This window comes from Bufo bufo, chromosome 4 (genome assembly GCF_905171765.1).
Source record: "Bufo bufo chromosome 4, aBufBuf1.1, whole genome shotgun sequence".
NCBI classification, from domain to species: domain Eukaryota; kingdom Metazoa; phylum Chordata; class Amphibia; order Anura; family Bufonidae; genus Bufo; species Bufo bufo.
Window position 1 is genome coordinate 176,997,946 of NC_053392.1, and position 576,716 is coordinate 177,574,661.

General features: G+C 43.6%; 5 protein-coding genes across 7 annotated transcripts; 2 read left to right on the forward strand and 3 right to left on the reverse strand.

The window, feature by feature from the left end:
• Positions 1–65,321: 65,321 nt before the first annotated feature.
• On the reverse strand, positions 65,322–355,214 carry PLCH1 (phospholipase C eta 1). The gene is made up of 24 exons (XM_040429955.1): positions 355,103–355,214; positions 322,499–322,617; positions 213,007–213,153; positions 199,709–199,952; positions 192,779–192,908; positions 180,691–180,861; positions 175,779–175,872; positions 168,074–168,277; positions 163,448–163,568; positions 161,914–162,085; positions 142,806–142,913; positions 135,807–135,968; positions 125,106–125,171; positions 118,138–118,223; positions 106,757–106,854; positions 93,717–93,896; positions 88,592–88,699; positions 86,369–86,493; positions 85,205–85,289; positions 80,346–80,492; positions 77,528–77,607; positions 77,001–77,060; positions 76,273–76,630; positions 65,322–67,436 (listed from the first exon to the last, which is right to left on the reverse strand). Exons 2-24 carry the CDS (start codon positions 322,575–322,577, stop codon positions 65,455–65,457), a joined length of 5,007 nt encoding a protein of 1,668 aa, XP_040285889.1. The 5' UTR covers positions 322,578–322,617; positions 355,103–355,214; the 3' UTR covers positions 65,322–65,454.
• Positions 355,215–400,562: 45,348 nt separating this feature from the next.
• Positions 400,563–425,180, reverse strand: C4H3orf33 (chromosome 4 C3orf33 homolog). Of its 2 annotated transcripts, XM_040431052.1 has the most exons (5): positions 425,052–425,180; positions 422,112–422,171; positions 407,526–407,679; positions 405,642–405,802; positions 400,563–401,444 (listed from the first exon to the last, which is right to left on the reverse strand). In XM_040431052.1, the coding sequence occupies exons 1-5, from the start codon at positions 425,175–425,177 to the stop codon at positions 401,163–401,165; spliced, it is 783 nt and encodes a 260-aa protein (XP_040286986.1). In that variant the 5' UTR covers positions 425,178–425,180; the 3' UTR covers positions 400,563–401,162. The 2 variants fall into 2 exon arrangements, with proteins under 2 accessions (XP_040286986.1, XP_040286987.1); XM_040431053.1 differs by lacking the exon at positions 422,112–422,171 and having other exon boundaries at positions 425,052–425,155.
• Positions 425,181–438,877: 13,697 nt separating this feature from the next.
• SLC33A1 (solute carrier family 33 member 1) lies at positions 438,878–464,396 on the reverse strand. The gene is made up of 7 exons (XM_040428133.1): positions 464,265–464,396; positions 461,611–462,368; positions 454,137–454,327; positions 448,369–448,553; positions 445,272–445,389; positions 443,244–443,459; positions 438,878–440,323 (listed from the first exon to the last, which is right to left on the reverse strand). The coding sequence occupies exons 2-7, from the start codon at positions 462,329–462,331 to the stop codon at positions 440,150–440,152; spliced, it is 1,605 nt and encodes a 534-aa protein (XP_040284067.1). The 5' UTR covers positions 462,332–462,368; positions 464,265–464,396; the 3' UTR covers positions 438,878–440,149.
• Positions 464,397–464,722: 326 nt separating this feature from the next.
• On the forward strand, positions 464,723–516,218 carry GMPS (guanine monophosphate synthase). Of its 2 annotated transcripts, XM_040428135.1 has the most exons (17): positions 464,744–464,889; positions 475,951–476,020; positions 476,112–476,293; positions 478,224–478,338; positions 480,187–480,284; positions 480,505–480,608; positions 482,549–482,742; positions 486,102–486,267; positions 487,816–487,967; positions 488,497–488,670; positions 490,898–491,003; positions 493,513–493,628; positions 495,117–495,242; positions 505,573–505,688; positions 506,971–507,101; positions 508,294–508,466; positions 515,641–516,218. In XM_040428135.1, exons 2-17 carry the CDS (start codon positions 476,012–476,014, stop codon positions 515,740–515,742), a joined length of 2,064 nt encoding a protein of 687 aa, XP_040284069.1. In that variant the 5' UTR covers positions 464,744–464,889; positions 475,951–476,011; the 3' UTR covers positions 515,743–516,218. The 2 variants fall into 2 exon arrangements, with proteins under 2 accessions (XP_040284068.1, XP_040284069.1); XM_040428134.1 differs by lacking the exon at positions 475,951–476,020 and having other exon boundaries at positions 464,723–464,889.
• A 35,984-nt stretch (positions 516,219–552,202) lies between these two features.
• On the forward strand, positions 552,203–563,975 carry LOC120999084 (extracellular calcium-sensing receptor-like). The gene is made up of 5 exons (XM_040429956.1): positions 552,203–552,469; positions 554,650–555,447; positions 559,035–559,262; positions 561,602–561,725; positions 563,059–563,975. Exons 1-5 carry the CDS (start codon positions 552,203–552,205, stop codon positions 563,973–563,975), a joined length of 2,334 nt encoding a protein of 777 aa, XP_040285890.1.
• Positions 563,976–576,716: the final 12,741 nt, after the last annotated feature.

Genomic DNA, 576,716 nt, shown 5'->3' on the forward strand with positions numbered 1-576,716 from the left:
GACCCCCAGTGGGACATGCAGTATATGAAGTTGGGAGGGGAAAATTGGCTTACTTATGCACCATATTTGTATGATAGACCAAATAAAAAGGTTAACAAACAGAAGGCAGAGAACCAGGAGGGATATAAAAAGAAACATGAGTTAGAAAAAGAATTGACAAGGGGTTCACTTCAGAAGCCCCCTCCTCCATATTTAGCAAATATCCCACAGATATATCCATCCCTTTCAAAAGATGACTTAGATTTACTGGTTGCATATACTAGTACCAACATCCAACCACCTACAGCTCCCCAGCCACCTCCACAGTTGCCACAACCTATGCCTGATCAGAGTGGTCAGGATCCAGCGGCTGGTGCTGTTGGTGATGGGATGCCAAATCTCCCAGGCGCCTTAGATCACAAAAGTCTTTTCCCAAACCTGAACATATACCTCATCCTGATGAGGACAATGACCCTGAGAAACAGTTCCCTTTTATGACTGTAGGGGACACCTTGTTAAAGAAACCTATTGAAGTAGATGATATTAATAAGATTGTTAAACACTGCCCTAAACCCTCTTCATCTGGGACATTTCATTATTTGAAGAGAGCTTGTAAAGGGAGATGTCTGACTCAGGAGGATATGCGCCTTATAATAGTTGGGCACAATTCCCCCTGGGATTGGAGTAAGGTCCCCTCTATAAGCACTGTAGAGCCCCCGAATACGCCGGCTGGAAATTATAAATTAAATACTGAGGCAGGCATAGACACAATGTGGGAAGAAATTAAGTGTGAAATGGAGAGGTATTTTCAGACTAGGTCCTCGTTGCCAACTGCTGTAGCCTGTAAACAAAAATCAGGAGAGTCTGTTTTTTGGATTTTTGAAGAGGTTTAATGAAGTTTGGACTCTGGAGGCAGGAATGAGTATTCAGGATAATATGCATTCTATGCTCATTCAGACTTTCCTTACCAATCTACAGCCACATCTCCAGCTTACTGTTAAACAAATGATCTCCGAATGGCCTGGTCTTAATACAAATCAATTCCAAAATAAGTTAATGGAGAAAGATGCGGCAGGTTGTTTTGAAATAGTAAGACCTAAAGAGGCCCATTACCAAACTTAGGATAGGAATTGTCCCTCAAATCAGCCCAATAGGGGAAGTGGCAGAAGAAGGGGTAGAGTGCCATGCTCTGGGAAAGGGGGGAATAATAGAACTCGTCCTGCAGGTTGCTTTAATTGTGGGAAGACTGACCACTGGATTAGTCGATGCCCTTACCCACTCAGGCAACATGCCCAAAATGATATCCAAGCTCAAGGCACCCAACCATATCCACAAGCTCAGATCCAAGATCTTCCTCCCCCCCCCCCCCCCGCCACAGCCCCAGAATAATACCCCTTGTTTTCCCGTAGCCTGGGTGCAGCAGAAATCACAATGAGGATGCCCGGGGGACAGTATCCCAGCATACACTCTCATCACAAACCACTATAAGGAATCACCACTGATTGTGTTAACCATAGAGGGACGTCCTCTATGGATTCTGGTGCTACTAGTAGTACTATATGTGAGGATTATTATAGTGGTCCAAGAGAGAATGCTGAGCCCTCTGTGGGAATTAATGGGATACTGACCAGATCTTATAAAACTCCTCCCCTCTCGATCCAACATCCATACAAGCACCAGTCAATGTTCACACACAGTTTTAGGATCAATCCAAATTGTCCTGTGAATTTATTAGGGAGCGATTTGTTTGTTCTGTTAAAGTTGCAGAGACTTTTAGCAAGACGGGACACCTACATGTCACATCCTCAGTTATCCCCATTCATGTACCAAAGGATAATTGTTTTTTATATTTGGAATGCCAACCTCAGGATCCGCTACTTGATCCGGTTCCTCCTGAGGTTTGGGCAAATACTGACCAAGCTGTTGGCCTTATCTCTTGTACACCATATAAGGCAATGCTTAAGCCCGGTGCTGCACCTGTTTACATTAAACAATACCCCCTTTCACCAGAAAAAGAAAAGGGGATTGAGTCTATGTTGATGGAATTCCTAGAGGCAGGGGTTATTGAGGAAATTATCTCCCCCTATAATACACCTATTAACCTAGTGAGAAAGGCAGATAATACCTTTAGGTTTGTCCAGGATCTTAGAGTGGTAAATGCACAGATCATACCAATAGCCCCTGTGGTTCCAGACGTACCATCTCTGCTATCAGATATTCCTGCCCATGCAGAGTTTTTCTCTGTTATTGATTTAAAGAATGCATTTTTTTCTGTTCCAGTTGACAAGGAGACATGGCCACTTTTTGCCTTCACATTTAAATTTTGCCAGTATACTTGGTGTAGAATGCCTCAGGGTTATGTAGACTCCCCAGTAGTCTACTCCATTGTCCTCCAAGTTACACTGCGCCCTTGGACTGCCCCTCATGGTTCTGTCCTTCTACAATATGTGGACGATCTCCTCATATGTAGTTCTACTCGGGAGGCCTGCCAGGCAGACTGTGTTAGTTTATTACTGTGGTTATGTGAATGTGGTCACAAAGTTTCTAGGAAGAAATTACAATGGTGTATGGAAAGTGTTGAGTATTTGGGCTTTGTTCTCAGTAAAGGTGAGAGGAAAATCTGCCATGCCAGAATTACCTCCGTACTGGGTCTGCCCCGCCCACAAACCAAGAAAGACATGTTGACCTTTCTTGGCATGATTGGTTACTGCCGCCAATGGATTGCTGATTGTTCCTACTATGATAATATTCTGAGACAAGCCACTAATACTGATATGCCTGACTTCATTAAATGGTCTGATGACATGTTACAAGCTTTTAGTCATTTGAAATGTGCGATGGTTTCAAGTCCTGGTTTGGGGCTACCCGACTATGGCGTGATGTTTCACTTATTTGCCAGGGAAAATTGTAAAACCATGGCGGGAGTCCTGACGCATAATCATGGAGGTAAATTCCGCCCTGTTTCTTTTTTCTCAAAAAAGTAGTTCCCGTACAGGTTCAGGGCATGCCTGCGTGTCTGCTGGGTTTGGCAGCCTGTGCTATGGTCGCTGAGATGGCCACGCCTATCACCCTAGGTCATCCCACCACTCTGCATACCTCATACAATGTTCAGGCCCTATTGAAGAACATACATACGCAACATACGTCAGCACAAAGACTGAGTGGATATGACGTTTTGTTGCTATCTAATCCTCAACTTCATATCAAATACTCAGCACCCACATTCAGTCCAATGGCTATACTGAATGCCCTACTTGGCTACAAGGGAGAGCAGGATGATTTGCCTCCTCCCCATGCATGTACTGAACTTATACATGAACATACCTCACCTAGGCCTGACTTACAGTCCACACCCATTGAAGGAGCACCTGATATTTTTGTGGATGGATCCTGTTCCCGCCCTAATGACAACACTTATCATGCAGGATACGCTGTGGTTCAACTCCCTGATGTTATACTGGAATTCGAATCCTATACCTTTTCAGTCAGCCCAAGCAGCTGAACTGATTGCCCTCACTAGAGCTTGTTGTCTTTTTGAGGGGAGAGATGTAAATGTTTACACTGATTCCAAATATGCCTTTGGGGTTGTACATGATCATGGTAATCTGGCAGAGGAGATGCTTCATAGCTGCAAATGGGAGACAAATTTCACATTCCACCCTAGTACATGATCTCCTGGCCGCCATCCAATTACCAAGCAAAGTTGCTATTATCCATTGTAAGGCACATACTGGTCTCCAAACACATATAGATAAAGGGAATGCCCTAGCTGATCAGGCAGCAAAAGAGGCTGCTATTAGAACGGCAGCAACAGTTCAAATGCCCTCCCTAGTTCCAGACATTACCCTTACTGACAATCTATTGCTCAGCCTCCAGGATTTGTCTACCAGTAGTGACAAAATAGAATGGCAGTTGGTAGGTGCAGTACAATACCCTGATACGGGTCTTATCTGCAAAGAGGGGAAACCATGTATCCCAGTTGCAAGTGCCCCAAATTTAATTGCACAATATCATGGTCTTGGCCATAGGGGAACACAGGCAACCACTGACCTCATTCAGAGAGATTTTTTTATAACAGGTCTTAGATCAAAGGTACAATCTTCTGTTTCACGGTGTATTATATGTCTCAGAAACAATCCAAATAATTCAAAGAAGGCCCAACACCAGCATCTGAATTACCCAACTTCGGCATTCACTCACTTACAAATTGACTTCACCCATATCCCAAAGACATAAAGAAAGCAGGAGTATGCCCTTGTATTTGTGGATATGTGCTCTAGATGGCCGGAGGTCTTTCCTACCACCAATGAAACCACACAAATTGTGGTAAAAATTTTGTTACAAGAGATCATCCCCAGATGGGGGTGTCCTGTTCAAATTGACTCAGATAATGGCCCAGCTTTTGCGTCCAATACCCTTAGGATTGACTGGAAGTTCCATCTCCCTTATCACCCACAGAGTTCTGGGGTAGTAGAAAGAATGAATAGAACAATTAAAGATAAAATAAGGAAAATTACTGGAGGCACGTTCACTAATTGGAAAAAGTTCTTGCCTATAGCCCTAGCAGAAATTAGGATGCAGCCTAATAAGAATACTGGTTACTCACTATTTGAGGTCCTAATGGGAAGACCCTTCCCTACCCCTTGGGGTCCAAAGGCCCCTGTGATAGAAAAAGGGGATCTAGAAGTAGTACAGGCAGAATATGTGAGGAAACTTGTAGAAACTTTAGATCAAATTGAACGAGATGTTGCTCGTGCCTCTCCTTTCTCTCCACAGGAACCTACGCATCCTTTCCAACCAGGAGACGTGGTGATAGTCCAGCGCCTGCCAAAAGGACGAAAACAGACTGAGTTCCCGTTTGGACCACCCACCCGAGTGGTAGCAGTCACCAGAACAGCGATTCTCACAGAAGAGGCTCCAATCTGGATTCACCCTAGCAGAGTGAAAAGGCTTCTTCTCCGGTGATGGACAAAGACAAAGAGGGTAAAGCAGGTGTGAAATCCCTGAACAAAGAGGGGAGCTCAGAAAAAGTTTCCCTGAAAAGTGCCTTGCCACAGGCTGAAGATGATGACCCCACAATATTCTGGGAGATTTGTTTGTCTGCTGGTAATTATTAATCTTTGTGTTTTCTTGCCAGTCTGGCTTATTACTACATGTATTTATCACCCAGGGGAGAGGAGTTTCTTCTGCGGTGCACCAAATAATCAGCCATTATATAAAAGAGCTCAGGAGCAAGATAACAATACACAATCTTTTATTCCCTTGTATGACTTCTGTGGGGAGTGTCAGAAATTAGGAAATAGCAGGGTAATATTAGAATAATTCAGACCTCAGTCCATAAGAATTCAGCTTTAACATCGTCAGCAGGTGAGGAGATGGTAGACAGCCGGAACTTCAGAGAAGCTTGCTGCGGTAGTGGAGGGGGCCAGGGTAGCCGGGTGACGGAGGCAGCTCCAAAACAAGGCAGTGGTCGACATACAGGTCAGGCGTCCTATAGCGCAGACGAGGCGGCCTCAGGATGTTATCGGGAAGCGGCGTCTGGGCCACACTCGGGGCGGCATCAGTTTGTCAGTGCCTTGGGTGAGAGCAGGCACCCATTGAGCCGGGCGCACAATGCCGGGAGGGGGGTGCGCACATCACCAGCGTGCGTCCGCACGCATGCTCCTCCTGCCGGACATCATAATACAGCTTAATCGGAGCACATTACTCGACTGGCGACTGGGAAGGCCAAGGAAGTGTGAGACCCTTACTGTGTACATTAACCTGCGGAAGAATGTCAGTTAGAAAAATATCATGGCAGGATATCCATCTGGTTGCTTTATTTTTTTTGGTCAATGTGCATGAGCTGTATCTGTTCATATGTATTATTTGTATGAACACATAATGGAGCACTCAAATTTTATGATTTTTCAATTTCTGATGTCAGAAAAAGACATGAGTCAAGCTCCAAGAGCTAGGACCCCTTTTAAACTGCTGCAAATTATGTTGGCACTATATAAAAATTACTATTACAATTTTTAACCAGTCTATCTTTTTTCTCACAGCTTTTTCTCACAAGTGAAATTTATGTCCTTTTCTGCGACCATCTGATAATCCAGAAACTGTCAGGTCTTAACACTAAAGGCACGTCAATGAAACAAAAAATGCTGGAGAAATAAAATAGCAAATTGAAGAGCCGTCTATTTTCAGTTACTTAACTGTTGATTACTTTAGCAGCAGCCTTTATGTCTATCACTTACTCAGTCTGCATACTACAAGTTGAACCTTGAGGGCTGAAAAGCTTCAGGGTGGCAACACATGCTCTATTATAACTGTGAAGATCTACTGAGGCTGATGGTAATGCCTCTCATCCTGCCTTATTTGACATGCTTTGAATCCAAGTTACTATATAGGCTGATTGCGTTCTTTGATCATAATCAGATCGCTCATGACATTGATAATGATTAGCGATGGCATAGTCGTAATTTTTTTGTACTAACAACCAGGGTACAGTAGATGATCACAACAAAATGATTTAAGTTGCAATCCAGAATGTACTACACATCGGAGGGCTAACTGTCTGCTATCATGCATCCTTCCTACTTCATGCTAGAATCCCTAGATAAAGGCATGCTAGAGGTCCCTGTCATCTTCACATCATTTCATGCACAATGAGCAGTGGTTTCCACTAACAAACCCATCCAGCATTTGCTTATTCACAGACCTGGCAGGCGGGCCAAATGTAGTGGTATCAAGCCAGAAATATGATAGAATCTGATATTTTAAACCCAAGTGAAAAATGGACTGTCAACTTAATTATCAGTGGCAGCACAGTGACAAAGCGGTGTTGGCAGAAACCCCGGCTGCTAACGTAGCAACAGACTATTAGGGAACCAACAGGATGTATTCTTCCATGCTAATCAGACTAGAAATTCTAGGCCTGGAGTTCCTCTGTACAGGGAATAACCTCATGCACTGTTAGGTAAGATATGACAGATAGAATGGTACACAGATACAACATCTAAAACAATTGATTTCTGCATAACCATGTCAAATTGATTGTTCATACCTTGATTTAGCTATTGCAATTATGAACGTTGACCAATGTGTCATCCACGTAAAATATTTCAGCAAAAAGGAACTCTAGTAATTTCTTGCAAATTAAGGATCAAAGTATCCAAATATGTACAGTAATTGAAATATTTAATACGTTTTCTTTTTTTATTACACTTCAATGTTAAATGAAAAGTTTTTAGATATAAAGCAACCAAGTAACTTACAAAACCAAATAAGTAAGGTAGGACAACAGGATTGCAGCAAATAATACACCTGTTAAAATAGTGGTTAAGGTGCCGGTTTTCTTTGTGTGAATTAGCGCTTGCATTCTTTGTACCTCTGTCTTAAACAGTGCTAGGATTAATCTTTTGCTCTGCGAGCTGCTGCATGGCTGTGTCCAATTGCTAATCAGCTGCTCCTATATATACCTGACTGTTAACCTGAGTCTTTACCTATGCAGTTGGTCTCTACAGGTCTTGTTAGTTCTCTCTAGCTAGCTACAGCCTGTAAAAGATCTATTATATGTTTGTCTGTCTGTTTCCTGACCTGTGCCTGTTTACCATACTGTTACTGTGCCACCTGCCCTGACCTTTGAAATGTTTCATGGATTTGCACAAACTCTGCCGGCCCTGACTTTGTCTCATTTCCTGACTATGTGTATTGCCTGTTCCGTCAGTGCCACATACTGGTGTGTCTGTCCCTGTGGGTCAGCAGCCAACCACACTGGAACTATTCCAAAAGGTAGATTCCTGGTGGCTCACCTGCAACTAAGTCTGGATCCCTGTATAGAAGTTAAAGGATGAATATCAGGGGACTGCCAGGATAACACCATCAAGACTAGTTCAAAGTCAATGCGGTTGGTTGGCACAGAGGATGCACATTCACTGTCCGTAACAACATCTATCACAGAAGCCTAGAGCCAATAAGAAGGTCTACACAAAACTTCATGAAACATATGAGATGAGACATAGCAGTTAGGGAGGAGCGAACTTCAGTTTTTGAAGTTCGAGTTCGGTTTATGCTGTATTACATTATGGATTCAGTTACCACTGAACATAACGCAATTCAATGTCAGAATGCATAATGGAATGCCTTTAGAGGCATTCCGTTATAATAGAAATCTATGGCCAGAATAATGTATCTGTCCGGTTTCTGTTATTTAGGAGAGGACTGCATAACGGAAACCGGACAGATCCGTTATAATGGCCATAGACTTCTATTATGACGGAAAGCGTAACGGAGTTCCTCTAAAGGCCTTCCGTTATTGAATTGCATAACACAAATCAGAACAAACCGTAACCCAATCTTACAAAGCTGAAGTTCACTCATCACTAATAGCAGTATGAGTATGACAAGGACGGCTAAGGGTACTTTCACACTTGCGTTAGAGGATTCCACCAGGCAGTTCCGTTGCCAAAACTGCCTGCCGGATCTGGAAATCCGTATGCAAACGGATTGCATTTGTTTCCGGCTGACAAATGTATGGAAATACCGGATACGTCTCTCTGGAAAAACGGATCCGGTATTTATTCTTTTCACATTTTTAAAGGTCTGCGCATGTGCAGACCAGGAAACCAGATCCGGTTTTCCGGAACACTTGGTACCAGATCTCGCATTAATGCATTTCAATGGAAATTAATGCCGGATCCGGCATTCCGTCAAGTGTCTCGTAATTTTGGCCGCAGAAAATACCACAGCAAGCTGCAGTATTTTCTCTGGCCAAGTACCGTAGAAGGGACTGAATTGAAGAAATCCTGATGCATGATGAGCGGAATGCTTTCCATTCAGAATGCATTAGGATAAAACTGAAGTGTTTTTTTCCGGTATTGAGCCCCTATGACGGAACTCACTACCGGAAAACTTTAACGCTAGTGTGAAAGTATCCCAACTATAAAGCCCCAAAAATTATGGAGCCTTACAATGTGTGGATGTAGACCAAAGACGCCAGCAACCTTGAAAATTAGCACTTGAGCCCATACAATGTTTCTATATAATGTTTTCATAAAGACCAATTGAAAAAAACATTTTTTAGCTCAAAATGAGTAAAATGCAATCATAAAAATAATTGCTCCCAAAAGGTGTCTATAGCTTTCAAAGGATTAGCCCTGACAGAAACTGCCACACAAACCATTTTGAGCAAACCTTATAGAAACTGACACACAAACCATTTTGAGCAAATCAATACCTAAAATACCACATATGACATTCCGTAGAGCTAAGACATTAAAGCTAATTTTAGCCCCATCCCGTCTGAAGCTGAATAAACTCAATACTGCTACTATCATCGGATCGAAGCCGTTGGGATACTCAGAGAAACCCAAGGGATCATACAAATGTGGGCATAAACTGTGCAAATGCTGTCACACAATTATCCATGGCATAAATGAGGTTACCATCAATTCCTCGAAAGAAAAAATCCCCCTTTCAAGCTATATGGATTGTGGCACCACAAATGTAATTTACATGCTAGAATGTCTGTGTGGGTTACAATACATAGGTCGGACCACCCAAAGCATCAGAGAAAGACTCAACTCCCACCGTTCTAATATTAGGAAAAAATATGAAACATAGCGTTTCCAGACATTTTGCACAAAAACATGATGGCGATACATCCCTCCTATGTCTGACTCCCATCGAATGGGTCTCTAAATCCTTCCAACAACTTTGTAGGAAGGAGATGTATTGGATTTTCCATTTCAATACCCTAACTCCCTTTGGCTTAAATGAATCCCTCGAATACAGTAATTATTAATAACTCTTGTGATATCGACGGTCTAACTAATAACTTCTTTTATGTGTGTTTTTATATATAATCCCCCCCCTATTATGTTGACAATGGATTTTAATATACTTACAGTTGCAAGGAAAAGTATGTGAACCCTTTGGAATGATATGGATTTCTGCACAAATTGGTCATAAAATGTGATCTGATCTTCATCTAAGTCACAACAATAGACAATCACAGTCTGCTTTAACTAATAACACACAAATAATTAAATGTTACCATGTTTTTATTGAACACACCATGTAAACATTCACAGTGCAGGTGGAAAAAGTATGTGAACCCCTGGATTTAAACACTGGTTGAACCTCCTTTGGCAGCAATAACTTCAACCAAACGTTTCCTGTAGTTGCAGATCAGACATGCACAACGGTCAGGAGTAATTCTTGACCATTCCTCTTTACAGAACAGTTTCAGTTCAGCAATATTCTTGGGATGTCTGGTGTGAATCGCTTTTTTGAGGTCATGCCACAGCATCTCAATCGGGTTGAGGTCAGGACTCTGACTGGGCCACTCCAGAAGGCGTATTTTCTTCTGTTTAAGCCATTATGTTGTTGATTTACTTCTATGCTTTGGGTTGTTGTCCTGTTGCAACATTCATCTTCTGTTGAGCTTCAGCTGGTGGACAGATGGCCTTAAGTTCTCCTGCAAAATGTCTTAAAAAACTTGGGAATTCATTTTTCCTTCAATGATAGCAATCCATCCAGGCCCTGACGCAGCAAAGCAGCCCCAAACCATGATGCCCCCATTACCATACTTCACATTTAGGATGAGGTTTTGATGTTGGCGTGCTGTGCCTCTTGTTCTCCAAACACAGTGTTGTGTGTTTCTTCCAAACAACTCAACTTTGGTTTCATCTGTCCACAGAATATTTTGCCAGTACTGCTGTGGAACATCCAGGTGCTCTTGTGCAAACTGTAAATGTGCAGCAATGTTTTTTTTGGACAGCAGTGGCTTCCTCTGTGGTATCCTCATATGAAATCCATTCTTGTTTAGTGTTTTACGTATCGTAGATTCGCTAACAGGGATGTTAGCATATACCAGAGACTTTTGTAAGTCTTTAGCTGACACTCTAGGATTCTTCTTCACATCATTGAGCAGTCTGCGCTGTGCTCTTGCAGTTATCTTTACAAGACGGCCACTCCTAGGGAGAGTAGCAGCAGTGCTGAACTTTCTCCATTTATAGACAATTTGTCTTACTGTGGACTGATGAACAGCAAGACTTTTGGAGATACTTTTATAACCCTTTCCAGCCCTATGCAAGTCAACAATTTTTAATCGTAGGTTTTCTGAGAGCTCTTTTGTGTGAGGCATCATTCACATCAGGCAATGCTTCTTGTGAAAAGCAAACCCAGAACTGGTGTGTGTTTTTTTTAGGGCAGCTGTAACCAACACAATCTCATCTCATTGATTGGACTCCAGTTGCCTGACACCTCACTCCAATTAGCTCTTAGAGATGTCATTAGTCTAGGGGTTCACATACTTTTTCCACCTGCACTGTGAATGTTTACATGGTGTGTTCAATAAAAACATGGTAACATTTAATTCTTTGTGTGTTATTAGTTTAATCAGACTGTGATTGTCTATTGTTGTGACTTAGATGAAGATCAGATCACATTTTATGACCAATTTGTGCAGAAATCCATATCATTCCAAAGGGTTCACATACTTTTTCTTGCAACTGTATATCCATATTTTATTGACTATTCTGTAATTGTAACAATTCATATTGCATTACGTTTATTTATTTATATACCGTTTTTTTTTTTTATATGCGTACATCTACTGGGACGTCTGCCCTTTTTATACACGCCTCACTATTCCATTTATTATTTTTTATCTTTTTTATCATTATTATTTTTAATTTTTAGATACCATTCATTATTTATTAATTTATCTATATTATTTACCTATTCTACTTCATAATCCCATGAGTATTTTATGTATTTATATATATGTTTATATATTTATTTATTCTTATGTGTTTGTATGGATTTACATTTGTTCATACGGCATATACATATGTATATGTGTGTGTGTATGTGTATATGCATATAATTTTGCGTGTGTATATGTATATATATATATATATATATATATATATACATAATTTTTGGTTGCCATCCTAGATAAATCCAATGTTTATTTAGTTTATTTCATTTCCCAACATCTAATAATAACTATTAGCTTCATGCTTAACATGCCAACAGGATAAGTACATATACAATAATCAGTATTCAACATTATTACTTTCCAGTCCAAAAGTCAATAGGTTTCCACCCACCGATGCGTTCCAGAGTGTAACGCACCGGCATAACATTCATCCCTCCCATCTACAGGTGGATTGGGACGAACTCCTTTGCATTGACTCCGCCCTCATGCTTCCTGCCCGATGCGCTCCACAGTGGAACACATCGGAGCGCTTTTCACCTTGTCAGGCCTCACATGAATAGCAGTCCCAGCCGATTTGCTCATAAATTGAAGCGCATCGGCTCTCGAAAAATAAAGAGCCCATCTTCCATCAATTTAGGCGCAGCATTGCGCTCTACAGTGAGACACAAATCAGGGAAACCTTTGCATTCCACGGTGGAACGCAAGACATGACCACTTCCGGTCCTCTTTTTTCTTTGGTTTTTAGGTATGGCTACATAAATATTCTTTATTTACAAATTCACTGGACATCTTGTATAAAGAGGGAATATAAGATTATTGAATGGATTGATTTTATCATTATGTCCAATGGATACAATAATGGACAGGAAATTACCTCATTCTTTGGCCTTTGCTTCCCTCCCCTAAGGAGGATGACCCCATACCATGTGTCTGTATATGCTCTTGAAAAAGGGATTTATTCCCGAAACGCGTCGAGCTGAATTAATAAAAGACTTCCTGCATACATTGGAGCCCCGGTGTCATCCTTTTGGGGACCAGGAAGCTACCACTACATCTTTTGAAGCGATCTCGGCGGGGGAGGTTGAGGTATAGGTGTCTTGAGCTTTATCCTATGCCCTCCTCCCCGGTGAAGTACGTGCAATTTTTCGCCAAGATATTAATTATAATTATATAATTTTATTGGTAACACTGGAGTTTATGTGGCGCCCCTGGGTATCATCAGGATACCTGAGACACCCGGCTCACCTACAATTTTAAACTTATTAGGGGGCAGGGGTTGAGATTACTAATCTAAAAAGAATCTGATACTTTTTATTTTGCTGTCGTATTCTAACCCCTATAACTTCTTTTGTAGTTATGTGTGTGGAGCTGTATGTGGGCTCATTTTTTGTGGGGCGATGTGTACTTTTCATGGATACTATTCTGGGGTGTGTATGGCTTTTTGATCACTTTTTATTTAATTTTTTGTGGGAGGAAAAGCTGCCAAAAATGGAAAATCTGAAAATTTTTTCCGTATGGGATTAATACTTTTATAATTTGATACTACAGGCATTTACGCACGCGGCGATACCCATGATGTGTATTTTTTATTTTATTTTTTACATTTTTTGAATCTCATTTTGGGGTAAGAGAGGTGATTTGAACTTTTTTTTTGTAAAAACTTTAGTCATTTTCTTCTTTTTTTTAATTTTTCTATGGGAACTATAAAATCAACCATTTGATTGCTATCATAGACTCCAATGCATTTGCATTGGAGTCTATGATGATTTTACTAGGTTCCTATGGAGCCTTAATACAGGCAAGGGCTCCATAGAAAATACTATGCAGCAGCCTTCTGTCATTCACAAAGACAGGAGCTGCTGCACACAAGCTCCGGCTCCTCCGATCGCCGCACGGGGGAGACTGAGCATAACCGGAAGCGCACGCTTCCAGTTTTCAGCGTGCTCAGATGCCATGGTCATGTTTGACAACGGCCTCTGAGGGGTTAAATGTCCACGAACGGCATTACCGGTTGCTATGGCGCCCGCTCCGCTTAGGATCGGACGCCCTTTTTAAAGACCAGACATGTGATGTAATAGTACGTCACATGTCAGGTAGGGGCTAATATACTTAGATCATAGATGGATCCACTCTGTGAACCAATGGAAGACCATTCCTCAGGGAGTTGTTTTAGTGGAACCATCTGGCATCATGGGTTTGGTTGCATACAACAACAGGAAAAGCTACATAGAGGATGGATGGAAACAAACTAGAGTGAGCCGTCTCAGTGGTGAGGTATGGCAAGGAGAGGATCTTGAGAAATTTGAATGCAACAGACTCCAATTTTTTTTTTTTTAAAGCTAGGCCAGCCTCTGCCATATGAAATCCCATGGAATTCTTGGAAACTAGGAATTTCCAGGGAAAGTCCACTTATATTTGAGAAGGCAATCGCTCAGGACCTGAGTAATGGGAGAAAATTGATGCCTAGCCTGCAGGGCTTAGGGAACAGAGGCTGAGAAAGGATTAGCAAAAGAACCACAACATCTGGCTTCAAACATCATTTTCTCTTTAACATGGTAAAAATGCACTTGCACCACCGTGATATAATGCAAAACTTTATCTGGTGCTGTTTTTGGCTTTGGGATCCTGTGTGCCAGGTCAAGAGTGACATCCAATGGAGATAATAAAGGTGCCAAAGCATGATATGTAAAAATACTTCATCAGCTCAGTAGGAGGAGCTTTCTCAGAAATGCCCTATACTTTTATATAATTGCACCTTGAACGATCTCCAGCATAAACTGCCGTAAACAGTATTTCAACCATTTCACCTCCACTTATAGCACATTACGGGCATCCACAAATTCTTTATGCTTTACGGAAAATTCCAACATCATATGTTCAATATGATCAGTCCTGGTACCAAGTCCATAAATATGAAATTTAAGCTTTTATGCCATTTAAAGAAACACAAATAATGATATTATTTTGCAAGGAAATCTGCATATTCTTCAGTAATATGGGCAGAGGAAGGTACAGTCAGGTCCATAAATATTGGGACATCAACACAATTCTAAAATTTTTGGCTCTATACACCACCAAAATGGATTTGAAATGAAACGAACAAGATGTGCTTTAACTGCAGACTGTCCGATTTAATTTGAGGGTATTTACATCCAAATCAGGTTAACGGTGTAGGAGTTACAACAGTTTGCATATGTGCCTCCCACTTGTTAAGGGACCAAAAGTAATGGGGCAATTGGCTTCTCAGCTGTTCCATGGCCAGGTGTGTGTTATTCCCTCATTATCCCAATTACAATGAGCAGATAAAAGGTCCAGAGTTCATTTCAAAGTTTGCTATTTGCATTTGAATCTGTTGCTGTCAACTCTCAAGATGAGATCCAAAGAGCTGTCACTATCAGTGAAGCAAGCCATCATTAGGCTGAAAAAACAAACAAATGCAGACAAAGAGAGAGAAAAACATTAGTCGTGGCCCAAAACAACTGTTTGGATCATTTTTAAAAAGAAGGAAAGCACCTAGTGAGGCTCAGCCACTACCAAAAGACCCGGAAAGACCACGGAAACAACTGTGGTGGATGACCGAAGAATTCTTTCCCTGGTGAAGAAAACACCCTTCACAACAGTTGGCCAGATCAAGAACACTCTCCAGGAGGTGGGTGTATGTGTGTAAAAGTCAACAATCAAGAGAAGACTTCACCAGAGTGAATACAGAGGGTTCACCACAAGATATAAACCATTGATGGCTCACCACACAGGAAGGCCAGATTAGAGTTTGCAAACGACATCTAAAAAAAGCCCTACACAGTATGGAACAACATCCTATGGACAGATGAGACCAAGATCAACTTATACCAGAGTGATGGGAAGAGAAGAGTATGAGAGAAGGAAAGGAACTGCTCATGATCCTAAGCATACCACCTTATCAGTGAAGCATGGTGGTGGTAGTGTCATGGCGTGGGCATGTGCAGTGTCCCACTACGTGACTGTGGGCACCACAAAGTGTTTTAATTATGTATTAATGTCATATAATATGCCTGCATTTGTATTTTATCTCCTGTCATATTCTCCATGTCACAAGTGATTCTATATGCAAAGATCCTTTACACAGGCCTAGTCAGGGTGCCCATACACTTGCTTCTCCACAAGATGGAGCAGTGTCAGTGTGTATAAATAGCTTAGCTGAGACCTAAGTTTTAGGCAGTTAAGTTCAGTTCAAACCAGATCAGTTGAGCTCAGGTCAATCCAGTTGAGAGTTCAGTTCAAAGCAGTTCTCTCATGAGCTTAGTCAGAAAGCAACAGCAATGTAGCTGAATACTGGAGGGAGGCCTATTTATGTCTCTCTGCTCTGTCCCTGTCAGCTCCACAGTCCAGGGTTAAAGCCCTGCAACTATTCTACTAGAGGTGAGCAATCCACTCCTATAGATCGCTCTTCCAGGGTGACCAATGTCCAAACTGCATGCAGCAGAGTATCTAAGGAATTATCACGTTTTATGCAAAACAAAGGATTAGCAAGATAGTCAGACTTATTAGGCACCTTTGTAGTAGGTGTAGGAGACAGCATAAGGCATCCACACCTCCAGTTCAAACTCTGAGGACAGTCAGGCCAACTGTCAGAACAAAATTGGAATAGAAGTTCCAGGATTTAGAAAAACACCTTTAACTCCTTAAGGACACAGCCTTATTTCACCTTAAGGACCAGGCCATTTTTTGCAAATCTGACCAGTGTCACTTTAAGTGGTGATAACTTTAAAATGCTTTGACTTATCCAGGCCATTCTGAGATAGTTTTTTCGTCACATATTGTACTTCATGACAATGGTAAAATGAAGTAAAAAAAAAAAATCATTTTTATTTATAAAAAAAAATACCAAATTCAGCAAAAATTTGTAAAAAAATTGCAAATTCCAAGTTTCAATTTCTCTACTTCTATAATACATAGTAATACCTCCAAAAATTGTTATTACTTTACATTCCCCATATGTCTACTTCGTGTTTGGATCATTTTGGGAATGATATTTTATTTTTTGGGGATGTTACAAGGCTTAGAAGTTTAGAAGCAAATCTTGAAATTTTTCTAAAATTTTCAAAAACCCAATTTTTAGGGACCAGTTCAAGTCTGAAGTCACTTTGCAAGGCTTACATAATAGAAACCACCCAAAAATGACCCCATTCTAGAAACTACACCCCTCAAGGTATTCAAAACTGATTTTACAAACTTCGTTACCCTTTAGGTGTTGCACAAGAGTTATTGGCAAATGGGGATGAAATTTGAGAATTTCATTTTTTTTCCAAATTTAACCAATTTTTGCCACTAACAAAGCAAGGGTTAACAGCCAAGCAAGACTGTATCTTTATTGCCCTGACTCTGCCGTTTACAGAAACACCCCATATGTGGTTGTACACTACTGTACAGGCACACAGAAGGGCGTAGAGGGAAAGGTGCGCCATATGGTTTTTGGAAGGCAGATTTTGCTGGACTGGATTATTTACACCATGTGCCATTTGAAGACCCCCTAGAGTAGAAACTCACTAAAAGTGACCCCATCTAAGAAACTACACCCCTCAAGGTATTCAAAACTGATTTTACAAACTTCGTTAACCCTTTAGGTGTTGCACAAGAGTTATTGGCAAATGGGGATGAAATTTGAGAATTTCATTTTTTTGTCAAATTTTCAATTTTAACCAATTTTTTCCACTAACAAAGCAAGGGTTAACAGCCAAACAAGACTGTATCTTTATTGCCATGAGTCTGCTGTTTACAGAAACACCCCATATGTGGTCGTACACTACTGTACAGGCACACAGAAGGGCGAAGATGGAAAGGTGCGCCATATGGTTTTTGGAGGGCTGATTTTTATGGACCGGTTTATTTACACCGTGTCCTGTTTCAACCCCCCTGATGCACCCCTGGAGTAGAAAGTCCCTAAAAGTGACCCCATTTTGGAAACTACGGGATAAGGTGGCGGTTTTTTTGGGACTATTTTTAGGGTACATATGATTTTTGGTTGCTCTATATTACATTTTTGTGAGGCAAGGTTACCAAAAATTAAAATTCTGAAATTTCATCTCCATTTGCCATTAACTGTTGAGGAACATCTAAAGGGTTAATAAAGTTTGTAAAACAGTTTTGAATACCTTGAGGGGTGTAGTTTCTTAGATGGGGTCACTTTTAGGGAGTTTTTACTCTAGGGGGGCATCAGGGGGGCTTCAAATGGGACATGGTGTCAACAAAAAAGGCCATCAAAACTTCCAGAAACCATGTCGGTCCTTTCCTTTTGCGGCCTCCCTTTCACTGATACAGCAGTTTACGACCACAAATGTGGCGTTTCTGTAAACTGCAGTATCAGGGTAATAAATATTAAGTTTTGTTTGGTTGTTAACCCTTGCTTTGTTACCGGAAAAAACCTGATTGAAATGGAAAGTGCCAAGAATAGCGGTTTTGGCACAGTTTTTAATAATTATTTTTGACCGTGTTAATCTGGGGAGGTTAGGTCATGCAGTATTTTTATAGAGGAGATTCTTACGACGCGGCGATACCTAATAAGTCTACTTTTTTTTTACAATTATTTAGGTTTTATCCTTTTTGATACCAAACATTTTTATTTGTATCTCTAAAGTCTGAGTCATTTTTTTTTAGCCGATTATCTTATGTGGGGGCTATTTTTTTGCGGGATGAGAGGACGGTTTTATTGACACTATTTTGGGGGCTATATGACTTTTTGATCGCTTGCTATTAAACTTTTTGTTATGTAAGGTGACAAAATAATCAGTGTTAATCTTGGGGGTTGGGTCATGGGGTATTTTTATAGAGGAGATTGTTACCGACGCTGAGATACCTAATTTGTATACCTTTAATAAATTTTAGTTTTTACAATTTTTTTGGGTGTCTCAAGTCTGAGAACCAATTTTTCTTATCCGATGTCAGTGGCTAAATTGGGATATAAAGTTAGTACTCCATGGAAGTGTGGGTAACCAGAACTGTATTTACCTCGGCCCACCTATTGCTGTCACCGTGACCTCACGCATAATTCCCCTGCTAGGTCTGGCATACCGCACATATATGGCTGCCAATGGAACTAGTTCTCCATTATTTATTGATGATGTGACTGCTGACAAAAGTAGCAGGATGAATTCTGAAGTGTTTCGGGCAATATTATCTGCTCATATTCAGCCAAATGCTTAAGAACTCATTGGACGGCGCTTCACAGTGCAGATAGACAATTACCCAAAGCATACTGCAAAAGCAAAGAAAGTTTTTTAAGGGAAAGAAGTGGAATGTTATGCAATGGCCAAGTCAATCACCTGACCTGAAGCAACCAATAATGCAGAGGCCCGGATGATCGGGGCACGTGTCACATTGAGTAGTGGCGTCTTTACGTATCCCCCTCCTGTGACACACTCTGCACCTTTTTTGGGTTCGTCCCTTCTTTCCAGTATGGGGGACCACACCTGGAAAGTGTTGGCCAGGGATGATTCGGGCGCCTACAGTTTCCGAGGTACTCCGGCCTGCTCTTTTCCGGTCCGAAAAGATCAGGGCCTTGAGGACTGCCTCATAGAACTGAAGGAATGTCCCTGTGTTGCCAGCGCTCCAGGACAGCACAAAAGAGTTGCACATGGCAACCTGCCCCAAGTAGACCGCAACTTTTTTGTACCATGCCCGGGTTTTGCGCATGGCATTATATGGCTTGAGGACTTGATCAGAGAGATCAACTCCTTCCAAATACCGATTGTAGTCGACGATACAATCGGGCTTGAGGACCGTTGCCGCGGTACCTCGCACAGGGACAGGGGTGATGCCGTTACCATGAATTGTGAACAGTACAAAGACATCCCTCTTGTCCTTATATCTGACCAGCAACAGGTTTCCAGTGGTAAGAGCACGGGTCTCACCCCTGGGGATAGGTACCTGGAGGGGGAGGGCAGGGAGGTCGCGTTGATTTTTCCGCACGGTCCCACAAGCGGACGTGGTTCTGGCGGCAAGGGACTGGAACAAGGGGATACTAGTATAAAAGTTATCCACGTAAAAGGTAACCCTTATCTAGCAGTGGGTGCATAAGGTCCCACACAAGTTTCCCGCTAACACCCAGAGTGGGGGGACATTCTGGGGGTTGAATACAGGAATCTCGCCCCTCGTATACACGAAACTTGTAAGTGTACCCTGAGGTACTCTCACAAAGTTTATATAGCTTCACGCCATACCTCGCCCGCTTTGAGGGAACATACTGGCATTGAACGCAATGAGAGACTCATCAACCGCGACCTCCCTTCCAGGTACATAGGCCTGTAAAAATTTGACCCCAAAGTGATCGATGACCGGCCGTATCTTATACAGACGGTCATGGGCAAGATCACCTCCGGGGGGGACATGCTGCATTATCTGAATAATGCAGACATTTCCGGATGGCCTCAAACCGGGAGCGTGTCATGGCCGTAATGTAAAGTGGGGTCTGGTAGAGGACGTCCCCACTCCAGTAATGCCTGACACTGGGTTTCTTGACCAGGCCCATATGCAGCACGAGGCCCCAAAATGTCTTCATCTCGGCTGTACTGACCGGCGTCCAGCCACTGGGCCTAGCCAAAAAGTAGCCCGGGTGTTGAGCAACGAACTGTTGGGCGTACAGGTTCGTCTGCTCCACCATCAGATTTACCAGTTAGTCACTGAAAAAATGACAAAAAAAGTCATATTCAGTGAAGCCCACTGTGGAAATCTGGACTTCCTGATTGGCCTACAAAATCAGGAATCGTGGGCTCATATCGCTCTGGGGTACACCAGACAAGTTCACTGGCAGGGGGCTCCAATGGATTTAACTGGTGGGCCGGAAAACTAGTACAAGCCCCAGAGCTGCTCGTACTTAGGTGGGCTACAGGGTCCCTAACATGGCGGTCCCCTTGCTCCGCCTGGCGGCGTCTCCGCCGCCTTGGGGGCTCATCATCATTGCTAGATGATGAGGAGGACGCGGATGACAACAGGACAGTGGGGTCATCCTCGTCCTCACTGGGACTCTCGGAGTCGGAGGCAAGCTGGGCGTATGCCTCCTCGGCCGAGAATGTCCGGCGGGCCATAGGGGAGTGTGTGTCTGCGTGTGTATGTGCGTGCGTGTAAATCTTTATTTGGTGTGCATGTGTGTGAGGGCACGGGTTTTCTCAAACTCACCCTAAAACTAACAGAAAAAAAAAAGACTAAAAAAAAGGGCAAAAAATGTGAACAAAAAAAATTCTAAACCGCTGATCAACCGTCCGAAGTTGATCAGCGGTGGGGTGTGCGATGCGCTAACAGTGGCCGTACGCTAAGAGTGCCAGCCACAGTCAGCGTACACAAAATAAAAAATCCTGCACCCCAAAAAAGTTGGGGGGGGGGAAGGGGGCAGGGGGGGGGCAAGCGGCAGCACCCCTGGGGTGGTCTAGGGTCACCCCAGACACCATACTTAGGGTGATGCAATAAAAGTTTTTTTCAAACTAACTTTCCCTTTATTATCCCTGCATAGCCCAACCTTTCCCTATACTTTCCCTAAGTACCTGCTAATCAGATGGGGGGTGCTGGGGCACAGATCGGGTCCTGGTGGGCACAGATGGGGTGATGCTGGCACAGATCGACGACGTGCAGGCAGTGCTCCTCTCTCCCCCGGCTCCGGGACACAAAAGGAGGAAGAGAGGAGCGCTGGCAACATTTGAATCTCCCACCGGCCCGTCCACCAACCAATCAGAGGCGATCCTGAGAGGTGATGTCACCATCACCTCTCAGGATCGCAGGATGGTGATTGGTGGGGTAAAATCACACAACCGATCACCATCCTGTTCCGTGTTATCGGGTCCCCAGAGACCCGAATAACCCGGAAACGCAGCAAACCGCAGGTCTGAATTGACCTGCGATTTGTTGCGATCGCCAACATGGAGGGGTCACAGGACCCCCCGGCGCATCTAGCCAAGGTGTCTGCTCAATGATTTGAGCAGGCCCCGGGTTCCGATCACCGCCCGCCGGGCGGCGGTGATCGGAACCATACATGACGTACCGGTACGTCATGTGTCCTTAAGTACCAGGACAACATGACGTACCTGTACGTCATGTGTCCTGAAGAGGTTAATCAGGGTTGGAATAAGGCCGGAGTTTTCACCAGTGTAAGACTTTCATATTTTATAAGCCTAGTCTGAGCAGTAGCTTATCTATTACAAGAGCCTGTATTTCACTGAGGACTTGCATTTTCCCTTTCCCCATATGTATGGGAGATTGTGCTTAATGCCGGGCTGTATCAAGAGACTGTTTAATACTTTGGATGTACTGTTATCAGGAGTTATCGTCAGTAAAGTTCTACCCTGGATTTCATCCTTCCTGTCTCAGTGTCAAGTTCCTCCATTAACACTACAGTAAATGGTTGTACCTCCATACAAAAGGTACTGGCGTCACAACTACAAGGGACCTTGTCATAGGCACATTAATACAGACCATCAAGGGCACCTCGAACCACCATCTGGCCAGTGTCCCTTACACCAGAGTGTGCCCCAGACAACCCTTGTGCCGTTCTCCTCTTCACTTATGCGAGCCTGCCCAGGGACGACATAACCCTGAGTAACCAGAACTGTATTTACCTCGGCCCACCTATTGCTGTCACCGTGACCTCACGCATAATTCCCCTGCTAGGTCTGGCATACCGCACATATATGGCTGCCAATGGAACTAGTTCTCCAGTATTTATTGATGATGTGACTGCTGACAAAAGTAGCAGGATGAATTCTGAAGTGTTTCGGGCAATATTATCTGCTCATATTCAGCCAAATGCTTAAGAACTCATTGGACGGCGCTTCACAGTGCAGATAGACAATTACCCAAAGCATACTGCAAAAGCAAAGAAAGTTTTTTAAGGGAAAGAAGTGGAATGTTATGCAATGGCCAAGTCAATCACCTGACCTGAATCCGATTGAGCATGCATTTCACTTGCTGAAGAAGGGAAAATGTGCCAAGAACAAGCAGGAACTGAAGACAGTTGCAGTAGAGGCCTGGCAGAGCATCACCAGGGATGAAACCCAGCGTCTGATGATGTCTATGCGTTCCAGACTTCAGGCTGTAATTGACTGCAAAGGATTTGCAACCAAGTTTTAAAAAGTGAAAGTTTGATTTATGATTATTATTCTGTCACATTACTTTTGGTCCCTTAACAAGCGGGAGGCACATATGCAAACTGTTGTAATTCCTCCACCGTTCACCTGCTTTGGATGTAAATACCCTCAAATTAAAGCTGACAGTCTGGAGTTAAAGCACATCTTGTTTGTTTCATTTCAAATCCATTGTGGTGGTGTATAGAGCCAAAAATGTTAGAATTGTGTCGATGTCCCAATATTTATGGACCTGACTGTAAATGATCCAAACTCTAGCACTTCCATAACTGGAATTAATTTAGCACTTTTTTTTTTTTTTAAGCGTGGCCCTTACTGGATGGAGAGGCCAGGGGTTTAAAAGGCAGAGCAACATTTCCCTTCCATAGACTTTGAATGGCAAATAGTAGCATGAGGAGAAGTGCTACTGGGGAAGCCATCACCTAGGAAAGGTTTAGTTAGAGGTAAACCCATGGTTCCTCCAATACAGACCAAGAGACATTGAAACCAGCAGTGAGCCTCCTGAGGCCACGGAATTTGCTATTTGTGGTAATCTTGTAAGCTAGTAATAAACACCCAAAAATCACCTGTAAATAAAAATTGAACTGCTCAGATCCAAGATACAAACTATTTGGTATAGATTGCAAAAAGTCTGGGCAGCTCAACCCTCACCACTATATCATTAAAAATAGAAATTCAGCTTAACAATGGAGCACCGCGAGTGCAGTAAAACAGGTGAATGCAGCATGGTGTGTATCAAAATCTCAGTGCATGTTATGTGCTGACTAAATAGATACTAGACACAGGACTACCTCTGTGCAGTACTTCCAGAAGAATACAGATGAAGGTCTCTGTTGTAATATGCACAAATTTTGCCACAAATCAATGAACCAGCTGCAGGAGTACCTGTCACAAGTAACATAAAATAGTAAGGCAGGGTTCACCTCACCATTATGCATTTCGTTATAACGGAAAATAATGGAATCCATAAGATGGAAATCAAAACTGAATCTGAACTGAAGGCAAAAAAAATCCTTCCCGACTCCAATCAGGCGATCAGAATAACTCCCTGGATCAATGACTCCTCTCTAGTAGCTATAGCCTGTAATATTATTACACTCCAGAAATACATCCAGGCCCCTCTTGAACTCTTTTAGTGAACTTACCATCACCACCTCCTCAGGCAGAGAGTTCCATAGTCTCACCGCTCTTACCTTGAAGAATCCACTTCTATGTTTGTGTACAAACCTTCTTTCCTCCAGACGCAGAGGATGTCCCATCGTCACAGTCCTGGGGCATAAATAGATGATGGGAGAGATCTCTGTACTGACCCCTGATATATTTATACATAGTAATTAGTTCTCCCCTCAGTCGTCTTTTTTCTAAAGTGAATAACCCTAATTTTGATAATCTTTCATGGTACTGTAGTTGTCCCATTCCAGTTATTACTTTAGTTGCCCTCCTCTGAACCCTCTCCAGCTCTGCTAAGTCTGCCTTGTTCACAGGAGCCCAGAACTGTACACAGTACTCCATGTGTGGTCTGACTAGTGTTTTGTAAAGTGGTAGGACTATGTTCTCATCACGGGCATCTATGCCTCTTTTGATGCAACCCATTATCTTATTGGTCTTGGCAGCAGCTGTCTGACACTGGTTTCTACATTTTAGTTTGCTGTTAACTAAAAGTCCTTTTTAGTCAGTGTTTTGCGTGTCAGTGTTACCCAAAGTTTTACCATTTAGTATGTACTGGTGACTTGCATTATTCCTTCCCATGTGTATAACCTTACATTTGTCAGTGTTAAACCTCATTTGCCACTTCTCTGCCCAAGCCTCCAATCTATCCAGATCCCTCTGTAGTAGTATACTGTGCTCTTCCATGTTAATTACTTTACACAGTTTAGTGTCATCTGCAAAAATGTATATTTTACTGTGCAAGCCTTCTACAAGATCATTAATAAATATATTAGAGAATAGGGCCCAATACTGACCCCTAAGGTACTCCACTAGTGACAGTGACCAAATCTGAGTGTGTAACGTTAATAACCACCCTCTGTTTTCTATCACTGAGCCAGTTACTTAGGGCCCTTGCACACAACCGTATGACTTCTGAGACATACGGTCCGTTAGCGGGCCATATGTCCCAGAGCGGCATTGATCATGTGCACGGGAGCACACAGCATCATTGTAATCCATGATGATGTGTGCTCCCGATCAATGGGAGTACACAGTATCAGATTACAATGATGCTGTGCACGTTGGGCCACCCACGGGGCTATTGTCCCGCACTCATATGATCTTATGAGTGGGGGACAATAGCCCCGCGGGCGGTCTGACATCCACAGCATCATTGCAATCTATAAGTCTATGTACTCCCGTGCGCACAATTAGTGCCGCTCCGGGGCATACGGTAGTGTGTAAGGGCCCTTACCCACAGACATTTTCTCCCAGTCCAAGCATTCTCATTTTATATACTAACCTTTTATGTGGTACCGTATCAAATACTTTGGAGAAGTCAAGATATGCGACAATAATTAATTCGCCACGGTCAAGTCTAGAACTTACCTCCTCATAGAAACCGATTAAATTAGTTTGACATGACCGATCCCTCATTAAGCCATGCTGATATGGCGTTATTTGCTTATTTTTATTGAGGTACTCCAAAATAGCATCACTTAGAAAACCTTCAAGCAGTTTACTAACGACAGATGTTAAACTTACCGGCCTATAGTTTCCAGGCTCTATTTTTGGACCCTTTTTGAATATTAGCACCACATTAGCTAAGCGCCAATCCTGTCGAACACTTCCTGTCAATATAATGTCCTTAAATACCAGAAATAAGGGTCTGACTATGACATTACTTAATTCTCTAAGGATACAGGTGTGTATGCCAACTGGTTCCGGCGATTTGTCTATTTTAATCTTTTTAAGACGCCACTGTACTTCTTCTTGGGTCAGACAGGGCACTTTTAATGAGGAATTAACTTTTACATTCTGCATTTCATCTGACAGTTTATTTTCCTCAGCGAATACAGTGGAGAAAAAAATATTTTATAGCTTTGCTTTCTCCTCATCACTCTCTGCAACTCCCCCCTCATTACTCTGTAGAGGGCCGACACCTTCAGATATATATACTTTTTACCATTTATATAATTGAAAAACATTTTAGGGTTAGGTTTGCTCTAGTTTGGCTGCTTTTATTTGTTTTTTTACATATTCTATTTTTCTCCTTATAGTTTTTCAGTGCTTCCTCGCTACCCTCCTGTTTGAGTGATTTAAATGCTTTCTTTTTGTCATTTATTTCTTTCTTTACAGTTCTACTTATCCACATTGGTTTTTTTCTTGTTCCTTAAGCTTTTATTCTCATAAGTATGTACCTCTCACACTTAGATTTTAGGATGCTTTTAAAAATATCCCATTTTGTGGCTGTACATTTATTTTTGAGGACTTTGTCCCAGTTAGTTAGGTCAAGGGCCTCTTATCTGGCTAAATTTTGCTTTTTGAAGTTGGATATTTTTGTGCCTCCTTGAAGAAACCCTCTTTTGAATGAAAAGTGCAGAGCAAGTTCACAATGTCGGATAGTCTAGGCTAAGTGGCGGCAACAGAATTGCTACAATGGCATCTCAACATGGTGTCTGCAAGCTCTGATCTTCCTGTCTCAAACGCTGAGCAAGAAGTCATAGATACACTCTGATCAGCTAAGTCTCTGGACAGCCAGTTGAAAAATAAGGAGATCGCTGGAGTACCACATGTACACAGTAACTGCCATTCTACTCTGTTCTTCCCACAAGCAAGGCACAAAAAAAATGCCCTGGAGGGGTCCACAAGAATGATGAGTACATATACAGGTTCAGGCAGTTGTGAGCCTAGTTGAGCTGCTTTAGTGCTGACAGGCGCATTACATCTTAGTAAACGACCGCCTAACTTCATAAAGTGATGCCATATCCTAGTGATATGCCATCTCTCTATAAGATGGGAATAACCCTTACTCTCCATATTTTCTCCCCTTAAGGGCACATCTGATTTCTATGGAGGAATGGAGGAACTGATGGCAAGCGCTGAAGAGGTCTGCTGGCAAGCACTCAAGAAGACTCATCTAAATATTTGCTTGGTAGGACAGTGGCATTTTTCCTTACTTTCCAGTTTATATAACCCATTCCTTACTGCATTTCTTGTCCAACTAAGCATGTTTAGTCACTGGCACTTGACCTATAATAGTATACAATCAGCATACTCTACACTAAAGATGAAAATATGATGGCCCTTCACCCACCACAGCCACTGACCCAATGTTAATTCAGTCTCTCCTACATTTCTATTGTTGATCAGACATTGCACTGACCGCTAACAATATAGACATGACATCCATGAAATGCAAAAAACGGGGGCACATCAAAGTTGAAGTAAGAGTGCCGGCACACTGTATATAAAACACAATGTAATTCAAAAAAGAAGAAAAGAATACCGAGATGAAAGCCGCACATCTAAAAAAGTATCACATTTATTGAAAGCAACAGATACAACAGAAAATCGGTTAAAATTATTGTATACAATAAAACAAGGTCATGTGAACCAACCATGTACACATGCCACCCTGACTCACCACAAAGCCATGAACATGCCCCCACATATATGAATATATAACAATTTGAATTGCATGAAATCCATCAACAATAAATAATGGAAAGATATAATACTTATTATTTAAATTAGCATGGTTGGGGTATGCGTGGTGGTCAGGAAGAAGCCCAACGCGTATCGCCAGGCTCTGCTGGCTTCCTCAGGGGTGCTGTTCCTGAATAGCACATAAGCTAATATATATATAATATATAATATATATATATATATATACACACATATACATAGTAATTAGTAGTGATAATCTTCACCTGTGTCATGGGCGTTAGCGTGGAGCGTGAGGGCGGCAACCCCCCACCCAAAAGGGGGGAGGAGGAGGAGAGGAGGTTAGATACCTTCCATGGAGGTATGGCAACCCCCAGACGCCGAGGCGGACGGAAGTGACATCCGTGCATGCGCGCCTCCAAGCTGGCGTGTCCTGCGTTCCAAATACCGGAAACCGCAGAGCGCGCAGGCTCAGACGGCACGCACTGTGAGTCACATACCGGGGATTGCATTGCAGAGTTAAAGTGTGATATGCGCACATAAGGAGAGCCTATGGGCGAGGGGACAAAGCAAACCAAAATGGGAAATAAACATAAGAATATAAATAACTGACATATATACACAGTACTTAAGACCGGGTCAAGACTTGAAAACCTATATAAATACATGATTAATTACACTCAAAGGACCTATAAAACAAAAGCAGAAATAAAAAATATATAAATAATATAGATTATGTATATATGTGCAAGGAAAAAAGAAAAAGTTAAAATTAATAAAGATCCAAAGTAATGTGTAATAATTAATTGCAAATTATTGACGACCATGATTAATTAATATGAATAGGGCAACATAAATGTATTAAATAGTCCCTTTATTTTTAGTCCCACCATCAAGTCTATGTGCACAATTTATTACTACTTAGATTATTAAGCCTGTGTACATTTATTAAACTACACAATTTATACCCCCTACTTTGTGATTAAATTGATCTCCCTAATTATGTGAGTTGTTCAGTTATTGTTTATATTAGTGTTTTCGTGTGATTATCTTATATATTTTATTTATTATTTTTTTATCTTATTTGTTTTTTATATTATTTTTATTCTGTTTTTTGTATATTTTATTATATATTTTTTTATTATTATATTTTGTTGTTACTTTTATATATATTTTTTTGTTTTTATTTTGATTTCTGTATTATTTTTTATATATATTTTCTATTATTTATTTTTTCTATTATTTTTGTTCATTATTTATTCGTGTTATATCTTGATAATTTTTTCCATTGTGGTATGTACACTGCTCAAAAAAATAAAGGGAACACTTAAACAACACAATGTAACTCCAAGTCAATCACACTTCTGTGAAATCATATTGTCCACTTAGGAAGCAACACTGAGTGACAATCAATTTCACATGCTGTTGTGCAAATGGGATAGACAACAGATGGAAATTATAGGCAATTAGCAAGACACCCCCAATAAAGGAGTGGTTCTGCAGGTGGTGACCACAGACCACTTCTCAGTTCCTATGCTTCCTGGCTGATGTTTTGGTCACTTTTGAATGCTGGTGGTGCTTTCACTCTAGTGGTAGCATGAGACGGAGTCTACAACCCACACAAGTGGCTCAGGTAGTGCAGCTTATCCAGGATGGCACATCAATGCGAGCTGTGGCAAGAAGGTTTGCTGTGTCTGTCAGCGTAGTGTCGGAGGACAAGGAGGGGATTACGCAAATCCAAGGAAAAGAGGACCTCAACATCGTATGAGCAACAACTACCCACTCTTCCAGAAGAGACGACTACAACATACTACATGGTATGGATGTTAATACCCTTCAAGTCATAAATTTATCCATGTACAACTTGACCCCTCATGAGAGGTCAGTGCTGGAAAAGGGACTTTCCTTTTCTCCCATGCGGATCTTGGACAAGTTTGAATTTGTTAAAGACACATATTTGTTTTGCAGACAACTCTGTTTTAAACTCCTTTACAATCAACCATCAATATTACAAAATTTGGCTGCTGATGAACGCGGTGTATTCATGGATCTCATGGACCTCCTGCGAGAAAACGAATCGGATACAGGTAGGAGGTGTTTTACTTTAAACAAACCCTCCTCATTTACACCCTCCTTGAATCTATTTCCCAATATCCAGCTCTTCTTCCAGGCGGTAGTGCATGAAACACGCAAACTTAAATCTGATTTTTTATATGGCAGAAATCTGAACAAGACGGAATCCGACACCATACGAAAATTACAAGCAAACACCACCTTTGTTATTAAAGAAGCAGATAAGGGTGGGAATGTGGTCCTATGGGACATGGATTTATACATACAGGAAGCAAATCAACAGCTCAAGAATATCATTTTCTATACACCTCTGCCTTCTGACCCCACAATGGTCTTTAAGAAGAAATTGGACCAGTTATTGAAGGCAGCTCGGGAGATGTTTGTCATCACTAAAAAGGAAGATCAATTTTTGGAGGTGAGTCAACCCATTATTCCAACATTCTACATGCTCCCCAAGGTCCACAAGGACCTCCATAACCCCCCAGGGCGACCAATTGTGGCCGGTATTGGGGGTTTATGTGAACAGGATTGTACCTATATAGATTTTTTCCTTCAACCCATAGTCCTGGGACTACCATCCCATGTACGATTCCCTTCACCTGATTGAGATGCTGGAACATGTGTCATTCACATCTGAAGTACTATTAGTGACCTGCGATGTCGAGTCTTTGTACAACAGTATCTTGCACAGGGATGGCATTGGGGCCACTACCCACTTTTTGGAGAGGTCGGTGTCCGCGGAGCCAGCCCACCACGCATTCCTGGTGAGCCTTCTGCATTTTATTTTACATCATAATTATTTACAGGCAGGAGTCCCGGAACGGCGATGGGGGCACGCTGCGCGTCCTCGTACGCAAACCTATTTTTGGGTTGGTGGGAGGAGGTGTGCGTGTACCAGTCGCCGTCTTCCATGAGTGTGTGGTGGGCTGGTTCCGCTATATTTGATGATATTCTGTTTTTCTGGCAGGGTTCCAGGGAGGACTTGTGTCCATTTATAGACAACACTAAATGAAAAACAATCTGATATCCGTCTAACATATACCATCTCAGAGGATGCAGTTGACTTTTTGGATCTGAGATTACGCAGGGAAGACGAACGGATTGTCACCTCTCTTTTTCGAAACAGCACCACCACTAATAGTCTGCTACACTTACCGGAGCTCTCCATCTGGCACATATGAAGAATGGAATACCGAAAGGTCAATTTCTCAGATTACGTCGCAACTGCACACATCTGACAGACTTCAGGGCAGATGTGGGGCAAACCTCACAGGAATTGCGGAAACGGATCCAGCAACACATGTCCAACATTACTTTGGCTGCCCGTGATAGGTCCAAAAAGGAGAAACCTCTCACTTCTGTGGCACACACTTGTTGGATCACCATGGTGGTAAGTATATGGCTTGCAGGTGGTGGGCTTAGAAAAAGTCCAACACAACATTAGGGGTACACATGTGACACAATGTCTGCTTTCAAGCTGAATCCCGATGGATTTACAATATTAGATAGTTTATCCCCGCAGGGTCTTAATGAGGAACTTTTTATTCACAGGTTTCTATGCCAGATAATGTTTTATTCATACACATTTTGTTTCTCTTCCTTAGATACACACCAATTTTTGCCTTTGTCCTACACGTGATCACTTAGTCCATCACTTTGGGTGTTGTCAGAATATTCTTTTTCGTCTTTTCACCAGGAACAGCGCAGCACTGAGCTCGACGAATTCTCTGAATTGTTGTTTGGGACTCCCTCCATCCGGATATACAGCGAAGGACACATTACGTTTGCTCCATTTATATATCTCTTGGACTATATTGAAATAAAGCTACACGTGCAATAATAATAATTTTTATATGTTGCAATCCCCTTTTTTTTGTTCTTTTTTTTCCCCCCCTTGGCCCGAGTTTGGGTGCTTTGGTGGGCGATGGGACAAAGCCTCTTTCCCTTTTTTTTTTCCTTTAACATATATACATACCACAATGGAAAAAATTATCAAGATATAACACGATAAATATGAACAAAAAAATATAAAAAATAGAAAATATATATAAAAAATACAAAAATCAAAATAAAAAACACACAAAAATATATATAAAAGTAACAAAATATAATTTAAAAAAATATAATAAAATATACAAAAAAGAGACTATAAAAAATATAAAAAACTAACAAAAAAAATAACAATAAATAAAATATATATATATATAAGATATTCTCACGAAAACACTAATATAAACAATAACTGAACAACTCAAATAATTAGGGAGATCAATTTAATCACAAAGTAGGGGGTATAAATTATGTAGTTTAATAAATGTACACATTTATAGGTCCTTTGAGTGTAATCATATATTTATAATAGGTTTTCAAGTCTTGACCCGTCTTAAGTACTGTGATATATATGTCAGTTATTATATTCTTATGTTTATTTCCCATTTTGGTTAGCTTTGTCCCCCTCGCCCATAGGCTCTCCTTATGTGCGCATATCGCGCTTTAACTCTGCCATGCGATCCCGGTATGTGACACGCAGTGCGTGCCATCTGAGCCTTCGCGCTCTGCTATTTCCGGTATTTGGAACCGCATGCGCGTTTTTATGTTTTACTCTTTCCTTTTTTGCACCGTCTTTTTTCCCTGAAGAGTCGACACGGACAGAAACGTGCCACGTCGGGAGGTCTTTAGGAATTGTACTGGCAATATTTGTTATTTTCCAGCACTATGGATCAGGCCCTGGATAGGGACAGGTATCCGGACGGGGTCACCCCTTTCGGGGCGGGTGCTCTGTAATAGATAGGCAGAATGGAAAACAGCCCCCTTCCCCTTTTTATAGGGTTAGATAGGGTTCAGATCTACATGCCTCAAGACCCACCCCTACAGGACGGCCTCCAATCCGACATACACCTGATTGAAGCGGGTAGTTCATCCGTGTCGATTCCAGTAGCTTGTGTGGTCTGGTAAGAAGCTTGCCACCCTCACCGGTGGAGCAGATTTCTTCAATTTACTACCAGAATTGGGGTACCAGGCCTGGACCCCTGGGTGTAATTTAGCTGCATATTCATTAAAAGTTATATTTTATTAAGTATATTCCCCCCTTCAGTGGGCCTTTGGTGTTGAAACTTGGAATATTAGTGAAGCTCCTATACCTTGGAGCTTCAATTGTATTTTAATGCAAATTTGGCCAAAAAAGACAATACTGGAATGACTGTTATGAAGGAGGATGATGCTTTCAATGCTTCCTTATTCTTATAATACAAACCAGATTCCAAAAAAGTTGAGACACTATACAAATCGTGAATAAAAACTGATGCAATGATGTGGAGGTGCAACTTCTAATATTTTATTCAGAATAGAACATAAATCACGGAACAAAAGTTTAAACTGAGAAAATGTACCATTTTAAGGGAAAAATATGTAGAATCAGGATTTCATGGTGTCAACAAATCCCCAAAAAGTTGGGACAAGGCCATTTTCACCACTGTGTGGCATCTCCCCTTCTTCTTACAACACTCAACAGACGTCTGGGGACCGAGGAGACCAGTTTCTCAAGTTTAGAAATAGGAATGCTCTCCCATTCTTGTCTAATACAGGCCTCTAACTGTTCAATCGTCTTGGGCCTTCTTTGTTGCACCTTCCTCTTTATGATGCACCAAATGTTCTCTATAGGTGAAAGATCTGGACTGCAGACTGGCCATTTCAGTACCCGGATCCTTCTCCTATGTAGCCATGATGTTGTGATTGATGCAGAATGTGGTCTGGCATTATCTTGTTGAAAAATGCAGGGTCTTTCCTGAAAGAGAATGACATCTGGATGGGAGCATATGTTGTTCTAGAACCTGAATATATTTTTCTGCATTGATGGTGCCTTTCAGACATAGAAACATAGAATGTGTCGGCAGATAAGAACCATTTGGCCCGTCTAGTCTGCCCCATATATCTGAATCCTATGAATAGTCCCTGGCCCGATCTTATATGAAGGATTAGCCTTATGCCTATCCCATGCATGCTTAAACCCCTTCACTGTATTTGCAGCTACCACTTCTGCAGGAAGGCTATTCCATGCATCCACTACTCTCTCAGTAAAGTATACTTCCTTATATTACTTTTAACCTTTGCCCCTCTAATTTAAAACTTGTCCTCTTGTGGTAGTTTTCTTCTTTTAAATATGCTCTCCTCCTTTACCGAGTTGATTCCCTTTATGTATTTAAAAGTTTTCTATCATATCCCCTCTGTCTCTTCTTTCTTTCCAAGCTATACATATTAAGGTCCTTTACCTTTCTGGTAAGTTTATCCTGTAATCCATGTACTAGTTTAGTAGCTCTTCTCTGAACTCTCTCTAGAGTATCTATATCCTTCTGGAGATATGGCCTCCAGTACTGCGCACAATACTCCAAGTGAGGTCTCACCAGTGTTCTGTACAGCGGCATAAGCACTTCACTCTTTCTACTGCTTATACCTCTCCTATACATCCAAGCATTCTGCTGGCATTTCGTGCTGCTCTATTACAATTGTCTTCCCACCTTAAAGTCTTCTGAAATAATTACTCCTAAATCCCTTTCCTTAGATACTGAGGTCAGGGACTGGATCAAATATTCTATATTCTGCCCCTTGGGTTTTTACGCCCCGGTGCATTATCTTGCACTTATCCACATTAAATTTCAGTTGCCAGACGTTCTGACCATTCTTCTAGTTTTCCTAAATCCTTTTCCATTTGTCGTTTCCCTCTAGGAACATCAACCCCTGTTACATATCTTTGTGTCATCAGCAAAAGGACAAACCTTACCATCGAGGCCTTTTGCAATATCACTTATCAAGATATTAAACAAAATTGGTCCAGTACAGATCCCTGTGGAACCCCACTGGTAACATGACCTTGTTTTGAATGTTCTCCATTGACTACAACCCTCTGTTGTCTGTCACTCAGCCACTGCCTAATCCACTCAACAATATGGGAGTCCATGCTCAATGACCTGCAGTTTATGGATAAGTCTTCTATGTGGGACAGTGTTAAAAGCCTTACTAAAATCTAGATATGCGATGTCTACTGCACCTCCACCGTCTATTATTTTAGTCACCCAGTCAAAAAAATCTATAAGATTTGTTTGACATGATCTCCCTGAAGTAAACCCATGTTGTTTTTCATCTTGCAATCCATGGGATTTAAGGATGTTCCACAATCCTATCCTTTATAGGGTTTCCATTAATTTGCCTACTATTGATGTCAGACTCACTGGTCTATAGTTGCTCGATTCCTCCCTACTACCTTCTTGTGAATGGGCACGACATTTGCCAATTTCCAATCATCCGGGGACGACTCCTGTTACTAATGATTGGGGTTAAATAAATCTGTTAACGGTTTTGCCAGCTCACCACTAAGCTCTTTTAATAATTTTGGGTGTATCTCATCAGGCCCCTGTGACTTATTTGTCTTCACCTTAGACAGCAAACTTAGAACATCTTCTCTGTAAAGATACATGCATCAAACGATTTATTAGTCATCCTTTCTAGTGGAGGTCCTTCTCCTTTTTCTTTGTAAAAACTGAACAGAAGTATTCATTAAGGCAGTCGGCTAGCCCTTTATTTCTCTCTACATACCTTCCGTCCTTTGTTTTTAAATTTAGTTATTCCTTGTTTTAATTTCCTTTTTTCATTTATATATCTGAAGAATGTCTTATCCCCTTTTTTTCATCAGACCTGAGCTAGTTTTTCTTCTGCCTGCGCTTTAAAAAGTTCTTATAACTTGCTTGGCCTCTCTCTGCCTAATCTTGTAGATTTCCTTATCTTCATTGCTCTGGTTTTTTTTATAATTACAAAATGCTAGCTTTTTATTTTTAATGATTTGGGCCACTTCTGCTGAGTACCACAGTGGTCTCTTCCTTTTTTTGCTTTTACTGACAAGTCTAATGCAATTTTCTGTTGCCTTCAATAATGCACCTTTTAAGTAGTCCCATTTCTCCTGGACTCCATGTAATCCGTTCCAGTCTGATAAGGACTCATTTATGACTAATTTCATTTTTGAAAAGTCTGTTTTTCTAAAATCTAAAACTTTTGTTTTTGTGTGGTGGGACTCTTTCACAGTTCTTATATTAAACCACACTGACTGGTGATCACTAGATCCCAAGGTTTCGCCTACAATGACATCATATACCGAATCCCCATTTGTGAATACCAAATCCAAAATGGCCTCCCTCCGGGTTGGCTCCTCAACCACTTGTTGTAGAGATAACCCCAGTAGGGAATTTAGAATATCTGTACTCCTGGTAGAACTTGCTATTTTGGTTTTCCAGTTTATATCTGGAAGATTGAAATCTCCCATAATGATAACTTCTCTTTTCATTGTCATTTTAGCTATTTCTTCAACTAGTAGATCATCTAGTTCTTTAACTTGACCAGGTGGTCTATATATCACACCTACACGAGTTACTGCATGGTTTGCAAACTGCAACGTAACCCAAACTGACTCTATGTTGGCCTCACCAACTTGTATTAGGTTAGATTTAATGCTATCTTTCACATACAGGGCCACTCCTCCTCCTTTCTTGCCTTCTCTGTCTCTTCTGTATAGAGTACCCTGGTATGGTTATGTCCCAGTCATTTCTTTCATTAAACCATGTCTCCGTAACAGCCACTAAATCTACATTCTCAGATGCCATTATTGACCCAAGTTCATTGATTTTTTTACCTAAACTGCGAGCATTTGTAGACAGGACTCTGAGTTTATCATTTCTTAACCTCTGTGCTTCTGACCTGTTCTGGCATTGTTTCGGGGGGCAATTGGACTCTTTTATTTTCACTCTTTTGCCCCCCCCCCCCCCTTCCTAGTTTAAATACTCTTCCGCAAATTCTTGGAGTTGTTCACTAAGTACATTTGTTCCTTTGAGAGAAAGATGCAAACCATCTTTTTTGTACAGTTCCTTTCTATTCCAAGTAGAGCTATCATGAGAAACAAAGCCAAATCCTTGCTCTTGACACCATTTACCAAGCCATATGTTGAACTCCTTTATGCGCCTCTGCCTATCATTCTGAACATTATGCACAGGCAGAACTTCAGAAAATGAAATGGTGGATGCAAAATCCTGTACGTCATTACCAAGTGTGATAAAAGATTTTTTCACCTCTGACACTTCATTGCAAGCCAGGTCATTTGTCCCTAGATGGACAAGAACATCCACGTCCCCTTCCTGCTTTGCTTGCTTAACAATATTAATAATACGTCTTCTATCTCTTCTAGCAGTAGCCCCAAGGAGACATCTCACAAAACCATTTTCTTTAAGCTCCACACTTCTTATGATTGAATCACCCAGCAACAGCTGCTTCCTTTGAGACTTCACTTTATCTTTTTTGTCCTTGGCTGCAGTCTTGCATACATTAGACATAGGAGTCGATGGTTTCTCACCCTCTGTGCTTGAGTCCATATCCATGTTGCCCTTACATTCTGAGAGTGCTGCAAATGAATTATGGAGAACCACCGACTGTGGGACATGTCTTCTATCCACCACTAGTCTTCCAGAACCTACAGTACCCCATCTGCCATTTCTGGGGGTCCTCTGTGGCAGTGGCATTGCAGCAGTCCTAGCTGGAGTTTGTTTAACAGATAATTTAAATATTTCAGATTTCAAAAATGCAATTTCCTGCTGCAGTAAGGAGAACTGTCTACAGATCTGACAGCATCCGAATCTCCAAAGAGTGGAACATGAAATAAATGCACAGCAATTCCTGCACTGAACCAAGTCTTCCATTTTAAAGAGGAGAAAAAATAATAATAATAATAATTTGTAAATTTAAAATCAAACAAATCTTACCTTTTTTTTTTGTATGCAAGCTGCCCATGCCTCACGCACTCATGCAACCCCATACCATCAGAGATGCAGGCTTCTGAACTGAGCGTTGATAACAACTTGGGTTGTCCTTGTCCTCTTTTGTCCGGATGACATGGCGTCCCAGATTTCCAAAAAGAACTTCGAATCGTGACTCGTCTGACCACAGAACAGTCTTCCATTTTGCCACACTCAATTTTAAATGATCCCTGGCCCAGTGAAAACGCCTGAGCTTGTGGATCTTGCTTAGAAATGGCTTCTTCTTTGCACTGTAGAGTTTCAGCTGGCAACGCGGATGGCACGGTGGATTGTGTTCACTGACAATGGTTTCTGAAGTATTCCTGAGCCCATTCTTGATTTAATTTACAGTAGCATTCCTGTTTGTGGTGCAGTGTCGTTTAAGGGCCCAGAGATCACGAGCATCCAGTATGGTTTTTACGGCCTTGACCCTTACGCACAGAGATTGTTCCAGATTCTCTGATCTTCGGATGCTGTTATGCACAGTTGTGATGATAGATGCAAAGTCTTTGCAATTTTTCACTGGTTAACACCTTTCTGATATGCTCCACTATCTTCCTGCGCAACAATGTGGGAATTGGTGATCCTCTACCCATCTTGGTCTCTGAGAGACACTGCCACTCTGAGAAGCTCTTTTTATACCAATCATGTTGCCAATTGACCTAATTAGTGTTAATTGGTCTTCCAGCTCTTCGTAGCTCAAATTTACTTTTTCCAGCCTCTTATTGCTACTTGTCCCAACTTTTGGGGATTTGTTGACACCGTGAAAATTTGAATCAACGTATTTTTCCTTTAAAATGATACATTTACTCGGATTAAACGTTTGATCTGTCATCTACGTTCTATTACAAATAAAATATTGACATTTGCCATCTCCACATCATTGCATTCAGTTTTTATTCACAATTTGTTTAGTGTCCCAACTTTTTTGGAATCCGGTTTGTATATACGGTAATACTTTTTATTTTAATTTGCTTTATAAACCACTATACCTTGAATCTGAGAAGCAAAATTGAGTGGGTTTATCTAAGCATGGTCATAGTACAGAAATTCAATACACAGGGGGCCTATCATCGATATAAACATTACAAACTGCTGAATAATTACAAACCTACTATATATGTTTATACTAGGAGAAGGACCCGGCTTCGCACGGGTATATTTCATCTACTGTATTTCATTTAATGTGTGTCTTTAAAAGATAAACAGTATCCCCCATAACAGTGACCTCTACAGCACCCCGCCCCTTAACACTGACCCCGCCACTTTAAAATGGACCTCCACAGCAGCCCACCCCATTTAACAGCTAGTTTCACAGTACCCCACTCCCCTTGACACTGACCTCCCCAGGGGCGTGCCCCTTTACAGTGACCTCCACAGTACCCCACTGCCTTAACAGTGACCACACAGTACCCTGCTGTCTTAACAATGACCTCCACAGCGGCCTGCCCCTTAACAGTAACATCCACAGTGAAGGCCTCTTTAACAGTGACCGCCACAGTGCCTTGCCCCTTTAATGCTAGGGCTACACAAAACATGTGTCGTGTGACACATGTAGCAGTGTAGTTGTGCCCTATGTATTGTGCAACTTATTGTTGGGCGACACATGTCGTCGTGTAGCCCTAGCCTAAAGCTGACCTACAGCAGTGAAGAAAAATGGCTGGGTTGTTATGGAAACCTGGAGTAAAACTGTGTGTATGTGGAGACTAAGGGCCTGCGAGCTTCGATTGGCTGATAAGGGACATGTGCAGTGTGTTGGGCAGTTGGCACATTTTACAGTTTTCAGGACGTCTGTAAATGGTCCCTAACCTGGAACTAGTGACAGCAGTTACATTACATAATGAAAGCTGCCTACCAAATTAATAGCCAGAGTGTTGAACAATGAATGGACAAGAATGCACTCCAGTACATGTTTCCACTGCCTTGGAACCCAACATCTGCATGATGCGTTAAGCAAAGTGATTGCTTGCCACAACTATTGGGCTCTCACAGGCACTGCCTAGTCCACACCTGTATAGTGCACATGAATATTGCTGTACAGGCATGAAACTGTTGCAACATATTGACATTAGTTTCTTGAAAGAACATCTTCTTCCAAAATGTTCCTCTGCTAAGTCTTTGGAGCAATCTTTATAAGTTATGATAAATATATTCTGGTCCTTGTGGTTTCCTTCCAGTATGTTACACTGCAGCTGTATCGAAGTATCTTAACAAAATAGATGCCGAGAATATTCATCAGAGGTCCTCCCTTGTTCAGCACTATTTTTAAGCAGCCGATTACTCAATCATGTCCTCTGACATACTTTGCTGAATATGATTGGTCAGAGCCCTCACTACAGCCATTAGACCATTCAGACATAGCCAACCCTTCATACCTCATTCACTTATTGAAAATTACTGAAAAATGACATACGGACAAAAAAAATAAAAGTACAAGATATGATCTACTTTAATGTTCTCAGGAAATATACCATAAACTGATGCACCAAAAATTAGTTACAGAGTTAAAAGGGTTGTCTCATGTGAGATATTGGTGGAAGATCACTTGGATATGCCACCAATGTTAGGTTTCAGGTCCCAAAATGGGACCCCTGAAGCGAGCGGAGAGCTATTGCACATGCGCAGCCGCTCTTCATTAATATCTATGGGACCTGCCAAAAATAGCCGAGTGCTGGCTCGGCTATGTGAGGCATGTCTCATATAAGTGATGGAGCGCAAACTGCGCCTGTGAAGCCTGCTCTCCCCTCACTTTCGGGAGGCCCCGTTCTGGAGAAAGGTGGGACCCACACCTGACATTGGTGGCATATCCTAGCGATATGCCACCAGTGTCCCAGATGAGACTTACCCGCTTAATCTGCAGCGATGTTGTTCCATATGGACCAGTAACAGCTTTTCTCAATTTAAGTACCATGATCTGGAACTCTCCTGTTTGTATCCACAATCTCAGGTCAGTAAATCCCATCTTGCAAAATCATTTTGCAAACTGTTGACAGTACTAATTATTTTCTCTATATTTTTCTAGCAAACTGTAATGAATTCCTTGAAAGGATAAAAATGAGTTTTACTAGAAACTACATCTGACGTCGCTAAATACATACTGTCCACCTACAAGAAATCTATTCAGCCGCACTGTATCGTCTTGACAGCTTGATGCCTGGCACTTTGCAGCAAAGCAGAATTTTAGCTGAGTTTTGTTTCATTTAACTTACTTATTTTGACAACTGTTTAAGCCTTTACCTGATTGTTTTGCCCACGAGACAGGAAATCCTGAAGCAAAAATAATCCATACCATAGATTTTATATAGTCAGATGAAAAACGATTGGGGACATGATGGGTTTACCAGTTCTGTGCAGGTGCCATTAAAAATGAACACCAGAGGTGTTAGCATTTGTTTTTGTGAACTTGGATATGAGGCCTAAAGTGGGTTCCCCATCTTAGACATTTTTAGCATATCCACAAGATATGCCATAAATCTCTCAAAGATGCTGGTCTCACCTCTGAGGACTCCTACCTATTTCCAGGGACAGGGGTCCCTTGAACTCCATTCTGTCTGGTGAGGTGGCCTCTTTAATGGTTCTTTCTTAGGCTGCTTTGGGAGAGGTGACTACAGCAGTGTATGCACCATACATTTTACATCAGCCATATACCGGTGTTTTCTCCCAGGAGAGAAAATAAAGACATTCAGGTAGCAGCAGCACAACACTCAGCCAGAAGATAGGCATATGCCAGATGGCTGTCAGTGGCTAGTTCCTGTCTGCATACTGAAATAAACATCCACACTTGTCTAAGGCTACTTTCACACTAGCGTTTTTGCTGGATCCGGCAGGGTCCAGCAAAAACGCTTCTGTTACTGATAATACAACCATCTGCATCTGTTTGAACGGATTATCTTTAACATTGCCAAAACTGATCCGTCATTAACTCCATTGAAAATCAATCGGGGACAGATCAGTTTTCTATTTTGGCAGATTGTGCCAGAGAAAACGGATCCGTCCCCATTGTCTTTTTATTGGGGTCATGATGGATCCGTTTTGCTCCGCATCCCCAGGACGGAAAGCAAAATACAACATGTTGCATTTTGGAGCATACCGTTCTATTCAGTTTTGTCCCCATTGACGATGAATGGGGACAAAATGGAAGTGTTTTCACGTGCATGCTTATGGTGGAGGTGGCTGAAAGAGCTGTCGGCCGAATGTTCGTTTGGGGACAGCTAACAGGCAGAGCCGCAGAAAAGAGAATCTGTGTGGGGAGGTAAGTTCCCATAATAATGGGGATTGGTATGACACTCAGGGTTCATGAAAGCTGGTTGATAGTCCACCATCGGCACTGCAATAGCTGTTATGGGTTATCTTTTGTGGAAGTCCCGCATCGGTTTAACCTTGATCATTCAAAATTTGTTACATGAACTTTCTCCCAATTTTATGCATGGAAAGCAACATTAAAAGGGAATCGGTCAGCTCTGACACCCCGTAAAACTACAGTAGGCGGGGAATAGTGTAAGGCGACTAAGAGTCCGGTGATGTAAATTTTTATCTTCATTGCCTACAGTGTGCTCAACAAACCAGCAGTGAAATGCATTGAAAAGGACTCCCAAGCTCATTAACATAATGGAGAGGAATCAAAGAGCCCTTCAGCATAGTTCATATGACCGTACTATATCTTGGCTTCATCCTTTATAACTACAACTAGTGGACTATATACAGTACAATATTACTCATTTTATAAGCAAGTGACGTTGTTCTTAGTATCTTTTATACGACAAAATAATAGATGTCTGATGATATTTCCCTGTTTCAGTGTTGCTATATCATTTGCCTGGGATCATGATGTAGTAATTTTACTTCACTATCATTTGTTCTTTAAAGGGGTTCTCCGGGAATTAAGAAAATACTTAAATATTGCTTTATTATAAATATATTCCCAAATACCTTTCATTAGTTGTAATGGCTCGTTTTGTCTGGGGAGAAATCATTAGGAGAAATAAAATGGCCACCGTCCTATTAGCACACACAAAACCTGTCCTAATTACACAGAAGGACAAGTTACTTCAGAACACTGAGCTAAAGAGCTGCCTCATTTTCCTCTCTGCTCGTCAGGGATTATTATGAATACAGTTTATAATGTGATTTCAACATAATAAATATATATATATATATATATATATATATATATATATATACAGTACAGACCAAAAGTTTGGACACACCTCATTCAAAGAGTTTTCTTTATTTTCATGACTATGAAGGCATCAAAACTATGAATTAAACACATGTGGAATTATATACATAACAAACAAGTGTGAAACAACTGAAAATATGTCTATTCTAGGTTCTTTAAAGTAGCCACCTTTTGCTTTGCACACTCTTGGCATTCTCTGATGAGCTTCAAGAGATAGTCCCCTGAAAGGTCTTCCAACAGTCTTGAAGGAGTTCCCAGAGATGCTTAGCACTTGTTGGCCCTTTTGCATTCACTCTGCGGTCCAGCTCACCCCAAAACCATCTCGATTGGGTTCAGGTCCGGTGACTGTGGAGGCCAGGTCATCTGGCGCAGCACCCCATCACTCTCCTTCATGGTCAAATAGCCCTTACTTTCAAAGTTTTCCCAATTTTTTCGGCTGACTGACTGACCTTCATTTCTTAAGAGTAATGATGGCCACTCGTTTTCTTTACTTAGCTGCTTTTTTCTTGCCATATTACAAATTCTAACAGTCTATTCAGTAGGACTATCAGCTGTGTATCCACCTGACTTCTCCTCAACGCAACTGATGGTCCCAACCCCATTTATTAAGGCAAGAAATCCCACTTATTAAACCTGACAAGGCACACCTGTGAAGTGAAAACCATTTCAGGGGACTACTTCTTAAAGCTCATCAAGAGAATGCCAAGAGTGTGCAAACAGTAATCAAAGCAAAAGGTGGCTACTTTGAAGAACCTAGAATATGACATATTTTCAGTTGTTTCACACTTGTTTGTTATGTATATAATTCCACATGTGTTAATTCATAGTTTTGATGCCTTCAGTGTGAATCTACAATTTTCATAGTCATGAAAATAAAGAAACTCTTTGCATGAGGTGTGTCCAAACTTTTGGTCTGTACTGTATATATATATAAATATATAATATATATATATATAATGTTTATTTAGACATTGATTAGCATGTATTTGGAAATTATTGTAAATCCCTTTGTTCTATAATTTCTCATATCCATAGGCTCATATGGTTGAAGAAGCTCTATGACCAAAACATTCTTAAATATATGAGCATGATCTGATATTTGCGGTTTTATTTGTACTGGACCCGATTACTTAATATGTATGAATAAAGTAATCAATTGAGCATCATAATACTGAGTGCCGTGGACTTTACCTATATTAAACAATGGTGAGTGTTCCTGTCAGACAGATCAGCTATGGTGGCATATTGTAGGCCGGAGCCATAATAACCAACCCCTCCAGGCAAGCTATAGGCATTCTTAGCTGGATCAGATTTATTTACTAATGTGTCTGCACCAAATTTCTGTCTAAAAACTGGTTAATTCAGCGCATCTGGGGGGTTTTTACAATTTTTCCCATATGCCAGACAAATGAGCAAGGCTTAGTGATAAAGGTAGAACTTCGCTGTAAAAGGGTGGGGCTTAGGATGCTCAATTTGCACCACAATTCTGTCATAAAAAGCAGTCCCTAAGTAAGCCTATAGTTGACAGAGACTGGGTGTGAGAGAAGTGTCTATTCATGCACCAGATTCATTATACAAACCTGAGCCACTGTGATAAATCTGATATAGGTCTAGGCCTGTCTGGGCTTACACAGCCTTACGATTAAATAAATCTAGGCCAATGAGAATACAAGGATGAATCCACGTGGATACAGGTTTTCCATTAGAAAAAGTCAACTTCATGCATTTTTTAAGTGTTATGCAGAATTGTACACCTTTTATGTGAATGAAAACAATTATCAGGGAGTAAAAGTAACCGTTGGTAGCTTGTTAGGAAAATGAAGCACAGTGCCCTTTAGACGATAAAAGGATCAGAACGTTACTTAATTTGAGGCTATCTTCAGCTCTTAAATTAGAAAGGCAAGACCTTTAGCTGAATATGATGCTCCTGGGTTTTTGTTTACTCTGCATAGAGGTTCACACCGGGGGAAAAGAGTTTTGTGATATCAAAGAACAATGAAGTGGAAATAACCAACCTCCATTACAAACCGCCACATGCCCCTAATTGGGCTTCTTTCAAGATAAAGGTATTCTTTCTGTATCTTATTAACAAGTTGTCCTCGAACTAGACAAGAACTTTTCAACTCGATTTGGAAATTAACTTAATGGAGGTAGAAAAAAGAAAAGAAAGACGGAGGATGCCATATCACACACAGAGAGCTTCCTTTTTATATGGTTTCAAATGTGGTAATATGGGTGTCAAATTGGTCAGTCAGTGATTAATGGTGGTAGCGCATCTTTTCATATGCTCATACTTGTCACAGCAATGGGTTCAAATGAATAAAAAAAGTTTGAACTTAAAAAAATAAAAAATACAGTATTTCTTTAACCACTTAAGGACCACAGGTTTATACCCCCCTAAAGACCAGGCCCTTTTTTACAAATCGGCACTCCACAACTTTAGCGGTTTATTGCTCGGTCATGCAACTTACCACCCAAATGAATTTTACCTCCTTTTCTTCTCACTAATAGAGCTTTCATTTGGTGGTATTTCATTGCTGCTGACATTTTTACTTTTTTTGTTATTAATCGAAATTTAACGATTTTTTTGCAAAAGAATGACATTTTTCACTTTCAGTTGTAAAATTTTGCAAAAAAAACGAGATCCATATATAAATTTTGCTCTAAATTATTTGTTTCTACATGTCTTTGATAAAAAAAAAATGTTTGGGTAAAAAAAAAATGGTTTGGGTAAAAGTTATAGCGTTTACAAACTATGGTACAAAAAAGTGAATTTCCGCTTTTTGGAAGCAGCTCTGACTTCTGAGCACCTGTCATGTTTCCTGAGCTTCTACAATGCCCAGACAGTACAAACACCCCACAAATGACCCCATTTCGGAAAGTAGACACCCTAAGAGTATTCGCTGATGGGCATAGTGAGTTCATAGAACTTTTTATTTTTTGTCACAAGTTAGCGGAAAATGATGATTTTTTTTTTTTTTTCTTACAAAGTCTCATATTCCACTAACTTCTGACAAAAAATAAAAACTTCCATGAACTCACTATGCCCATCAGCGAATACATGGGATGTCTTCTTTCCAAAATGGGGTCCTTGTGGGGGTAGTTATACTGCCCTGGCATTCTAGGGGCCCAAATGTGTGGTAAGGAGTTTGAAATCAAATTCTGTAAAAAATGTCTAGTGAAATCCTAAAGGGTGCTCTTTGGAATGTGGGCCCCTTTGCCCACCTAGGCTGCAAAAAAGTGTCACACATGTGGTATCTCCGTATTCAGGAGAAGTTGGGAATGTGTTTTGGGGGTGTCATTTTACATATACCCATGCTGGGTGAGAGAAATATCTTGGCAAAAGAGAACTTTGTATAAAAAATTGTAAAAGTTGTCTTTTGCCAAGATATTTCTCTCACCCAGCATGGGTATATGTAAAATGACACCCCAAAACACATTCCCCAACTTCTCCTGAATACGGAGATTACCAGATGTGTGACACTTTTTTGCAGCCTAGGTGGGCAAAGGGGCCCATATATTACAAAGAGCACCTTTCGGATTTCACTGGTCATTTTTACAGAATTTGATTTCAAACTCCTTACCACACATTTGGGGCCCCTAGAATGCCAGGGCAGTATAACTACCCCACAAGTGACCCCATTTTGGGAAAGAAGACACCCCAAGGTATTCGCTGATGGGCATAGTGAGTTTGTGGAAGTTTTTATTTTTTGTCAGAAGGGTTAGTGGAATATGAGACTTTGTAAGAAAAAAAAAAAATCATCATTTTCCACTAACTTTGTGACAAAAAATAAAAAATTCTAGGAACTCGCCATGCCCTCACGGAATACCTTGGGGTGGTCTTCTTTCCAAAATGGGGTCACTTGTGGGGTAGTAGTACTGCCCTGGCATTTTCCAGGGGCCCTAATGTGTGGTAAGTAGGTAAATGACCTGTGAAATCCTAAAGGTGCTCTTTGGAATATGGGCCCCTTTGCCCACCTAGGCTGCAAAAAAGTGTCACACATGTGGTATCGCCGTATTCAGGAGAACTTGGGGAATGTGTTTTGGGGGGTCAATTTACATATACCCTGCTGGGTGAGAGAAATATCTTGGCAAAAGACAACTTTTCCATTTGTTTTTATACAAAGTTGGCATTTGACCAAGATATTTCTCTCACCCAGCATGGGTATATGGTAAAATGACACCCCAAAACACATTCCCCAACTTCTCTGAGTACGGCGAACCAGATGTGTGACACTTTTTTTGCAGCCTAGATGCGCAAAGGTGCCCAAATCCTTTTAGGATGGCATTTTTTAGACATTTGGATACCAGACTTCTTCTCACGCTTTGGGGGCCCCTAGAATGCCAGGGCAGTATAAATACCCCACATGTGACCCCATTTTTGGAAAGAAGACACCCCAAGGTATTCAATGAGGGCATGGCGAGTTTCATAGAAATTTTTTTTTTTGGGCACAAGTTAGCGGAAATTGATATTTTTTATTTTTTTCTCACAAAGTCCCCCTTTCCGCTAACTTGGGACAAAAATTTCAATCTGTCATGGACTCAATATGCCCCTCACGGAATACCTGGGGTGTCTTCTTTCCGAATGGGGGTCACGTGTGGGGTATTTATACTACCCTGGCATTCTAGGGGCCCTAAAGCGTGAGAAGAAGTCTGGAATATAAATGTCTAAAAAATTTTACGCATTTGGATTCCGTGAGGGTATGCTGAGTTCATGTGAGATTTAATTTTTTGACACAAGTTAGTGGAATATGAGACTTTGTAAGAAAAAAAATAATAATTTCCGCTAACTTGGCCAAATAAATGTCTGAATGGAGCCTGACAGGGGGCTGATCAATGACAGGGGGGTTGATCAATGACAGGGGGGGGTGATCAGGGAGTCTATATGGGGTGATCACCCCCCTATAAGGCTCCATTCAGATGTCCGTATGTGTTTTGCGGATCCGATCCATGTATCCGTGGATCCGTAAAAATCATACGGACATCTGAAGCAGCCTGACAGGGGGGGGTGATCATGAAGGGGGGTGATCAGGGAGTCTATATGGGGTATCACCATAGTCATTGATCATGCCCCTGTAAGGCTCCATTCAGACGTCCGTATGCGTTTTGCGGATCCGATCCATCTATCAGTGGATCCGTAAAAATCATGCGGACGTCTGAATGGAGCTTTACAGGGGGTTATCAATGACAGGGGGTAATCAATGACAGGGGGGGTGATCAATGACAGGGGGGGTGATCAGGGAGTCTATATGGGATGATCACCCCCCTGTCATTGATCACCCCCCTATAAGGCTCCATTCAGATGTCCGTATGTGTTTTGCGGATCCGATCCATCTATCAGTGGATCCGTAAAAATCATGCGGACGTCTGAATGGAGCTTTACAGGGGTGTGATCAATGACAGGGGGGTGATGAGGGAGTCTATATGGGGTGATCACCACAATCATTGATCACGCCCCTGTAAGGCTCCATTCAGACGTCCGTATGCGTTTTGCGGATCCGATCCATCTATCAGTGGATCCGTAAAAATCATGCGGACGTCTGAATGGAGCTTTACAGGGGTGTGATCAATGACAGGGGGGGTAATCAATGACAGGGGGTGATCAGGGGAGTCTATATGGGGTGATCACCACAGTCATTGATCACGCCCCTGTAAGGCTCCATTCAGACGTCCGTGTGCGTTTTGCGGATCCGATCCATCTATCAGTGGATCCGTAAAATCATGCGGACGTCTGAATGGAGCTTTACAGGGGTGTGATCAATGACAGGGGGGTAATCAATGACAGGGGGGTGATCAGGGAGTCTATATGGGGTGATCACCACAGTCATTGATCACGCCCCTGTAAGGCTCCATTCAGACGTCCGTGTGCGTTTTGCGGATCCGATCATCTATCAGTGGATCCGTAAAAATCATGCAGACGTCTGAATGGAACTTTACAGGGGTGTGATCAATGACAGGGGGTGATGTGGGAGTCTATATGGGGTGATCAACCACAGTCATTGATCACGGCCCCTGTAAGGCTCCATTCAGACATCCGTGTGCGTTTTGCAGATCCCGATCCATCTATCAGTGGATCCGTAAAAATCATGCGGACGTCTGAATGGAGCTTTACAGCGGTGTGATCAATGACAGGGGGGGTAATCAATGACAGGGGGGGTGATCAGGGAGTCTATATGGGGTGATCAGGGGCTAATAAGGGGTTAATAAGTGACGGGGGGGGGTTAGTGTAGTGTAGTGGTGCTACTTTACTGAGCTACCTGTGTCCTCTGGTGGTCGATCCAAACAAAGGGGACCACCAGAGGACCAGGTAGCAGGTATATTAGACGCTGTTATCAAAACAGCGTCTAATATACCTGTTAGGGTTAAAAAAAACACATCTCCAGCCTGCCCAGCGAACGATCGCCGCTGGCAGGCTGGAGATCAACTCTCTAACCTTCCGTTCCTGTGAGGCGCGCGCGCCTGTGTGCGCACGTTCACAGGAAATCTCGGCTCACGCGAGATGACGCCAATTGGCGTTCGCGTAGCCTGGGGGAGCCGCCGCAATGACGCCTTTCGGCGTTAGCGTGTCAGCAAGCGGTTAAACTATAAGGCAAACTTTTTAGAAAGTAAAAAATCTTCCTAAAAAGTGTGTGTCTTATAGTCCACAGTTATGGTGGCCCTTCAGTGCCAGACCCACCTGGCTGCTCCCTTATAATCCAAGAGAGAGCTCATACAGCACTCTACTGGATCAATGAGAGAGGTGTGCGTCTGCAGACTTCTCTCTCATCGCCCAACACCGAACTCTGCAACCAGTGCAGGCACAGCCTTCTCCATCCTCCACTACAGAAAGGAGTTGAAAACTCTGATTAAGTGCAGCTAAAGGACCTTTAATGCTATCAAAAGTGGAAGGGGGCCAAAGCAACAAACTGTGTAGGGGTGTGTGCAGCACAGCTGTGTATGCATGAATATGAAGCAGAGCTGTGTTTGCAGCAAAGCCATGTGTGTATGTAGGCAGTATAGTGCTGTGTAGAATATGCGTACTGCAAAGTTGTCTGTGTATATATATATATATATATATATACACACACACACATACACTGCTCAAAACAAATAAAGGAACACTTAAACAACACAATGTAACTCCAAGTCAATCACACTTCTGTGAAATCAAACTGTCCCACTTAGAAGCAACACTGAGTGACAATCAATTTCACATGCTGTTATGCAAATGGGATAGACAACAGGTGGAAATTTATAGGCAATTAGCAAGACACCCCCAATAAAGGAGTGGTTCTGCAGGTGGTGACCACAGACCACTTCTCAGTTCCTATGCTCCTGGCTGATGTTTTGGTCACTTTTGAATGCTGGCGGTGCTTTCACTCTAGTGGTAGCATGAGACGGAGTCTACAACCCACACAAGTGGCTCAGATAGTGGCAGCTTATCCAGATGGCACATCAATGCGAGCTGTGCAGGGAGGTTTGCTGTGTCTGTCAGTGTAGTGTCCAGAGCATGGAGGCGCTACCAGGAGACAGGCCAGTACATCAGGAGACGTGGAGGAGGCTGTAGAAGGCAACAACCCCAGCAAGGACCGCTACCTCCGCCTTTTGTGCAAGGAGGAACAGGAGGAGCACTGCCAGAGCCCTGTAAAATGACCTCCAGTAGGCCACGAATGTGCATGTGTCTGCTCAAACGGTCAGAAAACAGACTCCATGAGGGGTGATATGAGGGCCCGACGTCCACAGGTGGGGGTTGAGCTTACAGCCCAAACACCGTGCAGGACGTTTTAGCATTTGCCATCGCGAACACCAAGATTGGCAAATTCGCCCCTGCGCCCTTCACAGATGAAAGCAGGTTCACACTGAGCACATGTGACAGACGTGACAGAGTCTGGAGACGCCATGGAGAACGTTCTGCTGCCTGCAACATCCTCCAGCATGACCGGTTTGGCATTGGTCAGTAATGGTGTGGGGGTGGCATTTCTTTGGAGGGCCGCACAGCCCCTCATTGTGCTCGCCAGAGGTAGCCTGACTGCCATTAGGTACCGAGAGAGATCCTCAGACCCCTTGTGAGACCATATGCTGGTGCGGTTGGCCCTGGGTTCATCCTAATGCAAGACAATGATAGACCTCATTGGCTGGAGTGTGTCAGCAGTTTCCTGCAAGACGAAGGCATTGATGCTATGGACTGGCTTCGCCCGTTCCCCAACCTGAATCCAATTGAGCACATCTGGGACATCATGTCTCGCTCTATCCACCAATGTCACGTTGCACCACAGACTATCCAGGAGTTGGCAGATGCTTTAGTCCAGGTCTGGGAGGAGACCCCTCGGGAGACCGTCCGCCACCTCATCAGGAGCATGCACAGGCATTGTAGGGAGGTCCATACAGGCACGTGGAGGCCACACACACTACTGAGCCTCATTTTGACTTGTTTTAAGGACATTACATCAAAGTTGGATCAGCCTGTAATGTGTTATTCCACTTTAATTTTGAGTGTGACTCCAAATCCAGACCTCCATGGTTTGGAAAATTTTGATTTCCATTTTTTTATTTTTGTGTGATTTTGTTGTCAGCACATTCAATTATGTAAAGAACAAAGTACCGTATATACTTGAGTATAAGACGAGTTTTTTAGCACATATTTTTGTGCTCAAAAAGCCTCCTCGTCTTATACTCAAGTCTAGTCTAGCTCCGGTAATACAGGCAGTGCGGGGGGCGGCGCTCACTCCCTGACGTCACGCGCCTGCGCCGCCTAGTGGGAGAAGGCGCGTGACGGTCAGTGAGTGAGCGCCGCTCCGCGCACTGCCTGTATTACCGGAGCAAAGACAAAGTAAGCATACTGCTGTGAGCGTCGGGGAGGGGGATCTGTGGATGGCACTGTAGGGGGATCTGTGGATGGCACTGTAGGGGGATCTGTGATGGCAATGTAGGGAGATCTGTGGATGGCACTGTAGGGGGATCTGTGGATGGCACTGTAGGGGGATCTGTGGATGGCACTGTAGGGGATCTGTGGATGGCCACTGTAGGGGGATCTGTGGATGGCACTGTAGGGGGATCTGTGGATGGCACTGTAGGGGGATCTGTGGATGGCTCCCTGTATTTAATGCAGAGTGTGTGTGTATATAATGCACACACTCTGCATTAAATACAGGGAGTCACCCTCCTTGCAGATGTGTGTATATAATGTAGAGTGTGGCATTATATACACATACACTCTGCATTATAGCTGCATTTCCCACCCTAGTCTTATACTCAAGTCAATAATTTTTCCCATTTTTTTGGGGTAAAATTAGGGCTCGGCTTATACTCGGGTCGGCTTTATACTCGAGTATATACGGTATTTCAGAAGAATATTTAATTAACTCAGATCTAGGATGTTTTTTTTTGTGGTTCCCTTTATTTTTTTGAGCAGTGTATATATATATAATATATATATATATATATACACACACACACCAGTATATATGTACAGTAGTAGGGCTGGATGTGTATAAAGTGCATAATGCAGAGCTGTGTGTGTAATGTACGTGCTGTATTTGTATAATGTCATGATCATGGAGAGTAAAAGAAATACCTAAAAATCAAGTAAGGCTACTTTCAAATCTGCGCTTTCCCTTTCCGCTATGGAGATCAATCAGAGGATCTCAGGAGCGGGGGAAAACGCTTCCGTTTTGTCCCCATTCATTGTCAATGGGGACAAAAACTGAACGGAATGCACCAGAATGCATTCTGTTCCGTTTGGTTGCATCCCCATCGCGGACAGAATAACTCTGCAAGCAGCATTTTGTCCTGTCCGCTATGTGGGTGTGAAGGAAGACGGATCCGTCATGACACACAATGTAAGTCAATAGTGGCGGATCTGTTTTCTCAAACACAATAGAAAACGGATCTGTCCCCCATTGACCAACAATGGTTTTAGAGACGGATCAGTCCTTGGCTATTTATAGAGATAATACAACCGGATCCATTCAGAAAGGATGCAGACGGTTGTATTATTATGACGGATGACAGTAGCCTAATCTAGCCTACTGTCATACCAGTAGCTGGTATGACAGTAGCCTAATCTAGCAGAACAAGCATGGTTGGACAATGACTGCAGACACAGTTACTTGGATACATTTAATTTAGTGACCACATGGGCCACTGCGTTTTTTTACAATGGTCAGCAGATGACACAAGGTAACAAGAGCTGGCAAAAACTATTAACGTTAAACTCCAAAGGTAGTGACCTTGACCCCTCCACTTTATTAAAACACTAGGGAAGGATTAAGTAGAAAATATTTATTTTCAACTTTCTGTTTTCTATATCCGTGGGGTGCATTTTCTAGCCAGGTGCATCTTAACCACTTGCCCCCTTCCTGACCAGGCCTAATTTTGCAAAACTGACATATCTCACTTTATGTGGTAATAACTTTGGAACGCCTTTACTTATCCAAGTCATTCACAGATTGTTTTCTCGTGACACATTGTACTTCATGATATTTATAAATTTGAGTCAAAAAATCCCAAATTTACCAAAAATTTTGAAAAATTCGCAATTCTGAAGTCACTTTGTGGGGCCTACATAGTGGATACCCCCATAATTGACCCCATTGTAGAAACTACAAACCCCTCAAGGTATTCAAAAACCGATTTTACAAACTTTGTTAAGCCGTTAGGCGTTCCACAAGAATTAAAGGAAAATGGAGATCAAATTTTTAAATTCACTTTTTTGGCAGAATTTTCTATTTTAATCAATTTTTTTCTTTAACACATTCGATGGTTAAACAGCCAAACAAAACTCATATTTATTACCCAGATTCTGCGTTTACAGAAACACCCCACATGTGGTCATAAACTGCTGTATGGGCACACGGCAGGGCACAGAAGAAAAGGAACTCCACATGGTTTTTAGATGCCATGTCCCATTTGAAGCCCCCTAATGCACCCTTACCGTAGAAACTCCCAAGAAGTGATCCCATTTTGGGAAACTAGGGGATAAGGTTGCCAGTTTAATTGCTACTATTTTTAGGTACATATGATTTTTGATCATTCATTATAACACTTTATGGGCAAGGTGACCAAAAATTGGTTGTTTTAGCACTGTTTCTATTTATTTATTTTTACAGCGTTCACCTGAGGGGTTCAGTCAAGTGACATTTTATAGAGCAGATTGTTACGGACGTGGCGATACCTAATATGTATACTTTTTCTTATTTATTAACGTTTTACACAATAATAGAATTTTTGAAACAAAAAAAATTATGTTTTAATGTGTCCATGTTTCTGAGAGCTATAGTTTTTTTATTTTTTGAGAGATTTTCTTATGTCGGGGCTCATTTTTTGCGGGATGAGGTGACGGTTTTTATTGGTACCATTTTGTGGGACATACGCATTTTTGATCACTTGGTGTTGCACCTTTTGTGATGTAAGGTGACAAAAATTGCTTGTTTTGACACCGTTTTTTTTTTTTACGGTGTTCACCCGAGGGGTTAGGTCATGTGATATTTTTATAGAGCTGGTTTTTACGGGACGCGGCAATACAAATATGTCTATTTTATTTTTTTCTATTTTTTAACATTTTTTTTTATTTCTTACTTGGGGAATTTTTTTTTTTACATGTGAAACCTATTTTCTATTTTATTTTTTCAACCCTTTATTTTTTTATTTTACACTTTTCGTCCCCCATAAGGTCATACAAGACCTCTGGGGGACATTTACTTCACTTTTTCTTTTTTTTTTTACTGTTGATTTCTCCTGTAACTGGGGCTGACATAGTAGCCCCAGTTACAGAAGAAATGCACCCCCCAGAGAGCCTGTACAGCATAATTCTGCGCTGTACAGCCCCTCAGTGCAGGGCTGATCGAGGTCTCTGAAAGACCTCACACAGCCCCTGCACTCTCCGGTCACGGCGGTCACACGACCGCCGGGCCGGAACAGGAAGCGCGTAGCGCTTCCTGCTCTGCATACACAGTGCTCACCAAGCGCTGTGTATGCAGCGATCCAGAAGGCAGGGACACCTGGGCACTGTCCCTGCCTTCTCTCTGGTTGCCCTGCTGTCACTGACAGTGGGCAACCCGATCAGGCAGCTGCACGATTAGCGTGCAGCTGCACTTTCTGAACGGACGTTTTAAAACATCCGTCAGAAATAGAGATCCACCTCCCGGATGTTTATAGTCTATGGCGGACGGGAGGTGGTTAATGAAAAATATGGCATTTCTTTGGTCGAACTCGTTTCATGACAAAATGTTACTTCTCGGGAACATTAGGGGTAAAGTGAAACTTAACTCTGTCGAAGAAAAAATATAAAAGCTATGTCTCTCAGAACACAAAATAAAAAAATATTAAAAACAGACACAATCATAATAACCTATAGAATAAAGTTAACATGTTAGTTATGCCAAAAAAGTGAACGGCACAAAATTTAAATTACAAAAATACAACACTAGAATTGCTGTTTTTTTTCCATTAACCCCAAGAAACATGGAACGTATTTTTCGGACTATAAGACACACCAGACTATAACATGTACCTAGATTTGGAGGAGGGAAAATGAGAAGAAAAATATTTTCCATCAGACCTCAGAGTAGATCCCCATTCTTCATCAGACCTCAGATCAGACACTTAAGGTCCATCAGCCTTACATCAGACATTCCAGCCTCCATGAGCCTCAGATCAGACATTCCAGCCTCCATGAGCCTCAGATCAGACACCCATCAGCCTCAGATTAGCCCCATAAGCCTCAGGTCAGGCCCCCTAGCCCCAATCAGCCTCAGATCGGACCCCCCAATACAATTAGTCAGAATTATCGTTGATTTCATTTGCATCCCTTTCTTGCCAGAATTCCAGGAGCATGTATGGCCTATATGTCTTCCCAAGGAGAGCTAGTATCCTCCAAATCCTGACTTTGGCCTTTCACCCAGTTAAGCCAGTACTCTCTGCTCTGCACTAATGAGATGCAATCACCCCGAAACAGCTGTCTACAGATGAGGTGCTGACTTATTTAATATCAAAGTCATGTCTGAAGGCCTATTTAAAGGGTTGAACATTGACTCATAGGATAGCTGCCATACATCTGATAGCATTAGAGGCAGAGCCTGCTAAGAGCTCATTTGCTTCCCTTTCTTCCGTGGATTTATAGGCAGCCACATTTACCGATAAGCCAGGAACAAGGCAGACATACTATACATATCAAAATTAGGAAATGTATGTGTAATCAAAAAAGACAAACATACAGGTAAACAAGCGGGGATTACAGTATAGAGACAATGACCTTTTATCTAGCATAGGTAGAAATAAAATACACATACTCTGATGCTTTCATGCCCTAAAACAAGTCACAGCATTTCGATAATGCACTGTGAAATAGGGCTAGAAGGTAGTGTGCAATAAGTATGCTTTGATGTGACTAAAAAAAAGCAACTGGAGCACATTTAATGTGTACAGAACAGCTGAAGCCTAATTTATTGCAGCTAATGTCTGAAATAATGACAACTTAGTTAAATAGTTCTATGTGCATAAATCATGGCCGCAATGCTGATGGCTCATAACACAAAGGAAATCTTGCGTACACCTGTGCTTGACTGTATATAATTCTACGTAATACTTAGTGTCTTTTTAGTTAAAGGAGCACTTCTTTCAGAAAAGGGTATTTTTTCCACCTTAATATTGATAGAAATAATTTTTTAGAATGTTCGATATTTTTCATTGTACTTTTGCCACTATGCCATTGAAAATTGAACACAAAACATTGTCTGTCTGTAGCAGTCAATACAGAGAGATAACTCCTTTATAGATAGGGAGCCCACTGTACTGTGAGGGGTAGATGTTATCTGTATGAGGCTCCATGCCACCATATTCTTCATCCATGTGCTATCCACATTATTGTGAACAGCACACTGACTCATTCATTTCTAAGAGGCTATGATTTGGGGGGGGGGGGGGGGTACTCTCTCTCCTTGGGGAGGAGACTTATAGGTTTTACATGCTCTTCTGGAATTCTGGGAAGAAAGGGATGAGCTCTTAACATGCTCTGCCTCTAATGCCAGCTATCCTATAAGTCAACGTTCGACCCTTTAAATAGGCCTTAAAACATAACTCTGATATTAAATAAGCCAGAATCTCATCTGCAGACAGCTGTTTCAGGGTGATTTCCCTTATCAGTGCAGAGCGGAGAGTACTGGCTTAACGGGGTGAGAAGCCTAGGTCATAATTTGGGGAGTACTCTCTCTCCTTGGGGAGAGAGCGCCGTAATCTGCGTGAGGAGACTTATAGGTGCCATGCACACATCTGTATCTTTTGCGGATACTTGTGGCCGTTCTGCAAATAATAGAACATGTCTTATTCTTGTCTGTATTGTGAAAAACACTAGCCCTGTCTATTGATAGGAGTGGTAAAAATACAGAATACACACAAGAGAAGGTATATGTATTTTGAAGATCCCTTGTTTATGGACTGAAACACAGACATGGCCGAATTGAGATAAGACCCATATTACACCAACAGATTATCTGACCAATCATTTGTCATCATGGCCAATTACACACAGAGATCTTTTGTTATACACACCAAATATTGGTCTGATTGGACAGATATTGGGCAGATAATCTATTGGTGTAATACAGGCCTAACAGTATGACAGCTCTATTTTCTTGATAAGCCGAGATGAAGAGCATTCCACTCATCAGGGAATTGTCTAATGTTCTAATTGAGTCACTAAAAGGGGGCACTTTCTGGTCGAAGTAAATGGTCTAATTAAAAAGTCAGGCAAGGCTATTTGCAGTGGCAACAATCAAAATAAGGGAGGAAGTAAAGAGCCAGGAAAGTAAGTGGAATACACTCACCTAAAGAATTATTAGGAACACCTGTTCTATTTCTCATTAATGCAATTATCTAATCAACCAATCACATGGCAGTTGCTTCAATGCATTTAGGGGTGTGGTCCTGATCAAGACAATCTCCTGAACTCCAAACTGAATGTCAGAATGGGAAAGAAAGGTGAATTAAGCAATTTTGAGTGTGGCATGGTTGTTGGTGCCAGACGGGCCGGTCTGAGTATTTCACAATCTGCTCAGTTACTGGGATTTTCACGCACAACCATTTCTAGGGTTTACAAAGAATGGTGTGAAAAGGGAAAAACATCCAGTATGCGGCAGTCCTGTGTGGGCAAAAATGCCTTGTGGATGCTAGAGGTCAGAGGAGAATGGGCCGACTGAGTCAAGCTGATAGAAGAGCAACGTTGAGTGAAATAACCACTCGTTACAACCGAGGTATGCAGCAAAGCATTTGTGAAGCCACAACACGCACAACCTTGAGGCAGATGGGCTACAACAGCAGAAGACCCCACCGGGTACCACTCATCTCCAATACAAATAGGAAAAAGAGGCTACAATTTGAACAAGCTCACCAAAATTGAACTGTTGAAGACTGGAAAAATGTTGCCTGGTCTGATGAGTCTCGATTTCTGTTGAGACATTCAAATGGTAGAGTCCGAATTTGGCGTAAACAGAATGAGAACATGTATCCATCCTCTGATGGCTACTTCCAGCAGGATAATGCACCATGTCACAAAGCTCGAATCATTTCAAATTGGTTTCTTGAACATGACAATGAGTTCACTGTACTAAAATGCCCCCCACAGTCACCAGATCTCAACCCAATAGAGCATATTTGGGATGTGGTGGAACAGAAGCTTCGTGCCCTGGATGTGCATCCCTCAAATCTCCATCAACTGCAAGATGCTATCCTATCAATATGGGCCAACATTTCTAAAGAATGCTATCAGCACCTTGTTGAATCAATGCCACGTAGAATTAAGGCAGTTCTGAAGGCAAAAGGGGGTCCAACACCGTATTAGTATGGTGTTCCTAATAATTCTTTAGGTGAGTGTATATGGAGTGACTGAAAAATTAGCTTGGCCTAACTGAAGGAAACCAAAAAGTTCAATTTATTTTTATCTGGTCACAGTGACAGAGAAGATACTATGAGGGAGATTAATGAAAACTAGAGCAGTTCTGCAAAACAACCAATTAGATGCCAGCTCTCTTGCTTCTGAGGGCCTCTGGAAAATGAAAGCTGCAGCCTGACTGGTAGCTATGGGCAACTGCTACACTTTTGCTTTGCATTAGTTTTCATAGATCTCTCTCTATGCAACTCCATCTGCTACATGGGAACTCAGCTTGATTACAAGTCACAAGTAATGATGGGTTGCCCTGCCCCTCTGATTACATCATTAGCTGCTTGCTTTTCCAGTGTGCTATTAATATGCTGGTATATGTGCCTGGATGATTAGCCCTTGAAGGGGCTGTATACTGTCAATAAAGGGTCTGTTTTTTATCTCAGAAAAAGCACCAGTCTTGTCTATTGGCTGTGTCTGGTGTCAGCCATATTTAACTGAATGAGACTGAACAACCCATGGACAAGAACATTGCTATTTCTAGGGAAAGAAAGGACTTCCTAAATTATTACATAACAAAGATCCTGTTCTATTTAATGGGAACCTATGCAACATACTCGATGCCTCGGAAACCCGCCCTGGACCATCCAGCTTGTAGAGCTCTCTGTGGCCAGTATCAGATTAGGCGGGTATGCATGGACAAATCTTAAGAAGTTGTCCTATCTGGCCAACCTCTTTACATATGTCTTATTAGGTTATATGGATGTCAAGACCACCTGCACCCTTACAGCAACTGAATAAGTCCCATATTATTTCCCTTAAATTTCCTTTGCAGCTAATACTGCTGGAGGTTAGAGAATCCCAACCCACAGTAATCACTATCTACGGCTGCTATTTTCTAAGTAGTAGTCGTCCACAACCTTTTAAAGGGGTTCTGTGGTGCTTACATATTGATGAACCATTCTCAGGATAGGTCATCAAAATGAAATCAGTGGGGTTCCCAGGAGTCAGTCTTCTTAGGTCATGTGACATCACCTTCATCACCACATGGCCTAGGCACAGCTCAGCCCCATTCAAGTGATTCGAGCTGAGCTGCAATACCAACCACCACTGCTATACAATGTATGGTGCTGTGCTTGGTAAGCTGCAAAGAGACCACAATGCTCACGGGAGCATTGTGGCCTCAAACAGCTGATCTCATATTGATGACCTATCCTTAGGATAGCAAAGAATGCTGTAGATGGCAGCATATCCTCCTTAAAGGGGTTGTCCGGGTTCAGAGCTGAACCCGGACATATTCCCATTTTCACCCAGGCAGCCCCCCTGACTTGAGCATCGGAGCAGTTCATGCTCCGATGCTCTCCTTTGCCCTGCGCTAAATCGCACAGGGTAAAGGCATTTTCTGGAGTTCCGGTGACAAACCGGGCTCTCCTTAGGGTTGCCAGGCAGAGGCTTTCGCCCAGCAGTGAGCCCATCAGAGCCGGTGACGTCACCGAACACACTGCTGGGCAGAAGCCTCTGCCCGGCAGTGTGTTATTGTAAATAAAAGAGCCCTTGCCCTGCGCGATGCAGCGCAGGGCAAAGGAGAGCATCGGAGCATGAAATGCTCAGATGTTAACATCAGGGGGGCTGCCAGGATGAAATTATGTATATGTCCGGGTTCAGCTCTGAACCTGGACAACCCCTTTAGGTTCCTTTATTCAATTGGGATCCATAAATTGTACATAAAGTGGAAGTAGTGAAATGTTTTGACTAATACATAGTCTTTCTCAAGCATGAACATAGAGTGAATATTGTAAGTACAGTTAGGTCCATATATATATTTGGACACTGACACAAATTTTGTTTTTATTACCTGTTTACTAAAACATATTCAAGTTATAGTTATATAATGGACATGAACATAAAGTCCAGACTTTTAGCTTGCATTTGAAGGTATCCACATTAAAATTGAATGAAGAGTTTAGTAGTTTCAGCTACTTTACATGTGGCACCCTGGTTTTAGGGACCAAAAGTAATTAGACAATTGACTCAAAGGCTGTTTCATGGGCAGGTGTGGGCAATTTCTTCATTATTTCATTCTCAAGTAAGCACATAAAAGGACTGGAGTTGATTTGAGGTGTGGTGCTTACATTTTGAAGATTTTGCTGAGAAGTAAACATGCGGTCAAAGGAGCTCTCCATACAGGTGAAACAAGCCATCCTTCATCTGCGAAAACAGAAAAAAACGATCCAAGAAATTGCTACACTATTAGGAGTGGCAAATTTTACAGTTTGGTACATCCTGAGAAAGAAAGCACTGGTGACTCAAACAATACAAAAAGAACTGGACGCCCACAGAAGACAACAGTGGTGGATGATCGCAGAATAATTACCATGGTGAAGAGAAACTCCTTCACATCAGCCAACCAAGTGAACAACACTCTCCAGGATATAGGCGTATCAATATCCAAATCTACCATAAAGAGAAGACTGCATAAAAGTAAATACAGAGGGTTCACTGCACAGTACAAGCCACTCATAGGCCTCAAGAATAAGAAGGCTAGATTGGACTTTGCTAAAAAAAAAACATCTTAAAAAACCAGGACACTTCTGGAAGAATATTCTTTGGACAGATGAAACCAAGATCAACCTCTACCAGAATGATGGAAAGAAAAAAGTATGGCAAAGGCATGGTACAACTCATGATCCAAAGCATACCACATCATGTGTAAAACACGGAGGAGGCAGTGTGATGGTTTGGGCATGCATGGCTGCCAGTGGCACTGGGTCCCTAGTGTTTATTGGTGATATAACACAGGACAGAAGCAGCCGAATGAATTCTGGGGTTTTCGGAGACATACTGTGCGCTCAAATCTATCCAAATGCAACCAAACTGATTGGTCGACGTTTCATAATACAGATGGACAATGACCCAAAACATAAAGCCAACACAGGAGTTTATTAATGCAAAGAAGTGGAATATTCTTGAATGGCCAAGTCAGTCACCTGACCTGAACTCAATAGAGCATGCATTTTACTTGTCAAAGACTAAATTTCAGACAGAAAACAAACAGCAACTGAAAACTGCTGCAGTAAAGGCCTGGCAGAGGAAACACAGCGTCTAGTGATGTCCACGAGTTCAAGACTTCAGGCAGTCATTGCCAACAAAGGGTTTTCAACCAAGAATTAGAAATTAACATTTTATTTACAATTATTTAATTTGTCCAATTACTTTTGAGCCCCAGAAATGAAGGGATTGAGTTTAAAAAATGCTTTAGTTTTTCACATTTTTATGCAATCATTTTCTTCAACCCACTGAATTAAAGCTGAAAGTCAGAAATTTTGTCTCTGTCCAAATATATATGTACAGTACAGACCAAAAGTTTGGACACACCCTCATTCAAAGAGTTTACTTTATTTTCATGACTATTAAGGCATCAAAACTATGAATTAACACATGTGGAATTATATACATAACAAACAAGTGTGAAACAACTGAAAATATGTCATATTCTAGATTCTTCAAAGTAGCCACCTTTTGCTTTGATTACTGCTTTGCACACTCTTGGCATTCTCTTGATGAGCTTCAAGAGGTAGTCCCCTGAAATGGTCTTCCAACAGTCTTGAAGGAGTTCCCAGAGATGCTTAGCACTTGTTGGCCCTTTTGCCTTAACTCTGCGGTCCAGCTCACCCCAAAACATCTCGATTGGGTTCAGGTCTGGTGACTGTGGAGGCCAGGTTATCTGGCGCAGCACCCCATCACTCTCCTTCATGGTCAAATAGCCCTTACTTTCAAAGTTTTCCCAATTTTTCGGCTGACTGACTGACCTTCATTTCTTAAAGTAATGATGGCCACTCGTTTTTCTTTACTTAGCTGCTTTTTTCTTGCCATAATACAAATTCTAACAGTCTATTCAGTAGGACTATCAGCTGTGTATCCACCTGACTTCTCCTCAACGCCACTGATGGTCCCAACCACATTTATAAGGCAAGAAATCCCACTTATTAAACCTGACAGGGCACACCTGTGAAGTGAAAACCATTTCAGGGGACTACCTCTTGAAGCTCATCAAGAGAATGCCAAGAGTGTGCAAAGCAGTAATCAAAGCAAAAGGTGGCTACTTTGAAGAACCTAGAATATGACATATTTTTAGTTGTTTCACACTTGTTTGTTATGTATATAATTCCACATGTGTTAATTCATAGTTTTGATGCCTTCAGTGTGAATCTACAATTTTCATAGTCATGAAAATAAAGAAAACTCTTTAAATGAGAAGGTGTGTCCAAACTTTTGGTCTGTACTGTACCTAATGTATATATAGTACACAGAAGAGGTACCTGCCTTCAATTTAACCAATCACAAATAACTGATTAATTATATAAAACAGCAGTGTGCTCACCAATCGCATAACCAATATACATGATGTCCAATCCATCATCATACACCAGCTAGGACCAGGTGGATGCGGGCGGACGGGTCTCCAGCTCCCAGCACATGTGCACTCAGCATTCCATCTTTGTTACAGCACATGCCCCTCTCCATAGACACACCTTCATTTTCATTGGTTCAAACCATACTAGTCATTATACCACATGACTAGCACATCAATCTCCCTTCTGACCAGACCACAAACACACCAAGCAACCAGATCATGCCATGTCCCCATGGCAACAACTGAGCAGCGCTTCCACGTCAGCTCTAACTAACCGGTAAAATGGCACGGGGGCGCTGCAGTCAGAAGATCAGTTTTATGTGTCTATTGGGCTATTGATGATAAAACAAAATGCACTGCTTGCACTTTATTTACATTATATGGATCCCACTTGAATAAAGGAACTTAAGGAGGATATGCTGCCATCTGTAACTGAGGCAGTCGCTGTGGGTCAGCGAGTACAGACGGGCTGGTGCATTCCTGCTGCCTGTCTGGAGGAATACCGATGCCGCTTTCATATCCCTATTGCCTATCCTTAGGATAGGTAATCAATATGGTTCAGTGCCAAGTGATTGGCGCAAGGCAAATGTGGTGGCCATATTCAAAAAAGGATCTCGGTCCGTCACAGGAAATTATAGATCTATAGGCTTTGAAAGTATGGTCTGTAATGGATTGAAAACTGGTTGAAGGACTATGTCTAGAGAGTTGTGGTCAATGATTCATATTCAGAATGGTCCCGGGTTATAAGTGGTGTACCCCAAGGTTCAGTGCTGGGCCCTCTATTTATTTATGATTGATATCGAGGACGGGATTAATAGCACCATTTCTATTTTTGCAGATGACACTAAGCTATGTAGTACTGTACAGTCTATGGACGATGTCCATACACTACAAGCTGACTTGAATATTCTGAGTGATTAGGCATCAACTTGGTAAATGAGGTTCAATGTGGATAAATGTAAAGTTTTGCATTTTGGTAGTAATAATCTCCGTGCATCATATGTCCTAGGTGATGTAACACTGGGAGAGTCACTTATAGAGAAGGATTTGGGTGTCCTTGTAGATGGTAGATCAAATAACAGCATACAATGTCAATCAGCTGCTTCTAAGGTCACCAGGATATTGTCAGGCATTAAACGAGGCATGGACTCGCGGGGCAGGGATGTAATATTACCACTTTACAAAGCGCTGGTGCGGCCTCATCTGGAATATGCAGTTCAGTTCTGGGCACCAGTCCATAGAAAGGGTGCACTACAGCTGGAAAAGTACAGAGGAGAGCGACTAAACTCATAAGGGGCATGGAGGGTCTTTGTTATGAAGAAAGATGAAAAGAATTGAATTTATTTAGTCTTGAGAATAGACGTCTAAGGGGGGACATGATTAACCTATACAAATATATAAATGGGCCATACAAAAAATATGGTGAAAAACTGGTCCATGTAAAATGCCCTCAAAAGACAAGGGGGCACTGCCTCTGACTGGAGACGAAAAATTTCAGTCTCCAGAAGCGTCAAAGCTTCATTACTGTAAGAACTGTGAATCTGTGGAATAGAGTTCCTCACAGCGTGGTCACAGCAGGAACAGTGGACAGTTTTAAAAAGGGTTTAGATGATTTATTAAAAGTAAACAACATTCATGCTTATGAAAATGTGTAGAAATTTGAGTCTCTCTTCCTTCTGTGATTCGCGTCCCCACCTATCCCTTGGTTGAACTTGATGGACTTATGTCTTTTTTCAACCGTATCAACTATGTAAAAATATGTAAACCACGGAGAACACTTTTAATAACACAGGTTGCACGCTTTCATTTGCCCAGTTTGATCTCTTCTGTTCCTTGGTACAAAAAATTCTGAATCACATTCAGGCTCTGACCAATGGTAACATAACATAAGGAAGCTCTCATTTGCTTCCTGTAAAATACAAAATGAACACTATCGTTTTGAGATCTCATAGTTCTCTATTACTGTCTTCAATTTAATGAGGCACCATTATTGAATCCCAATCCCCCATGGAAGATCAGAAGTAGAGAAAACATAAGATAGAAATCAGCAGGAGCCATACCAAATACACAGGAACCAATAAATTAACTTGCATCCTGCAGCTTCTTATTCTCTGTGCTTCTATCTGCTTGGTGATAATGCTGCCTTTTTAGGTATTTGGCTTTGAATAATGATCATTCACTTAAAATGACAGGAATGCCGCCTATAACATTAAAATCTTAGCACTGTTGCGCTGTGAATTTCATCTGGCATACTATAGATTCTTTATTTTGTTACCCTGCTTCATATTATTTTCTCACAAGGTGAAACAACAAATTCCAACAATGATCAAAAATTATATATTATTATATTATTGCACTGTAAAATAAGTACAAAATTAGCAAAAAGAGGGAAATCCATTTTTTATTGCAATAGCATTTGCTGATGTGTGCAGATTTACAGTACAGGATTGCTTCCAAAAAAGGTAATGTACATGCAGGTTACATTGAATTGTGGTATGACTGCATGCACATATTTCCCTGTTTATACCAAACAGAACTTTATATTGAAAAAAAAAAGGCCAAAAGAATATTTACAGACGATGGTAAGGGTAGCTTAGAAACTAATGGAAGACTAATCATGATAAACATATGTCTATTTGGAAATCACATCCTAATAAAATGTTCCAATAAAATCAAACATCTTGTAAACAACATTGAATTAAGACCTATGTACAATTTACAATCTCAGTAGGAAATAGACTTCTGCTTCTTCAGTATTGCATGGCTCACTCTGATATGTCAAATGATCTATGCAAAACTGGTCATTATGTCTATAGGTTTGGGATGAACATGCACCCTCTGGTATACCCCTGCCTTCCATGCTCTCTCTGTTAAAGTTACTACAGTATCCCGCTATGTAAGAACCAGTGGAATGTCTGTTGACAGGTGGAAAAGCTGTGGGTGTCTTGTTCCTTAGGACTACACCATTTGGAAATGGACCGTTTTGTTTTAGTTTAATGGCCTCCTGTTTTTCCTTGGCCCGGTTAGCAATGTTTCTCACTCTGCTTTGACTTCTAGAAGAGAGCTTTCGTGCTAGAGGTCTAGGTTTGTCCAATTCATCCTCATCACAGAATGATGGTCTGCAACAATCATCCTGGTCATAAGATACCAGTCTCCGTAACTGCTCGGTTAATGCATCTTTAGACTGATAATTAGAGTTAACAAAAGATGTTCTGTCCTCGGAATTGCCAGACAAAAGAAAGCCCCTATTTATCCGCTTGTACTTGCTATCAAAATTACAAGATATGTCTTCTGAAGTCAGGTCTCCAAGACTTTTAGACTTGCATGGACTAGGTTGTTTAGTTCCTGTAGATGGACACAAATTTGAATTTACCTGTTTTGGAATGCAGGAATTATGCAAGCTGCCTCTGTGGGCAATATATTTTGAGTCTTTAAGTGCATTACAGTTTTTAACCTGTTGTTCATGGTCTCTTCTTTGGTATATATGATGGATTCCTACAGAATTATAGACCTCCTGTTGTTGAACGTTACTATGCAAAATAGAATTTTGATTTATTTTTTCGTAATCAATAAAGTTGTTGAAATTGTTTTGGTAGAGCAGATGTGATGACGCGTGTTTAAAGTCTTTCTCTTGATAGCTTTGAGAAACCGCATGTGGGCCCTGAGATGCTTTCTGAAACTCAACTGGACCACTAGTAGTACATTTTTTAGAAGGCTCTGAAGGTATTATATTGGTCACACAGTTTGTATAATGACTACTGGATGCACTCAAAAGATTTTCCATGCTTGCTGGACGGATATTTTTGGGTTTTGGCTTTATTTCGGGATAAATTACCTTTGGAGGTTTTGGTTTTATTTCAGGATATGGTTTCTTACATTGTGACTTTTTGGTGTCATCAACCAGTTTGTCACTTACTCTGAAAGGGTTGGCGTCCAACAGTGTGTTCCCACTCAGATCATCTTCTTGTATAATTGTGTATACTGAATACTCAGATGTTTCTGGGCTAGAGAAAACTGTGGTATCGTTTGCTGGATATAATAATCGTGCCACATGTTTTGGCACTGAAGAATGCTTTTTTGGTGTTGAGATTGCTGGTGTGAACATTTCAGAAAATCCAGAAATCTTTGTTTGACTATTTATGCCATTTAGACTTGAGACACAAGTCAAGTTAGTTTTCTCATCTGTGACGTCAAACTGCTTGATGAATGCAGATATTGAGCTTCCAAGTTCGCTATCATTTACAGAGGGGACCTCATTAATCATGTGAGATATATCATTTTCAAAAATAACTGCTGTAGACTGCAAATTATTTGTGTCTGTGCAGACAGTAGTTGACAACTCTGTGATGGACATCAATTCATTAACATTAAATTTGTCTTGACAGGTTGCTGATTTTGGTTGGCAAAATGAATCTTGTGAACTTTTTAATGTAGAATCTTTATCAATTGGACTTTTCAGCTTTATTTCATCCTTTTCATCCTCGGATTCACTGGTAAATGTCTCATTAAACTCTTTGATATCTTCATCACTTCTTTTCCCATAGTCTAAGTGTAAACTCCGCCATTTTTTATGTACAACATGTCCATTGGCTGTGGCAATAGCCTGGCATGGATTTTTGGGAAGACATGCAGGATTCTTGGTATATTCAAGCATTAGTTTTTTTGTAATTGGCCTGCCCTTCTGACTTTCCTCATTTCCTGTGGAAAAAAGAAAACAGTACACCATTCATGTATAGAGAGTTGGCATTTATCACAGCAGACAGATATATGGGTTGTGTAGGCATGGTAAAATGCTGTGATGACATACAGTCAGTATGGTTCTGTGCTTTGTGTAGACAACTTCTGGCATGAAATGAAAAATAAAAAATAAAAAAATGATCACAACATGTTGTCATCATCTGACATTATCCATCGAATGGATTACATTCAGTTTGAAATGTAATAATTTCCAGAAGTGATGGTAATGAAATACCACACTAAATACATTGTTACCTTTAGTAGTTTCCTAATAGATTTGTACTAGAAAACATAAAACAATTCTGTTAAAATGTCATATAAGCTTAACATAGTAAAATGCAACTCAGGAATAATGTAACAAAATATGACATGTATAACAACAAATGTATTAATCTTAATCATGGTCAATTTAAGAACCAGGAGGTTCAAAATATGTTGATCTGATGGGAGGTGGAGGGAAGTGAAGTTCACTACGTTTTACCTGTCATGTGAATACCGGAAAAAAGACGCAGTAACGTATAATCTACTCTGTGCTGAAACTTTTTCTTGTTAGCCTATGACATGTATAGTAAATCCTAGCATGATGGTGGGCAACTTCATAGATTTGGCCAACCTAATAGACTAAACACATTTTTTCACGATTCTGCAGACGATGACGCATTGGTGAATTTATTCTCAAAGTTCAAGATTCACTTTAGAGAAGAGTATTCTATATACCAGCAAATCACAGAATCAGTTTACTGTTTACTAATTCAAACAGTCAATAGCTAGCCGGGGGCAAAACTCAGCTTGCTTCCTTATCCAGTTAGCTAAATTCTGTGCTTAAGGCAGAGTGGATATTAGGTGCCCTCTCTGGCTCTGAGCATCTGGGGCACTTGACCCACTTGTCATTCCTCCTACATATGGCTCTGCAAGACACCAATTTATTTCTGTGTTGGTGCCGAATAATTCGTTGTAGGAAATTTTTTTTGCATTATCCAAGACACTAAGGCTGTGTGCTGTCCGAATCCGTTGCTCCATTCCGAGGCCCCGCAAAAAAAATATAGCATGTCCTATTCTTGTCCGTTTTGCGGACAAGCATAGGCATGTCTACAATGGGCCACCCGTTCCATAAATTGCAGAAGGCACACGGGCGACTTCCGTTTTTTGCGGATCCGCGGTTTGCATGGTCGTGTACATGTAGCCTAAGTGTAATACTTCAAGACCATTTTATCCAAGTCACAGAGTAGCTGACATATTCACAATCATGTTAGCCACACAAATGCATTTTATCAGGGGTCCCAATAAATGAAATGGCACAATTCAGTGGGGTTTGAGAATCTGAAAACCCACCAGTGTTGAGTATGAACGAGAGTCAGAACTGCTTTTCAAGAGATGGCAATGCAAGTACCTTCCTTCTAAACCTAGCGAAGTTACAGAAACTGACAAGTACACACAAAAGAAAATACATTGTCCTCACATAGCTCATGCCGTCACCCACTGTTTCAAGATATGAAACGTGAGCTCGTTTGTGTGCAACTTCTATTAATTTATCTGGATCAGAATACACATATGTACAATAACTTCTTCATAGAAATAACAGCTGGAACTAGGGGTGGGCGATATGGCCTAAAATCTATATTGCAATATAATTTTAAGCATGTGCGATATGCGATATATATTGCGATATATTGTTTTCTATATTGGGGGGGGTTAAACTTTTTTTTTTTTTTTTACTTTTTATTTAATAACTATTAGCCTCCTTAAGGGCTAGAACCCTTGTCATATTCACCCTAATAGAGCTCTATTAGGGTGAATAGGACTTTACACTCTCCCAGCTTCCCTGTGCTTTGTGCACACAACAGCAGGGAGCTGACCATGGCAGCCAGCCTCTCATGTGCCCCCCCAGCCTCTGATCTGCACCCCCCCAGCCTCTGATCTGCCCCCCCCAGCCTCTGATCTGCCCCCCCCAGCCTATGATCTGCCCTCCCAGCCTATGATCCGCCCCCTCTGGTAACCCAAACCCACCCCCCCCTCCCTCCCCAGTATTAATCATTGGTGGCAGTGGCCACAGGGTCCCCCTCCCCCCCCCGCATCATTGGTGGCAGTGGCCAGTTCCGATCGGTTACCATGGCAGCCAGGACGCTACTGAAGTCCTGGCTGCGATGGTATGTTAGTGAGCAGCATTATACTCACAGAAGAAGGAGCGCCTGGCGGCCACGGCGCACGTGTGTATAATGCTGCTCACTAAAATACCATCGCAGCCAGGACCTCAGTAGCGTGACTCCTGGCTGCCATGGTAACCGATCGGAGCCCCAGCATTACACTGCCCACTGCCACCAATGATGGGGGGGACCCTGTGGGATATGGCCGGCACATTCATTGGTGGCGCAGTGGCCACAGTCCCTCCCCTCCTCCTCCTACTCTGTCCTCATTGGTGTTCAGCGGCAGCCGCGCACAGTGGGGAAGGAGGGACTCCCTCCTACTCCCTCCTTCTCCATCCACTGTGCCGGCCAGCTCAGGAGAAAATGGTGCGCGCAGAGAGCGCGATCATATCGCGGTCCGGCGATATAGCGAAAATCCATATCGTGGCCCAAATTTATATCGCATATATCGCCTATACCGCCCACCCCTAGCTGGAACCCATTCTTGACATCAACTAGGCTTCCAGTTGTGAGTTCATGGAATCTCACAAGACTCAGCTATTGAAAAAAAATGCACATATGTGTAACTTAGAGGGCATGTTGCATGTGCGCTTGGCATCTGTGTTGGTCCCATGTCCATATGTGCCTGCCTTGCTGAGGAAAAATATGTTTTAATATATGCAAATGAGCCTCTAGGAACAACGAGGCATTGCTGTTACACCGAGAATCTCCCCTTTCTCTGCAACTACCGCACCCTCTCCACCTTGATTGACAGGGCCAGGCAATGAAAATGTTATCACACCTGGCCCTGACTTCTCCTAAAGTCAAAGTGCAGAGGACACGGCAGATTCAAAGAGCAGAGCCTCTAGGTAATTGCAACGTCGCCTTTGCTCCTAGAGTTTCATTTGCATATATTAACCACCTCAGCCCCCAGTGCTTAAACACCCTGAAAGACCAGGCCACTTTTTACACTTCTGACCTACACTACTTTCACCGTTTATTGCTCGGTCATGCAACTTACCACCCAAATGAATTTTACCTCCTTTTCTTCTCACTAATAGAGCTTTCATTTGGTGGTATTTCATTGCTGCTGACATTTTTACTTTTTTTGTTATTAATCGAAATTTAACGATTTTTTTGCAAAAAAATGACATTTTTCACTTTCAGTTGTAAAATTTTGCAAAAAAAACGACATCCATATATAAATTTTGCTCTAAATTTATTGTTCTACATGTCTTTGATTAAAAAAAAATGTTTGGGTAAAAAAAAAATGGTTTGGGTAAAAGTTATAGCGTTTACAAACTATGGTACAAAAATGTGAATTTCCGCTTTTTGAAGCAGCTCTGACTTTCTGAGCACCTGTCATGTTTCCTGAGGTTCTACAATGGCCAGACAGTACAAACACCCCACAAATGACCCCATTTCGGAAAATACACACCCTAAGGTATTCGCTGATGGGCATAGTGAGTTCATAGAACTTTTTATTTTTTGTCACAAGTTAGCGGAAAATGATGATTTTTTTCTTTTTTTTTTTTTTTCTTACAAAGTCTCATATTCCACTAACTTGTGACAAAAAATAAAAACTTCCATGAACTCACTATGCCCATCAGCGAATACCCTGGGGTCTCTTCTTTCCAAAATGGGGTCACTTGTGGGGTAGTTATACTGCCCTGGCATTCTAGGGGCCCAAATGTGTGGTAAGGAGTTTGAAATCAAATTCTGTAAAAAATGACGAGTGAAATCCGAAAGGTGCTCTTTGGAATATGGGCCCCTTTGCCCACCTAGGCTGCAAAAAAGTGTCACACATCTGGTATCTCCGTATTCAGTAGAAGTTGGGGAATGTGTTTTGGGGTGTCTTTTTACATATACCCATGCTGGGTGAGATAAATATCTTGGTCAAATGCCAACTTTGTATAAAAAAATGGGAAAAGTTGTCTTTTGCCAAGATATTTCTCTCACCCAGCATGGGTATATGTAAAATGACACCCCAAAACACATTCCCCACCTTCTCCTGAGTACGGAGATACCAGATGTGTGACACTTTTTTGCAGCCTAGGTGGGCAAAGGGGCCCATATTCCAAAGAGCACCTTTCGGATTTCACTCGTCATTTTTTACAGAATTTGATTTCAAACTCCTTACCACACATTTGGGCCCCTAGAATGCCAGGGCAGTATAACTACCCCACAAGTGACCCCATTTTGGAAAGAAGAGACCCCAGGGTATTCGCTGATGGGCATAGTGAGTTCATGGAAGTTTTTATTTTTTGTCACAAGTTAGTGGAATATGAGACTTTGTATGAAAAAAAAAAAAAAAAAAAAAATCATCATTTTCCACTAACTTGTGACAAAAAATAAAAAATTCTAGGAACTCGCCATGCCCCTCACGGAATACCTTGGGGTGTCTTCTTTCCAAAATGGGGTCACTTGTGGGGTAGTTATACTGCCCTGGCATTTTCCAGGGGCCCTAATGTGTGGTAAGTAGGTAAATGACCAGTGAAATCCGAAAGGTGCTCTTTGGAATGTGGGCCCCTTTGCCCACCTAGGCTGCAAAAAAGTGTCACACATCTGGTATCGCCGTATTCAGGAGACGTTGGGGAATGTGTTTTGGGGTGTCTTTTTACATATACCCATGCTGGGTGAGATAAATATCTTGGTCAAATGCCAACTTTGTATAAAAAAATGGGAAAAGTTGTCTTTTGCCAAGATATTTCTCTCACCCAGCATGGGTATATGTAAAATGACACCCCAAAACACATTCCCCACCTTCTCCTGAGTACGGAGATACCAGATGTGTGACACTTTTTTGCAGCCTAGGTGGGCAAAGGGGCCCATATTCCAAAGAGCACCTTTCGGATTTCACTCGTCATTTTTTACAGAATTTGATTTCAAACTCCTTACCACACATTTGGGCCCCTAGAATGCCAGGGCAGTATAACTACCCCACAAGTGACCCCATTTTGGAAAGAAGAGACCCCAGGGTATTCGCTGATGGGCATAGTGAGTTCATGGAAGTTTTTATTTTTTGTCACAAGTTAGTGGAATATGAGACTTTGTATGAAAAAAAAAAAAAAAAAAAAAAAAAAAAAAAAATCATCATTTTCCACTAACTTGTGACAAAAAATAAAAAATTCTAGGAACTCGCCATGCCCCTCACGGAATACCTTGGGGTGTCTTCTTTCCAAAATGGGGTCACTTGTGGGGTAGTTATACTGCCCTGGCATTTTCCAGGGGCCCTAATGTGTGGTAAGTAGGTAAATGACCAGTGAAATCCGAAAGGTGCTCTTTGGAATGTGGGCCCCTTTGTCCACCTAGGCTGCAAAAAAGTGTCACACATCTGGTATCGCCGTATTCAGGAGACGTTGGGGAATGTGTTTTGGGGTGTCTTTTTACATATACCCATGCTGGGTGAGAGAAATATCTTGGCAAAAGACAACTTTTTCCATTTTTTTATACAAAGTTGGCATTTGACCAAGATATTTATCTCACCCAGCATGGGTATATGTAAAATGACACCCCAAAACACATTGCCCAACTTCTCCTGAGTACGGCGATACCAGATGTGTGACACTTTTTTGCAGCCTAGATGCGCAAAGGGGCCCAAATTCCTTTTAGGAGGGCATTTTTAGACATTTGGATACCAGACTTCTTCTCACGCTTTGGGGCCCCTAGAATGCCAGGGCAGTATAAATACCCCACATGTGACCCCATTTTGGAAAGAAGATACCCCAAGGTATTCAATGAGGGGCATGGCGAGTTCATAGAAATTTTTTTTTTTGGCACAAGTTAGCGGAAATTGATATTTTTTATTTTTTTCTCACAAAGTCTCCCGTTCCGCTAACTTGGGACAAAAATTTCAATCTTTCATGGACTCAATATGCCCCTCACGGAATACCTGGGGGTGTCTTCTTTCCGAAATGGGGTCACATGTGGGGTATTTATACTGCCCTGGCATTCTAGGGGCCCTAAAGCGTGAGAAGAAGTCTGGAATATAAATGTCTAAAAAATTTTACGCATTTGGATTCCGTGAGGGGTATGGTGAGTTCATGTGAGATTTTATTTTTTGTCACAAGTTAGTGGAATATGTGACTTTGTAAGAAAAAAAAAAAAATTCCGCTAACTTGGGCCAAAAAAAAGACTGAATGCAGCCTTACAGAGGGGGGGGGATCAATGACAGGGGGGTGATCAATGACAGGGGGGGTGATCAATGACAGGGGGGGTGATCAATGACAGGGGGGTGATCAGGGAGTCTATATGGGGTGATCACCCAACTGTCATTGATCACCCCCCTGTAAGGCTGCATTCAGACGTCCGTATGATTTTTACGGATCCGATCAGTCTATCAGTGGATCCGTAAAAATCATGCGGACATCTGAATGGAGCTTTACAGGGGGGTGATCAATGACAGAGGGGTAATCAATGACAGGGGGGTGATCAGGGAGTCTATATGGGGGTGATCACCACAGTCATTGATCACTCCCCTGTAAGGCTGCATTCAGACGTCCGTATGATTTTTACGGATCCGATCAGTCTATCAGTGGATCCGTAAAAATCATGCGGACATCTGAAAGGAGCTTTACAGGGGGGTGATCAATGACAGAGGGGTAATCAATGACAGGGGGGTGATCAGGGAGTCTATATGGGGTGATCACCTCCGTCATTGATCACTCCCCTGTAAGGCTGCATTCAGACGTCCGTATGATTTTTACGGATCCGATCAGTCTATCAGTGGATCCGTAAAAATCATGCGGACATCTGAATGGAGCTTTACAGGGGGGTGATCAATGACAGAGGGGTAATCAATGACAGGGGGGTGATCAGGGAGTCTATATGGGGTGATCACCACAGTCATTGATCACTCCCCTGTAAGGCTGCATTCAGACGTCCGTATGATTTTTACGGATCCGATCAGTCTATCAGTGGATCCGTAAAAATCATGCGGACATCTGAATGGAGCTTTACAGGGGGGTGATCAATGACAGGGGGGTAATCAATGACAGGGGGGTGATCAGGGAGTCTATATGGGGTGATCACCACAGTCATTGATCACTCCCCTGTAAGGCTCCATTCAGACGTCCGTATGATTTTTACGGATCCGATCAGTCTATCAGTGGATCCGTAAAAATCATGCGGACATCTGAATGGAGCTTTACAGGGGGTTGATCAATGACAGAGGGGTAATCAATGACAGGGGGGGTGATCAGGGAGTCTATATGGGGTGATCACCACAGTCATTGATCACTCCCCTGTAAGGCTGCATTCAGACGTCCGTATGATTTTTACGGATCCGATCAGTCTATCAGTGGATCCGTAAAAATCATGCGGACATCTGAATGGAGCTTTACAGGGGGGTGATCAATGACAGGGGGGTAATCAATGACAGGGGGGTGATCAGGGAGTCTATATGGGGTGATCAGGGGTGATCAAGGGCTAATAAGGGGTTAATAAGTGACGGGGGGGGGGGGGGGTGTAGTGTAGTGGTGCTTGGTGCAACATATTACTGAGCTGCCTGTGTCCTCTGGTGGTCGATCCAAACAAAGGGGACCACCAGAGGACCAGGTAGCAGGTATATTAGACGCTGTTATCAAAACAGCGTCTAATATACCTGTTAGGGGTTAAAAAAATCACATCTCCAGCCTGCCAGCGAACGATCGCCGCTGGCAGGCTGGAGATCCACTCGCTTACCTTCCGATCCTGTGAACGCGCGCGCCTGTGTGCGCGCGTTCACAGGAAATCTCGCGTCTCGCGAGAGGACGCACCGGCGCGTCCACCCAGAACAACAGGACCGCCGCAAAGACGCAATCCTGCGTACGGCGGTCCTGAGGAGGTTAAAATATAATTATTCTCAGAAATGCAGGCACATATGAACATGGGACCAACACAGATGCCTTCAGCTGCCAAGCGCACATGTAACAGGTCAGCCAGTTTCTTAGGTACAAATCTGCTGACAGATGCCATTTTTTACAATCATATGACTGGGGGATGAGCGAATTGATTTCGGATGAAATATCCAAAGTCGATTCGCATAAAACTCCGTTCTAATACTGTACGGAGCAAAACGTCATAAATTAATTTGCACTGTAAAAACCATTTCCCGAACTCGGGTTCGTTTCCAAGGTACCACTTGGAACCGGACCAGAGTTCGGGAAATGTTTTTTTTACAGTACAAATTAATTTATGAAGTTATTGCGCGAAGTCTCACGAGACCTCACGAAGCAATAACTTTGGCTCATCGGAGCCAATACATCCTAATACTGTACAGAGCTCCGGCTCCTTGCAGTATTAGAACGAAGTTTTATGCGAATCGATTTTGGATGTTTCATCCAAAGTAGATTTGCCCATCCCTACATATGACGTATAGATACTATAAAGTATCATCCATAAACTTTTTATTTTGCAGTAATATGGTGTCGGTTTGGATATTTATATTGCTAAATTTAATAGCTAGTCTAACTGCTTTCCTGGTGTATAAGATAACCTCCAACATAAGCCAAATCTCCTAAACATTTTTTCTTACTATTTTTGCTATATTACAATAAAAATGCAATGTTTTAATCTTAGACTTCCATTTTTTGAAGATATGTATTTTTCTTTATTTGTATAAGAAATTAAATGTTATAGATATATTAATATTAATAACAATAACAGCAATAATATTAACAGTTGCCACTCATTACCTGATGCTATGTCATTTTTTTGGGCATCTTTATAAGACTCTGAAGTAGAAGGTTCAAAGACCCCAAGAAGGAACTTGTCCACTGGCATTGAAACAGGTCGGGCCTGTAGGCTTCTGGATGTTCTCCTCATTACAACATCCTTCTCTTTAGCACCAGCCACCTCACATGGAAGATCTCTACTCTCTGTTGACTCTTGAAACACCATCTTAGTCTTCTTTCTACCCTTGGCAGGTGCACTGGCAGTGCGTCTTAAAATTCGATCTCCGATTGATCGCTTTCGTATATGACCGTTACTCTCCACTGAACTATGCTTTGTACTTTTATTGAAAAGCCCTTTGAGCCCAATAAATTGTCTGTTCTGAAAATATAAAAAAAGAAAGCACCTTTTAAATAGGACTCCCCCTCTCAAAATTTGTCTTAAGACTAAAATAATAAAGGAATAGGGATGACCAACACGGATGGAAGATATCGGCTAAATACAAACCTGACAAACTCATGCACGTATGACCAGTAATATACCACGGCCAGTAAAACCATATTTGCAAGTAGAAATCACACAGGTTTACAAAATGAATGACTTGTATGCATACTATAAGTACTGTATGCATAATGAGGCCACAAACACACAATTCTTAGTTGGTTCATGCTTGAATGGGGACTGATGCTTAATGAGACATTACTTTGTCATGCGACAGGAATTTGGCACTCAGCAAGTATCATGGGTCTACCTTTGTGGCTCCTAGAAAGTGCAATATAGTATAACTGGGATTGAGGATTAAAGGACTCCACTGAAATGGAAAGAAAAATACAGATTTGAGCTCCTGTAATAAATGGTATGACAGCAGGCATATAATTTAAGCACCAATAAAAGGAAATCCATAGCTGAACGGATTTAGAATTTCTCTGCAAAAAAAATTACATTATACTCCAGCTAGGTAGTTACATTCATTAGAAATTCATCACTGAAGGGCGGCTAATAACATGGAAAACACCAGTATTAAAATTCTAACCAGCAGTTAATGAAACAAAATATCTGTGCAGTCTGCAGTACAGCGGGCCTCCATCTCAATATGAAAAGACTTTCATTACCCGGAGTGAAATGTGATCCCACTCCGTCTTGTTAAAGCAGCGCTTCTACATGACTGTCCTGCAATACTTTATAATTGCTTTCTATGAAGCCTGCTGAACTAAAAAATGTTATGCAGACCCGGCACTGCCTAGGAGATGATAATGGCAAAAAAACTACCGTACTTACCTTCCCATAGATCTCATTTATTGTGACATGAACAAATATGGAGGCTTCTGTCAGTCCTTCCAAGTAAACATGGCGGTATCCTGACAGATGAGTAATAATAATAATGTCACACAGTGCTCAAAAACACAACTGCCTCCTTATGAATAGCAGTACAGAGATATCGGTCTTTATCACAATTATTATAATCTGATTGGTTTGGTCACAGGTCTTTCCATTTGAGTTAAGTATGTTATGGTTATACAGTATATATAATTCGAGTCCATACAATTCAGCCCAATTAACTGAATATTAAACAATGTCAATTAAAGAAAATATTAACTATTAGAAAAACGTAAACCAAAAACTTGAACTACATCTGTTTTCAAGCTGGAATCCTCAGCATCCTTACACCATTCAAGTCTATTAAACAGAATCTAAAGAAACTGAGGCTCCATTTAGACAATCATTATGGATAAGAACACAATATGCGAAGTATGTGCTAAATGTGGAGCTGTAAATACTGTGCCTTGGTATACTGGGCCTTGGTATACGTTGCCCATAAGTTCCCCTGTGACAGAATCCTGAAAAATTGCAGTTGACTAAGGTTTTTTTCCCCAGTAAATTTTAAAAAGTTATGCAGACACATATTCCTACAACAGAAGTTGGTTAAAAAGGGCCTTATGGATGTAAAGATGTATTTGGTGCCTGCACTGAGATTTTTCCACTGCAAAAACACCATGTGAACATAGTCTTATTTGTATCATATAGGAGGTATGTATTAATGTTTATTTTTAGACTTTTGCATTATCTGTACTCTCTTGTCTTCCTCTTGGGTACTATTCATTGGTCCTTTGTGCATGCTTTGTCCTGATTAATTGCATACTGCATTGTAGCCCCTTGTTCTATGAGGGTAGGGATTCATTTTCAGTTTTTATCATGGAAAATTTTAATCAAATGTTGTTATAATAAAGATCATGTTGTTTAATTATCTTGACATATTGTGTGGTGTTGCTAGTTTTGGAGCTTCATATAGGAGCCCTGTAGCTATCCTATCTTTAGGAGAACAACAAATTACATTTTTATTAATTTCCACGTCAATACATCACATATAAAATTTACAGAATGACACATTCCTTTATCCCACCCTATCAACAAAGTGAAGTACAATGGCAAGGAAGGACGGGGTTTCCACGCAATAGGGAGAGAAATAGAGGAGGGAAAAAAAAAAAAAACTCAAACCTCCAACCAGTAGGATTCCCGACTTATACAATTGTCCTCCCAGAACAAGATTTGGCCTCATATAGCTTTTCTTAACTCCTAATAATATCTATAAGCGATAGAAATTGGGTTATACAGGTAGAAAATCTACCATTAATGAAGTCAAAGACCTGTACCCAATAACTATAAATAACGGGACAAGACCATATGACATGAAGAAATGACACCATGGGGACAGAACATCTTGGATAGTTTGAATTCTGCCATTTAACCATTTTTCTTAACATCAGAGGGGAATAATAAAGGCGATGAACTATAATGAATTGAATTAATCTATAATTAGCATTTCTCGATACCCGTGAAATGTTGCGCAATATACCATCCCGCAATGTCCTTTCAAGCCTGTTTATCTCCTTAGACCATTTGTTCAGATTCTGAAAACATAGCTTATTGGAGTGCTTAGCAATAATAATTTCATAAGTTTGAAATGGCCTTTCTCTTGGTTTTCAATAAATTCAGTTTTGCCACCAGCTCAAAATCATTGGGCCGGAACCACTCTGTCATTAGTGGCCATATAAGCATGATATACCTGGTAATAATAGAACTGAAAGGAAGTGAGCAGGTTATACTCTCGCTTGAGATCATCAAATCTCTTAATTACTCCGTCTTCAAATAACTGTAAATTATTAACTATATCATATCTTCATCTATTATGCTGGCTAATCTTGAGAAATTCCTTGACATAGTTATTACCCCAAAAAATGAAAATATATTGTGGCTTTAGTTATCCCAAAAAACATTATAACCCAGCGACACATCTTATCATAGAAGTAACAGAATGTAGACCCTCTATACAGTATATAGATGTATACAACTGCCAAGACTCCAACTGGAAAATATTGTCATATCCTTTAAATAACACAAACAGCCAATAATGTATAAACAAGGATTCATTCCAACTAACCAAAAACTGCAAAAAAGTAGTATTTCATGTTGGGAATAGATAAGATACGCCAGTTTAAGCTCACCCTCTTTGTACCCCAAACAAGCTAATTTATTAATGCCCCAGTTGTCTTAAAGGGTTTCTATCACTTCGTATGACATAATTAGCTGTCAGACACTAGCGATCTGCTAGTGTCTGCTCTGGCCAACCATCCTACTATAATCACTTGTGGGGCAGCGGTTTTGCTAAAAAACTAACTTTTATAAATATGCTAATGAGCCTCTAGGTGCTATGTGGGCGTCATTAGCACCTAGAGGCTCCGTCTACCTTCATACACAGCCGCCGCCCAGCGCGTCCCTCCAGCCCGCCCATGTCCTCCTCCGTGTGACGCAGCGGACGAGTTCTCGCGCATGCGCCGTGCGCGGCTGTATTCGGCGCATTTGAGATCTCAGCTCGGAGCGGTCAGACATTCAATGCGCATGCGCCGAATACAGCCGAATACAGCAGCTAATTATGTCATACGAAGTGATAGAAACCCTTTAAATATTTGGTCTTGAATCCAAACCACACAGAAACTAAAATAATAAACAAATTGGGGTAAAACATCTTTAGGTTCTTGCTTCTCTATCATTCATAATTAATATATTGAAAAATAAAATAAAAAATCATTGATCATACCAGCCATTAGACTGCTAAAGGCCACAGTCCTCTGTCCAACAAAGTCCCGTCCAATTGGATCATGGTCCCATACTAAAAACCTGACCAGAGCTATTTCAGGCATGTGGACAGTAAAGGTGAGGGTCTCCTCCCAAACAGGATTGAAACCTGAAATGTACGACAGAAATTATACATGTTACATTGGTAGATATTTAAAAAACAAAAACAGGTGTTGTATAACAGACAAATCCCTGCTATATACTATATAACAGCATAAGGCTACTTTCACACCTGCGTTTAGGTCGGATCCGTCTGGTATATGCCCAGACGGATCCGCACCTATAATGCAAACGCTTAGATCCGTTCAGAACGGATCCGTTTGCATTACCATGAACAAAAAAAAATGTTCATGATAATGCAAACGGATCCGTTTTGACTTTACATTGAAAGTCAATGGGAGACGGATCCGTTTGAAAATTGAGCCATACTGTGTCAACTTCAAACGGATCCGTCCCCATTGACTTACATTGTAAGTCTGGACGGATCCGTTTGCCTCCGCACGGCCAGGCGGACACCTGAACGCTGCAAGCTGCGTTCAGGTGTCCGCCTGCTGAGCAGCGCGGAGGACAAACGGAGCCAGACTGATGCATTCTGAGCGGATCCGCATCCATTCAGAATGCATTAGGGCTGGACGGATCCGTACGGGGCCGCTTGTGAGCCCCTTCAAACGGAACTCACAAGCGGAGCCCCGAACGCTAGTGTGAAAGTAGCCTAACATGGCATGACTTGCATTCACAGGTTGTTTCCTATCTTAGAAGGAAATACTCCCTAGCTTGTAAAGTTGATCTGATAATCATTCCCTATGGATATCCTTCATTGCTGCAGTAAATAACATTAAACATATCAACAGACAGCTAAGCTGGATTTCCAGGATAATGGAAAATGGCACAAAAGGCTACAAAAAGAAGCATAATAACCTCTTTATCTCGGCCTTAGTGGCATGCTTTATCTAAGTATGTGCCATAATCTAAGGTGTGGCGAAACTAACCTCGCCACTGGGTTTTGGAGGGGCCTGTTTGCCAGCCTCTTGCCCTAGGATTATGGGCCCTCTCATCAGCCCATGCTAAACTAAAACCCCATGGCGATTTGACTGTGTTTGTGGCATCTGAGCGCTGTTTTGATATTTTGAGCGCTCAGATCCAAGCCATCTGGGGGTCCTGTCCCCCAGTGGCAGGGAGTTATTGGGAATTGGGAGCCCAGTCTCCTTTCCCCAGCAACAGGACACTGTATTGGGAGCAGAGACAGTCAGTCTCCCTCTCCAGAGGCTGGAAGTATGTATGGGAGAGGAGCTTGTTACCCCCTCTCCTTACTGGCAGTGTGAATTGCAGGGAATTGGGAGCCCAGTCTCCATTCCCCAGCGGCTGGGTGATTTACAGGGAATTGGGAGCCCAGTCTCCATTCCCCAGCAGCAGGCTGAGTTACAGGGGGCAGAGACAGTCGGTCCTGTCCCCCAGCAGCAGATTGAGTTGTTGGGAATTGGGAGCCCAGTCTCCATCCCACAGCAACAGAAGGATTTGTTGGGAATTGGGAGCCTAGTCTTCATTCCCCAGCGGCAGCTTAACTTACCAGGGGGAGACAGTAAGCTCCACAACCATGCAGATGGGACCGTGCGCTCTGCACTTACAGCACAGGGGGTAGGGACAGTCGGTCCTGTCCCCCAGCAACAGGGCTGTTTAGACAAAGGGAAGATAGTCGGTCTCCCCCTCCAGCAACCAGGCTCCAACCAGGCTTCTTCCGTGGTAGCGATGGCACCAGGGCAGAGTACCGCTGATCCCTGCCCACAAAGCAACCTCCACTCCAAGCCAGGGAGCAACACAGAGACCGGGAGTACCAGTTACCAACATAACCTTGGTGGACTCACTGGACAGAGACAGGCTACCAAATTCAACAGGTCCAGTATTTGGTTGTGGGTGGACTGCCAGACTAACTCAGATACCGACCGGCGTGAGGTCAGGTATCTGGTTAGTCTTCCCTGGGAGGGGAAGATGTGTGGTGAAACTAACCTCGCCACTGGGTTTTGGAGGGGCCTGTTTGCCAGCCTCTTGCCCCAGGATTATGGGCCCTCTCATCAGCCCATGCTAAACTAAAACCCTATGGCGATTTGACTGTGTTTGTGGCATCTGAGCGCTGTTTTGATATTTTGAGAGCTCAGATCCAAGCCATCTGGGGATATGTTAAATGTCTATGTTACTGTAATGCAGTGCTTCTCAATAATTTTCTGTCATGCCCCCCCTAGGAAGAAGAAAACATTTTGCGCCCCCTGCGCAACTGTAAATAGTATCATTTGTCTATAAAATTGTTATAAGTACACCTCTGCATAACACTGTATCCTTATTAACGTATAAGAGAATAAAAAAAGAAAGAAATGTGGATCGGACACACACTTATGGGGGGATCTGTGGATGACGGACACTTATGGGGGGATCTGTGGATGACGGACACTTATGGGGGGGATCTGTGGACGACGGACACTTATGGGGGGGATCTGTGGACGACGGACACTTATGGTGGGATCTGTGGATGACAGACACTTATGGGGGGGATCTGTGGCTGGCACTGTTACAGGGGAATCTGTGGCTGGCACTGTTATATATGTGCCATCCACAGACCCCCCACCCCATAACAGTGCCATCCACAGTGCCCCCCCAGCCCATAACAGTGCCATCCACAGACCCCCACCCCTTAACTGTGCCATCCACAGATTCCGTGTGCCCGCCGCCGCCGCCGTTTAAAGTTATTAAACATGCCCCCCTCACTCCTAATAGTACCGTATATCCAAATTTCTTCTGTATAATGCCGGCAGGCGGGCCGGGCGGCCGGCGCGTCCCTCAGTGACGTCACTTGTCTGCGCCGCCTGCTTCATTCATAAAGCAGGCGGCGCAGGCACGTGACATCACTGAGGGACGCGCCGGCCTCCCGGCCTGCCTGCCGGCATTATACAGAAGAAATTCGGATATACGGTACTATTAGGAGTGAGGGGGGCATGTTTAATAACTTTTAATTCAATAATACATTTTATATTAGTATACCGGAGGGAGCGGTGGGGCGGGGCTATAGTACAGTGACCCCACCGCTATTGCCGGACCCCAGCTCCTCCTCCCAGTCCCTCCCCCGGCCCCCGCTCCGTACATCGCGTCCAGCGCCTGCGCCGGCCTCTGATCAGACGGGAGATGAGCGCTTCCACAATGGAAGCGCTCATCTTCCTGCCGCATATTACACTGCGAGCTGTCGGCTGCCCGGCGCCCCTGTTGCTATGGCGCCCTGTGCGGCTGCACAGCCCGCACACCCCAAAGGCCGGCCCTGAACAAGCCCCCCTCTACGGAGCCTGGCGCCCCCCCTGGGGGGCGCGCCCCACTATTTGAGAAGCACTGCTGTAATGGTTGGGACATTGTATATTTAAATAGTGATGTCTGTCCTATTGTCCCCACGTGTGTATTGGCGATTTCCCTTTGTCCTGAGAGATAATTAAATTACTCCTCGGTTGTCTCCAGGACAGAAGACATTGTGTATTCTCCTGCCTGTGATAATTACATCAACCCATTGTGTAAGGTAATTGTATCACAGGCAGAGGGGAGGATTTTGTGTGGGAGTGTTTTACTGTATTGTACGTGGTTATTGGTTGTTTTTACAAAACCCTGTGGGTGGTACTAATGTGTACCAATGTTATATAAGAACAATAAAGACACAGCTCTGGGTGACCACTGCTTGACCCTTAACATGGAGCCTCGTCTCGTTCTTGGGGGGGATTTACTGTATGCTGTTAGAGACTGATTGCTAGGAGTGTAAGCCGCTTGGGTGCGTTTCCTATTCGTCTGCTTGCAGCTATTCGTGAGGTTCCGTTCTGAGTTTGGAGCATTTCCTTGTATGCCGTTACATAATGTATAAAGTTTCTTAAAGTAAATTTCTACTTTCAAATACCACCTCCTGAAATGTCAAGGAGGGATGTCAAAATATGAGAATCCGTGGGGTGTAGGAGATAAAATCTGCACTGTATAGGGAATAAAGGGCACATTTATTAAGACCGGTGTTTTAGACTCCGGTCTTAATAAAGGGCCATAACTGGCGGTGGAAACGCTTGTGATTCAAATTGGGAAACACGAGTTCAGGCCCTAGTGAGTCCCAGTGATCGGAGCCCCACCGATCAAACGCTCACACTTTATTCTGTGGACAGGGGATAAGATGGTGGTATACGGTTGGGGTTACATAATTACACAGGTGAAAAAAAAAACAAAAAAAAACACACAGGTCCATCAACTTCAACCTTCTAAATTAAGGGAGGGATGGCAGGGTAATGGTTAGCCTGCTTCAGTCAAATCTATAGTTCTTTGCTTCCAGCCACCAGGAATAAACAGGGCTCTTGGTAATGCTATGTTTACAATGATATGGGCATGTCTTCTACAATAGTGGCTTCTATGCTATTTAATAGCATTTGGAGTATAACAGCACACATTGTTTTTTAATGGGATTTTAATGACATAAGAAAATTAACACAGTCTAATGAATGGGTAAAGTAAGCTAGAATAGAAGTTAGCAGAGGGGAGCAATTTCATTCTAACATCTGATATTTCTATTCTGATTTAGTAGACTGCTTCACACATCTGTGACAGGTCTTGATCATGCTGATACAGCATGTTCTGTCCACTGCCCTTCAAGATACCATATATAAACTATAAACTGGATTTGGGTAGTAAGAAAACTCAGATGGCTACTACCCACGTGGCTGGGGTTATATTTTATTTACTCAAATCGCCTGGTACAAACACAAAGAATGCATGAAATGTCTGACAACTGTAATTATAGTAAAAGCAGCAGTTACTGACCATTGTCATCAACCACACGAGTTTGTTCTTTGCAGCAATCCACAGGTAGACCAATAATTTCCACTTCAACAAATGGGTCAATGATCTGCAGAGGCAATGCATAGGAGCTGTATTGATTCACAGTAGCTAATGTTGAGTTACACAATTTATTTTTGTGTTAACCATTCATTATATAAGCTTATAATACACAAGTCAGTGCAGAAAATATTCTGTCACTCATTAGATACCTCAGACTATACATCCATAGAGTTGGGATATCTTACAAATGTCACAATTTAAGATTAACTAGTGACAGACTAAAATGTAAAACATGTGCATAGATCTAAGATGAGTATATAAAAAAAAACTACTGTCTTGTTTTTTCAAGCTAAAGTCATGGATCTATAGCTCATATCTAATGATGATACAACAAATCCCATATATCTGAAGATCAACCTCATATGAATGGAGTTTGTATGTTCTCCCCGTGTTTGCGTGGGTTTCCACCGGGTACTTCGGTTTCCTCCTACACTCCAAAGACATACTGATAGGGAACTTAGATTGTGAGCCCCATTGGGGACAGCTAGTGATGCTAATGTCTGTAAAGTGCTGTGAAATATAGTAGCGCTATATAAGTGCATAAAATAAATAAAAAAATATGAAGAATCAATGGTCAATCTACGATGGAATAGGGTATACTGTGTCTAGACATACAGGGCCAGATTTATCATTACTCTGACAGCTCACTCCACTTTAACATATGGCTAAAGTCAGTTTTAGCCAAGTCAGATTTATGATCGGCCCTTTAAGGCTGTAATAAATGTGGTTTGACGGTAGCAGTTTATCCGTCAGTAAGCAGCTTTACAAAAGTCGCACATCTTTACGAAAAAGTCGCACGTTTTTATGAAAAAGTCGCATGTTCTATTAAAAAGTCTCATGAGATAAGCATGGTCCTCACTGGAGTGAAATTGCGACTTTTTTGCGACTTTTTAAATAGTCCCAATAGTAAATCTGTCTAGAGATTCATTTACATAAGAAAACACGCCCACTTTCAGAAAACTGGCGAGCATAGTGCAGAGCAGAAAAAAGTCGCAAATTTGTGCGCAGTTTTAGCGTTTGGGACTTTTTCACTCCATTATTCTGACCTGAGCTAATGATAAATCTGGCCCACAGTATTTTGCTTACCTCCCCTCTGTCACCGAGCATGGAATCTGGAGGTTTTGGTAGCTGTTGACCACTAACAACTTTTAGGATAAGCTGTTTTTTAGGGCTGGCTGGTAGAGGGTCACCAGAGAATGGATTAAATACACCTATTAAGTGAAAAAAAAAAAATTTTTTATATTAAATGGAAACATGTCTCACAGCAGTCCCCTAAAACATTTTGAATGCATGCGTGTAGTGTGTATGAGGAAAGGAGACTAACATGTTGCCAGACACCTTAAAGTTTAGGGAAAGACCCCACCTTACACATTAGATGGTGGCTGGTCCCACCGAAATTAGCAGGTTCGGCCAACAATTATTTAATGTGTATTTACTACTTTAAAGGGTCACTGTATTGTCAGAAATCTTTTGATATGTTATAGAGACATATCAAAAGTTTTAATCTGTGGGAGTCTAACCCCTGAGATCCCCACTGATCTCTAGAACGTGGGGAGAGATGTGCTCGCTCGAGTAAGGCGGGCCCATAGAATTTCTATAGAGTCCATCACACTTCCTGTCCTGTAGTGACGAGGCACTAAACGAGCGCTTTTCTCCCCTAGTTCTAGAGATCGGTGGGCGTCTCAGCCCTCAGACCCTTACCGATCAAAACTTTTATGTCCCTATCAAACGTTTTCCAAAGCATAGCGATGCTTTAACTTTTCTTGTCACTTTTCATCATCTTGCTGGAAGCAGATTAAACAGGATCTTGCAATCAATAATAGGTGATGGAGACAGCCTAGCTCCTCCCCCTCCCTGCACAGTGACCTCTACACATGACAAACATACAGCATGCTCACAATGCTCTCCAATAAAAACAAGCAGGTCATTTTCTACTTTGTTTTCTTATGTCCTACTCTAAAGCCAAGCTTTGGAATTGTGGTTACATTACAAGATGCCTGCAACTATAATGAAGTGAAAAATAATATATGAATCTATAAATGTGCTATAATGTACTCTTTACATTATTCCTTTAGGGCTGCAGTAAACGATTATTTTAGAAATCGAGTATTCTATCGATTATTTTTACGATTAATCGAGTATTCCAATAAGAAAAAATTTATTAATAGACTGTTTTACTTTATAAAAACTCATCAGACCCCCTGCCATCACTCCCCAACACCCTTCGTTCTCCCCTGTGTGATCAGCCCAAGTGCTTCAGTTCCCCTCAGTGCCATCGGCTCCACTATCCCCCATTGCCATCAGCTCCACTCCCCCAGTGCCTTCAGCTCTCCCCACCCCAGAGCCATCAGCTCTCCCTCCTTGCGCCAGCAGCTGCCCCCCTTGTGCCAGCAGCTCTCTCCCCTTGTGCCAGCAGCTCTCCCCCCTTGTGCCAGCAGCTCTCCCCCCTTGTGCCAGCAGCTCTCCCCCCTTGTGAAATCATCTCCACCCCTGCTCCTCCTGACACCCGGAGTGCACAGCATCATTGGTTGCTATGACGCTGTGCACTCCGGGTGCCTGGCCTTAGTCGCACCAACTTACCTTTCCAGCACGGGAGCCTCCGACACTTTATCGTTCCACGCGGCCCCCTGCTGGAAAGGTGAGTATTGCGGGCCAGCGGGAGACCACAGAGCAGGAGTGATGGCAAGCGCTTCACTCCCGCTCTGTGGTCACGTGACACAAACGAATCTTTGGTGCACTATAATCATATAAAATTTAAATTTAATTACACTAAATCAGAGCAATTAATAATTAGATAGGATAACGAACAGTATAGGTTATGTTTTTAGGGTGCTGTCAAATGTGCTGTGGCCGTAATCTGTCTAGAGGCAGCAAATCCATGCAGTTTGCTAATGAACAAAGTGTTAACTCCCCGCTGCAAAGACTAAGCACTTCCTTTAGAAGCAAGCTGTGGTGGTGGCAGCTACATCTGCCAGCACACTTATTTTTTTTTTATGAGAACATCATGCGCATCTATAATCAGATCTGATTTTTTCTTTTTATTACTTGAATGCAGGTCTAAACATACGTCTAAATAATAAATGGCATGTAAAAAGCATCATAAAGGCATTCATGCGGTCAGTAAATTCAATTATCTGTGCAGCCAGCTTTCATGGTGACACACAGTTATGTTACCCAGTAAATGTTGTGTGCCATGTTTCGGCACCATGTGAATCACAGGTCAGTCCTATTAAACAGAACAGAAATAACAGGAACGGGTGCTCTGCATGCATTGGACTCATGAATCTAGCAGTTAAAGTGGTAGCATACCTTTACACATCTGCTGAGGTTTAAGGAGATATCCACAATTGCCATTCACCTTGAATTTTGCACGATTTAATTCCATCATGCGTCCTTCTGTCTGGTAGTTGAGTGCCACTGTGAAAGAAGAGACGGATGAGGGACAGTAACAACACATTTTACATGAGAAATGTGAGACTGGTTACACAGATCTTGGTTACTAGTGCTTTGACACAAGATGCCATCCAATACACATAAAAGCTATGTTTTGTACTAAGCGGTTATGTCCTATTATTCTTGCAAATTGTATGCAGGAAAAATTGTCGCTCCCTGCCAAAGCATCACCAGAGTGTCTGCAATGTTATTACAGGATGTAGGATACTTAAAATTCAGCTTGACTGTAAAATATGAGACAAAGACCTAGATAAACTAACAGTATGGGCAAGTACAATGCAGGTGAAACCTAGGCCACACTAATCGTATAAATGCATATACATTAAACAGAATAAAGCAGGGGACAACATAAGATAAGGACCTCCGGTGGACGTTTCCACAGGTCTGGCATTGCTGGATTCAATAGATCACTGCCGGAACCCTATGGACTATAATGGGATCCGGCATAAATGCCAGGTTTTAGCCAGACAAAAAACATTTCATGCAGTGGTTTTTGGTCTGGCTGACAACCAGCATTTTTGTGCCAGATCTGATGGAGGAGATGTGAACGAGGCCTAAGCTAAGCAGCAGTACTCAATGTCAGGCAGCAGCTGTAAAAATGTTTTTAGGGTATAAAAAGAGTGATCCCAATAAAATATTACCCCCCTACTGTATAGACCCCTTGTAAGGCCAGATCTTGAATACAGGATAAAGTTTAGGGCTCCACATGCTATATAGGATATAGCAGAGCTAGAAGGAGTTCAGAGGTAGACCAGATAATTAAATTGGATGGAAGGTTTCTCTAAGGCCTCACACACGCAACTGTATTTTTGGTCCATGTCCGAACATCAGTTTTGGCGGATCCATGCAGAAAATTATAGAGCTTGTCCCATTCTTGGCTATTTTACTTTTCTACAGTGGGTCCTACGAAAATTGCCGGATGCACCCGGACTGCATCCATATTTTGTCGATCGTTTTGCAGACCACAAAACTGATATGGTTGTGTGCATGAGGCTTACAGTGAGAGGCTTGAAAAATAGGGCTTGTTCAGCTTGTTTACACGTATAAATATATGTGTGGTCCGTACAAAGAACTGGGAAATTCATTACACATGAAGGAAAGGTATTTAGACAGCAGTACAGGAAAGGATTCGGAATGCCCTACCCCAAAAGGTAGTAATGGCAGATACTTTGTCAGCATTTAAAAAGAGCTAGATGCGTATCTAATCAAACAATTAGGGCTATATAAGTAAGAGTCTGAGAAAGGATGAACTTGATGGTCCTGTGTCTTATGTACTATGTATCTATGGCATAAACTCTGTACTCCTAATAACTTGACTATACCTGAAAATACATCAAAGTGATAATATTCATATTAGTTATATTGAAATCCTCAATTAATCAATTGCTCTATCACATAATCCTTCTCATCAGGTGAAAGTCAAAAATAAATAAAAACTGTGCCAAAACAGCCATTTTTTTGTCACATTGCCTCACAAAAAGTAATACCAAGTGATCAAAAAGTCATATGTACCCCAAAATGGTACCAAACAGTCATCTCATCCTGCAAAACATGATCCCCTACCTAAGACAATTGCATGAAAAATAAAACAAACAGGGCTATCAGAAATGGCAACATAAAAACAAGAATTCTTCTTTTCAAAAATTATTTGTGTAAAACCAAAAAAATAGACATATTAGGTATCGCTGCGTCAGTAACAACCTGCTCTATAAAATATCAAGTGATCAACCCCATCATGTGAACGCTGTAAAAATAAATACATAAAAAAACAGTGCCAGAACAGTCATTTTTGACACCTCACCTTACAAAATGCGTACTATCGAGTGATCAAAAAGTCATATGTACTCCAAAATGGTACCAATGAAAACGACACCTCACCCCGCAAAAAAACGAGACCATCGTACAAAGATAAAAAAATGATGGCTTTCAAAAAATGGTTATGCAAAGTGTTAAAATGTAAAAAAAGTACTTGTTATCTCTGTAATCCTACTGACAAGCAGAATAGACATAATGTGTCCTTTTTCCCGCACAGTGTACGCCGCGACCAAAAAAAAAAATCAATGACAGAATTCTTTATCTTGCTTCCCAAAAAGCAATCCAAAAGTTGTATGTTCCCCAAAATAGAACCAATGATGATGGAAACTGATCCCAGAAAAAAATCCTCATACGGAGAGAAAAACTTATAGTTTATACCCCTGAGACTGTGCAATACTAACATGGTGCCCATAAAACAATCCATCAAAATCTGCACCACAAAAGCCATATGGCGCTCCTTCTTTTCAGAGTCCTGCGGTGTTCCCTTACAGCAGTTTATGACTACATATGGGGCGTTACTGTATTCAGGAGAAAAGTCCGTAAAAAACATCTATGGGCTTAAAGTGCTTAGTACTCCCTTTACTAAATTCCTTGAGGGGTGCAGTTTCCAAAATGGGGTCACTTTTTGGGGGTTTCCACTGTAGGGGTACCTCAGGGTTTCTAAAAATACAACATGGTGCCCAAAAACAATTCTAGCTAAATCTGCCCTCCAAAAACCATATGGCGCTCCTTACCTTCTGACCACTGCCATGTGCCCATAGAACAGTTTACAATCACATATGGGGTGTTTCTGTAAACATCAGAATCAGTGTAATACATATTGAGGTTTATTTTGCTGTTAACCCTTGCGGTGTTGCAAGACAAAATGGATTAACATAAAAAATATTTAAAAGAACATAAAAAAAATAAAATGAAATTTTGAAATTTCACCTCCATTTTCCTTTCATACTTGTGGAACACCTCAAAGGTTAACAAAGGTTGTAAAATCAGTTTTGAATAGATTGAAGGGTGTAGTAATTTATAGGTGGTTTCTATTACGTAATCCACTCAAAATCATTTTATAACTAACTTGGTGGTGCTTAAAAAAATGGTTTTGGAAATTTTCTTGAGAATTTGAAAAGTGGCTTCTAAAATTCTAAGCCTTCTAACGTCCTAAAAAATTTAATTACATTTACAAAATGAAGCCAACAAAGTAGACATATGGGGAATGTTGATCGATAACTATTTTATGAGGCATCACTATCTGTCTTAAAAGTAGAGAAATTAAAATTTTGAAAATTGTGAACTTTGTAAATTTAGATTTTTTTTTTAAATAAAGGAAAAGAATATTGACCAAAATTTACCACCATCATGAAGTACAATGTGTCACCGGAAAACAAACTCAGAATCTGTTACATAACCAAAACCATTCCAAAGTTATTACGAAATAAAGTGACACGTCAGATTTGCAAAAATAGGCCTGGGCAGGAAGGTGAAACTGGCCTGGGGTAGAAAGGGTTAAAGAGGATCGTTACAGAGATACAAGCTTCTGGAATAGTTTACACAGTATATCCCTCACTCAAGAGCTTTTGTGCAGAAAGTATGAATATCCAGATCCAAGTTCTCTTTAAGGCTACTTTCAAACTCACATTTTGGGCGGATCCGTCATGGATCTGCAAAAACGGATCCGTTACAATAATACAACCGCATGCATGCGTCATGAACATATTTTCTTTCCATGTCCGTTTTTTTGCGGACCGTATATGGAACCAATCATTTTAATGGGTTTGCAAAAAAAAAAAGCGAAGTTACTCTGTGTGCATTCTGTTTCCGTATGTCCGTATTTCCGTTCCACAAAAAAATAGAACATGTCCTATTATTGTCCGCATAACGGACAAGGATAGTATTGTTTTATTAGGGGCCAGCTGTTCCGTTCCGCAAAATACGGAATGCACACGTCATCCGTCTTTTTTGCGGATCCGCAAAATACATACGGTCGTGTGCATGAGGCCTAAAACTGTTAATTTATACATTTAAGTCTCTGCTTTTTATTAGTTCAGTTGTGTACAGAGGCCATCTTGTCAAGGATTGATAGCATTCTATGTATAAGTGTGTATACACAGAAAGCTGTCAGTCACTGATAGTTACACACAGGGGTGGTCTTACATAACACGATTTTTTATCCAGTTTGTGTTAATTCTTTAGAGAAAGTAAAGAAAAAGGAAATATTAGGCTGTTCAAATAGCAGTGCCAGCATTTGTCTTTAAAAACTCAAAAATGTAATGTATAAACAAAAAAAAAAGTTTGAGATTTCACTTTGCTTTGAATTACTGAAATAATATTTAGTAGTATAAACACTGTTTCTGAGACATCTGTGTTGCATGTAGTCAACAAACTTCTGGGCCCTCTGAACAGGTACTCCAGTCTAGAACGATTGGACTACAGTCCACAGTTCTTCTGCATTTTTGGGTTTTGCCTCATAAGCTGCATTTTTATATCATGCCACCAGTTCTCTATGGAATTCAGATCAGAGGATTGGCCTCTCCATTACTTCAATGCTGTTTATCTATAACCAAGCGAAGATTGTTTGAGGATAGGTCATCAGTATTAAAATCTCAGAAAACCCCTTTAATGTTGTTGGACTGCTGCTGAGTTCTGCAGCAATCATCTGGATGTTTATCAAGCCCTCCCTCTGGGTCTATGTCCTGAGAAGATCCTTTCCATAGAGGTGAGCGGAATGTTCTATTTTGTGTACATGTTTTCATATTACTCTATGTCGTTCCGTTTCTCAGTTATTGCTACTAGAAGTTTATTAATGAATTTGAAACTGGGTGTTACCAGTGGGGATGTATCCCTGCACAGTGTGCCACTGTGTAATCAGTGATGCCATTGTGAGACAAAACCCCAACTGGCATTTGTTTATACAACTATGAAAAACTGACAGCAGATCATGCAGTTTTTTTATCATTAATAAAAACAAATGGATTACAACAATCTCTAGTATGATCATAGTCCACTTATGTAAAATAAACCAATAAAATATGCCTGATGTGAGTGGGTGGGTCCAAAGAACGAACTAAGGAATTACACAAAAAAAAAAAAAAAAAGCTAAAGATGTACTTCTATGCTATAAAATAGTCCAATCTGCACAGCAAAGTCAACAATTTGGGCTTCTTGGAATACATACCCAACTGGATCCCAGCATTCCAGTATGGTACGGGGTTAAAGTTACTGGAGTCTATCCTGTACGCTGATGGATATATCCTGGTAAGCTGTTTCTGGTTGTACAGCATAAACTGCTCTGACTTCTGTTGAACCACTTGATGAGCTCTTGTTTCACTGAAAGACAGAACATTTCCTGACGACCCTGAAATAAAACAAAAAAATATAAAAAAAATCAAGTGATTTCTGCCTTGGAGATAAGGAAAAAGAAAAATGGTTTTCTTCAGGGAACATTTTTATTCAACAGTAAGAGATAAACAGTCAGGCTATATTCACATGACAGTGATGAAAAAAACTGATGTTAAAAACGGAAAGACGGTAGTTTGTTCAAGGATGCCTTTCTGAAAAATAGCCATTTAAAACTCCCCCTTGAGTTGTATACTGTATTTTTCACCCCATAAGACGCATCCCCGCCCCCCCAAAGTGGGGGAAAAATGTCCCTGCGTCTTATGGGGCGAATACTAATGAGCGCTTCCTTATTAGAACTGGAGGACCAGAATGCGGTGAAGGCTCTGTACTCACCGCTTCCTGGTCCTCGGCTGTCGGCTGTGAAGGATGCACACAGCGTGAGGGCGCTCTGTGACCTCACGCTGTGCGCGCCAGTTCACAACACAGCTGACAGCAGGAAGAATTGGATGGCGATGTGAGGAGCGGTGGCGTCCAGGAGCAGGAAAGGTATGTGGGTTTTTAAGGCTACTTTCACACTTGCGTTCGGAGCGGATCCGTCTGGTGTCTGCACAGACGGATCCGCTCCTATAATGCAAACGCTTGCATCCGTTCAGAACGGATCCGTCTGCATAACCGTTTTTTCAGATCTGATTTTTCACTTCGTGGAAACTCAGATCCGACAGTATATTCTAACACAGAAGCGTTCCCATAGTGATCGGGACGCTTCAAGTTAGAATATACTAAAAGAACTGTGTAAATGACTGCCCCCTGCTGCCTGGCAGCACCCGATCTCTTACAGGGGGCTGTGATCCGCACAATTAACCCCTCAGGTGCCGCACCTGAGGGGTTAATTGTGCGTATCATAGCCCCTGTAAGAGTTATTACACAGTTCTCAGTATATTCTAACTTGAAGCATCCCCATCACTATGGGAACGCCTCTGTGTTAGAATATACTGTCGGATCTGAGTTTCACGATCTAACTCAAATCCAATGGTATATTCTAACATAGAGGCGTTCCCATGGTGATGGGGACGCTTCAAGTTAAAATATACCATCGGATTGGAGAAAACTTAGATCCGATGATATATTAATAGGGACTCCTGACTTTACATTCAAAGTCAATGGGGGACGGATCCGTTTGCAATTGCACCATATTGTGTCAACGTCAAACGGATCCGTCCCCATTGACTTGCATTGTAAGTCAGGACGGATCAGTTTGGCTCCGTACGGCCAGGCGGGCACCCGAACGCTGCAAGCTGCGTTCGGGTGTCCGCCTTCTGAGCGGAACGGAGGCCAAACGGTGCCATATTGATGCATTCTGAGCGGATCCGCATCCACTCAGAATGCATTGGGGCTGTACGGCTGCTTGTGAGAGCCTTCAAACGGAACTTACAATCAGAACCCCGAACGCAAGTGTGAAAGTAGCCTTATTTTGTGATCTGAGGCTGAATTATGGGTGGGGGCTGCTCACATATGGCTGGGGGCTGCTCACATATGGCTGGGGGCTGATCACATATGGCTGGGGGCTGATCTGAGGCCTGATTGGGGGTCTTCTTTATATTGGGCTCTGATCTGAGGTCTGATTGGGGGTCATTCACATTGGGGTCTGATCTGAGATCTTATTAACATTGGGGATCCGATTGGGGCTGTGAGCTGAGGTCTGATTAACATTGGGGATCTGATTGCTGATCTGAGGTCGAATGAAAAATATTTTTTTCTTATTGTCCTCCTCTAAAACATAGGTGCGTCATATGGACCGGTGAATCTTACAGGGCTAAAAATACGGTAGTTGTATTAATGGATTTTTTTAATATTAATTGTAAAATTGGATTAATTAAAGTGGTTATCCTGGAAAAGGTAATGATGACTTATCCTCAGGATGGGTCATTATTATCACATAGGTGGTGGTCCGAGTCCTGGCACCCCCACCGATCAGCTGTTTCCAGGAGCTGCGCTGTAGGCTCCCGGCAACTTTCCAAGCACAACACTGTACATCATATAGTGGCTGTGCTTGGTATTGCAGCTCAGCCTCATTGACTTGAATGGGGATGATTTGCATGTGACTGATGTATGGCCTAGTAAGAGGCCTCTTCTAACAGCCGATCGGCAGAGGTTCCAAGTGTTAGACACCCGCAGATCTGATATTGATGACCTACCCTGATCTTACCCCCAGGTAATATCTTAACACCAGCTAATCAAGAAGACTTTATTATTGAAGATCAACACATTTTGGGATCGTACCTATCCTTTCATCAGGTAAGAGACAAACAATGGACGTATGCAGACTGCCTGCCTTGTCTTGTAATGACTATTTTTTCTAGCTTTTACTGCTCGAATGCACGATATACACCTCGTTCCAAATTATTATGGATTTAAGTGTCATAAAAGATTTAAGTGTGATAATATAAAGATGTCATTTTTTGTTCTTTTAATAAAACTCATGGACAGTATTGTGTCTAGGGGCTCTCTGGATCACTGAAATCTATCTCCAACACCTGTGACAATTAGTTTACCAGGTGGGCCAAATTAAAGAAAAACTCCTTAAGAAGCATTGTCCACATTATTAAGCAGCCCGCAGGTTTTAAGCAACATGGGAAAGAAAACGGATCTCTCTGCTGCTGAAAAGCATCAAATAGTGCAGTTTCTTGGACAAGGTATGAAAACATTACATATTCACGAAAACTTAAGCGTGATCATCGTGCTGTGAAGAGATTTGTAGCTGATTCACAGCACAGGCGGGTTCGTGCAGGTAAAGGCATAATAAGGAAGGTTTCTGCCAGAATTCATCGGATTAAGGGCCCATTCAGACGGCCGTAGTGCTTTGCAGATTCGCAATTTGTACGGCAACCATAATAGAAAATGCCTATTCTTGTCCGCGATTGCTCTGTTCTAGCTTTTCTGCGGAGCCGCGGTACGGAATAACGGATGCGGACCACACACACTGTGCAAACCTCAAGGTGGAGTTCACATCAAATGAGCAGCTCTGGGAGGCTATCCTGACTTCCTACAAAAAAATTCAAGTAGAAACTCTCCAAAAACTCACAAGTTCAATGGATGCAAGAATTATAAAGGTGATATCAAAGAAGGGGTCCTATGTTAAAGGGGTTGTCTCATCTAACCATTACTAAGGCGAGATGAGACCCAGTCCCAACCACCTCCCAGCCAGGAAACAGCAGAGTGCTCCAGCACTCTGCTGTTTCAGTAGCTCTCATTGCCATGCATGAGATCTATGGAAACAGTGTAGCATAACAAGCTATGCTGTTTCTGAGGGAAGCTGTTTCCCGGCCGCGAGGTAGTTGGGACTGAGTCTCATCTCGCCTTGGTAACGTCAAGATGAGACAACCCCTTTAACATGTAACAAGGCCTGCTGCAGCAGCATTATGCATAAAGCAATCTTTAGTTTCTTCATTTACCACTGTTTTCCTTGAGTTTTCCCCTTAGTTACAGCTGTTTTGAATCCTACATTATGAGGATCGTCTCAAGATGCCTCCTCTGCCAGTTCTCTGAGGCCAAAACTGCATTCCCTCAGGTTCCATACAAACTTGCTGTAGCCAGCAGCTTCCTGCCAGCCAATCAGATTGGATTACTTAGAGACACGCCTCCTCACTCTGAAGCCTAATGCAGGCATGCAGTGTGAAGGACCACCCCTCTGTCTTCCTAGCCGGAGGTAGATGAGCCATAGCAACAGTCTTTTAAGGGAGCAGTGGAAATGGACAGCAGACATTAATGAAAGCTGTTATTATAAGGTAATTACAGATCTTTTAGCAATCATTGACAGACTAACTCAGGTATACATGCCTAGCGCTAATAAACTAGTAAATTAAAGAAAAATATGACAGTTATCCTTTAATTTGTGAAAAAATATTTGGGAGGTTTGTTCAATAAAATTATACTCTAATGGTTGATGAACATTATACTGTCATTTGCATTGACCATTTAGGAAAATCAGAGAAAAATATAATTTGCATAATAATTTGGAACACGGTGTAAAGGTCAGATTTACATTGCATTAAAGGGATTCTGTCACCAGGTTTTGGTCTATAGAGATACGGACATGCACGGCTAGATCGCCGCTAGCATGTCCGCAATATATCTGTCCTATAGGGCTGTGTGGTTTTAATTTCTTTAAAAAAGGATTTTATAGATATGTAAGTGAGTCTTGAATGTGTCCAAGGGGCTGCACTAACCTTACTTGTGCCCAGCCGTGCCCGCCTGTGAAGGAGCCCAGCACCGCCTATGTCCTCCGAATCTCCTCCTTTCATCAACGATAGATAGCCGTAATCTCGCGATGCGCGAGATCGCGCATGCGCAGTGGCGGTATAGTGTTCCTTCCCTGTGCTGGCATCAGCCTCAGGGAAAGAACTGCGCATGCGCGATCTCGCGCATCGCGAGATTACGGCTATCTATCGTTGATGAAAGGAGGAGATTCGGAGGACATAGGCGGTGCTGGGCTCCTTCACAGCTCTATAGGCCAAAACCTGGTGACAGAATCCCTTTAAGCTTATAGAGCTTACCATTACAGTGTTAATAACCTAATCAGACCCATCTTATATTTACAAACTATACAAGATCTGTTAACAGCAGTTTGTTGCTTTCTAAGTTACAACTTTTGTTTTGGATGAGTGTAGCAAATGGATAAACCTTTATCAAAACCAGCAGCTCTACATTACACTGTAGGTGAAGAAGGAAATACAAAATTGCATTTATATTGAATAGAATATAAGAGAACGCCTACACCAATACTGTACTAGCTGTTTTTGTACTGAATGTGAGAAATATATGATGATAACTTCCCACTAGTTTTCACTGCTACAAATATTCCTTGTTACATTGTGCTTTTGCACCCAGGATACAGTAAATGTTTTGTACAAGCCTTTTTTAGTAACTGCTCGGCTGAATGAAAACAGGCATTTGCCTTGCTTAAGATAAGCTTTATTGTTTGGATCTATTGTCAGTAAAACATGCAATTATGATAAAAGCTCAAATCGCCGACCACAACAGCAAAGCTTCTTCTATTTTCATTCAAAAGACTTTAAATCAATCTGCACAACTGTAAATATAATGAAATGAGAGCAGCCAATCCCAGCATGAAAGAATGCAAAGCCAAGCGGTGCTGACCTATCTAGATCCACAACGCTGAGCTAAAAAAATCATGCAATATTTTGTTAAAAATTATTGTTGTACTCACTTTGCCAACATTGTACTGCATCACACATTTTTGCATAAGGTGGCTTAGCGATAGTATTCCTGCAATACTAGTGGTTTGGAATAGTTTACCAGTCGATACAAAATAACTCAGGTCTTTTAGGGTGATGGTGAGGTTAATTAAAATTTTCATTGTTCACAGTGGTCTAGAAAGAAGAGAACCAGTCACCAACTCTAAGGTACCTTCACTGATGGCACCATAAAGTAGTAACAGACACATAAGTGTGTCATTCAAGAGCTAAAAGTAAGTGGTCGCTGAGAACAAGCATTATAATCATTACAGCCCAGGCCTGGAAAAGGGTCACAGTTTTTTATGATCTTCTGCCCTCCTAATAATGTGTGTTTGTTCTCTCCCAGGAAAATAACCTAAGGAGAAATATTAGCTGGTGAGTGGGGAGAGAAGGAGACCATGAATAACCACAAATCTTCTCAGGAACTTGTGACTCTTTTCCAGGCCCAGGCTCTGGTTCATGGCAACCACGTGCTTTTAGCTCATGAGCACCACACTATTGAAAATCAACATGCCGGTCACCACTTTATGCTGCCATCAGTGAGGGCAGCATAAAGTTGATGACAGGTTCTCTTTAACAAATAAGGAATTGACACCTGTATATAAGATTTCGGTGCCCATGGAGGGCCAAAGCCACGCTGAAGAGAAGGAGAAGTAACACAGCACTAGAAGTGCTCCAGACTTGGTCATTGGCTCCTAACCTGAAAAATTTAGGAGACCAATAAAATTTTTAGTCGCCAAATTTAAAATACATACAATTAAGGTATATTTTTTTTTTAAAAAGACATGTCTTATCTTGTGTAGTTGCCCATTTGTCTCTCTTTTTGATTCGTTCGTTCTTCTAACCTCATCAATCTTGAGGCTCACTGTCCTTCATTACACCCCCTCACTCTTCCTCCATTAAAAACCCCACCTACTCTCACCCACATCGCTACTGTAGTGTTCCAATAAAAAAAAAAAAAACTGGGATGCTTAGGAGCTTGAGGTTTCCTAGGCTACAGCCTTCACAGTTGGCGGCTGTGCACTAATTTCTATGAACTCTCAGACTAACCAGATTTGCATTGCTGATCATGCTTCCTTGATCCCTAGGTGCTGGGCCTTGGCTCATTCGCTTCCAGACCTCCGATGCTTGTCTTGGGTTTCTCCATGAAAACTTTTATCTTAATGCCGCTGCAGCCAATCACTGGCCACAGTGGAAGGCTGCTCCGCTTGCATCACAAGACCATTTAACATAATGCAAGGGAAGCAGTGATCAGTTATTGGCTGTAATGGTGTCAAACAGGACGTTTTCATGAAGGGACTAAAAAACAAACAAAGGGGGCTGTGGAGCAAACGAGCCAGAACCCAGCACTGGAGATCAGCTAAGTATAACAAAGGTCCTGCCAGTCTCAGAAATTAGTGTATACAAACCGTTTAAGGAGTTCATTGTTTAAGGGGGTTTTAAACCAGTATTCTTCTATATGTGACACAGAATGGGTTAAAATAAACTATACCCACTGGAATCCTTAAAAGGCCAATCACTTAAAGGGGTTGTCTCATTACAGACAATGGGGGCATATCGCAAGGATGTGCCCCCATTGTCTTATAGGTGCGGGTCCCAACGCTGGGACTCACACCTATATCGAGAACCGAGCCCTGAAAGTGAGGGAGGGCGCACAGCGCATGCGCAGCCGCCCTCCATTCATTTTCTATGGGGCCAGCGAAAATAGCCGAGTGCTGGCTCAGCTATTTCCATCGAGCCCATAGAAGTGAATGGGAGTGGTGGCCAGTCATGCGCGGTCCGCTCCCATTCACTTCTATGGAGAGCCGGCTTGGTGCTGGCCAGACCAGAGTCCTCCAGCCACCACCTTGCGGGGCTCAGTTCTCGATATAAGTGCGGGTCCCAGCGGTGGGACCCGCATCTATAAGACAATACGGGCATATAAATATAATACTTCAGGAGCTTTACTCTTTGTTCTAAACACCTCCGCTTGCCTGTCAGTGAATGAAAACCTTTGCTCCCAGGGGGAAGAAAGATTGCCCATATTCTAGTGCTGCTCACTGTGTAAATGTGGCTGGACATGGACATTCAATCTGTGAATGTCAACCTTGAAGGTTTCCATTCACTGTCAGCAAGCAGAGGTGTGGGGAAGGTAGGAGATTTCCTCTGGCAGCTGAACTAGCCTGTGCTTAACCCATTATAGGCTGTTTAGTGAAATTATCCCTCTTTTTAACTTCACATGTCTTTGGAGCAGAAAGGAGCAGCTAACCGCTCTCTGCCCATCACCTCACATGTCAGTAAGGAGCCTTGCACCAACATAGTTGTCCATTTCTAGATCGTGCAGGAGCTCTGTACTGCCGGGTTCGCATAGCATTATATTGATTTATGATGCTATGTAACCCTTACAGTTCTGGAATGTATTGGATAACACTGACGGCATTAGGTCAGTGTTATCCAGTACACTCCAGACCTCTAAGGCCTCTTTTTTTTCCCCGTTTACGTTCCGTTTTTTGCGTTCCATATACGGAACCATTCATATCAATGGATCCGCAACAAAAACGGAAGGTACTCTGTATGCCTTCCGTTTCCGTATTTCCGTTCAAAGATAGAACATGTCCTATTATTGTCCGCATAACGGACAAGGATAGTACTGTTCTATTAGGGGCCAGCTGTTCTGTTCCGCAAAAAACGGAATGCACACGGACGTCATCAGTATTTTTTGCAGACCGCAAAATACTGAAAAAGCCATACAGTCGTGTGCACGAGGCCTAAGGGTTACATAGCATTATACATGAATATAATGCTATGCGACCCGGTCAGTGCTACGCAGATTAGGACAGGGGATGAGACCAGCACAGTAAGTGCTTTACGTGTTCTTACAGGGTTTACCAATCCCTGGCTTCTCATTAAGACCTCAGTAATAAATCTGTATACGAATGACTCGCCTAGTCCGTGAACTATGCGGGAGCTCTGTACATCCTCCTTTAGTTGAAATGTCTCCAGCAGCTCAGCTTCACCTCCAAAGTTGCCAGACTGCTGGAGGCAGGAGCCCAAGCCACGCCCACCCTCTATGCCGGGAAGTGTGAGGGGCTTCGGGTATCGAAATTTAGATACCCAATCGATACTTTTATGCCAGAATCGATTCAGTACCGGGATGTTGTTTTTGTCGATACTAGGCTGCGCTACTGCGCAGTCTAGTATCTCCTCTTATGGGAGAACATGGCGCTCGGCGCACGCTATGTTCTGTGGCAAGGCCGTGGAGAAGAAGGGAGGGGATTTCTCCCTCCTATGACGCGACCGCCGCTGAGCCCAATGAAGTGAGCGGGCTCTGAAGCTGCCCACACCACTGCCACCAATAAATGTGTGGCTTATAAAAGCAGGAGACGGGACGGGGGAGGTAAGAAACTGCTGCGCTGTCTGAGCTAGTGAGCTCGGCGAACGGCAGGGGCAGCCACCTCCTCCTGGGTGTTTTGTGTCCTCCCCAGCATCAGCCCGAGCCCCAGAGTCAAGCAGCCAGCATAGCAGGTACCCAGCCTGACCACCAATGATAATTAACCTTTAATACAGATACAGGAGGCGGGTGCAGGCGGCAGAACCACATAGCCAGCACCTGAGGGGTTATCTGCCGCTGACCGCAGCGCCCTGTCGTAGAGGCCAGCACCCGCCTCCTGTATCTGTATTAAAGGTTAATTATTATTGGTGGTGCAGTGCACCCCCCCCTCCAGTAGTAAAAACATTGGTGGCAGTGGCCACAGGGTCCCCTCTCCCCTCTTTATTGGTGGTAAAGTGGCAGTTGTGATCGGAGCCCTAGCAGTGTAATCCTGGGGCTCCGAACGGTTACCATGGCAGCCAGGACACTAGTTTTTATTTTTTTTTACTTTTTATTTAATAAGTATAAATTGCCCCCTTTCCCAATTTTACATATATAAACAATAAATAAATAAACATATTATATATCGCCACATCTGAAAAGTCCAAACTATTGAAATATTTAAAAAATCTCCTTTGCAGTTAACGCCATAACATAAAAATTTATAAATAAAAACAGAGTATCGCAATAGTTTTTTATGGTATCGAAACCGAATCAAAATTTTGGTATCGCAACAGCCCTACCCAGCAGACGTCTGCAGCGTGTGTCTGCTGGATGAAAGCCCTTTCTTCTTAAAGAGGCAAAACTGCTGAGGGTCTAGGCGCAAATGGTGACAAAACTACAAAGTTTTGTCGCCATTTTGCAATTCTAAGTCGCATTGGCAACCATTTTGGTCGCCATCTGGAGCCCTGACTAGGATTGCACTTATTCCTGTATATAAATTCATCAGGTCCAGATTGGTAGATTACATCATATCAGATAATGCTCATATATCACAGAGAATGTTTCGGTCAATCTCTGACCTTCTTCAACATATGAGTCTCAAAAAATCTGTACCCAGCTCAGTGCATAGAAAAGTATACAGTTATTACTAAACTTAATAGAATCTGTAAAACAAAAAACATATGCACTGAGCTCCCGAGAGGTGGGCACTGGAAAATGCAGAGGATTTATGTTGGTAACAACAGGAGTTCAGTGCTGGGCTCCTTTCTTTCCCTGGCCCCATAGTAGTCATGTGGTCTGGCTCTATGGCATGTATGGCAATAATGATTTGTGACCTTTATCTTCCCCATCCACGATGAAGGTTGTCCACCCACAGCCCCGTCCCCACAGGCTGACGTGAGAGCTGCAAACAAGACCAAGAACCTGGAGTAGTTCAGGTATTTTCCTGTTCTCTTTGAACAAACCGAACTCTGGATAATCAGTGATAGGTTAAAGAGTAATTTTTTCTTATAAATAGCATTGATATACTGCATTTTACCATGCATATTTTTAAATTCAGGCATATTGTATGTAAAGTTTTTAAACATTTTATTTGGGGACTTTTTGATATACATGTTTATAGTGGTGTGTGTGTGTTTTTTTTTTTAACTTCAGTGTTTGGATTTTATTTTCTGAAATAGTTTTGTATATTTACTACATAAATCATACCCTATGGACATGTGGGGGACATTCATACATTACATTTATTTTTTATACTACTGCGTTCGCAGTAGCGAGCAGGTGTAATTACAAGCCGTCCCATTCACTTCAATTGTACTGCTCATTCCTTTAAACTTGAATAGGAACAAACCGTCCAGGGACACCTGCTTGTCGTTGCGATATCTACAGTGAGCAGATAAACACAAGGGAAGGCTGCACTCACATGACCTTCTCTTCAGCCAGGTGATCGGTAGGGGTGCCAGGTGTCGGACCCCTTTCAATATAATATTGATGACCTATTCTGAGGATAGGTCATCAATATTAATACCCCGGAAAACCCATTTAATGAAAACCCGATCTAGAGCGCTCTGAACTTCAGACTGGCCAAAGGTTTACCTTCCAACAAGACAATGACCCTAAGCACACATCAAAGACAACAAAGGAGTGGCTTAGGGACAATTGTGGGAATGTCCTTGAGTGGCCCAGCCAGAGCCCTGACTCAAACCCAATGGAACATCTCTGGAGAGACCTGAAAATGGCTGTCCATCAACAGTCCCCATCCAACCTGACAGATCCTGAGAGGATCTGCAGAGAAGAATGGCAGAAAATCTTCAAATCCAGATGAGCAAACCTTGTGGCTGCATACCCAAGAAGACTGGAGGCTGTAATCACTGCCAAAGGTGCTCCAACTAAGTCATGAGTAAAGGGTCTGCATAACTTATGTAAGGGCAAGATTTGTTTTCACTTTCTCATTATGGAGCATTGAGTGCAGAATGACGGTCAAAAAATTTATTTTTGTTTTTACTATTTTAGCAAAAGTCCACAACATAACCAAATGAAAGGGTCTGAAGACTTTCTGAATGCACTGTATAATGTAAGACACAGTTCCACCTACTTCTCATGTGTGTAAAGTAAAAGCTGATAAAAAAAAAGATGAATGATGGAAGTCCAATTTGCATATTTACACAAAGAAAAAAAATAATGGCTTAAAATTGCAAATAATCTCTTTATGCCAGCACTTACAGATAAACGATCAAGAAACACCATTCCTATTATGAAACTAGAATTATCATTAAGAGTAACAAAAGCTTATCTCACAGTACAGAGCTTACCCAATTATGCGCCACTACTGTAAATAGTCATTTAAGAAGGAAAATAACACTTTTGCTCTCCTTCAGCTGTGCCGTGATAAACAGCCACTTTTTTTTCTCAAGCTTTTCATACAAATTTACCAAAACACAGGAAGCATTATATATTTTCCAGAACTTTTGCCATCCTGTTCAGTAAATAGGTATTTTTCAGTCGGTGTTGGGCAGTTTTGAGTGCTGACAGCAGGCGAACGGGGGGCAGCAGGAAAATAAAAACATGATTTGGACTCCTTATTCCCCTTAACTCAGGCAAACTAAAAGTTGGAACACATTTTGCTTTGTTTATAAACATACTATATTTATATTTATTTGTTTATATATACACACACACACACACACACACACACACACTATATAGTCCCTAAACTCATGGCATTCCCTACTACAAGAAACCCTCACAGGCCAAAACGGTTCAAAAAATATATAAACTGTAAGCATACTTCTTTCTCTGTGCATAGGCATAATACACTTGGTGATTATTACTTTCATACAGGGAACTGAAGACTGGTGGTTCACTCCATGTGGGTCTATTTCTATAATGTCCCTTAACACATCTGAACAATCTTTAGAATTCAACCACTACCAATATATTTTTCTCAGGTCGTTGTTGACTTTACAGGGACCTTCATACTACTGTTGTCAACCTATGTACAGTGCTCCAGCATTTGCCGGGGGTTTGAAAGGCTCTGTCCGACCCCATTCTCTATAATGTGGACTGGTGGAGATCCATCCGCATTCCGGCAAATATGCAGAGTATCAGCCGGAAGAAAACCACTGCAACCAGCAGTTTGCTTCCGGACGATTGACTTATAAGATAGCTGCCTTACATCTGCTTGTATCAGAGGCAGAGCTTGCTAAGATCTCATTTGCATCCCTTTCTTCCCAGAATTCTAGAGGAAGCATGTATGGCCTATAAGTCTCCTCACATCGATTAAAACGCTCTCAGTAAGGAGAGATAAGTACCCCCTAAATTCAGATTCCCTTTAAGACATACCTAGTAACTTAAAGGGCATCTGTCAGCAGATTTGTACCTATGAACCTGGCTGACCTGTTACATGTGCACTTGGCAGCTGAAAGCATCTGTGTTGGTCCCATGTTCATATGTGCCCGCATTGCTGAGGAAAATAATGTTTTAATATATGCAAATGGAACTTTAGTAGCAACAGGGAAATTTCTGTTACACCTAGACATACAGACATTAGCCCTGAGTGTCTGCTGTTTAAAACAGCAGGAACCCAGCGACTATGGCGCCCGTGAGTTGGCATCATCTTTAAAGACCCGCCCACCTCCATACATACTAAAAACTACAGTATTACATCTGCAATGTCAGTTGATTTCCATTACGGACTCAATCTTCGCTTTGCTTAGTCCACATAGACTGTTTTGCAGAAATTTGCAAAGCTTCAGCTCTGTACCATAAAACAGACCAGCGATTGATAACCCACAGAAAGATATATAGCATAAGCATTAAATGGTATTTTACCGTCATCCATTATGTCCTGAGCAGAAACTGAATTTGTGTACACAACAAGATCAGAAAGAGCACGACACAATTTCATAGTCTTCCTCCGACGGCCCAACCTGCAAAGTAAAAATTGGGGGGAAAATCAGCCACAAGAATGTAAAACAACAAACTACAAGACATGCTGAATATTTTCCCATATAATTATACATTTACCTGCTCAGCTTGTGACGCTCAATAACTCAATATCCACAGATATGACACATTTGATCAAACACATTATATAAATCACATTTATCTTATTTTTAAAACCATCAACGCAATCTACCAGGGATACTTACAGCACACTAATAAATGACTTACACATACTAGGCTCCTACTAAAGGAGAAATAGTATCCCTCAAATAATCACGAGGGGGAAGTCTTGTGGACTGGTGTATGAATGACAATTTGAAACAAAATTGTGGCCTCTACCAGAAGTAAAAGTGAACTTTCCCCATTTCTTAAAGGGGTTGGCCACTTTCTGGTTATTGTTGGCCAATGTGTTTGCAAGATTATTATATGGCACTTATTAATATAGTCTTTCTTGAAATTCTGCAACATTTTCTATATTTCATAAGGTATGCCCCCTTGTTTAGAGTCTTTTGTGCTGTCCACACAGAGGTCTTGTCCATAACATGGCTGCTGATGGAGGATCATCTGACCATGTGATGTCTCCTCCACTGAAATACACTGCATCTGCACTAAACTCTCAACAGAACAAGTGCAGATGGCAGGTGCAGAGTGGATTTAAATGGAGGAGACATCACATGGGGGTTGTTTGCTGGTCATTAAAAAAATAACCTTGGTAAACTTTCTTTAGTAAGGGTCCGTTATATCACATTTGAAGGTATATGGTATAAGTATTTATTGTGGTTTATTGTGGTATACATGTGACAGAAGGCTGTGCCACTGTATAGGTATAAAGCAGCTGACTCGAAGGATAAGACCTGTACAATATCGATCCCGAAACCTTGCCCTACTGGTCAAATTTTAAAACTTTATACTATAAAGTTTTACAATTTGACCAGTAGGGCAAGGTTTCGGGATCGATATTGTACAGGTCTTATCCTTCGAGTCAGCTGCATGGTCATACATGTGTAAAACAGTATACACTACTAATACAGTACATGTTCGGACTGAAGTGAAGGAAGTGTTCTGAACCTCTACACAACCTCCTAACACTACTGTACCTTTCACTATGTTAATTGATCTAGCGCAGAGAACAGTACCTGGCACCAATATAAACTATATCTACCTGGTTCCCAGACACAGAGAAATTCCACTCTGCTAGTTAAGTGCAGATCTTAAGCCAATCCCATAACTAATAAGTAATAATTGCTAGCAAGCAACTGCTAAGGACCAGAAGCTGTGCCCAACAAACAAATGACAGATTAGTGCATAACTGTGCAGAAATGTTCATTTGCAATTCAATGCGATAACCTAACGAGCCTCATAAGTAAACTAACAAGAAAATGTTTACAGATAAAGCAAAATAGGGTACGGATGTGTAATGTATCTAGGTCTGGTTTATAGGTGTTTACAAGACCAATACTATGTCTGTTAAGAATCTTGTTAGCAAGGTAGATTCAAAATCAAACACACACTATATCAAAAAATATAGTTTCAAAGTCCACATGGTTAAAATGAGGTGACCAGAGATTCAATTACATTGGATATAATTAAAAGGGCTATTTTGGCTTCTGGAAAAATGTTTTTCTACTATGAAAAGTTAGACAAATATCCAATATACTTTCTATATCACTTCCTCAAAGTTTCCAAGATCTCGGCTGTCATCCAATAGAAACTGTGTTGGTCATGTGATGTTCCCGTTCTAAACGGAGACTGTGATGGAGATGTGAAGAGAGCCTTACTGCTTGTAGTGACTCGAGCACCGGTGTGCCCATCACATGACAGGACAGATTTTCATCCTTTGGAATGAAACCATAAAGGTTTTTGTAATGAAACGGCACTGATTTTCTGAAACTGGAATACCCGTTTAAGCATAATCTGGAGATGTATAGTGTGGGAGAAGGTTAAGAATCAATGGTTAGCAAGAATGCAATACTTCCTTCTATCAAGTAGCCCTTTATGCCATCTATGTTAATAAATTCAGGTGTTGCACAAAAGGAGTGATTCATAAGGGGTCTGCTTTTACTGAGTTTTCTCCTGCATGGGTCTAATAAAAGGAAAATCAACGCACTTGACCTTTTCCAAATATAATTTAGATTTTTGCATGCACATGCATTCAGTTCATTTCCGCACAACAAGGACAAGATTGGTCCTGGGCTCTTCAAATGTGGAATTATAGAATACCATATAAACTGATTAAAATGGGTGAGCATGTCGACGTAAGTTCAATTCAGTTGGATCTAATTTATTCATTTTCTTAGGAGCCAGGAGGGAGCAATTTATGAAAGAGCTTCTTTTTTAAGTTTAGAACTACAATTATGCAGGTCAGTAGAATACAGTACCTCAAATTAATTCACTTCTAAGGTGAGGAAGTGGAAAGGAAAATATATTCACATGGTATAATAGCAAAGAATATATCACAGACTGTACAGTCTGACATCCACTGGGAGGGGTAGGGGAAGAACACATTGTCTAAAGCTGGCCATACATATCAGTAATGCTGAGCCCAATGAGTACGGGGTCCCTTGCCTATGTCCTGATGGCAGATGTTGGAGAAGAGAAGGATCAAATTATTGCTTTTCTGCATTCCCACTGCTTTCAAGGTGTCTGAGATGCTTTCTCTTTTTTCTAGAATTAGAAAACATGCATGTTCTGCCAGTTAAGGGTACATGTGTATATGAGGGTCAGGACAGATAGCTGTTACATGAGCATTCTGCTAACAGCTACTGTATCTAATGTAAATGGCCAGCATAAGTGTAGAATAGCCCCCAACTGGTAATTTATATTGCCTGAAGGGCACCCACCATGGCTCAAATATTTTATCACAAATGTCTCCTTCTCCCAGGCTGTAGCGCTGGCCAATCGCAGCGCACAGCTCATAGCCTGAGAGTTTTTTTTTCTTCCAGGCTATGAGCTGAGCGCTGCAAATCGCCAGCACTCCAGCCTGGGAGAAGGAGACGCCCAGGAGAACAAGAGCAGGCTCCTCCCAGTTGAGCCGAAAATCTGAAGATACCGGAGCCTATCCCGGGAGAACGGAGTGGCGCACAGGGATAATAGTAAGTGCAGGGAGATCCCTGGGCGCCGCTCTCCATGTCAGCATACTTAGTTTAGATTTTTTATTGTAATGAAAGGTCCTCTTTAACTCTCTTTACGTTGATGGAAAAATGATGTGCCATACCAACACGTGACTAATGTGGCTATCGATTGGCTACAGCTGTCACATGTTACAACAGTATATCTTAGTTCTAGAAATATAAAGCTTCTAGGAGACCACAGATCTGTTGGTTGCCGCAGAAAAACGTTGTTTTTTTAACATGAATAATCCCTTTAAAGAAAGTATGCAGTTTAAAAAACTCCAAGACCTAAAAACTGCCTGTTTTTTTTAATTACGGCACGTGAATAGAAATTCATATAATCCAATTTGTTACAATGTAACATCTGGCCATTTACTGCACTGTGAAAATACTGTGTGAATACAACCTAATGCTTCATCTACCATGCTAAAGGTGGCCATACATTCTCAATCGCTGTTGGACAAATGATTGCTCAGCTAAAAGTTCTCTCTCGACTTCCCCATACACACTGGGTTTGGCGGAAGGCGTATGTATATTCAATCAGGAGAAAGAAGAAAGCTGCTGTCAGTCACCCCTGGCGACTGCTTATCTCCAGGGATAACAAAAGGATTGGGTAAAAAATATTTTGACATAATCTGTCAGGGGAGAGTCGGGAGCTTCCATACACATTAGGTTGCTAGCTGTTTAGGGCGACAATACACTAATGTGTATCGGCGACCTTAACGGGAAGTTCAGCTAGGCTGATGTTCATCACAGACAGAAGGCAAAAAAAACCTCCCCAAATTTTTTCCAAAAATTCCTTCTACATGTGCACTAACAGTATGGTGGGAACGTGTGGGCCCATACATATTGTAGCACCACCCACAATTATACCCTATTGAATATAGTAACACAGAAAGGGCTATTTGATATATCCATCTAGCATTATACATAACTGTGCAGGATACTCTCTTACCTGTAATGTGCGTTTTCAAGATCCTCTTCTCCACCAATCCAAGCACAAGTAAGTAAGATGCCATAAGTAGCTTGGCTCCACCTACAGGAATCAGGAGGTAATGTATTCAATTTCCCTGCCTGTCCCATTCCTTTCCAATATTTCTCAAGAGCTATGAAAGAGTTACAGTACAGCAGTTGCTTTTAAGAGGAGTTATGAAGGAATACAGAAAGCCGAGCAGGACTGGCAGAAAATGCTTGCTGAACATGCCAATTGGATTTTATGCTCAAAGCCTACAATGTAGATGCTGGTCCAGTGCCATACAATGTAATCAATTCTCATTCTGTACCAGTCAAGAGAGATGAGGAAGATGAATTGGAAGACCAGGCATGAACTGAATGTATGTAGTTTGCAGCAGGCAATGTATATTATGTGATTGATAAAAACCAATACCTAACCATAAGGATTGGACATGTTTTCTAGAACTGACAAATGGCTGTAATTGACATGAAAATGGAAAATCATTCTTTCCATGTTTTTTTCCGTAGTAAAGAAAGTCACTTATCTGTGCCTAATAAAAGACTGAATTTACACAGAAAGACTTTTTGGGCTGCAGGTACACAACGTGGCCCAGCTCACCACTACCTGCCATGCCGCACCTGTGTACCCATGGACGAGTTTATTGTGCACCACGAATAAACAATGCTGAGCCATACAGATTAAAAAAAATTTAGTAGGGGGGTATTACACTTGCGGCTGAGCTACGGTACCTGCAGGGGGATTACCGCTAATTGCAAGCACAGGTGCAGCGTGGCAGTCAGTGATAATTGGCGTGTGGGACTCTAGATCACAGTGACACAGTTAGAGCTAACTAGTGAGGTCACATGTAAATAAGAAGGTAAACCATAGTCTTTTCCCAGCAGCAGTGAGGAATATTCTGAAATCAGGTAGACATGGGTCAGCAGCATAGCAAATCAGTGCCAGGGTATATGCACACGACATTGTAGTTAAAGGGGTTTTCTGGGCTCCTGATATTGATGACCTATCCTCAGTATAGGTCAATAATATTTGATCAGTGAGGGTCCAACACCTCTGCCCATCACCTGTTTCCTCCAGTCTCTGATGCAGGAACTAGCGCTGTGAATGGAACAGAAAGCACAGATCCGTTCAAAGTCTAGTGGCCATGTCAGGTTACTGCAGCTCAGCTACCATCCACTTCAACCCAGCATGGTCACTGCACATTAAACAGAGCTGTGCTTCCTGTTCCATTCACAGTGCTAGTTCCAGCACCGGAGGCCTCAGGAAACAGCGGATCAGTGGACCTGCAGAGTGTTGGACCCTCACTGATTGGAGATGAATGAACTGCCCTGAGGATAGGTCATCAATATCATGAGCCTGGAAAATCCCTTTAAGTGGATTTTATGTGTAGATTGTCACCACTTTTTTACACCAGACCAGCACCAAAATCTGCATGTGCTACTTCCACACAATGTTGATTTTGAAAATTCCATCTACCTAGCTGGTACTGTATTACACTGCAGATATTGCGCAGGAAAATCTGTGCGGAAAATTCTTGTGCAATATGCACCATGTGTATATACCCTCCGAGTGTTATCAAAAGGTGCTCGCGGTTTCCTGCCAAGTTCAAAAACGACAAGAGAAGACACTTTAAAGGAGAAAGTGCAGCTCTGTAATCAAATGAAGTCATAGGTCTGCTGAAGACAAGGCTGTCATGGTATCTGATTGCTGAGTGCTTTTGAAACCAGCTATATACGTGAATGGGCAAAATGAAATGTCAGTAGCAATGTTCTGCTGGGAAACCTTGGGTGGCACCAGTGGGATCCACACACTATTAGGCTTTAATGTTATGGCTGATTTGTGCATGTATAAAATGTAACATGCTTATACTGATTTACCTGCAATTAATCCTTCCTATCTGCTGCAAATGTATATACCTGAAAGTGACCTGTGTGTAGATCAATGAAAGACAAAGAAAAGATGGATACAGAGAGACATATTGGACAAGATGAAAGGGTTGGTCGCCAAACGTTGACTATTTTGTATGCATACTTGTGTCTGGATTGGTGGGACAATAAAATGGATGTAGCATGAATATGCAGCGGTGAAAACAATTGATCCTATGCACCTCCACATGTCGATACATATCTTGTGTACCAAACGAAGCACATAGGTAACAAAGAAATGTAAAACATCCAACACTTTAAAAAGTAAATTAAAAGCTAATTTTGTCTAATACCAGGATGTATAGCAGATTTATGTAAAAAATAGACTATTAGATAATTGTTGAATGTAAAGCTTGCTTTACTGTACCTTGTAACAATTATAATCTTATTATACAGAGGTCAGACCTCCATTTTGTTATACAGAATTCCAAATTTCTTGCTCCTTTTCATTCATAGAGTTAAATGATAAAATTCTTTCTGCCTGTAGTCACAACTAGGTGGCGCTTTCTGTCTACAAATTTATTCAACGTGCATAAAGCCGACAGATTCATCTGCAGCCTCCAAGCCCCTTGTGAAATAATACTTTAAAAAAGGTTTCCCCTTTGTATAATTTTAGTATTTGTTGAATAAAAAATATCTGATTTAAAAAAAAAAGTTTTCCCACAGGAAACATGAAATGTATGTTTGATGGGGATTTAACTAGTTTGACTCTCACTTATCACGAGGTCCTGGGTCTCCATTTCCCTGTAAGTTAGCATTAAAGAGAGTCATGGAGGAAGATGCAAAGGAGGCCACACCATATGTAGGCACTCTAACTCTACATTTCTCTCCTTGGGAGGCATGGAACAAGTACATTTGGTTGGGTTCCCATCTATGGGTATTTGCAAAATGCTTTTTTTGGGGGGAAAAAATAAATAATAATAATAACAATAATCAAATATGACAAAACAAGTTTTTTATCACCAGATTGAAATTTATATATATTTTTTTTATAGAAATCAGTTCGATCTGGTTACTAGGGAGTTAAAATAATGCTTAGGCAATTCAGACGCCATGTCCTCTGTCTGAATGGGACAGCCTGTATTTACTGAGTAAATAACATGCATCTGGTTATGGGATCATTGAGTAACATGAAGAAATCACAAACATAGACCTTCGGCTACCAATAAACGTTAAATAAACAATTTAGATGTACTCTTGGATTTGAACCCCTTAAGCAATTTTTTGCATTTTTTTTAACAGTTACACTCCAAAAGCAATAACCTTTTTTATCAACATACTTGTATGAAGCCTTTCTTTTTGCGGGACAAGATGTAGTTTTTAATGGCACCATTTTGAGATACCCAGTCATTGATTAACTTTTATTAACTCTTTCTGGGACAAATGGGAAAAAAACCAGCAATACTGCCATTGCCTTTTTACGTTACAAATTCAGTGATTGAAAGAGGAGCAGGACTTCCATTACCAGTCTATCCTAATCCGCTTCCTAGATTATTGTTTTGGAGGTCACGTCAAACAATGGGTGGAATTAGAACAAGAAATTGAAACACCCCTTCAAACCATCCCTTGGATACAATCCCCAGAGGCACCTCAAGGCACATCTAGCACAGGTCACATTATGGCTCTGGAACAGATGAATACTGTCAAGGCCATTTAGCCAAATAACCCCTTTATGTTGTAATCCATTATCCCCTCTAGGGCTTTACTGTGAGTCCTTCCTCAGCTGCTAAAGATCCCTGGTTTTACATGATTTTAGCAGGTTCAGAGCTTCACATTCTTTTGGAGCTTCAGGCACAATCCCCTTCTCTCACTCTCTCATGGCTAGAATACATTCAACTTTGCTCTCCTTTGACCTCCAGTGCAGAAAATGTTTCTCTTCAATCCCCTATCACTCCCTTTCTCTTAGAACCCCCACGTGCTCATGCAATATCTTTGATTAATAGTCTTGACTACAGATCCATATGGAGCTCCACTGGGGTTCATTCCAGCTTGGGAGAAGGAAATAAATCTTACCCTGTCCTCATCAGATAGACAGAAAGTCTTTCTTTTGACACATAAGTTATTAACAGCTTGCTTGGCACAAGAAAAAAAATTATAAAAATACTGAGTGGTATGGGGTACCTACGAAATTACATTCATGTTATCTGTCAGTTCCATAAAAATGTTGGCGTTGTGAAATAGGGAGGGGTTATATGTTACATATATGATGGGGTTGTGATCAAATAGAATCTTTTTGGGATGAGATTTTCTTCACGTAAACTTTTATTACCAGTAAGAAATTGACTGGTTCTCCACAAGTATCATTTTTATCTCTTCTACTGGGCTTTATTAGTTCTCAGAATAAAAATCTCTTGCTATTTTGTTTAACTGCTAGCAGAGCAATTATTCCACGTCATTGAAAGTCAACTCTCATCTCTACTTTGTCTTGAGTGTCAGGTGTTCCGAATGGAAGAAACATCTGCTGAAATATCACATTATTCTGACAAATTCTTGCGACTTTGGACACCTTGGATCACAATCGGGGAATGCCCAGATTATTTTGATCCTGTAGCCCCAAGATATGTAAACCGAGATGTTGGCATGCCCCCTCCCCTTTATTTATTTTCCTTTCTGTATCCTCTTGGATTTCATTCTTTAATCTGTTTATGATCTTTGTAGTTCAATTCAACATTTGTTATATTCCATTTGTCATTTGTTTTACTTGCTATGACGCACAAGACCCTTTATTTATTTTTTTGCCTCTTGTAACCTTCATAAAACTTTAATAAACATTGATTAAACACACATTTTTGATGTTCACTTTTGCGGCATAAATACCATAACTTTATTCTTTTGGGTCAGAATGAATACAGCAATACCAGATACATTTTTTTTTTTACTTTTACTACTGTTGTACACTAGAAATAATTTTGAGTAAAAAAGGTTTTAGCATCATCGCATTTTTTTCTATCTATATTGCTGTGTTAGGGCTTGATTTTTGCGGGATGACTTGGAGTTTTTAATAGTATCATTTTGGGGTACATAAGATGTTTTGATCGCTTTTTATTCCATCTTTTTGAGGCGAATAAGCAAAAATCAACAACTGTCTTTTTTTTTACAGTGTTCACTGTGTAGGATAAATTACTGTATGTGATAATTGTATAGTGCAGGTCAATATGGATGTAATGATACCAAATATGTGTAGGGGATTTTATTTTTGCTATTTTTATCATTGAAAAGTCGTTTGGAGATTTTTTTTTTTAACAAAAATTTTATTTCACTCAAATTTTTACCACTTATTTGTCCCAGATGGGGACTTTGACATGTGATCCCCTGGACATGCATGGGGGTCTTTATTAGGCCCACTAGAAGCTGTGTGGCACTCAGCAGTCTCATTTGCTGAGGTGTCAATGCCTGACAGAGGGAGCCCTCTCCCTCTTAAACCACTTAGATGCCGTGGTCACTATTGGTCTATGCACTGCTTAGAATACTGTAAAAAGGCTGTTTCACATCTTTGTTGGAGGCTCCGTTCGGGGCCTTCATCACAGATTTTGTCATAAAGAACGGACATAAAAGTTTTGGTCCTTCAAAAAAGAAGGGTCTCAAATGGAAAATGAATGGACCCCATTATAGACAATGGGATCAGTTTGGAGCTGTTAAATTCAGTTATGTGCCAAATCTGACCTTTTGCTATTTTCAGTATTCTGCTCCTCTAACGGACAAGAACAATGGAAATTATTATAGCTACTGTGAACACATCCTAAGCCCAGAACAGACCCAAGGGACAGGTACATAATCTTAATTAAAGAATAAGTGCAAGTGCAGCCTGATGTAGAAAATGTAAATCAGTCCTTTAAAAAACGCACAAGAGAAATGGAACATGAGAACTACTCAGGGACATGAAGAACCTCAGTTATGACAAAATATTAACAGTTAAAGACACATTCAAGAGAGAAAGGGACACCCCTCCCCCTTTCATTTGCCATCTCTCCCGCCCATTTCCCCTTACAGTCTGTATATGTATATTGGTTCTGTGCAGCCATATTGTATCCAGGATTGTGAGAATTTTTCACATTTTGTAAGAATAATCATAAATAAGTTTGAAAAAACAAGGCAGAACAGAATCATCGCAAGCAAATATATAAAGGGTCCATAATAATAATTGTGAGCTGTTTGCTGTGAGATTGTCCCAAAGAACAAGGGGTCTCTTTTTGGCTGGAAAAAGTCAAGTGAACTGGGCATAACAGAAACAAAATTTGCCATTTTAAAAAGGATATAAAGGTCACAAAATTTGCAAAAAAAATATTTTGCTGAAACATGATCAGACAGATTGCCCCTAAGGCCCCTTGCAGACGAGCGTGAGCGGATCAGGTCCGGATGCGTTTATTGAAAAATGCGCGATTTCGCAAGCAAGTTCATTCAGTTTTGCCTGCGATCGCGTTCAGTTGTTATTGCGCAGGTGGAATGCGCATTGATGTATCTTCCATGCGTGTGATATAACACTGAAGGTTTACAAACAACATCTCTTAGCAACCATCCGTGAAAAACGCATCGCATCCGCACTTGCTTGCGGATGCAATGCGAATTTCACGCAGCCCCATTCACTTCTATGAAAAACTCAGAATATAGAACATGCTGCGATTTTCACGCAACGCACGAGCTATGTAACAAAACACATCCATGGTATTAGAGTGATTTTTTTTTTTGCCGGCAATGGTACATTTGCAGACTTGCATGTGAAACATTTTTTTGGTCTTCGCCATCAGTAATTCATTCTACTTATTAGTCTGCTTGGAGAAGTTTCTGGCAGCTTCTCAGTTGATTTCATGAACACATATTGGTAGATGCCTGAATAAGCATGATGATTACTAAGTTAAACACAACAAAACAAGTGATATGAAATGAAAGCAAATTATGATCGTACTACAACTATATATCACAGTTTTTCATGTCATCTGATCAAATATATATTACTGCACAAGAATAAAGACTGATAGTATATCAATATGCTGTGCTGACATAGCCGCTCTTCTTGAGAAGCATAGTACGATTGTAGGGACGATAATATTGTAGCACTGTGGGCTCTTAATAATTTACTCAATATGAACCATTGTGCTACTACTCAACAGAGCTGGTTATCACACACTAGAATGCCTAGAAGGTCAACAGTCTTAATGATGACAAATGAGACATACATTATTAAATGCATGTGCATGTAAGCCCAATGAAAACACACAAAGTGATGCAAAGGATTCTGGGTATACTGCTGCAAGTTCTGACCTGTGCATCTGCCCCGATTCCTTTGGTGAAGAATCTCCATCATCTTCTTCTGTGCTGCAAGATTTTGATCTGGATTTTGAAGTTCTCTGCAGGATAAACAATGAATACCAATTCACTGAATGGGTGCATGACTCTTACCTTATATACTGCCCCAAACCAACCAATAAGGTGAATTTATGTGCCAAGAGCCAATCAAATCTGAACACGTTTAAGGGGTTGTTCACATTTAATTTTTACTGTATGTTTAACATATGTGTAACATGTAAAGTATCTAAAAAAAGTGAGTACACCCCCCACATTTTTGTAAATATTTCATTATATCTTTTTATTGGACAACACTGAAGATCTGACACTTTGATACAATGTAAAGTAGTCATTGTACAGCTTGTATAACAGTGTAAATTTGGTGCGTCCTCAAAATAACTCAACACACAGCCATTAATGTCTAAAACGCTGGCAACAAAAGTGAGTACACCCCTAAGTGAAAATGACCAAATTGTGCCCAAAGTGTCAATATTTTGTGTGGCCACCATTATTTTCCATCACTGCCTTAACTCTCTTGGGCATGGAGTTCACTAGAGCTTCACAGGTTGCCACTGGAATCCTCTTCCATGACGACATCACGGAGCTGGTGGATGTTAGAGACCTGGTGCTTCTCCACCTTCCGTTTGAGAATGCCCCACAGATACTCGATAGGGTATAGGTCTGGAGACATGCCAGTCCAGCACCTTTACCCTCAGTTTAATTAGCCATTTTCCCTCCCCGGTGTCATGCGACTCATTAGTAGTACAAGGTCTCATGTGTGAATAGGGAGCGGGTGTGTTAAATTTGCTCTCACACTCACTCATACTGGTCACTGGAAGATCAACATGGCAGTTAATGGCAAAGAACTCTCTGTGGATCTGAAAAAAAGAATTGTTGCTCTCCAAAAAGATGGCCTAGGCCAGTGATGGCTAACCTCTGGCACTCCAGCTGTGGTGAAACTACGACTCCCAGCATGCTCCATTCATTTCTATGGAGTCCTGAAAACAGCTAAGCAGGTGTGAATCAAGCATGGTGATGGGAGTGTTATGGTTTGGGGCTGTGGGGAGCTACAGTTCATTGAGGAAACCATAAATGTCAACATGTTCTGTGACATACTGAAGCAGAGCATGATCCCCTCCCTTCAGAAACTGGGCCGCAGGGCAGTATTCCAACATAACGACCCCAAACACACCTCCAAGACGACCACTGCCTTGCTAAAGAAACTGAGGGTAAAGGTGCTGGACTAGCCAAGCATGTCTCCAGACCGAAACCCTATTGAGCATTTTTGGGGCATCCTCAAACAGAAGGTGGAGAAGCACAAGGTCTCTAACATCCACCAGCTCCATGATGTCGTCATGGAAGAGGATTCCAGTGGCAACCTGTGAAGCTCTAGTGAACTCCATGCCTAAGAGAGTTAAAGGGGTTATCCGAGTTATTTTTTTGTTCTTTCTATGTTCCTAACTAAGCAAATGTAACAACTTTCCAATTAACTCACTTTATCTCCGGTGGCTGGTTTCTCAGATTTCACTGAGGGTCACATGACCTGTGATGTCAGCTTCTCTCCCTGCTCTGATAAAGGTCGAAACGAGACGTCACTGTGCTGGCCACGCCCCCCCCCCTTCACTGCCGTCTACTCTCTGCTAGGATTCTTAACCCCTTCAGCTGCACAGACTGGGTAGCTCTGCAGGCAGTGAGGAGACAATGCTGGGCATGTTAGAGAGAGCATTGCACAAGAAGGTAGGGGGAAGATCCTGTGTGTATTAGCAGTGTCATTATACAGGTGGGACTTGTAGTTCTACACTTACAAGTTGCTGTTGATTCTCCCAGCACTCAGGGCAGCTCTTGTATCCACTCCCTTAGCAGTGTCATTACACAGCTTGGACTTGTAGTCCTACACATACAACATGCTGCTGAGTCTCCCAGCAGGCAGACATGTCACTCAGGGCAGCTCTTTTATTCACTCCCTTAGCAGTGTCATTATACAGCTGGGACTTGTAGTCCTACACATACAACATGCTGCAGAGTCTCCCAGCAGGCAGACATGTCACTCAGGGCAGCACTTGTATTCACTCCCTTAGCAGAGCAGGGGGAGGGACAGAGATTGTTTTTATTGCATGTAAACAAAGAGCCAGAAAAGAACCAGGGAAATTAGGAAATATATATCAGATTTTCAGTGCTATATTATTTTTTTTCATAACTCAGACAACCCCTTTAAGGCAGTGCTGGAAAATAATGGTGGCCACACAAAATATTTACACTTTGGGCACAATTTGGCCATTTTCACTTAGGGGTGTACTCACTTTTGTTGGCAGCGATTTAGACATTATTAGCTGTGTCGTGTTGAGTTTTTTTGAGGGCACACCAAATTTACACTGTTATACAAGCTGTACACTGACTACTTTACATTGTATCAAAGTGTCATAATCTTCAGTGTTGTCCCATGAAAAGATATAATTAAATATTTACAAAAATGTGAGGGGTGTATTCACTTTTTTGAGATACTGTACATGTAAACAAAAAAAAACAAAACGTATGCAAATTCAGGATTACAGCTAACATATACGTTTAACAGATGGGCATATGCTTTGATATGATTGTGTCTGGTTTTTTTTTTGAAAGGAAAAACATATTTAAATAAATAACTTACCCTTACATGCCACGGTCGTGCACGGAAACCTCGGACCAGGGAACAATCCAGCCAAAGTGCAAAAAAGCGAAAATTCCATTTTAACTGTGGCCTGATCGCTGGAATTTTTGCACTTTGGCTGAAAAACATTTGTTTTTAATGAAAACTTACTATTGTTTTCAAAATTCCCTAAGTATTAAATGTAAAAAAAAAAAAAAAAAAAAAAGATTTGACTTTTTGATTCATCTGCCTTAGACTACGATTTAAAAAAATAAAAATAATTCTATTTCATCCATAAAAAACCACACACAATTGTAAACAACGACAAACGCATTTAAAAGTACAGTCATGGACAAAAGTTTTGCGACTGATGCAAATTTTAGTTTTCACATAGTCTGCCGCTTCACTTTTTATTGTGGCAATTTGTATTTAAAAGGCTTTTCCGAGACTTTAATACTGATAACCTATCTTCAGGATGTGTTATTAGTACCTGATCGGTGGGGGTCCGACACGAAGAACCCCCGCCGATCAGCTGTTTGAGAAGGCAGCAGCACTCGCAGTAGCACCATAGCCTTCTGTCAGCTTTTCCTAGGCCAGTGATGACACAGTCATCAGCCACGTGGCCTAGGTGCAGCTCAGCCCCAAAGAAGTGAACCAGGCACACCCTCTGTACAATGTACGGCACTGGGCTTGGTAAGCAGGGAGATGGCTGTGTCGCTCACAGGAGCACCGATGCCTTCACAAACAGCTGATCGGAGGGGGTTCCGGGTGTCAGACCCCCACTGATCAGACACTGAAGACCGATCCTGAGGATAGGTCATCAGCTATAAAGTCTTGGAAAACACTTTTTACTCTAGATTGTTATGACGAGTGATCACATGAATAGCAATTCATTGAAAAGTCATCCCTTGCCATGAAAATTAAAGGCTATGTACAACTTTGGGGACAACATTTTTTTATGATTGCATTTTATTCATTTGGGGCTAAAAATAATTTTTTCGGTTTGTCTTTGTTAAAAATATTGAGCCGCTCTGTCACAAAGGGGTAACCGTTTTTCTAGCTGTGTGCATCCTACTTTCACTTTGTGCTGGTCCTCTAATAACGTTATCGCTAAATTACTAAGAAATAGTGTTGAGCGAACTTCTGTTTAAAGTTCGGCTTCCGGTTAGCGGAGGATCCCGATATGGATTCAGAATTCAGTTGTGGTCCGTGTTAGCGGAATCAATAATCGGCCATTATTGATTCCGCTACCACGGACCACAACGGAATTCGGAATCCATATCGGGATTCTCCGCTAACCGGAAGCCGAACTTTAGACGCCGAACTTAAAACAGAAGTTCGCTCAACACTACTAAGAAACCATAAACACAGATTTAAGCCACATTCCTATCAATAAGATAAGAACTGAGCTATAATGAGTGTTCATAAGGTCAGAGAGCAGAGATAAGGAGCCTGTCATCTCCCCAACTGACAAAAAAAGAGAGAAAATCCACAGGCTGCTACTAGATCTCATATGTACAGAAAAAAAGGATCCGTATTTTTTATATAAAGACCAATTGAAAAATTTATTTTTAACTCAGAGAGTATAATAAAAAAATTCCCCCCAAAGGTGTACATAGCCTTCAACTAAATCACAAAAAAACATATCCAAATGTGTAGTCATCATTGCTTTGCATCAAAAGGGCTTCACAGGCAAGGACATTGCAGTGTCTAAGATTGCACCTAAATCGACCATTTATGAGATCATCAAGGAGATCAATTTCAAGGAGAGAGATTCAATTACTGAGAAGAAGGCATCAGGGTGCCCAAGAAAATCCGGCAAGTGTCAAGATAGTCTAAAGAATTTTGGGTCATCACAAGTGCAGAGCTGGTTCAGGAATGGCAGCAGGCAGACGTGAGTGCATATGCTTGCACGTTGAGGCAAAAGCTTTTGAAGGATAACGTGGTGTCAAGAAGGGCAGCAAAGAAGCCACTTCTGTCCAAGAAAAACATCAAGGACAGACTGACATTCTGCAGGAAGTACATGGATTGGACTGCAGAGGACTGGAGAAAAAGTTGTTTTCTATGATGAAGCCCCCTTCATACTGATTGAGACATCTGGAAAAATGATTGTCCACAGAAGAAAAGGCGATTACTACCATGAGTCCTGTGTCATGCCAACAGTAAAGCATCCATTTATGTAAGGCTACTTTCACACTAGCGGCAGCCTTCTCCGGCAGGCTGTTCACCCGCCGGAACATCCTGCCGAAGAAGGCTACCGCTAGTGTGAAAGTAGCCTAAGGGGTTGCTTCTCATCCATGGGGCAAGTTCACTCACAATTTTGCCTAAGAACACTGCTTTGAATAAAGAATGGTATCAAAACATCCTCCACAAGCAACTTCTCTCAATGATCCAGGAGCAATTTGGTGATGAATAATAGTTTTTCCAGCATGATGGAGCACCCTGCCACAAGGCAAAAGTGATAACTAAGTATCCCAGTGAACAAAACATTGAAAGTTTGGGTCCATGACCAGGAAACTCCCCAGATCTCAATCCCATTAAGAACCTGTAATCAATCATTGGACATTGAGCACTAACTGGACTAGAATGGGTTACCATTAGTCAGGATTTGTCCCAGAAACTAATATCCAGCATGTCAGGGAAAATTGCAGAATCATGAAACAGAAGGGTAAACACTGAAAATATGTTTTTTTATTTGCAAAAACTTGATGCATTTGTCAATGAAAGTTAAAAAATGTATGAAATGCTTATAATTGTATGTCAGTATACTCATAGAAACATCTGACAAAAGCTTTTAAAAAAACACGGAAGTAGCAAACTTTGTTAAAACTAAAATTTGTCAACCTTAAAGCCTATGACCATGACTGTATGCACTATAGCCTATGGTTACGTTGAGTAATTAGTTTAAACATATTATTACTGCATTCAAATGTATACACTCAGCATAAAGCAAAATATAGATGTGAACAGTCCCTAATAATGACACAATGTGGTCACAGTTTAAAGTGAGATGAAACTTAATGAAATATATTTATACTTACAAAGCTAGATACAATATTGAAAAGTTCAAGTATAGAAAATGGAGAACTATAATACTACAGAAGAGTCTCCTTTCTAGAACCAATTGGGTCATTTATCAAACTGGTCTAAAGTAGAACTGACTTAGTTGCCCATATCTACCAATCAGATTCCACCTTTCATTTTTGAAAAGCTTCTTTGGAAAATGAAAGGTGGAATCCGATTAATTGCCATGGGCAACTAAGCCAGTTCTACTTTACACCAGTTTGAGAAATGACCCCACAAATCTAGATCATGGATTTATGGATCTATATCACATTGTTTGAAAGTGTTTCTGTATTGGTGACGAATAATACTTGGTATCTAGTTATGATTGCTGCAATCAAAGTGCTTAAAGGGGTTTGCCCATCTCATACATTGGTGGCATATCACTAGGATATACCACTAATGTCTGATAGCTGCGGGTGCCAGAGTATGGACCTGCACCTATCTCTAGGACGGAGCCTGAAAAGTAAAGGAGAGCGGACTGCGCATGCGGGGCCGCACTCCATTCATTTGAATGGGACTGACAAAAATAGCTGAGTCCTGGCTTCGCTTTTTCCATCAGCCCCATATAAGTGAAAGGAGTGGAGGCTGTGTTTCTGGCGCTTCCTATTAATTTCTATGCGACTTCCAAAAATAGGCGATAGGCTATTTTTAGCACTCCCATAGGAATTGACGGAGGGCGGCCACGCATGCGTGGTTCACTCTTCTTTGCAGTTCTGTTGGTGCGACCTGCAACTATCACAGATTGGTGGCATATCGCTATGATATGGGCCAACCCTTTTAATAAGAATCATTAGGAAATACCCAATTGAGGAAGACTGGATTGATTTAAATTGATGGCCACTGCAAGTATAATTATATCAACTTGAATCATTGAAAATTCAATACAGAAATATTGCTAGATGAACATTTCAATGTTCAAAAAGGTAGATCTTTTAAGTCAAACAATTCCCCTTTAACAGTTTCCACTTTAAAAATATCTTTTAATACCAAAACGATCTCTTTATGAAACCACAAGGTATGCACACGTTCCAATGCAACAAACAGAAAGACATTGTTAAGTCTAATTACAGTCAGTAAATGTCCACATTGACCCAGTTTTAGACCATGCTCTAGCTCAGGCAATTTACCATTTCCCCTTTAACTTGAATTGGTGATAAATGTTCCAAAAATGTAAAATTGCCTAAATTGGACTCATCTTTATGTAAAAGACCATCACGATTATGTACACAATATTACACATTTAACTCCTTACCTTATGTTTCCCAATATTCCCTAGTGAAGATCTTTTGGATTTCCCTCGATCTTTTGGGTCTGCATTCTAAACAAGAAAACAGAAACTACCAGGTTTTTCTTGAAGGAAATTTACTCAGGAAGTGAAGCGTTCTTACCAATTTAGCTTATACAATGGGAATACCGAGCAGAACACACAGATAAGCAACACACGTGACAAATCATCTATGTACAATATATGGTCTGTATCATACTGAATATCAGAACATCCTTCATGCTCAATGTATACAGGAGTAAAAGGAGCTTCTGATCAACTCATTGACAAACCTCCATGATGCTTTTTTTTTTTGGAGGATTAGTCGCTAAAGATGAACGAATTTGCGTTTTCACTACATTACCCCAGAAAACGTCTGTCGAGTTCCAAAAATGTATATGCACACATAAAATTTACCAGCTTTATGATGAAAGAAGTTAATGAAAAGTTAAACTTATACTTTCCAAGATGTATATGCTGTCAGTATAAACCCAGTTCACAGCTGAGGCGCACACAATTGTACTTAGTCTTGACAATGCTCTGTGAGCTAAATACATCAACGGCAACACAAAGGTATCTCTTGTCCAGGCAACTTTGGCTACAAAGTTTACGTCTAATTGTTTTCAAACCTTGTTAATTACTATTAACCTGTGTGGCATAAAAACCAATGTGGCCAGATCAGATCTAGGCTTAAAAGGATTTCTGAGCCAATGATCTATACTCCAGATAGTTCATCAGTTCAAAAATTTCAGAAAATCTCTTTAAATGGTTATTCCCAGAACTGACCTTTATCATTTATTCAAGGGGGATTATACTCTGTGCCATATCCAAATCGCTGCAGGGGGTGGAGTGAGCAGGGCAGTGGGACACGGGACCACCATTCTCCTGTGGATGTTATAAATGATTATGGGAATACCCTGTCTCACTTCAGCACATGGCATTTATCGTGTAGAGAAAGTTAATACAAGGCACTTACTAATGTATTGTGATTCTCCATATTGCCTCCTTTGCTGGTTGGATAAATTTTTCCATCACATTATACACTGCTCGTTTCCATGGTTATGACCACCCTGCAACCCAGCATTGGTGGCCATACCTGCACATTATAGAAAAAAAGCATTGGCCTACGACAACTCCCACGGACCCGACAACCAAAGAGGCCGGCGCTTTTTCTATAATATGCAAGCACGACCACCACTGATGGATTGCAGGGTGGTCGTAACCATGGAAACGAGCAGTGTATAATGTGATGGAAAAATGAATCAAGCTAGAAAATGAGGCAATATGGACAATCACAGAACATTAGTAAGTGCCTTGCATTAAATGTTGTCTACGTGATAAATGGCATTTATTCCATTGGTAGATCGCTTCTTGCCATCATTCTTAAAGGGATTATCCAATCCTATAAAAAGCTCCCTAATATGTCGGGCCCCCCACACTGAATATACTTACCTGGGTCCCTGCTTCCTGAGCCGCCGCTGCTTTTCCCCATGCACGGATGAAAACATCCGGTGTCAGGGGGAAGGGGGGGGGTTGGTTTGGGGGAGCAGCCAGTGGCAGGCGGGAACGAGCCTCCCTACCGTCACCCGCGATGCAGGGGAAGCTCATCCCCCGTTTTCATCCAACCACGAGGAGAAGCAGCAGCGCCGGGGCGAGGACCAGGAATGGCGCAGGGAGCGGGGACCAAGGTAAGTATATTCAGTATGGGGAGCGCAGAATATTGGGGGGCTTTTTATAGGATTGGATAACCCCTTTAAAGGTTATTAATGTTTTGACAAAAAAAAAATTCTATAATTTGGCTGCTACAGCTCCTTTGCCAACCTATGCATCTCCATGGTAGCAGGTGACAATCCCTATAGTTTGACACAGCGGTCATCGGGTCCAGTACTTTTTGCTAACAAACACTTGGTTGATTAACTAGTAGGGGAAGCAGCACGGCTGCAAGAACAGACTACACATGGTTTAAATGTTGTCTGTTACTATGGAGATTCCAGTCTGAATAGGATATGGAGATGCAAACAAATACAGCAATGTACGATATTTAAATTTGCAAAGCTGCTGCTTTTTTTTTCTTCAATTTTTTGATGCAATGGAGCAATTCAAGAATTGGGATCAGAGTTATCATAGTATTCCCTGTGTTTGAAAACAATGTACAAGGACATAACAAGAAATCACAATTTTCTCATTTATTTCTTATGCTTTATATCTCTTTGCTGGTCTGTCACCATAATATACTGCGGAGTCATTCATCTTTACAGGACTGCCTGAAACAGCCGAGCGATTGTACTTAATACATCTGGCAGTCCCATATAGATGAATGGAGTGGAAGCGCACATGCTTGACATGCTGCTCCACTCCTCTCCCCACTCTGGGTATTGGTGCTGATTGGTGGGTTCTCAGCGATTGGACCCCCACTGATCTATCTTGTGGATAGGGGGAACTTGAAATAACCAGAACAACCCTTCAATCGGTATATTACATGCAGTTCCACTGCTACTGTTGGGACCGAACAAAGAATACAGTGGACTTGCAGAGCTTATTCACACCATATTTTTTTTGTATACCATAATTTTTTTTAAACTGAGAGCTCAATGACCCATAAATTCCATGGGGCTATTCACACATCAATTTTTTTTATTAGGGGATGCTTGTGTCTGATCTAAGAAACCCATTGCATGGCCTATCCCAGCCTGTTTTCCAGAATAAGCCCTTTCTATTGATGGCAGTGAAGAAGAAAAAAATTGAACACACAGAAGTATTTTTTTTTTCACAGATCCAGTTTTTGTGGCTGGAAAATCGGACATATTCGTGTAAATGAGCTCTAATAGATTCACGGCATATTATCTTTGTGCCATTTGGGCTATTAATATAATAGACTTCTTCATGTGATAAATCACTTAAAAGTATGCATCTGTACTTTCCAGCCTCACTGCTAATAGAGTATAACTCTATACGTCAATATTCACACGGACATATGTTCAGTGGTAACAATTGTACTTGACCTATTTTCCTATATATGTTTATAGTATCGTCCGGTAACAATTCTTTTGTCACAGTTCTGGATGAACATGGTTAATGTGTAAGATGAAAAATCTGCATTTTAAGTGAATTCATAGCGAACACTTAGTGAAATGTCACAAACAAGTAGAAGCAAGATAAAAAAAAAAGAATACAAAATGAACACCAATCACTTCTAAAAGGTAAACAGCAAACATCTAGGTTTTACAGAGCCTAGCGCTTTAAGCATTTGCTAATTTGCCAATAGCCGTAGAAGCCAAACAAACAACGCGCAGACAGATGCTGTCTTTATCAAGATATCTGAATGTTACAGCAACAAAGCTTCCCCTGGGACACAGAGACCAAAGCCCAGAATTATTTCTGTATACAAAAACCTCCAGCATTGCCTGCCTCACCGACATGGCAGATACATGGAAACAAGCCATACCTAATAGAGGACTGCAGAGTCAGCGAGTGTCAGGAATTTCAGGGGAGCCTTCATAGAAATTTATCCTGGCCATACAATAGTTTTTTGTTTTTTTTGCAGGGAAAGGAGGTGTAAATAAGTTTTTCAGCTAACAGTTGAAGCAGTGTTATATGCTATAGTGCAACAGCCACTGGAAAATGTGAATGAGATGAAATCACTTAGGTGATGTTCACATTATTATTTATTTTATGCCCTTATATAGAGCCACTATATTCCGCAGCATTAGCATCCAACTGTCCCCAATGGGGCTCACAATCTAAGGTCCCTATCAGTATGTCTTTGGAGTGTGGTAGGAAACCGGAGTAGCCAGAGGAAACCCACGCAAACACGGGGAGAACATACAAACTCCATGCAGATGTTGTCCTTTGTCGGATTCGAACCCCCAGCGCTGCAAGGCACCAGTGCTAACCACTGAGCCACCGTGCTGCCCATTACATTACTATTATTTTATTAATTTACTGTATTTTTTGCCCTAAAAGATGCCCCCCCCCCCCCCCCCCCCCAAGTGGGGGGAAAATGTATCTTAAGGCGCAAATACTAATGAGCGCTTCCAATATGGAAACGGCCTTTAGTACAGGAGGACCTGGAAGCCGGTGCGGGCTCTGTACTCGCCGCTTCCTGGTCTTCGCCTGCAGGGCTCGGCACGTTGTGCTGTGACCTGCTCACAGCATGAAGATGTTGGCAAGCTCTTTGACCTCATGCTGCGTCGGGTCGTAGCACAGCGCAGTAGGAAGACCAGGAAGAGCGCAGAATCTCAGAAGCGGCAGTGGTGTCCAGAGCAGGAGAGGTAAGTTGATTTTTTTTTTTTGTCTGCTTTGAGGTCTTACATGGGGGTTTGATCTGAGGTGTGAATGGAGGTCTTATTCACATCAGGGGCTCTGATCTGAAGTCTGATTGGGAATCTTATTCACATTGGGGGTCTAATTTGGGGTCTTATTAACACTGCAGGTCTGAATAACATTGGGGGTTTGATTGGGTCTCTTAGTTGAGGTCTGATTAACATTGGGGGTTTGATTGGGTCTCTTAGTTGAGGTCTGATTAACATTGGGGGTTTGATTGGGTCTCTTAGTTGAGGTCTGATTAACATTGGGGGTCTGATAGGGGCTCTGATCTGAGGACTAAATAAAAAAATTCCTCCTCTAAAACCTAGGTGCATCTTATGGGCAGGTGTGTCTCATAGGGTGAAAAATCCAGTATATAGCATCAACATATTTTGTAGCGCTGTACGAAGATCACCATCACTCACATTGGTCCCTGTCCCCAAAGGGCTCATAATCAGAATTCCAAATTAACTTATTGGTATTTTCTTTTGGGGTGTGTGGAAGAAAACCGGAGAACTCAGAGCGTGCAAACATCTGAAGAACAAAGAAACTCCTGCATCTTGACCTCCAATGGAGTCCTGTAAGCGATGCAGGATTTAATTGCAAACTTTTTGCAAGGACAATTGATGACCCTCACTGACCTAAAACAGGGTCTGTCAAGTTTCTGTTAATTGAGATAGCAGGCTATAATATAATAATGCTGAAGACTGTTACCATTATCATCAAAAACAATAGAATTCCCAACAGAAAAAATAAATAAATGCTGGTGTGAAGTGAGCTTTGGATGGCACATCACCCATGGTTGCATTGTTTACATTCACCGGTGGCAGTTCAAGTAGGGCCTGGCATATCATTTTGAAAGCATACTGTAAGTGCTAGGCTAGATCATATATAAAGTGGCACATTCATATATTGAAGAATGAAAAATTAAATTTTATTCCCCTGGAGATACCCAGGACAAAATTTATGGCAGAAATTTTCAGGGCAGGATGGGAAATAAAAAACACTGGCTCTGTCCAAGAATAGGGTTAGATTACCTTCTCTATGCTATGGATTTATTTTTCTGCAAAGATTTCCAATAATGGAAGACAAAGGAAAGAAATGCACACTGGGATGCGCAATCCATCAAACATGAGAGTAAGGCTACTTTCACACTAGTGGGAGGACGGATCCGACAGGCTGTTCACCCTGTCGGATCCATCCTGCCTCTATTTCGCCGTGCCGCCGCTCCGTCTTGATTTACTATAGCGGGGACGGAGCTCCGGCGCAGGTGAAAGGCCGCCGGACTAAAAGTACTGCATGTCCGACTTTTTAGTCCGGCGGCCTCTCACTGCGAACTGCCGTGCTGGGGCGGAGCTACGCCCCCGTCCCCATTATAGTCAATGGGGACGGAGCGACGGTCCGGCGAAATAGCGGCAGGACGGATCCGACAGGGTGAACAGCCTGTTGGATCCGTCCTGTCGCTAGTGTGAAAGTACCCTAAATCTACTACATCTCGACGCCTGCCAGGGAAATGGGGCCTAATAAAATGGAAGTCATATGTATACACACTACCTGCTTAGAAATCATAGCGAACTCCTTATGTCTTACTTGTGTAATATTAGTTGTTTCCTGCTCCTAGATGTAGCAGACTTAACACACACACTTGGTGAGTTATCACATCTAGTTAATGCGTTATGACTGTGACTGTTAACTCTGCTGTATCTGTATGAAGCAAAATACAACTCAAGGGAATGACTGTTTAAGTAATTCAATGTCTGCATCACTTGTTGTTCACCTTGGGGGCCTTTCTGCCAGGCACCCCCCCACACATCGCTGGGCCTACAGAGGGAAGCATACTTACCTGCATCCTGCTGATGGAATACAGCTCCTTTAGTTCCATGCCACCGCCTCATTCTTATCTGTGCATGCCAACATCTGGTTTGACGTGGGTCAAATGGCCGCTGCAGCCAATGAGTGGCAACAGCGGTGATGTATCCCTATATATCACGTCATTTTTTCATCACATTATACAATACTCGTTTCCATGGTTACAGACCTCCCTGCAATCCATCAGTGGTGGTCGTGCTTGCACACTATAGGAAAAAGCTTGAACCTTTCTGGTGGCCGGGACCATGGGAGCGCACATAGGCTAGTGCTTTTTCCTATATTGTACAAGCACGACCACCACTGATGGATTGCAGGGTGATCTGTAACCATGGAAACGGTCCGTGTATAATGTGATGGAAAAATTAATCCAGCCAGCAAAGGAAGCAATATGGATAATAACAACACATTAGGAAGTGCCTTGTATTAACTTTCTCTACATGATAAATGCCACTTACTGAAGTGAGACAACCCCTTTAAGTCTGTTGCACGGCCTGCTGGAAAAAGCTCCAAACTTATGTAGAGGCCTGTGCCGCAGTGCAGAAGAACTTAAGACCAGCCTAGAAAACACTGGCCTTAATAAATGTCCCCTTATGTCCATTATCTTCTCTTATTACCAAATGGATTGTTTGATTGCAAGTTGACAATGGATTGGGTTAAAGTAGTAATATCTTTAAACGTACTTTTAGTAGGCAAGAACACAATCCAAAATAGTAACCTACACTCTTACTAAAGCGTACATTTTCAGAATAAGCTATCTTGTGTGTACATGAGGGATATCCCTGTATCTGGTTATTAAATGATTTGTATTCTGCATTTCTCACTAGTGTTCCCCCATTTGCAGGCTCCATATCCAACTGCCAGCTGTCTCAAAGTTCAGCTCCAGAGTGGGCTGCTATGATGTGTCCCATACACAGCATACAAAGAAAAGAGGAGATCCTGCTCCCCAATATCCACATAGTTTGTATGAAAAATAAATAAGTCCTTCAAGTTCAACCAAGGGATGGGAGGGGATGTGAATTGAGGTATGTGTATATATCCATCACATACACAAAAGCAGTAGCTGCACAGAGGGCACAGGAATAATGAACAGTGTAGCCATGGACACAGCACTGAGGTGAGACAGGTGAGAAGTAGCAGTATCTCTGTAATTCTGTTACTCCCTCACTCTGCAGCTACTTCCTCGTCCTCCTCCACACCTATCTCCTTAGAATTCTATGAGCAGGAGACCTGATTGCTCAGTGAAGCTAAACTTCTGTCTTCTTTCTGATGTTATAAGTGTATTGAAAGCAGGCCTTTTTTTCTAGGCCGGCAGCCTATGAGAGGGCGGTGCAGGCGGCGCGATGACGTCCTCGCGCCGCCTGAGCCGTATAGCGAGTGACACAGGCCGGAAGAGGCCTGCATCGCTGGAGGTAAGTATAAGTGTTTTATTTTTATATAGGTACAATACTGGGCTGGCACATGATAAGGGGGGCTATTGGCACATGATGGAGGGCTACTGGCACATGAGGGGGGCTACTGGCCCATAAGGGGGACTACTGGCACATGATAAGGGGGGACTACTGGCACATGATAAGGGGGGACTACTGGCACATGATAAGGGGGGACTACTGGCACATGATAAGGGGGGACTACTGGCACATGATAAGGGGGGACTACTGGCACATGATAAGGGGGGACTACTGGCACATGATAAGGGGGGACTACTTGCACATAAGAGGGGGACTACTGGCACATGATAAGGGGGGACTACTGGGCTGGCACATGATAAGGGGGGACTACTGGGCTGGCACATGATAAGGGGGGACTACTGGGCTGGCACATGATAAGGGGGGACTACTGGGCTGGCACATGATAAGGGGGGGGACTACTGGGCTGGCACATGATAAGGGGGGGACTACTGGGCTGGCACATGATAAGGGGGGGACTACTGGGCTGGCACATGATAAGGGGGGGGACTACTGGGCTGGCACATGATAAGGGGGGGACTACTGGGCTGGCACATGATAGGGGGGGGGGGGGGACTACTGGGCTGGCACATGATAAGGGGGAACTCTGGCTACTGGCACATGATGGTGGGGGGGCTCTTATTACTGGCACATGATTGGGGGCATCTATGGGGGCACATCTTACTGGCACATGATTGGGGGCATCTATTGGGGCACTTATTACTGGCAGATTATTGGGTGGCACTATATGGGCATCTACTGAGGCTAAAAGAAGGGGCATTTTATATGGGGGGCTCTGTATAGGGGCATTTTATACTGGGACACATTATGGTGGGTACTATGGGGATCATCTACGGGGGCAAGGTAATTTTTCATTTATTTCATTTTTAAATTAAAAAAGATTGAATTGGCCAATTAGGGGAACAGGAACAGGGAAGGAAGGGGCCAGGCCAGGCTGCGCTGCCCATGTGTGGACTAGGGCAGCGGCGGCCACGGGCACTGGCAGCCTGGCTGTCACGACCGTCACTGGCAATTTTACTTGCATCCCTGTTCGCTAAAGGGGCGGTTTTAGGGGGCGGGTAGGGGCGTGGCCAGCTGAGGGGGGGGGGGGGTGAGTTCCACCCCCTTTTCTCTGAGAAAAAAAGCCCTGATTGAAAGTGAATGATAAGTGCAGGAGGGAGGAGAAAAGGAGTCTAATAAGTGGAGAAAGAGGCAATTTGTGTTAGAAAATCTACCATAAAGTTTCCATTATACTACTGATTTATACAAAATGTGAACAACATTAACCTTTTAAATACAGAACACAATCTATGGATCTTGCAAACAATGATAGCGGCTAAACGCAGACTAAAAGTGGGCAATGCATATTTGGTAGCTTTTTACTGCCCGACCTCGTTCCCAAAGGAAAAAAATTGCAAAGCATGTACATCAATTGGCACGAGATGAATAGCTGCTGCCAAACAGATGATCTCCTTGGGGAACAGAGTATCAGATATTTTGAAATGCAACCTGCCATAATCCTTCTTTTCCTCAATGTCTTTTATCAGGAGATTGATATGCTCCCCCTCTGAAGTTTTTGTATTACTTTAATGTACTGGCCTTACTTAAAATAGTGCTCCTATGGAAGTCTGGGCTACAGTATATAACAAAGCAGGCTAAGGAACACATAATCAAGAAAGGTGTTCAGTTGCTAGATGTAAGCATTGAATATTTTAATTCACTGAAAGCAAGCCTACATATTAAAAAACGGTTTAAATTTAAAATAAAAATACATTAAGTATAAAATAAATATTTCTAACCTTGTCCGATGAATATGAATTCATTACAAATAAAATTGGAGACGCAAATTAATTTGATAATTTAGGACACGACCACACAGTGAGGTCGGGTTGCGGTGATAAATAGTTCCCACAAAGAGCCATTTTTTAGCATAATCAGGGCAGAGCAACAGAGGCAGGGTGAAGAGACGTGTGGCCCAGTCTAGCCAGCTTGAGCTGAACCGCGCAGCAGTCGCTTGGTGTAGTGTGTGACGCACAATGACCAGGAGAGATTTTGTAGTAGCAGAACTGTCCAGCTGTCGAGAGTTGAGGATACCAATTGGCTGTGCTGCAGCCATGCCTCCAATACCACTGTTAAAGTGGATATATCATCATTTCAAAGATTGGTAAATATGCATACCAGCTAAATATCACTGGTCCCCTGAGTAACACACTGTATTTTCTCACTGTGCCCCTTCTATAGAAGCTATGGCCCCTGAAAAAATGGTTTGCTATATGCTAATGTGGAATGATTCGCCAAGGGCATGGCAACCACTTCACTTTTCGGAGGACAGTGTGTAGCATACAGTATAGCAATAGCATAGAGCAGTGGTGCCGAACCTATGGCACGGGTGCCAGAGGCAGCACTCCGAGCCCTCTCTGTGGGCACCTGCACCATGGAAAAAGTCTATGTTGTACCAATTTGCCTTAGACTTTTCCCGCCATTCATCAGCACAGGCAGCGCACTGAATGTAGGCAGGCTATTATAGATAAATGATAAAGTACTTGGAAGATATACTGTATTGGTAGTCAGGTTAAATTGCCATGTTGGCACTTTGCAATAAATAAGTGGGTTTTGGATTGCAGTTTGGGCACTCTGCCTCTAAATGGTTTGCCAACACTGGCATATAGGGTGCCATTTTCTTTGGGTGTCATAGCTTCAAATGATGGGCCTATCCTATGCGAGCATTTAGTTCATAGTTCATAATGAGTATGGCTTATCTAAGCCCCGCCCATAGGTGGGTGTCCCTGGATGATTTTTAGGTCTTTCTGGGGCAGGGTTCAATTGCACCAAATTTACCAACTACAGTGTTGAGAAGTATGTTAGTTGGCTCCCTGAAGTATAATTCAGTGTATTAAAGCAACCAGAATTCTGTGCTGCGTATACTGGCATCACCGCTGTCGACACAGATTTACAGGCTGTGTGCATCAAAACTGAGATTTTCTGGAAGCAACAGCAGGAAACACTCAAATTGAGCTTATTTTCACTGTCTTCCTAAAAAAAAGACAAATTTTAATATTGTGCTCATTACCTGTTTTAGATTAACATTCAAGCCCTCATGGGTTGCCTTAAGTAAAGCTCTCACAGTGAAGCTGTCCGGATCTTCCTTGTCCCTGATCTGAGATTCCTTCAGTAAAGACTCCAGTTTTTTTCTGATGAAAGATTCTACTTGGTGTTCTGTTGTTCCATTGCTCTGTAAAGGATTAGCACAAACCCCATTAACATGTGCTTCATTCAGTGCTCTAGGCTAATTCATAAAACACATTCAGCTATGCCAACAACCCAGCACTGAATGCATTTTCTCGATCAAAGCAAATTCTGTATTTGACTCATCTAAAGCAACAAACACACCACTATAATTTACTGCACAAATATAACATCTGCGACTACGCATGTCCACATGCTTTATACTCAGTGGCGCTTGGCACCTGAGGGCATGATGCTACAGAAAAGGATAATAGTAAAGGATTTAGAACTCTACAATCCAGTTGAAGACTGCATAGAAAATTCATGTGAATACTTGGTTCAAGTACAGTAAACTAACATATTGGCCCAGATTTACTAATCTGTATAAAAGAAGGCGCACATGTATCATCCAGCCTGAACCCCTGTGATAAATCGGATGCAGGTATAGACAGCCTGTCTAAACTCACACTGCCTATAGGATTAGTAAATCTGGGCCAATGTTTCTATATTCTCATTGAAGAAATCTGTAACTAAAATAAGTTTAATAAGAACTTTAGGAAGAAACATGATGCAGGACACTAGCTCCCATCACAGGTAACACTGCATACCTCTGACGTGTATGCCTAGAAGTGTAAAATTGTATACCCTTGGGTTACTGTTCACTAGCTGGTCCACCGTTCTCCTAGCTCTTCCCAAATATGTCTTCGTTACCACTACCCCTTCCTGGGTATTCATTTGGCCAACCATATTGTCTGGGAATTACTGTAGATTGCCTTTGATGTACCCTGCCCACTGCACAAGGATGCCTCAGACCCATTCCCATGTAACCCTAATTGTCTTTCCTGCCTTAATGGGTTTTCAGATATTGTTTGAAATATGAAACATTCTTTAATAACCAGATAATTTACAATTCTAAAAATGACATAAAATGTTAGTTGTACATGTCCAGAGATAGCAGATTTTTCACAGAAGAATTTTCATGGGGATTTTGCCACAATTGCATGGAAAAATCTATAACAAAATCGGAGGAAAAAGTTGTCACAGATTTTGTTGCAGCTCAAATTGACAGGTTGTGGATTGAATTCTGTACCAGAGGTCAATTTCCACTGGGGACGTGTTTAAAAAAATAAAACGCCACAATTCTGAGATGAAAGGCAAAATTCATTAATGATATTAGAATATTATCGATTCAGGACAGAAGATAAGAAAAAAGGTCCGCAGCACTCCTTGAAAGATAAAATGTGCTCTTTATTCACACATATCAAATATTGACAACGTTTCAGTTCTCTCACAGAACCTTTCTCAAGTCAGGTGAAACAAAGTGCAATAGTGCCTGTATAAATACATCATCAGGTTGTTACCAATTAATTCATCAGCCAATACAAATAAAGTGCACTCCCCTTTTATAGACATGTTACAATTCATTACTTGACGACATTTGTTCACATAAGCATCAATGCAAATAAAGTGCACCACAACACGTATATTACCCATGTTGAATTACATGTAAGGTAATATCTCGTGTTAAATGTTTCTCCCGTGTCTGGGTGCGTGAACACCGATCCTTTATGAAACCCAAAGGGTTAAATGTCGAATTCAGGGTAACAGGGGGAATGGTTAGTTAGCATCCTTTTATAGGGCTCAGTTTCTTTGTGTATCCAGTTTGCTGTACGGGGTGGAAGTAATAGAATGTTATGGGAAGATGATATCATGTGATTTTGAATCAGGCGCTTTACCTATGCGTGGAGGGTCATTGTACCTAAGAGGAAGTAATAGAGTCAGAAAGACGATAGATTTTGTCATTGCCCAAAAGTTTGCCCTAATGTAAAATGGCGGAAGGGATCAGTGATGTGACGCTGGCGACTGGGATCTCGGGCGTGCGGTCACGTGATGTGCGTGATGAGCGCGGGATCGCAGTGAGCCGGACGTCATGACGCATGGTCTCCGCCAGTTAGTGACGTAAAATGGTTATGTACCGCCAAACAGGAGGGGCAAGAGACAGACACATGCGCACTGACCAGGAGTAGACGCGGAGGAACGGCGTGCTTCCATAGAAGTTAACACGCCATCTCCTTCTACTCCACAAAACCTCCAGCAAGGTATTAGATGTTTTTAAAGCACCATGCACTTTGTTATATGCACTTTAATGTATCACTGTTGAAAATTATAAGCGATATGAGGGTTATAAATACACAGTATATATGTACGACAGTGGACGAATTGATGCTTATGTGAACAAATGTCGTCAAGTAATGAATTGTAACATGTCTATAAAAGGGGAGTGCACTTTATTTGTATTGGCTGATGAATTAATTGGTAACAACCTGATGATGTATTTATACAGGCACTATTGCACTTTGTTTCACCTGACTTGAGAAAGGTTCTGTGAGAGAACTGAAACGTTGTCAATATTTGATATGTGTGAATAAAGAGCACATTTTATCTTTCAAGGAGTGCTGCGGACCTTTTTTCTTTATATATATATATATATACAGTGGAGGAAATAATTATTTGACCCCTCACTGATTTTGTAAGTTTGTCCAATGACAAAGAAATGAAAAGTCTCAGAACAGTATCATTTCAATGGTAGGTTTATTGTAACAGTGGCAGATAGCACATCAAAAGGAAAATCGAAAAAATAACTTTAAATAAAAGATAGCAACTGATTTGCATTTCATTGAGTGAAATAAGTATTTGAACCCCTACCAACCATTAAGAGTTCTGGCTCCCACAGAGTGGTTAGACACTTCTACTCAATTAGTCACCCTCATTAAGGACACCTGTCTTAACTAGTCACCTGTATAAAAGACACCTGTCCACAGAATCAATCAATCAAGCAGACTCCAAACTCTCCAACATGGGAAAGACCAAAGAGCTGTCCAAGGATGTCAGAGACAAAATTGTAGACCTGCACAAGGCTGGAATGGGCTACAAAACCATTAGCAAGAAGCTGGGAGAGAAGGTGACAACTGTTGGTGCGATTGTTCGAAAATGGAAGGAGCACAAAATGACCATCAATCGACCTCGCTCTGGGGCTCCACGCAAGATCTCACCTCGTGGGGTGTCAATGGTTCTGAGAAAGGTGAAAAAGCATCCTAGAACTACACGGGAGGAGTTAGTTAATGACCTCAAATTAGCAGGGACCACAGTCACCAAGAAAACCATTGGAAACACATTACACCGCAATGGATTAAAATCCTGCAGGGCTCGCAAGCTCCCCCTGCTCAGGAAGGCACATGTGCAGGCCCGTCTGAAGTTTGCCAATGAACACCTGAATGATTCAGAGAGTGACTGGGAGAAGGTGCTGTGGTCTGATGAGACCAAAATAGAGCTCTTTGGCATTAACTCAACTCGCTGTGTTTGGAGGAAGAAAAATGCTGCCTATGACCCCCAAAACACCGTCCCCACCGTCAAGCATGGGGGTGGAAACATTTTGCTTTGGGGGTGTTTTTCTGCTAAGGGCACAGGACAACTTATTCGCATAAACGGGAAAATGGACGGAGCCATGTATCGTGAAATCCTGAGCGACAACCTCCTTCCCTCTGCCAGGAAACTGAAAATGGGTCGTGGATGGGTGTTCCAGCACGACAATGACCCAAAAAATACAGCAAAGGCAACAAAGGAGTGGCTCAAGAAGAAGCACATTAAGGTCATGGAGTGGCCTAGTCAGTCTCCGGACCTTAATCCAATCGAAAACCTATGGAGGGAGCTCAAGCTCAGAGTTGCACAGAGACAGCCTCGAAACCTTAGGGATTTAGAGATGATCTGCAAAGAGGAGTGGACCAACATTCCTCCTAAAATGTGCGCAAACTTGGTCATCAATTACAAGAAACGTTTGACCTCTGTGCTTGCAAACAAGGGTTTTTCCACCAAGTATTAAGTCTTTTTTTGTTAGAGGGTTCAAATACTTATTTCACTCAATGAAATGCAAATCAGTTGCTATCTTTTATTTAAAGTTATTTTTTCGATTTTCCTTTTGATGTGCTATCTGCCACTGTTACAATAAACCTACCATTGAAATGATACTGTTCTGAGACTTTTCATTTCTTTGTCATTGGACAAACTTACAAAATCAGTGAGGGGTCAAATAATTATTTCCTCCACTGTATATACATATATATATATATATATATATATATATATATATATATATATATAGTACAGACCAAAAGTTTGGACACACCTTCTCATTCAAAGAGTTTTCTTTATTTTCATGACTATGAAAATTGTAGATTCACACTGAAGGCATCAAAACTATGAATTAACACATGTGGAATTATATACATAACAAACAAGAGTGAAACAACTGAAAATATGTCATATTCTAGGTTCTTCAAAGTAGCCACCTTTTGCTTTGATTACTGCTTTGCACACTCTTGGCATTCTCTTGATGAGCTTTTTTTTTTTTTTTTTTTACATAGCACTTTGACTCTTCTGCACAGATCCTTTTGTATCATGGTTTATTTAAAGAGGTGTTCTAATATGAAAAATGGTCTATAGCTGAAAGGCCTCTGTAAGCCAGTCTCGCATGCAGACACATGGCCGTACTCCTGGTGTGCATGGTAATCTCTAGAGATGAGCGAATTTCATATTTTGATATTAGTTTGCGCTTCGTTCGGTGGTAAAATCAGAATTGCGTTATGTATTCTGTTACCACGGACCATAATGCAATTCTATGACGAAATGCATAATGTAATACCTTTAGAGGCATTCCGTTATTCATTCCGTCATAATAGAAATCTTTTGCCTGCATAACGGATCAGTCCCATTTCCGTTATGCAGGTGAGTCCTCTCCTGCATAACGGAAATGGGACGGATCAGTTATGCAGACCATAGACTTTTATTATGACGGAATGAATAACGGACGGAATGCCTCTAAAGGTATTACATTATGCATTCAGGCATAGAATTGCGTTATGGTCCGTGGTAACGAAATCCATAACGCAATTTTGCTTTTACCACCAAATGAAGCGCAAACGAATTTCATAACATGAAATTCGCTCATTCCCAGTTATCTCCCCTCCGTCACTGAACTACTGGATGTCATCCTGTCATCTTCTAAGGCTACTTTCACACTAGCGTTCGGGGCTCCGCTTGTGAGTTCCGTTTGAAGGCTCTCACAAGCGGCCCCGAACGGATCCGTCCAGCCCTAATGCATTCTGAGTGGAGGCGGATCCGCTCAGAATGCATCAGTCTGGCTCCGTTTGTCCTCCGCTCCGCTCAGCAGGCGGACACCTGAACGCAGCTTGCAGCGTTCAGGTGTCCGCCTGGCCGTGCGGAGGCAAACGGATCCGTCCAGACTTACAATGTAAGTCAATGGGGACGGATCCGTTTGAAGTTGACACAGTATGGCTCAATTTTCAAACGGATCCGTCTCCCATTGACTTTCAATGTAAAGTCAAAACGGATCCGTTTTTTTTTGTTCATGGTAATGCAAACGGATCCGTTCTGAACGGATCTAAACGTTCGCATTATAGGTGCGGATCCGTCTGGGCACATACCAGACGGATCCGACCTAAACGCAGGTGTGAAAGTAGCCTAAGCCTGTTAGCTCTACTCTAAAGCTTTAAATGGAGGCAATATATGTGTGAGGGAGAGGAATCATCTGAACTATAATACTTTACATGTATAATCTGACAAACAGCAAGCCCTGGCAGCATGAAAACCACTGTGCTGCAAAGAACAGTGCAAAATGATGAAAATTAAGCCGAAACGGATTATTAACTCCTCAGCACAAAATGACATACATGCGCGTGATCTGTGGGGTGTATTTCCCACAGAGTGCCATACATGTATATCATTGTGACTAAATGAACAAAAAAGCTGTGCCCATGTGATTACTGCAAGAGCCTGGCTGGGACTGACAGCTACAGACCCACTGCCACAGCCGTATATCAGCCTAATACATGTTTGAGAACCTTGATAGGACTCAAAAAAAAGTTTAATAAAATGTTTTTAAAATAAAAAATATAAAAATACATTATGAAAAAGAACTTTTCCCATTGAAAATGCTTTATGACAAACAATAGAAACAGAAAAAATAAATGTACAAATATACCAATTGGCAGTGTCGCATCCATAACAATCCAAACTATTAAATTACAACATTGTTTAATCTGCATACTATTGTTAAAAAAAAACAATGCCAGACTTTTTTATTTTACCCAACCTTCCGAAAAAATTTAATAAAAAGGAATTGTACCCCAAAATAGTACTATAGTGTGCAAGCATGGCCACGGCTGAAAAAATTAATCAACTCAGCAAAGGAGGCAGTATGGACAGTCTATTAGTAACTGCCTTATATTAAAGGGGTTGTCCAAGTTTTTTTTTTTTATGACCTAACCTCAAGATAGGACTGCAGTAAACCAGTGGTGTATTACTGCCGCCTCTTACTACAGATGGTGCAGACTCAGCTCCTGAGCCAGCGCCATTCCCACGCCATACATGCACAACGCTCTGCGTTACCTACCAGTGCCCAGAAACAGAAGTATGTCATATAGCATTAAACAGATCGGGCCCAAACAAAGGGGTTAATATTATCAGCAATATATATATATATCGTATATATTATCAGTACAGATACGTGTATGATAACTTTCCATCTTTACAAACATTCCCAGTGAGGTATGTGTCATATCATCTGAAGTGCTAATTGAATTTAAGCTCTCTTTTCAATTTATTACTAGAAATATTATGAATGGGACAGAATTGCAATTCCTGACACAGCCATGAACAAGAGTGCCGCTGTTTATGAAAAATGCAGATTCATTTAAGCGGGCCATGTAGCTTATTTTAGCACAATACTAAATTAATAATCACAGAACTGAAGTATGAGTTTACTTACAAAGCAATAACTTAATTTGCATTCCTCTTCTATCTCATCCGCACTGTCCTCATCGGATACCTCCCCCTCCTCAGCATCCTCAGCCAGGTCATACGGCAACTTTTTCCCCTGATAAAATATATAATAGTAACTGATGTACAGACATGGAAAACGGTAAAGTAATAAAATGTTATATTAGGATACGGATGGGAATAAGCAGTAGACCATGTAGAACAAATTTAGAATTTAGCATGTAAATATTATTTTTAATTTAAAAAAAATATGGAAATGCCACATCCTGTTAAAGAAAAAGCATCTTCCTTTTTGAGTAGAGGTGTAATAGCCAGTTTACATGCACAGATGTTAAAAAGCCTCTATCAGGATGGTTAACCCTATTAAATCAGACATACTGCCTGGTAGGGTTAATCATGCTGGTTAAAACAATACCTTTCTTTTGTCTGTATGTTAAACAGCTGCATATATACCTTCATTTTATCCATATGCAAATGGTTGATGTTGGAGACTTTGCTCTCCTCCATCTTCCGTTTGAGGATATCCCACAGTTGCTTAATAGGGTTTAGGTCTGGAGACATGCTTGGCCAGTCCAGCACCCTTACCCTCAGTTTCTTTAGCAGTTTTACAGAATTTTATCCCATAAAACTATATACAGTGCTGCCCATAATTATTCATACTCCTGGCAAATTTTGACAAAGTTACTTTTATTCAAACTGCAAGTAATTTTTTGATAGGAAATGACATAGGTGTCTCCCAAAAGATAATAAGACGATGTACAAGAGGCATTATTGTGGAAAAAAACCAAAACACATTTCTTATTTACATTTGAGCAAAAAGTGTCCAGTCCAAAATTATCCATACCCTTCTCAATAAATCAATAGAAAAGCCTTTATTGGCTATTACAGCAATCAAACGCTTCCTATAATTGCAGACCAGCTTTTGCATGTCTCCACAGGTATTTTTGCCCATTCATCTTTAGCAATGAGCTCCAAATCTTTCAGGTTGGAGGGTCTTCTTGCCATCACCCTGATCTTTAGCTCCCTCCACAGATTCTCAATTGGATTCAAGTCTGGACTCTGGCTGGGCCACTCCAAAACGTTAATGTTGTTGTCTGCTAACCATTTCTTCACCACTTTTGCTGTGTGTTTTGGGTCATTGTCATGCTGAAATGTCCACTGGTGCCCAAGGCTAAGTTTCTCTGCAGACTGCCTGATGTTGTCGTTGAGAATCCTCATGTATTGCTCTTTTTTCATGGTGCCGTTTACTGTGATTAGGTTCCCTGGTCCTTCGGCTGAAAAACACCCCCAAAGCATTAGGTTCCCACCACCATGTTTGACAGTGGGGATGATGTTCTTTGTGTTGAAGGCTTCTCCTTTTTTACGCCAAATGAAGGAAACATCAGTGACCAAACAATTCAATTTTTGGATTGTCTGCCTTAAGACATTGCCACTAGCAGAGCCCAGATTCACCAGGATGGCCTTGGTGGTGATCCTTGGATTCTTTTTCACCTCTCTAACTATCCTCCCGGCGAGCACAGGTGTCACTTTTGGCTTCCGACCACGACCTCTGAGATTTTCCACAGTGCGGAACATCTTGTATTTTTTGCTCAAATGTAAAAGCTAAGAAATGTTTTTTCCCCACAATAATGCCTCTTGTGCATCATCTTATTATCTTTTGGGAGACACATATGTCATTTCCCGTCAAAAAATTACTTGCTGGTTGAATAAAAGTAACTTTAAGTCAAAATTTGCCAGGGGTATGAATAATTATGGGTAGCACTGTATATAGATCTGCTCAGTTCCTCCTGCTCTATACAATGCTGCCAGCAGGTTACACTGAACTTTCATAGTGACCAATATCTTTGGTTACTAAAATATGACCATTTGTGTACTATGTAACACAAACTTTAATCTACTGAGGGTACTTTCACACTAGCGTTATTCTTTTCCGGTATTGAAATCTGGTACGCATCAGGATGTCTTCCGTTCCGTCCCCTGTATGGTATTTGACCAGACAAAAAAAACGCAGCTTGCTGCAGTATTTTTTCCGGCCCAAATCCCGGAACAATACTGCACTTGCCAGATCCAGCATTAATTTCCATAGAGCTGTATTAATGACGGTACCAAGTGCTCTGGAAATCTCTGCGTCGCCGGATCCGGTTATCCGGTCTGCGTAGGGATATAGAAGAAACTAGTTTCGCTTTTGATCTTTGAAAAAATTTAAATACCGGATCAGTTATTCCGTTTGAAAACGGATAATAACAGATGAGACGGATCTGGTATATTACCGGACCGGGGAGAAAAAAAAAAAAAAGATATCCGTATGCATACGGTTTGCTGGATCCGGCAGGCGGTTCCGTTGCCGGAACAGCCTGCCGGATTCTAACAACGCTAGTGTGAAAGTACCCTAAGATCCAGCAGTTTTATAAATTTTCTCTGCATTAACTTTTAATGAAAAGCTAGGTCGCTCATAATACTCATGCTGCATGTTGATGTAAGTACTGGTGCAGGCAGACTCAATGTTATTAATAACTACATGATTTAACAGCAGCTAATACATATAATCATGTGCGTTGCGTGCACACTCCCGTCGGACCAAGATAGTGCCAATATTCGCAATATAAATTTGTGATTAGAATATTCGCGATCAACACTACAGAGGGCGTGTTTAAGTCTGGAGAAAGCCGATTGGTTGGGGTGAGGCCACGCGTTCCCGAGATGAGCCGAATTAATTCTGGGTTGTTAGGGAGGGAGGTCTTAGCCTCAGGGTAAGGGCATCGGCGGCCATCTTGAGAAGACAGTCAGAAAGAAGTCTTGTGAGGAGCGGTTGCTATGGACGGAATCTTTTTAACCACCTCAGCCCCCAGTGCTTAAACACCCTGAAAGACCAGGCCACTTTTTACACTTCTGACCTACACTACTTTCACCGTTTATTGCTCGGTCATGCAACTTACCACCCAAATGAATTTTACCTCCTTTTCTTCTCACTAATAGAGCTTTCATTTGGTGGTATTTCATTGCTGCTGACATTTTTACTTTTTTTGTTATTAATCGAAATTTAACGATTTTTTTTGCAAAAAAATGACATTTTTCACTTTCAGTTGTAAAATTTTGCAAAAAAAACGACATCCATATAGAAATTTTGCTCTAAATTTATAGTTCTACATGTCTTTGATAAAAAAAAAATGTTTGGGTAGAAAAAAAATGGTTTGGGTAAAAGTTATAGCGTTTACAAACTATGGTACAAAAATGTGAATTTCCGCTTTTTGAAGCAGCTCTGACTTTCTGAGCACCTGTCATGTTTCCTGAGGTTCTACAATGCCCAGACAGTACAAACACCCCACAAATGACCCCATTTCTGAAAGTACACACCCTAAGGTATTCGCTGATGGGCATAGTGAGTTCATAGAACTTTTTATTTTTTGTCACAAGTTAGCGGAAAATGATGATTTTTTTTTTTTTTTTTTTTTTTCTTACAAAGTCTCATATTCCACTAACTTGTGACAAAAAATAAAAAGTTCTATGAACTCACTATGCCCATCACGAAATACCTTGGGGTCTCTTCTTTCCAAAATGGGGTCACTTGTGGGGTAGTTATACTGCCCTGGCATTCTAGGGGCCCAAATGTGTGGTAAGGAGTTTGAAATCAAATTCAGTAAAAAATGACCTGTGAAATCCGAAAGGTGCTCTTTGGAATATGGGCCCCTTTGCCCACCTAGGCTGCAAAAAAGTGTCACACATCTGGTATTGCCGTACTCAGGAGAAGTTGAGGAATGTGTTTTGGGGTGTCTTTTTACATATACCCATGCTGGGTGAGATAAATATCTTGGTCAAATGACAACTTTGTATAAAAAAATGGGAAAAGTTGTCTTTTGCCAAGATATTTCTCTCACCCAGCATGGGTATATATAAAATGACACCCCAAAACACATTCCCCACCTTCTCCTGAGTACGGAGATACCAGATGTGTGACACTTTTTTGCAGCCTAGGTGGGCAAAGGGGCCCATATTCCAAAGAGCACCTTTCGGATTTCACTCGTCATTTTTTACTGAATTTGATTTCAAACTCCTTACCACACATTTGGGCCCCTAGAATGCCAGGGCAGTATAACTACCCCACAAGTGACCCCATTTTGGAAAGAAGACACCCCAAGGTATTCCGTAAGGGGCATGGCGAGTTCCTAGAATTTTTTATTTTTTGTCACAAGTTAGTGGAAAATGATGATTTTTTTTTTTTTTTTTTTTTTTCATACAAAGTCTCATATTCCACTAACTTGTGACAAAAAATAAAAACTTCCATGAACTCACTATGCCCATCAGCGAATACCTTGGGGTCTCTTCTTTCCAAAATGGGGTCACTTGTGGGGTAGTTATACTGCCCTGGCATTCTAGGGGCCCAAATGTGTGGTAAGGAGTTTGAAATCAAATTCTGTAAAAATTGACCTGTGAAATCCGAAAGGTGCTCTTTGGAATATGGGCCCCTTTGCCCACCTAGGCTGCAAAAAAGTGTCACACATCTGGTATCTCCGTATTCAGTAGAAGTTGGGGAATGTGTTTTGGGGTGTCTTTTTACATATACCCATGCTGGGTGAGAGAAATATCTTGGTCAAATGCCAACTTTGTATAAAAAAATGGGAAAAGTTGTCTTTTGCCAAGATATTTCTCTCACCCAGCAGGGGTATATGTAAAATGACACCCCAAAACACATTCCCCACCTTCTCCTGAGTACGGAGATACCAGATGTGTGACACTTTTTTGCAGCCTAGGTGGGCAAAGGGGCCCATATTCCAAAGAGCACCTTTCGGATTTCACAGGTCATTTATTACAGAATTTGATTTCAAACTCCTTACCACACATTTGGGCCACTAGAATGCCAGGGCAGTATAACTACCCCACAAGTGACCCCATTTTGGAAAGAAGACACCCCAAGGTATTCGCTGATGGACATAGTGAGTTCATGGAAGTTTTTATTTTTTGTCACAAGTTAGTGGAATATGAGACTTTGTATAAAAAAAAAAAAAAAAAAAAAAAATCAGCATTTTCCACTAACTTGTGACAAAAAATAAAAAATTCTAGGAACTCGCCATGCCCCTCACGGAATACCTTGGGGTGTCTTCTTTCCAAAATGGGGTCACTTGTGGGGTAGTTATACTGCCCTGGCATTTTCCAGGGGCCCTAATGTGTGGTAAGTAGGTAAATGACCTGTGAAATCCTAAAGGTGCTCTTTGGAATATGGGCCCCTTTGCCCACCTAGGCTGCAAAAAAGTGTCACACATGTGGTATCGCCGTATTCAGGAGAAGTTGGGGAATGTGTTTTGGGGTGTCATTTTACATATACCCTTGCTGGGTGAGAGAAATATCTTGGCAAAAGACAACTTTTCCCATTTTTTTATACAAAGTTGGCATTTGACCAAGATATTTCTCTCACCCAGCATGGGTATATGTAAAATGACACCCCAAAACACATTCCCCAACTTCTCCTGAGTACGGCGATACCAGATGTGTGACACTTTTTTGCAGCCTAGATGCGCAAAGGTGCCCAAATTCCTTTTAGGAGGGCATTTTTAGACATTTGGATACCAGACTTCTTCTCACGCTTTGGGGCCCCTAGAATGCCAGGGCAGTATAAATACCCCACATGTGACCCCATTTTGGAAAGAAGACACCCCAAGGTATTCAATGAGGGGCATGGCGAGTTCATAGAAAAAAAAAATTTTTGGCACAAGTTAGCGGAAATTGATATTTTTAATTTTTTTCTCACAAAGTCTCCCGTTCCGCTAACTTGGGACAAAAATTTCAATCTTTCATGGACTCAATATGCCCCTCACGGAATACCTGGGGGTGTCTTCTTTCCGAAATGGGGTCACATGTGGGGTATTTATACTGCCCTGGCATTCTAGGGGCCCTAAAGCGTGAGAAGAAGTCTGGAATATAAATGTCTAAAAAATTTTACGCATTTGGATTCCGTGAGGGGTATGATGAGTTCATGTGAGATTTTATTTTTTGACACAAGTTAGTGGAATATGAGACTTTGTAAGAAAAAAAAAAAATAATTCCGCTAACTTGGGCCAAAAAAATGTCTGAATGGAGCCTTACAGAGGGGTGATCAATGACAGGGGGGTGATCAATGACAGGGGGGTGATCAGGGAGTCTATATGGGGTGATCACCACAGTCATTGATCATGCCCCTGTAAGGCTTCATTCAGACGTCCGGATGCGTTTTGCGGATCCGATCCATCTATCAGTGGATCCGTAAAAATCATGCGGACGTCTGAATGGAGCTTTACAGGGGTGTAATCAATGACAGGGGGGTGATCAGGGAGTCTATATGGGGTGATCACCACAGTCATTGATCACGCCCCTGTAAGGCTTCATTCAGACGTCCGGATGCGTTTTGCGGATCGGATCCATCTATTAGTGCATCCGTAAAAATCATGCGGACATCTGAATGGAGCTTTACAGGGGGGTGATCAGGGAGTCTATATGGGGTGATCACCACAGTCATTGATCATGCCCCTGTAAGGCTTCATTCAGACGTCCGGATGCGTTTTGCGGATCGGATCCATCTATCAGTGCATCCGTAAAAATCATGCGGACATCTGAATGGAGCTTTACAGGGGGTTGATCAATGACAGGGGTGTAATCAATGACAGGGGTGATAACCACAGTCATTGATCACGCCCCTGTAAGGCTTCATTCAGACGTCCGGATGCGTTTTGCGGATCCGATCCATCTATCAGTGCATCCGTAAAAATCATGCGGACATCTGAATGGAGCTTTACAGGGGGTTGATCAATGACAGGGGTGTAATCAATGACAGGGGGGTGATCAGGGAGTCTATATGGGGTGATAACCACAGTCATTGATCACGCCCCTGTAAGGCTTCATTCAGACGTCCGGATGCGTTTTGCGGATCGGATCCATCTATCAGTGCATCCGTAAAAATCATGCGGACATCTGAATGGAGCTTTACAGGGGGGTGATCAGGGAGTCTATATGGGGTGATCACCACAGTCATTGATCATGCCCCTGTAAGGCTTCATTCAGACGTCCGGATGCGTTTTGCGGATCGGATCCATCTATCAGTGCATCCGTAAAAATCATGCGGACATCTGAATGGAGCTTTACAGGGGGGTGATCAGGGAGTCTATATGGGGTGATCACCACAGTCATTGATCATGCCCCTGTAAGGCTTCATTCAGACGTCCGGATGCGTTTTGCGGATCCGATCCATCTATCAGTGCATCCGTAAAAATCATGCGGACGTCTGAATGGAGCTTTACAGGGGGGTGATCAATGACAGGGGTGTGATCAATGACAGGGGGGTGATCAGGGAGTCTATATGGGGTGATAACCACAGTCATTGATCACGCCCCTGTAAGGCTTCATTCAGACGTCCGGATGCGTTTTGCGGATCCGATCCATCTATCAGTGGATCCGTAAAAATCATGCGGACGTCTGAATGGAGCTTTACAGGGGGGAAATCAATGACAGGGGTGTAATCAATGACAGGGGGGTGATCAGGGAGTCTATATGGGGTGATAACCACAGTCATTGATCACGCCCCTGTAAGGCTTCATTCAGACGTCCGGATGCGTTTTGCGGATCCGATCCATCTATCAGTGGATCCGTAAAAATCATGCGGACGTCTGAATGGAGCTTTACAGGGGGTTGATCAATGACAGGGGGGTAATCAATGACAGGGGGGTGATCAGGGAGTCTATATGGGGTGATCAGGTGCTAATAAGGGGTTAATAAGTGACGGGGGGGGGTGTAGTGTAGTGTAGTGGTGCTTGGTGCTACTTTACTGAGCTACCTGTGTCCTCTGGTGGTCGATCCAAACAAAGGGGACCACCAGAGGACCAGGTAGCAGGTATATTAGACGCTGTTATCAAAACAGCGTCTAATATACCTGTTAGGGGTTAAAAAAATCACATCTCCAGCCTGCCAGCGAACGATCGCCGCTGGCAGGCTGGAGATCAACTCTCTTACCTTCCGTTCCTGTGAGCGCGCGCGCCTGTGTGCGCGCGTTCACAGGAAATCTCGCGTCTCGCGAGATGACGCACGGATGCGTCCAGGAGGAATGAATCAACCACCTTCCGGACGCATCCGTGCGTTAGGCGGTCGGGAGGTGGTTAAACAAGTGGTATGTGAACACAATAATTAGTGATTATGGATTATCACCACCGCAGCAACAACATATATGAAAATTGAATTTTGAGTGAAAATATGACAGTTATCCTTTAAAGTCAGTTGAAAATGTGATCAGCCAGGATGGAATATTTCAGAATGTACATATATGGCATGATCGACCGAATTAGTCCAATCATTTGCCAATGTGCTGAAAGACCATCGAGTCTTTTTTTTAAATCGACTGTCTGGCATGTTGCCAGCGGGATTGTTTTTACCAATGATCCAAAGCACAACTGATCAGCCACAATGCAGCCTATCACTGGTTTAGGTCTATGGCAGGCCATTTTATTTAATGATACAGTACAACTGGACAAAATTGAAACCTGTACTGTAAAGAGAACCACAAAAGAAATCCTAAAAAATAACAAAAAAAACCCTGAAATTACATACAAATGTCCAACAGATTATTACCCCTGTTTTTACTCCACAGACAATGCTAAATCTTAAAAGTTATGAAAACAGGCAATGATAACATTCATTAGCAGATGGTTCTCAAAATATAGTTTAGATTAGTCTATAAAATATGAATGAACTGGCTTCCAGCTGTTCTGCAGTCCGCAGTCTAACATTAAAACCTGAATTACCCGTATTTCGCCCTATAAGACGCACCGGCCTATAAGACGCACCTAGGTTTTTGAGGACAAAAATAAGAAAAAAAATATTTTTAACCAAAAGGTGTGCTATGGTGGGTTTTGAATTAATGGTGGTCTGTGCATGACACTATTATGGGGGATCTGTGGATGACGTACTGTCATGTGGGGGATCTGTGGATGGCACGGTTATGGGGGACCTGTGGATGGCACTGTTATGGGGGATCTGTGGATGGCACTGTTATGGGGGATCTGTGGATGGCGCTGTTATGGGGGATCTGTGGATGGCGCTGTTATGGGGGATCTGTGGATGGCGCTGTTATGGGGGATCTGTGGATGGCGCTTTTATGGGGGATCTGTGGATGGCGCTGTTATGGGGGATCTGTGGATGGCGCTGTTATGGGGGATCTGTGGATGGCGCTGTTATGGGGGATCTGTGGATGGTACTGCTATGGGGTGGGAGATCTGTGGATGGCATTGTTATGGGGCGGGGGATCTGTGGATGGCATTGTTATGGAGTGGGGGATCTGTGGATGGCATTGTTATGGGGTGGGGGATCTGTGGATGGCATTGTTATGGAGTGGGGGATCTGTGGATGGCATTGTTATGGGGTGGGGGATCTGTGGATGGCATTGAATGGGGTGGGGGATCTGTGGATGGCATTGTTATGGGGTGGGGGGATCTGTGGATGGCATTGTTATGGGGTGGGGGGATCTGTGGATGGCATTGTTATGGGGTGAGGGGATCTGTGGATGGCATTGTTATGGGGTGGGGGATCTGTGGATGGCATTGAATGTGGTGGGGGATCTGTGGATGGAACTGTTATGGGGGGATCTGCGGATGACACTGCTATATGTCATCCTCAGATCCCCCTCCTAACAGTGTACCCCAAAATACACCGTCCCTCCTCTCACCGCAGTATTTATAAACATGAATCCTCATCCTGTAACTAACGCTGCGCTCTCCCATGTTCCCATGTCCCCTGTATCCCCACAGCACTTACGAACAAGCTCCCATAGCAGGCAGAGCGGACGGCAGCAGTAACGTCACTCACTGACGTCGCGCGCCTGCTCCGCCTGCTTCATTCATAAAGTGGGCGGAGCAGGCGCTCGACGTCAGTGAGTGACGTTACTGCTGCCGTCCGCTCTGCCTGCTATGGGAGCTTGTTCGTAAGTGCTGTGGGGATACAGGGGACATGGGAACATGGGAGAGCGCAGCGTTAGTTACAGGATGAGGATTCATGTTTATAAATACTGCGGTGAGCGGCGGGACGGTGTAAGAGTACAGTGACTGCACCGGGCCCCGCCCCTAGTTCCGGACTCCAGCCCCTCCTCTCTCCCGGCTCATACATCACAGTCCGCGATGCTGCAGCGTCGCAGACTGCGATGTAAAATGGAAGCATTGGCCCCATAAGACGCAGGGGCATTTTCCCCCCACTTTTGGGGGGGAAAAAGTGCATCTTATGGGGCGAAAAATACGGTATTCTTTTTTCTTTTTTTTTTTTTAAAGCAAGTGGAGTTTCCATGCAAGTATTGGTGCAACTGTCTTAAAGGGGTTTTAGGGGATTTTACACTACAACTGGGCAGGGCACCATCTCCGAGACACTCACCACTTAGCATAGCAAAGTGTCAGCAGTACTTGCTACATACATCACAACAGCCCAATATCCCATACAATGATGTTCATGTGGCATCTGGCTGTATCAAACAGAACCACAGGTATATATACAGTATCAGGGACTACAATGCAGAGGCTGTGATTATTTGAGAAGTTTGTATGTTAAATATATTTTAAAGAATGTTTGGTGATGTTGCTCATTCTAATTCTGCCTGTGATAAGGTGATGACTGCTGAATAGTGTGATCTGTAGAGATATGCTTTACAGCAGCCAGCATGGGCCATAGCACAATAGGCAGGAGAGGAACTCATTGATGAATTCTATGGGAGTGTTAGATAGATAGATATATATATATATATATATATATATATATATCTATCAGGATTTCCGGAAGTATGAAGTCACTGTACATGTGTATAGCACACTGAAGAACTTTAGGAGGGGCCAGGAGGTTAGAAAATATCTAGCTAAGTAACAAAGAGCTTAGCTCCTTTGAGGACATCATCAGGAAAAGATGTGTCTTGTTATCACTACCTCTCTTTGCATCATACAGGTGTCGGGCAGGTGCCATGTTAGGAACTGGTTATAGGGGAGCTCGCTCATTTGTTTGTAGTTTTGGTGACTGTTACTTACTGTCTGTGACTGTCAGTACAGAGATCTTCCATCATCTATTTATCCCCAGGACTGTGACGAGGGGACACCCTCTGCGTCTGGAGGAAAGAAGAGGATTCTTTACGGTAAGAGCAGTGAGACTATGGAACTCTCTGCCTGAGGAGGTGGTGATGGGGAGTTCACTAAAAGAGTTCACTAGGGGCCTGGATGTATTTCTGGAGTGTAATAATATTACAGGCTATAGCTATTAGAGATGGGACATTGATCCAGGGAGTTATTCTGATTGCCTGATTGGAGTCAAGAAGGAATTTTTTCCCCCTAAAGTGGGGAAAATTGTCTTCTATCTCACAGTTTTTTTTTTTGCCTTCCTCTGGATCAACTTGCAGGATGACAGGCTGAACTAGATGGACAGATGTTTTTTTTTCAGCCTTATAAACTATGTTATTATGTTACCATTGCTTAATAACTTTTATGAACGCAAGTTATGTTAAGTATATTTTTTCTCAGATCTCATGGGAACTTACACTACTGGATGTTTCTCAAGTACTTGAGAAAGATCCTGGAGTGGATTGAAACAATGTATGAATTATGGGTGAATAAACACCATTTTTTATTTTTTTTGCACCAAACGAGCTAAAGTGCTGCGGAGTTCATGTTTTCTACTTGAGGTTGCTTGATCAAAGCGATATATGCTGGCCATTTACTTTTGAATTTTTTACTGCTGCTTTTTTCTAAATATATATATTTGGCTTTTGGGTGAAATTTATGGAAAACGTAAAAAAAGTTCACGCTAAAGTGATATTATATCTTGATAAGGTCATTTAAGTAGAATCAAGCAATGGTGATTTCCTCATCTCAGACAATTTATTGAAACATAAGCCAACAACAGTGGTGGGTATACCCCCACAAAAAATGTCAATGTCTTAATAACTTGTCATATGGCTTTGAGCATCAATTACAGCTTGACAACGACGTCTCATGCTGTTCACAAGTAGACTTATTGTCTGCTGAGGCATGGCATCCCACTCTTCTTGAACGGCGGACCTAAGGTAATTGAGGTTCTGGGGTACAGAGTTATGAGCCTCTACATGGCGACTCTGCTGAATCCATAGGTTTTCCATGGGATTCAGGTCTGGAGAAAGTTCAGACCACTCCATTTGAGGTACCCCCGTCTCCAGCAGCCGTTTCCTACTGATGTGAATTTGATGAGCTGGCGCATTGTCATCCATGAAGATGAAATTAGGCCTATGTTGTTGAATTTGTTCATGCAGAGGCACAATGACTGAGCTTGCCACTGTACCTATCACAAAGTTCTATATTGACTAGACACACCTACACACTGTAACACCACCAAAGGCTCATCTGGTGACAACACTGGCTGATGCATAGCGCTCTCCTTGATGTCTCCAACATCATTGGTGGCCATAATTTCTGCTCAGCGTGAATCGACTTTCATCAGTAAACAGCACTGAGGCCCCCTGGTCCCTCGTCCAGCGTAGATGCTCCCTGGCCCATACAAGACGATAACGCCCGTGCCTGGTGGTGTAGTCAGGTAGCCTTGCAGGTCGTCTAGCATGCACACCATGCTGATGTAAATGGTTTTGGTGGTCTGACGCGACACAAGGGTGCCTCTCACCTCCCTTAAATGTGCCTGGATTTGTGTGGCATTCATCATCCAGTTCCACAGGCCATTCTTCACAATGAAGCGGTCATCAGTGTGGGGATGTGGCCAAAGGATGTCCACTTCTAAGCCTTTATGTGACTCTTCCAGTCTCTATGTATCTCTGTTGCAACCTGGTGATGACACTCTGACACTCTAAGCTCAGTGGCTACTTCAGAACATCCTGCTGGAAGCCTCCCAATGGCGAGGTATTGTTGATCAATTGTTAGGTGTCGTCTTGGTCTCACAATGTCAAAATGTCAACAGCATGATCAGAAGGACTGTATAAATTCCAATTCTAATAGAACAAGGAAATGTATTGGGCGATTCATGGATCAAACACCCTGTTGTGAATTTTGCGGTTAAACTCCTTGTTATGTTAGAGAACAGAAAGTCGTGAAAAAAAGTACTGAAACATTGAACAGCTGGACATGTGCATTCACAAGTTTAGAAAAGGTCACATTAAGTTCACCTGTAAAGGTTAGAGTGCATTTTAACCCACAACCCAAACATCCCTTGAAATATATATATATATATATATATATATATATATATAGTGACAATGTGAGGTGTGCAGTAAAGTCCCGGGGAAACATGATAAAAGGGGTGTTGTTTGCATCAGGAGCGTGTCACCAAGGGGCCCGGCCTTGGTGGAGAAAAGGCCCTAGTCCAGGTGTCCACTTAAGTAGTTGGGGGACACCATATAGATAGTGTAGCTGGTTCAGCTATTTCAGGGCAGGCTTTTATTGGGAACAGGCAATGTGTTGGGTGGGTGCCTGTTCCCCATGCTCCAGTCCGGGACTTAGGGCATGCCCACGTCCAGGGATTCCATTTAATCTGGTTTCTGCAATTGGGTGTGTCTCACTCTGGAGAGTGTGCAGACAGAGGCCTGGTGAGGTTCTGTCAGCGTGGTCTCAGCTAGGCAAGGCTGAGGGGCCACGAGGCTATGCGATAGCCTGAAGTTTGGGGGTCCTAGCGACGCGTAGAGAACGAGGGTTGCACGGCCAGCGTCTGGAGGACTACTGGGCCACACTCCCCCAAAAGGTACTGGAGTTGCCACGGCCTGGAGGCTGCTGTATTGATTTTGGCTGAGGAAAGCCGGATATAATGTCCATGTGTGAACTGTGCTCTACGAGTGAGGTAGGGACGTATTTTGTTTAGGTAGCGCCTAGACGGGCAGGAGTTTATTTATGTTTTAAGTGTTGGCGGTGCGGGGACCTCACCCCACCCAGTGATGTATAACTGGACTATCCTTTATGAGAAGACGGTCAAAATAAATGCACAGTTTGGACTAGAGTTGTTGCGATACCAAATTTTTGATTCGGTTTCGATACCATGAAAAAGTATTGCGATACTCGATACCATTCGATACCACGCGAAAAAAATAAACAAAAAAAGCCACGTGCATTCCTCATTTTTAAAAATGGCGAATCGCGCAGTTTTTATTTTATTTTTTCTGTTCCGGCATTCACCACCTAGATTTTTTTTTTATATTTTAATAGTTTGGACTTTTCTGACGTGGCGATGTAATATGTTTATTTATATATTTTATATGTGAAATTGGGAAAAGGGGGGTGATTTATACTTCATATTTTAGTGTTTTTTTTTTTTTTCACTTTTTATTTAATAACTATTTCCCCCCTTAGGGGCTAGAACCTGGGATCTTTCATCCCTTTTCCTATTCACCCTGATAGATCTCTATCAGGGTGAATAGGACTCCACACTGTCCCTGCTGCTCTGTGCTTTGTGCACACAGCATCAGGGATGTTACCATGGCAACCAGGGCTTCTGTAGCGTCCTGGCTGCCATGGTAACCGATCGGAGCCCCAGGCTTACACAGCTGGGGCTCCGATCAGAAGCTGCCACTGCACCACCAATGAGGGGGAGTGGAGAGGTCCCTGTGGCCACTGCCACCAATGATTTTAATACTGGAGGGTTGAGAGGGGCCGGCGCACTGTGCCACCAATGATTTTAATGGGATGGGGGGATTGAGGGGGGGGGGCACACTGCACCACCAATGATTTTACCCCTTTATACAGGAGGCGGGTACTAGCAGATCAGCGGCAGTTAACTGCCGCTGATCGCAGCTCCCTGTCAGGGGCAGGGTGCCGGCAATGCGATTCTGCTGCCGGCACCCGCCTCCTGTATGTGTTAAAGACTGACTACTGTATGTGAGTCCAGACTTTCACTATTAGGCCACACAGAGCGGCGCCCAGCGATGTCTCAGCACTCACCATTTAGTCCTGGGCGCCGCTCCGTTCGCCCGCAGTGCCCCATTACTGTCTCCTCTCCTGCTCCACATGCTGCTGATTACTATCGGAGCGATGGGAGGAGACATCAGCTTCACTAGTGGGCGTTCCTTCTCCCTGGCTGTAGCGCTGTCCAATCGCAGCGCAGGGAAAAGGAACGCCCACTAGTGAAGCTGATGTCTCCTCCCATCGCTCCGATAGTAATCCTATCATTGGGGGCGCAGTGCGCCCGCCCCTCCTCCGCCCCTCTCTTCTCATTGCCGCCCCTCCTCCACCCCCTCTCTTCTCATTGCCGCCCCTCCTCCGCCCCTCTCTTCTCATTGCCGCCCCTCCTCCGCCCCTCTCTTCTCATTGGTGGCAGCGGCAGCAGCACAGGGGGAGGACAGCTTCCTTCTCCCCGTGCTGCTGAGAGAGAACATGAGCGCGCCGATAGCAGCGCGCTCATGTTCAGAGATACTAGACTGCGCAGAAGCGCAGCCCAGTATCGAAAAAACGGAAATCCCGGTATCGTATCGATACCGGGACAAAAGTATCGATTGGGTATCGAAATTTCGATAGCCGCAACAACCCTAGTTTGGACATGAAAATCCGTTGTCTGGTGAGATAGTGAGATATCTGAGTGTGACCCCCTGAAAAGAGACGATCCCTTACAATATAAATATATATATATATATATATATATATATATATATATATATATATATATATATATATATACATACATATACATACACTAATGAATAAAACGGTAACAACGTTTTGAACTTTTGACTTTCAGGCTCCATATCTCAACATCCACTACAGCTTCACTGTAGTTAGAACATGAGACTACCATCATTTTAATGACAAATCATCTGGCTATCTCATACATAAATTGGACTTGCAACTATTTAGCATATGATTAGTTATGCAGATTCTCGTCATGTAACTGCATTGTTACTCCTGGTGGTGGAACAATCTTTTTCTTCTTCTATACTACAAATTACAACCTGTTCTCACATTCCCTAATAGCTCAGTGTGTTATTAGGTTGACTCCAAGTGAAAGGTCACTGCTTCGAATCGAGGAACAGCCAAGAAGATTTCCCAAGAATAGAGAAACAGCATCATCCAGCTCATCGATAGCGACATGTCGGCCAAGAAAATTGCCAAACTGCATTATGTGAATGCCATGACAGTAAGAAGAATAGGAACTGAAGTCGGGCCATCCATTCCAAAGCCAAAATGTGGAAGACCAGGCAAAACAAGTCGGCTCATCACAAGGTCTATCAGTTCTGGTGCAACAAACACGGCAGTGGCTCGTATGCTTCGCAATAGTAAGATCATAGACGTCCATGAAAGCACCGTGCGACACACATTACACACAAGTCTGGAATGGTGGCCCGATAAAAGGTGAAGAAGCTTCAACTTCAATATAGTCATAATATTCATTAACTCTAGCTTGTAAAAAAGTATAAACAATGGACAGTAGAAGATTGGAAACGGGTGATTTTGAGCCAAAAGTCAATAGACTGGCCTCTGATGGGTGCAAATAGGTCTAGAAGAAATAAGGGAAAAGGGGGGCTAACGGATTGAGAAATTTAAGGAACTGTCAAGTTGAGTGGAGGAAGCTTGATGATATGCGGTAGTTTCACCACCAAGGGTGTTGAATATTTGACCAGGATCGATGGTGATCTCAATGCTGAGCTATACGTTAGTATCCTACAATACGATTTACATCATACACTTGAGTACTATAGGTATGCAAAGCCCGACATACTGTTCCAGCAGGACAATGAACCAAGTTATACTGAATCTTTTCCCACATAACTATATAATCGATCTGCTCAGCAACTCCTGCTCTACAGCTGGCTGCCTGTAGATTGCTCTGCATTTTCACAGTGACAAACCCTCTTTAATAGCCAGAAGAAAAAAAAAGGGGACTGTGAGGAATATGGAGAAATATAATTTTATGCCTGCCAACTCTCTATCAAGGGTGATGGCCATCTTGCATAGGAAATAGGCTCCACAGCTGGCCCGAGCCTCAAAGTGATAACATTTCACACCTCCAGCAGCCGGACTGCCGCTGGGGAGATATGGAGAACTCCTAGTAGAAGCCCAGTAGCAAAGCCGTGTTTGGTCTCCAAATGTACCAGGGACCCGGCCGGATCCATTAGCACCAGAACCGCCTCCCTATGACCTTCCAGTGAGGAGTCATGATCCATATTGGGTTTTTGGAGTTTTAGCTACCATACCCAAAGGGAGGGGAAATGGAACCCTCCCAGGTGTAGTAAGATGAGTGACTTACCAAGGGTTTAATTGCCTGTGCGAGGCAGTAGCTGGGGTCTTTCTTCTGAAAGGTGGTCACGATGTGTAGTGTGTTGGAAGAGACCAGGAAACCCCGCTGGCATCACTGCTAGTGTTAGGCGCGAATATTCGAATAGCGAATATTAATTGCGAATATCGGCACTTTGAGAATTCGGGAATATTTAGAATCTAGTGATATATATTCGTAATTTCATATATTCTAGATTTTTTTTTATCAGTAACCTCCCTTCTTGCTTGTGGGCCAATGAGAAGGCTGCAATGTCTTTGTCTGAGCTTAGCAACATCCCTAGCGATTAATCGGAAAGTTGCCTACCCCTTACTATATCAGAACCTCCCCAGCAGCCCTTGTATGCAGTATTTTGCAGATCTGAGAGACAGAGAGAGCAGTGTCATTACATTAGATAGTTAGTTAGTTTATATATATAATACAGACAGTTAGTGGGAGATACCGTGCTCAGTGTATGTTATATAGTGATATAGTGTAGCTGGTTCTGCTGTCCATACAGACATAGTGCTGTGATGTCACAAGTTCACAACAATATTTAGTGCACCAATCACTAATAAGTAGTCAGACCTGTTAAAATGTGAAGTTGCACGCATTGCGCCAAAATATTCGCATCATTACTGCCGATTTCGCAATCGCGAATATATTGGAGCACTCTATCTGCATATAAAGCTATTGTAATGTTCTGCCGTGCCAACCATTTTCTCCAGTCTCAGGAAACTTCTAGCAGCTTGAAAAATGTAGCTATATTGACCCACGCCTGTATTTCGCGTGCATTACGCAAATATCACATTGCCGATTTTTCACGAATACATGACGAAAATTCGACCAAATATTCGCAAAATATTGCGAATTCGAATATTGCCCCTGCCGCTCATCACTAATCACTGCCACCAATGTGACTGCAGCACCAAGGCCTACACATCTATCCGGTAACTGACTTTCGCATTATCTGCTAATTATAATTGTACTACCACCTGTATTTTCATCTCTGACCATTGTATATATCCTTTGTGTATATAGTGTTGTTGTCTAGTGTGCCCTTAAGGCGATTAAATATACAGTTTAATCTTGGGTTGTTCTGTTATTTCAATCCACGTGTCCGTGTCTCGGTTTAACGTTACATGCTACCAGGGCTAGTTCCTGGCCCAATATAATCCTGTTAATGGACCAGGCTTATATCTAATGAGGAACTGGTGGCATTCTACCAGGCTGGCAGGGCTCTGTTTCACTGGGGCAATAAAAAGGCTCTCTCAGCCTGTCAGGGATGTGAATGAGTGTTGTGCCACGCCGGAGGTCGGATGGGCCACCCTCTCAAATGTGCCTCCCTGTGCCTGTGTGGACAGGGGGTGACTGAGGAAAATTGTGCCAAGCTGACCTTACATGCTCTCCCAGGAGGTGCGGAACGTCACATCATGGTTAAAGTGAAGGCGGGGGTGCGAGGTTTGGTTAGTCACAGTGAAACATTAGGATTCAACCTATCCCATGGTTGAACTTGATGGACTTATCTCTTTTTTCAACCGTATGAACTATGTTAGGGTGCTTTCACACTAGCGTTTAAGTTTTCAGGTATTGAGATCTGTCATAGGGGCTCAATAACGGGAAAAAAACGCTTCAGTTTTGTCCCCATTCATTGTCAATGGGGACAAAACTGAACTGAACAGAACGAAATGCTCCAAAATGCATTCCGTTCTGTTTAGTTGCGTTTCTATACCGGAGAGCAAACCGCAATATGTTGTAATTTGCTTTCCGTCCTGAGATGCGGAGCAAGAACGATCCGGCATGACCCCCAATGCAAGTCAATGGGGGCGGATCCATTTTCTCTGATACAATTATTGTTCTTGGAAATATCAATTTGAAAAATAATGAAGACCAGTCTGGTTTACCTTCACAAGTATTTTGCCCTTTAAATTCTGGGGGCTGGGAAGTTGTTTGTTTTCTCCAAGTGGAATTGAAGATAAGTCAAGTTGGTCTCCAAGTATTTCTTTTAGGTACTGAGCAATTTTCCTTTGCTGTTGAATGTTACAGTGGTTTTCAATAGACAGAACTACAGGATACCTACAATAAAAAATGAATTCACATAACCAGCACAGATACAATTTACTACCACTAAAATGCACAAAATATAGTCACATGCTCTTTAACCTTTTTATAAAATGCATTCAACAAGTATGAAAAAATGTACCAATCTTAAATGGATTGCCTCACTTCAGCAAATGGCATTTATCATGCAGACAAAGTTAATACAAGGCACTTACTAATGTATTGAGATTGTTCTTATTGCTTCCGTTGCTGGGTTGATTCCTTTTTCCATCACATTATACACTGCTCGTTTCCATGGTTACGACCACCCTGCAAGTCATCAGCAGTGGTCGTGCTTGCACACTATAGGAAAAAGTGCTGGCCTCTGGTGGCCGGAAACAGGGGAGCGTGCATAGGCTGGCACTTAATTCCTGTAGTGTGTAAGCACGACCACCGCTGCTGAATTGGTTGTAACCCCTGAAAATGAGAGGGGTATAATGTGATGGAAAGATGAATCAAACCAGAGGAAATATGTACAATCACTATACATTAGTAAGTGTCTTGTATTAACTTTCCCAAAATGATAAATGGCATTAGCCAAAAGAGTTCGATAACATTATTTTCTCCAAATTTTCGTTTTCGAGTCAACCAATTATTCAGATCGGATTTCAAGTCTGCAACTTCTTGTCTTCTTAAAACTAATCTATGCCATTACTCTTTGTATACATGGGTTTGTTCACACAACATATTTGCCAAAAGAACTGGAATATGAACTCAGATCTGTGCTGAATCTGCCTTCCACTGAGCGGGCTCCTAACCGTGCCTGCTTCGCTAATCTAAAAGCAGGAGCTCTGTACAGTATTAGAATGTATTGGATCCGATGAGCCAAAGTTATTGCTTTGTGAAGTCTAATGAGACTTCGGGTAATAACTTAATAAATTCATTTGTACTGTAAAAAAGCATTTCCCGAACTCAGGTTCAGTTCCAAGTGGTACCTTGGATATACAATTTCCCTGAAAGCATTTTTGGCACCGGAGAAAGGCTTTCTTTAAAGGGGTTGTCCTCGGGAAAGGTCATCAATATCAGATCGGTGGGGGTCCGACACCCGGCATCTGCACGATCAGCTGTATGAGGAGACGTCACGCACGGGCCATCTCCCTTCTCTCTTTCTGCTCACTGCTGCAGTCTATGGCAAAGCTGCGGTGAACACGAAGAGAGACGTCACGGGCACACTGCGCGCTCCATCTCCTCATACTGCTGGTTCGACACTCGGCACCCAAGCCGATCTGATATTGATGACCCACCGTATTTAGAGGATAGGTCATCAATATTAAAAGCCTGGACAACCCCTTTAAGAAAGAGAATTTAGGCTTTATTAAAGTGAGCAGAATAACATACTCATTTTTAACAAACGCATGCTTGTTGATGGCCTCCACCACATCTTTAAAGGGGATTTTTGAGGTAAGAGTGTATCCATGGTGCACAACAGGCTCTCCGTCTGGACCATCCCAACAGTCAACTGTTAAAAAAAAAAAAGGAGAGCAGGGATGTGTTAGAAGAAGAAACAAGCACATTAATACCAGTTCAGCTGTGAGAGCAATACTTTGACACAAAACAGGCTGTGGTGCACATTGGGACAGATTTACTTAGGCTACTTTCACACTAGCATTTTTGCTGGATCCGGAAGGGCTCAGAAAAAACGCTTCCGTTACTGATAATACAACCATCCGCATCCGTTATGAACGGATCCGGTTGTATTAGCTTTAACATAGCCAAGATGGATCAGTCATGAGCTCCATTGAAAGTCAATGGGGGACGGATCCGTTTTTTATTGTGTCAGTGAAAATGGATCCGTCCCCATTGACTTGCATTGTGGGTCATGACGGATCCGTCTTGCTCCGCATCCCAGGAAGGAAAGCAAACCGCAGCATGCTGCTGTTTGCGCTCCGGTATGAGAACAGAACGGAATGCAATTTGGAGCATTCCGTTCTGTTCAGTTACGTTTTGTCCCCATTGATAACGAATTGGGACAAAACGGAAGCGCTTTTTTCCGGTATTGAGTCCCTATGACGGATCTCAATACCGGAAAATATTAACGCTAGTGTGAAAGTAGCCTAACCCAAACTCACCAGAATTCTGTCTCAAAGTAAACCAAAATACTGGGGCACATGCCGTACATTATTAATAATGTGTAGTAAGGAGGGCATGGCTAAATAGGCAGGTATTTTTTTAAAGTAAGCCAGCCCTGAGGTGGCGTAAGCAGCTTAAATAAAAACTGCAGAATATACTGAGGAACTTCAAAGCGTGAGTGACACTCTTTCAGGGTTAATAAAATCAAAGGCTCGCAAGTAAAATTAATATATTACATTCTATCACAACTCGCAGGCCAGATAAGCAGCAGCTGCATAGAGAAACATCAATCAGAAATGTCAGATAATTACTTAACAAAAGCTATATACAGTTGCAAGAAAAAGTATGTGAACCCTTTGGGATGATATGGATTTCTGCACAAATTGGTCATAAAATGTGATCTGATCTTCATCTAAGTCACAACAATAGACAATCACAGTCTGCTTAAACTAATAACACACAAAGAACTACGTGTTGTGACTTAGATGAAGATCAGATCACATTTTATGACCAATTTGTGAAGATATCCATCATCCTGGATATACATCTAATGTACATCCAGGATGATGGATATCTTCACAAATTGGCTAATATATTAACAATTGCACAAACTGATTGCTCTATAAAGGTTTACATTTGTTAATTGCATTATGAAATACTCATTCCTTTTCATCACTAAAAAATCTTAATAACTGCTAAGTGCCCTGTTTTATTACACAGATTATTTCCTGCACAAGAAATCTGTATGACTGCAGCCAAACAGAACAACAAAGCATAATTACACCATTAACAGGATTCATTAGTAAAACCAGATAAGCAACTGATAAAGCAATTAACCCGTCTACTGATGGAGGCTAGGCAAAGAACGCTAGACATGTACCAATATGATAAAATAATGTACAGGATTGTTTTTCAAGAAGAAACCGTCATAGACACTAGTTATTTGATGGCAGCAGATCCCACAGATATTGTGTGGCTCTACCTAGAAATATCTGAGGTCTACACCGACCTCAATTCTATGGGGAGGCTGAAACAAGTGGCTGACGGACAACACGTTCCCATGCTTAGCTTAAAAAGTTCCACCTATCATTATTTTTTCTGCCAGTTAAAGAGCACTTCACCACAAAATGCATGTTATAGAGCAGAAGAAGCCGAGTAGATTGAGATATATAGACAGATAGATTTTTAAAAGATTCAGTAAAACCTAATTTATAGCTTTGCTTATTTAACTTTCTGTGATAGGTATCTGTACAGGGATGAGGAGTTATCAGTGACTGATAGCATTGTAAGTATAAGGCTGGGTTCACACGAGCGGATGTCGTGCGTGGCATCCGCTCCGTGAAAGAGTGCCAAGACCCGATGCAGACTGCAGAGGCACGGAGCATTAACATGACTGATAATGCTCCATGCCTCTCTGTGATCTCTTTACTACGAAATCACAGGGAGATATCAGTCACTAACAACCCCTCCATCCAGTACTGATAGCGGTTCTCAGTCAGGTTCGGTACTGGCTGGTACCTCGGTACCAAAGCCCACTTCGGATTCCTATTTTTAAATATTTTTAAGTAAGCAGATAGGAATACCTAAGTTATTTACTAAAGTCTCAAGCAACTTCGGGAGACACAAAGTTTTCCCTCACAGAGCCAATACATTTTAATGCTGCATGGAAACAGCATTTCATACCTATAAATTTCAATCTATAATCCGAAGCTCGATTCGCTTAAACCTATTGATAACCTATCCTGAAGAGAAACCATCAATGTCAAATTACTGGATAACCTCTTTAAAAAAAAAAAAAACTGTTGCAGGAAAAAGTCTGTGAACCCTTTGGAATTATATGGATTTCTGCACAAATTGGTCATAAAATGTGATCTGATCTTCATCTAAGTCAAAACAATAGACAATCACAGTCTGCTTAAACTAATAACACACAAAGAATTAAATGTTACTATGTTTTTATTGAACACACCATGTAAACATTCACAGTGCAGGTGGAAAAAGTATGTGAACCGCTAGACTAATGACATCTTCAAGAGCTAATTGGAGTGAGGTGTCAGCCAACTGGAGTCCAATCAATGAGATGAGATTGGAGGTGTTGGTTACAGCTGCCCTGCCCTATAAAAAACACACACCAGTTTACAAGATACACCAGTTCTGGGTTTGCTTTTCACAAGAAGCATTGCCTGATGTGAATGATGCCTCGCACAAAAGAGCTCTCAGAAGACCTACGATTAGGAATTGTTGACTTGCATAAATCTGGAAAGGGTTATAAAAGTATCTCCAAAAGCCTTGCTGTCCATCAGTCCACGGTAAGACAAATTGTCTATAAATGGAGAAAGTTCAGCACTGCTGCTACTCTCCCTAGGAGTGGCCGTCCTGTAAAGATGACTGCAAGAGCACAGCGCAGACTGCTCAATGAGGTGAAGAAGAATCCTAGAGTGTCAGCTAAAGACTTACAAAAGTCTCTGGCATATGCTAACATCCCTGCTAGCTAATCTACGATACGTAAAACACTAAACAAAAATGGATTTCATGGGAGGATACCACAGAGGAGCCACTGCTGTCCAAAAAAAACATTGCTGCACGTTTACAGTTTGCACAAGAGCACCTGGATGTTCCACAGCAGTACTGGCAAAATATTCTGTGGACAGATGAAACCAAAGTTGAGTTGTTTGGAAGAAACACACAACACTATGTGTGGAGAAAAAGAGGCACAGCACACCAACATCAAAGCCTCATCCCAACTGTGAAGTATGGTGGTGGGGGCATCATGGTTTGGGGCTGCTTTGCTGCGTCAGGGCCTGGACGGATTGCTATCAAAGGAAAAATTATTTCCCAAGTTTATCAAGACATTTTGCAGGAGAACTTAAGGCCATCTGTCCACCAGCTGAAGCTCAACAGAAGATGGGTGTTGCAACAGGGCAACGACCCAAAGCATAGAAGTAAATAAACAACAGAATGGTTAAAACAGAAGAAAATACGCCTTCTGGAGTGGCCCAGTCAGAGTCCTGACCTCAACCCGATTGAGATGCTGTGGCATGACCTCAAGAAAGCGATTCACACCAGACATCCCAAGAATATTGCTGAACTGAAACAGTTCTGTAAAGAGGAATGGTCAAGATTACTCCTGACCGTTGTGCACGTCTGATCTGCAACTACAGGAAACGTTTGGATGAAGTTATTGCTGCCAAAGGAGGTTCGACCAGTTATTAAATCCAATGGTTCACATACTTTTTCCACCTGCACTGTGAATGTTTACATGGTGTGTTCAATAAAAACATGGTAACATTTAATTCTTTGTGTGTTATTAGTTTAAGCAGACTGTGATTGTCTATTGTTGTGACTTAGATGAAGATCAGATCACATTTTATGACCAATTTGTGCAGAAATCCATATCATTCCAAAGGGTTCACATACTTTTTCTTGCAACTGTATATGTCAATTTCTGATGACGCCTTTCCTTTAAGGCCTTTTTACACTGGCTGATGACTGGCCCCGAAACATTTGTCCCATATAAACATGCCCAGCAATATGCCGACAAACAAGCAAATTCTAGTGTGCCGCTAATCTCATCTTTTATACAGGCATTTTTGTGTAAACAGGGGTTGCAATGCCAACAATATGCAAACTGTATAGAATGATTGATCGTAGTAATGATCTTTCATCCCAATAAGATTGCTTCATTTAAATGTGCAAAACAAGAGTCAGTCGACATGCAATATCATCAATTGGCGCTCATTTACAGATTATCTGCACAGGTAAATGGGGCTTTTAGAAGATACTGTACCATAGAATCGGACAGATCGAATCCAACTCAACTGATTTATTTTACACAATGACAGATGCCTCCAAAATAACTATATCATGTACCTGGGTACTGTGTCACTAACCTACCTTCTATACATCGGCAGCCATCTTGTAACACCCAAGCATACATATCCACCTTTGACTGAGATAGAAGTTGGTCCCCAGTTAAATACGTATTATGAGATGATGCAATGTAATAGTTGGATAAAGGCTGCTCCATATCCTGGTAAATTTCACTATGCAAAGGGTTAAATATATCGCCTGCAGGGCTTCTCATGAAACTGGTAAAACCTTCAGGGAAAAATAAAACAAAGCACTGTCATTTCATTGGGTTATAATTTTAATATCTGCATTATGAACATTAAAAGTCTGCAGCAAACATGCTGATAAAGTAACATCGAGCTTGAGTACATTGTGTGACAAATGAAAGCAAAGAATGAAGCTCCACAAAACATGGCACAGTTGGCAGCTATTTGGAGTACTCCATACTGCCTACATATCAAGCATTATACAGAGCATACTCATGCTAACAGCCATAAACATCTCAAAACAACGTCTGCGTATAAAGGGACTTCTGTGTTCTTGCAGATTGCAAAAGATCCCTTTAGAGTTTTGCCACTTTATTAACCATCTATTCCCTAGCTTTAATATTCAGTATGGCAACAGTTATTTTTTTTTATAATATGGTCCAGCGGTCACGTGCTGTTCAAGCATATGTGACCAATGAGACTAGTGACTGGCTGCAGCAATCTTATGAACGATGAACGACACATCCATCGGGGATCGGACAGTAAAACATTTAAAAGGTGAGTAAGGTTTTTAGTTTATTTGACACAGCTTCCTGCTCTGTGCCAAAGTTTTACAAAATCTTGGAAAATCTCTTCATATTATAGAGCAGCTGAGCAGACGGATATATAGTTTTGTGTGAAAAGAATTAGCAAAACTTGTAATTTATACATTTAAATTACTGCTCTTTCTGACTTCAGTTGTACACAGGGGAGGTGTTATCAGTGATTGATAGCATTCTCAGTGTCAGTGTGTATACAGAAACAGCTGTCAGTTACTGATAGTTGTACACAGGGGAGGTGTTATCAGTGATTGATAACATTCTCTGTGTAAGTGTGTATACAGAGATAGCTGTCAGTCACTGGTAGCTGTACACAAGGGAGGGGTTATTAATGATTGACAGCATTTACTGTATAAGTGTGTATACATAGATAGCCTACACAGGGGAGGTGTTATCAGTGACTGATAGCATTCTCTGTGTAAGTGTGTATACATAGATAGTCAGCCTACACAGGGGAGGTGTTATCAGTGACTGATAGCATTCTCTGTGTAAGTGTGTATACATAGATAGTCAGCCTACACAGGGGAGGTGTTATCAGTGACTGATAGCATTCTCTGTGTAAGTGTGTATACATAGATAGTCAGCCTACACAGGGGAGGTGTTATCAGTGACTGATAGCATTCTCTGTGTAAGTGTGTATACAGAGACAGCTGTCAGTCACTGGTAGCTGTACACAAGGGAGGTGTTATCAGTGATTGATAGCATTCTCTACGTTAGTATGTATATAGAAATAGTTGTCACCTCCCCCAAGAACAATTAAATCAGAAACAGCAAAGATTTAAATGTATAAAATACAAATTTAGCTGATTTCCCCCCCCCCCCCCACAAAACTATATATCAATCTGCTCAACATCTCATGCTCTATAACATGCTGCCTGCTGATTGCTCAAATTCGCAACCTGAAATGGCTGATCACATAGTACACAGTACATTACCATGATATAAAATAAGTTATATAGTTGAATATATCTGGGCATATTCAATATGTCTCCATCAACACTAATTAAAGCTAGAGTATGCAAAACAGCTTATAGTTAGACTTTGTACATAAGGTAAGTTACAGAAAGCAATTCAACAGCATGCTAAGAAAAACTGATAAATCAAAGCTAAAGCAGCAAGGAAACTATTATATAAATGTGTAAAATTCAACATATGGATGTCGTTGAAATAATATATGGGAATGAAGGGTTAATCTAGATTTAGGACAGGCTCCTGGTACAGCTTAGAAGAGTTGGGATTAACATGTATTTTGAGCTTCAGGTTGGATAAGGACATGGGATGTTTAGTGTAAATTCACACACAGCAGATTTGTTCCAGAAATTTCTGCAACTGCCCCATTTATCAGAATGCAGAAAACCATGCACATGCTGCAGAAACAACCCCATTTAATAGCATGGAACAGAATTTCAGTCACAGAAATTTCAGCAACAAATCTGTCACATATGAATATATCCGAAACACACCATGTCCTTAATTAACCTCAACCTCAATAGATGCCTTATGGCTGCTCTTTTTTTCTGGAAAATTAATTTAAGAAGTATCCCCATTAAAGGTGCCATCCATTTTTCCTACAGTGCTGCCCATAATTCTTCATACCCCTGGCAAATTTGGACTTAAAGTTACTTTTATTCAACCAGCAAGTAATTTTTTGACGGGAAATGACATAGGTGTCTCCCAAAAATTAATTAGATGATGTACAAGAGGCATTATTGTGGGAAAAAAACATTTCTCAGCTCTTATTTACATTTGAGCAAAAAGTGTCCAGTCCAAAATTATTCATACCCTTCTCAATAATCAATAGAAAAGCCTTTGTTGGCTATTACAGCAATCAAACGCTTCCTATAAATGCAGACCAGCTTTTTGCATGTCTCCACAGGTATTTTTGCCCATTCATCTTTAGCAATGAGCTCCAAATCTTTCAGGTTGGAGGGTCTTCTTGCCATCACCCTGATCTTTAGCTCCCTCCACAGATTCTCAATTGGATTCAAGTCTGGACTCTGGCTGGGCCACTCCAAAACGTTAATGTTGTTGTCTGCTAACCATTTCTTCACCACTTTTGCTGTGTGTTTTTGGGTCATTGTCATGCTGAAATGTCCACTGGTTCCCAAGGCCAAGTTTCTCTGCAGACTTCCACAGTACGGAACAACTTTTTTGCTCAAATGTAAATAAAAGCTGAGAAATGTTTTTTTTTCCCCCCACAATAATGCCTCTTGTACATCAGTCTTATTATCTATTTTGTCATTTCCCATCAAAAAATTACTTGCTGGTTGAATAAAAGTAACTTTAAGTCAAAATTTGCCAAGGGTATGACTAATTATGGGCAGCACTCATTATATATATATATATATATATATATATATATATATATATACACACATACAGGATAGGTCATCAAAATGAAATCAGAGAGGGGCTGACTCCCGACACCCCCGCTAAACCACTACTTGAAGAGACCATGTAACTACATCTGCTCCGCCCCAATGGCCTTCAAACAGTTGATTTACGGGGAGCCAGGGGTCGGTCCTAAGATAGGTCATCAATATGAATGGCTTAATGTTTGAATTGATGAGACCAAGGAGTTATTTTTAAAAAAAAAGTCTTTACATATCACTTTATGGCATGTTCCAGCATCAACAAAATAATTCATATATTTTAATACTATGGTATGATAAGTCCAATACCCAGCATGTAAACTTTCAGGAAGGAGGAACAAAAGCTCATATTGTCTGTTGCAGAGCAGAATTGAGAGATATTTGACCTATTTTTTATTTTTGTGCTGATGGATACAGCTGAGAATGTTAAATAAAGTTAGTTTCAAAATTAACATACCATCTGTGACCTTGTTTTTACAACCTTAGGGCTTCTGCAACTACTGTAGCATTCAAAGAAAATAAGACAATCATTTCCAATTCATTAGTTAATAAAAAGTTCCAGAACATTCAGTGGTTGAAAAGAAGCCTTGCTCTCTGCACGCAATAGCTATTGCACCCAGGCAGCCTAGTCTGCCCAGCTTTACCAACACATCGGAATTATGGGCACAACTTAGAGTTCAGAGAGGCAGAATGTTGAATCAGGCTACCTGAACAACGGCCTTACCTAAAAAAAAAAATTTAAAAAAAATCAGTAATGTCATTAGTATTATACTGAATGAGCTCTGTGTGGAGACTGACTGGAAGTAATCCATGATATGCTCCAAATAATATGCAAAGAGGTATCTCCCAAGGAAAGAGAACTATCTAAGCCAAAGGTGCCAAACCATTTTTCGTCTGAGGCCGCACTAGACCTGGTATAAATTTCGTGGGCCGGAACCAGGTAGCTTTGCCAGAAAGAAATGAAAACGCTGTGAGGGGGCACGTGTGAGCATTACTACTGTGAAGAGGGCACATATCTGGCATAACTACTGTGAGGGGGGCACATATCTGGGCACAACTAATGTGAGGGGGCACATATCAGGGCATAACTACTGTGAGGGGGCACATATCAGGGCATAACTACTGTGAGGGGGCACATATCAGGGCATAACTACTGTGAGGAGGGCACATATCAGGGCATAACTACTGTGAAGAGGGAACATATCTGGGCATAACTACTGCGAAGAGGGCACATATCAGGGCATAACTACTGTGAGGGGGCACGAGTGAGCATTACTACTGTGAAGAGGGCACATATCTTGGCATTATTACTGTGAGGGGGCACATATCTGGGCATAACTACTGTGAGGGGGCATGTGTGAGCATTACTACTGTGAAGAGGGCACATATCTTGGCATTATTACTGTGAGGGGGCATGTGATGTATACATGTGTGTAATGTATGTAGTGCAGTATGTGATGATCACACAATGCACTACATACATTACACACATGTATACATCACATACTGCGCTGTCACCTTCTTCTGCAGGTCTACCTTGATGTCTGGTATTTAGGCTTCAGTCAGATCCTCCACCGCCATGCTTGCGCCGTGTGCCCAACACCACCAGGAGCTGGCCCCTCCTCCTTTCATCTCCGGCCGGCTTCTCCTACAGCAGGGCGCTCTATCGCTCCAGTGCCCGCCCAATCTTACCAATCAGGGGCGTAGCTAGAAATGACTGGGCCCTATAGCAAAAAGATTTATGGGCCGCCGCCCCCCCCCCTCCCGGATCTCCTACCCCCACATACCTATCGGACCTCCCACCCTTCCAGAGCTCCCCCCCCCCAACATCCCCACAACCCCTCCCTAGATCCCCCTCAGTGTCATCCACAGATCCCCCACTCAGTGTCATCCACAGATCCCCCACTCAGTGTCATCCACAGATCCCCCAACTCAGTGTCATCCACAGATCCCCCACTCAGTGTCATCCACAGATCCCCCACTCAGTGTCATCCACAGATCCCCACTCAGTGTCATCCACAGATCCCCCCCTCAGTGTCATCCACAGACCCCCCCCCTCAGTGTCATCCACAGACCCCCCCTCAGTGTCATCCCACAGACCCCCCCCTCAGTGTAATCCACAGATGCCCACCCCTCAGTGTCATCCACAGATGCCCACCCCTCCGTGTCATCCACAGATGCCCACCGCCTCAGTGTCATCCAGATATCCCCCCCCTCAGTGTCATCCACAGATATCCACCCCCCTCAGTGTCATCCACAGATATCCACCCCTCAGTGTCATCCACAGATATCCCCCCTCAGTGTCATCCACAGATATCCCCCCCTCAGTGTCAGCCACAGATATCCCCCCCCTCAGTGTCATCCACAGATATCCCCCCCTCAGTGTCATCTACAGATATCCCCCCCCCCTCAGTGTCATCCACAGATATCCCCCCCCCAGGTGTCATCCACAGATATCCCCCCCTCAGTGTCATTCACAGATATCCCCCCCCCCCCCTCAGTGTCATCCACAGATATCCCCCCCCCCACCCAGAGCAGCTTCCTAGCTAATTTATTCACTGCACTTGCCTTGCCTCTGTGAAATTGAAGAGAAGCGCCGTAATCTCGCACAGGCAGAGGCCAGGAAGACGGTGCATGCGCACTTCAATGCCTCTGCCAGTGCGCCTGTGGCGAGATTACGCGCTTCTCTTCAATTTCACAGAGGCAAGTTCAGTGAATAAATTAGCTAGGAGGCGGCACTGGGCGGGGAGATTGCAGGCACAGCAGCATCGCTTTGCTGCCTGTGCCGTTCGCAGCGCTCCCTGTGCTGATAAAGTCTGGGTCCACTGCGCGGACCGCAGGTTGGGCATCACTGATCTAAGCCATCTTGTGGAAGTGGTTCCCTAGGAGTCAAAATCCAACTTTTGAACAAACCTTGGACTATGACAAGGGAAAAAGCCATACATCCATCTGTAGACAGTTGTTTTGAGGTGCTTGCTCGTCATCAGTACAAAGTAGGATTCTGGCTGGCTGGGACATATTCCAAGGCTTGTTAAAAAGGTCAGCTTTTGACTCACAGGAACCCCTTCCACAAGGTGGCACTAGCAAGATGGTTCTCTTTCTTTGGGAGATACCTCCTTGCATATTTTTTCCCATAGAGCGGGTTGCCAATGGGAGACAGAGGGAGTCCGCTCCTTCTGTTACTGCCTACATGCGGTGGGTGCTATTGTCCACGGCATTTCAGGAGTTGAACAGCCTGGATCGGCACTCCGCCTGGTCCGGGTTGTTAGAGCAGGAGAGCGGCTGTCATGTTTTCCAAAACCATATAAAATAAATAAAAAGAGCAGCAAATCCAAATGAAATAAAAAACCACTATTCACTTCTTCAATTCCTCATAAATTCAGTGCAGATGCACCAGTGGTCTGGCCCCAATCAGGCAGCACATCACGTGCTGTTCTACTGCCAGCACTGCTCAACAAAGAGAGCCATGATGCCAACAGTATAGCAAATGATCACAGAAGTCACTGATTGGCTGCAGCAGTCACGTACTTCCTGCTTGTATAATAAAAGACCAGGGAGGACTGCTAGTGTGTCTGCACTGGATCAAAGAGGGTTTTTTTTTTTTTTATACCGGTATTTTTTATTTTTAGACACTGAATAACCCCATTAAAACATCTGGTGTGCACTTAAAAAGGAGAAGTTCTGCAGGACTAGCATTTACAAATACCAGTACAAAGAATGACTGCAACTTAAAGGGAATGTGTCAACTATAATTTTTTTTCTGCCAGTTAAAACCACATATTATTCTTTTCTAATCTGTTTTTATTTTCTGATTGCAGTTTAATTCTCTTTACTGAACATGATTATGGGGATCTTGCCTGAGCTGCTTTTAACAGCATTCAGAGATCTGCTTTACAGTAGCCATAGACACAATAGACTGGAGGAGGCTCACTGACTTCTATGGCACAGTTTTCTAGGCATGCTCTCTGACCTTTGCAGAGATCAGGGGGGAGAGTATAAGCTGTGATATCACCTATTGTAAATGGTGGAGTCTGTGCTATATACATATATAGGTGATATCTGTCATTGTAATCCTGCCTGTATATAATAAGCAGATAAGTGCGTGAGCTGTACAGAGCAAGAAGTGACGCCTGTTATTGGGCCTAGTAACCAGTGTGAAAACTGCAGGATTTTATTAGTGTGCTAAATTATTCAATATTTTAAAGATATCAGGGGTGTAAGCTACAGCACACCTCTTGTCAAAAGCTTATCTCCCTGAGAACAAACAGATGGGAAGTGTTAAAATCTGCCCAATCCTTCTTTCCCCCAATGCAGACGTCAGAGGTAAGTCGGACTCCCCACATACACATTAGATGGTCACCTGGGCCAGCTGAAAACTGATTATTTGAGAGAGGAAGATTTGGATGGCTATATACTTCCTCTCTGACGGCCAATGTGAAGAAGGTAGTATTACATAGTGGGACATTCAGAAGAGAAGGAATCCTCATATTTGGATAAGCATTAATTATTAATATATTCATATAAGAACAGTTGTTTGCAGCACATAATACATGTCAAGAAGATGTAACCCTACCTTCTATTCCCAGCACATTTTGCGCCTTGTTTTCTTCCGAAACTTCAAACTTCTGTATAATGTCAAGACAGTATTCTGTTGTCACATTATTCATCTGTTGAGAGAAATGACAGCATTGTTGCGAGTTGTTCTCATCTATGGTACACTGAGTGTTAATTCAGTGGAAAGTCTGGACCCAGGGCTATGGCAGAAATCACTTTGATAAAGCTTGAGATGCAGTGAACCGTTAATAAACTGTCAGCACTAAAGTCATAAATATTGAATTTAGGAGCGCTCCAAAGGATCCTCTGGCTCAGCTTCAAAGGACACAAAGCAAGTACCAGATAACGTGGAGGCTCAGATAGATAAGTCTGTAGACCATGATCAACAAAAGAATCTCATCCAAAATAATACATTATACTGGGAGTCATTTTGACCCTGATAAGGCCCTGGTAAGGCTCTGAATTATAAAAGCTGTGTGCCAGTATATGGAGGCCAACCAGTTAAAAGTGTCAAGATGGAGCTAACCAGGGGAGAGTCCAGAATTTTAAACTGAGGGTCAGAATAGGCCAACAATGTGTGGTCATGGAGGTCTGAACCCTGCAAGGCCAACAATCAGCACAATGAGTGTCGTGAGCATGCAGTGTCTGGTGCCGTGGCCCAGGCCATTCAGTTGAATAAGGCTAAATCATCATGAATTGGGACAATCTTTTAGCAAAATCCCAGAAAACTCTTGAATGTGAATATGGTTGTGCATGGTTATTTTGTAGACTAGGATACCAGGGTATCATTTATAAGTTTCACACTTTAGATATCCCAGAAATGGGGATGAAGCAGTTATGTGGCAAACCAGACATCACAGGAACAAAAACTTCTGAGATTCAAATGTACAAAATGATTCAAACATTGTGATAAATAACTGTCATTTTATTGAAGCTACTACTACTTTTTTTTCCCCCCATGGTGAAACTACTCTCTGCACCCTGTGTTTGGCCGGATTTATGAAGACAGTTTTTCATTCCTATCAGACAAATTCCATTACCTGTAAGATTAGCAGTTTTAGGCTGGGTTTACATGCGACTCAATAGCTGCGGATTTGCAGTTGCAGAATTTCATACAGTAAATCATGCAGAGATGTAAAGTATGATTCGGAAGTCAAGCCAGCACTACCCGTATGATTTCTTGTGCAGGGACCCAGTCCAGTCCGCAAACAATCCAGGAAAAGATGTCCAGGACTGAGATGAAAATAAAATCTTCAATCTTTATTTAGCTTCATGTAAAAAAATACATCTCCACATGCAAAGAGGTAACTTTACCGTTTTCTATGTGGAGATGTATTTTTTACACAAAGCCATATAAAGATTAAAATTTTTATTTTCATCTCAGTCCTGGACATCTTTTCCCCAAAGTTATATAGTACCAGCAAAGTGCGTGCAAAAACCTCAGCGTAAGGCCTCATGCACACGAACATGCATGGCACCCAACCATGGGCTGACGCATGAGGATCACGGACCCTGCGATCCACATGCGACTGTCAGCACCGCAAAAAAGTATTGCATTTTCTGACAGGCAGGTGGTGTCGCCGCTGGACATCAGCAAGGCGAGGCCATGGCCGTGTAAGATCTTCTAAAATGGCCAGAGATTTTCCAGGCCTGCTGCAAAACGTCCTGGACCCCGGGGTATTTAGCAACGAATCGCTGCACGGCTAAATTCAGGGCGTGTGCCATGCACGCATGTGTAGTCGTTTCGGCCTGTTTCAGCGCGCTCAGCAGATTGGCACCGTTGTCACACACCACTTTACCAACTGTCAAATTGAGCGGGGTTAGCCACTGTTCGGCCTGTGACTGCAGAGCTGAAAGCAGTCCAGGACCGGTGTGGTTCTTGGCTTCCAGGCACAACAGCCGCAGCACAGCATGGTAACGTCTCACCTGGACGTCGAATAGGTTCTGGGGAGCTTGGGGGGGTGCAGCGAAGAGGCGGTAGCAGTGGAAAAGGAGGAGTCAGCTGAGAAGGAGACAAAGGATGGAGTAGGAGGGGAGGAGGAGGAGGAGAAGAAGGCAAGCTGCATGTAATTCTTGGCAGTAACACCAAATCCACACGGGAGCCACGGGTTACATGCTTGACGGCCGTCAGAAGGTTCACCCAGAAGGCAGTAAACGTTATGTACCTTCCCTGCCCATGTTTGCTAGACCACGTGTCTGTGGTCAGATGTATCTTGGCACCGACACTGTGTGCCAGAGATATATTCACATGCCGCTGAACGTGGCCATATAGCTCTGGGATGCCCTTCTGGGAGAAATATTACCTTCTGGGGACCTTCCATTGTGGCGTGCCAATGGCCAAAAATTTTCTAAAGGCCTCCGAGTCCACCAGTTTATAGCAGTAGTTGGCGGCTAGCAGTTCCGACAAGCTAGAACATTTGGGCCACGGAAGCCTGCTTTCTGCAGATGAAAGCAACGACGGCACAGTGGAAGGTGAGTGGAGGACAAATGGGAGGAGTGAAGAGAAGAAGAAGAAGAAGAGGCAGGACGTGGAGAGCCGGGAGTGTTGCTTTGTGGGTTCTGACGGCGTTGCTCCCACTGGGCTCGGCGATGGGAGGCCAGGTGCATTCCTAAGGCGGTCGTCCCTAGGTGAGTGTTGGGCTTACCGCGACTTGTGCGTTGACAGCACAGGCTGCAGAAGGCAACACTATTGTCAGCAGCTGACAAGTTAAAAAAAAAGCCCACACTGCGGAGCCATGTGCCAGCGTCCTGGGAGCACCAAAAGTGACCGTGCATGGCACATTTGCAGTCTGCTTTTTGCCTACAGTGCCCTGCGAGCTTTGCCTGCTTCTCCTCCCTCTCTGCTGCTCTGTCCCTCCCTCTGAACTTCCCTCCTCTTCCTCTCTTTTGGGCACCCACGTGACGTCCATCGACACGTCATCATCGTCACCTTCAACACCACTGACATTTGACATCTTGGAAAAGGCAGCAACAGCGGGGACCTCCCTCCTTGGGCTGATCTGGGTACCGTTGTCAGGCCGCTGGGTGGTGGCCGTTGCTAGCCTCCTTCTTCTTATGTCAAGAATGGCTGTGCATCGGTAAGGTCTGGGAATGGATGGGAAAATAATTCCTCTGACTCGAGTGGAGGGGCTATTGTGGTGGTGGTGGTATATTGGGGGTGCACAGAGGAGAAAGTGAGGAGTGTGCAGATACAGAGAATGAGGAGGATGCAGAAGTGGAAGGCTGAGTGAGCCACTCAACCAACTCTGGTGTGCCCTTTGAAGTATCGCAGCGGCACCTTCTCCAACTTCCCACTTAGGCTCCGGCGTAATGCACCTGCCCGACCTCTACCACCCCTGAGGAACAGCCTTCCTCTTCCCCTGCCTCTCATTTTTCAAAATGACCCTGTGCCCAAGTCCCTAGAGAAGAGCAGTATTTGTGGAAGCAGGTATATCGCAGCCCTCAATCAATATTTGGTGGAGAGCAGGTATATAAACCCTTAATCAGTATTTTGTGGAAGCAGGTATAGCACACCCCTCAATTATTCTTTTTGCCACAACAGTTATATCACACCACCCTGTTTATTTGGGGCAACAGGTATATCGCAGCCCTCAATCAGTATTTTGTGGAAGAAGGTATATCAGATGGTAACAACCTGTTTCCACGCCTTGCCCTGTGAATGTGCGGAGATCTGTCAGACTGGCTGCACATGTCTGACTTCTTTGTTTGTTTTGACTTGGGTTTCAGCTGGATCCACCTTTCCTCAGGTGTACTGGGTTTCATTGTTAGTGAGGCTATTTATCCCTCCTTCCCCAGTGGCCTGTGTGGGTTATAGTTCTTTGCTGGGAGCTCTTGATTTGTGATGAATGGTCTGCTCCAGCTCTGCTCAAGATAAATCCTTTCCTTTAATTAACCTTTGTGTGTTTTATCTAGGGCCTCTAGGGAGACGCTTGCTTCTTCCTAGTTTGAAGAAGCAGGTTGCCTCTTCCCTTTTCCCTGCTGCTTAGGGTTTGCCCAGGATGTTTAGGCACAAGGGCATGTGCATATCCACCCTAAAGGTATGCACATGGGCACAGAAGTTTAGGGAAAGCTTTTAGGGATCGCTAGGAGGTGACCCTTTTCTCCCTAGCTTTTGGGCCTAGTCGTTTTGTTCTGTTTGTTTTCCCGTGTTTGGTTATTTCCCCGCTTACCTACCTATCGTGACACTGTGGCCTTAGTCTTTTATCCAGACTTAGTCATTGTGCCACTAAAGATGGCCTCCTCATGCTGCCATCTCCACACCATGTCACCTTGCCACTCATTTTTATCACCATGCTGCTGCTTAAAAGGCCTTAAACTGATCACCAGGCCCACATATTAATTAAGGTTTTGTAATCGATAAACCCAACTTGCTTTTGTGGGCTGCATCAGTGGAGTATCTAGAAAAAACTGGGCCCCACAGCAAATTTTTGAATGGGGCTCCATCCCACAGTTATATTTTAGCGACCCCATCCTTTCATGCCGCCCCCATTCCTGTGGCTAGTAAAGATCGCTCTCTCAGACCAGGGCCGGCAGCTGTTCCATCTGTTTTATACACTGTCTATACTGTCACTGTATATAATTTCATTGTGTAATACTGTTGGGAGGGGCCTGACCAAATCTTTTAGTCCTCCTCCTCCTGGATGGGCCCCTTCTGGGTCAGGGCCCCAAAGCTGCAGCTTCCCCTATAGCTACGCCCCTGGTGACAGATTCCCAATAGCTTTCTCACCATGACATATCCAGGATTGTGGTGACTTATTCCCATTAGCTTTCTCACCATGAAAGATCCTTACAGATCCAGGATTGTGGTGACAGATTCCCAATAGCTTTCTCACCATGACAGATCCTTACACATTTGCATATTATGATCAACTGCACATTAATTATGATAAAGCTTGGATAACATAATAATGAGCCAAACATCTTGTTCGTACCTTTTGTTCAACTTTCAGAAACTGGGCAAGTTCTTCCACTGTTAAGTGATCTTTCTTATCACTGTAACTTAAGAGCAGCAGGTATAGATCCCTTCGTAATGACATCATTTTGTAGAACACAGAGAACTCCTCAAAGGTTAAAGTGCCCTGATTCTCATCCGTGTCTGCTTCCTGTAAAAGAAATGTTTCACATCATAAACAAACTATGCTTATCAACTGTCAGGTTTATCAGTGCATCACCCTAATCCTTTCTTAGTTTAATCCATCATTTCCAGCAAGTGACTGCTAGTGATAACCTTTGTTGGGCTGTCAACAGCTTAAAAAATATTTTTTTTATTTATGGCAATTTTTTGTTTTAAAGGGGTTTTCCGAGACTTAACTATTGCTGACCTATCCTCTGGATAGGTCATCGGTAGGGATGAGCAAATCGAAGTCAATTTACATAAAACGTAGTTGTAATACAGTACGGTGCGGGCGCCAAAGTTATCACTTTGAGAAGTATCGCGAGACTTTGTGTGATAACCCTTGGTGCCGAACTCGGGTTTAGGGTCCCAGTGTAACTCCCGCTCCATACAGTATTATGCAAATCGACTTCATATGAAGCATCCGAAGTTGATTTGCTCATTCCTAGTCATCAGAATCTGATCAGTGGGAGTCCTGTGAGCTTCATGGCCTTCTTTCTGCTTTTCCTAGGCCGAGTGACGACCGAGTTCATGATCACCTTCATCGACACGTGGTCAAGTGAATGGGGCTGAGCTGCAATACCAATCAAAGCCATTATACAATGTATGGCGCTGTGCTTTATAAGCTGCATGAAGGCAGCAGCAGTTACAGGCAGCGCTGCTGCCTTCTCAAAACAGGGGTCCCGGGAGTCGGACCTTCACCGATCAGATACTTATGACCTATCCAGAGGACAGGTCATAGGGAAAAAAAAAATCTCGGAAAACCCTTTTCATTTTCCAGGTCACTGTTCTTTAAAAAAAAAAAAAAAAAATATATATATATATATATATATAATATATATATATATATATATATATATATAATGTTAAAATTGTGCAGTTTTTGCATTGATCACTTAACCTAATATGTGAAAACCTCTCAGTGCTCCAGATGGCGACCAAAATGGTTGCCTTTTTTGGTCGGAAATGAGACTTAGAATTGCAAAGCGCAACATGACTTTAGTCTGCGCCAGCTCCACCTGCACGCTAATATGCTAGCTTTTTTTTTTGGGGGGGGGGGGGGGGGGGGGGGGGGGGGGGGGGGGGGGGGGGGGGGGGGGGGGGGGGGGGTGGGGGGGGGGGGGGGGGGAAGGCTTTTAATCTATAGGAGCCACATTATCTGGTAGGCATGCCAGTTTGTGATACAATAAATTACGAAAGGTCCTCTAAGAAAGGAAAGGGGAAAAAAAAAAAAAAAAACACACATTCACCTGGCACACAGATGCTAATCTTTGAGACTAATGGGCCAGGCAGGATGATGTGAAACACTCAATCAGCAGAGGGCAGCCTCTAGAAGTAAGGACGATTGCTCCTAGAGGCTCATTTGCATAAATAAAAGTTCATTTTTCACAAAAAACAGAGGCACATAGAAAAAAAGTGACACAGACTGTTAGATTCAGCTGACATTAGCACATAAAGTCAGCCAAGTTTAATAACCATGTTCCGGATGACAGATACCCTTTCAGATCCAGGTGCTGGTTTGAAAACTGTATAATACTCCCCTGTCCGACACAATTTGTGATCAGTGTAGGCAGGAGAGGAGTGAAAGCGATCATGGAGAGGACTGTGAGCAACACAGCCCTCTCCATCCTGAAGGTCCCCGAGCTGCATGGAAGGAGATGAAAGCTACATCTTGAGGACCTTAATGATGTCATTAGTGGGAGCAGCCAGACCAGTGAAGAGGAGAAATGTGAATTTTTAGGTTAACAAAAATGTACATTTTTGCGTTTTCCTTTTTCACTCCCTGTCTAACCCCTAGTCATAATTTTTTGTATTTTTCTTTTCACATGGCCATATAAGGACTTGTTTTTTGCAGGGAAAGTTGTAATTTCAAATTGCAACTATTTTACATTGTATACAATTTAGTGGGATACCTGGAAAAAAAAGTGTACCGGGACCTTCCAGGAGGTGCGACCAGTGAGCCCTCGGCCCAGTTTCATTCCCCACCACCAGTGGCTCTGTGAAAACGTGGCTCACTGGATTTTCGCCCTCCTGGGTTTGCCTCTGGTCTGCTGGTGCACCTTGGTTCGAGGTAGTGCTACCATTATTGCCTAACCTGCATCATCATTACTGTCATGTTCATTGATTACATGTGTAATAAAGTACTCTGTTGGTCCATGCTCTGCATCTGCCTGTCTCCTGTTTGCAGACTGTCCCAGAGGTCTGCCTTGGGCCTCCGCCAGCGTAAAGCATACAAATGCTCACTAGTCGGAAGCTTTGGACCCTGTCTAAAGAGGTGATGCACTGCCAATATAATTTAAAAAGTGCGGGGGATTAACGATCATAGTAACGATCAAGTAATGCTCATTATGACCCAAACTCAGCCCATGAAAAAGGACACTTACTTAGGCTTGTTTCACACTGCCAGCACAGCCTTCTGGCAGGCTGTTTGGCATAGAATGCTGGGAATCAGCCAGACACAAACCACTGCAGTATTTGTCTAACCAATTCACTGCATATTTGCCGGGTGTCGCTAGGCTCTCCGCCGGACCCCATCATAGTTAATTGGGCTGGATGGCATTCCGGAAGTGCTCGATGGTGATGGATCCGGCAGGCTGTTCATGAGCCTGCTGGATCTGTAAACGTTAGTGTGAAACTAGCCTTAGTCACCACTTTTTATACTCATACGGTCTTCATATTCACTTATAATTCATAAGTAAATTTTCTCACTTTCATAAGTCATTTCTTTTTTCACTTTATAAATTTGATTTCCTAATTAAAATCAGATATGTTTTTGCACTGCTCCATCAACAGCAGTCACATGAGCATAGGTAAGGGTACTTTCACTCTAGCGTTTTTCTTTTCCGGCACAGAGTTCCGTCAAAAGGGCTCCATGATGGAAAAGAACTGATCAGTTATATCCCCATGCATTCTGAATGGAGAGTAAGCCGTTCAGGATGCATAAGGTAACTTTCACACTAGCGTTGTTTTAATCCGGCGTTCAATTTCGACACCGAACTTGCCCGCCGATCCGGAAAAACGTGTGAAAAAACGGATCCGACATTTTCGGGTTTAACATGCAAATGCCGGATCCGTTTTGACTGAACACACAGCGCCCGGATCCGGCGTTAATGCAAGTCAATGGGAAAAAGACCGGATCTGGCGTTTAGTCAAAGTGTTCAGGATTTTTGTCCGGAGGTAAAAAGACAACATGCTACGTTTTTCTGAAAAGTCTGATCAGTCAAAAGACTGAACTGAAGACATCCTGATGCATCCTGAACGGATTACTCTCCATTCAGATTGCATGGGGATAAAACTGATCAGTTCTTTTCCGGATTTGAGCCCCTAGGACGGAACTCAGCGCCGGAAAAGAAAAACGCTAGTGTGAAAGTACCCTAAGGGCTCTTTCACACTTGCGTTGTTGTGTTTCGGCATAGAGTTCCGTCGCCGGGCTCTATGCCGGAAGAATCCTGATCAGGATTATCCTAATGCATTCTGAATGGAGAGAAATCCGTTCTGGATGCATCAGGATGTCCTTCAGTTCCTGGAACAGAACGTTTTTTGGCCGGAGAAAATACCGCAGCATGCTGCGCTTTTTGCTCCGGTCAAAAATCCTGAACACGTGCGCAAGGCCGGATCCGGAATTAATGCCCATTGAAAGGTCATTATCCGGATCCGGCCTTAAGCTAAACGTCGTTTCGGCGCATTACCGGGATCCGACGTTTAGCTTTTTTCTGAATGGTTACCATGGCTGCCGGGAACGCTAAAGTCCTGGTTACCATGGTAAAGTGGTAGTGGGGAGCAGGGGAGCAGTATACGTACACCGTCCGTGCGGCTCCGGGCTCTTTCAGAGTGCCGTCAGGGCGCCCAACGCGCATGGATGACATGTCGCATGGATCAACGTCATCCATGCGCATGGGGTGCTCACTGACGTCATTCTGGAGCGCCCCGGAAGCCGCACGGACTGTAAGTATACCGCTCCCCCGCTCTCCCCACTACTACTATGGCAGCCAGGACTTTAATAGCGTCCTGGGTGCCATAGTAACACTGAACGCATTTTGAAGATGGATCAGTCTTCAAATGCTTTCAGTTCACTTGCGGTGTTACGGATCCGGCGGGCAATTCCGGCAAATGGAGTGCACGACGGATCCGGACAATGCAAGTGTGAAAGAGCCCTAAGGATGTCTTCAGTTCAGTCATTTTGACTGATCAGGCAAAAGAGAAAACCGTAGCATGCTACGGTTTTATCTCCGGCGAAAAAACTGAAGACTTGCCTGAATGCCAGATCCGTCCTTCCGGTCAGCGCATGCACAGACCGAAAAAAAGGTGTAAAAAAATAAATGCCGGATCCGTTTTCCAGGATGACACACGGAAAGACGGATCCGGCATTTCAATGCATTTTTTTTGACTGATCAGGCATTTTTAAGACTGATCAGGATCCTGACCAGTCTTACTAATGCCTTCAGTTGGCATACGTTTTGCGTCGATGGAACTGCTTGCCGGATCACTCTGCCGCAAGTGTGAAAGTAGCCTAACAAGTGTCTGGATATCACTGATTAATTTCTGAACATATGCTATAACTCGTGCAGAGGTCATTGTGCAGAGAGTGAGTAGATAAGCTGTGACCAATTACCTATTGTCAAGGGAGCATTATGTACATATATGTAAATATATAAAAAGAAGTGGCAGCAGCAGCACTGGAGCTGGCAAAGTGCAAAAATGGTGCCTGCAAGTGTTACCTTTCATTGTAATCCTTCCTGTGAAAATAATGAAATTACTACTAAGATTTCTACAGAGCAAGAAGCCGTCAGGCTTTTGCGAGTCTGAGTGCTCAGTGTAAAAACAGCAAGATTCCAGGATTATATACAAAGTGACATGGATAGGAAATCACCTTTTAATATTTAACATAAAAACTTGACTTAACCAATAAGTTCTTTTCTAACCATACATTATCTGTTACTCTACCTCCTGTGACAAATGATAGTATTTAGTCTGATTCTAATACTTGACTTTTGACCCTGTAGTCAACAGCGTACAAGGATGGCCTTTCAATTATGTCCATACAACACAGTCCATAGTATATAATCAGAATGACTACTGTTGAAGGTTCTGTGTGACCTTTTTAATGGCTTTTTGTCACAGTGAGACATGATATCACACTTGCATTTACAACTGCTACATCCATATGTTATTATACTACTGTTCGGACACAACAGTCTGGAACACTATGTTGGTACTTGGCTCTATTGTGGAGAAAGTTGGCCATGACACAACTGAGAATAACTCAGGTGCTCTAGATATAGGTCTGGGCATTTCTATCACAGTATCGATTTTAGATATTAACCAGTAATAGTTGTGTAGGAGAGGTCCAGGCGAATAATGGGTTGCAGCTATATTTGAAACAAATTCTGTCATGTTTTTCTAGGCTAGGTGACCATTATTATAGCCCTGAAGGGCAGTCACCCAGCTCCTGATATATAATGTTTCACAAAGCTTACATCAGTATCATTTACAGGAGCTCCAATGCACTGAAGACTGACAATTTTGGCTTTTTCCGCCATCATATTTTTTTTTTACTTAACCTTTTAAAGTCATATGTCAGAAACCTACAAGAGCCCTTGATATAGCCCAATAATAATCTGAGCCAATCTCTTACAAAGCTAAAGCAGATCAGCCTCCAAAACAAAGAAACTTCCTTCTTCATAAGAGTTCTAATGTCTCGAATAAAAGCCTTGTAAAACATACTGTAGAACTTTTGCTGTAATTGTAGTATTTTTAAAGAATGTTACCAATAACTACTTGGTTTATTACATAGCTACAAAAGCAGAAAATGACAGCGGTTCTACAAAGAAGACCAAAGTTGTGTGCAAATATAACGCGTCTTGTGCAGTCTTTAGGCTGTCCTTAGAGACACACTCGTGTCATCATCGTGTCTGCTTCAAGCATCTGCCTAGAGGATTTACTCAGGATTTACCAAACATTCGACAGAGGCTTTCTAATGCATGCTTCTTTTATGTAGGTCTTGAGGACAGGCCAGCCGTCAGACTGCCTTCCTGAAATGTAGTTTAACTGCAGTGATCCGTCTCCTTGTCAATAAATTAATGTTAACCTAGGCTAGTATAGATTTTATTTCATGTCAATGGACATGAGGTGATTGAGAGGTCTCCATCCATGACCTATGGTTCCTGATGACTTGATGTGTTTTAAGAATGGTTTACAAAGATTTTAACCACAAAGTTAAAATTGAAGCACTGTGTTAGCCTGAAAAAATATATCTAATGTTAAAAACATTAGCAATACATTTATTAGCTCACAATAAAAATGATGTATGCAAGTTTTCAGGCTTCTCCATCAAGCAACTGTACAAATAAATGACTGAGAAAAAAAGGCACAAACATTTAATCCCTTCATGCATGTGGATGTAACTGTATGTCCAGACTGCATGTAGTATGCAGTGACTTCCAAATTGCTAAACAGGGCTGCGACACTAGAAACGGTCACAGCCCCGGAGTTCAGCTCTCCCCGAGAAGAGGTCCCTTGCCGGCGATCGCTCTGCTTCCGCTCTGTGCAGACTAACCAATCTGAGCACGGCAGTGTGAAAAATGCCAAAGACTATATATCCCAAAACTAAAACTGGAACTAAAATGTAATTTTAAAATTTTCACAGCCAAGTCTTTCTAAATTCTATTAAACGCTTATTGGGTCAAGGCATTCACTTCATCCCTCGATCAATTCCTTGAGGAGTGTAATTTCCAAAATGGGGTCATTTTTTTAGGTTTCTTTCTAGGGGTACCTCAGGGTCTTCTTCAAATGTGACATTCAGCCGAAAACCATTCCAGCAAAATCTGCCCTGCATAAAACGATATTGCAGTCCTTTTCCTTCTGAGCTCTGCCGTGTCCCCATACAGAAGTTTATGACGACATATGGGTGTTTCTGTAAACTGCAGAATCAGGGTAATAAATATTGAGGTTTGTTTTGCCATTAAAAATGAATTAAATGGAAAATCTTCACAAATAAATGAAATCTTTTAATTTCACCTCTATTTTGCTTTAATTCCTGTGAACATAGTTTGTAAAATCATGTTTTAAATGCAGTCATTTTTGGGTGGTTTCTACTAGGGGTGGGCGATATGGCCTAAAATCTATATTGCGATATAATTTTAAGCATGTGCGATATGCGATATATATCGCGATATATTGTTTTCTATATTTGGGGGGGGGGGGTGTGTTTAAACTTTTTTTTTTTTTTTTTACTTTTATTTAATAACTATTAGCCTCCTTAAGGGCTAGAACCATTGTCATATTCACCCTAATAGAGCTCTATTAGGGTGAATAGGACTTTACACTCTCCCTGCTGCCCTGTGCTTTGTGCACACAACAGCAGGGAGCCGACCATGGCAGCCAGCCTCTCAAGTGCCCCCCAGCCTCTCATGTGCCCCCCAGCCTCTCCCTCTTATCAGCCCCCTCTGGTAACTCAAACCCACTCACCCTCCCTCCCCAGTATCCTTCTCATAGGTCTGTGCGGCGCATTGCTAATACTATAAGCATTAGCAATGCGCCACACAGACAGAAGAAGGAGCGACCGGCGGCCACAGCGCACGTGAGTATAATGCTGCTCACTAACATACCATGGCAGCCAGGACTTCAGTTGCGTGACTCCTGGTTGTCATGGTAACCGATCGGAGCCCCAGCATTACACTGCTGAGACTCCGATCGGAACTGCCCACTGCCACCAATGCAGAGACTGAAGAACATTCCCGGCACCCGACCTCTGACAGGACGCTGTGATCCGTGCGATTAACCCCTCAACTGAGGGGTTAATTGCGGTGGATCGCAGCGTGCAGTCATAGGGGCCGGGATATGGCCAGCACATGAACGCTACTTTGGTATTCAGGCATTCATTGGTGGCGCAGTGGCCACAGTCCCTCCTCTCCTCCTCCTACTCTGTTCTTATTAGTGGCCAGATGCAGCCGCGCACAGTGGGGAGAGAGGGACTCCCTCCTTCTCCACTGTGCCGGCTCAGGAGAACATGGTGCGCGCCGAGAGCGTGATCATTCACTACCACTCCGTGGTCATATCGCGGTCCGGCAATATAGGCGATATGCACAAAATCCATATCATGGCACAAATTTATATGGCATATCGCCTATATCGCCCACCCCTAGTTTATGTAAGAACCTTAAAGTCACTTCAGAACTGAATTGGTCTTTAAAAAGACGGTTTTGAAATTTTTCTTGAAAAATAAAAAAAATTGCTTCCAAAATTCTAAACCTTTTAACATCTTAAAAAAAAAGAAATTTACAAAATGATGCCAACATAGAGTAGACAAATGGGGTATATTAATTAACTACGGTATCTTGTGAGGAATCACTATTTGTCTTAAAAATCAGGGTAATTCCAACTTTCTAATTTTTCTAAATTTTGGAATTTACATTTTTTTACATAAAGTTAAAACATATCAACTCAAATTCATCACTAGCATGAAGTACGATGTGTCACAAGAAAACAGTCTCAGAATGGCTTGGATCAGTAAAAGTGTTCCAGAGTTATTAACAGAAAAATTGACACGCCAGATTTGAAAAATGGGGTTCCGGCATTTGGTCCAAACTGGCTTTTGCTTGAAGGGGTTAAAAGATGTTACAGACATTTGTACTCGTACCTGGGGTGATACATCATTAACACCTTAACTTACCATGATGTACCTGTACACCGTGGATCGCCATATATTAAGGCACCATGACATACAGATACAGGAGCTGTGCCCATGCACTGAACAGCAGGAGTCCAGCTGTAACTGGTCCCTAAAGGAGGTTTCCAGTCTTACATATTAATAACCCATCTTCAGGAATGCGAAAAAGCAAGAAGAGGATAGACGGGGTGTATGAATGCAGTGAGCACTCAAAACGGAATAAAAACTGAGCTTTATTCAGAAATAAACAGCAAACGGACAAAACAATTTATACACTAGGTGCACAACACACTGAGGGTGGAAACTATACATCCAAACACCATCCAAACTAAGAAAAAGCTGCATGGACATGGTCATGGAACAGCCCAGAACATAGCAGCCATAAAGGTAAAAAAAACATATTACAACGCAGATACCTTCATAAATGATGTTAAAGCATAATGAAAAACCCATTTAAGGGGTTAAACAAGTCGATTTATTGCTCTGGCTTATCCTATATACATCTATTAAATAATGTGCCTTTCTCTCCATCACTGACTTGAAATCTTGCCTGACGAAGGAGCCTCTGTACTCTGAAAGCGTGCAAATATCATTTTTGTGTTTAGCCATTTAAAGGGGTTGTCCGGGATCAGAGCTGAACCCGGACATATATCCATTTTCACCACGGTAGCCCCACTGACATGAGCATCGGAGCAGTTCATGCTCCGATGCTTTCCTTTGCCCTGCGCTAAATCGCGCAGGGCAAAGGCATTTTTTGGAGATCTGGTGACGTACCGGGGCTCTCCATGGGGCTGCCAGGAACCCCGGTGACGTCACCGGCACTGATGGGCGGAATTTAGCGCTGCCCTAGCCAGTAAAACGGCTAGGGCAGCGCTAAAGCCCGCCCATCAGAGCCGGTGACGTCACCGAACACACTGTTATTGAAAACAAAAGAGCCCGTGCCCTGCACGATTTAGAGCAGGGCAAGGGAGCGCATCGGAGCATGAGATGCTGCGATGCTAGCCTCAGAGGGGCTGCCTGGGTGAAAATAAGGGTATGTCAGCTATGAACCCGGACAACCCCTTTAAAAGGTGTCACTCCTTTAATATTTTGTATATATATTTTTTTATTACACAAGTATTTAATATCATACCACATTACAATCAATATATGCCGAAGATGATACAAATATGATTTAATTTACTCTTTTGAATGGCATGTTACAAATACTCGCATCACTCTCAGAGGGTTTTAAAGATGGTGACTGTGATTGTTCTATCAGTGACATGTTTTGTTGCTTTTTACTTTGCTGAAAAATCCCCTTGGTGCGTGGGTTAGTCCTTAGGGTGAGGCAGCCAGTGCATAGAGGGCCTGTCAGGCAGGAATTGCAATGCCATTATGTGCCTGTCTGTAGATGAAATGGATAATGTTTGCTCTGCATGAACATGTAGCGAAATACAAAAATCTCAGAGGGGAAAACAGAATTCCCTGTCGAAGAAAAACTGTATCCTATTCTCAGTATCAGTGGGCGTCCCCTATAAGTGCAAGGGCTCATGCACACAAACGTATTTTCTTTCAGTGCTTGTTCCGTTTTTTTGGCGGACCATATGCGGAAACATTCATTTCAATGGGTCTGCAAAAAAAGCAGAAGTTACTCCGTGTGCATTCCGTTTCCGTATGTCTGTATTTCCGTTCTGCATAAAAATAGAACATGTCCCATTATTGTCCGTATTACGGATAAGGATAGTACTGTTCTATTAGGGGCCAGCTGTTCCGTTCCGCAAAATACGGAATGCACATGGACATCATGCGTATTTTTTGCAGGCCGCAAAATATTCATATTCACAGAAATTGTAGAAGTCCAAAAAGAACAGAGCTTTCCAATTTGTCATCTCATTGACCTGATCCCTTCAATTTGATGCACTGCTTGAGGGAGATTGCCCATCTTGCCACTTTGTATGTCAACCTTGGCTTTTGATATAAACCGTAATATAGGAAATCACTCCTGCTGGCAAACCATTATAACTAACTAGACGTGTGTTTACACACAGCTATGACTGCAAAAATTGCAATAGTCAAAATTATTGCGTCCATAGAGGGAAACATTTTCTAAAGTGCTTAACCCCTTGAGGTCTTTAAACATGGTGCCCGCTCGCACTTGCAGAAGGCACCATAGCAGCAAATGTGACCACGGCATTTGAGCAGTCCTGTAACAGCATTTCCCGGCTGAGATCGGGGAACCTGTTATATTGCTGAAATGGCCCGAAGCCTCAAGCAGGCTTCGGTGTCTATTTCAGGAATATACCTATACAGGCCACTAGGTGGCAGCATTGTATTGTTATATGGCAAAATGAAGTGCTCAATGATGGCTATATAGCCATCAATGAACACAATAGTCAATCTAATGATTGCCAGTTGTTGTTACCCAAGGTGACTTAAATAGTAAAAAAACATCATGGGCATCGCCTTGTGCGAAAATGCCCATATAATTAAAATATAACAATATTAATGGCGTACTGAGAATAGCGTAACGAGAAAAAATATAAAAGCTGCCAATTCGCCATTTTTTGTCACTTCAACTACCCAATAATGTTTTTATAAAAAGTGATCAAAAAGTCGCACACACACTTCAAATTGGTATCACTGAAAAGTACAGATTGTCCCGCAAAAAATGAGTCCTCACACAGCCCCATACACAACTACAAAAAAGTTATAGGGGTCAGAATATGGTTATACATTTTTTTTTCCCCTCAAAGGTTTTTAAAAAAAAATCTGTATTAAAACTCAAGAAAAATTATACAACTGTGGTATTGTTGTAACCGTACTAATCTAGAGAATGAAGATAACAGGTCAATTTTACAGCATATTGTACAGTGTAAAAATGTTCTGTGAGCTGAAAATATACATAGTGGGAAGCAAGAGAGAGGATGTCACAGTAGTACATTGCTGCCAGGATGGACACGCCCCTGCTTCTGAGTGAAATGCATCTAGCTGTGCAGCTGAAATTAGGAATCATATGGCTGAAAAAAAAAAACATTTAGGAAAACCCAAACATAACTTGTTCTTTCAGTTATAACTGTACAGTGAAGCACAGCCATTAAACAAACTTTATGAAATCTCAGGTATGCTTTAAAAATACATGTATGGTGTTAAAATAGCCCAAACAGATGCATGTTTATCAGTGTGACCCAAAAATTAGCAAAAATTCTAATGAGACAACTGTTGTGCTCTTACGCAATTCAAGCAAGAAGAAACTAACCTGGAACATCTGCCGGACTTTCCTGCGAGGTAAATTCACATTAAGCTTATGCATGAGCTGGTAAATTTCTTCTATGTTCAGCAAACCATCTCCGTTCTTGTCGGCTTCTTCGAATGTCTGTTTTACCCATGTATGAACCCATTAAGGAAGTGATAAAACCAAGAAGTTTCGCCAAACAACACTCTTCCAAAACTGTGTGAACTTTCTTTTGATTTGCTGCATCAGATCGAAGAGAATATTCTCACAAGATTTATTGCTGCATTTTTCCCAACACAATTAAGAAAAAACAACCACATCATTGAACATATCCTAAGGCAGGTCTAGAAAATAACTGGCCACAAGTTGATGCCTAAAGCAAGGTTTTCAGAGAGTTCTCATGTTGACTGGCACTAGACTTATAAATGAAATCCTTTAAAGAGAATCTGTCTCCAGTTTTAAGTTGTCCAAACCAAGGGTAACATAAACTAGTGACAGGTCCCCTTAGCAAAATGCTGGGTCAATTTCTGTAACTGACCCAGCTCTTCTGCCAAAATCTTGCACTGAACAGCTCCATTGCATAATGAGTCCTAAATATTCATGAGCTCCTGGCATTCCCCACCCACCTGCTGCTGATTCAGTTGGAAAAACCTGGTAATCAGAGGTCGGTGGGTAGGGAGAGGCGTGAACTCATGAATAGGGGGACTCATTGGCATGCGCTGAAGCTGTTAGGCTGGTTTCACGCTCTGGACTCACAGAGCAGCACCTGTCCTGAAATACCAGCATTGACGGAGTCGCATAGCATTATATTGATTTATGATGCTATGTAACTCTTACAGTTCTGGAATGTATTGGACTACACTGACCGCATTATGTCAGTGTTATCCAGTACATTTCAGACCTCTAAGGCTTAATGCTTCGCGACCCCAGGCAACGCTGGAAGTGGAAGTTCAGGACGGGTGCTGCGAGTCCAGAGTGTGACACTCGCTCGTGTGAAACCAGCCTTCGGGTTTAAATGTGAGGGCAGCAGAAATCTGGTGACAGATTCCCTTTAAATTTAGGCAGAAAAAAAAACAATGGAATTCAGGCTTCAGACACACGACCATATCCGTATTTCAGTATGCAAAGCACAGATCTCCAAAATGCAGACACCTTTCATGTGCTATCCGCATTTTTCTCACTCCCATCAATAGAAATGGCTATTCTTGTCCATAATACCGAATGACCACCCACACTGAACTGCAATGGCCCCATAGAATGGGTCAGTGTACGCCTTCTCCAAAGGATGTTGTGGTACTGCAATAATCTTACAGCACTTACCGTACAATAATCTTAAGGGCCAGTTTTTTGGCGCTGATTTTGGATTGTTTCTGTCTCAAAAGCAGCTCCAAACAATGCCTCAAAACAGCCTCCCTTTCATTTCAATAGGAAGCAGCACTTGCTTTTCTTCTACGTGGAGAAAAAGCAGCAACATGGCCCATTGTGTGTCAGAATCTGTGTTGAATATCCCATCGAAATCAATAGGAAGCATAAAAACAGCTCCATGCAAGTCCATGCATTTTTTTTGGTGTCTTTTTTTAAAATCTTTTTTAAGTCACCATGGGTGACAATAACTGGCAATCATTAGATTGCCCGTTGTGTTAATTGATGGCTATATAGCCATCATTGAAGACTTAATTTACAATATAACAATACAATGCAATACAATGTATTGGTATATTCCTGAAATAGGCTCTGAAGCCTGCTTGAGGCTTCGGGCTATTTCAGAGATGTAACAGGTTCCCCGATCTCAGTCGGGGAACGCTGTTACTGGAACGGAAGCGAGCGACTTCCGCGTCCAGACTGATTAGATGCCATGGTCACATTTGATCACGGCATCTGAAGGGGAAAATGTATGCGATCAGCCTTATGGCTGATCGCATACATGTGCCGCGGGTCTCTGCTATTCAAAATAGCTGAAACTCGGCAGCTTTGGCACCCGCTGCACATGCGAACAGGCGCCATGTTTAGGGATCGGACTTCCACCATACATATGCGGTGGACGTACTTAATGGGTTAAGGCTACATTCACACTGCGTTTAATATTGCCCACTTGCTCTAGTAAAGTTCCTGGCGAACACGTCAGAAGTACTAACCCACAGATTCCCATTCACCAGAGGCCAAAGGAGTGTGTAGTGTTTGTAGGGCCTGTATATGTTGAAGAAAAACATTTTTCAGCCATGCAACCTGCGCTATTACATACAGAGGAATTTATAAAAAAAATAAAAATAATAGAATGTATGACAAATGACTACGCATGAGAATCCATCAGAGGTATATGTCAGAGCAAAATACAGTGTGAAAAGAGCCAAAAAGCCTAAAATAGAACTAAACTTTAAAGCCAAAGATATCAAATGAAATGTCTTCTTGTATAGTCATTCTCCAATTCATTAAAGGGAACCTGTCATCACCTTTATGCTGCCCATACTAACAGCAGCATAAAGTAAAGTAGAGACAGGTGAGATGATTTCAGCAGTCTGTCATTTATAAGTTAAAAGTAAGTGGTTGCTGAGAACCAACATCACAATCATCGCAGACCGGGCCTGGAAAAGAGTCACGGCCACCTGAGAAGAGTCCTGGTTATTCATGAATTCCTGCTCTCCTGCTCACCTGCTGATAACTGACAGTCTTCTACCTAGTTTTCTCCCTTTCTCTCTAGGAGAGAACTGCCAATCATCAGCAGATGGGTGAGAGAGCAGGAGATTATAATAACTGACTCTTCTCAGGTAGATGACAGGTTCCCTTTAAGTTTAAAGCCACTATCTATGACTGAAACAAAAACTGAATGTTCCTTGACCACCTTAACGGAGACCTAAGGGTACTTTCACACTAGCGTTAGAAGAATCTGGCAGGCAGTTCTATTGCCGGAACTGCCTGCCGGACCCGGAAATCCATATGCAAACGGGGATCCGGAAATCCATATGCAAACGGATATCATTTGTTTCCGGATCCGTCTGACAATGCATTGCAATACTGGATCCGTCTCTCCGGTGTCATCCGGAAAAACGGATCCAGTATTTATCTTTTTCAAAGACTTAAAGGTCTGCGCATTCGCAGACCGGATCCGTTTTTCCAGAACACTTGGTACCGAATCTGGCATAAATACATACGTTCCGGAATTTTGGCCGGAGAAATTACAGCAGCATGCTGCAGTATTTTCTCTGGCCAAATACTGTAAAAGGGACTGAACTGAAGACATCCTGATGCATACTGAACGGATTGCTTTTCATTTAGAATGCATTGGGATAAAACTGATGAGTTTTTTTTCCGGTATTGAGCCCCTGAGACTGAACTCAATACCGGAAAACTTTAACGCTAGTGTGAAAGTACCCTTAAAAATACAAGGGTCCATTTGTTGCTCATGCTCAACTATTTGAGGTCAACAAGAGGGATGAAAAACACAGTACTTTACTGGACAGTAGCATCTGCACCATCATACCTATATATCTATACTGTGCCAAACAGTACTCATCTATTACTCTAACATTTAGTGGACGACACAAACCAAACAAAAGCGACATTTTGTTTTTAGAATGACTTTGACCTACAAGTTTCCTAAAACCTTATAAGACTACCTGCACACTGGCGGGAGAAAACTTACAGAAATTCCACAAGAATTTCTGTGCAGTTCCGCACCAAATCTGCATCAAAATCCACGCGTTACTTGTGCTTTTTTGTGCCGATTTGATGCAGTTTTGCTGCAGATCTCAACCTTCCAGTGAAAAGGGTGAAATCCGCACCAAAGTTCATATAAGTAACACGCACAGCAGGTCAATTTCCACACAGAAGAAAAAAGCTGGCACTGCATTATGGCTTTGGTTTTTCCACACCAGAATCCTCGACATGTGCAGGTAGCCTAAAAAAGCCAATGAAACGTGTCCAATCACTTTAATATGCAGAGCAAAACGTGCCTTTAATGCTTCTTCCTTTAGAGAATCTGCTGGCTTCTCCCCCATTGCATTCAAATATTATAGGGTCTCCAGCAAAGGCTTATGAATGTTTAATCAAGGAGGCCTCCGCCACTGAATTAATAGCGTTTAGGAGTCCACTGGGAGAATTCTAAAATGCCTGGCATGCAAATTCTAACAAACACATTAATATACATTCCAATGGATTTTATCGGCCACAAGGCTTCTAGTTCATTCCGTTTATCTTTTCCATTATTGCTTTGTACGGAAAGTAAAGACGCGCAACTAATGTGTTACTGGGCTCATTTAGTGAATTGAAAGAGGCCATAGCTCTAAAAGGCTATCTGTAGCATGCAAACCCTGTATATGTCCTAGCCTAGTTGCATAAAGCTAAAAATCTGCATAAGCAACAAAAACAGAAACGTGAAAGATTCCAGATTTTACAATGTGATGCAATCTCCACCCCTCTGTGCGCCCGCTGTCCCAGGATGGCCCTTTATCTGCACAATAGCAGCAGTCTTCCACCCCTGTCAACCTCAGCCTATTCCTCTGTGGCTCTTGTCAAGTTTCGCTGCCAGCTGGAACAGCGACGGGGCTCGGATCACACAGAAGACTTCCAGCTGCTCGTTTTATTCTCACAGTGATAGACTATATATGACTATTAATGTATATCCGTTATTAAACTGCAGAAATAGAACAACCCTATTATTTTTATGGCCACTTCATTGATCTGAATGATGTCTTTACTCATGGAGAGAACGAATGAAAAGGCAAGCTTCTACCATACAGGAGCTAAAGAACGCAGGAATATAACATTGCAGAACACAAACTGAAGAAGAGGTGAAAGGTTTCAAAAGCAGTTCTACCAAAAATCAAGGAATCGCCACTTCATGCGCCCTTCAGCTGTGCTCGTATAAAACTCTGTTCAGATGTTTCTCAGTCATATCTGTTTCTGGGGGAAATGGCTGACACCGTAACCATTCCTTTAGGGGTTGTCACCCTGCTTTCACTCTGCTTCAGCATCCCTTCATTACCACTGGAGTTTTATTAGCCAGTCTGCTTCATTCAGTCAGCCAAAACTAAGAATGGCTGAAAAGACAGTCAAACAGCTTAACAAAACAGGACAGCCTGAGGATGTATATCTGCTAGTTTCCTTTTTATTATGTTAGGGAAAAAGCTCAGCAAAAGCGTTATAATAGCCATTATACAGCTGTGGTAGAGAGCAGCTGCATGAAGTGGTGGCCGGGCGTGCAACGGAGCTGCCAAGTGAGTGCGTTGTGGCCATTTTGGAGGAACAGGTTACCCTACGGTAGAGAACATCATTAATAGTAATAAAATTATTAATATTCCTGTGGATAAATGAATAAATATGTATTGCTATATATATAGTGCTTTCTGAGAGTCTTCAGACCCTTTCATTTTATTCACATTGTGTTACGTTGTGGCCTTGTGCTAAAATAAAATTTCAAAAATTATGTTTTTCCCCTTCATTCCGCACTCAATACTCCACAATGAGAAAGTGAAAACAAAATTTATTTTAACGCAAAAACTAAAATCTTGCTTTGACATAAGTATTCAGACACTTTACTTAGTTAAAGTGCCTCTGGCATCGATTACAGCCTCCAATCTTGGGTATGCAGCCACAAGGTTTGCACACCTGGATTTGTGCATTTTCTGCCATTCTTCTCTGCAGATTCTCTTAAGTTCTGTCAGCTTCGATGGGGATAGTCAGTAAACAACCATTTCCAGGTCTCCCCAGAGATGTTTGTTTGGGCTCAAGTCAGGGCTCTGGCTGGACCACTCAAGTACATTCACAGAGTTGCCCCTAAACCACTCCTGTGTTGTCTTGCCTGTGTGCCTACCATGGTCTTTTTGGAAAGTAAACTTTCAGCCCAGTCTGAGGTCTAGAGAGCTCAAGGTCAGATTTTCATAAGGAATTTCTGTTTTCCCTCACCACATGCTTCACTGCAGGGATGGCATTGGGCAGTGCCTGGTTTCCTCCAAAATGACACTTAGAATTGAGGCAAAGTAGTTCGATCTTGGTTACATCGGAATCTTGTTTCTCACAGTCTGAGAGTCCTTTAGGTTTTTTTGTTGGCAAACTTTTATGTTTCTTTTACTGAGGAAAGGCTTCTTTCTGGCCACTCTGCAGTGATGGTTGACCTTCTAAGATGTTTTTCTCATTTTCACACAGGGTCTTTGGAGCTCAGCCAGAGTGATCTTGGTCAGCCATTGGGTTCTTGATCACTTCTATTACGAAGGCCCTTCTTCCCCGATTACTCAGTTTGATGTAGCGGCCAGCTATAGGAAGAGTCAGGTTTGTTCCAAAATTCTTCCATTTAAAAATTATGATGACCACTGTGCTCTTGGGAACTTTCAGAGCAGCAAAACTTTTTTCTACCCTTCTCCAGATCTGTGCCTCCACACAATCCTATGAGCTCTCCAGGGAGCTCTTTCCGTCTCATAGCTTAGTTTTTTTATTTCCAGCTGTGAGACCGTATATAGAAAGGGCTGTGTCTTTCCAAATCACGTCCAATCAACTTAATTTACCACAGGTAGTAGAAATATCTCAAGGATCATCAAGAGAAATGGGAGGTGCTCAGAGCGAAATTTTAAGTGTTGTTGCAAAGGGTCTGAATACTTATGTCCATGAAAAGTTATTTTTTTTTCCCTTTTTAACAAATTTGCAAACATTCCTAAAATTATCTTTTAACCTTCTCATTATGGGGTACTGAATGCGGAATAATGGGGAAAACTAGATTTTTTTCTTTATTTTAGCACAAGGCCGCGGTATAACAAAATGTGAAAAAAGTGAAAGAGTCTGAAGACAGTAATACGGTAGAATGTGAAATAAGAATCCTTAAATAATATTAGACTTATTATCTGCAGATATAATAAAACAGTACTCTATACAGAATATACTGTACACATAGTAAGTAGGCAGATACTTAGCTGTTAAGATAAATATACAATTAAAAACAGAGTATTAGTTGTTACTAAAGGATATTGATCATGAGTTCGTTGTCTTTTGGCGAGAGAATCTTCGTCACTTATTCCAGCCATCAAATACTTTAACCCTGTAATCCATGTCCGGGCTTCCTCTGGGTTGGATGTTATCAAATCCAAAGACTCCATATGGTTACCATGGTAAATGGTAAAACAGCAAGTAGGGTCAAAGTTTCCCTCTGCATGGCGATGGAAGATTTCAGACTGCCTCCCCTCCGTGACTTTGTAAATTGAATCAATTATAACTGAAATGAGAAAGACAAAATTAGGCTTTGGATGAAATGCTCAGGGGATAGCTGTGTGTTGTACAGAAAATATCTCATCTTTAACAGATGCATTTTGCTTGTGCACAGTCATTATAAAAGGTTGATTGCTTAGCCGAGGTAAATGTGTGCTCACAGGACCACAGAATATAGCGACTCCGGCGGTATGTAAGTGAAGCAGGACTTTAATGCGTCAATGTTGTGTAAGTAATGGGAATTGCTGTGCCAACAAGAGGCAAAATGAACTGGAGTGCTTGGAGTTTAGTGATGGTAGTGTGGCAGGGCACACTCCCTTATATAAAAAAAAAAAGACAATGTTCACATTTTAACATCATGTAATGTTTAGGTGCAACATTCAGTGCTGCATTCCCCATCTAATAACAATTCAGGAGCATCTACTCTTATGGCTCTATGTTGTGCCATTCCTTTATAACTTGCACTAGAAGTTATGAATGAATTGCTATTAGCCTTCAGTAAGGGTACAGAGGGTGGTAACCAGTTGGGGGTGTGTACCTGCACAGTCTGAAAATGGTAGCACTGATTGGATAGAGTGCAGGTACACTCCCCCAACTTGTTACCTCCCCTCTGTACCCTTACTGAAGGCTAATAGTAATTCATATATAACTTCTAGTAGAAATAATAAAGGAATGGCACAGCATCGAGCCATATGAATAGATGCTCCAGAAAGGTTATTACACAGGGAATGCATGACGCTATTAAAATAGGCATGTCAGGAGCGGTGAAAGGCCCTCTTTAAAATGAGTACATGGTCAGAGGTAAAAGAGGTTAAAAGGGAGGAAGATCTCTTAATTGGAATACAAAGCAATCCCAAATTGCCACCAAAAAAACATCAGATACAATTTTAACAAGAAAAGACCCAGAACTCTCAAACAGAGACAGCTGCCACTCTTCTGAACGCAGGACCCAGCTGGGTGCTGTTAACACAGACTCCAAATCTGAGGAAAGCCACATTAAAGCAGTACTCTGCAACGCCAGGTCAATAAATAACAAAACAGCAGTTATACATGACTTAATAGAGACTTCCGATCTGGCCTTTCTAACTGAGACATGGCTGTCTCAAAACCCTGGGCCCACTCATGAAGTTGCTATGCGGGCCAACTACTCTGTGCTACACTGCGAGAGACAAGACCGCAAAGGAGGAGGGCTTGCAATATGCTTCAAATCCAGTTTAAAAATCAAACCCTTTGCTGTAGGCCCCACCCATTCTTTTGAATGCCTGGCAGCACAACTTTCAGCCGAGAAAAGCATAAACATTCTGCTCATCTACCGCCCTCCTGGCAGTGGCTCAAACTTTCTCAAGGAAATGGCTGATCTTCTATCCTGTCTAGCATTGGAACACCCTAGATGGATAATCCTGGGAGACTTCAAAGCATGGGTGAACACCCACTCCTCCCAGCTAGGAAGATATCTGCTTCTTACCATGAATGAACTGGGCTTCTCTCAAGCCGTTCACCTCCCTACACACAAGAGAGGCCACGCCTTGGACCTCATATTTCATTCAGGACTATCAATATCCAAGATGGAAATAAATCCTGTAGTTTGGTCAGACCATCACACTATCCACTTTTCCCTTACAGTACCAGCTTTAAAACGGCAAGAAAAAGATCTCACAATATACCGTTCTCTGAAAGGTCCATCACCTCAACATCTTCAGCACAACCAAAACCTGGATGGACTAACAAAACACAGCTTAGACCTCGACTCCATTGTCCATAAATATAACTGCTTTGTATCATCTGCCTTTGACTCTATTGCTCCCCTACACATCAAACGCTCCACACCATTACATCATGCGCGATGGTTCGAACACTCCTTAAAGGAGCATAAGAAAGAGGGACGCAGACTAGAACGACAATGGCGCAAACACCAGCGCGCGCCAGGCAATGATCAACAAGAAAAAGTCTTCTTTTCTATCACAGGAAATTGCAAAAGCAGCCAACAAACCAGCCCAGCTATTCCGCACAGTTGACAGTCTATGCAATCCATCGTGCCGAAATCCCAACATCAAATCCTCTAAGGACCTATGTGAGAAATTTGACCTCTTCTTCACAGATAAAGTCTCATCTATTCGGTCTGCTATCAAATCTACAACACCGAAAACCTATGCAGAGCCTCATAATGGATGCCACAACAACCTACTGCCATGGTCTGACTTTAAGGTAATTACCGAAGCCATCTCAAACATCCTTCTAAACCTTCGCCAGACTACCTGCGACCTGGCCCCTGGTCCCACACAGTTCATGTTGAAATGCCCTGATCTGTTCATGCCAGCATTCCATAAGATAGTCAACTGCTCCTTGCAAGCGGGGAAGTTTCCTACCTGTCTGAAAGAAGCAATCATCAGGCCACTACTCAAGAAACTATCCCTAGATCCGGATATTCTGAGCAACTACAGACCAGTCTCCAACCTTCCCTTTTTGGGAAAAGTTATTGAGAAGGCTGCATATCTCCAACTTGAAGCCAGGCTCTCAATGAACATCTTTGACCCCCTACAATCTGTCTTCAAGAAGCACCACAGCTGTGAAACAGCTCTTGTCCAGATTTGCAATGACCTGTTCATGGCCACAGACAGAGGCGAGTGTTCCTTCCTGGTACTGCTTGATCTCTCAGCGGCTTTTGATACAATTGAACATGAAATCTTGCTTAACAGACTGCAAGAGTACTGTGGCATTGATGGTTTAGTTCTCCAATGGTTCTCCTCCTTCCTGGCTGGCAGAACTCAAGGGGTAGCCTTGGGGCCTTTCCGGTCCAACACTGTACCACTAAAATATGGTATGCCCCAGGGCTTAATCCTATCCCCTTTGTTGTTTACCATATACATGCTGCCACTCGGAAAAAAATCAACCAAAAACACGCTCTAACATACCACTGCTATGCTGATGATACCCAGCTATATAGGTCATTCAAACCCGATATGACAGACCCAATCCCAAAAATATACACATGCTTAGCCAAGCTTCAGGAGTGGATGAATGGAAACTGGCTTAAACTAAATGCTGACAAAACAGAGGTTCTTGTCATCGGAGGCCAGCGGCTAACAGCAAAACAGCTCCAGAGACAGTCAACACCACTGAGGGTAGGGATCTCAGACCTTACTAGCTCCAACAGTGTGCGCAGCTTGGGTTTACTGATGGATAAGAAGTTAAACCTCAGGAACCAAATTTCAGCTGTGGTGAAACACTCCTTTTTTTCAACTAAGGAATATTGCAAAAATTAAGCACCTCATTCCTTCAGATGATCTTCCAACCCTAGTTTACACCTTCATCACATCACGGCTGGACTATTGCAATGCCCTCTATGTAGACCTACACCGCCTGTAGCTAGTATAGAATGCAGCCGCAAGACTGTTAACAAGCCAACCCCGCCACTGTCACATCACACCAATCCTCTGCTCACTACACTGGTTACCCATAAAATGGAGACTCCTTTTCAAAATTGGCATGCTGACATTCAAATCCATACATGACCTAGGCTCTGGATACCTGACGGTTTTGTTGCATCTGCGTCACACCTCACACAACCTCAGATCAAAAGGATCCAATAACTTGACCACCCCCAGAATTCAACTAAAAACCTTTGGAGCCAGAGGTTTCTGTCATGCTGCCCCTACCTTGTGGAATGCCCTGCCAAACGCAATCAAGACAGCTCCAACCCTGGACACATTTAAATCAAAACTGAAAAGCCACCCGTTTAGCCTGGCATTTAAGATCACATAACTTTTTCCTCCTGTACATATGACTAGGTACCGATCTGAGACAAGCTTATGTGCTTTGAGTACTACGGGAGAAAAGTGATTTACAGATGTTTCGTTTTTGTTATGTAATGTTAGCAGAGGCATTTAAATGATTACCTTTCTTATGGTAAACTTCTGCTTCAATTAACAGAAAATTTAGACTTTGAACACAAATGCAAAATGTATTTTTTGGAGCGTTGAAGGGGGATCTTGCCCCTCAGTGCATAGTTGTTCTTTGGGGATCTTTCCAAGACTTTAATACTGATGACCTATCCTCTGGATAGGTCACCAGTATCTGATGGGTGGGGTCTGACACTCGAGACTCCCACCGGTCAGCTGTTTGAGAAGTCACCAGCAAACCTGTGAGTGCCACCGTCTTCTCCGTGTTTACCAGCACAGCCCCATACATTGTATAATGGCTGTGCTTGGTATCAAGCTCAGCCCCATTCACTTCTATGGGGCTGAGCTGCGCCTACACCACATGACAGATAAATGTGTCATCACTGGCCTAGGGAAAGCTGAGAGAAGGCTGTGGAACCCCACCAATCACATACTGATGACCTATCCTGAGGATAGTAAGAATAGTAGATGTAAAGCAGCACCTACGGACCATCAGACGACGACACAGGAATGCATCAGCCAAACCACGGCCGCAGATCCTCAGCAGCCAACCGAATAGTTCAAAGAAACAGGTAACGGCAGCATCTCCAGCGAATTCTTTATTGGACAGACTTCACAGAAAGGGTGCTATAAAAATAAATAGCAACGTTTCGGCTACTACATAGCCTTTATCAAGCCCAGTTGCTGTTGCTGTTTAATTGTGATGACCTATCCTCAGGATAGTACAAACAAAGTATCGGAAAATCCCTTTAAAGGGCCTCTGTCAGCAGATTTGTACCTATGAAACTGGCTGACCTATTACCTGTGCCCTTGGCACCCGAAGGCAACTGTGTTGGTCCCATGTTCATATGTCACCGCATTGCTGCAAAAATTATGTACGCTCCCCGGACAATTACTAACTCTTGGCATAGTACATGGGTACCCTGTACACATGAACTATGCCAAGATTAGCTGAGCGGGCTCCTGCCTGTCATGCAGTTCTCTTAGCTTAGCGGAGCAGGCAGAAGCAGGAGCCCGCTCCGCTCAGCTAATCCTGGCATAGTACATGGGTACAAAGTACCCATGTACTATGCCAAAAGTTAGTAACTGTCCGGGGAGCGTGGGCAGGTGCAGCAATGAGGGCTCCTGCCCGTACTCCCTGCGCTGCTGCAGCCCCATTCAGCTGTCAGTGGTGTAGGGAGAACAGAGTTTTAAGCGCACACTGAATGGTGCACTTTAGGGATATAAAAGTACAGTAAAAATACAAAAATTAATAAAGTATATTAGAAAAATTTTATTTAGGGGATTAGGGACAACATATTAAAAATTATTATAAAAATGTAGTTACTCTTTAAGCCTCCGCTGCTCATACTATCTGGGAATGTTCCTGAAACCACCCACATAATGCCCACTTTGAGGCAGGGCTTGTATGACGCCTACTTGACGGGATTGTCCAGGTAGAATCAGAACTGTTGGCAAGTATGCACATTCAGTATCTACTAAATGGAACTAAACAAAGCTCATTCCCAGCAAAAAATCTGCCAGTGTAAAAGGACCCTGTGCATGGCCTAATAGAAGGGTGCATGACCCTTCATGGACACCACTTTGTGTTGGCATGTCATATGCCATCAGAGTAAAGACAGAGAACAAAAGAATTTTAACAATATGCCATAAAGTTAAACACTGTAACTATCATAGGTAGAAATTAGGGAGTAATGTAAATGATAAAGGCATGCCAGCAGGGAATAGAGGCTAATCTAGAATCACCAACAAGGACACGGTCTGCTATGTATCTGTGTGCTTCACAGAATAGTATATACCCTCACGGTGACATGAGTGGATCATCACCGTCAGATGAAAGCAGGGTTATTATCATTGACCTGTAGTGCAAAGAACGGGTGCATTCGGTTCAGTTCCAGAGTAAGGAGATAACTCATTCTTCTACAGACATAAGATGGAAATGTAAAAGAAAAAAAAGGGTATTTTAATTGTAAATGACTAAGTCTAACATGGAAAAGTTAAGGAGTGTAAAGCGCACTCCCTGTTCCCGTTGGTTTAACTCTGAAATGTAATTATAGAGCACAGGCTGAACATCAAAGTCAGACTTATCATTCTTTAAGAAACGGTACCCTATTTTTAGATAATGACATACTTAAGGGACATTTCATCTTATAGAGTTGTAAATCACATGAATTATCTAGAAAATGTTAGGAAAAAAAAAAAAAAAAAGCTTGTGCCTTTTAAGAGGAAAATATACTACAGATGTAGCAGAGTTAACAATCACACTTGGCAAGTTATCACATCTAGTTAACGCGTTATGACTGTATATATTAATAATATAACATGAAAAAATTATATACTTATTACAAGAGTATATACCACAATTCACTCCTCAACAAATGAAGAAAAATTAGGTTAAATCCAAAGTACTTCTGAAAACAAAAACTATTATTTCATTAAAAGAATTTAGAGGAAGAAATGCTGAAATGAAAATAAGAGCCAGATCTTGATTTTGGTTCACATGCATTTTGACTACATTGTTAACAGGACATAGTCACAAGGTCCTTGAAGACCCAAAAGGGCTTTTCCAAGAATCACATTTTTATTAATGTAAAAATGTACTTTTATGTATAAAATAACTACTCACAAATGTTCATCAATAATTCTTAGCTCGTCGACCACTCGGCCTCTCTATCAATACAAATGATATGTGAGTGGAACATATGTGCATAGTTGCCAACAGTCCAGAATTTGTAGGGACTGTGCTGGCAAATTTGGGTTGTTCTGGGCATAAAAAGAGGTGAAACTCGTCTAAGCCGTGCTCATAAGTGGGTAGGTGGTGTGCTCCCGTGGTGGGGCTTATATGTCCATAAATGTTGGCAAGTATGTATGGGTTATATAGAGATGTCGCACACCATGGTCATGTGACCTTATCACATGACTGCATTATCCATTAGTCATCAGGCTTTCTGGTCACGTGCCGTTTATGCACACATCACCCACAACCAGTGACTGGCTGGAGCAGAAACACGATAGGACGTCATTTCTTCCTGTCCATCAGAAAAGGAGTGGTTGTGACCCACAGTGCAGGAACGGAGGGAAAGTGGCTCTAGTGTCACGAGTTTTTTATATTTAGGTTGAGCAAACACCTTGGATTCACGTGTCCGCTCTATGTGACATTATCATGAACAATATGGGATACCTAATCACACCATGTGCATGTAAGGGCTTTACAGAGAGACCACACATGAATGGGAGCTGAGCTTCAGTGACCTGGCATGGCCACTACACAGAAGGGAGCTGTGCTTCTGGCTCCATTCCAACTGTTATTTCTGGGGCCAGAGGCTGCAGGGAACAGCTGGTCCATGGGGGGTGCTGGATATCGGACCCCCACAAATCAGGTATTGATGACCTAAACTATCATTAACCATTTAAAGAGGATCCGTCGCCAAAAAATGCGATGCAATCTGTAAGCACCGTATTATAGAGTAGGAGAAGCTGAGAAGATTGATATATATTTTTGTGAGAAAAGTCAGTAAAACTAATTTTTACATTTACATCTGCAATAAATCAGGATGATGAGAAATGTGAAGGCACATGCTTTTCTATAGTTTCTGTATTGTGTAGGGTATTTCACAAGTCAAGTGACAGCTACAGAGACAAAGTCAGCCAGCCAATATTCGACCCAGTGTCCCAGTTAGGATTTCAGCTCCTGGTGTGGAATATAGTCTAAAATAATAGTATTACATAAAAATAAGACGGGCAAGAGCTGCTTTACAAACAACGGCAGAAAATAAGTTATTTGTATTTTACACACCAATCAGTGTTAACCCCTTTCAGGACCTCCACCATACAAGTTGTGTCTTTAAACATGGTGCCCGCTTGCACCTGCAGCAGACGGAATAGCCGCCAGGTTTCTGCTGTTTAAAACAGCAGACACCCGCGGCACATGTATGCGATAAGCCATAAGGCTGATCGCATACATTTTCCCCCTCAGATGCTGTGGTCAAATGTGACCACGGCATCTGATCAGTTCGGAAGCGGGAGCTGCGTGCTCCCGCTCTGGTAACAGCGTTCCCCGGCTGAGATCGGGGAACCTGTTACACTGCACTAATAGGCCGAAGCCTTAAACAGGCTTCGGAGGCTATTAGATGAATTTACCAATACAGGCCACTTGGTGGCAGCACTGTATTGTTATATTAAAAATGAAGTGTTCAATAAAAACAATGGGCAATCTAATGATTGCCAGTTATAGTCACCCAGGGTGTCTTTAAAAAAAAAAATTAAGGAAATGTAAAAAGTTTTTTAAAAGTATAATCATAGGCATCTGCGCGTGAGAAAATGCACATACAATTAAAATATAACAATATTAATGCCATAAGGAAAACGGTGTAGCGGGAAAAAAAATAAAAACAGCCAATTCTATTTTTTGTCACTTAAACTCTCGATTTTTAATAAATAAAAAGTGTTTAAAAAGTCACATAGACTTCAAAATGGTATCACTGAAAAGTACAGATAGCCCTGCAAAAAATGAGCCCTTAAACAGCTCCGTACACATAACTACAAAAAAGTTATAGGGGTCAGAATATGGTGATAAAAAAATTTAAAGAAAAAATTCAGTATTAACATGCAAGTGTGATATCGTTGTAACCGTACTGACCTGGAGAATGAAGGTAACAGGTCAATTTTAATACATAGTGAACGGTGATTAAAAAAAACTAAAAAAAAAACTGTCAAAATTGCGTTTTTTCCCAATTCCACCCCACTTGGAATTTTATTCCCGCTTCCCACAACATTGCATGCAAACGTAAATAGTGCCATTAGAAAGTACAACTTGTCCCACAAAAAATATGCCTTCATAAGGCTAGGTGAACGGAAAAATAAAAGCATTAGTACTATGGGAAGACGGGGAATGAAAAACTAAAACTCAAAAATGGAAAATAGAAGAGGGTTAAAGAAACTAGTATAACTGCTTTTCATAAAGTGATGGGCGCTAAATCAACATCCCCCCCATTATCCTCTGCACTCCAGACTTTACTTTCTGGGACACTGACTACTATCAGCCATATCATCATGCTACTTTTTTTGTCACCTTTGTGTGTTTTGAATGGGGAAAGTGAAGTCAGACACCTCTTGAAGTCCAGTAAGCCCAATCTCTTTCTTTCTTCTAATATCTACCATCGGGGGGAGAGCTGGGAAACCCCCAAATTAGATGAGAGAGTTAGCTGATCCTGCAAAAATCTGTGGGTTCAGCCAACTTTCCTCTAATGTGTGTCGGCACTCTGTGTCAGTGGCTAAACCCTCACCCCCTTCAGTCCACCTCGATGTCACGATTGATTGCAGCTATAGTTACAATTATTCACGATATAAGAGAGCAAAACCATCAGGACTATGTCAGGCAAATCAGATCCTTCACTGGAGATTACCAGGTAATACCTGTGTTTTAATTTCAAAATCAAAGCATGTGAAGAGACTAGAGCACGGGTGTCAAACACAAGGCCCGCGGGCCGAATCCGGCCCGCCAGACCTAGTCATGTGGCCCGCGCAGCGAGCGAGCTGGCGGCGGCGGCTGGGCACAGGGAGATGAGCGCTTCCATTGTGGAAGCGCTCATCTCCAGTCATCTGTATCGCCATCCTCAGGACAGCGATACAGATGCCTGCCTGTGCTGCGGTAGGGGAGGGAGAGGCGTGTCCCTTTCCCTTCCTCTGATAGGCTGCCGGCCTAGTGCCTGCAGCCTATCAGAGGCCGGCGCAGGCGGAGCGATGATGTCATCGCACTGCCTGAGCCATACAGCGTGGGACACAGGCCAGAAGAGGCCTGCATCGCATCACTGACATGGAGGTAAGTATGTGTTTTTTTTTTACTATGTACAATACTTTTACTGGCGGGGGCTATTACTGGCAAAGGGGGGGCTGTTATTACTGGCGGGGGCTGTTATTACTGGCAAAGGGGGGGCTGTTTGTTATTACTGGCAAAGGGGGGGCTGTTTGTTATTACTGGCAAAGGGGGGGCTGTTATTACTGGCACAGAGGGGCTGTTATTACTGGCACAGAGGGGCTGTTATTACTGGCACAGAGGGGCTGTTATTACTGGCACAGAGGGGCTGTTATTACTGGCACAGAGGGGCTGTTATTACTGGCACAGAGGGGCTGTTATTACTGGCACAGAGGGGCTGTTATTACTGGCACAGAGGGGCTGTTATTACTGGCACAGAGGGGCTGTTATTACTGGCACAGAGGGGCTGTTATTACTGGCACAGAGGGGCTGTTATTACTGGCACAGAGGGGCTGTTATTACTGGCACAGAGGGGCTGTTATTACTGGCACAGAGGGGCTGTTATTACTGGCACAGAGGGGCTGTTATTACTGGCACAGAGGGGCTGTTATTACTGGCACAGAGGGGTTGTTATTACTGGCACAGAGGGGCTGTTATTACTGGCACAGAGGGGCTGTTATTACTGGCACAGAGGGGCTGTTATTACTGGCACAGAGGGGCTGTTATTACTGGCACAGAGGGGCTGTTATTACTGGCACAGAGGGGCTCTTATTACTGGGGGCTGTTATTACTGACACAGAGGGGCTCTTATTACTGGGGGCTGTTATTACTGGCACAGGGGGGGCTGTTATTACTGGGGGCTGTTATTACTGGCACAGAGGGGCTCTTATTACTGGGGGCTCCTATTACTGGGGGCTGTTATTACTGGCACAAAGGGGCTCTTATTACTGGGGGCTGTTATTACTGGGGGCTGTTATTACTGACACAGAGGGGCTCTTATTACTGGGGGCTGTTATTACTGGCACAGAGGGGCTCTTATTACTGGGGGCTGTTATTACTGGCACAGAGGGGCTGTTATTACTGGGGGCTGTTATTACTGGGGGCTGCTATTACTGGCATAGGGGGCTATTATTACTGGCACATGATTGGGGGCACTATAGGGGCATCTACTGAGGCCACAAAGAAGGCTCTCCCTCTGCACATTCTCCAAATACTTATTATGAAATCTTTCTCATTAGGATAAAACACCTCATCAGCTCCACCGAGCCCCCGACCAAAGTGTGGAAGTGGCGTCCGAGATCCCCAAGGGCCAAGCCAAGTAACTAAGTTTTCTGGCCCTTTGAGGGTGACCAAACTGCTGATGCGGCCCCCGATGAATTTGAGTTTGACACCCCTGGACTAGAGAGTCAATGCATTTTCACAAACTTTCATTTAAAGGGAGTCTTTCACCTATACTGACCGTTATAGAACACTAACACCATTATCAGCATTATAGTCCCCATATGTGAATGCTACTTACTGTTTAGCTGGCAGTCGCTTATTTTCTTTAAAAAAAACACTTTTATCCAATATGCAAATTAGGTCTGAAGGTGCCCAGGGGCTGCGTTCAAGCGGCCGATGCCCAGGCCGCTCGTCACTATTCATCTGAAACCCCTCCCCTTTCACCACTCTGGCCTGTCCTAGGTTCTTCTGATAACCTCCTCCTTTCAGTGTGAAATGCCGCGCCTGCGCCGTGCATCCGAATCACCGCTTCTGCGTACAGCATTACCCATTACGGGCATCGGCATCCGAGTGTTTATTGCGCCGGCCCCAACATCCCGATCAAGCCGGCGGAAGTAGCCGGCTAGATCGGAATGTTGGGGCCGGCGCATGCGCAATAAACGCTCGGATGCCGATGCCCATAATGGGTAATGCTGTGCGCAGACGCGGTGATTCGGATGTACGGCGCAGGCGCGGCATTTCACACTGAAGGGAGGAGGTTATCAGAAGAACCTAGGGCGGGCCAGAGTGGTGAAAGGGGAGGGGTTTCAGATGAATAGCGACGAGGGGCCTGGGCATCGGCCGCTTGAACGCAGCCCCTGGGCACCTTCAGACCTAATTTGCATATTGAATAAAAGTGTTTTTTTGAAGAAAATTAGCGACGGCCAGCTAAACAGTAAGTAGCATTCACATATGGGGACTATAATGCTGATAATGGTGTTAGTGTTCTATAACGGTCAGTATAGGTGAAAGACTCCCTTTAATAGAGAATGGAGTAACTAAAAAAGCTGTAAAACCATGGCCACTAGGGGTCTCGCTTCCACATAATTTGCAGTCTGCCTGTTACCAAGAAAGATCTGTCCTAGTAACAAAGACACAGAAGACAGCAGAGAGGAAGTGGGGGCATGTCAGAGATATTTGAGATCCTGATAAAAGAATAGCTTCTACACTGTTTCTGGAGGATCACAGGAGCGTCCCGCCTTTCTGTAGGTGTGATTTATCCCTCCTTATCTGTTCTGTGAGCTTCAGAGCTGAGAACATAGTGGAAAGTAAGGGAAAGGACGTCACTTCAGTACAGTACTTGCAGAATCCACAGAAGGGAGATGCGGGGGGCTTGTGAAAGAAATGCATCTAACTGTGCAGCTCAAACAGAATAACATGTCTGAAAAAGACGTTAGGGAAGCCCAAAAAAACCTATTCCTTCACATTTGATTGTACAAACAAGCACAGCCATTACACAAACTTATTTTGAACAGCCAGGTATGCTTTCAATGGCAACATTTCTAAAGGGAAAAGTAGCTAAAGTCACATCCTACTCTGGTTCCAGTATATATACATGTAGCTAGCATGTATTTCCATCTTCTGCCTCATTCACACATCAGTGTTCCGGTCAGCGATTTCCATCAGTGATTGTGAGCCAAAACCAGGAGTGGAGGCTACACAGACATAAGGTATAAGGGAAGGATCTGCACCTGGTTTTAGCTCAAAATCACTGATGGAAATCACTGACCAAACACTGACATGTGTATGAGGCATTATAAAGTGATGTCGTGTCACTACAATATGCCAAAACTTAAGGATTGGTAGACCTGCAACAATCTTGAATATAAAGTGAATACAGTTCTGATTTAGTGCAGCTTTCCCTTCAATGTCTTATGCCTGCACAGTGTCACCATGGCCTCCTGTTGTGTAGGGAGCTCCATTTAAGTAAATTGGGATGGCTGCAGTTTCTTTCACAGCGAGGTGCCCAGGAGCATCACCAAACAACGAAAACGTAGAAGGGGACACAACACTAAACAAGAACTGTGCTCACTTCATTCTCAGGATCCATAGGACTCACAGAGTCCAGTTCCCGATAGAATCACAGGAAATTTTTGATCATTTATACAATGAGTGTTAGTTTTCAATTAGATGAAAAACAAACTTACTTTTAGCTTTCTCACTCTTCCTGGAGGGTCTCCATCTAATACATGTACGATGTTCATCCAGGTAGAACAGTCGGACCAGACCCTTTGTTCCACTCTTCAGTTTTATCATCTGTGTCCCAGACTGCATTACACTCATACATCTTTCAACTGCAAAATAAAAGTAACATACAATTTTAGAAAGATAGTCAGACACACAGAGGATCATTATGAAAATCTTGGTACATTAACAAAGGATTTCAGGAAACTTAATGTGTTTCATTTAGGAACTGGTGGGTGTATGCAGGGGTGCACCTAGCGTTTCTGCTGCCTGAGACTAAAATTGAAAGGGCGGCCCCACTCCCCAATGCCAATTTCTTAACCTAACCCCTTCCCTTCAGCCCAGGGCCCTTCGGCTACACCCCTCTTGCCTCTAACTGGTGCTGCCTGAGGCGATCGCCTCACCTGGCCTCATTGGTGGTGCACCCATGGGTGTATGAGATCAGATATTTCATAAGGTTACCATGATTTCTACTTCTCCTCTTACTTCTGTTCAATTGGGATTCATGAATACCATGCAGGATGACAATGAGTAGACACACAGGCAGTAAAATTAATACAGAGTAAGCATAGTAATTTTGTATAAAACTGTGCAACTATTGTGACAAAGCCTATGGGTGCTCTGTAGAAGACATTAGTGGTTGTCATACAGATTCTGTTCCATGGTCTACCTAAGAAATTAACAGAATGGAAAATGATTTCACCCAAGGGGCAAGTGATGGACTTCTAGGTCAAGGTTTTTTTTTTTTTTTTACTAAGGGTAGATGCTTTTTAAAGACCATGCCAAGAGAATAATGTCACATGTACATTTATCATAGTCAGAGGTCATAACTAATTACATAGCGTAGTGATTTACCCAACATAATTATTGTTGCCTCTTTTATCATGACTTCATTGTTTGACAAATTTGCTCCTCAACCTCAAAAGAAAACCTTTTCCCTATAATTTGCATAATTAATTATCTGCATGAACAATATTTTAAAGACATGGTTAAAAGCCTATACACCATGTAATTATGATTCTAAATCAACCTTAATACCATCCTCATTGTGCTCTTCATTTAATGCCACTTGAAGTCTGCAGCTAACAATTTTTATTTTCCATAGCAGGTCAATGTGTCTCCAGTGAAAACAGAATGCAAATGACATTTGCCTATATATACATAATTATATATATATATACATATACACACTGTACAGACCAAAAGTTTGGACACACCTTCTCATTCAAAGAGTTTTCTTTATTTTCATGACTATGAAAATTGTAGATTCACACTGAAGGCATCAAAACTATGAATTAACACATGTGGAATTATATAAATAACAAACAAGTGTGAAACAACTGAAAATATGTCATATTCTAGGTTCTTCAAAGTAGCCACCTTTTGCTTTGATTACTGCTTTGCACACTCTTGGCATTCTCTTGATGAGCTTCAAGAGGTAGTCCCCTGAAATGGTTTTCACTTCGCAGGTGTGCCCTGTCAGGTTTAATAAGTGGGATTTCTTGCCTTATAAATGGGGTTGGGACCATCAGTTGCGTTGAGGAGAAGTCAGGTGGATACACAGTTGATAGTCCTACTGAATAGACTGTTAGAATTTGTATTATGGCAAGAAAAAAGCAGCTAAGTAAAGAAAAACAAGTGGCCATCATTACTTTAAGAAATGAAGGTCAGTCAGTCAGCCGAAAAATTGGGAAAACTTTGAAAGTAAGGGCAATTTGACCATGAAGGAGAATGATGGGGAGCTGCGCCAGATGACCTGGCCTCCACAGTCACCGGACCTGAACCCAATCGAGATGGTTTGGGGTGAGCTGGACCGCAGAGTGAAGGCAAAAGGGCCAACAAGTGCTAAGCATCTCTGGGAACTCCTTCAAGACTGTTGAAAGACCATTTCAGGTGACTACCTCTTGAAGCTCATCAAGAGAATGCCAAGAGTGTGCAAAGCAGTAATCAAAGCAAAAGGTGGCTACTTTGAAGAACCTATAATATGACATATTTTCAGTTGTTTCACACTTGTTTGTTATGTATATAATTCCACATGTGTTAATTCTTAGTTTTGATGCCTTCAGTGTGAATCTACAATTTTCATAGTCATGAAAATAAAGAAAACTCTTTGAATGAGAAGGTGTGTCCAAACTTTTGGTCTGTACTGTATATATACACACACACACACACACACACACACACTTGTATTCCCCATGAAGTAACAATACAGGAGTGCCTTTTTTGTTAGCCATTTTTGGTGTGCTGTTCCTCTGTCATTTTTCATAGAAACGTACGAATAAACTGACAAGTGGCTGATACATCTCCCTTGTCCCTACACAGTCAGATTGGACATCGTCTCACCATATAAGGACCTATCCTTTTATCATAGGTAATGGCAAAACATAAGGTCAATTTATTCATACGTTTCCAGGTGTATAGCAGAGGAATGGTAGAGCAGGGTTCTGAGAACAGATTGTCCAAAATTGATATTTTACAGATAATGCCAGTCTCTCATCCGTATCATTTGGGGGGGGGGGGGGGAGAGAGAGACTTGACCATGGGTATAGCTGTTGCCACTAGAAGGAGGACACTAAGCACACAGTGTAAGCTCCTCCCTCTTCAGCTATATCCCTTCCTGCAGGGACCAAGCTAATCCGTTTTAGCTTAGTGTCTGCAGGAGGCAGATCTCTCTGCGTTGCAGATCTGCTGTTTTTTTTTTGTTTTTCCTTTTTTTCTAGCGGGAGTTTCAGGCAGTCCTTAAAACTGCCTCCACTCCCACCCAGGAGACGGGATGCCAGGGTTTCCCCCAAACCCCCTGCTCCTTCCCGTTCTCCAGAAGCAAAGGAGGATCAGAGGTTCCCTCAAAACCTCTGTTTCCCGTCAGCGGTCGGGTCACCACAGCCGTCCACCACAAGTCCCCTCTGTTCTGGTGTAGCGTCCCTCCCCAAGGGGCCGCACACCGAAGGTGGTGACCCGGCTGGAGCCAGGGGGCAGAAGACACCGGACAGGTGAGTATATATAAAATAAATAAATAAATGAATGAATAAATAAATAAATAAAAAGAGGAATTTGGTCCCAAAATGCTCCCCCCCCCCCCCCCCTTTACAGTTCCCTCCGCCAAGTTACCTGGTCTCCATGAGGCTGGGCCCCTCCAGGTGGTCTGCTGGAGGGTGGGGGTGTATGCAGGTGAGAAGCTGGCTGCTAGGAGCACTGCTCACAGCTTTAATTAATCTCCCCAGGTCAGCCCTGTAGTGGAGTTGGGGAGCATGGGGGTGTCCGTTTTACAGGTAAAAGAACATGCAGGGCTCAAGGGCACATCATGCTGCTCCTGCAGCCGCACATCGCGGCTCATCTGTTTAAGAAATCGCCGTTTCGCCGCATTGGGCGTTCCGGGGCCCCCGGGCCATGGTTAATTTAGGCACCGGCAGCCTACTCCTGCAGGGCCCCAGGGCTTATTTTTCCCCGTCCGGTATCTGGGTTTGGCCGGGAATGCGGAGATACGCTGCATGACGGGCGGCTGGCTTAATTTGTTTCTGCAGGTCTGACTGACTCACGTCTCGGACGCATGGGTGAGGGAGGTCATTGCAGAGGGCTACAAGCTGGATTTCAAGCCCTCCCCTCCATCCCGTTTTTTTTTGGTTGTCTCCTCCGGCCTCTCCCGCAGCCGCATAGTCTTTTTTTCTGGCAATTCGCACGCTGCTGCAGCAAGGTGCGATTCTTCCAGTTCCTGCACGTTTTAGGGGGTTTTACTCCAATCTCTTTGTGATTCCCAAAAAAGAGGGGACGGTCCATCCTGTTCTGGACCTCAAGGCGGTCAACCGTTTCCTTAGCGTCCGCAGCTTCCAGATGGAGTCCCTGAGGTCAGTCATTGTGTCCATGGAATCGGGGGAGTACCTGTTCTCAATAGACATCAAGGATGCTTATCTTCATGTGCCCATCTGAGTCGGTCATCAGAGGTTTCTGTAGAAGATTTTTCGTGGGACAACCTCTTTAATAGTTGTCCACTCATTTGGATAGCCAGTACATAATGCTACATTAGAAAGTAGTAGAGGAAAGTAGCTAGGTAGCTGAGCAGTAGCTGCTTTTTGTACGTATGAACTATGACTGTATCTTGTTTGCACTGTTTTGGCCGTCTGAGGTGGTTTGAAATCCACCTAATTAGAAGATGAAGCTGCCTCTCTGTGTCCTCCTTCACACTTTAAGGCCTCATGCACACGGCCGCAAGCAGCAGGTCCACAATTTGCGGGCACGGGCCGTGTGCTACCTGCATCACGGCTGTGGACTCATTCACTTGAATGGGTCCGCAATCCGGAGCTGCGGTGTGGAACGGAGGCACGGAACCCCATGGAAGCACTACAGAGTGCTTCCGTGGTGTTTCTGTACGTGCCTCCGCACAGCAAAAAAATAGAACATGTTCTATTTTTTGTGGTGTAGTTGGATCACGGACCCATTCAAGTTGACAGTACAAAAATGTGTGCCGAGTGCTTGCTTATTGGGGGCACTAGTAGCATACACCGGACACATAGAAGGTAATATATCACAAGAGTAAGTTAGGAAGATATTTTTTTCTTTAGCCTGCATCGGAATGACTTTAGACAATTTTGTCAAAAGTCGCATAATGTTTGGCCAATTTTGCCCAAGATATGTAGTTACTCCCATTTCTGTGTCAACCCCCGCCAAAACTGGATTCTGATTCGGATCACTTACGTTCCCTATACGGCACTTCCCTCTTTTCTGTTGTTCTGCTCCTCCAACGGAGCAGAACGTGGGAAAAAAGAAGCAGTGATGTGAGCCTGGCCTTAGTGGCACAAATGATTCCAAAAAGCCCTATTTTTGCAATTTTCTGAAGCCAGAATTCTAGAGTGCAGGGTTTGATAAGTTTCCCCATAGTTTCCCATGTAGTCTTTCCACATGTCACCCATATCAGTGATTGAGTGGCTGCTGTCTATACAAACATGTATACATATACAGGTCTCCAGAACTCTGTGTAAAAACGTAACTCTTTTATTGGAAAATCCTTACAAACATGGTATATACCATGATTAAGGTCAAGTTATACTGTCTGAAATGTGTAGGTCTGGTTATTAATCGTATTTACGGATTTTCCAATAAGAGAGGAGAAGTTTTTACGGTGCTGGAGATTTTTGGTTTTGAATTTCTTCATTGTGCATACATCTGTTTCCGGTACAGGACATCTCTCAGCACCTGTTATTTGGACATCAAACAGAGACAAGATGGTGAGCATAATCAGTTTTCTTCGGCACATCTGACACATACAGTACACAGCAGCCTGTTAACCCCTTCCCGCAATCTGCTGTACATGTAGGCGCATTGATTGTTACTGACCGTCCCTGCTGTGTCCGCTGGAATCTCAGAAAATGCCAGCGGATTAACAGATTGAATGCCGCGGCCAATGCTGACTGCGGCATCTAGTAGGTATACAGAGGGAGGGAACTCCCTCTTCAACTCCATCAGTACCCCACTACGTGATCAAGGGGTGCTGATGGTTGGTATGGCACTTGGAAACCTTACAAAGGCCTCCGGGCCTGCCAAGTACGGAAGCCTATCAGGTGTAACCGCCAGGCTGGGTCTCATAGGCAACTGTCATTGTAAGGGTGCATGCACATGAGTGTGTGCCCTGTGTTGTGGACCGCAATTAGCAGTCTGCAATGCACTGGTACCGTCCGTGTGCACGCTGTTTGCAGACCTATTGACTTGAATGGGTCCCTGATCTGCAAGAGACGGTCCGCACCGCAAAAAAAACTGACATGTTCTATTTTTTTTGTGGTGCAGAGGCACGAACCAAAGCATGTGTGCCACGTGCCTGTATTGCGGACCTACCGACTTGAATGGGTCTGCAATCCTCAAGATACAGAGCGGTGCAAAGTGGAGGAACAGATCGGAAGCCCACTGTAGCACTACCAAGGGCTTTCGTGCCTCCGCAAATCAAGATGTGGATTTTACAGTGAGCGAATATGAGGTCAGCAATGTGCCCTGGTTATTTAAATATCTTGCGTGTACTCCTCTCATCTCTGTGCCCACGGGTTGAGGTCAGTCACTGCACTCCGGCCTGGAGATGGGTGACCTCATCACTGGCAGAGAGCAGCGAGCTTATCAGCTACAGGTGAACGTCCCAGCTTTACCCCTTCCTTGACTTGATTTATTATTTTGACAGCTATTATAATACATTATAAGGACAAGTTCAGAGAGTTCGCAATAAGCGCGCAGAAGCTTTGTTCTAGAAATGTTACCAAACAACAGCCACAGCGTCCTGATTCCGTCCACAGTAACATAAGACAAACATGAGAAGAAGAATTAAAAGAAGGAATAAAGAAAAATAAGCTAAAACAATCAGCCTAGTATATGCGAGGAAAAGGAAACATTCAAGGGTGGTCATTTATTATTTATAAAATACCAATTTAGTGGAACTAGCTGTAAAATAACTCAGACTGATCTCCTAGGAGACCCGGATCTGAAACCGCTTCTTCCTTAAATTTCTAACTGAAATATCATGGATTATATAAGGCAATGTTATGTCAAAACAGTATGGTCCATGTTATCTCAACTGGGAAATAGGGAAGCCATGAAAGAAAGAGGGATGTCCTTGGAGATATTCACTGCAAACACAAATTGGCAATATACAGTATTTAAAAGGCAGATGGCTGGATGTCATCATTTCAACTAAAGATGCCCAAGCTGCATGTAGCCCAGACAATTTAAGCAGGATTTGTGTGCCTACGTCCTACATGGACTTCTCTGTGCTATGGATTATTTTTCAACAGGACTAGGGGTACAAACAATGACAAATCTAAAAGCCAGGGTTCTAGTATCCACAGCTAGCATTTGAACATACAGTATATCTGCAACAGCAAATATTGGACCTTCACAACTCATGTTTTCATGATGTATTATAGCGGGCGTATAGGCACGGTCTATAGGTTTCATCTCAGTAGTTCTAAAGGGGTTGTGTTATCTTAGACAATGGGGGCATATTGCTGGGATATGCCCCCATTGTCTGTATATCTGCGCAGCTCCTTCTGCTCTGTAATACACTGCCTGCCAGGTGACAGGTTCCATTTAAAGGGGTACTCCCATCTCAGACAATGGAGGCATATCACTAGGATATGCCCCTATTGTCTGATAGGTGCAGGTCCCAGAGGAACCTGTCACCTGGCAGGCAGTGTATTACAGAGCAGAAGGAGCTGTGCAGATATACGGTTTAAAGGTAAATCATTTAGTACAACTTGTAATTTATTTATGCAGGCTTTGGAGTCATGTGGGCGGTCCTTAAAACATGTATACTTAGTCATGCAGTGTTAGCTGTCAATATACAAGTAGCACCGCCCACATGACTCCAAAGCATAGAAAAAACTGACATTTACATTAATGAATTAAAAGTTAAACTTAATTTTTGTATAAAGCTGTATATCGATCTGCCCAGCTTCTCCTGCACGGCATTTTCATAGTGACAGGCTCCTTTTCAAGGGAATCTGTCACTACGAAATTCACTGTTAAACCAGTCAAAAAGCCGTGTAGGGCTATCTCAGCAGAACGTAGGGATACATTTTACCTTGCTATTCAATGCTTCATTTTTGAGAAAAACGGCTTTTAATCGACAGGTAGATAAGAAATTAACTGCACCAAGGGTGGGCGCCGCTATTTCTCCGCCTTTTTATGCCAGCCTCTCCCTCTCCCCCTTGATTGACATAGCGAAGTTCTTCCTGTATAGTCATCGCCCAGAGGAAAATCCACAAGGTCCTACGCCAAGCTAAACAAGGCCATTACAAGCACACAAACAATTTACCATAAAAAGAAAAAAATGCGTTTGATTTGCTCCAACAAGTAAAAAAATATTCTAAATGTAGGTATTTAGAGAGGGCTCATCTGTATAATCAAGAATGGAATGGGTGCTCCTACAGAGAGGATTCACCCAATCCTCTAAAAATATTGAAATCAGGAGAAAAGTAGTAGGGCACACCAATATTCGGTTCCACACGGACAGTTAATATAACAATATTTATTAGTAATATACACTATTAAATGAACATGCTTAAAATTACACACTATAAAATTGCTAAAATTAGTAAAATATTAAATACAGTAATACATAATATTATTATTTTAAATATTTGGATATTTTCTGTATTTTTAACCAGAGTTTGGGTTAATTAACCCGTCTGGAAAGACATTATCGTACCATACAACAAACTCTGGTTAAAAATACAGAAAATATCCAAATATTTAAAATAATATTCTGTATTACTGTATTTAATATTTTACTTATTTTAACAATTTTATAGTGTGTAATTTTAAGCATGTTCATTTAATAGTGTATATTACTAATAAATATTGTTATATTAACTGTCCGTGTGGAACCGAATATTGGTGTGCCCTACTACTTTTCTCCTGGAGTAAAAAAAATATCATCATCAAGCCAGCCAACAAGGGCGGCGCCATTCTGGTTATGGTCAGGAGTATGTACCCGAGATCACTTCTCAGCTATCAGACACATTTCAGTCTAACAAAAGGTACCCCACAACAAATAGCACAGAAGATTAGTGACACACTAGCATAAGGCCATTCATGACAATAAGAAAGTTACTTTCTTGACAATGCAACATTCAGTAACTCTGGCCTTTTAAACATTGCGATTAGATAATAACCTAGGGTGATCAATAGTAGCCGCAACCCGTCAATTCTGGTCAACTATAAGGTTAGGATATTGGAACCCTTGATTAGGAACTCAAAATCATTGTGGCCTTTCTCAAGAACTAAGAGAGAGACGGTATTGATATCCCCTGTGCTGCAAGAGGATGCACCTAATTTATGATGAGGCAAAGGCCTTGTCGTAAATTAGGCGCATCCTTCAGGCAGTCCGTGCACTAGAGCTGCGGTAGATTTCTGGCTTTATTTGCACCAAAATATTGTCTACATTTGCTATTTCTGCATGGAATACATTATAGAGGAGACCAGCAATGGTTTCCCTGCATAAATAGCAAACTTGTAACGTTATATAGGCCTATGTAATATATATATATATATATATATATATATATATATATATATAAAAATAAATAAATTACTGCAAAATTCATACTCCTACTTGGCTAAAAATAATCCTCAAAAATGCTAATAGGAGTATTTTTACTCTTCTAGAAATATGTAGTGCAACCTCTGCTTCATCTGCAGACAGATGTTTCGAGGTGTTTCATCAGTTCAGAGCAGAGAGTACTGGCTTAACTGGGTAAGAGGCCCAGGTCAGGATTCGGGAGTACTATATGTCCTAATGGAGAGTCAACATGAGGAGTCTTATAGGCCAGTTGAACATGAAGCAACTGGGAAATCCCTTGTGCTCTACCCTCACCCATTTTTCCAAAGATTTCTCCCAATGTTGTACTGCTTTATCAATTATATAGTTTGCCTATTGGGGGGACCTAAAACTACCATGCCAGAGTTCTTTCAATATCTTAATAAAGTATACCTCCAAGTTGGATTCACCATTATTTCCAGTAGAAATTATACCATTTTTGTGGAAAGTGGAAATAAACCTGGAGTTGAATATTTTTGGCAAACCCACTGATCGCACTGGATTGCTTTACGAAAGCTGTAAGAATTCCCTACCACATTCACAGTTCCCTAGTGTGCATTGTATAATCTGAAACCCAGAGCAGAGAACTGAGAGATAACTGACAAATTTAGACACAGGGGTTAGCCCAAAATGCTCCAGACTAGGGAGAGTTACTGATATGATTAAATCTGAAAAACATAGGCTGGCGTGATTTATCATGCCGACCTACAATACAATGATGGATTGGAAAGCCTAGTCCGTTTTGGAGCAGGCTTATCCATCTATCCAGGAATATCCGACCCCTCCTCTCACACGCTATAGAAAATCGTGAAACACAGTTTGATCAAAGTCTCCCAAAAGCAATTCTTACAGCCAGAATGTTTTCACACATTTCCCTGCTTGGAATGTGGACAATTCCCCAAAGGAGAATCCAATGAACATTCAAATTCTGGAAAACATTTCCCACGGAAGATCATTTCTCCTATATAGTTTTCCTACTAAAGTGTCCCTGTGGCCTCGCATATGTGGGTGAGACCACCTAACAAGTGATAGAATTCCTAAACATAAATCAGACTTGGGCTACACGCACACGACCATGCCGTGTTTTGCGGTCCGCAAAAAAAATTATTCCCACAGTCGCAGATTATGTCACGTGCTATTTTTGGAATTGGTGAGGAAAGGGGGAGCGGCAGATGGGGAAGCAGGCAGGCTGGCATGCCCGACTCATTTATCATTTTCCATGCCATTTTATGGCATAGAAAATGACAAATCTATGCCAGCAAGGGAGCTGGTGTACATTTAAAGGGGTTGTTTCATCTCAGACAATGGGGACATATCGCTAGGATATGCCCCCATTGTCTTATAGGTGTGGGACCCTCACCTATATTGGGAACGGTGCCCTGCAAGGTGGTGGCTGGAGGACTCTGGTCTGGCCACCACCAAGCGATATCCCAATAGGAGCGAATGGGAGTGCACCGCACATGACGGGCCACCGCTCCCATTCACTTCTATGGGTCCGCAGGAAATAGCCTAGTCAGCACTCGGTAATCTTCGGCGGCCCTGTAGAAAATGAATGGAGGGCGGCTGTGCATGCACAGTGCGCTCTCCACCACTTTCAAGGCTCCATTCTTGATATAGGTGCAGGTCCCAGCTGTGGGACCTGCACCTATAAGACATTGGGGCATAACCTAGTGATATGCCTCCATTGTCTCCAGTGAGACAACCACTTTAAGTCTTTTGCATGGCCTGCCTCTACATAACTTTGGCGCTTCCTCCAGCAGCACAGAGGGACTTAAGACCGGGGTGAAAAACATCAGTCTTAATAAAGGTCTCCTATAGGGCGTAGGCATAGCCTTTCCCTGCTACAGGGACACACGGAGCAGTGTCCTGTGGTGTCGGCCTCCCACCCACCACACAGGTGCACTGATGTACAGAAGATGTAAATATAGACAATATAGAGAAAAAAAAGAACACTTGGAAATACCAGCACTAGCATAATTAATTTAAATATCAAAATATCATGTTTGTTGGTTGAAGTGATCAAAGATAATGCATTTCTGGGAATAACCCCCATCTTCAGATATAAAGGGCCTAAGGAGAGAACCCTTTTCCTCAGCTTCACCATTTATACAGGATCGGTGCATTATAATGCTCAAAGCTGACAACAGCAGGAGGGCCACATACAAGCAGCCCAAGAGCCATACGTGTTGCCTGAGCCACTGGCTGGGAACACGGCTGCAGGCACGACCACGGCGATCAAAGCCATAACCAGTCTCTGATGTCAAACATACACCACTTGCCATAAAAAGCATGCAAGTCCAATCAAAGCTGTCTTTATTGGCTATAGAAACCAATCACAGCACAGCTTTCATTTTTGAAGAAGCTTACTGTATAATAAATGAAAGCTGCGCTGTGATTGGTTGCCATGTACAAGAAAGACAATTTTAGTCCCTCGGTAATATCAATTAGTTTTGTACAAATAATTTACATTTCTGCATTGCACAGGGGGGGTAATCTGACCGATCTGTACTGTCTACATTATGCAGGTCCCTGCTTCTTACCCCTTCCTTACTGTCAAAACTATATCATAAGCAGCCATAATGTCTTCCGATGGAACTACTCAGCGTAACCAAAAACTGGTACTTAGATCGCAAATAAATACATCATTACACAGCACTGGTACGACAGCTATTCAGGCAATTGAAGATGGATAATCTGTAATCTACAGAGCGGTGTTGCCTTTCTAGGCACCAGGCACTGGAGAAGCCCTCCTAAAAGCTGATGGACAGAAAGATTAAGGAGCAGCAGCTTAGACTCCCAGCTCACTATCGGGCAATTCAATTAAAATCAAAGCTTTAGATGTATTCCAGCGCATCAAACTCAACACTTCATCCCAGACCATCTGACATTATAGAATTACACTTTGTCTACTAATGATAAAACTGCAGGTTTTTAGTCTTTCAATTGGAGGTTAGATTTTCATAAAACACTTATACATTAGGAAATTGCATGACTAACAACTACATTACATATTCATGACCGGAATTGCCCAATTTATGAATATGAGTAATTCTAAGGCTCCATTCACACGTCCGCAAACGGGTCCGACATCCGTTCCGCAATGTCAGGAACGGGTACAGACCCATTCATTCTCAATGGGGCAGAACGGGATGCGGAGAGCACACCGAACTTTCGGGCCGCGGCTCCACAAAAAAAACAAGAATAGGCAGTTCTATGGGGGGTGCCGGCCGGGTGTATCGTGGATCTGCAATACACTACGGACGTGTGAATGGACCCTAACTATGTTGTTGGCAAGGAATTCCAGTTCTGCTAGTGTCCTGGGAATTAGCAGAGTGCAGGATGCTACTTTCCCATTAGCGTTTTTTGAGGATCCGTCGTGGATCTGTAAAAACGCTTGCGTTAGAATAATACAACCGCATGCATCAGTCATCAACCGATCCAGTTGCATTATGTTTTCTATAGCCTTGACGGATCCGTCTTGAACACCATTGAAAGTCAATGGGGGACGGAACAGTTTTCTATTGTGCCAGATTGTATCAGAGAAAACGGATCCGACCCCATTTACTTAGGCCTCATGCACACAAACTTATTTTCTTTCCGTGTCTGATCCGGTTTTTTTGGGGGGTTTTTGTGGACCGTATGCGGAACCATTTATTTCAATAAACAAGGTACTCCGTGTGCATTCTGTTTCCGTATGTCCGTATTTCTGTTCCGCCAAAAAAATAGAGCTCAGCCAGGACAATCTGAGTGGCGGCGCAGGATATGTCAGGTACTTACAAGGTCTTTATTGCAGGTGGATCCTGTGGATCTGAAAACAGACAACCCCTTTAAAGGGGTTTTCCTATCACAGACAATGGGGGCATATCGCTAGGATATGCCCCCATTGTCTGATAGGTGCAGGTCCCACCGCTGGGACCCGCACCTACAATGAGAACAGAGCCGGGAAATTCATTTCTATGGGGCCACCGAAAATAGCCGAGTGCTGGCTTGGCTATTGCCGTCTGCACCATAAAAATGAATGTGAGCATGGGCCGCGCATGCGCGGTGCGATCCCATTCACTTCTATGGGAGCAGCGCTTGGTGGTGGACGGACCCTGGGAAATCCGGAGACCTCCAGCCACAGGGCACCCCGCTTTGTTCTCGTTGTAGGTGCAGGTACAAGCGGTGGGACCCGCACCTATCAGACAATGGGGGCATATCCTAGCAATATCCCCCAATTGTCTGAGATGGGAATACCCCTTTAAGGAGTTTGGTCACTCTATTGCTAACTTCACTTTTTATGAGCTAGGAATTAAGCCATTGGTGCCAAAGCCTGCTGGTTTAATATACCTAATTATGTTTACGCAACTGATTCCCAGCACAGTGCTCCCAAAATGGCTGCTGCTGGAGGGTCATGTTCATCTACATCCTCAATTCACGTAAACTGGGAATGGACAGGAGAACTAGTGCATGTGCAGTCTGTCCCCACTGTAAGTGAATGGCTGTCTTCCTATTCCCAACACCCCTGTCCCACATGCATGGGTTCTGAGGGACAATTGTTGGCCACCCAGATATTCGGCTGACAGCTATCTAGAGCGTGGGTTCAGCCTAAGGGCTCATGTACACGATGCGCCCCCACTCAGATTGTCCTGGCTGAGCTCTATTTAGCCAGGTGGAGTGATGACATCACAATGACAACACATGACCGCTGCAGCCAATCACTGGCCTAATCAGGTGCACCTCTGAAGCCAGTGATTGGCTGCAGCAGTCAACTGTTGTTGACGTGACATCACTGATGCAGCCAGGTAAACAGAGCCCAGCTGGCAGAACAGCAGCCGCAGCATGTCTGCCTGCTGGGAGGCTCTGCAGCATGTTGTATGTGTAGGACTACAAGTCCCAGCTGTACAATGACACTGCTGATACACACAGGATCTTCCCCCTACCTGCAATGCTCTGCAGAAATTCTCTTTCAGCTACTGTGCCCAGCATTTGTCTCCTCACTGCCTGCAGCTACACAGTAAACACTTCAGCCCCGAATCTGTGCAGCTGAAGGGGTTAAGAATCCTGGAAGAGAGCAATAAGCAGCAGCCGTCACTACAGGGGGGCGTGGCCAGCACAGTGACGTCTGGTGTACAGACCTCTCAGGCTTGTGCACAAACATTATCAGAGCAGGTAGAGAAGCTGACATCACAGGTCATGTGACCCTCAGTCAAATCTGAGAAACCAGCAAGTGGAGTTAATCGGAAAGTTGTTACATTTGCCTAGTTAGAAACATGGAAAGAATAAAAAAAAATAACTCCTTTAAGGGTACTTTCACACTAGTGTTTTTCTTTTCTGGCATAGAGTTCCGTCACAGGGGCTCTATACCGGAAAAGAACTGATCAGGCATATCCCCATGCATTCTGAATGGAGAGTAATCGTTTTGACTGATCAGGCAAAAGATAAAACCGTAGCGAAAAAAACTGAAGACTTGCCTGAATGCCGGATTCTGCATTTTTTCCCCATAGGAATGTATTAGTGCCGGATCCGGCATTCAAAATACCGGAATGCCGGATCCGTCCTTCCGGCCTGTGCATGCGCAGACCGGTAAAAATGTGGAAAAAAAAATACAAGACGGATCCGTCAGTCCGCATGACAAGCGGAGAGATGGATCCGTTCTTGCAATGCATTTGTGAGACGGATCCGCATCCGGATCCGTCTCACAAATGCTTTCAGTCACATCCAAATCGGCGGATCCAGCGGGCAGTTCCGACGACGGAACTGCCCGCCAGATCACACTGCCACAAGTGTGAAAGTAGGCTAAGGCCTTTTCATGCCTGGTTACTAAAGGGTTAATATAAAGTGTATGACCAACTTTAGATGTCAAAACCTATATAGCCGCGTACAGAGTCCCTATAGTTTCATTTTACAAAGCCATAGCCACTTTGTGTGATGCCATATAGTGCCCTTATAAGGCATACAATGTAACGTACAGTATGGGTCCATACATTTGTAAGGGTGCTGTATGGGCTCTGTACAACTCAAATTTGTTCAAAACTGTAATATGGTTATCTGAGGCATCAAAACAGTAATCTTTAGACTTCAACCAACGAGTTTTAAGAAGCATCCTTCACAACGTAGATTCAAGATCCTCCATTTAGACGAACCTTTATATTCTCCACAGGTTCAAAAGATCTAAGACGTACTACAAAGACACGTCTGTAAATGAAAAGTCTACGCCTGTGTTTAGGGTTGATTCATACAACCATGCTTGGTCTGTCGGGTGCATCTCCTGGCCTAACCACGGCTCCCTGACCTGATGCAGTTTATTGTTCTGTACAGTACATTAGACCTACAATTAGATTGGAACTGATTGCATCATAAAAATAATGCAGGCAGTTCAGGTCAGGGGAGCCGCGGTCGGTGAATCAGCCTTTAGGCTTAAGACTCTTTTAAACAACTAAGCCTAATACAAAAAAATGTTTCAAGCAAAGAAAAGAAGGCAGGAGAAGAGTAAAGCACGATACAAATGTCACCCAGAGCTAAACAGCAATTTGGACGACACTCTTCAGTGCTGCAAATTTCAATACTTTAAAGGAGTACAGTATTTCTATCTTAGGCTAGTTTCACACTAGCGGCAGGGGTCTCCGGCAGGCTGTTCTGTCGGGTGAACAGCCTGTCAGATCTGTCCTGATGCTAGTTCACGTGTGCCCCTGGACTGCCGCTCCTTCCCCATTGACTATAATGGGGGCGGGGTACCAACAGCAGCACACGCCGAGAGGCAGCCGGACTAAAAGTACTGCATGCCGCCGTTTTTTTTTTTTTGAGGAACCATTGAAATGAATGGTTCCTCAAACGGAACGGAAAAAATAAACGTTCATGTGCAAGAGGCCTAACTCCCATGGAAGTTCTGTAAATGAGAGCTGTGGAAACAGCGTAAAAGAACCAGCTCAGCTGTGTTTTCAACTCCATCCATCCTGGCATGCGCACAAAACATGTATTCCAATCTCAGCCAATGGCAAAGACAGCAATGCCACCTTTAAGAGTCTTTCCTCTAAACATTTACCAACTACTACCCACAGGATCCAGGATCACCAGGATTTAACCGCTGGGACTTCTTATGGTCATGACAGTCCTCGTGTGAATGAAGCAGTGCCAAGCATGCGTTCCCATCACTCTATTCACATCTATGGGACTAAAGTTGAGTTGTACTCACAAGTCTCATAGAAGGGATTGGAGTCTTGGTCGCACATGCACACCAATGCTCTGCTCCCTTTACGTAGCGGACGCTGGCTTGTGACCAGTAAGATTCCCAACGGTTGGACCCAGTGATCATACATTTATAAAGTATCCTGTGGATAGGTAATAAATGTTATTAATGGGAAAATCCCTTTAAGCATGACAAGTGTGCTGAAGTAAGGTGTAGACTGTTATATTTCACATCTAGTACTGTAAGGATAAATCCATTCTATACTGCATATCTGAATAGGTCCGTTTCTGCATAATTTACATGGGACTTCTTTCAGATGGATATATGGGATGAAATCTGCCACATTTCCTTTAGGTTTTAATGCCACCAGGCAGAGCAGTAGAACATAGAAGCCTACTGTAAATAAAGTAGTAAACAATTTAAAGGGGTTGTTTACCCACAGAAGCCTTTTGGGTAGACCACCTCCCCCCTAGTGCGGCTAGACCCGATCCCCTCTCACTGAGGTCCAGCTTCTGCCTTCCCCTTCTGACGCTGCAGATCTTGGGTTCACATGGCTGCAAACGCCAATGAGTGGCCACAGTGGTGACATGCATCATGTGACTCGGTGACATGGCGTGTTGGGTACAATTCACCAGATGTAGATGCGAAGAGACCGGAGATCTGCTGTGGCTGTCGGGGAACAAAGGAGCTGGAACCCAGCAAGGGGGTGAATCAGGTAAGTATGATTCCCTTACACTAAGGGGTCTGCCCGAAAGGCCCCGAGGAAAACAACCCCATTAAAAGGGTTTTCCAGGATTTTTATACTGATGACCTATCCTCTGACCCCCACCGATCAGCTGTTTTAGGAAGGCACCGAAGCTCCAGTGAGCGCCGCTGCCTTCTCGCAGCTTACCAAGCACAGCTCTGTACACTGTATAGCGGCTGTCCTCGCTATTGCGCTCAGGCCCATTCACTTGATTCACTGGCGGATATGAGGGCAGCATTTACATGCAGCAACCACCTCTGCAGTATAGGGAGTGATCCCCATAGAACATCAGTGTTCCTGGGCACTAGATCTATTTCGATTCTATTTTTTTATTTATTTTTTGTGCCAGAACGGCACAATCACCCGATGCACAAACGTTCACTTCGTTCATATTCATTGAGTTATCACTGGCACCTTTTACACAGGTCAATTATCGGGAACGAGCATTTATGCAACGGCTCATCCCCTATAATTGGTCTGTGTAAAAGGGCTTTTACACCAATCTGAGACTGCTTTAAAAATTGTTCATTGGGCAGATAAAACCCATAACTTCGAGGAGTTAATTATAAGAGGTATGAAACTCATTTTGATAGTTTTGGACATTTTGATTCTCTCTCTCTCTTCAAGCCCCTACTACCGTTTTAGCATTTCTTATTTATCATATATACCCCAAAAGACCTGATCATTCCTTATATATCTCGTAGCATTGTTACAGGTCTCTGAAATCCATACCTCTATAAGTGAACTTTTACACACAGTAAGGGATCTTAAGAGGATACATAATTAATCTCCCTGACATTTACTTTATTCTATTAAGACCCTAATGACTTTTAAATATGGAGGTGGTTATTACCTACAAAACAAAGGATCAGCATACCCTGTCATTGAGCTTTATAGGCGGCAAGCAAAGTACATAAAAGCAAGATGCAACAGTTAAACCGAGTTATGTTCATGCAAAGCACATACCAAGATCATAGGTCAATCACAGAAGTGCATCTCATTTTGGGGACGTGTCATTTAGAATGTACAATTTTATGTTTTTTGTTTTTTTTTTCTTCCTGCCAAGGCCAAATAGGAATAAGGCTTCAATTTTTCCTTATGACAAACCATAAGAAAAAAGTAAATAATAAAGTAGCTATAGACTTAGCTGACAGTAATATTGTGACTGGAATCATTGGTTACTTCTGTTAGCATGTGTTCTAAGGAAAACTTTGTAATAAAATAAATTGCATACTAGTATAAAAAAAGCAACATTGTATCTATGCACACAATTTTTGCTATTGCATCAAATATATCTAGGAGATATATTTATTTATATATATATATATATATATATATATATATATTTATTATATATAATATATGAGACTTTATATGAGGCACAAAAAGCAAAAATACAGCCATGCATTACATAACAGAAGCGAACGCAGCTAGGTAGAACAAATAAATGGTGTAAGGATTACACGAGTATTAATAATGAATTCCATACACCACAAACGAGGTCACCGCAGGCTTCATAATGTTATCAACAACTGTTGTCTTATTGACAGTACACACCGACCCACGCAACAGTGTAAGCACATCTGAAAAACGACTTGAATGCTGATGGCTAAAGAAAATAGAAAAGCACACAATATGAGCCTGCGGAGAGACATGAAATATAAAATGAATGCAATATAATGAAGGGATTTTAAATGGGGGGGGGGGTGCTCATTTTGTAATCAGTTGAGCAAATGGAACTTTTCTGAGCTCACATACAAACGCACAACCATTAAGAAAAGCACGTTCCCTTTACAATAGGTCCAGACTCTCAAGTGACTTCCGTCTATTCTTTAAAGTAAATGACAACTGCCTGGCTCTCCATGAGCCGAATAGTTAAATGTGTAATTAATGGGCTCAAAGCAGCGACGGTGTAATACGACGTGACAGCACCAACATGCAAATGCTTTATGCGATGGATAAAGAAAATGAACACTGCCCGGCTGATGGAGACGACGGTTTATTAGCAAACTATCTTCCCGCTATGAAGTCAAATCTAAACAGGCAGGCAAACAGAAAAGGCAAATACAAGGAGACATGAAAGCAATATTCAGCCAAACAGAAAGGCGTAATGATCACGGTGGAGAACAAAACCATTTCGTACACAAGGAGCCGAGGCAGAAACTTTAAACCAGGTACTAACCCATTTGTGCCAGTCTGAATCTTTGCGAAGTGGCTACACTTCCTACCACATGGTACATCTCAGATGCCAGCAGAGAAGCCATTCGAGCTAAAAGGAAAGTCCAGATGTTGAGAGCTTCCACGTTAAGGCAGATGATAGTTATTGCACCTGACAAGATCTGCTTCCCATTGCAGAATAAATCTAAACAGCTGAGCAGGACGCACTAAGCTCAAACTGGAGCAAAAGCTGTGTTGTCGTCGTACGCTCAAAAAGCACTCTAATCCACTAAACATCAGGAGACTGCGCTGCGTGTAACCCACTTCTCGTCGATTCAAAAAAGAGGAGTACAAAAAGTGCAAACGCTTCAGCCCAATAAAGCATGTTTACGGGCGATGTACCATTCCTCCTTTGGTAGCAACTGAAGGGGGCAGTCTCTAGTCTACAGAAAGGGGTGACAGTGCCAGAGCACAAATTCGAGCTAGAGATGAAATCGTTCTCGTCATTAGATATGTGCAGCCACAGTGTATTTAACATAATGTATAAAGCATCCTCAAGTGTGCATGAGCGGAGAATATTAATTACTGAACTGATACACACTTTATCAATAATTCATTTCTGGGATTAAACTAAGGCTACTTTCACACTTGCGTTGTTGGATCCCGGCAGGCAGTTCCATCGCCGGAACTGCCTGCCGGATCCGGCAATCTGTATGCAAACTGATGCGGATGTGACTCCGTCTCACAAATGCATTGCAATACCAGATCCATCTCTCCGGTTGTCATCCGGAAAAACGGATCCGGTATTTATCTTTTTCACATTTTTTAAAGTTCTGCACATGCGCAGACCTCAAAACCGGATCCGTTTTTTCGGAACACATGAGGCCGGATCCAGAACTAATGCATTTCAATGGAAAATAATGCTAGATCCGGCATTCCGGCAAGTGTTCCGGAATTTTGGACAGAAAATACCGCAGCATGCTGCAGTATTTTCTCCGTCCAAAAACCGTACAGTGACTGAACTGAAGACATCCTGAACGGATTGCTCTCCATTCAGAATGCATTAGGATAAAACTGATCAGTTTTGATACGGTATTGAGCCCCTAGGACGGAACTCGATACCGGAAAAGTTTAACGCAAGTGTGAAAGTACCCTAAGAATGTATTCATTTAGAAATGTTTTAGCTACATTCAGTCGAGGCAATAGACATTTCAGTGTGTGTGCAGGGCCTTCAACTATTTCTGTAAACTGTAATTTACCTGCATGTTAAGGCCTTATGCATACCACCGTATCAGTTTTGCGGGCACACGAACCGTGGACCTGCAAAACACAGATCCTGGCTGCGTGCGACCGCGCTTTTCCATTTTGCACGTCTACTGTAGAAATACAGACAAGAGGAGATGTTTTTGGCGGAAGAGACATATGGTGTGCTGTCCGCATCTTTTGTGGCCCACAAAAATGACTGGTCGTGTGCATGGGGCCTAATACTGATTATTGTTACATGGAAGTGGTCATAATGATTAGATGCTACATTAAAGGACATCTGTCAGCAGATTTGTACCTATGAAAGTGGCTGACCTGTTACATGTGCACTTGGCATCGGTGTTACTCCATGCTCATATGTGCCTGCATTGCTGAGAAAAATTAGGTTTTAGTATATGCAAATGTACTGTAGTATTACAGTACATGGCTGCCATTCAGAAGAATATCCATCCATGTAATACACCTTGACTGATCCATCTAAAGTTCTCCAGAACGCTGCAGACTGCCTATTAAAGGAGTTGTCCAAGCTCCAGATATTGACGACCTATCCTCAAGATAGTTCAATATTATGCAATCAGTGAGGGTCCAATACCCCATACCACCACTAGCTCTCGAATGGACCAGGAAGCACAGCTCAGTTCAAAGTATCATGGCTGTACCATTACCTACTAAAGTGAATGGAAGCTGAGCTGCAGTAACCTGGCATGGCCACTGCACTTTGAACTGAGCTGTGCTCCCTGCCCCATTCAATAGCTAGTTCTACCGCCGGTGGCTGCAGGAAACATCTGATCGGTGGGAGTCAGGGTGTCAGTCATCAATATCAGGCCTGAAAAAACCCTTTAAATGTATGGAGCTGGAAGCAGTAGATTCCACTGTGTAGTTTCCAGCACCGGCATACTGCTGTTCCGCTCCCATTCACTTGAATGGGGGCTGAGTTGTCTGCTTCCAGCCTCATACACTGTATTCCAACACCAGGTCTTCCCAGAAACAGCTGATCGGCAGCAGTTAAGGCCCCGTTACATGGCCCAATGTGGCAAGCGATTGTCGGGAAGAAAGCATTTCTTCCTGACAATTGCTTACCCGTCAGTGAAGGAGATCGCTGCATGTAAACAGTATGGGGAGCAGTGATCGCTAATGCCATTGCTCGTCCTCATACAGATCCATTGTTTGCAGGCAGCAGAGTTCTTTTTAGACAGCACAATCTACTGCTGGCAAAGTGTTTCGCTTGTTCATTGGGTAACTGGTGGCACCTTTAGACAGACAGACTATTGCAAATGAGCGCTTGTTGGCGATAATCTGCCCGAACATCAGGCAGAGCATTCTCCTAGTACACAATCAGTTTTGATTTGTCTTACATAAAAGTTAACAATGAGAATAGAAGATACAACTGTTTGTATCCACCCGCATGTTTTAACAGCTTTTTACATTATTACTTCATAAAATTCATAAGCTTTGATCATTCATGAGGGTCCTTGATCCGGCTGCCACCGATTCTTAAACCTGTTACACTGAAGAGAAACTTCTTGCTGTATATAAAGGATAATCACTCACAGAAGGTTCTTCTGTGCTAATGCTATAGGGTAAACAGCTGCTAAATCTCCATCTACTTGCAAGAGATTGGCACAAAGCAATTATACGAACAGGGTCAGTGTTGCATCTTAAACACAGTTCGCTCAAATCTGCTACATTTTTCTAGCAAACTGGATTCAATCCATATCCTAATCTCTGAAATTTCAAATCAAGCGGTCAGATCAGCATACTTACCAAATCGGGATATTGAAGACTCCGCCCCTGGGAATGCCCAATCCCTCCGGAAATGTCAGTTTATGGGCGGTAATATTAATAGCTCCACCCATCTTGGGTCGGGACAGCCCGAATTTGCCAGGACCATCTCTGAAAACCAGGGACAGTCCCTGCAAAATCGGGACAGGTGCCAACTATGGATCAGAGTTTAAAAGTGAAATACAAGGACTACAATTTTAAAATGGGTCATCCTACAAAAAGTATTACTATGCAATGAATAGGGCAAATGAAGCATTATTACAATTATTACCCAGGAACATAAAGCTTGAGGAACACTAAAGGAACACTCATCCATACTATAGTATATGATCTGTATTTTTAAAGCTAAAACCAGGAGCTGATCCTAAACAAAATATATATATTTATTAGAACAATTTCTACTTCTTTTTCTTGAATCCACCACCGACCTTCAATAAAAAAAAAAAAAAAACATGAGGCCCCAAGAACATGGACAAATTCTAACAGACACGCAAGCAAAGTGTTCCAGCTCTGTCTTCATTACATATCGAAGAAGAAGTGCACCCAATAAATATAGCTGGGGCCAATAATAAATGAAACCACAAAACAGAACACCAAACAGCTAGAGCAGCCCTTTATGGGTCTGAATTCTGCCGTATAATGTAGCGGTGCTGCGTCTACTGCAGAAACTGCACTGGACAGGTATCTGGGCTGGATACAAAGAACTTGACCTCTGGAAAAAAAACAAGGGATAATGCACTACATTCTTTAAAATCCTGAATAAAAGCCAGAAGGTCAGGCTACTTTCACACTAGCGGCACGGACCTCCGGCAGGCTGTTCCGTCGGGTGAACAGCCTGTCGGATCTGTCCTGCCGCTAGTGAACGTGTGCCCCCGGACTGCCGCTCCGTCCCCATTGACTATAATGGGGGCGGAGGCACGGCAGCACACGGCGAGAGGATGCCGGAATAAAACTACGACATGTCCGACATTTATTTCAGCAGCCTCTCGCTGTGCGCTGTCGTGCCCCCGCCCCCATTATAGTCAATGGGGACGGAGCAGCAGTCCAGGGGCACACATTCACTAGCGGCAGGACGGATCCGACAGGGTGTTCACCCGACGGAACAGCCTGCCGGAGGTCCGTGCCGCCAGTGTGAGAGTAGCCTTACACAGGATGGAAAGTGTTGTTCCAATTCCAAAGGCTTTTAAACAATGCTAAAAAATTGTCATAGATAATGTGTTTTGGGGTTAAAGGCATCTGGGTCTGATGAAGGGTTTTAATCCCAAAAAGCATTATTTGTGAACACTGTTTTTCATTAATAAAAGCCTTTGAAACAAGGGTAGTGCATTATCCTGTATTTTCCTTGCATCCAGCCCACATCAGTTTCTCCAGTGAATGCAGCACCCTTGGCTTATTGCCTACTGAATGCCCATTATGTTACTCAGCAGAATAAGGTGAGCACCATTTCTACCGAGACCTATAGTGGGATGCCCCACTTGAATGGAAGTAATATCCAAGAAAGTGCTCCATCTCCATTTCTCGTAGATTTTTAGGACAGTTATAAAAAGGTATTTCTCAGCAGCAGACAAATGTTGGAAAAGGGCCCAGGTGGAGGAAAAGGTAGAGTCCTGGGACTGAATACCTGCAGAAACCTAACAAACAAGTTTACCACTCAACCCACAGCTCTATGTAAATGTCTGGATAGCTCAGCCTACAGATGGACACTTTTCTCTGCATTCAGCAGAAGCTCTTCTAATTAAAGGGGTTGTCTGGGTTCAGAGCTCAACCTGGACACAACCCGACCTGCACTCATTCACCATGAATGAGTGGCACATCCCCCTTGCCCAGTGCTGAATCGCACAGGGCAAGGGCTGTTTGTTTATATTTTGACACTGCTAGGTGGAGGCTTCTGCCTAGCATTTTTCCCGGTGACATCACTGGCTCTAATAGGGGGTCTTTAGCATTTCCCTAGCCTACAAAAACAGGCTAGCGCAGCACTAGAGACCGCCCATTAGTGCTGGTGACGACACCAGGCTTACTGCTAGACGGAAGCCTCCACCTACCTTACCCATGGAGAGCCCAGGATGTCACCAGATCTCAAGAAAATTTCCTTGCCTGTGCGATTCAGCGCAGGACAAAAGGGAGCATCGGAGTGTAAAAAGCTCCAATGCTCTACTCATTCATGGTGAATGAGTGCAGATTGGGTGGTGTCTCTTTAATGTTGTCTTATAGACCTTTCACTACAGTATGCTAGTTCTGTACTGTGCAGTGTTACATGGTATGTTAGCACTTTATAAATAAAGAATAGTCATTCTTAGTTTTTCAATTCAATTACAAGCTATGAAAACCCTTGTAACTGTAATTTCCTTCATCATATTCCCGGCATGTCGTATTACAGCCAAAATGAAAGCATTCAGAGTCCCACAGAGAAAGGGAAAACAGTGAGCAAGCATTCATGTAATCAGAATAAAACCCTACTATTATGGACTAATGATCTATTCATCAAGCTCTTGGCTAGTGACAAGGTGCAAGACTGACAGTAAGGCCTATTGCACACGACCGTATGGCTTTTTCAGTGTTTTGTGGTCTGTTTTTCACGGATCCGTTGTTCCATTTTCGTTTCTGTTCTGTTTTTCCGTATGGCATATACAGTATACAGTAATTACATAGATAAATTTGGGCTGGGCATAACATTTTCAATAGATGGTTCAGCAAAAAACGGAACGGAAACGGAAGACATACAGATGCATTTCCGTATGTGTTCCGTTTTTTTGCTGACCCATTGACTTGAATGGAGCCACGGAACGTGATTTGCGGGCAATAATAGGACATGTTCTATGTTAGAACAGAACGGAAAAACTGAAATACGGAAACGGAATGCATATGGAGTACATTCCGTTTTTTTGGCGGAACCATTGAAATGAATGGTTCCGTATACGGAACGCAAAAAACGGCCAGTAAACGGGGAGGAAAAAACGGCCGTGTGCAGGAGGCCTAAGACTGCAGATGACTCCAGTATTCTGGATGTGTACTATGTTCTGGAGTATTGTCTTCATGTAACACAGGACACAATTGTCCAACATCATTAGATAGCAGTAGGGGAGGGCTCATGCACACAACCGTAGTTTCAGTCCGCATCCAATCCACATTTTTTGAGAATCGGATGCAGATCCATTAATTTTAATTGGGCTGAAAAGATGTCATCATGCGTATGTCGGTTCTGCAGCCCCGCAAAAAAAATAAAAAATTTAACATGTCCTATTCTTGTCTGTTTTGCAGACAAGAATAGGCATTTGAAACATTCTGCAAGACCTGCAGTACAGAAAATGTGGATTGCAAAAACGAATACGGCCGTGTACAAGAGGACTTAAAGAAATGATCATCTAGTGAACAATTGATGATCCAATGCAGTCATCCACATTTTAGACCATATTGCCTATGACACTGGGCAAAGGAAGAACCTCGCTTCTGGGAATGTTCCAGGGGTATTCTCTCTTGTAAAGATCATTTGTGGACTAGCGATTTTAACTTGCTTCCAGATGATCAGCTAAAATGATCATCTGCTGTTTAACCCCTTACTGACCAGCCAGTTTTGGGCCTTACTGACAAAGTGTTTTTCTTCCTTTTTTCATCGTCACGTTTTAAGAGCTATAAGGCTACTTTCACACGGGCGAGTATTCCGCGCGGGTGCAAAGCGTGACATGGACACATTGCACCCGCACTGAATCCGGACCCATTCATTTCAATTGCGCTGTGTACATGAGCAATGTTTTTCACGCATCACTTGTGCGTTGCGTGAAAATCGCAGCATGTTCTATATTTAGAGTTTTTCACACAACGCAGGCCCCATAGAAGTGAATGGGGCTAGGATTAAAGAGAAAAACAATCCAGCACTCCTGTAATTTTTGAGCAGTCTGTTCTTTTATTGCGGTGATAAAAATTCGTACAGTGGTACAACCTCCATTAGTGTCATTCGCAGTCTACGCATTTCAAACTAAGCAGTTCTTATACATGACTCCATGTGGAACTTTAATCCATGTAAAATATATATAGACTCCTGAAGAAAAAGGGCTCCTCCTCTATAGTCTATAGGGGAGGAGGCCACTCAGGTGTTTTACTTATCTAGCTGGATCCAAAGTCCACATGGTGGCTGAAAACCTTTTCACATGTGATTCCCAACAGTGAAAATACAAACACAGTTAACACCGAAAAAAGTGAAAGAAATTACATATATATTCACAAATAAAATGATCGAAAAGCTGGATCTAAGCCATATGCTTGTCCAGTAGTCCGATAATCTGTGTCATGTGCATTAAATTTGATGTAAGGCAATCGAAAATTACATGACAAAGCAGGAAACAGGGAAAAACCACTGAGGATGATATCAGACTTGATCCTGTAATACCAGAGGAAAGAATTTTTTTAATTTTTTTTTACAGATTATCGGACTACTGGACAAGCATATGGCTTAGATCCAGTTTTTCGATAATTTTATTTGTAAATATATATATATGTAATTTGCCATTATCACTGGGAGTCCGAGTCACGAAACCCGCAATCCATCAGTGGTGGTCGTGCTTGCACACTAGAAAAATGAATCCAGCCACCAATGGAAGCAATATGAACAATCACAATTCATTAGTAAGTGGCTTGTATTAACTTTGTCTTCATGATAAATTCTACAATATTTGCTGAAGTGACACAACCGCTTTAGGCCTCATGCACACGGCCGTTCCGTTTTTTGCGGTCCGCAAAAAACGGAAGCCGCCCGTGTTGCCTTCCGCAATTTGCGGAACGGAACAGGCGCCGGCAATATAAATATATTATATTTTTTTAGCGGGGCCGCGGAACGGAGCCACGGATGCGGACAGCACACGGAGTGCTGTCCGCATCTTTTGCGGCCCCATTGAAGTGAATGGGTCCGCATCCGAGCCGCCAAAATGGCGGCTCGGATGCGGACCCAAACAACAGTCGTGTGCATGAGACCTCAACCTGAGCGTGTGCGACCACCTAAGGAAAAGAAAAGAACAAACAGCAGGTGGCACTATACAGATACATTTTATTGTATAGCTCAGAGACTATGATACATTTTAATTACATGCAATAATGAAAGTATTCAGATCGAAGTCCTGGTTTTCATGAGACAACCCCTGTAACTTATACAGTGATTCTTATGAGTACCATCAATATAGGTTCCTGGATGTTTTGCAGCGCAGAAAAGTTTTCACATTTTGAACAGTAAACCTCAAACGTAATTTGGGATAGGAGTTGTATGTCCATATACTGAGGAAAGCCTGTATCCCTTTTGTTGCTGTCAGCAGGATAGCAGCAATTTTCTGTTGCCAGCCACAACAGGATCAAAGAGGGCGAGAACAAATTACCAAAATTCTTTTAGCAATTAGTATATAGTATTCTATGCTTTGATCCTCAACTTTATACAGTGGTGATTCACTTAACCCCTTGTGTCTAAGCAAAAAGATCGTACATCTTATTTTCTGCTTTCTGTAACCCAAACCCAAGTCGTCTTCCCACAAAATACAAAAACTGAAATTGAAATGGCAGTGTTATAAAGACATAATGTATACCGTACTTACAACCAGGCCATATAGATGGTGATCATTCATGACATACAGAGTACCAATAATTCATCTCCATAAATGTATTCCAAGCACATCTCTTCTCAGAAGGCTCAAACTGCGAATCCTTTGAAGTGGAATTGCAATACACCCCCTCTCATGAGATAACAGATTTACCAGTGTAGATAGCAGTGAGAAAACCCAGTCAAAGACATTTATGACGGTCTTCAAGTCAAATCCGGGGGGCCAGCATGAACAGACGCATCAGTCGTTCTGCTTCACTCCTCACAAATCATTTAAACAAGGCCTTATACTAGTCAAACTAGCATTTTATTTTATTAAATTGTGGATATTTTCTATCTTTCGGCATGCACTAAATATGGCTGTTTACATGTTCACACACAACTAGAGAGACCTTTTGTATACAGCAGAAACATTTCCATTACATTTGTGGAAAACATTAAGGGTAAAATTTCTATACATATAATAATGTATATAATCTACTATAGTTTCAAAGACAGTATTTTTTCAGACTTTTTTTCTCACTTTAAATACTTAAAGGGAACCTGTCACCTGGATTTTGGGTACAGAGATGAGGACATGGGCTGCTAGCACATCCGCGATACCCAGTCCCCATAGCTCTGAATGCTTTTATTGTGTAAAAAAAACAACGATTTGATACATATGCAAATGAACCTGAGATGTGTCCTGTACGTGACTCATCTCAGGAACAGAACTCATCTCAGGTTAATTTGCATATGTATAAAATCTTTTTTTTTTTACACAATAAAAGCACACAGAGCTATGGGGACTGGGTATTGTGGATGTCCTAGCGGCCATCTAGCAACCCATGTCCTCAGCTCTATAGACAAAATCCAGGTGACAGGTTCCCTTTAATTATAATTAAAGGGGTAATCCTATGTTTAATGTAAAAAAAATGAAAATCAGACATACAGTACATGGAAATCTCTAACAAAGCTACCTCACATGGATCCAGAGCATTTATTGTTCCAATTGTTCTGCTAGATTTTTTTCCAAACTGGCAGCCCAGAGTGTGTGTCCTTTATCAGTGGGTGTGTCCTTTCTGTTGCAGTTTTTTCCCTGTAATTGCCGCAGCTTCTAAAAGAAGATATGGCTGGTGGCCGTTGAAGATTGAAGGTGAGCGTGTGCGACCACCTCAGTGAGGTAGACAAGAAATAAGGAAAAGTATAACCGGAGGTGGCACTACAAAGATACAATTTATTGAAATTCAGGTGCTAGTTTGAAAACTGTAGAATATTTTGGTGGACCAACCCTTTTAACCTCTTAACAGTTCTGTCTGAGTGCTCCAGCAGCAGGGGCAGGGGGATAGGCTGCTTTATCATATCTCCGAATTGGTAGCAGCTAGAGATATTGTATTGTTTGAAACATGACATAATAACAATAATAACATTCCAAGTTTTCAGATAGTACCAGAATTACAGCATTATCTTCACTACATTGAAAGATGTCCCTGTTATAAATCAGGACAGCAGTGAATGCAGATTTTTACAGCGATTATTCCCAACTCCGTATCACGAATGTAGATCCACTGACTAGAATGGGTCTGGAATCCTAAAGATATGGATCGGAGTGTGTCCTATTTTTTTGCGGTGTGGACCGTCTCTTGCGGATGGCAAATCCAATTAAGTCAGTGGGTCCACATCTGCAAACAGCATGCACACAGCACGGGGCACACATTTCCTGCTGAGGTTGTGCTAATCCTGGTCCATTATGAAAGCTTGGACTGCATGCTTTCAAATAAGACCAGGCCCATATCTCTAGCTGCTACCAATCTGGAGATATGAGCAGCATGGTTCCAAACCCCCATGCACGCCTCCTGGTGGTTAAAGAACATAGCATATTAAATCACAAAATAGTGGAAATTTATAGGAGTTCAGTGCCATGTAATAGCTCCTCTATCAGTCACAGATCTGCTCCGCTTGCTTCAGTATGCACCCATCTTCTAGGTGATCAGTGCTAACGTTCACTGGCATGTTCTGCAGTGGAGTGTTAATGGAAATATATGCGCACAAACAAGGAGTACCGGCCTGGACAGCCCTAGAGTCTTCCCTGAACCCCCCAAAAAGCAGCTCAGCACCGAGGGCATCGAGGGGGAAGTTTATACTGTGATTTTTCCATCCAGACATCTTGCATTTGGCCTCCAGGTATGACAAGTTCTACTCTATGGTTGAACTCGCTGCTTTGGACACAGTGGGGAAGATTTATGAAAACTGGTATAAAGTAAAGTAAAATGAAAAATGAAAGGCGGAAATTAACTGATTGCTATGGGCAACTAAGCCAGCTTTATTTTACACCAGTTTTGATAAATCTCCCACCAAAAATAGAAAGGGGTCCTATGAGAAACTTTCATCCACAAACCCCGCGATGGAACAAGTCTCAAACTACTAAAACAGAATCCCAACAACCGGAGGGTAATTATATATTCTGGTCTGGAGTTCAATTTTTGCAAGATCTGGGTCCACATTAAGGTAAGGTTCTTGTCTGGGGTCTAATATTAATATACTGTAGGGGTCTGCTGTTTGAAAAAGGGAAAGCAGAAATACTTAAGTTAATATGATGAGAAATCTAGGCTGAGAAATATTTCCAATTTTGTAAGAAATAAAATACTCTTCCCCAGGTCCAGTCCGTACTTGAAAGTAGTGCAACAATTCAGCCCAAAGTGATATTTGTCACAAGTAAATACGTAGCCAACGAATAATAAAAATAATAATAATACATGTACAGAAGATAAAGCAATAGGTTTATGCAATATACAAACTGTACAATCATAAAGGGAGATTTTCGCATGCCGAGATATAAAATGACTGTACTGTCTGTACTCTACCACTGGTCCAAACTGAACTATGATTCACCTTTATCAATTAATGGCACAAATCTGCCCCCTGCAGTAGTAGCAATGAAAGAACTTCTCAAATATCTCAAAATTAGCAGAAACAAAGTGGTTGTAAGTAAATCAACTGTTGCCACTGTGGGAAGCGAATGTGTAAAATATCCAGCACGTAGCGTCACAGCAGACAGTGGATTTTCTTTCATGTGCTGGGGAAGTTTTTTCTGTTGCTCTTAAATACTTTTCACCTACAGTGGTTATAATCCTACTCGCACAGTAGGATTATAACCACTGTAGGTGAAAAGTATTTAAGAGCAACAGAAAAAACTTCCCCAGCACATGAAAGAAAATCCACTGTCTGCTGTGACGCTACGTGCTGGATATTTTACACTTCTTAAACCACTTGACCTACATTCCATAAACCATGTCAATTGATTTCAACAGTTGTCACAAACTAATCAGACGCCTACAATAACTAGAGATGAGCGTATTTCTGCTTATGAAATTCGTTCACACTTTGTTTATTGGTAAAAGGTGAATTGCGTTATGTATTCTGTTACCTCGGACCATAACGCAATTCTATGACGGAATGCATAACGGAATGCCTTTAGAGGCATTCCGTCATAATAGAAGTCTATGGGCTGCAAAACGGAGCGGACAGATTCGTTTTTCAGCCCATAGACTTCTATTATGACGGAATGAATAACGGAATGCTTCTAAAGGCATTCCGTTATGCATTCAGTCGTGGAATTGCGTGGTAACGGAATCCATAACGCAATTCACCTTTTACCAACAAAGTGTGAACGAATTTCAAAAGATAACATTCGCTCATCTCTAACAATAACCGCACAATTCTATTTCTATGAGACATCAATAGTTGAAGGTGGTCATGGATTTTTGTAAAAAAAATTATTAACTCTCCTGTGGAATACAAAGGATGAAAGGGATTCAAAACCATATAATGGAATTGTGGCTAATATTTTATTTTACCTACACACCATGGTGCATCGCTATTTTCTAAATCTTTCCTACTGTGGGCACCTCCGAACTGATCTTCATTGACATAAGAAGGTAACACTCTCACATTTCTTTGGCTGTGGAAAATAACACATGCTAGAGACTGCTGCTATGTAGAAACTATAGTGTAATAGTAGATACATAAAACACTACTGAGGTAGACACACATTGATTACTGACTGGAGGAATAATTGTAGGGGCAATCTCAACTTAAAATAAAAACAAAAGTAATAAGCAATGAGTTTTATCTCTTTGCACTCCAGACACATGTATCATCTCAGTATACCCTTATTGTAGTGGTGTTCGAGTTGGCTGTCACACTCTCATTCTGTACATCCTATGCTATACCATCTGATCTCCTAACGCTGGTTAAATAAATAAATCTCACTACCCCTGAGGATGCATTATATGTTGCCTATTCAAATGTGATTTCATACAGAGAGATTTGAAGGTTTCTGTAGAAATCAGACAAAACAAATGATGACATGCTCCTTTGGATAGTATACGCACAAAAGTATTTATTTTCTCCTAGAAGCAGCACTTGGAAGCCATGCGGCGGCGCAGTAGGGTTTGGTACGGCCTCCTCACACACACCTCTACTGTGTGCACAAGCGCTTACTCTTCAGCACAGCAATTCTAGCAGTAATAACCAATGAAAATAATTGTTATTTATGTCTAATAAATCTTCTATCACATGGAATAGATAAAAAAAGAATCATTGGTATTATTAAACTACAAAAATATCTTCATCAGTGAGGTTATTTTCTGCATTGAGTAACTAATAGGCTTACGACCAAGAATCACAATAAGAGGATCAGGAAGCAATTGAGTAGAATACAGTTTATTAATAATTAGGGATGAGCAAATCGACTTCGGATGAAACATCTGAAGTCAATTCGCATAAAAAGGTATCACTTGGAACCGAACCAGCGTTTGGGAAATGTTTTTTTTTTATATAGAAGAAATCAATTTATGAAGTTATTATGCAAAGTCTTGTGAGACTTCGTGAAATAATGACTTCGGCTCATCGGAGCCAATACATTCTAATACTGGACGGAGCGCTCGCTCCGTACAGTATTGAAACGAAGTTTTATGCAAATCGACTTCAGAGGTTTCATCTAAAGTCGATTTGCTTATCCCTATTAATAATGTCATAAACGTAAGTTCAGTAACAAAAAAGAACTTGGCATTGCCAAAGAATATGAAAATATGAGGCCTCCAGGAAAGAACACCTAGGGCACTTTGAGTTTTCCCTCTTTCCTATTCCTCTCAGAAAAAAAAAGGGGGAACAGTAGAGGCGATGGGCAATATTAAAATGGATATTTCTAAAGTTCCCAATCCTGCAGACCCCATATGCATTCCTAAGAATAGTATCTCAAACTAGTTCATCAATGCCCTCAATATCTTTTCACCACTTTGAAAGACTATTAAAGGGTAAAATTCTCAATATGACGGGATATAATCAATTCATAATACTTAAATATTCTTCCTAGACCCCCTTTTGTTGACAGATCAATAACATCAGTTAAAAATCCTTAAACTGTCTTAATTAATTGAACAGATATACAGTAAGCGTGGTAAAATTTCATAGTAATACAATCTGTCATACTCCGGTAAATTAAACTCCATTCTAAAATTCAAAATCCCTCAAATTTCCTCCATAAATCTTGGGCCTCATGCAGACGGCCGTTGTTTTGGTCCGCATCCGAGCCGCCGTTTTTGGCGGCTCGGATGCGGACCCATTCACTTTAATGGGGCCGCAAAAGATGTGGACAGCACTCTGTGTGCTGTCCGCATCCGTTGCTCCGTTCCGTAGCCCCGCCAAAAAAATATAACATGCCCCATTCTTGTCCGCGCTTTGCGGACAAGAATAAGCAGTTATATGTAAAGACCGTCCGTGCCGTTCCGCAAATTGCAGAACGCGCATGGACGCCAACCGTGTTTTGCGGATCCGCTATTAGCGGACCGCAAAACACACCACGGTCGTGTGCATGCTGCCTTATATTGACTCTCAGCCACCTATCACTATGCCAAATTTTTTAAAACTCTAAAAAATTATAATTATACCAAACAGGAGAATACACTACTCACAAAAAGTTAGGGATATTTTGGCTGCCAATGGGAGACACAGTGAGCTCACTCCCTCTAAACCACTTAAAAAGGTGTGCCCGTGATGACATCCGTGACAAGATGGTCAGTAGTTCATCCGTGAAGTTGTCAGTGAAGGATCCGTGCTTGATCCGTGTGTCGCCCGTTTTCTACTGACACAGCAGTCAGAAAATTAAATTTCCAGGATATCTACTAGCAACGATCTGTGAAAAATACAGATGGCATAAATGTTGTATCCATGGTTTTCACGGACCCATAGAATAAAATGTGCATGTGGGATCTGTAATTATGGAATTCTTCCGTGGTGTCACCACAGACCCACGGTCCATGGAAAACCACTGATGTGTGAAAACACATATTAAAGTCAATGGGTACGTCTGTTGTCCATGATGACCATTGACAGCACATATTTGTGATTCACGGTCGTGTGAAAAAGAGTCCCAACGTTGTAAATTGGCTAGAACAAGGAACCTCTCTGTAAAACAGCTCCCACTCTAGAGGAAACAATACATCTATGCACCATATGGTCTCGGGCAGGTAATGCTAGCCCCCACCAAAAATTGATCACTGGTGGGGTTAGAGAAGCAAGACCCGCAGCAGCTTCATGAGACAACTCTTTTAGGGTACGGCTACACTGGTCGCATAACAGATGTCGTGGCTGGGTTTGAAGTATAGCAGGGATCCCATAGAAATTAAATGGATTTCTGCGCGAATCTCAAGAATTACAACAATGCTGGATTTCTTGCAACTGGCGCAGCGATCCCATTTATTTCTATGGAATCACCGCTATTCTGCAAAACTGGCTGCGACCAGTGTCGCTGTGTAGCCGCTCCCTTACGTGGTCAATAAACTGCTTTTATATCATTAACACTAACTTAATTTACTATTAAAATGTATTATACAGGGTGGTTTGCGCCTGAATATTAACAGGATATCTAGACAGAGAAAAGGAGCAAAAGGACAAATATTTGATTTAGCACAAATTACCAAAACGACTGAGTAATTACATTTCAGTGGAGTGCTTTCACTTCACTTCATGTCCCAGAGATAGATCAGCGTATTATGCAATACACAGTAATTACTAACGCATTAATACGTTCTTTAATAAAATTTCAAACCATTTTCCAGACATTAAAGAGGCTGCAATAAAACAACATGCTTTTTTTAATATTGAGGTTCCTGAAAACTTTGATACAATCATTTTGTTTAATTTTGTTTTTAAGATTTTAACTTTAGAATCTATCACGAAAAAATGCAGTACAATCTGCAGGCAGCAGGTTATAGAGCTGGAGGAGCGGAGCAGATTGATATATAGTATTTGTGGGAAAAGATTCCGCAAAATTCTTAATTTATATATTTAAATCTCTGCTCTGAGTTCAGTTGTACACGGGCAATCAATGACTGACAGCTATATGTACATACACACATAATCCTATCAATCACTAATATGATGGCCCCTGTATACAATTTTATTGTACAATCATAACTGTGAAGGAATAGTTCTTTTTTGGGATTCCCTATAGTCTTCATCTGCAAAGTTATTTCCTGCTTCAACTGCACAGCTAGAGGAATTTCTCTCAGAAGCAGTGAGCATCTCTCTTCTATGGAAGTCTGCCAGTACTATGCTGGCATTGACTTCCATTCCCATACTTCTCACTATGTGTATTTTCATCTTGGGAGTGCATACAGCAGGGGGGGAAACACTTAGACAGACAGGGGGCTCCGCGGCTCTTAAAAAGCAGTTTTGTTAAATCTTTTCCCACAAAACAACTACAGCGACACCTGCTCTATAACCTGCTGCCTGCAGATTGCACCACATTTTATTGCGACAGTTCCTCTTCAAATAAATCCAAAATTAAAATCAAACTAATTCCATAACAATCTTTAAAAGGCCAAAAGCTTCCCTTCACAAACTTTTCCTGTGTTTTTTTTAATGTTTTTTTTGTCGTCTGTTGTGATCCAAACAATATACAGAGGGGAATACATTTCAAAAATATCTGTCCATTAGGGATAAGGGAACCAGTGGAAGTTCAGGTTCGTCGTGTTCGGCCGAACTTCAGGTCAAAGTTCGGGTTCGGGATTCGAACTTGACCCCGAACCCCATTGAAGTCAAAGGGGATCCGAACTTCAATTTATTATTTTCCCTTATAACATGGTTATATCATAAAATAATAGCATTCTTAAGATGGAATGCAAAACAATATGGCCATTTAGGGGTTAAAAAACAAAACAACTCACCTCATCCACTTGATTGCGCTGCAGCAGCTTCTTCTATCTTCACTGAACAGGACCTGCGATATGGGTGATGACGTCACCACGTGGGTGAGTGCAGTGATGTCATCACAGATCACACATATTGCAGGTCCTGTTCAGTGAAGATCGGAGAAGCTGCTGCAGCGCAATAAAGTGGATGAGGCGAGTTGTTTGCAGTTCGGGTTTGCTCATCCATACTCCCTATGAACCAACCACAGTATACACTCAAAGTGGTCCTAGCAGTTGTGATATTCTAGTCATAAACCAGAAAGACCAGGGTGAATTAGGTTATACTGTTGCTCCCATAAAAATGAATCTGCATTCATATGGTAAAAGAGATGCTTTGAATAAAAGCATGTGATTAAAATGTGTACCCCCAAAAAAGCTGTATAGAAATGTCTGCCTCAATGGATACAGAATACATCTGCAAGGCAATAACAGAAGGCTTGAGATATCGAGCTTCTTAATATGCCAGTTTCTGGAAGGAGATATGAATACAGCTTTTCATTGTGTCTGCCTCCTGTAAATTGCCTATTGACACATACATTATAATTGATCTGCTGACATGGGTGGAATTTCGTACTGTAACATAAAGCCCTGTACAAATATATTTTCCAGAGAAGAAACATAAGGTGCTTAAATGTGTTTATATAGCTCAAAAGCAGTCAAGGGCTTAAATGGTTTATAAAATATATGCAAATCCTTGAAACTCATTTAAACAGCCCAGTGGGGCTAATTCTGATTAATTTCCATATAAATGCACAAAAAAATAAAGCCCCTCACCTGCCAATACAACTCAGACTCTTAATTGAATGATGCTTTCATGTAGTTCTCTCTTTTTAAAGAGCTGGGCTTGTTAATAGTTACATAGCGTAAATCTAGCATAGCAAGACATGAGATGAAGCCCTTGTAAAAGCCGCAGATTCCTCCTCTTTCGACATGTTCTTTAAGAAAAGATCTTTCTGTGAACTTTTGTCAGAAAACTTTAGCAATCCCACATACCGCTAGGCAGGATTGCTTTTCATGCAGAGAAGAATAAGAGTTCACGCTACTGGATTTATTTTTTATTTTTTATTAAAGAAGACTGGGACACAGTAACAGTTAGAAATATATCTTAACAAAAGCTGGAAGGAAAGATGCCAAACCTCAGTTTTTTTTTAATTCCCCTAATAATAGAAGCAGTGAAAGCATTAGCGGCGGGAAGCGGGGCAGGAGCCCTCGAATTATGGTTTTATTATGAAAAATAACTCATCTGCTTACATTACACCGGTATCAGACAAAAGCACATGGCTTTATCTTTGGAACATTTACTTGTCCCTTTTGATGTCGGAGAACAATACAAAGGGAATAATAGATAATATGTCAATGGATTCGCCACAAGTGACTCACACTCAAAATCTGTCTGTATATTCAGCAACATTAAAAATGACAAATGGGTTTATCCAAAATTTGTCTTGTCCTTCAGACATGTCATAGAAGTTCAATTGGTGGGGCTCCAGTAGCTGGCACCTCAGCAGATCACCAGATAATATGGTGGCCATCTGAGTATAGTCCCTACCCAATGAAATTGAATGTGGGTTACAGAAACCATAAGGGGAGAAATTTGCCATCAGAAGTTTGACGCACCAAAATCCCAGTGGAGACCACGTGGTGTCTGCCTCCCATTGTTTGTGAGCTGCCACGTGTCCCTTCTTGGCGCAGTGTGGGGACATCCTCTGCTTGAAGCCGTGGCAGCTGTCCGATCATAGTTAGCTCTGTTCCAAGGTTCTAAGCCGCAAGCGGGTCCATGGCATCCAAAGTGAGCTACCACGGTTGTTTCCGACATGGTATACGCGACAGATTTTGGCAGCTTCAAAATTCACTGTGTAAACAATCCTTAAGTATAACTTCTCAATGATTGTTAGGGATAACAAAGGCAGGATTATAAGAAAATTAAAAAATTAATTATGGTTCTTAGATAAAACTGGTACAGCAATAGGATGATGGTATGGCAACCGCACTGACAGGAAATACTTGGTAGCAGGGAGTTGGCTTTAGTCGGACTATGAGTTAGGGGGCTCGAATACACCCTTCTTCGGTCAAGTCACATTCTCTTAGATGAAACGGTTACACACTGCCAGCTGTATAGCTTTATGGTAGGTCATATGTGATTTTCAACCACCAATTAACATTGCCATCAATGTCTAACCATTACAGTGACTCAACTATGCGTAGACCCAACAGGAAGCAGCCCCTCTGATTGTTTTCCAATACTGCACCAACCTGTAATTAAGTTCTCAAACAAGAGTAGCTTGGAATTTGTGCCATTTCAGAGAAAAGTCAGAAGAGTGTTGGGTACCGATGGAGATCCCAGCAGCTGAACTACCATAATCAGACACAATCAATGTGTCATAAGTGAGAACACCTCCTTTAATGGTCTGACACATTAGAATTTAATAGCAAGTTCGTATGACTTATTACTCACTTTTTAGGTTTTTGCTAGGCTATCGAACTTTATGCCTATGTTCATGACGAACAGGACTCCAATTTGTGCTACAGTGTGGGAAAAGTGTGTCACAACTAGAGTGGACCCTGCACCTAAAAATACAACGGAATTTCAATAGTCTTGTACTTGAGATCTAAATGGGATGTAGTGTTATGCTTTATTATACGGTGGACCGCAAGAAGGTCTGACTCTATGACCCCTAAAGAAACAAACAATTGCCCCATTACTGCAGTCTGAAGTCAAAGAATATAGTGTATGTTTACAACTAACCCAAATTGTAAAAAAAAAAAAAAATTAAACAAATTGTTGAATATGGATGTATTATTATAGGGCCTGTTCTCCACCCGTACCTACTCCCTTTCATGGGCTTGTTAACGAATCAGTAGTTTTCCACTGACTGTGAATCAGTGGAAAAATCATGGTACCATGCACTACTTTGATCTGTGATGCGGACCGAACACACCCATTGAAGTCTATGGGTCTGTGAAAAATCACCTAAACAACATGGACGGCATCCACATTCTGTCCAGTGTTTTTTCAGGGACCATTGGTAGGAGATGCTGTGGAAATTCATTTTCAGCCTAGCAGTGTCTGTAGAATACAAACGACACATGAAGGGCAAAAAAAGGCCAACGGATCAAACACAGATTCTTCATGGACATCTTCATGGATGACACACAGATGGATTTTCCACTGACATCAAATGGACACAGAAATGTGAACGGAGACTAAAGAGAATGGACATAGTCACAAAGTAGAGCAGTAAGTCTTTCATGCAGATTTGTACAGTATTACTTTCTAGAATGACGCATTTTATAATAAGAGATCCCATATGTGTACCGTATAGGCATTAATATATGCTCCATAGCATTATTCATAATGTTACAACTGTAGTTGGACATCTCAGTTAGGACAATATTAGCCCTCAACAGATTAGCATTTTCCAATTTTGCTGACCTCACTGAGGGTAGTATAAAATAGTGACAGAAATGCTGATTTCAGCGGTGTGTCATGAGCTAAAAGTAAGTTGTTTCCGAGAACCAGCATCATACTCATTGCAGCCCAGCCCCAGGCCTGGAAAAGAGTCACGGCCACCTGAGAAGAGTCATGTTTATTATAATCTCCTGCTCACCCGTCTGTTGATGTTTGGCAGTTCTCTCCTAGAGAGAAAGGGAGAAAACTAGGTAGAAGACTGTCAGTCATCAGCAGGTGGGCAGGAGAGCAGGAATTCATGAATAACCAGGACTCTTCTCAGGTGGCCGTGACTCTTTTCCAGGCCCAGTCTGCGATGATTGTGATGTTGGTTCTCGGCAACCACTTACTTTTAACTTATAAATGACAGACCGCTGAAATCATCTCACCTGTCTCTACTTTACTTTATGCTGCTGTTAGTATGGGCAGCATAAAGGTGATGACAGGTTCCCTTTAACCCAACAGATATCTTTTTTACATGATAATATTGTTCACTGTGATGAAGCTCATCTATTCACTATAGCTTAACATGAGTGAAACATTATGTACATATTACTAACTCTAAACAAATTAAGGCTACTTTCACACTAGCGTTCGGGGCTCCGCTTGTGAGTTCCGTTTGAAGGGGCTCACAAGTGGCCCCGAACGGATCCGTCCAGTCCTAATGCATTCTGAGTGGAGACGGATCCGCTCAGAATGCATCAGTCTGGCAGCGTTTGTCCTCCGCTCAGCAGGCGGACACCTGAACGCTGCTTGCAGCGTTCGGGTGTCCGCCTGGCCGTGCGGAGGCGAACGGATCCGTCCAGACTTACAATGTAAGTCAATGGGGACGGATCCGTTTGAAGTTGACACAGTATGGCTCAATTTTCAAACGGATCCGTCCCCCATTGACTTTCAATGTAAAGTCTGAACGGATCCGTTTGCATTATCATGAACAAAAAAACAAAAAAAAAAAAAAAAAAATTTTTTTTTTTTTTGTTCATGGTAATGCAAACGGATCCGTTCTGAACGGATCCAAGCGTTTGCATTATAGGTGCGGATCCGTCTGTGCAGATACCAGACGGATCCGCACCAAACGCAGGTGTGAAAGTAGCCTAAACAGTATTCTCATGAGACCGGATCAAGAAATTGGAAACCAAAAGGAATATGGAGACTGAGGACACACAGTAATACACAAAAGAAGACAATCTTTTACAATACTGTAACGATGATATACAACCAAGTATAAGAAAGGCTATCCTTATTTTTTTTCCTTTCAGTTTTTCATTGCCACCTTCCAAAAGCTAGAATCGTTTTCGTTTTCTGTTCACATAGCCATATGAGAGCAAATTAAATTTTTTAATAGCACCGTTTAATTTACCATAGCTTGTATTGGAAAAAATGCTTTGTGGGGTGAAAATGAGGGGAAAAAAGGCATTTCCGCCAATGCTTTTGGGATTTTGTTTTTACGGCACACGTGACTGTGCGCTGAAGAGGTGACCTTATTCTGCAGGTCAGTATGATTATGATGATACCAAATTTATATAGTGTTTTGGGAAAGGGAGTGAATTTAATCTTTTATACTTTAGTGTGTTTTTTTCCTTTTTTAATAATTTTTTCAACGTCTTTATTGTAATTTTTAGTCTCTTTGGTGGACTTGTACATGCTATCTTGTGATCTATTGTCCCATAGACTGCAATAAAAAACAATTGCAGTCTATGGGATTTTAACAAACTGCCTGTCAGGCCATGTCACTATGACAGCGCTGGGAGCCTTTCCTGGGGGTGTCCCCTCCCTCTGTCTAACTCCTCAGATGCATGGTTGCTATTGACCGTAACATCTGCCAGCAGCCAATGCATACAGGGTTTCCTTTGCCAGTCTCTGCTTCCGTTGCCGGTCCTCCCCTCTTTTTCTTAATGAACAGGGCCAGGCAAGATGACTACGCAGGAACCTGGTCCTGTCAATGTGCCTGGTATTAGGAATCGACCGATATTCGCACTGTGCCACCAATGATAATTAACGTTTATTACAGGAGGCGGGTGTGTCGGCACAGAATCACATATCCGGCACCCTGCCTCTGACAAGAGCTGCGATCAGCAGCAGCAGCAGTTAACCCCTCAGGTGTGGCACCTGAGGTGTTAACTGCCGCTGATCGCAGCTTCCTGTCATATAGGCCTCCTTTATTTGTATTAGACGTTAGTTATCATTGGTGGCACAGTGCGCCCGCCCCTCATCCCATCTCTCCTCATTGGCAGCGTGGCACAGGGGGAGGGAGAGAGTGACTCCTTCTCCCCTGTGCTGCTGAGGGAACATGGCGCGCTGACAGCAACGCGCTCATGTTCTGTGATAGCGCGATGGACACATTATCGGCAAGGTTAGATGCAGATACCGAATAATTTGAAAATCATGAATATCGGCCGATAGTATTGGTTACTCCGATAATCAGTCGATCCCCACCTGGTTTATCAGTGAGTTTCTTGCCTACTTTAAAAACTTCACCGCAAGTCAATTTCTGATTGGAAAATTTCCTCAGCATAAGATAAGATTTGTCTTTTTTTATTAGCTCATCTGGAGGACTTTGTTTCCTCTTTGTGGGTGGACTCATCAAGCATCTGTATCTCCTTGGATGCACTGCAATTAGTTCTTGTTAATTAATTCCTCCCCTGCATACAAACTAGCCCCTAACATATAGTTCCAAAAATACATATAGTATTTAATGCTCCTACAATTTCCTTCTCCACTGTCTAGAGCAGCGGTGGGGAACCATTTTGCTGCCAAGGGCCATTTGGATATTTGTAACATCATTCGGGGGCCATACAAAATTCTCAATAAAAATTTTTTACTGCTGTATTTGGTCAAACATATAATTGACTTAGGGATAAGTTACAGAAATTGCACTTCAATTAAAATAATCTAGAGGGCTGTATTTTTGCAGCACAAAATAGCGCCTGCACTATATATATACAGTATATTACATACAATACAGGCGCCATATTGACCACACATAGCAGTCTAATTTTTAAGTTCAGAATGTTACTTATTTGACATTAATGGCAGGAAGCTAAACCCAGGGGGTCCAGAGAGGGGTTCACCCAGCTTTCACTCTCCCTGCCTCTTTCTTCGCAACTGTCCCTGCCTTTGTCCCTTTCTCAGCAAAATATCTGCCCCCACCTCCATCAGCCTGAAATCAGCCTCCTATCAGACCCCCCAGGCCTACATCAGCCTCAGATCAGACTCCCATCAGACCTCTAAGCCTCAGATTAGACCCCAATCAGACCCTTCCTAGCTTCAGATCAGACTCCCATCAGACCCCCAGCCTCAGACCAGACCCGGATCAGACGCCCAGCCTCAGATCAGCCCCCATCAGACCCCCCAGGGTCAGATCAGCCCCTATAAGACCCCCCAGCCTCAGATCAGACCTTCATAATACCCTCCCTAGCCTCAGATCAGCCCCCATCAGACCCTCCCCAGCCTCAGATCAGCCCCCATCAGCCCCCTAGTCTCAGATCAGACCCCTATCAAACCCCAGCCTCAGATCAGACACCCCCAGCCTCAGATCAGACCCTCCCAAGCCTCAGATCAGACCCCCATCAGACCCTCCCCACCCTCCTTTAGCCTCAGATCAGCCCCAATCAGACATCAGATCAGATACTGTATTTAAGATAAACAAATAAACTTACCTCTCTAGCTCCGTACGGCGCTGCCTCTTGGCAGATTCACTTACCCTCCCTGTTCTTCTTCCTGCCGCACTATATTGTCACCTCACACCGCACAGCGTCAGGTCATAGTGCACGTCTACGTGCACTGCGTCCTGACGCTGGATGTGTCAGGACACAGTGTGGGGCTGAAAGAAGACCAGGGAAGGTGAGGACAGCCAGTGCAGTGCTGTTCTCACCTTCCTGTGCCTCCCTTATGCTAATGACCGCTTCCATAATGGAAGGGGTCATAAGCATTTTCACATTATGTTCTGGCAGGGGGCCGGGGGCCACATGAAATGATACCGTGGGCCGCATACGGCCCTCGGGCCGGAGGTTCCCCACCCCTGGTCTGGAGAGAAATACTGCTATATACGTCAATGAATGTAGATGTAACGAAAGTTTTGTCACCTGCTTCTCTGTGAGACCACTATGTCAGCACTGAGAGGAGCAGGGAACTTACTAAGTATGCAAGTCCTCCACTGAACGTAGGAGAAGGTGGACCATAAAGATAAACCTCAGGGGGTGCCACCAAAGAGGAAAATACAATGTCTATTAAAAGTCAAAACAATATTTCATTGTAATAATATTTTATTTGAAATGTCCTATTCCATTGCACACTAATATTTTCCATGAGGTAACAACTTTAAACTTTTTGTGCAAGACCTCACTAGCCAGAACATAGTGATGCCACTCCTCGTGTTAGTTGCTTGCAAGACTACCCGACTGAAGGATACCACTTTTTGCTTGCTGTATGCTTGTATACCATTCCACACACAGGAGCCCCACTACTTATCTGCCTGTGACAATCCATGTCAGGGAGCAGACCTTCTCTACTTCTTACCTGGGAAGGGAGGAGTCCTTCTCTACTTATAAGCTTACAACATGCCCTTACAGAGAGGAGATCCGAGATCCACCCTACATGTCATAAGCATGCCCCTAAAGAAATGAGATCCGCTCTGTCATAAGAAGATTACAGCATTCCCCTACAGAGAGGAGAACCACTCTACTATTCATATGCTTACAGCACATCCCTACAGAGAGGAGCTCCACTCTACTTGTCATAAGATTACAGCATGTCCCTAACAGAGAGGAGATCCACTCTACTTGTCATATTTGGGGGTTCGATAACCCCTTTAATTGTGTTGACCATGACTAGATGAGGAAAGTGATGCTTGTGCCTAACATCTAGTGACACTCCTGTGAATGGGATGCGTACATAGATCTCTATGAATGGACTCCATGCTGTGCACATTTTTTCCATCTTCCTTCTAAATCTAGTCCTTGAGATTGGCATTCTGGGACTATACTTACATACATACATACAAAATTCCAGCACCAATGCCAATAGATAAAATCATCACCTTAATTCTTCCAAATGCTTAAAATAATCAAACATGGTGCACAGAAAGCACAGCTTATATATTTCGGCATTTACATTTTAGCACAACAAGCATTGAAAAGCTAAAGAGCAAGATCCTTCTGTGATTTAATGAAGTCGTATATACTAACAAGCATATCCCCATCACCCTTTAAATGGAATCCCAACTCTGTAGAGTTACGAGATATATATATTGTGTAATCAATGGCAAATAATAAAACCAAGCTTAAATGCCAGCCTCCACCCATTTATGCCATCATCACTGTATAGTCTATAGCGACTCTCTTAGGTTACCAGTCAGAGAAGAAGACGAAGGCTTATGAATCTGCAGAGTGAAAATCCATATTTGCCAAACTCAATCCACGTAATCCGATTTTAAGACCAAGACTTACTACACTGTGCATAGAGCAAAACACAGAGGAGGATAAACAGTAGGCACGTCACCTGTCAGTGACAAAGACTGACATGGGTATTACCAGAGACTCCTGTACATTTATGGAATATCATTCAAAGTACATAACAGGTTCACACAAACGATCGGTAGCTCTTGGGATAAAGATGGGTGACATCAGATTCATCACCAAGGACAGCTCTCTACTATGCACTGATTGCATGGTGACCATTCCTGAGCTGGCTTCCTACAATAAAGAACATACCAGGCATTATGCTAACTTTCCACTTCACAATTGCCAAAACCACGCTTCATAAAACTCATGAAGTCCTCATTCGCGTCTCTAGACTGGAGCAATGACTATTACATGAGTGACAAGATGCCATACTTTTTAGAATGGATCCCACTTGAGCAATGAAACAATGAGGCAGTAGGAGGATACAAGCTTAATATATTGTAACAGTATTCTGATATTTGAGCATTCAACAGAAAAAGGTACAGCAATATGCTAGGACAGTTCATGAACATGATCGTCACATACAAAATGCAGCTGAGAAGAAGGTCATGGCTGTAAAGATCTGTCTTACCTTTCTCTGGGCTTAAATTTTTATATACTTCGAGGTCTGCCATTAAATATGTTACTATGACACATTATTGGCACACAAACTGCAGATGCTCCCTGGATCCAAGCCTCTTCACTTCTCATATTTCCAACATTACTTGAGAAAGAACGGGTCTCCGTGGAAGCACAGTGACTTGTTTATGAGAATCCACATCCCACAGTTCTATCAATCTGATGATGCCAGATAGCACAACTTTCTCCAAAGTAGAGCGTCTACAGAGGAAGAAATCCAGGAAGCGTCTGCTTGGCTCAGCTGCTACTGTGGGAATGCACTGGCAGCCAGTACTTTTGGTATGAGACATGCATGCATAGTGGGGTGATTAAGAGCCTCGAGGCATTAAATGTGCAAAATCCCCGTGCAGATCTCGAATGCAAAGAAGATCCGTCTCACCTTAGGAGGTCAGTCAGGAATTGATTAGACGTATTTAAACCTGAATGGCATGAGGTGTATAGTCAGGGAAGAAAAAAGAAAAAAAAGAAACAGTTCTCGGTGCAATGTGTGCGATTCACAAAGGCGCCGGGAGAAGGCAATTGCTATGCTCATCAAATAGTCATTCAAAGGCTTCATTACATTTTACATTATTGTTACAGGTCTGTGGGGAACACACAGAGTCACTGGATGTCTCCTTGTAATGACAGACAATACACAATGAACCATTCCTGACAGGTCTGCCCAGAAAATAAATACCACATTTCTCTAAATGGCTTGTTGCTCAGTCACAGACACGAAAACAGTCTGAAGACGTATGGAACTATTAAACCTAGGATCAAGAGCTTTCATTGGCAATGCATGCGATACCAGAACGGGCTGGAATTGGTGGTAAAAATAATAGCTTTAAATTTAACCTTATGAAAAAATGCAGAATAATCCAAATTAGGGTTGCACTGGGTATCAAATTATCGCTACCCAATCCATACTTTTGTACTTTTTGCCCCCCCCCCAAGTATTATAATCATTGGTGGCAGTGGCCGCAGGGTCCCCTCCACCATCTAAATTGGTGGTGCAATGGCAGCTTCTGATCGGAGCCCCAGCAGTATAATCGCGGGTCTCCAATTGGTTACCATAGCAGCCAGGACACTACTGAAGCCCTGGCTGCCATGGTAAGCTCCCAGCTGCCGTGGGCACAAACAACAGGGCAGCAGGGAGAGTGTAAAGTCCTATTCACCCTAATAGATATAGTGTAAAAAAAATAAAATAAAAAAATAAACCCTAAGTATAAATTACCCCCTTTCCCAATTTGACATATAAAATATATAAACAATAAATAAACAAATTACATATCGCCACGTCCGAAAAGTCCAAAGTATTAAAATATTTTAAAAAATCTCCTATGCGGTGAACACCGTAACACAAAAAAAAAAAATTGCGATTTTCCTTCTTTTTTTTTTTTTTCACCTTGTCTCCCCAAAAAATAGGACAGGACTGTTTGATTATGGGCTGGACGTTCAGTAAAATGCGGAATGCACGCAGCTTTTTTGGCGTTTTATTTTTTCCGTGTGGTATAGAATGGTATTGAGTATCGCAATACTTTTTTTATGGTATTGAAATCTAATAAAAATGTTGGTATCGTGACAACCCTAATTCCAAATACAAACATTTCAACATTACAGTTTTCTATCTATTAACAGTATAGGGTTTACGCACGCTACAACACGGCTGCAATTTCAGAAAAGCTTCTCATTTAAATGATGTGTCCATACATAACCTGCAGAGTGTTTCCCCACCTTTAAGACTGTGAGCTTAGGACTTGTTCACATCTACATTAGAGGCTCAGCCGCAGATTAAATAAAAAAATATTAGACAAAAAAAAAGTCCTGCATGTCAGTAATATTTTGCTCAATAACTCCCTGACAGACCCAATTATAGTAAATGGGGTCCTCTGGTTCTGGCCGATCCAGCAATGCCGCTGTTTTTGTAGTTCTGCTCCTACAACCTAGCAGAACAATGGAGATCATTAGCAGTGATGAGAATGGTGGTGTTCTCATTACATATGTATACTTACAGTACCTTCACTACTTAAAGGGGTATTCCAGCCTGAAGTATCACCTATGCACTGAACCATTGGGACTTCTGCCAAGAATAATAATCTTTATTTAAAGGGAACCTGTCACCAGTTTTATTGTGTCCTAACTAAGGGCAACATAAATAAGTGATTAATTCTCTAAGCACAATGCTTGGTCACTTTCTTTAATTGACCCAGTCAATCTGCCAACATCTTGTATTGAAAAGCTCCAGCTGATAATGATGAGTCCTGAATATTCATGAGCTCCTGACTCTCCCCGCCCACCTGCTGCTGAATGACAGTTATTTTCCATATGAATCAGCAGCAGGTGGGCAGGGGAGTGGCTATAGCTCTGAATTAAATATACGCTGGACTCAATGATATCACGCTGGACTCAAATCAGCTCATTAGCATGCGGCATGCGGCATCTTTGTGTGTATATTATGAGACAACCATCTGTCACACCAGTAAGTGAATACATATAAGGTACTATTTAGTAATGATTGTATATAATTAGTAAGATTATAATCAAATATCCACATGACAGGTTCCCTTTAACCAGCGCCAATATATTCCGCAGGGGTTCATGTACAAACAGTCATAAATAACACAGAAACATTCAAGTTAATAATTACAGTAGAACAAAAGGAATGAGGACCCTGCTCACAGGAGCTTACAATCTATGAGGGGAAAGGGGTGACACAAAAGGTAAAAGTGCTTGGTGCAGCCATCTTTGGAAAATAGGGGAAAAAGCGGCATGAACCAGTCACCAGTCAATATCTGTAATACCGTACTTACTATTACAGACAGACTAATACAGAACTGACACGTCCTCTTTAATAAGTAGGATAATCGTAAATCACAATAATAATGCCTTCTGGAAAATGACCACAATATTGGTTAAACTCATCAGAATATAATTGCCATCAGCCCCTGTGTGGACAGCTCTAACTGCTTGCCAGGAGTACACTGGTCATACAAGCTAGAGGGAAAAGCTACCACACCCCCCATAAACACTTCATAAGTACAGAGCTTATGATATAAGAATACTAATGTTCTCCTAAGATATAGATTATTTTCATTTTTAAAAGACTGACTTGCAGCAGTCACAGAATCTGTTCTCTTCAGTGAAATGCGGCATCAGGTTCACTTCAGCGACAAGCATGTCCCTTATAGCACATAGATTATTCCAATAAACTATTAAGCAGATGGGAATCAAACCTCTTTATTTATGAACGAATAATTTAAGTTTGAGGCAATACTTTAACCTCCTTTTTGTCCTACTAGATCTAAGGTTGACAGCTCGGGGGCATGTTCTTTCTGCTGCTGCTTTCTCCCTTTTAGGGTACTGCCACACATTCAGGTTACTTGAAGTCAAGCCCAAGACTGAATTCAAAATACAGGAGAAGTTGTATCGGTCCTTTATACTTTCTCTCCTTTTATGATTTTGGCTTAAAAACCTAAAAAGTACCAGTCTGTCTGTTAGTTAGTTCATGCTTATTGCACTTGTTTTCTTTTATATTATGCATACAACGGAATTATAATAAACTATAATATATTTATCACTGTAGCATAGCTATATATGAAACAAAATGCAGCTGTGTTGCTCATAGTAAACATAATTAAATACCGTAGTTATAGTTACAAAGTTGTTTAGTTTGGAAAAAGACAAAAGTCCATTAAGTCCAACCTGTAATATTGATCCATGGGAAGACCAAAAAAAAAAAAAACGCAATTAGACTTACCGGTAATTCCGTTTCCTTGAATCCACCATGATGGCCACAATGAGATTGACCCTTGACCTCTGTAGGGGCAGGAACACATGGAGAGTTTAAATTCCCCCCACCCCTCCTCAGTGCTTTACAAATTACCCGTAAAAGTTGGAACAACATAATAAAGGATATTGATTCATATCCCCTAATATATTATCATCTATATCTTCCCCCGTATATTATATTTTCGGGAATAGTACGGGCCATCATGGTGGATTCAAGGAAACGGAATTACCGGTAAGTCTAATTGCAGTTTTTCCATTTCATCCACAATGACGGCCACAATGAGGTAACAAATGACAAAGTGGGTGGGGATGTCGCCTGGAGAACCCTCCGGCCAAAAAGAGTCTCATTAGAGTCCGGAAGACTAAGACGATAGTGTCTCACAAAGGCATTTACACTTGACCAGGTTGCAGCCTTACAGATCTGGTCAAGTGAGAAACCTCCTTTCTCAGCCCAAGAGGAGGCAGTGGCCCTAGTGGAATGGGCTTTAATGATCCCAGGGGTGGATTTTCTCTGAATCAAATAGCAACACTCAATGGTGGATCTAATCCACCTAGCTATGGAGGATTTAGAGAGCTTTTTTCCCCTATTTCTCCCTGAGAACTGTATTAGAAGATTATTATCCTTCCTGAATTCCTGGGTAGTCTCAAGATATTGAATGACTGTATCTCTGACATCTAATAGGCGTATTTTATCGCCTGTCCCTCTATCCTGGGACCTGGTAATGGAGGGTAGAAATATCTCCTGGTCACGGTGGAAGGAGGAGACTACTTTAGGGAGGAACCCGGGATCGAGCTTTAAAGGGCTTCTGTCAGCCGACTAAACCGTTTTTTATTTTTTTTGTTTAATAATAATCCCTACACTGCGATCTCTGCATACATAAGTAAAATAATAATTTTCGTTCAGTAGAATTTGATAAAACGCTATTTTTATAATATGTAAATTACCTTGCTACCAGCAAGTAGGGCGGCTACTTGCTGGTAGCAGCCGCATCCTCCGACCCTAATGACACCCCCTCCGCATGCTGATTGACAGGGCCAGGGAACGGAATCGTTCTCTGCTGGCCCTGCCTGTTTTCATTCAATATCTGGCGCCTGCGCCGCGGCCGTACCTATCTTCAATCTGCGCAGGCGCACTGAGAGGCGGCCACTCACTCGGCCGCTCGCTCCTCAATGCGCCTGCGCTGGGTGTAGATGTGACGTCATCGGCGCAGGCGCATTGAGGAGCGAGCGGCCGAGTGAGTGGCCGCCTCTCAGTGCGCCTGCGCAGATTGAAGATAGGTACGGCCGCGGCGCAGGCGCCAGATATTGAATGAAAACAGGCAGGGCCAGCAGAGAACGATTCCGTTCCCTGGCCCTGTCAATCAGCATGCGGAGGGGGCGTCATTAGGGTCGGAGGATGCGGCTGCTACCAGCAAGTAGCCGCCCTACTTGCTGGTAGCAAGGTAATTTACATATTATAAAAATAGCGTTTTATCAAATTCTACTGAACGAAAATTATTATTTTACTTATGTATGCAGAGATCGCTGTGTAGGGATTATTATTAAACAAAAAAAAAAAAAATGGTTTAGTGGGCTGACAGAAGCCCTTTAAACGATTGTAATCCTCTTTGATCTGGAGATACGGTTCCTTGCAGAAAAGGGCCTGAAGTTCTCTGATACGTCTGGCTGAGGTTATTGCCATCAGGAAAGCGGTTTTTAGGGAAAGGCGCTTTAAAGTAATATCAGACAGCGGCACGAAGGGAGGTTTTGTTAAACCTTCTAGGACGGTGTTTAGGTCCCAAGTGGGAGCACTAGATTTAAGAGTAGGTCTTAGTCTGATTGCTGCTCTGATGAATCTCCTGACCCACCTGTGATTGGCTAGGCTGGAGTCGTAGAAGGTGCTAAGAGACTATATTTGTACCTTCAGGGTACTGGGTCTCAACCATAATTCCAAACCATTCTGAAGGAAATCTAAGATTTTATTGATGGAAGGAGAAGAGGTGTTAGGGTGATCCACCCCTAACCGGGAACAGTATCTTTTCCAGATTTTAAGATAGATGGAAGATGTAACTTTCTTCCTACTGGCTTTGAGGGTGAGGATTACTCTATCTGAAAGGCCTCTACTTCTTTAGGTCTCGCTCTCAGGATCCAAACAGCTAGTGTGAATATTCTTGGGTCGGGATGTAGAAGAGGGCCCTGGACTAGCATGTCTCGCTGAAAGGGGATCTCCCAAGGACCCTCCAACGACAGCTGTTTCAGTGTGGAAAACCAGCTCCTTTTTGGCCATAGAGGAGCTATCAGGATTAGAGTGGTTGGTTCTCCTAGAAACTTCTGGATGACTCGAGGGATTAGAGGTATTGGAGGGAACGCGTACGCTAGTCTCCATTTCCAGCGTATTGATAGAGTGTCCATCGCCCAAGGTCTGTCCCTTGGATTTAGGTAAGCAAAAGAGATCTACCCGAGTGTTTCGTTTGGAAGCAAATAAATCTATTTCAGGATGACCCCATCTTTCGGATATCCTTTGAAAGATCCTCCTGTTCAGGGACCATTCTCCCGGATCTATTCTCTCTCTGCTCAGGTAGTCTGCCACTGTACTTTCGCATCCTTTCAAGTGGACAGTGGAGAGCGATAAGGTGTTTCTTTCTGCCCAAGAGAAGATTCTTTTTGCCACTTCTCCTAGCAGGCTGGACTTTGTCCCTCCCTGGTGTCTCAAATATGCCACCGTTGTGGTGTTGTCGGACAGGATCTTTAGATGCTGATCTTTTAACAAACCTTCTCCTTTTCTTATGGCCTTGAGAACTGCGTATAGTTCTCTAAAGTTGGATGAATTTCTTTTTATGTCCTCTGGCCAGGTATCCTGAAAAAAATGGTCTCCTATTTTGGCTCCCCAGCCCTCGAGACTTGCGTCCGTTATTACTTGAACCTCTGGATGGTTCCCCCAATCCAGTCCCTTGAGTAGTCTTTTCTTTTGTTTCCACCAGTTGAGATCTGATTTCAGACTGTGTTATCCGGATTCGTCTGTCCAGGTCTCCCTGTCTTCCATTCCCTCAGGATCCAGCCCTGGGTTATTCTCGTGTGGCTCTGGCACCAAGGTACTGAAGGTAGGCAGGCGGTTAGGCTTCCTAATAAGCTCATGGCTTCCATGATGGAGCATCTGTGAGATCTCAAACTCCACGACCTTCTTTATCAGAATCTCTGTTTTGTCCTGAGGAAAAAAGGTTTTTAGTAAGGTTGAGTCCAGTTCTACCCCTAGGAACCTTATTCTCCAGGATGGAGTGAGTGTGGACTTCTTTTTGTTTATAATCCAACAGAGATGCATTAAAGTTTCTGAAAACCTGTGAGTTGCCAATAGGTTTTCTTCTTCTGTCCTGCCGAGAATTAGAAAGTCATCGAGGTATGGAATGATCGTTATGCCCTCTCCGCGAAGATAAGCCACCATCTCTACCATGAGTTTTGTAAAAATTCTGGGTGCAGAGGAGATGCCAAATGGAAGAGCAACGTACTGGAAGTGGTGGATCGAACCGTCTGAACCTTTTAGTGCGAACCGTAGGTACTTCTGATGAGATGGTCCCCATCTTGAACTTCCTGTACAAAATTGGACCTGTTTAATGGCTTTAGATTTATTATAGTCCGGAAGGACTGGTCTGGTTTCTTTACCAGAAAGAAGTTGGAGTAGAATCCCTTTCTCTCTTCTGGTTTTGCAACTCTTTGGATTACATCCAGACTCAGAAGATCTCGGACGCCCTGCCATATGTTTGGTAATTCTGCCCTGTTTTGGGAAGAGATACGGAATCTCTTTGGGGGGACTGATGTGAATTCTATCTTGTAACCCTGGGAGATGATATTTAGTGCCCAGGGGTTTGAGGTGATCTGTTCCCAAGATAGGAAGCGCATCAGTCTGCCCCCTACCTCGGCATCTCATTGCTGTTTGGCCTGTCTGTTTTGAGGATTAAGGATGAAGCCTCGCCCTCTTCCTCCTTTAGGGTAGCTCCATCTTTTGGATTTTCCTTTACCCCTATAGAATCTCTGTTGGGGTTGAAACTGACGAAAGGGCTTTCTTTTAGTTTCTTTATCCTCAGGAAAACCCTTTTTCTTATATGCAGCGCTTTCTAGAATTTTGTCTAGAGTGGGTCCAAATACAAATTCTCCCGAGAATGGGATAGAACAGAGATTGGCTTTGGAGGCTTTGTGCCCTGACCAGGCTTTCATCCATAGCGCCCGGCAGGCGGCATTGGAAAAAGCTGCTTCTTTTGCGGAGAAGCGGATCGATTCCGCGGAGGCATCAGCTAGAAATGCTGTGGCAGATCGGAGAAGCGGGAAAGAATCACGAATCTCCTCTCTAGAGGTTTTATTTTTAGATGTTCATCGAGCTCTCCTAGCCAGATGTACATAGCCCTGGCCACGGATGTTGCTGCTATGTTTGTTTTGATCTCAAACATCGCAGATTTCCAGGACTTTTTTTAGCAGCCCGTCCGCTTTCCGTCTGGTCAAAGCAAAGTCTGTTTCTGAACTCCTTAGGGACCCCTAGCCTCTTTTCTGGATCAAACCACTCTTCCATAATCATTTCCAGTATATTTTTGTTTATTGGGAAAACGATGGATGTCTTTGATCTAAGACCCCAGAACATCTCATCCTGGACAGTACGGGGTGTCCTCAATCCCCATTGTAGACCTGGTCCCCATTGTAGACCTGACAGCAGTTAGCAGTTCCTCCATTTCATCCGAAGAGAATTTTTTTTTTTTATCCTCATCCAAAACTCCCCCTCTGATAGGGGGTCCTCATTATGAATTTGTCTGGATGAGACGGAGGCTTCTTCCGCATCCTCAGCATTTGAGGAGGATATAACGGAGAGCTTGCGTTTCTTGGGAGGATTAGGAGTACTGCTGGGAGTCGACATAGAAGCCAAGGAAGACTTAATCACGTCCAGAATAAAGGATTTCATCTATGTAAGCATATTTGGTTGTTCTTCCTTCCTTCCAGATTTCAGCTGTGCAAGACTTGCAAAGTCTTTTCTTATGATTCTCCGGTAGCCTTTTTGAGCAAGCATTACACTTTAGTAACTTCACTTTTGCTTTAGACTCTTTAGTTCCCTGGAAGTGAGGGAACAACCAAATATACTGCAGTTAGCAATTAAGGGCAAGTGCTGTTTTAACAACACAACCCCCCCGGGGTGGAACTCACAGTACTGACGGCAGAGGGATCAGGACCTTCCTGGCGGGGAGTAGGTGTCTCTGACATCGTGGTGATTGCCGGCAAATGCTGGCTGGAACCGCGATCTCTTCAGCAGCCCCGGTGTCTGACATCATCAAGCTGTCAGCGTGTGCCTGCGTCGCACCAACCTCTGTATAGGTGCGTGCGTTGGCGCGGCCCGCCTCCTAATGCTTGCGCTCCATGCGCCGCACCTACTCCCCTGGCCGGTCACGTGGATGCAAGGAGGACGCCGAACACAGCGCGCGAACCCCCGTGTGAAGCAGGCACCCCAGACTGCTTCCTGATGCGAGGAAGGAGGTCTCGAGGTAAGGGAGGACCGCAAGCTCCAGCATAGGCCGGGACGAGGGTCCTTGTTGCTCCATGCTGTCCAGCCTTAGCCCCTGCCGTGGGAGGACAGCAGGAGATTCCTGTAGGAAACAATCTTGCATAGAATACTTCAACCCTCCGGACAGGAAAGCTCTCTCCACATGTTGGCCCCTGTAGGGGCAGGAAAGCACTGAGGAGGTGGAGGGGTGGGGGAAATTTAAACTCTCTTCATGTGTTCCTGCCCCTACAGAGGTCAAGGGTCAATCTCATTGTGGCCGTCATGGTGGATGAAATGGGGAAAAAAAGCCTCTGAGGGGGGGGATCATACTCCAGATGCGGAAATCAAAACAAATCCCAGAGGTTCACAGCCCTTAGGCCCCTTGCAGACGAGCGTGTCCGGATGCTTTGCGTCTGCAATCAGGGAAAATCGTGAGTGAGTACGCAATTGCAGTCAGTTTTGACTGCGATTGCGTTCCAATGTTCAGTTTTTATCGCACGGGTGCAATACGTTTTGCACACGCGTGATAAAAAACTGATTGTGGTACTCAAACCCAAACCTCTTCACTGAAGTTCGGGTTTGGGTTAGGTATTCTGTAGATTTTATTATTTTCCCTTATAACATGGTTATAAGGGGAAATAATACATTCTTGACATAATCGCAAGCACATGGTGAGCGCAGTGACGTCAGCGCAGGTCCTGCTGAATAAAGATAGAAATCTTCCATCTTCATTCAGCAGGACCTGCGCTGACGTCACCGCGCTCACCACGTGGTGAGTGCGATTACATCAAAGGTCTTTTGGCAGGTCCTGAAAGATGAAGAAAGAAGACGATGCCGGCTGCGCGAAGAACAGGAGGAGGTGAGCTAATTTTTTATTTTTTAACCCCTAAAGCCACATTTTAGTAAGCATTCTGTATTAAGAATGTTATTATTTTCCCTTATAACCATGTTATAAGGATAAAAAAAAAAAACTGTAAATTGACTTTTAATCAATTTACTTATGTACATCATCTCCTAGCAACCATGCGTGAAAAATCGCACAGCATCCGCACTTGCTTGCGATTTTCACGCAGACCCATTCATTTCTATGGGGCCTGTGTTGCGTGAAAAACGCAGAATATAGAACATGCTGCGATTTTCACGCAACGCACAAGTGATGCGTGAAAATCACTGCTCATCTGAACAGCCCCATTGTACATGGTGAAGGCTGAAAATTTAGACACCTTTAACGGGTTTGTCTAGTTTCATGAAGAAACCAGGCAGCATTTGGGATCCTCCTGTAAAAAAGAAGTGAGAGTCGCTCCAGTTCTCACAGCCTGACTCTGTTTAGCTGATTGTAGAGGTGATGTCCCGTTGACAACACGTGATCGTTGCAGCCAATCACTAGCCTCAGAAGTGAACTGAAAAGGCCAGAGATTGTCAACGTCTTTTCAATGTGACAGCTCCGCTGCAGCAGGGAAAACCAGAGCAGAGGCATAGGCTCTGTCAGGTAAGTAACAGTTCTTTTTTGCAGGAGGATTCAATGTGTTGTCCAGTTTCTTCTGAAAACCAGACAACCCCTTTAAGAAGAGGTTACATATCATGTGAAACAGGATTTGAACACTGATCCAGGGACCTAGCCAATTGCCAGAAAGGAGGTCAGAAACGATATCTTTCCACTGTATCGTAAACTGGATTTTTGCCAGTAACCGAGAAATTTCTGCCTTCCTCTGGACTAACTTGGGTTTGTAAGTATAAAATGGGTAAACTTGCTGTATTAAGGTCTTTTTTCAACTTACAATGTAATTGCAATTAAATTTAATGAGGTTCATTTACTAAGAAGAGTCGGTTTCTGTATGGGTTAAGACTTTGACACATATTGCACCACCACAGTGCAGTTTAAAAAAAAAAAAAGATAGCTTTCACAAGCGAAATACCCCTTTAATGACAGGGTTAGGAAAAAAAAACTAATCTATTTGATGGACTGGATGGGATTTTGTCCCGAGGAAAGATCTTCTCAAAAGATTCCATCTAATGTCTGGACCAAAGAAGAGGAGACATGGGGGGAGGGGGGTATTACTGTAGTCCGTGTCCACAGGCATTTTCCAATCTCCCAATGCTCAAAGCCACTGGAGTACTAATTCCAACCACTTTGCTACGCTCCATGGCGCTTGCAGCGGCCTCTACTTTACTTCTCCTGCTCTGACTGTTGTACATTCCCATTGGGTGTGCACACCCTTCTCGGTTCTTAAAGGGTCATCATGCACACAGGCTAATCTGTCCCCAGCCTATGGCAGCGTTCCCTACAATTTATATGGCACCTTCTCAATGGGAAGGTGACTGAACAACAACGTTTCTAACTTGTCTAGTTCCTGCAAAGGTATGCAGCTAATGAGTGTTCTGTCCTCCAGAGCCTGACCATTTCCTGATAGCCCAATTGATCCCTTGGCCCCACTCCTGACACCTGTCCGATTACAGTATTGAGACTGTGTCCTGCCCTTACTTACTGCCTGTTGTATCATACCGCACAAACTCTGCCTGTCTTGACCTCAATTTGCCCTCTGACCAAGCTTCTGCATGTCCCCTTGGTGGCACGCACTACTGTTCTCTAGGCCCTTCTCAGCAGAATGGTTTAAATATGATTGACATATCCCCATTTAGCCCTTGAAAATCAGATGTTTCACAACAAATATGTACCATATTTTTCGCTTTATAAGATGCACTGTTTTCTTCCAAAAGTGGGGGGAAAATAACACTGTCTTATAAAGCAAAAACGAATGAGCGCTTCCATTATGGAAGTGTTTGTTAGTATGCATCAAGCACAAGGAGCAATAAGTGTAGTGCTTGTTGTACTCACCTCTCACTGGCCTTCTTCTGGGCCTTGCGCTGAACTCTGCCCCGACTGCGTACAGCATCAGGCGGTAATGCACACAGGCATGCACTATGACCACACACTGTGCATCTTCAGATCACAGTGCAGCGCGGGGCCACAAAGACGACCAGGGAGTGTTGAGTGCAGGAAGAGTGTGCCGTGTGGGGGTCTAATTGGAGGATCAGATATAGACTAGGGGTCTATCTGGTGTCTAAGGCCTCTTTCACACGACCGTTTTTTTTTTTTCGTTTACGGGCTGTTTTTTGTGTTCCGTATACAGAACCATTCATTTCAATGGTTCTGCAAAAAAAAACGAAATGTACTCTGTATGCATCCAGTTTCCGTATTTCTGTTGAAAGATAGAACATGTCCTATTATTGCCCGCAAACCACGTTCCGTTGCTCTCTTCAAGTCAATGTGTCCGCAAAAAAAACTGAACACATACGGAAATGGATCCGTATGTCTTCCGTATCCGTTTTTGCGGAAACATCTATTGAAAATGTTATGCCCAGCCCAATTTTTTCTATGTGATTACTGTATACTGTATATGCCGTACGGAAAAACGAAACTGAAAAACTGAACCACAACGGAAACAAAAAATGGAACAATGGATCCATGAAAAACGGACCGCAAAACACTGGAAAAGCAATACGGTCGTGTGAAAGAGGCCTAAGAAAGACTGGGGTCTGATAAAGATTGGGGGGTTCTGATCTGAGGTCTGATCTGAGATCTGATGAAGATTGGGTGTGTGATCTGAGCTCTGATGAAAATAATTATCAGATTTTCCACCATTAAAACCTAGGTGTGTTTAGGTATATAACGTAACATAACAAAATTTAATTGTACATCAAATCACACTGCAATGTCTAAGCATCTTCTGTTTTCAAGCTGAATTTGCTGAACAGCCACATAAGCCCTGGGCTAATAGAATTGTTTTGTATAGTCAACAGGCCATCACCAGGCCGGCAGCACTCCAAATATCATTTTGACTTTAGATGCATACATGTTTTAATGCAGTTGGGAGCAGGTGTTTTGGGATGCTTACACTAGACAAGAAGAAAAATTCTATAATATGAAATCGCTATTTAATCTTTAAAAATAAGGTAAGGAGGTGGGAGAGAGGAGATCAAATGGAAATCCAAACCGGTGAATGTCAGCTTCCAGACAAGCAGGTCAGCACTCGCTGAATATCTTGCACGGTAATTTACACTGCCTCTTAGGCTACTTTCACACTGGCGTTTTGGCTTTCTGTTTGTGAGATTCGTTCAGGGCTCTCATAAGCGGCCCAAAACGGATCAGTTTTGCCCTAATGCATTCTGAATGGAAAAGGATCCGCTCAGAATGTATCAGTTTGTCTCCATTCCACTTTGGAGGCGGACACCAAAACGCTGCGAGCAGCGTTTTGGTGTCCGTCTGACGAAACTGAGCCAAACGGATCCATTCCGACACACAATGTAAGTCAATGGGGAGGGATCCGTCTTGGCTATGTTAAAGATAATACAAACGGATTTGTTCTGACACACAATGTAAGTCAATGGGGACGGATCTGTTTTCTATGACACAATCTGGCACAATAGAAAACGGATCCGTTTTCGGATCCGAAACTGACTCTCAATGGTGTTCAAGACAGATCAGTCTTGGCTATATTAAAGATAACACCAAGGGATCCGTTCTGAACGGATCTGTCTGTGCAGATCCATGACAGATCTGTACCAAACACAAGTGTGAAAGTAGCCGTAGACTGTCTTCCTCGAGCACAACTTACAATTAAGGCTGCATTGTTATTTCCATTGTTCTGCTCCATTAGTAGCAAAACAAAGAAAATAACAGTAGAGCCATATCTGTCGAGTATGGACACAAACTGCTCCGAATACTATTTTGGTGTCCATCGCACTTTCAACCACTTTACCTGACTTCAATGTCAGAATTATATAGTGGTCCCTCAAGTTACAATATTCATTGGTTCCAGGACGACCATTGTATGTTGAAACCATTGTAAGTTGAGTAAATTGGTTCCAAAGCCCCAAAATGTCATCCAAGATGAAAGAAAATGAAGATTTAAGAAAAATAAGCAGATAACTAAGAGAGATAAAACAAGTCCTTATATATAACAGTCAGAAACAGCTGCTAACTAGCAAATAATACAGCTATTTTACCAAAGAAGTGGAGTTGATTGGTTGGATCTGAGGCATTATATGTTGAGTCTAGTTTACGATGGGCCAGAAAAGACCATTGTATGTTAAAAATATTGTATCCTGAGGCCATTGTATATGGTTACCATTAAACTCAATGGAAGTGTAAAATTTATATGCACTGAGCTCCCACCAGTGGCGCATGCAGGTATATACTGTGGATTTATGTCAGGAAGCAGAAGGAGGATCCGAGCACAGAGACTACCTCACCTGGGGCCCTGTATCAATGGCTTACCAATGCTTCCGCTGTGAATATGCCACTGGTCAGGGATGTTTATCTAGAAGGAAAAGAACACAATAGAGAAGGAAAAATACATGTACAAAAATTAAAAAATATTTTCTCAAAATTATTTTATTGTTTAAATCAAATAATCCCAGATAATTTAACCCTTCCGTTACCAACAGCGCTGGAGCGATGTGGTAACATGGCGCCCGCTCGCACAGGCGTCATGGCCGTTTCAAACAGCAGAGTCCTGTGGCTAATTACAGTGACCGGCACTAATGCTTATCGCGGTAATTAAAAAGCTTTAGATGACTTGATCTAGTGATATACGCTTCCTACAGACACCCCCTGCAGCCAATAGTCAAATAAAGCAGCTCATTTAGACCGAGTGGAGCCATAGTTTTGAGAGAATAGATCCAGCGTCTCACGCTGGAGAATGTCGCGGTCCCAGTTACCTCCCTGCCTATGGGAGGGACTCTATCAATTCCCATAAAGCACACCCGAGCTTTGCCATTGTGGGGACTAAAGATATGGTTGGCGACTGGTGTTTCTTTAGCTTTAGATATATCATTAAGATGTTCGCCAATTCTCCTGCGGAACTCGCGAATGGTCTTACCAACGTACTCCTTGCCACACTCGCAAGTTAAGCGGTAGATGACCACTCTCGGGTGCGCTTTATGGAAACTGATAGAGTCCGTCCCCCCAGGTGGGGAGGTAACTGGGACCGCAACATTCTCCAGCGTGAGACTCGCAGAATCTATTATCTCAAAACTATGGCTCCACTCGGTCTAAATGAACAGCTCAATTTTAGCTGCTTGATTTGACCCTTGTACCATACTGTGTCCTTCCATAACTGCTAATACCAATTCTTATACACGTGTATGCTTTTTTAGATAGGAGCAGGGCTTGCATTCATACATCTTGTAGTATACATTGACCATATAACATGCACTGACCTTGTGAATAAGCTATTGCCAAACAAACTCCGTTGATACCTATATTGATACCATAGTGCAAACTTATGTGTGTGCCCCAGCAGCAGCTAAGGAGCTCGGGCTTCACCCGGAGCGTCCTGCTTGCTAGGCATACAGTCCAGCTCCCTTTCTTTACTTATCCCGCCCCGTGGGTGTGCCGCGCACGCGGTGGAGTGCGGCGTTGCCTTGCGCTGCGCTCCACGCGATGCGCGTCACGTCACACGCCACATGATCTGACCACATGATCAGGTGGGCGGGTCAGGGAATACAGCGCGCGTGGACCGCAGCCTTTTAAAGCACGCTACTAGGCATTTACCTCTGCTAACAGCCAGATTCGTATCCCCCACCAGAGGGCACCAATTTGTCCAGGGCGAGATTTTAACCCTAGCTGGCCAGATTTTAACCCTAGGTGGGCGTCGGCGAACATTTTATGCAAGTTCAGTGCACCAGCACAGCATATGTGCTATTGTGACAGTCAAATACGAGCTTGAAATACTGCAATTATATTCTGGGTTAAAAAAAAATAAAACACCCATTTTTGGCAATACCCTACATCTGGGGCCTTTGCTGCAATTATCAGTGTGAAATACAAGCTTGAAATACTGCAATAATATCCTGTTATTAAAAAAAACACCCATTTTGGGCAAAATATATAATTTGCGGCCTTTGCTTCATCTGTCTGTGTGAAATACAAGCATCAGATACTGCTGTTATATTCTGTTATTAAAAAAAACACCCATTTTGGGCAATTCCCTACATCTGGGGCCTTTGCTGCATTTGTCAGTGTGAAATACAAGCTTGAAATACTGCAATAATATTCTGGGTTTAAAAAAAAACACCCATTTTGGGCGAGATCCTAAATTTGCGGAAAATGAGGAGAGCGTCAAATAAGGGACGAGCTCCTGTTGCAGGGAGAGGATGTGGTCGATCTGTGCCAGCTACACGCACAAGTAAAACCCCTACCTCAGGTGCGAGTAGGCGACAGAACCTTCAGCGTTATTTGGCCGAGCCTAATGCGGTTCTACGAATGGTGAGGCCAGAATAAGTACAGGCGATAGTAGATTAGGTTGCTGACAGTGCCTCTAGTTCCTTCACATTGTCTCCCACCCAGTCTCCTGCTGAAAGATCAGAGTTGGCACCTGCAGCTCGGGCTGCAGTAAAAAGATTATTTTAGTAATCGAGTATTCTATCGATTATTTTTTACGATTCGAGTAATCTAATAAGAAAAAAAATAATTAATAGACTGTTTTCCTTTATAAAAACTCATCAGACCCCCTGCCATTAGTCCCCAACACCCTTCGTTCCCCACTGTGCGATCAGCCCAAGTGCATCAGTTCCCCCCAGTGTCATCAGCTCCACTATCCCCCAGTGTCATCAGCTCCACTATCCCCCAGTGTCATCAGCTCCACTATCCCCCAGTGTCATCAGCTCCACTATCCCCCAGTGCCATCAGCTGTCCCCACCCCATAGCAATCAGCTCTCCCCCTTGTGCCATCAGCTCTGCCCCCTTGTGCCATCAGCTCTGCCCCCTTGTGCCATCAGCTCTGCCCCCTTGTGCCATCAGCTCTGCCCCCTTGTGCCATCAGCTCTGCCCCCTTGTGCCATCATCTTTACTCCCCCAGTGCCATCATCTCTCACCCCTTGTGCCATCAGCTCTCCCCCCTTGTGGCATCAGCTTTACTCCCCCAGTGCCATCATCTCTCCCCCCCATTGTGCCATCAGCTCTCCCCCCATTGTGCCATCAGCTCTCTCCCCCCATTGTGCCATCAGCTTTACTCCCCCATTGTGCCATCAGCTTTACTCCCCCATTGTGCCATCAGCTTTACTCCCCCATTGTGCCATCAGCTTTACTCCCCCATTGTGCCATCAGCTTTACTCCCCCATTGTGCCATCAGCTTTACTCCCCCATTGTGCCATCAGCTTTACTCCCCCATTGTGCCATCAGCTTTACTCCCCCATTGTGCCATCAGCTTTACTCCCCCATTGTGCCATCAGCTTTACTCCCCCATTGTGCCATCAGCTTTACTCCCCCATTGTGCCATCAGCTTTACTCCCCCATTGTGCCATCAGCTTTACTCCCCCATTGTGCCATCAGCTTTACTCCCCCATTGTGCCATCAGCTTTACTCCCCCATTGTGCCATCAGCTTTACTCCCCCATTGTGCCATCAGCTTTACTCCCCCATTGTGCCATCAGCTTTACTCCCCCATTGTGCCATCAGCTTTACTCCCCCATTGTGCCATCAGCTTTACTCCCCCATTGTGCCATCAGCTTTACTCCCCCATTGTGCCATCAGCTTTACTCCCCCATTGTGCCATCAGCTTTACTCCCCCATTGTGCCATCAGCTTTACTCCCCCATTGTGCCATCAGCTTTACTCCCCCATTGTGCCATCAGCTTTACTCCCCCATTGTGCCATCAGCTTTACTCCCCCATTGTGCCATAATCTCTGCTGCCATGCTCCTCCTGACACCCGGATTGCACAGTGTCATTGGTTACTATGACGCTGTGCACTCCAGGCGCCTGGCCTTAGTCGCGCCCATACCCCCTCGGTTTCACTAACTTACCTTTCCAGCAGGGGTGCTGCGGACACTTCATCGTTCCGCGCTGCTCTGCGCCTGACGTCACACAGTGCGTCAGGTCACGGCGTGCGTGCGTACATCAGGAGGTCAGAGCAGCGCGGGACCATGGACGTGCTGTGAAGTGTCCAGAGGCCCCCTGCTGAAAAGGTGAGTATTCCAAGCGCAGCGGGAGACTACGGAGCGGGAGTAATAGCAAGCGCTTCACTCCCACTCCGTGGTCACATGACGCAAACGAATCTTCGATGCAAAAAATTTGCATTGAGGATTTTTGTGTCGAATTACTCGATTTAATCGAGTAATCGTTTCAGCCCTACCTGCAGCCCATGGCTTTCAGTCTTTCACCTCACCCCCTTGCAAATCAGCCAAGCAGTCCGTAAGCCCCAAGTCATGCAGCAAACTCTTCTGCTTTTTGATGACTCTGCTAGCAGGGTTTCCCAGGGCCACCCACCTAGCCCTGCCCCAGAAGTGGAAGAGATTGAGTGCACCGATGCCCAACCACTTATGTTTCAAGATGAGTACATGGGAGGACCATCGCAGCAAGTCTCGGATGATGACGAAACACAGGTGCCAACTGTTGTGGCTTTCGAAAGTGTGCAGACCGACAAGGAGGGCAGGGGTGAAGACTGGGTGGAAGATGATGTGGAGGACGATTAGGTCCTCAACCCCACATGGAATCAAGGTCATGCGAGTGACCGATGTAGTTCGGAGGAAGAGCTGGTGGTCGCACAGAGCCACCAGCACACCAGAAGAGGGAGCAGGGTCCAAAAGCGGAGCATCCGTCCCGTAAACAGTATGCCTGCTACTGCCAACCGCACCAAGGGACCGAGCACACCAAAGCCAGCTCCAAGGAGTTCCCTGGCGTGGCAGTTCCTCAGACAATGTGCTGACGACAAAACACGAGTGGTTTGCACGCTGTGCAATCAGAGCCTGAAGCGAGGCATAAACGTTCTCAACCTGAGCACAACCTGCATGACCAGGCAACTAAGTGCAAAGCATGAGCTGCAGTGGAGTAGACACCTCAAAAACAAAGAAAGGTGTCTGGCTCCTCCTGCTTCCTCTTCTGCTGCAGTCTCGGCCTTTTCATCCACTTCTGGAGTGACAGTGGCACCTGCCACCCAGCAAACATAGGATCTGCCAGCAACACCACCACCTGGGTCACCAAGCATCTCCACAATGTCCCATGGAAGATTTCATCTCTCTATCTCCCAAACACTGGAGCGAAAGAGGAAGTACCCCCCTACCCACCGGCGATCCCTGGCCCTGAATGCCAGCATTTCAAAATTACTGGCCTTTGAAATGCTGTCATTCCGTCTGATGGAAACGGACAGTTTTAAAAGCCTTATGGCGGTGGCTGTCCCACAGTACGTCGTGCCCAGCCAACACTACTTTTCCAGGCGAGCCATCCCTTCCCTGCCCAACCAAGTGGGGGACAAAATCAGGTGTGCAATGCGCAACACCATCTGTGGCAAGGTCCACCTAACTACAGATACGTGGACCAGTAAGCACGGTCAGGGACGTTATATCTCCCTAACAACACACTGGGTAAATGCAGTGGCGGCTGGGCCTGAGGCGGATAGCAGTTTGGCGCATGTCCTTCCACCTCGAGGATTGCAGGGTGCTTCAGTTTGCCTCCTGTTGCTTCCTCCTCCTCTACCGCCTCCTCATCCGGTCAGCGTAACACCATCACCACCAACTTCAGCACAGCCAGGGGTAAACGACAGCAGGCAGTTTTAAAACTTATCTGTTTGGGGGACAAACCCCACACCGCGCAGGAGCTGTGGACGGGCATGGAACAACAGACCGATGAGTGGTTGGTGCCAGTGAGCCTCAAGCCCGGCCTGGTGGTGTGCGATAATGGGCGAAATCTCGTAGAAGCTCTGGGACTAGCCGTTTGATGCACATCTCTTGCCTGGCGCATGTGCTGAATTTGGTGGTGCAGAGGTTCCTTAAAAATTACCCCAATATGTTAGAGCTGCTGCAGAAAGTGCGGGCCGTCTGTGCGCGCTTTCGGCGTTCTCACCCTGCTGCTCGCCTGTCAGCTACAGCGTAACTTCCTGCCTTCCCGCTCACCGCCTCATATGCGACGTGCCCACAATGTGAAACTCCACCTTGTACATGCTGGCCAGACTGTGCGAGCAGCAGCAGGCTATAGTGGAGTTTCAGCTGCAGCACGCACGGGTGAGTCGCTCGGCGGAACAGCACCACATCACCACTAATGAGTGGGCCTCCATGCGAGACCTGTGTGCCTTGTTGCGCTGTTTCGAGTACTCCACCAACATGGCCAATGCCGATGACGCCATTTTTAGGGTTACTATCCCACTTCTATGCCTCCTTAAAAAAACACTTCGGGCGATGATGGAAGAGGATGTGGCACAGGAGGAGGAGGAAGAGGGATCATGTCATAGGGTTTCCGGCCAGTCATTCACAAGTGGCTCCGATGGTGGGTTCCTGCACCCACAAACACCAGGTACACAATTATCCAGCCAGGGCTCAGTCCTGGAGGATGAGGAGGTGGAATAGGAGGAACAGTGTTCAAAGCAGGGTGGCACCCAAACCAGCTCATGGCCATCACTGGTGCGTGGCTGGGGTGATACAGAGGACACAGATGATACACCTCCCACAGAGGACAGCTTTTCGTTGCCTCTGGGCAGCCTGGCACACATGAGCGATTACATGCTGCAATGTCTCAGCAACGACTGCAGAGTTGCCCACATTCTAACTTGAGCTGATTACTGGGTGGCCACGCTGCTGGATCCCCATTACAAGGACAACGTACCGTCCTTAATTCCGTCACTGGAGCGTGATGGTAAGATGCGCGAGTACAAGCGCACGCTGGTAAACGCGCTGCTGGTGGCATTCCCACCAGCAGTGGAAAAGCTTTGTCATCACGCCACAACAACCAGCACCTCCAGCTGATATGGAACGTCTTAACAGGAGGCAGCATTTCAGCAACATGGTGGAGCAGTATGTGTGCACACACCTACACGTACTGAATGATGGGTCTGCCCCCTTTAACTTTTAATATTTCCCACTCTTTTGGGGTGTACACAAATAAAAAAATAAAATAAAAAAATTAAAACCAAAAACCAGGTGTTGGGTACCTCGTCCTCCTCCACCGCCGCCGCTTCCACCTACACCACTACGTCCACCGCCTCCTCAACCTTCTACTCCATATGGACCTCCACCTCATACATAGATTATTTTTTGTTAATTTTTATGTATTTTATTTTCGGTCATTTCACTCATTTGTCTGATACATTGTTTGGTTACATATCCCAAATTTTTGGCTTTGATATACCCCTGCTCTACCTAGTAGACAGGTTAATAAATTTCACTCATTTGTCTGTTACATTGTCGGGTGAAATTCACCAATTTTTGGCTGTGATATACACCTGCTCTACCTAGTGGACAAGGAAATACATTTCACTAATTCGTCTGTTACATTCTTGGGTGAAATTGAAAATTTTTTGCCGTGAATAAACCCCTGCTCTGCATAGTTGACAGGGACCGAAATTTTTAAAAATAGTCTGTTCCATTGGTGGGTGACATTAACCCATTTTTGGCTATGAAAAACGTCTGCTCTGAATAGGTGACAGGGAATTAAATTTCAATTGACACGCGCCCTCTCCTTTCATTCGATGCTTCAACTTTAACAACTTGTCCCACATTTCCACTCGATCACATTGGAGCCATTGACCTCCCTTGGATGTGGTATCTCTTTCTCACGCTCCCTCTCCGGCGTGGAACCCCGATTTGCCGTTAACCGTGATCAACATGGTAGGCTCAGAAAAGAACATCGAAAGTTGATAGAGAAGATATCCAAATGGATCGTGGACGTCACTGGAACATGCGATAAGGCAGAAGTTATCTAGAGTCAACAAAGCGGCAACAGGGCCTCTCGTGTCTAACGTTTCCAAATCCAAAATATTTTTTAATAATCATTCCAATAACAGGGCATCTTAAGAGTCCTGTATTGTTATTTATCGTCACTACCTCCCCGAGTCGGGAGTGGGTAATTGCCGCGCGCCCCCTCATTTACTTGGAAGCTTCGACTTCAATAATTTATCCCACATTTCCGCACAATCACATTTAATTTCATACATTGACCTCCCTTGGATGTGGTATCCCTTTCTCACGCTCCCTCTCCAGTGTGGAACCCTGATTAGCCACTAACCCTGATCAACATGGTAGGCGCAGAAAAGAACATCGAAAGTTGCTAGAGCAGATATCCAATTGGATTGTGGACATCACGGGGACGTGCGACATGGTGGAGCAGTATGTGTGCACACGCCTACACGTACTGACTGATGGGTCTGCCTCCTTCAACTTCTGGGTCTCCAAATTGGGCACATGGCCTGAGCTTGCCCTTTACGCCTTGGAGGTGCTGGCCTGCCCTGCAGCCAGTGTATTGTCTGAATGTGTGTTTAGCATGGCTGGAGGGGGTTATCACAGGTTATATTTCCCAATGTTTTGGGGTGTACCCTAATTTAAACAAAAAAATAAATAAAAAATAAAACCAAAAAGCAGTGTAGGCTACCTCCTCCTCCTGCTATACTGCCACATCCACCACCTCCTCAACCTCCTACTCCATATGGACCTCGTCCTCCAAGATCAAGATTATGTTTTATTTTTACATATTTTATGTTATTTTAAGTCATTTCCATATCCACATTTGTTTGCAGAGCACTTGCCATGCTCTTAACCACATGTAGCTGCCATTTGCAGCCCTCTAGCCCTTTCCATGACTTTTTTAGAGCCATTTCAGTGCTCCAAAGTTCGGGTCCCCATTGACTTCAATGGGGTTCGGGGTCAAGTTGGGGTCCCGAACTCAAAAATTTTGTGAAGTTCGGCCGAACCAGTCGAACCCGAACATCCAGGTGTCCGCTCAACTCTACTTGTGACCAATCCCGGGTGCCTGTGAAAATCTCCTGGCGCACCTATTCCATCTGCATCTACTGTTTGGTGAGAACATTCCTTTTCATGTGTTGCAAATGAGGTACCATCCTATTGTTGTTTTGGCCTCAGTCGGGTTGCTGTCTATCAGTCTTTGTTGCATGTATAATTCCTTGTTTGTAACGTAGCTTTTTTTAAAAAATTTATATTGATTAAACGTTAAGTTTTAGCTCCCTTTGTTCCCTCCTTATATTTGGGAGTATCTTGTGAAGTGTAATACGTCATATGGTACATACTTTGCTATTTTGTTTGTTTCAAGTTTGGATCCATTTGAGACAGGTTTCCTGCAGTCTCTCTGATTCTCCTGAAATCACTCCATCATCCATCAAACTTATCTTAGACTGCATCCCTATGATAAGAAGGATGAAATGCGAGGGAAACTGGAGACTGGTGTCAGCGAGTACATGGCACTGGGGATGTCTCAGCAGTGTGTATGGCAACAGAAATGAATATGTAATAAATGTACTTTGTTCGTAAACCTGTCAACAGATTAATAAAGAACTGGTATTGTATATTCTCACAGCGGATACTGTGCTTTTTTCCCATGCTACATGCTAATGACTTTTAACCTATCGGATATAGCCAGAAGCACCTGTCTGACAGAGCTAGCACTGGATTCCTTATTTTTACATCTTTAACAAATGGAAACTGCTGAAAAGTGTTCACTTTTGAAAGAAAAAAATATATCACCAAAATATGCAAGGCTGCTCACAAACTACTGGGTAACCAAATTCATTAGATTACGCGAATACCATAAAGTGAGCCGCTGCTAACAGCAATTAATCAGAATACACCTGACATTCACCCCTGTGACATGGCGAAAAGAGCTCATGCGCGCGACCATATGTATTTTGCGGCCCGCAAAACACAAACCCGTTGAAATGAATGGTTCCGGATACGGTCTACAAAAAAAAAAAAGACAACGGACACGAAAAGATAATAAGTTTGCTTGCATGAGCCCTAACTGAGCTAACCATGATGAAAAATAATGAGATACCCACAGGTAAAGACCCAGTTATGGCCAATCCCTATATTCGCTTCCTCAAGGGAATAATATCTAATATTTATTCTAAGTATAAATGACAAAAGTTAAAAGCGCTGTCCAGTTTCCCATATTGATGACCTATTCTCACGAAAGGTCATCAATATCAGATCAGCGGCCCCCAGCAACCCCCCCCCCCCCCGATCAGCTGTTTGCTCGCCAATCTGATATCGGAGCAGTTGAAGTTACGCTCGGTTAGAAGCTGTAATTACACCGTTACACCGCTCGCAGCTGCCATTTCGATGGTGAGCAAGTAAACAGTGAATTGATGCTCAAAATAAACGGAACCAAGCTAAGGATACATGCACACGACAGTTGTGCGTTTTGCGGTCCGAAAATTGCGGATCAGCAAAACACAGATAGCGTCCGTGTGTGTTCCGCAATTTGCGGAAACGGCACGGATAGACATTGATATAACTGCCTATTCTTGTCCGCAAAAAAAAAATAAGATTTTTTTTTATATAAAATGATTTTTGAGGAAAATATATTACCATCTAAAGGTTATTCCATCATGAAATAAAGATTAGTTTTTTTTAATTATGTAGAATAAGGCTGTATATGTGTAATTTTTTGGGTAAATAAATTCCAATAATCCATTCACAATGTCATGCTCTTCCAGAGGTTTTTGTAAGATTATTGGGCAGTTTCTCTGCCTACAAGATATTATCACAGATGCTTGGTTTACTTTTGCAGTTCTCAAAACTGAATTTGACTCAGCAGAGATCACATGCCTCTTCTTCACAGCAAAAATGTTATAACATGAACAGAGTTGAGAAAAATACCTTAATCCTAACTTCTACAAACCTATGAATGCAGAACCAACCTAATCAAACTAATATCAAAAGTTGTTATTCTAAAAATCTTCATCTACTTGCATATCATAAGTTATACCAGCAAGAATTAGTCTTTATGTAGAAAACTATGATTTAAATCAAATCCACCCTGAGGACAGGTTATATTTTTTTTTGCGGGGCCACGGAAATGGAGCAACGGATGCAGACAGCACACGGAGTGCTGTCCGCATCTTTTGCGGCCCCATTGAAGTGAATAGATCCGCATCCGAGCCGCAAAAACTGCGGCTCGGATGCGGACCAAAACAACGGTCGTGTGCATGATGCTTAAGACTGGGTTCACATCACATTCCATGAGTTCCATTGTGTAAATATATATATATATATATATATATATATATATATATATATATATATATATATATTAAAAAAAGTTTTTTAAAAAAAGTTGTGTACTACTCTTTTGAATCCTTCCTCAACCCCCCCATAATATACATTAAATGTATGACAAAAATGTGATGTGAATCCAGACTTAAAGGTGATGTGTACAAACCCTTAAGGCCTCTTTTACACGAACGTGTGATGGCCGTGCCCGTGCTGGGGACCTCAAATTGCTGTCCGCAATGTACAGGCACCGACCGTGGGCCAATCGCATGCGGATCGCGGACCCATTGACTTGAATGGGGTCCGCGATCTGTCCGTTCCACAAAAAGATAGAATTTGTCCTATCTTTTTGCGCAAAGGAAGCACGGAACGGAACCCCACAAAAGCACTCCGTACTCCGTAGCACACCGCATCTCCAGATTTGTGGACCCATTCAAGTGAATGGGTCCGCATCCGTGATGCGGACTGCACATGGCCAGTGTCCCCTGTATTGCGGACCCGCCATAAGCAGGCCGCAATACGGCCACGGAGGACACACCGTCGTGTGAAAAAGGCCTTAATTCAGATGAAAAAAAAATATAAAAAAATCACAGACACAACACGGATCGTATCTGTTTCACGGATCATTGCTAATGGAATATGGAGGACAGACAGAGGGCAAAATACAGACACACGGACAGAACAAGGATCCTTCACTAACATCTTCATGGATGAACCCCTGACCATCTTGTCACTGATGTCATCCTGGAGGCCTCATGCACACGACCGTTGTTTTGGTCCGCATCCTAGCTGCATTTTTTGCGGCTCGGATGCAGATCCATTCACTTCAATGGGGCCGCAAAAGATGCAGACAGCACTCCGTGTGCTGTCCGCATCCGTTGCTCCGTTACGTAGCCCCACAAAAAAAAAATATATATATATATATATATATAACATGTCCTATTCTTGTTTGTTTTGCGGACAAGAATAGGCATTTCTACAATGGGCCGCCTGTTCCGTTCCTCAAATTGTGGAAGGCACACGGGCGGCTTCCGTGTTTTGCGGACCGCAAAAAAACGGAACGGTCGTGTGCATGAGGCCGGACACTAATGCGTGAAATAAGTCTTACTGAAGGAAATGACTGACCACACACTAAGGCTACATTCACACGATCGTATGTGTTTTGCGGTCCGCAAAACAGTGATCATCAAAAAAATACGGATGAAGGTTTTTTTGGCATCCGTATTATATCCTTTTTTTTTTTTTTTTGTGGAACCATTATAACAATGCCTGTTCACGTCTGCAAAACGGACAAGAATAGGACATGCTCTATATTTTTTTGCGGGGCTATGAAACGGACATACGGATGCACACAGCACACGGTGTGCTATCTGCATTTTGTGTGTACCCATTGAAATGAATGGGTCCCCCCAAAAAACGGAACGGACATGGAAACAAAATAAGTTTGTGTGCATGTAGCCTAATGCCTTATTTACACGTCAGTATTTGGTCAGTGATTTACACCAGTGATTCTGAGCCCAAACCAGGTGCAGCTCTACACACAGAACAGGTGCAGATCATTCCATTATACCTAATGTCTGTGTGACCTCCACTTCTGGTTTTGGCTCACAATCACTGATGGAAATCACTGACCGAGGCTTTACATGTGAATTAGACCTAGAGCTGTTGCTGCAGCAATTGAGGCAACATGGATACCCTGTAAGGGCTTGTTCACATTTCTGCGTCCTTTTGATATCTGTGGAAAATATGTCCATGATTCAACCATGAAGATGTCCGTGTGTCATCCATATTCCACACACACTGCTCAGCTGAAAATTAATTTCCAGACATCTCGTACCAATGGTTTGTGAAAAACCATTCATGTTGTACCAGTGATTTTCCACTGACCTACAGTATAGATTTCAAAGGTTGTGTTTGGTCTGCATCACGAACCAAAGGACTGCATGTCTGTGATTTTTTTTCACTGACCCACGGTCAGCAGAAAACCACTGATGTGTGAACAAAACACATTCAAATCAATGGGTACTAGTGCTGTCTGCAAAAAATGCAGGGAGTACAAGTCTGTGAAAAACGGAAATGTGATTGAGACCTAATCATGTAAATAAAAAAAACTAACAACCACAAAATAAAAAACTGCAAAAAATCTTTACATTAGATTTTTAAAAACAAAATGAAGTATATACGTTTAGAGCTGTGCCCGTTTAGAAACGGTTGACTGCTTCCCAAAGTAACCACCAGAGTAAGTAATCAAGCAATGCCAGGTATTAGTTTCTCAACTTTCCATGTGCATTATAACTATTTATACACTGTACAATGGTGCGGAACGATTTGATTAGGTTATGGGATCTGGTTGGATGCATTTCATATTCATTCATCGTAAGATGTCACATGCTGTATTATTTTATCACCACATTGTTATGCCTGTGGTCCGTCTCTCTCCTCCCCTTCCCTTCTCTGATGCTCCCCTGGCAGTCCATCCCCCGCGGCATCCTCCTGCTCCCACTCGGTAGGTACAACTGCTACAGCTTTGCAGTTCTGCGCACTCCATGCAAGCTGAAGCCTGCTGTTCTCCTGTTCTGCCTCTCTCCACCCAAAGGGTGCGTGCACCTACTTAGGCTCTTAAAGGGCCAGTGTTCATCCACCTCAGTCTTCCCCAGCCAATGGCTGGCCACCTTAGGCTATTTAAAGTACCTTTGCAAGTGTGAACGTGCCTGAGCAATAGGTTCTAGTGGTCTAGTATCCTCCTAAGGTAAGCCATTGTTGTTTTTTTTTACTTGTCCGTATACCTTACTCTGCCTGTCTCTGGAACTGATCCTTTGCTGCCTGATTTGAAATCTGTACGTTCCTCATACTGACCCTTGGACTTACTTTTGATTGCAGAAACTCTGCCTGTCCCGACCTCAGCTTGTCCTTGACTACAGTTCTTCACTGCCACTTACGTGAGTGTGCAATAACAATCTCTTTTCTTCTTTTATAGGTTACTGCACGAGACCAACTGATGAAGATGATCCTCCAATCAAAATCTTCCGCCTGTTCCATCTGAATCCGGTGAGTAATAATAATTAATGTATTATTTGCGCATGTAAATAGGGGGTTCAAGACACCATGTTCCCCCTATTTGCATCTGCAAACATGGGTCTTCCATATTCAGTGGTACCTACCTAGGGATAATTCTTATGTTGGCAATTTCACTGCTAGCGATTGAAAATTCCTGTTCACTAGCCAATGCTATTCCAATGCATCCATTTACTATTACAACTGCCATAAAACCCTTTGCCTAACATCCCATCCATCCTTATTAAACGATGGCTGGGTTTCTATAGTGATGCATTCCACTGCTAGATTTGCCAGTACCGACAACACATTTATCACGTGTCTGGCATATTATTGTTAATTCTTTCCTTAAATATTAAACTTTCACCAGCTAAAAAAAAAGGAGGATAAATTTGACAAGCTGAAAAATTTACATGCATGTCAGACCAAATTCACAACAGCCATCAGCCCAATTTGAACTAAAGATACCAAGTTGTTTGAACAGCTCGGATCGTCATTGCAGGGGTTTGAGATGTTGCCATGGTAACTGAGGCCTGCAATACTAAATCTGAATCAAACCCCCCGGAGCTGTCACTCATAAACTGAAGTAAAACCTCAAGACAGGAGCGGAAACTATGTGACTATTTACCTTGTTTTAAATATGTTAATTAAAATGTTTTAGAAATACCAGGACTTTTAAAGCACTGTTAAAGGGCTTCTGTCACCAGAATTAACCCTTATAAACTAGCTGACATTAGCGATGTGCTAATATCAGCTGAACCTAACTAGCCTATTCCTACTTCTATCTATGCTCCCGTTAGGGTACTTTCACACATGCGGCAGAGGATTCCGGCAGGCAGTTCCTATAGAGAGAAGGAGCTAAAAGGGCTTCCAAGATTTTAATACTGATGACCTACAGTATCATCTGGATAGGTCATTAGTAGCTGACCAGTGGGGAACCGACACCAGGGGCCCCCGCCGATCACCTGTTTAAGAAGGCACCAGCGCTCCTGTGAGTGGTGCGGCCTTCTTGCATCAAACCAAACACAGTGCTGAAGTACATTGTATATTAGTTGTGCTTGGTATCGCGCTCAGCTCCATTCACCTCTATGAGGCTGAGCTGCTCTTAGGACAGGTAACCGAAGAAATTAACGTGTTGTCACTGGCCTAGGAAAAGCTGAGAGAAGGCTGCGGTGCTACTGTGAACTCCGCTGCCTTCTCAAACAGCTGATTGTTTGCGTGGGGCGGCCTATATATTGTAAGCCACAAGGGCACTCTAACATATAGACCACATTCCTGGAGTAGTTTATGTGGTGTTTGAGTGTAATGGATTCGCCAGTGTTGGATACAGTCACTGTGTCTATGTTGTCTAGAATACTAAGGCAACACATACACCGTCTAGAGTCGCACCGAAAGGAACCTATTGGTTAGATTCTGGGGTTACCGTAGGAGGAGTCCGGGCTGCAACCCCCCAGCTTAGGGCATGAGGGTGCTAGTAGGATCTTCAAGGTATGTGCTCGCCTATAGGTAATTTTATGTTTGGTGGGGAGTGTTGCAAACAGCTGATTGGCGGGGGTCCTGGGTGTCGGACCCCCACAATCAGTTAAAGGCACTTTCTTCTGTGCATTTTTAATTTATTTAAGAAGCAATAGTTAGAAGTATATACAGTCTTGTGAAAAAATTAGGACACCCTTTGAAAGCATGTGGTTTTTTGTAACATTTTTAATAAATGGTTATTTCATCTCCGTTTCAACAATACAGAGAGATTAAAGTAATCCGACTAAACAAAGAAAACTGAAGAAAAGTCTTTTCAAGATCTTCTGTAAATGTCATTCTACAAAAATGCCTATTCTAACTGAGGAAAAAGATAGGACACCCTTGCCCCTAATAGCGAGTGTTACCTCCTTTGGCTGAAATAACTGCAGTGAGACGGTTCTTGTAGCCATCTACCAGTCTTCGACATCGGTCTGAGGAAATTTTACCCCACTCCTCAATGCAGAACTTTTTCAGCTGTGAGATGTTTGAGGGGTTTCTTGCACGTACAGCCCTTTTCAAGTCACCCCACAGCATCTCAATGGGATTCAAATCTGGACTTTGACTTGGCCATTCCAGGACTCTCCATTTCTTCTTTTTCAGCCAATCTTTGGTTGATTTACTAGTATGTTTTGGGTCATTGTCATGTTGCATGGTCCAGTTCCGCTTCAGCTTTAATTTTCTAACTGATGGTCTCACATGTTCTTCAAGCACCTTCTGATACACAGTAGAATTCATCGTGGATTCTATGATGGTGAGCTGACCAGGTCCTGCTGCAGCAAAGCAGCCCCAAACCATGACACTTCCACCTCCATGCTTCACAGTTGGTATGAGGTTCTTTTCTTGGAATGCTGTGTTTGGTTTACGCCAAACATGTCCTCTGCTGTTGTGTCCAAATAATTCAATTTTGGACTCCTCTGTCCAAAGAACATTATTCCAGAAGTCCTGGTCTTTGTCAACTTTATCGCTGGCAAATGTCAGTCTGGCCTCGATGTTTCTCTTGGAAAGCAAAGGTTTCCTCCTTGCACACCTCCCATGCAAGTTAAACTTGTACAGTCTCTTTCTGATTGTAGAGGCATGTACTTCTACATCAACAGTAGCCAGAGCCTGCTGTAGTTCTCGAGATGACACTTTAGGGTTTTTGGATACCTCTTTTAGCATCTTGCGGTCTGCTCTTGGGGTGAACTTGCTGGGGCGACCAGTCCTGGGCATGTTGGCAGTTGTTTTGAAAGCCCTCCACTTGTAGACTATCTTCCGGACAGTGGAATGGCTGATTTCAAAATCTTTTGAGATCTTTTTAAATCCCTTCCCAGACTCATAGGCTGCTACAATCTTTTTTCTGAAGTCCTCTGACAGCTCTTTTGCTCTCACCATGGTGCTCACTCTCACTTCAACAGTCAGGAGCACACCAAACTAAATGTCTGAGGTTTAAATAGGGCAAGCCTCATTCAACATGCAGAGTAACGATCTACTAATTATGTGCACCTGGTGTGATATACCTGTGTGAGATCTGAGCCAATTTAAGAGGGAATACATGTGAGGGTGTCCTATCTTTTTCCTCAGTTAGAATAGGCATTTTTGTAGAATGACATTTACAGAAGATCTTGAAAAGACTTTTCTTCAGTTTTCTTTGTTTAGTTGGATTACTTTAATCTCTCTGTATTGTTGAAACGGAGATGAAATAACCATTTATTAAAAATGTTACAAAAAACCACATGCTTTCAAAGGGTGTCCTAATTTTTTCACATGTCTGTATATATATATATATATATATATATATATATATATATACATATATATATATATATATACACATATACATACACACACACACACACACACACATATATATATATACACACACACACACACACACACACACACACAGTTGGAAGAAAAAGTATGTGAACCCTTTGGATTTCTGCACAAATTGGTCATAAAATGTGATCCTATCTTCATCTAAGTCACAACAATAGACAATCACAGTCTGCTTAAACTAATAACACACAAAGAATTAAATGTTACCATGTTTTTATTGAACACACGATGTAAATATTCACAGTGCCGGGGGGAAAAGTATGTGAACCCTTGGATTTAATAACTGGTTGAACCTCCTTTGGCAGCAATAACTTCAACCAAACGTTTCCTGTAGTTGCAGATCAGACCTGCACAACGGTCAGGAGTAATTCTTGACCATTCCTCTTTACAGAACTGTTTCAGTTCAGCAATATTCTTGGCATGTCTGGTGTGAATCGCTTTCTTGAGGTCATGCCACAGCATCTCAATCGGGTTGAGGTCAGGACTCTGACTTGGCCACTGCAGAAGGTGTATTTTCTTCTGTTTAAGCCATTCTGTTGTTGATTTACTTTTATGCTTTGGGTCGTTGTCCTGTTGCAACACCCATCTTCTGTTGAGCTTCAGCTGGTGGACAGATGGCCTTAAAGAGGACCTTTAACCTTGAAAAACATTGTGAACTAAGTATGCTGCCATGGAGAGCGGCGCCCGGGAATCTCAGTGCACTTACGGTACCCTCCGGTATCTTTACTCACTAAGTTATAGTAGGCGGTGTCTGCCCTTGTCCTGTGGGCGTCTCCCCCTCCTAGGTTGCAGCGCTGGCCAATCGCAGCACACAGCTCACAGCCTGGGAGAAAAAAACCTCCCAGGCTGTGAGCTGTGCACAGTAGATTGTATTTACAGCTCTGCGGTCAAGTTACATTGTTCTACAGCTTTTTTGGGGTGTATTAATTTCCTTTTAAAGTTATTAATTTTATCTAAGGCCCCTTTCGCGTGAGCGAGTATTCCGCGCGGGTGCAATGCGTGATGCGAACGCATTGCGCCCGCACGTAATCCGAACACATTCATTATAATGGGGCTGTGCGTTGCGTGAAAATCTCAGCATGTTCTATATTCTGCGATTATCACACAATGCTGGCAAGCAAGTGCAGATGCGATGCGTTATTCACGGATGGTTGCTAAGAGATGTTGTTTGTATACATTCAGATTTTTAATCACGCTCGTGCAAAACACATTAAATAGCATTGCACCCGTGCGATAAAAACTGAACGCGATCGCAGACAAAACTGAACGCATTCGCAACGCATCCGGACATACTCCGCACACGCTCGTCTGCAAGGGGCCTACCTGTATGTAAGACAGACAAGTGACAGGCCCTTCAAAAGGGAACGGGCAGTAGCCAAAAAGTTTCTGTCGCAGGCAGCAATAGAAGGGGGGTGGCAGCAGGAGTCGCAGCAAGAGACTTGAGCTCCTGGTGTCATCTAGCGGTCGTGTCTTGACCAGCAACCCAGCGGTGGTTGAATGGTTGACTCGTCTTCTACTTCATCGCAAGTGACATCAGAAACCCCCAGCCAAGAGTCGGTGGGTTCTTCAGACACAGCGCTTAATTGGCATGGTCCGGGAGTTAGCCCTGTGCCCTCACCTGTCCTCAACCTGCCTTTGTCCTTTTCTGATCCCTCTGCTAGAGTATTATATGCTGTAGGCAGCGCTCCACTTTTCAGCGAGGACGAGCACATAGAGGACAGTTAGCAGCTACTGCCTAGCCAAGATCTGGAGGAGAGATCCACCGCTTCCTCCGGTAGGCGGGCAAGAAGCGATGAGGGTTGCGTGGGAGCTGATGTTGCGAGCGGTCAGGCTCCTGGCCCTGAGACCTTTAACTCTTTCAGGACCAAGCCATTTTTCACCTTAAGGACCAGGCTATTATTTGCAAATCTGACCAGTGTCACTTTATGTGTGAATAACTTTAAAACGCTTTTACTTATCCAGGCCGTTCTGGGTGTTTTTTTGTCACATATTGTACTTCATGACACTGGTAAAATGGAGTAAAAAAATTATTTATTTATAAAAAAAAATACCAAATTTACCAAAAATTTGGAAAAATTAGCAAATTTCCAAGTTTCAATTTCTCTACTTCTATAATACATAGTAATACCTCCAAAAATAGTTATTACTTTACATTTCCCATATGTCTACTTCATGTTTGGATCATTTTGAGAATGAAATTTTATTTTTTGGGGACGTTACAAGGCTTAAAAGTTTAGAAGCAAATCTTGAAATTTTTCTGAAAATTTCCAAAACCCACTTTTTAAGGACCAGTTCGGGTCTGAAGTCACTTTGTGAGGCTTACATAATTAAAAAACACCCAAAAATGACACTATTTTAGAAACTACACCCCTCAAGGTATTCAAAACTGATTTTGCAAACTTTGTTAACTCTTTAGGTGTTCCACAAGAGTTATTGGCAAATGGAGATGAAATTTCAGAATTTAAATTTTTTTGCAAATTTTCAATTTTAATAAATTTTTTACAGTAACAAATCAAGGGTTAACAGCCAAACAAAACTCAATATTTATTGCCCTGATTCTGTCGTTTATAGAAACACCTCATATGTGGTTGTAAACTACTGTACGGGCACACGGCAGGGCGCAGAAGGAAAGGTGCGCCATATGGTTTCTGGAAGGCAGATTTTGCTGGATTGGTTTTTAGACACCATGTCCCATTTGAAGCCCCCTGATGCACCCCTAGAGTAGAAACTCCAAAATAGTGGCCCCATTTTGGAACCTACGGGATAAGGTGGCAGTTTTGTTGGTACTATTTTAGGGTACATATGATTTTTGGTTGCTCTATATTACACTTTTTGTGAGGCAAAGTAACAAAAAATAGAAATTCTGAAATTTCATCTCCATTTGCCATTAACTCTTGTGGAACACTGAAAGGGTTAACAAAGTTTAGTAAAATCAGTTTTGAATAGCTTGAGGGGTGTAGTTTCCAAAATGGGGTCACTTTTTGGAGTTTTTACTCTAGGGGTGCATCGGGGGGGGCTTCAAATGGGACATGGTGTCAAAAAACCAGTCCAGCAAAAACTGCCTTCCAAAAACCATATGGTGCTCCTTTCCTTCTGCGCCCTGCCGTGTGGCCATACAGCAGTTTACGACCACATATGGGACATTTCTATAAACTACAGAATCAGGGCAATAAATATTGAGTTTTGTTTGGTTGTTAACCCTTGCTTTGCTATGAGAAAAAATGGATTAAAATGGAAAATTTGCCAAAAAATAGCTGTTTTGGCACTGTTTTTATTTTTTATTATTTACAACGTTCATCTGACAGGTTAGATCATGTGCTATTTTCATATAGCAGGTTTTTACGGACGCGGCGATACCTAATATGTAGACTTTCTTTATTTATTTAGGTTTTACACAATAATATTTTTGAAACAAAAAAAAAATATCATGTTATAGTGTCTCCATAGTCTGAGACCCATAGTTTTTTTTATTTTTTGGGCCATTGTCTCATGTAGGGGTTCATTTTTTGCGGGATGAGGTGAAGGTTTGATTGGTACTATTTTGGCGTACATGCGACTTTTTTGATCACTTTTATTACCTTTTTTGGGAAGTAAGGTGAGCAAAATTTAAATTTCCTCATAGTTTTTATTTTTTTATTTTTATGGCGTTCACCGTGCAGGGAAAGTAACATGACCGTTTTATAGATCAGGTTGTTATGGACGCGGCGAGTGTTGGGGGGAAAATACCATACTCAGCGGTGTGGCAATTTTTTGTTAGGCCTCCAGAGGAGGTGAACATGGCCATTTGCTGAATTTGTGGGCAGAAGGTGAAGCGTGGGCAGGGTGTCAATGTTGGCACCACCGCCCTGCGTCAACACATGCAGCGTCACCATAAAGTGGCCTGGGAGAACCGTGGTTCCGATGTTGTTGACCAGCCTGCCGCAGCAACTGCTGCATCGCCCAGTGGCACGCACCCAATTTCATGCAGTCAAGGCTCCACCACCTCAGCCGAAGGGAGCTGTCTGTCCTTCCCATCATCTGCTGGTCCTGATGCTCCTGCTCCTTGTCCTCCTACTCCTCGTCAGTCTTTCCGTCAACAATCGATCACCGAAGCCATTGCCAAGAGACAACAATATGCGTGCACTCATTCAATGGTGCAGAAACTGAACGTACTCCTGGCCAAGTTGCTGGTGCTGCAGTCCCTCCCTTTATCGTCTACTATATACACGATAACTCCTTACAGATTAAAGGTCAAGCCCTCCAACAGAGGTTGCAATAACGCCTGTACAAGCGTCAGACGCCTGCTCAGGCCATTTTACTCCCTGGAAAAAGTCTAAGGCGTACCAATACGCCTTAGACTTTTCCCTGCCATTCATAAGTGTAGTGAATGCTGTGAACGGCGCAGGCAGCGCAGCGATGCTGCTGCTGCCTGAGACAACCAATAACAAGGCTCTTTACAGTAAGGAGCTTTGTTATTGGTCAGTTTGAGCGGGCTGCCGGAGCTTAGGACACACCGCTCTGAAGAGGGAGGAAGGAGGCACGCGATCCTTACTGGCGGGGTAAGTGGTGGCCTGAGCGCCTTGTTTTTACCCTATAGTGACGAGTCTGAAGCGCTCAGCCAAGCGCTCCTCCCTGCTGAGCGCGGTAGTGAAGACAGCCTCAATAGAAGGTCTAGGGGACAGTCTTCACTACCGCAGTCAGAAGTGAGGAAAAGTGGCTGAGCGCTTCAGACTCCTGCTTATAGAAGTCAGCAGGGGTCCCAGCGCTGGACACGCCAACAGGAGACCTCCATAATGACAGACCTGTCACCCGTAGACCTCTGTCACCTGTCAGCTTTCTTATGAATCCATCAAGGATTCATGGCAGCATGTTCCATCAGATGCTTATAAGGATTTCTTCTGTAATGCGGTGCCGCATGTGGCCATTTACAGCCTCCAGGACATAGTCCCTCTGCCAAGCACATGAAGTACTTCACTGTAAAACTGTATAATCCAATAACCACAGCGGTGGTGGCTTTTTTGTGGAATGAGATAGGGCAATGGGTCATGGAAGACAAACTCCCCTTTATAGCAAGATCAAGCATAACACAAAATGACAGCCTCTAGATCAGGGATCAGCAACCTCCGGCACTCCAGCTGTGCTGAAACTACAACTCCCAGTATCCTCCTTTCACTTCTTTGGGAGTTACAAGAACAGCTGAGCAAGTGTGCATGCTGGGAGTTGTAGTTTCACAGCAGCGCTGGAGTGCCAAAGGTTGCTGCTCCCTAGATCAGTGGTTATCACTGCGTGATGTCATCATCCAGATCCACAACATGTGACTGTGGCCCTGCAAGGTATGTGCCCGGGTCTTTCGCTTGTGCCCTTGGCATCAGCATGCACCACCATCCATTGTACCTGTGTCCTGCTCCGCCAGTGCCTCAGGTCTCTTCAGAGTCTACCAACAGCCCCGGTGGCACGACATACTCACCTGAGAGCTAATTTACAAGGACGTAACTTTGGTGGGCAGCAATGGCCATGTGATGGATGGCAAACCCCAGTGACTAGCAGCACAGAAACAGCAGCAAAAATTAAAGGGATTGTCCCAAGATCAACACTATTTACCTATCCATACTTGACCGAGAGAACACTAGAACATGGTAACCAAGGTGAGACCCCCAGCGATCATGTACTTGAAGGGGACATGTCTGTTTTAGTAACGACTTGCATTTCCCATGCAATAACAATTCTGGGGAGTCAATTCTTGTGACTCTATATTGTACCATTACTCTATTATTCCTACCAGAACTTATGAACTAATTGCTAGTAGTCTGCAATAAAGGTCCAGCTGGATGTTACCAGTTGACAGCACTGATTGAATAATATCAGGCTGTGCGGTGACACCCCCATCTGGACCTTCACTGCAAACTACCAGCAAGTCATTCATAACTAATAACAGGAATAACAGAGGAATGGTGCAACATAAAGTCAGGAGGAATAGATCCTCCAGGATTGTTATTACATGTGGGGGTGCAAGTAGTTACCAAAACAGACAAATCAGGAGAGGTGAGGGGTCCTTGTTTAACAACAGGTGATAAATATCGATCTTAGGAAAAAACCTTTAAACCTCATAAAATCACTGCAACAGTGACCTCAGCGGTGCCGACCCCCTCTGAGCAACAGTGACCTCAGCGGTGCCGACCCCCTCTGAGCCACAGTGACCTCAGCGGTGCAGACCCCCTCAGAGCAACAGGGACCTCAGCTAAATGTACAGTACAGACCAAAAGTTTGGACACACCTTCTCATTCAAAGAGTTTTCTTTATTTTCATGACTATGAAGGCATCAAAACTATGAATTAACACATGTGGAATTATATACATAACAAACAAGTGTGAAACAACTGAAAATATGTCATAGTCTAGGTTCTTCAAAGTAGCCACCTTTTGCTTTGATTACTGCTTTGCACACTTTTGGCATTCTCTTGATGAGCTTCAAGAGGTAGTCCCCTGAAATGGTCTTCCAACAGTCTTGAAGGAGTTCCCAGAGATGCTTAGCACTTGTTGGCCCTTTTGCCTTCACTCTGTGGTCCAGCTCACCCCAAACCATCTCGATTGGGTTCAGGTCCGGTGACTGTGGAGGCCAGGTCATCTGGCGCAGCACCCCATCACTCTCCTTCATGGTCAAATAGCCCTTACTTTCAAAGTTTTCCCAATTTTTCGGCTGACTGACTGACCTTCATTTCTTAAAGTAATGATGTCCACTCGTTTTTCTTTACTTGGCTGCTTTTTTCTTGCCATAATACAAATTCTAACAGTCTATTCAGTAGGACTATCAGCTGTGTATCCACCTGACTTCTCCTCAACGCAACTGATGGTCCCGACCCCATTTATAAGGCAAGAAATCCCACTTATTAAACCTGACAGAGCACACCTGTGAAGTGAAAACCATTTTAGGGGACTACCTCTTGAAGCTCATCAAGAGAATGCCAAGAGTGTGCAAAGCAGTAATCCAAGCAAAAGGTGGCTACTTTGAAGAACCTAGAATATGACATATTTTCAGTTGTTTCACACTTGTTTGCTATGTATATAATTCCACATGTGTTAATTCATAGTTTTGATGCCTTCATAGTCATGAAAATAAAGAAAACTCTTTGAATGAGAAGGTGTGTCCAAACTTTTGGTCTGTACCGTATAATGGTCTAAATTTGCCATTTATGCATGGAAGACTTTTCTAGAGTACTAGTAATGGTTTTCATGCATAACTAGCAACCCCTTAATGTTATGTAGGCCTTCGTATTAACCATTTGAATTACTGTAACTTTCGTACTCCTCATCGGCTGAAAAAACTCCTCAAAAATGGTAAGAGGAGTATTTTTACTCTTCCAGAAAAAATGTAGCGCGACCTCTGCCCTCCAATATTACACAAATCCTCAAAAAAGACTTTGGCTTATAACATTAAAACATAACTTTTACTAATTATGGTTAAAAGAAAAAACCCACATAGTGCTCAAAACAGTGGGAAAAAAGGATAATAAAACAATAAGAAATTCAAATTAGGGTAGAAAATAAAACGGTAATAAATGGAAAGGTCTTACCAGTTCCCTGATGGTATATTCAGGTGAGTGTCTACCTTTCAACCGTCCTGGATGATCAGATGGTTATCATAATAAGGGAAAGCGGGGGTCCATATTAATGCTGTGAATCTTCAGGGGACATAAAACTTCATAGCCCTCAGAGATGATGCCCTAAAGATTGGCTGGGATAGGGGCTATGGCGTCCGTGCCTAGCACAAATACAGAGCACCCGCCCCGATAGGGGCAACTCCGTCTGGAACCTGTCCCTTATAGGGGCCTAATCCCTAGGTATTTCCCTCCCTTTCCAAGTGGTGGACTCTGCACCTTTCAGAGAACTGATGGCTTGTGCCGAGCCTAGGTGGAGTCCCAAGCCGTCATTTCTTTGCCAAAAAGGCAGTACCAGCCCTGGACACACATGTAGAACAGAAGGTGGTCCAGTCCTTGAACCTGTCGGTGTCTGCCAATGAGAACATGCTGGCGGTTAAGTACAAGGACAAGAGGGATGTCATTTTACTGACCACCATTCACAGCAACACCAGCTCCCCTGCCGCTGCACAGCATACAGAATCAGCAGATACTGATTACGTGGGACACCGAGCCCACACAACACCACGTGGGACACCAAGCCTACAAAGCACCACGTTGGACACCGAGCCTGCTGTGCGTGTGAGGAAAATACAGCGGGCAGCGAATTTCACCTGGACGGCATATAGAATAAGAGGGAACGCACCCATAAGAAGACATCAGAAAGGTAATAGCTGGCAGGGTATTCTATCCATGTGGGACGCCACAGGAGATACAAAGACAATACCTGCCTTATATAAGACTTAGACTACTTGTTGAAACGGCCGTATTACGTAATATAGTAGGAATAATTATTATTACAAAACAAATCCTTTATCGGGGGAACAGTAAATCTGCCTCAATTATAAGATCTTCACACCTGATTAACGCTATACAGCCGATACCTAGTATCATTATAATCACCTAACAGAGAACTATTTAGCTAACCACATCAGATTGTGTAGCAACCAATTCAATTATGATCAGATCATTGATCAGGAAGGAAATTTTTTGATCATTATTGATCCTCTGTGGATATATAGCAGTCATATTGCTACCAATCAACTGATATTCTCAACATGAACATTTACTGCCATTTTATGGGTTAAATTCCCTCCATAATCAATTTCCCTTTTGGTGACAATTTTATCATTTTTTTTTATTATTTTTCCAAATACTTTTTATATTCTATTTCAGGTTAGATTCATTTCCATTTTTATCTTATTTTCTATTTTATTGTGATGATTAAATTTCTATTTCTATTTTAACCGCAATAGGGAAAATAAATGGATTATTTAGTATACAATATCTGCTTGGTCCCCAGATACAGTGTGCCAGTCTATTAATAATATCTAGCGTACTTATACATATCCGTTCTGACTGGGTGAGTCAGTTAGACTTGAGCACCTTGCATGACAATAGACAGGTGAGCATCTATATAGCTCTGTGTTTTAATTCTGCAAAAAAAGCCAGCAAAGGCTTATACACCTGCCCCAAAAGTAGGCATTTTGTGGGCATTCTAGCAGTTTTGGGGACGTCTAAGGGATGGGGCTTAAGCGTCCCAACTCACAATTTTTCAATGTAACGGTTATGGTACTGTATGGGGGCGAATTATCGTTAAAGGGGTTGTGCATCAATATATACTGATGACCTGTTGTCAGGATAGGTCACCAATATCTGATCAGCGGCAGTGCGACACCAGCATGCACGCTTTCCAGACTTTTATTAAAAACATTTAAAATCATGTTTTATTTTTTCCACTTCACACATACTAGCTACTTTGTGTTGGTCTATCACATAAAATACATTTAAAAGGGTTGCGTCACTTCAGCAAGTGGCATTTATTATGTAGAGAAAGTTAAAGGGGTTCTGCAGTTTCTTTTAAACTGATGATCTATCCTCTGGATAGATCATTAGCATCTGATCGGCGGGGGTCCGACACCCAGGGCCCCACCGATCAGCTGTTTGAAAAGCCAGCGGCGCTGGCAGTAGCGCCACGGCCTTCTCACCGTTTACTGCAGGCCCAGTGACGTCACGACTAGTGTATTGTGATGGTCCATATTGATTCCTTTGTTGGCTTTGATTCATTTTTCCACTGCTCGTTTCCATGGTTACGACCACTCTGTACTCCAGCATCGTGGTCGTGCTTGCATACTAGATCATATGATCTGTATTCACTTATCCTGTTCCTTTCAAAGAATAAAATATGTAAAATAACTATAGCTAGATATATGCATCAATGTGAAAAAGACAATGGCACAGAAACCTGGATCAAAAGGAATAGCAAATGTATGTCCTCAAAGCAGTTTCTGACTGACACGATGGGGGCTATTTATCAAACTGGTGTAAAGTAGAACTGGCCCATAGCAACCAACCAGATTCCACCTTTCAATATCTGATCAGAGCAGTGCGAATCTGATTGGTTGCTACGGGCCAGTTCTACTTTACACCAGTTTGATAAATCTCCCCCAATATGCCTTCTACAGTTACATCATGCCCACATAATATTCTGCCCTCACTGCCATTTAATCAACTACAATTCTAGTAGTAGTATGTTTATGCACTTGAGAGCACTGACTTGTGGTTGCTCCTGAGGGCGTTGTCAAGGTGGAACGATCCATTTACCATCTTACATGGATCTGAACTTCTCTGCAGGGGCCACTTATGTAGTGTCCCACTACGTAAGGGTGGGCACTACTAAGGGTCATGTTGCCCCACCTCCTGTGGGAAAGTGCTATTGCATTTTATATTGCATTGTAATGTATAATTGCATGTTTATCTCCTGTGTACCAGGCCTGTTAGGGGTGTAGTTTCTCCTCCTAAGCTGTAGAGGGAGTTAGGGAACCCCCTAGTAGTTAGGCCCAGACAGGAAAGAGTTAGTTCAGTCTAATCCAGGAGGCCAAGTAGCTCAGGCTAGCCTGCCTGAGGTCCCTGAGCAAGAGAAGCTCAGAAGTTAATCCAGGGGAAGAAGTTACCTCCTGAAGATATATAGCACCTTTAAAAGTACAGTGCAGAGCCACTTTTATCCAGCCAAATAGAAAGCTGAAGGGCAGAAGGATATTTACAGCAAGAAGATATATACCAGAGGAAGTTTTCCCTACCCAAGGATAAAGCCAGCTATAGGGCATACGGGCCTTGGTAAATGCCAGACAGGATCTGAGGAAAGTACAGCCTGATCTGTAAGTGTTATTCCCTCTGAGTATCTTGCAAAGACTTTGCCTGCCATTTGTATGAAGCCTGCCTGTATTCAACATTATACATATGAAACTAACTGAAGACTGTATATAGTTGGACTGTTCAGTAAAAAGAAGTTCTGGTTTACTGCAACTTTGTGTACCTCAATTATTCCTACAACAAATCGGTGTGCCACCGTTACCGGCACTGGCGTCACGAACTATAAGGGATCTTGCCACAGGCACACTAAACCTACAACACCCAGGGCACCTCACCTACAACCTGGCCTGGTCCCTATACACAGAGAGTGCCCCAGAGGATCCATGTGCCAGCCTCTCCATCACTGCTGTAGGCCTGCCCAGGGTATATAAAAACTGAGTACCAAAAACAACCCTCGGTTTGTTAACTACCCCTGTGACCTGACATTCGCTCACCCTGCAGGGCTGCGTACTGCACTTAGATGCTACCACTCTGCTCAGAGGCTACTGATGCAGGCAGGTTAAGAAACACAGTCGCTTGGCACCAGGGGGACAGGCAAGAGTGTGGTTAGTCAAAAACCAAGGTCAGCACTGGCAGAGTTCATGCAGTACAGTATAAAGCTACTTTCACACCTGCGCTTTCCCTTTCCGCTATTGAGATCCGTCATAGGATCCCAGGAGCGGGGGGAAACGCTTCAGTTTTGTACTCATTCATTGTCAATGGGAACAAAACTGAACTGAATGGAATAGAGTGCACCAGAATGTATTCCGTTCCATTGGCTGCGTTCCCATGTCGGTTAGAAAAATGCTGTAAGCAGCATTTTTGAGTGCGTCATGGGATGCTGAGCAAGACGGATCCGGCATTAAACACAATGTAAGTCAATAGTGACTGATCCGTTTTCTCAGACACCAAAGGAAAAACGGATCCGTCCCCAATTGACTTACAATGGTTTTAGAGACAGATCTGTCATTGCTATTTTAGACATAATACAACCGGATCTGTTCATAACGGATGCAGCTGGTTGTATTATCATGACGGAAGAGTTTTTGCTGATCCATCACGGATCCAGTAAAAACGCAGCTATGAAAGTAGCCTAAATCACACCAGGTGGCAAAAGGTCAATATGGAGATCAGTCAGAGGTCAGAATAAACAGCACAGGTAAAATTCTGTAAACAGGCAGAAATCAGGCACGGAAGGTAAGAATAATACTATAGCACGCCTTCATATGACTAGATAAGCTAGGAACTTATAGCTCAGGAACCTTTCCATAGGGGAAGGCATCCTATATACCCGAGGGAACGTTGCAATTAGATGGAGACACAGATTAGCGAATGCACGTCCTGGTCCTTTAAGACCCAGGCAGAGCATGGAGCAGTCAGGAGAGCGAGTACTCCAGGGGTAATATCCGCCAAGAGAGGGCAGGGACTGCTAGAATCACCATTAGTTAATGCAAAACATAACATTAAATAAAGGTTTTGAAATGTTAAATAACGCTCTACAGGTCTAGGCATTGTTTTTTACTTGTTGCGGTACTCAATTTTGTTCTCTCGATTCCCTCTCCAAAGTTCAACCTAATGTGTCCAGTTTCAGTGGTCACACATGCCCAGTAGCTCAGACAGCCCGTTTCCTCTTGTGGGCAGCAGATTGATTTCTGAGGATCAATGTACTAGAAGTGGTCTCTTCGCATTAATAGTCATCACATTAGGTGGACACCGAGATGGAAACAGAAGGACACCAGGACACTTTTGTAACTACAAAATCTGGGACACAGAAATATTTTTATCTTAGGATAACTTTTAGAAAATGTATCTGAATATTGTTGATTTCTTTGCATTATTAGAAAAGATTATGCACTTACAATAGATTTGTGATTGCAAAGCAAGAGTCCCATGTGACAGTTGCCACCTTTCGATGGGAAACAATACTCCCTTTTGCTAGCAGAATGATGTAGACAAAGATGGTTCTGACTCCCTACCTCTCCCGTCTGGTGGGTCATTCTGCAGCTTCTCTCATTCAGACACTAAGCAATCAAAAAGTAGGACCTTTCTAAAACTCAGCAAGTGAAAAACATGGCTGCTGGGCTCATAATTTGAGAGATGAAAATGAAAGTAACAAGATTATACAATACACGAGAACACGATAAACCTTTTAACTGGCTGGATTTTGGTGTGTAATCAACATATTTTTTAGTTGTATGTACTAATTTGCATTTAATTTAAATGTGTCACCAAGAATTGTATCTGCCAGTTAAAACCAGATAGCAGCACATATCCATTTTAACTAATTTTATTTTATTTTCTGATTACAGATTTTTTTATCTTATTTATTGAACATGGTTATGGAGGCGGCCATCTTGTCTGAGCTGTTCCTAACAGCATTTAGATGGCAGTCCCATGGTCCATAGACACAATGGTCAGGAGGGGACCTCATTGACTTCTATGGGAGAGTTTTCTAGACCTGTGCAGAGGTCATCATACAAGGAAAGAATAGATAAGCTTGGACAATCACCTATTGTGAATGGTGGTCCTGAGGTGTAATCTCATTATCGCTACAGGCAGGTTTGGAATAATAAATGACTGCTGTAAAATGCCTTTTACAGACTAAGGGCTCATGCACATGACCGTATGTATTTTGCAGTCTGCAAAACACGGATCCACAAATACGGATGATGTCCACGTGGATTCCGTATTTTGCTGAACTGAACAACTGGCCCCTAATAGAACAGTCCTATACTTGTCCATTATGCTGACAATAATAGGATATGTTCTATTTTTTTGCGGAATGGACAAATGGAAACGGAATGCACACGGAGTAACTTTAGTTTTGTTTGCAGACCCATTGAAATGAATGGTTCCGCATATCGCCCGCAAAAAAAAACCAGAATGGACACTAAAAGAAAATACGTTTGTGTGCGTGAGCCCTAAGGCCTCGTTCACATTTCCGTTTTTCACTGACGTATGTTGTACCCATTGATCTAAATGTATTTGTTCACATTTCAGTATTTTTTTCCTGACCGTGGGTAAGTAAAAAAAAAAAATAAATCACGGGGACAGCTCAGGCTGCAGAAATTGTAAAAAGTTACAGCTGTCAAAATATAGCAATGCAAAGACATTTATTTTTTATTTTTTTAAGGGTCCATTCACACGTCCGTTTTGGTGTTCCGCATCCGTTCCGATTAAAAACGGAACGTTATGCGGATCCATTCATTTTCAATGGAATCCGCAAATAATCAGAGAGCACTCATGGTGCTCTCCGATTCCATGATTCTGTTCCGTGGGTTCCGTTATTCGGATCCTGGAAAAAAAATATACCCTGTCCTACCATTTGTCCGATTTTGCGTTCCGTCATCCCATTATAGTCAATGGATCCGTCAAAAAAATCGGATGACATGCTAAAAGCATCCTCATGTCATCCAGATTTTCGGATCCGCAAAAAACAGGAACGTTTATCTGGAAAGGTAAAAATACTGACGTGTGAATGCACCCTAAAAGTGTTAAAACAAAATAAAAACTACACAAGTGTGGTATCGTGGTAATCATTGTCCCACGGCATGGCATTTTAGTGCACAGTCAACGCCGTAATGTCAAACCCCAAAAAACCTTGGCGGAATTTTGTTTTTTGGGGGGTTTTTTTCTTTTCAATTTCACCCCAAATAATTTTTTTCCCATTTTCCGATACAATATATCACAAACTGTGCCATTAAAAAATACAACTTGTCCTGCAAACAAATAAGCCCTCATATGGCTATGTGAACAGAAAACTAAAAAAGTTATGGCTCTTGGATCGTGGGGATGAAAAAAATGAAAATGCAAAAGCGAAAATGGTCTTGAAGGGGTTAACACCGCAGGACTGCTCAGTCTCAATTTCTCATGTTTGCACTGCCATGCTTTACTGTGGTGTTTTTAACCTTTTGTTGCATCTGTTTTTGTCTATGGATTCTAACTGTAGTCTTTGATCAGTCTTTATATAGTATATTACCACACAGCACCTTCCTCTATCTCTGCTGTGCAAGGTGTGTAGTTGCATCATTATACATTGGGCAGCCATCTTTCTTTAAAAAAAAAATAAGGAATCATTTACAAACTCTGGAAGATCCCTGAAAATAAGACAGCGAGCCCAAGTCTTCTTATTACGTTATTTAACGGAATCATTAAACATAGCAAATGAAGGCACCAAAGAATTGTGCATCATAAAGTATTTATGGCACAAGAATATTTCAATTCGCGTTTGCCTTCAGCTACTGGTCCTAATAGTGGTGTTCTGCCACAAGATTACAGTGACGTCATACCCGCGCTTAGTGAGTCCAGTCACGCAAGTAAATCATTGCACTGAAAGGACAGGGAGACTGTTACAAATGAATTACTCTTTTACAATTAGATGGAGTCAGGATCTTGTGGTTTTCTCCCATGGAAATGGAAAGACAGCTCAATACTCGTTAGAATAGATGCAAATGAAATCTTTGTAGTTACAATAAAACAAAGCTGTGGTAATGTAGAGGGGCTGATTACAGAAATGAAATTGCTGCTGATGAGTGAAACTAGACCAGTGATAAATTCTCATGTATCGCTTTCCGTACACAATCCTAATGGAAGCGGTGTCAGTAATTTCACACTGCCTGGTTAAATAATATGGAAATGGGACCTGCACTTATATAGGCTTTAATACCCCGATCTCCTTCACTATTGTCTTTTGGGACTCACATACTGTGGGGTAAAAAAAAGGGTCAACATGATTTTAATAGGGGACTTTACCTCCTGTGGCTTTTATTGGCCATGTTTACAAGTAGCTTCCCTTTTAGAGATAGTCTGGGTGTGAATTGTGATTTTAGGATCTGGCGTTCAGGGCATTTTACACAGGCCGATTATTGGGAACAAACATTCGTAGAAACATTTGCTTATTAGCCCCTCAGAACACCTCACCAACCAGCTGATCAACTGCTTTTATATCAGCAAATCGGAAAGTGTGGGCAGCATGTGGCCGGGTGTGATCTTATGGAGCACTATGTCTCCTAAGTCAAAAAAGGCTTTAGGACTGGTTCCAGAATGTTCTGGATATACAGAAGGCTTCACAATGTTCCCTCCACAAATACCAGATGGGAATGGTAGCCAATGGTGCCCCACATTATGACACCTGGTTTTGGTCCTGTGGCAGTAGGCGCTCTCCAGCCCTCCTGCAAACTCTGATGCGGCCATCATTAGTAGCAGGGCAGAACCGGCTTTCATCTCTGAACACTGTTGTTCGCCACTGATGGCCACAAGGAGAAGCCACCTAGTATTAATGTGACCTTCCCTCAACATATAGGTTTTATGATGATGATGATGATTAATGATGTGTGGTCCTGTCACAGAAGTAGAGTTCACTATGGGAAATCACATCCCACACACATGTCATGCAGTGAACATGCTCATCTGAAATTAGCGTTACATGTAGAGTTGTTGCGATACCAAATCTTTGATTCGGTTTCGATACCATGAAAAAGTATTGCGATACTCTATACCACGCGAAAAAAATAAACCAAAAAAGCCACGTGCATTCCGCATTTTAAAAAACACATTTTTTATTGATTTTTTTCTGTTTCGGCGTTCACCGCAGATTTTTTTCATATTTTAATAGTTTGGACTTTTCTGACGTGGTGATATGTAATATGTTTATTTATTATTTATAAATTTTATATGTGAAATTGGGAAAGGGGGTGATTCATACTTAATATTTTGTTGTTTGTTTTTTTTTTTTACAATTTTTATTTAATAACTATTTCCCCCCTTAGGGGCTAGAACCTGGGATTTTTTTCATCCCTTGGCCTATTCACCCTGATAGAGCTCTATCAGGGTGAATAGGACTTTACACTCTCCCTGCTGCCCTGTGCTCTGTGCACACAGCATCAGGGATGTTACCATGGCAGCCAGGGCTTCAGTAGCGTCCTGGCTGCCATGGTAACCGATCGGAGCCCCAGGATTACACTGCTGGGGCTCTGATCAGAAGCTGCTACTGCCACCAATGAGGGGGAGGGGACCCTGTGGCCACTGCCACCAATGATTTTAATACTGGGGGGGGGGGGTTGAGAGGGGCCGGCGCACTGTGCCACCAATGATTTTGATGGGGGGGGGGGGGGGTTGAGGGGGCGCACAGCACCACCAATGATAATTACCCCTTAATACAGGAGGCGGGTACTGGCAGACCAGCGGCAGTTAACCCCTCAGATGCCGCACCTGAGGGGTTAACTGCCGCTGATCGCAGCTCCCTGTCAGAGGCAGGGTGCCGGCTATGTGATTCTGCTGCCGGCACCTGACTCCTGTATTATGCGTTAAAGACTAATTTTCCTGGGTCCAGACTTTCAGTATTAGGCTGCACAGAGCGGCGCCCAGAGATGTCCCAGCACTTACTATTATTCCTGGGTGCCGCTCCGTTCGCCCGCAAGGCCCCATTACTGTCTCCTCTCCTGCTCCATATGCTAATTACTATCGGAGCGATGGGGAGGAGACATCAGCTTCTCTAGTGGGCGTTCCTTCTCCCCTGGCTGTAGCGCTGTCCAATCGCAGTGCAGGGAGAAGGAACGCCCACTAGAGAAGCTGATGTCTCCTCCCCATCGCTCTGATTGTAATTAGCATGTGGAGCAGGAGACGAGACAGTAAAGCGGGCACAGCGGGCGAATGGAGCGGCGCCCAGGAATAATGATAAGTGCTGGGACATCGCTGGGCGCCACTCTGTGTAAGAAAAGGTCATATCATTGGTGGCGCAGTGCGCCCGCCCCTCTCTCCATTCATTAGTGGCAGCGGGAGACACTGCTTCCTTCTCCCCTGTGCTGCTGAGGGAACATGAGCGCGCTGACAGCAGCACGCTCATGTTCAGAGATACTAGGCTGCGCAGCAGCGCAGCCCAGTATCGAAAAATGTAAAATCCCGGTATCGTTTTGTAAAGTCTCTTACCCAACCATTTAGCCGTCACATCTTGTCACTTGTTAAAGTCACTCACGTCCTTATGCTTGCCCATTGTTCCTATACATGAACTTCAAGACCTGACCACTTGCTGCCTAATATATTGTCATGAGATATTCAATGATATTTAAAGGTTATGTACACCTTTGGGGACAATTTTTTATTATTGCATTGTACTCATTTTGAGCTAAAAATCATATTTTTCAACTGGTCTGTATTAAAAGTTTTGAACCCCTGTCTGTGCAGCCTTGACTTTCCCTAAAGGGAAAGTAAATTCAGGGTCTGAATTTTCACTCTGTTCTCTAACCTCTTAAACACTCACTATAGCTTAATTCTTATCTTACGGATATGAATATGGCTTACATAAGTGTTTATGACCCTTTATTAATTTAGAGATTAGATTACATTATTAGATGACTAGCACAGCGTGAAAGTACCATTCACACAGCTAGACAAACAGTTAAACTTTGTGACAGAATGGCTCAATATTTTTTATAAAAAAAGACCAATTGGAAAAATTATTTTTAGCCCAAAATGAGTAAAATACAATCATTAAAAAAAATGCCCCAGTCATTGGTTTTATGGCTGATCAGTATTTGTAATGAATGGTATTACTTATGGTCCAGTTAGTAACGTTACATAAACATCAGGTTCTTCAGGCAGAAGAAAAGGAGATTCTGTGGACTGTGTACTGCTTTAGAGTTGTCCGGTTATTTTACAGTGTGAGATGATGTGTCAGAACTTTAACCATCCAGGTGTCTCCGATGCTACACGTGACATCTACTTAACAAAAGGTTTAAGTCTTATTTGATGAATAGAACACACACCCTTTTCTTCAATCGACTAAGACCCAGATTTACAGACACAAGCTAAATTCAATTTGTTTACAAGATTAGCACCATCAGCAATAATTGCATGAAACAGGAGGAACCCATCACAGAGTCACAATTTTCTGTTCTACATTTTGCTCCTTATATTATGCAAAACCTGATGGTATATTTGAATGTAATTGCTATTCTTCCTGATCATCCAGAAATCTGCTGCCCTCATACTTTCAAAATGAGGGTGGCAATGAATGCAAATAAGCATCTATTCATGCATGATCATCCACCCATCCCACACAGAATGGGAATGCCAGATCAGTGAGATGACATTACTGGTGCCTGCCGAATGACAGCTGGACACCCGAAGAAAGGGGTGGGATCGCTGCTGTGACTGACGGCGGCTTTCAGCCCCCTGACATCCATTCTCTAGCTATGCTCTGTGCTCCCATTTACCTGTCAGCTGCTTGCAGCTCAGGCTTACAGAAAAAGTTTAAAGGCATAAAACCATGTGTAAGAAGCTGAAACCTGAACGCTGGAACACAGGAGATATTTCCTGGTTTGCGTAATGGGTAAAATTGGAAGAACAGGATTTTGCCGCAGACTGAATAGTCTTATTCATTCTGCTGAAATCAAACATTTTTTTTGAAATGATGAACATGTCATTCTTGCATAATATTTTTCTGATTTTCAATTTTACTCAACCATCCTGTTTTCAGTTTCATATCATAGCGATAAGTTTGATTGTGCTCTGGAGCATGGCAAATAATGGGGCCGAGCATCAAAGCACACCTTCCCAAGTGCAGATTCCCATCTCCCAATGTTGATGATCTGGTTTAGGGCGCTTTAGGTCCCACCATTCTACCCTTTTTCAGGCTCTGCAGGGCTACATGTACTGTGCACACCACACTGCACCGCCAATCTGAGGTGCAGTGCTGACAGAACAGCATACTCCGAGCCTCCTCCAGGTTGCTACATCAAACACCATATTCAATTATATTTGTCAAGTCGATCGATACACCAGAATACTTGGACTCAAGATAGAAAAAGTGACAAAGAGCAAGGTGCGCAAAACGGCTGTTGCCTGATTTTTTGTGCAGTGCCTGTGTCCGATCCCTTTTTTTTATTTCCAATAAAGCTGCAAAGTGAACATTATGGTGCGTGCCGCTACTTGTGTTTCTTACTACTTAGTACAGTCCTGATCAAAAGTTTAAGACAACTTGAAAAATGGCTCTTAACAAGGTTCTAAGTAGAGCTTCAACATGCAACAAGAAGAAATGGGAGTGAGACAAAACATTTTTTGAGCATTCAATTCAGGGCTGTGGAGTCGGTAGATAAATGTTCCGACTCCGACTCCTCAGTTTTATGTACTTCCGACTCTGACTCCTCTGTATTAATATGCGAATGTATTTTATACATTCCTTGAGGAAAAAGAAACGCAACCTACCACAGGACTACTGGCTGGGAAGCCAACAGTCTACTGTATTGCACAGTTTAAGCAAAAGACAAACACAATAAAAACAAAGTTTTCTTAATTTTTTTTATTAATCAATCAAGTGGCTGGATAGTAGCAGCAGGCATAAACATCAGGAACAGGATCTTTACCAGTTCAAAAATACAAACCACATTATTTGGTTGTTTTAGAACAAAAACAAAGCTTATCTATAATGAACCAAAAACAAAATCTGTAAAACCTAGAAATGGTTTATATTAATCTTGAAATGTAGTTATAGGCTTAGCAAATGCAAATCAATTCAATGTAGTGTTCTAAGGAAGAGAATTGCCTCTGCCAGATCCTCTTTCATAGAGGCTCTTAAGTCAGACTTTATTATTTTTAGGGCTGAAAATAATCTTTCGACACTGACTTGGGTGGGTGGCATTGTAGCAACTATTCTGGCCACATCACTAACGATCTCTGGATAAACAAGGATGGCTTCTTCAACAGTAAGTTTTGATGAGCGATCATACTTTTCAACTTCTTTTAGTGCTTTATAAAACTCCTGTTGGAATTTTTTTATTTGGACACTTACTGGTTCTCTAACGCTTATGCGACGTCTCTTTCCTTTAGCAACTTCCATTTAGCAACTTCCTTTAGCAACTTCCTTTAGCAACTTCCTTTAGCAACTTCCTTTAGCAACTTCCTTTAGCAACTTCCTTTAGCAACTTCCTTTAGCAACTTCCTTTAGCAACTTCCATTTTGCATTGGTCTTTATTCTTACAGTAGAGAAGTCATTAATTATAACTTTTTGTGAATTGGGACATTTAAACTTGCTTTTTTTTTTTTATTCCAATCTAAATTTAGTAGGAGTCGGAGTCGGTGCATTGTTTGCCGACTCCAGGTACCCAAAATTTCCTCCGACTCCTCGACTCTGACTCCACAGCCCCGATTCAATTTAATGAAAACAACGAATAAACTGAAACAGGCTGTTTTTCAGCTGATCAAAAGTTTAGGACCACACCTCCAAAAAAAAAACTAAAACCCCCCCCCCCCCCCCCCCCCCCCCAAAACAGAAATCCAACTTCCAAACATCAACTCAGTAATGAGTAGCTCCGCCGTTATTGTTTATCACTTCCAAAATTCGTTTCGGCATGCTTGATGCAAGCGTTTTCATGAGGTGAGTGGGAACATTTCTCCAAGTGGTGAAGACAGCCGCACGAAGGCCATCTACTGTCTGGAACGGTTGTCCATTTTTGTAAACTTCCCTTGCCATCCATCCCCAAAGGTTCTCAATTGGATTTAGATCGGGGGAACACGCAGGATGGGCCAAAAGAGTGATGTTATTCTCCTGGAAGAAGTCCCTTGTCCTGCGGGCATTGTGTACTGTAGCGTTGTCCTGTTGAAAAACCCAGTCGTTACCACACAGACGAGGGCCCTCAGTCATGAGGAATGCTCTCTGCAACATCTGGACATAGCCAGCAGCCGTTTGACGCCCCTGCACTTCCTGAAGCTCCATTGTTCCACTGAAGAAAAAGCACCCCAGACCATTATGGCGGCCCCTCAACTGTGGCGCGTAGAAAACATCTCAGGTGGGATCTGCTTGTCATGCCAGTAACGTTAGAAACCATCAGGACCATCAAGGTTAAATTTTTTCTCATCAGAGAATAAAACTTTCTTCCACCTTTGAATGTCCCATGTTTGGTGCTCTCTTGCAAAGTTCAAACGAGCAGTTCTGTGGCGTTCAAGGAGATGAGGTCTTTGAAGACGTTTTTTGTTTTTAAAGCCCTTCAGTCTCAGATGCCGTCTGATGGTTATGGGGCTGCAGTCAGCACCAGTAAGGGCCTTAATTTGGGTCGAGGATTGTTCAGTGTCTTGACGGACAGCCAATTGAATCCTCCGGCTCAGTGCTAATGAAATTTTTTTGGGTCTTCCACTTGACTTTTTTGTTCCATAACCCTCAGGATCATTTAAGAATTTTAGAAATTCCAAATGACTCTCTTACTGCGTCCCACCTCAGCAGCAATGGCGCGCTGTGAGAGACCCTGCTTATGCAGTTCAACAACCCGACCACGTTCAAAAAGAGTTTTTTTGCCTTTGCCATCACAACGTGTGACTACCTGACAGAAAATGACAATGAATCCACATCTCTGCACAGATTTGGCCTTTTAAAGGCATGTGGTCCTAAAATTTGGATCAGCTGAAAAACAGCCTGTTTCAGTTTAATCGTTATTTTCAATTAATTGAATGCTCAAAAAATGTTTGGTTTCACTCTCATTTCTTCTTGTTGCATGTTGAAGCTCTACTTGGAACCTCCAACAATGTAAAATATTATTTTTTTTGCCATTTTTCAAGTGGTCTTAAACTTTTGATCAGGACTGTATTTATATGAATCTATTGAGCAGAGCACCACCTAATATCGCTATTGATCTAGTGCTGATAAGGGTCTGTACAGATTGATCACACATCGGGTAGTGCCGGCTGCATTTTTTTGTTTTTGTTTTGTTTTGGTTTTTTGATAGACTCAAGATAGAAAACGTACAGCAGTTCCTCCTATAAGGGCTCATTCACATGACCAGTGTTTTGCAGTCTGCAAATTGTGCAACTGCAAAATGCGGATACCAGCCTGTGTGCGTTCTTTGCGGACAAGAATAGGACATGTTCTATCTTTTTTGCAGAACCGTGGAATGGAACTACGGAAATTAATGGGTCTGCACCCATTACACAAAATTGTGGAACGGATGCGGACCCATTCATATGGTTGTCTGAATGAGCCCTAAGTCTGTGTATGCAACTATTAAAGGAAACTTGTCACTGTGAAAATACAGAGCTCTCTGCAGGCAGCATGTTATAGAGCAGGAGGAGCAGAGCAGATTAGTATATATAGTTACGTGAGAAAAGATTCAGCAAACAATATTTATTCATTAGAAACTCTGCTTTCTCTCAGCTCAGTGGCAGTCTTATCAGTGACTAACTGCTATCTATACAGGGAAGGTGAATCTTTTCCCCACAAACCTAAATATTAGTCTGCTCAGTTCCTTCCGCTCTATAGCATGCTGCCGGCAGACTGCATTGCATTTTCATGGTAATAGCTTCTCTTTAGAAGTTTCCAGGAAGAATTGTAAAAGGAGCCTGTTATCAGGAAATTTGCAGTGCATTGTACAGCTTGCAATGATACCTTTCACTTATTCATCTGTTGCTTCATTTTGGAAGAAAAGGAATTTTAATCCATATGCAAATAAGCAGTTTATGTGCACCAAGAGTAGGCCCAAGCCACTCTGTGCACACGTACTCTTGATTGACAGGGCCATAGAAATCTTGCATGGCCCCGTCAGTTATTCTCCAGAATGAAGCAATGGATCGCTAAAAGGTCCTTTAACATAGACCAATGTGACAGGCAATTATCTGGAAAGAACCAATCATTCCTTAATAACTGCCAAAATGTCAGAGGAGGCGAGATCCCTCTTTAATCAGGGACATGTGCCACACAGAATCAATGATATGCTGTGCCAGGACACGATCACCTGATGAACAAATGATTGGTGATTGCTGGCACATGGGCCAGTAAACGGGAATTAGGACTTCTACAAATGCTCATTTCCAATAATTTGCCTGATTATTGGTCTGTGTAAAAAGACCTTAAAAGGGTTGTCTGAGATTTTCATATTGATGGCCTATCCTCAGGAAAGTTCATCAATATCAGATTAGTGGGGGTTCAATTCCCGGCACCTCCATGGACCAGCTGTTTGAAGAGACCACAGCGCTCCATCAATGCTGCAGTCCCTTAAAGTCATGTTCATCGGTCACATGGCCTACGTGCAGCTCAGTCCCATTCAAGTGAATGGGGCTGAGCTGTAATACCAAGCACTGACGGTGCTGTGTTTAGCGACCTGTGAGAAGGCCATAGTGCTCGCTGGTGCGTCGCTTCCTCCTCAAACAGCAAACTGGTGGAGGTCCCGGGTGTTGGACCCCCGCCAATCCGATATTGATGACCTATCCTGGGTATAGGTCATCAATATCAGAATCTTGAAAAACCCCTTGAGATGAGCTAGCCCAACAAGACATTGTGCTGGTTTAAAGGGGACCTAAACCTTTGGTGAAACCATTACCCTGCTGCAGCGCTTCTCACAGCACTCTGCACCTTGACGTTTCATCTGCTTTGCTCATATTTTCTGGCGTCTGGAGTACGGATCTCATATGCTTTCTGAGGATCCATACTCCACATGCTGGAAGTCGACCACATCTCTCTGAGAAGCGCTTCTGCACAATGGTGGTTTCACAAAAGGTTTACGTCCGCTTCAAAAGTGAGTTTCCTGGTGACATGCTGCCTTAAAGGGCTTCTGTCACCCCCCCTAAAGTCATATTTTTTTTTTGGCTCCTTAAAATCCTTATGCTGCGATATATCAATATATAGGGCTCTTACTCATTTTCGTTCAGTAGTTTCTTAAAAAAAACTGACTTTTATAATATGTAAAATTACCTCTCTACCAGCAAGTAGGGCGGCTACTTGCTGGTAGCAGCCGCATCCTCCTTTCATAATGACGCCCCCTCCTCATGTTGATTGACAGGGCCAGCGAGCGCTCTCGTCCTCTGGCTGGCCCTGTCTGCGTTTTAAATCTCGCGCCTTCGCCGTACCGGTCTTCAGTCGGCGCAGGCGCACTGATAGGAGGACGCTCGCTCGGCCGCTCCTTCCTCAGTGCGCCTGCACCGGGTGTAGATGTGACGTCATCGGCGCAGGCGCATTGAGGAAGGAGCGGCCGAGCGAGCGTCCTCCTATCAGTGCACCTGCTCCGACTGAAGACCGGTACGGCACAGGCGCGAGATTTAAAACGCAGACAGGGCCAGCCAGAGGACGAGAGCGCTCGCTGGCCCTGTCAATCAACATGAGGAGGGGGTGTCATTATGAAAGGGGATGCGGCTGCTACCAGCAAGTAGCCGCCCTACTTGCAGGTAGAAAGGTAATTTACATATTATAAAAGTCAGTTTTTTGAAGAAACTACTGAACGAAAATGAGTAAGAGCCCTATATATTGATAAATCGCAGCATAAGGATTTTAAGGAGCCCAAAAAAAAAAATTATGACTTTAGGGGGGTGACAGAAGCCCTTTAAATAAAAAAAATTCTAAATTCAATCAATAGTCTTAGAGGTGACCCTCCTCAGCCAATGACCGGTTGAGCGGGCCATTTTTGGCATTTGACTCTTAGCCACAAACATGCAATTTTATTCAAACTTTGTAAAAGAGCCGTCTAACAATCGTTAGCGTAAGGTTTTGTAATGTGCTAGGCGTCTACTTTCAGAAAACATATGGGTGTGGGGTATAACATGATGTTTTTATTTTATCATCTAGGATCAGGGATGCTCAACCGGCGGCCCATCCAGCTGTTGTAAAACTCCCACCATGCCCTGCTGTAGGCTGTCCAGGAATGCTGGGTGTTGTAGTTTTGCAGAAGGGCTGCAGGTTGAGCATGCCTGATCTGAGTTATACCGGCAAGTTGTCTATGAGGTTATGTGTGCACATGGTATATTTGCTGCAGATATCCTGTAGGGATTCTGCACCAAGTACAGTGCAAATGGTAGGATTTAAAAAAATAAAATCAATTCAGAAAGCAGCAAAAGTTAGTATTTAAGATGATTTTACATATGTTTAAACCTGCAGCATGGCCCATGTTTTCCTGGTCAAAGCAAACCCAGCATACACATATCCCATGACTGCTAGTTTGCCATTAATCCAGCACTGAATTACACTGGCGGGAATCTATCAGATCCCTGGGACTGCTTCTGGCAAGAAGTAATGTGTGAAACGCCATCATTTATCACATCCTTCCACCCATCAATACACTTTTTGTCACTTAGAGCTCGGCAATCTGTTTCTAGAATTCCACAACGGTGACAATAATTTTCTCTTATAACCCTTTCATCTTCTGAGATGCGAGGAACCGCAGGTATGATTATGGCTCAGCCATTGTATGGTGGCACTTGGTTAGCTGTCAAATCAACCCAATACATTAAAAGATTAACCTCAGTAAAATGACATATTTCTAGAACAGCTGGTGCCTGTGTCACAGCGGAGAAGAGCCGGGCACTATGCTCATCACCGGGAAATAAAGGCACCTGCCCCGGAAAGTGCAGAGTTTTCATATAAAATACTGAGTTCTGGAAAAGTAGCAAATACACAAGAAGTAGAAGAAGAAGTAGAAGTAGAAGAAGAAGAAGAAGAAGTAGAAGAAGAAGAAAAAGTAGAAGTAGAAGTAGTAGTAGCAGTAGTAAAATACAAATACATACAAGCTTCTGTGCTTCAGCCACGTGAAACAGGATATTATTTACCACTTCATATTCATACAGCAATAAAAAAAAAATCTGGTCACTAAAGAAACAATTTCCACACATTTTAAAAGCTAATTTACAAGAAAGAAAAAAAGGCACAGCACAAAAGATAGATTGCCTTTTGCAGGTAAAGTGGAAAGACTGGTTATCTGCTCTGCAGGTATGGGGGCTGCCTGCCCCTCCGCACTCACTTCAAAGCTTGGATTATTGCATGCAAAGCATGACGTGGTTTGTTTAACCACTAAGGGGACATAAAAGGAATGACTTCTGGCTCCTTCGGTGTATTTTCTTCCACTATGTATTCAGAAAACACATTGTGAACACACAACAGCCCGCCACAATTATCCAATTGCCATGCAAGCGTTGTAGGGCATTGTGAAAATCCTACAACCTTTTATACTGCGGCTACAGCATATCACAAAGACTGTCAGGGTTAGCAGCATTACAAAATATATACAAAAATCACAAGTAAACAGATATGGCTACTTATAATAATAATCTTTACCTATATAGCGCCAGCATATTCCGCAGCGCTTTACAATTCAGAGGGTTCATGTACAAAACTACACATCACAACATAACTGGCTAATATAGAAACTGAAACACTAGTAGTGAGGGCCCTGCTCACAGGAGCTTACAATCTATAAGGAAATGGGGGTGACACAAAAGGTAGTGGATCGTGTAGTAGTCAACTACTTATTATGGGGGGCACTATAGAGGACCTGTCACCTCTCCTGACATGTCTGTTCTAGCTATTACTTGCAGTCCCATGTAATGACAATTCTGAAACATGTATTCTTATGACTCTGTGATGTGCTAGTCAATTATTATACCAGTTAGACATCATGAATGAATTTCTAGCAGTTTGCCGGTCCAGATGGGCGGTACCAATTGGGGGTATGTCCCTGCACAGTCCGACACTATCCAATCAGTGCAGGTACACACCCCTAACAGTAACTCCCATCTGGACCTTCCTTGCAAACTGCTAATAATTCATTCATCACTTCTAGCAGGAATAATAAAGGAGTGGCACAACAGGGTCATAAGAATAGATGCTCCAAAACGGTTATTACATGGAAAATGCATGCAGTTACTAAAACAGACATGTCTGGAGAGGTGACAGGAGCTCTTTTAGAAAGTAGTGGAGACAATCTTCAGCTATGAGAAGGGAATACGGTCACTATTCTTGTACCCAATTGCCATGTGTTTCTGCACTTTACCTACAGCAGTTGGTGACATACTGACAAATAAGGAAAATGAATCTTTATAGTACACATAGATATTAGACCGCAAATTATCCTCCTCTAGCCACACTGCTCAGAGATCAGGGAAATGGCAGGGATATGCTGAAGAAGCTAAAAATACACGCCTGTACACATAGGGTCATATAGTCCCACCCCGCACTCATGTAAATGTACAATGCCTTTATTCAGGTTGTTCTCCTCGATTCTCTTTTCAGGTCCAAATCTCTGTGCGGATTCATTTCTTAACGGTACAAAATGTAGACTGATTCCACTAGGTCTACGGAAATGTTATATATATGGTATGTAAGCCATGAGCTCCACTCGATGGCGGCAGGTAGAAGCTACGACTGTCACACCGAGCAGAGGAAGCAGCTCGACACCTCAATGCCATGCCCTGCCCCTATGGTAGGCACACCATTTGCCATGCATTGTGCTTGATCTAATACAGCTATGTAGACATGTCTCTAACTGAAAAAAGGCAGAGCCAGATTAAAGGGGGTGTCCAGTTTAAAAAAAAATATAAATTATTGCTCCCCAGTCAGCTGTATCTGCTGAAAATTCACACTCACCTGCTCATTTTCCAGCGCCCTGGTTCCCTTCAGTGGTCCTCTGGTCGCCGACTGTCAACTTCTGCAAGGACAAGATCACGTGTGCTGCTGCAGCCAATGACTCCTCATGTGGCATGGACTGCTGAGGTCAATCATTGGCTGCAGCAGCACGCGTGACCCCATCTGTATGGAAGTTGATAGACTGGGACTGGAAGACCAGTGAGAGAACCATAGAGGTGGAACAGAGCAGCAGGGAACAGTATGGATTTTACCACAAGTACAGCTGGTTGGGGTGCAAATGCTCTACCTAACTGCAGCTGGATTCTGGAGCCAGAAGCTTCCTTTACACTACAGAAGAGTCATGTGTGGTCACCTCACGGCTTTCTCGTGACTGGATAGGCTCTCCAAACGACCATCAGGGAGCGTGGGTGGTGGAGGGCCAGGGCATATGTCCCACAAAAATCATACAGTATAGGGACGTTGCAGAGATTTTCAATAAGATACCAGCAAAGAGGGAACAGGGATGTCCCTAAATGTACCTATGACACTGGCTGACCTGTTACATGTGCACTTGGCAGCTGAAGGCATCTGTGTTGGTCCCATATTCATATGTGCCCGCATTGCTGAGAAGAATGATGTTTTAAATATTTGGAAATGAGGCTCTAGGCGCAACGGGGGCGGCTCCTCCCTGCAACTGCTGCACCCTCCACTTTGATTGACTGGACCAGGTATGATGGGAAAGAGGCCTAAGCCATAGGATGTTTGCACGTTGTGTGATAAGTATTATCCATGTCAATCTAGCGAGATGCAGACATGTCTACATACAAGCCACCCCACTAACCTCCTCCGTGACATTTACACTGTAAAGTACATGTAATACCTAGGTGTGTAAGTAAATAGCAGACCAGTGACCTTCCCACAGTGGCGGTCACAGTTTTATCTTAATTCTATGGTTGTATGAAGGGAAGTCGTTTTTCTGCACTTTCTGTGCTAGACCCTCTGCTGCCAGTGTGGTCAGCGAGCACGTCACTGGCATCGTTTAGGGGGAGCACTGCTGGCACCTGTGCTTACTGGAGGAAGTCTGCTGGCACGGTTTATTGGGGGCGTTCTCCTGTCACTGTTAATACAATTTGTCATTATTTGTCCTTATTGGGAAGGAGGGGGGGGGAGGGGAATCCAAACTTGAGGCTTGAGCTTACAAATTTAAAAATATTTCTGCAGTGTATATCTCAGATCTCCATGAAGATGATTTTGAAAGCAGGCAACATTGGTATAGTATTGTTCAAGAATGAATTAGTCCGCAGAAGCCGACACGCATATTAATTATACACAACGTAAAAATATATATTTTCCTATTTTAACAAGAGAACAGTAAAGTATGAATGAGGCTGCGTACCGCGCCATGTGCAATAGATGTGCCTTTACTGCCACCTAGTGGCTGTCATAAGTATGCTTATAACCTGCATGCAGCAAGTATTGGTGTCATTTCTCAGTATGTACGACCCGTTTTACAAATGAACGACAACTTTAATAATCTTATCATTAAAGGGGGTAACCACATCCTGTCCCTTTCATGGCCCAGATGGGAATAACCACAGTAAGTGCTGGCAATAGAAGATGGAGTTACAGAAACGGGCAAGCGGCCGGCATTTCGCTGCTTCTGTGAATCCCTTAGCAGAGAATGGGAGCTTTACAAATAGCTCCGCACCTCAAGCTACTGTTTCCGGAACTTGGAAGTTATGGAAACAATGTCACTTGCTGTACTACGCTGGTTACGTAGCTCCCATTCACTGCTATGGGTGTTACAGAAACAGCGGAGCAGCCGCTATTCGCATGCGTCCATAACTCTGTCCACTCCAGCACTTACTGCTGTTATTCCCATCTCGGCCATAAAATAATTCCCCAACAGGATGGACTTTCATTTTATGCAATTAAGCAAATAAAATTTAGTAAAAATCCTGCAGACTGTTGCATGATCATTGCATTAAAAATACAGACACGTCTCCTGTGGATTCTCTCAAATGTAACTGCATATTTTGGTTCCACCAGATGATAACAGATTCTACCTTAAATAGGACCTTTCACCGATTCTGACATTACAATATTAATACCTGTACTGTAGGGCATGCCTAGGCTAATTATTTTTCTGATCTGCTGCTCCGTTGCGTCCCTGTGCCCCTTGGTTTGGGCGTCCAGGGAGGAGGCGATGGCAGTCTTTCTCGGGGGGGGCAGTCTTTCTCCCTGAGAAACACGGCCGTTTCCTCCTCCCTGTACCGTTGCTATTGATTATCATACAGAGCGCTGAACAGGGGGCAGCAGACCAGAAAAAAAATTGCGCAATGATATCTCCTAAACATGCCCTACAGTGGGAAGTATTAATACCGTAATGTCAGAACCAGTGACATGTCCTCTTTAAAGGGGTTATTCCAGGATTAATGTAAAAAATGAAAATTAGATATCATATAGTACATGACAATCTTTAAACAAGTCCTGCACCTCACATACAGCAAGCAACCTCTCCATTCATTGCTCTCCTAGATTTCCTAAGGGCTAGCAGCTCAGGGGGCATCCTTTCTAGTGGGGTGCGTCCTTTCTACTGCAGCTCTCCACCTGTAACTGTCACAGCTGCTGACAGAATATCAGGCTGATGGCAGGATACAAATGAGCATGTGTCCCCCACCTCAATGAGGTGGACATAGAATTAAGGAAAACAACAAACAGCAGGTGGCGCTACACAGGCACACACTGCTAAATAACTCAGTGCCTAAATGCAATTTTAAAATTATTCTGATTCAGATGCTAGTCTGAAATATGTAACAATGTAGCAGTGGAGTTCATAGAGAAGTAAGGGCTCCATAGCAAGGATCAAACCAGGCCCCCCACACAGGACAGAAGGGTTTCTGCCTAAACCTGTTTCAATGACCCTTGTTTGACAATTTTCCACTTCCTCATTTGCTAAAAGTTGTTCCTTTACAGGGTAGAGTCCTGACCAAGTTTTCACTTCCAGTAGAAGAGGGGATAATCCCACCTAAGACTGGGCCCCCTCTTGCCCTGGGCCCCATAGTAGTCGCATGGTCTGCCGCTATGGTCGTTATGCCCCTGCAATGTAGTATAAGGAATGCCCAATCAAACATATATTTACATTATATTTAAAATTAATCGGTAAATACTTTCAATCTACGATTCTTCTTGCTCACAAAGTATGACATGGGATGCTGGGAAATCCAACTGGGAAATCCAAGAGCAACTCAAGCTTCCTGCACATGAAACTGAAGCTAGGAAGAAGAGCTATCAATATAATTCAAACATGAAGTACTGTATGTAAAGGTGTCAAGATTTTTCAGAACTGAAGATATGATACAAAGTGCAATGACCACTACAGTCATCCTGTGCCCAGAGAACAAATGATTGTACTAAAAAAATGTCTCTTTAAAGGGAGTCTTTCACGTTGAACATGGTGTCTGAGCTGCAGGCAGCATGTTATAGAGCAGGAGGAGCAGAGCAGATTGATATATAGCTTTATGAGAAAATATTCAGTAAGGCTTCGTTCACATCACTGTTCAGCCTTTCCGTTGTTCTGCTCCGTTTAGGGGTAGGAAAACAGAAATAACAAATTCGACACATAACTGAGCCGAACTGAGCCCACGGACCCCATAGACTATAATGGGGTCCATTAGGTTTCCGCTCAGAAGAAGATTTTTGAAGCGGAGACAAAAGTCCTACATGCACAACTTTTGTCCCCGCTTAAAAAATCTTCTTCTGAGCAGAAATCTAATGGACCCCATTATAGTCTATTGGGCCCATGGGTGCCGTTATGTGCCGAATCCGTCCTTTTAGTTTTTATGCCCCTAAACGGGGCAGGAGAACTGAAAGGCTGAACGCTGATGTGAACGAAGCCTACAACTACGAGCGCCTCCTTGACTTCAAAGCCCAGAAACAGCAGAGATTTAAATGAATGAAATATAAGTTATACTAAATCTTTTCCCACAAAACTATTTATCAATCTGCTCAGCTCCTCCTGCTCTATAATCTGCTGCTGTCTGCAGAATACACTGCATTTTCACACGGACAGGTTCCCCTTAAAATCTCATTCATTTCAAACCAACAGACCCAAAATGGAGCAATGCATAGCACTGCTGTCTTGGAAAAGTATCAGGTACAATCTGCTCAGACACAGATGACTTTTCTTACTGCTTTCTTTCTAGAACAGAAAATGTAGAAGATGAACAATCAGACTTTACCATGAAATGTTCCATTGTCTGCCAAGAAGTGTCTGCAGTACTGCAAAGGACGATGCCTCTCCAGATTCCAGGAGCTCATTTTTCACTTGGGTTGAATGGAATTCACATGCAGAACTCTCCTGAAAAGAAAAATACCTTTAATCAGATTGTAGAGTTTATATCAAAATCATACAGGTTTACCTGCATCTGCCACATAGCAACCTAATTTAATTATACAAATAAATAAAAATTAAGTAGAGACATGAGAGAAATAAATATTCAAATGGTTTAATGGGTCCCACATCTCCAGTGACGTAACCCTCCGAGCTGTGTCAAAAGGTTTTAGACGCTATGGACCGCACTAAACCCAGTGGCACACTGTTCATGCGGCAAAGTGAGACTGGCCTCAGGCAGCGTGGGTGACAATTTAGCCTCCAGCCCTGCACACATCTGTGTCTTTGGGGATTATTGTACATCACGGTTTTATTGTGAGTTTCGACGCAATTCACTGCAAAAACCATGACAAAACCATGGTGTACAATTCCTCCTAGGCATAGATGTGTGAAGGAGAGGGTAAAGGAACTTTGGGATTGATGTGTACATGTCATATGATTGCTCATCTCAAAGATCCTTAGGCCTCTGGGGAAGAAGTAGAACCTGCAGCAGCCTGTAAATAAGGGCAGAGGTCGCACTACATTTTTTCCAGAAGAGTAAAAATAGTCTATCTGACCATTTTTGAGCAGTATTTTTACCCGCGGAGGAGTACGAAATTTGCAGTAATTCAAATATATAATATATCTGCCTACACTTGCTCACATCTGCGTTGGAGGCTGCGTTTGGAGCCTCTGTTGTAGATTCTGTCTAAAGACCAGACAAAAAAGCCTTGTATGCAGCACTTTTTTGGTCTGGTAAAAAGACAGGCTCGTGAATGTTCAACTTCTTCCCTGTCAGTTAGACCGGGTTCACATCACATTCTTGCCATATATTTAATGTACACACAAAAAACGTATATACATTAAAAGCTATGGACACCTTTGTGCACTAAAGATCAAAAAACCCATATCGTACCGTAATGCAGCACATACTAAGCCTACATGCACACGGAAGCGATGTATGCAGTGCCCCGGCGATGTATGCAGTGCCCCGGCGATGTATGCAGTGCGCGTGCGATGTATGCAGTGCGCGTGCGATGTATGCAGTGCGCGTGCGATGTATGCAGTGCGCGTGCGATGTATGCAGTGCGCGTGCGATGTATACAGTGCGCGTGCGATGTATACAGTGCGCGTGCGATGTATACAGTGCGCGTGCGATGTATACAGTGCGCGTGCGATGTATACAGTGCGCGTGCGATGTATACAGTGCGCGTGCGATGTATACAGTGCGCGTGCGATGTATACAGTGCGCGTGCGATGTATACAGTGCCGTGCGCGTGCGATGTATACAGTGCCGTGCGCGTGCGATGTATACAGTGCCGTGCGCGTGCGATGTATACAGTGCCGTGCGCGTGCGATGTATACAGTGCCGTGCGCGTGCGATGTATACAGTGCAGGTGCAGTGTGTGATGTATGTAGTGCAGTGTGTGTGATGTGTGTGGTGATGTGTGTGGTGCAGTGTGTGTGATGTGTGTGATGTGTGTGGTGCAATGTGTGTGATGTATACATGTGTGTGATGTATGTAGTGCAGTGTGTGTGTGATGTGTGTAGTGCAGTGTGTGTGATGTGTGTAGTGCAGTGTGTGTGATGTGTGTAGTGCAGTGTGTGTGATGTGTGTAGTGCAGTGTGTGTGATGTGTGTAGTGCAGTGTGTGTGAAGTGTGTAGTGCAGTGTGTGTGATGTGTGTAGTGCAGTGTGTGTGATGTATGTAGTGCAGTGTGTGTGATGTATGTAGTGCAGTGTGTGTTGTATGTAGTGCGGAAACGGGACGGATCAGTTTTGCAGCCCATAGACTTCTATTATGACGGAATGAATAACTGAATGCCTCTAAAGGTATTCCGTTCTGCATTCCGTCATAGAATTGTGTTATGGTCCGTGGTAACGGAATCCATAACGCACTTCACCTTTTACCAAAATGCATGCTTAAAAATCAGAGCTTGCCGGCAGCAGATCCCGTTGTCCAGTAGCAATTTGCCGCCGGCAAACCACTAGAAAGTATGGGGACGAGCGATAGCATAGTGATCGCTCCTCCCCATGCTGCGGAGGAGATCACTGAATGTAATAGCCAGGAGGGAACGCTTTCCTCCCGACAATTGCTTGCTCAATCGGCTTGTGTAACACAGGCTTTAATGTGTACTGAGCCATCAGACATTCAGGGGTCGGGGCTTGATATATACTGAACCAAGGTGTGGGCGATATGGCCTAAAATCTATATTGCGATATAATTTTAAGCATGTGCGATATGCGATATATTGTTTTCTATATTTGGGGGGGAGGGTTTAAACTTTTTCTTTTTTTTTTACTTTTTATTTAATAACTATTAGCCTCCTTAAGGGCTAGAGCCTAGAACCCTTGTCATATTCACCCTAATAGAGCTCTATTAGGGTGAATAGGACTTTACACTCTCCCTGCTGCCCTGTGCTTTGTGCACACAACAGCAGGGAGGGAGCTGACCATGGCAGCCAGCCTCTGATCCGCCCCACAGCCTCTGATGTGCCCCCCACAGCCTCTGATGTGCCCCCCACAGCCTCTGATGTGCCCCCCACAGCCTCTGATGTGCCCCCCACAGCCTCTGATGTGCCCCCCACAGCCTCTGATGTGCCCCCCCCCCAGCCTCATGTGCCCCCCCCCCCAGCCTCATGTGCCCTCTCCAGCCTCATGTGCCCTCTCCAGCCTCATGTGCCCTCTCCAGCCTCATGTGCCCTCCCCAGCCTCTCCCTCTTATCAGCCCCCTCTGGTAACTCAAACCCACCCACCCTCCCTCCCTCCCCAGTATTAATCATTGGTGGCAGTGGCCACAGGGTCCCCCTCCTCCTCCCCATCATTGGTGGCAGTGGGCAGATTTGAGCAGGCACCTTGTTCCGATCACCGGGCAGCGATGATCGGAAATACACATGACATACCGGTACGTCATTTGTCCTAGAGAGGTTAAGCTCCTTACCACTGAATGTCTGATGGCTCAGTATATATTAAGCCCCGACCCCTGAATGTCTGATGGTTCAGTTAGGGGTGGGCGATATAGGCGATATGCGATATATGATATATGGGGGTGGGCGATATAGGCGATATGCGAATCGGTTACCATGGCAGCCAGGAGTCACGCTACTGAAGTCCTGGCTGCCATAGTATGTTAGTGAGCAGCATTATACTCACGTGCGCCGTGGCCGCCGGGAGCTCCTTCTTCTCATAGGTCTGTGCGGCGCATTGCTAATGCTATAAGCATTAGCAATGCGCCGCACAGGCAGAAGAAGGAGTGACCGGCTGCCACGGCGCACGTAAGTATAATGCTGCTCACTAACATACATGGCAGCCAGGACTTCAGTAGCGTGACTCCTGGCTGCCATGGTAACCGATTCGCATATCGCCTATATCGCCCACCCCCATATATCATATATCGCATATCGCCTATATCGCCCACCCCTAACTGAACCATCAGACATTCAGGGGTCGGGGCTTAATATATACTGAGCCATCAGACATTCAGTGGTAAGGAGCTTAACCTCTCTAGGACAAATGACGTACCGGTATGTCATGTGTATTTCCGATCATCGCTGCCCGGTGATCGGAACAAGGTGCCTGCTCAAATCGTTGAGCAGGCACCTTGGCTAAATGCGCGGGGGGGGGGGTCCTGTGACACCCCCCCCCCCCCACGGGTTGGCGATCGCCGCAAACCGAAGGTCAATTCAGACCTGCGGTTGGCAGCTTTAACATGCGGCGGCGGTGGCCCGTGGGGCTGTAGGGGGGACCCGATGGCATGGAAGGCAGCGCGATGCCTAAGGAAGGCATCACGCTGCCTTCCGGTGACGAGCCTGTGAGATCCAGCCCCCTGGATCTCACAGGCCGGAAGCTGTATGAGTAATACACACAGTATTACTCATACAGCCAATGCATTCCAATACAGAAGTATTGGAATGCAATGTAAAGGATTAGACCCTTGAAGTCCCAAAGTGGGACAAAAAAGAAAGTGAAAAAAAAAGTTTCAAAAACAAAGTTTTCCCCCCAAAAAATTAAAATAGTTTCAAGTAAAAATAAACAAACAAAAACATCATGGGGGGGGGGGGGTGGGGGAGTAGACATATTGGGTATCGCCGCGTCCGTATCGACCGGCTCTATAAACATATCACATGACCTAACCCCTCAGATAAACACCGTAAAAAATTAAAATTAAAAACTGTGCTAAATAAACCATTTTTTTGTCACCTTACATCACAAAAAGTGTAAAAGCAAGCGATCAAAAAGTCATATGCACCCCAAAATAGTGCCAAAACTGTCATCTCATCCCGCAAAAAATGAGACCCTAGCTAATAATCGCCCAAAAACTGAAAAAACTATGGCTCTCAGAATATGGAGACACTAAAACATGATTTATTTTTTTTGTTTCAAAAAAGATATTATTGTGTAAAACTTACATAAATAAAAAAGTATACATATTAGGTATTGCCGCGTCCATATCGACCGGCTCTATAAAAATATCACATGACCTAAACCCTCAGATGAACACTGAAAAAAAAAAAAAAAAAAAAAAAACTGTAAACAAAAAGCCATTTTTTGTCACCATTGTGTAAAACTTACATAAATAAAAAAAAAAGTATACATATTAGGTATCGCCATGTCCGTGACAACCTGGTCTATAAAAATACCACATGATCTAACCTGTCAGATGAATGTTGTAAATAACAAAAAATAAAAACGGTGCCAAAACAGCTATTTCTTGTTACCTTGCCTCACAAAAAGTGTAATATAGAGCAACCAAAACTCATCTGTACCCTAAAATAGTACCAACAAAACTGCCACCCTATCCCGTAGTTTCTAAAATGGGGTCACTTTTATGGAGTTTCTACTCTAGGGGTGCATCAGAGGGGCTTCAAATGGGACATGGTGTCAAAAAACCAGTCCAGCAAAATCTGCCTTCCAAAAACCGTATGGCATTCCTTTACTTCTGCGCCCTGCCGTGTGCCCGTACAGCGGTTTACGACCACATATGGGGTGTTTCTGTAAACTACAGAATCAGAGCCATAAATATTGCGTTTTGTTTGGCTGTTAACCCTTGCTTTGTAACTGGAAAAAAAATATTAAAAAGGAAAATCTGCCAAAAAAGTGAAATTTTGAAATTGGATCTCTATTTTCCATTAATTCTTGTGGAACACCTAAATGGTTAACAAAGTTTGTAAAATCAGTTTTGAATAACTTGAGGGGTGTAGTCTCTAGATTGGGGTAATTTATGGGTGGTTTCTATTATGTAAGCCTCACAAAGTGACTTCAGACCTGAACTGGTCCTTGAAAAGTGGGTTTTTGAAAATGTCAGAAATATTTCAAGATTTGCTTCTAAACTTTGTAACATCCCCAAAAAATAAAATGTCATTCCCAAAATGATCCAAACAAGAAGTAGACATATGGGGAATGTAAAGTAATAACTATTTTTGTAGGTATTACTATGTATTATAGAAGTAGAGAAATTGAAACTTAGAAATTTGCAACTTTTTACACATTTTGAGTAAATTTTGTATTTTTATAAATAAAAATTAATTTTTTTGACTTCATTTTACCAGTGTCATGAAGTACAATATGTGACGAAAAAAGAATCTCAGAATGGCCTGGATAAGTCAAAGAGTTTTAACCACCTCAGCCCCTATAGCTTAAACACCCTGAAAGACCAGGCCACTTTTTACACTTCTGACCTACCCTACTTTCACCGTTTATTGCTCGGTCATGCAACTTACCACCCAAATGAATTTTACCTCCTTTTCTTCTCACTAATAGAGCTTTCATTTGGTGGTATTTCATTGCTGCTGACATTTTTACTTTTTTTGTTATTAAGCGAAATTTAATGATTTTTTTGCAATAAAATGACATTTTTCACTTTCAGTTGTAAAATTTTGCAAAAAAAACGACATCCATATATACATTTTGCTCTAAATTTATTGTTCTACATGTCTTTGATAAAAAAAAAAAAATTTTGGGTAAAAAAAAAAATGGTTTGGGTAAAAGTTATAGCGTTTACAAACTATGGTACAAAAATGTGAATTTCCGCTTTTTGACTTTCTGAGCACCTGTCATGTTTCCTGAGGTTCTACAATGGCCAGACAGTACAAACACCCCACAAATGACCCCATTTCGGAAAGTAGACACCCTAAGGTATTCGCTGATGGGCATAGTGAGTTTATAGAACTTTTTATTTTTTGTCACAAGTTAGCGGAAAATGATGATTTATTTTTTATTTTTATTTTTTTCTTACAAAGTCTCATATTCCACTAACTTGTGACAAAAAATAAAAAGTTCTATGAACTCACTATGCCCATCAGCGAATACCTTTGGGTGTCTTCTTTCCAAAATGGGGTCACTTGTGGGGTAGTTATACTGCCCTGGCATTCTAGGGGCCCAAATGTGTGGTAAGGAGTTTGAAATCAAATTCTGTAAAAAATGGCCGGTGAAATCCGAAAGGTGCTCTTTGGAATGTGGGCCCCTTTGCCCACCTAGGCTGCAAAAAAGTGTCACACATGTGGTATCTCCGTACTCGGGAGAAGTTGGGGAATGTGTTTTGGGGTGTCATTTTACATATACCCATGCTGGGTGAGAGAAATATCCCCCTGTCATTGATCACCCCCCTGTAAAGCTCCATTCAGACGTCCGCATGATTTTTACGGATCCACTGATAGATGGATCGGATCCGCAAAACACATACAGGCGTCTGAATGGAGCCTTACAGGGGGGGTGATCACCCCATATTGACTCCCTGATCACCCCCCTGTCATTGATCACCCCCTGTCATTGATCACCCCCCTGTAAGGCTCCATTCAGACATTTCTTTGGCCCAAGTTAGCGGAAATTATTATTATTTTTCTTACAAAGTCTCATATTCCACTAACTTGTGTAAAAAAATTTAATCTCACATGAACTCACCATACCCCTCACGGAATCCAAATGCGTAAAAATTTTTAGACATTTATATTCCAGACTTCTTCTCACGCTTTAGGGCCCCTAGAATGCCAGGGCAGTATAAATACCCCATATGTGACCCCATTTCGGAAAGAAGACACCCCCAGGTATTCCGTGAGGGGCATATTGAGTCCATGAAAGATTGAAATTTTTGTCCCAAGTTAGCGGAAAGGGAGACTTTGTGAGAAAAAAATAAAAAATATCAATTTCCGCTAACTTGTGCCAAAAAAAAAAAAATTTCTATGAACTCGCCATGCCCCTCATTGAATACCTTGGGGTGTCTTCTTTCCAAAATGGGGTCACTTGTGGGGTATTTATACTGCCCTGGCATTCTAGGGGCCCTAAAGCGTAAGAAGAAGTCTGGGTTCCAAATGTCTAAAAATGCCCTCATAAAAGGAATGTGGGACCCTTTGCACATCTAGGCTGCAAAAAAGTGTCACACATCTGGTATCGCCGTACTCAGGAGAAGTTGGGCAATGTGTTTTGGGGTGTCATTTTACATATACCCATGCTGGGTGAGATAAATATCTTGGTCAAATGCCAACTTTGTATAAAAAAATGGGAAAAGTTGTCTTTTGCCGAGATATTTGTCTCACCCAGCATGAGTATATGTAAAAAGACACCCCAAAACACATTGCCCAACTTCTCCTGAATACGGCGATACCACATGTGTGACACTTTTTTGCAGCCTAGGTGGGCAAAGGGGCCCACATTCCAAAGAGCACCTTTAGGATTTCACAGGTCATTTACCTACTTACCACACATTAGGGCCCCTGGAAAATGCCAGGGCAGTATAACTACCCCACAAGTGACCCCATTTTGGAAAGAAGACACCCCAAGGTATTCCGTGAGGGGCATGGAGAGTTCCTAGAATTTTATATTTTTTGTCACAAGTTAGTGGAAAATTATGATTCTTTTTATTTTTATTTTTTTCTTACAAAGTCTCATATTCCACTAACTTGTGACAAAAAATAAAAACTTCCATGAACTCACTATGCCCATCAGTGAATACCTTGGGGTGTCTTCTTTCCAAAATGGGGTCACTTGTGGGGTAGTTATACTGCCCTGGCATTCTAGGGGCCCAAATGTGTGGTAAGGAGTTTGAAATCAAATTCTGTAAAAAATGGCCGGTGAAATCCGAAAGGTGCTCTTTGGAATGTGGGCCCCTTTGCCCACCTAGGCTGCAAAAAAGTGTCACACATGTGGTATCTCCGTACTCGGGAGAAGTTGGGGAATGTGTTTTGGGGTGTCATTTTACATATACCCATGCTGGGTGAGATAAATATCTTGGTCAAATGCCAACTTTGTATAAAAAAATGGGAAAAGTTGTCTTTTGCCAAGATATTTCTCTCACCCAGCATGGGTATATGTAAAATGACACCCCAAAACACATTCCCCAACTTCTCCCGAGTACGGCGATACCAGATGTGTGACACTTTTTTGCAGCCTAGGTGGGCAAAGGGGCCCACATTCCAAAGAGCACCTTTCGGATTTCACCGGCCATTTTTTACAGAATTTGATTTCAAACTCCTTACCACACATTTGGGCCCCTAGAATGCCAGGGCAGTATAACTACCCCACAAGTGACCCCATTTTGGAAAGAAGACACCCCAAGGTATTCACTGATGGGCATAGTGAGTTCATGGAAGTTTTTATTTTTTGTCACAAGTTAGTGGAATATGAGACTTTGTAAGAAAAAAATAAAAATAAAAAGAATCATAATTTTCCACTAACTTGTGACAAAAAATATAAAATTCTAGGAACTCTCCATGCCCCTCACGGAATACCTTGGGGTGTCTTCTTTCCAAAATGGGGTCACTTGTGGGGTAGTTATACTGCCCTGGCATTTTCCAGGGGCCCTAATGTGTGGTAAGTAGGTAAATGACCTGTGAAATCCTAAAGGTGCTCTTTGGAATGTGGGCCCCTTTGCCCACCTAGGCTGCAAAAAAGTGTCACACATGTGGTATCGCCGTATTCAGGAGAAGTTGGGCAATGTGTTTTGGGGTGTCTTTTTACATATACTCATGCTGGGTGAGACAAATATCTCTGCAAAAGACAACTTTTCCCATTTTTTTATACAAAGTTGGCATTTGACCAAGATATTTATCTCACCCAGCATGGGTATATGTAAAATGACACCCCAAAACACATTGCCCAACTTCTCCTGAGTACGGCGATACCAGATGTGTGACACTTTTTTGCAGCCTAGATGTGCAAAGGGTCCCACATTCCTTTTATGAGGGCATTTTTAGACATTTGGAACCCAGACTTCTTCTTACGCTTTAGGGCCCCTAGAATGCCAGGGCAGTATAAATACCCCACAAGTGACCCCATTTTGGAAAGAAGACACCCCAAGGTATTCAATGAGGGGCATGGCGAGTTCATAGAAATTTTTTTTTTTTGGCACAAGTTAGCGGAAATTGATATTTTTTATTTTTTTCTCACAAAGTCTCCCTTTCCGCTAACTTGGGACAAAAATTTCAATCTTTCATGGACTCAATATGCCCCTCACGGAATACCTGGGGGTGTCTTCTTTCCGAAATGGGGTCACATATGGGGTATTTATACTGCCCTGGCATTCTAGGGGCCCTAAAGCGTGAGAAGAAGTCTGGAATATAAATGTCTAAAAATTTTTACGCATTTGGATTCCGTGAGGGGTATGGTGAGTTCATGTGAGATTAAATTTTTTTACACAAGTTAGTGGAATATGAGACTTTGTAAGAAAAATAATAATAATTTCCGCTAACTTGGGCCAAAGAAATGTCTGAATGGAGCCTTACAGGGGGGTGATCAATGACAGGGGGTGATCAATGACAGGGGGGTGATCAGGGAGTCAATATGGGGTGATCACCCCCCCTGTAAGGCTCCATTCAGACGCCTGTATGTGTTTTGCGGATCCGATCCATCTATCAGTGGATCCGTAAAAATCATGCGGACGTCTGAATGGAGCTTTACAGGGGGGTGATCAATGACAGGGGGGTAATCAATGACAGGGGGGTAATCAATGACAGGGGGGTAATCAATGACAGGGGGGTAATCAATGACAGGGGGGTAATCAATGACAGGGGGGTAATCAATGACAGGGGGGTAATCAATGACAGGGGGGTAATCAATGACAGGGGGGTAATCAATGACAGGGGGGTAATCAATGACAGGGGGGTAATCAATGACAGGGGGGTAATCAATGACAGGGGGGTAATCAATGACAGGGGGGTAATCAATGACAGGGGGGTGATCAGGGAGTCTATATGGGGTGATCAGGGGCTAATAAGGGGTTAATAAGTGACAGGGGGGGTGTAGTGTAGTGTGGTGCTTGCTGAGCTATCTGTGTCCTCTGGTGGTCGATCCAAACAAAAGGGACCACCAGAGGACCAGGTAGCAGGTATATTAGACGCTGTTATCAAAACAGCGTCTAATATACCTGTTAGAGGTTAAAAAAATCACATCTCCAGCCTGCCAGCGAACGATCGCCGCTGGCAGGCTGGAGATCCACTCGCTTACCTTCCGATCCTGTGAACGCGCTCGCCTGTGTGCGCGCATTCACAGGAAATCTCGCGTCTCGCGAGAGGACGCGCCGGCGCGTCCAGGCGGAATGAATCAACCACCTCCGGGACGCGTCGCTGCGTTCGGCGGTCCGGAGGTGGTTAAAGTTATCACCACTTAAAGTGACACTGGTCAGATTTGCAAAAAATGGCCTGGCCCTTAAGGTGAAAATGAGACCAGTCCCTAAGGCAGGGCTCGACAAATCCCAGGCGCCAGGTCGCCATGGCGACCAGGAATGTAGTCCTGGCGCTTGGGTATTTGTCAGCACGTTTTCAAAGGTGCCCGGGCGATGGGTGCGGAGCTGCCTTTCTGTCCGGAGGCAGCACCGTTTGAAACAGCTCCGTCACAGCACACAATAGCAGAGACGCTGGCAGCAGGGAGGGGAGGGACTCGGGAGGAGTGTAATCTGATCCTAGAGTGGAAGCTGCTTCTGACAGCCCCTCCCCTCCCCGCCCACCAACCAATCAGAGCTGAGGCAAGGCAAGCACTAGCAGCTCTGAGTCACTGACACAAGTACAGGGAGTCTAAGTAAGAAAGAATAGAATGAGTCTCAGGTTAAAAGAATCTAAAGATCCGACTTAGGGCTCTTTCACACTTGCGTTGTCCGGATCCGGCATGTACTCCACTTGCCGGAATTACACTCCGGATCCAGAAAAACGCAAGTGTACTGAAAGCATTTGAAGACGGAACCGTCTTCCAAATGCTTTCAGTGTTACTATGGCACCCAGGACGCTATTAAAGTCCTGGTTGCCATAGTAGGAGCGGGGAGCGGGGAGCGGGGGAGCAGTATACTTACAGTCCGTGCGGCTCCCGGGGCGCTCCAGAATGACGTCAGAGCGCCCCATGCGCATGGATGACGTGTCCATGTGATCACATGATCCATGCGCTTGGGGCGCCCTGACGTCACTCTGGAGCGCCCGGGGAGCCGCACGGACGGTAAGTACACTGCTCCCCCGCTCCCCGCTACACTTACCATGGCTGTCAGGACTTTAGCGTCCCGGCAGCCATGGTAACCACTCTGAAAAAGCTAAATGTCGGCTCCGGCAATGCGCCGAAACGACGTTTAGCTTAAGGCCGGATCCGGATCAATGCCTTCCAATGGGCATTAATTCCGGATCCGGCCTTGCGGCAAGTGTTCCGGATTTTTGGCCGGAGCAAAAAGCGCAGCATGCTGCGGTATTTTCTCCGGCCAACAAACGTTCCGTACCGGAACTGAAGACATCCTGATGCATCCTGAACGGATTACTCTCCATTCAGAATGCATTAGGATAATCCTGATCAGGATTCTTCCGGCATAGAGCCCCGACGACGGAACTCTATGCCGGAAGACAATAACGCAAGTGTGAAAGAGCCCTAAGTTAGTGACTCATTCGATTCTTTGAGTTAAAAGAACAGGTTACACTGAGGCTGTGCTGATGCTTTTGCAGCAGTGATAAGACAGTGACAGGACACAGTTTAGATTACAGTGTGAATTAACCCTTTAGGATCAAATTGGCTTCTCAAGGAGATCTATATGTTAAAAGGCATCCCTTCTTCTGTCTCATTCAGTAGCTATAGAACTAAGGCTACTTTCACACTTGCGGCAGGATGGATCTGGCAGTCTGTTCACCCTGTCAGATCTGTCCTTCCGCTGTTTCGCCGGACCGCAGCTCTGTCCCCATTGACTATAATGGGGGCAGAGCTCTGGCGCAGCACGGCAGTGCATGGTAAAAGTACTGCATGTCCAACTTTTTAGTCCGGCGGCCTCTCACCGCGAACTGCCATGCTGCGCCGGAGCTCCACCCCGTCCCCATTATAGTCAATAGGGTCCGGGGACGGAGCGGCGGTATATGTAACATGGTATACAGCATTATTGGGGGGGGCTCTATGGAAAAGTGGGGGGGGGGCACTATGGGGGCACCTACTGGGGGCTTTATGACGCGGCTCCGCCTGGCTCCTAACTTTTTTAGCTGGCTCCTAGATTCCAAGGAAATTTGTCAAGCCCTGCCCTAAGGGGTTAATATATACGGAGCCATCAGACATTCAGGGGTCTGGGCTCAATATGTGCTAAGCCATCAGACATTCAGGGGTTGGGGCTTAATATGAGCTGAGCCATCAGACATTCAGGGGTTGGGGCTTAATATGGGCTGAGCCATCAGACATTAAGGGGTCTGTTGTGAAGTGAAAAATACAGGAAATCGGAAGATAGATTGATAGATAGACTTTCAGTTCTCTAATGACTACCTGGCAATGCTTCCTGATAAGGCTGGTTCAGAGCCTCTATAATGACATCAATCCCCAGCAGATTAACTGGAAGATTTGCTGTGATCAACCTCTATCAATTAGCAGTGACTAATCTATCTAATGCAGCCAATTACACAAAAGCTGCTCCTCGAACCAGTGTTTGTATGCTTCAATTAACCGATACCTAACAACGTGTGCTTTTATAGGGCAGGCCACACACAGAACTATCTTCATTCAGAGACGGCCGGACTGACACAAGCATTGAATTGAGGTCACTCATGCAGAATGGTTTGAATAAAAATTGCCACATACTCTACAGTGCTCCAGACTAAAAAAATATAAACAGGAGCCATTGACTTCTAAAATGAAAAAGTGTAGGAACCAAAATAAATTTTTAGTCACCAAATTGAAAATGTATATAGAATTATAATAATAAAAAAATAAATTAAAAAAAAAGACTTGGAGAAGATGGAGACGCAGGTCACACTAATGAGCCAACACTACCAAAAAAACCTTTTTTTTTTTACACTTTTTATTTACTAACTATTAGCTCCCTTAGGGGCTACAACCCTTGTCCTATTCACCCTAATAGAGAACTATTAAGGTGAATAGGACTTTACACTGTCCCTGCTTCCCAGCAGCAGGGAGCTTACTATGGCAGCCAGGGCTTCAGTAGCGTCCTGGCTGCCATGGTAACCGATCGGAGCCCCGCGATTACACTGCTGGGGCTCCGATGGGAACTGCCGCTGAGGAGGAGAGGACCCTGTGGCCACCAATGTTTTTTTTATACTGGGATTGGGGGGGCGCTGTGCCACTAATGATGAGAACTCCTGAAATACAGGATGCGGTTGCCAGCAACAGAATCACATAGCCGGCACCCGATCTCTATGACAGGAAGCTGCGATCTGCGGAAGTTAACCCCTGAGGTGCGGCACCCTTTCATTGGTGGAGCAGTAGCCACAGCCCCTCCCCTGTGACTGCTTCCTTCTCCCCTGTGCTGCTGAGCGAACGCCTGCATTGGGGCAAGGAATTATTGGCTCCCATGCCCCGCCGCAATATTCAGTTACAGCGCGGCAGCCCTGTCAAAAATGGCGACAAGGCTAAAAAGTCTTGTCGCCATCTGCAAATTTTAAGGCGCATTGGCGACCATTTTGGTCACCATCTGGAGCGCTGCTCTACATTAATTTTAACCTAAGCATTCTGTACTGCGGACTGCGGAAAGAATTGTTAAGGACTGGAGAGCCAAGGACCACTCCAAGGTCTCCGTTTTATTTTACTAGTATGTTCAAGTACACCCCCATATGTGAGAATCACACATGCTAATCTCTAAGACATTTTAAAAATTGCATCCCGTAAATCACACAGGGTTCAGATCCCCGGAGATACACCTAGTGTAGGTCTGGCCAACTTTCCGCTGTTCTCCCAGCGTGGATCCTTACCAATCTGATTGGTGTGCAATTCATTATTTTATCTCTTTTATTTATGTACTGTTGGCTTACATGTACATCACCTGTTAGCACTGCACTGTTTTGTATATTAAAACTTAAGTTTAATAAGTTGTTCCTTGCTGCTCTAAACATACCCACACCCTCAAAGTACCACTGAAGGCCAGTGTGCTAGAGGCTTGCCTGTCATATGCTAGAACGCTGTGTGGTCCTGTCAGTGCTGTGCGTCTGTACGCGGGGTGTTCCATCAGTCGTACTCTGTCCACGCTGTTTGTGAACCTTTCCAAAATCCCCTTTAATTAAATGGGTTTTCACATTAACGATATGTATCACCTATCCATAGGATAGCCATTACATGTATCATTTCTTGGGGTCTGACCTCTGGGACGTCCACCAATTACCAGAAGATGGGTCCCCAAATGCCCTATCTGTGATTTAGGGTCCATTCACACGTCCGCAAAATGGGTCCGCATCTGTTCTGCAATTTTGCGGAACAGGTGCAGACCCATTCATTTTCAATGGGGCCGGAATGTGCTGTCCGCATCCACAATTGCGGACAAGATTAGGCATTTTCTATTATAGTGCCGGCGATTTGCCGTCTGCAAATTGCGGAATGCACTTTGCCAGTGTTCGTGTTTTGCGGATCCGTAAAACACTTACGGAAGTGTGAATGGACCCTTACACACAAGACACGCTCATCTGAAAGAGGCCTTAGGCTGGCAAACAGACAGCTGTTGGAGAAATACTCGATCAGCCGAAAGCTATCCTTCCCGACCCATCTATGCATATGCACACTCAACATTCATGGTGGCAGCTAATCTCCCCACGAACAAAAGGATAGCAGATACAGATTTCAACTGCTCCATCTTTACCTCCTCTGATATCTGCCATCGGTTAGATGGTCGGCCGATGAGGTGACCAGTTTTAGACTTTACTGGCTAAACATGATCAATTGCAATTTTATGTTGCTCATACCAGTCCTCAATACCAGCGTCTGGTTTGAGACTAAGGCTCCATTCACACGTCCGCAAATGGGTCCACATCCGTTTCCGCAATTTTGCGGAACGGGTGCGGACCCATTCATTCTCTATGGGGACGGAATGGATGCGGACAGCACACAGTGTGCTGTCCGCATCCGCAGAGCGCGGCCCCGATCTTCAGGTCCGCAAAAGATAGAACATGTCCTATTCTTGTCCGCAGCTGCGGACAAGAATAGGCATTTCTATAGGGGTGCTGGGTGGGTGTGTTGCGGATCTGCAATTTGCGGGTCCGCAAAACACCACGGACGTGTGAATGGATCCTAATAGTTGGAATAATGGTACCCCGTTATGTCCCTCTGTGGTAATGATGAATATACTCAATGCTCCTGGGAGGAGTCTCACAATCTGTTGGTGACGCCTGAGGCAGACTCTGAAGGACACCTGTACTCATGTGGGATCCAGGTGAATGGAAAGCCCTGAAGCAGTTAAAAGAAACAGGTGGATCTGTTCTCAGCTTACAGCCCGTCTGGCAATTCCCATGACATTCGCTCTATCTTTCACATCCCGCCCCCTGGGCTCGCTCTGGTGCCCTGCTGTCTTGTTTTCTTAAGAGGATTTATTTCTTACAAGATTAACTCCACACATCGTTAGCAACAGAGAAAGCAGAATAGTGGTGGTGATCTGGTCTAAGAAAGTCCAAACTCATCTAACTAGTTACGGTTATATTTACTACACTCTTTATATAATTATGCAGGTTTTACTAAATCTGAGGGCTCATGCACACAAACATTGTCTGTTCAGTTTTTTTTTTTTGCAGCCCGTATTCTGAACCATTCACTTCAATGAGGCCGCAAAAAAAAACGGAAATGACTCCATGTGCATACTGTGTCTGTATGTCCACATGGCTGTTCCGCAAAAAAAAAAAAATAATAATAAAACATGTCCTATTATTGTTCGCCTTATAAACAAGGACAGGACTGTTCTAAAAGGGGCCGACCCTTCCGCAAAATGCAGAATGTGCACAGCCGGTATCCGTGTTTTGCAAATCCACAATTAGCTGACAGTACAACACCCAACAGGTCGTGTGCATGAGCCCTGAAGGGCACTTCAACCTAATTTATTCACACTCATTCCAGTGACAAGTAAAATCCTATGGGAACAGGATCCCATCAATCACTTTTGTAGTGGCCAGAGGCCATGCTCGTCAGTAGAAAATAATCCAAAGAGTTGCTCCAGAAAAACTACTATGATCCTCAGCAGTGTGTAAATGTTCATGCACATGTCCGAGCCCTGCACGTCAGACTCTTTGGGGGACATTTATCAACAATGGATTAATTTGCGAATACTAACATTACAAATCAAAAGTGGTGATTGTTTCACCTGATATATCAATAGGCGCCCTCCACATTTAAAATGTGACTTTTTTTTTTTTAATATAAAAACTTTGATTATCCACTCATTTCTCTCGATTTGCGACATTTTAATGCCAATAGCTCTAAAATGCAACTTTTCTAAACTGAAATGCGCCATTTCAGCCAACCCTGCCAGACTGCACTTACGACTTTTGAAACATATTTGCAACATTTCCTGTGGTAAATTGCGACTTTTATCTCAAACGTGGGACGTTTTTGTTATTGTTTTGTTGAATGTCACTTTACTGACAATACCCTGTTTAGCTCAATTTATATTAGATAAAAATAAATGTGTCCTGTTTTAATACTTACCGATCACTTCCTCGCATGACGAGTTGTTTTCTTTTCATAAATGCCACTTTTTTACAATGATAAATTAGGTGTAATATGCGCCAATGTGATAGCCCCGCCCACTTTGACATTTATAACTTACTAGCAGAAGCACCCGGCTAAAGATACAGTATCCACTATAACAGTGACCTCTACAATACCCCGCCCCTTTAACAGTGACCTCCACAGTGGCCTGCCCCCTTATCAGTAACATCCACAGAGCTCTCCACTTTAACAGTGATCTCCACAGCGGCCGTCCCTTTATTAGTGACCTCCACAGTACCCAGTCTCGTTAACAGTGATTTCCACAAATACCCGCCCCCTAAAGGCTTCATTCAGATGTCCGTAGTGCATTGCGGATCCGCAATACACCCAGCCAGCACCTCCATAGACCTGCCTATTCTTAGCATGCTCTATTTTTTCCGGAGCTGCGGACCGGAAGATCGGGGGCGCGCTCCGGAAATGCGGATGCGGACAGCACACTGTGTTGTCCGCATCTCTTCCGGCCCCATAGAGAATTAATGGGTCCGCATAATAGCGGAACGGATGCGGACCCATTCCACGGACGTGTGAATGGACCCCAACAGTGACCTCTACAGAACTCTGCTCCCTTAAAACGTGACCTCCACAACACACTGCCCCCTTAATAGTGACCTCCACAGTTCCCTGTCCCCTTAACAGTGACCTCCACAGCAGCCCGCCCCTTTAACAGTGACCACCACAGCAGCCCGCCCCTTTAACAGTGACCACCACAGCAGCCCGCCCCTTTAACAGTGACCACCACAGCAGCCCGCCCCTTTAACAGTGACCACCACAGCAGCCCGCCCCTTTAACAGTGACCACCACAGCAGCCCGCCCCTTTAACAGTGACCACCAGAACAGCCCGCCCCTTTAACAGTGACCACCACAGCAGCCCGCCCCTTTAACAGTGACCACTACAGCAGCCCGCCCCTTTAACAGTGACCACCACAGCAGCCCGCCCCTTTAACAGTGACCACCACAGCAGCCCGCCCCTTTAACAGTGACCACCACAGCAGCCCGCCCCTTTAACAGTGACCACCATTACACCTAATGTTATAACCTAAAAGGGTATGTGGCAGTAGTGTTTCCCATGAGGTGTCAATGCAAATCTTGCATCAGGTGTATGTAGCTGTATGGTGGCAGCCCCCCTAAGACATGCAGTACATGAGACATACACGTGCAGTCTTCTTAAGACCTGATATAGACCAGGCCACACTGCCTGTCACTGTATGGCTGGTACTGCCACCTGGACCATGCTAGCACCAGCTACCAGCACCCTGCCAGGTATCTTCCCTGGCTACTTGCCTTTAGCAAAACCCAGCTCATCATAAAGCGATATAATGACTGCAGGGGCACATGCCCAACAAGACCCCCTATGGTGGAAAGGACATCCCTTTTTACAAGCTAGCCACTGGCCCCCAGGATTAGCGCAGTGTCCCTATACCTTTGCACTCTGCAATGAACTTCCCCACCTGTGATAAAGTCTGGGGCTGTATCTTTCCCAGCATCATCCTGGCATGGCAAGTATCAGTCAGGGCACCCCACACTTAGCTGCAATATATAATACATATATTGTCAACTCTCTGAAATACTTTAGTCACAGTACCTGTTATTTGGTCCTGGACTTGTAATAAGAAAAACACAAAAACACAACTCACACGAGGCACATTACCAAATAATAAAACTGGAACAGTTCCAATAGTATTTAGGGGTCTTCTCCACACAAGAATAGGACCTAAGGGTTGACTTTGGAGTCAGTCACTCGGCACTAGGGTCTTTTCTTTTGAGTTGATTTGCAAAGTTTATTAAAAGTGATTGCCAAATGTTCTGTGCAGACAGTAGACCCTCAGAATCATTTCCAGTGGTGGCCCAAAGAATCCCAGTCAGACATCGAGGGAGCAATACAAATCATACATACACAGCAACATGAACTACATAGGACTTTTGAGAAGATGACCTAACCAGAGATAATTTCTCTGAAAAGTAAACGTCTTCGACGACTAGGACACCGCTTGAGTTTAGCTTATGTCCTGGTTACTGATCAGATGGACTAGTGATTGTCATTTCGTTTTCAACTAGCACTAAACAGTTACTCTTCCTCTACCGGAACAGACTGTATCTGGCACTGCCGGATACTACCCTTCCCCACCAGAGCCCATTGACTGGTTTCCGCCATTAGTGCCGGGATTCGGCCAGCCAAAAAACGCTGCTTGCAGTGGTATTTGTCCAGGCCAGATCTCAGCACTAATGCTCGAAACAGGCCGGATCTACAATGGGTCCCATTATAGTCAATGAGGCCTGGCGGTGCTCCGGTCCCTGCCAGCTCTGCCAGAACAGCCTGCTGGACCATTTTAGAGCTACTGTGAAACTGGCCTTAGCATCTACTGATGGAGTGCACATTTGTTGTTTGGCACAAAAGAAACTTTGTATGAAGCAGCAACTACTGCACCCAACAAATGTAAGAAATGAAAGAAGTCTTGGTCAATATGAATGAATTCATTGCACAGCTCTGTAGTAAAAGATGCCGTTCTAAAGGCGGGTTTATATGCTCGGATGTAACAGCAGATTGTCAGGCGCTCCATCCCGACAGTCGGCTGCTCGTTCAGTGAAGGAGACCGCTGCATCTACAATCTATGATCTCCTTTAAAGTATGTCGCGATCGCTCGTCTTCATACCACTGCACTGCTGCTGGATCTGCTGCCTAGAAACGATCATTTAGGCGCCTGCACGAACGACAGGATCAACAGATGAACGAGCATTTTGAAACGCTCGTTCATCGGCAGCACATTTAGCCGGGCAGATTGTCCGGAATGAGCGTTCCCGATAATCTGTCCGATTATCGGGCCGTATAATTATAAATTTATAATTATATATTTCATTTACATTCTTCACAGGTCACTGGCTCAAAAGGCGAAAGATCATGGGGGTGGACAGTATTTAACCTAATCACATAAGTATTCTCAACACATGTCGCATTTTACCTAATTCTCCAATCCCGTTATCACTACTACTGTACACAATGCCAATTAAACTCAAAGTGCTTCTAAGTGACAGTAAATCCTTGGACAATTGCAGCCAAAGTCCCCAAATCCATCGCATATGGTGGTGTCTGGGGATTCAGACTCTGGGCTTACAGTCAACACATATTAACATGACCATGGTGAATGACAAAGCTTTCAAACATAATAAGATTTCAAAGTCAATCTATTCTGTAAATGCAAAAAAAACAAAAACTGTAGTACTGAATACGGATGGTATGTACGGAAAGATCGTCCTGTATTAAACCGATTTTGTTCTGCACGCCCTGTGGGTCAGTCAGATTACAGTGGCACAATTTGGATACTATGCCCTTGAACTTATTGCCCACATTGGTTTAACCTCTATTCACTTGACCATGAAGGAGCCGTCCCATTGAAGTGAATGCGAGCTGTGGAGTTGTAAATAAAGGTGATGGCGGGCAGGTAAATAGAGACGAGAACAAAACGCTTGTATGATTGCCGCGTTCTCATCAAAGAGGTGATCGGCAGGGGTGCCATCAGTCACCCCACCCGCTAATCAGATATTGATGATAGGTCATCAATATAAAAAGCAGACAACCCCTTTACCAACCAGAAACAGAAAATTTCAGCGAAATCATCTAGTCTTGTATTCATTTATTCCCCCGCTCCTGGTGAGGTCGGTATGCTTGACTTTTTTCCCTGGTGGATGTTCTTCTGTCAGCAAAACGTGGAAGTACTCTGGCACTCAGAGATATGATTAAAAACGAAGTTTCATTGTCAGTCCATTAAAACACATGACACAATGACAAGGTAAATCTCTGACGCATTTTGGACTTACGCACAGCCGTTCTTAGTCATGCTACAACGTTTTACTATCTAAGTATTTCCAAGTTTTGCACAAGTTTACCCATGGCCAAGATGGCATCTCCTGGAGCACCACTACAGACAACCCGCTGACCAGTACTGTATCCCTGCACACACAGAAATAAACGCAATCAGCTCACCGCCTTTGTAAGGGTGCATTCAGAAGACAGTATGAATGGGTCCGATTCCATTCTGCAATTTTGTGGAATGGGTGCGGACCCATTTATTTCAATGGGTCCGCATCCCCTCCTCTGTTCCGTGGCCCCGCAAAAAAATATAGAGCATGTCCTATTCTTGTCCGCGGACAAGAATAGGCATTTGTATATAGGGCAAAACGTACACAGCCAGTCTCCGTGTTTTGCGGATCCGCAATTTGCGTAACGCAAAACTTTTGAGGTCGTCTGAATGGACACCAGTCCTAGGTGCATGGATCCTTAGGAGGGGTTGGTGTATCCCGCGACTTTCCTGTTCTGTATGACATTACAGCTAATTGATTACATAGATGTGTTTAAGTGGTTGTCCTATTGGTTAGGTCTACATTGGCTTACTGTATGTTTAGGACGTTAGGTCCTTTCTATATGCTTGTATTAGGCCTCTTTCACACTACTGTTTTTTATTTCCGTTTTGCGGGCTGTTTTTTGCGTTCCGTATACGGTCTGTATACGGAGCCATTCATTTCAATGGTTCTGCAAAAAAAAACGGAATGTACTCCGTATGCATTCAGTTTCCGTATTTCCGTTTTTCTGTTCCATTGAAAGATAGAACATGTCCTATTATTGCCCACAAATCACATTCCGTGGCTCCATTCAAGTCAATGGGTCCGCAAAAAAAAACAGAACATATACGGAAATGCATCCGTATGTCTTCCGTATCCGTTCCGTTTTTGCGGAACCATCTATTGAAAATGTTATGCCCAGACCAATTTTTTCTATGTAATTACTGTATACTGTATATGCCATACGGAAAAACGGAATAGAAATGGAAACACAACGGAAACAAAAAAACGGAACAACGGATCCGTGAAAAACGGACCGCAAAACACTGAAATAGCCATACGGTAGTCAGTGTGAAAGAGGCCTTAGTAAGACTAACCTGTTAGGCATTATATATAGTACTGTGTATTAGCTGTACTTGGGACAATTGGGTTTGTGACAATAGAGTCCCATGTTTATGTCACTTTATGACTGGAGGGGTCTAAGGGGTACACTATGTGTATCAGTACCTGTAACATTGCTGCAAAATTTTTATATAATTTTTTTTATATGTATTGTTTAATTAATTTGTAATACAAATATGTTAATTTATCATATGTGTGTCCTGTTTTTGGTAATTATTCACGTTGTGTTGCACACATTCAACCTTGATAGGGTGTTTATTTGTATTGGTTTTGTTAATGATCCTTAGGAGAAGCAAATCCACTGTAGAAACAAAGTAGCGGCTCCAGCACTCGGGTCTTGAATAAAACCATGAATTTTTTTATTTCAAATATTTTTTTTTAAAAAGACCAAAAATGCCACACAGCAGGACATCTCCCCACACTAGCCAAAACCTTTTGGACTGTGCTCAGTCCTTTTTCATGATAATTGTATTTGTCATGAATAAGGTCTGAGCACAGTCCAAAACGCGTTGACTGGTGTGGGGAGATGTCCTGCTGTGTGGCATTTTTGGTCTTTTTAAAAAAAAATATTTGAAATAAAAAAATTCATGGTTTTATTCAAGACCCGAGTGCTGGAGCCGCTACTTTGTTTCTACTGTATCCCTGCAGATCCATAAATAAAAGTCTAGCACACTCACTTGAGTTAGTAATCCAAACTACAGCAGGTATCTATGGCGTGCTCATGCCCAGTTAAGCCTCATTCACACGTCCGTGTTCAAATCCGTGAGCAGGTGGTCAGTAATGCATCTCTTCTTAGGCCTCTTTCACACGGGCGTTGCGGGTGACGTGCGTGAAAATATGTGGGCGCGTTGCGGGAAAATGCACGATTTTTCCCCACGAGTGCAAAGCGTTTTAATGCGTTTTGCACGCGCGTGAGAAAAATCGACATGTTTGGTACCCAGACCCGAACTTCTTCACAGAAGTTCGGGTTTGGGATCGGTGTTGTGTAAATGGTTATAAGGGAAAATAATAGCATTATTAATACAGAATGCATAGTACAATAGGGCCGGAGGGGTTAAAATAAATAAATAATTAAACTGACCTCATCCACATGTTCGCGAAGCCCGGCTTGTCTTCATTCGTGTTGTTTGATGACCTGGGAGGAAAAGGACCTTTGGTGACGTCACTGTGCTCATCACATGGTCCATCACCTTGGTGATGGATCATGTGATGGACCATGTTATGAGCGCAGTGACGTCACCAAAGATCCTTTTCTCCCAGGTCCTCGAAGAAGAATGAAGAGAAGCCGAGCAGCGTGAACAAGTGGATGAGGCGAGTTAAATTATTAGATTTTTAACCCCTCCAGCCCTATTTTACTAAGCATTCTGCATTAAGAATGCTATTATTTTCCCTTATAACCATCCCGATCGTCACCTAGCAACCATGCGTGAAAATCGCACTGCATCCACACTTGCTTGCGGATGCTTGCGATTTTCACGCAGCCCCATTCACTTCTATTGGGCCAGCGTCCCGTGAAAAAACGCACAATATAGAGCTTGCTGCGATTTTCACGCAACGTACAAGTGATGCGTGAAAATCACTGCTCATGTGCACAGCCCCATAGAAGTGAATGGGTCCGGATTCACTGCGGGTGCAATGCGTTCACCTCACGCATTGCGCCCACGCGGAAAACTCGCCCTTGTGAAAGAGGCCTTACTGATCCGTGGTTTTCAGGGACCCATAGACTACAATGGACGTGATGGATCCGTGTACACGGACAAAATAGAGCATGCATCCATGCTAAAAACACGGACCCACAGACCGTGCTAAAACACTGACGTGTGAATGAGGCTTTAATCAAGAAATAGAAGGAACAGGATCCAGCGCGTACAAATTTATTGAAGTAAATCCCCTCTACATCTGACATGTTTCGCCCCAGTGTAGCGGTCTTAGTTGTAGCAGGTAAGACTAAGACCTCTACAGTAAGTCGAAACATGTCAGATGTAGAGAAAGGCATGTGTTTTTTTATGTATTTACTTCAATACATTTTTGGATTTTAGGCTACTCTGTTTTGCGGGCCGTTTTTTGCGTTCCGTATACGGAACCATTCATTTCAATGGTTCTGCAAAAAAAATGGAATGTACTCCATATGCATTCCATTCACACTAGCGTTTCCATTTTCCAGTCATCTCAATCCTTCAGTTTTGTCCCCATTCATTGTCAATGGGGACAAAATTTAACTGATCAGAACGGAATGCTTCAAAATGCATTCTGTTCCGTTTGGTTGCGTTCTCATACCGGAGAGCAAACCGCAGCAACCCCAATGCAAGTCAATGGGGACGGATCAGTTTTCTCTGCCACAAAAGAAAACTGATCCGTCCCCCATTGACTTTCAATGGAGTTCATGACGGATCCGTCTTGGTTATGTTACAGATAATACAACCGGATCCGTTCATAACGGATGCAGACGGTTGTATTATCAGTAACGGAGGAGTTTTTGCCGAGCCCTGCCGTTAAGTACTGTGACAGTAGCCTAAGGCTACTTTCACACTAGCGTTCGGGTGTCCGCTCGTGCGCACCGTTTGAAGGGCTCACGAGCGGCCCCGAACGCATCCGTCTGGCCCCAATGCATTCTCAGTGGAGGCGGATCCACTGAGAATGCATCCGCCTGCCAGCGTTCAGCCTCCGCTCCGCTCAGTGAGCGGACACCTGAACGCTGCTTGCAGCATTCGGGTGTCCGCCTGGCCGTGCGGATCCGCCTGGTCAAGCGGATCCGTTCCCCATTGACTTTCAATGTAAAGTCTGAACGGATCCGCTCAGACAACTTCCACACTTAGAAAATTTTCTAAGTTTTAATGCAGACGCATCCGTTCTGAACGGATGCGAACGTCTGCATTATCGGAGCGGATCCGTCTGATGAAACATCAGACGGATCCGCTCCGAACGCTAGTGTGAAAGTAGCCTTATTTACACGCAGGATCCCATTTCCTCTCGTTCTATACCCCTGCTGCAGGGGAAATTTATTAAAAAAAATCAACAGCTTTCTGAATATGGACCTCATGAGATAACTGAGCAGCTGACAGCCCAGAAATCCTGACAATTCAGTCCTTGTTTCCTGCCCAAAACTATAAAATAATCTGGAATTTCCCAACACCAGAAGAAGACAGAGCGGTTAGGTGAGGATATCATGGAGTAAAAAAAACATATTATCCTACATTTTATTTATTTTATGCACTTGTATAGCGCTACTATATTCCGCAGCACTGTACAGACATTAGCATCCAACTATCTCAAATGGGGCTCACAATCAGTAGGTCTTTGGAGTGTGGGAGGAAACCCACACGGGTAGAACATACGCTGATGTTGTCCTTGGTCGGATTCAACCATAGGAACCCAGCGCTGCAAAGCACCAGTGGTAACCACTGAGCCACCGTGCTGCCTACATCACTCTTCTGTCACGGACGCAGGGCTAATATACGTGTACATGCCACCCCCCCCCCCCCCCCCCTAGAACAAGCGCATCTGCACTAGGTGGACTGGTGGAATCCTACTTATTACAGCTGGGAATAGTAGTACTCCTTTGTTTCGGGATCCCCCCCTCAGGAGAACCCACTTGCTCCACTGTCAGTGCACAATCTGGGGGCGGCTTACAGTGCTCCCCAGACACAATGTCATATAATCACTACACGCACAGTGGGGCCAGGCGCCATATCACACAGACAAGAGGATCACTAACCTTAACTTGTAGGTTCCTCCCTCGTAAGCAAACAAACCTTGTTTAATTTAAAGCTAAAACCCATTTCCACAAAGAAACCTTCCATGTGCTGCAGGCGACATAAAGAACACTCCCAAGATCGTTGTCAGCGAGTGCGTTACATTTCTTCACTTTTATTTATAGGCCAATTTTCTGGAACGACTGTTTCTACAAACTGTCCTCCCCCATAATTGGGATGATTCTTGGCCCATGTAAAGGTACCTTAAAGGGGTTGTCACCTGAGACATTGGTGGCATAATGCTAGGATATGCCACCAATGTATGACAGGCACAGGTCCCCCCTCTGGGACCTGCACCTATCTCCAGAACCAACCCCCAAAGTGAGCGGAGAGCAGCTGCACCTGCACAGCCATATTCCATTCATTGACTGCAGGAGAGTCCCATAGAAGTGAATGGAGCAGTGGCTATGCTTGCACAGTGCACTCTCCATTGATTTCTATGGGACTCCTGAAAACAGCAGAACGGACTAGCTTGGCTACTTTCAGAACTTGTATTTTATACTAAGGTACTGCGCAATGCACTCCCTGTCCACCGTCACTGTCTGTCAGTGCCCAAAACCATATAATATACAGTAGCTATACAACTTCAGATGGGTGATTACCTGTTTCTGAGTTCTTGTCTATTCGGCTGTATATACTGTGCCTTTTTTCTCTCGCTTTCACATCCAAAATGAAGGGGATTTGGGAGGCTGAACCTTATCTCTTTTACTTATGCTGAGCATGCCCCGGCCGGCGGCACAGCTGTTTCAAAAGTTTGCTCGCTCGCGCTCACACGGAACGCTGTGTGACGTCACAGTAGGAGCTATGGATAGCTAGGAGGACCAAAGTTACTCCAACGCGTTTCGAATAAGAAAGTTATTCTTCGTCAGGGATGCTAGTTCGGTCTCCTAGTGTTGTTTATATAGGTCCATATCTCCTCCTTCATTTAACCCCCTCATGTCTTCTGCGCTTTGATTTTCATTCAAAGGCGAACAGCTCGATTTCTGATTTCAATCCTGATAGTACTAGTGTGTTCCTAGTTACTTTCAGAACTTCCACAGAAATTAATGGAGAGCATGCAGCGTATGCGTGGTGCACCGACCTCACTTTCTGACCCGTTTTAAAGATAGGTGTAGGTCTCAGAGGAGGGCCCTGCAGCTATCCTAGCGATATGTCATCAAAGTCCCAGATGAAACAACCCCTTTAAAGGGCTCATGCACACGACTGGCCTGGCTGTGCAAACGGATCCTCAATATACGGGCACCAGCCGTTTGTGCACCGCATCACGGATGCAGATCCATTCACTTGAGGTCCCCAATGCACGGAACAGACGGCACACATTCGTGCGCGTGAGCCCTAAGTCTAACAAATTAATACGGTTACTATTCTGAATCCCCTTCACATCTGGCAGTGCAAATGTCGCAGTCACCGCACCATTCACCTACTGCAGACACACAGGTCTTCATCTCCCTCTCACAGCGCTGACATTTTATTGTGACTTAGGGCTCATGCACACGACTGTATGCCCTCCGAGACATACGGTCCGTGAGCGGGCCATATGTCCCAGAGCGGCATACATCGTGCGAACGGGAGCGAACAGCATCATAGGTTACTATAATACTGTGTGCATCGGGCCGCCCACGGGACTATTGTCCTGCACTCATATGATCATATGTCTAGGAGGGCATACGGGCGTGTGCATGAGCCCTTAGCCTGCACTTTTCTCAAATCTCTTAAAGAGAACCTGTCACCAGGATTTTGTGCATAGAGCTGGGGACATGGGCTGCTAGATGGTCGCTAGCACATCTGCAATACCCAGTCCCCACAGCTCTCTGCGCTTTTATTGTGTTAAAAAACTGTTTTGATCCATATGCAAATGACCTGATATGAGTCCTGTATCCGGAGATGAGTCAAGCGGAAAGGAGCCCAGCACCGCCCCGCGTCCTCCGAATCTCCTCCTTGATGGCTGACGTCACAGAGCTGGAGCGCCGAAATCTCGCGATGCGCGAGCTAGCGCATGCGCAGTGTCGGCATCATGTTCATTCCCTGTACTGGCATTAGCACAGGGAACAAACTACACATGCACTAGCTCGCGCATCGCGAGATTTTGGCCATCTAGCAGCCCATGTCCCCAGCTCTATACACAAAATCCTGGTGACAGGTTCCCTTTAAATCCTTTATTCTTTTTCACACATTACCCTGATGACAGGATATGAACACCACACATTCCTGCATGGTGCAAATCCTGCTGAACTAGAGATCATCTATAATAATAAAATCCGTGTGAGTGCGCTGTGTCCGTGTGTGTGTCACCAGTTTTGCACTGGGCATGCGCGGCATCCAATCAGAACACAGCGCTACACACAAGTTTCCCTGCAGGGTGTCTCCCTATAGGCAGGCCACAGCTCCCCCGCCGCCGTCCACTCCTGCAACAGTTCCCCCGCCACGGCCCAGTGCGCATGCACTGCCTTCGCCGCACGGGGTGTGGTCTGTGCGGGCGGCGGTGTTGATCGGCCGGAGCGCGGGTGATGATTGCTCTGCGCACCAGCCAATTGTAGAGCCCGTTATTGTAATGGGCATAATGTCTAGTTGGTAACATGGGACAAGAATATGATCGGGCAGGACGCGCTGGACAGTTTACACCATTTTATTTTCCAGCTTTCCTATAAGCTTGCACACTTACAATGGTTACTGGATAGAGGAGAACCATTTAATACAGGGATCAGCAATCTTTTTTTTCCCGGGAATACCTGTGGAGAGATCCATACTTACCTGCTTGCCACGGCTCCGTTCCAGCCCCCTTCATCTTTTCATTGGTCTTCGTGTCCCACCTGTCATCTTCAGCATAGACGGGTCATGTGCACTGCTGCAGCCAATGACTGGCCTCAACGGTGAGGTGTCCGAAAGCGGCATGTGACCCAGGAGGGATATATATATTGTAAAGGCTACTTGAAGTGGCATTTACATTTATACCTGCTGCCACCACACATTCACTTTACATCAGTGATATACGCTACTGAGGCTAGCCATAAAGACTAGATCTGCTGACCCTCTAACGTGTGCGGTGGTGTCCTGAGTCAGGGGAAAAGATGGATCGGGCATTTGGATTTCACCGTGCACAATCGTTTTGATCTTAGAAGAGAAAAGCAGCAGCCGTCAGTCGTGTCAGGCTACGGCCTACGCCATTTAGATAACGTGCACACTCAGTCTGGCCCAGAATGCATGTGTGCGGGAGGGACAGGGCGTTTACCTTACGGTCGGTTTCATAAAGAGCAAGTGATCTGCGGGAAGCATGCTCCGTGCAGGAGCGCGATTTTCCATCCAAGACACTGGTCTTGTAACAGGACCTCCCAGGATTATGACGATTTATAATGCTGTGTGTCCCTGCCTGACACCATCTGTAATGAACTGTACTCACATAATGCCATCAGTACAATACATTACAGCTGATGTCAGGCAGCGACACACAGCATTTTACACCATTAGAAGGGCTTGTCCACACGAATGTGCCGTATTTTGCGGTCTGCAAATTGCGGATCCGCAAAACAAGGATGCCGCCCGTGTGCCTTCCGCAATTTGCGGAACGGAAGGCTCTTTACAGAAATGCCTATTCTTGTCCACAAAACAGGGCCACGGAACGGAGCAATGGATGCGGACAGCACACGGAGTGCTGTCCGCATCTTTTGCGGCCCCAATGAAGTGAATGCGGTACCAAACCACGGTCGTGTGAATGATCCCTAAAGCCGGGAGGTCCCGTTACAAGAGCAGAGCTCAGGACGGGAAATCACGCTCCCAAAGACAACGCGCTCGTCTGAAACTGACTTATGATAGGAAAATGATTCCGTGATCACAAATTTAGCAATGGTGTACACACCTGACCCCACATTGCTAGAAGTAATAGCAGAGGAGCAGCCAGCACAGAGGGTTCTGTAGAATTGTTGTTTTTTGTTTGTTTGTTTTTACAAGAAATTCAAGAGTTTAATAAAACAGAAAGGTTATGAGACAAAGAAAAGAGCGGTAAGGACTAAAGGTGTGCTCACCGATAACAGCTGAAGATCTGCCAAGACGCCTTCCTGCAGGTGGGAGGGTGACTTATGTGTAGTTAATGTTTGCCCGCTCCTCCAGCGCACGCTTTCCTGCACTACTCTTGTGGTGAGCCACATGCCCACCTCTCATGCTCGTGTCTTATTTTAAATTTCGTCCTATAACTCAGTTGAATACAATGACTCCTGTGGTCGCCGTCTACAGGTAATGGAGGACGCCCTGGAATCCGTGCAGCATCCATGTACGTGTGAGGATCCGGTCTGAGAATCTTCCAAGTGACAGTCACATTAACAATGGGATGCGCTCCGATGCTTAATTCACTTCCCATAAAGCTTTTGTTCCTCCCTGCAAACAGCACTTGCTGTGAATCTCCCCGGCTTCTAATGTTTGCCCTCCTCCCAATCCCTTTTTTTTACTAGCGCGTTTTTTTTTTATTGTACAGCACGGAGCAGCGAAGCCATCAAAGTCAGCGGCCACATAGGTCATTAAGAGCTGCACAGCCCAAACCTGAACTTTCAGGAGGTCAGAACTTTGCTGCCTGTGATTACTGCTCAAGACCATATCCCTGTAAATAAAACATAAAGGCATCTTAATTGGAAGCCCTGACCCTTGGGGGCCACTCTTAATAATGCATTATGCCGCACTACAGTGCACCCTTGTCTGCACACAAGGGCTTCGGTAATTTGATTCCCTCCCTCTGCAGAGGCTTTGCTGGGAGAATACCTTGACCACGTAGGTTGGAAATCACAACGGTATTCGATTAGATGAGACTTTGAGGTTAGGATGTTGCACTTTTACACTTTGATGGTAGAAAGCTTTGTCTTGTTTGCTTGTCGAATAGCATGCTTCTAGAAAACAATCTGCACCACACGTCAGCGACCACCAGCATGCCATCTGTTGTGAGACTACAACTCTCAGCATGCTCCATTGTTGTCTACGAGATTGTGTGCATACTAAGAGTTGTAGTTTCAGAACAGCTGGAGGTTATTGATCTCCGATCTAAACTTTACATGCTGGGAGCCCGTCCAGAAGACTGGTGAATGATCAATCAGTGCTCTGGTTTTTGTAATACTGCAATATTGATCACGCCCTCAATACCAAGCGCGGGCATTTCATGCCATGAAGCCGAACAATGGCCCTGTGGGTATGGCAGCCCACTGCCAGCTCAACCAAGGTCACAGTCCTTTCTACTTTCCATTACAATTCACATTAGCCAGTGAAGAAGCTGGCACAGAAGTCTTGCTGGAGCGATCAACAATGAGAAGACTGAGGGGAGTGCGGGGGTCTATATAACTCTTCTTGCACAGGGGGCTCCTGCTGTCTACAATACTGCCGAATCTGTCACGTAGAGGAAGTGTCTGGAAGAACGTAAAGGGGTTGTCCTGTTAAGACACAGGATAGGAAGTGTGAATGGAGCCGCTCTATGGGGCTGCCGGAGATAGTCGGTCAAGCGGTTGACTACCTACCACAAAGCTGAATGGGGTGCCGGGCACATATACCTGTCTGCGGCTCCACTCAAACATGGAGCACAGGCCTGATCTCCTGATCAGCAGGGGGCACAGGAGTCAGATGCCCACCGATCAGACACTGATCCCATTGATACACTTGTCTGGACGGGACAACCCCTTTAAAAAAATAAATACAGCCCCTCTTCAGCTGCTGGAGACATGTTACGAAGGTGTAATGGACAGGATGACACGTTTCCCACAATACTCATTTTGCTTCATTTTCAAGAGATTTTATCCCTCAACAGATCACCCTTTTTTAGATGTCCTAACGCAGGTGTCAGCAACCTCCGCACTAAGGCTGTAGTGAAACTACAACTCCCAGCATGCACACTTGCTCGGTTCTTCTCACAGCTCCCATAGAAGTGAATGGAGTATGCTGGAAATTGTATATCCGAAACACGTAAGCCAAGTTACGCTGCTGTTGGATCAGCGTACGGACTGACACAAATTTTTCTACCGTAAGGGCGCACGCACACAGATCCGTAACCAGATATGAACTGACTTATCGTAAAACACTGCGATACACTCGGTTCACGGGAGCCGCGGTCGGCCTGGAAGATCCGGCAGACATGGACCATGGATCACGGTCAGGTGCATGAGTGGTAAAGAAGAAGTTTAACTTGAAGTCACTGGTTTTCCTGAATATTCTGGAAATTGCAGTTTCACAACAGCTGCAGGGTCGGAGGTTTCTGACCTCTGTCCTAATGAATATGAACCAAAAAGGTCGCAAGCACTACCCTGTTCTGAGCAAGCTGCCAAATCGCACCCAGTAGAGGAGTTTGCATGTGCTGCCCACACACTGTTATCCTTCTGTAGTAAACTACCCAGCAGGGACAAGGGATAAGCAGCTGTCAGGGGAATGTCACCGCTTATCTTCAAAGCGAACAAAAGGACTGGACAAAGATAAAATTCAACCTGTGCTTTCCACCAAAGGCAGATGTCAGGGTCATGTGATGGCGGACTAAAATCTAACGTCTACGGGCAGATTTAGGACACTTTACACCGGTTGTCTTAGGCTGGCGTGACGAAGAAAGTGGAAATATGGCGCAATATCATCAAATACACCATGACGTTTCTGTACAAGCATCATCCATGTGTGATCACCATAAATAAAGGGGACGGGTGCGGAGGACAAGGGCGACAGTATTTACTCAGTAAACAGGAGGTGTTTGACCCAAAGCAAGTGTGACACAGCAAAGCCATTACCAATCCTGAAGACAGCAGAGAAACAAGTGCACCCCATGGACACGGGTGCACTACAATCCTCAGCCTTCTGTCAGAGTGACTACAGCCCCTAGCATGGCCGCTGTCAGTGCATACCTGGAGTAGTAGTTTCTTCACAGCAGGTGCAGGCAGCGTGTCCTACGATGTACGATATAGTCGGTCAGTCCATGGAGGACACTATCGGTCGCACTTACTGTCCGTCACCCACGTGGTGGAAGTGGTCGGCTACAGATGGAGTCACATCTCCGGGGACTGCTCTCAGCCTCTGCCGCCACCAGCTCCTATCCAGTTCAAACTGTGAGCGGAGCGGGGAGGGCGGGAAACCCGGAGCTGGAGCCGTGAGGACGGGAGCCGCCCCCAGCTGCACCTGCTCCAGCCCGGGACTTCCCTCACCCCCTCTCACTGCCCTGTCTGTGGGATCCACAGGTGGTTCTAGACATAGTTCTTGTCATGGGAAGGTTCATCATATGTTCTATTTCCACAATCCGATAATTTGTATGATATCGTTCATATCTGTTGTATATTTTCAGTAGGGTGTCCAGGCCACCAGGAAAAACATTTTAGGGGTCATTTACAAACCTTTCTATGCCAGCATTTGGTGTAAGAATGTCACACAACCCCCTTTTTTTTTTGCAACTTTTTAAACATATGACACGATTTTGTCACATGGCTGTGTTTTTTTTAGCTGTATTCAACACTTAGGGGTCATGCACACAAACGTATTTTCTTTCCGTGTCCTTTCCGGGGGGTTTTTAGGACCGTATACGGAACCATTCATTTCAATGGGTCAACCAAAAAAAATGGAAGTTGCTCCGTGTGCATTTCGTTTCCGTATGTCCATATTTCCATTCTGCAAAAAGAATACAACATGTCTTATTATTGTCCGCATTACGGACAAGGATAGGACTGTTCTATTAGGGGCCAGCTGTTCCGTTCCGCAAAATACAGAATGCACACGGACGTCATCCGTATCTTTTGTGGACCACAAAATACATACGGTCGTGTGCATGGGGCCTTAAGAGTGGCAGGGGGCGGGCATCAGTGCCAACAAATTTACCAACATACTGGCAAAAAACGACGCCCCCTCATAAATTATGCATACACGGGCACCGGCCCTGAGCATCACTTGAATGGGTCTTCAATCCAGAAGGTCATTGCGGAACGTAGACACTCCGTGGTGTCCATGGAGTTCCTCTCCGTACCTCCGCACCACAAAAAAATAGAACATATTAAAAAAAAATTGCAGTGTGCACAGATCACGTGACGGACCCAAGTTGGGTCTGGATCAGTCTGCAGCAGCTGCCCGTGCATTGGGGAACCCAATGCACAGAACGGCCGTGTGAATGAGCCCTTGGTAAATGTCCCCCTTTGACCTTTCACGTGTCAGTAATCAGGGACATGTGCTGTCCGTGTTCTCCATCAGCGGGTCAGTGGAAAAACCATGGAAACATGCACTATTTTGGATGCTGACATGCCTATTGAAGTCTATGGGTCCATGAAAACCACGGACACAACACGGATGGCAGCCATGTTCAGGCAGCAGTTTTCACATGATCTGGAAATCAGCTGAGCAGTGTCCGTGGAATACGGATGACACATGGAGGACATGTGAATATCAATCTGAAATATTTTAGACAAAGAGAGATTTTACTATGACAGGAACATTGGGATTCCATTTATTAACCCCTTAGTGACCAGCCTGTTTTGGGCCTTACTGATCAAGCGTTTTTCATCCTTTTTTCATCGTCGCCTTCCAAGAGCTATAACCTTTTTAATATTTCCATCTATGTAGCTGTATGAGGGCTTGTTTTTTAAGGGACAAGCTGTAGTGATTATTGGTGTCATTTTGAGGTACACATAACTTTCTGATTATCTTTTATGAACTCTTTCTGGGAGGGAAATGGGAAAAAACAGCAATACTGCCACTGCGTTTTTATGTAATAAATTTTGCGGCGTTAATTTTGTGGCCTAACTAACATAATATCTTTATTCTCTGGGTCAGTACGATTACAGCAATACTAAATACATATAGTTTTCTTAACGTTTTACTACTTTTGTGCAATAAAATCCCTTTTTTTTTAAAAAAGGAAGACTTTTTTTTTGCATTTCCACTTCCCAAGACCCATAACTTTTTTTAATTCTACACCAGGCCCCACCCAGCCTTTACACACATTGGCACCCCACGATTGCATTTGTGGGGTGCTGATGGGAGACAGAGGGAGTCTGCTCCCTCTGTCACCGTTTACATGCGGCGGGCGCCCGCGGCATGTAAGGAGTTAAACAGCCTGGATCGGCACTCCTGCTGGTCTGGGCTGTTAGAGCAGGAGTGCGGCTCTCACGTGAGAGTTGAGCCCCCGCTGCGTGGTGGCCCAGCCTAAGGCCCCTTAGTGACCACCATAAAGCGTATTGGTGGTCACTAAAGGGTTAAAAAGTGATTGACCCCATTAAATTGCTCATCCTTTTAATAAAAGACAAGCCAGCAGACTATATGCAAATACCACAGCCTTCTGCAGTTGATTGACCAAGAGGGACCCTGTTGCTGCATCTCAACATCTTGCTCACCAGTCCAGCCGAGCCTCCATGCTGTATGGCGCCATACTTTCACATATAAGCAGTGCTTCAAGTGGAGAATACATATTGTATATATTCTTGTGGAAAACTGTTCTTAAACTGATCAAATTAGATCTATGTTAGCTGAACCCACCAATTTCAGCAGGTCCTGCTGACTCTTCTCAGACAGTTGATGTTGAAGGAGATGAGGATCAGACATGTTCGATTTCAACAGCTTGATCCTTTTGTTCTCGGGGGAAGGTATCTGGCAGCGTCTTTCTCCCCATTCACTATACACTAACAAGCAAAAGGGTAACAATGTTTTGAACTTTTGACTTTCAGGCTCCATATCTCACCATCCACTACACAGCTTCAAACATGAGACTACCATCATTTTATAGACAATCATCTTGGCTATTTCATATATAAATTGGACTTGCAACTATTTAGCATATGATTAGTTATGCAGATTCTTGTCATGTAACTACGTTGTCACCGTTTTGCTCCTAGTATTGTAAAATAATTTTTTTTTTTTATTTTGTTAGTATTTTGAAAATCCACCTTTTTTGGCTTTCAACATTACCTGAATCCTTCTGGGCATGTTTTAGATCATATTTAAGCATGTCTCAAACTAAATCTGTTCCCAGGTCCAATGTTGGTGCATACTGGTCAACTCACTTGTGTACGAATACAGCTTTTTCTTCAACTCTACCCACAAGTGTTTGATTGGTTTGAGGTCTGGGGACTGTGGGGGCCAATCCAGAACCTCACCTTCACTGTCATTGAACCATTGTTTCACCAATCTCGACGTATGATTCCGGTCGTTATCCTGCTGGAACACTATGTAGTCCTTTTCATACCCATAGTACTCAAGTGTATGAAGTAACTCATCTTGTAGGATACTCAAATATAGCTCAGCATTGAGACCACCATCGATCCTGGTCAAGTATCCAACTCCTTTGGCTGTGAAAGAACCCCATATCATCAGGCTTCCTCCACCGAACTTGACAGTTCCTACAATTTCTCGATCCATTAGACCCTTTTCCCTTGTTTCTTCCAGACCCATTTGCAGCCATCAGAGCTCAGTCTATTGACTTTCGTCTCATCGCTCCAAATCACCAGTTTCTAATCTTCTCCTGTCCACTGTCTGTACTTTTTTGCAAATTCGAGCCGATGGTTCTTAGGCCGTGGCCGTATTGAATGGGTCCGCAATCCGGAGCTGCAGTGTGGAACGGAGGCGTGGAACCCCATGGAAGCACTACGGAGTGGAGCAAAACAGTAACAATGCAGTAACATGACGAGAATCTGCATAACTAATCATATGCTAAATAGCTGCAATCCAATTTATGTATGAGATAGCCAAGATGATTGTCTATAAAATGATGGTAGCCTCACGTTCGAAGCTGTGGTGGATGGTGAGATATGGAGCCTGAAAGTCAAAAGTTTAAATTAGGGTTGTCCCGATACCGATACTAGTATCGGTATCGGGACCGATTCCGAGTTTTCTCGGCGGTACTCAGCCGCCGATACCCCGCCCCGATACATAAATAGAATACTATGGGCGTAACTATGGGCGGGGCCCGGTGCAGTCACTGTACTCTTACACCGGGCCCCGCCGCTCACCAAAGTATTTATAAACGTGAATCCTTATCCTGTTATTAAGTTGAACTAACGCTGCCCTCTCCCATGTTCCCCTGTATCCCCCTGTATCCCCACAGCACTTACTTAAGCTTCCATAGCAGGCAGAGCAGACGGCAGCAGTAACGTCACTCACTGACGTAGAGCGCCTGCTCCGCCCACTTTATGAGTGAAGCAGGCGGAGCAGACGCGCGACGTCAGTGAGTGACGTTACTGGTGCCGTCTGCTCTGCCTGCTATGGAAGCTTAAGTAAGTGCTGTGGGGATACAGGGGGATACAGGGGAACATGGGAGAGGGCAGCGTTAGTTCAACTTAATAACAGGATAAGGATTCACGTTTATAAATACTTCGGTGAGCGGCGGGGCCCGGTGTATTGGGGGACACTGTTATGAGGGGGATCTGTGGATGACATATAGCAGTGTCATCCACAGATCCTCCCCATAACAGTTCCATCCACAGATCCCCTATAACAGCACCATCCACAGATCCCCCACCAAATAACAATGCCATCCTCAGATCCCCCCACCCCATAACAATGCCATCCACAGATATCCCACCCCATAGCAGTACCATCCACAGATCCCCATAACAGTGCCATCCACAGATCCCCCATAACAGTGCCATCCACAGATCCCCCATAACAGTGCCATCCACAGATCCCCCATAACAGTGCCATCCACAGATCCCCATAACAGTGCCATCCACAGATCCCCCATAACAGCACCATCCACAGATCCCCATAACAGCGCCATCCACAGATCCCCCATAACAGTGCCATCCACAGATCCCCCATAACAGTGCCATCCACAGATCCCCATAACAGTGCCATCCACAGATCCCCATAACAGTGCCATCCACAGATCCCCCATAACAGCACCATCCACAGATCCCCATAACAGCGCCATCCACAGATCCCCCATAACAGTGCCATCCACAGATCCCCCATAACAGTGCCATCCACAGATCCCCCATAACAGTGCCATCCACAGATCCCCCATAACAGTGCCATCCACAGATCCCCCATAACAGTGCCATCCACAGATCCCCATAACAGTGCCATCCACAGATCCCCCATAACAGTGCCATCCACAGATCCCCCATAACAGTGCCATCCACAGATCCCCCATAACAGTGCCATCCACAGGTCCCCCATAACAGTGCCATCCACAGATCCCCCACATGACAGTGCGTCATCCACAGATCCACAGATCCCCCAAAACGGTCACATGACATTTAAAAAAAGTATCGGTATTCGGTATCGGTGACTACTTGAAAAAAAGTATCCGTACTTGTACTCGGTCCTAAAAAAGTGGTATCGGGACAACCCTAGTTTAAATCATTGTTACCCTTTTGCTTGTCAGTCTACTGTATATGCGAGTTTGGCTAGGTATATGCATCCAGTACATTCGAAAAGTCTTCAGACCCTTTCACTTTTTTCACATATTTGTTATGTCGCGACCTTTTGCTAAAAGAAAAAGAAGTTCAAATTTTTTCCCATCATTCTGCACTCAATACCTCATGTTGAGAAAATGAAAACAAAATGTTAGAAATCTTTGTTAATTTATTGAAAAGGAAAAACTAAAGTCTTGCATTGACATAAGTATTCAGACTTAGTTGAAGCACCTCTGGCAGTGATTACAGCCTCCAGTTTTCTTGGGTATGATGCCATAAGGTTTGTACCTAGACTTGGGGATTTGTTTGCCATTCTTCTCTGCATATCCTCTCAGGCTCTGTCAGGTTGGATAGGGACTGTCGGTGGACAGCCATTTTCAGGTCTCTTTGGAGATGTTTCATTGGGTTCAAGTAAGGGCTCTGGCTGGGCCACTCAAGGACATTCATAGAATTGTCCCTAAGCCACTCCTGTGTTGTCTTACCTGTGTGCTTAAGGTCATTGTCTTATTAGAAGGTAAACCTTCAGCCCAGTCTAAGGTCTAGAGCACTTTGGATCAGGTTTTCATTAAGAATATCTCTGTACTTTACTCCATTCAGCTTTACCTTAAACCTGACCAGTCTCCCTGTCCCAGCCTCTGAAAAACACCCCCACAACATGATGCCGCCACCATGCTTCACTGTATGGATGGTATTGGGCAGGTAATGGGCAGTGCCTAGTTTCCAAACATGATACTTAGAATTGAGGCCAAAAATTCAACCTTTGTTTCATTAGACCAGAGAATCTTGTTTCTCACAGTCTGAGGGTCCTTTAGGTGCTTTTTTGCAAACTGTAGGCGAGCTTTCATGTGTCTTTTACTGAGAAGAGGCTTCTTTCTGGCCACTCTACCATAAAGTCCAGATTGGTGGAATGCTGCAGTGATGGTGACCTTCTGAAAGTTTCTCCCATTTGCACATAGGATCTGTGGAGTTCAGCCAGAGTGACCATTGGTTCGTGGTCACCTCTCTTGAGAAGGGCCTTTTCCCCAATTAGTTTGGTGGGTAGGCCAGCTCTAGGAAGAGTCCTGGTTGTTCCAAACTTCTTTGAATTAAGAATTATGGAAGAACTTGCAGTGCAGCAGAATTGTTAATTGTTTTATATCCTTCTCCAGATGTGTCTCCACACAATCCTGTCTCAGCTCTACAGGCAGTTGTTTCCTCCTCATGGCTTGGTTTTTGCTCTGATATTCTCAGCTGAGACCATATAAAGACAGAGCTGTGTCTTTCCAAACCATGTCCAATCAAATTAATTTACCATAGATGGACTTCAGTCAAGGTGTAGAAACATCTCAGAGATGATCAAAAGAAATGCGAGGCCCCCAGAGCTTTATTTCAGTTTTTAGTTTTTACTTGATAATAAATTTGCGAACATTTCTAAAATTCTATTTTCATTTTATCATTATAGGATATTGAATGCAGAATGATGGGGGAAAACTTGTTGAAGCTTCCTAAAGGGATTCTCCAGTGATAATTACATTTTATCTAATGCCCGCAGCCCTTCTGAATCAGAAGGTTCATACTTAGCTACTTCCTGTCACTGTGTTGCATAGGCATGGTCACATGCTCCACTGCAGCCAATTAATCGCTTCAGCAGCGATGTATTGCTTGTGGCCACCTCAAAGCTGAGGTCAGTTATTGGCTGCAAGGGAGCATGTGACCATGCCGATGCACAGCAAAATGTAAACAGTGCCGGCACTGGGAGATGAAGACAGCAGTGGCAGGACCACGGAGAGCAGGTAAGTATGAATCTTCTGTTTCAGGAGGCAAGCTGCAGACATTAGATAAAATTTAATTGTTACCAGAAAAACCCCTTAAGGTGCTAAGACACATGTGTCCAAGTTTGGGCAACTGCAGCAGGCTTACCATTAAACGCTGGGCTGCAACTATGCTCTGCAAGTGGAAACCAAACAAGTCCAGGTGTGACCCAGCAATTAGCGGTAGACTGTCTAGTCTAAGTTCATACCACCTGTTGGGTGGCCTACTATAAAGACTTTAGTGCCACAATTGTGTCCCAATTTTGGCAAACATTTACCCAGAATTACTAATTCTATTAGTTGGTGAAGCTTAGACTGGCTGTCTAGACCTGCACCTGATTTATCACAGGGGCTCAGGCTGGATGATACATCTAGTGAAGGAATTGACACTTTTCTTTCTGTACCAACTATTGGTGGGCTTACTTTGAAACATTTTTTATGTCAGAATTGTGGCATATTTTGGCCTCAAATGGTGCATCTTAGGCCATGTGTCTTTCCCATAAAGCTCCACCTCCTACCCTATAGGCCATGCCACATGTTGGGGAAAAAGGTGTAGAAACTCTAGATGCGCTAATTTGCACCACTTGTTAGACAGATTTTTTGGCGCATACACATTAGTAACTCTGGGCCAATGTCACATGTTAAACTTTGTCCCTTCCCCACAATTCTGGTGCGTCTGATTAGTGAATCTCCTCCAATGTGTTTACTGATAAACCAAGCAGTTAAAGGAGAACTCCGCTATATGCGGTATGGTTATTTCTATAATATACTCTCTGCTGATGGCTAGAAGTCACAAACTCAGTGCTTCTCATGTAATTGAAAATGCTGCAGCCTGTTTCCTAAGGGTCGATACTGACGATACAATGTGCACTATCCGCCATCAATGACAGCTGTATGATAGTCAGATGCCGCATACAATACTGTGGCTCTTATAAGGCCGGTTTAGTAAACCTGGCCTATATCTTTGCAGTTTCAGGGCAAGTCCTTTGCAGTGGGACTGATTGTAAGCAATAATACTAGTTTCAGGCACTAAAAGAAAAAACTGTGTGTCTATTTTGTGATCATCACAGGTAAACCGTACAGCACATACCTGACCACCACAATCACACCATTGTAAACAACTGGAAATTGCAGCTCCCAGCAAGTCCTGTCAAATGCAGACCTTCAAGACCCGCTGGAAGTTGTAGTTTTCCATACTGCAAAATGCTGCACCCTTAGGGTCCATTCAGACGTCCATAAATGTTTTGCGGTTCGCAAATTGCAGATCCGCAAAACACGGATACCGGCTGTGTGCATTTTGCATTTTGTGGACCACACATTTGTGACAGAAATGTGACAGAAATGCCTACTCTTGACTGCGATTGTGGGCAAGAATGGGAGATGCTCTATCTTTTTTGCAGTGTCGCGAAACGTATTGAATGGGTCGGCACCCATTCCGCAAAATTGCGGAACGGATGCAGACCCAGAACTACGGACCTCTGAATGGATCCTTAGAGTGCCTTCACATGATGCAGATTACATGTTTTTCCACATGGTTTCTCATGCCGACAAACAGCAGCGTAATACAGTACCATCAAAGAGATGAGATCTCATGTAAGCTTTGCTTTTTTCTTCATTGCCGAAATTGACTCTGTGTTTTTGAAATCCACAGCTTGTCAATTGTTTGCGCATACAAGGGTGCAAATTGTGAGAAAAACGCAGAAAATTCACCCAAAACACATGCAGTTATGCACAGGTGTGCAGATTTTCTGCTCATATACCGGTAAACATGTGCAGGAAACACCAAATTTGCACCAAAAACTGTATGTGTTACTTGTGTTTTTTGTTGCAGATTGCAATGGATGAAATGTGCCAAATGATCACACCAGCCGTTGACATGACTTCTAAATGCACATGCCAGGTCAGTTTCTGCACAGAAAGTGTACATGTCTAATCTAATACGTTACGCTGCCGTTTTTCCATATAAAAATAAGAAAAAACGGCACATAATCTGCATCATGTGCCTTCACACGTGGCAGACTTTGTGGCAGAAAATTCCGGTAATGAAAATCAGTTCCATTCACCTTAATGGGGCTCGCAGAAGTCCATATGCTCACTGCCCCATTCAAATGAATGGAGCTGATTTTCAGTCGCAAAATATTCTGCCACAAAATCTGCACCCTTACATTGCAATAATGATGGTCACCGATGTTGCATCCAAACCATCATTTGCTGTTGCCAGCAGTTCTACACAGCCAACATTCTGAAGTGTGGTGTCATCCCATGTAGCAAAAAACAAAAGTCTGTACGGTATACAAATAAATGAAGAGATTGCCTAGTATCACACGGCCATTAAGAATCAGCAAGTAGTAAACCTTAGTAGATTTGCAGACTGTGCCGACTTCTGGTGTTTGGCCATGCGGCAGCCATTAGGTGGAACAGAGTCCTTACGACCATGGCACCTCTTAGTAATGTACATGTATAAGTAAAACACAAAAATGAATTTTTTTTCGGTTCCACAAAAAACTTTAATAAAAAAATTTAATTACAGTGCATGCCATAAAAAAAACAGATTTTCCTTTCTTTCCCATTCCTTTACAAAATATAAAAATAAAGGTTAGACTGTTCATGACTGGTCCTCTTCCTGAGCTTTTCATGACCAGGCACATTTTCCATTTTTTTTTAATAAAATCTTTTATTTTATTTATAGTATATAAAAATATAGAATAAGTCCACAGAATGCAGATCGCAGACCGATTGAAATCAATGGGTCCACAAAAAATATGGATGGCACACGGACCACATCCCTATTTCACAAAACGGATAAGGTTGTGTGCATGAGGCCTTCACCTGCTGAAAATTGATGTGTGGCCGTACCCTCGAGGTTCACCGGGGTGAATAAGCATTTATAGAATACTGATGACTGACTGAATCATAAATGTCCAGTAAAACCATTATGTATTTCTTATTGTCTAGGTTTTCAAGAAAAAGAACCAGCGCCCATTGCCTAGCTGAAGAATCGCTATGTCTGTAGCCACCATTTAAATAAAAGCAGGAAAATCTGATTCCCATTCTTTCTTCTCATATTCCTACAGTGGACTTGTCTTTAGGACTGATCCATCGCCGTTTACATGTTTCAGCTGAAGTGATAAGGCCGATTCTTACTCCATGTGAAACAGCTTATCATGCTCCAAAAAGCATTCCGTTCCGTTTGGTTGCGTTCAGGGCTGCCATCAGAAATTTTGGGGCCCCTTACACAGCTCAAGGCCTGGGCCTCCCAAATCCCCCCCCCCCCGTAGGCGAAAGCAAATTTTGCTGCCCCCCTTGACTCAGCCTATTGACCACACCCTTTGACCCGTCCCTTTTTGTCAGCCACCTTTTTGGTGATTGTTTCATGCAACATTTTACTTGAACAGCTAATTTTAGATATTCTAGATATTCTTGGTGGTCATCTGTGCAATTTTGGCCTCAAAACATTACATGGCCCCCTACACTACATTACATTATTGACAATTGTAAGTTTTTACCTTGACTGGTGGTGGCCTAGGTGTGTTTATCAGCAAGTCTGCTCCAGTCACTGTTATGGGGGGGATCTGTGGATGGCACTGTTATGGGGGATCTGTGGATTACACACTGTTATGGGAGGATCTGTGGATGACACACTGTTTTGGGGGATCTGTGCATGACACTGTTATGGGGGATCTGTGCATGACACTGTTATGGAGGGGGATCTGTGGATGGCACTGTTATAGAGGGGGGATCTGTGGATGGCACTGTTATGGAGGGGGATCTGTGGATGGCACTGTTATGGAGGGGGATCTGTGGATGGCACTGTTATGGAGGGGGATCTGTGGATGTCACTGTTATGGAGGGGGATCTGTGGATGTCACTGTTATGTAGGGGGATCTGTGGATGACACTGTTATGGGGGATCAGTGGATGACACTGTTATGGGGGATCTGTGGATGACACTTATGGGGGGGATCTGTGGATGACACATACCGTATATAGCATCTAATGCTATATGTGTCATCCACAGATCCACCCCATGACAATGTCATCCACAGATCCCCCTCCATAACAGTGTTCTGTGGATGACACTATTATGGGGATCTGTGGATGGCACTGTTATGGGGGGGATCTCTGGATGACACTTATGGGGGGATCTGTGGATGATACATACCGTATATAGCATCTTATGCTATGTGTCATCCACAGATCCCCCTCCATAACAGTGTTCTGTGGATGACACTGTTATGGGCGATCTATGGATGACACTGTTATGGGGGATCTGTGGATGGCACTGTTATGGGGGGATCTGTGGATGACACTTATGGGGGGGATCTGTGGACGACACTGTTATGGAGTGGGTTCTGTGGACGACACTGTTATGGAGGGGGTTCTGTGGACGACACTGTTATGGAGGGGGTTCTGTGGATGACACTGTTATGGAGGGGGTTCTGTGGATGACACTGTTATGGAGGGGGATCTGTGGATGACACATACCGTATATAGCATCTTATGCTATGTGTCATCCACAGATCCCCCTCCATAACAGTGTCATCCACAGATTCCCCCCATAAGTGTCATCCACAGACCCCCCCCATAACAGTGCCATCCACAGATCCCCCATAACAGTGTCATCCATGGATCCCCCTCCCTATAACAGTGCCGCCATCCATACATCCCCCTCCCCGCCTCTCACAGGAGTATACATTTATAAACTGTAATCCGTATCCTGCAGACAGTAACTTTAACTTTAAATCAGCGCTCATCTCTCTACCTTACATTCAGCTCCCTCCAGTAACAGGCAGTGCGGGCGGCAGCGCTCACCCACTGACGTCACGCGCCTGCGCCGCCTAGTGGGAGGAGCAGGCACGTGACATCAGTGAGTGAGCGCCCTCCGCACTGCCTGTTACCGGAGCTGAGTCAGTGTAAGATAGTAAAGAGATGAGCGCTGATTTAAAGTTACTGCAGCAGGATACGGATTACCTGTAGCCTATCACTCACTGTCTGACACAAAAAAAAAAGGCTCGGGACTGGCCGGGCCCCCTGGGGTCCGGGTCCCTTACTGGGGTATCGGCTTTACCCCCCTGATGGCGGCCCTGGTTGCGTTCCAATACCGGAGCGCAAACCGCAGCAAGCTGCGATTTTCTTTCCGTCATAGAATGCGGAGCAAAACAGATCCAGCATGACCCACAATGCAAGTCAATGGGGACTGATCAGTTTTCTCTAACACAATAGAAAACGGATCCATCCCCCATTGACTTTCAATGGTGTTCATGACGGATCCGTCCTTGCTATGCTAGAGATAATACAACCGGATCCGTTCATAACGGATGCAGATGGTTGTATTATCAGTAACGGAAGCGTTTTTGCTGAACCCTGTCGGATCTAGCAAAAACGCTAGTGTGAAAGTTGCCTAAGGGCTCGTTCCGTATATGCGATGTTTTTTGCGTTCCGTATACGGAACCATTCATTTCAATGGTTCCGCAAAAAAACTGAATGTACTCCGTATGAATTCCGTTTCTCTATTTCCGTTTTTCCGTTTTGTTCAAAGATAGAACATGTCCTATTATTGTCTGAATAAATAGATAAGAGGGGCACACCAACAACTAGAATCACATTGGACACCAGCCAGTACGTAAGTATAACTATTTATTAGTAACACAATAAAATAGGGTGAGGGTCCTCAAAAATCAATCACATTAAAACATGCACATTTAATAAGCATAAAACCATTGGATGGTAATATCGTTAGATACAACAATATCACTGATGGATAGTATAATGTTAGCTGGATCGTAGCAAGTTTGTATATATGTGCGGTCTTATTTGGAAACAATTCAGGTGCGCAAATCTGATGCGCAATGTCTCTCTTAATGTTAAGGGTTCAGGCTAAGCCGATACTTGCAAATGTATAAAGAGTCTTTGTAGTATTTTATCTTCACAGCATAATATAAGGAGTCTGCTGCTAGACTGTACTGTGTATGGACACACTACTCACTGTTCCGATGCGGTAGAGCGGCCGATCCCTCGTGCTTAGCGTGGCGTCCCACGTGGTACAGCACCGGTGATCTGAGTTCCGATCCGCTTGATTATACAGGTGAGTAGATCTCCAAGACAAGGCAAACAATAGGTTTAGACGCCGGGGTCAAGTAGTAGTCAGGACCCAATACGTTGTTCGGCGTTACTGTGTGTCTTTTAATCCCGACACAGCAGGTCCTATGTTTCTTCTTGTCCGCTGTGTAGAAGCGCTTCTGAAAATTCAAAGGTGGTGCGCAGATGGTAGCCTGCGGTTTCTTTCTTTACTCGAGACTTGTGTACACCAGACGCGTTTCGGAGTTGGCAGTGACTCCTTCCTCAGTGGTCAACTGACCACTGAGGAAGGAGTCACTGCCAACTCCGAAACGCGTCTGGTGTACACAAGTTTCGAGTAAAGAAAGAAACCGCAGGCTACCATCTGCGCACCACCTTTGAATTTTCAGAAGCGCTTCTACACAGCGGACAAGAAGAAACATAGGACCTGCTGTGTCGGGATTAAAAGACACACAGTAACGCCGAACAACGTATTGGGTCCTGACTACTACTTGACCCCGGCGTCTAAACCTATTGTTTGCCTTGTCTTGGAGATCTACTCACCTGTATAATCAAGCGGATCGGAACTCAGATCACCGGTGCTGTACCACGAGGGACGCCACGCTAAGCACGAGGGATCGGCCGCTCTACCGCATCGGAACAGTGAGTAGTGTGTCCATACACAGTACAGTCTAGCAGCAGACTCCTTATATTATGCTGTGAAGATAAAATACTACAAAGACTCTTTATACATTTGCAAGTATCGGCTTAGCCTGAACCCTTAACATTAAGAGAGACATTGCGCATCAGATTTGCGCACCTGAATTGTTTCCAAATAAGACCGCACATATATACAAACTTGCTACGATCCAGCTAACATAATACTATCCATCAGTGATATTGTTGTATCTAACGATATTACCATCCAATGGTTTTATGCTTATTAAATGTGCATGTTTTAATGTGATTGATTTTTGAGGACCCTCACCCTATTTTATTGTGTTACTAATAAATAGTTATACTTACGTACTGGCTGGTGTCCAATGTGATTCTAGTTGTTGGTGTGCCCCTCTTATCCATTTATTCAGACAACTAAACCTCTTTGAAAGATTGGGGATATCTTTTTTAGGGGGAGCACCCATTCCATGCTAATAGAGGGTGAGCCAATCCAACCATCCAAACTCATGTCCTATTATTGGTCCGCAAATCACGTTCCGTGGCTCCTTTCAAGTCAATGGGTCTGCAAAAAAAACGGAACACATACAGAATGTACTCCGTATGTTTTCCGTATCCGTTCCGTTTTTTGCGGAACCATCTATTGAAAATTTTATGCCCAGCCCAATTTTTTCTATGTAATTACTGTATACTGTATATGCCATACGGAAAAACGGAATGGAACCGGAAACACTACTGAAACAAAAAACGGAAAAACAGATCCGTTAAAAACGGCTCGCAAAAAACTGATAAAGCCATACGGTCCTGTGAACAAGCGCTAAAATTGAAAAAATATAATGCTCCTCATTGTATTGGTATAAGATACTTACATGTTTGCAGCAGAACAGTCATTAAATATATATGATGGCACCATAAGTGGTCTACAGACATCTCTAGAGCTGCTTATCTCAGGAGACAATAGGATTGTATGCATTGAAATCCAACCTGTCCAATTCCTATTTCCACTGAAGGCACATGTTGTCAGACTGTCTGTCACTATAGACAGAGAGTACTAGACGATCCTGCCAGTAAGTGAGAAAAAGAAGGCTTGGACAGGCTGGATTTTAAGGTGCCTGGCATCCACTTATCTCTATAAACAAGGACAACACAACTATTAAATGTGTATGGCCATAGGACAGGAGGCTTAACAAAGAGAACTTTGTTGTACTCCTCCTGCCTTAACCATTTGTATAGACTTTGTGACATTACTATGACAACAGACACCATTTAATTGTAATAAATTAATCCCTGTAGTTCCAAAGTTCACAAATCCATAAACTAGCCGTGTATAATAGACACAGGCAGACGCAGAGGGATAGACAGGCACACAGGTAGAAAGTCATATAATGAATAGGCAGATAACATAGCAATATACACTATGTATAGGCAGACAAAAGTACATAGATAGATCAATGGATTTATGGCATAAATACACTGAAGATATGGCATTTAGAGTGAATACCATATTTATGAAGTCCCTGTGCCCCTTTTGCTGATATGATTGAATGTATTGGAAAAATTATTGGGGCATCAGGTTGCTGCCAACCTGGTGTAATTTTAGTCACATTTTTGTGCAGATACTTGCTACGTTGCCCCATTTTATGGCGTGCTTACTACTTTTCTTAAGGTGGTTGGGGCTTAGCCAGTGTCTTCTTCCCATTTTACAAGAGATTTACTAGAATTATAGCTGATATAAATTATATATCTATACCAGCTATGAGGTTTGATGTTCTAATGCACAGTCTGCACGCGATGCACCAAATTTATAAAAGGGGTTGGCCCATCTCACATTTTGGTGGCATCTCTGTTTCTTCTTATTGCTGGTGATATCTCTCCAAATCCAGGCCCCCCTCAGCAAATCCCCACTATCACCTCTACCTCCTACTACAAATCTCCTTCTACAAATTTTTGCAACCCCTTAGACCTAATAACCATTCCTCTGACCCCTGCTCCTTTGGTTCCTCTTGCAGGAGCATTATGGAATGCACACTCTGTCTGTAACAAACTGTCCTACATTCATGACCTCTTCATCTCTCGAAAACTTTCCTGTTTGGGTCTCACAGAAACATCTCTGACACCTCCTCCCCTGCTGCACTCTCTTATAGCAGATTTCATTTCACTCACACCCCCTGCCCTGACAGCAAACATGGTGGAGAAGTTGGTCTTCTACTATCAGGCACCTGCTCCTACAGCCCAACTCCACTTCCACCCTCCATTAGACTCTATTTACACGTCCGCAAATGGGTCCGCAATACACTACGGACGTGTGAATGGACCCTTACACTCACTTCATTTGAAGTACACTCTGTTCGCATCTACTCTCCCTCCAAGTAGTTGTCATTTACCACCCCCCAGGCCCAGCCACCATCTTTCTCGACCACTTTAACATCTGGATCCTACACTTTCTTTCTGCCGACATCCCCACTATCATCATGGGTGACTTCAACATTCCCAATTGACACCTGCCACTAAGCCGCCTCTAAACGCCTCTGCTCCCTATCTAAACCTTTCTAATTAGCCTCTCCCCCTATCCGACCACAACCTACTCACCTTCTCTTCACTGGTCTCTTCTGCTGCTCCCCCGGTCCACACACTAACACCCCCCCGCAGGAACCTTAAACATCTCAACTTTTGCTTGCTTTTCTGACTCTCTTCTGCCACTCTCTAGCATTTGTTCCCTCCAAGACCCAGATACTGCCACCACCCTATATAACACCACAATAAGTACAGCTCTAGACATTGTTGCCCCCCTCACGCACAACAAAACCCGAAAAATCAACAGACAACCCCGACACACCAACCTGAGCAAAAAACTTAGACAAGCTTCCAGGGCTGCCGAGCGGCCATGGAAGAAATCACACTCTAAGGGCTTGTTCACACGACCCTATGGCTTTTTCAGTGTTTTGCGGGCCGTTTTTAACGAATCCGGTTTTTAAATTTTTGGTTTCAGTAGTGTTTCCGGTTCCATTCCGTTTTCCCATATGGCATATACAGTATACAGTAATTACATAGAAAAAATTGGGCTGGGCATAACATTTTCAATCGATGGCTCCGCAAAAACTGAACGGATACGGAAGACATACGGAGTACATTCCGTATGTGTTCCGTTTTTTTTTTTGCGGACCCATTGACTTGAATGGAGCCACGGAACGTGATTTGTGGGCAATAATAGGACATGTTCTATCTTTGAACGGATCGGAAATACGGAAACAGAATGCATACGGAGTGCATTCCGTTTTTTTTGCAGAACCATTGAAATGAATGGTTCCGTATTGGGAACGCAAAAACGTTCATGTGAACGAGCCCTAATGCCTCTTGCACACGAACACTTTTTTTTCTGTTTACGTTCCGTTTTTTGTGTTTTGTATACGGAACCATAAATTTCAATGGGTCCGCAAAAAAAAAAATGGAGTGTACTCCGTATGCATTCCATTTCCGTATTTCTGTTCCGTTCAAAGATAGAACATGTCCTATTAAGGTCCGCATAACGGACAAGGATAGTACTGTTCTATTAGGGGCCAGATGTTCGGTTCCGCAAAAAACGGAATGCACACGGATGTCATCTATATTTTTTGCGGACCGCAAAACACTGAAAAAGCCATACAGTCGTGTGCAATAGGCCTAAGGGTCACTTCACCACATACTGTCATGACCATGGTCATGGTCGTAACTTCTGGACCCGCATGCAGTTGCCTGCGGTTTGGTTTTCTTGTCAACCACATGGTGAGGGCTGCTAGTATCTTGCCTCACGTGTGGTTGCTGCTGGCAACATGATTTTATTCCCAGTATAGCAGCCTGAGCTGTTGCTAGGCAGCTTGCTGTGAAGTGCATGCGGTTGCACCTGGCAACCTGTCTTTGTAGGTGTGCCTTTTGTTTGTATGGAGGAAAGAAGGTTTGTACACAAACATAGAAAAGGATTCTTTACGGTAAGAGCAGTGAGACTATGGAACTCTCTGCCTGAGGAGGTGATGATGGTGAGTACAATAAAGGAATTCAAGAGGGGCCTGGATGTATTTCTGGAGTGTAATAATATTACAGGCTATAGCTACTAGAGAGGGGTCGTTGATCCAGGGAGTTATTCTGATTGCCTGATTGGAGTCTGGAAGGAATTGTTTATTCCCCTAAAGTGAGCAAAATTGGCTTCTACCTCATAGGTTTTTTTTATTTTTTTTGCCTTCCTCTGGACCAACTTGCAGGATGACAGGCCGAACTGGATGGACAAATGTCTTTTTTCGGCCTTATGTACTATGTTACTATGTTTATGGTGTGCACTTTCCCTGTGTGTTGTGCACGAGGTTTCTGTATGTGTGCACTTTCCCTTTAAGTGGCTTCACTACCCTCTCTGGTCTTGGAAGGGTTAAGTCCCTTTCCAGTGTGTGTCAGTGTGGGTGTGGCCACTTGGGTTATTTAGCTCATGCTGGAAGCCAGAAGCTGAGGGGTACTCCAGGCATGTTGCTGGAGTCATCCTCCTGGTATCCTTATACCATCTCTCCAGTGAGGTCCACCCTTGCGGTCATAAAAAACATGTGGTGATGTTATGCTTTATGTTGGTGTTTATTCTTACTGCAGCTATGGATATGTGTTTATGTGTGTGTGCTGTGTCCATTTATGTTTGGTGTGGACATCAGCTTGTGAGCACAGGATCCAGTCAGTGTGTCTGTGGCAGGTAGGTGTGGAAGTGCTTTCACTCACCTGCCATATCCATAGGCTGTTTATGTTTCCCCATTCCTTGCAGCTTGGCCTGTGAGACTCCTATTCGTCCGTATCTAGGAGGAACAGGTCGTCTTACCCTGCTCCTAGTTCAGGGATCCATTGAGGGCTAGTAGGGACCCGAGGTTTCCTGAGTATGAGCCCTCCTACCATCAGGGTTGGCTCATACAGCTAGAAGTTAGGGACGCTGTAGGAGGTGACCTGCTCCCTAATTCTGTTTTCCTGGCCGAGCAGCTTCCCTTTCCTTTAACATCGCACGGCTGAGGGTTTCCCCCACTCTCAGCCGTGACACATACAAGCAATCCCTCCTCATTTTCAAATTCTCACTCGCTGATGCAAAACAGGCCTACTTCTCATCTCTCATCTTCCCTGTCCCACAGCCCTAAACAACTTTTTAACACTTTTAACTCCCTTCTCCGTCCCCCAGCGCCCCCACCCTCTCCTCTCATCTCAGCTGAGGACTTTGCCACATACTTCAAACAAAAGATAGTCAACAGAGAAAGCTTTAGTGCACAGTCCCCACAGACCCTCTACACAGCTGCTCAGTCCTCTTCTCCCAAAACCCGCTTCTCCACCATTACAGAAGAAAAACTCTCTACTCTACTCTCCAGATCACATCTCACCACCTGTGCACTTGACCCAATCCCATCCCACCTCATCCCTAACCTCAACACAGTGTTTATCCCAGCACTAACTCATCTCTTCAACCTATCACTAACCTCTGGTATCTTCCCCTCTGGTTTTAAACATGCTACCATTACACCCATCCTCAAAAATCCTTCACTTGACCCATCTTCTTTGTCCAGTTATCGCCCCATATCACTTCTTTCATATGCCTTAAAGCTACTTGAGCAACAGGTCCATTCTGAACTGTCCTCTTATCTCTCCTCCTGCTCCCTCTTTGACTGGCTACAATTTGGCTTCCGACCCCACCACTCGACTTAGACTGCCCTCACCAAAGTCACCAATGACCTACTAACAGTCAAAACTAATAAACATTACTCTGTCCTCCTTCTCCTTGACCTGTCCTCTGCCTTTGACACTGTTGACCACTCCCTTCTGTTACAAACTCTCTCATCTCTCGGCATCACTGTCCTGGCCCTCTCCTGGATCACATCCTACCTCACAGAGTGGACATTTAGCGTCTCCCACTCTCACACCACCTCCTCGTCTCATTCCCTCTCTTTTGGTGTCCCGCAAGGCTCTGTCCTAGGACCCCTGCTCTTCTCTATCTACACTTTCGGCCTGGGACAGCTCATAGAGTCTCATGGTCCAGACATCACCACCTTACTATCCAGAATCCCACAATGCCTGTCTTCCATATCCTCCTCCTCTCGCTTTCTAAAACTTAACATGGATAAAACAGAATTCATCATCTTTCCCCCATCTTGCTCAACCCCCCAACAGACCTATCTATCACGATCAATGGCTGCACACTCTCCCCGGTCAACCAAGTCCGCTGCCTTGGAGTGACCTTGGATTCTGCCCTCTCCTTCCGACAGCACATCCAAGCCCTTTCCACCACCTTCCGCCTCCAATTCAAAAACATCTCCGGCATCTCACTTTCCTCAACTTTGAGTCTGCGAAAATGCTTGTAAATGCCCTCATCATCTCCCTCCTAGACTACTGCAAAATCCTCCTCTGTGGCCTACCATCTAGCACTCTCACACCCCTCCAATCTATCCTCAACTCTGCTGCCCGACTAATCCACCTCTCACCCTGTTACTACTCTGCCTCTCCCCTCTGCCAATCCCTTCACTGGCTCCCCATTGCTCAGCGAATTCAGTTCAAAATACTAATAAATACATACAAGGCTGTCCACAACAAGTCCCCTCCCTACATCTCTGAGCTACTTTCCCGATACATCCCCACACGCAATCTCCGATCCTCACAAGACCTCCTTCTCTCCTCTCCTCTTATCACCTCTTCCCACAATTGCCTCTAAGATTTCTCCCCTGCATCCCCCACACTCTAGAACTCACTACCCCAACATATCTGACTTTCACCTACAATGGAATACTTCAAAAGAAACCTGAAAACCCACCTCTTCAGACAAGCCTACAACCAGTGACCCTGCTGCCTCTATACCGCCATGACCAACTTTACCCTCATCCAGGGGCGTAGCTATAGGGGGTGCAGAGGTAGCAGTCGCTACCGGGCCCAGGAGCCTGAGGGGTCCAAAGACCCTTGTGCCACATAAGAAGACACTGGTATTATAGAAAGTGTATGCAAGTTACACCTCTGGTGTGCAGTTTCAATTTTTGCCTCATGCAGCACGAAGGTTTGAGGGAAGGGGGGGCCCAAGCTGAACTCTTGCACCAGGGCCCATGAGCCTTTAGCTACGCCCCTGCCCTCATCTACTGTGTCCTTCTCCCATACCATGTAGATTGTAAGCCCTCACGGGCAGGGCCCTCTCTCCTTCTGTACCAGTTTGTAAATCGTCTTGTTCATGCTTAGTGCAATTGTCTGTATTATGTATGTATACCCCTTCTCATATGTACAGAGCTATGGAATGAATGGCGCTTTAATAATAATAATATCGCTAGGATATGTCACCAATGTCCAATAGGTGCAGGTCCCACTTCTAGAATGAAGGAAAGAGAATGCACCAAGCATGCATAACCACCCTCCGTTCACTTCTATGAGAGTAATAAAAATAGCTAAGCGCAGCTCTTTTCTCATAGAGGTGAATGGAGCGCATGCTTGGTGCATTCTCCTAAGTATTGGGGGCCCCATTCTAGAGATAGGTGCGGGTCCCAGTACGAGATGGCCAGTCTGCTGGAGCTGCCGGACGCTACCTGAATAACAGAGATCGGCGGAGATCCAGCCGCAACTCGGCAAGTATACAGAGAATCGGCCAGATAAAAAACGCTGATAGTCTGGTAATGCCGGATCCAGAGAGCTCCAGCAAGCTGTTCCCTGCCAGACCTCTTTACCACTAGTGTGAAACTAGCCTAAGACAGGCCTATGAAACACCAGTCTCAATAAATTCTCCCACTATTCTGTACCAGGGCATAAGTCTTGTTGATGAAGTTATCTCATTCTGCACTGGGGGAAAAAAGAACTGTGGCGTATATATCTGGTGCAGATTCTGTTGCACGCCATGGTGCATAGAAAATGGTCTAAATGTAACACAGCAAGGAAGCTGGCTTACATTTAGACCGGCGCTGGATACGCCAAAGTTATGTACTGTAGAGTCCGGCGCCTCTACATAACTTCGGCGATTCGTCGCCAGCTATAGGGCTTTGCCTCCTTAAAAAAATGAATGAAAAGTGATCAAAAAGTCATACACACCACAAAATGGCTTAAATAAAAACTACAGTTATGGGTGTCAGAATATGCAGATGCAAAGAATTTTATATTTTTAAAGTTTTCTATATTTTTTATTATTTTACTATTAAAATATAACAAAACAATATAAATTTGGTGTTGCTGTAATTTTTACCACACAGTGAATGCTGTAAAAAGGGACCCATAAAACAACGGCTCTACTGTGGGGTTTTTTCCATTTCCAGCTCATTGATATTTTTCCCAGCTTCCCAATATATTATATGAAATATTCAGTGGTGCCATGAGAAAGTACAACTTGTCCTGCAATAAGCATTCTCTTACACAGCTATGTGAATGGCTTTTGGAAGGCAGGGAGTAAAAAACAAAAATTCAAAAACAGAAAATGGCTGTGGCAGAAAGGGGTTAATATGGGGGGGGGGGTTATATCAATACTGTTTTTATACAAACTGATTAAAACTGTGACTTTTGCTATTGGTGGGTGAGATGCTCCTCATAATGGCGCATGATGCAAGCTATAAATCTGTTGGTTGTAGAAGCCCCTTGTCAGATCCAGCCTGTCCTTTCCGTTTGGTGTATAGTGTCTTCATTTTAGATGCTATATATAAAAAGTCTAGGTTTCTGATCATCTGTGGTTTTATTCCACTTACTGTCTCTGTTTAGGAATACTGAGATTTCTTTTCAGATACAGATAGAATAAGCCATTGATTCCTGACAGAATATAAAGTCTTCAAGTTTGTGAATCCACTTCCAGCTCTTGAAGATGTCTCTTGGCTGGTAATAAGACAGCCCACATTATTTGGCTGTTCAAAGTCTGCCAGGAACACTAATCTGAAGATTTACTTCCCACCACAACCCCCCACCAATAAGAAAGCTGACTCCCACCATTAGCACAACAATGGGCTTTGAATGACAGCAAACTGTTATTGAAGTAGACATGTTCTGATGTTAATGGTTAACCAGAAAGTTACTAAATAGGGTCTACAGCACTCTCCTCTAGAGGGACTTCACAGTACCCATAGCTACAGAAACCTGCCACAATCAAAAGGCTGTAGAACTAAAAAATTATAGCATGATTATATAAACATATGACCACACACATACAGCAACAGAAATTCCTCATTGTGGCTTTGCACTGAAAATATGTTTTCCAATGGATATTTTATGACCTGTAGAGTAGAATAAAAAAAACAAGATTTCAAAACAAGTCAAAATTCACTAGTTATTGAAGCGATGAATAAAACAGTGAAATATAAACCTGAAGCAGTGTGTGACCAGCGAGCATCTTGAGTTTCCACATCTGATCTGGATCCACCAGCTCAAGCTGATGCCATAGAAACAGACAGCTTTTATCAATGGAATCAGCGGGGTCACTTCTAGCCTTGCAGCCATGTGGCAATTTGAGTAGAAACTTTATCTGAAGGTAATTGTGAAGGAGAAGCTTGTGAGGAGCAGAAAGAAACTACAGCACAATGAGAGGGAGATACTGACTCACTAAGGAAAGAAGAAGGAATAAATCTGGGAGGTTGGAATCACAGCTGTCTGCTCCTACCACGTATGCTTAGCCTGAATTTCACTAGTGCAGTGCTATATAAAAAGTTCTACATGTGTATATACATTTACCACAGCGTTTGAAGCACTGTCCCAGATTCTGTGGGATAGTCCTAGATTGCCAGTAATATGGTGCTTTCCCCAGATGCTTAGCTGTTGCCTGAAAACCATCTGTCAAAGAACATTTCTGCCAGGCAGATGTCTTCGTCCTGTGTAGATCTCTGGCACAGAAACTGGAACTGATATTGGGACCACAGCTGATTAAAAATTTAAGTTTGTCTTAAACTGGCCATACACATTAGTCTAAAGTGGAAGAAAACGGACAATATCAACCAAAACGCTAGATCGTCAGGTGAAATTTAACAATGAACAATCGTTTAAGCCAATCGATGACAAACTATCATCATCTGAAAAGAAGTTGGCCAAACACTGTTAATGCAGTATTCAGAGATTTAATATGGAGGGGAGGTGTGCCCAGGATTAAACTTTCAACCCTTCAGAGACTTAAAACACAAGGAGGTTTGGCGGTGCCAGACCCCTGGTCTTATTATATTGCAGCCCAGCTACAGAATCTCAGAGGATGGGGGGATGAGTCTCAATTGAACAATTCGGGTCGTATTATTCAACATTTAATACACCGCACTTGCTTAGTGTTTAGGCTTTGGAGGATGGATCACTTCACTCTCATGGTACTCGATATCCGCTGCTATCCATGATACATAAAATTTGGTGGAAAACTAAGGAAAGGTTGAGTATTAAGGGGTATACTGCCCATACACCTATATGGCCTAATTACATGTACCCTGAGCTGAATAAGGTTAGTGGAATACAGCAATGGGAACAATATGGACTGGGTAGGATGGCTCAATTGTTCTCGGACGAGTCATTGAAGGGTTTTGAAGTGTTGAGACAGGAATTTAATATCCCCCATAGATATTTTTACGTATATTTACAGCTGAGGCATGCTGTTCAGACTCAGGAGAAAAAAGGGAAAATCCAGCAGGCATCCAGATGCTCTATCATTGATTATACAGTAAGGGCAGGGGTCACTAGTGGGGTGATATCCCTTTATTATAACACACTCAGGGCGGAAGTTGATAAGTCCAATCCATTGAAGCTGTATGAAAAATGGAAGGCGGAGGATCTGACTGAGGAGAAATGGGAAAAGATTCTCACTGATTTACCAATGTTGTCACTAAGCGAGTCTTATAGGATCTCTCAATTGTATCTCTTACATAGGGTTTATAGAACACCTGCATTGCTATTGAAAATGGGCTATAGGGAGGATGATATATGTCCACGGTGTAATGCCTCGAGTGCGAACTTGATTCATTTGATGTGGGTTGTTACTGTACTTGTACAACAAATTTTCTTGAAAAACATTAATAAAAATTATCTGATCAAAAAAAAACAAAGAAGTTGGCCATATTTGAAATTTTCCTCTCACAGTCACAGTAAAGATCTTTCATCCAAGAAATATTTTCCAAGATATGGCTGGTCTGATCAACTGTAATGGCCAATATGGACTAAATGTATATGGCCGTGTCTGTGAAACAATCAAACAGCAGATGATTATTCAACCACAGTTCAACCATCAACCAAACTGTCTTAGGGTGCCTTTACATGCGGCAGATTTTGTGGCAGAAAATTCAGCGACTGAAAATCAGTTTTATTCATTTGAATGGGGCAGCAAAAGCACCTGGATTTCTGTAAGCCCCATTAAGGTAAATAGAACTGATTTTCAGTCGCAGAATTTTCTGCCACATGTGAAGGCACCCTTACTGTGTCTGGTTCTGTTCAGGAGGTACTGCGGCTGGCATTGTTACTGGAGTATAAGATCATATGTAGCTGGTTTAATGGCACTCCACCATCACAATTAGCTACAGACGTTGGTCAACATGTCAGTAAGAAGAGACAAACATTTTCGGCCAATCTGGCGTTCTTCAGATATGGGATGCTGCACTATGGTCTAGGGAGATATGGTCATAGCACTTGTGGAGAGAGGTCCTCAGTAGAGAGCACATCTCATTCAGGGCACAGGCTCCCTCACCACAAGCTCCATTACCCCATGTCCCTAGACAACAGTGCGGCATCCTGTATAGAATGGCCAAAAACGTACACGGTGTTGGGATTCACATTTACACTTACTGAGGGCTGTAAAATGAGGCAGGTTGTTTGGATGGTCTAGAAATGATGACAGGAACAGACATGAATAAAAATTGCAGGAAACTCAAAACTTTACTGTACATGTCCACATTAGTTTCTCCATGGGTGGGTTTAGTTCATTTTTGAAAAGCATGTAAAAGACAAGAGCAGGTTGGCACCACACACTTCCACCACCGCCATCCAGCTCAGCAGGGGGCAATTACACAGGCGGTGCGCAATAGTGAAAAAACATGCCAAATATGAAAAAATGAAAAGAAGTATCTACGGCACTCACACCGTCACAAAGTCCAGTTTATTGAATCTCAGTGCACGATACAGGGAGCATAAAATTCAGCACCACAAGCCGGCCTAGGGCCGTTTCGCGTTGTGCGATGCTTGGGGTGGACGTAAGCACGCTACCTTTCTTAGGTTAAACATTTAATTATATGAATCACCAGACAAGACAGAAAAAAATCAACATAATTCAAGAAAACATACAATCCCAATAAATTAACATGTCAAAAATATACAAAAACCAATTGATTATCACTGATTATCGCCATTATGTATATCCCATATGTGCGTAATGAGACGAGTGCTACTCTTGCCTGTTTTTATTGAGTCGAGGTGTTCATATATTCATTTATACAAAGGACGGATCGTCTTACCAATCTAATAAAATTCAAAAAGACAGAAAATAGCATAAACAACAAAGACAGTACGGCAAGAAATATAGTCGTTCACTTTATGCATTATTGGGCCGACCCGAACACTCTTCCCTACTCGCATATAGCGACAATAATTACATGAACCACATCTATAATTGCCACACAGTGTAAGTTTACCTAACCAATTATCATATTTGCGTCCTTTGTACATTTTTGGACTGCACCCGCAGTACTCTGAGCTGCTGGTGTATAATTTAACAGCCATGCTATATGGACTAACCACAGCCAATAAAACATAAGGTGATCTGAGAACAGCACAATCTATACATAGAATATGTCCACTCCATTGCCCAGGGTGCACAGCCTCGCTCACCTACTGTACCAGCATACACTACATTAGCCTTAAGGCAATCAGCCTGATCACTGCATACAACAGCCTTCATCTACATAGAACAAGACTCTACTTCTTATCTATCTGTAGGAAATGACCTGCTCTAATCTATTATGTACATTCAGGTGAGGAAATAAGCAATGCTCTGACTAATCAGACCAACCATTAACATTTGTTTATCCTGGTAGCATTTTAATGGATTTCCAGTGTGATCTCATACATATCTGTGTTGTGTGATCACTGTGCAAAAATCCAATAATAATAATCTTTATATAGCACCAACATATTTAGCACAGCTTTACAGTTCAAGGGTTCATGTACGAACAGTCATAAATAACATAGCAACAGACATGTCGATAGTTAAAACAAGAGGAATGAGGGCCCTGCTTGCAAGAGCTTACAATCTATGAGAAGATAGGGGTGACACAAAAGGTAAAAGCGCTTGATTTGTACAATGGTCCAGCCATGTTGGGAAAATAAGGGAGTAGATATAAAGCTGCATGAGCCAGTCAGCAGACAATATATGAAGTGCTTCTGGGTGCACGGGTGCAGTGGAAAGTTTGGTGGAGGATCAGGTTCATAAAAATGATGATAAATGGGCTATATATAGAGAGGAGTTAGATCAGGAGATGTGCCTAATAACGGTGTATATTGTAATTTACCCTAATTTTTTGGGGTAGGATATTCCAGAGAACTGGCGCAGCTCGGGAGAAGTCTTGAAACCGGGGGGAGAGGTTCATATTAAGGTGGATTGCAGTCATAAAACGTTTGCAGAGCATAGCGCACGGGTAGGGTGGTAGACAGAGATGAGGGAAGAGATGTAGGGGGTACAGCACTGTGGAGAGCTTTGTGGGTGAGAACAAATAGTTTAAATTGGATTCTATACTGTATGGGCAAGCAGTGCAAAAATGGTTTGTCCAATTGGGGCTGTGTAGAGAGAGAAGAGGACTTAGGACTGAACCCTGAGGAACCCCAACAGCAAGAGGGAGAACATGTGGAGCCAGCAAATGATGCATTGAAAGAGCGGTCAGAGAAATATGAAGAAAACCATAAGAGAGCAGTGTCCTTTAGGCTAATAGATTGGAGCATGGTGAGTAGGAGATGGTGGTCTACAGTGTCAAAAGCTGGTCTACAGTATATTTCTAGAAAATCTCCCGACCTATAGACCAAGGTGCCTATAGTCTTTAAATGGTAAATATATGATGAGTGTCCTTTGACCAGGATACATCGGGATCTTGTAGTTCCAAGTCTACTTTTCAAAACAACTGTATACTGGAGGGAAGCCTGTATTCCAGGTCTGGTCTATAGTCCATGGTTTTGGCATAAACCACTTGTTTGAAAATATTTACATTGCAACCTATTGGTCTGCACAGCTAATTCAGAAAACTTGTGACTCGCTAGGTAATAGGTCGATTATGGGCTCTTCATATCTACTACCTCATCAACTGTGTGTAGTGCATACTGATGCCTGCTCAATGACTGCCCAACCGGGATATAATCCATCACCAAGATCTTTTTCATCCTGTTTTAGTATGCCCTGCTTAGATCAAAGATTTCATCTTCTTCTGGCACTGCCTTTCATTTCCCCTTGGTGATCGCAGAAGGAACACTGACTAAGGGATCATGCACGTGGCTTAGGAAACATGCTCTGTGTGTCAGCCACATCTCCCAGGCTGACCACTGCTCTCCTGACCTAAACTGACTTTACCATAGTCATTTATGATACAGTCCGTAGGTATCTGATTTATTGCAGTGTACTCACATCATCAGAGACTGACTGTATCATAAATCACTATGATGCAGTCAGTTCGGGTCAGAGGAGCCATGGTCAGTCCAGATGTGGCAGACACAGGGACTGTATTTCCCAGGCTGATAAGAATCGTTTGCATAAGTCGTAAGGCTTATTTTACGCAAGCGATACGGATTATGTCAGGGGTTTAAATGGTAAATATATGATGAGTGTCCTTTGACCAGGATACATCGGGATCTTGTAGTTGCAAGTCTACTTTTCAAAACAACTGTATACTGGAGGGAAGCCTGTATTCCAGGTCTGGTCTATAGTCCATGGTTTTGGCATAAACCACTTGTTTGAAAATATTTACATTGCAACCTATTGGTCTGCACAGCTAATTCAGAAAGAATCGTTTGCATAAGTCCTTAGGCTTATTTTACGCGAGCGATACGGATTATGTCAGGGGTTTAAATGGTAAATATATGATGAGTGTCCTTTGACCAGGATACATTGGGATCTTGTAGTTCTAAGGCTTATTTTACGCGAGCGATACGGATTATGTCAGGGGTTGTTCAGGGAAAAACTGATGGTTTTACTCACAAGTTCAATCGGTTTTGTGTGTAATTGCGTTCAGTGTTTTAGTTTCTACCTCGAGGATCCAATCAGTTTTTGATGCATTTTTCATGCCCGTTAAGAAAAACTGAAGAACAACAAACTACATCTCCAGCAACCATCAGTGAAAAACACATTGCATCCCGTTACCTTCCATTTTTTACCGAAAGCCCCATTCACTTCTATGGAACCAGAGCTGCATGAAAAATGCATAATATAGAACAGACAGGAGCGCTGGTGCCTTCTCAAACAGGTGTCGGATCCCCACCGATCAGATACTGATGACCTATCCTCAGGATAGGTCATCAGAAGTGAAATCCTGAAAAACCCCTTTAGGGTTGTTTCACACGAGCGGATGCCGTGCGTGGCATCCGCTCCGTGAAAGAGTGCCAAGACCCGATGCAGACTGCAGAAGCACGGAGCATTAACATGATTGATAATGCTCCGTGCCTCTCTGTGATCTCTTTACTACGAAATCACAGTGAGATAAAGTTGTCACTGTGATTTCGTAGTAAAGAGATCACAGAGAGGCACAGAGCATTATCAGTCATGTTAATGCTCCGTGCCTCTGCAGTCTGCATCGGGTCTTGGCACTGTTTCACGGAGCGGATGCCACGCACGGCATCCGCTCGTGTGAAACAGCCCTTAATTTTCTTAATCTTCAAACTGTCTTATTTTCAGATGAGATTTTGGGTCTTAAATACCAATGTCTAGTTTTCCATAGATTTATGGACTCAAGTTACAATGGTTGTCTCGGAACCAAGTAATATTGTAACTTGAGGGGCCACTGGTTACTAAAACAGACACGTCATGGGAGGTGACAGGTCCTCTTTACCACTTTATTATATTATATTGTCACTATGATTACAGTGTGCCTTATTCCTGCATGGTGACGTCACTATAGATAATATTCATGTATGGTTCTTCACCTTAGTCACTAACCACAAGCTTTGACATCACTGTCCTTATTTTCGATGAATTGTGACATCACTGTGCTTAATATACCTGCACTATGACTACAGCATTTAGTATCCCTGTGTATGGATACCATTGTGTGCATAATCCATGTTCTCTGACATAACGGTAAGAATTACGCATGTGTATGTATTGCTACCACTGGGTCCAGGTTCAAGGGCAAGTATGTGAGGTGCAGAAGTTGCTTTTGCACCTGGGAACAAATTAAATATAAATTGTATATATACACATCTATGTATAAATATATGGAGCTGGCCATACCCATTGTATGTCAGCTGAATCCACCATTTTCAGCAGGACCAGCCCATCATTTAAGGTGTATTGAGTTGTCCCAACTCTCCCACATTGGCAGCTATTGTGGGAGCTAAGGATCGTTCTGTTGGATGCAGCTCCTTTGTTCTCAGGACATACGCTGCCAAAAGAGGTATGCTTGTTATTCTTATTATTATTCTCACAAATCCCCTGCTTTTCCAGCCAGGCTGTGCTGCAGCCCGGGCCGGGATGAGATATTTTACTACCCTAAGCAGAGTAGGTAAATTACACCCTTTCCCCAACTATGAAAAACAAAATCAATTTAAAGTGACTTTACTTATTTTTTTTTTATTGAGAAAGAAAAAAAGGAACATACAAATTTATTTGCTATAAAATTTTGTATATATATATATTTTTTATAAATATCTTTATTGCTTTTCTTACATAAAAACAATGTAAAAAAGATATCTGGTCACAGAGAATGAGCACATTTGACAGGTACATTTAAACAATGTGTTACTTTGGTGCTAGGCAATGTACAGTACATACAAACACTAGAACCCTCCCCCCACTCCCCCCCAACATACCTGGCCTGGTACGGCCGCCACGAGGGGCGGTAGGACGCTCATGCCCCTCTCTAGGGTATTTCTCAAACCTACATAGGGGCAGATCCTATTTAATGTGGACTAATTGTAATGATTATTTATTATTTAGAGGTGATAGAAAATTTATTTATTTATATTAGGGCTTGGCCACAGAGAATGGGGGGTCATCAGTTCCAGTCCGGATATTTCTTCTCGCCACCTCCCCTGTCTATGAACCTATTTCTGTAATATAGCTCATCCCGCGCCGTTTCATACACTCAAAGTTTGTTACTCTTGCCATTAAGCTTTGCCATTCATTTATTGTTGGCGATCTATCTTTCACCCATTGTCTCAAGATTATTACCTTGGCCAATAGAAATCCCTTCAGCCAGTAAACCTGTTCGTTTTTGGTAGTATTATTTTTGTACTCGGGGGGGGAGAAGTCCAAGCACAACTACTTGGATGGTTAAGGGGGGGCTATTCCCGCTTAGTGCCGCCATCTCCTGAAATATGCTGCCCCAAAAGGTCTTGATAACTGGGCAATCCCACAGCTTATGTACATACCCTGCAGCTACAAGAGAGCATTTCAAGCAACTAAATTCTTGTCCCTTGTTACTATACATTTTAGATAAGAGACTTGGGGTAACATATAAACGGTGTATTATTTTAAATTGTGTCAACCGGTGTTGTCGTGAGAGGGAGGCCTTCTTAATGTTTTGATATATTTCCCGCCATTGTGAAGGGTTACATTCCCCTATATCCACCTTCCATTTATCTACACTTTTAAATTTAGTGACCGTGCTTAATTCCTCGATAAATCTCCTATATATTAATGAGACCCTAACTTTATTCCCTACTATATTATAACAAAATAAACCTCTGAGTGGTTGTTATCAAAGGTATTTTTTTAAGTGTGCATGCTAATGCATGTTGTAATTGGAAATATCTATAGTGTTCTAATGCAGTTATTGGTGTCTGCTGAAACAATTCCCCTATTAATTTAATTTTCCCTTTCGTGTATATATGTGAAAATAACGTAATACCTCTCCGAGTCCAATAGTCGTTTTCATTAAGGGCCAAAAACTCTGTTAACGCAGGGTTGTCCCATAGCGGGGTAAAATCCAGAACTTGAGGGGCCTGAGTAAGTACCTTAATTTTATTCCACGTCTTCTGTAACGCTGCCCCGATGGGACAGACAAAATCCGCACACTCCAGAAGCCCGGATTCCAATATGCTGAATATATTGTATGTATGCTGTTGGCGTTGCCCTAGAATATGGGATAATAGTACTCCATCCCCCGTATTGACACACCACTGTAGTTGTGAACACAAGTAATAGATTTGAAAGTGAGGCAGGCCAAGGTCACCGTTACTTGCCGCCATTCGCAGGTATTGTAGCTTGATGCGAACCCTTTTTCTGCCCCATATCAGGTCATTTATCAATCGATCAATCAGATTAAAAACACTATCCTCAATCCAGGCAGGGCAGCAACTAACCGTGTACAATATCCAGGGCAACAGAACCATTTTAATCAACGCAATTCTATTAATCAGCGAAAGCGGAAGTTTCTGCCAGACCCTTATTTTTTCCCTTATTTTCCCGACTAGGGGGGTAACATTTAATATATTGTAGTCCCTGATGGTGCTGCCAATTTTTATCCCTAAATAATCTAAGTGGTCTGTTGGGGCAATAATTCTGACCCTGAGATCGTTCAAGGGGGGCATCCGATTCCGGGGGAAGAGTACAGACTTTACCCAATTTATCTCATATCCGGCAATTCTACCAAATTCCTCTGTTATCCGCATAACATCTGGGACGCTTCTCCATCCGTAATTCAGATAGAGCAATACGTCGTCTGCATATAGACAGATCTTATCGTCCGTCCCTTTCCCCCCAAACCCCACTATACTAGGTTCAGCCCGTATCCTGCAGGCGAGGGGTTCCATAAAAATTGAAAAGAGGAGTGGAGAGAGGGGGCATCCCTGTCGTGTCCCCCGCTTTAGGGAGACGGCAGGGGTAAGCACCCCGTTAACATTAATTCTGGCCGTTGGTCCACTATATAGCAATTTGACCCATCCAATAAATTCCTGTCCCAGATTCATCCTATGCATGACGCGCCAGAGGAAGGACCACTCCACCCGGTCAAACGCCTTAGCGGCGTCCAAAGACAGGATGGAGCGGTCCTCCCCCCCTCCAATCTGAATGTTGAGAATGGTCCGGCGTATATTGGTCTGGATCTGTCGCCCGGGGATAAACCCTGTCTGGTCTGTATGGACCAGGCCAGCTATTACTTTTTTAGCCTGTTAGAAAGAACCTTTGCAATTATTTTATAATCTGCATTAAGCAGTGATATAGGGCGATAGTCATCAACTTTGTTTCCATTTTTCCCCTTCTTCAGGATCAATGTAACAGTTGCCTCCGTCAAAGACGGGGGCAGCTTGCCACATTTGCTAGATTCGTTCAGGACCTGCAGCAACCCGGGCAGGAGCACCCCCGCATGGCTCTTATATATGCCAAACGGGAGTCCATCCGATCCGGGCACCGAGGAGCCCCGGGTCTCATGCAAAGCCACCTGTAGCTCACCCAAGGAGATGGGGGCGCTCAAGGGGGCAGAGTCCAAATCCGACAGCACCGGGATCTTGACCTGTTTTAAAAAGTCGTCTATCTTAGTCTCCGTATCATCCGCTCCAGAGCAGTAAAGGTTGCTGAAATATTTCAAAAATTCTCCCTCCATCTCAACTCCTCTTTCCAATCTGTGCCCGTCACCTGTCAGTATTTGTCTAATTTTTTGGGGGGGCTTTTGATTCGCTATGATAGAGACCAATAGCTTACCTGGGGTACCGCCCTCCCAAAAGTGTTTGTAGCCCATAAAAAATAATTGATTCTGAGCTTTATTCTTCATATAGGCTATATAGTGGTCTTTAGCGGATTTTAACTTAGTGCGTGTGCTCGCGTCGTTATGTATTCGGATGCAACCCTCTAAATATGCAATGTTTGCTTCCAAATTTTTTTGCTCTTTAAAGAATTCATTTTTCTTCCTTTTTATTCTGCAGAAGTATAGTCCACGAATAAACGCCTTCATGGCATCCCAAACAAAATGGACATGTGTTGTACCAATGTTCTCTTGCCAAAATTGTATAAGTTCTTTGTCAATCCCTACTGAGTCGTTTAGTATGGTTAACCAGTGCTCGTTCAATCTGAACGATCTAATAGTCCCGGCTTGTTGCCCGATCTTCATCACCAGTAAAATCGGTGAATGATCGGAGATGCCGTGGATCTCATATGTCATTTTTAAGATGGAGTCGAGCATCTCACCATTGGCCAAGGCAATATCAATCCTGGACATAGCACTGTATGATTTACTAAAGCAGGAGAACACCTGTTTATTACCATAAAGCCATCGCCAGACATCTATTAGTCCTATCTCCTCGCAAAACCCTCGAAGTAGGGCGTGCTTTCCCTGCGAGCTTTTCCCTGCAGCTGAAATTCTATCCAACGTCGGGTCCAGGACGCAGTTAAAGTCGCCACATATTAATACCGGGGACCGCTCTCTATTATACATGAAAACCGTCAACTGATTTAGGACTGTCATTGCGAATGGTGGGGGGATATACAAGAAAGCTAGGACACACTTTCTACCGTTCCATTGAGCATAAAGGAAGATGAATCTTCCATCTCTATCAATCGACTGGTCCAGTAAGATAAAATCAATGCTTTGATGTACATATACACTGATCCCTCGGGAATATGACGAAAAGCCGGAGTGGAACTGATGCCCCGCCCATCTCTTTATTAGATATTCTGGGATATCAGGTGTAGCGTGCGTTTCCAATAAGGCAACTATTGCGGGGAGATGTCGAATAATCAGATCAAAGACCACAACCCGTTTCGTTCTATCACCCAATCCACGCACATTCCATATCATAACTCTGTTATTTGTCATGTCATGGAGCTATAAAAGGAGCGTCCGTCGCCCCCCAAGGGCAGCCGCAACCAGGCCAGAGCCCACCCCCACCCAATCCCCGCATCCCACCCCATCGCCCAAACCCACCCACCCCCTCCAAAGCCGCCCCCCACCCTCCTACCCCCCCACCCCCTATCCCTCAAACTGGTTCACTGATGCGGAGCATCTTGTCAACCTCTTACATTTCGCCCATCCGTCCATGGGCCCACCCCCCATCGTCCCCACCACCCCCTACGTCCAGACATCCTCCCGCTACGTCAGCCAACATCATGTTGTCGATTCTCTAACAGTGTCCAGCCATTCTGAGGCTTCTCTAGGTGTAGAGAAGAACATTACAGTGTCCCTATAGACCACTCTTAGTTTGGCGGGGTATAGCATGGAGTATTTGATGTTGGCATCTCGTAATCTTTTCTTTATGTCAAAGTAATCCCTGCGCTTATTTTGGGTGTCCCTAGAGAAGTCGGGATATATTTGTATCAAGTTCCCATTGAGGGTAATCTCCTTTAATTCCCTCTTACGCCGGAGCACCCAGTCTCTGTCGCTCGAGGATAGTATCCTAATCAAGAGGGAGCGAGGAGGGCCACCCGGCGGAGGCTTTTTAAAAGGGATTCTGTGCGCTCTCTCCACGCAGAGCACGGGGGCGTCCCCTCGGGCTCCCAACGTGTCCGTCAACCACCTTTGTATGAACTCCACGGGGTTCCCCCCCTCTACACCCTCAGGGTGTAAAATTTTGTATTTAACGTTATTAATCTCTCATTTTTAGACCTTACTTTCTAATAAAGATATTAAAGAATGTCTGTTTTAGTAACTAACTACTTGCATTTCCCTTAGGCCTCATGCACACGACAGTATTTTTTTCACGGTCCGCAAAATGGGGTTCCGTTGTTCCGTGATCCGTTTCCGTTTTTTTTTTCGTGTGTCTTTCTTGATTTTTGGAGGATCACCAGACATGAAAAGTGAAAAAAAAAAAAGTCTAAGTCAAGTTTGCCTTGAAAATGATAGAAAAAAAAAAGAAACACGGATCACGGACGCGGATGACAATCTTGTGTGCCTCCGTGTTTTTTCACGGACCCATTGACTTGAATGGGTCCGCGAACCGTTGTCCGTGAAAAAAATAGGACAGGTCCTATTTTTTTCACGGACTGGAAACACGGATCACGGACGCGGATGACAAACGGTGCATTTTCCAAGTTTTCAACGGACCCATTGAAAGTCAATGGGCCCGCAGAAAATCACGGAAAACTGAACAACGGACACGGAACCCAACAACGGTCGTGTGCATGAGGCCTTAGGCCTCATGCACACGACCGTTGTCTTATTCCGTGTCCGTTGTTCCGTGATTTTCTGTGGACCCATTGACTTTCAATGGGTCAGTTGAAAACTCGGCTAATGCACCGTTTGTCATCCGCGTCCGTGATCCGTGGTTCCAGTCCATCAAAAAAATAGGACCTGTCCTATTTTTTTCACGGAAAACAGTTTGCGGACCCATTCAAGTCAATGGGACCGTGAAAAAACGCGGAGGCACACAAGATTGTCGTCCGCGCATCCACGTTCGTTTTTTTCCTATCATTTGCATGGCAAACTTGACTTAGAGACTTTTTTTTTACTTTCCTTCATGTCTGGTGATCCTCCAAAAATAAAGGAAGACACACAGAAACAAAAATGGAAACGGATCACAGAACAACAGAACCCCATTTTGCGGAACGGAACACAACGGTCGTGTGCATGAGGCCTTATAATAATTCTGGAGCATCAATTCTTATGACTATGTGTCCCTGCACCGACTGAGAACAGCAGCACTGAGTGGACACCCACCACACCTCGCTTGGTGCCCCCAATAGATAATGCCCCCACTCTGTAGTGCCAGGTATATATATTCCCCCCCTTCCCATCTTGGTGCTCTTAGTAGATAATGACCCCCTCTGTAATGCCAGTTATATATAATGCTCCCCCCCCCCATGGTGACCCTGTAGATAATGCCCCCTCAGATACAGTGGATATATAAAGTCTACACATGTCACGGCTGTATGTGAGCAACAAGAGTATACACCGTAAAAAGAGCTACTGACCGGACCCAAACTAGGGAGGATAAAGGGTGACCCCTGTCAGACCCTCAAAGCTCTCCCTATGCTGCTAAAGCACATGCCTGGATCCAAATGGCAGAACGAGGCATGCCCGCGTACCTAAGACTGATGACCACTGTAACCCCTACAATAGTGGAAGGGGCACGGCCACCGGTGCCCTGCTCAGTATATGGAGGGAACCGTGGCCACCTCAGATCCAGTCAGAAAATAACCAGGTACACAACAATGTCTGCACACTTAGCTGAAGGAGCTGCAGCCGCAGAGAAGACGGATCCAAGGACAGCTGGCAATATCCGGAGTGCTTGCTGCAGCAGAACACAGGTCCAGTGAACTGATAGCTACAAGTGAAGATACTCAAGCAAGAGCTACAACTGAAATGAGAAATATAATCCACGCCCTACAATAGGAGGAGGGGTGATTTAAAGGCAGGGAAATCAAACGCAGGAGGAACAGCTGGGAGGAAGGAAACAGAAAGTAAAGACTTCATCACAGGGGCGGAGAAACAGAGCAGTGAGAAATCCTCCAAGCTCTAGTAGTGACATCATCACAGGGGTGGAGAAACAGAGCTGTGAGAACGTCTCCAAGCTCTGGTAGTGACAGTACCCCCCCCTCTATGGGTGGACTCCGGACACCCAGGACCCACCTTCTCAGGATGAGCCCTATGAAATGCCCTGATGAGGCGAGTGGCTTTAATGTCCGACACCGGAACCCACATCCTCTCCTTAGGACCATAACCCTTCCAATGAACGAGGTACTGAAGAGAACCGCGGACAATGCGAGAGTCCACAATTCTGGAAACCTCAATCTCCAGATTGCCATCAACCAAAATCGGAGGAGGAGGCAAAGAGGAGGGTACCGTGGGCTGGACATATGGTTTTAAGAGAGATCTGTGAAATACATTATGTATCTTCCAAACCCGTGGAAGATCAAGACGGAAGGCAACAGGATTGATGACTGACAAGATTTTATAAGGCCCAATAAACTTGGGACCCAATTTCCAGGAGGGAACCTTCAGTTTAATATTTCTTGTAGACAACCACACCAGATCACCCACATTCAGGTCCGGACCAGGCACACGTCTCTTATCAGCCACACGCTTATACTTCTCACTCATCTTTCTAAGATTACTCTGAATCTTTTGCCAAATGGTAGACAAAGACGAGGAAAATCTATCCTCCTCAGGTAAACCAGAAAGAGCCCCTCTCGAGAATGTCCCAAACTGCGGATGGAACCCATATGCACCAAAGAATGGTGACTTATCAGAAGATTCCTGACAACGGTTGTTCAGAGCAAACTCAGCAAGAGGGAGAAATGAACACCAATCCTCCTGGTTCTCTGCCACAAAACAGCGCAAATATGTCTCCAGATTCTGATTGAGGCGCTCAGTCTGACCATTCGACTGCGGGTGAAAAGCAGAAGAGAAGGACAGCCGAACCCCCAGGTGAGAACAGAAAGCCTTCCAGAACCTGGATACAAACTGCGTGCCTCTATCGGAAACAATATCAGAGGGAATGCCGTGCAATTTAACAATATGGTCGACAAAAGCTTGCGCCAACGTTTTAGCATTGGGTAAACCAGGGAAAGGTACGAAATGAGCCATCTTGCTAAAACGGTCCACCACCACCAGGATCACCGACTTCCCCGAGGAACGAGGAAGATACGTGATAAAGTCCATGGACAGGTGTGTCCAAGGACGGGAAGGTATGGGTAACGGGAGAAGGGAACCTGAAGGCAGTGAACGAGGGACCTTAGCGCGAGCGCACGTCTCACAAGCAGCCACAAAACCCTCCACCGACTTACGAAGAGCCGGCCACCAAAATCTCCGAGCAATGAGATCTACCGTGGCTCTACTCCCGGGGTGACCAGCAAGAACCGTATCATGATGCTCCTTGAAGAGTTTGTGACGTAGCTCAGGAGGCACGAACAACTTCCCAGAAGGACAACGGGCAGGTGCCTCAGTCTGGGCAGCCTGGACCTCGGCCTCCAAATCGGAATATAGAGCAGAAACAATTACCCCCTCCGCCAAAATGGGACCCGGGTCCTCGGAGTTTCCTCCTCCCGGAAAACAGCGAGAGAGAGCATCAGCCTTCACATTTTTGATCCCAGGTCAGAATGTAACGACAAAATTGAATCTGGAGAAGAACAGAGACCATCTGGCCTGTCTCAGATTCATACGCCTGGCCGACTCCAAGTATGCCAGATTCTTATGGTCGGTAAAAACGGTGATAGGGTGCCTGGCCCCCTCCAACCAATGGCGCCATTCCTCGAAAGCCAACTTGATGGCCAACAACTCCCTATCTCCCACATCATAGTTTCTCTCTGCCGGGGAGAGTTTTTTAGAGAAAAAGGCACAGGGTCGCCATTTGGTAGGAGAAGGGCCCTGGGACAAAACTGCACCCACACCCACCTCGGAAGCATCCACCTCAACAATAAAAGGTAAGGAAACATCGGGATGCACCAAGACGGGAGCAGACGCAAAACTCTCTTTAATCTTAGAAAAGGCTGCAAGCGCCTCCTCCGACCAAGAGGAAAAATCCGCCCCCTTTTTTGTCATGTCACTAAGGGGTTTGACAACAGAGGAATAATTCAAAAGGAACTTTCTGTAATAGTTCGCAAAACCCAGAAAGCGCATCAATGCCTTCTGATTCTCAGGAAGCTCCCACTCAAGTACAGCACGGACCTTCTCCGGATCCATGCGAAAACCAGAAGCAGAGAGAAGAAAACCCAGAAATTGAATCTCCGATACCATAAAAAGACATTTCTCCAGCTTGGCGTACAATTTATTTTCCCGCAGAATCTGCAGAACCTGAAAAAGATGATCCTGATGGGTCTGAACATCAGGGGAAAAAATCAAAATATCATCAAGATACACCAATACAAATTTCCCCATTAAATGGTAGAAAATACTATTAACAAAATGCTGAAAGACGGCCGGAGCATTCATCAGGCCGAAAGGCATAACGAGATTCTCGAAATGCCCGTTAGGGGTATTAAAGGCCGTTTTCCATTCATCCCCCTCTCTGACCCTGACCAGGTTGTACGCGTCTCTCAAATCCAATTTGGAAAACACCTTGGCCCCAACAATTTGGTTGAAGAGGTCCGGGATCAGAGGAAGGGGATAGGAATCGCGAATCGTGATACGGTTCAGCTCCCTAAAATCTAGGCAAGGTCTCAGAGAGCCATCTTTTTTTTTAACAAAAAAAAAACCCGCGGCCACAGGTGACTTTGAGGGACGAATATGCCCCTTATCGAGACTCTCGGAGATATAAGTTCGCATTGCGATTCTTTCCGGTTGTGAGAGATTGTAGAGGCGTGCTTTTGACAGCTTGGCGCCGGGAATGAGGTTAATGGGACAGTCAAACTCCCGGTGAGGAGGTAGCTCCTGAACACCGCTCACGGAAAACACGTCCGAGAAATCAGAGAGAAATGATGGCACAGTTTTAGTAGACACCTCTGCAAAAGTCGCTGTGAGACAATTCTCTCTACAAAAGTCACTCCACTCATTTATTTGCCTTCCTTGCCAATCAATAGTGGGGTTATGTCTAGTGAGCCAGGGTAACCCCAAAACTAGAGGAGAAGGCAATCCGTTAAGGACAAAACAAGATATATCCTCCACATGAGTGTCACCTACAACTAGCCGGATATTGTGAACAATGCCCTTCAGAGATCTCTGTGAGAGTGGAGCAGAGTCAATAGCAAAAACAGGTATATCCTTTTCTAATGTGCAAACCTGAAAACCATGCATGGCTACAAATTGAGTGTCAATAAGATTGACGGCCGCTCCACTATCGACAAAAATCTCACAAGAAATGACTTTGCTCTCTAGCGCCACCCTGGCAGACAGGAGAAAACGGGAACTGCAGGTCAGAGGAAAAGCATCAATTCCTACATCAACTTTGCTCAAAGTAGCAGATGAAGCAGAATTTGATGATTTACCTTTTGAGGTTTTTCTCTTATTATCGCTCTTAGTACAGTTCAAGAATCTCCTAGACGGACAAACATTTGCCAAATGACCTATGCCCCCACAACAAAAACACACCATACTCTGAGGACTAAATCCTCTTTTATCAGGGGCAAGTCGACCTATCTGCATGGGCTCCTCCTCAGAGGGGAGCGAGACAGGATGAGGCCCCTGCACACTGAATGAGTCCGCACCATTGCCCCTAGACTGACAATGGCTGGACAGAGAGGTCTTGTTTTTTTCCCTTAGACGCCTGTCAAGGCGTACCGCCAATGACATGGCAGACTCTAAGGACGTTGGTCTCTCATGGAAAGCAAACGCATCTTTCAATCTCTCTGAGAGACCATGACAGAACTGACTCCGGAGTGCAGCATCATTCCAACCTGAATCAGCTGCCCATCTCCGAAATTCAGAACAATAAAGCTCCGCAGACAGTTTGTTCTGGCATAAAACACGTAAGTTAGATTCGGCCAGAGCAACACGATCCGGGTCATCATATATCTGCCCCAGGGCCACAAAAAATCTTTCCACGGATCGAAGGGAGGGATCCCCTGATGGCAGCGAAAAAGCCCAAGTCTGAGCATTACCCCTGAGCAGGGAGATGACAATCCTCACCCTCTGCTCCTCCTTACCAGAGGAGTGGGGACACAAGCAAAAATGGAGTTTGCATGCCTCTCTGAAGCGAACAAAATTCTCACTGCCCCCGGAGAACGTTTCCGGAAGTGTGACCTTTGGCTCGCAACAGACTCCATGAGCTGGAGCAGAGCCTAATGCTTGAAGCTGAGTCATAGATTGACGGAGATCCGCTACTTCCAAAGAAAGACCCTGCATGTGGTCAACCAGGCCAGAAAGCGGATCCATGTCAAAAAAGGACGGTTTTGGTGGATTATGTCACGGCTGTATGTGAGCAACAAGAGTATACACAGTAAAAAGAGCTACTGACCGGACCCAAACTAGGGAGGATAAAGGGTGACCCCTGTCAGACCCTCAAAGCTCTCCCTATGCTGCTAAAGCACATGCCCGGATCCAAATGGCGGAACGAGGCATGCCCGCGTACCTAAGACTGATGACCACTGTAACCCCTACAATAGTGGAAGGGGCACGGCCACCGGTGCCCTGCTCAGTATATGCAGGGAACCGTGGCCACCTCAGATCCAGTCAGAAAATAACCAGGTACACAACAATGTCTGCACACTTAGCTGAAGGAGCTGCAGCCGCAGAGAAGACGGATCCAAGGACAGCTGGCAATATCCGGAGTGCTTGCTGCAGCAGAACACAGGTCCAGTGAACTGATAGCTACAAGTGAAGATACTCAAGCAAGAGCTACAACTGAAATGAGAAATATAATCCACGCCCTACAATAGGAGGAGGGGTGATTTAAAGGCAGGGAAATCAAACGCAGGAGGAACAGCTGGGAGGAAGGAAACAAAAAGTAAAGACTTCATCACAGGGGCGGAGAAACAGAGCAGTGAGAACTCCTCCAAGCTCTAGTAGTGACATCATCACAGGGGTGGAGAAACAGAGCTGTGAGAACGTCTCCAAGCTCTGGTAGTGACAACACACCCCTGTTAAAATGTCAGGTTTCTGTTATGTAAGAAAATGAGACAAAGATAAATCATTCCAGAACTTTTTCCACCTTTAATGTGACCTATAAACTGTACAACTCAATTGAAAAACAAACTGAAATCTTTTAGGTAAAGGGAAGGAAAAATATAAAAATAATATGGTTGCATAAGTGTGCACACCCTTAAACTAATACTTTGTTGAAGCACCTTTTGATTTTATTACAGCACTCAGTCTTTTTAGGTATGAGTCTATCAGCATGGCACATTTTGACTCTGCAAGATTTGCCCATTCTTCTTTGCAAAAACACTCCAAATCTGTCAGATTGCGAGGGCATCTCCTGTGCATAGCCCTCTTCAGATCACCCCACAGATTTTTAATCGGATTCAGGTCTGGGCTTTGGCTGGGCCATTCCAAAACTTTAATCTTCTTCTGGTGAAGCCATTCCTTTGTTGATTTGGATGTATGCTTTGGGTCGTTGTCATGCTGAACGATGAAGTTCCTCTTCATGTTGAGCTTTCTAGCAGAAGCCTGAAGGTTTTGTGCCAATATTGACTGGTATTTGGAAATGTTCATAATTCCGTCTAGCTTAACTAAGGCCCCAGTTCCAGCTGAAGAAAAACAGCCCCAAAGCATGATGCTGCCACCACCATGCTTCACTGTGGGTATGGTGTTCTTTTGGTGATGTGCAGTGTTGTTTTTGCGCCAAACATATCTTTCAGAATTATGACCAAAAAGTTCAACCTTGGTTTCATCAGACCATAACACCTTTTCCCACATGCTTTTGGGAGACTTCAGATGTGTTTTTGCAAAATGTAGCCTGGCTTGAATGTTTTTCTTTGTCTTGCCACTCTACCCCATAGCCCAGACATATGAGGAATATGGGAGATTGTTGTCACATGTACCACACAGCCAGTACTTGGCCAGATATTCCTAAAGCTCCTTTAATGTTGCTGTAGGCCTCTTGGTAGCCTCCCAGACCAGTTTTCTTCTCGTCTTTTCATAAATTTTGGAGGGATGTCCAGTTCTGGGTAATGTCACTGTTGTGCCATATTTTCTCCACTTGATGATAACTGTCTTTACTGTGTTCCATGGTATATCTAATGCCTTGGAAATTCTTTTGTACCCTTCTCCTGACTGATACCTTTTAACAATGAGATCCCTCTGATGCTTTGGATGCTCTCTGTGGACCATGGCTTTTGCTGTGGGATGCGACTAAGAAAATTTCAGGAAAGACCAACTAGAGCAGCTGAACTTTATTTAGGGTTAATCAGAGGCACTTTAAGTGATGGCAGGTGTATGCTGACTCCTATTTAACATGATTTTGAATGTGATTGCTTAATTCTGAACACAGCTACATCCCCAGTTATAAGAGGGTGTGCACACTTATGCAACCACATTATTTTAGTTTTTTTTGTTTTCTTCCCTCCACCTAAAATATTTCAGTTTGTTTTTCAATTGAGTGGTACAGTTTATAGGTCACATTAAAGGTGGAAAAAGTTCGGAAAAGATTCATCTTTGTCTCATTTTTTTACAGCACAGAAACCTGACCTTTTAACAAGGGTGTGTAGGCTTTTTATATCCACTGTATATATGATGCTCACCCTTGGTGCCCCCAGTAGATAATGCCCCCCTCTGTAATGCTAGGTATATGTAATGTCCCCCTCTGTAATGCTAGGTATATGTAATGTCCCCCTCTGTAATGCCAGGTATATATAATGCCCCCCTCTGTAATGCCAGGTATATATAATGCTCCCCCTTGGTATCCCAGTAAATAATGCCCCGCTCTGTAGTGCCAGGAAATATATAGCTTCCCCCACTTAGTGCCCCAAGTAGTAGTGACATTTAGGGTTGGAAAAACCAACAAAAACAGTTACCTCACTCCCATTCCCCCATCTTCAATGCAGGCCACAGCTCAGGTGGTCCCGATGACATCCTTGCTCCTGTGCTGGGTCTCACACGATGACATGATCACCTGGGGCAGAAGGTCACAGTGATGTGAGGCTGAGCTGCGAAAATGTGGCTGTGATTGCACCCATTATGGGTAGCGAGGTGGCACCCTACCTTCACCTACTCAGCGTCCCAGCCCTGGCTACAACAATGACATGCCCAACTACCCAAATTATTGTTGCAGCAAAAAGCAGTGTGGAGTACCAGTAGCAGCGGTGCTGGAACAGCGAGGAACAGATTTATCAGGTGAGTACTAGATTTTGTAGCATTTTATGGCATTTCCCCCTCTTTGGCTCAATTTTTTTATGATCTCTGAAAATTATTTCAATTTAGTCATACACATAAATGTTGTTCTAAAATTGTGAGAGATCGCTTCCAGCTGAGTATGCAGCTGATGGCTATCTTATGAATATGACTAGCCTTTGCCACTAATGAGTACACTGGGTTTCCTGTCCACATTCCACATATTCCCCTGTCTATAAGCCCTATTACTAATGACAAAGGAGCCCCACAATCACCTAGTCTCATGGAAACGGCTGTCCAAACTGAACAGGCATTTTACTTTAACACTGTGTATGCCATGACCTGGAATAAACAAAAATTATGCAGATTTACTAATCACTTTCAGAAACCATCACATGACATTAAGGGGGTTTACCAGAATTTTAATATTGATGACCTATCCTCAGGATAAGTCATCAATATCAGATCGATGGAAGATCGTCCGACACCCGGAACCTGCGCCGATCAACTGGTTGAAGAGAAGGCTGCACTCAGTGCAAATGCAAACTTCCCTTGTTTGTTTACCTGCTCGCCGTCGACATTGCAGCGGTGAGCAGGTGTAACTACTAGCCGCCCCATTAATTTCAATGGGAAGGCTCATTCCTATAGACTCGAATAGGAAGCAGCCGTCCTATATAAGTGAATGGGACTGCTTGTAATTACACCTGTTCACCGCTGCGATGTTGAGCAGGTAAACAATGAAGGGAAGGCTACGCTCGTACGGAGCGTGGACTTCTCTTTAACTAGCTGATCGGCAGGGGTGCCGGGTGCCGGGTGTCGGACCCCCACCTATCTGATATTGATGACCTAACCTGAGGATAGGCCAACAATATAAAAATTCCGGAAGAACCCTTTAATGATCACAATCAGAGTGTTCTCACAAACAGAGAGAGGAAAGCTGATGGCCAAATGTTCTCCTGACAGCCATCTCCCCCATACACATACAAGCTTGGTTTGGCTCAGAATGTATGCATTATGAAGAGGACAGAAGAGAAAGCCACTGCCAGATGCCTCCGGCAATAGCTTATCTCCCTGGAGAACAAAAGGTTGGATGAAAAAAAATTCAGTTCACCGAATCCTTCTCTTCCCTAAGATCATCTGCTGGTGAATGCACTAATGTGTATGTTGGAAACACTCACAAGGGATTAGAAAACTTTTCCCTCCCTCGGAGGTACATATGAACATATAACGCTTCAGGTGTGCACCGCTTTTGTGTAGATGTCATACTGCTGCCATCCAGACAAAGCTGTTGACTGCAGACTAGGGCCATCACGCTTCATACAGAAACACACCGGCATACAATTCAGGACCGGAATTTCTTCCAGTACTTTGTCATCAAACTGAAGAATTGCTTCACATGCTGAATAATACTATTACTGAGAACTGCATTAGTCAGTATGTTCATCTGGCTCTCTTGTTTCCAGAGCCCTTTCCGTGCCTTCTGTGCCTTGATTTCTGCTTGAAGTAGTCTTTTGTAAAATGCCAAGTGATGTCCTGGTCCCTGATGTACACCCCGAATATGAGCTGTTCTTCCAAGTCCTTCTTTTAATAGCACCACATTCAGACAGTCATTGATGAAACCTCCCTGTGAAGCGGCCAAACAAACATAACATTAATATCTGAAATAAAGCTTCATAAATGCACATTCCTCCACTGGTACCTTTACAGGTTTTCAGATCCAACCCCAATGGTTATTTTTTTTGGAGTGACAGGGAACAGATCAAAAACATAATATTAATATTGGCCTCTGCCAATTCCATGCTGCTAATATTGCTACTGTACACAGCACGCAGAAAACAAGAAACCCATGATTATCTTTGCAGTTTTGGCTACATTCAATGTTCTGCCCACATCTGCAATGGAGGCTCCAATAGAAGTCTCCACTGCAGATTCAGTCATATTGGGAAGAAAATCAATGCAGTAGGCACAGCTATTTTTTCCAGTAAAATGATGGACACCCTACCGGAAACCTGATGGATCCCATTATGAGACCTGTTTCACATATGCGTTTTGCAGTTCCGGACGGTGCCGACGGAATTCCATCCGGCCCCATTCACTATAATGGGGACTGGCAGGGATTTGGCCTCACCCGGCAAACATGGCAAGAATCAGCGGGAAGAAAACCGCTGGTTGATTCTCTGCATGTTTGCTGGGCTGCGACGGGATCTCCGCCGGTCCACATTATAGTGAATGCCAGTGCCAGATCCAGACATCAACAGCCTGCTGAAGATTCCCAAGTCAAAGGGTCCATCAACAGCCTGCTGGAGATGCCCAAGTCAAAGGGTCCATCAACAGCCTGCTGGAGATGCCCAAGTCAAAGGGTCCATCAACAGCCTGCTGGAGATGCCCAAGTCAAAGGGTCCATCAACAGCCTGCTGGAGATGCCCAAGTCAAAGGGTCCATTAACAGCCTGCTGGAGATGACCAAGTCAAAGGGTCCATCAAGTGCCGTAAGTGTTCGTCATGTGATGAATCCATTCCAGCTTGAATTTGGTTTTTCTGCTCCAATGACAGAACATAAAAAAATAATTCAGAACGCAGTTGTAACTCAGTCTCAGAATTTTTTTTCTGTAAGAGACATCATTTATCTATTGTCCACTGTTGAGGTATGGCAGATATGCTGTTGATTTTTTTTTCTTTTACGCTGTAGGCATAAAATATGCAGTGTTTACCTTTGCAGCAAAGTGGATGAGATTTTAGGAAACCTCAAGCACATGCTGCTGAAAAATACTTGACATGCGGAGTGGAATTTAAATCCACAGCATGTCACTTTATACTATGAATATTACCCTTTGCAAAGGGTGATATCCTCGTCATAAAATCCACAACAAATCTGCCTAGATTCATCCATAAGATCGGTAGGAACATATCCTTTATCTACCCCCAAAAAGTGCTATATCATTGGTTATAGACTATTTAGGCTATGTTCACACTGACTCTTTTCCGCACAGATTTTGGCAGGCTAAAAATGCCTGCAGTTCACCTTTACTGATGTCAATGGCACAGAGGGAAAAAAGTGTCATCTCCATTCTTTATGTGGATTCCCATGTCCCATCAAAATCAATGTGAGGTCTAAACACACTCTAAAAACGGTAGTGGAATAAAAACCGTGCAGAAGATGCAGAATCTGTTTTTCTTTTAGCACAGAGAAAGCTCTGGGTGAGCTCACTCTGCAGTATTTTGTCCCAGTATTGCTCGGATCTTTATTCCTAATACAACCAAACAGAAAGAACTAAAGTGAAAGAATCCGTTTTCTTTCTGTGATCGGCTTCTGGCTCATGCACGCGGCAGAGCCCTCCACATGGAGCCTCTGTGGATGTAGGCTGTGCGGTTCTGTACTGAGTTTGTATGCATGTAGATCTTCTCCCCTACAATGCCTCACTTCTGAAGTTTGATGGAACGTGTCACAATTTATATAATTTAATAGCATAACAAAAAAAAAAAAGGTTATTTTCAGGTTACATGGAAGTATTGAAATGAATGCATCCATCCCATGCTTCAGGTGAGTCACCAGGAAAGGAGAGTACTTACACTGGAAGAAAAACCGGAAAAACAGGTTTCTGAACGTTTATTGTTTATATTGATATGATAATCTTATGTCCTTCATGTGTAGAATACTCTGTCTGAGAACCAAATATAGACTGCTGGATATACTAAATACACTTTGTAAAAAGCTGTGTGTGTGACTAGAAAACCCTTTCACTAAAGGCCCCGTTACAAGGGCCAACAATAGGAGTAAGTATCCAGAAGGAGCATTTCAAGGAACACTTGTTCCTGATAATTACCCCGGGTAAGGGTCCACTCACACATCCATAAGTGTTTTGCGGATCCGCAAAACACGGACAACTGCAATGTGCGATCCACAATTTGCGGACCGCACATCACAGACACTTTATAGAAAATGCCTTTTCTGCTCCGCAATTGCGAACCAGAATAGGACATGTTCTATTTTTTTCAGGAACGAAATTGCGGATCCCGAAAAAACAGATGCGGATCCCGGAAATGCGGATTCGCATCCATTCCAGCCCCATTGAAAGTGAATGGGTCCGGAAATTGCGGACCCAAATTACGGACGTGTGAATGGACCCTTAAGGTGTAAAGGTGATGAATATGAAAAGGTTGTCCATCGGGTGAAAGCATCCTTGATGCAGACACCTGAATCATCGTTTCTGGGCAGTGATCTGCTGCTCTGAAACCAATGATTCTCTATGGGGACCAGTGATCGCTGTAGGGGACGATTACTGCATGTAAATGCAGCTTTCACCTCTTCTTACAAGCAGGCAACTCCTGATAATTGTTCGTTCCTAATACCGCCAGCTGTGTTGGCCCCTGTAAAGGGGTCTCTACAGCTAACATCTAGGCACGTGGGTTAAAAACGCCAATGAAGCTGGCCCAAAGGTGCCGATAAACCTTGATTAGTTCTTGGCGGAACCCTAATGGTGGGTTTACATGTCCTGAGGGACAGCCGATTATAGAGAAGGAAGCATTCCTTCCAAAAACCGGCTGCTCGTTCAGTGGGGGTGAAGCTCTGCATTTCTGCTGGCCAGAAACGATAATTTACTTGCCTGCACGATCGACTGTTTCACCCGATAAACACAGCAGGCTTAAATGACATTAATTTTGCAATTAATGTAATTCAGTTTTGCTGTGCGCCTTCCCTTTGCTAGGAGAAAATACACAAAAACGGCAAGTTTTTTTTTATGCTGCATCCAAAACGCATCACAGCCGCGACACGTGGCATCACTCTTATTTAGTGGAGAGATAGTTTCGAAAAAAAGACAACTGAGGGGAGATCTAATAACTATTGTGGGGTTTCGCTCTGGTAGATAGGGTAAGCGGACGCAGTACAGAGGCAAAATACAAGTTCTTAAAGGGCTTCTGTCACCCCACTAAACTCTTTATTATTTTTTTTTTGTATACTTCTAATCCCAATACTGCGATATATCTATACATTATGTTATTAATCATTTTCGTTCAGTAGATATGTCAAAAAACGTACTTTTATAATATGCTAATTACCTGTCTACCAGCAAGTAGGGCGTCTACTTGCTGGTAGCAGCCGCAAAAAAACGCCCCCTCCTCCTGTTGATTGACAGGGCCAGCCGCGATCTCCTCCTCTGACTGGCCCTGTCAGCATTTCAAAAAATTGCGCGCCTGTGTTGATTCAGCGCAGGCGCTCTGAGATAAGGAGGCTCGCCTCCTCAGCACTCCCTCAGTGCGCCTGCGCCGATGACGTCACCGAAAGAGAAGTGACGAGGGGACATCCTCTGCGTCTGGAAGAAAGAAGTCTTCTACACCTTTGCTGGATAACAGGTCGAACTGGACATATGTCTTTTTTCAGCCTTACAAACTGTGTTACCCACTCCCCCATAAACTTGTATGCTTAAGCAGACATGTCACTGGGGGATGGGAAATAATCTGCTGCCAGTGCCTTCTCTAGTGAGATCAAAGGATTTGGAGAAATCTAACATGTCTGATCTTTCTTCTCCTACATTTGCTCCTGGGCAAAGAGTCGCCACACATAAGAAGGCCAGTTTTGCTCACATCGGTGGGTTCAGGTAACTAAGCTATATTGTGTATGGGCACCTATATAGTTTTAGGGCTGTAAGGGGGATTACCAAATTTGAACTGCACTTGATAAAAAAATAAAATAAAATAAAAGACAGGGCTGACTGCCATCTGCTGGTCCTTTACAGTACTGCTTGCATTATTGAGTCCTACTCTAGAGTGCCCATGAATTTAGCCCTATATTTTGGCAATACTAGTAACATTGAGGCTCTTACCCTGTTGATGAAGACAAAGCAGTCTAGCATTGAGTCCTCTCTGTTCAGTAACTGAAACCACAGCATTTCTGAGGGCTGGAGATTGTTCTGTAACCATATCTTGCCATCCTGTGTCAATTCAACTCCAGCAAGTCTGACCAGCAGGCTGCCCTGCCCATGCCCTGTGGGCATAAAAAGAATTCAATAGACTCAGTGGGGTAACTTACACCGTTTCTGCAAATACAAAACACAAAATGTCATATTCCTTATATACATGAAATTGCATGAAATGTATTCTTCTTAATCTTTACAGAATAAGGACTCACGCACGTGACCGTGGCTTTGGTCCGCATCTGATCCGCATTTCTTGCGTGTCAAATGCGGACCCATTCACTTCAAAAGGGCTGCAAAAGATGCAGACAGCACACGGTATGCTGGATCTGTATGTCCGTTACGCAGCACCCGCAAACAAAATGTCCTATTCTGGTACGTGTTACGGACAAGGATAGGACAGTTCTACAGTGGGCAGGATATTCCGTTCTGCAAAATGCGGAACGCACATGGCTTTTATCCGTGTTTTGTGGACCGCATGAATGAAGCAGCTGTCTGCTGCTCCATTAATCTCTATGGGACTGCGGGAGATAAGCTAGCACTGTAGCCCTGTATGGGTTTGCTCCCTCTGAATGTAATCAAGAATGCTCTTATTCACTGACAGCAAACACATATCTTGAAAATGGTGAGGAACTGAAACACAAAGTATATCAGAATGTTTTATATAGTGGGTTGTCCAAAATTAGGAAACCACGGAAGCCTTCTTCAAAACAGTGCCACACCTGTCCAGATGTAGTGTTATTTTCTGGGAGGGGGGAGAAAAGCAGCCATACCTCTAATCATGTAGACATATTTACAAGGGAAAATACCCTTAAAAACTGTCTGGCACACTGCTGGTGCCACCGAGGTCAGTCACTGGATGCAGAGGACCACCTGACCCTATACGTGGCCAAGCAGGACGTAAACAAGCCTACTGGAAGATCACTGAATGCAGCCAGGGTGCTGGACCAGAGCGTCAGGGACAGGTGTGTATGAATCTTGTATGAGGTCCAACACCTTAGAATATCTAAGTAAAAACCAAATTGAATCCTGGAAAATTCTTTTAAGGCTGGGCCAACTTGGCGTGCAATCTCATAGCAACTTCAATGACAATGATTAGATTTGATGTCGCCGTGTAGCCCCAGCCGTATTGTGCTGCACAGAAATATTCACCCGACATAACAAAATGTGGCACAATCTTAGACTAATCAAAGGGGCTGGATGTAGGGGAAAGCCGGGAGGGAGTCGGGAGAGATAGCAGTCGGCCGAAGGATCGTACCCCCAACAGCTACTGAATGTGTATGGGCAGCTTATGCCCCTTCCACTGAATAACACTGCCAACGGCATAAAAACTAGTGCTTGTAAAGTGCTACGTACCTCCATCTGTGGCCATGTTCTGGGTGGGAACACTATACAGTCAGTGTAGAGACTGTACTGAAACAAGGGGGTCAAACTTCACATATCTGGACATTGGGGCAGATTACCTTATATCGTTTTACGGGTAAGTCACTTACAGTGCTACTTAAAGCCTGCCGGTATTTGGAAAATTTTTGATAAGGTGGCCAACCCCTTTAAGATAAACTTTTTGACTACATGAAGCAGAATGGTGTTTAGTGGCAGACATTCACCTTAATGATTATTAGTAAAGCCGTTAAAGGGGTTTTGAAGGATTTTGTTAGTGATGGCCCATCCTCAGCATTGGCAGGCGGTGGCTGCTGTCCTCCTCTCTTCCTTGTCCCTCGTTATCGGACCCTCCGTGGTCAGTGGCTATAAACGACACTGTATTCTGTAGTGTATCAGTAGGTGTATACTTACATTTCTTCTGTACAGATCTCAGAACAGGGAGACTAATAGGAATGTGATCGATTTCTATGGTTTCTTCATTCACACAAACTACTTTCCCGCGCAGTTTCACATTCTTCTTTATGAACTGTTCCGGGATGTCTTTAGCTTGTGTAAATTTTGTAAGCTGGTAGAAATTAGCAAACACAAAAATCATTAAATTGCATAGATGTGACATAAACATAAGGCATTCAAAAAGCAAAACCTGTTGAAGAATCTGTGCGAAATGAACACTCCAGTCCCAGTGACTATTTTGAAGGGTTGTACTAGTTTGGGCCTAGTTCACACTCCAACAAAAATGCACTGTGTGACCATGGCCTTCAAGGGCATCTGTCAGCAGATTTGTACCTATGAAACTGGTTGACCTGTTACATGTGCACTTGGCAGATGAAGACATCTGTGCCTGGTAATCAAAGTCAAAACTGACAAATCAGAACAGCAATTTATATAATATAGAATAACAAGTTTTTATTGAACATATACTTATTTAAAACATTTGTTGAAATCCATATATATTAGCAGCATTAGTCACACAGGAATGATATCCACAGATCTGTCACTTATAATACATATAAATAGTAATTAATCTCCCAGGCTATGGGTGACAATGAGCCCCAGCCCTAAGTCGATACATAAAGTGCATAGTGCCACAAAATACAAATTACATACAGGAGAAAAATGCAGTAAAATATACAGACCAAGACAGTCCTGGATCCAGACACGTGTTTCGCGGTCGCTTTCTCAAGGGATACTAGTGGTGTGTATTCACTGATCATATATAGTCTGTAGACTAGGTCAATTGGAAACACATGAAACCAAACATACGCCCAAATCGGAAACAGGAAGTGTGGTGCGTTCCAACTCGGAACGCACCAACTCACTTCTGGTTCCTTCAGTGTCCAGACACCATACAAAAACACCACGCACATCGATCATACATCTAGGTGGAGCAAGGTACAATGAGGCAAACGCAGGAGAAAAACGTCAATCGAGGCAGGATCAAGTATGACCATCCTGAAGGGTGGATGGACGCGGGGCACTCCACGGAAGGCCACACTCGCCGGACCGGATATCCGGCATGCGGTCCACCATGGAACGCATCGCATCCAATCCAACCCCACACATCCTCCTCTTCTTGGAAGCTTATGCCACCAGTCCCACGAGACTGGCAGCACGTGATCATTCCATGCGTTCCACTTTGGAACGCAAAAGACCTCTGCAGCTGTCTATTCATTGCCGTTCCCTTATATTCATGATTGGTACATAAAAATACATTATTGATGTATCGCAGAGTTACTATCCATCACATATATACATATGTCAGTGGGAGTTAATTAACACATATATCGCAGCCTATTATAGAAAATTATTATTAAATAGTGTATATACAATATAACTATTATAGAGTGAATGATTATATAATAACCAGTAATACTTAAAATCATTACATAAAATATATAATATATCGCAATGGCCAATAATAAATAAATAAAACACGTATATTGTGGGTGTAAACTTCATTAGAGTAAAAGTTGAAGAACCAAAGTGAAAAAATAATAATAATAATAATAAAACAGTGAAAAGAAGTGGAAAAAGAAAAAGGAGATAAAAAGTGAATGGTAACAAGTGATAAGTGCAGATCAAAAGCATATGCTTATAGGAGTATAATATCATAATTAGAAAATGAATATGTTCAATATTACCAACCCTTAGTGATAATGCACAGTGTATTTAATATTAGATCAAACAAAGCTGCTTCTTTTTATACATGTACAGTACAGACCAAAAGTTTGGACACACCTTCTCATTCAAAGAGTTTTCTTTTTTTCATGACTAATGAAGGCATCAAAACTATGAATTAACACATGTGGAATTATATACATAATAAACAAGTGTGAAACAACTGAAAATATGTCATATTCTAGGTTCTTCAAAGTAGCCACCTTTTGCTTTGATTACTGCTTTGCACACTCTTGGCATTCTCTTGATGAGCTTCAAGAGGTAGTCCCCTGAAATGGTCTTCCAACAGTCTTGAAGGAGTTCCCAGAGATGCTTAGCACTTGTTGGCCCTTATGCCTTCACTCTGCGGTCCAGCTCACCCCAAACCATCTCGATTGGGTTCAGGTCCGGTGACTGTGGAGGCCAGGTCATCTGGCGCAGCACCCCATCACTCTCCTTCATGGTCAAATAGCCCTTTCTTTTAAAGTTTTCCCAATTTTTCGGCTGACTGACTGACCTTCATTTCTTAAAGTAATGATGGCCACTTGTTTTTCTTTACTTAGCTGCTTTTTTCTTGCCATAATACAAATTCTAACAGTCTATTCAGTAGGACTATCAGCTGTGTATCCACCTGACTCTTCCTCAACGCAACTGATGGTCCCAACCCCATTTGCATATGTTAAAACATAATTATTCTCAGCAATGAGAGAACATGTTAACATGGGATCCACACAGATGTCTTCAGCTGCCAAGGGCAGTTTCATAGGTACAAATCTGCTGACAGATGCCCTTTAAAGTGTTTTTCCTTACGTACAGATGTAGCAGGGTTAGCACTCAAGCTCTAAACTCAAATTTCTTAACTCATCGCGTTATCTTGAGACAAAAGCCATTGAAGAGCAATTGAAGGTGTTTGCTTAACGCATTTAGTTTAGATAACACGTCTCATAAAGCATGAGTGTAACTCTACTACATGCGTAGGTCATAAATATCCGATCAATGGGGATCCAATTCTCTGAATGGGACCAAGCTGCAATACCTTGCCCGGCTGCTACTGAATAGAATACAGTGTATACAATGAAGAGACCACAGTGCACACACAAGGGCCACAGCTCTTTCGAACAGCTGATCAGTCAGGGTGCTGAGAGTAAGATTTTTACCTATCGAATATTGATGGCATACGCTACGCATACGCCAGGGATCAGCAACCTTTAGCTGTTGTGAAACTACAGGGTGGGCCATTTATATGGATACACCTTAATAAAATGGGAATGGTTGGTGATATTAACTTCCTGTTTGTGAGTTACAAGTTTCTGACCACTTACAAAATGTGTTCAATTTGCTGCCCATTGTGTTAGATTGTCATGCAACCCTTTTCTCCCACTCTTCACACACTGATAGCAACACCGCAGGAGAAATGCTAGCACAGGCTTCCAGTATCCATAGTTTCAGGTGCTGCACATCTTGTATCATCTGAAGGCAATTGTCTATGCTGTAAAGATACGAGATTTGCAGCACCTGAAACTATGGATACTGGAAGCCTGCATCCTATCCGCAAAAAGTCCGCATCCTATCCGCAAAAAAATTGAATGAACACGGAAACAAACATCATTCGTGTGCATGTAGCCTTACTCTGAGTTTTTTATGTCTGGAACTCCGCGCAGAAATACCACACGGAATCCACAACGTGTCCAGGTAGCCTGAATTTTGCAAAGTTTGACTTACCAAAAAGGAGATTTTTGTATAACTTACCAGTAAAATCTCTTTCTCGCTCTTCATTGGGGAACACAGGAACTGTGGTATAGCTATGTCCTCTAGGAGCCGTTGACACTAGTAAAAGCTGTTAGCTCCTCCCCTGGCAGCTATACCCCCTCCAGCCTGGAGAGAGAGCTTCAGTTTGTGTACAAGCAGTAGGAGAAGCAAGCCAACCAAAGAAAAAAACATGGAACACCAACCATGCCAAAAGACCCAACGGGTTTCTTACCAGAAACAGCCACAGCTGTGGTTGAATAACAATACTGGGTGGGTGCTGTGTCCTCCAATGAAGAGCGAGAAAGAGATTTTACTGGTAAGTTATACAAAAATCTCCTTTTCTTGCCCATATTCATTGGGGGACACAGGAACCATGGGACGTCCAAAAGCAGTCCACAGGGAGGGAAAAACCACATCCCCATGGAAACAAGCATCCCTGCAGGCATCTAGGATACTGCCGCCTGCAAGACCATGCGGCCCAAGGCAGCGTCCGCTGATGCATAAGTATGCACCTAGTAAAATTTTGTGAATGTATGTAAGGAGGACCAAGTAGCTGCCTTAAACAACTGTGCAGCCGAAGCGCGATTCCTCCGAGCCCAAGATGCGCCCACCGCTCTGGTGGAGTGAGCCGTGACACCTAAGGGCGGAACCCTGTCCCTCCGCAGTTGCAGCCCGAATCCAACGTGCGATTGCCACCTTGGAGGCCGCCAATCTCTTGCGAGGACCCTCCGGAATGACAAAAAGGGAGTCCGTACGACGGAAGGGAGCGGAGGTTGCTAAATAGATCTTCAGAGCTCTGACAATATCCAAATGATGCAACTCCCTTTCCTTAGGTTGTGAAGGAGAGGTACACAGAGAGGGAAAGACAATTTCCTCGTTGATATGGAAGTCGGTGACCACCTTTGGAAGAAAGGAAGGAACGCGCCGGAGAACCGCTTTATCCTTATGAAGAACCAGGAAGGGTTCTCTACAAGAAAGTGCTGCCAACTCAGACACCCGTCTGATGGAGGTGATAGCCACAAGGAAAACCACCTTCCAGGACAGGAGTCGGAGAGAAATCTCCCGCAGAGGCTCAAAGGGGGAAGCCTGGAGCGCTAAGAGGACTAAATTCAGATCCCAAGGCGGTAAATGAGGACAGTACGGAGGAACCATATGTGCCACTCACTGAAGAAAATCCTTACGGGCCAGAGGGCGCTGGAAAAAAATAGACAGCGCCGAGACCTGACCTTTCAAAGAACTAAAGGCCAAACCAAGGTCCAACCCTGATTGAAGAAAGGACAGGACTGTGGGAAGAGAAAAACAAAGAGGAGGAATGTTTCGGTTTTCACAGAATCCCAGGAAGGACCTCCAGGTCCTGTAATAGATCCTGGAGAAAGCAGGCTTCCTAGCCTGAATCATAGTGCGGATAACATCCACCGAAAAACCTCTTTGCTTTAGAATGGCGGTTTCAATGGCCACGCCGTCAAACGAAGAGACCTTAAATGCTGATGGAAGACCGGTCCCTGCGAAAGCAGGTCGTCTCTGAGGGGCAGTGACCAAGGAATGTCTTCCAGAAGGAGAACGAGGTCGGCGTACCACGCGCAACGGGGCCAATCTGGGGCAATGAGGATCGTCGGAATGCCCTCCATCCTGATTTTCCGGAGAACCCTGGGCAGGAGGGGGTAGGGGGAGAAACACATAAAAGAGGGAGAACCCCTGCCAAGAGGAGATCAGGGGCGTCCACGCCGCAAGCTTCCGGATCCCTTGCGCGGGAGAGGAAGGTGGGAAGCTTCCGATTGATCCTTGAGGCCATCAAGTCCACGTCGGGGCGACCCCAACGGAGACAGATCGCCTTGAATACTTCCGGATAGAGGGACCACTCGCCCAGATCTATCGTGGTCCTGCAGAGGAAGTCAGCAGTCCAGTTCTCCACACCAGGGAGGTAGATCGCTTAAATTGCCAGTACATAGGCCTCCGCCTACCGTAAGATCTCGGCAGATTCCTGCATCACAGCAAGGCTGCGTCTTCCCCCTTGGTGGTTGATGTACGCCACCTACGTGGCGTTGTCCGACTGGACTCTGACTGGGCGACCCTTCAGGGGGTGGGTCCAGTGCCGGAAGGACAGAAGAATCGCCTTGAGTTCCAGGACATTGATCGGGAGCTTGGACTCCGACCGAGACCATGTGCCTTGGACTGTCCTGGGAGGGAACACCTCTCCCCAACCCAGTAGACTGGCGTCGGTGGTAACAAACGTCCAGGAGATCGGAAGGAAGGACCTTCCCAGAACTGGAACAGACAGCCACCAACAAAGGGACGCCCGCACCTGAGGGGAGAGAAGGATGAGATGGTCCAGGCTCTCGGAAACATAGAATGTGTCGGCAGATAAGAACCATTTGGGGACGTGGAGGTATGCGTCCTGGATATCTACACTGCGTGCAGAATTATTAGGCAAATGAGTATTTTGACCACATCATCCTCTTTATGCATGTTGTCTTACTCCAAGCTGTATAGGCTCGAAAGCCTACTACCAATTAAGCATATTAGGTGATGTGCATCTCTGTAATGAGAAGGGGTGTGGTCTAATGACATCAACACCCTATATTCGGTGTGCATAATTATTAGGCAACTTCCTTTCCTTTGGCAAAATGGGTCAAAAGAAGGACTTGACAGGCTCAGAAAAGTCAAAAATAGTGAGATATCTTGCAGAGGGATGCAGCACTCTTAAAATTGCAAAGCTTCTGAAGCGTGATCATCGAACAATCAAGTGTTTCATTCAAAATAGTCAACAGGGTCGCAAGAAGCGTGTGGAAAAACCAAGGCGCAAAATAACTGCCCATGAACTGAGAAAAGTCAAGCGTGCAGCTGCCAAGATGCCACTTGCCACCAGTTTGGCCATATTTCAGAGCTGCAACATCACTGGAGTGCCCAAAAGCACAAGGTGTGCAATACTCGGAGACATGGCCAAGGTAAGAAAGGCTGAAAGACGACCACCACTGAACAAGACACACAAGCTGAAACGTCAAGACTGGGCCAAGAAATATCTCAAGACTGATTTTTCTAAGGTTTTATGGACTGATGAAATGAGAGTGAGTCTTGATGGGCCAGATGGATGGGCCCGTGGCTGGATTGGTAAAGGGCAGAGAGCTCCAGTCCGACTCAGACGCCAGCAAGGTGGAGGTGGAGTACTGGTTTGGGCTGGTATCATCAAAGATGAGCTTGTGGGGCCTTTTCGGGTTGAGGATGGAGTCAAGCTCAACTCCCAGTCCTACTGCCAGTTTCTGGAAGACACCTTCTTCAAGCAGTGGTACAGGAAGAAGTCTGCATCCTTCAAGAAAAACATGATTTTCATGCAGGACAATGCTCCATCACACGCGTCCAAGTACTCCACAGCGTGGCTGGCAAGAAAGGGTATAAAAGAAGAAAATCTAATGACATGGCCTCCTTGTTCACCTGATCTGAACCCCATTGAGAACCTGTGGTCCATCATCAAATGTGAGATTTACAAGGAGGGAAAACAGTACACCTCTCTGAACAGTGTCTGGGAGGCTGTGGTTGCTGCTGCACGCAATGTTGATGGTGAACAGATCAAAACACTGACAGAATCCATGGATGGCAGGCTTTTGAGTGTCCTTGCAAAGAAAGGTGGCTATATTGGTCACTGATTTGTTTTTGTTTTGTTTTTGAATGTCAGAAATGTATATTTGTGAATGTTGAGATGTTATATTGGTTTCACTGGTAAAAATAAATAATTGAAATGGGTATATATTTGTTTTTTGTTAAGTTGCCTAATAATTATGCACAGTAATAGTCACCTGCACACACAGATATCCCCCTAAAATAGCTAAAACTAAAAACAAACTAAAAACTACTTCCAAAAATATTCAGCTTTGATATTAATGAGTTTTTTGGGTTCATTGAGAACATGGTTGTTGTTCAATAATAAAATTAATCCTCAAAAATACAACTTGCCTAATAATTCTGCACTCCCTGTATGGCCGAAAGGAATTCCCCCTGCTCCAGAGAAGCAATTACGGAATGAAGGGATTCCATCCGAAACCGCTGGAGGCAGTGGAACTTGTTCAGCAGTTTGAGGTCCAGGATTGGGCACACTAAGCCCTCCTTTTTGGGGACCACAAAAAGGTTTGACTAGAACCCCTTGAACCTTTCTGCTGGGGAAACGGCAGAGATGACTCCCCGGTCCAGGAGGGACTGAATGGCCTGGGAGAAGGCGGCTGCTCGCTCGGGGTCCCGTGGAAGATGGGATTGAAAAAACCTGTCTCGGGGAAGAGACAGGAACTCAATCAGGCATCCCGAGGATACAATCTCGAGCGCCCAAGCATCGGACACGTGGGTCCGCCAGACGTCCTGGAAGAGGAGGGGGTGCACCTTCAGGCCGAGGACTGCTTAGCCACAGGGGGTCAAGCAGAATGAGGTCTGGGACACCAGGAGGGCTGTGCCTGAAAGGACTTTTTTTGCGTAGACCCTGGGAAGTAAACCCGCCTTCCCCAGCGGAGGAGCTCGCTACGGGGCGGGAACTAGCGAATCGACGAAAAGGCCTGCCATGTGAGGAACCTGACCTAACGTGAGAGGCCCGCTTGGCCCTAGGCTGTGGGAGATGGGTGCTCTTGCTCTCAGAAATAATTTTGTCCAGCCAAGAGCCAAAGAGACGGGTGTCAGCAAAGGGGAGACCGACTAAAGAACACTTGGAAGTCGCGTCCGCTGCCCACACCTTCAGCCAAAGCTCGCGGCGTAAGGTGACTGCAAGCGCCGAAGAGCGCGCGATAAGGGCGCCAGCGTCCAGGGACGTCTCGCAGAGGAACTTCCCTGCCTGGATGATCAGCTGCGGAGATCCTTAGCAGGGACCTCGGATAACAAGTCCTGGTCCAGCTGGCTGCCCCACTCAGAGATTGCCTTTGCTACCCACGCGGAGGCGAACACGGGCCTAAGGGCTGACCCCGTGGCTGCAAAAAGGGACTTTGTCAAGGATTCCATCCGACGATCTTCAGCGGACTGAAGGGAGGATTCATCGGCTATAGGAATAGCCGTATTTTTGGCTAGCCGTGCTACTGGTGGGTCCACTATAGGAGGGGATGTCCACGCTGGAAAAGGATATAGGATCTCCAGCTTCTTGGGGGCGGAAAAACGCATGTCTGGATGATCCCAAGCCTTGGAAACCACTGCTTAAAAATCACTATGGCGAGGAAACACCTTTGAGGCCTGTTTCGGATGGAAGAAGGACACCCCCTGTTGGTCAGTGGTGAGAGGATCATCCTGCACCCGGAAGGTGTCGCGGATAGCAGCAATGAGGCTGTCCACGGTGGAGGCCAACTTAGAAGGCTGCTCCGTATCCATATCCAAAACAGAGTTCTCAACCTCTCCTTCGGACAGCACGTCCCCAGGAGAAGAAAAACTTGAATGAGACCGTACACGGGGCAGAGAGGGAGATGCGTCAGAGGAAGAAACGTGGTCTACTCTGAAACGCTTTTGTGAATGCCGTACACTGACGGAATCACTGGAGGGAAGTGACCTAGGGGGGTCGCCTGAGCAAGAAGCTCTGGAGGGTGCATCTGAGGGAGGTGCAGCCTGTGCACGTGGTAGATTCTCAACCAAGCGACCCACTATAGATAGAGTGGATTGGGAGATTTTTGCAAGGTTTTCCATCGCCTGAGAGAGAGTTCTGGCCCAATCTGGTAACTTGGCGGCCGGAGGGGGAAGCGGCAGTACGGGCCCCCTGCCTGGGTTTCTGACAAGCAGAGCAGACAGAATCCGATTGCCCGCAAGGGAATTTTGCCTGACATACAGAGCAGGCATAGTGGACAGCTATTGGCAGCCGAGGCAGAGCCCCTGAGGGATCAGACATGATGGTGGGCAATCTGGGCCTGGAGAGAGTACAGCGACCCGAGGGGAGGAGCACAGTTCCTACCAGAGCCAGGAAAGACGCCGTCCAGAAGGAGGATGTCCCTTAGGCCTCATGCACACGGCCGTTGTTTGGGTCCGCATCCGAGCCGCCGTTTTGGCCTATTCTTGTCCGGTTTGTGGACAATAGGCATGTCTACAATGGCCGCCCCGTTCCGTTCCGCAAATTGCGGAAGGCACACGGGCGGCTTCTGTTTTTTGCGGATCCGCGGACTGCAAAAAATTGAACGGTCGTGTGCATGAGACCTTACAGTGAAGACTTCCTAAAGTTGTGGCGGGAAGAGTAGGCCCCGTCCCCTCAGAATCGCAGCGATGCGCGCGCACGTGCACAAGCATGTGCACGCCGCTAGTAACCCTCTCAGTGCCCAGTGTCCCTGCCAGAATTAACCCCCTTAGGCGGCGCCTGGAACAGGCTACTGCCCGATGCGAAATGAAAGAAGCCGCCGCTGCAGAGCCCCTGCTTCTCTGTGCTCCCGTTAGGCCACGCCCCCTTCCACCTGATGCGATCCATTTCCCCGAAGCGCAGAGTAACATCAATCACCCCTCCGGCGGGTGGTGCTAGGAGACCGGAGGGTGACTCTTTTACTGCCGCCCATTGTGAGGGGGGGAGGAAGAGAAAGGATAACATTAGGTTTTTCCTGTGGTCCGATGCAGACAAGATCGCTGCGGCGGGCACGCGGGCGGGCCCGTGGGGGAAGGGGGTTTAGGAACGACAGCCTGGAGCAGGCATCACTTACCTGTCCAGCTGTCTTCACCCTTCCTCTGGTCCAGCAGGGTCACCCCTTCAGCTACTATTTAAACAACAAACAAAGGATCCCTCAGGAGGTTGCGACGCTATATTTATTATACTGACCTTAGCGTAACTTTTGCAACCTCTCTGACTAGTAATCATAAAATTTTTATCTTTATTATCACTCTTTTAAAATACATTTACTACTTGGGAACTCGCTACTTAAAAATCCTCAGGGAGATCAGGGTTCGGGATCTGTCTAATGTTTGTTATATAGTGTATGTCCACATTAGACTTCTCAGGGCGGGATATGACCACCCCTCGAGTCTCCAAACTATGCAAGAGTCTCTATGTCTAACACTATCTAAATGCAATTTCCCACTATGGGGTCCCTGCCTCCCTGAGGATTTTTAAGCAGCGAGTTCCCAAGTAGTAAATGTATTTTAAAAGAGTGATAATAAAGATAAAAATTTTAAGATTACTAGTCAGAGAGGTTGCAAAAGTTACGCTAAGGTCCGAGTGACCATTTAATCCTTCAGTACCCTTCAGCTACTGGCACCTTAGTGGCAGGAAGCTGGAAGAGGGACTTGGATGGGTGACCCTTAGCTGGCGGGATGCAGGTCCCCTTGTCTTCTTGTGGGGGAGGAGGCAGCGTGGTGAACCAACGCTGGCGTGCTCCCCCGGGAGAACAGGGAGGCAAGGCGTCCACTGTTTCCCACCTGTAAAAGAAGAAGGAGAAAAATAAGAAACTAAAATAAAAAAAGCTTCAGGAACTTGCCTCCTATTGACATTAGAAATAACTGAAGCTCTCTCTCCAGGCTGGAGGGGGTATAGCTGCCAGGGGAGGAGCTAACAGCTTTTACTAGTGTCAACGCCTCCTAGAGGACATAGCTATACCACGGTTCCTGTGTCCCCCAATCAATATGGACGAGAAATAAATGATCCTAGCCCTGCATAAAGATCTGTATAATAAGCAATCACAAAAAGCTATCTAAAAGGGTCATCGTTTTCAACCTTTTCATCTGAGTAGGTTTCACTCCTGGGTTGAGCTTATAAATAATATAATAATAAACACTGACAAATACTGACCATGTGAAGGTGGCCTTACTGAGCAGACTGGGCCATGACAGCAGCTACAAACAATCTGCATTTCCATCTGCTATCCTCCAACATTATCCTCGCCCCGATAAAGTCAGTAGATACTGTTCATTCATATACAGCCAGGTCCATAAATATTGGGACATCGACACAATTCTAACATTTTTGGCTCTATACACCACCACAAAGATGTGCTTTAACTGCAGACTGTCAGCTTTAATTTGAGGGTATTTACATCCAAATCAGGTGAACGGTGTAGGAATTACAACAGTTTGCATATATGCCTCCCACTTGTTAAGGGGCCAAAAGTAATGGGACAATTGGCTTCTCACCTGTTCCATGGCCAGGTGTGTGTTAATCCCTCATTATCCCAATTACAATGAGCAGATAAAAGGTCAAGAGTTCATTTCAAGTGAGCTATTTGCATCTGGAATCTGTTGCTGTCAACTCTCAAGATGAGAGCCAAAGAGCTGTCACTATCAGTGAAGCAAGCCATCATTAGGCTGAAAAAAACAACAACAAACCCATCAGAGAGATAGCAAAAACATTAGACGTGGCCAAAACAACTGTTTGGAACATTCTTAAAAAGAAGGAACGCACCGGTGAGCTGAGCAACACCAAAAGACCCAGAAGACCACGGAAAACAACTGTGGTGGATGACCGAAGAATTCTTTCCCTGGTGAAGAAAACACCCTTCACAACAGTTGGCCAGATCAAGAACACTCTCCAGGAGGTAGGTGTACTGTATGTGTGTCAAAGTCAATAATCAAGAGAAGACTTTACCAGAGTGAATACAGAGGGTTCACCACAAGATGTAAACCATTGGTGAGCCTCAAAAACAGGAAGGCCAGATTAGAGTTTGCCAAACGACATCTAAAAAAGCCTGCACAGTTCTGGAACAACATCCTATGGACAGATGAGACCAAGATCAACTTGTACCAGAGTGATGGGAAGAGAAGAGTATGGAGAAGGAAAGGAACTGCTCATGATCCTAAGCATACCACCTCATCAGTGAAGCATGGTGGTGGTAGTGTAATGGTGTGGGCATGTATGGCTGCCAATGGAACTGGTTCTCTTGTATTTATTGATGATGTGACTGCTGACTAGAGTTGTTGCGATACCAAATTTTTGATTCGGTTTCGATACCATGAAAAAGTATTGCGATACTCGATACCATTCGATACCACGCGAAAAAAATAAACAAAAAAAGCCACGTGCATTCCTCATTTTTAAAAATGGCGAATCGCGCAGTTTTTATTTTATTTTTTCTGTTCCGGCATTCACCACCTAGATTTTTTTTTTATATTTTAATAGTTTGGACTTTTCTGACGTGGCGATGTAATATGTTTATTTATATATTTTATATGTGAAATTGGGAAAAGGGGGGTGATTTATACTTCATATTTTAGTGTTTTTTTTTTTTTCACTTTTTATTTAATAACTATTTCCCCCCTTAGGGGCTAGAACCTGGGATCTTTCATCCCTTTTCCTATTCACCCTGATAGATCTCTATCAGGGTGAATAGGACTCCACACTGTCCCTGCTGCTCTGTGCTTTGTGCACACAGCATCAGGGATGTTACCATGGCAACCAGGGCTTCCTGGCTGCCATGGTAACCGATCGGAGCCCCAGGCTTACACAGCTGGGGCTCCGATCAGAAGCTGCCACTGCACCACCAATGAGGGGGAGTGGAGAGGTCCCTGTGGCCACTGCCACCAATGATTTTAATACTGGAGGGTTGAGAGGGGCCGGCGCACTGTGCCACCAATGATTTTAATGGGATGGGGGGATTGAGGGGGGGGGGGGCACACTGCACCACCAATGATTTTACCCCTTTATACAGGAGGCGGGTACTAGCAGATCAGCGGCAGTTAACTGCCGCTGATCGCAGCTCCCTGTCAGGGGCAGGGTGCCGGCAATGCGATTCTGCTGCCGGCACCCGCCTCCTGTATGTGTTAAAGACTGACTACTGTATGAGTCCAGACTTTCACTATTAGGCCACACAGAGCGGCGCCCACCGATGTCTCAGCACTCACCATTTAGTCCTGGGCGCCGCTCCGTTCGCCCGCAGTGCCCCATTACTGTCTCCTCTCCTGCTCCACATGCTGCTGATTACTATCGGAGCGATGGGAGGAGACATCAGCTTCACTAGTGGGCGTTCCTTCTCCCTGGCTGTAGCGCTGTCCAATCGCAGCGCAGGGAAAAGGAACGCCCACTAGTGAAGCTGATGTCTCCTCCCATCGCTCCGATAGTAATCCTATCATTGGGGGCGCAGTGCGCCCGCCCCTCCTCCGCCCCTCTCTTCTCATTGCCGCCCCTCCTCCACCCCCTCTCTTCTCATTGCCGCCCCTCCTCCGCCCCTCTCTTCTCATTGCCGCCCCTCCTCCGCCCCTCTCTTCTCATTGGTGGCAGCGGCAGCAGCACAGGGGGAGGGAGGACAGCTTCCTTCTCCCCGTGCTGCTGAGAGAGAACATGAGCGCGCCGATAGCAGCGCACTCATGTTCAGAGATACTAGACTGCGCAGAAGCGCAGCCCAGTATCGAAAAAACGGAAATCCCGGTATCGTATCGATACCGGGACAAAAGTATCGATTGGGTATCGAAATTTCGATACCCGCAACAACCCTACTGCTGACAAAAGCAGCAGGATGAATTCTGAAGTGCTTCGGACATTATCTGCTCATATTAAGCCAAATGCTTCAGAACTCATTGGACGGCGCTTCACAGTGCAGATGGACAATGACCCAAAGCATACTGCAAAAGCAACCAAAGAGTTTTTTAAGGGAAAAAGTGGAATGTTATGCAATGACCAAGTCAATCACCTGACCTGAATGTGATTGAGCATGCATTTCACTTGCTGAAGACAAAACTGAAGGGAAAATGCCCCAAGAACAAGCAGGAACTGAAGACAGTTGCAGTAGAGGCCTGGCAGAGCATCACCAGGGATGAAACCCAGCGTCTGGTGATGTCTATGCGTTCCAGACTTCAGGCTGTAATTGGATTTGCAACAAAGTATTAAAAAGTGAAAGTTTGATTGATGATTATTATTATTATGTCCCATTACTTTTGGTTCCTTAACAAGTGGGAGGCACATATGCAAACTGTTGTAATTCCTACACCGTTCACCTGATTTGGATGTAAATGCCCTCAAATTAAACCCGACAGTCTGCAGTCAAAGCACGTCTTGTTCGTTTCATTTCAAATCCATTGTGGGGCTCATTTGCATAAAATAAAATTAAAATTAAAATCACAAAAACTGTGGCGACGCAGACTGTTAGCTTCAGCTGACATTAGCAAATGTCTAAAGTCAGCCAGTTTATTAACCATGTTACTGATGACATTAGCCATTTAAACATAGCACATCCTTACCAGTCGTATGCTCCTGGCGCACAAAACGATGCCAGCTATTGCCAACCCTGTGCTGATATTCTGCAAAAGTAAAATGACAGTCATAGGTAGGTTTATCGTAGCAGTAAGTGCACATTAGCCAGTGTATATACCTCTGCCCACAACCGGCCTATGAAGAATTTGTTTTATATATCCCAGATGCCAGGTGAGGATGGTTCACAGGCAGCGGCTCGGGCACCAGACTTCATGAGAACATTTTGGACCTCAGTAAACCAATTGCTGCAGGAAATCCATCCTAATATACAATGTGCGATCGAGGTTTATTACAGTGCTCTATGGAAGCCACAACTAGAGCGAAATAAGATGTACAAGGTGTGGGTGTATGTGATGGACTAGAAAGAAATTCATGGAGGGTTCTATCTCCACCCCTAACTGAGACGGCAGCTATGTCCATGACCATAAGCTCCTGGGTCCCAATATAACAGGGCCAAGTACCGTTTATATAATGGTGTCCTATGGGACTCTTCAGGTGCCGGGACCTGGGGGCAGCTGCCACTTCTAAGCCCCAGCTGTCCAGCAGTGTTCTGGGTATGCTGAGAGCTGTAGTATCAGAACAGCAATAGAACCAAAAATGACTGACTACTAAGGGCTTATTCACACAACCGCAAGCCCTTCCGTGTGCGGCTGTGTCGCAAAAGACAGGACACGTCCTATGCTTCACCACAATATGCGGACTTCAATGGGTCCGCACCGTGATGGGGCACGCACACAGCCTCTAACTGTGTTTTGCAGATCCGCAGTTTATACATTATCTCTGTGGAGGCTTCACTGTTGGTTTTGGCTCAAAATCACTGATGGAAATCAATGAGCAAATACTGACTGGGGGTCATTTACTAAGGCCTCCTGCACACGAAAGTGTGCGCCCCGTGGCCGTGCTGCTGCCCGCAGATTGCGGGCTGCAATTTACGAACACCGACCGTGGGGCAGCCGGAGCGGATCGCAGACCCATTCACTTTGATGGGTCCTCGATCTGCCCGTTCCGCAAAAAGATAGGACATGTTCTATCTTTTTGCGCAACGGAAGTACAAGACGAAACACCACGGAAGCGCTCTGTAGTGTTTCTGTAGGGTTCCGTTCCGCATCTCCGGATTTGCTGACCTATTGAAGTGAATGGGTCCGCATTCGTGATGCGGAATGCCTACGGAACGGTGCCCGTGTATTGCGGATCCGCAGCACGGCCGGTCTTAGGACTGTATTACACCTGCAGATGAGCAATACAATTGTTGGGAAGAAGCGTTCCTTCCTGGCAATCGCCTGCTCGTCAGTGAAGGAGACCATTGCTGTTACATGCAGGTGATGCCATCACTTGTCCCCACACCGAATCATTATTTGCCGGCCGCAGACCGTGCTCCGCATGTTGTGGCGAAACATAGGACGTGTCCTGTGTTTTGCAGCAGTCGCACAATCTGCAGCCGGCAAATGATTTTTTTTAGCCTGCATAAAAAAAATGTGATTGCCCGATAAACGAGCATTTACTCATTCATCGGTGGCACTTTTACACAAGTCGATCATCACTAACGAGCGTTTCTATGAACGGTCGTTAGCGATGATCTGACCGACTACATTGTCATAAATTAAGAAAATCTATGGCAGTCCGTGCACCTGACGTAAAAACAACTTCAGCCGCTGGCAGTAGTTTTTGGCCAACGTTTACACCCTTTTCTACTTGTAAGGCCTCATGCACACGACCGTTCAGTTTTTTTGCGCTTCCGCAAACCACGGATCTGCAAAAAACAGAAGCCCATTGTAGAAATGCCTATTCTTGTCCACAAGACGGACAAGAATAGGACACGGAACGGAGCAACGAATGCGGACAGCACACAGAGTGCTGTCCGCATCTTTTGTGGCCCCATTGAAGTAAATGGGTCTGCATCCGAGCCGCCGTTTGCAGACCCAAATAACGGCTGTGTGCATGAGGCCTAAATGTTTGTAAAGTTGCCCTCTTCGCCCAACTGTTTAACTAACACATTAAAAAACCAGCCTGTGACTAAATATTCTTCCACCAGAATTTTCGTGTGGATTCCTCGCCAAAATTGCAGCCATCTCCCACGGTTTTCAATAGGAGGCCGAGAGTGCCAAGACGGGGCGCGCCCAGACAGACGTGTGGGGTTAACCACAAGCAGGTCCGCAGCATTGACAGTAAGGCCCCTTGCAGACGAGCGCGTCCGGATGCGTTGCGAATGCGTTCAGTGAAAAATGCGCGATTTCGCAAGCAAAGTGATTCAGTTTTGCCTGCAATCACGTTCGTTTGTTCAGTTTTTATCGCGTGGGTGCAATTCGATTTAATGCGTCTTGCATGCGCGTGATAAAAAAAACTGAAGGTATACAAACATCTCTTAGCAACCATCCGTGAAAAACGCATCGCATCTGCACTTGCTTGCGGAGGCGGTTTTCACACAGCCCCATTCACTTCTATGGGGCCAGCGTTGCGTGAAAAATGCTGAATATAAAACATGCTGCGATTTTCACGCAATGCACAAGTGATGCGTGAAAACCAACGCTCATGTACACAGCGCCCCATTGAAATGAATGGGTCCGGATTCCGTGCGGGCGCAATGCGTTCGCATCACGCATTGCACCCACGCGGAATACTCGCTCGCGTGAAAGGGGCCTAAAAGCTCACGGCAGAAAACGCTGCGATTTCTACCCTGATATACGGCAGGATCCACCAGCTGACCCGACCCTGAGGACCTGTAGGAAGGGGCCATACATGCAGGACCCCCACTAATCCTTTCACCCATGGGGACCACTTGCACGTAGTTTTCATACCCTCCATACTTTATATTATATCCTCACAGATAAACCACGAGTTTTATGCCGAAAATGCAGACATCACATAATCACTGCCGCTCCCGTAAACCTGCACAAGCAATGAGGAGCCTAAGCAGACACGCTGCCTACCCGGACTAGATACAAGTGGGAATCAAGCAGCCCGGAAGCCTTAGCGATGACGTTGTCTGCAGACTGTCCGTCACCAGGCGCCATGTTGACACAGCATGAACCAACCAAAAGAATATCCTGCTTCATCCTGCTGTGCACTATATGTACACTAGGTGGCAGCCGAGTTGGATGGACGTATAAAAGCACAATCACAAGAACCTGCGTTACACTTTCATGTACACTAGGGGGCAGCAGTGTCATTGCGATAACGCAATGTAAAATGAATAGGAGTAGGCGCAGGGTCAGCAAATTTATGTGGCGGAATAATGTGATAAGCTGCGGGATGTGTACACACTGTGCACTAGGAAGTATTGGGAGTAGTTCTGTAAAATACATGAATTTGTTGATTAACAAAAAATTACTAGGCGTGTGCTGCTCATTCGGGGGCGAATTGGGAACTTAAAGTGGCCCTGGAAAAATAAAATAAAACTGGCCCCATGTTGAGGACGGAAATACACTGCGTGCAGAATTATTAGGCAAATGAGTATTTTGACCACATCATCCTCTTTATGCATGTTGTCTTACTCCAAGCTGTATAGGCTCGAAAGCCTACTGCCAATTAAGCATAATTAGGTGATGTGCATCTCTGTAATGAGAAGGGGTGTGGTCTAATGACATCAACACCCTATATTAGGTGTGCATAATTATTAGGCAACTTCCTTTCCTTTGGCAAAATGGGTCAAAAGAAGGACTTAGGCTCAGAAAAGTCAAAAATAGTGAGATATCTTGCAGAGGGATGCAGCACTCTTAAAATTGCAAAGCTTCTGAAGCGTGATCATCGAACAATCAAGCGTTTCATTCAAAATAGTCAACAGGGTCGCAAGAAGCGTGTGGAAAAACCAAGGCGCAAAATAACTGCCCATGAACTGAGAAAAGTCAAGCGTGCAGCTGCCAAGATGCCACTTGCCACCAGTTTGGCCATATTTCAGAGCTGCAACATCACTGGAGTGCCCAAAAGCACAAGGTGTGCAATACTCAGAGACATGGCCAAGGTAAGAAAGGCTGAAAGACGACCACCACTGAACAAGACACACAAGCTGAAACGTCAAGACTGGGCCAAGAAATATCTCAAGACTGATTTTTCTAAGGTTTTATGGACTGATGAAATGAGAGTGAGTCTTGATGGGCCCGTGGCTGGATTGGTAAAGGGCAGAGAGCTCCAGTCCGACTCAGACGCCAGCAAGGTGGAGGTGGAGTACTGGTTTGGGCTGGTATCATCAAAGATGAGCTTGTGGGGCCTTTTCGGGTTGAGGATGGAGTCAAGCTCAACTCCCAGTCCTACTGCCAGTTTCTGGAAGACACCTTCTTCAAGCAGTGGTACAGGAAGAAGTCTGCATCCTTCAAGAAAAACATGATTTTCATGCAGGACAATGCTCCAACACACGCGTCCAAGTACTCCACAGCGTGGCTGGCAAGAAAGGGTATAAAAGAAGAAAATCTAATGACATGGCCTCCTTGTTCACCTGATCTGAACCCCATTGAGAACCTGTGGTCCATCATCAAATGTGAGATTTACAAGGAGGGAAAACAGTACACCTCTCTGAACAGTGTCTGGGAGGCTGTGGTTGCTGCTGCACGCAATGTTGAAGGTGAACAGATCAAAACACTGACAGAATCCATGGATGGCAGGCTTTTGAGTGTCCTTGCAAAGAAAGGTGGCTATATTGGTCACTGATTTGTTTTTGTTTTGTTTTTGAATGTCAGAAATGTATATTTGTGAATGTTGAGATGTTATATTGGTTTCACTGGTAAAAATAAATAATTGAAATGGGTATATATTAGTTTTTTGTTAAGTTGCCTAATAATTATGCACAGTAATAGTCACCTGCACACACAGATATCCCCCTAAAATAGCTAAAACAAAAAACAAACTAAAAACTACTTCCAAAAATATTCAGCTTTGATATTAATGAGTTTTTTGGGTTCATTGAGAACATGGTTGTTGTTCAATAATAAACTTAATCCTCAAAAATACAACTTGCCTAATAATTATGCACTCCCTGTACAGTTGAGATCAAGGGCAACTGCGGCCATCAGGAGAGCCTGGGAATTTCCGCATAGCGTCTATGGCCAATCCGCCCCTGTGCACATTTTATATCTTTAGGCCGCTCTATGGTGCTCATGCTAAAAATATATATATATATATATATTATAAGCTAGACTTCATTCACACATCAGTGATTTACAGATGTGTGATGTCCGTGTTCTCCACAGACAGCACGTACCCATTCATTTTAGGGTCCATTCACACGACCATATCCGATTTTGTGGCCTTTAAATTGCGGATCTGCAAAACACGATTCTGGTCATGTGTGTTCCGCATTTTGCGAATAGGAATGTCCTTCCCTATGACAGAAATGCCTATCTCTTGTTTGCAAAAACAGGCAAGAATCGGACACGTTCAATCTTTTTTGTGGAGCTGAGGAACGAAAGTGCGGATGCGGACAGTAGCGTTGAGTAGATCTGAAGTGGAATTCGGTCCAAAGTTTAGGAAAACTTTGATTCTAAACGAATCCGAATTTCCTCGCACTTCATGATAATAAATAGAGATGAGCAAATCGACTTCGGATGAAACATCCGAGGTCGATTCACATAAAACTTTGTTCTAATACTGTACGGAGCAGGAGCTCTTGCTGGACTGTTTTTTCATATCCCATTTGAAGCCCCCCTGATGCACCCCTAGAGTAGAAACTCCATAAAAGTGGCCCCATTTAAGAAACAAAATCCTTAAAGGTATTCAAAACTGATTTTACAAACGTTGTTAACCCTTTAGGTGTTCCACAAGAATTAATGGAAAATAAAGATACAATTTCAAAATTTCACTTTTTTGGCAGATTTTCCATTTTAATATTTTTTTTCCAGTTACAAAGAAAGGGTTAACAGCCAAACAAAACTCAATATTTATGGCCCTGATTCTGTAGTTTACAGAAACACCCCATATGTGGTCGTAAACTGCTGTACGTGCTAACGGCAGGGCGCAGAAGGAAAGGAATGCCATACGGTTTTTGGAAGGCAGGTTTTGCTGGACTGGTTTTTTTACACCATGTCCCATTTGAAGCCCCCCTGGTGCACCCCTAGAGTAGAAACTCCATAAAAGTGACCCCATCTAAGAAACAAAACCCCTCAAGGTATTCAAAACAGATTTTATAAACGTCGTTAACCCTTTAGGTGTTCCACAAGAATTAATGGAAAATAGAGATACAATTTCAAAATTTCACTTTTTTGGCAGATTTTCCATTTTAATATTTTTTTTTCCAGTTACAAAGCAAGGGTTAACAGCCAAACCAAACTCAATATTTATGGCCCTGATTCTGTAGTTTACAGAAACACCCCATATGTGGTCGTAAACTGCTGTACGGGCACACGGCAGGGCGCAGAAGGAAAGGATTGCCATACGTTTTTTGGAAGGCAGATTTTGCTGGACTGTTTTTTTGACACCATGTCCCACTTGAAGCTCCCCTGATGCACCCCTAGAGTAGAAACTCCAAAAAAGTGACCCCATTTTAGAAACGACAGGATAGGGTGGCAGTATTGTTGGTACTAGTTTAGGGTACATATGATTTTTGGTTGCTCTATATTACACTTTTTGTGAGGCAAGGTAACAAGAAATTGCTGTTTTGGCACCGTTTTTTTTTTGTTATTTACAACATTCATCTGACAGGTTAGATCATGTGGTATTTTTATAGAGCAGGTTGTCACGGACGCGGCGATGCCTAATATGTATACTTTTTTTTATTTATGTAAGTTTTACACAATGATTTCATAAAAAAAAAATTTAAAAAAAATCATGTTTTAGTGTTCCCATAGTCTAAGAGACATAGTTTTTTCAGTTTTTGGGCGATTATCTTGGGTAAGGTATAATTTTTGCGGGATGAGATGACGGTTTGATTGGCACTATTTTGGGGTGCATATGACTTTTTGATCGCTTGCTATTACACTTTTTGTGATGTAAGGTGACAAAAAAATTGTTTATTTAGCACAGTTTTTATTTTTTATTTTTGGAAAAGGACGCTTTTTTTTTATTTTTTTTAAACTTTAATTTTATTAACTTTTTTCCCCCACTTTATTATTTATCCCACTCTGGGACTTCAACATTACAGGGTCTGATCCCTGTTTCAATGCAGCACGATACATCTGTATTGTGCTGTATTGAACTGTTAGGCCCCTTTCACACGGGCGAGTATTCCACGTGGGTGCAATGCGTGAGGTGAACGCATTGCACCCGCACTGAATCCTGACCCATTCATTTCTATGGGGCTGTGCACATGAGCTGTGATTTTCACGCATCACTTGTGCGTTGTGAAAATCGCAGCAAGCTCTATATTCTGCGTTTTTCACGCAACGCAGGCCCCTCAGAAGTGAATGGGGCCACATGAAAATCGCAAGCATCCGCAAGCAAGTGCGGATGCGTTGCGATTTTCACACATGGTTGCTAGGTGACGATCGGGCTGGGGACCCGATCTGTATTATTTTCCCTTAGAACATAGTTATAAGGGAAAATAATAGCATTCTGAATACAGAATGCAAAGTAAAATAGTGATGGAGGGGTTAAAAATAATAAATAAATTAACTCAGAATCCACTTGATCGCGTAGTTGCGGATCTCTGTCTTCTTCTGTAATGTTGAGCTGCCGGCTAAGGACCTGTGGTGACGTCACATCACATGATCCAATCACATGGTCCCTCACCATGGTGATGAACCATGTGATTGGACCATGTGATGAGCACAGTGACGTCATCAAAGGTCCCATTCCTGTGCACAGCAAAGAAGAAGACAGAAGAGATGCCGGCTGCGCGATCAAGTGGATTAAGGTGAGTTAAAATATATATATATTTTTTTTAACCCCTCCAGCGCTATTGTACTATGCATTCTGTATTCAGAATGCTATTATTTTCCCTTATAACCATGTTATAAGGGAAAATAATACAATCTACAGAACACCGATACCAAGCCCGAACTTCTGTGAAGAAGTTCGGGTTTGGGTACCAAACATGCCGATTTTTCTCACGTGCGTGCAAAACGCTTTACAATGTTCCCGCAACGCACCCGCACCTTTTCCCGCAACGCCCGTGTGAAACCAGCCTTAGTGTCTTACACTGTAAGACGCTAACAGTTGCCTAGGAGACCTAGCCTGAGGGCTGGGCCTCTTAGGCCTCCGTACATGCCAGGCCCCAAGCCTTGGAATGGCTTGGGGCTGCCATGGCAACCATCGAGACCCCGCCACAGCAGCGCGGGGACCGATGGATGAGGTGAGGGAGCGCAAACCTCCTATATGCCGCGGTCAGCGCTGACCGCGGCATATTAGGGGTTAATCCACCGGCATCATCACCGATGCTGTTGGATGCAGCAGGCATCCGTCTGTCAGTAACAGCCGGATCTCTGCCGCTGATCGCGGCAACGCACGCGGGGGGAAGGACCGCAGAACGAGAATGCTCGTCCTCTAGCGCTAAGTGCCGGCGATTTAGGACGAGCATTCTCGTCCTGGGTCGTTAAGGGGTTAATAGAAGAATATTGGAGAGGGAGAGTGAGACTGGAGGGAGAGGGCAGGGAGACTGGTGAACTATACAGACTCTGCTACAATTTATCGCCATGTACATAGTCATAGCTTATCCATTTTGTTAGCTGCATAGTTACTGTGCGTCAGTATTACAGGCCACTGTTACCGGCAAGTCTAATTTAACACCGTATACTTAAGTGTGCAGTACACCAATATTCATAGTAAAAGCCTCATTCACACATCAGTGTTTCACGGACGTGTGCTGTACATGTTCTCCACGGACAGCACACGTTCCCATTCATTTTAATGTGTGTATTCAGACATCAGTGTTTTAGCACGGTCCGTGGGTCAGTGTTGTTAGCACGGATGCATGCTCTATTTTGTTTGTGTTCACGGATCCATCACACCCATTATAGTCTATGGGCCCATGAAAACCACGGATGCCATCCGTGTTTTAAGGATTTTTAAGGAGAGATTCTTTGAAAATTATTTTTCAGCTGTTCAGTGTCAGTGAAACACGGATGCAACACGGACAGCAAAAAACTGACACATGGACCCATACATGGTTTCTTCACGGACAGCTTAACGGATGCACCACTGACCACCTGCTCATGGATTTGAGCACGGACATGTGAACGGACCCTTACCTGGTAATGAATGGCTAACCATGCCCAAACTCTCAGAGCCCGGATCATCTCTGTTAATGCCACCTGCTACGGTCCCGTTCACATGGCAGGACTTTGGAGTGGATACTGCACCAAAAGGCGGCGCTGAAGTTCGCGGGCCAGTTGTTTAAAGCCACAATCGTGCCTTGTCCCTTCTTGGTACGGTGTGCGGACAGCCACCGATTGAAGCCGCAGCGGCTGTCCGCTTAGTGCCATTCAATGGGGCTAAGCCGTAAACGGGTCAGCGGCATTTAAAGTTAAGAACCCTGGCAGTTTCTGCCATGATAGATGTGGCGTATATTGACAGCATGGTGACCTAAAGGGGTTTTCCAGGTAAAATGGTTTCTGTGGCATTAAATTACAACTATGGACTACCCACTTCTAGATGGTGCCGTGTTGGTCAGACACACCGTTCTGCTGTTTTCCCCATTCGTCCCAAGACTACCGAACTCTGTTCCTCAGCCTTGGGCCGTTGAAGTAGGGGTGTCCTGGTTCTTCACACAGTGAGGACCCCTCACTATCCCTCCTTTACATCCTGGCAGAAAACCACTGAAGCTGAGAGGCACAGGAGCAGTCTGCATCTTGACTCCACAGCCCATGCATCTGACACATGGAGGTGTCAAGAAGACATGAAGAAGGGGCTTCCATGTGGATTCCATGCTGACCACTGGGGCTGTGGTTCGCCCGGTGACATAGTGGACAGGTGGTCGTTACTACTCACTACCAATGAAATGTGTTCGTGCCATGGTGACGTGAAAACAGTATAAAAGCAAATCTGACTGGTGCAGGGTACGACTATAAGCGAGTAGTCCAGGCCCATGGAGGTAGAGGATGAGTCCTGCAGGGCAGACAAGGTGCAGCATCTACTGTACATAGGAAACCGTGTAGTTTATTAAATAAACTGCCCCGTTCACTACACAAATGCTCCGGTAACCGAGTGGGCCCTCCTCCTGCCACCACACTCTTTTTGGCATCAATGAGGCAACCGGGTGAGTGAAAGTGGGGGTCAACCTGAAAAAATAAAACACACACGACACATGGTATTGATAAACGGTTTTCTTTAATATTCATATATTTCAATGTAGATTTACCCTCTTCGATTTCCAGTTTATGATCAATCAAGCAATTTAGGAAAATAGATTATATAACTAATGATTCCTGTTTATACAAATTGTCGTGTCCTGCTTACAAGTACGTCCGATGAAAGAGAATTGCTATCTTCTAGAAACATTTAAAAGAATAGAAAAAGACAAAAAATGATAATAAAATAACCTTTGGATTTCCTGGTCCCAGCCCGTAGATATGTACGGAAGAGTAAAATATGTACAAACTGGCTACTAGTAATGATGTATACCATAGAAATGTGAAAGGTTTCAGTTCTTGTGAGAAGAATATATCTCATTGTGCTGAAATCCTAGTTATTAACAGCTGTCAATATGACAGCACATTATATCCCAGCACATGTCCGTAAGTACCTGAACTGGAGCGCAGCAGTGTAGGATCGTGTACAGTCTACATGACCTTCCTTCACAACATGTTATAAATAACATTCTGCCGTCATCATGGGATCAAAATGATGGCTCAAGGGCAGTTATCTGTAAAGTCAGCCAAGACAGATCCCAGGGATAGCTACAGCATGACCGACCATGAGAAATAAGATACCCCCCGATTCTACGCAAGATCTTCCACATCACTGAAGATTTACGGCTTCTGGTATTGTTAGGTTTGGTTCACACGCTGCGGACAATGGGGGTCATGTGCTCACGTTCGACACCAGTTTTTTGGCGTAGAAAAGTGCCAATTTTGAGAGCTACGTGGCCCAACTCATTTACTAAAATCTGCTCGTGCTCCTGGCTGGAGTAGATTTCTTTTCTGGCGCACAGACAGGAGAAGATGCAACAAATTTATTAAGAGTAGTGTTGAGCGAACTTCTGTTTTAAGTTCGGCGTCTAAAGTTCGGCTTCCGGTTAGCGGAGAATCCCCATATGGATTCCGAATTCCGTTGTGGTCCGTGGTAGTGGAATCAATAATGGCCGATTATTGATTCCGCTACCACGGACCACAACGGAATTCGGAATCCATATCGGGATTCTCTGCTAACCGGAAGCCGAACTTTAGACGCCGAACTTAAAACAGAAGTTCGCTCAACACTAATTAAGAGGTGTGCACCTCTGAAATCGGTCAGATCGGCCTTCAGTGGAAGACTCCAAATCCATGTTTAATCTACAGGTGGATATCACCTTTCATAGTAGAGTTGGGAGAATCGGTGGCAGAATAGAGCACACTGCCGACGGTATGATATGCTCTCCATTCACATGCATTGTACTGTAGATTTGATGCAGAAAATAAGGAGATGTCTCGACAGAAGAAATCTGACGCTTCAAGTTTGAATCTGGTTTTCTAGGATGTAATTGGTCAGGGTCTGACTCCCAGCATCCCTGCTGCTGTTCTTAGGGTCCAGAGAGCTGTGGGTCTCTTCTTCAGGCCTGTGACATTAACGTCATCAGTCTCATGGCCTTCTGGGGTTGAGCTGCACAATGCACATCACTGTATCTAGGACCAGCAGTTCAGCTGGGGTGCCAAGTGTTTGACCCCCACCATTCTGCTCTCTCGCATCAGCAAATGGCATTTATCATGTAGAGAAATTTAATACAAGGCACTTACTAATGTATAGTGATTCTCCATATTGCCTCCTTTTTTCCATGGTTACAATCATGTGGTGGCCGTGGCTGCTCACTATAGAAAAGTGCTGGACTATACATGCTCCTGTGGTCCCAGACACCAGAGAAGCCGATGTTTTTTTTCCTATATTGTGGAAGCACAACCGCCACTGCTGGATTGTAGGGTAACCATGGAAACGAGCAGTGTATCATGTGATGGAAAAATGAATCCAGCCAGTAAAGGAAGCAATATGGACAATCACAATACATTAGTAAGTGCCTTGTATTAACTTTCTCTACCTGATAAATGCCATTTGCTGAAGTGGGACAACCCCTTTAAGGATAGTTCAGCAATATTAAAGCCCTAGAAAACCCCTTTAATAGTTTCTATAAGGACCCAGTGTAATTTTAACACTCACAAAGAACAAAATGACTATTTAAAGTGTATTTTCATGAAATGATTTCTAATAAACCAGCAGCATAAACTATTCAGACTCTTTTTCTGATGGACTTGATAAGACTATGGTGCTCCACTCTTAGTACAGAGCACTAGTCCTCAGTTTCTCCAAATAGCTGTAAAAGGTTTGACTGCTTACCGCAACCACTCAAGTCAGCAGGAGCCATATACAGCTGTATACAGACATCCCCCCAAGTGGTGCCAACAAGCAGCCAATATATGTGTGAGGGACCAGTGCTCAGTATTAACCCCTGAAAGACCACCCACTGTCTTATGATGGCAGACAGTGCAGCTACGTCTTTTGGCTGTAACTAACTGCCTTGGTTCTTAATGCAGGCTTGGAGGCAGCTCCGATCCTGGCTGTTAAACATTTGATCATGCCATGGTCCATACTGTGGCATGATCAAAAGGGACTCCTCCATGCAAACGGGTCACAGGGTTTCCCGGTGACCCAATCGGAGACTGGAATAGCGATGCGCAGCTAACCCTGAGGACCTACGAAGGACCCCATCGCTGTCTGCGCAGTAAGCCTGGCGTTGGGGTACAGTATTATTACCCTAACAGCAGGCTGTGTCATACTGACCCAGAGTATAATGTATTGGCATACGGGACTATGTTAATGCGTTAGAAGTCTGAAATACAATCCTACAATGGTATTTAAAAAATAAAAATTATATAAATGTAATAAAAAATAAAATATGCACCTCCTCAAAAAATAAAATAAAAAAATCATTTAGTGTAAAATACATTCTTGTGCAGATATTACATAAAAAAATACACATATTTAGGGCTGCAGCCAACGATTATTTGAATAATCGAATAGTTGTTGATAATTTTATCGATTAATCAGGAAAAAACACCAAAATGACAAAAAAAAGGGTTTATATTAAAACGAATTTAGGAGTTACATAATTATAAAAATTTTGCATTACAATGTAAAAAAGACAAGTTATGGGGGACCTGTGGATGACACTGTTATGGGGGACCTGTGGATGACACACTGTTATGGGGGACCTGAGGATGACACACTGTTATGGGGGACCTGAGGATGACACACTGTTATGGGGGACCTGAGGATGACACACTGTTATGGGGGACCTGAGGATGACACACTGTTATGGGGGACCTGTGGATGGCACACTGTTATGGGGGACCTGTGGATGGCACTGTTATGGGGGATCTGTGGTTGACACACTGTTATTGAGGATCTGTGGTTGACACTATTATGGGGGATATCTGTGGATATCCCCCAAAAAATAGAACATGTCCTATTCTTGTCCGCAATTGCAGACAAGAGTAGGCATTTTCTATTAAGTGCCGGCGATGTGCTGTCTGCAAAATGCGGAACGCACATTGCTGGCGTCTGTGTTTTGCGGATCCGCAAAACACACACGGACGTGTAAATGGAGCCGGGGGGATCTGTGCACTGCTATGGGGAGGGGGATCTGTGGATGGCACTGTTATGGGGCGGGAGATCTGTGGATGGCACTGTTATGGGGAGGGGGATCAGTGGATGGCACTGCTATAGGGATCTATGGATGACACTATATAGCATCTTATACTATATGTGTCATCCACAGATCTCTCCCATAACAGTGTCTCCACAGATCTCCCTCCCCATAACAATGCCACCCACAGAACCCACTCCCGATAACCGTGCCATCCACAGATCCCTCTCTCCATAACAGTACCACTGCCATCCACAGATCTTCCAATACACCGGCCACATCAGTATTCAGACTATTCCTTAACCGGCAGTAACTTTTACTTGAACTTTAAATCAGCGCATCTTTATTACCTTACAATGAAGCTCCGGTAACAGGCAGAGCGGGCGGCGGCGTAACGTCACTCACTCACGTGACGCGCCTGCTCCGCCCACTTTATGAATGAAGCAGGCGCGTCATATGAGTAAGTGACGTTACGCCGCCGCCCGCTCTGCCCGTTACCAGAGCTTCATTGTAAGGTAATAAAGATGCGCTGATTTAAAGTTCAAGTAAAAGTTACTGCCAGTTAAGGACCCGCAGGCATAGCGCCTGACCGCCCGCTCCCGCCTGCATAGCAACGAATCGGCCGATTATTCGATAACGGGATTCGTCGACAACGAATCCAGTTATCGAATATTATCGATAACTTAAATTAATCGTTTTAGCCCTACACATATTAGGTTTCCATGCAACCGTCATAACCTGAAGAATTTCATTATTTGGTTATTTCATGGGAAACAAGAATGGCATAAAAAATGTAATTAAAAAAACGGCAAAAAATTATTTTTTTCCTATATTTCTGCAGCATAAATTACAGTACCCCCGAACAACGCCAAAAAATAATAACAATTCTCCTGCATAAAAGAATGACTTGGACAGCCATGTCAGTGAAAAAAATAAAAAATAAAAGTTATGGCTGCTGAAATGCAGAGAGGCAAAAACGAAAAAAGGTTTTGCTGGTCATTAAAAGGTTAAAGAAGCAGAGTATCTTAACCTTCTCAATTACATCAGAAAAATGCCCCAAATATTTAAAGCTGCTGGTTTCTAAGAGAGAAAAAAATACTGTAGGTCTTTACCTCCACCATTTATGGTCATGTTTTTAGGTCCAAAATTCTATGCCGATTAATTTAATACCTGTACAGATGTTGGTTCTCAGTTTTCTGATAAAAGGCTGAATATTCCCTGCATATGGAAACTTCTATGACATCATTCTGACTGTCTGAAGCTGCCACTAGACGACGCTTAGTGCATACTGTTATTATTAAATTCAATGTAGCACCGAATTCAGTGAACTCCCAAGCCCCCTCTAGTGGTGACTACAGGCATCTAGCAGGCAATCTTTTGAAGATAAACCCTCTTTTTTCCCCACTTATCCACTTCTACTCCCCCGCCTTCAATCGTCTTAAGAAAGTAATGAGACAGATTCTCTGCGGCACAGGCACACAGAGATATTGCTACTGCTTCTAGTACTATCCCCCACAATGCTGGATTCACAGCTACACTGCTCAGTACTTTTATTCATACTGTGGCTGCTGCTTATGGTAAAATGGCCATGAATACTACTATTCCTACTGTACAGACACACAACAGCATATCTGGAAAGGTGAACTGAAGCAACAGGTACACATTAAATCTATACCTAGGACCGCTCTAAAAAATTAATCAGCAAAGAATTTTGAACCTATACAGATTTTTTAAATGGTATTAAAGAGAATAGGTCACATTGAACATGTCACATCTGCAGGCAGGAGGAGCTGAGCAGATTGATATATAGCAGGGATGGCCAACCTGCGGCCCTCCAGCTGCTGTAAAACTACAACTCCCACCATGGCCTGCTACAGGCTAATAGCTGTAGGCAGTGTGGGCATGCTGGGAGTTGTAGTTTTTCAACAGCTGGAGAGCCTCAGGTTGACCATCCCTGATATATAGCATGAATACCCAACCTGCGACCCTCCAGCTGTTGAAAAACTACAATTCCCAGCATTCCTGTCCAGCCTACAGCTATTAGCGCATGCTGGGAGTCAGAAGACGCAATAGCGCCTGTAAAAGCATCATTGACGCTTGTTCAGCCATTTTACTCCCTAGAAAAAGTCTAAGGCGTACCAATATGCCTTAGACTTTTCCCCTACATTCAGCAGCAGAGGGAACGGCACAAGCAGCGCAGCGATGCTGCCTGTGCCTGAAATGACCAATAGCAAAGCTCCATACAGTAAGGAGCTTTACTATTGGATGGTTTGGGCCGGAGCGATACAGCGCCCTGCAGCAGGGGAAGTCAGCGGGAGCTGAAAGGAGGAGGGTCCGGCTCCCGGGAGTTTCTAGAGTAAGGAGAGCGGAAAGGGCTGCACAAGGACCCCGGGAAACATGGCGGCGGAGGAGCTGAAGAGGACTCCTCAAAAGTGACAAATAGCCTCAGACATCAAGGTGACAGCACATGTATACATCACACACTGATGCATGTAGTGTAGTGTATGTAGTGCACTGTGTAGTGAATGCAGGCAGGCTATTATAGCCAACTGATAAAGTACAGGGTTAATTCCGCTATATTGGACTGGACTTTATCACTTGGCTATAATTGCCTAATGGTATTTAGTAATGGTCCCCTGCATAAATACCCACCTCTTAGGCCATGTTCACACCACCACTATTTATTTCTGTTGGTATGCCTCGTTAGATGAGCAGAGCAACAAAAATAACAGAAGTGCTGGATCGGGCACGTAAGGGTGGGTTTTTGTCATACTTTCAACATACACAAAAACCGTAAACATTAACGGACGCCTCAGACAGGTGCTATACTGTGGCATCTGTCACCATGGAGTTCCATTGTAAAAAAAATAAAAATAAAAGTATACTTTTTTTGCAGAACTCTGCAGGATGGGAAAGTGTAGTGCACCACGTTTTTCCATCCTGCAAGGTTCAGCAAAAAAACATGGAGGCTAACGTATACTTTTTTTTTTTTTGTTGGAACAATGGAACTCTGTGGTGACGGATGCAACAGTATGGCATCTGTCTGAGGCGTCTGATAACATATATATGATTTTAGTGTACATTAAATTTGATTTGAGCCCAGCCTGACTGACAGGGAAGAAGCTGAACAGACACCGCCAAGTACGAAGGAGTCCGTTTAGTTTCCGTTCACGAGCCTGTCTTTTTACCGGACAAAAAAGTGCTGCATACAAGGCTTTTTTGTCTGGTGTTTGACAGAATCTGCAACAGAGGCTCCAAACGCAGCCTGAGCAAGCGTAGGTCTATGTATTATGTATTTGTATTACTGCTGCTTTCGTACTTCTCCTCGGGGAAAAAATACTCCTCAAAAATGGTCAGAGGAGTATTTTTACTCTTCTGGAAAAAACGTAGTGCGACCTCTGCTGGGAGTTGTAGTTTTGCAACAGCTGGAAGGCCGCAGGTTGAGCATCCCTGATATATAGTTTGGTAGGAAAACTTTTATTATAGCTTGTAAGTTATTGGCTACAATTCCTGCTTTTTCTATGCTTAGGAGTCCAGCGTGTGGTCTTAATCAGAGACCGACAACCTGCCTTGTATGCATGGTTGTCAATTACGAGTGAGACCACCCACTGGACTCCTCAGCAAAGAAAGAAAGGAATTGTAGCCAATAAAGTTTTCCTACCAAACTATACACCAATCTGCTCAGCTCCTCCTGCCTTCAATACAACAGATTACCTGTAAGGCCAGACATTTACTTTAAAGAGGATATGTCGGCTCCCTTAACAGCTTATATTTCCCATAATATAACAATGGAGTATGTTCTCTTATAAACGTGCTGTGCCGTTCTTGTTATTACTACTAGAAATGTAAAAATCCATTGATAATTGGGTGTGACCAGTAGGGGGTATGTCCCTATGCACTCAGTGTCAGACTGTGTAGGGACACACCTCTATGACAAGGGGAATGGCTACAACCAGTTGTTAATTTACTCATGCATATACATTTCTAGTAGGAATAACAGAAGGCACAGAGTTATAATATCCAGAATGGTTATCTCATGGAGAATACAATTATTACTGCAGACCTGTCAGAAGAGCTCACCAGACCTCTTTGAATAAACTTTCTTGTATCAAGTAAATTCCATTTTAAAACACATTCAAATATAGGGAATGTACCGCAGGGAAATGCATGGAAACTCTACATAAATATCCATCAACAGACCAAGTGGTGCAGCGGATTCTGACTGTAATGTAGAAGGTAGCTCCTATCCCATTCTCCCAAACTATGGAAGGAAACACTTTTTAAGATCCACCGTTAAGTGGCAGAAAGATGTTCACAATGTGTCTTCAGTCTTTAACAGTAACTTCTCCGCCGACACTTCCATGAAGAATGGCCTTCATCCTGTAATTTTTTAAATGCGGGTCCCAGAAACAGCCACCAGCAGAATCCAAGGACGACACATATGACTGATTCTACATAATAACCATCTAGTATGGTCACACAGGAGCCTCCCAAACCTGTACACAACTAGAAAAAGAAAAAAGAGAAAAAACAATGGTTGAGATCACAGAGTTTCTTCATTATCCTGCACTAACTTTAAAGAATTGAAAATTCTGTGTTATAGATATTGATGACTTATCCTTAAGATAGATCATCAATATCATATTAAGGGATATTATGGGGGTCCGACATACGACACCTCCATTAATCATCTATCTGCGTAGAGGCTCTGCTTCAGGGGCAGCGACTGTTCATGTGCTGCTACCTGGAAGTTGATGAAAACAAAGGGGGTCATTTAACAAACTGGTGCAACCAATCAGAGTCCTACTTTTATTTTCCAAAGGAGCTGTGAAAAATGGAAGGTGGAATCTGATTGGTTGCCATGGGCAACTACAGATGTAGTAGGGGTAACGAACACTCTTTTCCCGTTGCGTTATTAACGAATCGCGAGTTGTCCTCAATCTCCCAGAAAGGAATAGAAACTTTTACTCAGTTATACAAAGCTACCAGTAGATGGCAGTGTGAACCAATGATGACGCTGAAATAGAGGGAAGCGCTACATCAGGGATCAGCAACCTCCGGCACTCCAGATGTTCTGAAACTACAACTCCCAGAATGCTCTATTCACTTCTATGGGAATTGTTAGAACAGCTGAGCATGTTTGCATGCTGGGAGTTGTAGTTTCATCACAGCTGGAGTGCCGAAGGTTGCTGATCCCTGCGCTACATGATAATGGGATGATTTAAGGCTATTTAAAGTGGGGGGCGTCATGAAGTGGAGCAAGAAGGGTGAGGATCATCAGTAACATTAAAAGGGATCAGCAGATCTATATAAAGAGAGCACCATGAAGAGGATCTGTAGTTGCATGAAAAGGGAGCATAAGGGAAAGTATATGCAGGAACACAAAGAGGGCAGGATGGAGAGGAATGACCTCCATGATAAGGGAGGCTAAGCAGACGCATGAGAAGGGGTAGCGGAAAGGTGGTGACCTGCATGGAATGGGGATAGCAAGGTGAATATTTGATTAAGTGGGGCAGAAGGGAGAAGACTAGCAGGAACATATAGAGGGGGCACCATGAAGAGTATTGGCAGTTTCCTGACAGAAAAGGGGAAGGAGGGATGGGGGGGTTATCATAAACATGAAAAGGGGACAGAAGGGAGAGGATTGCTGGATATCAGAGTAGGTGTACAAAAGAGAGGATCAATGGTTAATGGAGTAGGTGCAGAAAGAAGAGGATCGCTGGTTAATAGAGACGGTGCAGAAGGGAGAGGATTGCTGGTTAATGGAGTAGGTGTAGAATGGAGAGGATCGCTGGTTAATAGAGACGGCGCAGAAGGGAGAGGATCGCTGGTTAATGGAGTAGGTGTAGAATGGAGAGGATCGCTGGTTAATGGAGTAGGTGTAGAATGGAGAGGATCGCTGGTTAATAGAGACGGTGCAGAAGGGAGAGGATCGCTGGTTAATGGAGTAGGTGCAGAATGGAGAGGATCGCTGGTTAATGGAGTAGGTGTAGAATGGAGAGGATCGCTGGTTAATGGAGTAGGTGTAGAATGGAGAGGATCGCTGGTTAATGGAGTAGGTGCAGAATGGAGAGGATCGCTGGTTAATGGAGTAGGTGTAGAATGGAGAGGATCGCTGGTTAATGGAGTAGGTGCAGAATGGAGAGGATCGCTGGTTAATGGAGTAGGTGTAGAATGGAGAGGATCGCTGGTTAATGGAGTAGGTGCAGAATGGAGAGGATCGCTGGTTAATGGAGTAGGTGTAGAATGGAGAGGATTGCTGGTTAATGGAGTAGGTGTAGAATGGAGAGGATCGCTGGTTAATGGAGTAGGTGTAGAATGGAGAGGATCGCTGGTTAATGGAGTAGGTGCAGAATGGAGAGGATCGCTGGTTAATGGAGTAGGTGTAGAATGGAGAGGATCGCTGGTTAATGGAGTAGGTGCAGAATGGAGAGGATCGCTGGTTAATGGAGTAGGTGTAGAATGGAGAGGATCGCTGGTTAATGGAGTAGGTGCAGAATGGAGAGGATCGCTGGTTAATGGAGTAGGTGTAGAATGGAGAGGATTGCTGGTTAATGGAGTAGGTGTAGAATGGAGAGGATTACTGGTTAATAGAGACGGTGCAGAAGGGAGAGGATCGCTGGTTAATGGAGTAGGTGTATAATGGAGAGGATCGCTGGTTAATAGAGACGGTGCAGAATGGAGAGGATCGCTGGTTAATGGAGTAGGTGCAGAATGGAGAGGATCGCTGGTTAATGGAGTAGGTGTCCCCATTATGTGTTCCTACAGATCCTTTCCCTTCTTCTGCCCATTTTATTGCCCACCTTTCATTTATTGTTTACCGTTTTGGCTGGCTTTTTCGTTATACCGTCTTCACTGTCATGATTTGCCGGAGGTAGGAGAAATTGTATATAAGTTAACCAATAGCTCCAAGCACCACCTGATGGTTGACATTACACATTGCAACCTCATTTCTTCAACGTAACAATTTATATCGCTCTGCGAGTCATTCTTTCTGCAGAGGCACATCGCGTTAGCGTGAAGCTGATATGTGCGCCAATTCTACATCTGTAAGTCAGTTCTACTTTATACCAGTTTGATAAATGACCCCCAGAGTCTCTATGCTTACAACACTAGGAGCGGGACTGGCAAGAACTCTTTTGTTGAGGAGACAAATTGATTCACTCAAATGATAATTTTGTAACAGGTCAAAAGATTTGGATTGCCCAATGACCCAGCGTTTGCTGGCTCATCATTCAATCGGTGGCAGTATTACACTGCCGATTATCTGTCGAAAAATCTGGCAGTGTAATACAGGCTTTAACCATCAAGTTTAGCTCGGCTGCATCTGTATTCATAGATTTCCATGTTTGTTTTTTATACCGTGATAACATGCCAATATATATACGTGACAATGCTACATGCACAGACCTATAGAAGGACTTACCTCAGAAGCTTCATGGTCAGCACAGCTCTGTCCATCTGCTCCAATACATTCCTTACTTGTTAGATGGTCGACAAACCAAAGAGCCATTGTGGCTGGCCAGTTCCCTCCAAGATTAGAAACGGTGTTTAAAAGGGTCATATAGGTTCCTCCAATAAAGGGGTCACTAACTTTGGCATTAAAAGCCATGACTGCCACAAACATGCTATACAATGCAACCTGGAGAACAAGAAGAGATATCTGATTAAATTATCTGCACTGTACATTATACCATTCAAGGGACTTATGGGAGAACCTGATTGTAAGGGATGATACAACTGCAGTACAATCGCCATACTGCTCGATTCTTACATTACATTTATAGACTTAAAACACAATAGATAAACCGTCATGGTTAAAAATGAAAACAGATGGATCCAGGAAGGGTGTGCTTGTTACATGCTTGTTACAGCGAACCTCTAGCAATTCTCTTTAGGATTTGTATATTAAGTGTAAAATTAAGTTTGTAATCTAAAACAGAAAAAAAGTGCGTTGTGCGGCTTTAGTCACTGGCAGGCTGCACAGTCCATTCATTTCAGTATGGGGCACGGTAGGAAAAGACTTAAATCACTGCAGTCCCTTCTGAGACAAATACAGGTAGATAGACAGTATCTAGCTAAATCACTTTAAGCAGTGAATGACAAGTTCTCTCTATCTTATTAAAACGCGGGGATCGGCACATGAACAGACACTGCTCTGGAAGCAGAGCCTCCATGCTTGCGCCATTACTTGGAGCAGCGTACAGACTCTTTTTCCACTTCCGGAGCAGCGACCGCGCATGCACTGTTACACTTCAGTGTAACAGTGAATTAACAGTCGCTACTCTGCAAGTGGAAGCAGAGCCTCTACGTTTGCACCACTACTCGGAGCAGCGGTGCAGGTGAGAGATGTCTAGTCCTGTCAAAGTCTTCTTTAGCATCCGGGACAGCCCCTCACAGGCGAAAGAACTCTTGTTGACGAGATGAATCGATTCACTCACCTCTAATTCCAACCCATGCCTGCCAACCTATAAGACCACATTCCTGAGTGATCTCAGACATACGTGCTGCACACTGGAAGAAGTTTGTGCTATCCTGTATTTAATCACGCTTAGTAAATTTATTTATTCACTTAGCCTTCGTAAGCTTATTCTTTCTCAAATCTTTTGAATTCACAATGCATTACAGTAATGAATTAGGAAGGAGGAGAGGTCTGCAGCACAAATGGCTGCAATTTGAAGGGAATGCTTCACAAAGTCACTGCACAAGAGGATCTAAGAGCTGTGAAGTTTGATCCCATCTCTAAAAATTTTATATAGTTATCAGTATCTATAGGTAGCAGTGCCCTTTTCCATCCTCCAAGGATCTTACGAAAGCCTAGACGGGTAAACAAATTATATTAATCGCCCATCTACCACGTACAAAGTTATCTTGATAGTGATCACATACAAATCCACATGTATAATTCCCTGCCAAAAGGTGTTCTATTAAAGGGTTAACCACTAAAATATATACCTTTTGGTAAAAAGGATGAAAGAAGATAGTAGAACAGGTAGTAGTACTGGTAAAGAGGGGTTGCTGCCTTGGAGTAGAAATTGTACATCTCACACTCAAACTTAAAGGGGTGTCCTGCAATATATATTGATGACCTATTGTCAGGATAGGTCATCAATATCTGAACGGTGGGGATCCGACTGCCGATCAGCTGTTTTAAGAGGAGGCAGCGCTCCATGCAAGCGCTACTTCCTCTTCATTACACTGCCCGTCACATCTTGGAAGCCTCATACTTGCTCCATTCACTTGAATGGAGCGAGTACGTATAAATCACACTGTGCCACCGCTGCAAGGGAGATGACGCATAGTGTAATGACAGGAAGTCTTAATGGCAGGGGTGATGGGTGTCGAACGATTGGTCATCAATATATATGGACTGCACAACCCCTTGTTATTCATGTCCACAAATGTGTACCGCTTATGTAACAGTGACAAAAATGTAACAGAAGTTTATATTCACCTGATGTAAGGCATAGCTCAGCAGCAGGGCTGCGTAGAAGTAAAGGGGGAACCCTCCCTCATGGCTTACATGTGGGGTCCACCAAACTAAGAAGGCAAATTCCAGGCCAATGAGCAACCTTTAGAAAAGGGAAAGTGAAAAATATGCAGTTAGTAAAAATCAAAGGAGTTTTCTAAAGGCCCATTCCCACCATTGGTTGTCTTTGTAGGTCATACCCTCGTGTCCATACTGTCAGGAAGACCTTGTATGGATGTAACTCACCAACCCGTATATACATATAACACTATATAAGCCAGCTGGACTCTAGATATTGTTGTGCCTGGTGATTTGACAGAATTAAGGAAGATATATCATCAGAATTTCTCTGTTCATATTTGCATTAGGGCTCATGCACACTGCCATAAGTGTTTTGCGTTCCACAAAATGAATGGGTCCGCATCAGATCTGGACAGAAACTACAGCTGTGTGCATGAGCCCTAAATTAGATTTCCGCTACTTTTTGGAACTTAGAATTCTATTATACTGTTAAAAAAGTAAAAAAATGTTGGATCCTTTTTCCAGCACAGATCCTGTAAAGATAGCAGCCATCACACCCGTGTGAACAGCCTAATGGAGCCTCAGAAATTGTGTCCCATCATATTGAAACTCTTTTTTTCGAATTTTAACAGTTTTTGTTTGTACTGAACATTTTATAGCCATTTTATACAAGAGGTGGTTCAACGGCCTTTTATTTATTTATTTTGTAGGGGGGGGGGTGTTCTGAAATAAGTTTTGTGTTTTTTTTCATACAGGCCTGCTTTTCTGTTTGTTTGTTTTTTAATCATTTTTCCCAGTTTTTGTTTTTACGGGTAAATTGTGCAAAACAAAGCATGGGCATTAATTTCCATTTTTTTTTTTTTTATTCTTAAAGGGGTTCTCCTTTTCACAGCTTACCAAGCACAGCGCTGTAAATTGTATAGCGGATCACGCTCAGCTCCACTGAAGTGAATGGGGCTGAACGTGATACCAAGCACAGCCGCTATTCAATTCACCAACGTTCCCTCTAGACTCCCTCAGGAATGCCTCAGCCTGTCAGCAACCATGGATCCACAGCGGGCGCTCCATAAACAGTTCAAGCACATTTTATACATTTTTATGGACCCAATTTAAATAAAAAAACCCTTGAAGGATATGCTGCCGTCAAGAAGATAGGTCATCAGTATCAAAATCCAGGAAAACCAGGGATTAATTAAGCACAACAAAATAAAATACACCCATTTATGTATACATAGTTTCTCCCTATGAAAGACCGGTTGTATTTTTACAGTTTTTTATGTTATTTTGCACTGTAAGAGTGTCGTCACTCTTTGTTTTGTGTGAAGGGAGTCTAATCAGTAATGCATTCCACTACAGTGGGATATGCTGCATCCTTCTGTGGGAGGCGTACATTAGGAGATCCTCCCAAACTTTTTGTGTATCCTAGGTTCTGAATGTGATGTGAACAGGACTGATTACAATTACGGTACTGGGTTTTAAACCCTGGGCATGAGGAATTAATACAGAAAGTATATTAGAAAATTGTCTAATGAAATATCGACTTCAGCAGGAAAGAAGCTATGTTGTCTTGAACAGGCACAGGGTGTATGACAGCGGGCCCCTGCTGATCATCCTTACTCTAGGTGTGTGACAGCGGGCCCCAGCTGATCATCCTTACACTAGGGTGTGTGACAGCGGGCCCCTGCTGATCATCTTTACACAGGGTGTGTGACAGCGGGCCCCAGCTGATCATCTTTACACAGGGTGTGTGACAGCAGGCCCCAGCTTATCATCCTTACACAAGGGTGTGACAGCGGGCCCCAGCTGATCATCCTTACACTAGGTGTGTGACAGCGGGCCCCAGCTGATCATCCTTACACTAGGGTGTGACAGCGGGCCCCAGCTGATCATCCTTACACTAGGGTGTGTGACAGCGGGCCCCAGCTGATCATCCTTACACTAGGGTGTGACAGCGGGCCCCAGCTGATAATCCTTACACTAGGTGTGTGACAGCGGGCCCCAGCTGATCATCCTTACACTAGGGTGTGTGACAGCGGGCCCCAGCTGATCATCCTTACACTAGGGTGTGTGACAGCGGGCCCCAGCTGATCATCCTTACACTAGGGTGTGTGACAGCTGGCCCCAGCTGATCATCCTTACACTAGGGTGTGTGACAGCGGGCCCCAGCTGATCATCCTTACACTAGGTGTGTGACAGCGGGCCCCAGCTGATCATCCTTACACTAGGTGTGTGACAGCGGGCCCCAGCTGATCATCCTTACACTAGGTGTGTGACAGCGGGCCCCAGCTGATCATCCTTACACTAGGTGTGTGACAGCGGGCCCCAGCTGATCATCCTTACACTAGGTGTGTGACAGCGGGCCCCAGCTGATCATCCTTACACTAGGTGTGTGACAGCGGGCCCCAGCTGATCATCCTTACACTAGGTGTGTGACAGCGGGCCCCAGCTGATCATCCTTACACTAGGGTGTGTGACAGCGGGCCCCAGCTGATCATCCTTACACTAGGGTGTGTGACAGCGGGCCCCAGCTTATCATCCTTACACTAGGGTGTGACAGCGGGCCCCAGCTTATCATCCTTACACTAGGGTGTGACAGCGGGCCCCAGCTTATCATCCTTACACTAGGGTGTGACAGCGGGCCCCAGCTGATCATCCTTACACTAGGGTGTGACAGCGGGCCCCAGCTGATCATCTTTACACAGGGTGTGCGGCAGCGGGCCCCAGCTGATCATCTTTACACAGGGTGTGTGGCAGCGGGCCCCAGCTGATCATCCTTACACTAGGGTGTGTGACAGCGGGCCCCAGCTGATCATCCTTACACTAGGGTGTGTGACAGCGGGCCCCAGCTGATCATCCTTACACTAGGTTGTGACAGCGGGCCCCAGCTGATCATCTTTACACAGGGTGTGTGGCAGCGGGCCCCAGCTGATCATCTTTACACAGGGTGTGTGGCAGCGGGCCCCAGCTAATCACTCTTCATAACCTGAATTCCAACTAAAACAAGAACATTTTTATATACAGATAATGGCTGTGGTTATTTTACATATTTGCAAACAATGACCTGAAAGGCATGGCTTTATGGAAGACATTGAGCGGTTTGGGCCCCGCAGTGTACTTGCTGATTATCAGTGGCAGTAATATTTGCAGTGGAACCATTGGAACTGCCAGAAGTGCCAAGTGTTCTTTGGGGACTCCCCGTTCTATCAGTTTAAGACCAGTAACCGCATCAGCCGCTGAAAATCCAATCTGGAAGAAACACAGGTCAACTGTTAGAGTGCACAAGCTAGTGCCCAGACACATAGGGATATGGCATGTAACAATAAACAAATCACAATCTCTACCAGCGAGAAGAAAGGGGTGCAGATACTGCTCGGTGGGGCTTGAATAGACTGAAGAACATGATATAAATGTAGAGAGTAAAGTATAACGCCTGTAAACTCCAAGATGAGTCCATGCAGAGCACTTGATCCAAAGGTGTCTCAGTACCAGAGCACCCACCAATTAAAGAGCATCTGTCACCATGATCAACCATACTAAACCAGGCATACTGCTAAAACGAGCCTTTTTTTTTCTCTGCTATTGCCATTACCAATGCAGAGAAACTCTTACTTTTAGAAATACATAAATGAGGTGCTCGGGGCACCAAGGAACTGGCCTAGCCCCTAGGTGCACCACTTCTCCCCATTGGCCACCCCCCTCCCAGTGAGATTCTCAAAAAAATCTCAAGAATGCACTCCACTGACGGCAGAATCATTGCTGCATATGTAGTGAAAATCTCAGAGCGGGCACAACTGCTCGGAGAGCTTTACTGCACCAGCGCAGGCGCAACATATCAGGGACAGGCATGGAAGCAGTAAGGATGCCTGGCCCTGCCAACTGCACAGGAAGAACTCTGAACACCTCATTGACATATAACTAAAAGTAAGTATTTATCTGCATTTGTAAGACTGACTGTAGAGAGAATGGGCTCATTTATAGTCACCAGGATCAACCCTACCAGGCAGTAGGCCAGGTTTAACACGGCTGATCATGGGGACAGAGGCCATTTACATTATCATGTCTCCAACCTCCAGAAACAAATATTAGCCTTTTCCAGCTTATAAGGCAATGCTATATCACTAAGATATGCCATTATGATTGGTGGGGGTCTGACTTCTGGGACGACCCCCAATGATGAGAATTAAATAGGAAATACAGCATGGCGGCCCGGGGCAGGGTGTGCCTACGTAGGTGGCTCCTGCCAGGTATTTATTCTTCTCTTTGGTTTCTGCAGGTTGGTTACAATGGATTGCATAAGAACGCTTCTAGTATTTCGCCTGTTAACTAAACAGATCATCTGTTCACAGGAAAGGAGGGCAAACAAATCCTGCTGTGCACTTTACAGACTGCATGCACCGGGTCAGGAGATCCAGATTATGGCTGGATTCCTTTATACCCTTCTGGCTTTGGATAAAAGAACACTCCACCAAAACCTGCATGTGCGAATCCAGTCCGTGCGACAGAAATCCATTGTATTCTGCCTGCTCCTCTTGGTCCTGTTAAACTGGTAGCAACACAATATCATAGTAGATCACATTGGCATTCACCCAGGGGCGTAGCTAAAGGCTCATGGGCCCTGGTGCAAGAGTTCAGCTTGGGCCCCCCTTTCCTCAGTGCTTTGTGGCCAGGGGCAGGCGAGCACATAGCCTTCCTGCTGCCTGAGGCAAAAATTGAAGTGCCCCTCCCCCCCATGCCAAATTCTTGACCTAACTCTTTCACTCCAGACAGAGGTGTAACCTGCATGCACTTTCTATAATACTAGTGTCTTTTTATGTGGCCCCACAAGGGTCTTTGGGCCCCCTCAGGCTCCTGGTCCCGGTAGCGACTGCTACCTCTGCACCCCCTATAGCTACGCCCCTGCGTTCACCGGTATAAATAATATCTCTACCCCCAGAATTCTTATATACAAATTATTATGGAATTTTACATCAACATGTTGCATTACGTCTTTTTAAAAGGAGTATTACATGACTGACTTTTTTTTTTTTTTTAACTTGCCCCCCATTCCTCCCCGCCAGAACTGTGAAGGGAGACATACAGTCACAGGCGTTCCCCCCTGACAGATGGCAGGAGATCTGTGAGACTGGCAAGACGTGGTTTGATCTGACATGTTTTCAGTTTGGATCAAATGACGTCTGTGTTGTTTCTTGTTAGGGTAATTTTACCTTCTCTATTTATAGTTGCTTCTCCCACAATGCTGTGTGGTTTATAGCTTCTGTTTGGACCTTTGGATAGATTGTGGTTGGATCTTGGCTGAGTTCCTGGTGCTTCCATTGCTCCTTTGAAGTTAAGTCTTTCCTTTCCCTTTTGTATTTAGTTTGGGTTCTTTGCGTTGCATTTCCCTATTGTTTGTATTAGGCCTGAAGGAGACTCCTGTTCATTCTTCCTTTTGGAGGAACAGGTAGTCTCGTCCCTGCCATTAGTACCAGGGTCCTATAGGTCTTGATAGGACTCTAGGTATTCCAGCGTATGAACTCGCCTACCTTTGGGGCTTGTTCATACTGGTAGTCAGTCAGGATTTTGGTTAGGGTTTTCACTAGGAGGTGTCCATTTTCCTTTCCTAGTTCTCAGGCCTGATTCCCTATTTCCCCCTTCCCTCCTATGCTCAGTGTGGCGTTTCCCTCCCACACCGAAGCATGACACATACTTAAAGAGGATCTGTCGCCAAAAAAATGCAATGCAATCAGAAAGCACAGTGTTATGGAGCAGGAGAAGCTGAGCAGATCTAATATATAAAGATGAGTGTATGTATGTATGAATCCGCACCGTCGCATTTACAATCACGAAATTTGGCACACAGATACATCAGGTGTCCTGGAAAGTTTTAGACCGGGTCTTTCTCTTCATATCCCAACTGCATGTCCGTTATCAGTCAATAGAAGCTAGCAGGTCCTTAGTCTCCACATACACACAGTTTTACACCAGGTTTCCATAACAACCCAGCCAGGGGGCTGTGGATGACACTGTTAAAGGTGCGGAGTGCTGCGGAGATCACAGTTCAGGGGGTAGGTAGGGTGGCCATTCAGGCCACCCTCAAAAGACGGACTTAAAAACCCCGCCCCCAGGTCCCGCTAAGCTGCCCCGATCCGGTTAAGCCACGTCCCCTCCCACTCCGCAGCCGACATGGATTGAAAAAATGAAGGTAAAAATCTACTTCTGTCAGCTGCAGGGGAGGAAGGGTGACTTTCTCCCTGCAGCTTACACTCAGACAGTACAGTGCTGCTGTCTGAGAGTGAGCTGTTCAAAAGGACATCCCTGTGTCCGTCCAGCCATGCGCCGGATGGAGGACAGGGAGTCTGAAAGCCGGACTGTCCGGCCTAAAACCAGACCTCTGGCCACCCTAGGGGCAGGCTGCTGTGGAGGTCACAGTTAAGGGGGCGGTCCGCTATGGAGGTCAGTGTTAAGGGGCAGATTGCTGTAGAGTCCACTGTTAAGGGGACGGGGTGTTGTAGAAATCACTGTTAAGGAGATGGGGTACTGTGAGGGTCACTAATAAAGGGGCGTGCTTCTGTGGAGGTCACTGTTAAAGGGGCGGGATGCTGTGGAGGTCAGTGTTAAGGGGCAGGGTGCTGTAGAGGTCAATGTTAAGGGGCGGGGTGTTGTGGAGGTCACATTTTAAGGGAACAGAGCTCTGTAGAGGGGGCGGGTTATTGTGGAAATCACTGTAAGGCTACTTTCACACTTGCGTTCGGAGCGGGTCCGTCTGATGTCTGCACAGACGGATCCGCTCCTATAATGCAGACGGATCCTTTCAGAACGGATCCGTCTGCATTATAGTTTAAAAAAAATTCTAAGTGTGAAAGTAGTTCAGACGGATCCGTCCAGACTTTACATTGAAAGTCAATGGGGGACGGATCCGTTTGAAAATTGAGCCATACTGTGTCAACTTCAAACGGATCCGTTCCCATTGACTTACATTGTAAGTCTGGACAGATCCGTTTGCCTCCGCACGGCCAGGCGGACACCCGAACGCTGCAAGCAGTGTTCAGGTGTCCGCTTGCTGAGTGGAGGCTGAACTCTGCCAGACTGATGCATTCTGAGCGGATCCGCATCCACTCAGAATGCATTAGGGCAGTACGGATGCGTTCGGGGCCGCTTGTGAGAGCCTTCAAACGGAGCTCACAAGCGGACACCCGAACGCTAGTGTGAAAGTAGCCTTAACGAGACTGGGTACTGGAGGTCACTGTTAAAGGGGCGGGGTGCTGTAGATGTCACTGTTATAGTGGATACTGTTGATATCTTTTAACGACACACACAAACATTAAATGAAATAGATGAAATATACCCGTGCGAAGCCGGGTCCTTCTGCTAGTTTATATATATTTTCGTGGGAAAAGAGTCCGTAAAACCTGTAATTTATATATTTACATCTGCAGCCCTGTGAAGTGCTATCTGTACAGGGAGGGGTGTCATCAGTGACTGACAGCTATCTCTCTATGTACACTAATACACACAATGCTATCAGTCACTGATAACACCTCAGTCCTGTACCGATGCTGCTCACGAGAAAAAGCAGAGGTATAAATGTATAAATTACAACTTTAACTGAATCTTTCCCCACAAATCTATACACGAATCCACTCGGCTTCTCCTGCTCTATAACATGGCGCTGTCAGATTGCACTGCATTATTTGGTCACAGGTACTCTTTAACTGCTCCTTGCCATTCGGTTCTGGCTTTGTCAGTCCCTGGCTGTCTTCACTGTGTTTTGATCCCTGTATGTAAACCTTTGGCATAGATGGGATCACCGCAGAGGTCAGTCATTGGCTGCAGTGGTGCACGTGACCTAGTTAATGCCAGAAGTTTAGATGCAGGGACTGAAATACAGTTGAGACAGCTGGGGACCCCAGAACAGAGTAGCAGGAAGAAGGCAAGGAAGCTTCCCATCACAGGTCCGGCAGGGCAGGGGTGGAATAAAAAAAAAAAAAAACTAAGTCTTTTAGGGTCCATTCATACGTCCGTGAGTTTTGCGGATCCACAAAACACGGACGCCAGCAATGTGCGTTCCGTATTTTGCGGACCGTACATCGCCGGCACTAATAGAATATGCCTATTCTTGTCCGCAATTGCGGACAAGAATAGGGCATGTTCTATTTTTTTCGGGAACCGAAGTGCGGACCCGGAAGTGCAAGTCTGCATTTCTGGATCCGGGGTGCACATCGTGCGGACCCATAGAAATGAATGGGCCCGCAATTCCGTTACGCAAAATGCGGAACAGAATTGTGGATGTGTGAATGGACCCTAAGGGTGGCTCCACATACAGCACTGTTTGGAAAAACATTACTGCCAATTTTGAAGCAATTACAAAGACTTATCCCCTACCCACAGGATACGCGAGGGTCTAAGTGCCAGGACCCTGTGTTCTCCCGGTTTAATGTAGTAGCTGCCACACATGCGCGCTGCCACTCCATTCCCCTCTAGGCCAACTACCACCGCTCCGCTATCTTCGGAAGTCCCCCAGTGCTGACTGAAGCAGAAGGGCGTATGCATGACCGACACTCCAAACGGGGGAACACAGGGCCCTCGTTCTTGTGATCGGAAAGGGCTCCAGCAGTCGAACTCTCACCAATCAGGCACTTCTATCCTCTCCTGAGGAAAGGGGATTCCATGGAGCCCTCTGAGATGAACAGAGTGGCCAGCAGGACATTCATTTCTGTACTGGGCTATCTTCTGTGGACAGGGGATAACTTCACATAACCGGAATACTTCTTCACAAGTTCTTGTACTGTCAGTGGAATGACCCATTTACATGCACAGGAAAGAATACAATGTCGGGCGCCATGTACTCACTTTGGCGGTTAGAATCATGAGGCAGAATTTCTGCACGGCGGGCATCTTCACTATGCTCAGCAGTAATCCATATGCCTCCTTCACACTTTCTGTCTCTTCTCTACTAACTTTCCCATTTGGGTGTTCTTTCTTCAGCAGTGCGACCAAAGTTGTGGTTATCAGAAATACTGCTCCCCAGAAGAACAAGAAGTCTGAAAGATCAGAAGCAAATGTTATACATTAGATGACTGAACAGGCTGTGAAGGCGGCAGAAACCTAGCGCACAGATACTGCTGCGTGGAGAGCTTTTTGTCCTGCCAAATCCTGCCATATTTGCCGGGTAGCGACCGGATCTCTGCCAGACCCCATTATAGTCAGTAACATCCAGCAACGCAGAATACACAGCGCTCCGGCAGGCTGTTCTCTGCTGGAACTAATGGTGGCAGTGTGAAACAGGCCTTAAGGGTTGTCCCCAAAAAATATTCTACAGTTTTCAAACCAGCACCTGGATCTGAATACTTTTGTAATTGCATGTAGTTAAAAATTTTGTATAGCCACTGAGTTATTCAATAAAATATTGTCTGTATAGCGCCACCTGCTGTTTGTTCTTTTTCTTATTTCTTGTTCTTGAGAAAGCTTGAGCAAAAAAGACATCTCTCCTGAGCTGCAGCAGAAAGGACACTCCCCTTGAGCTCTCAGCTTGATATAAATCTAGCAGAGCAATGAATGGGGAGATCTCTGGATCCATGTGAGGTACAGGGCTGGTTCTGGCTTTGTTAGAAAGAGATTGTCTTGTACTCTATGATGTCTGATTTTTATTTTTTTAATTAATCATGGGATCAGCCCTGTAAATGAAGGCGATGTACAGAGGACTGCTGTGCTATATTAGCTACATGAAACTGCAAGCCTTTTAGGTTTCTTTGTTAAAGGGGTTCTCCGGGAATTAAGAAAATGAAAATACTTAAAGATTACTTCATTATAAATATATTACCAAATACATTTCATTAGTAATAATGGCTCGTTTTGTCCGGGGAGCAATCATTAGGAAAAATGGCCGCCATCCTACTAGTCCACACAAAACCTGTCCTAATTACACAGGAAGACAAGTTAAAGAGGACCTTTCACCATTCCTAACATGTCTGTTTTAATAGCTTCATGCATGTAATAACAATTCTGAAGCATCTATTCTTATGTCTGTATGTTGTCCCATTCCTGTATTATTTGTACTAGAAGTTATGAATGAATTGCTAGCAGTTTGCAGTAAGGGTACAGAGGGTGGTAACCAGTTGGGGGGTGTACCTGCACAGTCTGAAAATGGCAACACTAATTGGATAGAGCGAGACTGTGCAGGGACCCCGACCCCCAACTGGTTTCCACCCCTCAGTACCCTTACTGCAGACTGCTATCAATTAATGCATAACTTCTAGTAGAAATAAAGGAATAGCAAAACATACAGACATAAGAATAGATGCTCCAGAATTGTTATTACATGGAAAATGCATGTAGCTATTGAAACAGACGTGTCAAGAGTGGTGAAAGGTCCTCTTTAAAGAGTTGCACCATCTTCCTCTCTTACTTGTCAGAAATTATGATCCTGAATACAGTTTAATATAATCTTCAGATGAATCTCTGTAGGAATAAAGTTCATGAGGAGACAAAGTATAGAGAGGATAGTGGGGGTGTAGATAATGAGCAGCAGCACTTGTATGCAGTCTCCATTACCACAGCCACACATCACCTGTCCTGTCCGTCCTCTCTGTACTTCATGTCTCCTCATGAACTCCCTTCCTACAGAGATTCAGCTGAAGATCTTATCATCTGTATTCAGGATCATAATCCCTGACAAGTAAAGTAGAGAGGAGGATGAGGCAGCTCTTTACCTCAGTGTTGTAAAGTAACTTGTCCTGTGTGATTAGGATAGGTTTTGTGTGTGCTAATAGGATGGGGGCCATTTTATTTCTCCGAATGATTGCTCCCTAGACAAAATGAACCATTATAGCTAATAAAATGTATTTGGGAATATATTTATACTAAAGTAACATTTAAGTATTTTAATTTTCTTAATTCCCGGAGAACCCCTTTAAGGAGCATCTGTCACCAGATTGTGACCTTATAGACCGCTTACATAGCAGTCTATGATTCTAATGGTACCTTTGATGTTTGCTTGTGAAGTTCCCCCAAGGCAAAAACTGACTTTTATTCATATGTAAATTAGGGCTCGCAAGTGCCCAGGGGGCGGCGTTCACCTAGTTGGTGCCCAGGCTGTTCTGCCTCTTTTCGTCATATCCCCGCCCCAGCCTCTTCCTCTGCCTGCCCCGCTCTTCCTTTGCGTCCTCCTTCTCTGCAGCGAGATCCCGCGCCTGCACTATCCATTGCTTGGCCGGGGCATGCGCACTGCGATGCCCATTGTGGGCACGGCATCGCAGTAGCTACTGCGCATGCGCCGGCCAACGGCGAGAAACAGCGGCGAGGAGGCGGACCAGAGACACCCACAATGGGCATCACAGTGCGCATGCCCCGGCCAAGCAATGGATAGCGCAGGCGCGGGGTTCTCGCTGCAGAGAAGGTGGACGCAAAGGAAGAGCGGGGCGGGCAGAGGAAGAGGCTGGGGCGGGGATATGACGAAAAGAGGCAGAACAGCCTGGGCACCAACTAGGTGAACGCCGCCCTGGGCACTTGAGAGCCCTAATTTACATATGAATAAAAGTCCGTTTTTGCCTTGGGGGAACTTCACAAGCAAACATCACAGGTACCATTAGAATCATAGACTGCTATGCTAGAGCGCTATGTAAGCGGTCTATAAGGTCACAATCTGGTGACAGACTCCCTTTAAGGAGCATCTGTCACCATAATCAGCCCTAATAAACCTGGCATACCACCTGGTGGGGTTGATCATGCTAAATAAGGGCTCATGCACACGGCTGTTGCCCGGCCGTTCCCGTATTGTGGCCCGCAAACAGCGGGTCCGCAAAACAGGGGCACCGGCCATTTGCACTCAGCATCACAGATGCGGACCCATTCACTTGAATGGGTTCGCACTCCGGAAGGTCCGGAACAGAGGCACAGAACCCCACGGAAGCTCTACAGAGCGCTTCTGTGGGGTTTCCCTCTTTGCCTCCGCACTGCAAAAAAATAAAACATGTTCAATTTTTTTGCGGTGCGGACAGATCACGGACCCATTCAAATTAAATTGGTCTGGATCCATCTGCGGAATCCACACGGATGTTGCCCGTGCATTGGGGGCAGCAAATTGTGGTCCCCAATGCACGGAACGGCCGTGTGTATGAACCCTAAAACAAGCCCGGTTTCTCTGCACTCAATAGTCACAGTCATCAACCCCAAGTGGCATGCTAGGTCTAATAGGGTTATGGTGACAAATGGTCCTTAACTCCTTCCTGACACAGCCATTTTCTGTTTTTTTACTCCCTGCCTTCCCGGAGCCATCATTTTTATTTTATTTTTTTCACATTTACATAGCCGTATGAAAGCTTGTTTTTTTTTCGGGACAAGTTGTAATTTCTAATGGCACCATTTAATATTGCATACGTTGTACTGGGAAACTTCTAAATGTTTTATAGGTTTTGTTTTTTACTGCGTTCTCTATGCAGTAAAACTGACATATTAATCTCATTCTCTGGGTCAGGATGATTACAGTAATACATACGGTAGTTCTTCTTGGGTTTTATTTATTTATTCTTTGAAATAAATTATTTTTTCTTTGCATTACCATATTCTGACCCCTCATTTTTTTATAGTTACATCTATGGAGCTGTGTGAGGGCTCATTTTTTGCAGGGTAATCTGTAGTATCTATTTATACCATTTTGGAGTGTGTAGGACTTTTGATAACTTTTTATTACATTTTTTGGGTGAGGCGATTTGGCCATTTAGATTTTTCTCTGTTACGCCATTCAATGTACAGGATAAATACTTTTAATTTTAATAGTTTGGGCATTGTGGGACACAGCAATATTTTTTTTTTTATTATTTATTTTTTATTAAACTGGGGAAAGGGGTGATTAGAGTTTGTATATATTTATTTTCCATTTTTAAAAAATGTAAAACTTTTTTTTTTCAGATCCCCTAGAGCAGAGTTCCCCAACTCCAGTCCTCACGGCCCACCTGCCAGTCAGGATTTGGGAATATCCCACAGAATGAATACCTGTAAGGCCTCTTTCACACTTGCGTTGTCCGGATCCGTCGTGCACTCCATTTGCCGGAGGTACCCGCCGGATCCGTAACACCGCAAGTGAACTGAAAGCATTTGAAGACGGATCCGTCTTCAAAATGCATTCAGTGTTACTATGGCACCCAGGACGCTATTAAAGTCCTGGTTGCCATAGTAGTAGTGGGGAGCGGGGGAGCGGTATACTTACCGTCCGTGCGGCTCTCGGGGCGCTCCAGAATGACGTCAGAGCGCCCCATGCGCATGGATGACGTGATCCATGCGATCACGTCATCCATGCGCGTGGGGCGCCTTGACGTCACTCTGAATCGCCCCGGGAGCCGCACGGACGGTACGTATACTGCTCCCCCGCTCCCCACTACACTTTACCATGGCAAACAGGACTTTATCGTCCTGGCAGCCATGGTAACCATTCAGAAAAAGCTAAACGTCGGATCCGGTAATGCGCCGAAACGACGTTTAGCTTAAGGCCGGATCCGGATTAATGCCTTTCAATGGGCATTAATTCCGGATCCGGCCTTGCGGCAAGTGTTCAGGATTTTTGACCGGAGCAAAAAGCGCATCATGCTGCGGTATTTTCTCCGGCCAAAAAACTTTCCGGTCCGGAACTGAAGACATCCTGAACGGATTTCTCTCCATTCAGAATGCATGGGGATAATCCTGATCAGGATTCTTCCGGCATAGAGCCCCGACGACGGAACTCTATGCCGGAACACAACAACGCAAGTGTGAAAGAGCCCTAAGTCCTGATAGATGGACACTAATTATAGCAACTGCTCAATACTAAGGAAATCCTGAAAACATGACCGGCAGGTGGTCCCTGAGGACTGGAGTTGGGGGACCACTGCCCTAGACTATAATGATCTTCCATTGCAGTCTATGGGAGATTCTCTATGTTGCTATGGAGGCCTGCCACAGTCCAGGCTTGATAGGAACTTTGCTATGCCAGGCCTCAGAGCCTTCAGAAGACCTCAGGCTGCCATAGCAACTGAACAGCTCCTGCAATCATACACTTTGCCACAAAGTGTCTGCTGTGCAATACAGGAGGTCCGCAGCGGCTATGGTGCCCGCTCAGCCCCTGAGCTGCCGCCATCTTTAAAGACCCAAATGGGTTGGCAAGGGGTTTTAACTTTATTTTTTCACTTATGTAGAAACTTAACCCTTCAATATCAAATGTCTTTAACCAATAACCCCATAGTTTTTTTTCCCCCTGTAGGCTTGTTAGACAAAGGGGCAGCAAATGCAAATTACAATCTAATGAACATAGGTTAGTGGGATCTGCATAGGGGGTTGTGCTTCACTCCAGTCAAACTGAATTTTCAGGTTTGACTAGAGGCGTACTTTAAAATGGATTAATGTTTTAGGTAAATAATCATCACATAAAGAAAGGTTAGGCCAGGTGTACACATTGTGCATGTGGTTCTATCATACGTCACTGTCTAATAACTGCATTTTAATTTCCTATAATTTTCAAGAGCTCTGTTTGCTATCAGTGTGTGGAACCAGTCATACAACCAGACTGGTCACTTGTGTTAATCAGGTGCAGTGGACACATGCCACCGCAAAAAACTGCCCATTCCTGGCCGAGTACCCCGACAGCTCTATGCATCTGTGTCAGATAGACATGATCTGAAGATTTCAATTGCTGACAGCAAGCAAAGATGTTAAAAATGTTTAGAAAAACAAATAACTTACAACCATACAACAAAAAGAAACTAAGTTACACATTGCTCATTCAAACTGCAGATTCCACAAAATAGAGCAGCATTTGGACACATTCCTCAGGCTTGTTTGTCCGGCGTCAGGTTACGACACAGCGTTGGAGGATTTCTGCTCTGGAGCCTGCAGAATTGTGAATGCAGCACAGTACTATATCACCCACAGTAAATGAGGGTGAATACAAACTAAGTAATGCAATATGCAGTAAATCCGGCACCTGAATTGCAAGAATTCTTCACTCATAGGTCAGCTCTCTAGGATATGTGATGTAAAAATCCTCTGGTGTCGGCCCAGAAAAAAGACACATTACGTTAGTAGATTATTGAATTTAAAGGGGTATTCCCATCTTAGACAATGGAGGCATATCGCTAGGATATGCCCCCATTCTCTGATAGGTGCAGGTCCCAGCGGTGGGACCCGCACCTATATCGAGAACGGAGCGGGGAGCACTGTGGCTGGAGGACCCCAGATTTCCCGGGGTCGTCCACCACCAAGCGCTAATCTCCGTCTCTCCCATAGAAGTGAATGGGCCCATGCTCGGCTATTTTCAGCGGCCCCATAGAAATGAATGGAGAGCGGCTGCACATGCGCAGTGCGCTCTGCTTCACTTTCGGAGGTCCGATCTCGATATAGGTGCAGGTCCCAGCGGTGGGATCCGCACCTATAAGACAATGGGGGGCATATCCTAGCGATATGCCCTCATTGTCTTAGATGAGAAAACCCCTTTAAAGGGATTGTCTCTGGGGTTACGACCACCCTTCAATCTAGCAGCGGAGGCCGTGCTTGTACACTATAGGAAAAAAAGTGCCGGCCTGTCTGGTGGTCAGGACCGTGGGAGCTCACATTGGCACGCATGCACAGCAGCTCCCACCCCGGCCACTTTGTATCTGCTCTGCAGTGGTAGCTGTAAACCCTGGATACAAGCAGTGTATAATGCGATGGAAAAATGAATGAAACCAGCAAAGGAGGCAATATGGAGAATTACAATACATTAGTAAGTGCCTTGTATTAATGGGGTTGTCTCACTTCAGCAAATGGCATTTATCACGTACAGAAAGTTACTAAAAGGCCCTTACTAATGTATTGTGATTCTCATATTGCCTCTGTTGATGGCTGGATTCATTGTTCCATCACATAATACACTGCTCGTTTCCATGGTTATGACCACCCTGCAATCCAGCAGTGGTGGTCGTGCTTGCACACTATAGGAAAAAGCACCGACCTCTCTGGTGGACGGGACTGCCTGAATGCACATAGGATGTCACTTTTTCCTATAGTGTGCAAGCATGGCACAGCTTACGACCACAGCTGGACGTCAGGGTGGTCGTAACCATGGAAACGAGCAGTGTATAATGCGATGAAAAAATGTATCTAGACAGCAAAAAGGAAGCAATATTAACAATACATTAGTAAGTGCCTTGTATTAACTTTGTCTACATGATAAATGCCATTTGCTAAAGTGAGACAACCCCTTAATAAATTCAATATACTAAAGCATACACCATACAATTCTGAAAGGTCCCTCCTCGGGAACATCCACCTACGGAGAGAATGGGAGATTGCTTATCATGAAGTCATAAAGAATATCTACCTGGAAGTGTCACCAATCCCTTAGGCTGTGGCGTAGATCTTAAGTACTTGTTACAAAAGTCTGCAGATTCAAGCGCTAGGAACAGAACATTCCCCATGAAATATCCCGCTGTCTGGCCTACAGAGTTGCATGTAGATGCATAACCTACATTTTCCCTGGACAGCATGGTCAGGGCCCAGCCATCCACAGCAATGTCTTGAGTGGCAGCCAGAAACTCAAACAGGAAGAAAGTAGCAGTTAAGGCCAACATATCAAGTCCGTGTTCTCCGTTCAGGAGCTCGTCCACTGTTACGGACAGGTACATCATGAACAGTCCAATCAAGTACTGTGTAGGAACCAGCCAGGATTTTCTGCGGCCAAACCTCTTGATGTACAAGGAGTCCACCAGTGGTGCCCAGAGCAGCTTCAGACTGAAAGGCCAAAATACAAAGCTGAAAATGGCTTGGTCTGTGTAACTAACGTTTTTGCTCTGGAGAATTAAGGGAATACTCCCAGCCAGTCCCAAAGGAATTCCCTGCAAAATATATAAGAAGAGGAGTAAGAGGATATTCCCCAACTCTCCTCGGAGACCTGCGAGTCCTCTGCTTGCAGGCACTTCCTGTAACAATGCCTCCCCGTCTCCTTCCTCCAGTTCATCGTGACAGTTTTGGTCATTGCCGCTCATCTCAGAGAGCTGGTAATGCTGGCGCCGCTGTCTGCTGTCTTTCTGAGTGAGCGTCATTCTTTCTTTGGATGTCTCCGTCCTGGAGATATTAAATCTGAGGAAAGAAGAAGAGAAGAGGTATGAAAGCCACCACCCCTGCTCCTCACAGCACCCTGACTACATATGAGCTAGTTTCCCAGCGTTACCGGAAGTTTGGGAGTCTCCTTATAGTAAACGGGGCTGGACAGAGACTGTCAAACTTACGGCAATGCCGGAACGCAGAGAGATCCGGTCGGCTGGAAGAAAAACTAAATCCCAGTTCCGTTATCAGTATTGCCGGAGGCTGCCGATCCCTGCTTTAGGCTACTTTCACGATTGCGGCAGAGTGATCCGGCAAGCAGTTCCGTCGCCAACTGATGGCATTTGTAAAGACTGATCAGGATCCTGATCCGTCTTAGGCCTCTTTCACACTTGCGTTGTCCGGATCCGGCGTGTACTCCACTTGCCGGAATTACACGCCGGATCCGGAAAAACGCAAGTGTACTGAAAGCGCTATTAAAGTCCTGGTTGCCATAGTAGGAGCGGGGAGCGGTATACTTACAGTCCGTGCGGGTCCCGGGGCGCTCCAGAATGACGTCAGAGCACCGCATGCGCATGGATGACGTGTTCCATGCGATCACGTCATCCATGCGCTTGGGGCGCCCTGACGTCACTCTGAAGCGCCCCGGGAGCCGCACGGACGGTAAGTATACTGCTCCCCGCTACACTTTACCATGGCTGCCAGGACTTTAGCGTCCCGGAAGCCATGGTAACCATTCAGAAAAAGCTAAACGTCGGATCCGGTAATGCGCCGAAACGACGTTTAGCTTAAGGCCGGATCCGGATCAATGCCTTTTAATGGGCATTAATTCCGGATCCGGCCTTGCGGCAAGTGTTCAGGATTTTTGGCCGGAGCAAAAAGCGCAGCATGCTGCGGTATTTTCTCTGGCCAAAAAACCTTCCGTTCCGGAACTGAAGACATCCTGAACGGATTTCTCTCCATTCAGAATGCATTTAGGATAAAACTGATCAGGATTCTTCCGGCATAGAGCCCCGACGACGGAACTCTATGCCGGAAGACAATAACGCAGGTGTGAAAGAGCCCTTACAAATGCATTGAAATGCCGGATCCGTCTTTCCAGTGTCATCCGGAAAAATGGATCCAGCGTTTATTTTTTTTAATCTTTATGCGCAGACCGGAAGGATGGATCCGGCATTCCGGTATTTTGAATGCCGTATCTGGCACTAATACATTCCTATGGAAATAAAATGCCGGATCCGGCATTCAGGCAAGTCTTCAGTCTTTTTTCTCCGCCCTGAACAATCAAAATGACTGAACTGAAGACATCCTGATGCATCCTGAACGGATTACTCTCCATTCAGAATGCATGGGGATAACACTGATCAGTTATTTTCCGGTATAGAGCCCCTGTGACGGAACTCAGTGCCGGAAATGAATAACGCTAGTGTGAACGTGCCCTCCTAGACCATTATCTTGCTCATGCCTGTAATAAATCGGGTGCATTTTAGGACTCCACCGGGCCTCCTTTTGTAGATACTTTGGAAAGTGTCTAGAACAGGGGGTTAGCGGCCTCCAGCTGTTGTGGAACTACAACTACCAGCATGCTTCATTCACTTCTATGGGAATTCAGAGAACAACCAAGCAGTTGTACATGCTGAGAGTCGTAGTTTCGTCACAGCTGGAGAGGTCACTGATCTGTGGTCTAACAAAACGGAGACATCTGTTCTGTAGGCGCAACGGTCTAATGGCTTTATCCAAACTGATCTGCACCAAAAAGAAGCGACAAATGACAGCAGAATTCTGGCGCAAGGGCTTCAGTAAATGGGGGCCAGTGGTCTCCTCAGGTGACCGCAGCTTCTCATGGAGGGACGGAGACGTGTCCGGTGAGTAGGTAGGTAGGTGTCCATGAGGTAACGCTATATTAGGATCACCACCGCCGCTCGCTCTTACCTTGCACTGACAGCTCATCACTACCATCTCGCACCGGCTAGCCGCCTACTATCGTCCGGCCTGGAACAATTTCTTAGTCTTCAAACCTATCCGGAACCAAGTGTTCAATATTTTGCTTCCCGGGGAAGGTGTTTTACAGAGCAAAACGACCTGCCAATCCAATCCTGCCGTACCAACAGCGAGGCCTGGCTGTCCTGCATGTGCTACACGTGACAGGATGCAGAGGAAGCCATGTTTAGCGAGGGCACTAACTTACCTGCCAGAGTCCCATGGGCTATGTGGACGGCGGCAGTGACAGCTGTCAGTAACGGAGCGGTAACGCTATGAAGGTGTAGCGTTAACCTCATATTGTGCTTCCCTCTACTATGACTTCACCCTAATAATGCCACGAATTGGGCTGTCTCCCAAATCTAACATGGCGTCTTGAGCCTCAGAGGGAGTCTTTTTGGTTGGTGCTCTAGGGCTCCACCTGGTGGCGGATGAGCAGGAGGCGGGGAGACTGCGGATCACATATTCTTTCTACCACCATTCTCTCCGGCGCCAAAGCCGAGCTCTCAGAGAGACATCCCCAGACCCGCCGCTCAGCCCGCGGCCACTCATGGCTCTATGTAACGGAGACTCCAAGGTCAGTGGCGAACCGGGGCGGGGATGGAAAGGGCTGTCAGATGAGGGGGGGACAGAAGCTCCCCAGCCGAGGCCTTGTATCTGGTGACGGTGTGGGGAGCACGGGCTGGAGCTGTCATGCCCAGGAGATCCCCGCCACTAGGGCCCGGAGCGGGCTGAGCCCACACGTGGGGGCCACATTGTCATGTGTCTGCCGGTGCCGCTCCGCCTCTGGGATGACCCTGATGTTGGGGATGGGTCTGCTGCAGGTTCCTACAAGTTGCCTTTTGGTAAAACTTTCCCCTTCAATGTGGTAGACTGGTGCTGACCTCAAGCCATGTTCACACAGCGCTTTACAGGTCCCTGACCTCCCCTTTCCCACCGCCCGCACCTGACCAGAAAATTAATTTACCACCGTATCTCATCACAAAAAACGAGCGAGCCCAAAAGTAATACTGCCTCGCGCACACCGCCGTCTGGACTCCATCATTTCAATGTCCGCATCCGTATGTCCAGTAGTCCGTCCTGCAAGAAAAACAAACAAACATTGAAATGGACCACAAATTACATAGTCATGTGCACGAGGCCTAACGCATCCGTACTGGTTATCACGGCCATAGTTCTGAAATCGCACTAGTAAATGCGCCGTTATAAGGCCTCGCGCACATGACTGTTTTCATCCACGTTTTTTTTTTTTTGCGGATAGCTCGCTGACTCATTAGTTTCTATGAGACCCCATGAATGGTAGAACATGTCCTATTCATGTCCATATTGTGGACCAGATTAGTCCTTTCTATGGACGGAGGTGAGTAAAATGCGGCGTGGACATGGAAGGTATCCGTGTTCTGCGGACGAAAATACAGACCCGGCTGTGTGCGGGAGGGCCTGTGTACACACGGCATATTACTAGCCTGGGGTTTTATGTGCACAGTGCCAGCTAAATAAATGAGATTTTCAGTCTCGTGCACACAGTGTTCAGTTTTTCTTCATGCTCGTGAAAAACGCATGAAATCCAGGACGGAAAACACGCGCACTGAACGCAGTCGCAGAAAAAACTGATTGAACTTGCCTGTAAAACCATCAGTTTTTCCCTGAACAGATCCGGACAACTCATGTGATGGAGGCCTTGGGGGCTGTTCAGAGGGAGCATTCTGCGCTGGCGGTAAACTGCAGCCTCCCACTGTTTTCAATGGGAGGCTGCAGTTTACCGCCAGCAACTGCAAGATAAATCAAAAATGGTACCGAAAATAAGTCCCACTATTCAAGTACAAAAACACTTAAATCACATGTCTACAAATACGTGTAACTGAGCGGTATAAGGATCGGAAGCGTCTAACTGTATAGATCATATAGCGGTGAGATGGAGGCTTAGGGTGAGGCCTCCACCACACGAACGTGTGCGGACCCGCAATACACGGGGGCACTGTTCCGTGGGCATTCCGCATCACGAATGCACACCCATTCACTTCAATGGGTCCGCAAATCCAGAGATGTGGAACGGGAGCGCTACGGAGTGCTTCCGAGGGGTTTCATCCCGTACTTCCGTTCCACAAAAAGATAGAACATGTCCTATCTTTTTGCGGAACGGCCAGATCGCGGACCTATTAAAGAGGACCTTTCACCTGCATATCCTTAATCTAATCATTATCCTAACTTATAGTGCGGCCCCCACTGATGTCTTGGCACTTATTTTTTTTCTAAAGAATCCCCCGTTCGTCCGCTGTGGTCCCCATATATTTTGACGCCTCATACGCTAATGAGGCGACTCGGTTATACTAGGCGTGGACTTGTAATTCTCCTGGGCGCGGTTATCTTCTCACTGGCTGCCAGCGCATCCAATCAGAGAGCCCCGCTCTTAGCCAGGGAGAAGGAGCTCAAGTTCTCGCGAGAATCTCAGCTCCTTCTCCCTGGCTAAGAGCGGGGCTCTCTGATTGGATGCGCTCACAGCCAGGGAGAAGATAACCGCGCCCAGGAGAATTACAAGTCCACGGCTAGTATAACCGAGTCGCCTCATTAGCATATGAGGTGCCAAAAGATACGGGGACCACGGCGGACGGACTATTAGAAAAAAACGTGCCAAGACATCAGTGGGGGCCGCACTATAAGGTAGGATAATAATTAGATTAAGGATATCCAGGTGAAAGGTCCTCTTTAAAGTGAATGGGTCCGTGATCCGCCGCGGCTGCCCCACGGTCAGTGTTCGTGCATTGTGGCCCGCAATTTGCAGGCCACAACACGGCCACAGGAGGCCTGACACTTCCCCTGACGCATCGACCACTGTCGTTTTCAAAGCCATTTTTTTGAGGAGTAATCTATACAGTTGGACGCTTCCGATCCTTATAGCGGTCAGTTACACGTATTTATAGACATGTGTTTTTGTACTTGAATAGTAGGACTTATTTTTGGTTCCATTTTTGATTTATCTTGCAGTTTGCCCTCCTGTGTAAACTAATCCCCTGATGAGTCCTGGGATGGGACGAAACCTGTCATGTTGGGACATGAGAGAGAGAGAGAGAGGGATATGTTTAGGGCAGCGATGCCTAACCTGCGGCCCTCCAGCTGTTGCAAAACTACAACTCCCAGCATGCCCGGACAGCTTACAGCTATCAGCCTACAGCAGGGCATGATGGGAGTTGTAGTTTTGCAACAGCTGGAGGGCCACAGGTTGAGCATGCCTGGTTTAGGGAATAGTCCCCTTTAAGGGAAAGGTTCCTCACGGGGTCGTCCCTATCGGGGGCGGGTGCTCCGATTATTGATAGGTAGGGACGGCATAGCCCCTATCCCAACCAATGTTAGGGCATTTATGTAGGGCTATTTAGTTTTTTTTTGTCCCCAGAAGAGTTTCCGCCTTTATACAGACCCGCCACCTGTCTATTTAGGACGGTCTAAAGCTAGCCACTTACCCGAGTATATCTTCATAGAACTGGTAAGACTATTCAAATTCATACTGGCTACTGGTATATAGATTTTTATCTCCTAATAATATATATTTTTTCCCCCTTCATTTGAGCACTATGTGGGTTTAGATTTTAATTATCAGTAAAAGTTATGTTTTAAATGTATTCAGCCAAGGTCCTTTTTCCGAAGGCATCGTTGTACCTTTGTTACATAGGACACACCTTCCCAGCAGCACAGACACGTGGCATGGCTTCTGCTGTCCTGGCCGCACTCGTATAGTGTGACCCCCTTGTAAGATCAGATGTGGCAGAAGAAGAGCTGACCTCAAACCAAGGGTTATCTGTGCTCAGCAGGACCTGTGCCCGCCGGCTGCCAGTACCGGGGGAGATGTCTACAGTTGGAAGAGGGTGGGACCTTGCCTCTCTTTTGAGCTGAAAAATAAATTAGTGAAGCACGCACACGCGTGTGCTCTTCTCTGTTAGGTGTTTGGGATTCAGGGCTGGGGTTGTACTAGTATGTATGACGTCCTCACAGTCACTATGCCCATACACATCAGACTAAAGTTGATGTCGGCCATTATGAATGTTCTTCGGGTGACATGTAACAGCAGAGTGTCCTTTTAGTCTACCCATGGCACAAAGTCATCGTCTGGAAAGAAGTTGGCCATGTTTGAAATTCTCTTCCCAGTCAGACAAAAGAGATCGCACATCCTTTGCCAGCATAATGTCATTTAATCTTTTTTTTTTTATTTTGTAGGAAAGTTGATTAAGTATTCTTTTATATGTTTTAGTAGTGAATTTTGTAAAAAAAAAAAAAAAAAACATTCATACAAATGTGTCCGATCCAGGAAACCTGCTCCATGCGGTGGCCTCTTTTCCAAGACTAAGCACTGCTCCTCTGACTTGAACTCACAGTTCCTGCCTGACCGAAGTCGTCTATACTGTACTTGCATAATGCCTTGAGTGCAGACAGGGACTCATAGCATCCTAAATCAAGTCAAGGTCTGGGAAATACAGCCGTCACATGGAATGTGTTTCCCAGACTGAACATGCTTGTGAAATTAGCCTTGGCATCCCTTATTGATCTTCAGTGAATACTGTATGCTGAATACAAATCTCTGGGAGATGCTTCTCAGCCTGCCTCTTCTCTCCCTGCCTGATTCATTCATATCTGGCTTTTTACCACAAGATGATTGTTTCTACAAGTGTCCTCTGCCTGTAACTCACTGTTGGTGCTTATCTCTGACAAGAAGGTAGGACTCTGACCGTAATTTAGAGGCAGAGGGACACAGGTAGAAAGAAGGTAGAGTTTTGTGATAAGATGGACTTGATTACCACAGATATAGGTAGGCAGGCTGAGGGGCATCTTACAGTTCCCTGTATTCGGCATGCAGTAGACGCTGAAGACGGATTATCCTCGGCAACTCTCTGAGACTTGCTGAGGGGACAGTTTAGAGGCCTTTTTTAATAGGTGTACAAAATTCCCAAATAAAGTATATTACAAAAAGACTTAAAGATGTTGTCTCATGATTGACGTCCTAAATGAAAATCAGACATCCTATAGTACATCGTATGACAATCTCTTTCTAACAAAGCTAGAACCAGCCCTGTACCTCACATGGATCCAGAGATCTCCCCAGTCATTGCTCCGGTTGTTCTGCTAAATCAGGGGTCAGCAACCTTCATCACTCCAGCTCCTGTGAAACTACAACTCCCAGCTTGCAGCCACACTGGGCTGCCCATAGAAGTGAAAGGAGGATTCTGGGAGCGTCGGAGGTTGCTGATCCCTGTGCTAGGTTTATTTCAGGCTGGCAGCTCGGGGACAAGTCCTTTCCGCTGCAGCTCTTTCCCTGCAACTGTCAAAGTTTCTGACAGATGATGTGGCTGGTGGCAGTGGAAGATTTAAACTGAGCATGTGTGACCACCCCATAAGGTGGAAAAGAACAAACAGCAGGTGGCGCTGTACAGATAGTTTATTGCAGGGATGCTTAACCTGCGGCCCTCCAGCTGTTGTAAAACTACAACTCCCAGCATGCCCTGCTGTATGCTGATAGCTGTAGGCTGATCAGGCATGCTGGGAGTTGTAGTTCTGCAACAGCTGGAGGGCCGCAGATGAGCGTACCTGGTTTATTGAATAGCTCACGGGCTATACAATTTTTTTTTATTACATGCAATTACAAAAGTAATCAGATCCAGGAGCTGGTTTGAAAAATGTAGACTATTTTTTGTGTGCACAGCACCTATAAAATCACTGTGACCACACGTTTATAACAAAAATTGAAACGCCAGTTAGAATTGAGAGAACTCCCATCGTTTAGAAGGTCTGTGAGTCTCCATTCGGGAGGCCTCCCCCTCACCATGTTGTCTGGTGATGACTTGACATCTGGCACTTATCAGTTTTCTAGACTGCATCAAGGAACGTGTTTCCTGTAATATGTTGAGCAGGACCTTCAATGTAACCGGAGCACGTGACGTACCATGTGGTCCTGTAACTAGAGTGTCTGTGGTAGATCTATATTGGCCTCCGATTAATGGGGACTTGTACATTGATGGTCTATCTGTGTAGTTGTGAACCCCCACCAGTCTGATAGTGACCACCTGTTGTAAAGATAGACAGTCAATATAAAAGTCCTATACAGGGGAAACTCGGAAAATTAGAATATTGTGCAAAGTTCAGTAATGCAACTTAAAAGGTGACACTAATATGAGATAGACTCATTACATGCAAAGCGAGATATTTCAAGCCTGTATTTGGTATAATTTGGATGATTATGGCTTACAGCTTATGAAACCCCAAAGTCAATCTCAGGTCCCCTTTGCTCAGGGGGTATGGATTAATTAGCAGACTAGAGTGTGACACTTTGAGCCTATCATATTGAACTTTTTCACAATATTCTGATTTTTAAGTTGCATTACTGAAATAAATGGACTTTTGCACGATATTCTAATTTTTCGAGTTTCACCTGTACATCATAGTCAATCCATAACATCCAAGTAGAAGCTCAGAAAAGGCCATCTGCTTGCTATACATTTTTGGATAGTGTTTCTCTTAGGCCTCATGCACACGACCGTTGTTGTGTTCTGTGTCCGTTGTTCCGTTTTCCGTGATTTTCTGCGGACCCATTGACTTTCAATAGGTCCGTTGAAAACTCGTATAATGCACCGTTTGTTATCCGCATCCGTGTTTCCAGTCCGTCAAAAAAAATACCTATTTTTTTTCACGGACAACGGTTTGCGGACCCATTTAAGTCAATGGGTCCGTGAAAAAACACGGAAGCACTCAAGATTGTCGTCCGTGTCAGTTTTTTTTCCTATCACTTGCAAGGCAAACTTGACTTAGATATTTTTTTTTCCACTTTTCATGTCTGGTGATCCTCCAAAAATCAAGGAAGACACACGGAAACGGATAACGGAACCCCGTTTTGTGGACCGTGAAAAAATACTGTCGTGTGCATGAGGTCTTACATGTGCACTATGTGGCGCATTTAATCCTTTAAAAAAAATAAAAATTATGTTGGAATGGGCTCTGTATGAACAGCCATTGACCGTCCGGTGATGAACCTACACTTTAGACCTGTTTCACTTGCGGCAGAGAACAGGCTGCCAGAGCTCTCCACAGCCGACATTGCCAGACGTTATTAGTATGCCCGCCGGCCCCATTTACTATAATGGGGTCCGGCGAAGATCTGCCCACTACCCAGCAAATATACCTGGATTTGGCCAGACAAAAAAAGTTCCGTGCAGCAGTATTTGTCAGGCCAAAATCCCGACATATTTGCCAGGTAGCGTCCGAATCTCTGCTGGACCTCATTATAGACAGGGGGCTGGCGGGCACTCCGATAATGTCGGATCCAGAGAGCTCCAGCAGCCTGTCCTCTGCCAGATCTCCTGCTGCAAATGTAATCGACATTTGGAGGAGAGGCTTTGGAGAGAATTTATCACGAGGGGAATTTCAGACGTCAGTTTTGCTTTAGGCCTCATTCACACATACGTCGATTTTCACAGACCGCGGTGGTCCGTGAAAATCCACGTATGTGTGAATGAGGCCTTAGTCTGTGTTGTCGTACTTTATGCCACATTTATCAAATGTCATATCATATGTTTGATAAATTTGTCTTAAGGCAGATTTTTGTTAAGATGATCGCTAACAAGCGTTCGTATGAACGCTCATTCGTGATCATCTGGCAGTGTAATACTACTGCCGATTACCAGGTGAACGAGCAATGTTCATTGTGTAATCAGGATCTTTTAACATGTTAAAAAATCCTGATTTGCCGGCGGCAGATCGCATTGTGTAATAGGCGCTCTGCTGCCGGCAAACACTGAGACAGTATAGGGACGAGCGATGCATTAGCGAGGAGGAGATCGTTGCGTGTAATAGGAGCGGTCTCCTCCTCCAGTGAGCAGGTGATTGACTGGAGGGAACTCTTCCCTCCTGACAATTGTCTGCTCGATCTGCCCCTGTAATAGGGTCCTTATACTTAAAGTGGTTATCCAAACACTAAAGTATGCCTTAAAAAAAAAAGTATAAACAAGTAATCCTCCTGCCTAAAATCAACGCGTTTCAACCATATGACAGGTCTTCTTCATGCATTCATAGTATAACGATCTACAAAATACCGTCGTATACATACCTGCTCCCCGGCACTAGCAGCTAGGGAGGCTTGCCCCTGTTGCGGCCTGCTATTACCTTCACCCCTTTCGCTGGATGTTTTGGTCCACGCGACGGGGAGATCCAGCGGCGGACGTGCAGGGATCTGCGGGTGCCAGGGAGCAGGTAAGTACAATGTATACGAGGGGCCTGGCCATTGGGGGGGGCGGGATCTTTTAGACTTTGGATAACTCCTTTAGGCTACATTCACACGACCGTATATATGTTTTGCGGTCCGCAAAACACTTATCAGCAAAAAAATACAAATAACGTCCTTTTGGCATCCATATTGCATTATTTTATTTTTTTGCGCATCTATTGTAACAATGCCTGGCCACGGACAAGAATAGGACATGGTCTATATTTTTTGCGGGGCTTCGGAACAGACATATGGATGCCGACCCATTGAAATGAATGGGTACTCATCCAATCCGCAAAAAAAAAAAAATCGGAACAGACACGGAAACAAAATATGTACGTGTGCATGTAGCCTTAAACCTAGACAAGTTACTCCAGTTTTCATACTCCACCCGCCGAATGGAGTGAGATTCTGACTTTTTACAAAAGTCCACCAAAGAATAGGGAGCCAATAGGATACACGTATATCAAGAGTCAATACTCATGTATACAATCATCATATATGTAATTATGCCTATGGTAACTACCTGGGGTGACCCCCGGACGAAGGTTCACCGAAACGCGCGTCGGGGCTGGCGTCATCCCGGAGGAAGCACTATATGGGTAATGGTCTGACTTTATTGTGGTTATGATATAGTTTTTTTGCACTTTGTCTTTTATGTGGATATTTCAACGCAGTCAATACCTCTGTGTCTTCCTCCTGTGGACGCTGCCTCTCAGTAATAATTCTGGAGGGATGCTCATTACCATAGCTGACCACTCCCACTTTCCCACCAATATTTCTAAACTGGAGGGGTGGAAAAAAATGCAAAAAGTTGCAAAGTTTTTGTTCAATTAAGCCCAAAAAGTCACAAGAGCCCCATTTTGCGACTTTTTGAAAGCATTTTGTGACTTTTTGCGTTTTGCGGACACGTGACATGCGGCATAGCAGTGTAGTGTAGATAATGACTTTCTCCTCCCCAGCGATCAGCACGTACCCCCTCATATGCACAAGCTCTCCAGGGTGATATGCAGAGAGCTCAATGTGAAGAAAAATTCTTAGAGGAAAAGGTTTCTATGGGCAGCGAGGACCGCTTTGAGGGTCCATTCACACGTCCGTAAGTGTTTTGCGCATCCGCAAAACACTGACACCTGCAATGTGCCATCCGTAATTTGCCGATCCGCACATCAGACACTATAATAGAAAATGCCTTTTCTGGTCCGCATTTGCGGACAAGAATAGGACATGTTCTATTTTTTCCAGGAACGAAATTGCGGATCCTGAAAAAACGGATCCCGAAAAAACGGATGCGGATCCCGAAAATGCGGATGCGGATCCAGGAAATGTGAATTTGCATCCGTTCCATCCCCATTGAAAGTGAATGGGTCCACAAATTGCGGAACGAATGCGGACCCAAATTACGGACATGTGAATGGACCCTGATACACAGGACATTGTCAAGAGTTGTCAAAAGCAGCGGTTGTCTATAGCAACCAATTACATTGCTGCTGTCATTTTCCACAGGGCCTCTGAATAATGGAGTCTGGTTGCTATGGGCAACTACACCACTTAAGCCTTGCACAGTTTTGATACATCCCTCCCTGTGTCCTAATTTGGTCCCCGAACTTTGAGATTTATCAAAACTGCCTTTGGTGCCTATGGAAACCAATCAGATTGCTCCTTTCATTGTTCAAAGGAGCTCTGAAAAATGAAAGGCGGAATCTGATTGGTTGCTATGGGCAAATCTCCTCCATCCAGCTCTCATGCATAGCAGCCAATGAAATCTCTTCTTTCATTTTCAAACTTGCTCTGGTAAAACAAAAGCTGTAATCTAATTGGTTGCCATAGGCTATAGCTTTTATGCGTGAGGCTTATAAGTTAGACTGTTTTTGTGCTTTACCCTGTTCATTACTTTCTGTAGTGACAGATATAAGCTCCTTAAACGATTGCGTGACTCAAATCACACAGACGCTGGTCATACACTTGAGATGTCGGCCACGCAGGAGAATGTCTGTCTCAGCTAAGAGTTCACTGTTTATTTCCCTGGGAAGAGGGACTTAAAGGGGTATTCCAGAAATTTGATATTGATAACCTATCCTCAGGATAGACCATCAATATCTGATTGGCGAGGGTTTGAATCTCTGCACAACTGCTTACTTCCGTGAGTCTAGTGCTGTAGTAACCAACTCCATCCACTACACTACAGATGGAGCTGTGTAGTCCTGGAGCTACTCCAGAACAGCTGATTGGTGGGGTGTTTGACTCCCAACAATCAGAAAGGTCACGAATACTACATCCTGGAATACTTCTTAAGGCTCCATTCAGACGTCCGCAAGTTGGGTCCGCATAATTGCGGAACGGGTGCGGACCCATTCATTTTCAATGGGGAAGGAAAAGATGTGGACAGCACACAGTGTGCTATCCACATTTCCGGTCCGCAGCTCCGCCAAAAAATAGAACATGTCCCATTCTTGTCTGCAGCTGCGGACAAGAATAGGCATTTCTATTGGGGTGCCAGCCCCGTGTTTTGCGGATCCGCAAAACACTGCAGACGTGTGAATGGACCCTTACAGGGATTGTCCCATCTCACACATTGGTGGCATAGCGCTAGGATTTGCCAAAAATGTCAAAGGTGGGACCCCCACCGATCTCTAGAACGCGGCCACCCTCCTTTCGCTACTATGGAAGTGCTGAAAATAGACAAGTGTCGGCTCGTCTATTTCCAGAACTCCCATAGAAGTGAATGGAGAGGGCGCCGGTCATGCACCATGCACTCTCGTTCGATTTGGGGGACCAAGTTCTAGGGGTCCCACCTTTAACATTGTTAGCAAATCTTAGCACTATGCCACCAATGTGTGACGTGGGCCATCCCTTTAAGTGACTGGCACACATTGCATGCACAGCTTGTATGGACACCTTTAGACTAGGGATTCATAGGGCACAACTACACTGCAACATGTGTTGCGCGACAATTTTTAGAATGATAGTCTATGGTGTTGCTCTGCGGATCCATCTTGGATGGATTTTTTGCTACTGTCGTGTCGCAGTGTGACACCATAGACTATCGTTATAAAAATTGTCGCATGACAAATGTCGTCGTGTAGCCCTAGCCTTAGTCACTTCATGTCTGAATGAATGACTTGACTTATTGAATATGGAAATCTTGTGATTCTTAGCTGTGAAATTTCATAAAGCAGGACGGACGGATAATAAAGTTAGTAAATGCGTGCCGTTGTCATGCCCTCACATGGTTCCCCATCCTCCTCCTTCCTGCCAAAATATCTGAACTGCTTTTAATGAAATTTCTACACGCTACAACATGTCCTTCACGGTTTCTTCATTCATCGGCGCCCTCACATGTCTGGTGGTCACGTGTCTGCTCAAACGGTCTGCATTATGTTTCTTCATGTCGTCCAGTTCACTGCCAGTCTTCCTACCAACTGAGAGGTGGTCCTTTTCTAAATAACCCTAGACTGTCATGGCCAAGGTAAAGCAAATTGTGTTTACTCTTTGGAGGAATTGTGGCCCCTTTTGACGACGTTGAGTTATCTTAATGCCTGTGTATTTGATTTATTTAGGTTGCCAAGTCTGGAACTGACGTAAAGGATGGCCAGCATCGCTACGAGGGCTCCGTGGTGATTCTCGATGCTGGCGCTCAGTATGGGAAGGTTATCGACCGCCGGGTGCGAGAGTTCTTTGTGCAGTCTGAAATCTATCCACTGGAGACACCAGCGTTTGCTATCCGGGAGCAAGGCTTCAGGTACGGGCCTCTGGGTGCTCTGTGACCACCTCCGCTGTGCCGCTGCTTTGCTTTCTGCTATCTGTAATGCGGGGTGGTTTTCTCACAGCCTTGGAAGTGTTTTGCAGGATGCCAGTCTAATCTCTTTCACATGGTCTTTATCGGAGCATTAAAGTGACAGGACAATTACTCGGCAGAATATTGTTGGAAGCATTCACTTTACATCTGAAGAGCAGTGATTTTAGATTGCAAGGATTCAGGAAAACGGTTCACTCCTGTGCCATTTCATAATAGAATATTTTCACGTGTTGCGGTTGCAGTCTGGGTTTGCCACCCGGATTTTGCAGGTGGAAAGTCCCCAGTCTATTTTACCAAATTTCATCCACGCGCTGTGGAATAAATGAGTGTGCAACTTGACCTGCAGCAAGGATTTCAAATCTGCAGCATGTCGCTTGCGTTGCTAACGTTCATCATTTGCAAAGTGTAGAGCGAAATCCATAACTCATGCAGATTGTGTTGGGGATTTTGCAGTGACTTAGTGGCAGATTTTTATTGATTTATTTTTTTCCCCCCACGTGGATGTACCCTTCATGCAGTAAGGGCTCATGCACACTACCGTATGTATTTTGCAGTCCACAAAACGCAGATCTGCAAAAAATACGGATGACGTCCGTGTGCATTCCGTATTTTGCGGAACGGAACAGCTGGCCCCTAATAGAACAGTCCTATCCTTGTCCGTAATGGGGACAATAATAGGACTTGTTCTATGTTCTCGCAGAACTGACATGTGGAAACGGAATGCACACGGAGTAACTTTAGTTTTTTTTTTTGCTGATCCATTAAAATAAATGGTTCCGCATATGGTCTGCAAACAGACTGACACGGAAAGAAAATACGTTTGTGCGCATGAGCCCTAAGACTGGATATTTTAAAGGGGTTGTCCCATGAAAAGTATTTCTATGCATTGAATGCGGCATTTCAAATAAAGTATTAAAATATTGTTAATATTTGTAAGTACATTACATTTTCCTCTCTGGTAGCGCCCCCTGCTGTTTATCCTTCTGGTCTACCTTCTACTGCATTCAGAGGTGGACTAACAAGCTCAGTAGCTTCCCTGCTCCGTTCCTCCTTTCAGTGCCAGCCTAGTGAAGAGTCCCAGACACCTTTCATAGAAATATATAGCTATGTATCTAGACCAGTGTTTCCCAACCAGTGTGCCTCTAGCTGTTGCAAAACTACACCTCCCAGCATGCCCGCACAGCCAAAGGCTGTCCGGGCATGCTGGGAGTTGTAGTTTTGCAACAGCTGGAGGCACACTGGTTGGGAAACACTGATCTAGACAGTGGGGAAGGAAATTTTGAGAGCTCTACATACCAACCGCATCTCTGGGGTTATGTTAGAGACGGTATTCTATGCAGTGGAGCAATGGGTTAACAAAAGGTAATTGCAGTGCTTCCTGGGAGATGCAGATGTCGATGAGTTGCTGCTCACCCACAGAAAAGGAAGAACATCCTCCAGATAAATGGGTAAAAAAGATTTTTTTTTTTTAAATTTGTGGCATAACCGCTTCCATTAATCAGGGCACTGGTGCTTGGAAAAGGAACATTTCTGGTAATAACCTATGAGTCAATTGCCATTTTAATATGGCTGCGAAACAGAGCATTGTGCCTGGTGCAACCGGTTTCATCTTTTGGAGAATAGCGTGTAAAGAATGAGAATAATTTGCACCATTACAAAGAAAAACGTGACGGGGAGGTGCATCCCTCATTAGAGAAAACGAGGAGATCTGATGCTGATAATTGGGCTATTGACTAGCTACGCTCGTAGCATCCGCTCTGAACAGTTTCTACTGTGGAACAGAATCAGAAAGGTTTTTCCATTCTGAACTTTCATTTGTGTTTTGGAAATTTTATTTTATTCAAATAGGTCTTTTTTTTTTTTTTTTCCCCAGAGCAATCATCATATCAGGAGGACCAAACTCTGTGTATGCTGAAGATGCTCCATGGTTTGACTCTGCTATTTTTACCATTGGCAAACCAGTGCTTGGGATCTGTTATGGCATGCAGGTATGTTGGAAATTGCTTGTCTCATGACTGTTGAAGGGGGAGACTTTCTTAAAAGGAATCTGTCACCTGGATCTTGGACTATTATCTGCAGTAACATATCCGTATCACTGGACATCATTATTTAGTATTTTCCTTCTGCCCCCGTTATCGGCATTTAGAGCTGCACTGACATACTTTGTCAGGACTGCTGTGCTGTGCTCACATAATGGAGGGGACTCGTGCGCATGCACAGCAGTCCTGACAAAGTATTTCATCGCAGCTTTAAATGCTGATAACGTGGAGCGGTAGATAATTGTCCAGAATTGCTGTGACAGATTTCCTTTAAATCAAACGAAAACGTTTGGCATTTAATTTCTGTCTAGAAGAGGAGGGCTAGTTTGAATTGTACTGCTTAGGGTATGTTCACATCTGGGTTGGAGCCTCCTGTCTCAGCTTTATCCATAAAGAGCTGATAAAAGAGCCCTGTATGGAGGACATATTTTGTTGGTAATAAAGTAGCATCCCAAACGTACTCCATTACACTCAGTCGGGTCTATTCAGCTCTGTTTGGCTCAGTAATTGGTCAAACCCGGCACTGCTTTGTTATTACGCTCCTAACAGACCAATGGACATTGCTAACGCTGGTATGAGCCATATGAGGCACATGTAGTATAGCTGTATACTGGTGTACAGAAGTGTCAATAGGCACATGGACATTGCAATATGCAGCCGAATTAAGAGGCGCTTCAGTTTTGTGCATGTTACTCCAACTTGAAACGCCAGTCTCTGCCCCTATTTTACTGATGGTTTAAAGGGAGTCTTTCACCTAAACTGACTATTATCGAACACCATGATCTGCATTACAGTCCCCATATTGGAATGATACTTACTGTTTAGCTTTCCGGCGCTTATTTTTGCTAAAAAACCCTTTTATTCAATGTTTATTAGGGTCTGAAGGTGCCCAGGGGCGGCGTTCAAGCGGCCGGTGCCCAGGCCCCTCGTCGCTTTTCATATGACACCCCTCCCTTTTCACCCCTCTGGCTCGCCCTAGGTTCTTCAGAAATCCAGCGCCATTCACAAGATTTGCCGCGCCTGTGCACTTCACTCCCCGTTATGGGCAGAGGCACAAGGCCACCTAGATGTACGGGCTGGCACACGCGCATTGAACGCTCTTGTGCCTCTGCCCATAATGGGGAATGAAGTCCGCAGGCGCGGCGAATCTTGTGAACGGCGCTGGATTTCTGAAGAACCTATGGCGGGCCAGAGGGGTGAAAGGGGAGGGGTGTCATATGAAAAGCGACGAGGGGCCTGGGCACCGGCCGCTTGAACGCCGCCCCTGAGCACCTTCAGAATCTAATTAACATAATGAGTAAAAGTGTTTTTTAGCGAAAATAAGCGACGGCCAGCTAAACAGTAAGTAGCATTTCAATATGGGGACTATAATGCAGATCATGGGGGGTTAGTGTTCTATAATGGTCAGTTTAGGTGAAAGACTCCCTTTAATGGCTTAGACCAGGCATGCTCAACCTGCGGCCCTCCAGCTGTTGCAAAACTACAACTCCCATCATTCCCGGACAGCCTACAGCAGGGCGTGGTGGGAGTTGTAGTTTTGCAACAGCTGGAGGGCCGCAGGTTGAGCATGCCTGGTTTAGACTGATTGTTACATATGGGCTTTAAAAATGCCACGTAATGTAGCTGCATCAGCATTTTCAGGACCCTTCAACTGGCCCCCATGTTCAGTACTATATTGGAGTATTCAATGAGGTTGCTTCTAACAGACACTCTAAGATGGATCTTTTTTTAATTTTTTTATGTAGAATAATGATTTCAGTCATATATATCCATGACTGATTTTCCATTTATCTGCAGATGATGAATAAAGTATTTGGAGGAACCGTCCATAAGAAGAACGTCAGGGAGGATGGAGTTTTCAGCATCAGTATCGACAATACCTGTTCTCTCTTCAGGTAAGAGATCTCTCTAAATGGTCTAACATTCATCTAGAAGTTTATATTGAGATACAGATATGTTTTCTATGTTGGTATTCCTAATCTTACTTATCAGTGCTCATACTGTGGTTTCGGAATGTTTGTCCAGACTCTGAGTCCTGAAGACGTTATGTCCTTGCTGATTAGGTTTCAGGGAAACTATCTTTGCCTCTGCAATACTTCTGAACTTTGCTTTCAGGGGGCTGCAGAAGGAGGAGGTTGTATTGCTGACACATGGAGACAGCGTGGACAAGGTAGCTGATGGATTTAAGGTTGTTGCGCAATCTGGAAACATAGTGGCAGGTATGTATTTTACATTCTTCATCTGGTCATGTGAGCCTTAAAAGGCTTTTCAGAGATTTTTTTCTTTTTTTTTCTTTTTCTTTTAACTGATGACCTATCCTCTGGATAAGTCATCTGTATCTGATCGGTGGGGTCTGACACCCAGGGTCCCGACTAATCAGCTTTTTAAGAAGGCACCAGCGCTCGCAGTATAGCCGTGGCATTCTCATAGTTTGCATCGGCCTTGTGAAATAATGATTAGGGATGAGTGAACTTCAAGTTTTGAACTTCGGGTATATGGTGACTTGCACTAAATTGGACCATAACTCAATTCAAGCACCCAATGCATAATGGAATAGCTTTAGAGGCATTCCGTTATGCATTCCATCATAATAGAAATCTATGGCCAGCATAACGGATCCGTTCTGTTCCCGTTATACAGGAGTCCTAACAGTGAAGAAAAAATGCAAAGGTATTTTTATTTTGTTTTTTAACTTTTGCCCCAGCCAGCGTCACCCGTGGTGAAATCCATACTTGCTTGTTCCTCCGCTGCTCCGTTCTGGCTCTGTGGCTTTCAGGGTTTCTTCACAGGGCTTCCGGTCTCTTTCAGTGAACTTCCTCATAGACTGGGTCACGTGCACTACTGCAGCCAATGATTGGCCTAAGCAATGATACGTTCCTAAGCAGCTCATAATCCACAAGAGAGCTTGGGAGCTATGGTGTTATGTGAATTCAACAGATTTGAGAATGAATAAGCTTACGCAGGCTAAGTGAATAAATATATTTACCAAGTGTAATTATTTATAAGATAAAACAGACAAATCACATACAGAATAACAAAAAGTAAATAATCATCACTAACCTATATATGCAATATAGGTCTCTGCTATAACACATGGCTGTCTACCACACTATATAACACATGACCGACACCTGGAGTGTACAAGAGATAAAGCAAATCAATACTTATATCCTACTCAGGATGAAGTTCCAAGTGGAGCCCCCCTAAATGTCAGTGCAGACCACAGTTATTCCCATTAGTCCCTCCTCCAGTGTGCATCATGCATGTCTTACATCACTCAGCCTTATCAGCAAATACCCTTACAATATATATGGAGTGGCGGGAAGCAGGTAATTATGGATTTTTCCACAGGTACGGTTGACTGGGGGGGGGGAGGGTGCAAAAAAAAACCTGTATGCTTTTAAGGCCATCTGAACATGTAACATCTATATAGTACACAGTGGAACAAAGCAATATGAAAACCCAGAACATGAGTACCAGGTTAAGACTTATGCCCATGAAGGGTTAAAGAGTAACTGCATATCCATGATACTTGTGAGATGTTTAGGTTTGTGGGCGTCCAAGTGCTGAGCCCCCACCGATTGCTGAAGCACTGTGCCCCTTTGACTGTGATCAGTTTACTGCCAAAAACTTTTCACTTTTTGGTGCAGTTATCTGTAAACTAAAGGGCTCTAGAAGCAGTAACTAGAATAGCTAGAATGTTCAAGGAAAGCATGAAGATTTGCTACATAAAAAGGCGTAACAAGTATGGGGACCTTTAGAGCTCATGCACATTGAACCATAGTTTTGACTTACTAACCCACAGCATCTCCTAGAAATAATCAGTGAAAAACAATCCATCAGTGTGGTTTTTATTCACTGAACCATTGAATTGAATGGGCAACGCCATGCATTCCCTGCATTTGGCTTTGTTTTTGACACATGGGGTTCTCTTTGCATGAAAAACACAAAATATGAAACTTGCTGTATCTATTATTTTTTTTTCATGCAGTGCGATCTTGCTTGAGAAACGCCCATGTGCACGAAGCCATTCACTTTAATGGGTCAGATTTCACTGAGGGTGCTGTCCTGGGCAGTACCATAGTGTGAAACTCATTTGTATGCATGAGCTGTTAAGCAGATAAGTGATCCTGTGTTGTTGTTTTTTTGTGTGTTTAAGCAATAGCAAACGAATCCAAAAAGCTCTATGGGGTACAGTTCCATCCAGAAGTTGGCCTAACTGTGAATGGCAAAGGCATGTTGAAGAACTTCTTGTATGACGTTGCTGGGTGTAGCGGCACTTTCACAGTTCAGAATAGAGAGGTTGAATGTATACGGGAAATTAAGGAGAAAGTCGGTTCTTCGAAGGTCTTGGTGAGTAACATGGTTTGTAAGGCTGAAGAATAACATAAGTCCATCCAGTTCAGCCTGTTATCCTGCTACGTTGATCCAGAGAAAGGCAAAAACCCTCATGAGGTAGAAGTCACTGTTGATCTCCTTTCTCTGTACAGCCTTCAGATTCTGCAGTAGCAGGCTCTGGATTTTTACTCTTTCTGCTCCTTATCTCTGAAGGTACTATTACTCCAGATGTCATACAGATCATGATAAACGATCGAAGATGTAACAAATTCTGTTTATTATACACAGATAATCGTTCATACTTGCAGTCGTTACTCGTTCACTTGTAAATCATTCCTTGTTATATACACTGCTCAAAAAAATAAAGGGAACACAAAAATAACACATCCTAGATCTGAGTTAATTAAATATTCTTCTGAAATACTTTGTTCTTTACATAGTTGAATGTGCTGACAACAAAATCACACAAAAATAAAAAAAAATGGAAATCAAATTTTTCAACCCATGGAGGTCTGGATTTGGAGTCACACTCAAAATTAAAGTGGAAAGTGGAAAAACACACTACTGATCCAACTTTGATGTAATGTCCTTAAAACAAGTCAAAATGAGGCTCAGTAGTGTGTGTGGCCTCCACGTGCCTGTATGACCTCCCTACAACGCCTGTGCATGCTCCTGATGAGGTGGCGGACGGTCTCCTGAGGGATCTCCTCCCAGACCTGGACTAAAGCATCTGCCAACTCCTGGACAGTCTGTGGTGCAACGTGACGTTGGTGGATAGAGCGAGACATGATGTCCCAGATGTGCTCAATTGGATTCAGGTCTGGGGAACGGGCGGGCCAGTCCATAGCATCAATGCCTTCGTCTTGCAGGAACTGCTGACACACTCCAGCCACATGAGGTCTAGCATTGTCTTGCATTAGGAGGAACCCAGGGCCAACCACACCAGCATATGGTCTCACAAGGGGTCTGAAGATCTCATCTCGGTACCTAATGGCAGTCAGGCTACCTCTGGCGAGCACATGGAGGGCTGTGCGGCCCTCCAAAGAAATGCCACCCCACACCATTACTGACCCAATGCCAAACCGGTCATGCTGGAGGATGTTGCAGGCAGCAGAACGTTCTCCATGGCGTCTCAAGACTCTGTCACGTCTGTCACATGTGCTCAGTGTGAACCTGCTTTCATCTGTGAAGAGCACAGGGCGCCAGTGGCGAATTTGCCAATCTTGGTGTTCTCTGGCAAATGCCAAACGTCCTGCACGGTGTTGGGCTGTAAGCACAACCCCCACCTGTGGACGTCGGGCCTGCATATCACCCTCATGGAGTCTGTTTCTGACCGTTTGGCCTGCTAGAGGTCATTTTGCAGGGCTCTGGCAGTGCTCCTCCTGTTCCTCCTTGCACAAAGGCGGAGGTAGCGGTCCTGCTGCTGGGTTGTTGCCCTCCTACGGCCTCCTCCACGTCTCCTGATGTACTGGCCTGTCTCCTGGTAGCGCCTCCATGCTCTGGACACTACGCTGACAGACACAGCAAACCTTCTTGCCACAGCTCGCATTGATGTGCCATCCTGGATAAGCTGCACTACCTGAGCCACTTGTGTGGGTTGTAGACTCCGTCTCATGCTACCACTAGAGTGAAAGAACCGCCAGCATTCAAAAGTGACCAAAACATCAGCCAGGAAGCATAGGAACTGAGAAGTGGTCTGGGGTCACCACCTGCAGAACCACTCCTTTATTGGGGGTGTCTTGCTAATTGCCTATAAATTTCCACCTGTTGTCTATCCCATTTGCACAACAGCATGTGAAATTGATTGTCACTCAGTGTTGCTTCCTAAGTGGACAGTTTGATTTCACAGAAGTGTAATTGACTTGGAGTTACATTGTGTTGTTTAAGTGTTCCCTTTATTTTTTTGAGCAGTGTATAAAGATGGGGGACAGATGCTTAGTCAAAAGGCATGTATGAGATTGTTAGTGAGAAGTCTCCATATTATATGAACGGATCTATTAACGAGGAGCGATCATTTTTTTTTGCGTGCTGAAGATCACGATGGACGAGGAACGATCAGTTTGTTGCTAGTCGTTGAATCGTTCATACTTATTACATCACACGATTCTCATTTTCACTCACATGCACGACAATCTGTACGATATTCGCTCCGTGTAATAGCGCCTTGATCCCTGACCTCATTGTAGCTCGATTTCTATTTTAACTGATAAAAATGTGGCTTAAATAAGTGTTAATAATCTTTTTGTGCACAGTTAAGGCTGAGTTCACACGGGCGTTGCGGGAAAAGGTGCAGGTGCGTTGCGGGAACATGCACGATTTTTCCCTGCGAGTGCAAAACATTGTAATGCGTTTTGCACGCGCGTGAGAAAAATCGGCATGTTTGGTACCCAAACCCGAACTTCACAGAAGTTCGGGCTTGGGATCGGTGTTCTGTAAATTGTATTATTTTCCCTTATAAAATAATAGCATTCTAAATACAGAATGCATAGTACAATAGCTCTGGAGGGGTTAAAAAAATAAAAAAAATAATTTAACTCGCCTTAATCCACTTGCTCGCGCAGCCCGGCATCTCTTCTGTCTTCATCTTTGCTGTGCTATGATCTTTTACCATGGTGATGGATCATGTGATGACCGGAGTGACGACACCACAGGTCCTTTTCCTGCACACAGCAAAGATGAAGACAGAAGAGATGCCGGCTGCGCGAGCAAGTAGATTAAGGTGAGTTAAATTATTATTATTTTTTTAACCCCTCCAGCGCTATTGTACTATGCATTCTGTATTCAGAATGCTATTATTTTCCCTTATAACCATGTTATAAGGGAAAATAATAATGATCGGATCTCCATCCCGATCGTCTCCTAGCAACCGTGCTTGAAAATCGCACCGCATCCGCACTTGCTTGCAGATGCTTGCGATTTTCACGCAGCCCTATTCACTTCTATGCAGCCTGCGTTGCGTGGAAAACAATATAGAGCATGCTGCGATTTTCACGCAACGCATAAGTGATGCGTGAAAATCACAGCTCATGTGCACAGCCCCATAGAAATGAATGGGTCCAGATTCAGTGCGGGTGCAATGCGTTCACCTCCCGTGCGGAATACTCGCCCGTGTGAACTCAGCCTAAACCCTCAGTGACTAAACGGCTGAATATTTTTAATAAAGACAAATTTAAAAAATGATTTTTAGCTCAAAATGAGTAAAATGCAATCGTTAAAAAAAATTGCCCCTTTAAAAAGGCATCCATGCCCCTCTTGAACTCTTTTAGTCAATTCACCACCTCCTCTAAATGCACAGATTACAGATGGTGGCAGGGCCATATGTACCACACAATAAAAAGCGGATTGACAAGTTTGTTATAATATTTCCCTTTCAGGTCCTGTTGAGCGGGGGAGTGGATTCTACCGTCTGCACAGCTCTGCTGAACAAAGCCTTAAACCAAGAGCAAGTTATTGCAGTTCATATAGACAATGGATTTATGCGGAAAAGAGAGAGCCAGTCTGTGGAGGAGGCACTGAAAAAGCTGGGAATCCAAGTGAAAGGTCTGTCTTATGTAGCTGACATTTTTGCTGTATTAAACCTATTTCTTACTAGTGGTGGAGAGGATTGTTTCACCGAAAACAGGAAGGGGCCTGAATGCTTTTCTTTACAGATCATTTAACGCATAGTCAGGCCATGACACATCCAAATAAGGGCTCATTCAGACGGCCGTATGAATGAGTCTGCATCTGTTCTGCAATTTTGCGGAACGGGTGAGGACCCATTCATTTCAATGGGGCTGCAAAAGATGCGGACAGCACACTGTGTGCTGTCCGCATCAGTCGTTCCTTTTTGCGGCTCTGCGGAAAAGATAGAACATGTCCTATTCTTGACAGTAATAGGCATTTTCTATTATGGTTGCGCCATGTGCGGTCCGCAAATTGCAGGACACACATAGCCGATATCCGTGTTTTGCAGATCCGCAAATAGCGGATTCACAAAGCACTACGGCCGTCTGAATAGGCCCTAATACAGATGGATATCACGGCCAGTACATGGACGTGTAAATCCAACTTAACACAAATGAAAGGCCACTCAAGTAATGGTGATAGTGGAAACAAATATATATAAACATTGATAAGAAAACCTATAGGGGTTTTCCCACACATAAATATAAATTTTCTCCTTCAGATCAAGTAAAAAATTTTTATTTTTTTGTTGCAGTCAGCACCCCTTGCGGTTCTTTTGATTCTCTCTCAGAACGGCCACCTAATGTACCCAGTCCTTCTTGCCTTTTTTTCGGGTAATAATTATATTCTATCAAGTGGCGGCAGCCTGTCCCCTGAAACAGAAGATTAATACTTATCTGCTCCATGCCACTCTGGTCCTCAGCGCTTTCCCGCTGTCTCAATTTTCTGGTCCCCGCACTGTTTGCATCAGGCTGGCCATGGGCATGACGGGCCTCATCACCGCTGACGCCAGTCATTGGCTGGAGGAGTGCATGTGACCATATGAACAGCCGCAACGGAAAGTGGAGACAGCAGGAGCAGTACATAGTGGAGCAGGTAAGTATCAACCTTCTGTTTCAGGGGGCAGGCTGCCGTCACTTGATAGAATATAATTATTCCCCGAAAACCCTTTTAAACCCATGGCTATAAATAATATTACTGTACTTACAGCTCTGAAAAAGATCGATACTCAGGATTTCCAGAATAATACTCCACAAATAAAGGAAACTTTTTTTGTATAGCTGCAGAGTTGGAGGGATGATGATTTGACTTATTTTTGGGAAAATTGGTCAACATCCCGTGAGAGTGGAAATGCCAATCCAAATTGGTTGTCAACCAGCTTTCTGTAACCTAATATAAGTAAGAACTGGCAGAAGGGGGGACTTTCATACCTACTAGTGGTTATGTTATGCTCCAGTCATACTTTTATTTTATATAGTACATTTTCATGATAAATGTCTAGTTTTATAAGCTGGGAAGCTAAAGGTATTTGCTGTAAATGAAAGGTCTTTCCATGGCGGTATTATAATAACCATATTTGATTTGTCCTTGCTGTCCTTTATTTGAGCGTACACACAGTAATCTCTCATCTGTGTCCTCTAGTTGTGAACGCAGCACATTCATTTTACAATGGTACAACAACGTTACCAATATCCGACGAGGACAGAACACCACGTAAAAGAATCAGCAAGACCCTTAACATGACGACAAATCCAGAGGAGAAGAGGAAAATTATTGGCGACACTTTTGTAAAGGTGCGTATGGGCTGGGATCAGGGTGAATAAGATTCCTTGACGGATATCTTAAACGAGTTGTCCCCTGTCCGTAGTAGTATCATGCATGTGTGCAGCTGCTCCTTTCACACTATGGGATTCTCAAAGAGAAGCCGAGTACATCGCTCAGCTATATGTCAGTCCCACAGGGTAAAATGGAGCGGCATCATGCATGGTGGGACTGCTGCTTCACGGACTGTGGCACCTCATTCTTCTGATTGTGGGGGTCTCGGAAATTAGGAACCCATGATTAAATACTTTTACCCTGTTGGGATCATTTGTCAGACTGACGTAGAACTGGCTTAGTTGCCCGTAGCAACCAATCAGATTCCACCTTTTATTTTGCAAAGGAGCTATGAGAAATGAAAGGTGGAATCTGATTGGCTGCTATGGGCAACTAAGCCAGTTCTACTTTACGTCAGTTTGATAAATGACCCCATAAGTATTTTTTTACGAGCATCTGCTTTGTGTGTCCATGTAAACTAACCTGTAGATGCTACTTTGCTTCTAGATTGCCAATGAAGTTATTGGTGAAATGAACCTGAACCCTGAAGAAGTTTTCCTTGCACAAGGCACATTACGACCGGATCTCATTGAAAGCGCATCTCTTATTGCTAGTGTTAAAGCTGAAGTTATTAAAACCCATCACAATGATACAGAACTCATCAGGAAGCTGAGGGAAGAGGTAATGACTTATCGGGTATTGAGTATTTCAATGTGACTTCAGGTAGTATGGATTATCAGGAAATTATCACATTTCAATCTGTGCCTATGCCAGAGATTTAATTTTATATGTTAACCCCTTGCCATCTGCCGGTTGACCATATACACCTAGGTGGTCGGGGTATATCTCTGCACGGACGTTTTAAAACATCTGTGTAGAGATTACAGCCGCACCCCAATCGTGCAGTTGTCAATGACAGCAGGGCTCCCCACAGAGAAGGCAGGCAGACTATTTTTCACCGTCCCTGTCTTACCCATTGATTTGTCAATGAGCGCTGTGTGTAGAGATTGTAAAGCGTCATTGCCGGTCTCAGTGATCATGTTACCGCCGGCAACTGGGAATCTGTAGAACTGGCTGCAGTGAGGTTGTACAGAGATGTACCACCTCTCTTAGGCTGGGTTCACACTTGAGCGTTTTACAGCGCGTTCAAACGCGCTGTAAAACGCTCAACACATGAAAACCAATGCTTCCCTATGGCCCTGGTTCTCACTTGAGCGTTTTACAGCGCGTTTGAACGCGCTGAAAAACGCCCTACGCTCAAACAAGTTCTTGAGCTTCTTTGGGGCATTTTTTCGCGCGTTTGCAGCCATAGGACACTGCTGTAAAACACACAAACGCGCGTAATACGCGCGTTCACCATGGACAAAAACGCGCGTTAAACGCGCATATCAAATTCGCTCAAGTGTGAACCCAGCCTTAGGGCTATACTGCCCTTATATCTGGGGCTGCTATGTTAGCCCCAGTTACAGAAGAAATCGACAACAAATAAAAAATCATGTTAAATGTCCCCCCAAAGGTCTTATGACCTTATTAGGGGCACAAAGTGTAAAATACAAAAATTAATAAATGGGAGGGAAGTGGCCTGGTCAGGAACTGGTTAAAGGAATTTTTCAACTTTAGGCGTTTCCAAACATGAAATTTAAGCTACCAGGTCTCCTTCACTGATGTTAGATACGGGTGTGTTTGTCCCCGCATATAAAATATATAGAGGCGAAAGTGTTCATCATATTCCCAAAGAGTTTACAGAAAGGTAAGTATATTTTTAGGCACAAAGGAAAAGCTGAATCTTCATCCTCTGACCAATTATACTTGAATAAAGTATGTGGAAACAGATTTCTTTCCATATATAAAGCTTGCCATACACATTAGACAAACACTGGCCAAACCTGTTGATTTTGGTGCAGTCAGCCCACCATCTAATGTGTATGTGATGTCCCTATACTCCCCTGGTGGCAGAAATCAGGGGGAAAGAAGGGCCAGGAATATTGAATTTCAACATTGCTGATCTTATGTTCTCAAGGGAGATAAAATCCTGCCCAAGCTGTCCAGCAGCAGCTCATTTACCTCTTCTTGAGAACAAATGGATGCTCAATCGAGCCGGGTGTGTATGGGAGGTTTGGAAGGCATACCGGTCACCTGAACAAGCACGTATCCAACAGCTTTCTACTATGATCTGAAAACCTCTTTTGCAACTTTCTCTGTTTTCACACCATGCATTTGCACCTTTGGGGAAAAGAAATGTGGGTGAGGCATGGACTCCTGCCACACAACAATCTTCCTTGTAATTTATGCCAGAAACTAAAGTACGTTTATAGTGCAGATCTTTTATGTTCACAGAAAGCCATATATTTTCCCCATAATCGCTAGATGTTTTAAAGGGATTTTTCTGTAATTTGGTACTGATAACCTTTTCTCAGGATAGGTCATCAGTATCTGATCGGGCCGATCAGCTGTTTGAGAAGGCACCAGCACTCCTGTCAGCGCCACGGCCTTCTCCGTGCTTAGCAAGCACAGCGCCGTATGTTTTATAGTGGTTGTGCTTTGGTATTTCACTCGGCCCCATTCACTTCAACGGAGCTGAGCCCGATACCAAGCACAGTGGCTATAGAATGAATGCTGTGCTCGGTAAGCTGTGAGAAGGCCACGGCACTGACAGGAGCGGTGGTGCCTTCTCAGACAGCTGATCGGTGGGGGTCCAACACCCGGGACCCCTGACTATCAGTATCAAAATCCCGGAAAACCCCTTTAATGATTGCATGGTATACAGAATAGTGAAAAGCCCTGAAACGTCACTGTTGGCCAGCTTGTATAGTCTAGAAATCTGTTTTAAAGGTGCTGGGGCGGGTTTTGGAAGATTTTGTTGTTTTTTGTGTTCTCTACAGACAGTTCAACCTTGTGTTCTCTTTAGGGAAAAGTTATAGAGCCATTAAAAGATTTTCACAAGGATGAAGTTCGTATATTAGGAAGAGAACTTGAACTTCCTGAAGAGCTTGTGAGCAGACATCCCTTCCCAGGTACATAAACAGTTAAAATCTACTGTAACCTGTTTGCTTCCAACTTGGTAGTTTTGGACAAAATTCTGTGTAATGAAGCTAGGGATGAGCGAACCGATCCTAATGAATCAATTCATCTCATTAGCAGGACCTCTTCCCCTGTGCGTTGCTGACCCCACAGGTGAAGAAGCACCCACCTGCCTTTTGAGTGACAAGGCTGGACATCTGGCCTCGCCCTGTCAGTCTTGCACCTGCGCTGCTGCTCCAAGTAGCCGTGCATGCACAGAGGCTCTACTTTCGCTACTCGAGCAGCCACTGCGCATGTACTACTACACTGCCGTAGAGCCTCAGTTCTTGTGCACCTACTGGGAGCAACGACGCAGGAGCCATTGTCAGGGCTGGGCGAGATGTCCGGTCAATCAGTAGGCAGGTGGGCACTAATTTTCCTGTGGGGACAGCCCCTCACAGGGGAAGAACCCTTGCTAATGAGACGAATTGCTCATCCCTACATGTAGCTTACAGCTTTATTGTGACTGCGACTCATTTCCACATTGAAAGGGGACACTAAACTAAAATCCAAACAAGTAAAAATCCAGACAAATGTAACACTATCTCCTTATTTTCCTCGCCCCTCTCCTGTGTCACAATTGCAGACCATAAGACCGCATTATTCTCTTAGGCTGCAGCTATGTCTTCTCCCTCTGATGCTTGTGCACCTAGGCCTTACTGATTACATATACTACTTCTGTAGTCACTGTATAGGCAATGTATACCATTGTACACACACATAGTGTCAGGGCAGCAATGTTTACACAGCCAGACGCAGCCTCCCTTACATTTCTACAGCTTTCTAAAGACCCTGAAAGGCAAATTAGTCTAATTACACCATTACAATTCCTGCTTCCTATACTGCGGTGTAATTAGGCGCTTAGCAATTAGGAAGCTGAGTAACAATACATGTGGAAGTATGCTGGAGACCAGACTGGGCATGAAGCATTTTCATTGTTACCCTGATACTATATGTATAGTAACTGGGAGAGCATTGTGTTCATACTAGTGTGTGTACCAGCTGATAAAACCGACCTTTGTTTAGGTCGCTGGTAAAGCTGGGCGATATACGAATGCAGCATCGTGTGTGTGTTTCATATAACCATCAGGCCCTCCATCACAGCCCAGCAGAAGTTGTTACCCAGCTTTTCCAGACTGCAGTATAGCAGACCAGCCTTGTTATGCATTGATAAAGCCAGAATTGTCATACAGCCGGGTAACTAGCCTGGTTTTCTATAAAGGGGTCTGGGAAAGCTGGACAAGAATCCCTGTGAAACTGCAATGGACAAATTCAATGACGAAATGACGAATCCTCCGCATGTAGGCAGAATTGCCTTTCGGAGTCCAGGGAAAGCTGGGTGACATGGCTGCTAGAGACTGCTGGATACAAAATGTACCTAAATTCCCATTCTTGCTCCTAAGTGATGCAATATTTGCCCTTCAGGATTACAGGAAGGCTGGATAATACAGCATGTGAGCTGGAACTAGGACTGCGGAATACTAAATGTACCTGAATAAATCCCTCTAGCTGCCAAATTGTGCCATAGTTAGTCATGTGCCTATGAGGGTGTGGAAAGCTGGGTAGTCTGCACAGAGTATATTTCTGTTGTAATTGGTGCCTTGGAGTTTCTCTGGCAAGCTACTGCATTTTTTGTGTTTACAGAGGTTTAGTGTCCCTTTAGGAGGTTGTCCCACGCCATAGGTAGTTCCACGCGAGGGCCCTACGGCTGGGACCTTCTCCAGTCACTAGAATGGAGGTTCCAAGCTCCCCGCTCCTCCTCACTGCATGACCAAGGTGAAGAAGAGTTTTGAATAGAGCAGTGTCCATGCATGCGTCCTTCCTGCCCCATTCAATGTCCATGGGGCTGACAGGTACAGCCAAGTACACAGATGGTGAAAAGGGTATGATGGGTGGTGATCCCACTAATGGGACCTATCCTGTGGAAAGGGCAGTATGTCATTTGTGGTACATCCCGTTTAATGAAACCTTCTGTAAAGATATGGCCACAAGTGGTGTAAATTGCACAGCAGACCTGCCATATGTGGCCGTACCCTAAAAGAGGCATTGGGAGTCATTTATCAAGGACTGGCGCATTTTGCCGGCCTTTGATACCCCCTGCGCTGCCAGAGGATGCGCCTAATTTATGAGCAGGCACTCACCTCCTCCTAAATGAGGCGCATCCTCCGGTAGTCTGTACGCCTAGATTGAAATCTGTTTCAGTCCCTGACTGGAGTAGTTTTCAATCCTATTTTATGCTTGTTTATTGCTGTGAATATGCCGGGGGCCGATGAGCTGGCCCCCGTGACTCCCCTACCACACTGTGGTGGGGACAATGTAAAAACATTGCATGCGCCTTAAAAAATTCACAGGAGGTGGTCTTGGGACGTTTTTGCACTAGAAACATCTATTGTCTTTTCTCCTGGTCCTTTTGAACTGCCGCCTCCAATGTGCGACTGCTTTATGATGCTTGTTTTACTTTAGGTCCTGGATTAGCAATTCGTGTTATATGTGCCGAAGAGCCTTATGTCTGCAAAGATTTTGCCGAAACAAACAACATATTAAAAATAATTGCAGATTATTCAGCAAGTGTTAAAAAGGTACTTCTCTATCTTATATATTTATCCTTCTATCTTTCCTTGTGATTAGGGAGTGTTCACATGCGTTGGAGACTCCGTTGCAGATTCCATTCAGAAGAGCAGAAAAAAAATACTGCAAGCAGGACTATTATTTTTTTTTATCCGCTAAAAAAATGGTCACCTGAACAGAAAATCACACTGACCCCATTCTAGTATAATGGGAGCTGTTTAGCTCCGTTGGTTTAATTTCGGTGCCAAATCTGGTGCTTGTTGTTTTCATTGTTCTGCTCCTCTAATGGAAATGACTAGCGCAGATGTGAACATGGCCTAACCCATTCAACTTTTATTAAAGGTGTTGTCCGGGTTCAGAGCTGAACCTGGACATACCCAGATTTTCACCCAGACAGCCCCACTAAGATGACCATCGGAGCAGGGCAAGGGCTTGTTTGTTTATTTCCGCACACTGCTAGGCGAAGGCTTTAGCCCAGCAGTGTGTTCGGTGATGTCACCGGCTCAGATGGGCCGGGTTTAGCGCTGCTCTAGCAGTTTTACAGCCCGCCCATCAGTGCTGGTAACGTCACCTCCACCTGGCAGCCCTAAGGTGAGCACGGTACGTCACCAGATCTCCTGAAAATGCTCCGATGCTCATCTTAGTGCGGCTGCCTGGGTGAAAATATGGGTATGTCCGGGTTCAGAGATGTCCCTTTAAAGTTCTAGTCCTGCACTAAAGCTTGAAGGAGATTTTCCAAAAACAGGCATGGATGGCGTATATCCCCAGTATAGGCTATCAATGTGTGGGGTCCTATCCCCTGATCATTCAAACCAAAGAAACCATGAGCTTTGCTGCTCTTCAATGTTTACCTGGGCACAGCGGATAGTCCATGCTTTCGACTGTATCTGAGTGTATCAGCGCACTGCCACCCCTTCATCCTGCCGATTTGTTAGGTGTCAGACCCAACACATTGACCGCACGCTGCCACCCCTTCATCCTGCCGATTTGTTAGGTGTCAGACCCCCACATTGACCGCGCGCTGCCACCCCTTCATCCTGCCGATTTGTTAGGTGTCAGACCCCCACATTGACCGCGCGCTGCCACCCCTTCATCCTGCTGATTTTGTTAGGTGTCAGACCCGCACATTGACCGCGCGCTGCCACCCCTTCATCCTGCTGATTTTGTTAGGTGTCAGACCCCCACATTGACCGCACACTGCCACCCCTTCATCCTGCTGATTTTGTTAGGTGTCAGACCCGCACATTGACCGCATGCTGCCACCCCTTCATCCTGCTAATTTGTTAGGTGTCAGACCCCCACATTGACCGCATGCTGCCACCCCTTCATCCTGCTAATTTGTTAGGTGTCAGACCCCCACATTGACCCATACCAAGCTTTCCCGGAAGACCCTTTTAATTTGTGGGTGATCAGTAGAAAATGAGTCATATTTCATATCTTGTATAAAAAATGCTCCTAAATCTCTGTGATTGGAGTAATGTGCTTTTCATGTCTTGCAGCCTCACACCCTCCTTCAGCGAGTCAAAGCGTGCACAACAGACGAGGAACAGGAGAAGCTGATGCACATCACTAGTCTACATTCACTGAATGCCTTCTTGTTACCTATTAAAACTGTTGGAGTGCAGGTCAGTAGTTTCTTTTCTGTTGTTACTGTGGGTTTTAAATGATGTAAAGCTTTTACTTTTATCGCTGACAATTGAGGTTTCATTAAAGAGGTTGTCTAATTATTTTTTTTTTTTCTATAAATTTTGGAATTTATTATTTATTTATTTTTAAACTCGTTTTATTGAAATATAACAAGCAAAGATTGGCATGTTACATACAGTATACTGTTACACTTCACGATTCCACAAAAGGATCCATTGGCAAGTTACACATTAATAACATCAGATTGCAAATCCAGATCACATTAATGTCAAATATCAGTAAAGAAGGTACAACAGCAGGGCATTATGCGTCGTCTCATTTGTGTTGTTTACAGGAGACATATGTTCAAAAATGACTTTACTCTGTAGAATACATATGTATTGAAGATACCGTCAATGGCGAGGAGCACCATGATCCCCATACCTTCTCAAATTTCTGAGGACATTTTCTATGAGAGAACATAATTTTTTCCCAGGGGATTATATTATTTACCAAGGCTTTCCATTGAGTGACCGTAGGCGGTCTGTCTGCCATCCACCTGAGAGCAACCGCTTTCCTAGCCATGAAGAGAGTCTCCCTCAGAAAAATACAGTTATAGTGTGATAGCGCCTCCTCTTCAACTACTCCCAAAAGACACTTTTTAGGACTCCATTCTAGGGTGCCTGGGATCATAGTGGATAGTACTGTCACCACATCCCTCCAGAAATTCTGAAAATGGTTACATTCCCACTCCAGGTGCCAAAAGCCCGCACCTGGTTGTGCACATCTGTGGCACTCGGTATGTGATAATCTGCCCATTTTATATAATCTGACCGGAGTAAGGTAGCTCCTATGAAGTATAAATAACTGTAAGTCTATTGTTAAGGGAAGGTGATACCCCTGACGGGGCGTCTAATGCCTCATTCCACTCTTCTTTAGTAAGGTTTGGGATGCACTCCCTCCATCTGGTCTCCGCTGCGAGAGACCTCAGCTGCGCCTGAAGTGCATGGCGCAACTGTAAGTATCTAAAAAAAAAAAATAATAATGAGGGCGCAGTATTCCCACCTTTGTTTGAAGCTGGGTAAAGGAAAACAGGATCCCATTCTCATATAGATCCTTCAGCGTAAGTACTCCATACCCTTGCCAAAAACCTTTCCCCTTGCACTGCATCAACATTGGCAATAATGGATTATCCCATAATGGCACCTCATCTGGGAGGTCAGCATATTGTTGAAGCTTTGCAGCCTTCCAGACCTGATGTGCTAGTTTATGGATAGGCAGGGGATGTCCAGAGATTGCTGTTAAGTCTTCCAATACAGGCCACAGACTAGAAAGCTGCAAATAATATTGTAGATAATACTCTGAGTTAGGGAGCACTGCATGTGAAACCCACGATGACAAATACCTTAATTGCCCAGTAAATCTGGAAGGGCTGCCAGCTCCTCTGCAGGGTCCCCAGTGCCAGCTTCCTTCTTTCTTTCCCCCACACGAAGGAGGCCATTAAAGTGTGCAGTCGAGCAAAATAATTTTTGGGGACTGCAGTACACGTGTGTTCAGGTAGATACAAAGCTTTAGGCAGTAGTATCATTTTGATCAAGTTTAGTCTCCCCATGATAGATAAAGGTAGAGTCTTCCAGGACCTGAATTTATCCACAAAGTGATCCTCTAAGGGGACTATGTTACGGTCAAGAGAAAGGTATGGGCCCCTTGTAATGATGACTCCCAGGTATTTGAACTGATCAACTACCATAAGATTATGGAATACAGAAGGCCATCCCGCAGACCACAGGGGCAGAAGTGCTGACTTGGTCCAATTAATACGCAGACCTGAGTAATAACCAAAGTGCTCAATAAGATCTATTACCCTTGGCAACGTTGACTCTACTTCATCCATATATATAATTAGGTCATCTGCATAAAGACCTATCCTCTCTTCCCTATCACCCAAGGAGATCCCTTTAAACAGCGAGTCTTGTCGGATTCTAAGGGCCAGATGTTCTATGGCTACCACGAACAATAGGGGTGATAATGGACACCCCTGCCTAGTTCCTCTGTTCAATGGGAATGTCGGAGATAAGGACCCATTAATTAGAATGTTAGCCGTAGGTTTAGCATATATCCACCGTATAAATACTGGACCAAAGCTTTCTAAAGGCCACTCAACCGAGTCAAACGCTTTGGCCGTATCTAAAGCTGCTAGAGCCCACCTTTTATTACCTGCGTGGCCTATTTGCGCGACAACCTGTGCTTTTCGTATGTTACTGGAAGTGGATCGACCTGGGATAAAGCCAGACTGGTTTTCGTGTATTATGGAGGTTATTACCTTGTTTAGCTTGTTTGCCCGAATTTTAGTTAGTATTTTATAATCCAAATTCAATAAGGATATGGGACGATACGACCCACACTCCAAGGGAGGTTTGTCAGGTTTTAACAGTATGACTATAGAGGCTTCATATAATGAATCGGAGGAAACCCCTCTCCAGGGAGTTAGAATACACTCTGTGCAACTGAGGTCCAAGTATGTCTATGTATTTAGAATAGACCTCCAGTGGAATCCCGTCCGGGCCTGGGGATTTGCCTGAGGCTAAACTATTAACAGCCTCCTCAATCTCCAAGTGTAATTTCCTCATCTAAAAGCTCCCTATCCGGGACGGCCAATTCGGGGTGCGTCACTTCCTGCATATACTCCCTCATATCGGTCAGTATACCGAGCCACAGATCTATACAGATCCCGATAGATTCAACGAGTTCTATCTAAAATCCCTTCGGGCTCTTCTACCACATCACCTGTGTCTTTGGCAATGCGTAGTACTGGGGGGGGGGGTCATGTTGTTTCTGCGTATCACCTGCGCCAATACTTTCCCAGTTTTATTACTCTGCTCAAACGATTGCTGCTGTAGGAATAGAAGTTTACGATCACCTTTCTCTTTAAGATGATTCATATATGATCTCCCTTTTAACATCCAATCTAACCTATTAGCCTCCGTTGGGTCAGAAATATACGTTCTTTCAGCATTCCTACAGAGCTCATCCAACTCCTCCTCCCTGCGTTGCGAAGACCTTTTTATGTATGAGATAGAGCACTTGAGACAGCCACGCAGAAAGGCCTTTAAAGTATCCCACAACAGAGAAAAGTTGTCATCCACTCCATTCATTTCTAAATATACCCGAAGTTGATCTGGGATACGATCATTTATATTCATTAACGACAACCAAAATGGGTGAATGCGTCTCTTAGTTGTAGCGGACAGTGCGATAATAGGCGTGTGGTCAGAAGGGCCCTGCGCACCATAATGTATGTCTCGCAACGACATACACTCAGGTCCATAAATATTGGGACATCAACACAATTCTAACATTTTTGGCTCTATACACCACCACAATGGATTTGAAATGAAACGGACAAGATGTGCTTTAACTGCAGACTGTCAGCTTTAATTTGAGGGTATTTATATCCAAATCAGGTGAACGGTGTAGGAATTACAACAGTTTGCATATATGCCTCCCACTTGTTAAGGAAGCAAAAGTAATGGGACAGAAGAATAATCATAAATCAAACTTTCACTTTTTATACTTGGTTGCAAATCCTTTGGTGAGGCTCTGCCAGGCCTCTACTGCAACTGTCTTCAGTTCCTGCTTGTTCTTGGGGCATTTTCCCTTCAGTTTTGTCTTCAGCAAGTGAAATGCATGTTCAATCAGATTCAGGTCAGGTGATTGACTTGGCCATTGCATAACATTCCACTTCTTTCCCTTAAAAAACTCTTTGGTTGCTTTTGCAGTATGCTTTGGGTCATTGTCCATCTGCACTGTGAAGCGCCGTCCAATGAGTTCTGAAGCATTTGGCTGAATATGAGCAGATAATATTGCCCAAAACACTTCAGAATTCATCCTGCTGCTTTTGTCAGCAGTCACATCAATAAATACAAGAGAACCAGTGAAATTGGCAGCCATACATGCCTACGCCATGACACTACCACCACCATGCTTTACTGATGAGGTGGTATGCTTAGGATCATGAGCAGTTCCTTTCCTTCTCCATATTCTTCTCTTCCCATTACTCTGGTACAAGTTGATCTTGGTCTCATCTGTCCATAGGATTTTGTTCCAGAACTGTGAAGGCTTTTTTAGATGTTTGGCAAACTCTAATCTGGCCTTCCTGTTTTTGGGGCTCACCAATGGTTTACATCTTGTGGTGAACCCTCTGTATTCACTCTGGTGAAGTCTTCTCTTGATTGTTGACTTTGACACACATACACCTACCTCCTGGAGAGTGTTCTTGATCTGGCCATCTGTTGTGAAGGGTGTTTTCTTAACCAGGGAAATAATTCTTCGGTCATCCACCACAGTTGTTTTCCGTGGTCTTCCGGGTCTTTTGGTATTGCTGAGCTCACCGGTGCGTTCCTTCTTTTTAAGAATGTTCCAAACAGTTGTTTTGGCCACGCCTAATGTTTTTACTATCTCTCTGATAGGTTTGTTGTGTTTTTTCAGCCTAATGATGGCTTGCTTCACTGATAGTGACAGCTCTTTGGATCTCATCTTGAGAGTTGACAGCAACAGATTCCAAATGCAAATAGCAGACTAGAAATGAACTCTGGACCTTTTATCTGCTCATTGTAATTGGGATAATGAGGGAATAACACACACCTGGCCATGGAACAGCTGAGAAGCCAATTGTCCCATTACTTTTGGTTCCTTAAGTGGGAGGCACATATGCAAACTGTTGTAATTCCTACACCATTCACCTGATTTGGATGTATATACCCTCAAATTAAAGCTGACAGTCTGCAGTTAAAGCACATCTTGTTCGTTTCATTTCATATACATTGTAGTGGTGTATAGAGCCAAAAATGTTACAATTGTGTTGACGTCCCAATATTTATGGACCTGACTGTTTGAGTGTTTACTGTGCCAAACATATAATCTATCCTCGAGAGTGCCCCCTTGGAGGGAGTAAAGCAGGAGTATACCAATTGGATTGGGTTTTTTTCTCTCCACATATATAACCATCCTATCTCGGATATAAATCTCTCCAAGATGGTACTGGACGATCTAACAGTAACATTCTGTGATGGGTTATGAAATCTATCCAAAGATTCGTCCAGCACCATGTTGAAATCGCCCATACAGATGACCCTCGCTGTAGGAAACTGTGCTGCAAAACCCACCGCTGCCTGCAGCAATGAAAGGTTAGCTGGTGGAGGATTATACAAGTTTAGCACAACGTATGGGATACCATTGGCGTGGGCATAGGTGAAAATATATCTCCCCTCCGGGTCAGACACTACCTGATGTGGTTCCCATCTGACTGTACGATGGATTAACAGTGATACTCCCCTAGAATATGAAGTCCAATTCACATTTTCCACCCATTGCGCCCAGGGCTTATTAACTCTCCCTCCTGTGTCTATTAAGTGTGTTTCCTGCAATCCTAGAACGTGAGGGGCATACTTTCGTATATGTACAACTACCGCCATACGTTTCCTAGGGCCACCTAACCCCCTCACGCTCCAGGACATTACCCTAATAGCAGCCATTTGACCAAGTTGACTGTATGAGATAGCAAATCACTAAGAAACTGTGACCGACTGTACAAGTGATGTGAAATGTGAGCACCATGAAAGTTGCATATTTTATACCAAGCCTTAACAACAGAACATAACTGATAGCATAACAAAGGTACCCAAGTTCTGAAACCTAGAACTATGAGTAAGTTATTAATGATTGTGGCCATATGCTCGGGGGACCTGTCCAGTGTAGATAGGTGTTAAACTGAGACAGGTATTAAAACATACTCCCCCCCCCCCCCCCCCCCCCCACCACAATATATTTACCAGTGACAAAATTTAAAGCTATATTCCATAAAACAGTGCCTGTAAACTAATGCAACATAAGAATAGTAAATGATACCGCTCAATTGCGTGTATATGACGCTGAACAGGATACTGCGACTATATATACAACCGTCCCGAAAGTGAGCGGGTATGCATGCCACTTCCGAACCGCAGTGCTGTTTATCTGGGAGGAGATCTTCTTGGCCTCATAGAGAGCCAGTCTTCAGCTTCTCTGGGACTGGAGAAGAAAAGCGATTTCCCGCCATCAACCACTCTCAGGCGAGCCAGATACGCCATGGAATACTGGATGTTACAGTCACGCAGACGTTTCTTAATGCTGACAAAGGTCCCTCTTTTCTTCTGTAAATTTGCCGAAAAATCAGGATATAGGGATATATTTGCTGATCCCATGGTTATGGTTTGCTTTATCCTGGCTTGTGCAAGTATGAGATCTCAATCTCTCCAGTTGAGCAGGCGAGCCAGCAAGGGCCTAGGAGTCGCCCCCGGAGGTGGTGCCCTGATTGGCACCCGGTGTGCTCTCTCCACAGTGTATGCCCTCGAGAAGGATGCCTCAGGGAAAATGGATTTAAACCAACCCTCCAGGAAGGCTGCTGGGTCGGAGCCCTCCGATCTTTCCGGCATCCCTAAGATTCTCACATTATTGCGCCGTGCACGATTCTCCAAATCATCGCATTTTTGCTTCAGAGAGTCCACAGCACGTTCCACATCTGTAATCCTGTCAGGCAGTAGTCTCGTGTTGTCCTCCAACTCAGGGACCCTCTCCTCAGTAAGTCGGGCACGCTCTCTTTCTTAGCTGTTGCACATCATGGCGCAGAAACCCCAAATTGACTCTCACCTCTATCTTGCCAGTAAGAGATGATTGGCACCCTGTAATCGCCGCCATCAGCCGCTCATGTGATGATTGCAGGCTGACTTCTGGCACCTCTTCAGTCTGCTGCGCCGTCTGCCCTCTGGTCTGCGGTGCACGTGCAGGGGAGGAAGGTGCGGCGCCATGTTGAGCCTCCTGCCTGGCGTATTCTTTAAGGCGTTCCGCCGCAGCTTGAGCCTTACTGGGACTCATGATTCGGTTCTGCTGCCACCGGGGACTCCAAGGCACTGTTCGGGAGTACCAGGTAAAGTTGTAGTAACTAGGATGGCTCAGGATAAACGACGGGAGTCGGAGCTGTGCTCAGACACGTCCGACCATGTTGGCAGTTGACCACGCCGCCGAAGTTGTCTTACTTTAAATGGTATTTATCATGTAGAGAGTTAATACGAGGCACTTACTAATGTACTGTGATTGTCCATATTTCCTCCTTTGCTGGCTTGATTCATTTTCCATCACATAATACACTGCTCGTATCCAGGGGTTATGACCACCCTGCAATCCAGCAGTGGTGGTCTTGTTTGCACACTATAGGAAAAAGCACTGACCTCTCTGGTGGCTGGGACAGTGGAAACTCACATAGGCACGCATGTGCAGCAGCCCCCATGCCACCTTGTATCTGTGCTGCATCGTGGCCGTAATCCCTGGAAATGAGCAGTGTATAATGTGATGGGAAAAATTAATCAAGTAAAGGAGGCAATATGGACAGTCACAATACATTAGTAAGTGCCTTGTATTCACTTTCTCTACATGATAAATGCCATTTGCTGAAGTGACACAACCCCTTTAATGTTGTATACCATAACCAGGCATTTTCTTTATAATGGAGAAGGAGATTAGTATTGGAATATTGGGTAATGAAAATAATGAATTAGACCAAATCACCTGACATAATTGACCACGAATCAGAAGTCTCTCCATGGGCTGTCTGGCTTAGACCAGACCTGTTCATTTGCTACACAGAGCGTCTCTCACGCTGGAGGTTGCGGTTCATACATGCATTACATGGACAGTCCATTGACTTAAAGAGGACCTTTCACCGATCCTGACATTGTGAGCTAAGTATACAGACATATACAGCGGCGCCCAGGGATCTCACTGCACTTACTATTATCCCTGGGCGCCGCTCCGTTCTCCCGTTATGTCCTCCGGTATGTTCGGGGACTTGGTTATAGTAGGCGGAGTCTGCCCTTGTTCTGCTGGGCGTCTCCTTCTCCTAGGCTTTAGCGCTGGCCAATCGCATCGCAGAGCTTACAGCCTGCGAGGTTTTTTCTCCCAGGCTGTGAGCTCTGCGATGCGATTTTCATTTACTATACTACAACAGTCAGGTGCTGGGAGGCCCTCTTTAAAGGTGAGCTTGGTCTTTGTACTCCTAAGGGGAGATTTACTGAGACTGACATAAGACATACACAAGCCTCTTCATAAATTTTCTTGCACCAGAAACTGAAATCTGCACCAGCTAGGAACTGGCGTAGATTTTGGCTGCAGTTTACACCAGTTTCTAGTGTAAATTATAGTAAGGCACGAACGTGTGCGGGCCGCAAATTGCGGGCTGCAATGCAAGAACACAGTTCGTGGAGCAGCTGCAGTGGATCGTGGACCCATTCACTTTAATGGGTCTGCGATCTGGCCGTTCCGCATAAAGATAGGACATGTAATATGTTTTTGCGGAACAGAAGTATGGGACGAAACCCCACGGAAGCACTCCGCAGGGTTCCGTTCCGTGCTACCGCTCCGCACCATTCGCATCTCCGGATTTGCAGACCCATTGAAAGGAGTCCGCATCCGTGATACGAAATGCACACGGAACGGTACCCGTGTATTTCGAATCCGCAAAGCCGTCCGCAATACGGCCACGGAGCGCACACGTTTGTGTGCAGGAGGCCTAAATCTGATGGACCTTGGTAGGCATTGCCCTTCCCACTAAGATGCACACCTTTTATTGCCACTTTTAAAACGTGTCAAGAAGCACAAAAAGTCCCAAATTGTGGGACAATATGGCATGTGCCAATCATTTGAAACTTTTTTTAAAGGGGTTGTCTCACTTCAGCCAGTGGCATTTATGTAGAGAAGGTTAATACAAGGCCCCTACTAATGTATTGTTATTATCCATATTACTTCCTTTGCTGGCATGAATGGTCTTTCCATCGCATTATACACTGCTAGTTTCCAGCGGTGGTCGTGCTTGCACACTATAGGAAAAAGCGCCGGCCTCTTTGGTGGCCAGGACCGTGGGAGCGCACATAGACTACTGCTTTCACCTATAGTGTGCAAGCACGACCGCCACTAATGGATTTCAGGGTGATCTTAACCATAGGAACAAGCAGTGTATTATGTGATGGAAAAATGAATCCAGCCTGACGGCAAAGGAGGCAATATGGACAATAATACATTAGGAAGTGCCTTGTATTAACTTTCTCTACGTGATAAATGCTTTTTGCTGAAGTGAGACAACCCCTTTAAGCCACTCTTGTGACGTAAAATCATTAATCTCCCCCATTGTGTGAAATTTTTTACTTAAAGGCTATATACACCTTTTTAAAGGCATTTTTTATAATTTGAATTTTACTCATTTTGGGCTAAAAATCTCACAAAGGGTTAACTGTTTCTCTAGCTGTGGGAATTGTACTTTTTACTTTCACTTTGATGTCATCTAATAACCCTTATCTCTAATTTACTAAGAGGTCATAAACACTTATTTAAGCCACATTCTTATCAGTCAGATAAGAACTGAGCTATAATGAGTGTTTATAATGTCAGAGATAAGGAGCTGTCAGATTAGCTGGCTGATGAGAGAAAATTCAGATCCCTCTATTAGAGAATCTCAGCCCTGTACAAAAAAAAATGGCTCCATATTTTTAATAAAGACAAATTTAATAAATGATTTTTAGATCAAATTAATGCAATAGCGACAGCTATCGCTCCCATCTCCCTCCCGGCTTATACATGTTCAGGTCGACTGAACGTGTCTCTGTATGCTATAGGGAGAGCAGTGAATTTCTATGTTGGACAGTTCTCGTGGCAGCCTATATCCTTGGAGAACAAAAGATTGGGCAAAAATATTTATTTTGCCCGATTCTTTTCTCCCCTAACATTATCAGTTTGTTAGCCGAAATTCTCCATTCTTGGCAGGTTTGGCTGACAAAAGTATATTGTGTATGACCAGCTTAATTAAATCATTTTACCTTTACAGATGTGCACTTGTCGGCTGATTGTAAGTAGCTTTGTTCCATCTTGATACGTGGCCACAATTGAGAGAAATTTACTTTTTTATTTTATTTTTTAAGTATATGCAAATGATGCCCGTGGTGCTGCAAGGGCATTGCCGTTGCACCCGAAGCTGCAGTCACTTTCTGTGCCAGCCACAGCCCTTCCTCGCTCTCAGTTACAGGGTCAGGCAGTGTGGACGTAATCTCGCGGCTAGGCGTAATTACAAACGGGCAAGGTTTGTTTCTCCGATTTTGGGACACATCTCAAAATTGGACAAAGGTCATTGCATTCAGCTGACAAGTGCACATCTGGTATCATGGCCTTGGCATGTCAAGTGTGGCTGTAGGTCCATGTTTCTCCAGCTGATCGCACTGTACTCAACGGTGTATTGTTTTCTCGTAGGGTGACTGTCGCTCTTACAGCTACGTCTGTGGTGTCTCCAGTAAAGACGCCCCACACTGGGAGTCTCTAATGTACTTGGCCAGAATAATTCCCCGAATGTGTCACAACATTAACAGGTACGTCCCTTCTGCTTATGTTTCATTCTAACTATGAAGTACGGAGGCTGTAAAGGCTGTTCTTAGGTAATTTATCATGCGGGGAATATTTGGAGTCTATTTTGCTTGAGTTTGCGTTGGAGTAATTTGTGCAAATTTATCAATTGTTGCCCGTTGTTTGTTAAACTTAGGTTTAGGCCCCATTCACACGTCCGCAATTCTGTTCCGCATTTTGCGGAACGGAATTGCGGACCCATTCATTTCTATGGGGACAGTCTTTGTCCCGCTCGGATCCGGAATTGCGGATCTGCACTTCCGGGTCCGCACTTCCGTTCCGCAAAAATATAGAACATGTCCTATTCTTCTCCGCAATTGCGGAAAAAAAAAAGGTATTTTCTATATAGTTCTGGCAATGTGCGGATCCGCAAAATGCGGAAAGCACATTGCTGGTGTCCGTGTTTTGTGGATCCGCAAAACACATCCGGACATCTGAATGGAGCCTTAAAGATGTGCTAACGCCTTGGTCTAGAAATGGTACTCCAGATTTTCAACCACCTACTGCTGACTTTTTAAAAGAAAATATTCACATAAATCAGGAGTGAAACTAATGAACATCGCTAACCACACTCTCCTTCCCACCCAGTTTTCACAACTGGAGCGAATAGTGTAAAAATGCAAGAAGTCACACACAAATAAGGCTACTTTCACACTGGCGTTTCTGGGTCCGCTTGTGCGATCCGTTTCAGGGTTCTCACAAGCGGCCCAAAACGGATCAGTTCAGCCCCAATGCATTCTGAATGGATAAGGATCCGCTCAGAATGCATCAGTTTGGCTGTGTTTTGGTGTCCACCTGACGATGCGGAGCCAAACGGATCCGTCAATGACTTAAAATGTAAGTTAATGGGGACGGATCCGTTTTCACTGACACAATATGATGCAATTGAAAACGGATCCGTCCCTCATTGACTTTCAATGTAAGTCAAGATGGATCCGTTTTGACTTAGACTGTTTTTTGAAAGAATAATGCAAACGGATCCGTTCTGAACGGATACAAGCGTTTTCATTATCGGTGCGGATCCATCTGTGCAGATACAAGACGGATCCGCACCGAACGCAGGTCTGAAAGTAGCCTAAACCGAAAAGTTTGTAAAAGCCCCTATTATTGTGACTTTAAATCCAGAATTCTGGAGTGCAGAGCATGAAAACGTCCTCATGTATATTGGTCCTTTTACAGGGAATATTTGTTGTCTTTTTGTTAATCTCTAACATGTAGAAATTGGGAAATGTATTTTGTATTTTTCAGAGTTGTGTATGTGTTCGGACCACCGGTGAAAGAACCCCCCACTGATGTTACTCCAACCTTTTTAACAACAGGAGTTCTTAGCACATTGCGACAAGCCGACTTTGAGGCACATAATATTTTGAGAGAGTCTGGTAAGCTTCTGCTTAGTTTTTTTATTTTATTTATTTTTTGCTCTACTTCCAGTGGCTTTTGGGTAGGGGTTAGGGGCGGTTCTTAAGATGGCTGTTTATGTTTTTCTTTGTCTTGTATTGTTTTTGTTTTTTTCTCTTTGTCTCGCTGAAATTAAAACAAAGAAGATAATCTTATGATTATATGATGTGCCATTCCTCTGTTGTTTCTACTAGAATTTTATAAATGATTTGTCAGCAGTTTGCAGTAAAGGTACAGATGGGTGTTCACAGTTGGGGGGTGTCCCTCCACAACCTGACACCAGGAGCACTGACTGGAAAGGGTCAGACACACCATCTACTGGTAACACTCAACAGTACCCTTACTGCAGACTGCTAGCAATTTATTTGTAAACTTCTCGCAGGAATAATACAGGAATGGCACAACAGAGTGATAAGAATAGATGCTCCAGAATTGCTATTACATGGGGAATGCAAGCAGTCCCTAGAACAGAGAGGTCCATCTTAAGTGCACAATTCCAGCTTCCGTAGACTGATAGCTCCAGACAGAAAAACATAGCTTGCAGCGTTTTGTTTTCTGTCCAGAGCTAATTTGACATTGGCGTCATAACTGATGCATCAGATGTATGTGAACAATGCCATAGAAAACTATGGGATCTGTTCTGGCTTCATTTCACTGAGCCGGATCACTGGATACATGTGAAGCAGGCCTACGTTTACGCCATCTGAGAATTGATATCTGCTCTGCCCTCCTACTGCTGTGACCCGAGTGTCTGGTACAGGATATCAGTATGTGGACAGAGGCTCAGATCACAGCAATAGGAGGACACGGAGATATAAATCCAGGGAAATTGGCTAGTTGAAAGGAGAGGGGAGTCTAAAATCAGTTCAAGTAGCTCATGAGGGAAGGGTTAAGCCAGACACAGTGCATTTAGAGGGAGGGTGCATGGTGGGCTGTATAGATAAATGGCTGCCCATGTAATACTACTAGAGTCTGCTAGAATAGGAGGTGCCCGTAAGGACTGAAGACAACCCTTTTAAAGGAATCAACTAATCTAATAGTGACGCTTACGTGTTTTTAAGACGTTTTAGTGTTTTGGTGGTTTACCACATTGGGCTGATATTAAACTTGTTTAAAAAAAAAAAACTGTTCACCACATGGTTTACTTATGTTTCTGTTTTAATTTTCACACAGGTTATTCCAGCAAGATAAGCCAGATGCCTGTAATATTGACACCAATACATTTCGATCGAGATCCTTTACAAAAACAGCCATCGTGTCAGAGGTCGGTGGTTATCCGCACTTTTATCACCAGCGATTTTATGACTGGCATTGCTGCTACTCCAGGCAATGAGATTCCAGAAGAGGTATTTTGTCTTTTCATCATCTACATATGATTTTTACTTTTTTATATATATTTATTTTTTTTTATTTTTTTTCTGGAGGCCACAGTAACTTTTTAGGCCACTTTCACATCTGTGTTTTTGCTCGATCCGTCAGGAGGTCAGCAAAAACACATCCCAGTTAATATTACAACCGTCTGCATCCGTTCAGAACGGATCTGGTTATATTATCCTGAAAATGAACAAGACGTGTGTCTGAAAAAACGGATCCAGCACCATTGACTTACATTGTCTTTCATGCCGGATCCGTCTTGATCAGTATCCCCTTGCAGTGTTTTTTGTGTCCGGCATGGGAACGCAACAAAACGGAACAGAATACATCCTGGTGCACTCCGTTCCGGTTTGTTCAGTTTTGCCCCCATTGACAATGAATGAGGACAAAACGGAAGAGTTTTCCTTGGGTATTGAGATCCTATGACAGATCTCAAAACTGGAAAGAAAAACACAGATGTGAAATTAGCCTTAGTGCTATTTTTGGGAAGTTTGTGGTATATTTTGGGTAAATGTAGAACTACAGGCAGTCAGCTGTCATCGCCTATTGAATTGAATGGGAAACTGTGCTCTATGTAGGAAAATGTAAGTCTTTGAAATGACCTTGGCTAACCTTCGTTGATGTCCCATTGCTCCCAGTCCTCTAAGATGACCGGTCGGAGTGGAAGCAGACTTTTTCAAGACTACAAATAAAAATAAAAAAAAAGCTTTATATTTCCTAGTAGAGGAAAAGCTTGTAAATGCAGCTCTATAATTATTATTCTTTTCTTATATTGCTGAATTTAGTTTAATAAGTTTTTGATGAATAGTATCTGAACAGGAAGATATAAATACATTCTAAGGGTAATCTACACGCTGTAAAATCTACAGTAAATCTGCATCTGAGAGTGAACACGTGTTGTCCATTTGGAAGTGGGCAATTTGATATTGTCACTATGGATGCAGTGTCCTTTAGACTACTGATGAGAAATGTTTTTTCTAACTTGTATTCAAATTTTTCAGAAGTTACTGCCATTTGGGGGGTAGGTTTCTCAATCACCCATAACTTATTGATGTTTAAAGGGGTTATCCAACATCATACAACAGCCCCCCCAGGTGCTGAGACCCTCAGAGGGAATATACTTACCCCACTCCGCCGTTGTTGCTTCTCTCTGTACACTGATTTAAAGACAAGCCTCCCTAGCGTCACCCGTGATGCTAGGGAGCCTCGTCCCCATCCCCGCCTGCCATTGGCTGCTCCCCCCAATGCCGGATGTTTTAATTTGTGTACAGGGAGAAGCAGCAGCGTCGGTGTGGGCACCAGGAGCGGAGCGGGGTAAGTATATTCCCTCTGAGGGACCTGGCACATTGGGGGGAGGGGGGGGGGGTCTGTTGTATGATGTTGGATAACCCCTTTAACACAAAGTTAATAGAACCTGCAATGAATCTGCCGCAATACTGGTTTGTAAGGCTAGGTTCACATATATCAGTTGTGCCTGGCCAGTTGTTTTATGCTGGAGCCACACACCACTAATGTGTGTGTCCTGCACTTCAGTACCCAGATCCGATGTCTATACACTGATAGCGCCACACACAAAATCTGAGCATGCAGCGCTATTTGACATCCAGCATCACAACTGATGCACTTGGATGTATGTGAACTCTCCCATAGAAACCTATGCGATCAGTTCTCGCTCAGTGGCATTCTGCTTCACACCAGAGGGGAACTGAGCTGCATATCTGGACATAAAATGTGTGTGGGGGACCCCAAATATTTTTTTTTTCTCGCCTATATTCATTGGGGGACACAGGAACCGTGGCATAGCTATGTCCTCTAGGAGGCGTTGACACTAGTAAAAGCTGTTAGCTCGTCCCCTGGCAGCTATATCCCCTCCAGCCTGGAGAGAGAGCTTCAGTTTTTTCTAGTGTCAATAGGAGGCAAGACCTCCCTGCTCTGCAGGGATCTCCTGAAGATTTTTTATTTTAGTTTATTTTTTTCCTTTTTCAGATGGGAAAACAGTGGACGCCTCGCCTCCCTGTTCCCCCGGGGTCGAGTTGCGCCAGTGCCGGTCACCAGCACTGCTGCCTCCCCCACAGAAGACAAGGTGGACCAGGGCAGCCACGCTCCCTGCATCCCGCCAGCCAAGGGGTCACCCGTCGAAGTCCCTTATTCCGGCTTCCTGCCACTACGGTGCCAGTGGCTTAAGGGGTGACCCTGCTGGACCAGAGAAAGGGTAAAAATGGCGACAGGGACGTAAAGAGTATGAAGAGAGGTGAATACACGGGACTTAGGTGAGTATGTCCCTCCTGGGTCGCCCCCTCCTTCCCTACCTGGTGGCAGTAATGCAGAGGTGAACAAGGCACAGGGCTTAGCCCATCACCCTGCAGCCATTCCCTTCTTCCCACTCTGGCAGGTTTTATTCAGCCAGGAAGCCCGGCACGCTTTCCCTAGCAGGGTGGCACATAGGGGGTTAATGTCAGTATAACCGCCTGGCAGGTGTTTTTCTATGGCGGCCGAGCGCACGGCCAGACCTTGTTGTGCACTCAGTGCAGAGGGGACGCTTGCTAGCGGAGATCACAATAACTATTGAGCTGGACGGCACTTACTGCATGACCAGAGATACAGAGCGGACGCCGAGCGCGCCGCTCCGGAAGGGGTTAAACGGCACCAGGAACGACTTGGCCGTGCACCGCATGGTGTTCCGGCCGCCATGTTTTTTTGCCCGGACGCGCCGGTGTCCGCCCGGCCTGCGGCGTGGAGCCCCCGTCTGTTGCCGGGCTGGCTCATTTCGCGGTACTTGGTCCCTCTGCGGTCCGGCTGATGCGTTAATCGGCTTGCGCAGGGGCTTTAGATTGCCGCCTTGTAGCTTGCTGGGCCGCACTTCGTCCCCCTGGGGGGGTGCGCTCCGGCGCAAAAACTTTGTGCCCTTCTTCCCCCTCCCCCAGAGACCTGCTAGCTCCGCCCCTGGTCATGAAGATGACCTTAACCCTTCCTGGCCGGCATATCTGGGGAGGGATAGAGTTCTAAGGGGGCGTGGCACTCCCAGTGCAATGTTCCTCATGTGGAGGAATTTAACCCTTTCCTGCCTCTTGTGCTTGAGGCTGTCATCTTGTTTAAAAAAAATAATAATAAGGGATGTGCGTCCATACGGCCCCCTCCCCGCCCCTCATTACCGCAAGACCACCCTGTCTGTGCAGTACCACACTGCGCCCCTCCGGGTCGTTTGGTTGATAATTCTCCACCTGCTAAATTCAATAGAGGGCCCCTGACATTCCCAATCTACCCTCCGGGGTCGCTAGGTTGATAATTCCCCACCTGCGTAATCCAGTAGGGGTCAGCTGGGACTCCCAGTCCACCCTCTGGGGTCATTTGGTTGATAATTCTTTGCCGGCGCCATTCAATTAAGGACCTCTGACCTTCCCAATCCACCCTCCCGGGTCGTTTGGGGGATAATTCTCCACTTATGCAATCCACCTCCGGAGTCGCTTGATTGATACTGCACCGCCTGCGCAATCCGGGAAGACTGACCTCTACAAGCTCCCATCCCACCCCCATGGGTAGTTTGGTTGACAAGTCCCCACCTGTGCAGTCCACAACTGCCAGGGGCGAGATTCTGAGGAGTAGACCTACGCGTGAGCTGAACACAGCGCATCTTTTCTCCTCGCAACCCCACCCTTCCTCCCTGTGTTACGCTCGGACACCCCCTCCCTCACAGGGGAGGGTCCGTCTGGGGGGGGGGGACAGAATCACTGATTCAGACCCCGACATGAGTCCGAAGCAATAATCTCCTAAAATTGCGTCTAAGGTGACCAGTAGTACTTGTCATATGCATTAACCCTTCCTTAGGTGGAGTAATTGCACTACTTCGGGATACAGCACCTGCCTTATACATTATCCCCTGCCATAGGCGGACGAAGTACAATGACATGGGGTTCGGGACCTGCCATATGCAGATCCATTCATGGCGCGATGACATTATCACTGGTTACAATGTGGGCTGTATGCATTACCCCTGTACTTAGGTGCAACAATTGCACTCCCACGGGGTACAGGACTCACCATATGCACTACTTCTCGCCATGGGCATTCGCCCCCTTTCATAGGTGGGGTATTCTCCCTACGACTGGCTAGTACTTGCCGTATGCTTACACCTTCCTTAGGTAGCTAATTGCACTACCATTGAATACGGGTCCGACTGTCGCACTATCCTTCCATAGGCGGAGTGTTGCACATCACCGTGCTTCTGTTGCATTACCCCCTTCCGCTAGTGATCCAATAGCGGGGAATAACTAAACATCTTCGGATGCTGCAATTCTGCAGCACCACGGCTCTAGGTGCCTTTGCTTATTTCCAAGGGGGCGTGGCAACAGTCGGTACTCGCAGGTGCCCAGCACTCTTACCCTGGTGCTATATGGGTGCAACCAGTGGACACTGTGGCTATTCCTTCCTTTGGTGCTGGTTTCGCGCATGATTATAACATCCTCTGTCTTCTCAGTGGGTTCCTAGCATCACTTTATGTCCTAGAGACTCCCCATCTCCATGGGGCAACGTTGTTCCAGTCGGTCATGGTTTTGTCCGCATCATTACGTAGTGCGTACACCATTGCACATATATGGGAAGTACGTTCCAGCGAATCAAGTGTTTTTCACTGACTCCGTATTCTCTATCCACCACTCCCCCTTCCCTGGGAAAGTGGTTATGCTGGCACTCAGGTTTAGCTCCTACAGCTTGTTCTACTCCACAGGTGCAGCTTTTCTAATGCTCGAGTTCGTGGTTGCTCCAGTGGGACATCCCCTCAGGTAGGGGTCCTACCCTGGCGCTAGCTTGGCAGTTGCGCCTGTTCTGCGCCCTTCCAGGTAGAGTTTTAAGGTTAGCTCTACTTCACTGGGGCAGTATGGTACGTGGCTTCTACAGATAGTCTCAGGCCTCCCCCTCAGTTTTGTGCTGACTGGGCAAGCGCTGGCTACTACTGTGGGAGCGGTGTTGCGCACAGCTCTTTCGTCAGGCGGTGGACTCTTTTAACACTGAATTCGGTGGACTCTTTTAACACTGAATTCGGTGGCCTCTGCGGGGGTATGGGGCTACCAATACAGTGTGACTCTGCATGAGGAAGTCAGGCAAGGGAAGTTTTTTGCATAGCCCTTAATCCTTGGCTACTTCTGTATAGCGCCGATCTCAGACTGGGAATGGGTTTAAACTTTAAACCTAGCCTATTCTTCTCCTGTCTTTTCCTCCTCTGGCTCAAGGTTCCATTCCGCATGCCTTGGTAGTTCCTACGTTGCTACCTCCCCTCATCTGCATTTGCACATGGTATTAGTTTGGCCTTCCATTCCAGCCACAATCCAGTCCGACTGGTGGGCTGTGGTGCCCTCCACATTCCTTCTCCTACAGAGACTCTTCCATTGGTCAGGGTGTGCTAACGGTATCTACACGAAAGCTTCCCACCTTTCTCTCCAGAGCCAGAGTTCCGGAAGCATGCGACGTGGATTCTCCTTGGTGGGAGTTCCTCCCCCCTTACGTGTTTCTTCTCCTCCTTCCCAGGGTTCTACGGAGGATCCGGATGGAGGATATTCCGACAAATCCTAGTCGCTCCGAGTTGACCCCGTCGCGCGTGGTATGCTGACCTCGTTCTCCTTCCTGGAGACGTCACTTGGTCACTGCCACTCAGACGGCCTTCTTTCGGGGTCCGGTCTTACATCAGCTTTTGATGACGGCGTGGCTATTAAAACCTCCATTCTGACGTGGAGAGGCTTTTCAGCAGATGTCTTCTGCACTATGATTCAGGCCAGGAAGTCTGCATCGCCCAGGATCTATTGTGGGACCTGGAGGTCCTTCCTGGGCTTCTGTGAAAGCCGGGACATCCCCCTCCTTTTCTGTTTTTTTCGCTCCCCACGGTCCTATCCTTCTACATTCAGGGTTGGACCTTGGTTTAGCTTTAGTTCCTTGATGGGTCAGGTGTTGGCGCTTCTGTCCTGGGGCAGCTGCCAGTGTACTCTGGTTTCCCTGGTGCCCATGGGGACCTTCCTTCTGGGAGGGACACATATTGTTCCTTTGTACCTAGAAGGTAGTTTTTCGTGTGGCTATCACATCCATCAGGCAGGTGTCTAAGTTGGGTGTGCTCTCTTGCAAGATCCCCTTCCTGGTTCTTCTCAATGATACAGCAGTTCTGCGGCTCATTCCTTCTCCCGAAGGTGGTCTCTGACTTCCATATCAATGACAAAATTGTCCTTCCTTCACTGTCCCTTCCTTCGCACCCTACGGAAGGGAGTTACATTATGGACGTTGTCAGAGCTCTACTCATTGTTAGCAGCCTCCAGTCCCTCTCGGCGTACGGACCCCCTTTTCTCTCCGGAAAGTCCTCGCTAGGGATTGGCGGCCCCCAATGGGCGATTGCAAGTTGGATTCGGTCTGCAAGTGCTGACGCATACCGCGCCGGAGCAGGGTTCCACCCTTCGGTGTCACGGCTCGCTCTCCCAAAGCGGTGAGCGCTTCTTGGGCTAGGCGGAATCACACTTCGGCTGCACAGTTGTGTAAGGCGGTTCCGGTCCTCCTTACACATGTTCACAAGAAATTACCAGGTGCATACTTATGCATCGACGGTCGTTGCGCGGGTCGCGGGTCTTGCAGGAGACAGTTCTTAGATGCCTGCAGGGACGATTGCTTCCATGGGACTGTGGCTTTTTCCCTCCCTGTGGAATGCTTTCGGACGTCCCACGGTTCCTGTGTCACCCAATGAATATGGGCGAGAAAAGGAGATTTTTGTTTAACTTACCAGTAAAATCTCTTTCTCGCTCTTCATTGGGGGACACAGCACCCACCCAATATTGTTGTCCGGCCACAGTTGTAGCTGTTGATGGTTTGGACCCAGTTGGGTTCTTTGGCATGGTTGGTGTTCCATGTTTTCTCTTTGGTTGACTTGCTTCTCCTACGGCTTGTACACAAACTGAAGCTCTCTCTCCAGGCTGGAGGGGGTATAGCTGCCGGGGGAGGAGCTAACAGCTTTTACTAGTGTCAACGCCTCCTAGAGGACATAGCTATACCCACGGTTCCTGTGTCCCCCAATGAAGAACGAGAAAGAGATTTTACTGGTAAGTTATACAAAAATCTCCTTTTTCCAGTTTGTAGAACTTTTTTGTTAATTTATTTTTACATCTTTACTGTTTGTAGGTCGTTTTAAAAATGGTGACTGAAATTAAGAAGATCCCAGGAATTTCTCGAGTAATGTACGATTTGACTTCAAAGCCACCGGGAACTACTGAATGGGAGTAAACGAATATGTTTTAATCTGGTGTATAAAGTACTGTGTGCAGCTTGAAATTCAGAAACCATTCCCAGTGTTGACATGCAGTACTGTTGTTCAGTTGACTGGAGCTGCTACTGTACATGACATCTGATTCCGTTCTCAGAGCCTGCACCTGAACTGAAGTCTTGTTGCATTAACGGTGCAGAGGACTTGTACGGGTAACTATAATGGCAGCAATTGCCTGAGTGCAAACAACTCATCCTGCTTTGCCTTTTGTCTTACGGAATCCGCCTGTTCTTTTTTTTTTCCATGTGTTTCTGTTGTTGACCTGTTTTTTTGTTTTTCTTTTTTTATTTTATTTTCTTTTCTTTTGTAAAATGTACAAAAAGGCAGTTCATTTATATACATTTATCAATACCATTGTAATAGCCCAATAATGTAAACTGATGTGACCAACTGCTTTTGAACAGATTTATTATAAATAAATATTTTGCCAAATTGAGTCGCAAATGTCTGGGAGTTGATGACACGGATGATAAACGAAGCAAAAGTTTTCTTCACTTGAAGATCGAGTAAAGGAGATAAAATGTATTGGATAGAAGAAATGTGTAACTTGGTGTATGTTTGGAGATCACAGAAATGTACATTAAAGCGTAACTGACATTTCATTTTTTTTTTTTTTTATGTGCATGAACATTGGGGGACATTTACCAAGCATGTTGCGCCAGAATTATGGCGTAAAAAGAATGGCGTTTTGATTTGCACCAAATCTATCAACTGTTTTCACCATAAAGAATGCATCACGCCAGAAATTAACAAGTGTCAGTGGGCGGGGCGTCAAATTGGTTGATATTACGCCTCATTTATCATCCTCTCATCAGCAGAAATGGCTTATGTGGTGGTGTTTTGTGTAAAAAGTCGCATTTATGACAAGAAAAACTAACTCGCCGTTGGAACAAGTGAGTAATATAAATAAGCCAAACAACAGGGTTTCGTCAATAAATTGACATTCAACAAAACAATAACAAAAACATCCCGAGTATGAGAAAAAATTTGCATTTTACCACTGGAAATGTCACAAATATGTTTCAAAAGTCGTAAGTGCGGTCTGGCAAAGTTGGCTGAAATGGCGCTTTTCAGTTTTAAAAAGTTGCATTTTAGGGCTATTGACGTTTATATTTGAAAAAGTCACATTTTAAAAGTGGCATGCGCCTTTTGATATGAGGTGAAACAAATCACCACTTTGTTATTGATACATGTTCCCCAGTGAGTTTGAGTTTTTGTAATGCACTTTATTAGGGAAACATGTTCATTTTTATTAGAAAACAGAATGTAAAGCCTTTCCTTTGTGATTCTCTAGCTGAGCTTTGCTATGGAGAATCTGTGCTGAATGCTGTATTCAGCTCGGGTTCGCTCCCGCCTGCATTTGTTGCGTTCGGTTTTCAGAACATGGCAACATTAAAAGATTATTTTAATGTTTCAAAAATGCTATTATTGTGTAAAACTTAAATAAATAAGAAAGTATACATATTAGGTATCACCACGTCCGTAACCATCTGCTCTATAAAAATGTCACGTGACATAACCCCTCAGGTGAACGCTGTAAAAATAAAGAAAAACTGTGCTAAAACAACCAATTTTTTTTTGTCACCTTGCCCCATAAAGTGTTATAATGAATGATCAAAAAATCATATGTACCCAAAAATATTACCAATAAAACTGGCACCTTATCCCCTAGTTTCCAAAATGGGGTCACTTTTTGTGTGTTTCTACTGTAAGGGGGGCTTCAAATGGGACATGGCATCTAAAAACCAGTTCAGCAAAATCTGCCTTCCAAAAACCATGTGGAGTTCCTTTTCTTCTGCGCCCTGCCGTGTCCCCATACAGCAGTTTACGACCACATGTGGGGTGTTTCTGTAAACCGCAGAATCTGGGTAATAAATATTAAATTTTGTTTGGCTGTTAACCCTCGATGTGTTAAAGAAAAATTGGATTAAAATGGAAACTCTGCCAAAAAAGTGAAATTTAAACATTTGATCTCCATTTTCCTTTAATTCTTGTAGAACGCCTAAAGGGATAACAAAGTTTGTAAAATCAGTTTTAAGTAACTTGAGGGGTGTAGTTTCTACAATGGGGTCATTTATGGGGGTATCCACTATGTAAGCCCACAAAGTGACTTCAGACCTGAACTGGTCCTTTTAAAAAGTAGATTTTTAGTATTGCTTCTAAACTTCTAAGCCTAACGTCCTAAAAAAATAAAATGACATTTCCAAAATGATGCCAACATAAAGTAGACATATGGGGAATGTTAAGTAATACATTTTTTATGAGGTATCACTTTCTGTTTTAATAGCAGAGATATTGAAAGTTAGAAAATTGCGAATTGTTAAAAATTTTTGGTAAATTTGGGATTTTTTTCATAAATAAAGGTGAAATATATTGACTCAAATTTATGATATAATATCATGAAGTACAATGTGTCACGAGAAAACAGTCTCTGAATAGCTTAGATAAGTAAAAGCGTTCCAAAGTTATTACCACATAAAGTGAGCTGTCAGATTTGCAAAATTAGGCCTGGTCAGGAAGGGGGCAAATGGCCCGGATGTGAAGTGGTTAAGTTTTACACAATAAAAGCATTTTTTAAACAGAAGAAATTTTTTTTAGTGTCTCTATAGTCTGAAAGCCATAGCTTTTTTATTTTTTGACCGATTGTCTTAGTTAGGGTCACATTTTTTTTGCGGGATGAGGTGACTGGTACAATTTTGGGGGGCATATGCCTTTTTGATCGCTTGGTGTTGCAATTTTTGTGATGTAAGGTGACAAAAAATTGCTTTTTTAGCACTGTTTTTAATTAATTTTTTTTTTTTCGGTGTTCACCTGAGGTCACGTGGTATTTTCATAGAGCAAGTTGTTACGGACGCGGCCTGAGGCTGGATCTCCTGGGCACCTGTAAAAGGCAGGTCACGATGCCAAGCAAGGCATTGGGCAGCCTCTGCACAGCATCGGGCTGCCTTCTCACCCATCGGGTCTCCGCCACAGCAGCACGGAGACCCGATGGGCTCCCTCACCCGCAATAAACCCCTTCTATGTCGCGGTCAGCGCTGACTGCGGCATAAAAGGGGTTAATGCGCCGGCATCTGTGTTTTCACCGATGCTGCCACATACATCAGGGGTCCGACTTATGGGAACAGCCGGTCCCCTGCAGCTGATTTGGCTGGCGCAGCTCCTGCATCCTCCAGATCAGCGGGCTGTAATAGTATGGAGCTGGGCGGCAAGTCATGTCCCGCTGCGACATACTATTACGGCACTGGTCAAGAAGGGGTTAAAGAATGGCAGCATTTAAAAAGAAATAAATCATCCACGCATATAGTGACATATCGTCTGGAATTTCAATCGGCTGCATGTCAATTTATGCTGCATATTCCTCCTAAGGATTTCACCCTTTGCAATGCAGTGGGTGTAATCTGTAGCCAAAATACACGTGTAACTCATGCTGATTTTGGGAAGAAAGGGATACAAATGAGCTCTTAACAAGCTGTCTCTAATGCCACCAGAATGTAAGGCAGCTATCCTATAAGTCAATGTTCGACCCTTTAAATAGGCCTTGAGACATGACTGATATTAAATAAGCCAGTACCTCATCTGCAGCCAGCTGTTTCAGGGTGATTGCCCCTTATCAGTGCAGAGCAGAGAATACTGGCTTAACTGGGTGAGAGGCCATTTTTGGGCACGTTGGATTATGTTGGCTGATACTGCTTGCAGCTCCTCAACTGTGATGCGGATAGTATTTGTGATGTTTTCCTTAAGTTCATCCAGGGGATGTGGATTGGTAGTGTACATTTTCTGTTTTAAATTTTCTCAGAGATAAAAATTACATGTGGACAAGTCTTGGGAACGTGGTGGCCCTAACCCCTTGCCCACAGCTCACCTGTAAACAGTTCATGAACCTGTCCAGTGAGTTCTGTATGGTGCAGCATGTTGCACCATCTTGTTGGAAAAAGCAGGACATTTTTTCTTCGTGTTGATTTTAAATGTTTTCAAAAATGTTCGGGTAAATTGCGGTATTCACAGTTGCTCTGAAGAAAATTGGGCACACTATTTGTGTTCCTGAAATTTTCAGAGGACCAGTACCTCGTATTCTGGGTATTTACGTGACCTGATAAATGAAATCAAGCTTCGTCCGTCATGAAGTACAGCAATGGGTCCAAATGTCTGTCAGCAATCAAAGTTCACAACCAAGTCCAGTATTTAATTTACGTGTTTAGCTTCGACTCTTTCAGTTCCTGCACACATTAGTTGGTTTCAGGTACAGAGATTTCAGCACCTGAAACCAGCTGAGACAGTCTTCGATTTGATTTTTGGGCGCTACTTGCAATCTGCTGCTGAATTTCATGCATAACTTCAGCCGTCCTGATCGATGGAGGCCTCGGTTTGCAACAGAGCCAGTTTGATGCCATTTCCAAACCAGACTGAGTACATCGTTTACCTGGTGCTTTTGCTCCTGGGTACTTGACGGCAAAGGTCTCTTGTGTTTCCTTAATTGATCTGCTTCATCCATGGCCTTCCACAATCCATATTCGCTGTTCCAGGGAGAACACCACATTTCTGACACAATAGGCCACTTTTATCAGACTGAATAATAAATCAGTCTTAGTTGCCCATAGCAACAAATCAGAGCTTCTTTTCAGTTCCTAAAGGGCTCTGAAAAAATTAAAGCTGAGCTCTGATTGGTTGCTATGGACATCTAAGACAGATTTACTATTAAGCAGTTTGATTTGGAGATATTTTTAGGCGGATATTGGACTCAAGAACCAACCCTAAAAATGTGTCCGACAAGGCCTTGATTTTTCCCGATTTATCAATTAACCTAGATTTCACAAAAATACCTTTTCTACTGCTTCTACACAGGCCCTCACTGACTCTACGACCATCAGAAAATCCTCTACAAAGGGGATGAACTGAACATTGCTCTTCCTAATGTGGGCTGTCATTTCTGACACTATTTTTGAGAACACTCTCAGGGCCATTGATAAGCCAAAAGGAAGGGCTTGGATTTTGAAAATGTAGCAGAGCTCCCTCCACTCTCACTGCTACCCTCAAAAATCTCTTATAAGGAGCATGAATTGGAAAGTAATAGTAGGCATCCTTGAGATCGAGCACTGCCATGAAACAATATGAAAATATCAAATTTATTGCAGATCTTATTGTTTCAATAAAAGAAATGTATTCAACCTCTTTAGGTTTATGATTGTCTTGAATGAGTCATCTGTCTTCTTCACCAGGAACAGGGGTGAATGGAAACCTCTTTTCCTCCTCTGTTACAAGGAACAGCAGCTCTTTCCTTAAAGGGTTTATTCAATGTCTAACACATTTCATCCTACGCCCGGGCCCCTTAAATAGATTATACTGACCTTGCTCCCCGGCACCTGCGTCGCTCCTGATCCCTGCGCGGGAGCCGCACTGCATCGCGGGTGATGCTTGGGAGGCTTGTTCCCATCACGGCATCCTATTAGCTGCTCCACCAGTCACCGGATGTTTAGATCCACACAATGGAGAGATAACGTCGGCCATGTAGGGATCAGGAGCGACGCGGGTGTCGGGGAGTTGGTTAAGTATAATCTATATGAGGGGCTCGGTCATAGGGGTGGGGTTTGGGGTACATGTTTTAGACATTGGATAACCCCTTTAACCAGTCTAAGACTTCCTTTAACATTACATACTGTATATGCTCTGTCCCAATTTCTTCATTCTTGTTTCTAGAAATATTTGAGGAGAAGGCCAGAATTCTAATTTTAGGCTTAACCCTATAGTATCTAGAACTCATGAACTTGCAAAGATCTTAGACCAGGCAGGTAGAACAATTTTTAACCTCCCTACCTGCGCCCTGGAGTCATTTCTGGTCTAGTGTTTTCTGATCAGAAGAGGGAGGATTAAACAAATATCCTTTCCCCTATACATGGCACACCACAAAGCCTGTTCAGGGACGGAAGGTCTACCCCCAATTCTTAATCTATAGAGCCCGACAGGCCGAATTTGAAAGGGCAGAAGTCTCAGTGTCTAACTTTACATTGTCCACAGAGGCATCAGCTTTTTGAATAGTCGTAAAGGTAGCTTTAATCTGTTTCTTGGGACACTTATTCCTCAACTGAGTCTCCAGCTAACATAACCACACAATAGGGACCTAGCAGTAGAGGTCAATGCAATACTAGGCCTAAGGATGAAGCGGCCATCTCGATCTTTTAGACCCCCCATGTCATCAAAAGGCAGGTCTGCCTTTCTCGAGAACTTTGATATTGCCAGATCTATGTTAGGGTTTTATTCCAAGTGGCACAGATTTCTTCAAAGGGATACTTCCTTTTAATTCTTAAAATAAATACATTCCAATTATTTTTTTCTTCCATTTTTATGCATTGGATAGAAATCCAAATACAAGCTTCCCATGATCAGTACATCTCTATCATTATCATCATCCGAATCAGACAAAGTTTAGACTTCTAACACCTCAGACTTACCCCCCTTTTAGTGTCTTTTTGTTTATTCATAACAGGGTTCTGCAAGGGAGCTCCTAACCTCAGATCTCACCAGAGATTTAATATTCTTATAGAAAGATGACAAAAGGTAAGGTAACTCTACATAGGGCAAATTCCCTATTTTTCCTCTTAGCAGCTGCTTTCCTTTACCGAACCGTGCCAGATTTTTGCAGAACCTCAGTCTTCTTGTTTTCCTCCGTACTATCAGGGTGCAGTTAACACAGCAACTGTGGCTGCAACACACTGCTCACTGCGACTCCTTGGTCATAAGACACCAGATTAGGCTGACCTGCAGATGCTCAAAACATAATTGGAGCGGGTCCAGAACACCGTAGGATGCACTTCCTGTGCGCATCTGCCGCCTGACGTCACTTCAGATGCACTAATGACTCCACCGGAACCACCTTTCACTCACTCTATATTAAAAATACACATAAAATAAAGATCATAGGTATCATTATGTTACAAAAAGCCATTTCTATTAAAATAGTGTAGAAAAATAAATAAATCAAAATGGCCGAAATTTTTTCGTCATTTCATCCCACAAAAAGATGAACAGAAAGTGATCAAAAAGTCAGATGCACTCCAAAATGGTATCAATAACTACAGACCACCCCACAAAAAATAAACCCTGATTTAGCTCCATAGACATAATATACTTTTTTTTTTTTTGTGAGGGTCAGAATATGTTGATGCAAAGAAAAAAAATCTGTTATAATATTTTTTAAAAATAAAAACTTTTAAAACACAAAACAGCTATAAAAAATATGGTATTGCTGTAATCCTACTGACCGGGAGAATGAAGGTAACAGGTCGGTTTTACTGCTTAGGGAACACTGTAAAAACGTGTGCTATTTTTCCAATTCTACCACATTTGAATTATTTTTTTTTCCAGCTTCCCCTTACATTGTATGCAATATTAAATGGTGTCATTAGAAAGTACAACTAGTCCCGAAATGAGAAAAAAGAAAAAGCGATCATAAAAATGGTAAAACAAAAATGCTAAATCACAACGTTCGGAAGGGGTTAAAGGCAAATCCTAGTGATATGCCATCAATGTCAAATTCTCAACCTTTCTCCTTCCCTCCTAACATTATGTATATCATTACAAAACATGCAGGGTAATAGAGCGCCCCATACCTCTTACATCCAGTGACATCTCCTTTGATGTAGATGTTCTCTTCCTCATCTTCTCCATTCAGACCAGACCACCATGATGATTTTTCAGCCATCTCTCGTCTCTGCAGTTTGACAAAAAAAAAAAATCCTTGTTTACTACTTTTCCATCATCCTACCACCCCCAATACTGTGCCGCTGTGCTCCCCAATATTATACTGGAGAAACAGTCCCCCTGATAATACTAGTACCATGCAGATAGTGCGCTTCAATAATTATAGGCACACAGTGTCCCAAAAATAACTGCGCCCAGCAAATAGTGTCCCTGACACTAATAATGCAAACATAATGTCCTCCAAAAATAACCGTGCTAAGCTGATACTGTGCCAGGGTGCCCCCCCTACAGTAATAGTTCTGCCCAACGTCCCACCAATAGTAATAATTCTCTGCTAGAGCGCACTCGGTAGTAATAGTGCTCCTACAGTGCCCCAAACATGTCATCACTGTGCCCCAGAAGTAATAATGCTACTATACTGCCCATACTAGTAATCATGTTCCCCTCAGTCCCCCATAGTAATAAAGCCCACAACAATGCCCCCCAGTAGTAATAATTCTACTTATAATGTGACAGTAGAAAAATGCCCCCTTATAATGTGTGCCAGTGCAAAAAAGACCCCTTTTAATGCCCCCAGTTGAGCTAATGTGCCAGTATAAAATACTCCTATTTAATATCCCCAAGTCAATGCCCCTATAGTGCTCCTTTCCCCCCTTCCTCATAATGCCCCCCATAATGTACCAGTATAAAATGCCTCTATATAGTGCCCCAGTAGTTGCCCTCAGTGTCCCCCATAATTTTCCAGTATAAAATACCCCTTCTTAGTGCACCCCGTAGATGCTCCCATAGTGCTCCTCTCCCCCCTTCCCCATAGTACCCCCCATAATGTGTCCCAGTATAAAATGCCCCTATACAGAGCCCCCTATTTAAAATAAACCTTTGTGGCTTCAGTAAATGCACCCATAGTGTTCCTCCCCCCCCTTCCCCATAGTGCCCTCATTTAAAATACCCCTTCTTTGTGCCCTCAATAGATGCCCCCACAGTACCCCACCAATAATATGCCAGTAAAAAGTGCCCCCATAGATGCCTCCATTGTGCCCCCCAATAATGTGCCAATAAGAAGTGCCTCCATAGTGCCCCCAATAATGTGCCAGTAAGAAGTACCCCTATAGATGCCCCCATAGTGCTCCTCTCCTGCATTGTGATAAATAAACTCACATACTTACCTCCATGCCGCTTTCAGCAATGCAATGCAGGCCTCTTCCGGCCTGTGTCCGACGCTCTACGGCTCAGGCAGCATTATGACATCATTGCGCCGCCTGCATCAGCCTCTCATAGGCTGCGGGCCTAGTGCCTGCAGCCTATCAGAGGAACGCGAAAGGGAGTGTCACAAGGGTTTCACAACCTATCGCTGACCCTGTTGTGCCTGTGGTCAGAAGGTTGCAGTGGGTGGCTACTCGCTCGGTTTCAAGAGATCGCTCCATGACGTAGTGGTGAGAATAGATTCCAGTCCAGGTTTTCCTGTTTAGGTTTGCGATCCTTTTTGTCCCATTTAGGAATCTGTAGCTTTTCCTTTCAGCTGTTCTCTGTCAGCCACTCCCAGCTACTATACACTCACCTAAAGAATTATTAGGAACACCTGTTCTATTTCTCATTAATGCGATTATCTAGTCAACCAATCACATGGCAGTTGCTTCAATGCATGGAGGGTTGTGGTCCTGGTCAAGACAATCTCCTGAACTCCAAACTGAATGTCAGAATGGGAAAGAAAGGTGATTTAAGCAATTTTGAGCGTGGCATGGTTGTTGGTGCCAGACGGACCGGTCTGAGTATTTCACAATCTGCTCAGTTACTGGGATTTTCATGCACAACCATTTCTAGGGTTTACAAAGAATGGTGTGAAAAGGGAAAAACATCCAGTATGCGGCAGTCCTGTGGGCAAAAATGCCTCGTGGATGCTAGAGGTCAGAGGAGAATGGGCCGACTGATTCAAGCTGATAGAAGAGCAACGTTGACTGAAATAACCACTCGTTACAACCGAGGTATGCAGCAAAGCATTTGTGAAGCCACAACACGCACAACCTTGAGGCGGATGGGCTACAACAGCAGAAGACCCCACCGGGTACCACTCATTTCCACTACAAATAGGAAAAAGAGGCTACAATTTCCACGAGCTCACCAAAATTGGACTGTTGAAGACTGGAAAAATGGTTTCTTGAACATGACAATGAGTTCACTGTACTAAAATGGCCCCCACAGTCACCAGATCTCAACCCAATAGAGCATCTTTGGGATGTGGTGGAACGGGAACTTCGTGCCCTGGATGTGCATCCCTCAAATCTCCATCAACTGCAAGATGCTATCCTATCAATATGGGCCAACATTTCTAAAGAATGCTATCAGCACCTTGTTGAATCAATGCCACGTAGAATTAAGGCAGTTCTGAAGGCAAAAGGGGGTCCAACACCGTATTAGTATGGTGTTCCTAATAATTCTTTAGGTGAGTGTATATTCTCCCTTTCTGCTTCCCTTGTTGCAGATATAGACCTTTTTTGGTGAGGTTACATGAAACAAATAAATAAATAGAACTAAACAATTTATTAGAGACCATGTTATAACCAGGCACCCATCCAGACCAGGTTTAGGTTATTTTGGATATGAGGATGGAACTCCTGAATAGGATTTCATGATTTCCAGATTACAAATTTAAGAACGTCAACAAAAGCAGACTATTTTAGCTACTGGAAAAGTGGCAGAGAGGCCCAAAACGCATGTAGTCTAACAGAGCCTTTCTACTGTCACCAGGGGCATATTGGCCAAAGACCCTACAGGGAAATATCCCGGTGGGCCGATGCCCCAGGGGGCCACCCAAGCCCTCCTCTCTGCTGCTGATTGGATACATAATGAGCTCTTAACAGTAATTAACACTGTGAGAATCAGGTACCCATGTACCCAACCAGTGACTGCATATGCCCTCCTGAATTCAACTGCTGGGGCCCACACCTCACCTTCTAAGCCCCCTGCTCCATAGACAACTGGAGGAGGAGGACAGAAGATGGTAGCTATTGATGGACACCACAGGGGGCCAGCTTTTGGGGTAGTATATTGTACTACACTGTTATTTGGTTCTGCTGGGATGGTATTTTGCACCATGGTATTGTTGACCCTGCCTACTGATGTTGCTCCACCTTCTGTTAATTTGGACCTGCCTACAAAATGGGGCCACTTTTAGTTTTTTCCAGGGCCACTTTAAGTTCCCAGTCAGCTCCTGACTCACCCTCAACAAAAGTGGAAAAATATTAATAAATCAACTACTATTACAAGTCCAGTCCTTAAATGGGTTCTTCAGGATTTAACAACTGATGACCTATCACTAGGCTAGGTCATCAATATTAGATCGGTAGGGGTTTGACACCCCCGCCAATCAGCTGTTCTGCCGTAGCTCCTATGCTGAAACTACACAGCTTTGTCAGCTGTGTATTAGTGGCAAAAAAATATATATTATTTGCCGTTCAGCGGTGTAGATATATGTTCTAAAACCTTTTGTGCCGTGTATAAGTGGAAAAATATAAGGGCCTATTTGCCGTTCAGCAGTGAAGTTATATGTTTTAAACCCTTTTTGGCGTGTATTAGTGGCAAAAAAATATATATATTATTTGCCGTTCAGCGGTGCAGTTATATGTTCTAAATCCCTTTTCGGCGTGTATTAGCGGCACAAAAAAAGTATTTATCGTTGTGTGGTGAAGTGTGAAAATTACAGCCCTTTTTGGCATGTAATAGTGATAAGAAATATATATTTGCTGTTCAGAGGTGCAGTTATATGCTCTAAAGCCTTTTTTGGCGTGTATTAGTGGGAATAAAGGGCTTAGCTGTTGTGTGGTGAAATGATAAAATTACAAACTTTTTTGGGGTGTTTTAATTTCCTTTTTATTAATTTATTTGATATAACAGTATGTCAGACAGATAAGTGCCAGGCCCTGCACAGGGGAGTGGCAGAGGCCTAAATGTTTCTGGCGCAGGCACAGGTCGCAGCAGAGTAAAGGGGCGTGGCAGCAGGAGTCACAGCAAGAGGCCTGAGCTCCCGGTGTCATCTAGGGGTCGTGTCTTGACCAACAACCCAGCGGTTCTTGAATGGTTGACTCGGTCATCCACTTCATCCCAAGTGACATCAGACACCCCCAGCCAAGAGTCGGTGGGTTCGTCAGACACAACCCTTAGTTGGCATGGCCTGGGAGCGGGCACACCTCACCTGTCCTCAGCCTGCCTCTGTCCTTTTCTGTTCCCTTAGCCAGAGACGTATTATATGCTGTGGGCTCGACCTGCCCGGAAAACAGTGGTGCAGGGGTTCACGGAAGCAGCGGCGGTAGCAGTCAGTCAGTGCGGAGTGTTAGGGGTAAAATCACCTACTCTGCAGTGTGGCAGTTTTTTGTTAAGCCGCAGAAAGAGGTGAATATGGCCATTTGTAGAATCTGTGGGCAGAAGGTAAAGTGCGGCACCACGGCCCTGCGTCAACATATGCAGTGTCACCATAAAGTGGCCTGGAAGAACCAGCCTGCCGCAACAACCGCTGCATCACCTAGTGGCATGCACTCGATTTCAGGCAGTCAAGGCTCCACCACCAAAGGAAACTGTCTGTCCTTCCCATCATCTGCTGGTCCTGATGCTCCTGCTCCTCATCCTACTCCTCATCAGTCATTCCATCAGCAATAGATCACCGAAGCGATTGCCAAGAGACAACAGCGCAGAAGCTGAATGTGCTCCTGGCCAAGTTGCTGGTGCTGCAGTCCCTCCCTTTCCGAATGGTGGACTCTGCACCTTTCAGAGAACTGATGGCTTGTGCCGAGCCGAGGTGGAGTGTCCCAAGCCGTCATTTCTTTGAAAAAAATGCAGTACCAGCCCTGCACATGTATGTAGAACAGAAGGTGGACAAGTCCTTGACCCTGTCGGTGTCTGCCAAAGTGCAAGGCAGCGCCGACGTGTAGAGCTGTAACTACGGTCAGGAACAATACATGTCCTTTACGGCCCACAGGGTGAATGTGGTTCCTGCACAGCCACACCAGCAACTTGGCCAGGTGACCGTGTCCTCAGCCTCCGCTGCAGGGACAATTTACAGTGCCTTCACATGTGCAGGGCACGGAGGTGTCATGCTGTTCTGCACCTCGTTTGCCTGGGCGAACGGAGTCACACAAGTGAGGAACTGCTTTGTGTCCTTTATCAAGAAATCGAATCCTGGCTTTCTCCGCAACTCAAAATCGAAACCATGGAGTCACGGTCCCTCCCGTGACAGAGGTGAGAAGATCGGATAGACTTGCTGCACGTGAGGCTATCTGACAGGTCTCTCTGTTTTCCTCCTAGTATGTTGTTGTTTGGCAGGATCTCACCTCTCCTCAGGTTCTGCTCGTTATCAGTGATGAGGCTCTATTTAGGTCCGCCTCACACTGCTGACCATGCGGTTATTTCCTGTTGGAGTTGCTAGAGCTTGTTTGTTTTGGATCTCCTGCTTCTCTATACATCCCAAATCTAAGTGCTATTTGCCTTTTCCGTTTGTTGTTCTCTGGTGTGTTTTGTTTCTAGGCCTCAGGGAGACGCGGGTTCCTTCATCTGGGAAGGAACCAGCTGTCTTGTCTCCTGCTACCACTCCTAGGGCTCGTCTGTTTCAGCAGGGCCTTGGTATATGGCGTATGAGCATTTCAGGATCTGCTCATACTGGCAGGAGTTAGGGAAAGGCCTGCGATAAACCTGCTTCCACAAATACTGCGCTTCTCTAGGGACTTTGGCACAGGGACATTTTGAAAATGACAGGCAGAGGATGAGGCAGACCGTTCCGCAGGGGTGGTAGGGGTTGGGAAGTGGGAAGTTGGAGAAGGTGTGTGCGATTATGTCAAAGGACGCACCAGAGTTGGTTAAGTGGCTCACTCAGCCGTCCGCGTCTGCACCCTCCTCATCCTCTGTATCTGCACTCTTCTAACTCTGCTGTGTGCACCCCCAAAGACACCACCACCACCACCATAGCCCCTCCACTCGAGTCAGAGGAATTATTTTCCCATCCATTCCCAGACCTTACTAATGCGCAGCCATTCTTGGCATCGGATGAGGAAGAGGAGGTAGCAACGGCCGCCACCCAGCAGTCTGACGACAGTACCCAGATCAGCCCAAGGAGGGTGGTCCCCGCTGTTGCTGCCTACTCCGAGATCTCTAATGTCAGTGGTGGTAAAGGTGACGATGATGTCGTGTCGATGGAAGTCACATGGGTGCCCACAAGAGAGGAAGAGGAGGGGATTTCAGAGGGAGAGACGGAGCAGCAGATAGTGAGGAGAAGAAGGAGAAGAAGGCAGAACTCGCAGTGCAATGCTAGCCCGCCAACTACTGCCATATAAACTTGTGGAATCTGAAGCTTTTAGAAAATTTGTGGTTATTGACACACCGCAATGGAAAGTCCCCGGAAGGAAATATTTCTCCCAGAAGGGCATCCCAGAGCTATATGGCCACGTTCAGCGGCAAGTGAATATATCTCTGGCACACAGTGTCGGTGCCAAAATACATCTGACCACAGACACGTGGTCTACAAAACACGGTCAGGGAAGGTACATAACTTTTACTGCCCACTGGGTGAACCTTCTGACGGCCCTCAAGCATGTAACCCGTGGCACCCGTGTGGATTTGATGTTAATGCCATTGATTGCATGCAGGCCTACCTCTTCTTCTCCTCCTCCTACTCCATCCTCTGTCTCCTCGGCTGACTCCTCCTTTTCCACTGCTACCGCCTCTTCCGCTGCACCCCCCAAGCTCCCCAGAACCTATCCGATGTGCCAGGTGAGACGTTGCCATGCTGTGCTGCGGCTGTTGTGCCTGGTAGCCAAGAGCCACACCTGTCCTGCACTGCTTTCATCTCTGTGGTCACAGGCCGATCAGTGGCTTACCCCGCTCAATTTGACAGTTGGTAAAGTGGTGTGCGACAACGATGCCAATCTGCTGAGCGTGCTGAAACAGGGCAAAATGACACACGTGCTGTGCGTGGCACACGTCCTTAACTTAGTCGTCAGAGTCCCCAGAGTCCAGGACGTCTTGCGGCAGGCCAGGAAAATCTCTGGCCATTTTAGAAGATCTTACACGGCTATGGCTCGCCTTGCTGACGTTCAGCAGCGACACCACCTGTCCGTCAGACGTTTGATTTGTGACAGCCCGAAGCATCTGATTTGTGACAGTAGGACAGATTCTGTGCAGCAGGACAGATTCTGGGGAGCTTGGTTTCTTTTCACCGCGCCAGTGGCTGCTCATGCGTGCCACATGCAGACTTCTGCGGCCATTTGATGAGATCACCAAACTGGTAAGTCGCAGCCAGGGCGCCATCAATGACATCGTACCTTACGCCTTCTTTCTGGAGCGTGCATTGCATCTTGTCATTGATCAAGCCATCGAGGAGCAGGAGCTGGAAGATGAGGAAGTCACAATTCTGAATGAATTCCCAGGGGGGCTACTCCATCTGAGACAAGTTAGCAGGATTGTGAAGAGAAGTCAGAGGAGGATGGTGGATGGGGGGGGGGAGGAGGAGGAGGAGCAAGAAGAGCAGGCTTTGAGGGGACTTTAAACTTTTTGGGGATCCCTGGTGTTGTCCGTGGCTGGGGCGAGGAGACCGATGACCGCAATCTCCTGGGCGATAAGCAGGAACCAGGGCGCTCCACCGCTTCCAATTTAGTGCAAATGGGTCCTTCATCCTCCAGTGTTTGAAGAGGGACCCCCGTATAAAAAGCATAAAGGGCAAGGACCAGCACTGGGTGGCAACGTACTTAGACCCCCGGTACAAACACAAAATGGCGGACATGTTACCAGCATCACAGAGGGCTGGCAGAATGCAGCATTTCCAGGCCTTGCTACGAGAGATGCTGCATTCTGCTGTTGCGGGCGCTGGCATAGAAATTTCCACCCACAGCGAAACAGGTGCGAGTACCAATCCTACTGTGCCTGCAAGAAGAGGGTGGTTTGAAGATGTGTTGGTCACTTCAGATATAAGATCACTCTTTTAACCAACCCATCGACAACTGCCCTCCAGATCCAGCCTCAGGGAACGCCTAGACCGACAGGTGTCTGACTACATCGGGTTAACGGCCAATGTGGAAGCTCTGAGAAGCGAGGAACCCCTGGACTACTGGGTGTGCAGGCTTTTCCTGTGGCCAGGGCTGGCACGATTTGCCATGGAACTTTAGGCTTGCCCATCGTCGAGTGTCCTGTCCGAAAGGACGTTTAGTGCAGCAGGGGGGATCGTGACCAATAAGTGCACTCGCCTAGCTCACGACAGTGTAGACTAACTCACATTTCTAAAAACGAATGAGGCATGGATCTCGGAGGAATTCAACACCTGTGACGACCACGTGTAATTGAATTTCCTTATTCCAGCGCACATATCCGCCACCACCCAGAACAAAGAATGGTCCTTGACTTATGTATATATAGTGGCATAAAAGGCCTTTTCTGTCAGGTGAATGCCCAATTTTGGGGGCCTGTACTCCACTGGACTACGGTAAAATTGTTATGCAGTGACCGCCTAATGTACCCTACCTCCAGGCATAATCACTTGTTCTTTTCTGTCAGGTGAATGCCTAATTTTTGGGGCCTGTACTCCACTGGCCTACAGTAAAATTGTTATTCAGTGACCGCCTAATGTACCTCCAGCCACATAATCACTTGTTCTTTTCTGTCAGGTGAATGCCTAATTTTTGGGGCCTGTACTGGCCTACAGTAAAATTGTTATCCACTGACCGTCTAATATACCTCCAGCCACATAATCACTTGTTCTTTTCTGTCAGGTGAATGCCTAATTTTTGGGGCCTGTACTCCACTGGCCTACAGTAAAATTGTTATTCAGTGACCGCCTAATGTACCTCCAGCCACATAATCTCTTGTTCTTTTCTGTCAGGTGAATGCCTAGTTTTTGGGGCCTGTACTGGCCTACAGTTAAATTGTTATCCACTGACCGTCTAATATACCTCCAGCCACATAATCACTTGTTCTTTTCTGTCAGGTGAATGCCTAATTTTTGGGGCCTGTACTGGCCTACAGTAAAATTGTTATTCAGTGACCGCCTAATTTACCTCCAGCCACAGAATCACTTGTTCTTTTCTGTCAGGTGAATGCCTAATTTTTGGGCCTGTACTCCACTGGCCTACAGTAAAATTGTTATTCAGTGACCGCCTAATGTACCTCCAGTAACATAATCTCTTGTTCTTTTCTGTCAGGTGAATGCCTAATTTTTGGGGCCTGTACTCCACTGGCCTACAGTAAAATTGTTTTTCAGTGAACGCCTAATGTACCTCCAGCCACATAATCTCTTGTTCTTTTCTGTCAGGTGAATGCCTATTTTTTGGGGCCTGTACTGGCCTACAGTAAAATTGTTATCCACTGACCATCTAATATACCTCCAGCCACATAATCACTTGTTCTTTTCTGTCAGGTGAATGCCTAATTTTTGGGGCCTGTACTACAATGACCTAAAATAAAAAATTTCTGGGATCCAGCAGGGCACATTTTTGAGAGTTTCCCTTTAAGCATAAAAATGGCCCCTGATTAAAAGCATATTTTTTGCGGGAATTTTTGCCATTGATCCCACTCTGGTATGTCACTGTCCATGTTGTGGGACTATTTGTGCACTTCTAGTAAGTGTTTGGTGGCTGCAAACATGATCTGAAAGTTTTTCAGGTTCGCCTGCCATTAAAGTGAATGGGGCCCGCCGCGAATGCGCGGTTTGCGAAAATTTGATTGCGAACATGCGTTTGCGAAATGTCCTGGCCGATGTTCGTCCATCACTACTGCAGAACCTCTTAATACACACCTCAACTGTGGCAGAACCTCCTAATACACACCTCAGCTGCTATAGAACCTCTCAATAGACACCTCAGCTGCTGCAGAACCTCATAGCACACACCTCAGCTGCTGCAGAACCACCTAACACACGCCTCAGCTTCAACAGAACCTCATAATACACACCTCAGCTGCTGCAGAACCTCATAATACACACCTCAGCTACTGCAGAAACTCATAATACCCACCTCAGCTGCTGCAGAACCTCATAATATGCACCACAGCTGCTACAGAACCTTCCAATAATCACCTCAGCTGCTGCAGAACATCATAATCTGATGCTAGAAAACATATAAGGCTTTGATCATATCTGTGTTAGGGGCCTCATTCGCAGATCAGGTCATAAATGCTGGACACAATTTTCTAGTCTGGCAGATAGAAACCCATCAGATCTCATCGTAGTCAGCGGGATCATGGCGCCATAGAGATATAAACCAAAAGGGGCCCAGCATGCATGTGGGACCTACACTTCCTGAATTTCATGGTCGCTCTTATGGCACCAAACAGGTGAGTTTGGTGTTAGGACCCGTCTTATAGAGATCGCCATCTCTAATTTATTAGCATAGCATGAGTAATATAATATACCTTTGTACTTTATTTGGTTTGTAGAGTGCTGTTGCACTATGCGTTGTTTATATGTATTTTCAGCCATAGCAACGTGCACCTGCGCATTGGGATGTGCTGACCCCCCTTCCTCTTTGTTTCATCATTACCAGATTGTTATTGTTGGAAATTAGGGGGCATAGGTAAAAGTGGGGAGAACTACAACTCCCAGCATGACCAGGCTGTTATTATTGGATACAAGTTGATATTACACAGAGAGAGTATAAGGCCGGGTTCACATCGCGGTTTAGTTTTCTGTACTTCTGATACGTCACAAGAACAAAAAAATTAAGAAAAAAACAGGTCCCAAATTTTAAGCATCAGTTATGCATATTTGCCATCCGTTTGAGCTATTTCAGTCGGAGATCTGTTATTTTAGATGGAAGAAGGTCTTGCACGCAAAACAGAAAACTAAACGGTGATGTGAACGCAGCCTAAGAAGAGAAAACTACAACTCCCTGCATCTCCAGATTACTATAGGGCATCTTCCAGTTTTACCAGGGGAGAGCTTTAAAAGGAAATAACTATAACCCCCAGTATGGCTAGACTTATTTTGGGGCATCAGTATACATTACAGAGAGGGGGTATAAGAGGAGAGAACTACAAATCCCAGCATTACCAGACTGTACTAGGGCATACGTTGAAATTACATGGAGAGGGATATAATAGGACAGAACTACAACTCTCAGCATTACCAGATTGTACTAGGGCATAAGTTGAAATTACATGGAGAGGGATATGATAGGACATAACTACAACTTTCAGCTCTTTATAGGATGTTATGTGGATTATCCCAGGAAACAACTAACCTCTCCTCCAGCCACAACACGGAAGATTGACCCGCTCTCAACGACATCCCACAGGTCTTTCACCAGTTTTCTGCACTGGTCACATGATAATTACATCACAAAAGGTCCTTCAGACTTTGCTGCTCTGCTATGCCTTAGCTCCCTGCACTGGTCGCATGGTTAATGATGACATCACCAAAGAGGTCCTTCTCCATGTCCTATATCCTCCTCTCACAGGTGTAATTAGTCGGCGTGGCCTATCCTCCACTAAGGGGCCCCATAGCAGCTGCGTGGTCTGCCTCTATTGGAGGTACGCCACTGTGAATGTGTCATCAGAAAATGACCTATTATTCTTTAAATCAAGTTTTTATGTTAAACATTTTGAAAGTACTATTTACCTGTATATTTAGGAAAAATCCTAAAATCCTGCATTTTTCACATTGACCACTAACTCTAAAATTATGCGCCTCTTCTTGATCTGCAGCCATCTCATTATCATTACAGACCGGATTAGAGCAACAAAGAAAACTCTTGCATAGAAGTCAGTGAGGTCCCCCCTCCCATTGAGTCTATGGCCCATGGTGGCTGCTGCAAAGCATAACTATAAATGCTGTTAACGAGCTCAAGCAAGTTTCCTGCCCCCATAATCCTGTTCAGGAAGTAGAAAAAAAAATATCTCCAATCAGAAAATTATTAACAGATTAGAAAGAAAGTATATAATAATAATAATCTTTATTTATATAGCGCCAACATATTCCGCAGCGCCTTACAATTCAGGGGTTCATGTACAAACAGTCATAAATAACATAGTAACAGACAAGTCGATTATTACAACAAGAGGAATGATGGCCCTGCTCGCAAGAGCTTACAATCTATGACTGTGTCATTGTCTGGTTTTAACTTGCAGAATAAAAAAATATAGGTGACACATTCCCTTTAACAGATTAATAGGTGCAGAATTCTTAATTTATTAACATTATTATATATATTCCAGGGTAGAAATTCACTTTGAGACATTCTCTAAATCTCCTTTTGATGTATAAAGACATTCTGGAGAATGAAAGATATGACTGGAGTCTTAAAGTGTCATTCACAAAATGAAATGGGATTCAAAGCTCTACATTTTTATAATATCCTGTTCATAATTATATATTATATAAATGGCATCAAGGGAACAGAATAGAAATGACATAATTCCTTTACCTTCCCCTTGGTGCGATATGTTTGTGTTACTCGTTAAGCCAATGGCACTTTGCATCACCTTATGGGTTTTCTTGCTCCATTCCAGCTAAGTCTTATAATGGTCGTGTGAGCTTCAATTCCAGCTCATTAAAGCACATAATAAAGCAATGATTTCAGCTAAATTAATGCAGTCCCTTAAGAACACAGATGAATAGTGTGCTAAGCATCAAATCTATTCAATGAAATCCTAACAAACATTTATTGTCTTTAATATTTAAATTAATATTTCATTATGGTTTTGTAATGAACTAGTCCCTGACCTGAAATCTAGACATGCTGCAAGTTAACAATTCTATATAATACCTGCTGTAATTGTCGGTGTCTCTTCTGTCCTGGGAATGTGGATTTTGGAACACAGACATATACTTCATGCAAAATCTGACCTATGTTTAGATTTTTTATATTCATTTTAGCTGTAAAATTGGTGTATCTTAAAAGAAAAAATATTGGTCTCCAGAACACAATCAAGAAACATGTTTTGCTTTGCCTACGCTGTGTGTTGAGCCTGTATATTAACATTGCATTTATAAAGGAAAACCAATCATGTCTTGAAAGTTTCCCCAAAGAGAAAACCCTTGTGTTAGTGCTGATACAGAAAAACTGATTAGGGTCAGACAGGCATCATCAAGTTTACACTGCCTGGCATGTCAAAGTGCAGAGGGCACAGCAGTTGCAGTGAGAGCAGATCCTCTAGGTGTAATGGCCACGCCCCTGCTGCTTCTAGAGTTTCATTTGCATATATATAAAGCTTCATTTTTCTCAGCAGTGCGGAAACACATATGAACATGGGACCAACACAGATGCCTTCAGCTGCCAAACGCACATGCAACAGGTCAGCCAGTTTAACAGGTACAAATCTGCTGACAGATGCCCTTTAAATCCCCTGTGCCATATTCTCTCTGCCTGCATAGAAGAGGATGCAGCCATGAAAGGGTAAGAAAGTGCTCACATGATTAAACCATGTGACTGCTGCCATTTTGGTTCCCAGGCAGTGAGATATTTACATAGCTGGGGATGGGCAGCCACGGGCCTCTGAAAAGCAAGTGAGCTGAAAGGTACATGCCAGATTACTGTGGCACAGCATGGACTAGCATTCCCATTCAGTTTGGACTTTTAAAGTTTTCAACTCATTTAAAGCTGACTTGCCACCTGAATATAGTGTCCTAAAGGTGGGAAGACAATGTAATAGGGCAGCACGAAATGCCAGCAGAATGCTTGGATGTATAGGGAGAGGTATAAGCAGTAGAAAGAGGGAGGTGCTTATGCCGCTGTACAGAACACTGGTGAGACCTCACTTGGAGTATTGTGTGCAGTACTGGAGGCCATATCTCCAGAAGGATATAGATACTCTAGAGAGAGTTCAGAGAAGAGCTACTAAACTAGTACATGGATTGCAGGATAAAACTTACCAGGAAAGGTTAAAGGACCTTAACATGTATAGCTTGGAAGAAAGAAGAGACAGAGGGGATATGATATCAACTTTTAAATACATAAAGGGAATCAACTCGGTAAAGGAGGAGAGCATATTTAAAAGAAGAAAAACTACCACAAGAGAACACAGTTTTAAATTAGAGGGGCAAAGGTTTAAAAGTAATATAAGGAAGTATTACTTTACTGAGAGAGTAGTGGATGCATGGAATAGCCTTCCTGCAGAAGTGGTAGCTGCAAATACAGTGAAGGGGTTTAAGCATGCATGGGATAGGCATAAGGCTATCCTTCATATAAGATAGGGCCAGGGACTATTCATAGGATTCAGATATATTGGGCAGTCTAGATGGGCCAAATGGTTCTTATCTGCCGACACATTCTATGTTTCTATGTTTCTATTTAAGGGCAACATAGTAAAGGGATAGGTCCATTCAAACAGCCCAAAAATATTGTCTCCTTTAGGGTCCATTCACACGTCCGTTGTTTCTTTCCTGATCTGTTCCGTTTTTTGCGGAACAGATCTGGACCAGATCTGTACCGATTAATTTTCAATGGGATGTGTGAATGGACCCTTAAGCCTGCATTCCTAGTATTCAGGGCATTTAAAGACCTGGGCCGTGTTCCCTCTAAACTGGAGCATACCAAACCGCATCAAGGAAATACTACAGTACAGCACTCTAATAATTAGCTATAAAAGCAGCTAGATATCCAGGGCCAGATAATATCCAGGAGCATAGTAATAAGCAGCATTTAGTGGAGTAAAGCTGGTTTAGGGCAGTGATGGGGGTTACTGTCTGTATCTATAGCGATCTATGGCAGTGAATGGGTTGATTCCAGCATCCCTGGTCTATACAGGGAGTGCAGAATTATTAGGCAAGTTGTATTTTTGAGGATTAATTTTATTATTGAACAACAACCATGTTCTCAATGAACCCAGAAAACTCATTAATATCAAAGCTGAATATTTTTGGAAGTAGTTTTTAGTTTGTTTTTAGTTTTAGCTATTTTAGGGGGATATCTGTGTGTGCAGGTGACTATTACTGTGCATAATTATTAGGCAACTTAACAAAAAACAAATATATACCCATTTCAATTATTTACTTTTACCAGTGAAACCAATATAACATCTCAACATTCACAAATATACATTTCTGACATTCAAAAACAAAACAAAAACAAATCAGTGACCAATATAGCCACCTTTCTTTGCAAGGACACTCAAAAGCCTGCCATCCATGGATTCTGTCAGTGTTTTGATCTGTTCACCATCAACATTGCGTGCAGCAGCAACCACAGCCTCCCAGACACTGTTCAGAGAGGTGTACTGTTTTCCCTCCTTGTAAATCTCACATTTGATGATGGACCACAGGTTCTCAATGGGGTTCAGATCAGGTGAACAAGGAGGCCATGTCATTAGATTTTCTTCTTTTATACCCTTTCTTGCCAGCCACACTGTGGAGTACTTGGACGCGTGTGATGGAGCATTGTCCTGCATGAAAATCATGTTTTTCTTGAAGCATGCAGACTTCTTCCTGTACCACTGCTTGAAGAAGGTGTCTTCCAGAAACTGGCAGTAGGACTGGGAGTTGAGCTTGACTCCATCCTCAACCCGAAAAGGCTCCACAAGATCATCTTTGATGATACCAGCCCAAACCAGTACTCCACCTCCACCTTGCTGGCGTCTGAGTCGGACTGGAGCTCTCTGCCCTTTACCAATCCAGCCACGGGCCCATCGATCTGGCCCATCAAGACTCACTCTCATTTCATCAGTCCATAAAACCTTAGAAAAATCAGTCTTGAGATATTTCTTGGCCCAGTCTTGATGTTTCAGCTTGTGTGTCTTGTTCAGTGGTGGTCGTCTTTCAGCCTTTCTTACCTTGGCCATGTCTGTGAGTATTGCACACCTTGTGCTTTTGGGCACTCCAGTGATGTTGCAGCTCTGAAATATGGCCAAACTGGTGGCAAGTGGCATCTTGGCAGCTGCACGCTTGACTTTTCTCAGTTCATGGGCAGTTATTTTGCGCCTTGGTTTTTCCACACGTTTCTTGCGACCCTGTTGACTATTTTGAATGAAACGCTTGATTGTTCGATGATCACGCTTCAGAAGCTTTTCAATTTTAAGAGTGCTGCATCCCTCTGCAAGATATCTCACTATTTTTGACTTTTCTGAGCCTGTCAAGTCCTTCTTTTGACCCATTTTGCCAAAGGAAAGGAAGTTGCCTAATAATTATGCACACCTAATATAGGGTGTTTACAAAAAATAGTGGTAGGTTGTGGTGGCTCACTAGCAAGTAGTTAAGGTATGGTGCTGCAAGCTCATATAGAGGAAAAAAGAAAAAAAAATTTTTTTTTTTTTTTTTTTTTTTTTAAATCAAGGCTGTATAGAATTATCCCTTGATTATGTGGGAGGATTCCCTTGCAAACTGGGAGTAGCATGAACAACAGGTGTCCGAGATTTGGGAAGCAATCAAAGGAATGGATAAAAATGGAGGCAGAGCAGGCAGACACTTGACCACTGAGGAAGGGAGAGTGAATCTACCCGTAACGCGTATGGTGAAACAAGTGATGTACCTGCATTGAAAAGCCTCCGATAATACTGTATGGCCATACAGAAGAAAATCTCTACAGTAAAGGATTAACTATTCTTATCGTCGAAAGCTGCACCAAAGGAAATTGCGGAACAGAGTGGCAACTCCCGCGATCTTTGGAACTCACGCGAAATTTAAACCAGCTTGCTGTATGGAGCGACTGAATAAGCCGGCAAATATTTAAAGCTCCATTGAAGCAATAGGGAGAAAGCAGACGCTAGACGGTAAGCCAAATATTGATTTAAAGTTTTCTCCAATCCAAAGCTCATATCGACCATAAAAGGATATGCTATAAGAGACTTTTCACATTATCAGGATTCCTGTGGACACTTTATGAACATGTTGCGCTCCCAGTGAATACACCTACAACATTTTCAGTGACATTCAGTTTCCCAAATTGGGATAGAGCGCTAGAAGATAATACCCCCTCTTTCCCAAATAACAGCATATACTTGAAGTTTCTTGGTGTGATATATATTATTGAATTTATCGACACTATTGAGTCATATGAATATAGTGTTGATCATATCTACCACAATATATGTGACTGTAATGTTGTATATTATTGCTACATTGTTCTTATAAATTTTATTACTTGTATTTTATGGGGATATAATAAATATTTTCTGCACATGTCAATTTGGTTGCCAAGTGTATGAGTGCTCGCTCATTACTCTATTAATATAGGGTGTTGATGTCATTAGACCACACCCCTTCTCATTACAGAGATGCACATCACCTAATATGCTTAATTGGTAGTAGGCTTTCGAGCCTATACAGCTTGGAGTAAGACAACATGCATAAAGAGGATGATGTGGTCAAAATACTCATTTGCCTAATAATTCTGCACGCAGTGTATTGTTAGAGAAGCATTAGTATTCCTGGGGGTCTAGGGCAGAGAATTGATTAAATAGGTTATCTAAGAATTTGATATTAATGACTAGGGATGAGCGAATCGAGTTTGGATGAAACATCGGAAGTCAATTCGCATAATACTCAGATGAGCCGAAGTTATCACTTTGCTAAGTCTCGTGAGACTTCGCATAATAACTTCTTAAATTAATTTCTACTGTAAAAAAAACATTTCCCGAATTCGGGTTCGGTTCCAAGTGGCTCATCTGAGCCAATACATTCTAATACTGTACAGATCGCTCGCTCCATACAGTATTCAAACTAAGTATTATGCGAATCGACTTCAGATGTTTTATCCAAACTCGATTCGCTCATCCATATTAATGATCTAACCTTTGGATAGGTCATCAATATCAGATCGGTGGGGGTGTCGGGAGGCGAACCCCTGGTAGAGGGTAGTGGAAGGATTAATGCTGCTTATATAGTTACCTCCTTAGGCTCCAGCTATTTTCTGGCTTTAACAGCAGGCTGAACATTGATAGTTTAGCTTCCTGTTTCCACCCTGCACTGATCATAGTGATGAGTACACAGATGAGATGGAGAGTACTGTGCAGCTGTAATTGTACAGCTGCACGGTTCCCTTTTTTAGGCATAGAAGTGGAACCATTCTGCCTGATCATTAAAGGGAGAGCTCAGGGAGTCTGCATGGGAGCATACTTTTACTGATTGGGGATCATTTCTGAGCTGTGCAACTTAGATAGTACAGTGGTTGTTTGGCTATTAGAGCCTAACATACAGTACAGCAAACTCATAGTTATTATGTCACTTCCAGTATGGAGAAGTGATGTGGACAGGGCCAGAACTTTTCCTCTCCGTGGCGCATGCACAAACTGCTGAATCCGCTCATTTGTCAAGGAAAGGAATAATCATGCCCCCATCCACAGCACCTCCTCCATTCTGGGCTTCAGAAGTTATGTCCATAGTCCAGGCCAGAAACCTGGTAAAGGACTAGGTGTCAACCGATGCAGTATTTTCAGATCCACTTAGCTTGTTTATTTATTTTACTCACTTATATAGTGCTACTATATTCCGCAGTCTAAGTGTCACGGATGTAGTAGGGGAGAACACCAAAAGACAACAATAAGAAAGGGGAAAGACACTAGTGTGGCAGGTGCAGCACTATGATGTGCCTTTTGCGCTGTGGCATTAGAAGAATTCTGATATCTCTGAATTTTAGTCTAACCAGACTGTCTATTACTCTGTAATTCCTTTAGCGCCGTTATATGGAAATAGTAGGTTTAAAGAGCACACCAAATGCTTGAAATAACTTCTTTATTAACTTCAACTTTTCTTCATATATAACACTGCCGCCTCCGCAGCATATAGTCCATGTACATAACACGGGTTGAAAATATATCACAAAATAGCGGGATGCATAAGATGGTGGTTCAACTGTTTAGTCTTGTCATTAAACATAAAATGGTGGATATATTTCTCTTTCCAGGATCTGTACTCTCACTTTAAGTTATTTAAGCACTTTATGATCTCTCTGAGAGGTATATCTGAGGTCTAACTAATAGTTCTACTTGCTGAATTTGGTCGCAATTTGCAGTATGCAGTTAGCAGTAACTATTTGCAGATTAGTTGAGTATGATCTGGTATGGTTGTATGCAATTTGGATTGCAACATGGAATTTGAATTTGGATTGCAACATGGAATTTGAATTGTGAACTTTGTAGTTTGCAATTGCATGGTATTTGAAATTGGTGGGACTGTAAGTAAACACACATATACCTGGTTCACCATACAGTTCTAATCAGTAGGAACATTATACACTCACCTAAAGAATTATTAGGAACACCATACTAATACGGTATTGGACCCCCTTTTGCCATCAGAACTGCCTTAATTCTACGTGGCATTGATTCAACAAGGTGCTGATAGTATTCTTTAGAAATGTTGGCCCATATTGATAGGATAGCATCATGCAGTTGATGGAGATTTGAGGGATGCACATCCAGGGCACGAAGCTCCCGTTCCACCACATCCCAAAGATGCTCTATTGGGTTGAGATCTGGTGACTGTGGGGGCCATTTTAGTACAGTGAACTCATTGTCATGTTCAAGGAACCAATTTGAAATGATTCGAGCTTTGTGACATGGTGCATTATCCTGCTGGAAGTAGCCATCAGAGGATGGGTACATGGTGGTCATGAAGGGATGGACATGGTCAGAAACAATGCTCAGGTAGCTCGTGGCATTTAAACGATGCCCAATTGGCACTAAGGGGCCTAAAGTGTGCCCAGAAAACATCCCCCACACCATTACACCACCACCACCACCAGCCTGCACAGTGGTAACAAGGCATGATGGATACATGTTCTCATTCTGTTTACGCCAAATTCGGACTCTACCATTTGAATGTCTCAACAGAAATCGAGACTCATCAGACCAGGCAACATTTTTCCAGTCTTCAACAGTCCAATTTTGGTGAGCTATTGCAAATTGTAGCCTCTTTTTTCTATTTGTAGTGGAGATGAGTGGTACCCGGTGGGGTCTTCTGCTGTTGTAGCCCATCCGCCTCAAGGTTGTGCGTGTTGTGGCTTCACAAATGCTTTGCTGCATACCTCGGTTGTAACGAGTGGTTATTTCAGTCAATGTTGCTCTTCTATCAGCTTGAATCAGTCGGCCCATTCTCCTCTGACCTCTAGCATCCACAAGGCATTTTCGCCCACAGGACTGCCGCATGCTGGATGTTTTTCCCTTTTCACACCATTCTTTGTAAACCCTAGAAATGGTTGTGCGTGAAAATCCCAGTAACTGAGCAGATTGTGAAATACTCAGACCGGCCCGTCTGGCACCAACAACCATGCCACGCTCAAAATTGCTTAAATCACCTTTCTTTCCCATTCTGACATTCAGTTTGGAGTTCAGGAGATTGTCTTGACCAGGACCACACCCCTAAATGCATTGAAGCAACTGCCATGTGATTGGTTGACTAGATAATTGCATTAATGAGAAATAGAACAGGTGTTCCTAATAATTCTTTAGGTGAGTGTATGACTGTTTCAAATACCTATTTTGGCCTCTCTGCTTTCATAAAACACAGCTCTTAGTGAAGTGAATGTCTGTTCAGCTTCTCTCTCTGGTAAATAATAATTTCTAGCAGCTCCTGCTAGGGAATTTCCCACACAAGCTGTGTGAGAGGCTGGCTGTGATTGGTCAAGACTCCTGCCCAGCAACAACAGTTAACTCTATGCTTTCTGTTGTTTCTGCTGTGTCATTGAGCTTACCTCACATCCATATAATGAATCTTAAAGGAATATTATATTTTCTGCTTCTGTGAACACAATATATATAACAGTTATATGAAATCCAAACATGAAGTCACTGAAAATAACTCTGCTTTTGTCTTTAACACACAAACATAGGAACTGTATTAAGGTTATTGGCAGGTCTAGCTGTATAAACATATAAGCTATGTTAGCAACCTAGGAAAGGTCTTATCTGGCCAGCTACAACAGGCCTCACCACTAGGGAAGGAAAAGGGTCACCACCTATAAAACCCTGCTCCTGGCCCTAACTCCTATCCGTATGGGCACCTCTCGATGGTAGAGATGCCCATACACAGGAACCTAGAAAACCCTGGTGACCCTTGGATGGCCTAAAGGTAATGACACAGAGACAACTTATTCCTTCCCTGGTGAAGGAACCAGCGTCTCACTGAGGCCTAGTAAACAGCCGGGGAGGGGGGGGGGAGGGAATACAAAACACAACAAACGGAACACTTAACTTCTGAGGATGATGGATGAACAAGAACCACCCTCCAGCTCTTCCAAAACCAATTGAAGCTATCCAGAACAAGGAGTGATGGGTAAAGTCAGACTAAATAGGGGGAGGTAAAGGTCACATGATCCACACTTGAGCAGGAGGTGTGGACATACCAGCAACACACAGACAATGATCACTCATGTGCAGCCAGTCTTTCAGACCTTCTAACACCTGTCATAGGTGTGACAGTACCCCCCTTCTACGGGTGACCTCCGGGCACCTAGGACCGACCTTATCAGGATGAGCTCTGTGGAATGCTCTCACCAGATGACTAGCATTAACATCAGTCGCTGGAACCCACATGCTTTCCTCTGGTCCGTACCCTCTCCAATGAACAAGATACTGGAGGGATCACCGGAGAACTCGGGAGTCCACAATCATGCTGATCTGAAATTCTAAATTGCCGTCCACCTTGACAGGAGCAGAAGGTAAGGAGGACGGCTCAACAGGTTTGACACATTTCTTTAACAACAATTTATGATATACGTTATGGATTTTTAAAGCCGAAGGAAGTTCAAGACGGAAGGCTACATGGTTAACCATGGCAGTGATCTTATATGGACCAATAAATCTTGGGCCCAACTTCCAAAAAGGTACCTTAAGTTTAATGTTTCTTGTTGACAACCACACAGAATTACCCACTCTCAGGTCCGGACCACTCATACGTCTCCTGTAAGCCACTTGCTTATACCTGTTGCCCATCTTTTTCAGGTTATTTTGGATTTTACGCCAAATAGAAGACAAAGAAGAGGAAAATAGTTCCTCCTCAGGAATGCCGGAATTTTGAGCACCAGAAGATTTACCAAACTGTGGAAGGAACCCATATGCCCCAAAAAAGGGCACATATCAGGGTATAACTACTGTGAGCTGTGAGGAGGGTACATATCAGGGCATAACTACTATGAGGGGGCAAGAGTGAGCATTACTACTGTGAAGAGGGCACATATCTGGCATAACTACTGTGAGGGGGCACATATCTGGGCATAACTACTGTGAGGGGGCACATATCAGGGCATAACTACTGTGAGGAGGGCACATATCAGGGCATAACTACTGTGAGGAGGGCACATATCAGGGCATAACTACTGTGAAGAGGGCACATATCTGGGCATAACTACTGTGAGGGGGCACATATCTGGGCATAACTACTGTGAAGGGGCATGTGTGAGCATTACATCTGTGAAGAGGGCACATATCTTGGCATTATTACTGTGAGGGGGAACATATCTGGGCATAACTACTGTGAGGGGGCATGTGTGAGCATTAAGTCTGTGAAGAGGGCACATATCTTGGAATTATTACTGTGAGGGGGCATGTGATGTATACATGTGTGTAATGTATGTAGTGCAGTATGTGATGATCACACACTGCACTACATACATTACACACATATATACATCACATACTGCGCTGTCACCTTCTTCTGCGGGTCTACCTTGATGTCTGGTCTTTAGGCTTCAGTCAGATCCTCCACCGCCATGCTTGCGCCGTGTGCCCGACACCACCAGGAGCTGGCCCCTCCTCCTTTCATCTCCCGCCGGCTTCTCCTACAGCAGGGCGCTCTATCGCTCCAGTGCCCTCCCAATCTTAACAATCAGGGGCGTAGCTAGAAATGACTGGGCCCCATAGCAAAAATAATTATGGGGCCCCCCTCCCGGATCTCCCACCCCCACATACCTATCGGACCTCCCACCCCTTCCAGAGCTCCCACCCAAACACCCCTCCAGGACCTCCCACCCCAACATCCCCCTAAGTGTCATCCACAGATCCCCCCTTCAGTGTCGTCCACAGATCCCCCCTTCAGTGTCGTCCACAGATCCCCCCCTTCAGTGTCCTCCACAGATCCCCCCTTCAGTGTCCTCCACAGATCCCCCCTTCAGTGTCCTCCACAGATCCCCCCCTTCAGTGTCCTCCACAGATCCCCCTTCAGTGTCCTCCACAGATCCCCCCTTCAGTGTCCTCCACAGATCCCCCCTTCAGTGTCCTCCACAGATCCCCCCTTCAGTGTCCTCCACAGATCCCCCCTTCAGTGTCCTCCACAGATCCCCCCCTTCAGTGTCCTCCACAGATCCCCCCTTCAGTGTCCTCCACAGATCCCCCCTTCAGTGTCCTCCACAGATCCCCCCTTCAGTGTCCTCCACAGATCCCCCCTTCAGTGTCCTCCACAGATCACCCCTTCAGTGTCCTCCGCAGATCCCTCCCCTTCAGTGTCTTCCACAGATCCCTCCCCTTCAGTGTCCTCCACAGATCCCTCCCTTCAGTGTCCTCCACAAATCCCCCCTTCAGTGTCCTCCACAGATCCCCCCTTTAGTGTCCTCCACAGATCCCCCCTTCAGTGTCCTCCACAGATCCCCCCTTCAGTGTCCTCCACAGATCCCCCCTTCAATGTCCTCCACAGATCCCCCCTTCAGTGTCCTCCACAGATCCCCCCTTCAGTGTCCTCCACAGATCACCCCTTCAGTGTCCTCCGCAGATCCCTCCCTTTCAGTGTCTTCCACAGATCCCTCCCCTTCAGTGTCCTCCACAGATCCCTCCCTTCAGTGTCCTCCACAAATCCCCCCTTCAGTATCCTCCACAGATCCCCCCTTTAGTGTCCTCCACAGATCCCCCCTTCAGTGTCCTCCACAGATCCCCCCTTCAGTGTCCTCCACAGATCCCCCCCTTCAGTGTCCTCCACAGATCCCCCCTTCAGTGTCCTCCACAGATCCCCCCCACCCAGAGCCGCTTCCTAGCTAATTTATTCACTGCACTTGCCTCTGTGAAATTGAAGAGAAGCGCCGTAATCTCGCAAAGGTGCGCTGGCAGAGGCCAGGAAGACGGTGCATGCGCACTTCGATGCCTCTGCCAGTGCGCCTGTGCGAGATTACGGCGCTTCTCTTCAATTTCACAGAGGCTGGTGCAGTGAATAAATTAGCTAGGAGGCGGGGCTGGGTGGGGGGGATCTGTGGCATCACTTTGCTGCCTGAGCCGTTTGCAGCGCGCCCTGCGCTGATAAAGTCCGGTCACTGCGCGGGCCGCATGACACGGCTTCGTGGGCCGCATTTGGCCCGCGGGCCATAGGTTGGGCATCACTGATTTATAGCAAACTCAGCTAACGACAAAAATGAAGACCACTCCAGAATCTGGAAACAAACTGACTGAATCCCTCTATCGGACACCACATCAGAGGGAATGCCATGTAGTTTTACGATGTTATCGACAAACACCTATGCAAGAGTTTTAGACTAGGTAATGCAATAAAGTGTTCCATTTTACTAAAATGATCGACAACCACCAGAATCACGTTTTTTCCCGAAGAATTTGGTAAATCTGTGATAAAATCCATGGACAAATCGGTCCAAGGTCTGGACGGGATGGGCAATGGAAGCAGAGATCCGGAAGGCCGAGTATGTGTCACCTTAGCACGTGCACAGGTACCACAGGCTGACACATAGTCCTCAACACACTTACGCAAACCCGGCCACCAGAATCTACAAGAGATGAAATCGACAGTCAATCTGCTCCCAGGGTGCCCAACAAGCACCGTACAGTAATGTTCCACGAACACCTTGTGATGTAATTCGGAGGGAACAAACAATTTCTCCGGGGGACAAGAGTCCGAAGCATCCTACTGTGCCTCCAACACCCTGGCCTCGAGATCAGGATAAAGAGCGGATATGACTACCCCTTCAGATAAAATGGGACTAGGGTTCCACTCTGTATTGGTAGCCCATCTCCTAAATTCAGAGCAATAGGGCTCCACGGAATGTTCTCCCTGCCGCAAACCCTGTAACTTGGTCTCGGCCTGAGAGATCTGATCCGGGTCATCGTAGATAAGACCCAAGGCTCTAAAGAATTCATCTACCGATCGGAGGGACGGTGATCCGGTCGGCAGAGAAAAAGCTGGGCATTCTCTTTAAGCAACAAAATAATCATACTCACACGTTGACACTCATCCCCAGAAGAGAATGGATGCAGTCTAAAGTATAATTTACATGACTCCGGATGAATTGGATGAAATTGTCACTACCTCCGGAAAACCTGTCTGGGAGAGCCACCTTCAGTTCAGGGCAGGCCTGGGACCCACCACCGGAACCAGCAGCCTGTGGACTCTGAATCTTCAAGACCGTCGCGTGGAAGTCTGCTACCTCCAAAGTCAAGTTCTTCAGCTGTTCGACCAGTGCAGATATAGTATCCATAGCTGCACAGATCAGCACAAAAATGGCGGTACGGGCTCTGGATAATGTCACGGATGTAGTGGGGAGAACACTAAAAGACAACAATAAGAAATGGGAAAGACACTAGGCCTCACCACTAGGGAAGCAAAAGGGTCACCACCTATAAAACCCTGCTCCTGGCCCTAACTTTTATCCATATGGGCACCTCTCAATGGTAGAGATGCCCATACACAGGAACCTAGAAAACCCTGGTGACCCTTGGATGCCCTAAAGGTAATGATAGTGCAGAGACTCGCTGAGGTCTAGTAAACAACCAGGGGGAAAAATACAAAACACAACAAACGGAACACTTAACTTCTGAGGATGATGGATGAACGGGACTACAACAAGAACCACACTCCAGCTCTTCCAAAAACCAAATTAAGCTATCCAGAGAAAGGAGTAATGGGTAAAGTCAGACTAAATAGGGGGAGGTAAAGGTCACATGATCCACACCTGAACAGGAGGTGTGGACATACCAGCAACACACAAAGTGAAACCAAAAGAGGCTGTCAGATCACTCATGTGCAGCCAGTCTTTCAGACCTTCTAACACCTGTCACAGGTGTGACACTAAGTTCCCTATCTTTGGAGTTGGGAGGAAACCAGATTACCCGGAGGCAACCCACGCAAACATGTTGTCCTTGTTCAGATTCACTAGCGCATCAAGGCACTACTGCTAACCACTGAGCCGCCATGCTTTACAAACTTTCTTCTACACTGTAGTTGATATGCAATTAGGAATATTTATTAATACCGACTTTCAAACCCACTGGGTCCTGGAAAACCTTTTAAACACCCAATGAAGTGAGTTTATGCCTAATAACTTTATAGTTCCATATATACACAAACCAAAAAATTTTATAATACAATATAGCATCTGAGAGATCACTCTGATCCCGGCTCCCTCTGTCTTCTGATTGGCATAATGCAATCACCGAGCACCGATTACTCAACATGGCAGTCAGGAGCCTTCTGCAGGATGTATTAGTGTGCCCATAGAATGACTATGCACTGTAATACAGGAGTATTCCAATGCATAGTACAAGGAGTATTACAATACATAGTACTCTGCAGTCTTAGGAAAAACATATTATGGCAGTCTGGGGGAAAAGGGGAAGAAACGAAAAATGAGCCACTCCAATCATAGAAACATCAATTGTGAGTGACTTTAAAATATAAAATAAATATATACAGGAAATATACATTATACTTAGTAATTCTGAAAAATACATTGTACTCTTCCTTTTGTTTAATTTACTGTGAAAATCTCTCTAGTCGGAAGATTGCACTCAAGTCACATATAATCAGGACTGACAGGAAAACTCTTATCAGTTAGTGCATCCATATTGGAACCTCCCAGAGGGGCTGACAATGATGTTCTTGGGCAATTAAACCTGAGCAGACAAGTGTCTTCGAGGGTATAAATGGGGGCTTAGTGTAGGAGATCTCATAAAACATGAAGATGTTCTGTTACATGCTGCACTTTCTGATGTATCATGTATGTTTTTGTGAAATAATGTTTTCCTCCTGTAGACTAGACACAAATGTAATCCCAGGCATATTCAGGCCCGGAGATATAGTGATTGGCGGAGTGTTTCCGATCCGAAGATCTAGCAATTTGGGTCCGACAATGTTTACTTCAAACCCAGCATCTCAAACTTGTGACAACAGGTGGGCAATTTTTTGTTTTCTCTCTGTTGAAGCACATATGTTAGATTATTCATGTTTACCAATTACAATATGTTTAATCAGCAAAAGTTATCTAAAAAAACCCGATTACATTATTTTTGAATGCGTATTATCATAGGGAACATATTATGCTGAAATAATTCAAATTCTGGTCATGATTTTTATGGTTGTATTTTCTTACCAAAGAGACAGGGACATAAAGAAACAGTTAAGCAATTTTTGTGTTTTGTTTTTAATCTGCGTTGCATATTAGTTCTTTCAAAATATGAAAAGGAAATAAAACGGGAAGGAAATGAAAGAAAAATTAAGTTGCTTTAAGTTGCACATGAGATGAATGTTCAACAGAAGTTGTTTCTACAAGCAGGTATTGAGAGAAGGAATTGATCATAAGTCATGAAAGATTATACTTTTTTAACATTTAATTTTTCTTAGTTAAAAGGGGTTGTCTCACTTCAGCAAATGGCATTTATCATGTAGATAACATTAATACAAGGCACTTACTAATGTATCGTGATTGTCCATACTGCCTCTTTTGCTGGCTTAATTCATTTTTCTATCACATTATACACTGCTCGTTTCCATGGTTATGACCACCCTGCAATCCAGCAGAGGTGGCAGTGCTTGCCCACTATAGGAAAAAGTGCCTGCTTCTCTTGTGGCCAGGACTGTAGGGGGCATATATAGGCACGCATGCACAGCAGCTCCTTTTCTGGCCACCTCATATCTGTACTGCAGCGGTGGAAATGAGCAGTGTATAATGTGATGGAAAAATGAATGAAGCCAGCAAAGGAGGCAATATGGATAATCACAATACATCAGTAAGTGCCTGTATTAACTTTATCTACATGATAAATTCCATTTACTGAAGTGACACAACCGCTTTAATGGATGGAGTTATTGAGGGAATAGTGGGGTTCTGTTTGGAGTAATTATGTGTACACTTTGACTAAACCAGTTATTTAAATAGTGTGAGGTATAGATAATATTTGAAGCTCATCAGTTCTTCAACCATCATGTGCTATTTACTGTACTACTGTCCTTTTATGTGGCAGAGGGCGCTTTGGACCCTCATGGCCAAGTATGTTTACCATCTACACACCTACAATTATTTTGCTACCCTTTTTTGATCCACTAAGTAATTATGTATCTAGATTTAGTGTTAGTAATAGGGCTCATTCAGACGACCGTAGTGTTTTGTGGTCCGCAAATGGCAGATCCGCAAAACATGGAAACCGCAATTTGCAGACTGCACATGGCCGGCACTATGATAGCAATGCCTATACTTGTCTGCAATTGTGAACTATGGATGCGGATATATTATTTTAATATATCTAACACATGGTGCACATGAGACTATGCGTTAAAACAGACTATAGTAAGATAAAAAGGATTAATTGGAACAGTATAGAGAAATGAGAAGACATTGAGGGGGCTACTGAGAGAAGGGAAAAGAAGTGAAAGTGGCGATGGAAAGTTAAAAGGAGTGCAGTGTGTGAAGATGTATGGAGACTGTCCATTCAAAAGGTCCCTTTTTATTGATAACCTACTGAAATGTTACCATGCTGCTGACCAGAAAGTCCTGTTTCTGTACATTTTGGACACATTGTTTTATTCTTATGTGTTTGTATATTTTCTTTGATCTAAAAATTAAGTACCGGTAAATAATATGACTTTTCAGCTTTGATTTTCGGAGCTTCCGTTGGATCAGAACTATGATCTATGCCATAGAACAGATTAATAATAACACTCACCTGCTTCCTAATACAACAGTAGGCTATGCAATCTATGACACGTGTGATAATATAGCAGAAGCAACAAAACAGATGTTCACGCTAATCTCTGGATCCAAAGCTGAGGCAAAAGGCATACCAAACTATAAATGCCAGGAGAAGTTTACATTATCTGCTGTTATTGGCGAATCCGCTTCGGTTATATCCATAGCAATGGCGAGGATTTTGGGCACCTACCGCTATCCCCAGGTAAGGTTAAGGTAAAAAAATATTTTCACACACACAAATAGAAAATTTCAATCCTATGTACAGAGAAATATATATACTGTACACACAGTCATGTAAATATATATACACCCCATGTAAAGTTTTTTTAAATTTTTTTAACATCTGTGGATAAATCTATGTATTTAATCTTCATTCAAAACAGTAAATAAAGATAAAAGTTATGTAAGAAAAGGTAAAACAATAGCCCGTTGCAATAATTTATTTTTAACAATATATGACAGATATTCCACGTCTTTTTCTAATAAACTGATACATTTTCCCCACCATCTGCATGGAGAAATATGTGAGCTGTGTGATGTCTGAGTGGCTTCTTGCATGCACAGCCCATTTGAAATCCCCCTACAGCAGTGGGATTTAGATCCTAGCTTTGACTTGGTTTATTTAAGACACCGGCTGTTACAATAAGGAATTCATAGTGGATTCTATATGGGGAGCTTTTCCACCTCCATGCTTTGCAGTGGGTATTAGGTTTGTCTAGTAAAGTCTGTTTGTGGTTTTCACCGACTGACATTGAGTGCAGAGCACAGTATTCCAGAAGTCCTGGTGTTTGGATAGTCTTGCCATAATGTTCTTCCAACTAAGGCTTCCTCCTGGCCTACCTTCCATGTAGATCTAATTTGTGCAGCCTTTTTTTGTGTGGTAGATTCATGCTCTTTCGATTCTTAGAGATCTGTCAGCACCTTGTGTATGCTCTGTGTCTGAACAACCTATCCTTTTCAGTTAGAATAGTGAAATAGAGACTCAGCACTCCGAAGGATGATTTGCAAGTTATACATGATGTATTTGAAAGTATTCCAGTGGCATGAACGTTTTCGGCCACAGTCCTTCTTCATCAATATAGGATATTATCACATACCATCAAGCATAAAGTATGTAATTATGATCAAACTAATATACAGATTATTTATGGTGATCTACAAAGCCCCAAAATTGCATACAAAATAGGAAAAATAAACATACATTGAGTATAATCAACTAGTATGGGTAAGGAAGGGGGAATAAGATAAAGATGTCATTTTCCATGTTTAGATAACTCAGATAAGAGCATCAATGTAAACACAGGATGACATTACATCCATGGCAAGATAATATTGAGGTCACCAGAAGAGGTATATATAGAAATTCAATTGCAAATCATCATTCAGAGTGCCGAGTCTCTATTTTCCTATTGCTACTGGTCTGGGACCCATGTCGAGCACCCCCAAGTTCAGAATAGTGTGCCATTAAACCTTTCTCATATGAACAAATTGACAAGTTGCCCATCATTTGGAGTCTTCACTTGCAAATGATCTTCCGGAGAGTTACATGATTGATGCACATTTGTTGCCAATTTTTTTTTAAAACACAGGCTCATAGGCATATAGCTCTTTTTATGAAGGTGTAAAGGGCATCTGCCGCCACATACCACTATGTCAAACGGTTGGCAACTATCCATCTATGCTTGTAAGCAGAGTCCCATCTCTGGAATCTCCATTTGTTCCGTCAATCCTCTGAAAAATACATTTTATAATATGCAAATTACCTCCTAGGTGCAATGAGGGCGATGCCGTTGCACACAGAGGTTCCCCCCCTGTTTTCTATGCCATGTTCCCACCTTTGTGATGAACAGGCTAGGCAATTCTTGAAGTCTCACAAGATTGCATTCTGTACATGAGCGGTAAACAGAGTTTGCCCATCTGCCCAAAGGTCTGTGCATGGACAGCACATGATCTGGCAAGATTTCATGGACTGCCTGTCCTGTCCATCTCAGTGGTGGGGCGTGGCATAGAAAATGAGGGATGGAGCCTCTGGGTGCTTCTAATGGGTAATTTGCATATTATAAAAAGTATTTTTTTGGAGGATTGACGGAACATATGGAGATGCCAGAGACATCAAGTTTGCTTGCAAGCATGGATGGACAGCTGCTAAGCGTCTGACATAGTGGTATGTGGTGACAGTTTGGATCTGGGCATGGTGATGTACACATTTTGACAACAAAGAGCAAACTGAACTAAATGGTGTAAAAAGACAGGTTCTTCCAATCGTGGTCTTATCATCAGAGAAGACAGCAAGTTTGTGAAATCTTGGTCACTGTATTCTGGCTTTTACACTATTAAAATAGAAATTGATACAGATCTTTTCCGTTTTCTTTTCGTTCCTAGATAAGCTATTTTTCCTCCATCAATGTCCTGAGTAATAAACATGAATTCCCTTCCTTTTTTCGGACTATACCAAGTGACACATTTCAAACCACTGCTTTGGCGGCCATAGTAGGGCATTTTGGCTGGAAGTGGGTGGGCACATTAGCTGAAGACAACGATTACGGGAATGTTGGAGTTCAGCTCTTCACTGAGCAGGTTTTACGACTTGGAGTCTGTATTGCATTCTCTGAGACAATTCCTTTAAAGTATTCCAAGACTAAATACTTGCAGATTGCTAAAACCATAAAGCAGTCCTCAGCAAATGTTATCATTGTGTTCTCTGGAGACACCAACCTGATACCCCTGGTTTGGGAAATAGCCAAGCAAAATATTAGTGGTAGAACTTGGCTGGCAAGTGAAGGCTGGAGCACATCGGCATTTGTTATAGAAAAGGAGCATGCCCATTTTTTTTGTGGCACATTGGGACTAGCTATACCCATAGGGACCATACCAGGTCTTAAAAGTTTCCTGCTCCAGTTGAACACTCAACAGGAAACTGTAGATATAATGACAAAATCATTTTGGGAACAATCATTCTTGTGTTCCTGGCCTGATCATACTAATATACAAAACAATATGACTGTTTGTACTGGTAATGAAGATCTTTCATCGGTGAACAACACCTATGTAGATGTGTCACAGCTGAGAATAAGCTCTAATGTCCACAATGCAGTATTTGCTATTGCATATGCACTCAATATCTTCTGGTCTTGTGACAATGAACCATGTACAAGAGGGCACAACCTAGAACCCTTTCAGGTAATGACACATCCATGTGTTTTTTGTTTTGTATTGTTTTATGTAGTCAGATTGAAAATGTTTAGTTTTATCATTGACAAGCACTTAAATAATATATTTTTAATCGTTTCATGACTGGGCCTAAAAGAGGCCTGAATGTCCAGACAATTTTTTGTGATTTTGTGCATGTGGTGGTTTAGTGACCCTAACTTTTTTGTTTAACTACTAAAATAATTTTTGTGATGTTTTTTACTTGACACTTAGGAATTTTTATTATGTTTTTTTTATAGAGATTTTTCTCCTTTTTTAGGTTTAATTTGGGGGAATACCACTAATTCTTATAAAAAAGTAATTTTTTTTAATTATATTTTTTATATCTTAAACAGTAAAACTGACACAAAAATTAATTATTACAATGAGTTTCCTATTTTGTGATGATCGTTTTCATACATAACATGTATAGGTTTGAGTGAACTGGGCGTCTATGTTGGTGGTTTCCATTAGCGACAGCATTTTTAATTTATTCATTTTTTTTACATTTTTTAATTTTTATTTTTTTACTTATATTAAATGGTAGTGATGTCACACTAGGAGGCCTGGACACCAAATTAGGTGCTCCTGTCAAATCGAGAACACTCACTCGAAATTAGGATACAAAATATTACACAATATGGAAAGGGCACTCAAAGAGATCCGGGACCATGTGATTGCACATAAAATTAATTTTTATTAGAACATTAATAAAAAGCAAAGCAGCATATGGAGTAATGCTCAACCCAATATACACAATTAGTAGCAGCAAGAAAACATAAAATACCTTACAATAAATCTATATATAGATAATAGAATAGTATTGCAACACACTCAATATCTCATAAGTACTTAAAATCCCAGTAGTCCTGGCTCCATTCGACAGAATCTAGCTAGTAACAGCTTGTGCAATATGAATAAATTATATAGAATATATAGAATATATACACTTGAGCAAATAATCAATAAAAAGGTCGATCCTATAAATAATCGATCCTATAAAAAGTTCTCCATAAAATCGATTAGTAAGTTCTAAACAATTATCGAAACCAACTGTCCTGGTTAATACATGGAAGTTTTCGGGAGACTGATGAAAATCACAGTGATGGACTTTAAATCGACCGGCCCTCTGTTCCTTTAACCTTTCAGGGGCTGTGTTGGTATCTTTCGTCGATGAATAATAGCGCACTTCTGGTCGATGGCAGTCGATGTTAGGTATTGAGTCTCTCGGCACACAACGAATAGCGGGGGATGTGGCACCAGACGCGTTTCGGGGTACTAGCGTTAACCCCTTCCTGAGACCACTGAGGAAGGGGTTAGCGCTAGTACCCCGAAACGCGTCTGGTGCCACATCCCCCGCTATTCGTTGTGTGCCGAGAGACTCAATACCTAACATCGGCTGCCATCAACCAGAGGTGAGCTATTATTCATCGACGAAAGATACCAACAAAGCCCCTGAAAGGTCAAAGGAACAGAGGGCCGGTCGATTTAAAGTCCATCACTGTGATTTTCATCAATCTCCCGAAAATATAGTGCTGTAATATCGAAAGCACTTTTAGGGAGTGAATACACCTGGAGGTCTGGCATAAATCTTCAAGTCGATTCAGAGGTAAACCAACACTTGCAAGTACTTTAGTAGCGGGACGCCGCTACCTACCCTGTTTTAGCGGGACACCGCTGTATTCAGGTGTGGGCGCATTACTATAAGAACTTCCATGTATTAACCAGGACAGTTGGTATCGATAATTGTTTAGAACTTACTAATCGATTTTATGGAGAACTTTTTATAGGATCGATTATTTATAGGATCGACCTTTTTATCGATTATTTGCTCAAGTGGATATATTCTGTATATTCTATATATTTTATTCATATTGCACAAGCTGTTACTAGCTAGATTCTGTCGAATGGAGCCAGGACTACCGGGATTTTAAGTACTTATTGAGTGTGTTGCAATACTATTCTATTATCTATATATAGATTTATTGTAAGGTATTTTATGTTTTCTTGCTGCTACTAATTGTGTATATTGGGTTGAGCATTACTCCATATGCTGCTCTGCTTTTTATTAATGTTCTAATAAAAATTAATTTTATGTGCAATCACATGGTCCCGGATCTCTTTGAGTGCCCTGTCCATATTGTGTAATATTTTTTTACTTATATTTAAATTTATTTTTGGCACATAATATGTCCCCCAGGAGGGTCATTTTTGTAGTCACACCTGCTCTCCCCTGCAATGTCGATGGCGAGCAGGTAAACAATGAAGCACTCACACTTCTTTAAACAGCTAATCAGCAAGGGTTGCCAGGTGTCGGACCCCTGCTGATCTGATATTGATGACCTATCTTGAGGACAGGTCATCAATATTTAAAAAGTGGACAATACTTTTAAAGGGGTTGTGCCAAGTTTGCAAGTTATCCCCTATCTACAGCACTGTGTTTGGCTATCTCTGGCAGTCTCACAGAGAATGAATGGAGTGGTAGGGTGAATGCTCAACCTGCTGCTCCCTCATATCAGAGGAACAGGAACCCCCGTTCTTGGGATTGGTTTCGTTACCAGTGGTCGAAACCCCCCGCAATCTGTTAGTTATCTCCTATTCTATGGATAGCTTGCAAACTTAGCACAACCTCTTTAATAGACACAAGTTGCTCATGCTCTACATATCTGCCACTCTTCCTTCACTGCTAGCTCTTCCTCATATGCCAACTTACATGTGAATGACCAATCAGCAGCCTCATAACTGGCAGTTCTCTCCAAGGGAGAACACTAAGGAGAAGACTGCCGATCATCAGCTGGTGGGCAGAAAGCGTGGGATCTCATTACTAATTGGGACTCTTCTTAGGAAGCCGTGACACTTTTCCATGCCTGGGATGGTTCTTGGCAACCACTTACTTTTAGTTCATGAATAACACACTGCTGAGATCAATGTGTCTGTCACTACTTTGTCCTGCCCTCAGTGAAGTCAGCATAAAGTTGATGACATGGCATATTTGTATTCAAGTGAATGGGCCTGGCCTGCAATACAAAGCACAACCACTGTACATTGTACATCACTGTGCTTGGTATGCTGTGAAGAGAGCGCATGGCCTCCTCAAACAGCTGATTGGCAGAAATGTCCGGAGTCAGACTCCCACCAAATAGATAGGATGACCTATCCTGAGAATAGTCCATCAATACTGAAGTCCCAGAAAACCCCTTTAAACGTGTAGCCAGGAATACACACGAGACAATGATTGGTTACATTGCAATCCCACCACCAACATTTCAGACGAAACTGGCCGACTAAGGAGTCAGTTGAGCACCATGGCAAATATCAGCCAAATCAGCCAATTCCAGCCACGCACATATAGTTTTGGCAGACCATGGCTGAAATTTTCCAACCTGACTAATCAAATTTTCAGCAGACTAAAGTGTACCTACCATTGGTCATTGCGAGCAATCATTTCCACTAGTTTAAATGAGTTTTATCTCATGTGTATGGCCAGTTTTAGGAAAGTTAAGCAAACCAAAAGTACAACTGAGCGTACAGTACACTGTATCAATGGCTTTGTGGTGTTTTTTTTTTCTCCTCCGCAGTTGGTAAAAGCTTTAAAAGCTGTAAATTTCACAGATCCGACTGGAAATCATCACTACTTTGACAAAAATGGAGATCCAGTGGCAAAGTATGAAATTGTTAACTGGAGGATTGGAAAAAATGGCTTTTTAAGCTACAAGAAGGTGGGAAACTACTATGGCAGCACAATAATGGACCATGAACTAGTGATTGATGAACAGATGACCTTGTGGAATGGGGGCGAGTCTCAGGTATGGATTATTAATAGTTAATTATTTATTTTATTAAAGGGCATCTGTCAGCAGATCTGCACCTATGAATCTTGCTGACCGGTTACATGTGCACTTGGCAGCTGAAGACATCTGTGTTGGTCCCATGTTCATATGTGCCTGCATTTCTGAGAAATATTATGTTTTAATATATATACAAATGATCCTCTAGGAGCAATGGGGGTGTTATCATTACACCTAGAGGCTCAGCTCTCTCTGCAACTGCAGCCTCCCTGCAATTTGATTGACCGGGCCAAACGTGAAGATGTTTTCACTGACTGCCCCAGTCAATCAAAGTTCAGAGAGCACGGCATTTGCAGAGGGAGCATAGTCCCTAGGTGTAATGTTAACACCCCCGTTGCTCCTAGAGGTTCATTTGCATATATTAAGCAACAAGTGGTTGTTAGGAATTAGAAAAAAGTGTCTGTTATTTTCTTACCCGAGAAACATCACCTGGGCTGTGCCTAGTATCATAACTCATACCCATTCACGTAAATGGAGCTGAGCTTCATTACTTGATACAGCCCATAGATGAGCATGGCAGAGTTTCTGTAGAAAACAAATCATACCCTTCTTTCTAGTGCCAGGTAAATTTTGCCAACTGTTTCATATTTTTATTTTTTTATCACTGTACATATTAGCCTTGTATTACTGTTAGTAACTATATTTAATTCTCTCATCCTCCCAATCGACATGTCATTTGGCTCCAAGGCCACAAGCTAAAGGTGGGTTTAGACTGGCTGATGGAGTGGCCAATTGTCGGGCCTTCCCGACAGTCGGCTGCTCATTCTGTGAAGAAGACCGGTACATTTACATGCAGCGATCTCATTCACAGTATGAGGACGGGGCGTCCCCATACAGAATCATTGTTTCTGAGCAGCAGATAGCTGTTTAGACAGCATGATCTGCTGCCCAGAAACTATGATCGGTGGTGCCTGCACTAACTATAGGATGACCTGTTCAGGTGACGATGGTTAGATGGTCAGATTATCGGAAATAATGTTGAGCTTCGGATGCTTTGTACAGTATTGGAATGTAATGGCTCAGATGAGCCGAAGTGAGTTGAAACCGAACTCGGCTTCTGTTCTAACTAGTACGAAACTGAGTTCAGTTTCAAGTTTTAAACTGGTTTTCCACTTTAAAAATCAATTACCGAAGTTATTTGACGAAGTCACGCGCGACTTCGTGAATAACTAACTTCGGCTCATCGGAGCCCATACATTCTAATACTGTAGAGACGAATCTCCATACAGTATTATTCTGAGGTTTTGAACAAAGCGACTTCGGATGAAGCATCCAAAGCTCCGCTCGTTCAACACTAATCGGGGATGAGTAATCTGGACAATCATTGGTTAGTGTAAATCCACCTTAATTCTATAACAGTTCTCCCCCCCTGCCATGTGTGATTTATAATATGAGTATCTTCTTATGCGACAGTGACCTTGGTTGCCACAATTGCTTTCCTATTGCTACTTGGTCGTATACCAGGTCCAAACAGTAGGCTTGTGGCAAATTATCATGCTGCAGATTATACAAGAGTACACCACTGACTAGACATAGTCACAGGCAGAATACATAACAACTGCATCACAGGAAACCCTTATTTTTTCTTGCTTCTGCAGACCTACCTTCTATAGAAACTCAAATTGAGACCCCATATCAAACCATCATATAAATACAGATCCCATACCATACCCCAAAATATATTCAGACACTAGTCCTCCTTGTTAACTCCCAAATCTGACCACTAAATTATTCCCATTAATTCATTATTCCCATAAATTCATATGCCAGACCAGATAAAGAAAAATTATTCAGACCCCAGACCATACCTATTTACTTAAACTTCTCGCTCTTGGACTCTTCTTCAGATCTGGGTAAACAGGAGAGGGCCCGAATGCTAACAGTGTCAGGTAGCTGTGTGTGCCACTATGTCTGACCCTGGATAGCATGAGGACCCAGGGCAGCTGTTCCAGGACCTGAAGAGAAGCCTGGAAGTGAAGTGTGTAAGCATTTTCAGCAGTTATGTATTGGCTAATCCAAAAGATAATGGGTGATTTAAAAAATGGCATACTCATTTAGAGGGGGCAATTGTCCCCATCATCTACCAAATCCACCCAGATGCAGACCCCCTTTCTTTTGGTCATGGATACACCCTCTGTGAGCTAGACTGTTATATCATTTCCCCCAAATTAAGTTTATTAGTTTCCGCCATTACTTCTATAATGAGAAAAATATAAATATAAGTATAGTGTGAAATCTGTATGTGGTTTACTACGATGTATTGCACTACAATGTATTTGTAATTGCTTTTGTCTTAGCCTCCACTATCAGAGTGCACTAAAGGCTGCAGGCCTGGATTTAGAAAAAGTATCTTGCAGGGGCAACCAGTATGCTGCTTCAGCTGTATTCCATGCCCAGATGGGGAAATATCCAATGGAACTGGTACTACTTTTTTATTTATTTTCATAGTGTTATCTTAATCTATAATTCTATATTTTGCACAATAGGGAATACACAGTAGCCTCGGTTATAGGCTTTACAATATATGCTACAGGGTTTGCAGATAAACAATAAATCTAATAAGGATTTCTGGACTTTATACAGCCCACATTTGATTTTAGGAATTGTGGATATGCTCTTTTCTCGTCAACACCACTCAACGTCTTATGTTCCTTCTTGTAATCTCATAGTTCTCTCTTCTCATATCCCTCTCCTAACACCATGTTTGTGAAAATACATGTCATCAAACTCTGGATCCTTCACTGTTCTTTTACCATAACCCACTTTCACCATCATACTAGTTCCAGTACTACTTGCCATAGTACTGGAACTAGTAGTCAATCTTTTCTGAGTGCTCTACAATACAATGTAGCTGCCCTTACCCAATTCATACTACTTGATTATTCTGCAGTTATTGAGAAATTAGGTGAAATATATCAATGTATTGGGATGTCTGAGAAGTAGCTGGCTGGGCATGTTAGAAATATTTGTCTTTTAAGCATATTGTGTACGTAAACCTGGAGCACATCTTTAATACATATGGGACATTTTATGACTTCTCTTAGTGATGCCCCGTTTTCTAGACATTTTCTCCCATTTTGCCTCTTCTCTTAACCCTAGGATGAATACCCTCATAAGACACTCACTACAATATACAGTACCCTTGATTATTCTGGATACATGCTAACACTTACCTCTTACTTCTTATTAATGGTGAACATTTTTGATCATCTTGATATTATTTTCTCTTTTGTCTGCTCTTAAAGATATTTAAAAATAGATAAGAAATGGATGGATGGCTAGTAGGTTTGCCGTACAAGGTTCGGGTTATCTAAGAATTCCGTTATGGATTCCGCTATCATGAACCATAAGTTATGGTCTGTGATAGTGGAATCCATAACGGAATTCTTAGATAACACAAACCCTGAACCTTGTAAGTCGAACTTGAAAACACATATTCGCTCAATACTAATGGCTAGATATAGATATTGTAGATAGATGGAGAGCTAGAGTGTTCCTCAACTTCAGTCCTCAGGGCCCACCTACTGGTCATGTTTTCAGGATTTCCTTAGTATTGAGTAGGTGATATAATTAGTGTCAGTGCATCATGACTTACCACAGGTATTCTGTGGGATATTATCAAACCATGACCGAGAGGTGGACCCTGAGGACTGGAGTTGAGGAAAACTGCGATAGATAGATAGATAGATAGATATTGATTTGTGACAGTATTGTCATTGCATGCTTTTACATCTGTTCCATGTTTGTTTTTCAGACTTTGCTGACTGTATTCAATGCCCACTAGACTACTGGTCTAATAGGAATAAAGATGCATGCATTCCCAAGGAGGTAGATTACCTGTCTTTTGGAGAGCCACTTGGAATCACGTTCTCTGTTGCTGCTGGGTTGGGTGTCTGCCAAACTCTTCTGATCACAGTGGTGTTCATAAAATATAGAAATACCCCAATTGTCAGAGCCAACAACTTAGAAATGAGCTTCCTACTGCTTTTTTCATTAACATTATCTTTTATTGGGGCCTTCACTTTCATTGGAGAACCTTCCACTTACCTGTGTGTCGTTAGACAAATAGTGTTTGGCATAAGCTTTGTCTTAACTATATCATGTATCCTAGTAAAGACTTTAGTGGTCATTCTAGCTTTTGCTATGTCAAAGCCCAACCAGGGAGTGATGAAATATTTCCGCCCATCTCATCAGAGAATATTAGTTGGATTCACAACAATTATTCAGATTGTCATCTGCATTGGGTTCTTATCATCCACTTCTTCTTTTACAAAGAAAAACAGGGAATCTATGATGACTAAGATAATTCTAGAGTGCAACAGGGAGTCGGAGCTGGCCTTCCTAGTCTCTTTTGGCTATATTGGCCTGCTGGCAATACTTTGCTTCTTCTTAGCATTTTTGGCCAGGAACTTGCCAGACAGTTTTAATGAGGCAAAGTTTATAACATTCAGCTTATTGGTGTTTGTTATGGTCTGGGTGAGCTTCATTCCTGCTTATATCAGTACTAGTGGCAAATACGTAACGGCGGTGGAAATCTTTGCCATTCTGTCATCCTCTGCTGGATTGCTTGCATGTATATTTTTTCCTAAATGTTACATCATATTGCTAAAGCCAGATAAAAATTCAAAGAAAAACCTCACCGGAAATACCTACCTCAGAAAACGTATATGAAATATGAGACTTCACAGAAAAGAGATACACCCGTCCAAGGGAACTATTATAGATAGTGGTGAATAATTCTAAAATTCACTGAAAACCACTAACTAAAACATAAACTTTAATTGATTATTTGATACCAATTCACCCAAATAGATATACAAAAAAGAAGAAATAAATCAAAAAATAAAGCTAAATTTATATTCCGATCTCAAATGGTTGTAGGTGGGTATAGTGGACATACCATTAGTATAGGGTGTGGGACAGTATCCCTATTGATGTCCCTATCTCTGCCGCCCTACCTACAAACGGAATAGCCGCCCCGATAGGGGCGATCCTGTGTCTCGTGCCTCCTGGATACCCTAGGATGGCCCTGACAAAGGGATATATTCCAACAATGTGTAATAGTGGCCTAGAATAACAACCTAAACTGCTAAGTTACTAAAAATAATAACAGACAATATTAGGCCGCTATTCCACATTGTTGGAATATATCCCTTTGTCAGGGCCATCCTAGGGTATCTAGGAGGCACGAGACACGGGATCGCCCCTATCGGGGCGGCTATTCCGTTTGTAGGTAGGGCGGCAGAGATAGGGACATCAATAAGGATACTGTCTCACACCTTATACTAATGCTATGTCCACTATACCCACCTACAACCATTTGCAATCGGAATATAAATTTTGTTTTATTTTTTGATTTATTTCTTCTTTTTTGTATATCTATTTGGGTGAATTGGTATTAAATAATCAATTAAGGCCTCATGCACACGACCGTTCCGTTTTTTGCCGATCCGCAAAACCGGCGGGCCATTGGAGAAATGCCTATTCTTGTCCACAAAACGACAAGAATAGGACATGTTCTATTTTTTTGCGGGGCCATGGAATGGAGCAACGGATGCGGACAGCACACGGAGTGCTGTCTGCATCTTTTGCGGCCCCATTGAAGTGAATGGGTCCGCATCCAAGCCGCAAAAACGGCAGCTCGGATGCGGACCCAAACAATGGCCGTGTGCATGAGGCCTAAAGGTTATGTTTTAAATTAGTGGTTTTCAGTGAATTGTGTATGAAATGTGAAAAGAAGTTTATTAGTTTAGAATGGATTTAATAGAAGATTGTACAAAGTTATTTTATGCCCATTACGCCCATAGTGCATTTCATAGTCTGAAATAAGTAAATTAGATCCCCATCACCAGCAGATCCAGGACAGGGACTGATGTGAATGTACATACGTGAAGCTGACTATCTACAGCAGTGTTCCTCATCTTGTCCTCAAGGCTCACCTACTGGTCATGTTTTTAGGATTTCCTTAGTATTGAGAAGGTGATATAATTTGTGTCAGTACATCAGGACTTATCACAGGTATTCATTCTGTGGGATGTTCCTAAATCATGACCGAGAGGTGGGCCCCGAGGACTGGAGTTGAGGAACATTGATCTACAGGACATCTGTACATGGATAAATAAGTTATCTGCTGTTATAATGAATGGTTTGATATTATTGTATATTGCTTGATGTCAAAGCTTAGTGATAAGGTTGGGTACAAAAAGGAAACTGGGATCACTGCAGAGCTGATTGTGGGAGAGTTATCAATAGTGTTATAGAGTACACCAAAGTTATCAAAACGGTTCCTGTTAGACACATTTTGCCCTTCTTAAATTGCCATATAGCTGGCACCACAGTTTCACCCCAAAAGGTGCACATCTTTAGTAGGTTTAGCGCATTGAAACTTTTTACCATGCCGCTTTTTCAAGACTCTACTGTGTAAAATTGTTGAGAAAAGTGTAGGAAATGTAATAGATTTGGTGCACGTCATGAACTCTTCCTTTTGGCACATTTCAATAAATTTTCCTCTGTTCTTAAGGGGGTTCTCCGGGAATTTAAAATGCCCACCAGTAACCTGTCCTAGAATGTGAGCAGGACTGCTTGCCACCACTTGCAGAGCTGCCTGGGGGGAGAGGGAGTGTGTCCTTACTACACACTACACTGCTCTACAATAGATGACAATGATGGCATCCTGCCTACAATATGCCATCATGGCTGAGAGCCTAACATGAAAACTCACCAATATGTAGTATATGCCATTGTCAGAGTGTAGAGGTCCTAGAAGCCCCAATAACACAACTGCACCCAAATAAACGGGCAACTCCATCTTGCTCCCAGCCGATGAACGCCAGCTCGGAGGCACCAACTGATGGACGACTAATTCCTCCACTCCAATTCGACCATGAGAGTCCAGCCCCACCCATGGGGCCCTCCCATTTTCAACTACCACCATATTCACCACTGCCAACATTGCGTAACTTGACCCACTTAAGTTTGCGTTTTCCTCCACATTCTCAGGGCTGTTTCAATCCCTCTCTGAACCCAGGGACCACAAATCTATTCCTACAGCATTGAGGTGCACCCCATCTGCTCACCAAAATTCGCCCACTCCTGCCTCCAATTCCGAATGCCGCACTGAAACCGCCCCGTTCCTTGCCACAAATCTACCCACCGCCCGATTTACCTTAATCCGAGCTTTATTTAGTCGCTTGACCGACCTTGCACCCCTTCAAGACCGCCTCGGCACCATTAAAATAACTGTAACTCACAATCTACCCAATCTCACCTATCCTTTTCATCATATCCTCGCTCAAACCTAAACGCACTGCTTCCGTCGCTGCCCCAATCTGAAATGAATGCCCCGTATAGCCCTCCTTATTAATCCCCAAGACCTTCAAGCATCTCTTGAAAATGGAAAAAAAATTGGAAACGCGACAGAAACTTTCCATTCTCGTGCCTATGAAGAGGAGCAGTGCCTTTCCCAATCACCCCCGCATAGCCCTGCAAGCACCTAACAGGACAAAGTAAACAACCCGGAACCTCGAACAAAATCAACTGCCTACCCTTTCCCTCTTGATCAGTTTTTGATTTCCTGATACGTACCACCACCCTGTCTGAATACAGGTCTACATCTTCAGACCTCAACCCCCCAGCCCTATTAACACTACTACTCACCAGTTCCCCTAACCTAAAATCCCCCAAAAATGTCAGTGAAGAAGCAGCCTTAAAGAAACTAACCTCCCATGATGACCTACAAACCGAGCCTAACTTTGAGACGATCTCCAATAATAACTTAAACGAGACAGGCCTTCTCTGATCTTCCGTCCCCTTGCCCCGTCGACAACCTTTTAAAACTTGCCTAACCAAAAAGTATTTGTAAAATTCGGAATACTACGTAAACGAAAACCGAACGCCAAACCCGCAACGCACCTATTTAACTGAGATACTGACCACCCCTACTCCCTGACATGCCCTAACAGTAGTAATAAATCCATTTACCAATCACCCTCCCCCATGCCTAATTCCAAACACCACCGTTCCCAAGTCTCCTAGGCCTTACCATATGGAGCCCACGTGCCAGGTCTCAAAGACACCCGCAAAAGCCCCATTACGGTTCCTACAAGATTTCCCACAGTCAAGCTGGACACACCAGGCCCTCGTCCCTCCGCTTCTGGCACCAGTTGACAAAAACGCTCCCACTGTGAACGAGAAAGGGCACCCGCAACACCATTAGAAACTCCCGGTACATGAATGGCCACTATCCAAGCATTGATGGATAAACATCTAAGCACAAAGTATTGCATCAGCTTAACCACCAGGGGAGAAGACGCCATCAAACTATTGATAGCCTGTTGGATAGACAATTGGAAAAAGCTAAAATTTTTCACCCAACCCCTGACAACCCAAGACTCTGGCCAACGTCCTGCACACCATTGACCATATTATGCCCCGAACCTTCCCCCCCCCCCCGCCGGCAGCGTCCGAATACAATTCAAAATCAAAATTGTTGAAAACATCACCCATGACCAACGTTCTACCAATATAGTCCTCAAAAAACTTCCCCAAACTTCTAAATCCCCCCGCAGTAGTGTAAGCCAAGCACCTACAAAAAGTACGCCCCATCGGCATAATCCATGAAAAGGTTACACTCCCACAGTATATTAGATAACACAGCAAAATAGGGAGTCCATAAGACACCGATATTAAGCAATTAAAAGGAATTTTATTGATATATCAATTAAAAGTAAACATAGTTTTGTAATAAATATATATAAACAAGCAGGGATTTAACACAGTCATACATCACCCTGCTGTCAGCCCTATCACAGTAATATTAATCAATATACCCCCAATTGATCAGTAAAAAATGGAATCAATGTGCTAATCAATGTGGTCGATCAGGGAATATAAGGTGTATATACGAATATATGCATGCCCTACATGAATCAAGGCAACACTACCAGGGCTCAGAACAAACAAGTCTAACAGTCGAGAGGTACACAAAAAGGTAGGGCAACATACCAGAATGGCTGGGGCTGACACCAGGGCAATGGCGCTCCTCGACGCGCGTTTTGCGTGTAGTTCGCTTCCTCAGGAGGAGTTAAAAACCAGGGGAAAAGGGCAAGTTTAAAATCGTGCCGCTTACCAATCATATGTCCGGATGTAAATCATGTGGTGTATCACATGACTATGTGTCACTGGGGCGGCGCATGGCCAATCCACGCCCGCCACGTCACCTAACTTCCGCCCTTCCCCTGAGGCCGGCGGCGGAGAGGGAGGTCACACAGCGATGATGCTGATCGCCACCGCCAGACCTACACTAGAGAGAAAGGGCGGAAGTGGACGCACGGGCCGAGCGGTCATGCGCACAAGTGACACAGGTAAATCGCGTCTATGATCATGTCAGATTTAACCTATGCCATTTCGTTGAGTCTCTATGTATCCTATTTACACAATAAACATGTCCAATGCCGAGGCTCAATATATGGTCGACAATTTTTTATCAACATCAAATAAAAGTAGCATACCTATTTTTATCAAAGTACAGTAACAAAGTGCAAAGTGCAAATACAATTGTGTCAAAAATAAATAATACATGATAGATAATCAATAATTAATACAGTGACTGAGCATTGTTATTCATAATTCATAAATGGTGAATACATTTTATATCAATAGTAAAATAACCGAATTAATCAAGATCAGTGATAAACATATATCCCTAAAAATGCCAATTTACATATATGACCAATTCAATACATGATTAAAAAGTGTATGATATAATAACGGCCCAAATACAATTAAAGTGTATAATGATAAATGCTATCACATAAAAAGTATATATATTATTCATATGCTACTGGAAAATAAAAGTATGTTTAAGAAAACCCCCAACATGTGGATCGAACAGCTGGTCAAAAGGATAATATGTTGGACTCCTAATGACAAAAAATCATGGAAGATGTCAAAATTCTTGGTAAGTCGGCAAACTAGAAAATGAAGAAAAATATATTAGCATGCACGTATATACGACAATCACAACCCATAAGTAATAATAAATTCTAAAAAGGGCTATTACCCCAAACTACCCCTAAAATAATGCCACTGCTCAAAGAAAGGAGCCGAAAACAAAACTTTCATTTAATCCTTTGGGGGTCAGGGTCTTGAGTCTAAATATCCATCTAGTCTCAATCTGGGCCAAGATTTTACTATAATTGCCACCCCTGATCCCCAAATGTATTTTGTCAATGCCTCTGAACCGTAATCCACTTGGAATAGATTGATGTTGAATTTTGAAGTGTTTCGGGATGGTTTTTAAATCATAAAGGTCCAAGATGTCTTTGGCTTTCTCAATATCCCTCACATGTTCCCGTACCCTTTTACAGAACTCCCTTGTGATCAGGCCGATGTAAATTTTATCACACGGACAAACCGCATAATATATGATCCCAGTCGACATACAGGAAATATATTCTCTAATATCTAGAGTCTGATTTTGTCAGAGTCTGTAAACTGGGTGGATCTATCAATGTTGGCGCATGCCTTGCATGATGTATGACTGTGTTAAATCCCTGCTTGTTTATATATATTTATTACAAAACTATGTTTACTTTTAATTGATATATCAATAAAATTCATTTTAATTGCTTAATATCGGTGTGTTATGCACTCCTTATTTTGCTGTGTTATTTCATTTTAACCATGTCAATCACAAGCCTCAAAAAACAGAACTCAGTCGCAAGCCCTTCCGTCTTTTCCGCTGCCAGAGGCACCCCAAACTCTTCAAAAACTGACTGTATGGTATGCAACAACAATGAACAAACCCTTGAACCTGCTGGCCCAAGGCATAAAAAATCATCCAAGTATTGAATAATGGACAAACAACCCGACACGTCAACAACTACCCATTCAAGGAATGAACTAAAAGTCTCGAAATAGGCGCAAGACAACGAGCACCCCATAGGTAGACATCTGTCCACAAAATAACCCCCATTCCAAAAACAACCTAACAAATGCAAACTATCTGCATGAACTGGTATCAAGCGAAACGCCACTTCGATGTCGGTTTTTGCTAACAACGTCCCTGGGCCCAACTTCCTTACCCAAGCCACAGCATCAAATGACGTATAAAACACTGAACATAATTCAGGATTGATGCCATCATTGACTGACGCTCCTTTTGGGAAGGAAAGCTGATGAGTGAAACTAAATTTATTCGGCTCCTTCTTGGTCACTACCCTTAAAGGCAAAATTGACCAATGGCGGCTCCTGAAACTGACCTGCCATCCGTCCCAATGTAACTGGCTTAGCCAATTTTTCAGACACTACCTCAGGGTGCTCTAGCGCGACCTCAAATTCCTATGCACGATGGCACCCGGCGACGGAACTGAGAGAATGAAAAAAAAACACTTAATCCTTTTCCAACAAAACCGCTGTCTCCCGGTTTGGGTACCTATTTAGAAACCCCCATCCTTTCCACCCGCACCGGTGTCTGACCCTTTTCCAGCATTGTCCCCCCCTTTCTGTCTCCCCCTTTGAAGAACCTATTAGCTCCATTGGAACCAACACATGTGGTGCAATCGTGCTTAAATTTTCACTTCCCCCTAAATTTGCAGTTTCCTTTGTTAAATAGGAAACACAACCCTTTTGCTGATGCCGCCGCAAAACTACGGTACTTTGCCCTGACCCTCCAGCCTCCCCCCCGAAAGGGGTGCTCTGGCCGCACTGGCGCCGTCACCCTTAGCCAGAGCCTAATATCCTTGTGATCCCAACGAACGTTGGGCCGCACTGCCTTTCCCTGTCTAAATTGCTCGTAACAGAGCCAATCTGTAACCCATAAACCCATTAAGCTTCCCCTATCGCGTCCAAATAAGAAAATAACGCTGAACAACCTTCCGGCGTCTTCTCCAGGGGAAGTAGGGAAAAATTTCCACATATTCCCCTTTCCAAATTCGCTCCCTGACCTCCTGCTTCAAATGGCCCCTCAAAACACACATATACCTCGCCCTTTGCCGCATCCTCAACCCTTGGCCTATCCTCTCCCCCCCCAGCCTGAGTCTGAACGGACACCGACGCCCCTGACCTACTAGCTTGCTCCCCAACGGACACCCCACTCACAAGACCTGCTCCCCAAGCTGGCAGCGGCGACCTCCCCACCAGCCCCTAAGCCGTCAACCACCCCGCCAGACCCCCCAAGAGTTGCCGAAACATAGAAACATAGAAACATAGAATGTGTCGGCAGATAAGAACCATTTGGCCCATCTAGTCTGCCCAATCCTATGAATAGTCCCTGGCCCTATCTTATATGAAGGATGGCCTTATGCCTATCCCATGCATGCTTAAACCCCTTCACTGTATTTGCAGCTACCACTTCTGCAGGAAGGCTATTCCATGCATCCACTACTCTCTCAGTAAAGTAATACTTCCTTATATTACTTTTAAACCTTTGCCCCTCTAATTTAAAACTGTGTCCTCTTGTGGTAGTTTTTCTTCTTTTAAATATGCTCTCCTCCTTTACCGAGTTGATTCCCTTTATGTATTTAAAAGTTTCTATCATATCCCCTCTGTCTCTTCTTTCTTCCAAGCTATACATATTAAGGTCCTTTAACCTTTCCTGGTAAGTTTTATCCTGCAATCCATGTACTAGTTTAGTAGCTCTTCTCTGAACTCTCTCTAGAGTATCTATATCCTTCTGGAGATATGGCCTCCAGTACTGCGCACAATACTCCAAGTGAGGTCTCACCAGTGTTCTGTACAGCGGCATAAGCACTTCACTCTTTCTACTGCTTATACCTCTCCCTATACATCCAAGCATTCTGCTGGCATTTCGTGCTGCTCTATTACATTGTCTTCCCACCTTTAAGTCTTCTGAAATAATTACTCCTAAATCCCTTTCCTCAGATACTGAGGTCAGGACTGTGTCAAATATTCTATATTCTGCCCTTGGGTTTTTACGCCCCAGGTGCATTATCTTGCACTTATCCACATTAAATTTCAGTTGCCAGAGTTCTGACCATTCTTCTAGTTTTCCTAAATCCTTTTCCATTTGGCGTTTCCCTCCAGGAACATCAACCCTGTTACATATCTTTGTGTCATCAGCAAAAAGACAAACCTTACCATCGAGGCCTTTTGCAATATTACTTCTGAAGATATTAAACAAAATTGGTCCCAGTACAGATCCCTGTGGAACCCCACTGGTAACATGACCTTGTTTTGAATGTTCTCCATTGACTACAACCCTCTGCTGTCTGTCACTCAGCCACTGCCTAATCCACTCAACAATATGGGAGTCCATGCTCAATGACTGCAGTTTATTGATAAGTCTTCTATGTGGGACAGTGTCAAAAGCCTTACTAAAATCTAGATATGCGATGTCTACTGCACCTCCACCGTCTATTATTTTAGTCACCCAGTCAAAAAAATCTATAAGATTTGTTTGACATGATCTCCCTGAAGTAAACCCATGTTGTTTTTCATCTTGCAATCCATGGGATTTTAGATGTTCCACAATCCTATCCTTTAATAGGGTTTCCATTAATTTGCCTACTATTGATGTCAGACTCACTGGTCTATAGTTGCTCGATTCCTCCCTACTACCTTTCTTGTGAATGGGCACGACATTTGCCAATTTCCAATCTTCCGGGACGACTCCTGTTACTAATGATTGGTTAAATAAATCTGTTAACGGTTTTGCCAGCTCACCACTAAGCTCTTTTAATAATTTTGGGTGTATCTCATCAGGCCCCTGTGACTTATTTGTCTTCACTTTAGACAGCAAACTTAGAACATCTTCCTCTGTAAAGATACATGCATCAAACGATTTATTAGTCATCCTTTCTAGTGGAGGTCCTTCTCCTTTTTCTTTTGTAAAAACTGAACAGAAGTATTCATTAAGGCAGTCGGCTAGCCCTTTATTCTCTTCTACATACCTTCCGTCCTTTGTTTTTAATTTAGTTATTCCTTGTTTTAATTTCCTTTTTTCATTTATATATCTGAAGAATGTCTTATCCCCTTTTTTCATAGACTGAGCTAGTTTTTCTTCTGCCTGCGCTTTAGAAGTTCTTATAACTTGCTTGGCCTCTTTCTGCCTAATCTTGTAGATTTTCTTATCTTCATTGCTCTGGTTTTTTTTATAATTACAAAATGCTAGCTTTTTATTTTTAATGATTTGGGCCACTTCTTCTGAGTACCACAGTGGTCTCTTCCTTTTTTTGCTTTTACTGACAAGTCTAATGCAATTTTCTGTTGCCTTCAATAATGCACCTTTTAAGTAGTACCATTTCTCCTGGACTCCATGTAATCCGTTCCAGTCTGATAAGGACTCATTTATGACTAATTTCATTTTTGAAAAGTCTGTTTTTCTAAAATCTAAAACTTTTGTTTTTGTGTGGTGGGACTCTTTCACAGTTCTTATATTAAACCACACTGACTGGTGATCACTAGATCCCAAGGTTTCGCCTACAATGACATCATATACCGAATCCCCATTTGTGAATACCAAATCCAAAATGGCCTCCCTCCGGGTTGGCTCCTCAACCACTTGTTGTAGAGATAACCCCAGTAGGGAATTTAGAATATCTGTACTCCTGGTAGAACTTGCTATTTTGGTTTTCCAGTTTATATCTGGAAGATTGAAATCTCCCATAATGATAACTTCTCCTTTCATTGTCATTTTAGCTATTTCTTCAACTAGTAGATCATCTAGTTCTTTAACTTGACCAGGTGGTCTATATATCACACCTACACGAGTTACTGCATGGTTAGCAAACTGCAACGTAACCCAAACTGACTCTATGTTGGCCTCACCAACTTGTATTAGGTTAGATTTAATGCTATCTTTCACATACAGGGCCACTCCTCCTCCTTTCTTGCCGTCTCTGTCTCTTCTGTATAAAGAGTACCCTGGTATGGTTATGTCCCAGTCATTTCTTTCATTAAACCATGTCTCCGTAACAGCCACTAAATCTACATTCTCAGATGCCATTATTGACCCAAGTTCATTGATTTTTTTACCTAAACTGCGAGCATTTGTAGACAGGACTCTGAGTTTATCATTTCTTAACCTCTGTGCTTCTGACCTGTTCTGGCATTGTTTCGGGGGGCAATTGGACTCTTTTATTTTCACTCTTTTGCCCCCCCCCCTTCCTAGTTTAAATACTCTTTTGCAAATTCTTGGAGTTGTTCACTAAGTACATTTGTTCCTTTAAAAGAAAGATGCAAACCATCTTTTTTGTACAGTTCCTTTCTATTCCAAGTAGAGCTATCATGAGAAACAAAGCCAAATCTTTGCTCTTGACACCATTTACCAAGCCATATGTTGAACTCCTTTATGCGCCTCTGCCTATCATTCTGAACATTATGCACAGGCAGAACTTCAGAAAATGAAATGGTGGATGCAAAATCCTGTACGTCATTACCAAGTGTGATAAAAGATTTTTTCACCTCTGACACTTCATTGCAAGCCAGGTCATTTGTCCCTAGATGGACAAGAACATCCACGTCCCCTTCCTGCTTTGCTTGCTTAACAATATTAATAATACGTCTTCTATCTCTTCTAGCAGTAGCCCCAGGGAAACATCTCACAAAACCATTTTCTTTAAGCTCCACACTTCTTATGATTGAATCACCCAGCAACAGCTGCTTCCTTTGAGACTTCACTTTATCTTTTTTGTCCTTGGCTGCAGTCTTGCATACATTAGACATAGGAGTCGATGGTTTCACACCCTCTGTGCTTGAGTCCATATCCATGTTGTCCTTACATTCTGAGAGTGCTGCAAATGAATTATGGAGAACCACCGACTGTGGGACATGTCTTCTATCCACCACTCTAAGTCTTCCAGAACCTACAGTAACCCATCTGCCATTTCTGGGGGTCCTCTGTGGCAGTGCAGCAGTCCTAGCTGGAGTTTGTTTAACAGATAATTTAAATATTTCAGCTTTCAAAAATGCAATTTCCTGCTGCAGTAAGGAGAACTGTCTACAGATCTGACAGCATCCGAATCTCCAAAGAGTGGAACATGAAATAAATGCACAACAATTCCTGCACTGAACCAAGTCTGCCATTTTAAAGAGGAGAAAATAATAATAATAATAATAATAATAATTGTAAATTTAAATCAAACAAATCAAACAAATCTTACCTTTTTTTTGTATTGTTTCCACCTTCCAGCCTACCTCCTGACTATCTCCTGCAATATCTCTTCACTGTACTTTAATGTAGTACTTGAAGGTAGTACTTGCAGCTCTTCTCAAGCAATTGTCAGCAAAAAAAAACACAGATGAGCCAGTTGCAATCTCCTGCAATATCTCTTCACTGTACTTTAATGTAGTACTTGAAGGTAGTACTTGCAGCTAATGCAGCCGAGTAACCACCCAACAGTATTATAAAATGACTAGAGATGATCGAATTTCATGTTATGAAATTTGTTCACGCTTCGTTTGGTGGTAAAAGCAGAATTGCGTTATGGATTCCGTTACCAAGGACCAAAACGCAATTCTATGACGGAATGCATAATGGAATGCCTTTAGAGGCATTCCGTCATTCATTCCGTCATAATAGGAACCGGGACGGATCCGTTATGGAGACCATAGACTTCTATTATGATGGAATGAATAATGGAATGCCTCTAAAGGTATTCTGTTATGTATTCCGTCATAGAATTGCATTATGGTCAGCATAGAATTGCGTTAGAATTGCGTCCGCATAGAATACCGTTATTCTATGCGTTAGAATTCTATTGCTATGCGATAGAATTCTATTGCAATATTTCTATTGCGTTAGAATTGCATCCGCATAGAAATGCATTATTCTATGACGGAATGCATAATGGAATGCCTTTAGAGGCATTCCGTTATTCATTCCGTCATAATAGAAGTCTATGGCCTGCATAACAGATCTGTCCCGTTTCCGTTATGCAGGAGAGGACTCCCCTGCTTAACGGAAACGAGACTGATCCATTTTGCAGCCCATAGACTTCTATTATGACAGAATGAAAGGCATTCCGTTATGCATTCCGTTATGCATTCCCTCATAGAATTTGGTTATGGTCCGTGGTAATGGAATCCATAATACTTTTACCACTAAACGAAACATGAAGGAATTTACCCCCTTTGAGGGGGTTACTGGGGTAACAGGTGATTGGTAGGGAGGATTAGTAAAGGGGGAGTTGGGGGCAAAGAAGCACCATTTTGGTTGATAGCTAGTCGAACTCCCAGCTCACCTACCATGTCCGTTGAAGAGCTTCTTGCCCGGTTTAGGATGAAATTCGCTCATCTCTAAAAATGACATTATATACAGTGACAGCATATTTAGTGATGTGACATACAGTATATACGTATAGACAGCGGGGCTACTAGGCCTCTTTTGAGAGCGCAAACTTAAAGGGCTTCTGTCACCCCACTAAACTGATTTTTTTTGTTTTGTGTACTTAT

What these genes read in the sequence shown, in the direction of transcription:
- C4H3orf33 (XM_040431052.1), bottom strand. Translation starts at nt 425,177, where the DNA reads ATGAAGCAGGATATTCTTTTGGTTGGTTCATGCTGTGTCAACATGGCG. An exon ending in GCGCCAGGAGCATACGACTG is followed by an intron (nt 407,680 to 422,111) that starts GTAAGGATGTGC and finishes AATTTCTACCAG; the next exon opens with CTTACAAAATTTACACAAGC. An exon ending in GCTTTGTCTTCATCAACAGG is followed by an intron (nt 401,445 to 405,641) that starts GTAAGAGCCTCA and finishes GCCGCTTCACAG; the next exon opens with GGAGGTTTCATCAATGACTG.
- LOC120999084 (XM_040429956.1), top strand. Translation starts at nt 552,203, where the DNA reads ATGATCTATGCCATAGAACAGATTAATAATAACACTCACCTGCTTCCT. An exon ending in GCACCTACCGCTATCCCCAG is followed by an intron (nt 552,470 to 554,649) that starts GTAAGGTTAAGG and finishes TTTCGTTCCTAG; the next exon opens with ATAAGCTATTTTTCCTCCAT. An exon ending in GGAAATATCCAATGGAACTG is followed by an intron (nt 561,726 to 563,058) that starts GTACTACTTTTT and finishes TTTGTTTTTCAG; the next exon opens with ACTTTGCTGACTGTATTCAA.
- PLCH1 (XM_040429955.1), bottom strand. Translation starts at nt 322,577, where the DNA reads ATGAGCTCCTGGAATCTGGAGAGGCATCGTCCTTTGCAGTACTGCAGA. An exon ending in AAGTCCGGCAGATGTTCCAG is followed by an intron (nt 180,862 to 192,778) that starts GTTAGTTTCTTC and finishes TTTCTTTTACAG; the next exon opens with GAAGCAGACACGGATGAGAA. An exon ending in GAATCGGGGCAGATGCACAG is followed by an intron (nt 106,855 to 118,137) that starts GTCAGAACTTGC and finishes TTTACTTTGCAG; the next exon opens with GTTGGGCCGTCGGAGGAAGA.
- SLC33A1 (XM_040428133.1), bottom strand. Translation starts at nt 462,331, where the DNA reads ATGACGCTCACTCAGAAAGACAGCAGACAGCGGCGCCAGCATTACCAG. An exon ending in TCATGATTCTAACCGCCAAA is followed by an intron (nt 448,554 to 454,136) that starts GTGAGTACATGG and finishes TGTTTCTTCCAG; the next exon opens with ATTGGATTTTCAGCGGCTGA. An exon ending in CATAAAGCCATGCCTTTCAG is followed by an intron (nt 445,390 to 448,368) that starts GTCATTGTTTGC and finishes CCTTTTCTAAAG; the next exon opens with GTTGCTCATTGGCCTGGAAT.
- GMPS (XM_040428134.1), top strand. Translation starts at nt 464,863, where the DNA reads ATGGCTCTATGTAACGGAGACTCCAAG. An exon ending in TATGTAACGGAGACTCCAAG is followed by an intron (nt 464,890 to 476,111) that starts GTCAGTGGCGAA and finishes TGATTTATTTAG; the next exon opens with GTTGCCAAGTCTGGAACTGA. An exon ending in TTGGCGACACTTTTGTAAAG is followed by an intron (nt 487,968 to 488,496) that starts GTGCGTATGGGC and finishes CTTTGCTTCTAG; the next exon opens with ATTGCCAATGAAGTTATTGG.